The sequence below is a fragment of the Pleurodeles waltl genome, chromosome 5, assembly GCF_031143425.1.
Source record: "Pleurodeles waltl isolate 20211129_DDA chromosome 5, aPleWal1.hap1.20221129, whole genome shotgun sequence".
Lineage (NCBI taxonomy): Eukaryota > Metazoa > Chordata > Amphibia > Caudata > Salamandridae > Pleurodeles > Pleurodeles waltl.
The window spans coordinates 631,584,393-632,161,108 of NC_090444.1; the positions used below are offsets into that span (position 1 = coordinate 631,584,393).

Sequence of the window (576,716 nt, forward strand, 5' to 3'; positions counted from 1 at the left end):
AGGAAGGAGAATATGGAGTACAGAGTCAATCCACTCACAGGTACGTACAACACAGCTTGCACAGTACAGGTAAATGTATGGTTTGATATGTTTGTATGTGTGCCATTGCAAGGCCTAGGCCTGTGTGACGCATTAGAAATTAAGCCATGTGGGCCCTTGAAATGGCCGATGCCTGACCTGTGAAGTGGGACAATGGGATGTGAGGTCACTGCGCTGGCGGGGCACACCGTGGCGGTAGGCGGTCAAAGACCGCTGTGCGAAGACGCATTGGTTAACATTGAAGCCTATGGGTTTCAGGAGGCAATGACGATGTGCGCCGGCGGTCGCGGGACGCACCGCCGCGGTACGCACCGCCGCGGGCGTGACCGCCATTTTCTATCTGCTCAATCATTCGAGACCTGATCATCCACAGGAGAGGACCTATACTGCAAGTGCTGCTGTGAACTCGGTCTGGAAGTGACAATGGCTGCTGCTACTGGTGAAAGGGCCCCCGCCTTCAGTTCAGAAGAGTTGCAGAAGCTCGTGGACGGGGTCCTCCCCCAGTATGCGCAACTCTACGGTCCTCCAGACCAACAGGTGAGTACACTCAGTGCACATTGAATGGGTTATGCCTGTGTGGAGGGGGGAGGATGTAAGTTGGTGGGGTGTGGAGGGAATGGGGAGTGCAACGCACGACAGATGAGAGAATGGGAACCATGACAAGGTTGGGGAGGGGGGGGCATGTACTCCAAACATGCAGATATGTGACGGTTTCTCTTTCCCACCCTGTACATGTCAAACAGGTGAGCGCCCACCAGAAAATCGATATTTGGCGTGCCATCGCCGAGGAAGTCCGGAACTTGGGGGTCCACAACAGACGGGGCACCCACTGCCGCAAGAGGTGGGAGGACATCCGCCGCGGAACGAGGAAGACCGCAGAAACACTGCTGGGGATGGCCTCCCGACCTAGGAGGGGTGCCAGTCGCACCATGACCCCCCTGATGTCCCGGATCCTGGCGGTGGCCTACCCTATTTTGGATGGGCGCTTGAGGACAGCACAGCAGACACAAGGGGGTGAGTATCCGCACATTCTCCTATCTGTATGCGCATTGGAGGCGTCTGGGTGGGGGAGGAGGGCTGTGGGGGACATTAGGCCCGGGCGCTCTCTGTAGTGTAGTCCGCTCCCTTAGGCATGGCCCTGTGCCCCCGCCCCCCACCTCTGTAGGGTGCCAAGTGCAGCTACCCATGCTCCAGCATCACACATGTGCGCGTGTGTTGTCCCTAGACCTGTTTGCCTAGTCAGAAGTACTGAGTAGTGTACCCCAAGTTCGCGACTTAGTGCACGAGGCACCTGTGTCTGTCCTCTCCGCAAAGGGTATTGCTAAGGCATGCACTCAACTTTGTTTAATTTCTCCCCCCACCCTAAATCTTTGTCTTCTTGTGTTTTAGCATCATCAGGCGGACGAGATTTGGCGTCAGAGCAGGAGGGAGCTGCAGGTCACCAGGCCCCGGTGGGCACTGACACAGACACCGAGGGCACCAGTGATCCGGAGGGCGAGGGGAGCACCACAACGGGGGCCGGTGGAGACACCAGCGACACGGACACGTCCTCGTTTGGGAGCTCCCTAGCGGGGGCGGCACCATCTGTGCCCCCCGCAACAACAGGTACAGCCGCCACCCAGCGCACCAGCACCGCCCTCCCAGCAGCCCCTCAGTCTTCGCTCCGTGGCCGCTCGGCCAGGAAGGCGCGCGTCTCCTTCGCCCCAGGCACCTCAGCCCCTGCCTCTGTTACCCCTGCTGCCCTCAGTGCGGAGCTCATTGACCTGGTGAGGACGCTCATTGTTGGGCAGACTACCCTTCTGAATGCCATCCAGGGGGTGGAAAGAGAGGTGCATCGGAGCAATGCCTACCTGGAGGGCATTCATTCGGGTCAGGCTGCCCATCAACGAGCGTTCACTGCTCTGGCCTCAGCACTGACGGCAGCCATTGTCCCTGTCTCCAGTCTCCCTCTTCTATCTGCCTCCACCCTTTCTCTGTCTCCTGTACCTCAACCTATCCCATCCACACCATCAGACCAGCCTCCACACACCTCAACACCCAAGGCCAGCTCATCCAAACATAAGCACCACAGAAGACACAAGCATTCACCCAAGCAACACACAGATGCAGACATATCAACAGTCACTACCACCTCTGTGTCCCCGTCCTCCTCGTCTCCCTCCTCCCTCCCTGTGACGTCTACACTCACACCTGCATGCACCCCAACATCAGCCAGTTCTTCCACCACCAGCAAACCCTCCACTACAGTCCGCACACCTGCAGTCACCACCCCCACTGGCATTTACACGTCCCCTGTGTCCTCTCCCACTGTGTCTGTCACCCCCTCTTCCAAGACACATAAACGCAGGCAGACACCCAAACAACAGCCAACCACCTCACCACAGCCTACGTCCCAGTCACCTGCACCCAAGGACAGCACACCTGGCTCTCATACAACCACATCCTCTTCCTCCACTTCTCTCACCACTACTCCTACCCCTTACCTTGGTCCCAAGAAAAATTACCTCTCCACTTTTGACCTCTTTCCCTCCCCCGACCCACCCCCTCCAACTGGGAAAAGTCCCAAGGGCACCTCAGCCACCACCAGCCCAACTACTACAGTGCAAGTGGTGCATGGCATGTGGAGTCCACCCTTTGGCGGCAGTAACACTTCGGTGAGCAGCAAGGGGACAGCCAGCCCCCCCCCAGGCAAGAGGACCCGGAAATTGAAGGGCCGCCGTGAGCGGACAGAGACGGCTGCCCCCAAGGAGGTGACTCCGGCCACTTCACCGGCCACAGCAGCCAGGGGAGGCAAGGGCCCGAGAGCCCCATCTAAGGAGCGGAAGGACAGCAGGGCGGAGAGGACAACCACCAGGAGCGCGGAGCAGGAGGGCCCCACAAGCCCCATCCCGGCTGCAAGGGACGACACCAAAGGGCCCAGGACTCACTCCCCGAAGGGGCCTGACACAGCACGGTCGGAGGGCGAGTGAGCAGGGTGTCCAGGCCAGGTATGACTCCCTTGACATACTGCAAGAGCACCGCTGAACAGGGCCCCGCCGTGAAGACAGGTACCGCTGAAGAGGGCCCCGCCGTGAAGACAGGTACCGCTGAACAGGGCCCTGCCGTGCAGAAGAGCACCGCTGAACAGGGCCCCGCCGTGAAGACAGGTACCGCTGAACAGGGCCCCGCCGTGCAGAAGAGCACCGCTGAACAGGGCCCCGCCGTGAAGACAGGTACCGCTGAAGAGGGCCCCGCCGTGAAGACAGGTACCGCTGAACAGGGCCCCGCCGTGCAGAAGAGCACCGCTGAACAGGGCCCCGCCGTGAAGACAGGTACCGCTGAACAGGGCCCCGCCGTGCAGAAGAGCACCGCTGAACAGGGCCCCGCCGTGAAGACAGGTACCGCTGAACAGGGCCCCGCCGTGCAGAAGAGCACCGCTGAACAGGGCCCTGCCGTGAAGACAGGTACCGCTGAAGAGGGCCCCGCCGTGAAGACAGGTACCGCTGAAGAGGGCCCCGCCGTGAAGACAGATACCGCTGAACAGGGCCCCGCCGTGCAGAAGAGCACCGCTGAACAGGGCCCCGCTGTGAAGACAGGTACCGCTGAACAGGGCCCCGCCGTCTCAAGCACCACTCCGCTGGGCCCTTCCTGTCAAGCACCGCTCCGCTGGGCCCTGCCGTCTCAAGCACCGCTCCGCTGGGCCCTTCCTGTCAAGCACCGCTCCGCTGGGCCCCGCCGTCTCAAGCACCGCTCCGCTGGGCCCTTCCTGTCAAGCACCGCTCCGCTGGGCCCCGGCGTCTCAAGCAACGCTCCGCTGGGCCCTTCCTGTCAAGCACCGCTCCGCTGGGCCCTTCCTGTCAAGCACCGCTCCGCTGGGCCCCGCCGTCTCAAGCACCGCTCCGCTGGGCCCTTCCTGTCAAGCACCGCTCTGCTGGGCCCCGCCGTCTCAAGCACCGCTCCGCTGGGCCCTTCCTGTCAAGCACCGCTCCGCTGGGCCCCGCGGTCTCAAGCACCGCTCCGCTGGACATCGCCATGTCATGCACCGCTGCGCTGGGTCCCGCCGTCTCAGGCACTGTTTATGGTTCACTGTGCCCACCATGCCTCCTCCTTGACCACTGGACTCTGTAATCCACCTGAGAGACTGTGGCTTTGCACTCCCCAGGATGGTCCAGTGGGCAACCCACCCACTGCAGAGACTTGAGAGACTGTGGCTTTGCACTCCCCAGGATGGCACAGTGGGCAACCCACCCACTGCAGAGACTTGAGAGACTGTGGCTTTGCACTCCCCAGGATGGCACAGTGGGCAACCCACCCACTGCAGAGACTTGAGAGACTGTGGCTTTGCACTCCCCAGGATGGCACAGTGGGCAACCCACCCACTGCAGAGAATTGAGAGACTGTGGCTTTGCACTCCCCAGGATGGTACAGTGGGCATGGTGGCTCCTCGTGGATCTGGCGTCGTGGACTCATGTGGCTGTGGTGGCCCCCCCTTCCCTTCCCCCTGAGGTGCCTGTAGTTTTGACATCGGATGCCCCTGCAGTGTTCTCTCCAAAGGACTCAGGTCTCGTGTGTGGGCTTTGCCCTTGTTTCGCAGAACCTTGGCCTACGGACATGTTAGATTCGTAGGATGTGCAGGACTTGTTACTTCAGTGATACACTGATGTGTATATCTTTTTGGTTTTTGTCAATATTTTTCACGGTTGCTCAATTATTTCCAGGTGCTTTTTTTGTACATAAAAATTTATTCCAAATTGGGTTGTGTCATTGTATTTTTAAAGGGGCTTTGTGTGGTGTCACTGTGACTTCCTGCTCTGCATTGGTGTGTACATATTGGGGGGGTGGGGGGGTCGCATATGTGTATGCCCATAACCTTTCTTCCTCCCCCCTCCCGTGTGTCGTAGGTGCAGTACTCACCATTGACGTCTGCGCCGGAGTTCGTACTCGTGGTAGATGAGCAGGTAGACGAGAGCAGGTATGATGTTCAATTCGGGTTCCATGCTGTCCGGATTCCGCGTGGAGTGTGTCGAGGTGAGCGTTTTCCATTGAAAATGTCTGTTTCCGCCGTGTTTTTATCGGCGGGGCTCCCGCCCCGGAAAAGGTGGCGGATTGGTGGGTCGTGATAGGGTGGGCGGTACATTGTCTGCCGCCTGGCTGTTGGCGGTGACCGCCGCGCTGTTTGTTTGTTCCGCCGTGGCGGTCGGAGTGTTAATGCGGCGGGCTGTGTGGGCAGTTCCCGCCAGGGTCAGAATTGCATTTTTTTGACCGCCGGCCTGTTGGCGGGTTGGCCGCCGCTTTATCACCGACCGCCAGGGTCAGAATGACCCCCTAAGTCCGAACGTAGAAAGTTGACCGGGACCTCCCAGCCAGTGTATCCGAGGAGGGCTCCAAGGATGTCGGATCAAGATCCAGGTTTACCCCGGTCGAAGGATTTGCACCTCGAAAAAACGACTAAGTCCGAAGGTAAAACTCTCCACCGAGGGCTCCCGCGACGCGGATCCGGGGAAGAGATCCAGGAGGTCAGATTGGACTGGCAGGTTCGGCCCGCTGAAGAAAATCTTCAGAAAAATGACTAAGTGAGAAGGTAAACTTTTGACCGAGGCCTCCCGCGGGCTGTAGCCGAGCCCGGCTCCATCGCGGTTGGCCTAAAACTTTGACTTTGCCCCGGTCGAGGTGCTACCAGATGACCAGATTGGCGTTTTTTGTTTCTAGGTGCTAGAAAACAATAATTCTGTAAAAATTCATATCTCCGGTTCCACTTATCCAATTTTATACGTTTTTTGTCATTTTAAAGATAAAATTATAATCTATTTTTATTAATTGGTTTTGGATTTTTAAAATGTTTCCTGTGTTTTATTTAATTACTGTTTTTTGATATTTGAATACTTTACACTCTGTCTCCTAAGTTAAGCCTTGTCACTCGCTGCCAAGCTACCAAGGGTTGAGCTGGGTTTAATTTACTGAGACCTAACTGGACGTAAGTGGAGGTTAGTGGCCTATTGCTAAGTGTAGGTACCTACCTGCCCTTACCAATAAACCATTTTCCAACAAAGAGCCATTAGTTATTTTTCTGCCTCACTGATTTACTGTGGGCAAAATAAATAATAATTTATAAGAAATGCAAACTCTAACATTTGAAAACGTCCTCCCGCTCCAAACTATAAACAAGCTGCCAGGCTGGAAGTTTAACCCCTTGGGTGCCCATGGCGTAATGGTTACATCCTGGTTTGCACCGCTCGGGTGCCAAGGACTTAACCGTTACATCCTACTATGGGCCCTCGCGGGAGCGCTAGGCCAAGCACCCCCCTACTCTGGGCAGGGATGGAAGGGGAATTGCTTCCCCTTCCATCCCCCACCCAACCCCCCTCAGTGGCATCCCCTCCGGTGCTGGAAGCTCAGCTTCCAGCGCAGATTAGAAGAGAAATGCAAAAGCATTTCTCTTCCGATCACGTGGTGGGGTAGGAGAGGCATCAAAGGAAAGGAAAGGCTTTTCCTTTCCTTTGATGTCTCTCTGAGCATTTCTGCAGCCCGATAGCGAAGCGATCGGGCAGCAGAAATGCCCACCAGACACCAGGGATATATTTTTTTTGTATTTACATATAAGGGGAGCAACCCCTCGGGCAAGGGTCACTCCCCAGGTGGGCCAAATATTTTAAGACCATTTCTGCCCCCCCCGGGGGCAGATCGGCCTATTCTAATTTGGCCGATGTGGCCCTGGGGGGCAGAAACCTCTAGGCACCAGGGATCATTTTTGTTGTTGTTTTTTTTAACCGTTTTTACACGTGGGGAGCGACCCCTTAGGCAAGGGGCGCTCCTGTGGATGGAAAATTATCTTTAGGCCATTTCTACCCCTTTTTGGGATGGATCAGCCTACTTTTATTAGGCCAATCAGCCTGCAAGTGGGGGGGGGGGGCAGAAACCACTAGACACTAAGGATTTTTATTTGTTTGCATCAATTTCACGCAAGGGGAGCGACCCCTTAGGCAAGGATCGTTCCCCTGGGGCAAATTTATTTTAGGCCTTTTCTGCCCCCTTGGGGGCAGATTGGCCTATTTCTATTATGCCGATCTGCCCCCATGGGGGCAGAAACCACTTAGGCACCAGGGACTGGGGTGTGTCTGTGCGTTTTGTTTGGGGGAGCAGTCCCTTGGGCAAGGATCGCGCCCCATGGGGGCACATTACTGTTGGCCATATCTGACCTCCTTGGGGGCAGATCAGCCTATTTTTTTTAGGCCCATCTGCCCCCCAAGGGGGGAGGAAAGCCCACCAGAGACTAGGGAAGACTTTTTTCTAAAAAAAAGAGGTTGGGGGTATGGCCATACCCACACCCCAAATAAATGGGGACAAAGTTGTTCTGCCCACAGGGGGAAAATGGGGCAGTTACCCCCAATCCACTCCCCGGGGGGAGAAATCCCACTAGATGCCAGAGAATTCAAAAAATATAAAAAATGGTGGAGTGGTGGCTACCAACCAGTAGGGGCATGGTTATGCCCCCACCCCAACTGGAGGGGGTAACAGTCTTTCACCTCTCCCCCAGCACACTAAAACATCTTATCCCATGGCAAGCAAGAGGACATTTGATTATTTTGGGTTTTGGTTTTACATTTGTGCCATGAGAGCTTGTCTATCTCTCAAAATCGTCCCGCTTGGAATGGTGAGGGTTGCACTGTTTGGACTGTTTGAACTGATTGGACGCTACCATGTAGAAAAATCTACAAGACCTAGACACATCTGAAAACTAAACATCTGGTGAGTCCAGGGTGATGTGCTTCACATGCATCCCGTACCATTTTCTTACCTACAATGTCCTGCAAACCTCCAACTTTGCTAGAAATCACACATTTTTCCCACATTTTTGTGATTGAAACGTATGGAATCTGCAGGACTCCACAAAATTCCTACCACCCAGCATTGTTGCATCTATACCAATAAAAAGTCAGCCCCACTTGTCTGCCTAAAAAAGTTTTTTTTTTAACTGCCCTTTTGGACCCTCTTTGGTTCCCCCTCAATTTCGACATATTTTTGGCTCTTCCCTGTCACAGGCACTTGGCCCACCTGCACAAGTGTGGTATCATTTTTACCGGGAGACTGAGGGGAACACTGGGTGGTAGGAAATTTGTCCCGGTGCAGTGATCCCACACAGAAATATGGGAAAAATTAGATTTTTTAGCTAAATGTAAGGTTTGCTGAGGATTCTGGGTAAGAAAACGCTGAGGGATCCACGCAAGTCACAGCTCCCTGGACTCACTCGGGTGTCTAGTTTTCAGAAATGTTTGGGTTTGGTGGGTTTCTCTATATGACTGCTGAGCCCAGGACCACAAATGCAGGTGCCTCCCCCTCTCCCCGCGAAACCAGGTAATTTTGTATTTGATAATTTTGATATGTCCACATAGTGTTTTTGGGCATTTCCTTTCACGGGTACTAGGCCTACCCACACAAGGGAGGTACCATTTTTATCAGGAGACTTGGGGGAATGCTGGGAGGAAGGGAATGCGTAACTCCTCTTAGATTCCCGAACTTTGTATCACCGAAATGTGAGTAAAAGGTGTTTTTGTTTGCCTAATTTTGAGGTTTGCAAAGCATTCTGGGTAACAGAACGTAGTGAGAGCCACACAAGTCACCCCATCTTGGTTTTCCGTAGGTGTCTAGTTTTGAAAAATGCACAGGTTTGGTGGGTTTCCCTAGGTGCCGGCTGAGCTAGAGACCAAAATCCACAGCTAGGCACTTTCCAAAAAACACGTCAAAATGTGATGTGTCCATGTTGCGTTGTGGGGCGTTTCCTGTTGTGGGCACTAGGCCTACCCACACAAGTGAGATACCATTTCTATTGAGAGACCTGGAGGAATGCTGGGTGGACGGAAATCTGTGGCTCCTCTCAGATTTTAGAACTTTCTGTCAATGAAAAGTGAGGAAAAAGTGTTTTTTGCCAAACTTTGACGTTTGCAAAGGATTCTTGGTAAAAGAACCTGTTGAGAGCCCCACAAGTCACCCCATCCTGAATTGCCCTAGGTGTCTAGTTTTAAAAAATGCACAGGGTTGGTAGGTTTCCCTAGGTGCCGGCTGAGCTAGAGGCCAAAATCCACAGCTAGGCACTTTGCAAAAAACACGTCAGATTTCAATGTAAAAATGTGATGTGTCCATGTTGTGTTTCCTGTCGCAGGCACTAGGCCTACCCACACAAGTGAGGTATCATTTTTATCAGGAGAATTAGGGGAACACAGAATAGAAGTACAAGTGTTATTGCCCCTTGTCTTTCTCTACATTGTTCCTTCCAAATGTAAGACAATGTGTAAAAAAGACATCTATTTGAGAAATGCCCTGTAATTCACATGCTAATATGGGGAATCCAGAATTCAGAGATGTGCAAATAACCACTGCTTCTCAACACCTTATCTTGTGCCCATTTTATAAATACAAAGTTTTCATTGAAACCTCTTTCTCACTCTTTATATTTCACCAAATGAATTGCTGTGTAACCGGTATACAATGAAAACCCATTCCAAGGTGCAGCTCATTTATTGGCTCTGGGTACTTAGGGCTGGGGTATATAGGGCTTGTAGGGTTCTTGATGAACCTACAAGCCCTATATACCCCCGCAACCAGAAGAGTCCAGCAGGCGTGACAGTATTTTGCTTTTGAAAATCTGCCATTGCAGGAAAAAGTTAAAGAGTAAAACGTGGAGAGAAATGGCTGTTTTTTTACCTCAATTTCAATATATTTTTAATTTCAGCTGTTATAGGAAACCCTTGTAGGATCTACACAAATGACCTCTTGCAGAAGTCAGAATTGTGGCTTCTTTTCAGAAATGTTTAGCTTTTCAGGATTCAGCATTGGTTTCATACCCATTCCTGTCACTAACTGGAAGGAGACTAAAAACACAAAAAATAGTAAAAATGGGGCATGTCCCAGTAAAATGGCATCATGGTGTTACAAAATGTGGTTTTCTGATTCAAGTCTGCCTGTTCCTGAAAGCTGGGAAGATGGTGAATTTAGCATTGCAAACCCTTTGTTGATGCCATTTTCAGGGAAAAAATCACAAGCCTTTTTCTGCAGCCCTTTTTTCCCCATTTCTTTGAAAAAAGACGACATTTTAACTGTATTTTGGCAAATTTCTTGGTCTCCTCCAGGGGAACCCACAAACTCTGGGTACCTCTAGAATTCCTAGGATGTTTAAAAAAAGGATGCAAATGTGGCATGGGTAAATATGTGGACAAAAAGTTATGAGGGTCTAAGCGTGAAATGTCCCACATAGCCAAAAAAAGGCCTGGCACCTGAGGGGGAAAAGGCCTGGCAGCGAAGAGGTTAAACAGCAAGATTTTATGTTGTAGAAAACATTTAGAACACAAGGACATGAATCGCTCTTTATTTGTAAATACTGTGAAATACAGGAAATTAACATGTATGTATTTCCTGTTTGGCTTGCTCTGGAGACAGCATCGATGTTATCAGATGCTATAAAACTTTGTGGAGTGAATCACACCTAAACTGTATAAATTGCAGCCAAACACCATATGGGACACACAAGTAAAACAACACGTAAATATAAATATTAAAAAACACAATTGTATTATTATGCAGACATTAGCTTATAAAAAATATTTATTTTAAGTGTGGCCAGTGTGTTCTATGGTTCGACTACAGTTTTTAAGTGGAAATCGTGTATTTTGTAAGCTCATATTTGCCTTCTGTAAACACAAGGTTAGCGTGCTTCAATTATGCTTTGCTCAATTAAACACTGCTAAATAGAACATTTTTCATTTTTGCTGCAGCTAGAGGAAGAAGGTATATGGAGGTGCTTTAGTTTTATGAAGGGCCACTGGAATTTTATGGCAGGAAAAGACGAAATTATGAGGCAGGGTTGACCAATTTATGTGACAAGAAAAGTCCAGTTATGAATTTACAATGCCAGTAGCTCTATCTCAAGAAAATGCGAGACCTATTGCGAATACTCTGTGGAACCTGTCGTTATCAAATGGTAGGACTTTTCACTGTCACATGAGAAAGGTTTTTTCTTTTTTGCAAATATTTGCAATATTTATATCATTGCTGATTGTATAAAATGTGTTTCAGTGAACTCAATCGTGTTTTCTTTAGTAAACCACAAAAAATTCTTGATCGTGTTCCCTAATAGGTTATGTTTTGTGACTCTACCTGGTGTAGTGGCAGTACTCGCTTGATCTCTAAAACAGGCTTCCTTCCCCAGTACAAAAATGCAAAAGTAGAATACCACAGATCCAGAAAATTTTTGAAATGTTTAGTTTAGTAAGAAAACGTATTGCAAAATGTTTAATGTGAAGGCACTCCAGATCCATACGAAATAAAAATGTGCAAATCTCCATTTATGTTTTGAGTAAACTCATTTTTTTGTCATCTGTATTTAGCGAACACAGTTCCTGCGGTTGCGACCCTGCTGTTGGCCACTCCCATCCCTGTCTATTTTCTTGGTTAGTGGAGTTTTTGTGACACCTTTTGGACTATTGGAGATTTCTCACTGGGTACATACAGATCATGAATTCTCTCACATGTAAGTAGTCCTTGTCTTTGATTTGGGGTCATTTGTGTTCTCATTCAACCTTCAAATGAGGCACCACACTTTCTGCTGTCTGTTGCTTTTTGAGGAAAACAATTATTTTTTGTAGAAAGAAAGAAAGATGGCTTCTGCACATGAGAAACAACAAGAGAGAAGAAGGATCCCTAAACAGAAAGAAGCTGGGAAAGATGACGTAGATAATGGAAGCAAAATGTTCCATGTCATCATCAGAGTCGATCATCTGGAGGTTTTTTACCATACCACCACACGAAAAGAAATGAACACCAAAGTATGTCACATGCACTTTGCATTACAAGACTTTGATGCAAAACAACTTACACCTCATCACGAAAAACAGTTTATTGATGAAAATCTGACACAAGAAGAGAAACAGTAAGTCAGCAAGTACATTCATCTGCCGAATTGCATGTTGTTGAAGGAAATCTTCCAGACTATATTTTACAGGAGCAGGAAAAGCTCAATGAACGCTGCTTAAAGAGGAATGGCGTAACTGCATGCTATGCAGAATATTTTGTGTTGTGGGGAACAAAGCTGGACTGCCCTCCAGAATCTAGCACTTGTACATGAAACAGTATGGAAAAAGTAATTTTTTCCTACTTCAGTGAAGCCATTGATATTTCCCATTTTACAGTGTGTCACAACCACTAATGACTTCTAACAAGTATTATTTATATTTTGTTTCCCCAAAACACAAGAAAACACGTTTCAAATATAAAAAAACAAAAAAATTCCAGATCCCAATGGTTTAAAGAAAGATACCAATATTTTTGATTCGCTTTGTATATACCATTACAAACTAATGGGTGGTTAATATATATAAAGCATTGAATTGATTTTCAGGATACGGTATTTAATTGTTTTTCTCTCTCCTTCTTGTATATATATTCTTTTTGGGGATGTGAATATAATATTGAATATTGCTATGTATTATTGCCAGTAGGACCATTTGTTCTTTGTTTTGTATATATGCATGTACGTTTGTGCATGTCTGCGTTGGTTAATAGCTCCACGTATGTGATAGCATATTTGTTGGTTATTGTGAGAGGTGGCTATAGTGTTATAGTCTCATCAGCATGTTATACTACCCATTAAAGTCTCAGTCCAATGTTGTGAGCCTGATCTGAAAATGAGGAAAGTCTGAGCTAATATTATGTAACCATGGTTTTAATGGTTAATGTGATTTGTGATTCCTTCTTTTCCTGCTCTTGATTGTACAATTGTGCCACCCTAAGTGGGACGGTATTCCCAGACGTGGGACACGTGCACACTGTGTCACTGAAACCAAGCTGTACCCAGCCAATGAGACAATAACTAAGGCAAAACCGGCCCTGGGTTGATTGTTTTCCAGTTCAAGGAGGATCTGGCTTGGCAGTTTGGGTTGGACTGTTCATATCAGAGCAAGGTTAAGACTGATTTGCATATAGCTGGGTTCAAACTTAGGTAGCATGGTGTATAGAATAACAATGGATTGGTTTGCGGGCCGATGTATTACCAGTGGCTGAGATTAATTCAAGCATTGCATCCTTGAGTTTTGTATACTTCTTAATTACATGCTATGCAGAATATTTTATGTTGTAGGGAACAAAGTTAGACTGCCCTCCAGAACCTTGTACTTGTGCAAGAAACAGTATGCAAAAAGTATTTTTTCCAACTTCGGTTACCCTGTTGATATTTCCTATTTTACCATGTGTCCCAACTACTAATGACTTCTAACATGTATTATTTCTAAAAATTGTTTTAGAACCCAATGGTTTAAAAAAATATATAAATATTTGTAATTTGTTTTCTATATAAGCATGTGCTTTTGTATGTGTTTGTGTTGGCGAATATCTGCATGTAGCCTATTTGTTAATTATTGTGAGAGGTGGATATAATGTTATTGTCTCCTCAGCACACTATACTACCAATAAAGGCTCACTCCAATGTAATTAGCCAGAGCTGAAAGTGAGGAAAGTCAGAGCTAATATTATGTGAGCAAGGTTTTAATGGTGAATGTTATTTGTGAGTCTTTCTTTTCTTGATCTCAATTGTACAATTGCTTCACCCTAAGTGGGATTGGTATGCCCAGACATGGGTCCTATGCACACTGTGTCACTGGAACCAAGGTGTACCCAGCTGATGGGCCTGTAACTAGGGCAAAAACAGTCCTAGGTTGATTGTGTTCTGGTTCATGGAGGACCTAACTTGGAAATTCGGGATGGACAGTTCCTATTGGAGCAGGGTAAAGCATGATTTGCATATAGCTGGGTCCAAACTAAGGTGATATGGCGTGCAGGATAAAGATGGATTGGGATGTGACCCTGAGTGATTACCGGTGGCTGAGATTAATAAAAAAATTCCATCCATCACTGTTTTGTATACTTATTAACTACATGCTATGCAGAAAACTTTATGTTGCCGGGAACAAGGCCAGACTGCCCCTCAGAATCTAGTGCTTGTGCATGAAACCGTGTGCAAAACAATTTTTTCCTACTTCACTTCCCCCATAGATATTTCCCATTTCACAGTATGCCACAAACCCTAATGACTTATAACAAGTATTATTTATATTGTGTTCCCCCCAAAACAAGAAGACACAACTTTAAATTTCAAAAGACAAACAAAATTGTTTTAGAACCCAGTGGTTTAAAGAAAGATACAAATATTTGTGATTTGCTTTGTATATAAACATGTGCTTTTGGTGTATGTTTGTGTTGGTGAATATCTACATGTATCTGATAGCATATTTGTTGTGAGAGGTGGGTATACTGTCATAGTCTCCTCAGCACACTATAATACCCATTAAAGGCTAACTTCAATGTTTTAAGCCTGAGGTGAAAGTGAGGAAAGTCATAGCTAATTATATGTAAGCATGATTTTAATGGTTAATGTTATTTGTGAGTCTTTCTTTTTGTGCTCTTAATTGTAACAGTTACTGTTGTGATTATTTTTCAACAGTTTATGTATGCAAATAACTGCAACATAGCTTCCTTGTACATTACATGAAGTATAGGCTTCTACTAGGAGAGAAAATCTATTGTTCTGGAACTGCTAGGTGAACACATTAAAAAGATAAAGCACTGAGCACTGCAACGCCCAGTAGTAACTTTGTATCAACTAACGTAACCAGGGCTGGTAGGGAGGGACAGTAATAATCACAACAATAAGGGAGATAAATCAACAAGGCAGCGCAAATCACCTCTATCTGATAAGTGATTGGAACACGTGTCAACCTAAAGAGAAATGCATTGTGGGTGTAGTAGTGTACGGATGAAATTATAATTTGGGGGCAGAGCTAAGTCCTCTTGAATTCAGCAAATGCTGCACAACCATCACATTTAATTGCCATGTCTATGAGGCTGAGTCACAAACTGCTTTTCATAGTAAGTTTAATAGCACAACAATAGTACTACTAACATACTACATAATAATATTCACTAACCTAAGTGCAGGGGTCATCAACTCCACCTCTCCTACCTTTTAAATGAAGAGCTGTCACCCCGACTGCGGACATCTCCTCACAGATAGGTATACATTTTAGTAGTACATGTAGAGAACCTGGGGAGTGGCTGTAAATGGGGAATGTTTGTCACTAAATTGGAGGGTTTATGGAGGAGTAAAGAGGGGTTTGAGGCAGGGCTAGGGAGGGATTTAGGAGGGACATTTATCAACCTACAAAAGAGTAAACCCATTCCTATTAAGTTAATTGCAATTTGACAGTTACTACAGACACCAGAGGCCCAAAACAGTCATAAAGTTACTCCAGCTCAGAGCTAGGGTAAATCCAGTGCCGCACATGACCCAGCACTGGCACTGATACTGCAGCACCCTCCCATAGACAATAATAGAGGCAAAGACTTAAAATCAAAGTACAAAAAGTTGCACTCTGTTTACCAGGAAACCCTTTCACCACCAAATCTTCTTTGATCTCCATTGCTCTTTCTTGCCAAAGTTCAGACACTTAGATCAGAATGAAACAATAGTCCTTTCTCTCCTGCCATTACTCATCCACCGTATTGCTTCTCTAAGAATCTAACTTCTCTTATATTGTATTTGTACTACCATCATCACAGTGGCCCCACTTTACCAGTTGTTTCTTGTAGCAGTCTATGTATCTTGTGGATTGTGAGGCACTGTTTTTGTGGAGTTGTAACAGAACTAGCAGCACTTATTCTAGCCATTCTGTCCTGGACCCAAGGTAATCTCCGTGGGTACCGGAAGCACGTAGATATTAGCATTCCTCTTTAAGTCCTCTAAAATGCCAAATTTTGATTCAGGTTTCAGCATAGCTTCCATACTACACTGCTCTTTTACCTCTGCTCTGGATTCCATTGCTACCAACTCTAGGAAGCACACTCACTTTTCTATCTATTCTCCTGTCTCTCCTGTGCAAGTCTCAAAATAGTCTTCCTTGGATTTCTTTGTGGCATCCATTTTTAAAAACAACAATGCTTTAACCCTTCAGAATCTGAACATGCTAAGTGCAAAGAAGGCAAAGCCAGTGGGGTCCAGGATTGAGGGACAGATGATCTTGAAGGTCCATACTAACACCACTGCGAGGTTCCAGCCACACCCAGGGGACATGTCCCTCCCTGCTCAGACAGACTTGCCATGCAGATGCCTTACATTGTGATTCTGATCACTTCTCACACATTCAGCTATTTGCGGTTTGTTGTGTAGCGTCTTCTACCACCACCAGTTCACGAGTTGTACCAGTGCTCCCCACCAGACCCTGCATCTCTCACCCTGTGGAGAATGGTTCTCTTTTGTATGGCACCACTGGTATTGTTCGCTTCTGCATCTTCTCTGCTGCAGAAGTCCAGGCAGGGTAGGGCAGGAAAAATAGAAATAGAGCACAGTGGGGTTCTGGGGGGGGGGAGGAGGAGGGGACGGCTGATGACCACTGAGAGGTCTCCATCCCGCAATGATTGGGGAAGTGAAGCAGGCTGAGACTACTCTGTGCTGTTTGGGCTATAATGTAGTGCACCTGGTATATAGCCAGCCAATATAGGGGACCAGCCAGCATCTTGTCTATGTGACACAGTGGCTGGTATTAGTTGTAGCATTTTTCACACTCCCATCCACCTCAAAATTAGCGTTATGAAAAGGGGTTAGGCTAATTGATGTAGTTTTTCTGGGTTAGCTTATTGCCAACAGGTGCACAAAGGACTGTTGGAAATGTAGGGTTGTCACTTTGAAACAGGTGCAATAGAGGTGGCATGTCATGTTGCCATGGTTTACTGAAGTTTATGGTTGTTGAAAGTGGCATCCAGGTTGCTAAGGAATGGGTAGACAAGAGCACGCCTGGACGAGCCACAAAGTTAAAGGTTTGTTACAAAATTATGGGGCACATCCATGATTCGCAAATTATCTAGCACCCCATTGCATCCCCCTAATGACCATGTGTGCGCCATATTTACAATTCGGGGCACCATGGCGGTCATGTTCACACCAGTGTCATAATTTATGGTGCTGATGTGGCACTTTTCTGGATTAGTGCCATAAATCATGTGCTATTGCAGCAAAGCACAGGGAGGCCTATTGTTTACAATGGGAGCGTCTTCTTAACTACTGCCTTAGGCAGGCGTTAATAATGACGCTAAACATGGCACAGTGAAATCTAGTAAATTTCACTGCACCATTTTTCTGGGCCTACCCATGTGGCAACACCCCCCTTGGTGCAGGCATAATGTGGCACAAGGGTTTACAAAGTGGCCTTTGTAAAGATGGCTCATGTGAAATGCCACCTTAATGCCACATTTGGGTAAAATAAAATGACTCAAATGTGGCACAAGTTGGCGCTGGGGGTATCATAAATATGCCCAATGTTTGTTAGAGGTTCAGAGTTACACTAAACTCGAGGGAGTTTAAAGCTAGCAATCACTCAAATCAGCCTGGGGGAAGTACAGTATTTTAAGGGTTGGGGAGTGCATGAACTGTTTGTATGGTGAGACTAGTAGTTTTGAAAGGCAAATGCCCAGGATTGTAATTGTTACGTGCACCTGCTTTCAATAAAGAAGCTTTTTTCACACAAACCTGGTGTCAGTGGTGGGTAATGCTTCCCTCTTAACCAAAGGTTTTGAAGCAGGGTCAGTTCTGTAGCGGGTGTCAAGGCAAAACAAAAAACGACATCTTCAGGAGCACTGCAATGTGCCCTGACTCTTCTCCAGTCTCGGTTGCCTTTCAGCAACCCAACTTTTCTTCTTTTTTCAGGTGCTTTGGCCACCTTTGCTTGAAAACTGTGGTATCAGTTGCTCCAGTCTTTTCCACTGCAATTTGAGATGAATGAATACATATGAGCTCCAATGTAGGGTGCAAATGTGTACTGAAAGTTTCAGTGAATATGAATGTGATCCATTAAGGACCCTTACTACGCAATGTATTGGCAGAATATTCGTCAAAAATAAAAGTTTACTTAAATAAAATAATATGTATTATCCTGTGTGCCAATTTACATTGCACAGTTTTATGCATGTTTGGTGAACAACACCACTGCGGGCGAAAATGTTTTAACTCATTATTGAAGAAGTCTCAGGCAAGAAGGGGAAAATAATAAGCAACTGAAATAAATTGATTTAAAATGTTTAGAAGTGATAGCAAAATAATACGGAGCATAGGGTCGCAAACTGCACAAACTGCCCAGCTGATGTTAATTTGCACTCCGGTGCATTTTAAGGACAATAATACAGATTGTATGTACTGTTTTGCTATTTTTTGCCTTGCCAGTGGTCTCTGCTGTTTTATGGCAGCACATTTTAAGTTTATATCTTGTTTGAAAACGACGTTCTGAAAGGTGATGACATTCTACGTCCCCATTAAAATAAAGCAGAACTCACTCAGAGCCAACAGAGGTGTACTTTGTACTTCCTTAAACCAACTATTTTTTCTCAGCACAGTCATGATGCGGGTCCTGATAAATAAAGGTTAGAATTGTTTAAACGTATATGCAATACATACAGTTATGACAGGTATAAACTTCCATAATTTTCCTGCCTGGCGCCTGGAACTTTCCAAGAACAAAGGGCAGTGTTACCTTGTTTGATTAACGTTTAGTTCACAGTTTTGAATAGTTAAACAGACAATACATTAGCTTCTCGTTTCTGTGCCTCAATGGTTAATGCTTTGAAAGATGTTGAATAAATGTGTGTTCCCCTTTTTTTGAGAAACCGTATTTGAGAAAACAAGATGTAATAATTAAGTACTATCGAAAGGTAGAGCTACATAACAGCTAATATGAACGGAACTCTTGCCCTCAATCACTTACCCGAGGTTAAAAAGCAAAAACACTAGCCCGATTCTTTAAAGCTAGCTGTAAGAGGCAGTTAAAGCTTGCTGTAAGAGGCAGTAACCAGCAGCTTTAGGAGGGAGGGGGCGGGCGGGAAGCACACACACAAATGCTTTCACACACAGGCACGCACGCACCTCCATTAACAACGCTCATAACATTCAAACATGCACGCACCACCAAACATTAATTTTAAAAGTTCACACACACGTACATCCATTAACAAAACTCATAACATTCAAACATGCACGCACGCACCCTGTCAACTGTTGCACCTGTGTGACTGATTAGTTCTGTGAGCTGTGAAAATTTAGGCAGCATTTCCAGCAACCTGAGATGGAATCTCTTTGCTTTCTACTGATGAAGGATGAAATCCAGAAACATATGCATGTGTCTAAAGATATACAGCACTATCTGCACCAACTTTGCTAGGATGTGAGGCAATGTGCTCCTAACCCCCTTCTCCTTTAGTTTAAAAAGGCTCCCTTGAGCCAGAAAGCTGATGAGCTTTGCAGATGCACCTGTGTGTGGTATTGTGAAGATTTAGGCAGCATTTCCAGCAACCCCAGATGAAAATTCTTTGTTCTCTGGTGATAAAGGACAAACTCCAGAAACATACGCATGTGTCTAGAGATATACAGCACTATCTACACCCATTTTTGTGAAAAACTACAGTCAAATTTGAAGTAAGCACTAATTTCATATCACATTTGCCATAATGAAAAGGGACAAACTCTGCTGGGATGTGAGGCACTGTGCTCCCAACCCCTTTTGGTTTAAAAAGCTCCCTTGAGCCAGCAAGCTATCACACTTTGAAGATGCACCTGTGTGCCTCTGATTGGTACTGTTACCTGTGAAGATTTAGGTAGCATTTCCAGCAACCTCAGATGGACTTTCTGTGCTCTCAACTGATGAAGGATGAAATCCAGAAACATATGCATGTGTTTAGAGATATACAGCACTATCTGCACCCACTTTGGTGAAATACTACAGTCAAATTTGAAGGAAGCTCTAACTGTGTACCGCATTTACCATAATTCAAAAGGGCGAACTGTGCTGAGATATGTGGCAGTGTTCTCCCAACCCACCTTCTGAGATCAAATGTCACCCTCTGTCTTCTGAGGGACCTTGGTGTTTACTTTTCTTTCTCTGACTACAAAGTGAGAGAATTTATGTGACAATCCTGCTGAGTACCCATGTGAGAGGAGAGCATGTAGGATTGTTTTTTGTAGCACAATAAAATGTGCTGATGTTTCAGAATACATCAGAGTTACTGCAAATGAAGCAATTTGTTTTGTAATTCTGGACTGTGGTGTAAACTAATTTTGAATAAGACCAGTACACTAGGTGATGACATTTGCACACATTATCATATGTGCGCAGTAAAACAATATTTTGATACAAACGTAACAGTAATTTCAACCGAAAATGTGCTGTCTGTAATGGCAGTGCGCTACCACACCATCCATACTCCACATAACGCCACTCCACTCCATACCCTTCCACTCGATGCCAGACCACTCCCTTCTATGACACTCCACTCTACTATAAGACAGGCCACTTCACTCTATGCCAATTACTTCACGACACAATATGCCACGCCACGCTATGCCTCTTCACTCCACACAACTTACCCCACTCCACTTCAATTTACCCCACTCCACTCCAATATATCCCACTCCACTCCAATCCCCTCCATTCTATCCCACTCCACTACAATCTACTCCACCACAATCTAACCCACTCTGCTTAAATCCACCCCAATCTATTCCACTCTACCCCAAATCTACTCCACTCCAATTCACTCCAATCTACCCCACTCCAATCTATCCAACTCCTCTCCACTCCTATCTAACCCCACTTCACCACAATCTATCCCACTCCAATCTCCAACAATCTACTCCACTCCACTCTATCCACCCAATCTACAGCACTCCACTCTACCTCAGTCCACTCTACCCAATCCACCCCACTCCACTACACTCCAATCTAGCCCACCCCCACCCCACATTACCCTACTCCAATCTTCCACTGCCTACTTTATCCCACTCCAATCTACCCCATCCACTCCACTAAACCACACTCTACCCCACTCTATCCCAATCCAACCCACACTCCAATTTACCCTATTCTACTCCAATCAACCCCATTCCATTCCAATCTACTCCACTAAATAAACACTTCAATCTACCCCACTGCAATCTACCGCACTCCATTCTACCCCACTCCATTCCTATCTACCCTACTCTAATACAACCGTCCAATCCACTACACTCTAATCTACCTCACTTCACTCCATTCTAATCTACCCCATTCCCACACTTCACCAATCTATTTCACTTCGCTCCAATTTTGACTTCACTTCAATCTATCCAACTCTACTCCAATCCACCACACTCCAATCTACCCGATCTACTCCACTCTACTTCAGTCTACCACACACCACTCACATCTACCTCTATCAAGTCTGATTTCACCCACTCCACCTCAATGCACCACTTTCCACCCCTCTCCAATCTTCCCCACTCCAATCTACACACAACCCTAAACTACCCTACTCCAATCTATCCCATCCCAATCCACCCCACCTCAATCTACCCCATTCCAGTCCATCCCATCTACTCCACTCCAAACTACCCTACTGTAACCCAACCTACCACACCCCAGTCTTCCTCATTCCCATCTACTCCACTCCTATCTATGCAACTCCACTCTACCCCACTATAATCTAACAATTCTACCCTACTCAAATTAGCCCTGCTCCACTCTAGCCCACTCCATCTTAATGTACCCCACCCCACTACAATCTACTCCTCTCCACTACAATCTACTCCATTCTACTCCACTCTACCACACCCCACTCCAGTCTAGCCCAACCCAGTGCACGCCACTGTTCCCCAATCTACCCCCTCCACTCCAATCTACTCCAATATATCCCACTCCACTTTACCCCACTCTACTCCAATCTACCACAATCTACCCCACTCCACTCCAATCTAGCTCCACTACACCCCAGTCTACCCCCACTCTACTCCAGTCTACCCCAATACAATCTACTCGATTCAAATCTACTGTGCTAATCTACCCAACATTCCCATTCCAATCTACCCCACTCCAATTAACCCCACTCCATTCTAACACACTCATGTGCACCCCAATCTACCTGACTCCACCCCACTCTAATCTCCCCCAATCTCCTAATCCTTACCCACTCAATTCTCCCCAACTCTACTCCCACTCCACTGTACCAAAATCTACTCCACTCCACTCTACCCCAATCTACCAAATTCCACTCTACCTCACTCCAGTCTACCCCACCCCACCCTGATCTAACTTTTAGCCATACTGAACTGCAGTCACACGTGTACAACATGGCTAAAACACATTGCTAAAAGTCACTTGTAGGTAAGATCTATTGGCTTTGCCGATGCTTGTTGGTTTTACGTCTGGCATTTCAGGCAGCTTCTGTTGCTTTGCCAGACTACTGTATTTTCAAAAAAATCATTCATAGTATACCTATATTTAAGGGGTTTGGTCAGAAGGTTTCATTCATTGGTCTTTTAAACTGTCATTCTAATTTTGCTGCCACCCACCATGACATACATATAATGAGACAATGGGTCAGCCCCTTTACCCATTGGCTCTCTTCCTTTTGGGTGACTCAAAAAAGTGTGGGCATATTGTTTCCATCCACAAAAGAATAATTCCTTTCTCTTTAGTGACAAAGCAGGATCAAAGCAGGATCAAAATGACCTTTTTGATTTATTTTTTAACTTAAAAATACACTGTCTATTTTGACTGTACTATGGATTGCTTATTTCACAATGCCTTTATAAAGTTGTGTTTATAAAATGTGTAAATAACATTTTAGCTGTTTGGAATTAAATTCTTGGTCAGGTATTTATTTATGTTTTGTCTCCTGCACAAATAATAACTTTTATGATCGAACCACGCATGCCTTAACGTGGTCAGAACAACGACTGCGTTGTTTCCACACATGCCTTTACCAAGCAGGCCTTTAAAACAAATTGTCATTGTAAAACCATGCCTAGTAAAGGCATGAGTGGAAATGGCATGCAAAACAGCATGCATGGTTCTATCATACCACCCCCCACCTGCCCTGAGGCCCAAATCTACCTCCACCCCTAATACCTAAACTATCCTGACTCCCCCACCCACCCTAAAATAAAATACCCCAATACCCCCATGCCCACCCCATTATAAAATAAAGTGCCCTGACTCCCCCACCTGCCCTAAACCTAAAAAAAACTATCCTGACCTACCCACTGCATAAAAGTAAACTACCTTGACATGCCCACCCGCCCTAAGCCCTAAAAATACCTATCCTGACTCCCCCATGCCTAAATATAAACTACTCTGACCCCCACCCGCCCTGAGCCTTAAACAAAAAAACTACCCTAGCCCTCCACCCCTACAAACTAAACTACCATGGCATCTCCACCCACCTTGAGCCCTAAAACATTGCCCCCTAATATGTAAACTACCCCAAGCCCCCACCCTAAGTCCTAAAAAAAAAACTAATAAACTATCCCAACCATCCCACCCCGCCCCTAAGACTAAGATACCCTGAACCGCCACCCACCCTGAGCCGTAAAAAAAATACCAGACCCCACCCCTAAAAACTAAAGCTAAAGTACCTCTACACCCCCACCCACCCTAAACCCTAAATCTGCCCCACCAAAAAAACTACCCACCAACCCTGCCCCAACTCCGTTTACTCACTGTGTACTCTCCAGATCCTTCTTCCTCTTCTCTCCTCCCTCCTTCCTCCCTTCCTTAAACCTCCTCCCCAGGCCTTTAAATATAAACTACTCCACCCCAACCCTAAATAAAAAATATACCCAAACCCCCCCACTCCCGCCCCTAAAAAGAACAAAATGAACGAACCCACCCACCCTGAGCCCTTAAAAAAAATCCACCCCACACCTCTGCCTCTTAAAAAGAAATAGCCCACCATAGCCCCAATCCAACACCAATCACATAATCCTGCCCCCACCCTTGCCCCATGCCCCACTTACTCCACCGCGTCACTCCCAACCCTAGCCCAATTCCATCCTAATTCCTTAAAAAAATACTCAAACTCCCCAACTCCACCCCTTAAAAAAATAGCCTGCTCCCACCCACCCCAATCCCTTAATTCACCCCTGCCCCACTTACCTCACTCCCTCACTCCCGCCCCTTACCCAACCCCCACCCTAATTCCTTAAAAAAATACCCACCCCCTCCAATTTAAAGAAGGAAAATAGCTCACCCCCCACCCTCCCCAATACCTTAATCACCCCCAACCACTGCCCCAGCCCCACTTACCTCACTGCCTCACTCCCGCCCTAACCCAACTCCCACCCTAATTCCTTAAAAAATACACAAACCCCTACCAATTAAAAACTAAATTAGTTTGCTCCAGCCCCCCACCCACCCCAACCTCTTAATCCACCCCACCCCTGCCCCACTCACCTTATTTTTCCTATATTTCCATCACAGTGGATAACAATTTGATATCTAAAAAGGGCGTGTGGTAGGCATTCCTTCCAAATACTGAATCAATATCTGAGTGGAGTGAAAAAATTCCCCTTTAGGACAAGTGTGGTGGAGCAGCTTTTGAACTTTCCAGGTACTTGTGGCCACCTGGGCTGCCTGTTTCGGTTTGCCCCTGTGATGGCTTCTCCGAACAGACCCTAATGCATTTTATATTCTTTTGCAAATTTTATTTAATGTATTTCATTTTATTTACTAAGCTAATTTTAAAATTATTAGGTACCTCAAATGCAGGGATGTTTTATTTTTTCTGCAAACTCTAAAGGAGTTTGATGTCTGTCATTGCGTGGGTGCCTTTCTTAAAGCTGCAGAGAGATGTAGAAAATCGAAGAATGACTAAGTGCAGTAAGAACTGTTTATCTCTTTATGATACCGTTTTAGGACAGTGCTGTGGGATGGCTGCATTTTAGTGGAGAGGCTCAAGGTTGTAGAAGCCAACTTTAATGCTTCAGGTGGATTTTGATTGTCTTTTATGTACTGAATAAAGAGTATTGAATTGCATTAAATTGATATCTTACTGGATTCAGACATCACCTAGCTAGCCTATGCCACAGCTATTTCTGATGAAACACAGATCACTTGGATTTTCATTAGCACTTGAAAATCTATATCTTGTAGATTCTCAATAAATTGTTTATTGTACACCAATACTTTTTGAAAGTGGTAAGAAGCATTTCCTGACATTTTCTTATTTAATCTGAAACAGAGGTATGATAGTTTTAAGAGTTGTTGGTTTAATGGAACATATTTACGGTGATGTTATTTACTATAGATGTGACAAGTTTTTCAGTACTTGTTGTACCTAAGTGCTTGGCCTTATTGGACCAGCACAAACTTGCAGGAGAATTAAATTAGTCAATCATGCATATTTGTTTGCAAGAAATAAACATACTAGAAAATGTAACAGAGAATAAAGCATGGGTGCTAACAAAGGGTTTAATGTTACTCTTTTATTTTCATAAGCAGGTATGCTTTTCTGACGACTTTCCCAATATAAATCCTATACAATTAACTTTTTCTCAATATTCCTTTATGCCATTGAAAAATGCATATATTCCTTGATAACTTTTGCTTTAGATTCGAAAATTCTCTACACCATACACTGACCTCACTGATTTATAATTTAATCCAAACACTTTTTTAACCGTTCAGTACAGATAGCATCTAAAGTAAATAAGAAACGTTTTACCAGCTTTTCCCTTGTTTCTCCCCAGATGACTAAATGGAACTGTTTCTTAGAGACTTCACTAACACCCAATCAATGAAAATCTGTTTGGATACGAAGTATTACTAACTTTTCCCCAGCCTCACTTTTGCAAACTAATGTGTTTCTATTATAAAACATCTTTTGGTCCCCAGATAAAATGTTTAAAATTAAATGACTTGAAACACTAAACTGTTGGCATTGTAAATCTTCATTATGTTCTATTATACACATGCTTTAAGAATGTTCTATTGTTTCCCATTTTTGAAAATATTTTCAAATTTCACCTCTCATTTTTTTTCACTATCATTATACGTAAGACTTATGCACTTCCCTAAGCACTTCCCCTCATGATTGTAAGTTATTTGACTTTCTGCTCCATACAGCTGTAAAATCAATCAATGAAATTGAAAGTATGCTAGTTTACTCTATGTTCGTACTTTTTGGGACTGGACAATTTTTCTTAGACGTGGTTACTCATCTTTGTTATCTCCTTTGGCACATCTCCCATGCTTACAACTACCACATGAGTACTCTTGACTCCTATGTTAATACTTTGAAGACAATATCATTTATAGAAGGTTCTTATTTACTTTGAATGTTATACTAGTAGCCCTTGTTGTTTGTTATTTTTGTTCTTTGTTATCCTAAAACATTGCTTACTTATGTTTCTACAATTTAATGTAAATTTTTATGTTGCTAATATATTGTAAAGATATCTCATTTATTCCTTACAGTTACGTATGTTCTTTACTGTTGTTGAATTATACTCAATAAAATATTCTGAACCTTTGACAAGAGTGGAAAATCGATCATTCGTGGCTTTCAATAAAATTGCCAAACTCAAAGTGAACCTCACGTTTTTATTGTTAGTTCTGAATGCCTCACTTTCCAAATGGATGTTCCAAAGAAAACAATTACATAGGTTACAAATGTAGGACAATGATCATTCATTTCTGCAGGTATTTGCCTATATTCACAATATTTTGTATTGAACTGAGCTGCGAGGGAGGCCTTTGAGGTTCCTAATATCTCAGTTATTTTTCATTGTCTCTTCAATCCAGTCGATAAACATTGAAACTCGAACATAAACGCCGGGCTTCATAGGCTGGGCACATCCAAGACCCCAGGAGGTGACTCCCTGCAGAACATATTTTTCTCCATCGTGACAAACAAGAGGTCCTCCACTGTCTCCCTGTAGAGAAAACAAGAGAATATTGTTGTCAATATCGTAAACCACTTATTTCCCCTAACTGCCCTGTTTTGAGACAGTTCTATTCTGGTGTACAAGCTGTATGTAAGATCAAGGGCAGGCAACACAGATGTCTTTTGATCACATCTTTAATAACCAAAGTGGCCAATCTTGGACACATTTCATAAATGTCCTCTTGCTGCTGGTTTGATGTTTCATGATTTTAAATAAGTAGAATTACAGTGTTTTGTAAAATCAGACGTCCCATTTCTTCCGTACAACATAATAGGACTTATTCACCAAGGCCTTTTGAAGTAGAGAAAGTAGTAATCCTGTAGTGCTCCTTTACATAGGCCCTCATTCTGACCTTGGCGGGCGGCGGAGGCCGCCCGCCAAAGTCCCGCCGTCAGGTTACCGTTCCGCGGTCGAAAGACCGCGGCGGTAATTCTGACTTTCCCGCTGGGCTGGCGGGCGGTCGCCTTCAGACCGCCAGCCAGCCCAGCGGGAAAGAGGCTTCCACGATGAAGCCGGCTCGGAATCGAGCCGGCGGAGTGGAAGCTGTGCGACGGGTGCAGTTGCACCCGTCGCGTATTTCACTGTCTGCGCAGCAGACAGTGAAATACATGTAGGGGCCCTCTTACGGGGGCCCCTGCAATGCCCATGCCAGTGGCATGGGCACTGCAGGGGCCCCCAGGGGCCCCGCGACCCCCCCTACCGCCATCCGGATCTCGGCGGTCCGACCGCCGGGATCTGGATGGCGGTAGGGGGGGTCGGAATCCCCGCGGCGGTGCAGCAAGCTGCGCCGCCGCGGAGGATTCAATGGGGCTGCGGTACACTGGCGGGACCCCGCCAGTGGTGCCGGTCCGACCGCGGCTTTACCGCCGCGGTCGGAATCCCCATTGGAGCACCGCCGGCCTGTCGGCGGTGCTCCCGCGGTCCTCCGCCCTGGCGGTCAAAGACCGCCAGGGTCAGAATGACCACCATAATCTTGCATGTCTTTGTGAATTGGCCGCAAAACATTCAAAATGGGAATATTCAGGCAATATTCATAAACAATTAGTACAACTAATAGGGAGTTGGTTTTTACGGGCCAATTCACAAAAGGAGGTAAGAGTATTTGAATGTGTAGTCTGGTAGCACTACTTCCCATACCCATAAATGCTTTGTGATTCTGCCTCAATATGTGTTTATAAAGTGCATTTTGACTCATAAGAGGCAAAATTGGTAGATAATAGATTTTTATTGTTACCCAACGCAATGGCGCTCCTTTTCAAAATCACTGATGCGTGGAATGCTCAGTGGAAACTCTGAGACCTGAACTTGTAACAGGGGGGTCAAACACCTATCTGATCGCCTATTAGTCCACTGAACTGTCAGAACCACCTATGAGGAGTGTTTTGCCTAGGACACGAGATAGTTGCCCCTAACTAATTGCAAAGTATGACAAATTACAAATGAAAATCATGCTTATATTTCAGTTCATTTGGATCTCCTGTGTCAGCCAGCTATCCTATGTGGAATGTACAGCATCTGAAGCGATGTAGGCAGAGAATGACATTCCAGCATAAACTAAAGGAGGAACTCTGGTGCCAATTTCTGTTTCTTAGTATCTGTATTTGCTGTGACTGTATTTTTTGTATGCCTAAAGCTACTGAGACTGAAGGCCTAATTTAGAATTCAGCGGATGGGGTTATTCTGTCACAAACTGTGATTCCATCATATCCTATTGACATTATTTTATGGCGGGCAGGATATCTATCACATTTGTGAAGGAGTACCCTTCCACCAAACTCTAAATCAGGCCCACAACTTATTCTGCTGCGTCAGCTTGCCAGTTGTTATTCAGTATCTTTATAATGTGATCTTGATATGCACCTATATTGGATTGATTACTAATTTTTAATAAACCTACTAAACTTTACATACTGATTCCTGGACCTTATTGTGTGGCCAAATGGGCTCCACGAAAGTCAAATTGTAAATTTGTTGCTGACTCTCTTGCCTCCTAGTCAACTAAAAAGATCCATCGGATGAAGACTAACTTCCACTTCCATGCACACTCCAACAGATGGTACCAGAGGATTGTTAATTACTAAAGCACAGAGTTAGAGTGTCCCATTCTAGACTTGCCCAAACCCAGTTCAAGCCCCTAAAGCCCGTGGTTCAATTTGAAAGACTGACAAAGTTTCAGCAGTTCAGGGGAGAGTTGTAACAGGGTAGGAGTGAGTATTATTATGGTTGTGTGTTACAATTGCTTACGGCTAGCTTGCAATGTTTTCTGGAGATCATGTGGTGTAGTGTAGTAGCAATGTTTTAGATTGTTGTGTGAGTGTACTGCTTAATGCAAATTTGTAGTTGTCATCGGGCTCAACGTAGCCTAAGATCCTGGGATAGTAATAACTTATTGGTGTAGAAAACACTGTTTTGCAATGGTCTGCTAAGCTATATGGTGCTCGTTGTGAGATGTTGTCAATGACACAATTGAGATAGAGACATTTATTTATCTTTGCATTAGAGTAGGGTGTGCTTGGTGTAGTAAATCTGGTCCACAGGGAGAAGTTAATCCAGGTTATTCCCTGCTGGTCGAGGTTTCAGTATGAGTCAGAGTAGGACGTAAAGTGTCACAGCGGACCATTTCTTGTGTGATTGAGTACTTTAATTTCTTGAGTAGAGCAGACAAGGTTATTTGTTGAAATCGTTTTGCGTTTTTATTATACGTATTTAGTGCTGGTAAGAGTGTGTTCATAAAAAGTTGCAAGGGAGGGTGAGCGGCTGGGAGGAGAATGGCTTACATCACAGTGTGCTGGGATTTATCGATTGGTGTTGAGCCGTGCTTTTATTGGTTGCCTACATCATAGAGTGCGGCGCTGTCATTGGATGTTGCTGTTGAACAAGAATTGTGGGTAGAGATTTATTTCCTGATTGGAAACAGACTTCTATTTGTGATTGCTGACAATATTGTTAAACAACAAAGGGGCAGATTTAAGAGCCCCTAGCACCTCCTTGCACCACATTAGAATTATTTGTTTACGCTAATGTGGCCCAACGAGGCCAAAATCATTGCACCCAATTCAAAAAGTTGCGCAATGCATACATTGCGCCATTTTGTAAGCATTTACACCACATTATGCCTATGCCAGACATAATGTATGCAAAGGGGGCATTCCCCCCGTTAGGGGGAGCCAGAAAAATGGGGCAATGAAATCTAAGAGAGATCTAAGAGCAGGCATTAAAAGGAGACACACCATTGTTTACAATGGGACTCAATGGGCTTTGCAGGATTAGCGTGAACATTTTTTACGCTAATCCTGCAAAGCTCCTAAATAGTATAAAAAATTATGACGCTAGTTCCCTAACTACCGCCATGGTGCACTGTATCTTGGATACGGCGCACAGATGGTAGTGTTAGGTGGGCACTAAGGTGCAAAGAAAAGTGGCACTGTAGTGGGTGCAGAGCCACTTTTCTTAAATCTGGCCTAAAATGTTTTAAGGCCATAAGAGATCTAATTTCATAGGAGAATACCTATTCGGGAGGGAAAAGAGGCATCACACGAAAAATGCCAGGTCATTATCTGGCTATAAATGTGGGTCTTCACACATGTATTTGGCTGAATCAATGGCATAAGATCACAGAGAAAGATAGTGCATTGATGTTTCCACGCTATGGTGTATTTAATTTGAGAACCATTTAAAATTTGAGCCGATTATTGTATGAGATGCAACCACAACCTAAACCCCTGCAGTATGAAGCACTTAATGCTTGGCAGCGTGCAGCCCATGTTAAGCAGAAGGAAAGATGTGTGGGAAAAGTCCAAAAGGCAGTGTGTACTTGTACCAATGCTAGATGGGATGCGGAACAAAAAAGGTGGAGGACTGACATGATAGAGGGAGCTAGATCATACCCTGCATTGATGAATGAAGAGACTGATAAAGAGAAAGGAAGACAAAGGAAAGGAGGGGGAAGAGACAAAAGAAACAGAGAATATAGATGAAGATAGTGACTCTAACGATGACTTCTCAAATGTATTGCTATTGGAGCGTTCACCCCCATTTAATGAGACCCAACTTAAGGGAATGAGTGGTGTAGTTCCCAGTGGAAATTCATGAGTACCCTCTGCACCAGTGAATACAGGAGTAAATATGAGTCAAAACCTGATGGGAGAGAGTTCAGGGATTCACACCCCTGTTAACCTTACTGTTTACACTGCCTCAGATGCAATCACTGTTCCAGTCACTGTTTGTCCTGCAGTTACTTTATATAAACCTGAGTCATCAGGAGCTGCAACACATGCTTTAACAGTTCCTACTGGAATAATTTTGTCAACTACTGTTCATGTCGTCCCTGGATGGGGAGAAACAGAAAATACTTCCTTGTTCCCGACTAAGGTGACTACACCCTATGCCACTCCTGTATCTTCAGTAGCGAATCAGGCAGGATTTTTCCTTACAGGATAACCAGCCCAAGGATCGCAAATCCTTGTCATGTCTATTTGGAATTCACCTCCGAGTGTTAACATAGTACTCGCAGAGAAGGAATAGTGTATAATGCCCCTGTGATGCATATTGGTCTTAGTGCTCAAGAATTTGACGATTGGCTTAAAGATTTAGTCGTAACCTCAAGGGAAGGTCTAAGCTCAGGATTAAGCAGAGAGACAATTCAGTCCCCGGTGGGAGAAAATATAGCAGATGTGGTCAAATTAAAGTTAGCACTGGATGAAAAGATATCAGTAATTCTTGATCTTTCCCGATTAGATACCTACTAAGAGAATTAACTTGTGTTTATGTGTAAAGAGTTTGCTAAACGTGCAGGACAAATGCATGGTTGTCTGAACTGGATCAAAAATACAATGTAGATTTAAGTAGAACCAAGTCATTGCAGAGAATCTACTGCATGTGTTTCGATGATGAGAATTACATTTGTAGAATAAGAGCCCGATGAGTGAAAATGAAAATTAAGGAGTTGATTCATAGCATTTGAAAATGGAAGGAGTTAGATAAGTGGGAAATAAGATGGGAGAAGAGGAGAAATAAGAAGAAGACCAAGGGAGAGCTGCCTCCGTCCACATTGGAGGGAGAGGGCATGTCAGCTTTTCCATTGAGGGAAGCGCCTGTGGAGGTTATGTCCATGTGCCTTGGAGTAGAAGTGTTCTTGCCGCGTTCACTAAATAGTTCCCCAAATTCAGAGAAAAGCCAGAAAAGTCGTACAAGCAAGTTGAGTGGTTTGTGAAAAATTTGGAGGTCCTGTGGGTGGATTTGTATACTTTCTTTGACAATGTGATACAGAGTGATTTGTTGGCAAAATGTAAAGTGGCTATAGAGTGGCCGGAGAAGAAGCCACAAATAAGTCCAGTGACAAATGCTTTATCACCATTACTAATGAAAAAAAGGTGATGACCTTCTCAAAATAGACGATACCAGCTAAACATATTGATTGGGTTACGATTGACAGGACAACCCAAGAGCCCAAAGAGTCAGTGCATACCTATTATGAGAGATTGTTGTAAATGTTAAAGCAGCACAGTGGAATGGAGGCTCTTGGGGTGAAAGACATGGGAAATTTTGTGTCTAGATTTGTAACAGGATCGAGATTGGCCTGATAATTCATCAGAATTTGATTTGATGGCAAAATAAATCTATTGATGAAATCTTGAGATATGTGAAATATTACAGTAATGAAATGGAGATGAAGCATAAAGGACTAAAGGAGAAATTGATGTGGCACAAATGAAAGCTGTACAGAGAGGAGAAGGACTGAGTCAGCCTTTTGTAGGGAATGTGTGCCCTATGCACGAAGTGTATCAGCAGGGAACGCTGGTGATGAAAGGTGGAAACGGGTTCCCACAAGAAGGTAGAGGATGTGGTGTTCCGACTGACCCGACTACTGGGATTGACGTGGCAACTTTGAAAAAGATGAATCCTTGTCATTATTGCAATATGTTGGAGCACTGCAAATGGAAATGTCATCTTAATCCTCAAAATTCAGGGTCTACAGAAACCCAGGGTAATAACCATGTTCAGTCACAGAAAGTACAGAGACCGAGAATTCGAGAGTGCCCCAAGCCCCAGTAATGTAGGTTCCACAAGCACTGATGCCACAGCAAAATACAAAGGGACCCAGATTTTATTAAAATCAAGTCCCGAACATAAGTCAGAATTCTTTCCAAAAACAGGATATGCTTCAACAGTTTAAATAGTTTGAAGCATTTGAAGATTACAATTCTGACCAGTCATTATGACAGTGCATGATGGGCAAGGAAGATTACGTTCTTGGTGCAGTCTTATAGGTAGCCTAGAGTGGTCCCTTCATAGATGGTGAGGAGAATGTCCACCCCATATCTTACCTGCTTGATACTGGTTCTACCTGCTCCACTGTTGGAATAGTGGAAGTTCCAAGCTACCTATTTTGGGAAAAAGAATCCAAGTTGTAGGAATTGAGAATAAACAAATGACAAGCTCCGTAACAAAAGAAGTAGCTGTGAAAATATGGTCCTTTGAAGAGAATCACCAATTTGTGCTGTGTGATTCTAGCACGTTAAGTCTTTTGGGAAGAGATCTCCTGTGCAAACTGAATTGAACCATATACTGTACTCTTAAAGGTGTTGAGTTTCAAACTCATGATGAGGATGTTGCCTTTAAACTGGAAAGAGATGGTCTTTATGTGGATTGTTCCCTATAATGACAAATAATGATTTATCACCAGATCTTAGAGATAAGGAGAAATCTGAAGACTGGGAAGTTTCAGGAAAAGGCATAGGTCTCATCAAAAGTGTTGAACCTGTCTGCATGAAAGTGGAACCAAATGTTGATTATCCAAGATAACCACAGTGAAATCTGACCCCCAAAACAATTTCTGGGATCACTCCAGGGATTGACTCAATGATGCAACAAGGCATTTTAAAGGAGATAATGGAAGCCCATGTAACTCACCTACTGTGGGCTTACAGAAGCCTAGCGGTCAAAACCATATTGTTCAAGACCTGAGAAAGATAAATACCATTATTGTTTCCTGTTGTCCCATGGTACAGAACCCAGCTGTGATTTTTATTTCAAATTTCATGTGAGGCTGAGTGGCTTACTGTCATCGATTTATGCCAGGCCTTCTTTTCCATACCACTCCTTGAGGACAACCAGTTCCTCTTTGGATTTTGGTTCCAGAACCATGTTTCGTCATGGTGTGGAGTCCCATAAGGTTATACGGATAGCCCCTTGATTTTTAAGCAGATCCATAGAAAGAATATTGAATCCTTAGTTATGCCCTGTAACTCTGTTCTAGTGCAATTGCAGGTAAGTCAGGTTCTCCGACAGGAGAGGGGGTGGGGGTGTTATGAGTGTGGGGGGGGGCCTGTTTTTTTATGCGTGTATGCGAGTGTGAGTCGCGTGGAATGCGTGCATGAATGAATGAATGTGAGTGTACGTGCATGTTGTGTGTTGTGAATGCGTGTGTGCTACAATGTATGTTAGTGTGTGTTGCGGGGTGTGGGTATGTATGTATGTGTGCATGCGTGGGTGGATGTGGGTATGCATGTGTGTATGAGTGTGTATGTGTGCGCGTGTGGGTTTGTGGATGTCAGGAGTGGGAGGTGGAGGGTGGGGGAGGAGTCTGGGGAGGGGGTGCGGGGGAGACCCCTATCAGTGCCAGGGAAGGAATTCCGTAGTGCCTACCGCCATGGTTTTTGTGGCGGTAGGATTGCCACAAAAATCATGGCAGTAGGTGGGGTCATAATCCCAAGGATGGGATTGTGACGGCTGCCAGGCTGGAGACTTGTTACCGCCCTGATGGACGGAGCAGTACATTGGTGGTTTGGCATGAGCCAAACCGCCAATGTCATAATTTGGGAAAAGGTACCGCCAGCCTGTTGGCAGTACTTTTCCCCAAATTAGCGCCATCCCCCAGGGTCGTAATGACCCCCAAAGTGTCCCTGAGTAAGTTGCAGTTCTGTCAAAAAGAGTTCCAGTATCTGATACATCACATTGAGATGGGAGCAAGGAAGGTGTTGCAGAAAGATTTTCACCATTCCAGAAAATGAATTAACCAACTACTCAGAAGGAAGTCAGGATGTTTTTAGGAATGGTGGGCTACTGTCACCAGTTAATCCCAAACTTTTCCTTAGTGGCCAAGCCTTTACAGAGGCTGACACATAAGAATGTGTCTGGTCCGATGGGATAACAATTTCTTAATCACTTTCCTAGAGTTAAGAGAAAGTAACTGTCATGCCCCAGCAATGGGAATGCTTGATTATAACAAGGCATTTGCTCTTTTTTGCAGTGAGAGAGGGGGCTGTGTTTTCTCAGTGCGTATACAACTGCATGGAAATGCCCGAAGGCCAGTGTCCTATTTCTCTGCTACCCTTGATCACGTTGCTTCAGCACTGCGTGGATGCCTTAAAGCAGTGGCAGCCATAGGTGTCACCATGGAGAAATGTGAAAGAAGTGCGATGGGTCATCCCCTTACTGTGTTTGTGCCTCAGTCATTTGAAATATTGTTAACCTGTACCTGCACCCAAGATTTGAAAAAATAGCCGGTTGACCCTCTATGAGCAACTAATTTTGGCTGCCGAAAATGTGAGTTTAAAGAGGTATGTCACCTTAAACCCTGCTACAGGGTTACCCCATACTGAAACTGAGGGTGAAGATGGGGAAGTGGAGCATGATGTTTTTGATGTCATTGAATTATTCACCAAGCCAAGACCAGACATTCATGGTAAGCCACTATATGAGTCTGATTTCATTCTGTTTGTTGACTGGTCTTGTCTGAGAGACCATGAAGGGAATCTAAGAGCTGCCTATGCAGTTTGATGGTCTCAGGTGTAGTAGAAGCCTCCTGGCTTCGAGGAGTGCTCGCATCAGGAGTGGCTGAATCTGTCACTTTTACTAGAGCATGCTGTGTTTCTGAACAGCTAAAAGTGATCATTTTTACTGATAGTCAGTATGGCTTTGGTGTTGTCAATGACTTTGGACAGCTATTTCCCCAAATGGGATTCATGACCTCATTAGGGTTTCCTATGAGACACGGGGAGTATGTGAAAAAACTGCTTGTGCATTACAACTGCCTACCCAGATCGTGATTTTGAAATGCTTTTCACACCACAATAGAGATCACTATGTGACAGTGGGTAACAAGTACGGAGATGAAATCACAAGATACTGTGCTCATGGAACTTGTACATTCGATGGTGAATACTCAAACGAGGCTACAGATGAGACCAATTTTAACCGTTTGTTAACAACATACATGGGAAGAACTTAAGATGTTGCAAGAGGAAGTGTCAGAGGCAGAACAGCAAAGGTGGGTCAGAGCAGGTTGTGTCAAAAGGGATGATGACATTTGGGTTTCAGCAGATGGAAGGCTTGTGTTGCCAGATAGTCTTTTTACCCCAATTGCTAGACATTTTCATGGTCCTGCTCATGTAGGGAGGGATGCCATGGTCCATCTGTTTTGGCAAACGTGGCTTAACCCCCGATTTAGATTGATGGCTGAAGGACTGTGTCACAGATGTGTTGTGTGTCAACAGTGAAACTGCAACATATAGGAAGATCAGGTGGTCCACTCAACAGGATGCAGTTGGACTTTATTGAAATGCCTGTGTGCAATGGACTGAGATATGTCCTAGTGGTCATGTACATCTTCTCTCATTGCGTTCAAGCTTACCCAACCAGGAGGAATGACAGTCTCACAGTAGCTAAGTTGTTGCTGAGTGAACTGATCCCCAGGTTCAGTTTCCTGAATTCTCTGGAGTCAGACAGAGGGACTCATTTCAGTAATGAAGACCTGAAACTGTTGTGAGCACCATTACAAGTGGAGCAAAGACTACATTGCAGTTATCGACCTGCACACTGAAATCCAGACTAGCTAATATGTGTGATTTGATGTCTTTGAAGTGGCCTGATGCTTTGCCTCTTGTATTGATGAGTCTTTGCAGTATCCCTTATCGGAGGATCGGACTGTCCCCCACGAGATAATTATGGGGGCAGAGAATTGAGACTGCCAGCTGTACCTGCGAATGCGCTTGTGAATATTACAGATTATATGATTCTTGATTACTGCAAAGGACTGGCTGTTGTGATGCATGTGCATCCCACCAGGTTGGAACAGCCTCAGCCTTGTCACATCAGGAGCAGTGCCATGACCTAAGTGCTGGAGACTGGGTCATAGTGAAGAAACATGTGAGGAAAGCATGCCTAGAACCTCATTGGTGTGGGCTTTACCAAGTCAGTCTGGTGACAACTACTGCTGTCATATGTGAAGGTCTCCCCACTCTCAGAGTTGAGTGTCTTCTTGATGATGTGACAGGACATCTCCCAGAAGTGCCAGATGTGACAGAGATACAGCGGAAGCAGGATAGACAAGTCATCGGGGATCAAGAAGAGGCTGAAACAGCACATGTTCTGTCCGAGGGGGGTCTGGATGAATCATCAGCTAGAGTTGAGACAAGAGAGTCTTATCCTGTGGTGGTAAATGAGTCAGATTTTGACTCAACCAAGGGTTTATTACTGTGGAAACGTGATTGGGAGCTAGCGACCTCTGGCCAAGAAAGCAGGAGAGGGAGGGACTGGATCTGCCTAGGGACATGCGCCTCACACTATTACTGAGAATTCTGGCCCGATCTGTTATTAGTGTGGTCTCTGAACTGTAGAGACATTTAAACAGACTTTGTCAGGGAATTAAGAAGATTACAGAGGAAGCTGAAGGGGTGTAAAGGTGTCCTTCAGAAGAACACAGAGTAGCATTAAGATTAAGGAAGACTCCCAAAGATTTTGTACATAATTATATTTTGTTTGAACTTTGTTTTGTCACTTGCACCGGTGGAAACCAACATAGGAGACACTGCTGCTGCTATTTTCCACACAAAAGTCTGATGTTAGAGAAGTTATGGAAACTAATAACCATAGTAGATGTTGGTACATAATGGCAGGTGTGTTACTAGCTGCAGTTGTAGTAGTGACTGTTTTACTTGAGGAATTGTATTCCCCCAAATCTTCTCAATTAGAAAGTTGTCTACCAAAGTGGATAAACTGTTCACCAGTACGGCATGAGCTTTGTTAGTTGTAGATACTGAAATGGTAGCTATGAGGTCCTTGATTTTGCAAAATAGACTTGTGTTAGATATTCTCCTAACTAAAGAGGACAGAGCCTGCAGGATGTTAAAGAACCAGAAATGCTGTACCTACAACCCCTACAAGAGCAAAGACTTGAAGGCACATGTCAAAAACATTACTGGTTTGTAGAAAGATTTGGAGGGGTTAGAAGGAACAGGTACTTGGGAAGCAATTGGAAATAGATTTGCTGCAGTTGGCAAATGGATTGGGAACTTGGGAAGTGGAATATTGGGTTCCATTTTGAGACCCCTTGTGCTAATTGCTCTTTGTGCAATAGCTCAACTCTGATCTTTAAGGAAGAAAAGAATATACAAGCAAAAAGGGAAGTTAAAAGGAAGTGAGACAATGTAGAGTTGGAGGAGGGTCAGTTTAGCTACTATGAAACTATGGAACATATGGACTAGACTAGACGAAAATACATAACCTGTGAGGTCTTGATTGTTGTATCTGATGAGACTCTTATCTTGATTGTGATCACTAGATTTGCCATTGGAGGGAGGGTTTGAGCTGTGAGATTTAGTCTTCACCCCTACACATCACAGAAGCAATATATATGTGTACCTGATACTATATACCCTGTGTGCCTAAACTTTATTAATGTAAAGTGAAGAACCAAAAACATATTACTGAGTTATATTCACTGTATAAACCAGAGATTTATATGTGTGTGTTCTAATGTTTAGCTTCACAGGAAGATTCATAGTTCTCATTAGCATTTACATTTGTTTTTCAAGATAGACTGCATTTATTGAAAGTACATTGCATGTGTAATCATGAATTCATTTTTTGCATTTATTCTGACATTATGCATGCACATATAATTGTGTATTCGAAGTGCACTTTGAAAATAAGTAATAAAAGTCAGCTTGACTAGGCCTTCAGTTCTTGAAATGTATTTTTCCTTGCTCTGCATGTTTCTTTTCGTTTACATGCGCAATTTTGTAATTTCATAGCTAGAGCAGGGAATATTGCGTATTAGAGATAGTGAGGCCTGAGAAGAGGAATCTTAGCAAGAATGGGATGATTTAATGAGCAGAGGAAGCTTCATATTCATTGTGTATCAGGAACAAGGATGCTCAGGGTTAACTTGGTTGTTTGAGATCTGTGTGATGGGAAAATCAATGGATGTTGCCAATGCACACTGTGAGAAAGAGAAGTAATTGGGTTTTTGGTGACACGTTAAGAGGTATGGATGCCTCTGGAACTTTTTGGTCATAAATTAGTGTTCACACTATTAGATGGTAAGGCAGAGTCCCTTTTGACTTTGAGAGGTTCAGATGTTCCTGCTTCCTTTTGTCCTTGCAATTGTGTAGCTTCATGCTAAACACTGATTTCCCTTTTCAAAAGGCCTCTACTGGAGTCTTCATTATGCTGACACCGTCCTTCCTTTATTCCAGAAACCTCTATTCTAAACATTTCCATTCTACCTCAGAGGCCGGATTGGATGATCCTTAAATCTGTTTATGTTTAGAAAGGGTTATCTGAATTTCTTTAAGGAATGCTGATTTATGTTTCTTAGTATCTGAATTGCTGTGACTGTATTCTTTGTATGCGTTATGCTACTGAGACTGAACCTCTTCCAGCACTTCGGCTTGGTGACTCTGATTCTGTATCTTTATAATATGATCTTGATAAGCACCTATATTGGATTGATTACTAATTTGTAATAAACATACTAAACTTTACATTCTGATTCCTGGTCCTCAATGTGTGCCAAATGGGCTCCACGAAAGTTAAATTGTATGTTTGTAGCTGACTCCCTTGCCTCCTAGCCAACTAAAAAGATCCATCAGATAAAGCCTGACCTACGCTTCCTTGCGTTCTCCAGCACCTTTGAAGAGTGCAAATGGCGACGTTTTCTGTCCCTCAATGTGTTTCTTCTTTTGGGTCCCAGTGTACTAGAAAATAACTGTTTTTCCTCTGCCTGATGTTTTTTGCACCATCGCTTTTAAGAGATGTGCTAAGGATTGGACTGCAAAGCAGTTAGAGTATTTGCACATCATTGAGATGGGACCCAATCCCTTCTTTGAGCTGGAACACCTATACCCATCCATCACAGCATAAAAATGCCATTGAGAAGGAGCTGCAGAAATTTTACCTCATGTGTTTTGCGTATGCAGGGATGATACCCACTGTGAATCTCCCCAAAAAGCTGCAAGTGCAGTTATGAAGGCCTGCACTGGAGAGCAGACCTCCATCACTGCATCTGTAAAATGCCAAAACTACAGTCTATTTCCCATAAAGAGGCAGAGTCCACGATTCAATTTATTTTTTGCATGATGTGAAGATACATTGGGGGCATGGAGTAGTCCCTTGTACCATTGTCTATCAATACTCCCCCTCTCTGATGCTTGCAAATGATTTTCATTTGGTGGAAGCTGTGCCTCAGTGACAGATTCGACTTTTAAATCGAAATAATTGAACTTGGGGTGTTGGCATGCAATTAATCGTCTGGTACCGCAGTAGCGGTCACAATACAGTACAATACACTTTGAAGTCTCAAGGAAATGGAGGTTGTCTCTTTAATGCCCCTTTTCCTTACGAGTATTGTGAACTTGTAATGTGGTCATTGCAAGTAACAGATCCACTTGCAAATCTTAATGTGGATTTGAACTCTCAAAGCCTAGTATTGCATACATCAGAGGCTTTGCGAATGCAAAAACCTTGAATACTCCAGGCCCCATGTTACTCATGAGGACACTGCTTGATGCCTGCTCGCCCCATAGTCTGGACTTTACTGAAATTGTTAAGCTGCACTGCATAACGATTATATGAAAATAATAATATCTAGTGATATTGAAAGAATCTACATACTTGACTAAGTCAAATAGTTTTAGGTAATTAGGTTCACCACCTGTAATGTAGCTCGAGCAGTGATGGCAAATGTCAAAGCTGCCATGGTCAAATTCCTGCAAAAACGTTCAGCAAATGGCTACTGCTTATGCATCTCACTATTGTTCATGGAAGGCCTGACTCTTCTTTTCTGAGTTTGGACAAAACACAAGAGGAAATTCTAAGATCTCACTCACTGAAAACTTTGCATTCTTTCTGATAGGTATTTCTGTACTAAGGAATCATAAGAAACAACAGTGTACCTTAGAAGGGTGGTGATAACCACAGTCCAACTCAAAAGATACCTTCCACAAACAGCCTCTGTCCTTTCTCCCTCCCCTATGCCCTTCACTCTACCTTTCCTTACCTTTTTTCTAGACTATGGGGCATATTTCTACTTTTTTGGTGCAAAAATGCGTTAACGCAGTTTTGCACCAAAATGTTAAGCACCGGCTTGCGCCATTCCTGAGCACCAGCTGGGCACCATATTAATGGAATGGTGCAAGCCGGTGCAACGGGTGGGCTAGTGTAAAAAAAGTGACATTAGCTAGGTGGGGCTGGCGGTATGGGGTTTAACCATGGAAATGGGTCCACAGATCCCTTAATGCCTGGTCTGACCCAGGAGTTAAATAATGGTGCAAAGCAGGCTTCGCACCATTATTTAGCCCATCCCCCCACCTGTGCATTGTTTTAGCATGGTATACAAGGTAGATACACACATCAAAAAATGGTGCAAACTCCAATATTTTGACGTTGGACTTGTCAATATGGAGTTAGTTTTGTGCCAAATTTGTGTAAAAATAAAATGACACAAATTCGGTGAAAATGGGGAATAAATATGCCCCTTAGTGTTCCCACTTCCAGGACAGATTAGACAGCTGTTTCCCTCTCTGTGTGTAAGTGACGCAAACTCATACGGCCTCACCCTAGTAGCCATCTTCCACACACAATCAACTCCCTCTGATCCCTCATTAATGCAGTGCTAATTTCCCAGTGCTTGTCTTACCTCTTGTACCCTGGTCTGAAATGCATCCGTACTGCTCAGAAATTCATGACTCCCAATCAGCTTCAGGAAGATAATGAATGCAAGGCATTCAACGTGCCAGGCTAGCAGTGTAGTGACTGTCTGTGTCATCTCAGACCTGGGACTAGTGACACTCTGTGATATTTGTGGCAACCAATAGACGGGCCTCAACTGCAGTGCACAAGCAAGCTGCTCTCTGAGTGCTTAGAGACTTCTGCTGGTGCTGCTTTTAACTCCCCAGCTTCGGGACCCGGCCTGCCTGGACACAGTCACACCAGATGTCTCTCTGGCCATCTGCCCCCCTCCGTAGTTGTTGGAGTGCTGGGAGTCTGGGAGGCTCACATCCACTGTGTGGGCTGTGCCCACATAACTGTGCACTACCACAACAAATGCTGTGATCATCCGCTTTATAGTCGGTGCCATGTGCCGCCGCCTGTTTGGGTGGCAGCAGGAAGAGAACACCTATGTGTGGCCAATTAGGCCTCAGAGCCTGTGCGGAACTAATGCCTTGTGAGAGGAGATGAGGGCCCGAAGCATCCCTCCTTCTCTGTTACTATTTAATACATTGGGGGAGGGTGGCAGACAGTGCTAGACATTAAGCAAACAAGCCTGGGTCCAGGATGAAAGGGCTGTATCCATAGCAACCACTCACCGCTCCTCAACCTGTGCCCGACTCAAATTTGGCTTACTGCTTGGGCCAGCACAACAACAAGCTCACTGTGCGAACACTGCTTTTGTGCAGCGCTTCATTGTGGTTATAGAGTACTTAATTTAATAGGCATGACATTGCATCTGAGATTGGTGATACAGACGCCAGCACTAAAGCGCATTATACTAACCTGTGCTGCAGCTACCATACTTATTGCCCAGTGCGCCTGGAACACAACTCACTCATCTTAACAGCATCCTGTCTGGGAATGCTTCTCCCCCAAATGAGGTAAGTGGGTTCAAATCAGAAGAACATATGTGTGTGTATAAGGAGCCGAGTTGTAATATTTTTGTGGCTTGCAGCACTGGCATTCTCCTTTTCAGAAGAAAATTGAAAATGCTTTAATTTAAGCAATTGTTATTTCTGATCTGTCCAATGTCCAGGGTGATTGTTATTTCTCAGTTTGCATTAACTGGATCATTTTCCCTGACACAGTTAAGCTGCAGAAATCTGGACGCCACAAGGTTGTACAAATCTCCCGGCCCATGCAAAGGAATCGAAGTGGGATAAGGGGGAATGATTGTTAGGTTTGATCATAGAAAGCCTGCATGAAGGAAAACATTGTGGAAAAGCCCATGAACATTCATCTACAGTTATATTCAGGAAAATGACCCAATAGTTTTACGCAAGAAATTAGTTTAACTAAAGAGATGAGTGTAAATCAATTCTGTAAAGCAAAATTTACAGTTTGTCTACTTTTAGTTTCAACAAAGAAAAATTTAATACTTCAAAATATGCAACTCTTTTCTTGCATTTGCTTCTGCAGGCCATTATGTGCACACCCCAACAAACAGAAAGCACAGCAACAAACTTAGAATCTATAGAGATCAAATCACATGCGTGCTACGATCTGGCTAAATATATCATAAACTAACAAAAGAATCAGTGAATAGATTTCATAACCTCGCCAAAGAGCAAGAACTAGCCAAAGGTTCTACAACATTGTTGAAGGTTCCATGTACTAGTCAGAATCCAAGACTTGGTCGAGAATTTCATTGGTTAGGCCACAGAATCATTAACGAAATCAGACAATCCAAGATCCTGTTGAAGACTGCATGATCAGGTCATACAGTCAATGACCTAGTCAAAGAATTCAAGACTTTGGTAATTATATCATTATTACATCAAGAAATCAATGACCTATTAAAGATTTTGTGACTGGGCTAAAGATTCCATAGCCATGCTGAAGAGATAAAGACATGGATGACGATTTGAAGATTAGGCAATAAAGTCCATGAAGTGGTCAAAAAATATACAACCTGCCTGAAGATTTCTAACCCTGGCCCTAAGATTTGCCTAATAGGAGAGCCACTGTTGTCTGTTATTCCTCTATGATGCTTAATCAAACCTGAACACATATCTTAGTTAGCCATGATTTATCTGGGGATTGTCAGTTACTCATTGAGGTGCACAATATTCCAGTGCACTTCCTTACCTGGCAGCTGTCAGTACCACCATGTATATGTCCAGCACAGAGTTCTTTTGAACTAACTTTTCCATTCAGATATTCAGGCCGATTACATACTTTATTTTCAATTACAGGGAATCCAGCTTCTTTCAGGAAACCTTCTCCACCAGTGCCTACATGGATACAAACATGACAAATACGCGGCTTAAGGATGTGGATTAATTTATTTAAATACATATATATATATATAGTATACATGGGTATGCATGGAACGTAATATTCTGTTTATTATCACTGAGAGATTGACGAGGGGCCATGATGCATGAAAGGCAAAGGATCAAGTGGGTCACACTGCCCCTTCCCTCCCTCAACAATGGTAATAAGCAGCAGATTACACTCTGCATATATGGCTTAGGTTATGGCATTTTTATGTGTATTTGTTTTAAATTAAATGTATTTAACCAAAATCAAGATGAATGGAGTTCAATGTGTTCTATATGTTAAAATCACACTTAAAAGGACTGGACTTATGATTATTAGGAGAATGGTTTCCTTATGTAAAATAATTATAACATGCATTTTTGAGGTAGTAAATAACATTTTTCTTATGTCACTATTAAGATACTGTGTTCTTAACTTGAATCTGACTTTTGCATTGTAGTAATAAATGTGTGGATGTGTGATGATTAGAACAGTTGATTAAACACCAGATGTTTTTGGTTCACATTTAGTTTCACTGCTTGTGTAAAACAAATGTGTGTGTGTGTGTGTAATGTGTGATGACAAAAATTTTGTTTAACCCCTTCCCCACCAAGAACGTAGTGGTTACGTCTGGTGGCGTGGCGCTGAGGCACCACGGACGTAACCACTACGTCCTGGTATAGGCCCTCGGTGGAAGCGCTGGCGCTCCCCCGAGGGCCTCTCCCTCCCCCTCAGGGCTGGGATGGAAGGGGAATCGATTCCCCTTCCAGCACCGACCCCCCCCAGTGATGTCTGATGAGGACATCACGCAATTGCGTGCTGACCTCATCAGACGTCACCTCCCATTGCGCTGGAGGCATGTGCTCAGCATTTCTCTTCCACTCGGGAGGAGGGGGCAGGCAGAGGCATGAAAGGAAAGGCCTTTCCTTTCATATCTCCGCAAGCATTGCGATCGGGCAGCAGAAATTCCCACCAGACCCCAGGGAATTTTTTGTTTTGATACTTACTTATAAGGGGAACAGCCCCTTGGGCAAAGGCCACTCCCCAAGGGGCCAAATTATTTTTAGGCCACCTTTGCCTCCCTAGGGGCAGAAACCCCCTAGACCCAGGGATAATTTTTTTTATTTTTATTTTTTATATGTGGGGAGCGACTCCTTAGGCAAGGGATGCTTCCTGGGGGGGGGGGGAATTATTTTAAGCCATTTCTGCCCCCACGTGGGCAGATCGGCATAATACAATTAGGCTAATCTGCCCCCAGGGGGGGCAGAAACCAATAGACACCAGGGAATTTTGATTTTTTTGATATACTTATGCATAAGGGGAGTGGCCCCTTGGGCAAGGGCTGCTCCCCAGGGGGCAAAATATTTTTAGGCCTTTTCTGCCCCCCCAGGGGGGGAGACTGGCCTATTATAATTAGGCTGATCTGCCCCCGGGGGCCTAAACCCTCAGACACCAGGGATATATTTTTGTTTAGGTTTACTTTTTTTTATATATATGGGGAGCGACGCCTTAGGCAAGGGTCGCTCCCCTGGGTGGCAAATTGTATTGATCTGCGTATTTTTGTTAGGCCAATGTGCCCCCAAGGGGGGCAGAAAACACTAGACACCAGTGATTTTTTTTTTTTTGTGTCATTTTCACGCAAGGGGAGCGACCCCTTAGGCAAGGGTCGTTCCCCTGGGGGGAGAGTTTATTTTAGGCCATTTCTGCCTCCCTTGGGGGCAGATCGGCCTATTTCTATGAGGCCGATCTGCCCCCAGGGGGGCAGAAAACACTTAGGCACCAGGGATTTGTGTGTGTGTATGTGTGTGTTTTGTTTGGGGGGGCAGCCCCTTGGGAAAAGGTCGCTCCCCATGGAGGCACATTACTGGTGGCCATGTCTGCCCCCACGGGGGGCAGATCAGCTTGTTTTTGGAAGGCCCATCTGACACCAAAGTGGGCAGAAAGCCCACCAGAGACCAGGGGAGATTTTTTTCAGAATAAGAGGGTGAGGGTATGCCCATACCCCCACCACAAATAATTGGGGCCAAAGTTGTTCTGCCCACCTGTGGGCAGATGGGGCAATTACCATTTTTTATCAGGAGACTTGGGGGAACGCTGGGTGGAAGGAAAATTGTAGCTCCTCTCAGATTTCAGAACTTTCCATCAGCGAAATGTGAGGAAAAAGTGTTTTTTTTGGCCAAATTGTGAGGTTTGCAAAGGATTCTGGGTAACAGAACCTGGTAAGAGCCCCACGCCAAAATCCACAGCTAGGCGCTTTGCAAAAAACAGGTCTGTTTTCTTTGGGAAATTGATGTGACCATGTTGCATTTCCTGTCACGAGAATTAGGCCTACCCACGCAAGGGAGGTACCATTTTTATCGGGAGACTTGGGGAAACACAGAATAGCAAAACAAGTGTTATTGCCCCTTGTCTTTGCCTACATTTTTTCTTTCCAAATGTAAGACAGTGTGTAAAAAAGACATCTATTTGAGAAATGCCCTGTAATTCACATGCTAGTATGGGCACCCCGGAATTCAGAGAAGTGCAAATAACCACTGCTTCTCAACACCTTATCTTGTGCCCATTTTAGAAATACAAAAGGTTTTCTTGATACCTATTTTTCACTCTTTATATTTCAGCAAATTTATTGCTGTACACCCGGTATAGAATGAAAACCCATTGCAAGGTGCAGCTCATTTATTGGCTCTGGGTACCTAGAGTTCTTGATAAACCTACAAGCCTTATATATCCCCGCAATCAAAAGAGTGCAGCAGACATAATGGTTTATTGCTTTTAAAAATCTGAGATTGTAGGAAAAAGTTACAGAGTAAAACGTGAAGAAAAATTGCTGTTTTTTCCCCTCAATTTCAACATTTGTTTATTTAAGCTGTTATTTTCTATAGGAAACCCTTGAAGGATCAACACGAATTTCCCCTTTCTGAATTCATAATTTTGTCTACTTTTCAGAAAACTTTAGATTTCTGGGATCCAGCATTAGTTTCACACCCACTTCTGTCATTAACTAGAAGGAGGCTGAAAGCACAAACAATAGTAAAAATGGGGTATGTCCCAGTAAAATGCCAAAATTATGTTGAAAAGTGGGGTTTTCTGATTCAAGTCTGCCTGTTCCTGAAAGCTGGGAAGATGGTGATTTTTAGCACTGCAAACATTTTGTTGATGCCATTTTCAGGGCAAGAAACATAAGCCTTCTTCTGCAGCTCTTTTTTCCCATTTAAAAAAAAAATATATGAAATTTTTGCTGTATTTTTGTTAATTTCTTGGTCTCCTTCAGAGTAACCCACAAAATTTGGCGTGCGTAGCTTATGTGGACAAAAAGTAATGAGGGTCTATGCGCGAACTGCACCAAACAGCCAAAAAAAGGCTTGGCACCTAAGGGAGAAAAAGCCTGGCAGCAAAGGGGTTAAATGTTTTCTCATATTTATGGTCTTGCTGGACAGTTCAGTTGTTGCCAGATAATTATGTGACTGTCACAGGAGAGGGGCTTGGCTACACCCACATTGTGGGAGCCAGGTGTAACTGTTTTTATTCGACAGAAGTTGTGTTCTTTCACAAAAAGTGCTTGCCATCTACACAGTTGTTATCATTTTCTTTATTTATCCAGCCAACATTGTTTCAAATTTTAGGGGCACACACACAACATTGTATTCTATTAATGTTTCTTAGATAACTGTATAGTTCGGGTGTTTTACTCTGGCAGCAGTAAAGATGGAAGGAGAAAAGTTAAAACTGTCACCTGACCTTTTAATCTGCATCAATATTATTCTACAGTTCTTTGCTTTCACACAAGTAGAAATCCATTCCCATGATATCTACTTATCATGCTTCACATTACCAACATCATTATTTTAAAGCTAGAACTATTGGCATTACCAACGCTGGTTATGTTTGCTGTGGAAAAGTCTGCCCTGAAGATGGGAATATTAGTGTAGTGTAGCCATTTTTAATGTAGCTTTCTGCACATTTGCTTAACATTTTAAGCCTCTGTGCACTTTGCCCTAGATGCATTTTATTTAACCTAGCACTGTTATTTTACAATAACCAGTTTCACAGTCTTGTTTTTTATTTCATTCTATCACACTGTTTAGCTTACTTCAGCACTGTGTTCTCAAACAATACATTCTTGCTCGCTCTGTGCTTCAGTCAAGGATACAGTCTGGTACATTGCCGTTAGACGTGGTAGAAGTTTAGTCTGTATGGTTCGTAGAAAGTACACATCATTACGTAGGGACGTTTCTTAGAACACCGGCGTGTTAGTTATAAAAACACTTTCTAGTCCTGGTACACGTAAGAGGGAGATTCCGACCAGGAACCCACAACTAGATGCTGACTGCCCTGTTGCAGATGCTGATCCAGATCACAGGCTTTTGCTCAGGTATGAGGGTTGATGTCTTCCCAGGGGAACCTGAAAGGCAGGCTTAGAGCTTCACATGCTGTGCTCAAAATATAACTTAGAGAGAACATAATTTAGTTGCAATATGATAGCCTTATTCTTATGTTTCACTCTCCTCGTTACTATTTCAATCCTACTGTGTTGTATAGTTCTGGTTATTGCGGCTCACGCTTTGTTATCTAAAATGCAGTCGTTTTATTAAACCAATCTTTAAAACTCAAACTGCCTTTGTCATTTATATATGAGACCGCACTGTGTACGAGAGAACTGGTTGTGACCTGAGTGACCACGACTTCCCTGAGCACCAACATTTTTGGCACTAGTGCAGCAATCACCACAACAGCGCAAAAAAGTTTGACACTGTTGTGGTAATGATCGCCATAGCGCATAACCTTGTAAAGACCGTACAACCATAGTGTCGTTAGAAGGGCACAGGGGAACGCAAGAAAAGTGGTGCATCTGGACCGATGCACAACTTTCTTGTAAATATGCCCCTTTATTTTCTTTATGGAAGGATTTGCAAGAAGCTTGGATTTTGAGAACTGGATCTTACCCTAACCTAAAAATTGTGAAAACTAAACAGTTTGTATGCAAAATGATTTTTTATTGAGAAATGGACTCAGGGATTCACTTATCTAAAATAATAATAAACAATGTCAATGTTTAATGATTATGATATGTGGCCATTCCCAACAAAAGTCAGGGCACAAGCAAAAATTGTGATAATGCAGTTTAACACTAGGCAACAGGTAGCTTTACCTTAAAGACTCTAAAGCAACATTTCAAAATAATGTCTGATCTAATTGCCATTTGAGATATCATTTCACTAAATATACAGTCAATACCTCGTCATCTAGTACCTTGACAGGCCAGACTTAATTCATCTACTTTTCCCTTGTTTGTGTATAATTTACCTTGAAAATACTGTCATATGGTTCAGTGTATATGCTTTACCTCAACACTGGAACAGAAATCTAGCTCTAACCCGAATCATCACCCTAATCAAGTGCTAAATATTTCATTATTTCTATCAATTACATTAAATTAAATTGAATTGAAAATATTTCAGAAAATATACTCTAGTCCAAAAGCGAATCCAACCCATTTATGGTAAATATATTATAATAATTAATTGAATTGAAGCCATTAAGAAACACTTATCCTTCAGCCATTCCACGGTTTGAGCGTGATTGAACAGAACCAGGAGGAATAAGACGTGAACTGGAGTCGGAAATGGAAATCACTTCTCTTATTCATTATTCAATGAGGCAGAGTGGTAAGATAATTCTTACCCCTGTTTGCAGGACCAAAATTAATGAAAATTTAATCACTTCCCCTAAAATCAGTAGATCTAGTCAAGTCAATGTTGACCACCCTCACCACTTCCAAATGAGCATCAGAAGCAGAGGTTGAAGGAAGAGCCGGAAGAACAACCTCCTGGGACTTATGAAAAACTGAATTTACCCTTAGAATAAAGTGAAGACCCAATTTTAACATAATACGATCCTCAAATGCCCTAAGGTAGGGAGGATTACAACACAAGGATGAAAATTCCCCCAATATTCAGGCAGTAGCAATGGCAACTAAAAAGACCACTTTCAGAGACAGAAATGTAAGGGTTACATCAGACAGAGGCTCAAAAGGAAGATCCTGCAAGGTCTTTAAAACCAAAAGAAGTCCCAAGGAAGAAACGTATTTCTGTCTTTAGGTCTTAACAAATCGAAACCCTTAAACAGTCTGGACACTAATGTTTCCACTGAGAAAGAGCACCTGAAGGATGACTGAATGCCTTAATTGCAGCCCTTTGTACTCTGTGAGTGGAAGAGGACTAACTGTACGAGGCTGCCTTGTTTGTACTTACACTATACCAGGTCCAACTATCCCTTATTAGTGAAATGTAGGCTGTGTCTAGTAGCTTAGGCTGTCTAGGGGTAGATTTAGCAGAGCAGCCAAGGCTGAACTAGGAGACATGCAAATCTCTTGCAAAACCACTGTAGTCACGCAGTACTTATACACAATAAAAGACAATACTCATTGTTACCAAAAATAAGGGTACTTTATTTTAGTGACACAAGGCAAAAATATCTTAGAGGCAATACTTATTCTGGAGATAAATATTATACACAATATATGCACTAGTAACCTAAATCAGGTATGTAAACAGTCATAAAATAATGCAAACAGTGAAAAACACAATAGATTACAATGGGCATAGAGGCAACACAAACCACATAATAAAATAGTGGAATGCGAAAGTTGGATTCCCCCGTAGGCAAGTGTAGTGTGTAGAGGGGCACTGGGAGTGTAAGAAAACACCAAAGGTAAGTAAAGTACCCCACCCCAGAGCCCGGGAAAGCAGGAGTAAAGTACAGCAAATTTCCTCAGAACACACTACAAGGCCTGATGAAGAATTATATAAGAACCAAGTAAGACTGCAAGAAACCAACAATGGATTCCTGGACCTGAAGACCTGTGGAGAGAGGAGACCAAGTCCAGATGTCGATGAAGAGTCCTGGAAGAACAGGAGGCCTGGCCCACCTGGAAGAAGGTGCCAAAGTGGATTCTCCAGTTCGAAGAAAAGTACAGAAATGCACCACAAAAGATAGCTGCGGGTTCCTGCTTCGTGCAAGAGATGTCCCACATTAAGTTGTTGAATGCAGGCTGTTTGCATTGCTGGATTCCACCAACAAGCCTTGGTTCACGCAAGAATGTGTTTTGCGTCAAAGAGGAGCTGCCCGGATCCAGGAAGAACATGGGGGTCTTAACTCAGACTGAGGAGACAGAGGGGGCTCTCAGCACTTCAGAGAGCCCTTAGAAGACCAGGCAGCACCACGGGAGTCCCAGGACAGGGGGACAAAGGAGTTGCAAATTGCAGTCATCGTAGCACCCCACAGGAGGATCCCACGCCGCCAGAGAACAACTCAGATAGCTGTGCATCTCAGGATAAGGTGCTGGGGACCTGGGCTACGCTGTGCACAAAGAACTTTAGGAAGAAGTGCACAGAAGCCCAGGGAGCTGCAGAAGACGCGATGCACAAGGGTATTGTCTGGCACGGGGAGGCAAGGTCTTACCTCCACCAAATTTGGGCAGCCGGAGCCTTTGGACAGTCAGGATAACTTAAGTCCACCACCTGTGTTCCAGAGATCATGCTTGTTGACAGGACAGGAGTCCCAGAGTACAGGTCACCGTCACAGAGAGGTGCCTGCTGAAGCAGGGAAGTGACTCTGTCACTCCACAGGAGATTCCTTTGGTTCTTCTGGTGCAGGGTGAAGACAGGCATGCACACCTTGGAAACTGCTGCAGTTGCTGGCTAGAGCTGAAGTTGAAGGTCACAGTAGCCTTCTTGGATACTTTGCTGCAGTTACAGTGGTTCCTGGAGCAGTCTGCACTTGATCCGATGATCAGAAGCTGAAGCAGAGGATGCAGAGGAGTCCTGGTGGAGTCTTGCAAACCGAATCTGAGGAAACACCCAGAGGAGAGACCCTAAATAGCCCTGAGAGGGGGACTGGCTATTTAGCCAGGTATGCACCTATCAGGAGGGGTCTCCGACGTCACCTGCTGGCACTGGCCACTCAGATGCTTCCAGAGGGTCCCCACACCTGGAATCCAAGATGTCTAGCACCAGGGACACTCTGGAAGAGCTCTGGGCACCACCCCTGGGGTGGTGATGGACAGGGGAGTGTTCACCCCCCTTTCCGTTGTCCAGTTTCGCGCCAGAGCAGGGACTGGAGGGTGTAGACTGGATTATGTAAGGAGGGCACTGTTTAGGCCCTTCAAAGCATTTCTAGAGGCTCTGGGAGGATACCCATCCCATGCCTGTAACAGCTACTTCCAATGGGAGAGGGTGTAACACCCCTCTCCTAAAGGAAGTGCATTGTTCTGCCTTCCTGGGATTGAGCTGCTCAATACCCAGGAGGGCATAAACCTGTCTGTGAGGTGGCAGCAGCTGGGGCTGCAGTGGAAACCTCAGAGAGCTGGTTTGGCAGTACTGGGGGTCCATGGTGGAGCCCCCAGGGTGCATGGAATAGGCCCCCAATACCCCATCTGGATTGGAGGTTCAATTGCACAATCTTAGACACCTCACATGGGCATATTCGGAGTTACCATTGTGAAGCTACATATGTGTATTGACATATATGTAGTGCACTCTTATAATGGTGTCCCTGCACTCATGAAGTCTGGGGAATTGGCCCTGGACAACGTGGGGCACCTTTGCTATTGCAAGGGTGCCCTCACACACAGTAACTTCGCACCTAGCCTTCAGTAACTGAAGGTTAGACATATAGGTGACTTATAAGTTACCTGTTGAGGTGAAAAATGACTCTGAAATAGTGTGTGCAGTATTTTACTCAGGCTGCAATGGCACTCCTACAGGAGTGTTTGTATATTCTCCTTATGGGTGGCAAAAGAAATGCTGCGGCCCATAAGGATCTCCTGGAACCCCAATGCCCTGGGTATCTGGGTACCATATATTAGGGACTTATAAGAGGGGAACAGAGTGCCAACTGGAATTGGTATATGAAGTTGCTAAACTATAGTGACAAATTTGGCACACAGAGATAGCATAAGCACTGGAGTTCTGGCTAGTAGGACTCCAGTAACACAGTCAAGCATACTGACAACACACATAGGCCACAAACTATGAGCACTCAGGTCCTGACTAGCAGGATCCCAGTGAGACAGTAAAAACACACTGACAAACAGGCAGAAATTGGGGGTAACATGCCAAGAAAGATGATACTTTCCAACACCAACGCCCCCCCCAAATGAGGGACAATAAGGCTAAGCTTGCTCAGAAGAGTCTTCATTGTCTAAGTGGAAATATCTGGAGAGTCCATCTGCATTGGAGTGGTTACTCCCAGGTCTATGTTCCACTGTAAAGTCTATCCCCTGTAGGGAAATGGACCACATCAGCAATTTAGGGTTTTCTCTTTTCATCTGTTTTAACCATGAGAGGTTTGTGGTCTGTCTGAACTATGCAGTGAGTCCCAAATAAGTATGGTCTCAACTTCTTCAGGGCCCAGACCACAGCAAAGGCCTCCCTCTCTATGGCTGACCAATGCTTTTCTCTAGGGGGTCAACCTCCTACTGATAAAATCAACAGTGCTGCCCCAACCCCCAGTTCAGATGCATGTGTCTGGACAATGATTTTTTTAGAGTAATTTGGGCTTTTTAGGACAGGTCCTGTACTTTCCACAGGTGGACCAGGTGGTCATCCCAGGTGGAGCTAAATACAGCAATATCATCTAGATATGCTGCACTGAATGCTTCCAGACCTTGGAGAACTGTGTTCACGAGCCTCTGGAAAGTATTTTTCAGACCGCAGGGTATAACTGAGAATTGATAATGCCTTCCAATGGTTGAAAATGCAGTTTTTGGTTTAGCATCCTCTGATAATTTGATCTGCCAATACCCTGCAGTCAAATCAAAGGTGCTTAGATACTTGGCAGATGCCAGTGTATCGATGAGATCATCTGCCCTGGGTATAGGGTGAGCATCTGTTTTTGTTACTGTATTGAGCCTTCTGTAATCTACACAAAACCTAATTTCTCTCTTTCCATCTTTACTATGAGGTTTGGGGACAAGCACCAATGGCCTGGCCCAGGGGCCATCCGAGTGCTCAATAACACCTAGCTCCAACATTTTCTGACCCTCAGATTTAATACAGTCTCTGACATGGTCACACTGTCCATAAATATTACTTTTGACAGGGAAACTGTCTCCAGTTTCAGTTGTAAGTACACACCAAGTAGTTGTACCAGGTGTGAGTGAGAAGAGTTAAGAAAATTGGCCTAGTAAATTCTTACAGTCCTCCCTCTGCTCTGCTGTGAGGCAGCCTGCAAGTACAACTCCTTCCACTAAGCCATCAGCTTCAGTATTGGAGAAGAGGTCAGGGAGAGGGTCACTATCTTCTTTCTGCCCCTTATCTGTGGCCATGAGTAGGTTCAAATCTGCCCTATCATAGTAGGGTTTAGGGCGGTTAACATTAAGTAGCCTGAGGAGACTTCTTGCAGTGCCAAGGTCTACCAAATAGGTGACCTCACCCTTTTGTCCACAATAAGATGTGGTCCACTCCATTTGTCTTGGAGTGCCCTTGGTGCCACAGGCTCTAAAACCCACACCTTCTATCCTGGGTGGTACTCAGTCAGGACAACCTTCTGGGCATGTCATTGCTTTTGAAGCTCTTGGCTGGCCTGAAGGTTTTTAATGGCCTTTCTCGTGTACTCAGCCATTCATGATCTTAGGCCAATCACATAATCCACAATGTCTTATTTAGGGGGCTTCAAGGGTTGCTCCCACCCCTCTTTCACAAGAGAAAGGGGACCCCTACCAGGGTGACCAAATAGGAGTTCAAAGGTGATGTAGCCCACTCCTTTTTGGGGTACCTCCGTGTAGGAAAAAAGGAGGCATGGCAGGAAGACATCCCATCTCCTTCTGAGTTTTCCAGAGAGTCCCATGATCATGCCTTTGAGGGTTTTGTTAAATCTCTCACCAAGTTCATTTGTTTGTGAATGATAGGGTATGGTGAATTTATAGGTTACACCACACTCCTTCCACATAGCTTTTAAGTATGCAGAAATGAAGTTACTGCCCCTGTCTCATATTACCACTTTAGGAAAGCCCACCCTGGAAAATATTCACAGGAGGACCTTTGCCACTGCAGGAGCTGTAGTGGTCCTTAAGGGGATGGCTTCTGGGTATCTTGTGGCATGGTCCACTACCACTAAGATTAACCTGTTACCAGAAGCAGTTGGGGGATCAAGGGGACCAACAGTGTCAACCCCTACCATTTCAAAGGGCACCTCAACCACTGGCAGTGGGATTAAGGGGGCCTTTGGGGTGCCCCCAGTTTTGCACTGGCCTGGCAAGTAGCACAAGAGCGACACAACTCTTTTGTGTCCTCTGACATTGAAGGCCAGTGAAAGTGAGGGACAAGTCTGTCCCAGGTCTTACTTTGCCCCTGATATCCAGCCAGTGGAATATCATGTGCAAGAGTTAGGAGGAATTCCCTATACTGCAAGGGAATGACCGGTCTCCTGGTAGCACCAGTTTTTGGGTTCCTTGCCTCAGTATAAAGGAGATTGGTCTCCCAATAACTCTATGTAAGTCACTGGTATCCCATTTTGCTGTTTGACAGCTTGCTGTCTTAGACCCTCTAGTGTGGGACAGGTCTGCTGTGCCACACTCAGTTCTTCCTTGGCAGGCCCCCCTGCACCAAAGAGCTCAGCTGTGTCAGCCTGAAGCTCCTCGGGTGTAGGTTCTGCAAAAGGAGTTGACTCCTCCTCATCAAAAGGGGAATCTTCTGGAGAGGGAGGGATAGTGGGCAAGGGGTTGCCCTTTCTACCCCTGGTTTTTGGAAGCACTTGGTCCATTGTTTCCAGGATCCAAGTTTTCTTGTCCTCTTTGCTTCTTGGCCTGAGCCCTGGTAAGAGAAAAGTTGTTCCCTGGAATGCCCATCATGGCTGCATGGACCTCCAACTCCACTTCAGCCCAAGCTAAATTTTCCAAATCATTGCCCAATAGACACTCTATAGGTAAGTCAGTGGATACTACAACCTTTTTACGACCAGTAACCCTCCCGGTTGAGATTTACAACAGCCATGGGGTGGCTAACAGTGTTGTTATGGCCGTCAGTAACTTGGTACTGATGAACAAGTAGGAATTGCTCAGGGGCAACCAGTTTCTCCATCACCATAGTGACACTGGCACCTGTTTCCCTGTAGGCATCAACCTGAACACCATTTATTAGGGGTAGTTGCTTGTACTTATCCATATTAAGGGCACAAGCAACTAAGGTGGCAAGGCCAATGCCACAGTCAAGGACTAAAAAAGGCTCACAGGTCTCCCTAATTAGACCAACCCCTACTACATTACCAATAGTGAGCCCAGCTACACTCTTTGTTTGGCTATTTGTAGAGTTTTTCCCACCACCACTGCTATTACTGGGGGCACTAGTGGAAGCAGTGGGGGTCGTGGTGGTGGGAGGCTTGACGTTTCTTTTGGGACAAGTGGAATCACTTGCCCAATGGCCTTTGTGCTTACATAAATAACACCATGGCTTTTTCTGATGGTTAGAAGAGGATTTGGGCCCACCACCCCCAGAAGATTTTTGTGGGCCTGATGAAGACTCTGACTTTTTATCTTTGTCCCCACCCTTGTCATGTGACTTACCATCCTTCTTCTTGCTATCCTTGTCATCCCCTGAATCAGCTTTTCTGCTCACCCTTGTTCTGACCTATTTGTCTGCCTTCTTTCCCAATTCTTGGGAAGAGGCCAGATTTGAGTCCACAAGATACTGGTGTAATAAATCAGATACACAATTGTTAAGAATATGCTCTCTCAAGATTAGATTATATAAACTTTCATAATCAGATACCTTGCTGCCATGCAACCAACCTTCTAAGGCCTTCACTGAACGGTCCACAAAGTCTATCCAATCTTGAGAAGACTCTTTTGTGGTTTCTTTGAACTTAATCCTATATTGTTCTGTGGTTAAGCCAAATCCATCAAAGAGTGCAGTCTTCAGAAAATTGTAATTGTCTGAGTTATCTTCTCTGACAGTAAGGCATCTATCTCTCCCCTTGCCAGAAAAGGACAACCACAGAATAGCATCCCACTGTACCTGAGGGACCCTCTGAACTTTACAGGCCCTCTCAAGTGCAGAAGACTACTTGTAAATGTCCTCCCCCTCCTTGTAAGGGGGGACAATCTTATGCAAGTTTCTAGAATCAAATGTGTGCTCTTTAACATTGGAATTTCTAAAACTTCTGTTGTTGCTGCCACCATGGGGAACTAACCCCAACCTCTGTCTTTCCTTTTCCACAGCTAAGGATTCACTATCTAAGGACAACTGTTGCTGCTGTAGCCTTAGTCTGGCCTCCTCCAACCTCAGCTTTCTGAGTTCCTGTTAGAAATGGGATTTCTGGTTGGCTAGGGTATGCACCTAAGCCAGGCAGAACCCACCCACTCTAGTTAGGGCAGGAGAGTTACACGTCCAAGATATCCCCTGCTCACCCCCTTGGTAGCTTGGCATGAGCAGTCAGGCCTATCCCAGGGGCAATGTGTAAAGCGTTTGCACAACACACACAACACACGTGACGCACTATCCCCACCACTAGGCAAACACAACACCAAGTTACATGAAAATATACTGTATTGTACACAACGCACTTATTAGACCAAAAACAACATGTCAGTAATATCCTGCTACTTTAGAAGTTGTCAGAACGTTACACATTAGTTAATCTGCGGAACCATTAGTAGTCACATATAACACACAGGTGAATTAGTATTCTGCAACATAAGCAGTAGTCAGGAATCACATTACTACAAAAATGCACTTGTCATAGAAATATCATAAACACCCATAAAAAGGAACATTATAAAACATATGGCAAGTGAAAAAAATCACATATTAGTAGGTCATGCCCATAAAAGGAATATTCGCACCCATATATGAAACATCATAAACCAGCAGGGTAGCATATACATCCCTAATGTCCATAATAGGAACACTGAGACACATGTGAGTCCAAGAAAATACCTGGTTTTCATGATAAGGCATCTCCAGTGCCAGGAAGATCCAAATGGGGCCCTGGCGCTCAGTGCGCTTCCTCGGGGGCCACTTTGATGATTTGGGGGTGGTGGGGAACTACACGCACCCCCTCTGAATTTATGACAGGCCCCTCCTGGGACTCACGATCTCCAGGCCCCTCCCCGGGCTTCCACTAGCTCTTCCACCAAGGGGGAGGGGGTCAAAGCCAGTAAAAGCAATTGGGGCCCGGTGGCTCTGGCCTTAGCAGCAATAGAAGAATCTCTCTTTTTAGAGGGAGAGAGGGGAGGTGTTGACTCTTCTCACCATGCTTCCCCATTGTGAAACCACCAACACAGGAAACCACCAGTTAAAAACTCCATATAAATGCCCCAAGGACCCCACATGAAGACCAGCAGAGGATTCTGAAAAATAAAAATGAGGGACCAACAACCTAATAGTAAGTGCCCTAAAATAATGGGAAAACCAACTAACAAGATTTTACGAGCCAAAAAAAGGAGACAAAAGAGAGGGATGCCGACAGGCAAGCTAAATACAACCCTTTTCCCTCTTCCATCTCTTTTTTAGCAAGCCCTCTAACACCAAAAAACAGAGTGAAAGGAAATGTCTACTGTTTTGCCATAAAGACATCTCACACAGAGTGTGCGATCAATGTTCACGAAATATACTTATTAATGGCTTGTTAATATGAAATGTTGAGCTTATGTTTGATTAATGTGGTAATATGTCATATTGAGGGTTATGTATTATGTATTAGCTTTATTAATTGGAGGCCTAAACTTAGCGGAGGTCTTGGCCTAGTTGCATGGCCTCATGTCAAGCTGTATTTCTTAAGCGTTTAATTAAGTGTCTGCTTAGAGAATTAAACTGTGATTTTCCACTGTGCTGACCTAATGTGCTCATAGCTAAAAGTCTTTCTCAAGAAAACTCCTTGCTAGAAGATGCTGGACTAGCTAATGCAACATTGTTTAATGTAATGTGCGTAAGACTGACTTTCTCAGGAGAATGCAATGAAGACACTGACTGGAGTATAAGCTGCAACAATACTGTTACCTGACGAGCCGGATGAATGAGAGCAGTACAAAAGGAGCCAATCATCGACATGTGAACCATGTAGTAGAAGAATTTTAGATTTTAAGTTTAAGTTTTATTGGACAAACTGTGAACATGCAATCTCTTGACCAATAGGGACTTGGGAAGTAGTTTCAGGAAATCTAACTTCGTAAGACTGCCCTGAGAAGACATAATTTGCCCATTTTCCGTTTGCCATACCGCCAGTATTTTCCTGAGCTTCTTGAGAAGAGACGTGCTTAACTTTAATGCTTAAAAGACTTTGCCTTTTCTGAAATTTGATGCTGAATCCTGATAACTTGCTGGCCAGACTTATGTCCTGATGACGAAGACTGTCACAACTTGCTGATCCAAACTGAGAATAGGTATATTGACTATGATATTGTTTGCCATGTGTATTTGCTTTTGTTTCTAGGTACAATTGCGCTATTTTGATGGAGCCAAAGTTAGATTTTTTTCCAAATTTGTGTTGACTAAATTATTCTGCATGAAGCCCAAACATAATCTGGTGTTATTTAGGGAGCTCATTGATGAAGTTCGTCATATGTAATAACACTGATGTCTTTTCTTTGCTGAATCTAAATGTATGTGATATTGTATGTACAATTATTCTTTTAGAATGTGCAGTAGCTCAAGCTTTGATTAGATTGCGGTTCTTTTGTCGTTTCGGTCAGCCAGTGTTGTTTCTGTATGTCATCAATTAATATTGAGATTTTTTTTTTTTTTTTTTTTTGTCCTCATATTCATCCCCCCTGCTTTGGTTAAGTAAAAAAGGCATTGGCACAACAAACGGCAACATGCCACCAAACCTCAGTAGATCATCCCCTCTAATCTACTGATTGTACTTTCTCGTACGGGAGTCATTGATCAAAAGTTGTCACTTTCAATCGTAGCCAAAGCAGCACTTCCAGAGAGCGAGGGGGAGATCTTAATCATTGGACTTTAAAAAATGTTTAAAGTATACGGAGTTTATATGACAAAAAAAAAATATAATAATAATATGTTATTGATACACATTTTCCCAATATAACCAAAAATTATCTTTTCTAGACAAGGGGCCCCATTGTTCCAATGTACAGATTCGATTTACAGCTATCTGCCAATCCAACACCCGAGGAGGCAGAGGATCAATCCATTTACGACAAATTTCTCGCCTAGCTAGAAGAATTAATATGAACAGCAAATGCTCCTGCTGAACTGACAATTTCTGATAATTTGTATCCTGATCCCACACCCCAAACACCACCAATGCTGGATTTACAACTAAGTTTACATAAAAAATTACTTTAAAAATACTCTCTATGTCCCCCCAATAATTCAACAACTTAGTGCAATGCCAAAACATATGGATATCATCCGCCTTATCATCCCCGCACCTTGGACAATTTTTCTGAGAAATTTTGGAAGGATACACATCTTCAAAATATTAGATCTCCCAATTATCATAAGAGGAAGAGCAGCCCATGCTTTTAACAGTTTTTTGGTTTCCCTATATACTATATCGAAGTTCAATTTAGCTACCTCGTTAAGAGCAGCTGTTAACCGAATACCCAAATATCTGATCTCTTGTTTAACTAAAGGGGAAGCATACATCAAATTCCAACACATTATTTCTGTCTTTTCTGCGTTTATGCTGTACCCAGAAAGTCTTCCAAATTGTACCATCAAAGCAATGACCTTAGGTAGAGTAGAGCTAACATCACTCGTATATATCATCAAATCATCTGCGTATAAAGCTAGTTTTTTTTCCCATCCCCCAGTTTGAAATGGGATAATCTCTTTAGAAGACCGGAGTAAAGTTGCCAAGGGTTCAATGTATAAATTAAAAAGCAAAGGAGATAGGGGGCATCCCTGTCTCGTACCGCGCCAAATCCTAAATTCTTGTGTTAAATGGCCATTGACCAGAATTCTCGCTAGAGGACATCTATACAGTTCTCCTATTGCCCTGATAAAAGGGATTCCCAAGCCCGCTTTTTCCAGAACCGCCTTTAGAAACAACCAATTAACACGGTCAAAGGCCTTGGCCGCATCAAAAGACAAGATCGCCAGAGGCGCCTTCTCGTGAACCGCCAAATCAATTGCAGCAAATAACTCGTGAGTTATCTCGTGAAGCTGCCTCCCCTTCATAAAGCCCTTTTGGTCCGAATGGATTAGATTGCCAACAACTCTCCCCAGTCTCTTGGCTAAAAGTCCTGAGTAAAGTTTATAGTCTACGTTCAGCAAAGAGATGGGCCTATAGCAGGAACAAGACGTGGAATCCTTACCCGGCTTTAGCAATAAGCAAATTGTCGCCTCTCTCCAGGAATTGGGAATTTGGGTCCCTTCTATCAACATAGAGTTGAATAACTCTAATAAAAAAGGGATAAGTTCCTCCCCCAAAGCCCTATATAATTCGTTAGGGAGACTATCTGGCCCGCTGCCTTACCTTTTTTTAGTGCCTTTAGACCTTCCGCCAACTCAGCCTCATTTAACTTATCATTCAGTAGGAGCATCTTCGACTCCTCTAAAACTGGGAGATCTACATTATCTAAGAATTCTCTTACCGGCTCTTCTAAGTTAACCGAACTTTCTGAATATATCTCCTGAAAGAAAGATACGAATGCCCCCTCGATCTCCTCTTGCTCCGTACAGACCTGATTCGTAGGCTCTGATTTGACTGATAAAATGTGCCTTTTGGAAAGGTCCGACTTAACCTTCCACGCTAACAGTTTACTGCAGCCTTCTCCATAATCAAAATGAGCATATTGACTACTTTCCCATTTTAACCTACAGCGGTTTTCCAAAAAAGCATCTAGATTAGACCGGACCTTTTCCTCTTGACAAGACAGCTCCATTACTAAATCCGTTTTCCCTTCTAACTGCGCATTATACCTTGCAACCTGCAAGGTTTTCAATGACAACTCCATGTTTCCCAACTTTTCCCTCTCTTCACGATACTTATAAGCTGCAAGGTTAACTAGCCTCCCTCTTATAAAAGCCTTGAACGCATCCCAAACACATCCCAAACTTGCTGTTCCTTGATTCAACTGAAAAAATTCTCTAGTATCTTTTTTTAACAATTCTACTGATGTGTCGTCTAAAAATAGAGCACGATTGATTGTGCTCCTTATTGTCCTGTTACTAACCCTAATATCTAAATGTAGTATTACTGCAGAATGGTCTGACATGTGTGCTGTGTTGTGAGCTACCCTTCTTACCTCCGGGCATAAACTTTTATGAATTAAAAAAAAATCTATTCTAGATCTATGCCCATATTTTTTATTGTGGAATGTATATCTATCTCCTTCACCCCTTCTCCAGTGCCAGACATCTACCAAGCCTAAATCCTGCATTGCTTGCTTCACTACTGCCCTTGTTTTAGGTGAATTAACCGTACCCTGAGGGGTTGACTTATCCTGTACAGGGTCTAGCAGTATATTAAAATCCCCACCCAACACCACTGGGTACCTAGCTGAGAGTAGAATATTAAATAAGTCTTGAAATGGCGATGGGTCGTCAATATTCGGCCCGTAGTAACCCGACACTGTAATCCAATGACCACCTACACACAGCTCTACCACTACCCACCTCCCTCTAGGATCAGCATGTACTATTCCTACCCTGAACCTCATGGATTTCTTAATCAAAACTGCCACACCTTTTATTGTACTAGTTTGAGAAGAGCATACGCTAAACGCAACCCAATTCAGCTGTTTAAGCCAGGTCTCCCATTCAGTTTGGTGAAGATGGGTTTCCTGCAATATAATAATCTCCTCCTCAACCAAACGTAAGTACTCAAAGATCTTCCTCCTCCTACCAGACACCCTTAACCCATTCACATTCCATGAGATAAATCTCAACTTTTCAATACCCTGCATGCTCATTCATAGCGAGAAGGAAAACAAAGGGAGAACAGCAACCCCCCCGACCTATATTAGCAACATATGAGGACTTTCTTATTTTATCCCTTTCAACCCACCAAACCCAAAACAAACCCCGACTCCCCGTGTCACCCACCCCTACACCCACCACCACAAACGTGCCCCCCAAACCCCATTCCCCCCCCAGAGGAACCCTCCCTTTTTCTACTGGGATAACCATCCTGTTATCCTATCTTCGAACCCCACGCCGGACGGGGGCTTTCCACTAGATCTTATTGAGACGCCTTAATCTGCTCTATTAATATACTGACCTCCCCAGGGTCTCTCATATTGTACATTTTATTCTTCCACATTATACGGAGAGCTGCCGGGAACCTTAGTTGGACCGTCGCCCCTAGCTCACGGAGCTCCCGCATAAAACTTCCCAGCTCCCACTGCCTATCTAACGTTGCCTTAGACACATCAGATCTTATCCTAAGAGACCATTCCCCTTTGGGAAAAGCCCCAACCTTGAGAGCTTCGGACAAGATTCTTTCCTTAATAGAGTATGTGTTGAAATTTATCAAAATCCTCCTGGGGTTTTTCCTTCCTGGATTTTTCTTGAAAGGATCACGATGGACTCTCTGAATGTCATCCTCCAGATTGATCCCTACCATACTGGGGAGGACTTCCCTAATCAGCGAGATCACATAGCTCTTAATATTTTCCCCTTCCAAGCCCTCTGGAACTCCCAAGAGCCTTATATTGTTTCTCCTCATATTATTTTCCAACATTTCCAATCTGTCCTGCAACATCTTTTCTCCCCGTTTCAATTGTGAAATGTCCTTAGCTTGAGCTAACACTCGTTCCTCGTGGGCCTCCACCACAGCCTCTAGTTTCCCCAGCCGGTCTGATAACAGGTTGATTTTACTTTCCAAGACCTCACAGGCTTCCCGAATCCTAGTTTGATTAGTTTCTGAAATTTCAAATTTCCCTCTAATTTCTTTAGTGAGAGAAATTAGCAGAGCCTGTACATCCAAGTCATGCGTTATTGATCCACTGGAAAAATTACCATCGACTTCCGGCAAGGGTAGTATCTTAAAAGGGCCCTCTCTCACTGTAGCAGGTTCCATATCTAACAATTCTTGTGCTGGGCCGACAACTGAACCACCTTCAACTAGCTTAGAAGCCCCTAACTTGTCTAAGGCCGGTTTAACGTTTGCCATATCCTGTGGTGGAGGAATTGCGGTCTGAAAGTACCTTGTGATCAACGAATCACTCCTCCCCTGGATCTCAATTTGACTCTCTTCCCGGAGGGGTAAAGGATGATCCACTAATAGTGTTGTGTGGGGTGGCCCTTCACCATAGATTTTAAGATCTAAGTCCGCTATACCTGTTGTTATAGTTCCAGAGACCTGAGTCCGAAGATTAGCACTTGTACCACGGGTACCGGGCTTACTTTTCCTGGCCACAATCACATCGTTGACTTCTGCCCGGGCACCCCTGGGACGTCGCTTGATTAATGACATGCACTGCGGGGTTCCAACACTCTCACACTCCTTTCTTGCCCCCGTCCCACTTAAGTTGGATCTGGTGTGGCACCCCGGGGACTCCGGGAGGCTCCCACGGAGAGAGCAGCGGGAGGTATAAGATCTCCCACGTCGCACACCCTTTACCGCTTCTGCCCAAATACTGGAGTTTAGAGCCTGCTTCCAAGGCACCCCGCCACCCCTCCCCGTAGTTAATGACCCCCCCTTCTTGTTCGCCGTTTTTCCTCCCTAGTTTTCCCGACAAAAGTCGGAAAAAGGAAAGCACTGTAGAGAGGAGGATTGAAATTAACAAGGCGCAATAACAAAAAGTATTCTTCTTGCCCCCTCTCTTTCTCTTTATAACGCCTAGAAATCCAGGGGAAAAACAGCACAAGAAGTGGAGGGCCAAGTACCCCCACCCGACAGGGAACCTATCTAAGCGATGTCCCACCTCCTTTCTCAAGACCCTTAAACCTGAGGAGCTCTCAATTGGAACAACAATTTACACTCTCAGTCCTTCCAGGAAACGGCAAAGCACCATGAATACAAAAGCGTTTTGAGTTTTGGCGTCCCTCTGAGTCTCACTACCCTTCTGTATAAAGCAGCAAGTTTGCACAGAATTTGTGATTATAAAATGACAAGCGCTGAAACGTAACAAACCCTAGCGAATATGCAGCTGTAAAACTCAATATTTAGGCTTGGAGTTCCTCTAATACAAACTTCTAGTAGAAGACTCTTGCATCTGGTTATTTTTGCAATAGGCAGCACTTTCACAGGTATACATGTTTTCTTTAAGCTCCCCAATACTCCTGGGAGGGCAGCATCGATAATGATAACAGTCTCTGCCTGCTGGAGACAAGCTATAGTCAGGCAATAATCATAGGACTAGTCACCCAGGCTCCCCCCCACTCCACCAGAAATACCCTGTCACCGTCTTTGCTGCTCCTTGCTCCGCTAGCGCAGCTCCAGGGGCTTCCCTCAAGAAACGCTGAAACGGGAGATCCGAGGCTCACGCTCCCAGGCTCCCAATCCGTTGCACGAAGGCGAGAGGAGAGAATCCTCACCCTCGCCTCCCTGTCGTTCAAGCCGTCGCCCGGGTGGGGGCCGGGGGCACAAACACACGCGGATCCGGCAGGGAAAGCTACCGCAGCTTTCCCGAGTCTCACGCGCCCAGACTCCCAAACCGGAGCGCGAAGGCGAGATGAGGAAAATCCTCACCCTCGCCCCTTTATCCTTCAAGCCGTCGCCCGGGGGGGGGCCGGGGAGGACAAACAGACGTGGATCCGACGGGAAGAAACCTCTGCCGCTTTCCCGAGCAGAGACCGAGGGAAGGTCTGCTCACAATGCAAGACGCGCAGTTTTGGCATCACATCCGTCCGACGGGAGTTCACGGCAGCTCGTTAGCTGACCGTCATGTTCCTCTCTCAATTAATATTGAGATTAACCTACATCACATTAGCATTGTTAATATAGGGAAATAAACATTCTAAGTCTTACATAAAGTGTGGTTATTAATGACTGCAAAATTATGGTGTGTGACAGTTACTGACTCCTATTGATTACTAATGTTATTGATTGTTATTGATTATTGATGTTAATGATTAATTATTGATTATTGATGTGCATGTACAGGATATATGGTGGGAAAATCTTAAGTGTAGTCAAAAGGTCCATCGACCTATTCGCGTCCCCTTGTAAGTTTACTTATTAAGGCCAGACGCGCTAACAGAGATGGTAGCAGAGGTTGATGGTTTGTCTCCTTAAGAGCCCATCATACAGTTCAAAAAGAGAGGTAGTACAGTATTTAGTCTCAGAATTACAGGTGTCCCCAGAGACGGTAGTAGCTTGATGGTCTTGTCTTTTGAGAGCTCATCATCACTGAGATTTGGTTTTATTTTTTCAATGATACTGTAGGAAAATGGCCCTTGTTGCAGTTACCCTCCCCACACACTTTTGCCTGATATTGATTCTAACTTGACTGAGAGTGTGCTGGGACCCTGCTAACCAGGCCCCAGCACCAGTGTTCTTTCAGTAAAAATGTACCATTGTTTCCACATTTGGCACACCCCTGGCACACCGCTAAGTCCCTTGTAAAACGTACCAGTGGTACCAAGGGCCCTGTGACCAGGGAAGGTCCCTATGGGCTGCAGCATGTGTTGTGCTACCCTAAGGGATCTCTCACCTAACACATGCACACTGCCGTTGCAGATTGTGTGTGTTGGTGGGGAGAAAAGGGCAAAGTCGACATGGCATCCCCCTCAGGGTGCCATGCACACAAAACACTGCCTGTGGCATAGGTAAGTCACCACTCTAGCAAGCCTTAAAGCCCTCAGGCAGGGTGCACTTTACCACAGGTGAGGGCATAGCTGCATGGGCAATATGCCCCTACAATGTCTATGTCCATTCTTAGACATTGCAAGTACAGTGTGGCCAAATTAAGTATATGGTCTGGGAGTTTGTCAAAACGAACTCCACAGTTCCATAATGGCTACACGGAATACTGGGAAGTTTGGTATCAAACTTCTCAGAATAATAAATCCACACTGAGGCCAGTGTTGGATTTATTAAAAAATGCACACAGAGGGCATCTTAGAGATGCCCCTTGCATTTTACCCAATCCTTCAGTGCAGGACTGACTGGTCTGTGCCAGCCTGCCACTGAAAGACGAGTTTCTGACCCCATGGGTGAAGAGGTTTTGTGCTCTTTGGGGCCAGAAACAAAGCCTGCACTGGGTGGAGGTGCTTCACAGCTCCCCCCTGCAGGATCTGTAACACCTAGCAGTGAGCCTCAAAAGCTCAGGCTTCACGTTACAATGCCCTAGGACACTCCAGCTAGTGGCGATGCCCAGCCCCCGGATAAAGCCCCACTTTTGGCAGCTAGTACAGAGGGATAATTAGGAAAAACAAGGAAGAGTCACCACCTCAGCCAGGACCACCCCTAAGGTGTCCAGAGCTGACGTGACCCCCTCCTTGCAGAATCCTCTATTTTGGTTTGGAGGACAGGGACCAATAGGGTTAGGAATGTGCTCCCGCCCCAAAGGGAGTGGGCTCAGGAAGGGTGTAGCCACCCTTAGGGAAGTAGCCATTGGCTTCGGCCCTCTGACACCTAAAAATGCCCATAAATCTTATATTTAAGGGCTCCCTGAACCAAGCTAGTCAGATTCCTGATGACGTCAAGAAAGAAGAAGGACTGCTGAGCTGATAACCTCGCAAAGAAGAGAAGGAGACAACTGACTCGTCCCCAGCCTTACTGGCCTGACTCCTACTTCAGAAAGCTGCAAGAGAAGAAGAAACGCGTTCTGCAGGACCAACGACCCTCGAAAAGCCTCCAGGGGACTGCCTGCATCACTGAGGACCAAGAAACTCCCATGGACAGCGGACCTGTCCAACAAGAAGACAAAGAAACCATCTTTAAAGGGACTCTCACCTCACTCCATAACCGTGAGTCCAAACTACTCTGCACCCGATGCCCCTGGCCCGTGTCCAGAGAAGCCAACTAGCCAGAGAGGATCCCCAGGCGATTCTGACTACATGTCCACCCTGGGCCGACCTCTCCAGACCCCCACAATGATGCCTGCAGAGGGAATTCCGAGGACCCCCCCTGACTGCAACTACCCGGAACAAAGATATCTATCACGTGGAGAAGCACTGGACCCGCAGCCCCCAGGCCAGAGAGAAACAGACTACCAGTGCAGCAACAACTAGTAGGTGGCCCTCACCCTTGCCCATTCAGTGGCTTGCCCTAGATGCCCCCGTGCCCTGCCTGCAGCGCTTAAGTGAGCCCGGGTCCCTCCATAGAGTTCTATTGAGAACCCGACGCCCTGTTTGCACACTGCACCTGGCCGCCCCTGTGCCACTGAGGGTGTGGTTTTTGTGCCTACTTGGGGCCCCTCCAGTGCTCCTTCAAACCCCCGTAGTCTGCCCTCTGACAACGTGGGTACTTACCTGCAAGCAGACCGGAACCGGAGTACCCCCTGTCTCCATAGGGGCCCATGTTATTTTGGCTATTATTTGACCTCTGTACCTAACTGGCCCTGTGTTGCTGGGTGTTTGGGGTTATCTTGAAACCTCAACGGTGGGCTAGCTATGCCCAGGATATTGAACCCATAAGTTTGTTACTTACCTCAAAAACTGTACTTTACTTACTTCCCGCAGGAACTGTTGATAATTAGTGTCCACTTTTAAAATAGCTTTTTGCCATTTTAAAGAAAACTGTGTACATTGTTGGTTCCATTCAAAGTTCTAAGTATTACTATGCAAAATACCTTTTATTTCATGTACTTAGTTGCTAAATGAATCGTGTGGTTCTAGAAATAAATTAACAAAAGAATATTTTTCTATATAAAAATCTATTGGTCTGGAGTTAAGTCATTGAGTGTGTGTTTTCACTTATCGCTTGCGTGTGTACAACAAATGCTTAACACTACCCTCTGATAAGCCTAACTGCTCGACCACACTACCACAAATAGAACATTAGTATTATCTATTATTGCCTCTGTCACGTCTCTTGGGGAAGCCCTGGACTCTGTGCTCACTGTATCTCATTTTGATATAGTATATATGGAGCCAGCTTCCTACAGATACAAATTGGAGAGAAAATGTGCCCTTAAGTCATGAGATGACTTTCCCAGAATCTTGGAGCTTGTCAATGGTTGTTTGAGGATGTTCTCGGAGTTCTAGTGATGGTGTGAGTGAAGTAGGTTTTGCGCTTGCACAGCTTATGCAAATTGCAGGTGAATTGTTATGTTTGTGAGGGTTTAGGGAGTTTGCGTACTCCAAATGAAGTTGTAGATGGAGAGTGCGTACTCTGCAGTGTGATAGTAGGGAAGTCATCAAACTTCACATGTGTGTGTTCACAAATTATCCACGTGGTTGTTGCTGTACGAACCCTGCGTGGTCTAAGACTATGGAGTATATTGAAAAGTGTATGAGACACTTGGTTTTTATTGTAATTTGTCTGGTTTAATAGGTCGATCGGGCGTGGTCGACAAGTCAGAGAGTGAGTCAAAGTGAGTGAAGACATTTTTCGACTGAGTTCTGGTGTGTCCTATGTGCACCAGGAAAAACCCACTGATCAGTTGAGAGTGAAATTTGTGGATTGAATTTTGTTTGCGAATCAGGGAAACTGAGAAAGAATGAGTTGCTGCTAGAGAGAAACACCGTCAGTAAAAAATCCCTAAAGGTTCTGAAGTGATTGTGTTACCTTACCTGTAGTACACTGACCAATTGTTTTAGATTTTTTAGTGCTCACAATAATTTTGCATTAGTTTTGTGTGAATCTGTGTTTGGGAAGACAAGCCGCAAAACCTTGTCAGCCACAGTACGTGTGATGTCATTGGAGCCACGCTGGGATAGGTTGGTTAGTGAGAAGGATTGCGCACGGATTGGCAGAAGTCCGTGAAATGCAATTGGTTTAGAAGGTGGGTAACAGAATTCTGGAATTAAAGTTGTTTCCTGATTTGATTTAGAACAAAATAGGAGTCGCAAAAATGAACATTTTCAAAGCTTTAAAGAGTGCTTTAAGGGAAGATACGTATATTGCAACTAGTATAGGGGATATTGCACTGTCACAAGGTGCACCAGCGAACATTGTAATCGAAGAAAAGGGTATCATGCCATGTCTTTGCCTAAAGCAATGGTGCAAAGTGACAGAGAAAGATGGGAGTGTAGCGTTTCCTGCTAACGGAACATTCAATTCGAGGAGTTTAGAGCATTTGAGGAGTGTGCTGTATGACCTGAAACCCCCTCCAAGACTAGCACAGTTCGAGGCATTAGCGATGTGAGAGTTAGTAGCCAGACAGCAGCAGCAACAGAAATTTGAGAGGAGAATGAGAAAGGCAGAAAAGACACTAGTGGAGGCTAGATGGGACCATGCTCAGAAGTTTTGCAGAACTAAGACTTTACAGGGAATTCAAATGTTTCCATCAATTACACAATACAGGAAGATTGAAGGGAGGAAAGCTACCAGAAAGACTAATAGAAGCCCTTCTGAGGGTAGTCAGGCTAGGAAATCTTGGACGTTTGACAAAGAATCGGACAATGATGATTTTATTTTACAGTTATTGAGAAATCGTCCACCACCATATGCAGCACATGAGAGTCGTCCGAGTACCAGTGCTGATCCTTCAGCTCCGACCCAGGTTAACACAACAATGAGTCCAGTACAGGCTGATCCGACTAGGACACAGAGCCCAGTACAGAGCAGTTTTAATGTACCTATTACTCCAGTAGCACAAACAAATCTCCAGAGACTTTACCCTGATGTACCTATTGTGGAAACTGGCACCAATCTAATAGTGCCTACAGAACAGGTTTTCCTGAAACTGACGTTGGTTCAGACAGAGCCGACTCCACTTTTTCTGCCACAAGTGCAGCCACATGTAATGCCGAAATACACTCCGATAACAGGGACCCAGACAGATAAGTCTGTACCGATGAGCCAAAATATGGGAACTACGCAACCACAGAACTTAAGTGTTAGACCAAGCCCAGATGCTGTATCTGTACCTGTTACCATAGGTACGATAGTGCCATTGTTCGCACAAGAAAAACCCGGTGTGAATGGGCAAGGAGTCTTAAGTCAGAATGCAATAAGGGGAGGACGTAATGAGAATAGCCGAGTTGCCTCTCCTGTGGGACAGACCTTTGATGGATTTAGATCATTGCTAGACCTTAGTCCATTAGGAGTTCCTCCAGGTACTGTGGTTGGTCGACCATTAGTCAGAGCATGAAATTACTGACACTGCAGACCCCAAATACATTTGTACAACACGTACCACCTGTCCAGGCCAGCAACATTTTGTTGCAAGGTTTGACTTTCCAGCAATTGACTGAATGGTTAGACCATCTAAATACCCCCACAGAGTGCTCCAAAGGGTGAGGAGTACATGAACTACAGTAGACTAAGCATGAAGGCTGGTGAGCTAATTGAGGGAACTATGGGTGTTAACAGATTAGAATCCTACACAGAAGCAGAGTTGAGATACCTGTGCCCGAAGATTATGAGGGAAGTGAGCAATGTGCATCAAAAGTTAGCAGACCTGGCAGATAAGTATAGCATAGAAATAGACAAAATAAAACATAAGATAAGGAGTTAAAGGTTAGATTTTGAGACTAAAGATTTTGAACACATGAGATTTGCCTGAATGAAGGCACACCTTAGGGAATTACTTCAAAGTGCCTAGACTAGGGGAGCATTAGACAAATGGGAAGGCAGATGGGTAACGAAAAGAGATAAAAGGAAAAGGGATTCTGCTGCGCTTACTGCAAATATGCAGCAGGAAAAGGATCCAGTGAAACTTTTGCTAATGAGAGAGATTCCAGGAGGGAATTTTGTTCATGTCTCTTGGAGCAGAAGTGACATTCTGTCGTATACAAATGATTATCCCAGGTTGAGAGAGAAGCCAGTGGAATGGTACCAGCAGAGAGACAGGTTCGTGAAACTTGCAAAGTGCCTGTGGGAGGACTTGAACTCTCTATTAGAGATAGTAGTTCCAGCTGATCCGTGGATGGAGTGTAAGAGGAGTATATATTGGCCGACAAAAGAACCGGAGAGAGATCAGGTTACAGGTGCGCCATCTCCTAAAGCAATGAAATATTATTACAAGGTGATTAAATTCCTGAAGATGAGAATTTTGCCTAAAAACCTTGATTGGCAGAGAATAGACAGGACAGCTCAGGGAGCCAAGGAGTCAATACATGCGTATTATGAGAGATTGTTGCAGGCGTTTAAGCATTACAGTGGTACAGAGACAATTGAGCCGAAATAAATGATTAATTTTGTGTTCAGATTTGAGGAGGGATTGAGAACTGAAATTATCCAGATGATTAAGAGTCATTTGATTTGCTGGCAAGCAAAGCTGACTTATGAGGTGTTGCAGTATGCAAAGTACTGTAGTGATGAGATTGAACTGAAGCAGGGAAAGGTGAAAGAAAAGGCGATGGTGATGCAGTTTAAAGCTGCACAAACAGGGATGCAGGGAAGTTTTCCACAGCTACCACAGCAGCCGCAGCAGCAGATGAGAGGTAGAGGTCGAGGAGTTAATGTAAACCATGGTCCAGACATGAGTAGTGCAGGGAATGAAGAGATTGTTGCCTTATCACGCTTGCAAAACGGTCGGACATTGGAAGCGGGTATGTCCGATGATGGTGCAGGAAGGTGTTGTTCAGCAAACCAATGACATCAATTTGTTTTCAAAACATAAGAGGACTGAGAATGAGAGGTCATAATCCGAATTTTCAAAATAATATGAATCAGATGCAGAAATTTCAACCCATGCAGCAGGTACAAGTGCTGTGTGTACAAATGACACAGTTGCATCCAATGCAACAGCAGGTTCCCATGGAACCTAGACAGCAAATTCAAATACCTCAAGCCCCAATGGAACAGCAGCAGGTGATGCTTCCTTACCAGCTCACAGGTCCAACCAAAGTAATAACACAGTTCACCAATTCCCATTACACAGTGAGAATGGAATAAACAATGAGTGGGTGACTGAGAGTTCAGATGAGGAGGAGTGTGTGCTTGCAGCTTCTTTAGAAGTAGATCAGAAAGGTCACTATGTGAAGGGAAAAGTCAAGGGTCACAGAGTTTCATTTTTGGTTGACACAGGAGCTACTGTACGAAGTGCAGAAGCTCCAAATTTTACCCTTTCAGGAGAGAAAGTCCAGATTGTAGAAGTAGCAAATCAATATTTGAACAACCCAATTACAGATCCAGTACAGATTAAGATTGGCAACTTCCAGGGATTGCACAAATTCGTAGTCTGTAATTCAAGTCCGGTATCCCTACTGGGAAGAGACTTGCTGTGTAAAACCAGGTGCTCGATTATTTGCTCAAATGATGGAATTGAGATACAGACGAATAGTGATGTTGAAGGATGACCCAGCTCCAGAGACTGAGTGTGAGACAATAAATGAAGACTACACCCTGATTAATTTCTTTCCAGTGTTCACAGTGAAGGAGCTTCACCCTGATTTACAGGGAACTGTAAAAGAGAAAGTGTGGGATCTCACAGGGAAAGAGATAGGTCTGATAAAGGGAGTTGAGCCAGTTAAGGTTTCTGTAAAGCCGAACACAATTTTTCCTCAGATTCCTCAGTACCATATGCCACAAGATGTTCTTATGAAGGTTGCCCAAATAATTGCAGAATTTGTAAACTATGGGATTTTAAAGGAGGTGTTGAGCAGCCCATGTAATTCATCGATAATGGGTTTGAAAAATCCCTGTGGGAAAGTTTGAATTGTCCAGGATTTGAGGAAAATAAATGACATTGTGATCAAATGTTGAACCATGGTACCAAATCCAGCCTTGATAATGTTTCAGCTTCCATGTGATGCTGAGTGGTTCACTGTCACTGACTTGTCACAAGCCTTCTTTTCTGTGTCTCTTCATGAGGACAGACAATTTCTCTTATGTTTCAAAATATTGAACCAAATTTACTGTTGGTGTCAAATTGCTCAAGGGTTTTCAGAGTCACCTTCTATATTCAACCAGATCTTGAAAAAGAATTTGGAGTCATTTGAATTGCCTTTCCAATCGACCTTGGTATCGTACATTGATGATTTATTAATTGCGTCCAAAACACACGATTGCCTTACTGAACCATTTGGGAAGGAATGGTCATAAAGTGTCACTATTTAAATTGCAGTACTGTCAGAAAGAGGTTAAATATTTGGGTCACCAGTTTAAGAAGGGGTCAAGGAAAATATCCAGAGAAAGGGTCACAACCATATTGCAGATGAATCCCCTGACCACACAGAGAGATGTCAGGATATTCTTAGGGATGGTAGGCAACTGCTGCCAATTGATCCCAAATTTTTAAGTCATTTCTAAGCCTTTGAAGAAGCTGACACACAAGGAGGTCACCGATCCCATAGTGTTAGACCAGGCTTGCATGAAAGCATTTTCTGAATTGTGAGAGAGTCTGTGCAAAGCTCCAGCTTTGGGTATGCCTGACTAAACAAAATCTTTCACATTGTTTTGTCATGAGCGTGATGCATGGTCTTTGTCTGTCTTGACGCAAGTCCATGGAGGTGTAAACCACCCAGTAGCATATTTTTCAGCATTCTTTGGAGCCAGTCGCAGCAGCTTCACCAAGCTGTTTGCATACAGTTGCAGCGGTTGGACAGAGCCTCACACGGTGTGAAGGTATTGTGATAGGACACACCATAACTATCATGGTCCCTCACTCCATTGAGATCCTACTCACAAAAACGAAAACCATGTACCTGAGAAGTGCCAGATTGACCCGTTATGGGACAAGTATTCTAGGGTCACCAAGTGTGTAACTGAAAAGACGTACAGTGCTTAACCTGGCAACTTTACTTCTGAATGAAAATGTTGAAATTGAAAAGTTGGAAGACATTGAGCATGATTGTCTTGAATTAGCCAATCTGTGTACAAAACTGAGACCCGATATTAGAGACACCGGATTGGAAAAGAATGATCAAATTATCTTTGTTGATGGTTCTTGTCTAAGAGACAGTAAAGGGACACTGAAAGCAGGATATGCCGTTTGCACAATTTCTGGTATCCTGAAAGCATCTTGGCTTTGAGGAGTGTATTCTGCACAAGTAGCGGAACTGATAGCCTTTATCAGAGCTTGCCATGTTTATGCTTAGCTAAGTTAACATCTATACAGAGAGACAGTATGGATTTGGAATAGTTCATGATTTTGGCCAGTTATGGTCACAGAGAGGTTTCATGACCTCTTCTGGTTCACCAGTGAGAAATGGTGAGAGAATTAAAGAATTGTTACATGCTATCCAAATGCCTGAAAAGATGTCTATGGTGAAATGCAGTGTACATCTGAAATCACAAGATTTTGTGTCAATGGGAAATGGATATGCGGATGAAGTCACAATGTTTTGCACATTAAACTGTATATCGTTCAAAGATAAGTGGGAATTGTCACTTGAAGAAGATGAAACATGTCCAAGTTTTGCACTGAAAGTCATTGATACATTGGAAGAATTGAAAACACTGCAGAATAAGGCTGACAGGGAAACGTTCATGGAGCACAATGAAATGTGCACAGTGACAAGATAATTTGTAGGTTTCTGAAGAGGGTCAATTGGTAATGCCAAATATGGCTAGGTATTATCAGGGTCAAGCACATGTTGGAAGGGATGCCATGATTCATTTGTTCAAGCATAATTGGTTCAACCCATGGTTTAGACAAGTTGCTGAAGCAGTTTGCCATCGCTGCAATAGAGAAGTTTAGGTTAAATGAGAAGTATCTACATGTAGGTAGTAATGCACAAGGGGAACTTTCTTCTAATGTCTTCTATCGCTTATTGAGGGAGTATGTTGAGACGATGGATGCGAAGAATTGTTATGTGTGTATGCAGGTTCCTTCATCAGTCGAAGGAGTTATTTATAATAGTTTGCCTATTACTTGCTGGATAAAGTTGTAGTCTGTCACTAATAGTATTCTATAACCAGGAGTACGTTCAGTGCTTATATTCCAACCAATGGTGGTGTTTTCGTTTGTTCCCATAATTAGGTATCTGAGTAGAATAGCTAAGGATAATGACATAGTATTAACTTTTGGCACAGCTTATGCTCACAGAAATAACTTGGCATGCTTGCTTACACCTTTAGAGAAGACCCCCAGGAGAGTGACAGTGAGCCAATCTCAATTGAGGCAGCAGGAGAGCCTAGTCAGAGGAGGGCTTTTCCAGAAGCACATGATTTTGAGAGACAAATAGAGCAGTTGCCAGACCCTGAGGAGGAAGAAGTCGAAGCCGATAAAAGACATTGTGATCTACCTCCTCCTGAATCAGTTGCAGGTCCATCAAGAGAAAAACCTGCAGAGTAAGAAAAAGGCTCAATTTCAACACTGAAAAGAGCATTGACCAAGGGTCCACTGAAAGGAGATAAGTGGCAGGAGTCACAAGCAAAGAAGAAGAAGCAGTTGTTGACACAAAAATCGAGGAAGCAGTAGATATGACACGGAAAGAAGACCTAAGTGAAGGAGAACTGAATAGAGATCGAAAGTTGAAAAGAAAGAGAATGGCAAGTCGAAGATACGCAGGTCCTGAATGGGCGTATGCAGCTACAAGTGAATGGCAGAAAGAGTTTTTGTCCTTTTCTTTTGATCAAGACATTCCAGGTCAGTAATTTGGCACTTGAAGGAAGCTGATGAACCGTGAACTGTGGAGACAAATTTAAGAAAAGTGCAAGGAGGAAAGAGACTGTTGAATTTAACCAGAAAAGACTTTTGAAACTTGATTTGACAAAGATAACCTGATTTGACAAGCTACTAAACTGATTCTTTACAACGGATCCTGTAAGTGAGACTGAAAGCTGTAAATAACAGCTGAAAGGAGATTTTTGTTTTGCTTTAAATTTTTTCTGCCTTTTTTTCTAAATTTTCTCTTCTACTTTCTGATTCTTTACAGATCATGAGTAACATTAGCCAGCAGGGTAGGAAGAATAGGTGCTGTAAATACATGAGTATTGGTTTGGCAATTGTGTGTGTAGTATTGTTCGTGATATTGATTGTGTGTATGACTGTTCTTGACAAGAGTAAAGCCAACCATACTTCAGCTTTAGAGACAACTATGGCATTAACTGCAATAGAGAAGTTTAGGTTAAATGAGAAGTATCTGCATGTAGGTAGTAATGCACAAGGGGAACTTTCTTCTAATGTCTTCTATCGCTTATTGAGGGAGTATGTTGAGATGATGGATGCAAAGAATTGTTATGTGTGTACGCAGGTTGCTTCATCAGTCGAAGAAGGAGTTATTTATAATAGTTTGCCTATTACTTGCTGGATAAAGTTGTAGTCTGTCTCTAATAATATTCTATAACCAGGAGTACGTTCAATACTTATATTCCAACCACTGGTGGTGTTTTCGTTTTTTCCCATAATTAGGTATCTGAGTAGAATAGCTAAGGATAATTACATAATATTAACTTTTGGCACAGCTTATGCTCACAGAAATAACTTGGCATGCTTGCTTACACCTTTAGAGAGGAGCTTTTGACATCACACAGTTGACAGGAGAAAGGCATTAAAGGAGAAATTAGAAAAAAGCTTAGAGAAAAGGACTTTTAGAAATGATTATGCTTATGGTGCAATAAAACACAAGGGAAATTAGCTTTAGATGCGCAACACATAGGGAAGTATTGTGTATATAGGCCTAAATCTCGCACAGACACTTTATTTGTGGGAACGGGTAAATGTAGATGTGTTTTTGTTTCAGAGTAAATGGACATTTATGCTGAATGGACAGTATCCAGTGATTCCTGGCATATGTTACATTTGTGGTCCTAATGCTTATTACTGTCTTCCAAGGGAACGGTACATACTTGTTACTTGGGAATAGTTTTCCCAAAAGAAATTCAACTTGACGACTTAAAGAAATTTACAAAAGTTACTGAATTAGATCATATTAGAGAGAGGAGAGAGTCTCCTTCTGATATAGTGGGAAATATATTTGGAGCAATGATTCTTTCAATAGGAGTTGTTCTGAATTTGATAAAGATTCAAAAGTTGTCTACTATTGTGGATAACATGCTGAGTAATTTTTCAGGAGCCATGATCCTGATAGATACTGAATTAGCTGCTGAAAGAGCTATAACTCTTCAGAACAGCCTTGCATTGGATATCCTTTTAGCAAAGGATGGCAGAGTTTGCAAAATGCTTAATTCTAGTCATTGCTGTTCGTTAATTTCTGACAATAGTAAAGAAATTAGAAGCTTACTAATTTACCTACTAATCTGACTAATGAGAGTGCTGACTTGAAAGAATTAAAAGAACCAGGTGTTTGGGAAAAAGTTGGCAAAGGATTTGCTTCAGTGGGAAATTGGTTCAGCAACATTGGGAAAGGAATATTATTGAGAATAATACAAGAGTTATTGATTATTGTGATTTAATGGGAATATGGGGAATATATAAATTGTGTAAAAGGATCAAATTGAAGAGATTGAAAAATGATTAGAGGATGGAAGAAACGAAAAGGGAAAAATTGTTTAGGGGGAATTCGAAAAGGGAATGACATTTTGAAGGGGTAGAGATGACAGAATTTTAGCAGAAGCAAACATTTGTGAGTGAAGGTTTGGTGTAATGACACATTTAGTCATCAGAGGAGGGATTGTTACTGCAGGTCTTATTAATGAAATTACTAATTAATATTCATGTATCCTGAGTGTTGAGTTTGCGTAGAAAATATAATAACTTAGAGAAAAATAATGCACGCATTTGACAGTGTGACCACGTGAGTGGCCACCAGTGTTCACGAAGTGTACTTATTAATGGTTTATTAATATGAAATGTTGAGCTTATGTTTGATTAATGTAGTAATATGTCATATTGAGGGTTATGTATTATGTATTAGCTTAATTAATTGTAGGCCTTAACTTAGCAGAGGTTTTGGCCTAGTTGCACAGCCTCATGTCAAGCTGTATTTCTTAAGCGTTTAATAAAATGTCTGCTTAGAGAATTAAACTGTGATTTTCCACTGTGCTGACCTAATGTGCTCATAGCTAAAAGTCTTTCTCATGAGAACTGCTTGTTAGAAGATGCTGTACTAACTAATGCAAAATTATTTAATGTAATGCGTATAAGACTGAATTTCTCAGGAGAATGCAATAAAGACACTGACTGGAGTATAATCTGCAACAATATTGTTACCTGATGAGCCGGATGAATGAGAACAGTACGAAAGGAGCCCATCATCGACATGTGAACCATGTAGTAGAAGAATTTTGGATTTGAAGTTTTAGTTTTGTTGGACAAAGTGTGAACATGTGATCCCTTGACCAATAGGGACTTGGGAAGTCGTTTTAGGAAATCTAACTTTGCCAGACTGCACTGAGAAGGAGACACCATTTGTCCATTTTCCTTTTGCCATACCACTGGTACTTTCTTGAGCTTCTTGAGAAGAGATGTGCTTAACTTTAATGCTTAAAAGGTGAGAGAGCGTAGCTTATATACTTAGAAATTAATATGAAATGATTATGAACTAATGCGTAATAATGGTGTATAGAAAATGTATTAATGTATTTTACTAAATGCGTGCTTGAAATGTACCCACGGGGAGTGGCCACCAATATATAAGGGGACTAATGAAACTGACTAATAATGATGAAATGTTATGCTAAAATATGATTTTGCACTAATATTAAAAGATTATGGCCCTCATTCTGACCTTGGCGGGCGGCGGAGGCCGCCCGCCAAAGTCCCGCCGTCAGGTTACCGTTCCGCGGTCGAAAGACCGCGGCGGTAATTCTGACTTTCCCGCTGGGCTGGCGGGCGGTCGCCTTCAGACCGCCAGCCAGCCCAGCGGGAAAGAGGCTTCCACGATGAAGCCGGCTCGGAATCGAGCCGGCGGAGTGGAAGCTGTGCGACGGGTGCAGTTGCACCCGTCGCGTATTTCACTGTCTGCGCAGCAGACAGTGAAATACATGTAGGGGCCCTCTTACGGGGGCCCCTGCAATGCCCATGCCAGTGGCATGGGCACTGCACGGGCCCCCAGGGGCCCTGCGACCCCCCCTACCGCCATCCGGATCTCGGCGGTCCGACCGCCGGGATCTGGATGACGGTAGGGGGGGTCGGAATCCCCGCGGCGGTGCAGCAAGCTGCGCCGCCGCGGAGGATTCAATGGGGCCGCGGTACACTGGCGGGACCCCGCCAGTGGTGCCGGTCCGACCGCGGCTTTACCGCCGCGGTCGGAATCCCCATTGGAGCACCGCCGGCCTGTCGGCGGTGCTCCCGCGGTCCTCCGCCCTGGCGGTCAAAGACCGCCAGGGTCAGAATGACCACCTATATCTTGAAGTTCTGCTAATAAATCATTAGGCCTTAGTTAGCATGAGTTGAGGCCTAGCAGCTTGGTTTTCATATTAAATGTGTTTTTTTCTAACATACAGTGTGTTGACTTACTGAAGGACATGAACTCTTGTTTTTCCAAAGCTAGAAGATGAATGTAACTGTAGTAGATCCGTTCTTATGAAATTCGACTTGCTTAGTGAAACATTCTTGCTGAATGCAACAGTGTAGACTACTCGCAGGTACAAGGTCACCTGAACCGGTACAGATAATGGAGCCACTGACTGAAGATGTGTAAAGGACCACGAGAGTATGAAATCATACCGGACGTTCTACCCGATGAAGACGTCAGTCATAAGGACCAATAAACTACGTGAGAACAGTTATGGGGTGACAAATTTGATGAGCTAATTGAAAACCTATTGGATGGAGATAATGGGGTGCAACCCCTTAACCAATGAAGAATTAGGGGACTGTACAACAGAAAAGGGATAAAAACCCTTGACATAAGGAAGTAAATTAGACGAGGAGGCTAGAAGATTAGGATTTAGGGAGATGCTATTGCGATTTGCTATGACCCAGACACTTTGTCACTCTGCATAGAGACTTTGCTGTTTGGTTCTTAATAACCAACCTTGCCTTACATTGCCAGTTTACACTTTACCTCCTTATGAGGGAAGTGCCCCTTTACCTGACTTGCTGAATTCCTGACTGATGGTGAATCAATTGATGTCCTGAGGACGAAGACAAAACCTGTATGCTGACTCAATACGGAGGGTAACTATATGACAATGAAATTGTGATTGTCTGTTTGCTTTTCCTTTCTAGGTACCAACTGCTTCTTTTGACAGAGACCATAGTTAGATGTTTTCCAAATTGGTGTTACTAAATTGTTTTGCATGAAGCCCAACATGCCAATGCTAATTCGAGGTTAGATGAGGGGTTCACTAAACTGACGCAAATAGACAAATGACTGAATCTTTGCTTTGTTGAATAATGCGATAATGATACTCTGCTAAGGATAACCTATGTTGACGTAGTGTTATGTTCTAATATTCGAGATTCTTGCTTTGATGAAATCTTGTCAGAGTTGCCATATAGTGACTATGCTAGTGTGTTTCTTGGTTTTGAGATTAATAAACTTACTAGTAGAATTGTAATCAATAGGGAATAAATATCACAAACTCGTACCAAACTGGTGTAGTTATTCATGACTGAAAGGTCATGGTGGTTTCTGAGTCTTATTAAATGTCTTTGACTAATCTGAATTGTCTTATTATGGTAAATATTGATGACGTTCTGGACATATTGATTGACATGCTGATTAGTTATCTCGTCCTAAGGTGTCTTCAATCAGGGTCAAAAGATTCATTGACTTAAACCGAGTGCCAAAGTGAGTAAAATAGCCATAAAGGGATGCGTTAACAAAGGCTTTGCCTTTTTTTGAACTTTGATGCTGAATCCTAATGCCTTGCTGACCAGACTGATGTCCTGGTGACGAAGACTGTCTTAGGTTGCTGATCCAAACTGAGGATAGATATATTGACTATGATATTGTTTGCTATGTCTATTTGCTTTTGTTTCTAGGTACCAACTGTGCTATTTTGATAGAGCCATAGTTAGACGTTTTTCCACATTTGTGTTGACTAAATTGTTTTGCATGAGGCCCAACATGCTGATGCTAATCTGGTGTTAGTTAGGGAGCTCACTGATGAAGTTCGTCATATGTAATAATTCTAATGTCTTTTCTTTACTGAATTTAAGTGTATGTGATATAGGTTTGCGCAATTATTCTTGCTACTAATTTGCACTATTTTAAAATGTGTAGTAGCTCAAGCTTTGATTAGATTGCGATTTTTTTCGTCGTTTAGGTCATCCAGTGTTGTTTCTGTATGTTTATCAATTCATATTGCTATTAACCTATATCACATTTTCATTGTGAATTTAGGGAAATAAAAATTCTAACACTTACATAAAGGTGTGGTTATTCATGACTGCAAGGTCATGGTGTGTGATAATTACTGACTCCTACTGATTACTAATATTATTGATTGTTATTGAATATTGATGTTAATGATTAAATATTGATTATTAATCTGCATCTACGGGATGTATGGTGTGAACATCTTAAGCGTAGTCAAAAAGTTCATCGACCTATTGGCGTCGCCTTGTAAGTTTACTTATTAAGGTCAGACACGCTAACAAAACAAATAAACCTTTAAAATAAAGTTACCATGCAACACTGGCTGGTCTGAAATGTTGTCTTCAAATAGCAAACTTAAACTATGCAAACCTAGCTACTGTGCTTATCTGTACATAATGATGAGTCTGAACAAACATCAAAGGTGTAAGAGAAAAAGAAAACAGGGGGAGAGCACGGACCCGTCCCGCCTCCCCTGAAAGATAGCTTCAGGTCAAACTCAGAAAGAGCAGATAAGTCCTTGCTCTGCCAAAGAAGCTAATCCCAGGGGACACATTCTCCTGAAAAAAAGAAAACAAACAAAAAAAGCATCCCGGCATGCTTTTAAGCAGTGAATGGGAGAGTGTGAACCAGTCGCCCCCTCCCAAGAATGATGTAAAGCCTCAGGGCAGGAGCAAACGCACAAAAACATCTGTAAACTGCCTAATGAGCCAGAAGTAATTGCATCCCAACACGCTTAAATAAGTGAAAGAACAGTGCAAATCCATCACACTGTAAAGATAAACATTAAAAAATTCAAGCCCAGCCTTACAAATGAAGGAGAGCACAAGCCTCGCTCTGTGTTCAAGAGTGTTAGAAAGGTGCACACAAAACAGAACAGGATGTGCTTTGCCCTTTGCCCTTGCCTCCACTTAATAGTTATGGGGGGTGGAGCTGTGACCTTTTTGCGTTAGTGTGCTTGGTAGGTGTGGTAGTGGTGAGGCCTCGCTTACCGAAGTGCATATAGTAAGGAATGGTAATTCTAAATTTCTAAATTAAAAGGAACACTTACCATACCCAACTTAAGAAATCTTTGAATGTATTAGTTAAATTTACTGAAATTAATAAAAAAAACTCATACCTTAAACACAGTGCTAACTCTAACACTAATCTACCCAACATTTCAAACTTGTCATCAACGGAGTGCCTTATGGGGCTGCTTTGTGCTACACTCCATTAAATCTTTATAATGCCACCCTAGCTGCCCTTATAAGCTCATTTCTCTTGAGCTTTCTTTCCTAGGCAGATGACATACAATTTACATTCCTTCTGGGCAGTGATTGAGCTGTAAACTTCAAAGTCAGTTCAGAACTACCTATGTTCTGTGGAACAGTGGCTAGATTCCAACCTTCTTCATTGTAATTCTTCCAACAATACAGTGTTGTGAGTCTGCTTTCTGAAGTTCTAATTGGTGGCTTACTGAACTGTATGCCGCACCCTTCCCTGTTCTATCCATGTGTATTTTAAAAGTAATCTTTGATCCTCAATGGATGTTTACTGAATACATTCCCAAACTGGCCTCTCCCAGTTTTTGTCTCTTGCAAATACTCAGAAATGTTCTACCTCTCTTCCACTTCACAATTTCCATGACAGTAGTTCAGTTTTGTTCCAGCAACTCTTTTTCCAAGGTTTTCCCAAACATATGGTGGGAGCAACATCTGCAATGTATGCAGAACTCTGCTGCTTGCCTCACTTTAGGGATGAGCAAATGATGTCTCTTTCCACCTAAAATCCATTCACTTGCTACCTATCTCTAAACATAACTCAGTATTTGTGTTTGTTTTATTCATCAAGTTAACCCACTCTGTGTTTGGACTCTCTTTGTTTGTTGTTGCCCCTCATGAACTTTATGATCCACTTGTAGGAACATTTATATTAAAGCATAATACCTAATTTAGATGTGGTTCAGTTAGCTTGGCTAAGCCTCAGACAGCTTTCATTCACATACATTCATATTAGCAAAAAGTAATGTGCACTTGTATTTATGCATACAAGCCTTTCCACCACATGCATTTTCATGTGTGCTTTTCCATTTCAGAAAGTCAGCGAAATAGAAGCCTAAACCAAATTGTATCAATGTGTATTTCTCCACGGAAGTCGTGCTCAGGGTGTTCCTCTCTTTAAATATGTCAAGGTCCTTTGCTCGTCTTTTCTAGGGACAATTCGTGAGCTGAACTGTCTATTTTAATTCTGTATTACATAACTGCCATGTAATTTCCTTCCTTCCTCATACATACCTCATTCATTACTATGTAGTAAAGTGAGTGTTTCTGGATGTATCTTATTGAATGTATGTTATGCACTAGACTAATCATTGGTCTGTGTCTTGTAACATTGCTAGTTTAGCCCTGTCAGACCATTAGAAAAAACTAAAATGTGTGAATTTTCTGTCTAAAACCCTAAAAAAAGATGATGTTTTTGAGGAATGCGCCAGTTCATTCTGGGCTTTCTTGGTAAGCAGACTGTGCTATTCTGTTCATTTATATTACATTTATACTTTCTTCAACTTTCTAGCTGTGCAGACTATATATCAGACTGTCATTTAATTAAGACTAATGCTTTAGCCTATTAATTTAGCAGACTCGCTGTCAGTTCTCATCCTTATTTATATTTGGTTCTGCCTGCTTACTTACTTTGGAGGTATACCATATGTTAATCCTCTTCTATGATTTTAATTTACTCTTAAGAGATTTAATGCTAGTCCCCTAATTAAGTATGTCTTGCCTTCTGTAATGATAATTTTGAATGGCCCCTATTGTTTTTCACTTTAAATCTTGTCCGATGAAGTTTTTCTTGATTGGTTTGGACTCAGTCTAACAAAGATACAGACTTTCTCATGAAGACTAAGATAGTCTCGGTCCTATGTATCAATTCTCTTAATTATTTTAATTAGAGCACCAACGCACTTCTGCATATTGATCGTTACTTCAAAAAATTCAATATGCTAGGGTAGAAGAAAGATTTTTCACCTGTATCGCACTTTTGCATGTTGTGGTATTTAGTGACAAATTATCTCTGTTCAAAATTAAGACATTACTCTACCTTTTCAAAGCAGCTAAATTTACCAAATTTCCAGATCCACTGCGGTTCTAAAAAACAGCTGTAAAAAAGGACACTGATGTAAAAATGTGCTAGATTGCCCACCAAATTTGTTGATTGTTGGTAAAATAATAGATCAATACGTAAAACAGGCTGCTGTGTATGGCTTTCAGTTGAAGGTGCTCCTATGAATACCAGAATCGAAATCTGTCTATTCATTATTATGGCAACGCAATGAAAAATGAAAGCTGTTTTTTATTTCTGTGACACTACACTTCTGACATATACCCTGATTTACCCATGGTCTTCAGAGACCTGAGCAAAGTGATGGAACGGCAGATAATGGTCTTCTATCTAACACCGTCTGTGTACTGCTCTGTCGGTAGACCAGAGAGAGGCAGGGCAATGCTAGTTGCCACCCGTACCGCCAAGTAATTTTCTATTGGCAGACCCGCAGATGATAGACATCAATCCATTCTGATGACACGTGAGGACTCATTTAGAAGCCCCTTGCACCGCCGTAGCATCATTTCTTTTACACTACGGCAACGCAGAACTGTCGCTTACTCTGTGCCATATTTACAAACGAGTGCAATGGTACCATTGCACCAGTTTATAAACCCTTATAAAACATTATACCTGCACAAAATATAATGTATTTAAGGGAGGCGTTTCCCTGCTAGGAGGCCTGCAGGAATGGTGCAGCGAAATCTACATGATTTCACTGCATAATTCTTTTAATGCCTACTCAGGCAGACGTAAAAGTGACGCTAGGCTGTTTTCAATGGGCCTCCCTGAGCTTTCCTGGACTAGAATGAAAAAATGTTACGCTAGTCAAGCAAAGCACCACAACTTCATCAGAAATTCTGACGCAGCTGTGCTAACAAGCGCCATGGTGCGCTGTATTGTGAATACAGCACTACCATGATGTCATTAGGAGGCACAGGGCAAGGCAAGCAAACTGATGCATTGTGATCGATGCACCAGTTTGTTGTAAATGAGGCCCTTAGAGACAGCCATTGTCAGCACAGTGCTGGCTGTCTGGTTTCTCAGTTAGAGCAGGGTAAATGGCATTTAAGTGCTGAAGAGGAAGGCATGGCCTAAAAGATGACGTGGGAGAACGGTATTAGGAGAATGTTTCGTTTAAATATTTGAATAGGTGCCAAAGCTAGATAGTGAGGAGTGCAGCAGGACGTGCAGCATTTTTGCTCATTGATATTCATTGACCTCCAAAACAGTTTGTAATTCTGAAGGTAAATACTTCCAGGAGGAACAACCACCAACTTCTGCCCAGTCCTGGTTACTCACATATCAGCCTGAAAAGGTGTCTAGGGCCTGGTCAACCACATTGAAAACTTGTTTTCACTTTTTTAGTAAAATCGTCAATGAAATCTGGTGGGCAACAGTTTTCAGGCTGAAACTGACACCAGTAAATGATAACTTTTTATACAACACTTTATGCAGCAGTGTTTGCTGCTTTCAAACACTTCAGATGAACAGGCTTAACTACTTTTAATTTGGCCCCTTTTGTTAACTTTTTGGCAATGGTGTAGAAAGTAAAACTGTTTGCCAATTGGTTTAGGTGACATTTTGTCCCTTCCTTAACACAACTATTGCTCAAACTAATCTGAGGTGTGCCAAAAATAAGCCACTCTTCCCAGTAATTTTGAAAATAAAGTAGAACATCTCTGGAAACCTTTTTCTGCTGGGTGAGCTTTCTGAAAATTACAACCAGAAACAATGCATCTGCTGGTTATTCCTAATAAATCTGTCAGAAGTTTTAAATGTTACAGAAAGTGGTGGCCAGTAATGTACCCATCTTGTTCTATATTGAAGTCTCAGTCATTCTCAAGTTATTTGAACTCAAAAAGATGGAAGGCTAAGTTGACATTGACTACACCATTATATGAAGATCACAGCTTATGTTGCTCGGGTGCAGTTGACTCAGTAGGACATCCTGCCACCTGCATATAATTATGTCCCCCCAGCTATTCAGAATTTGAAGTATGCCAGCTGTTGGCAGCTTACTTTACTCAAAGATTTGGGAATTGTGTTCTAAGAATAAGCTATTTTGATCACTGACTTTTAGGCAATCTGGTCTTAGCTTGGCATAGTCCAAATGTCATTAACTAAAAAGGGGTCCAACTATATGAGGAAATGGGCATAAATACCCATATTGAGGCCATGTCAATTTTTTTGTTTGAAAAGCAACATCCTGAAATGTGTCCTTCCAATGCACTTGGTACTAAACAAGTTTTGGGTTGGAAAGTAGCACTAAAGTAAGAATAGTAGATATGCCCCTTTGAGTATTGTTCACAAAGTGGCCTTCTAGACCAGTCCCTTCTTTCAGAATGCTGGATTCCAGTGCTGCATAACTTTATGACCTTACAGATGTTTTGACAAAGAGGCTAAAGATTCTCTGATTCTGAAATCTAGGTGTGAGGGCAGACTCTTTCTGTTGAGGTGTTTAGATACTGGAATTCCTTTCTGGAGTCTCTTAGAAACATTGGACAACATAATATAAATACCATAACATGATACATAATTAATGTAGTATAATATCATATTAAATCACATTACGTAACCTGTTATGTAAGTTACTGTAGCATGTCGTGACCCTTTTCATGGAGAAAAGAACAAAGACAAAAATATCTCATCAAGATTTGTTCTACAGAGTATTTGAATATGTTTTAGCATTATGCCTGGCCCATTCTTTTATGATATTTCTGAAAGCAAGGTTCTTACCTTGTGTCTCACCCCATCCAGTAACATAACATTTTGCTTTGTCTGGTACCATATACCTATTGGACGGTAAGCAGATTGGCTGCACTTCATCAGTATATACGACTGGACTGTAACAACAACAAAAAATATGTCATTGTCTTATTCCACTTTATAGCAAGTAATTTCTCTTTTCCTTTCTAGTTTAATATCACTACATTTATATGGATTCTTATTAAAAACTTTTTCTGGTGCACGTTTTCACGTATTTATTACCATCATCGTCACCATAACGTTTCAGTTGGGAATCCATGAATTCAGTATGAACAATACAAAAACATAATCAAAATCAATTAATAAATTAGAATACATCATTCCATTATCAGTTTGTTTCCCCATCAACAAAATCATAGACAGAGTCTGCTTGCGATCACAAGTAATTAAATCGTGCCCACGTCATTATCTAAGGAACCATGGTCAATGGGTTAGTTATGAAATATGGCAAATAATGGTAAGAATGAACCACGTGGTTGAATACAAAGTGTAATGCAAAATTCCAGGTGATTCTCTTGGATAAATCAAGAACATGGAAGCAGCATAAATGCATGCCAGATAGCAGAAATGTTTACAAAACCCAACAGTCTTATTTGTCACATTTTAAATGTCCCAGCCAGCTGTATCCATTCAGATGGAGGATATGCTCTAGTTCATACATGTTTCGCCAGGTTTTTGCCCCTCCTATGTGCTGCAGAACTCGTTGATAGGGGGATTATGCAGTATGAAGAGGTGAGTGGCTACATTCATCTGAAAAAGGAGACTACATTCCATCCCACCCATTACAACCAACACAATAAAAAAGCGTTGTTTTCTTGTGGTGCTGTATAGCCAGATACCGATGGACGTCTGGTCTGAGACCCTGAATGAAAAATCTTTGATCAGGTAATGGTGATCCTCAAGCATTAATGAAGGTACAAGTGACCAGCAAATGAGCCAAATATTAGCTCCAACTCTAATGATAAAATTGTATTCAGTGATTGATGTGTCAGAAGAGGATAGTTCCCTTACTGTTTAAAAAGAGATGTTAAATTCCCAAACTACAATTAAAGACAGTGTTTATACAGAACCAGTAAGAAAGTTGCGGCCAGATGTAGGAAGTTGTTTACCAGTCCCAATCCCTGTGATTTACTTAATCACATGCTTTTTTGACTAATAGATGGCTTTTTAGTATTTATTAAACCCATTTTGTGGACCAGTAATTGCTTATTGAATCCTAAAATGGCATTAGAAATGCAAAAGGAATTGCAATTTGAGAGGGGCATAAAGACAGTGCCCCTTCCTCTCTGTGGTTTGGAATGCTAGATATCAATGGTTTGCTTTGCAATCGTAATTTTCATAGCAAACCAATGACATGTAACCGACTACTCAAAGTAGTTGATAACCGATTGCAAGGGGGAAAAGTCCCTTCCCCTTTATGAGTCTAAAAATAGGTTTGTTTGGAGGGGGCAGTGGACCAGGGTCCACTGATAACTCTCAAACAAACCTTATTAGTTTTTTTTCTTAAATGTAGACCCGTTACCTTTATGGAAAATAGGCTGCATTTAAAAATACATTACTTTGTTTAAATGCAAACACTAGCATGGTGGACTGGTGACCACAGAAGGCCATCACCCTGTAATAGCATCCAATTAGAGTTAGTAGTAATTTGTAACCTATCTCATGAATACAAATTATGTAGATTGAACTGTGACTGACTGTATGGTGATTTTGAGAACTGACCTAATAGTACATAGGTTAATTTGCCAAACTCAGAATTGATCCCAAAAAGTTGTTTCAAAATTTCTGACTGCTTATTGCATCTGTCTAGGTAAAAAAAAAAAAAAGAAATATAACAAAAAATATTGCTCACTGACCAAAAAAGTGAGATTCAGGTCACTACCTTTATCACACATCCAGTCTGAGTTTGACAATGATCAAACAAAGGCAATGGACATCCGTGGTACTCTTTACAGGGATACTATCCAAAGTAAACTAGGTGATGCAGGAAAGTGTTAGGGAAAAGATGGACGACACCTTTAAGAGTGCCATGTAGGAAGCCATTTTCAAGACGTTAGCGGCAAAGTTTACCTCTTTTTTGCAAACTCTAATAACTCACCTCTTTCTTTCACGTTCAGACACAATAAAGAAAGTCATTGACTCAGTATCACACAGATATAGGGGCTCATTACAACCCCTGAGGTCGATGCAATAGTGGAGGTATTACCGCCAACAGGCTGGCGGTACATACCTCCACTATTATGACTATTATGACTATTATGACTATTATGACACGGTCAACACACCGACCGCCACGGCAGTCTCCGGCCCGGCGGCCGTACTAGGCCGCCCATGGCATTTTGACCTCACCCACCACCATGGTTTCCGTGGTTTCTGTACCACCACGGAAACCATGAAGGTAGGCACTATCAGTGGCAGGGAATTCCTTCCCTGGCACTGATAGGGGTCTCCCCTGCCCCCCTCCCCAGAGTCCACCCTTCCGCACCCCCTCCAACCCCCCCACATATACACACATACACCTACATACATACACACCAATTCACACATGCATACACACATTCACCCACGCATGAATACATTCATACACACTCACAGCAATACTTACGAACATACATCCAGGCACACACGCAATCACACGACACAACAAGCACGTACACACACCCCCACTCATGTACACACGCATTACACACGCATGTAGGCATTCAAACCCAGTCACATGCACCCACACACGCACACAACACTCCCCACGCCCCTCTCCTGTCGGAGAACCTGACTTACCTGCTTGCAGGGGGTCCTCCGGCAGGAGACGGGACACGGCGCTGCTGCCAGCAGCAGCGTCCGCCAGCCAAACACCGCCAGGCCATATCATGGAACATGATATGGTAGGCAGTGTTTTGCTGGCGTGGTGCTGCTGGTGGCAGGAGCTCCACCTTACTGCCATCCGCTGTAATGACCTTAGCCGGAATTTCGCCAGCCTTCTGGCGGAATTCCGGCTACAGTCATAATTCCATGGACGGTCGGTAGCCACGGCGACGGTATGTTGGCGGCCGTCGCCGTGGTGGTAGGCAGCATTTGCCGTCTATGTCATAATGAGGCTCATAGTCCCCATCGAGTCCTTTATGGACACATTTTTGTATGAACACACTTTCAGTGTCTTGGGGGACTAACTTGGACTTGGACAAATATGCACCACTGTGGGCCTGATTTAGACTTTGGCAGAGGAGTTACTCTTTCACAACGGTGACACATATCCCATCTGCCGAACTGTAAATCCCATAGGATATAATGGGATTTATTTTACAAGATAGCTCTGTGTCAAGGAATGATCATGAGCATTGATAAAAACCGTAGAAAGTGAGGAGTTTACAAACATTTGAGTACAAGTCATCCATGGTTTTCAGATAATCTGTCAGTGTTATCTGCAAGAGGGAGGCATTATTGGTGCTAAGACATGTTTCGTTGAGTTGGGGCTTAATTCTTTTGCACACTTTGTGAGGATGGGGTCATCAATGCCCACCTTCCAGTAATGAACCTATGCTTCGGAGAACGCACACATCCTTGCACTATAGCGCAAGGGTGTGTGCGTTGGGTCATGGCTGCCAAACGAGCGTCAATGCCTAGGGAGAGAAGAAACACATCATATTTTAGTAGATATTGCACTTTTTTCTCTCTTCCTTTGGCGCCAGGCAGTAAAGCAACTTTGGTGAAATGCTATTTTGCGTCAAAAAATAACAAATCTGGGCCTCAATCTCAGACAGCCTCTCTCACTACCTGTCCCTGATTTCCACTGACTTTCACTCACACACACATACAGGCACATATGCTCACACTTGCACACACTCTCTCACATGTATACACTCTCAGTCGCAAGCATGCATTTAAAATCATTTTTCCTTACCACAGCTACCACCAAAGGTCCTGTTCCAACTAAGAGTGCTCCATTTTTTATTACACTAATAGCAAATAATAGAACATTATTCTCACTAGTAGTAATGAAAAAAGGGCGGACAATAAGGAAAGCAGAACCACCTGTGTTCTTGGCACTGCTTTTGCCACCTCTGAGGGCAGGGGTTGCAAAGGCAGTGCTAGTGGTCATAAGACACAAGCCATGAATTGCAGTTGCGACCTCTGGCAACCCCTACAGGACTTCCATGGTACCCTGCCATTTTACCTCTTATTTAGCGACATCATGAGCAATAATTGAAGATGCATTAAGCTAAACATATTGCCGTACGGCATTTCTGTGGAAATGTATGAGTAACCTTTACTGATTGACCTGGAATCCTTGGTGTGGTCTCCCCTAACTTTTTGCCTCTACTTCCCAGGTTGTTGTTGTGTGCTGGACTCTGTTTTTGCTGTTTGTTTTACTCTGGGAACTTTACACCTGCTAATCAGTGCTAAAGTGCAAGTGTTCCCTATGTAAATTTGATTTACAAGTAATTCGCTAGTAAAGTGAACTAAAGGTGCCCAGGTCCTGTAAATCAAATGCTACTAGGCGGCCTGCAGCACTGATTGTGCCACCCACATTAGTAGTTCTGTAAACATGTTACAGACATGCCACTGCAGTGTCTGAGTATGCAGTTTTCAACTGCCAATTTGACTTTGTACAAGCTGAAACCTCTCCTTTTTTTATAAATGTAAGGCACCCCTAAGGTAGGCCCTAGGTAGCCCCATTGGCAGGGTGCAGTGTATGTTAAAGATGGAGCATGTACTGATGTGTTTTACATGCCCTAACAGTGAAATACTGCCAAATCCGTTTTTCACTGTTGCAAGGCCCATCTCTCTCATAGGTTAACATGGGGCCACCTTTAAAAATTCTTAAAGTGCAGTTTCTCTTTGAGAGCCACAGTTTGGGGTCTCTGAACTCACACTTTAAAAATACATCTTTTAGTGAAGGTGGTTTTTAGATCGTTAGTTTGAAAATGCCACTTTTAGAAAGTGGGCATTTCCTTGCTTAAACCATTCTGTGACTGCTTGTGAATTCCTTGTCTGGGTCAGACTGGCAGTTGGGCTGTTTGTGCATCTCCACTAGACAGTGACACAAAGGGTGATGTGGTGTAACCTGAATATCCTGAAGGTCCATCTGGGCTAGGCTGGAGGGAGGGGTGGTCAATTACACCTGAAAAGGCTATGCGTGCCCTCACACAAAGCAGTCTCCAACCCCCTTGTGTGCGTCTGGGGCCAGGCCTGGGAAAGGCAGGATCCTGTACACAACAGAGACTTTTCTTTGAAGTTGTGCAACTTTTAAGGCAGAAAGGGGTACAGGTAGTGGATCCAAAACCCCAGACTGTAGATTACTTCAAGTATTCAAGAGGAACCTCTGCCAGGAGAAAAGCTGAGGAGAAGTGCTGCCCCTACTTGGACTTATGCTTTGTTGGGCTGTCCTGCAGTTGCTGCTTCTGCTTGAGAAAGAGGACAAAGACTGGACTTTGTGGTATATTCCTGCTTGAGGGATATCTCTAAGGGCTTGGACTGAGCTTACCCCCCTGTTCTGAAGTCTCAGGGCAATTAAAGATTTCCTCTGCCAGCACCTGGACTCTCTGCTGAGGCTCCTTCCCTGCCAAGTGGTACCTAATCCAATCCCTTGGCCCTTGAAAGGAGAAGCTGGTGAAAAACTAAGAAAAACCAAGGCCCATATTTATACTTTTTTTGCTCCCCATTTGTGTAATTTTTGGACGCAAAAGCGGCGCAAACCTTCAAAATATAATTGTATTTTGTAGGTTTGCGCTGCTTTTGCATCAAACAATGACGCAAATGTGCTCCAAAAAAAATAGAAATATGGGCCCAAGTGCACTGACTTCTGATGACTCCGGACTGTCGCCGGTGCCAGATACTGTGACACCGCCTGCAATTGAAGCCGTGGTCCTCGCTGGATTGAGATGACCTTGCAGGCCCAATGCCTCCACAGCCCTGCTGAAGTCCGCGTCTCTGCGAAGTCTCAAAGTGCCATGTCACCGACATCTGTGACACCTGACTTCACTGTACCACACCATGACCGCCAGATATCGACTCAGCCGGAAGTGCGCGGATCAAACGCTTTGCACCAGAACTGACGCCGCACTGGATCCAGGTATGCCGCAATCCCCGACTCAGTGCACCAGCTTGTTTCCTCATTTTCACAAGGTTCTGTCCCTGGGGGACCGTGTGACACCTTGACTGGTGCCATTAGCGTCAGATTGTTGGGAATGACTCCGTCATGACGCCGTGATATCACCAATTGGAAGCATTTGTGTTTCTAAGCATTATAGTGAAGTTTAATCTTTAAAAATTGATAACTTTGCTTGTGAATGTTGCATTTTTGTTGTTTTGGTCTTGTTTTACCCAGATAAATATTGGCTATTTTTCTAACTTGATGTTGAGTCATTTTGTAGTGTTTTAACTGTATTACTGTGTGTTTTGGTACAAATACTTTACACATTGCCTCTGGGTTAAGCCTTTCTGCTTGTGCCAAACTACCAAGGGGGTTAGTGGGGGTTAATCGGGTGTGTTTCTCTTTTACCCTGACTAAAGTGAGGGTCCTTGCTTGGCCAGGGACACTTGACTGCCAACCAAAGACCCCATTTCTAACATTTACATTTCCAATTATAAAGTGAAACCTTTGAAAAAATCAATAGCCAACCAACATCAAAAAACATTTGGAGTATTGCTGTCTACCCTAGAGGACAAGATGAGGAAGCTATTGGTTATTTGGAGGAATGAGCTGACAAGGCCAGCACACAAATAATTTCACAAGTGTCCCCTTATCTTGCACATAGAGTGTAAGAAAAGGCATTTTATAGTGTTTTATAATGTTAACTGGCTGCATGACTCAATGTCCAGATTTTCAAGGTCTAATTTTGAAAAGTGTCTTCAAATTTGAGGAAGTAGAGATATGCGTTCCTAATGTGTGAAGAGTGCCAAGTGATAAACGTCTGTGAGGAGACAAAGTATCAAGGTTTTGGGTAAGGATGTCCTAGAAAGCTACATTACAATATTATTCCTGGTGGAGGAAAGTCACATAGAGAATGGTACACACAAGGGTTTAAAGGTGTAAACGTCCGAATCTCAGATGTACACAAACTGGAGCAAGACTTTATGACAGAAAGACCCCCTATCAGAGTCTTAGGGTATAAAACATACTCCTCAAAATTTCTGCCTTGCATGAAAACCAAGGTTAGACTCTCCTTGCCAAATACATTTCGTTTGTATTGTGTCTTTAAAATACGTATTGACGTATTATAATGTAACTCACTTTTTTGATCAGAAATACATAAACCTTTTAGTATGACACATGAAATATAATATTCAAAATCACCTGGATAATTTCAGTAGGGCAATGTCAGCTCGCAATGGCCCTTTGTGGATTTGTATAACATCCCTCACTTGCTTCGATGGCTCATTACCATTTTCACGGTGTATTCCAAGAGTGACCCTGTATGCCGCAGGATTCGAGGAGCTGTAACGAATGGAGATAAGCGATAAATTAAAACAATCTTTGTATCCAAAACTCTTTAAAATCTTTGCAATCAGTATTTCTAAGAAATCAATCACATTGGGCTGAGGACATCTCTGGGAAATGTGGTAATATAATGATTCATGGAGTGGATTCGAGGAACCTTTACTATGGCTATATATGAACCTACTAATAGACATCATATCATAACTTAATACGTAAAGTATTCGCACAGTCTCAAAAATACTCAACAATGACCAGCTTACACATCCATTAAAACAATTGTTTTGAAAATTTGGATTGCCTTAGATAGACAAAAATGGTGCGTTCTTGAAATGATCACATGTGCTTTTAGTGCTCTCATCCCTTTAAAAGGTATCTGTTTGAACAAGACTCCCCAGTTTATTGACTCACATTTACTAACAAACTGTAAGATCCATGTTGTTCTATCTCTGAGCAATGTAGGGACGTCACAGCATAGTTTACAGCCAGGAGGGGTACTTATTGCCATGCAGGTGATGCACTATTTTCGGAATTTGAACCTTTCAACTTCTTGCCTCTTTGTTACCAACCTCACGTTTCTCTCAATCACATCAAAAGCAAATAAAGTATATATTTTTTCTGATGAGAAGCAGACAGTTAAACTATTTTTACATACAATGCAATAGTGGATGTTAAAGAAGTCTCAAAGGGAACCTTCTTCAAATAATATATTTTAAAAATCTCCAGCGTCACCATTTATTTGAAAACTATTTATCAGGAATGGGAGCCCATTTCATGTATCATTGGTCAAGCAGGTTCAGTGAGATTCGCTTGATACACTTCACAGAACCACAAACAAGTTCCACAAACAACAAGTTCAGTACCTTTCTGAATTTCTCTTTTGATCGTGGCGATTATTCCACTCTGGCCCATGGAGTAAGCCCATAGGTGGCCTAATGAAACTGGAAGGCCCCCAGCCCCCCTGTAAAGTACCTAGAGGGGGCTCCCACCCTCTAGACCCAGTCAGAGGCCTGTCACCAGTCTGCAAAGTTCTGTACTGAGGAGCCCCTTGGAGCGTGTAGTTTCCCCGCACCGCGGGGCCCTTTGTTACACCACTCAAGCCCACAGGCACCCAATTGTGTCACTTGCTATGTATTTTTTAAACACCACTTGATTGTTTACATTTATTTATACCAGCTCGCCTCTGGTAATGAGTGACCTGAATCTATTTCAGAATACTTTCCACACATTCAATGGAAAATGAGTTAACTCCGGCCATAGCACCCTAAATGCGTCAGATCTCGTCCAGTGGAACATTAGCCACTAAAAACAATTGTTTCTCTGTTTTGTGATGCCTTAATGTTCTGTGGGTAATCACGATTGGCAACTTCTCGAAACATATATTGTTTTGCAAATAAGAGTACGTTAGCGACTTGAAATTGCATATATTATGTATGTGCAATTTTCATAGTGCAAAGCACATTCATAGCAGTGGATCATCCAAAATTATGATGCATTATCCTTTGCCCTAGGTTTAGGGCAAGTCAGGAATCATTGTTTTATTGGGTGGCAGGGGGTAAGTGGCCATCAAACTTCAGTAATAATATACAAATTGTTAGAGTGGTGGGTGCTCCCAAAAGTTTCGCACGTCGCCCCGACCCTGGAAAGGTACTAAAAACTGCTTAAGTTAGGGGTAGAAGTGATTGTTTTCTTTTTTACACAAGTTTTTTTATTGGGCACGGAGCATTAGCAGCATCACAGAATACGTAATAAAGAGAATGTATTGGGAAGCAGGAAATCAGAGGATATGATGCAGTACAGTTGAACATGCATTACCAGTCAGAAAGGTACACATCGTACGTGTGATCTCAGAAATATAATATATTTACTTGTCTTCAGCATCATTAATACCGTCAGAGGAGTATGGAAATGCATAGAATTAAGTGTCCTAGTGGGTGTTGCACCTTTATAGCCTTGTTGATTTACCTTCACATATATCTCTCAGTTTTGCACATTCTGTCATTCACAAGAGCAGACAACCTCTCCTTAGTATATACATTCCGCAACTTCTTCCACCACATGAATATTGTTGGAGTGATCTGCATCTTCCATGTGTAGGTTATGGGCAGTTTAGCAGCTAGAAGTAAGTGTGTTAGCAGCTTACCTATTTGGGTCTTAAATTAGTATATGGTGTCCTCCGCCAGAGTCACCAACAACAGAATCACATGGTTAAGTGGAAGGTCGACGCCAGTAACTGGTTTAATATGGGACAGAATCTCCTTGCATTAGGATTGTACTTGTCTACAGGACCACCACAGGTGTGCGAGAGAACCTGTCGGCCCACATTCTTTCCACAAAAAATCTGAAATGCCATATATTGCTTTCAATCTAATAGGGCTGAGATACCATCTAACGATTACTTTGTAAGTGTTTTCTTTATGTTGAAAAGATATGAATGACTTGACCACCTTAGTTTAACCATATTTCAATTATTAGGTGGCTATTCATATATCTATTTCAGTTCATCATTGAGCTATGTTTCTCAATGATTCATATGATACGCAACAGAACATATAATTGAGAAATCTCCTTTTTTACTGTGGCTGAGTGTAGAAGTTTTCTATTGGAGATTCATTACAACTTTCCATCCCCATACGGTCCCTCAGACCCGTACAGTGCAATATTTACGTAATATTTATGTATGGCAGTAGTCATCAGCACATAAAACAGGCAAAACCACAACCCCTCTCTGCACACTGTCCCACCTCCTCTTCTCAGTAGTGAGTTCCAGCAGTCTAATAATATGAACATGGACATCAGATGCATACGATTTAGGATAGAGTAATAGTTTTGAAATATTGAATATGCTGAGTTGTATCACCTCAGACTGCGCCCATCGTGTCAACGATGCCACTGATAAGATTTCTTGACTGAATTTGTCTGAGCTAATAAACTAGGATTTGATTTGCTTTCTCACCGTTTTCATAATACGTTTAGTTCGTGAAAAGTATTTTCCTGGTCGAGTGTTTAATCAGTAAGATCTCCTCTATCTCCCTTAGCTCTCTTTAGGTTTATTTGGGTGCAATGAATCTTGTGTCGAGCTTTGACCCATGTAGTCTCACCATGAACGTTAAAAGGCCAGCAACTGGGGTGTCTCTGAGGCCTCTCACCAAGAATTTAAAATCAATTATTTAAGCAACCTGGGATTACAATAATAAAGATGGTAGTGTCCAAGTTCACGGACATGCTTATTGAGAGACTAAGAAATGTTACAAAGTATGTGCTAAACATGAAGATGCAGACATATTATATCCACAAAATTTGATAAAAAAGAGAAGTCACCAGTCCCACTCAACCCTTATCGGATGGCGCATTCAGTGATTTTTTTTCTTGCTGCTTTCTTAGTCATCTAGCTAATGTCTTCTCTCTATTGGTGTGCTGTCTTTTTCATTCCCTCTGTACATATTCTCATTGAATGTTGACGATCTCCCTCGTTTCACTTCGCAGTTTGAGTGTTGCTTAGTATTACTAGAGAAAGAAAGGCAGAACGGGAAGCACCCCCTACAAGCGATTTTCTCAGTTTTAGAACATTATGGAGCTTCTCTGGTCTCTACTCTTATCAAACGTAGATAGTGTCTATACGTTTACCATTTCTGGCACAGCCGTGATGGCTTCCCATTCTCCAGTCCACTCACCCCCCTCCTGCAAAATATCTTATTGGTTGGAATTTTGGGAGCTTTTACCCATTCGGACACAGTGATTGAACCATGGAGGAAGATGCAATAAGATGGGCATCAAAATTAAATCTGGTGGGGAGAACAGACCACCCTGTTATCAAATTGGAGCAGGCAGGTAATGCAACCTCAGTAGAAGCTAGTCAAGTGGAGAGCTAGCAGATAAAAAAATCAGTACCTGCATGTATCGTAGATGAGGCAATAGGCAGGCAATTGTATCCAATCAGCACAATCAATCAATGGTTGACGGAGCTGAGGGGAGGATTTAAAGCTTTCAATAGTCACACTTGTATTCACTCACTATATGGCTATCGGGGCCTCGCCTCTGCCTGGAGCTGGTGGAGCCACTAGAAAACTCACTAGTATACTGCTGTGTACTGCTGCCTGCACCAATATCGGGCTTTTTCAAGTGTTAGACATGTCACTTGGCCGAAAAGCAGTTGCTATACACATATCAATGCGCCTCTCTGGGACAGGTGCAGAGCCTCTATTGGCAATCCCTTTGCATGGAGGCCTCTTTCTCATATAACATGTCTTCCTATGGCTTTCTGCTTCAATCAAGTAACAGTGCTGCCCTGGGGGGCATCTTAGCACAACTGTTATTTTCGGCCTTGCAGGATGGGGGAGTTGATGTTAGACGGCAGCATCATCCTCTCCCACACCAGGAGCTCACACAATTCGGGCCTCTATTGAACCTCAGCTGCTTACAGATTGATTACCCAGGACAATTTACTGATTTACATAATTTTAAACACTGGGAGAAAGTGATAAAAGTAGCGTGATTACCAGCACTCAGCAAGGACATGTCTAGATGGTCATTTATTCATATCACACACCCCAGGTAAGTGCTTTTCTATCAAAGAATGGAATGTGCCCACCCCCCATATTTCAGTGAGGTATAATGGGAGTGATTTCTGTGCATCGAAAAATGTTTGCCCTGCAGACAAAATGTTTTGATTTGAAAATATGCATTTCTTCATAAGTTACTCCTGTAAAAGTTTCACTAATTATACATTTTGGAGAGTAGGAGTGCCTCTGGAAATATAAAACACAGTTAGGCCCTGATTTAAATCTTGATGGATGAGTTACTTCATCACAACGGTGACGGATATCCCATCCGCTGAAATCTAAATCCCATCATATCCTACGGGATTTAGATTTCTGTGGACGGGATATCCGTCACCGTTGTGACTGAGTAACTCATCTGCCAATTTCTAAATCAGGCCCTTAGATTTCTAGGAGTGCTCTTAGAATCTTTGGTGACTCAAAAACAAACCCGATATTTAAGCCAAAGAAAGGAGGAACTGTATGACCAGAGTTCCATGAATTGGGCCTTCAGAGATCAGACCATTGGTATCAGAAAACGTATTCTCCAGTCGCTCCTGTTTTAATTATTATCTTTCATACTTGCTGAGTGTGTAAACGTCACCCAGCCTCTAAGAAGCACTTTATCAGTCCATCACAAGTTACCCATTTTGTATTATAAACTTTGTTTCTCTAAAAAATTAAATGCAGACTTCCTCTTTAGACTCCATGGTTTATACTATTGGAATTAAGTCATTAAAGATACATACTCTATGCATTCATTCCCACCAGGGCAGTAGACCAATCAATAAAAACCCTAATTTATGTACGGCACTGAGGCGTACATAAACTAGGATTAATCTACCTTCCTATGCAGACACACCTTTCAGTGTTGTGCACTAATTCACACTTTAATTTTGTGCTGGCCGGGACATTCCTCAGTTTTTCTATCATGGGAGTTCCTTTTTGTACCACTGCAAACACCTCTTACTTTTGTGTCACTAGAGTCACACTTTCACATTGTACCATAAAGGATATTGACTAAATTGTGTCACTTAGTACATAGACTAGATTAAATCTTTTGCCATAATCTGTGTGTGTGTGTGTGTGTGTGTGTGTGTATATATATATTTTTAACAAAAAGTTCTGCAATGGATGATATGAGGGGATTAAATCATGACAAATATTCCAGAACAGAGGCACCTATTACAGGGAATACCTCACAAAGAAGGAGCCTTTCAAGAGAATACTATTATAGTGAATAATGTCCACATTTTTGGTGAACTTTAGTTAAAGATGTGGGATAAAGTACCCCTGCTATACATTATAAGGCTATTGAAAGTTATCAAGAGTTCCATGAGTAGATGGAGAAAAGAGGCAAAATGCTCTGCATCTTTATGAGGTGATGGAGCTCCATGGTAATACTCAATATCTTTTTAAAGTACTTATTTCTTTATAAAAACATATGCACACCATCACCCTTCTGACAAACAGTTTACATTTCTGGTGTTATGTTCTTTTACATTCTCATAGTTGCAGACATAAAGAATAAAAATAGGATTTGTATGAAATAAATACATCAAACAGCAGTTAGAAATTCCTTGCCATTAATATCCTCTTTCTGCTAAGCGCAGCTCATTTTGTAAAAACATATGAGTAGAAAGAAACACCAGTTATTGTTCTCATTATTTAAACTGTAACTGTTGTGATGGTGACTTACCTTTCACCTTGGCTGTTAGCTCTGGCAGCAGGCATTAAGATGTAGTAAGTTATTGTAATTGAGCCAATAGATCATTTCATTATTACAGGTGACTAGAGATGTCACATCTCAACAATTATAAGAAAAATGCTTGGGTTAGGTTAAAGATTAGGTATTATTATTGGTCTTAATTTAGTGTAATTCTGAGTGGTTTATGAAGGTTTAAGGTTCCGGAAAGGGCTACAGCATTGATATGTTCAATACTGATGGCAAGTATTCACACTTGGACAGATATTAAAGTACAAATACGGACAAGATACCTGATTTCCCATATCTATTCACAAACTATAGATGTACAATGTGCACACAGACTGGTTTATGAATAGGAATTATATTTACAATGTGAAATGTGTACTGATAGGTCACATCGCAAATTGTGCATTAGCTAGGGGGCACAAAATAGGTTGTGTAATCAAAATGAATATTACAGGTTACAGTTTAAAAGCCTATGTGATTGGCTGCAAATGCAAAGATGGAGGCCTGCAAGAGACTGAACACCTCCGTTCCTGCGCTTGCATTCCCAAATGGGAAACTATTGTTTGTAAAAGCAACCTGTGTCCATTAAAGGGTCCAGTGCGGATTAAAAAAAAATCCTTTTTAGGAAGACATTGGGGAGAGCAGGCAGTGGCCTTCTGGAGCGCTGCATGCATCTCTCAAAGCCACTATCATCATTCCCAAAGAGGACATCATCATGTAGGGACAACTTCCCAATTGGAAATCAGATACTAATCCCTTTGAGGTTTTGCTATTTGGTGAATGGTTTGTCATCACACTTGTGGGCATAAACCACTGATATATTATTTCCAATTGTAACTAGGAGGGAACACACCACCCCCTTTTTTTTCAAATTAGTCAGAGCAGGAAAAACCCTTTTAAAAGATTTTTCAGACTCATAGTAAAAAGGGATTTTTGTGGGTCGCAAACCTTGTGATTTTGCACATCATAAGCTTAGTAACCGCGAATTAGATTTGTACATCGTGCCCGGGATAAGCATTGATTGAGGTAGATTTTGGGTTTGAGTTAGGCTTTGATTTCGGTGAATTTTGGTGATTGTGAGCGAAGAACGGTCTCATTGTAGAGATATTTGTAGGGGCAGACAAAATAGTGTTAGGAAAATAAAGTAATTTTGAGGGGTGGCATGTGTTGATGTCTATGTAATAACATGATAAAAGAATGGTATCTTCCTTTTTGCATGTCTAAATTGATAGTTTGCTTTCCAAACTTTTTAGGACTTTTTAGTTCTTTTGAGGTGCGCTCTGTCAGGGACCAGGGGTTTCTCATCCTGTCAGATACCACCTGAAAAATAGCTATACATACTAATTTCAGGTTCAACTGTAGTTTGTGCTATAATAAACTGTAATATTAGTATAGGGTATTTAAACTTACCGCTCCAAGCAGTGTGTTGCTGTAAGCACCCACTGATCTGACACCAGTGTGCCTCCACAAAAATGCAGGTTGAAACTGTAAAATAGAAACATGTATAAAACATTTAAAGACTATTAAAACAACAGCTATTCTTTAACTTAATTTAGGAAATAATTTATCTATCTGTAAATCAACTGGCCTATTATTGCCAATATACGAAACACATTTGTTGTTCACAGTTTGACAAGTGTGACTTATTTAAGTCTAAAGGTGCTAGAGTTAAAGACATCCGAATACCAAACAAGCACTAGTTTGATATAACGAGAAACCATTTTTCCTTTAAAATTATCATGGTGGTGCAACTTACCTGAGGCACATATCCATTCATTTTGACCGAAGGGATGGAAACTACGATTTAAACTTCATTGAAATTTGGGTCGTGTGTTACCATACATGAAGAGTTTGCGAAAGACACAAAACAGATATTCTTGCGCTACATGTGAGTGATGTGATTGTGGGGAATTCCGAAGTTGATATACTTGCAACTCATATTACAGTAAGGCACAACTTTAGGCATTGTAGCTCTCTGGGACCAAAAAAAAAAAGTTTTTTCCTCAATGTCTGAAAACCAGAAACACTAATAAAAGGTTAGGAGGCTAGGGAAGTTCCAAAGTAGACCTATATATGATATGAACAGCAACCCTCTTTTAATTATCTTATGTGATTTATGGCTCAAGTTGTGTGTGGTGTAAATAACATTTATCGTTCTCTCAGCTCAGTGCAGCAATACCCAAATGACAAATAAAGCCACCTCAGTAAAAATGTAACAGTAAAATAAATCATATATAATCATATAGCATTTAAATAGAAATATGATAATTCCAGCTATTCCAGCCTGCGGGGATAGAGAATCATGTACTTCATTTCTCACTAATGTATGACACATTTAGAAGACTTACGTCAGCCTCTGGATTTAGCATATTGAACTGGACCTATTGAAGAGTCTCTTTACTTAAAAGCTCACATCAGCATTCATGAGGGTCCTCTGTTGGGAGGACATAACATAAGTTAAGTTAAATGTGACTGAATCGTCCGGGCATGATGTTACACTCTTGAGTACTATGATAACATTCCCTGGCTGGTACATGGGGATATGCTAAATAAGGAGATTGACAATATGTTTCTATCAAAAGCCCAGCTACTACCCTGCTGCACCGCAAAAAAGAACTCAATGTAGTTTTTGTCAATAAACTAGCTATAGAAAAAGAAAAAAAGGAAGGGAAAAAACAGTAACCAGGTATCTGGAAGGGCCTGTACACCAAGAGATGCAGGGTTATTTGGTGATGGTAACAGATGTACCAAAAAGATGTTACCTCACAAGATTAGGGCTAGGTATCCTGCACTACCTTGTGGCAATCCCGAAAAGGGAGGCATAGTCTAAAAACCTCCCTAGGTGTCTGTGTGACAGGAAAGCCACACAATCTACTATGCATTTTATTCCTTCTTGCAAATTCTATAGTGAGATCAGAAATCGTTTTCTATGTCATTTGTGTTTACCAGAGAGGTTTTTTCTCATACCAGGAAGCGTTTAATTTTCTGTGTAAGCTCGAGACAGATGTTATTTGCCACGACATCTCTGCTTTTATTAGGTGTGCCATTATTAAAAAGAAGACATTAAAACCATATGATAGTCTGATGTATGAAAGAGACTAAGGGCCTGATTCTAACTTTGGAGGACGGTGTTAAACCGTCCCAAAAGTGGCAGATATACCACCTACCGTATTACGAGTCCATTATATCCTATGGAACTCGTAATACGGTAGGTGGTATATCCGCCACTTTTGGGACGGTTTAACACCGTCCTCCAAAGTTAGAATCAGGCCCTAAGAAGGTAGGAATATGACATACATTTTAATCTGATTGCATATTATTTTTCTACTTATTCCAGGACTATAACATATCTTGAGTAAGCCCCTAAGTGCCCATATTTTATTCTAGTTGACCTCAAGGACATGATGATGGCATTAATTGTTTAAATAGATCTGAAAGGGAATCGCATTGCAATTGAGATTGCTATTTGTACATTTGCAGCTCAGCAGCACTTTAATGGAATGTCCTTTGTGTTTGGATGTAATATTTACTTTTTGCACATCTACGATTATAAAATTATAAATTCAGATACCTTTTATTTTTATACACATATTGGTAAACTGTTTACATCTGGATGAAATAGGAAGTCTTAAATGTCCACCAAATTTATATATTGTTGAAGTAACCTAACTGGTATTGTGCTTTAAATTTCTTGTATGGATTTTTACGTAATAATCCGAATAAAGATTATTAGGAATTTGTCATTTTTTGGTTAATCCTATAAATTTGTCAACAATGTGATTATCTGTTGTTTACCTGGTTCGGAGACTAATCTGCCAGGGCCACGAGTGTGGATTAGAAACACAGCCCCCCACGACCCTTCCAAAACATCCTCTCGGTGCATTCTTCTGTATTCCGCACTTTTCTTCAGTGGATGCTAAATAAGTGAGACAGAAGATGAGATTTAAGCTGCATTCGACATGCTAAATAGAACTCAGCTTGGTTCCCTCAACTGAAGACTTATTTTAAGATTTATTTTACCCAGCTAGTGACTGCAATATGCATAAAAAGTGAAAATATATTATGGGATGTTGTGAATTATAAACCTTTATTACCATGAGGGAGTTCCGGTGACATTGTAGATCAGATGCGTTGTCAAGGCACAGTCTTAGGACACAGGTGCCCTTTGTGTGACATACAGTATGGAAGTATAACCAGGTGAAATTAGAATCTTTTCACTAATACAAAACTCATAAACATTAGCAATGCAATCACCTTATACAGTTAAAACCCTTAATATGATTTTTAAACTTTTATTTGGCGCAGTGGTGTTAACGTGTCAGACCTTAATAAGTAAACCTACAAGGAGACGCGAATAGGGCAATGAAACTTTTGATTTGCTTCGAGGTTTTCCCAGCATATAACCTATAACCCGTATCAATACAGATCAATATCATCAACAACCAATTACATCACTAATCAATAGGAGTCAGTAATTTCCACACACCATGACCTTGCAGTCATGAATAACCACACCTTTATGTAAAAGTTAGAAAGTTTATTTCCCTATGTTAACAATGCTAATGTTATGCAACTTAATCTAAAAATCAAATGATAAACATACAGAAACAATACTGGCTGACCAAAGCAGCTAAAGAAAGAATCACAATCTATTCAAAGCTTGAGCTACTACACATTCTAAGCTTACAGTACAAATTAATAGCAAAAATAACTGCACAAAGGATGTTCATACATTTAGATTCAGCAAAGATAAGACATCAAATAATATTCCATGTAGTGAACTTCATCAGTGAGAACCCTAATTAACATCAGATTAGAATAGCATGTTTGGGGCTTCATGCAAAAAGATTTAGTCAACACAAATTTGAAAAAACATCTAACTATGGCTCTATCAAAATTAGCAGTTGGGACGTAGAAACAAAAGCAAATAGACATAGCATTCAGTAATGTCAGCGTATATCTGTCCTCAATGAGTTTCAGCAAGCTAAATTAGTCTTTATCATCAGGACATCAGTCGGGTCAGCAAAGCATCAGCATTCAGAAAAAGCAAAGTCTCTTTAAACAATAAAGTTAAACACATCTCTTCTCAAGATGGTCAAGAAAATAATACCCTTATGGCAAGATAGAACATGGACAAATGGTGTCATCTTCTCAGTGCAGTGTGGCTAAGTAAGATTTTCTAAAACCACTTCTCACATCCTAATTGGTCAGGGGATCACATGTTCACATTTTATCCAATAAAACAAAACCCTCCAATCTATACTCCTACTAGTTTATGGTACACATGTCGATGATTGGTTCCTGTTCTCCCGCTCCCGTCATTCGGCTCATCAGGTATCAATATTATTGCAGCGTATACTCCAGTCAGTGAATTAATTGTCTTCTCCTGGGAAAGTCAGTCTTACACACATTACATTAAACATTGTTTCACTAGCAAGTACAGCATTTTCTAGCAAGCAGTTTCTCATGAGAAAGGACTTCACCTACGAGCACATGGACAATTCTTTGCATCCATTGTCTCAATATACTCACTCAATAAGAGATAGAAGATATTAGAAGAAAGTTCCCCTTGGCATTATCTACATGCAGATAATTCTCATCTAGGCTAAACTTCACTATTGCGGTTCAGCAGTAGTTGTCTCTAAAGCTGAAGTGTGGTTGGCTTTACTCTTGTCAAGAACAGTCAACCCACAATCACTGTGACAAACAATATCACACACACAATTGCCAAACGAACACTCATGTATTTACAGCACTTGTTCTTCCTACCCTCCTGGCTAATGTTACTCATTATCCATAAAGAATCAGAAAGTAGAAGAGAAAATTTAGAACAATGGAGCAAAATCAAAAACAAAAACCTTCTTTCAGCAGTTATTTACAGCTTTCAGTTGCAATTCCAGGATCCTTTTTCTAAAAAATCAGTAAGTTTGTCAAAATCGATTTAGCAGCTTGCCAAATCAGGTTACCTTGTCAAATCAGGTTTTCAAAAGGTCTTCTTCGGTCACTTTCAACAGTCTCTTTTTTCTTTACACTCTTCTCAATTTGTCTCAACAGTTCAGTTCATTACTTTCCTTCAAGTGCCAAAATACTGACATGGAAATCTTGATCGAAATGAAGGAGAAAAACTCTTTCTGCCATTCACTTGTACTTGCAAACGCCCATTCCATTCAGGACCTGCGTACCTTCGACTTGCTATTCTCTTTTTTTCAATTTTCGATCTCTATTCAATTCTCCTTCAATTAGATCTTCTCTCCTTGTTGTGTCTACTTCTTCCCCGATTGTTGTCACAACAACTTTTTCATTCCTCTTTGCTTGTGACTCCGGCCACTTATCTCCTTTCAGTGAACCCTTGGTCAATGCTCTTTTCAGTGTTGAAATTGAAACTTCTTCTTGCTCTGCAGGATTTTCTCTTGACGGACCTGCAACTGGTTCAGGAGGAATCCGATCACACTGACTTTGATCCGCCTCAACTCCTTCCCCCTCGGGGTCTCAACTTTGCTCTGTTTGTCTCTCAAATTCATCTATTTCTGGCAAAGCCCGCCTCTGACTAGGTTCTCCTGCTGCCTCGATTGAGATTGGCTTACTGTCACCTTCTGGAGGTCTTCTTCTTCTTTCTCACAGGAGTGACTGAACCATCCTCAACTTGCTCAGATCCGGCCTCAGTTCCTCTTTCTTCTCCTTCCAGCTCTGAGGCTTGTCCAGTCACTGTTGGTACTCTCAACAACTCCTCTTCATCATCTAAAGGACATGCCCCTTTTCTTGTGTGGCTTGCACGTATCCAGTTTGGAACTGCAGCACACTTCACAGCTGTGGTAGCGGTCACAACAACCTGGAACAGGCCTTTCTACAGTGGCTCCAAATACGTCTTCCTCACATGTTTCCGGACCACCACCCAGTCACCAGCCCTCAGTGTGTGTCCTTGATCTTGGATCCGTGGCAGTGTGGTGGCTTTCACCTGCTGAGAGAAAGAGTGAACCACATCAGCCAGACCTTTTCAGAAGTCCAACGCCATATCATCTGTAATGTTCACAAGGGCATTTGCAGGCACTTCTGGCAACCTCATTGCTCTGCCCATGAGGATTTCATGCCGTGATAATCCTGTCTTCCTGTCGGGTGTGTTTCTCACTCTCATCAGAACTAACAGCAGTGTGTCAGGCCATTTCAGATTCGTGGACGCACACATTTTCGCCACTCAGGATTTCAAGGTACCTTTCATCTGTTCCACTAGTCGTGATGGTTCAGGGCAGTAATTACAATGCAATTTATGCTCTATGTTTAATGCTGCACATAGCAACTTAATTACTTCATTGTTGACGTGGCTTCCCCTATCTGATTCTAAAGAGATCAGAAACCCGAAAAGTGGTATCAGTTCCCTAAGCAGTAATTTCGCTACTGTGAGGCTGTACAGGGAATGCTTCAATCCAATGACTAAAGATGCAGACAATCACGAACACATATCCCAAACCTCCACACACAGGCATCTCAATAAAATCAATTTGCATTCTGCTGAATGGACCTCCTGCTCTTCCAATGTGGCTCAAATTGACCACTGCCCCTTTTCTCACGTTCATTTGTTGACAAATGATGCAACGATGGCAAACTGCTTCAGCAACTTTTCTAAACCTTGGATTGCAGCAATTATGTCTGAACAGTCGAATCATTGACCATGATAATATTTAGCCATTTGAGACAACAGACTATTTAGCTAAACTAATTGATCCTCTTCTGAAACCCACAATTCATCCTGGTGCTGTACACTTTTCAGGTTGCTCCATAAACATTCTTCCTTCCTGTCAACATTATTCTGCAATGTTTTCCATTCTTCCAATGTGTCTATTACTTGCAATGCAAAACTTGAACATGTTTCATCCTCTTCAGGTAACAATTCCCACTTGTCCTTGAATGATATACAGTTCAAAGCGCAAAACCTTGCGACTTGATCTGTATATCCATTTCCCATTGACACAAAATCTTGCGATTTCAGATGTGCACTGCATTTCACCATGGCAATCCTTTCAGGCATTTGGGTAGCATGCAACAATTTTTTAATTCTCTCACCATTTCTCACTGGTGAGCCAGAAGAGGTCATGAAACCTCCCTGTGACCCCCAAATGGCCAAAGTCATGGACTATTCCAAATCCATATTGACTATCCGTATAGATGCTAACTTTAAGCTGACCAGATACATGGACCGCTCTAGTAAGGGCTACCAGTTCCGCTACTTGTGCAGAATATGCTCGTCGAACCCAAGATGCTTCCAGAATACCAGTAATTGTGCACACTGCATACCCTGCTCTCAGTACTCCTTATTGTCTGTCAGACAAGAACCATCAACAAAAATTATTTGGTCAATTTCTTCCAATCGGGTGTTTCTGATATCCGGACTTGGTTTTGTGCACAGATGAGTTACCTCAAAACAATCATGCTCAGTGTCTTCCAACTTTTCAATTTCAACATTCTCATCTTTTTAATGACACATTTTGTGACCCTAGAATACTTGCCTCATAACGCATCAATCTTGCACCTGTCAGATATTGGGTCTTGGTGCGTGTAAGCAAAACTTCAACTAAGTGAGAGACCATTACTTTTAGGGGATGTCCCATCACAAGGTCTTCACACTCTGTGAGACTCTGTCCAACCTCTGCAACTGCACACAGACAGCCTGGTAAAGCTGCTGCAACTGGGTCCAAAGTAGTTGGAAAATAAGCTACTGGGTGGTTTACACCTCCATCAAGACGGACAAAGAACATGCATCACGCTCATGACAAAACAACATGAAGGACTTTGTGTAGTCAGGCATACCCAAAGCCGGACCTTTGCACAGACTCTTTCTCAATTCAGAAATCCCTTTCATGCAAGCCTGGTCTAACACTAGGGGATCAGTGACCTCCTTGTGAGTCAGCTTCTGCAAGGGCTTAGAAATGACTGAAAAACTGGGGATCCATTGGCAACAGTAACCTACCATCCCCAGAAACATCCTGACATCTCTCTGTGTGGCTGGAGGATTCATCAGCAATATGGCTGTGATCCTTTCTCTGGATATTTTCCTTGATCCATTCTCAGTCTGGTGACCCAAGTATTTCACTTCTTTTTGACAGTATTGTAATTTAAGTGGAGACACTTTATGACCATTCTTTCCCAAATGGTTCAGTAAGGTAAGTACTGTACCAACGTCAATTGGAAAGGCAATTCCAACGACTCCAAATTCCTTTTCAAGATCTGATTGGATGTGGAAGGTGATTCTGAAAACCCTTGAGGAATTCGACACCAACAGTAAACTTGGTTCAAAAATTTGAAACAAAAGAGAAATTGCCTGTCCTCATGAAGAGGCACAGAAAAGAAGGCTTGTGACAAGTCTATGACAGTGAACCATTCAGCATCACTAGGAATCTGAAACATAATCACAGCTGAATTTGGTACCATGGAGCAACATTAGATCACAATGTCATTTATTTTTCTCAAATCCTGGACAATACGACTTTACCACAGTGCTTTTTCAATCCCATTATAGGTGAGTTACATGGGCTGCTCAACACTTCTTTCAAGACCCTTGTTTCACAAATTATGTAATGATCTGAGAAACCTTTATAAAGATATCTTGTGGCATATCGTACTAGGGGATTTGAGGAAAAATTGTGTTCGGCTTAACAGGAACTTTGACTGGTTCAACTCCCTTTATCAAACCTATTTCTTTCCCTGTCAGATCCCACACTTCCTCTTTAACCGTTCCCTGTAAATCAGGACGAAGCTCCTTCCTGTGAACACTGGAAAGAAATTAATCAGGAGGTACTCCTCATTTATTGTCTCAAGTCAGGACCAAGATTTACATGACCAATTCCTCTGTGACCTTTACCTCTCATCTGATTTTGAAATACCATATTTCCCTGCTGCTGCTGTTGTTGCTGCTGTGGAAAATGTTCCTGCATCCCTGTTTGTGCCGCTTTAATCTGCAGCACCATCGCCTTTTCTTTCAACTTTCTCTGCTTCAATTCAGTCTCATCACTACAGTACTTTGCATACTGCAACACCTCATATGTCAGCTTTGCTTGCTAGCAAATCAAATGACTCTTAATCATCTGGCTAATTACAGGTCTCAATCCTTCCACAAATCTGAACTCAAAATTAATCCTGTCTTTCGGTTCAATTGTCTCTGTACCACTGTAATGCTTAAACGCCTGCAACAATCTCTCATAATATGCATGTATGGACTCCTTGGCTCCTGAGCTGTCCTGCCTATTCTCTGCCAGTCAATGTTTTTGGGTGAAATTCTTGTTTTCAGGAATTCAATCACTTTGTAATAATATTTCTTTACCTCAGGAGACAGTGCACCCACAACCTGATCTCTTTCTGGTTCTTTTGTCGTCCAATCTTTAGTCCTCGTACACTCCATCCATAAATCAAGTGGAACTACTATCTCTAATGAAGTGTTCAAGTCTTCCCACAGGCACTTTACAAGTTTCACAAACCTGTTTGTCTGCTGATACCATTCTATTGCCTTCTCTCTCTACCTGGATAATCATTTGTAAAGGGCAGAATGCCACTCCTGCTCCAAGGGACATGAACACAATTCCCTCCTGGAATCCCTCTCACTGGTCAAATTTTCACCGGATCCTTGCCTTGTTGCCCATTTGCAGTCAGTTCCCCCAAATCTCTTTTCCTTTTATCTCTTTTCTTTGCCCATCTGCCTTCCCATTTGTCCAAGGCCCCCCATGTCTGGACACTTTGGAGTAAATCCCTAAGGTGTGCCTTCATTCCTGCAGATCTCATGTCTTCAAAGTCTTTTGTGTAACAATTTCACCTGTATCTTGTTTTCAAATGTTTTGTTTTCTCAATTTCTATGCCGTACTTCTCTGCCAGGTCTGCTAACTTTTGATGCACATTTCTCACTTCCCTCCTAATTTTCAGGACAGATATCTCAACTCTGCTTCTTTGTAGGACTCTAATCTGTTCACATCCATAGCTCCTTCAATGAACTCACCTGCTTCCATTCCTAATCTTATATAGTGCAAGTACTTCTCTTCCTTAGGGGCACTCTGAGGGGTATTCAGCTTGTCTAACCATTCAGTCAAGTGCTGTCCTGGCACACCTTGCAGTGAACTATTGTTGGCCTGGGCAGGTGGCACCTGTTGTACCACTGTATTCGGGGATTGCGGTGCCATTAATTTCAGGCTCTGACTACGATTTAACCCTTTCACAGTATCCAGAGGAACTCCGAATGGACTAAGGTCTAGCAATGCTCTTGATCCATCAAAGGTCTGTCCCACAGGAGAGACTACTCAGATATTCTCATTAATTCTTCCCCCCATTGAGTTCTGACTCAGGACTCCCTGCCCATCTGCACTGTTTTCCCCCTTGCAAACACAGGTACAATCAGACCAATAGTAACAGGTACAGATACAGCATCTGGGTTGGGTCTGATATTCAAGTTCTATGGTTGCGTTGTTCCCATATTCTGGCTCATTGGTACAGACATATCTGTCTGGGTCCCTGTTATCAGGGTGCACTTTGGCATCACTTGTGGCTGCACTTGCAGTGGTAAGAGTGGAGTTGGCTCTGCTGAACCAACATCGGTTTCGGGAAAACCTGTGCTGTCAGCACTATTAAGTTTGTGGCTACTTCCACTATAGGTACATCGGGAATATTCTTGGGACACTTGGCTGTGGCACCTGATTTTGTGCTACTGGAGTAGTAGGTGCATTTAGACTGCTCTGCATTGGGCTCTGTGTCATAGTTGAATCAGCCTGTTGCATTAACCTGGGTCAGAGCTGTAGGATTTACACTAGTGCTCAGACTACTCTCTTGTGCTGCGTACGGTGGGGGACAATTTCTCAATAACTGTAAAATAAAGTCACCATTGTCTGACTCTTCCTCATGTGTCACTGGTCCTTTAGACTCCTTTGGTTTCTGCTCCCTACTCTCGGAAAACCTCCTGTTAATTTTTCCAGTAGCTTTCCTTCCTTCTCTCTCGCTGTCTTGTGAAATTGATGGGAATAACTTAATCCCCTGTAAAGTCTTGGTTCTCCAAAATCTCTGTCATCGTCCCACCTAGCTTCCGCTAGTGTCTTCTCTGCTTTTCTCATACTCCGCTCAAATTTCTGTTGTCTTTACTGTCTGGCTCCTAACTCTCAAATCGCTAATGCCTCGAACTGTGCTGGGCTTGGAGGGGGTTTCAGGTCATACAGCACCCTCCTTAAATGCTCTAAGCGCCTCAAATGAAATGGTCTGTGGGCAAGAAACGCTAAGCTCCCATCTTTCTCTGTACTTTTAACCAAAGACATAGTGCAGCACCCTTTTCTGTTATTATAATAGAAGCTGGTGTACCTTCTGGTGGTGCAATATCCCCCATACTCGTTGTAATGTAAGTATCTCCCCTTAAAGCACTCTTTAAAGCTTTGAATGTTTTTTTTTTTTGCGACCTTTTTGCTATTCAAAATCAAATAAGGAAGTGACTTTTAATCCCAGAATTCTCTTCACCCACCTTCTCAACCAATTGCGCTTCACAGACGGCTGCAATGCGTGCGCGATCCTTCTCAATAACCAACCTATTCCAGCCCGGCTCCAAAGACGTCACACTCACACGTACTGCGGCTGACAAAGTCTTGCAGCTTGTCCTCCCAAATTCACACTAAACGAATGCAAAAGTGTTGCGAGCACCAAACAAAATCAAAACCCAATGTCTTCAGAAACTTTACAGGTTTTTCACTGACAGCATTTCACTCTAGCAGATACTCCTTCTTTCTCAGTTTCCCTGATTCGCAAGCAAAATTCGACCCACAAATTTCACTCTCAATTTATCAGCGGGTCTGTCCTGGTGCACATAAGACTCGCCAGATCTCAGTCAAAAATCCTTTCACTTACTTTGGCTCACACTCTGACTTGTCGACCACGTCCAATTGACCTATTAAACCATACAAATTACAACAAAAACCAAGAGTCTCATACACTTTTCAATTTACTCCAGAGTCTTAGACTTCACAGGGTCCGTATACCAAAAACCACATGGACAATTTTTCAAGCAAAAAGCGCCACACACATGTGAAGTTCAACGACTTCCCTACTCTCACACTTTGGAATACCCACACTCCTTCTACAACTTCATTTGAAGTATGCAAACTCCCTAAACCCTCACAAACATCACAATTCACCTGCGATTTGCATAAGTTGTGCAAGTGCAAAACCTACTTCATTCAAACCATCACTAGAACGCCAAGAACAATCATTGAAAAGCTCCAAGATTTTGGGAAAGTCCTTTTTTAAGGATTTAGGGACACGTTTTCTCCCTAAATTGTATCATTGAATCAAAATAAATCCAAATCTCAGTGATGATGGGCTCTCATGTCGATGATTGGTTTCTGTTCTCCCGCTCCAGTCATTCAGCTCATCAGGTATCAATATTGTTGGAGCTTATACTCCAGTCAGTGAATTCATTGTCTTCTCCTGGGAAAGTCAGTCTTAAACGCATTACATTAAACAGCATCTTCTAGCAAGCGGTTTCTCATGAGAAAGAACCTCAGCTACGAGAACATGAACAGTACAGTGGAAAATCATAATTTAATTCTCTATGCATCCATTTTATTAAATGCCTAAAAAATGCAGCTTGACATGTGGCTGTGCAACCAGGCCAAGCCCTTGCTAAGTTAAGGCCTACGATTTGATAAAGCTAATACATAATGCATAACCATTAATATGACATATTACTACATTAATCAAACATAAACTCATCATTTCATATTAATAAGCCATTAATAAGTACACTTCGTGAACAATGGCAGACAATCTGGTGGGCGCACCTTCAAATGTGTGCATTATTTTTCCCTACGTTAATACATTTTCTATGCAAATCCAACACTCAAATACATGAATATTCATTAATAATTTGATTAGTAATTCGGCATTAACAGTGGCTATTAATCTAGTGATGAGAATTATTTTTAAGAAAATGTAGACATTCATTCGCATTTACTGTACAGTACAGGAGTATATGAAAAATGTATAGCAGTTCCGTTTTACATTTGTCAGTCACAAAATTGACACGAACAAACTGTGTGTAGAGCACAGATCATTTAAACTTGAAATAGGCCAGAATTGGTTTAAAGGAAAAAAAGGTTAATAGTGGTCAAAAATTGTGTTCGTAATTCAAATTCCTGGACAATATTTGTACCAAAATATATGAGCATGTTATGTTTTGTTTTCACCTAATTTCATACATCGTTTTTGCCTACTCAGAGTCGGTGCCTATCATGAAATAGTGAACTATGATTCAGCTGCTGTTGAGTTGTAAATGAATTTATCATTAATAAATGGTGTAGTTTCAGAGATTCAAGGACAAAATATAAAGGTCACAGAATTTTGGGCCTGATGTATGTAAAAAGTGGTTTGTGATTCCTCAATAGCAAATCATTGTGATTCAGTATTAGGAAATCGCAAACTGAGATGTAGTACAGTGTGTCTGACACTGTTTGTAATTCCCAAATGGGTCACAATAGACCTGTCTCATTAATATTCATGACACAGGTTGCAATGTGCGACCCATTTGGGAATTACCACAATTACAGGGTTGGTAGTCTGCTGGGGGCAGCAGACCACTATGTATGTGATTGCTTTTAAACAAAACAGTCTTTTTTTGTAATGCAGCCCATTTTCCTTAAGGGGATGCATTGCAAAAAGAAAACTGAAAAGTTTTAATTTCATTTTTGAAGAGTAGGCAGTGGTCTGTGGCAACACTGCCTGCTCTTCAAAGATGTTTGTCTCCCCATTCGCAAAGAGGAAGGGGTCCTTTGGGGATCCCATTCCCGGTCATAAAACATCTTTACATGGCCCTTGGCACGCCCTATCCTAATAGCTACTCGCATTCTCTAGTTTGTGAGTTGGTACCAAGTTACCAACTCGCAAAATAGGGATGGTACATGGCCAGAAGCCTTTTGCGGGTCGCAAATGTCCAGATGGATCATTTGCGACTGGCAAAACTGCTATGTACATCTGACCCATAGTGACCAGAATATTGAAGAACAAAATATTGACAGGTTTGTATGCGATACATGGCTTCAAGGTACGTAGATGTGCAGTTACGAACAGTACATCTATACCTCCCTCTGTGCAATTATCTTCCACGTATTTTGGTCCCAGATATTCTGGTCATGATTTTGTGGGACCTCGATATTCCCTCCTCAATATTCCATACTACATTCTTTTCAAATGACTTTAAACAGTAAACTCCACCAATTTCCACTGTAGGTACACATTGTGAAGCAAATTGAAAACTTTCACATTTACAATGGAGTACAATAAGCAGGTACAGGGGATAAAGTTTAATCATAAGCCCTAAGTTTGTGCATACAAGGAAATATTTACAGAGATATTCTAATGCTCAGAAGAAAGCATGTATACTTTGAAACAGTGGTTCCCAAACTGTAGTCTGGGGACCCCCGGGGGTCCGCGAAGCCTCTTCAGGGGGTCCGCGACTGCTTAGAAAATTAAGTATTATTAACAGATTTCTAAAGTAAATATAAATAAAGTGACTAAATGTACAATTTAAAATTGTAAAGCATATGGTAAATGTCAAAGAATTTGAAATTGGAGGCTAACAATTAAATTAGTATCCTTAGATTGATTCATGAGAGCAGTGCAGGTGCATCAAACAGAATATAGTATGAACAATGTGTGGGTTCCATTGAACTTAGAAAAGCTCCAACCTTCCTACTGTAATTTCATTTTTAATTTTTTGATTTAGATTTGTTTGCAAACTAAATGAGTTTTCATTTGTGTATGTGTTTGATGAATGCTTGTTTCTGTATTATGTGTGTACTGTTTTGCATTTCAAATCATCAACAATGTTTAGGCAGGGGTCACCAGGTTCCAGTAATTACTCAGGGGGGGTCCCCGGGCTCCAGTAATGATTAAGTGGGGGTCCACAAAAGTCAAAAGGTTGGGAACCACTGCTTTGAAACATGCTCTGGAGGCATATTATTAAAATCAAAACTTTAATGTTTTGTAATCAAATAAAATTCACTTTTGTTTACTGGCTCAGTATATACAAATGACCAACATTAGATGATTACTCAATAAATGCATCAGAGACCAATCTTGTATCTATAACTTCATATTTATTCATTTTTTTTCTTTTCTAAGAGACTTATATGGGAAGCAACTACTTGTATCTTGCTTTTCACAAGCCTATTTTATTTTATATGTGGGACCCAATTGAAAAAAGCACCCTCGAAAAAAAGTAAGAAGCCCACCCCAATAAGATTATTCCCATGTTTGGAGTATGTTCTCCCCTTTAATGTGAGTATTCCTGCAATTCTACAGCAATTATAGATTTTAAGGAATAATCCTAATCACAAAATGCACTGATACATTCTGTACTATGTCAAAATTCCACATGAGTACATCATGTGGAAAAAGCGAGGAAAGTGCCATGCTCGCATTTGGTCCCTATAGCCATTTTCCAGTATGAAGTTGGAATTTGGACGCACTGCCTTTATTCAACAAAATCTTTAAAAAAGTCACAACCTTTCCCTCATAGCAGCTTGCTGCCATGCTACCTATAGCTATAATAATAATAATAATAATAATAATAATAATAATAATAATAATAATAATAATAATAATAATAATAATAATAATAATTAAAATAATAAGGGAAGCCAACCATATGATACCTTGTACGTATAGATCAATTTCACTCCTTGAAGGCCTGAGTAAACTGTTCAGAAACGTTGTAGCTGGGAGTACAGTCTCATCTGTCTGCTAATCACATCAGTAGGAAATGCTAGGCAGGTTTTATAGCCAAATTGGGTTGAGTAGGCATGGATGTTAGTTCTTTTGCTTTATCATGAAGTGTGTCACCCTGAAGAACGAAGCCTTTTTGGCTATTCTTGGCCTCCGGATAACATAGATAGAGCAAAATTACAACACTATTAAGGAATTCATTAATAAAAAGTTGATCTCTGAAAAATGAATGCTCCAATCAACAAAAAGGGCCCTGGTGCCATTGTGAAAAACTGAATCTTTCCCAGATATATATGCCTCCAGACAGATATTGTTGTTCAATATATTTATTCATGACTTGAATGACTACTTATGTTATGACTGCGAGTTGTTAATGAGGTGCCCATATTATGTTTATCATATTAGTGTACCTCTAGTTTTGTCACCTGCATGGAGAATGAATTTCACAATCTTTTTCGCATGCTTCAGAAATAGTGGTTCAAAATACAAAGCAATTGTAGTAGGAAGAAAGCATCAGCAAAATACAAATTTTTGTTAAATGCTGATAAACGGGGGTTGATAGAGAGTTTTAACTACTGGGTGTTTCTTTTTTGTTGTAAAGATTTCTTTTCTAGACAAGTAAATAAAAAGTTAGAGTTAGCTTGAAAAACTGTGATTTAGTTATGATAATCCTGAACACTAAATTGGAGAACTGACCATTGTTCACAATATTTGAATTTTATAGAATGGAATTAACACCTTGAGCACTCTATGGAGCACAACTACAGTGGCCTCTAGTTAATAAAACCTTGTCTTGTGCTCAAGACACATTATAAGGATATTACTTAGGCTCACCAGTCCTCTCCAATGAAATGACAAAAAAAAGGTAAGTGTAAAGGCTTGCATGCACATGGTAGCTATTAAAGCCACAGTTTTGCAGGTTAGATTGTGGGCCAACACCGATGCTGAGGTGTTTCAAGATACTTTACTTGATCATTTGAAATATGACAATGCCCAGTTACTTCCATGGGTGTATCACACAATTAATATGCTTACCACCTTATTCATAGCTGAATATGGAGGGTATATTGAGAAGATTCCAGCTGCTCATGACCTACTATGATATTAACCAAAAATGTTCTGATAAAGTTGAGAGTGATACTGTAAATTCTATTTTGTCAGTTTTATTACAGCATATTTGTTTGTGCCCTTGGATGAGAAGCGTGTCTGGTATAAAAAGATCATTGTACATCCCCTTTGGACTGTGTGCCCTACTCTTCAAAAACTTACATTTAGGTGGGGCAGGGATTGCAATATTGCTGCTTTTATCCACCCAATAGTGGATGATGAAGTACATTTTCTGTTTAATTTCCCACATTATGACATCTTAGGGCAGGATAAAACCACTTTTGTTTTAGTTTGTTTTTTGAACAATCAGACAGCGTGGTTACAGTCAGCTGGACAGAGGGTAGTTTGAAAACTCAATATTGTGTGAAAATTATAATGTTAGATCTAATATATGGCACTTTGAGAATGTACAGTCTGGGCTGTTCTTGTAATTTTAATAGAAATAATGCTTCTTTGCTATATTTTCTGTGTTTTATGCTATACTAAAGAGTTATTTGATACAATTTGTGTGATTCTGAATAGACTAATATATGATAATAAGCATAGGTTGGCTGGGGGTTAATAGGTAAATTATATTCCAAAATTGTGTTGGTACAATTTATAAAGGCACACTTCAAAAAGAGTATCTACTTTAGTATAATTATTTCAAAGTTAGATTTTTCTCTCAAAAGTGACACTTTTCATTTTTACCACCAAAGTTTAAATGTTTTTCTCTCAAAAGTGACACTTTCCATAAGAGAGTGAACGGGAAAAATTCACATGAAGGTAGGTTTCTGTGTTATTTATCCAGGTATCTTTGAGATAGGTTTCAGTAAGCCCAGTCAATTTAGGAAGACTATGTCCCTCACAACAGGGCAACATTTCCCAATAAGTCTTCCCTTCTTCCCTCTTCCTTTCCCAGTTTTGTGATGTGATCACAGCTCTTTGAGATTTGCATTTTTTTAAGAAGCCTTGTATCATATGTACTGTGATTAGTGATGGATGATGTCTCCCTTGGTGGGTCAATCATCCGTGTAAATGGACTCATTTGTTATCCAACCAGTTTCGTTCTTTAAAAAAGTAATTCATCATAGTCTGTATGTGACAAGAAAAGAGTGGCGTGGCTGTGACAGAAAAAAGCATGGTCCACACACACAGACCATGGAGAATGAGTCTCAAGTAACACGGATGCCAAACAGAAGAGTAGTAACAATTTCTTAACCCTCAATAAAAGTTAAGACAAGGCCCAGAAAACCTCCTTGCCCCACCATGTTGTATATGAGCCACTGAAGTTGTGAGCAGCGGATAGACACTGATAGACACTGGAAAATTGATCAGTAGAATTGAATTAGTTTCTCTCTTCATCCCAGAGAAGTGGTTAACCCTTCATGCATCCTTAGTGATATAAAGAATACTGTAATAAACTCATAACTTTTTAACAGATTGAGATAACTGAACTCTGGTTTCTGATCGGAGTGTTCACTTCCAAATTTAAAAAAAACAATTCAAGGCCGGTCCATGCATGAGAACTGTGAAATATATTTTTAGGAGAGAGCAAATTCACAGGTTCTGGTTTGTCTGCTTTCTGTAATTCACACACAGATCACGGGAGAGACTAAAATGTATATCCTACTCTTCAGACAAATTATTCAGTACATATGCAAATGGACTAGGGTAGATCTGTATTCCCACAGTTGCCTTATAGTTTGAAATTTTTTAATTTCCAACATATATTTGTTTTAGCTTTATTCTGACATAACATATTGTCCCGACAAGTTGCCGTTTAGAAGGGCTGTGCTGGAAGGAAAGCACATTTATTGTGTAGAGAATATGACTGGGACCTGGTCAGCTGACCTCAGACCACAGCCTGAGATTCAGAAAAGAAATAGGGGAAATTGGGGTAAAGGAAATTCTTTATGTTGTCTGACAAGGCTATTAAACTAATAGTATCTGTTCTCCACACAGCTTAGACACTGAAGTAAAGTAGCATTAAGAATTACGTAAAGCAGGTTTTATCATCATTATTTATAATTATTAAAGTGATATGCAGAATGCTTCAAAAAGGAGGGCCCCACTGTTCAATAAAGTATACATGTATGAAAAGAAAAATTGAACATTTTAGCCTGCTCCGTAAATGTGAAGGAACTAGAAATTCGAGTCTGAACATTAAGATGGTATTTTGATTTGTGGGAGCAGTTCAAGTACAACAACCAAAGATTTCTGTAGGCCATTGGTGGCCTAAATTGAAGCACTGGTTTGCACAACACAAAAACAGAGCATATTCTAGGAGCAAAACAAACAAAGTAACAATTTGGGAGTCTACCATATCATAGCACATTATCTTTTAGAAGTAAAACTACATTTTGAAAAACTTCAACCTTCCCGTTAAAATTTAAATTTCGATTTTTGCATATGTGGTGTTTGGGATCAAAATAAATATTTCATAATTTGTATACTTGTTTGATGTAAATTTGTTTATGTATTATCGCATAAATTCCTTTAGGCATAGTCCCCAGCTTTCAGTAGTGATTCAGTGGGACTGTGCGGCAGTCAAAAGGTTACTACAGTGCAACCCTAACAAACAGTGTTTCACTGCATGCAAACCGGATCATACTGTAGCCACATCCAAGGTTTACTGAGTCTTCCAGCACATTCACATGATCACTAAGTGGCAGGTCTTAGAAGGAATGCAATGCAGGTGTCAACATGTTTTCATTTCTCAAAATGTTTCACAAATTCAAATTGCATGGATGCTGCATTGTACAGCAAACATCCAACTGTGAAAAGTTTTAAAGTTAGTCTAAGCATGGAAGGGTGTCCTTCCAGTATAAAACCTAAGCCAAACATCACACATGCTTTTGTACTATGACACAAATGTGTATGTGTGGTGCTAGGCAGCTCGTTTGTGCACCAGCACTGGAGAAGAGAGCAGCAGCACCATACCTTCATAGAAATGGTTCTGCGATTCTCTCTCACCCAGTACAATTCAGAGCAGCAACTTTGCTTGCTGAACTCTGTTGCACTAAAAATAATAAAATGAACTCTACCTTGTGCCAACCATACTCTCAGAAAAATACACATCCTTTGGAGTGCAACACAGACCCGAATGATGATTCACATATATCTTTCTGTTTTCTGACCGCCATGATGAATTATCATCATTGTCACTTGGTGAACAACTCCCAGCAATCACAACTGTAAAACAGTGCTGCTGCATCCGGTACATGGAGCTATTGGTCACCTTAGTTTGTTTGTTTTTTTACATCATGTATCTTGTTTCTGTTATTTACATCCAGCGAAATGTGTACCTTGAATGAATTTAAAAAATCACACTGCGGTTGACTACACCACAATACCTGTGATTGCACATAATTTATATTAGCATTAAACTCCACTCAATTTTCTCCTATTCAATTAGAGTAAAAAAATAAGTATTCAGCTCATTTAGCCAATGACCAAATACTTAAATTTACAGTGTGTATTAAGATTAGATAGCTAGAAAAACATTAGTGGTTTAGATCGGCATGAATTTCCATAGACGATTAGACCCAATTGAGTGCAAGTAGGTGTTTGGTGTGTATGGATTTCTATGGTCCCTCACTGCAAAATAATACATTCTTCTAATTGTTAAGAGTTAACAAATGGAAAGTGAAAAAGCATTGCATTCCTTCTAAGACCTCAGAAAATGGAGCGCCAGGGCTGGGGATGGAATCTAAAAATCACACTTACCACATTTTGGAATATCACAGTAGTCCCATTTCTTATCTCCGGGTGTTGTTATGTAGCACCAGGGCCCATTTATATCTCCATCAGGGTTTCTGCAATACTACAATAAATTCCATACATTAATACCTGAGTTAATGATCCCAAATATCAATTATCAATGTAAACTTATTATTCAATTTTAGAAAAAATATAATTGCATTTTAATACTTATATTTTATTTTAGCTGATTCCTTTATTTCTGACTCATAAATCATTGTTTTAGAAAATTGCAGTTTATCAAAACCTGCTTTCCCCTGAAGCACTATCAAGATGCTTCTCATCTGAGTTTTCCCACCAACACCGATCATTCGGACTTATTCCATTATTATATATAGATGTAGATAACCTTTGTGTTTAACATTTTCTATATATTTTTCACCAATTTCTTTCTTTGGCATTTGGCAATTTGAGAGAAGGCACACTTCACTAAGTTTTCTTTTGCAGTAACAATCATGTGACCCTAAAACATAACAAACCGAAGAAAACTCATTCACGTGGGCATCTGTTTCTACACAAACACTGCTTTAACATGGAGCTTACATAAGACCTTAGCAACATAAATAATGCTGGTATTTAACTTGATTGGGCTCAGGCACAAGGGATATTCCCCTAGGTTTGAGTTTTACCATGTCTCGCAATTCCCCTGTCCCAATAATACCCTAAGAAATAACTTGTCAAGGTGATTATAATGATTGGGAAAAGATTGAGACTTACTCTGGCAAAGCTCACGCAAAGACATGGTCAAGGAGACACGCACAAGACAACCAAGAGCCAGTCAATGGTTTATGTTGTATCACATTTAGTAGCCACAGCTGATCTCAGGGTTTAATCAAAGATGTGAGGAAGTGAAGCAATAACAAATGAAATTCAGTACCACCAGGTGAAAATTTACTTAGAAGTTGAGACTATTTTTTTAAATAAAAATACAGTAGCTATAACCAAAAAATGCAGAAAAGTGAAAAATAGAAAAGAAAAGCAAAGCAATCTGAACACTTTTTCCCAAAGAGACAATGGAACCGATCTTAGGGCCTCATTGCAAGTTTGGTGGTCAGGGGAGCCAACCGCCAAACCCGCGGGGAGGATGCCACTGACATACAGGTGGACAGGTGGTGTTCCCCCAAGCGTATTATAATGTTCCCGCCGGGCTGACTGACAGCAACATTGTAACATGCATTCCCGCTGGGCTGACCGGCGGGAACAATGCTACAATATTAGTCTCAGCTCCCTTAAAGGAACAGAGCCCAATACCGTAGCACTCCAGCACCATCAGAATGCGCAATGTCAGGGTGCTCCTGCAAAGCCCATGCATGGGTATGTGCAGTGTAGGGCCCCCCAGTAGCCCACTGGAACTGACTTTCTGCCAGCCTTTCCAAGTATAACTTGCTGTTTGTCATAGGAGCTTGATAAACTGGCATGCCCCTGAAGACTTCTCCTGTAGGCTGGCCACAGCGGATTTGGGATTTAACTCCAGTCTCAACACAGCTATTAATGGCCATTTTTCAACCAGCTGGGTGTTTGTTAATGTAAAAAAAACTTCTTGTTCTAATTGCAAGTAAATTAAAAGCACTGGACAAGTTTGTGATAACTATGGGAAGTAAAGGGTTTGATGGAGTGCATATGAACTAGTTTGGACAACAGCTACAATATCATAGGGCCTCATTACAAACCTAGCAGTCACAAGACCCCCAGGTTCGTGGATGGCAGCTAGACGGCCGCCAATGTGGCGGTCCAAGAGCCATCTTTCAACCTTGGGGGTTAGACAACCAGGGGCCATCAATCTCCGCCGGGATGTGGTGGCGGTCCTATTCTGCCAGGGCAGCGCTGCAAGCAGGGCTGCCCTAGGGATTACGACTCGCTTCTGCGCCAGCAGTTTCATGGCGATACAACTGCTATGAAAATGCTGGGAAAGAACAGGTGCAGGGGGCCCCATGGGTATGAGCAGTGCAGGGTCCTCCCTGGCCAGGACCCTCGCAATGTTCACTGTCTGCTTTGCAGGCAGTGAACTTTGCGAGGGTGCTGGTGCACTCAGCGCTCTACAGCATTTCCGCCGGGTCGATTACGAGGCAGAGACAATGCTGTAGGCTGTTGTCCACTAGGTCAGCGGGCAGAAACTCAGGATTCCACCCACTGACCTATTAGGAATCTCTTAATGGGTCCAGGGGGAAGGTAGCCAGTGTAGCAGCAACCTACACGTCAGAAGTTCGGCAGACGGTGAAAACTGTCCGCCAAACTCCTAATCAGGTCCAAAGTGCTTAACTTGTGCCAGCGGTAGGAAGTGTTGGATAGCAACATTCACTTTTGAGGACTGATGCTTATTTTTCATCGTCAGAGTCTGTACCAGAACAAGAAGGACAAAGGCTGAAAAGGAAGGGAGAATAACTAATAGGAATATAGGAAAACCGAAAAGGGGAGAAAGTAGTGGTGAAAATAACTTGTAAGACTAAGGTAACAAGATTAGAATTTTTGGGTGGAGGAAGAAAAAGGAGAAGTCACAATCAATCCACTTTCTTATTGGGCAACCACCGCTTTCGGCAGCGCCAGTGGCTGGAAAGTATGCAAACATTTGGACCCTGCCCTCATTTTTTTATATTAAGTGCTATGTTCAATAACCAGAATGCAGCGAACTGTTGCAAAATGGCGCTAGGGGGTTCTTACATTTCCTTCAAGGCCTGCTTCTGGATGGGATTGTGGAGTAAAACTGGAATGGACCTGGGGGTACTGAGAACTCCATGCTTGGCAAGTGTGGCGTCCTGTAGTTGTTGATATTCGACCTCGATATGTTTCACCTTTACCGACCTTACAATCTGAAAGGTAAAACATGCAAAATTATAATAGTTTAAAAAGATCTGTAAAAGGAAACGTTCAGTTTCGAAATGTGATCTGTCGGTGGCACTGAGTAGAATTAAAACTCTGCCGTTCTATATACGAATATTACAAAGGGGATCAGCCCGTGTGCGTTTTCTCTGAGATAATATGTACATAAAAGGACCATGCAGTGAATGATGTGGTAATACCCCCACCTGACATTATCAAACAAAGCAATATTCTAAAAAGCTTAACGCTGATAATAACTAAAAATCCACAACTGGGTAAAGGGAACTGTTATTTTCTCTACCCTTGATGCCCCCCCCCGAAGTGATGGCCATGTCAGAAGTTTCCACATCATGTTTCTTGAGACATTTGCAAGATGGATTTAGTAGAATGCTCACGCTGCATATGCGAACAATAAAATGCTATTTGAAAGGCATTTAAAAGATATTCACAGAACAATTAAACCAATTATCTTTCATACCTTGGCCAGAACCGTCATTTGCAGGCGAGGGTGTAGATGCTTCATTACATGCGAAGAAAAGAAGATATAGAAAATCACTAAGAGGGAAAACGTTGGTACACAAGAGTCAACACAAGGGAAGATGTCCAAGGACACATTTCAGTTTACATGACTTCCTTTCTTAATATTTATCTCAACGTAAGTCCTATAGGTCAAACTGTCTTGCAGTTCTATAAAAACATAGGGGACGATTCACAAAGGTAAATATATATGTGTATATTTACACGTGTAGTTTTACTCCAATACTTGGGTGTAACTCTGAACTTTTTTGCCATTACCCATTTCTGAGTGGAGATTTACACTAAGCTGTAGATTTACATGTGTACACCTATTTACATGAGAGGGTGAGGCCTCCTATATCAAAATGTACAAGTAAAATGTTACTAATAGTAATGTTTCACCTGATAATGATTGTCTCCCCCACCAGGGTGGAGAACTCCCTGTGGGAACATTTAATTTAATTTATAAGTATTATTTATTGAAAACGATGTAAAAATGTGACCAGCTTTTACTAACATTTTTAGTTTTATTTAATTTTTAGTAAACTTGGTTAAACATTCTCTATTTAATGAATCTAAATACTTTATACTTTTATACACATTATCACTATGGGGTGCTATTTAAATACCGGCCATCAGTGGTTCTATGGAAGTGTGTGGCATTATATTGCAGTACCATTGATCAGTCATGTGTGGTGCTTGACTTACACCAACATTCTAAGGTTGTTTTTACACTTTTAGGGATGTAGTGACTCTAGAAATGTATTTTGTGAATTGCAATTGTCTTACTTTTGTGTGGGTCTGTGATTTCTATTAACAAGCTCCTCTCAAGTACCTTATTTAATTTTCCTTAAATCCACCCATTTATGACTAATTATTCCTTATTATCTCATCATTTCCCCAGTGCATCTTACACGTACTATTAAGTTGTGGTGGAGCTCTCTTCACAGAGAAAATAAGAGAAGTGGAGGTCTGCGGCCATAAGTTTTTGAACTGCATTTTGTAGAGCATGAGTAGTACTACTACAGTACTACTTCTTTTCCTACAAGATGCAGTTTGCTAATCGGGCTGATAGACTCTGACAAAATAAACTATTTCAAACCCCACTTTCACCAGCCACAAAGGTGAATGTCTAATACTTCAATACTCTTTCTGCAGGAATGCACCCAAGCAAACTGCTGGTGCATAATGTATTGCAGAAGAAGCCGCCCTTCCAATGCCCCTCCCTGGAATAAAGTAATTCAACCTGGAGGTGATCAAATAGGATACCTCAAAATTCCACTCTCAGTACTGGCCTTCAGATATCATCTCTTAATATGCCATGGGCCTCAAGGTTTCTTGGTCCTAAGAATTCGACTTTTCACTCCTTGAGAGATAATGACATTATAATATGTAAGAGATTTTGGTGTTATACCATTGGACCGTGCTTTAGATACTGAAGTGGGAAATGATCCTATCCACGATCTCCTTTACCAACATATAGCCAAGGTAGGCAGATTTGGTGTTAAGAAACAGTAAATCTGTTTTTCCCTGTACATACTTACCTTGATGTTATGGTTGTTTTCAAAATAGAGCTACAATATTTTTGCAGTCGACATTTAAACCACAATATTGCAATATACACTTCTGAAAAAGGAGTGGCAATCAACAACACACAGCAGGTGCCTGTCTGCTTCCTGATCACACGTGAGTAACCCATGTCTCAATAGCTGTCTTGAAAATCATGCATAACTCCATTTCATATAAAGACGTAACCTGCGGACCTAAAGGCTGTGTTTTTTCCTGAGTAAGCCTGTGTCTTTTCTCGTTGAAGCATCTACCCAGCTAAACAAAACATTAGTGAATAGAGGCAGAGTTGTTATGGGTCATTTCAAGAAAATGATGCATGGAAAAGAGAATGTGGTGAGAGAGAGAAAACCAAAAAAAATGTATATTGTGAGACAGAAGTTAGTAGGTATCCTCATGAAAAAGCATGTTGGTAAGAATGAGATGGAGGGGAGCTAATAATACCTGAAAACACATTCAGGGAGAAGGAATAAAACATAAATATTTAGACAAGAAGTTGAAAGAGGGAGAAGCCTCAAAAATGTCCGGGGAATGCAAGGAAGGATGTATCATACATAGTAAGCAAAACAATACCTTCAAGATTCCCCCCAAAAATGCAGCAAATCACTTACGGACTTGGTAACCTTATGAAGGTACTTTGCTTATGGCCTTGCACTTCTAAAAAGTTAGTGAACTCTTCGATGATTTGTAACTGCATAATTAGCATACTGTTGGGGTCATTTATACTGTCTATTTTAGATATGTACTTAATATACAAATTGATAAGCACTATTGCTCTGTTTCGCTTTAATTTTAATTATACATGTCCAAAAGAACACTTAATGTAAACATGTATGAATATTAGGGTTATTTGTAACGTTTTCATGCAGTATGTTGGACTAGGGGTTAGATCGCATAAAAAGAGAGTGGGTTGTGCTACTGTGATGTATGGTCTGAGTTGTAGTCTTGGTGTGCTATTATATTTGGAAGAGGCAATTGTTTTTTGTTGCTGAACTTTACTCCAATGTGCTGCTTTATATTTAAAGTTTAATAACACAAAAGAACACCATTACAATACAATAACAATACACAACAAAAACACTATACACAACACACTCACACAAGAAAAAGAAAAACACAAAGACAACAAACCAACAGTACAACAATAACACAATGCACAATAATACCATAGTGTAACACTAAAATGACACAACAGTGCAAAAAAGCACATCTCCAATACACCACAAGACATCAAAATAACCACAGCACAAACCTAACCAAAAACTACAAAGCACCACAGGAAGAAAGAACAAAAACACAACATATTAGCACAATCTAAAATAAAACAGCACAAAAAAGACAACTGAACAATGCATCATAGTGCAATGTACTTGAAAACAACACAATGCAATGTTAACGAAATAAAACACAACAATAGACATAACATACCATAACACAACACTTTCACAACCACAAAGCAATAACTGCACAAGCAATAAAACACAACAAGCAAGTAGTGACAGCACAGCACAAAAAGTTAACTCAGTTGCATTATTGTACTATTGTGCTGTAGTTTTTTGTATTCGGGTCTTGTTTTTATTACTGTCTTGTTGTGTTGTATTGTCTATGCTAGTATATTATTATCTTGTTTGTGTTGTTTCATATTTGGCTAATGTTCTGTTTTTCTGTTATGGTATGTTGCTGTTATTATAGTTGTTGTGTTGTTGTCCTGGTGTAATGTGTAGTCCTTTTCCGTTGTGTTCTTATGTTGTTATTGTGTTGCTTAATTTGTTATTGCATTTCATTCTGTCCCTCACAGACAAATCACCCAGTACCCGACTCAAATTCAATGTCTGCATGAATAAATCGCTCACTGGATGAAGACCAACTGTTTGAAGCTGAACACCAACAAGATTGAAATTGTCATCTTTGGGAAGAGCACTTCACTATGGGCTCCACTTGGAGGCTAACAGAGAAGTGACCGACACTCACCCTCACCACCCATGCCAAGAACCTCAGGATCATCATCAACAGCAAACTCAACATGAAGGCTTAAGTCAGCGCCATCACTGCCTCATGTTTCCAAACCTTGAAGATGATGAAGAAGATTTTCCAATGGCTCCAAATCAGCACCTGAAAAGCTGTCATTCACGCCCTCGTCACAAGCAAGCTGGACTATGGGAACCCCCTCTATGTTGGGATCAGAAAAGCACTAACTAGAAGGCTGCAGACCCTTCAGAACCCGTGAGCACTCACATCACACCAGACCTGAAGGAGCTCCACTGGCTCCCATGCACAAATGAACACAATTCAAATTCTTCACTCACACTTTCAAGGCAATACATAACACTGGCCCAGCATAACTCAACACATGCATCTGCTTTCACAAACATTCCAGTCACCTCCGTTTGTCTGTACTCCTACTTGCATATGTTCTATGCAAATGGAAGGCCAGATCTGGCAGTTGAGCCTTCTGCTACATTGCTCCTAGCATGTGGAAGGAGCTGCCACTAGACATAAGAACCTCCTCCTTACTTCTTGACTTCTGCAAGAAGTTGAGGACCTGGCATTTTGAATAGTCTCAATAGTCCCTAGGTTTGGCTAGGCACACTTGTACAGCGTCAGAATACCCTTCCAGGTGATAGTACACTCCACTAATCTACATAACATAAAATGTTATTGCACTGTTCTGTTGTTTATTTTTGTTGTGCTGCATTTTGGTTTTGCTGTTTGCTTGTGCATTGCTGTTTCTTTATATTGGTGTGTTGAATTCTGTGTTGCACTGCCACTCTGGCATTGTGGTGATCTGTATTTGTAATGTGGAACTGTGTTGTTGAAGGACTGGTGTTATGTTGCTGCTATACATCATCTGAAGTATATATGCTTACATATGCACAAATTCTTTTGTGACAAGTTGCCAAAGCCACACATTTCTTTTAATGATGGGGTTAACATCATTTACACCTTGTACTGCAGTACTGCCATCAACAATATGTATTATCGCAGACCAAAAATGTTTTGACATCTGCATTAATAACCGGGTAGTAGAGAGTGAGGAATGGCTCACGAGCATTAAAAAATATTTAACAATTCCACATTTTTAAGGTATTCTTAAAAGCCTGATGATTTTTGAAAAGGGCCAAAAAAGTGGACAACAATTCCAAAGCAATAGGACCAGATAACAAAACATTTGTTGGGGGTAATTATATGGTTCTTCAGTAAATAGTTCAGTATTTGATGAGAGATTAGGTACCATACCTACAACACAGGCACATTATCACAAAAATAAAACCCATCACCACCTAAAACAACACCACAATAAAGCAACGGCAATGCCACACAGAACAACGCAACAACATAATGACATAACACCATCACATCAAACAACATGCCAATACAGCAACACAACATGAGAGAACAACTTGTAAAAACAACACAGCAAAACAACAACAAATCACAACATGACATAACACATGTAACACACCAATAGCATAAAACTTCAACGGAACACAACAACAATACAACATGATACACTAGTAAAATACAATGTACCATAGCACAAGAACACAAAACCTCAATACACAGATACATATATCAACATTAAAGCAAAATAATAAGGCAACACAACAAGAAGTCACCACAACAAAATATACGAGATACAATATCATTACGATATTATAATGGTGTTTTATGATTTATTTCTGCTGCATTGATTTTTTGGGTTATATGTTACTATGATGTGGTATCTTGTTTTATGAATTATGATTGTGTTTTGGTTGTGTTGTTGTATATGGCTATGTTGTGGTGTGCTGCTGTGCTTTTAAGTTATGTTATTGTATTGTCATGTTACTCATGGTAATGCATTATTGTTATTCTGTTGCATTGTAATTGATTGTCTATTGCTTGGCTGTGCCACGTTCTGTAGTGGTGGTGGGTGTGGTGTTTTGTTGGTTATATTGTGTTTTTCATATGTTGTTATTGTATAATATTGCTGGTTTGCATTGCTTTGTTTTCTTGGTGTTTTGATGTGGAGCTGTTACTATGTTATTGACTTTCTGTGTGTTCTGTTACGGTTGAGTTTTGCAGCTTCCTGTACATACAGATGCTGCTAGTTTGCAGCCAAAGGCAGCACTTTCTAATAGAATTCCAGTGAAATAAATTTACCACTGTAAAACGTTGGTACTATTTCACTGTTGCAGCTCCTTTACAATTATTCTGGAAACCAATCCTCTAAACTACTTCCAGACCATAACTTAAGATAGGGCTTCCCAGGCTAACTTTAAGTGATCCAGATATTAATTAAAAACCAAAGGGGACAGTTCTCAAGACACAGATACAGGCTTATGTAATAAAAGTGCCTTTTCCCCATATTTTAGGAGTTGTAAACGTATCCAGGTATTTGATTTGCAATGGAAAAAAATGGGAAAAGGATATGACAAAATGTGTTTTTGAAAAATCGGAAAACAGTGCTGAGTAAGAAAGCATGTGTGTGTTTGTTTCTAAACATGGCATCAAAAAGCAGTTTGCAGTGCTACCATCAACCTCCTCCTAGCTTTCAGAAACATGTATAAAGGAAAAACATTTTTTTCATCACTGCTTTTTGCACCTTCCTATGTGGTGGTCAGTGATTTTTATTTTCGCAGTTTCTACTTCCAAAAACATAGATAAACCCCATAAGCTATACATTTCTCAAAACTAGACAAAAGATTGAATTCAGCAAAGGGTACTTTTGTGGATAATTCAAGGTTTTAGAAGGTTTTGGAAAGTGATGCCATCATTGAAAGCAACAATTGGGAATGTGAATGGGAAAAAAGACAAGTTGGTGGCAAAGGGCCATATGTGTGAAGGTGATGCAATGTAAAAACAACCACTGTTGCCAGTCACAGTAATTGCAGCCAGCCGGCCATCAACCAGTGTGAAGGTCCTACGCTCACTACATCTTCTTGCATCATGCATTGAAATTGCAGTAGGTGGGATGTCCTAAAGAAACTTGTCTAGGATATTATGTAACTTTCTGAATGCTATGTTAAGTAGAATTAACACCCACATAAATGTTCTAAATGTCACCCAAGAACAGCAGAACACAAAGCACCAGATAGCACAGTTTCCCAATGTCCCTAACACAGGTTGTCTGCAATGCACGTTGTAACGTAACATACACTGTGTAATGCTATCCAGAAAGTATGTACATCTCATACATGTCCAGGCATTGTAGACTAAATAGTTGATTTCCCAGAGGAGATCTTGGCAATGGTTGCCATACGGGTACGTCATGTTTTCCAAATTCAAATTAAACATGTAGCACACAACCAATGTACAAACATAGCATATTCAATCTTGTTGTTATAAAAAAAAATCTGGTGACAGAGCACAATCTCTCCTTCCTCACAGCATACCTCAGTGGCCATAGTACAAGTGAAAAGAGATAAAACAGTGCACACAGACATACCAGTCTGAGTCATTGATATAACATCTGGCCTACTAAAAGTAAGATTTAGATGTCGGCAGAAGAGTGTAAAGGCTCTGCAGTGTATTCCAGAGGCCTCATGTAAAGTTTATCCAGTTGAGCAAGGTCGCACAACATTGCAAATACAAAAGGTGTACCCCAGTACTCAGTATATGAAGATGATGACTCAGATGGCTCAGCCGAGGAAGACTGTAGGGTAGCCAGCAGAGTAGGCCAGTAGGTTCACAGACCTCCCAAACAGATCCATGCTACTAAACAAAAAACAAAAAGGTGCAATTTGCACCTTTGTGTACTAGAGTCTTTCTTTAATGCCCTACAGAGTGATGCTCCTGCCCCTGGCAAGGCTGATATGTCATTTGATACAAAATTGTATCCATTGTATCCCTCCTTGTTGGGGTTACGACACACAGCCTGGTACACTACCTTGCATTTTGTGAAGTCTACTTACTCTCCTACTAGTGAAATTCAAAATCTTTAACTGTTGGCATTTAAAACCCTTGCATGGAGGTTCCAAAGTGCCTTGTCCTCTTATTATACCACTAGATCTACATCAGAGTATGCCTCTAAGTTGCCTCATCCTTAATAGTGCCCATGGTTATCGTTATTTTGGTGATTCTCAAGCAGATTGTCTGAGTAGACGTGGGTGTCAGAGTCTTGGCCCAGTGGGTTTAACCAGTGGTGCCTGCAATGTACCAGCTGCAGGGTCCACTGGTCTCTCTCATTTTAATTCCCTGTTGTTCTTATTCCATGCCTTCTTCTTCTACTCTTTGGAGAGTTGGAATCGCTTACTAGTTGCTTTCAGTTACAGTGCAAGTGCAACAATATATGATATTGATTAATACCGACTGACTTATAAGTAGGATGAAGTCCTTTTGAAAAATGATTCAGATAATAGTGAACTTTGTGGCTGATATGTGTGCATTATTGGAAGCACTCTCACAACCCTCACAGACTAGGTGTCAGACGCTATGGACAGCACTGTTGTATCCCTCACGGGCTACCACTCACATATACTGAAACCACTCTCAAACCCCTCACAAACTAGCATTAAAACATATAAGTCTGGCTGATAACTGAAAGTGCCTTTTTATTGATTTATGAGTCTGTATTTGTGTTGCAATTCGAATGGAAGAGTGGGTAAATGCAGGCATGTGTCAAAAAGTGGATGAATAGATGCATGAGAGCCAGGATGAGTAATTAAGTATATGGATGGTGTGTGGGGCTAGGACCGATGGATTAGTGACTGTATGAATGCAAGCATCCAGGCACTTCCAGTTGTAAGCCAGGCCTATTGGTGTTGCCAATGTTTGTTTGCTTTCAACTTCTAAAAACAGTTGAGCCTATCGGAGACGAATTGTTGACCCGTTAGTACTGATGTAGCTAAAATTTTGGGATATTTAAAGAGCACTCATGATCAATCAATCAGGTATTTGTAAAGTACACTACTCACCCGTGAGGGTCTCAAGACACTGAGGAGCGGAGGGGAGAGAAGGGGGGCGGCAGGAGGTGCTGCTACTGCTACTCTCGAACAGCCAGGTCTTGAGAAGTTTCCTGAAGGTAAGGAGGTCTTTGGTCTGGCACAGGTGGGTGGGAAGAGTGTTCCACATTTTGGCAACAAGGTGCGAGAATGATCTACTGACAGCTGTAGTTCTGCGGACGTGTGGGACGGTTGTGAGGGCGAGGTCGGCGGAGCGGAGATGCCGGGTCAGGGTGTAGAAGGAGAGTCGTCTGTTGAGGTATTCTGGTCCAGTGCTGTGCAGTGCTTTGTGAGCATGGGTGAGGAGTTTGAAGGTGATTCTCTTGTTGACTGGGAGCCAGTGCAGGTTTTTCAGGTGGTCTGTGATGTGACAGTGGCGGGGGATGTCCAGGATGATGCATGCGGAGGCGTTCTGGATGTGTTGCAGCCTCGTCTGGAGATTGGCCATTGTTCCTGCGTAGAGGGCATTGCCACAGTCCAGTTTGCTGCTTATGAGGGCTTGGGTGACTGTTCTTTTGGTTTTGGTGGGTATCCATTTGTAGATCTTTCGGAGCATGCTGAGGGTGTTGAAGCAGGAGGAGGAGATGGCATTGACTTGCTGGGTCATGGATAGTGAGGGGTCCAAGATGAATCCTAGGTTGCATGCGTGGTCGGTGGGAGTCGGAGCAGTTCCGAGAGTGGCAGGCCATCAGGAGTCATCCCATGCACAGGGGGTGGAGCCGAAGATGAGGACTTCCGTCTTGTTGGAATTGAGTTTGAGGCAGCTGCTCTTCATCCATTCGGCGATGGCCTTCATTCCTTCGTGGAGGTAGGTCTTGGCGGAGTCCTTGGAGAGGGAGAGGATCAGCTGGGTATCATCAGCGTATGAGATGATGTTGAGGTTGTGTGATCGGGCGAGGTTTAGCGAGCGAGGCCATGTAGACGTTGAAGAGGGTCGGGCTGAGGGACGAACTCTGGGGTACGCCGCAGATTATTTCAGTGGCCTCCGAGCGGAATGAGGGGAGGCGGACTCTCTGGGTTATGCCGGTGAGAAAGGAGGTGACCCAGTCCAGGGCTCTGCAGCGGATTCCAGCATTACTGAGGCATGAGCATAGGGTTTGGTGGCAGACGGTTTCCGAACGCGGCTGAGAGGTCCAGGAGGATGAGGGCCGTGGTTTCACCGCTTTCCAGTATGGTTCTGATGTCGTCAGTGGCAGCGATGAGGGTGGTTTTGGTGCAGGGGTTGCTGCGGAATCCGTATTGGGAAGGGTCCAGGGTGAGGTTCTCCTCTAGGAAGCGGGTTAGTTGTCTGTTGACGGCCTTCACAATGACTTTTGCCGGATAGGGGAGCTGATTGATTAGCTGAATGGTTATTATTATTATTATTATATTCTTGTAGAGTGCATGGCTACCCAGACTCGGGCTTCCCAGCGCTGACAGAAATCATAAGAAGTGCAGTACTGCATTAATTATGCAAATAAATGGGTTTTTAGGTGCTTTCTAGAACTGGGCAGTTTACTGGTGGCCCTAAGATGAATGGGGAGGGAGTTTCAAAGCCTAAACACCTGGTAGGCAAATGATCGCCCTTTACTTCTGGCCATTTTAATTCTAGGAATGGTCAGAAAAAAGCGGTTGTTTGATCTCAGATCTTGTGCATTCCTAGTAACGATTATATGACTCAGGATATGAGGTCCCTGAGCATACCTTATTGTGTGTGCAATGCAGAAAGCCTTAAAGTCAATTCTTTTGCTTACTGGAAGCCAGTGAAGACTGGCCAAGGCCCGGCAGGCAGACTGCCATTCTGGAAGGTTCAGCAAAACACACGCTGCTGCATTTTGAACGGTATGTAGTCTCTTAAGGACATAGACTGGGCTGCCAAGGTAAAGCGAATTACCATAATTCAACTGTGAGAGTAAGAGATTTTGTACAACTGCTCTTTGAGTTTCAGCAGGGAGCCATTTAAGCATCTTACTTAGGCCTCTTAACAGGGCAAAACAAGTCCCAGCAAATTTCCTGGCCTTGGAAGCTATGGTGAGATCTTTATCCAAAAGAAATCCCAAGCTCTTGACTTCTGGTGTAGGAGACGGGTACTCCCCCAGGCATTAAGACCATATAAGATGGTGCTTAAGGGATGGGTTGTCCCCGACCACCATAACCTCAGTCTTGTCACCATTTAGTTTGAGGCAACTACAGCCCATCCATTTGTTGACTTGTTCAAGGAAACTAGATAAATTCACCACAGTCTGATTGATATTTGGTGCCAGGGAACGACAATCTCTGTGTCGTCTGTATAGGACACCATAGTGATACCAAATGAGCAGATAACATCTGCTAGGGCCCATACATATATGCTAAAGAGTGGAGCTCAAGGATGATCCCTGAGGTACACCACATTTAAGCTGATGGATCCTCTACAAACAGGAACCTTTCCCGACCTGGGAGCTTCTGTTGTCAAGAAATGAGGTCAGCCATTTTAATACTTTTCCCGTAATCCCTAAACTCTCCAATCTTTGATAAAGCATGGAGTGGGAAACAGTGGCAAAAGCTGGGCTCAGATCAAGGAGAATGAGCACAGCTGACCTTTCTTCATCAAGAGATTTCTTCAAATCTTCCATAGCCAGTAAAAGAGCCATCTCAGTGCTGTATCTGGGTCTAAATCTGATCTGCGCCTGATGCAAGAGATTATGGGTCTCCGAAAAGTTGGTTAAGTATCAATTAACCGGCAGTGGACTAATTATAGCATGTTTCAAAGAATCAGGGATTTGCCCACTGTCCAATGATAGATTAGACATACTGGTAAGGGGTGGTAATAGAGTGTCTCTTTCTTTCATCAAGCTATATATAGGCATTAGGTCCAGAGGGGAGCTGGACTTAAAAGTTTTTGCTGCTTCCCAAATGGTATTACAGCAAAGTTAAGGCAGGACTGAAAGAATTGGAGAAACATTCTTATCCAATAAGCCCTCATTCTCATAAGATAGGGGTTTGTATCCCATGCCAAAGAATCATGAATGGACCTAATCTTACAGAGAAAGAAGTTGGGCAACTCATTGCAGCTCTCCTTAGATGGAGGAGGTCCAGCTCCTGCAACTTTTGGTTTCAGGAAGGAGTTCACAATTGTATACATTTTTCTTGAAAGCTTGGGAGGACTAAGAAATCCTATGAACAAAGTCCACTAGCCTTGCTTTCATGATCGTGTGTCGATATTTTTTCAATGCCTTTTTATAAATGGCCTTTTCTTTCCTCTCTCTTACACGCATTCTTCAACTCCCTGATTTCTGGTGTGAACCTATGATACTGGAGCTAGTTTGGGAGAACTTCTGGATTCTTCTAGGGATGTGTACATCTCACGATAATTCTACCCATTCCTCAAATGCCTGGTAAACAATATCAATGTCCCCCTCCAAACTCCAGGAGGAGGATTGCAACGCCTCAGTCCAGAGTGTAATATCCAGTTTGGACCACTTTATCAACTTCTCAAATAATTGCACATCAACTCAAGATAAAAATTTAGAGCCATCAGGCAACCATTATAATAAAATCTTCTACACCTTTATTGCTCACCTGGCTTGTTCGATGGTGTCCGGGTCGTCTTTATTGGTCTCTGTTCAATAACCACTGTTCCTTGGCATTTCTGTAGATTGCAGTATTCCCATCTCACACTTGGATCCATGGTGTAACACCAGGGACTACTATCGCCATCTGGATTCCTGCAATAATTCTTCTCCAGCCCCCTGTAAATGTAAACTGCCTTTGTGAGTAATATGAAAAAATGTTTGGACTTTAATGAAGAGGATGACATATAATTAGAACACGTCTCAGCAAGCTTCTACCACTTTTGACTAATTGACATTTATACACTTTCATACCAATGTCCGATACGAACTCAACTACCTTTGGTGAACTTAAAACAGAAAAACAAAACTATACATAGGCTATATGATATAATAGAAGACAGTAACAGCGTCTCTGCCAAAACAAGATTAAACTTCCCTCTGCAGCTCTAGCACTGGAACCTCCCTATTTTGATTTGGCTCCATGGCAGACATCATGTTGGTAGAGGTGATTCCATTTCCATTGCTGAGTCCAACATGGTTTGGTGCTAACTTTTGCAAGGATGGTGGTGCTTCTTCTGACTCCCTTACAGTGTTAGGTACAACATCGTCATTAGGGGACAGAGCCCTGTGAAAGACCACCAAGGAAAGTGTGGCAGACTTTCACAGGAAGCTAAGTATAGTACCCTAATATGCTGAGACATTTGTTGCAAACTATCAATCGTTGATCCTTACATTTGCGTTTGCTAGTTTTCAGCATCTGTTATATTTTCACAATTAAAAAGTTAGATTGGTCTGTCTGCTCTTTTTTTCTTCAGTCCTGTCTTTCCTGAGACCTGGTTCTAAATTCTATTCCTCTTGCTCCATTTCTTTTTGTCTTTGTGTCTTTGTTTAAACCATAGGTATTATTACCAAATGGTGCTTGTGAGTTCTGAGGCTTGGTAACTCCTACAAAGAGAATCACATAGTGCTCTTCTTCCATATGTGCCGCTGAGTATCTTCCAAGACTTTGCAAAAGTAACTGCTCCTTGCCTTAGAGGGATCTCCTTTTCATTACAGACAGATCACTTTCCATGGATAAAAGAAACCGTTATTTATGGTAATAGTGTAATTTTGTTTAGCACTTTCCTAATATCTTACCATTTTTTATTATATTGTATATGTGACGCCTCCCTAATTTTGTCTTTTATACACATTACGCAATTCTTGTCAATCATTCAGATCACAGTCTTCACGTCCTTTCCCATCTTGCTCATTCCAGATTTGAGGTGCTCCCTCACATATAACTAAAATCTCCTACAGAATCCCCTTTCTGCAGAGAGCAGGCTCTTTCTTTAGGTTTTTTTTAGTCCAGGTCTCAGAAGGGGTCCTGTTAAGCAAGGACTCAAGTTAATTGCAGGGATAAAGTACATTCAGGAAAAAACTCTTGATTTTGAATTAGTGTTGGTCAAGGTCCTAAAATATGCTGACTTAGGAGTGGCGTGAATATGCAGGCAAAATGACAGGTCCTGAGTTTCTTCTGTTTGTATCATGGAATAAAAATACTGGAAAAATATAGACAGCACAAAACTGAAAGAAATGCATAGCTATTAAGCCAATGTAATATGAATGAAAATTATTTTCCTCAGAAATATTCCAAATATTGAGATTGGGAGCATGGATTATGGTTCTTCCAGAGCCATATACATTCAGAAAATATACTTTCTACTTTTTCTAATGGCATGAGTGCCAATATTAATATCACAAAATAGTGGCCATAGTAAGGCCTTCCAGAGCAAACATAATGATCTCAACTTGTTAAGCAATGAGGGGGAACTTAGTCTAACTAGCTGTGATGTATCTTCAGAGCTCATTATTCCTGATAGCTCATGGGGAAATATCAAAACCTTCCCCTCATGCATATAGGAGAACATTCAGAGAAGCATTAAAAATAAGTATTTTAGTATATTAAGTGCTTAACCTATAACTGTCCAATTCTGTGACACTCCAAATAAATCAAGGGTGAATTAAATATTGGAGAAATATTGGTGATTCACACATAGTTGAGTTTAGACTTTCCCACTATTGGAGGATTAATGAGATTTGCATTTCAGATCAAAATTGCTAAGAGTTTAATAAAAGAAGTGCATTATACTGTGATATGAAGCACCCTTGTTAGGCACCTCTTGTGATGTTAACACACTGAGAGACAGTATACCTTGTGATCACAGTGACTGTGGAGCCCTGACAGGCTATTAATCTAGTGAGCCGGACAGGAAATCTGAAGTGGTAAAGGGTTGCAAAAATTAACAGCTTAAAAGTTCTAAAGCATTTTCAGTGTCAAATAAAATTACACCGGCCAGAATATATTGAGTGGTAAAAGTGTCCAAGGCCTCAATCAAATAATGTGTATGCTCCTAGTTGCTGAGGCTTAATAAATCCATTATGGACCTTATGGATCAGGTGCCCTGCACAGGTGACTACTTTCTTTGGGCAATATTTTTTAGTCTACTTTATGAATACTTAATGATGTGTAGGAAGAATATTCTATTGATAGTTCATTGTGTTTTAAAACACTTAAATGTTTGAAAGTATGACAAGGTCCCACCACCGGTGTATGAAGAGTTAACCAAGTGGGTAAGATGCAATTTTACAAAAATGAAGTCTGTTGTACTCCATCCAAATAGAAATCCATCCTATCCACAAGCCTTGTAATTAGGCAGGCCATTAATCACGTTAAGAACTTTGCATTTGGTAAAACGATGACACAGTTTCTTAACAGTTACTTGAAATCTATAGTATCGCTTTGGTATCAAAATACTTGTTTAGTGTATCAATGGGTGTTTGTGAGGTGACTTGATACAAGCACTCAAAGTGTGCTAGAAAATCTTTAACAATTCTATCCTGCTTGTTATTACATGGTTGTTATTATGATCTCTGAGTGTGGTAATCAGGCTCTCATTAGAGTATGTCTTCAAATACCATGAAAGATTACTTCCTGTATTTTCCACACACTTATAGCTTTGCTGACTAAAAGTTCATGAATCGATAACCTCCTTTGAGAAGTAGTACTCCCTAAGGTGGAGGGTAGCCGCTAGTAAGTCTAGGTTCCTGACACACTAACACTTATTCTTGCTTATTTCTTGCCTGCTGCAGTTGATAGAGCCTTGGATTTCATCAAAACTCCTCAAATAAATTATTTAATTTTATCCATCAACTCTTCTTTATCAAAATAATTCTATCTAAAAAAAATACCACTCTTGAGACTGGGCCTACCATTTTTGAGACCCAAGTAGTTAGCATCAGTGACACTGCTGTGTGGTTGGAAAAACTGACAAGAAGGTAGTTTATAATTATCTTTGACACTGTGGAAAAGGCAAGGGACTACTCCAGACGGACACTGTAGAACTCTTACTGAACAATAAATATTGGCATATATCTTGATTGCTCTGCCTTATGTGGCCCATTAAAGGCCTCAATACAGCATTGGCAGTCAGACCAGCCGACTGCAAATGCTGCAGGGAGGATGGCACCATCATACTGGTGGCACCCCCCTCACCCTACTACAATGTTCCTGCCGGGCTGACTAGTGTGAACATTGTAACAGAGCGTTCTGCTGTCAGTCTGGCGGGAACAGTGTTACGATATAGGACTATAGCACATTGGGGAGCTGACCAGCACCCTCGGAATGTGCACTGTCTGCTGGGTTGGTGGGGGGTGCCCTGCTCATGCCATGGCCATGTCCAGTGCATGGGCCCTCCTGTGACCCCCAGCACTGGCTTTCTGCAGAAAGTGTGGTTATATTCAGCCCGACTTCTTGTTTAGTGTAAATAAAGCTGTAATTTAATGTCCTTGATGATCCTTTACTACAGAAGTTACACCAGCACGTAGTCCCATGCAAAAGAGGATTGCAGGGTCTCTATATGTCTCAGAAGCACACCAAAAAATGTGGGCTCTGCAAATGATAATTAAAGTTTGACAACCCTCTGTTTTTGAGGAGTGTTTATAAAAGGATCATGCTCTTTGAGCATTAACATTATTGATCTAGCCATGCAAAATTATTGAAGAATCCAAAATGAAAGCAATCAGTTTGAAACACTCCCTTATCCCATTGCTAATTTGCTAACAGGGCATCCTAGCATTGCACTAATCTATTCTTGATAATCTAAGGGGCATATTTACTAGGAACTGGTGCATTGGCTCCAATGCGCCAGTTTCCTCGCGTCACCCTGCGCCCACCTAATGACAACATGGTAGCACTGTATTTAAAATACAGCGCACCATGGTGTACGTTAGCAAAATTGCATGAAAATGCTTGACGCTACTGTGGTGCTTTGCTGGACTAGCACCAAAAAGTTTGAAGCTAGTCCAGCAAAGCTCAGGGAGTCCCATAGAAAATAGCCTAGCATCACTTTAACACCTGCCCTCGCAGAATGGCACAGTGAAATCTTGTAAATTTCACTACGCCATTTTCTTTGGGCCTCACTGCGGGGCAACGCCACCCCAGCATACATTATACCTGGCACAGGTGTAATGTGGCGCAATGGTATACAAAATGGGGCAATGCTAGCATTGTGCCACTTTGTAAATATTATGTAGGGTTAGGGCCTGTTTAGGGCCACCGTAACATAAAAACAATGATGCTAGGGTGGCGCTAAGGGGCACAAGAGTCTTGTAAATATGCCCCTTAATCTATGAAGTTATATTTTTGCATTTCTTATTGTCTCTTCTTGCCCCCCATTCTACCCTCCCACCTGCCTCACCCTACCCAATGGCCCCATTGTGTCTGACCACCCTCACCACCCTGACCCTAATCCGCGCCTTGCGCCTGAGTGGCAATGTCATGTCCATCACTTGATCTCTGTTGTACTTATTATTTACCGATATCTATATCTGAGTCTCTGCGTTGAAGAGATTCAGAAGCCTTAGGGTTAGGCAATTAGTGAACTTCGGAAAATGACTTTTTATTTCTTTTTTCCATGAAAAATATTATCTTCCTTCACTGGCCCCTATGATGTTCGAAAATATTGGTGCATTTTGTTGTCAGTGTAGATTCGAAAGTGGAGATAACTCTTTTGAAGGAAAATCATTGTTTTATAAATACGGCTGAATCTTCATGAATTTAATCATTCTTTAATGAACGAATAGGCATTGAAGGTGTGGTGTTCAACTGGTGTTCTTTCTGCTTATCAAACTAAACTCAAGTAGTCAGAAATTGGCTATATATTCAGCAATTCCTGTCTGCAACAAGAGATTCCTTGAAGCTTTAGCCTGTGCTGATTGTTGAAATTTTATCTGGAAAAACTAGGGACCTTCCTTAGAAATGCTGGGATTCTGCATCATTGAGATGCAGATGACTCCCAGATGTATCTGAAGATCTCGTCACAAAATTAAATTTTTCTTCTCTCTATTACCTTAAAAAACACCCAAAGACGAATGATGAATCATCACCTAAATCTCAAAACCTCAAAAACTAATTTTCCCTTAATCTCAATTAAACAGTCTAAATCACCATGCATAATCATGGTTTGAGTCTTTTACTCTCCTGGATTGTAAACTGGCTATTGTGGACAATGCCATGACCTTGGCTAGCATCCTCAACAAATCTTAACCTACAAAAACACACCTGTCTTATGGTGAATAGTGCACGCTACCAACCCAAAATGTTTTGTGGTATTTTCTGGATCAGGATTTAAAGACTTTAGTTCAGGCACTTGTATTTTCCAAACTGAATCATGACAGTCCCACTGCGGGATCACCAAACTCGCAGGGAGGATGCAACTACCATGTTGGTGACGTCTCCCCGAGCATGTTACAATGTTCCCACAAGGCTGATCGGTGGGAACATTGTAATACCCGATCCCGCTGGGCTGCCTGGAAAGAACAGTATTATGATATTGGTCTAGGCTCCCTTAAGGGAGACAAGGCCACTATCGTAGACCTCCATCAGACAGTGTGCATTCTGATGGAGCTGGGAGAGGGGGCCCTGGCATAGGCAATGCAGGGGCACCCCTGTGGCCCCCTGCACTGGCTTTCTGTCAGTCTTTCCATGGCAAAGTTTCAGCCATGGAAAGTCTGGTGGAAAGTGGGGTTGTAATCAGCCAGGCAGTTCTCAGTTCAGTGCCGCCGTAGCTGGTTACAACTCCAGCCACTGTCGACCCTTTGGTAAGCACATTCCCGGCAGACACAGCGGTCATCCTGGTGGGCCCACCCACCAGGGTTGTTATGAGGTGGTCGGACCACCACAGTTGTGGCGGTGCAGCCATCAATGCAAGGCTGACGGTCCTTGGACCGCCAGCCTCATAATAAGGCCCTTAAACTCCACCTGTTTCACAGACATTTTGATTGTATGAAACTGTATGAAACTAACCAGACAGGACCCACTGTAATATTACAATGATCAAGCCATGGGTATCAATGTCTAAGGACCTGATTTAGATTTTGGCGGGCGAGTTACTCCATCACACCTGTGACGCATAGCCCGTATGCCAAAATCTATATCCCATTTTATTCTATGGAATTTAGATTTCGCGGCTGACAGGATATACGTCACCGTTGTGACAGAGTAACTCATCTGCCAATATCTAAATCAGGCCCTTAGCGAGGTTTGGAGATTGGACACTCCCTGTAGCATATACTCCATCCCAAAGTTTTAAAAAAGTTGGTGATGGAATCTGCATATTGTTCTACACTCCATCATTTCATGGGCTTGCCAGATAATACTGAAAATTAAGCATGTACTAACGCTCAAACTAGTAGGAGAAATAATTATCACTGTGAACGTTTGGCTGTGCAATGACTCATTCTATCAAGAGTGGAACAAAATTGCAAAGATCTGTTGCTTAGCACAACATCTAAAGCCAAAGCAGAATCCTCATTGTAGAGGAGAAATGTAAATGAATGGCTCAAAAACTGTTTCAGGAACAGAGCCCAGTGTTTTTGGGAAAATTTATACAGAGTGCCTTCATTATAGGAAATACGTTTGCATTGTTATGGTATGCAATAGACTAGCCACTTTATGCAGGATGATCTATATATCCAGCTTAAGTGCTTTATTTTCTTGTGATGTTTTAAATGTGTGATTTGTATTTTCCTGTATGTGTATCAGGATGCATGAATCACAGAAGAGAGCTAATGTAAAGAGATTGGAGCATGCTACCATCCTTAGATTTGCTGCAAATTGTAGTTAGGGCTGGGAACACTGCTACTATCAGATTAATATTGTCATTTGGAATTCACAAACATCCACAGACATGTTTACACACAGTTTTCACCTAAAATGGCTGAAGTAAGCATACAATTCACAAGGCTAATTCACATAGGCATTTATGAGTATGTGATTTAGTACACTGGCCCTGAAATATTCCCTGAATTTTAGTTGTTTTGGGTCCAATACCCAAGGTGTGGTACTGGAATATCATAACCAAACTATTCTATTGTCTGATGGTAATATTGTGTTCTAAATTATTTAACAAACTATTGCCCTACCGTAGTTAATGTTGGCAAACCTACACTCAATGGGATGATATCTTGTAAATTATATTTAGGACAAAATCTGTGAGACAATATTTTTTCTAACAATATTTTGACATACACCCATTCACAAAGGCATATGATTATACGAAGTAGTTTTATAGGATTACAACTTCACAATCTCTTTCTGATTTGCACCTTATGTGTGAAAAATGCACAAGCGCCCCCACAGTTTATGAGGAAGCTGACAAAAGGTATTACCTACATGGGAACCATATTTTTCAAGCACTGAAAAAAATTACTTGTGCTAATGCACATTTGAATAATACTTCCTCCTGAACATTGTCTGCCCAATGAAGAATCAGCAGAAGTAAAAGGGAGACAGGCTTGCATTTGTGGTATTTGGAAATCTAACACAAGTGCAATTGTTTTGCTTTGATAATTCTTGTGATGCTTGTGACCAGACCATCTATCATTTTGAATCCTTGCCTAACGTTGAGAGAAGGGGGTAGGGCTGGTGAATAAAGAGTGGTGTTTTGATCAAGAGGGTTAAGTATTTCAGCCCAAATTTACTAAGAACTTGCATTGTCTTTGCAACACACTAGGAGATCCAAGGCAATCCAAGTCCTTAAAAGATATTTATTAAGCCACACAATAGGTGATTTGCACCGTCTTGTGTGACTTTGTAAAAACAATATAATGCAATATAGCGGCATGTGCAACATTGCATCATGTTTTGTAATGGTAGATGTTCCATGGAGGGAGCATGGGCATTCCCATGCATCCACCGAGTGAATTTGATGCAGTCCTATAATTATTAAAATTAGCAAGTCTGGGATTTGCATCAAAATGGTGCAGCTTCCAGGGATGACATTACGAGTAGAAATATTCGTATTTCTCCTCCTTACTTCCCCTTTCTATGTGTGATGCAGTTTTCATCACATCTAGAATGAGGAAATTACCTCTTAGGATTGCTGTTCATGCAGGAAGGTATCCCTCCCTGCACAAAAACAATCCTGCCTGTAACGTTGACAGCCTTGCACCATGGTGTAAGGGAGCCTGCATTGGTGCTAGGCAGCACACAGTGTGCCAGTCCAAGGAGGGAGCAGAAGTCACCATATCTTAGAAGATATAGAGCATTTAGCTTCATCAGTATCATGCAACACACTGCAGCAAGTTCCCTTGATGCACTGTTTTGCATGAAACTTCTGTAAATCTACCCTTCCATTCCAGTGCTGCAGGAAGCTTCATCATTTTTTTATCAGCATTGTAAAATTGTTATTACGTCTGTTAAACAAAACTTACGCATTAGGAAAAGAGTTTGGTTTCTTCAAATGGCTATGTGGAGTATCTGACATCCAATCCTGGCATTTTTTTCCTGAGACTGTTGTAGCAACCATCCCACGATAAGATGCGCCAGTACCATCATAACATTCAGGAGAGGCTGGTATAAATTGGGGAATCATTGCAACTGAAATGAAAATAAAATATCTCAGGCATACCAACAAGCAAATTGCAATTCATATTTAAATTTGACAACAAACATTATACTGATTGTGATATTGATCTGAGCCGATGGTTGCTTGTGACATTTCTGCACATGCCAGAAATTAACACATTTTTCATAATAGATTGATGGGTTTTCAGGTACTTTAACAACAAGAGAGCAGAGGGGTCATAAGGCGAAATGTTAGCAGTCTTATTATTCATTTCATTCTTTTACTCTATTCAGGTTACACCTTAGTCTTTCTAAAGATGGCACCGAAGTAAAAAATGATTAATAAAAGGTGTAGGAAACATTCTTGCCTTGTGTTCCATGCTATACATCAACATACAGCGAAAAATAGACACTAGTAAAAACACCTATCTGTGTATTGGTGTATAGAATAATGCTTGTCTTAGAGCTTTTGGTCCAAAACCATACCAAGAAATAGATTTATACATAAAAGGCCAATCGAATATTTCCATTGTCTTTCCAACATCAATAAAAAGAGCTATTATAGGTAAATATACAGCAGCAGCTTTTAAAATATTTCAGAATTGTCTAAAGCCAATGTACCTTTGTTTAATAAGGATGACAATTTGGTTGTCAGTATTTTAGCAAAGCCTATGCAATCACTATTAATTAGTGAAATAGTAATGTATGTTTTACAGAATGCATGATCCTTATCTTGCCGGGAACTAAAGTGATCAGGGATTCTAAAAAGATACACCTTGCTTCAGAAATAGATGCAGAAATATTTGAAAAGTGACAAATGTTTTGGAGCAACTATTTAAGCCAAAAAACCTATGGCTGATCCATCATGACCCAAAACATTAGATTTCTACAGGGATGAAACAGGTTTTTGAACTTTCTAAAGAGATCTACCCTCTGCAATGCGTTGGCATTTGGATCAATGTCAAGTCAGTTTACAACATAATTGAAAGCCTTCTCCTGACTTCTTGAAAGGCGCTAGACTCTTCATATAGTGTTTTTAGGAAACATCAAAGGATTTTGACTCAGCTCTTTCAAAAACCAAAACCAAGCTATTTTCATCAATAATGTTTCAATTAATATATTGTATATTTCCCAATCATTGTCTGTCTACCAATATATTTAGCATTAACTCTAAACAAAGTGTTACAGATCTTATGAGCTAGAATATTATTCAATTAAATCTTAAACTTCATAATCTCACAAAGCACAGAACAGTGGTCTATAGATAGTCCTTCAATTTGGTACCAGAATCCCATTTCATGATGCATGTGAAACAATAAAAACTCTGACAAATCCAAATTGTTGGAAAAAGATATATCTTCAGAAAAGTGAAGTTAAAAATTCTATTTAACATTTTCCATCCAAATTAAAGTCTAATCCAGCCAAGTAATCATAGGAGATTCATCAATTCTATAAATTGAGCCTTTGTTTGATTTTAGTGCATTGACTGTGAAAGTAAAATTATAAGAAATTCAGGTAAGGTTAAACGAACATTCATAGCTTTTAGGATCCAATATACCATGAATAAAAAAACAAAAACATTTAGGGGCATATTTATAGTTGTTTTGCGCCAAATTTGCGTAATTTTCTTGACGCAAATTCGGTGCAAAACTAACTCCATATTTATACTTTGGTGCTAGACCCGTCTAGCGCCAAATGTGTGGAGTTAAAGTCATTTTTTGGACATGGAAACCTACTTTGCGTCAATGAGATGCAAAGTAGGCGTTCCCGTGCAAAAAATGACTCTACGGCCTTATCGCCATAATTATCCCCGTGTGCAAAAATCATGCACTGGAGGTAGGTGGGGTCAAAGTTTGCTTTGCACCATTTTTTAACGCCTGGGTCAGGGCAGGCGTTAGGGGACCTGTGGGCCTATTTCCATGTTGGAACACCTCCCCAGGGACACCTCCACCCACACTAGAGGAACAGCGGAGGATGGGGGACTACATCCCAGGTAAGTAGAGGTAAGTATATGTAAGTATTGTTTTTTTTTAAGTGCCATTGGGGGGCCTGAATTGGGCCCCCCTACATGGCACTGGGTGCAATGGCCATACCTAGGGAAACCTGGTCCCCTGTAATGGCCATTGAGGTGGTGGGCATGACTCCTGTCTTTTATAAGACAAGAATCATGTGGTATGGATGGTTTTGCCTCACAAAATGACTTTAGGCAGATTAGAGTCATTTTTGCTTTACTCTAACCTGTCTAACACCATTGTTTGGTGCAAAACCCCCCTTCTTCCATACTGTCAGCCCCACCTGACTAACGTCATTTTTTTTGCACTAGCCTACCCTTTGCATCCTTTGCCCCGGCTTGCACCATTCTATAAGTATGGTGCCTGGCTGGTGCACAGAAATGGTGCAAGCCGGTGCTAAACTTTTTGGTGCAAAACTGCATTACTGCAGTTTTGCACCAAAAAGTATAAATCAGGGCCTGAGGGTGCCAATTACAAAAGTAAACTTACACATGAGTAAATCTACAATTGTAACTTTACTCTTACACTTTGTAGTAAATTTACTAGTTTTGACTGTTCACCATTAAAACTAAGGGTGAGCCTAATTCGTGACTGCAACTTTACTACTTGTAACTTTTCATATGGAGACCTCCACCATTAGGGCTATGGTAATGTGCTGGGAAAAGTTAAAAGTTTTAAACTTAATAATTTTATGTTCAATATTATTGTAAATTAATGTACTGTATTATTTTAAATGTAGAACAAATAGAAATAACACACTAGTAACACTACTTTTTAATTTTAAATTACAAATTAATTAATTTAAATATATTAATTTAGGTGCTACAGCGATTAGCAAGGGTTGGGGGCAAAGCCCTAGAATGAACTGCATTAACCTGCCTCCTGGGTGATCTTAAGAGGTGCAAAGGCAGTAAAATGGAATGGAAATTCAAGCAATTAACACTTTTACTGGCAAAGCCAAGGGTTGCAATTACGTGGGTGGGATGGGAAGGGCCCAGTGTGGAGGAGTGGATGCGGGATGTAAGTGAATGACCCATGGCGAAAGAGATATGACTCCGTCAGTGTAGAAGGGATGATAAACATGCGGAAGATCTACAAAGGTGGGAGGAGCTCCTTGCTAAATTTGAAGAAATGGGAGAGGGAACACTAAATGTATCCTCAGACTCAATGGATTGAGCCCCTATAAAAGATAATGCATTGCTCCTCATTGGTATAGCAGGGGGAATTGAAGGGATATAACACTAATGCATCTAATAACCAAAGAATGCCGTTACGTGGAAAAGGATCAATAACTTATGACACACAGTTGAGGATGGCTGCATTGTTACTGTTCAACTAATTGCATTGTACTTGTTGGTAATGAAAAACAATAAAATAATATATTTTAAAATATATATACATATTAATTTAAATTGTAAATATTTTTAAATAAAATGTTTATATTTATTTATTATTTATTAAAAAGCATTAAGCGTTATGTATAGAATTAGTTTACATTAATTCATTTGCTAAAAACATTATAGTTACATTTATTTTTAAAAGGTTATTATATGTTTTAAAATAAAATAATATATTTTTAAAAAAAATTATTTTGTTTTTTTTAAACATATTTTTCATTTATACACAAATATATAAAATTTAATTTAAAAAAATACTTTTACAAAGTAAAAATAAATGAATTATTATTATTTTCAATGGACTGGTGCCTCAGTACTAATTGTTGGCCATGTGTGGTGCTGGACTTACTCAGCCTACTCAGCCTGGTAAGTGCAGTTTGTGAATAGCAATGGGCCTATTCTTTTGAGGGTGGGTACATGTCCCACTTAAACTCCTCCTTCACACCCCCATAACCCTGCATTTCCCCTCCCAAAAACCCTCCCTTTTAGTAGTAAGTGTTCCCCGTTTTCGCACCACTAAGACCTTCTTATAGCACTGTGGTGGTTGGGAGTAAGGAAAAAAGAGAAGCAGAAAGACCAGCTATGTGATGATGGTACTTATTTTTATATACAGGCCCTCAGATCTGGCCATAAATACCATTCAAAGGAATGTCACTAAATAATCAAACAGTGCACATGCATCACCAAAAGCTTGAGAACAGGGTTATACCACTTCAAAGCTTGCTCCACTGCAAGGATCAGAACGTTATCTTTATCTACAGTACACTGTCGGTAATCTGTTGTACTCATAAACATGTATTGATCAGATATAAGAAGGGAAACTGACTAAATAAAAAGAGAAGTTTCTTTTATTTTGTGGAAAAATATTGAAAACATGGATATCATTTGCAGAGTGAGGCTGCATCAAATTACAGTGGTGCTAGGAGTGGGGAACTGCAAAAACCACTATAGAAGCCCTCCAGTGCTTAATTTGTAAAATAATGTGTGCTAGTGAACAAAGCCCTTCTCAAAATCCCACAGCCAGCGCTATTAAATGCCAGTGCACCAAATATCAAGGATGGGTAGTCTAGCATTAACATAATGCCTCTTCAATCAACTACCTGACATCTCTTGCCACTTTATCTCACACTTGGTGCCTGCTTTCTTCCTTAATTACTGTTTTCCTCCTTTCTCTTTCTCCCTTTTTCCCCTTTGTGCACTTTCCCCTTTCTTGCTCTTGAAGAATATCCAATGAGGAAAAATTAGTGCCATCCCCAAAAATTAATGCCAGTTGGTCCCACCGGCCACTACAAGCTCAAATTAAGTACTGAAGCCCTAATGCAAAGGCTGGTGGAATGACAACACGTACAGCATGCACAGATGACAGGGTCAGGTCCAGAAACCCCTGACTCAATTGACTGAAAGTATAACACTTTTGAATCCAGATGTATTTTCCTTTTTTTTCAAACATACAACCAATGGGAGTATTTTTAAAATGTTAGGGAAAGTGCCAACAGATGTTACTTGGCCCCTAGAAAGATGGAGCCATTATATGGCCCCATTGCTAAAAGGGGATATGCAGATAGTCTACCATGCAGCTAGCCATAACTGTAGTACATCATACTCTGACATCTAGCGGGCAGTGTACAATTGAATGAACTTCAACACTTTAGGTGAATAACACAGAAACCTCATGAAACCCAACCACACTTATTTTACACTCTGAAGGCCCTGGCTGATAAACAACTGAAAACTAACACTGCAGGAGAGCAAAGCATAAGAGATAAAATAATAATGCAGCTGTTTGAGGAAGACCTGTGCTTGGCCATTGTAGTTACAAATGTTATAATCCAACTATACGTAGCATCGTAAAATTGGTACCTCCATACTATAGAGCTTCTACCTCCAATAAAGCTGGTCAGTGACTACTCCCTATCATCCAGGGATCCCACCTCCAGATGGTGGAACTGCAGGGACTACAGACACACTGCCTGCATACACCCACAAAGAAACAAACAATAGCCTTTGGACACCATCCTGGTTGGCGTCAGTTATATGGCCATAAATTGGGCAGTGAAAAGTGCAAAGGGGCTGTCCATGGAGGCCCCTGCACTGCCCATGCAAAGTGCATGGGCAGTGCTGGGACCCCCATGGGGCCCCCAGCACCCCCTCTCCACCAGCCTTTGCATAGTGGTGGGACCACCATGCAAAGGCTGGCAGAAAGAGGACTCATAATCCAGAGGGAGGACTGCTTACAGCACTGCCCTGGTGGATTGAGACTATTGGCACCCCCAGGCTTTCAGCTGGTGGTAATTTGGCAGTGCCAGCAGTCGGACCGTGGAGGCTCTGCCACGGTCATAATAGGGTGGTCGGACCACTCCTTTCAGCGGCTGTCGTGGTGGAATCGAAATTACCCTTTTCTCTCGTTAGCAATAAGCCTCATACACACAAAGGCAATGAAGAATATGCAGGATAGTTTTCAATATATTTATTGAAAAGACTGCAATCTACAATAAAATGTGAGTGCTACAATGAGTAGGATAATGAACAGTAAAAGAAGCAGAATTGTGAAGATGAGAATTGTGAATATAAAACTCCCATCTTACAATAAACATGAGATATAAGGGGCCATATTTATACTTTTTGACGCAAAACTGCGCTAACGCAGTTTTGCGTCAAAAAAATTAGCGCCGGCTAACGCCATTCTGAAGCGCCATGCGGGCGCCGTATTTAATCAATGACGTTAGCCGGCGTTAGCCGCCGGCGCTGCCTGGTGTGCGTGGAAAAAAACGACGTACACCAGGCAGCGCCGGCGTAGGGGGATATGGGGCTTGGGCGTCAAAAAATGGGGCAAGTCAGGTTGAGGCAAATTTTTCACCTCAAGCCGATTTGCACCATTTTTTCCGACTCCCAACCCCCATAGAAATGACTCCTGTCTTAGCAAAGACAGGAGTCATGCCCCCTTGCCCAATGGCCATGCCCAGGGGACTTCTGTCCCCTGGGCATGGTCATTGGGCATAGTGGCATGTAGGGGGGCACAAATCAGGACCCCTATGCCACCAAAAAAAAAAAAAAAAATGACTTACCTGAACTTACCTTAATGTCCCTGGGATGGGTCCCTCCAGCCTTGGGTGTCCTCCTGGGGTGGGCAAGGGTGACAGGGGGTGTCCCTGGGGGCATGGGAGGGCACCTCTGGGCTCCTTCAGAGCCCACAGGTCCCTTAACGCCTGCCTTTTCCAGGCGCTAAAAAACGGCGCAAAAGCGGCCGTACGTCATTTTTTTTGACCCGCCCACTCCCGGGCGTGAATTTTGCCCGGGAGTGTAAATACGGCGCACATGCCTCGGAGTAAATTTTTTAGACGTGAACGCCTACCTTGCATCTCATTAACGCAAAGTAGGTGTCCACGCTAAAAAGTGACGCAAACTCCATGGACTTTGGCGCTAGACGCGTCTAACGCCAAAGTATAAATATGGAGTTAGTTTTGCGTCGGAATTGCGTCAAAAAAAACGACGCAATTCCGGCGCAAACGGAGTATAAATATGCCCCATAGTCCCTAACCAAAAAAAGACTAATTCACTACCCTATTGAGAGCTAGGTATAATAAACCTAACCTACCAGTACCATGTCCATGAGAAGAGACCCCCAACCCTTGTTAACTTGGAATGAGGTCTCTAGGGTAGACTCCATTGTGAAACAAAGGCTGAGTTCTGCAGCAAGGTGACGTGCAGCATAGATGGCATCTGGAAGGAACCCATCTAATGACCTTGTCCGTGTGAGGTGTATTCAGACAGATCATGTAAGATCCCTGACACAAGTATGTTTCTAAACAACTGATAATGTGTCAGACTTGTGGTCGGCAATTGCATAACCAATCCCTAACAAGTGTGCATGATGTTCCTATCAGACGTGTAAGTGGGAAAGGGACATGAAGACCATATCTATGTGTATCACTGATAGTGATGCCAATAATGATGCCCTCTCAGAATGGCACTGAAAATGAAAATCAAAACATTTCTTATAAAATGTAAGCACAGGGCTAAAGCTAAAAGAAATAATAGAATAAATGAAATAAAACAGAGCAAGCTAGGTAGTATGTCACTAGATGGCGGGGGCACAGGCCTGCAAGCCAAAGGCTAAACTGACTCCTGTGTCCCATGGGGAAACTAAAATGGTTTCATCACACTACCTGATCTGCATGCCAGTGAGGTTGCCTCAAGCTGAGGGGCAGTCCATAACTCCTCCACACCCACCAGAGGGCTGAACAGGCACATTTTAGCCTATGGGCCAACCATCAGTGGGTGCAGTGGTGCATGCCCATTGGACCTTGCTACCATCAGGGCCCAGCTAGGCCTATCCAAGGCCCCTTGTGAAGGTCTGGGGATACCCTGCAGCAGATAGAGGCCCCTTTCAATGGACCTATGCAGCCCCCAGGGTGCGAGCCGCACACAAGGGGCCCTATGAGTGCATGCAGGCCTGTTGTCATCACAACAGCCCTGAAACCTTGTTTAGGTGAACCTCATGCCTGCTACACCACTTACATGACCATGGATGTCCCTCTGTGACATGGTCCTCCTTCAGCCGGAGTCACTGGACGTACAATGACTGGTCATGGACATGCATCGCTGAGTGGACCACCTTGAGGAGCACATGGAGGATGCAGAAGGGCTATCCCGCAGAAACAATATCTGTTTACTGGGACTGGCAGAAGGAGCGGAGGGACAAAAATGCAGTATCCTTCCAAGAAACCTGGATAAAAAGTTTTATGCCAATGGACAAACTCTCTCCCTTTTTCTCCAGAGAATGTGCGTAAAGAGTCCCTGTGCAGAGGATGCTTCTGGGATCCACACACTGACTGCTAATAGCTAGAATATTTAATTACAGGGACCAGGACAAGGTGTTGAAAGAGGTTAGTAAACTGTCCCTGCTGTGACTTGATAACAACCAGGTGATGCTCTTCCCAGAATATGCCATTGCTCCCCAGCGCCAATGGGCATCTTACACACCAATGAAATGTAATAGGTTTCTGCTGGGGCCCACTCTGCAGCCTTGAGACTCAGACCCTTACTTTACCCACTGAATATGTCATGCCACATTCACTATGACTGCATAATGTCTTACCAACACAACAAGATGATAGACCGAGTGCTGAAACATTTCAAACATTCACCCCCTGTCACAAATCTGGGTTAAATCCATCGTTCTTTTGCTCACCATGCCACCCCAGGTAGGAGACAGCCATATGCAAGTCAGTCTTGACCCTGCTCCTTACGGGAACAGTCACGCCTGAACTCCCAAGCCAGGTTACCCTTGAACCAGAAACAAGAATCCTAGGACTGTTTTTGAGGTATCACCCCTTCTCAGCCAGGCTAGCTTGAATCCAGGGGCACATTGAGCAAGGGACCCACGTCTGGGCATACCCTGGCCACTTAGGGCAAGTAGAGCAACACAACAAGATGATGGACGTAGTGCTTTAACGTTTCAAAAACTCACCCCCAGTCACAGTTATGAGTTAAATCCCATGTTGTTTTGCTCATCATGCCACACCAGTTTGGATCCATCCATATGCAAATCAGTCTTGACCCTGCTCCTTATGGGAACAGTCCAGCCCGAACTGACAGGCCAGATCCTCCCTGGACCGAAAACAAGCATCCTGGGACTGGTTTCGGGATATCACCCCTCATCAGCCAGACTAGCTTGAATGCAGTGGCACAATGAGCAAGGGACCCAAGTCTGGGCATACCCTGGCAGCTTAGGGCAAACATAGCAATAGAAGACGATGGACGGAGTGCTGAAACTTTTCACACACTCACCCCCAGTCACAGATCTGGGTAAATCCATTGTTCTTTTGCTCACCATGCCAACCCAGTTTTGACACAGCCATCTGCAAATCAATCTTGACCCTGCTCGTTATAGAAACAATCCAGCTCCAACTGCTAGCCATGTCCTCCCTGGACTGGAAACAAGCCTTCTGGGACCAGTTTCGGAGTATCACCCCTCATCAAGCAGGCTAGCTTGAATCCAGTGGCACAGTGAGCAAGGGACCCACGTCTGGGCATACCCCGGCCACTTAGGTCAAGCATAGCAACACAACAAGGTAATGAACGGAGTGCTGAAACTTTTCAAACACTCACCCCCATTCACAGATCTGGGATAAATCCATTGCTCTTTTGCTCACCATGCCACCCCAGTTTGGACCCAGCAATATGCAAATCAGTCTTGACCTTGCTCCCTATTCGAACAGTCCAGACAGAACTGCCAGGCCAGGTCCTCCCTGTACCGGAAACAAACATCCTGGGACTAGTTACAGGGTATCACCCCTCATCAGCCAGACTAGCTTGAATCCAGTGGCACAGTGAGCAAGGGACCCAAGCCTGAGCGTACCCTGGCTGCTTAGGGAAAACATAGCGACACAACAAGATGATGAACGGAGTGCTGCAACTTTTCAAACACTCACCCCCAGCCACAGATCTTGGTTAAATCCATTGTTCTTTAGCTCACCATGCCAACCCGGTTTGGACCCAACCATATGCAAATCAGTCTTGACCCTGCTCCCTGTGGAAACAGTCCAGCCCGAACTGCCAGACCAGGTCCTTCCTGGACCCAAAAGAAGCATTGTGGGACTGGTTTCAGGGTCTCACCCCTAATCAACCAGGCTAGCTTGAGTGCAGTGGCACTTTGAGCAAGGGACCCACATCTGGGCATAGCCTGGCCACTTAGGGCAAATATAGCAACACAAGAAGATGATGAACGAAGTGCTGAAACCTTTCAAACACTCACCCCAGTCACAGATCTGGGTTAAATCCATTGTTCTTTTGCTCACCATGCCACTCCAGTTTGGACACAGCTGTATGCAAATCAGTCTTGACCCTGCTCCATATGGAAACAGTCCAGCCCTGACCCATGGGGAGCAGGGTCAAGACTGATTTGCATATGACTGGGTCCAAACTGGGGTGAGTGAAAGAAAGATTGATTTAACCCAGATCTGTGACTGGGGTCAAGTGTCTGAAAATTTTCAGCATTCCTTCCATCATCTGTTTGTGTTACATAACATCTTGCCTTCCTGCTGAGGCCCTGCATAGGGGACTTCCCCTCTTTTTCATTTTCTCTCTTCTCTGACATAGTCCCCTAGCCCTGCCAGCTTGCCTCCTCCTCTTTCCCTCTGATTCTACCCTTGCAGGCTATTCTGCTACCACCTGTCCTGCCCAACCATTCTTTCCCTCACTGGAAGAGATCATGATTCTGTTATAGCTGTCAGGACCTAACAACTCTGCCTAGTTTGTCAACATCCTCATGGGTGTTATTTTAATCATGTATGTGTAGCACCACTGGGTTGCTTTTAGCATGTTTGATATGTACTTGATGTTACCAATGCTTGTTGCACTATATAGTTGTTTTCACCAATGCTTGTTGAGCACATGTGACTGTATCAAGTCCTGGTGCTTCTAAATGTGTCAGGTTCACTTGTTTATTGGCTGCCAGGCAACCACAACGCCCCCAAGGTCTCCAGGGAGCAGCTTCATGTTTTCAAAAGCATGAGCCATGCTGGCTATAAATACTCTTGCTGTACACATGGCTCTGCTTGGTTTTCTTCCTGTCAGGCAAGGAAAGCCCTCTGCACTCTAGAATTCCCTCAAGGCTCCACCCGCTGCCCTCTTGACTCCGCTGGCAGCAAATATCCTGAAAACTGAGACTGATTGCACTCTGGCCTTTTTGAAACTTTGAAAGGCCTCTTCTAAGGACACAGACATGATTTATGAGTGGGGGCCTTGATGAGGGTTGAATAACAGATTTAGCACATGGGCCTTGACAACTTTAATTTTGTAACTGAGAACTGTGACAGAACTTCACTGTCCTCCACTTCTTTATTTTTTGTACTAATAGTGATTACACAATTCAGTGCTAGGATTACTTTATGTGTGAATTTATTTGCTTTTGGTATTTCAATTCATTTTATGTTAATAGTGATTATGCAATTCAGTGCTATGAATACTGTACATGTGAGTTTTCTCGTTTTTGGTATTGTAACTCATTTTATGTTGTAGTTTTACCATAGAAAACCTAATGTGAAAGTGCAGATCTATGAGAGAGACTTGCATAACTTCCTAATTTGATTAGAAACATTCATATTTCGTCACCTTTTGTATATATCAATCCGTGAGAAGAAAGAGAGGGCCAAGTTGCTGATATTACCAGGTGAATGTGCTGTGATAACCAAATTAGACAAAATTAATAAGATCAGTGCATGCCTTTTTGAATGCTATTTTATGAGATCAGTGCATGCTTTATTGAATGTTGTGAAACAGTCTCTTAATTGCACATAGCTTCACCAATACCGTAATTCATCACAGAAAGGCAGCTTCCAGTGGCTCCACTGACAGTCCTCCATAACCTGAATAACCAAATCCGGCTGCACCTGGTGAAGGAGTGCAGTGTTTCTTTCTCTCTTTTTCCAAATCCCATTCCCCTTTTGAGGCACCTGCCGGGGCTCCTGGTGCCATCAGCAGCACCAAGAGGTGCCTCTGGAGGTTGGGAGAACCGTCATCGCCCCTGCAGACAGCCTGGTTTTCAGGTGAGTGGCTGCGCCACAAATATAACTACCATCATTTCATTACCTTCCAGAACTCAAATTATTTGTATCCTTTTTATTGTTGTCATTGCCATTTACATTTCAATAAGGTTCATTTAAAACAAAATCAATGAGAAAACCACAAGAAGGTGGGTGGATAGTGACTGCCTACAGATATTTATTACTCCTCACCTTGTCACCATAGCCTCCTGGTAAGACATGCCCCATTCACTTGCATCCACCGGGGCATCAAAACTTACTGAATGAAGCTTTACTTTGACAGTGAGTTTGTGACCTCATTCTCAAGAACCAGTGGTACTAGGATTGGATATCCCTGTTCTGATGGATTTGTTCTATGGTGTTTAACCACCTCAGATGTGGTGGAAAAAAGCTCCATAATCATACAATGAAGTGGCTGTCAAGGAAAGCAAAAGTCAATGGAGACACAATACAAGAACCACAGTATTCCAAGTAGTTATACCACACCAGAATGCTCACCCCATTGACTAGAATGTAATTAATCACATTACATTAAAGTATGAATAAGGACCCTGTTGCTAAATGGTACCAGTGAGTATGACAAAGAATATATCTCTGCATCCATCTACTCTTTGGTAGCTCCCGTGGATGGTATGATGACAGTGAAAGATTGTGAAGGTAGCCTCCTCTGCCTTCAAGAAAGGACAAAAGGTATTCACATTGTGTCCTCAAGACTTGAAGCTGCTGACCCCCATCATAGTTAAAAAGGTAGGCAGAGAGGCAGAGCTTTCCTGTAAAGGAGGCTGGGTGAAGAACACCTTCTTTTCCATTTAAACCAATCAAAAGCTGATCAAAGAGTGGAGTCATGGTTCCATCTTTGTTCAAATCAATCACAGAAAGTATTCCAGGGAAATGGGAGAAGCATTCATCCACAACGTTGTGCAGAAGGCAAAAGACCACAAGGCAGTCATACCACCTAACTGGCACTTCACTGGTACCTCTCTTGTTTAGAGGCAAGTGGAGTTAGGACTGTGGATCCTGGGAGCCTATCACCGTTGCATAGCATTTTAAGGGATAGGATGAGGAAAGAAAAGAAAGACACACAGGCCAGCCCCCTTCGGAAGGAATCTCCTTCTTTTTATTGGTTCCTGGAAGTCTACGTTATCAACCCTATAAAAATGAAGAACGTCACTAGATGAACAAACCTTTCACAAGCACAGCTTGATAACTGGGATACTAACAGCCTAAAGACTGTGCTAGTACAGCATCCACAGTATGATGGTAATACTGTGTTGAACCCCATATTTCATTTGGATGTAAAAAGGGACATGGATTAAATATGTGGAACTTCTTTCATTTCGTGTAAAGATGGATATCACTTTCTGGATGTGGACATCCCATTGTTTATTTTAAGTAGTAAGGATTCAGAATCTTGATGAAACACAGCATAATCTTTTAAATTGTTAAAATGAATTAAATTGACCTCCTGCGTCATTCCCTCAAATTGCAAGAGACTATATTGAGCATTATAAAAAGCTAAATATAAACATAGCCATTTTGAGAAAAATAATGCTTTACCAGTGAAGTATGAGTACGGTATAACAATAAAAGTGTAAGAAATATTAAGGCATTATATGTTGCATCTCTTGGTAGAGATGCCCCAATACTAGGTAAGTGAGGGATACAGAAAGGTAAATGAAGAAAGAAGAAAAGGTAGCAATTAGGGGGATAGAACCTAGGTTTTAATGCTAACACTGAGGACAAAAAAGACCAAGTTGACAACATAAAGGTGTAACTCAGCTGGATTAAGCATCAGAACAATAAAGGGAATACTCTGAAGTGGCCTCAGGCTTTGTAGTATTCCTTTCCTCCACTCTACATTTTCGTTAATATCGTTCACAATTATTAGTATCTTCAATATACAAGGATTAACATGTGTAATTTTATAAACACAAGGATGATTGGGACCGTATCTTATAGTAAGTGTTTTCATAGTTGGCCTCACAGCAAGGAACTACATCTTTCTGGCACTTGCAGCTTTCGTGAGATCATGGGAGATATAAAGATAATGACTAGATCAAGTCATTTGTTTGTTTGCTTTTGCAGTCTTAACAATCTTCAGTAGAAAGTACTTTTTAAAGGCAACATTAGTGTTCCTCTACATTTATCTTGTTTACTGGAAGAAACAGGTTTTCTACCTAGACAATGTGTTCTCTGTGAATTTCAGATCCACTGGAGTTAACAGTTCATTTAGGTTAGGTTTTACTTTAAAAAAATTGAATACCTCTTCTCCTTTAACTACTTCATTTAAACCACTGAGCTTCAGATTATTACATCTGTTCCTCTTAATAAGGTCTCTTGCATTGCTTTTAAACAAAAAAAACTCAATTTCCTACTGGTCAAGTTTAGGTGACAAGTCCTGCACTTCAATTATTTGGTAAAGCCTCCTTTCCTTATCCGTTCATCTATGATCAATTTGTTGCATTTTCATTTTGGTTGAATTGATGAAAGATTATAAAATTCTAACTGAGTTATTTTATCCAGTATGAGGTTGGGAGATGGTTCTGTTGGTGAATGAGGATCATTTTTCATCCTTTTGGGTTTGGCTCTATTTGGTTCCATTTGAACAGGGAATCCCCATCATAATATGATGTTTTTTAGATGCCCTATTATTGAACATTGAGGACATTTTTGTTCAGAAACACTATTTAGATCTAACAGAATAAGAGTAGAAAGGTTTAGGCTGGTTTACTAACTTAGCACGAAAAATGGTGTCATACCAGGATATAAGTATAGATAACATCATCTGACATACATAATAGATCCTAAATATCGCCTGCAAAAATACAACTCAAACTGAGTTAATAATAGAAAATCTACACCCAAGGAGGATATTTTTGTGAACCCTAGTTATGACACTTTAATTATGTCAGATGACGGGTTTTCATGCTATTCTGACATAAACTGTTAAAGGGACTTCATCAGGAAATCAATTACATCTTTTTTTACTGCCAGGATGTAAAAACCTACCATGCAGTAAATTCATGTCAATAATTAGGAATAAAGTTATGGCGCTCCAAGGTAATGAAAGGACTATTACAAAAATGAATGCATTGGCAAAATGAAGTGAGTTTATTAAACAAAACATTCAATGTGGGCTCATTGGAAGAATTTTTGTTGATAGCTTCACTTATTCAAAAGAGATAAATATGTTATGAATAATGAATGAACTATCATAATTGCAAGAATATATTTAGTTAACACTTTTGGAGTCACCTTGACAATCACTTGATATCAGAAGGAATTTGGCGCAAAAAAATACGGAATGCAGCTTTACTTGATATGATTAGTGTAAGGACCCAGGTTGGAAACAAAGCAGGAGAGGAGAAGAAAAAGACTGCTCAGAACTTCCATTGCCGTCTGTGGAGGATTGAGTAATGGAAAAACAGTAGACCTCTAACCAGCAGGGTGTGACTTATGTCCAGGTTAGGCATCAACGTCTGGATTGAAAATTTCTGTGGAAGTAGTTGAACCTTTCCTCCTGCTAGCAAGGTGCCTGGGAATGGTTCATGTAGTTTTATGGCTTCGCTGTTTGCCAACTAGTGTGTCACCCAGCTCACTGTTCCCTCGACTTTGGTATTTTCCTCCCTTTGGTTTCCTAGGCCCCTTTAGTTGGAGACTTTGCCTGTCTCTCTATTTTTGTGTATCTCTGTGTATAATTCTGTTCCAACAAGTTTCTACCTTGCAGCTCCTTCTTGGGGTTCTCCACCTATTCCCGGATGGTGCAAGGGTTTATTAAAGATTATCTGCCATGAAGTAGGATAAGTGATATAAATTCTTATTTAGTTAAACTGTCCTAGTATTTACCAATGTCTCTAGTAAACTTTATGCTCCCTGTCTCCTCGCGTGCAGCCTCTGAGTAAAGACCCTGTGTCCGTAAAAACCATGTGAATGAACCAGCTCATGCTGACCAGTGAGTTCTGTGTCTACTCCCCTTTCTCCTTTTTTCCCTTTTCTTCTTTCTCACAGCAGTTTTTAATAATAACCAGTTCAGATCAGGTGGGAGGATTGGAACTCTTAGTCAATCTTAGTTAATGGAACTCCTTTGACCAAGCTAAACAAGTAATATGAGAAAAACAGCTAAAGGTATAAGCAGAGATGAATGATATGCTTAGTTATGGCTCAAAATACAGCAGGAGGTATAAGCCTGATATGTTGATATAATCATAAAGTATGATTGTTGGTAAGGTCCACGTTATGACAAAAACAGACACTTGCGAAGGATTTTACTTGTATGAAGTTAAAAATGTTATTACACTTGAAAAAAGTTAGAAAAACATTTTTGTTAAATTTTGTACATGATTTTTATATATGTATTTTAAATGTAGAACAATAGACAAAAACGATACAAAATCAAAAGTTTAAGAATAAAGTTACGTGTAACTTACAAGCGTACCTTACCTTTGCAAATATCCCGGTTATACTGAAATAAATTGAAACTTTGAAAGTTCCTTTACTTTAGCTAATTATGTTCTTCAGTATAGTGTGCTCATTTCGAAGATTTGTGAGCTTTGTAAGTGGAAATGGTGCCTACATTTGTAATGATTGAATGTGACACTGGGTTTTCGTACAAGACAAAGGTGGAGATTGCAATTAGTGTTATTGGGGAATGAAAAGCCACAGGCACGTTCTCTATTATTGGAAACATGGAGGGTTCACATGGACAACATGCTTTAGCCTTGTTGCGCATTCTAAAGTGTTCTATTATCAAAACCTGTCTCATCCCCCTCCAATAAACAATGGCCATCGTCTAGGGCTCAAACAACCCTCAGTTCTTAACTTGAAACTTCTACTGTGAATATACACTCTTTCTGAGCATCCCTCCAGTGTTCATTGTTTTCTTATTTATGTTTTACTCCATGACTTCTTGGCTAGCCTTCACTCACTAGGACAAAAGCTGCTTCCTACTTCACACTTTGATATGCTTTCTGAACTCCAGGTTTTGCTATTAAATTTCACGGCTAGCCCAGTGGGCTTAGTCTGGGTTCTCTCTTTCCTTAATAGAAAAACCTTTCCTTGAAGTGTTTTTCTGTCACCTTTTTAACCTCATTACCTGCCCCACCAATCTTCCAGCACCACTATTATCTTTACCCAGTTACATCCTGTTCCCAAATAATGATTGGTTTACCACATCACATTAGCACTTGACATCTGTACACTATGTCCATATTTTGTACAACCCTAATATTCCTTGCCCTATGGAAACCCAACACCTCCCTCTTCATCTCCTTCCTTGCTGCCAGATCTCAGAGCTCTCTCACACTTTACTGGGGAACAATCATGTCCAAGATTTATCAGTTTGATCCCACTTGTCCTACACTGACTTCAAACCCTTTTCAATCATTTTTAAGAACTCTAAAACGGAAAATGCATCAGATCATTCTCTCCCACCTGAATCAGAATTGCATCAGGACTTATCTGTCAAATCCATAACTCCTAAATCACAAGAACAATTGTTCTCAGTGCATGCCCCGTAGACCATACCATCTCGTCATCCAGTCTCAATTGCTGACCATGACATTGCCTTCAGCATGTTTCCCTGCCCTATTCATAATAGATTGGACACATATCCACAGACTTATTCTCTTGTCTTCCACTTGCCTAACCCTGTTGTCAAAAAGGTAATTAGTCCTACTAGCACTCACGTCTATTGTGTATTAGGTTTGAAAAGTGATGGACTGAAATGCGGCCTGGTTGATCACCAGAGGCTGAGCATAATTCAAGCATTCCATCCATCACCTTGTTGTTTTTCGAATGTTTCATATATGGCAAATGCGGGTGCCAAAGGGTGACTTTCTGTTGGTATTCTACATTTCAACTCCCTCTCCGCACTCGCATACCACTGCAAAGGCAGCAGTTATATTAAAATAAGACAAAATTGATCGCTTTGGTCAATATAATTGTTAACTGAACTACCTTCTGACCACAAAAGATGAAGGAATAATCTGAATAATTTCATGTCTTTTCGATACAACTCCCAATGGAGAGATTATGAGATATGGGAAAGGGGGAGGCAGGAAAGGCCCTGGAATTCGTCACCCTTGTCCTTTTTTTTCATAACTGGTCTGGTACTATGTCTGCTTTGGTTCTTGCTGACTGTAAATTACCTACCTTTTTCCCTAATTGCAGCACTTCAAAAGGAATTATAAAGACTTCTGTGAATACTTTTTAAAAATAACTTAGGACCTTATTACAAATTTGCGGTCTGACCGTCGGACCACCATGGTGGCGGTCCTTCGAATGGCACCTGGCCAACAGTCCCACAGTCTGCCGTATAAGAGTCTCACACGGGCTGGAGTGACTAGTGGGCAGAGGCATGGGGCAGTACAATAAACCCCTACTGTCAGTCATGATCTCCTACCTGTCAGCACGATGAGCAGCCTGTTTCCCATGCCTTGCATGGGACACAGTGTGCCTCTGAATCCCAAATATTTGGGGAGCCCACATGGGCCGCCGCCTCCTCCTCCATGCAGCAGTGAACCCTGGGCCCTCCCCTGTTTTGAGCCCCTTATTTGCCGGACCACCAAGCTTTCCATGGCAGTGGAATATTCAATGAAAACTTGGCGGTCCGGCAGGTCGTAATAGCCGTGGCAGTCCTGATGCCGGGTACTCTAAATTGACTGCCGCAGTCAAGAACCGCCACGGTCCCCGCCATACTAACTGCCAGTCAGTATGGCGGGACCAGCAGACTGTTGGTGGTCTTTTGGTGGTCCTATAACAAAACCCCATAATACAGCGGTCAGACACCCAGAGTTTTGCCAGTCGGACCGCCACTGCCAACATGGCGGTCCACGGACCACCAAACTCGTAATGAGGCCCTTAGCCTTGTTCCTGTCTGCGTAGCTTTACAACAAGGCATCTATTGATTCAATCTTAATTGATGTGGTGGCCCTTGCCCAGAAAACTTCACCTGTTCCCTTTTCCCTTGAGACTTGCTCCAGATCTTTCGACATAAAAGCATTCAACCAATTAAATCTCATCTCATATCCATACCTTGGATGCCATTGTTTTGCACACTGTGTAGACCTCAATACCACTGCTGAACATTGGAGGTCTCCATCAGTGATGTAACAAATGCCCCTGCAGCCCCAATGGTGTGGAGGGCCCCTGAACTTCAAGGACGCCCCTCAGCAAAACTATAGATGGTGGGCTGGAGCCCCCTCTATGTACTTTGCAGAGGGGGGCCCTCAAGTTTCATTGTGCCTCTGCTCTCCATCTTTCAAACCTTTCTCATTAGTAAAATTGTCCATAATGCCTTGATCTGATCATTGCCAGCAATCACGCAGCACAACAATTGTCCCACAGCCTTCTACAGAGTGCTGGGCCCGAAGACCCCCATCGTAGGTTCATGACATTTCCTGTGCCCTCAATCAAATATCATACTTCATCTATAACTTCAGTCACACTACTCTCTGATAAGCAATAGCTGATAACATAGCTCAGCAGGTGAAGGGTTGGACTAACATATGGTCACTGCAAACCATTTTTTAAAGTAGACCAGACTTATGGCTTTAACAATGCTTGTTTCCAAATGTGCTGAGGGTATTTTACATTTTCTGGGCAATAGACATTGTCTAAAATCTTACCTGTAAACACTGCATGCCACCTGTGGAGACCTGTCTCCTGTGAAGGCTTGTGAGAAATAAATTGCTGATTGTGTACTCTTTTACAGTGAAGATTGCTGCTACAGTGATTTCTCCATCCTCTAGAGGGCATCCATGTGAAGGCCTTCAGGGAAGATTCCTCTCTTTTTGGTCTCTCTATGATTTGAATGGTTTACCACTCTTTCTTTGTCAAATTCTAATGCTCGGTTTCATAAACCTCTTAAAACCGACTGTTCTGTTAATTTAGGGGTAGGAATTATTCTTACCTCTTGGCCTCCCTTTTCGCCACTCTTTCTGGCCTCCCTTTTTCAGTTCTACGTCATGATGCTGTTGATTGACTGAGTGCTACATAAGAAATCACATTTGTTCATTCTTATCATGACTGCATATGGTAAAAAATATATATCACTAGCAAAATTGATTTCACTTTTTTCACAGTATTTGATCAGAAAATGTAGGTATGAAGCAATCATAAGAAAATGGTACTAAAAATTAGGTTGTGAGGCAAAAATGTCTCACTTAAAGAGCTCCATATTCTAATAAACTGTGTTTCTATCACACTGTTATCTCTTCATCACCAGGTCCCTTCGATGTCCATCAGCACCATGTTGCTAGAGATCCATGTCTGTATCTTTTAGCACCCTTTTTTCCTTCCATGTTTTACACTAATAATATAGGAGGGGTGACACCACAACTCTTTGCACCTCTCCCTCCCCTATATTTAAAGTCTTATTTTTGAACAATATTAATAAAATAAAACCAGTATGAAAACAAAAGGAAAATATCCCAAACATTAAGTGCCATCATGTACCACTGTTGCCATATTTACATATGTGGGGCACACAAGGGCGTAGCACACACCTCGCCTGTCAACCCTTCACCAGTATGTGATTACATATTGAGTGCTGCAGTGAATCACTGTAGAACTTTCATTTACCTTCTGTCGGTGGCGACTCCTCACAACTAGGGATCTTGCAGTACTCCCATCTTGTAGCCGGGTCAGTTGTGTAACACCAGGGCCTTGTCTCCCCATCTGGGTTCCTACAATAATTCTTGTCCAGGCTCCTGAAATAGAGAAACATTTGGTTAGAAGCTTTCGGTAACTAGTTTGAATTATGCATTCTAGTGGATATCGCATACAGGTCTGCTCTCTGCCTCAGAGTTTATAAGTTAAATGGATCACACTTATTACGACATATACATGTATGGAGGTACACCTTTAATTCAAGAATAAAGAGTTTGCCATGCGAAGGATGGCCCTTGCTCCTGTGCAACCTCTATCTTCATAAGTGATGTCACCACAGGCTACAGTGAATGCAGGAATTCTTATCCCCTTCTAGACAAGGGAGGGGTCAGAGTGGTGTTGCAACCAATTCTAGAGGCATGGCTGCATACAATCAATAATAGCTTTCCTGCCAGCTAGACCCATCAAAACATCAACCAGATGGTTGCGTGAGCGCACAAATCAAGATGTCCACATCCTGCTGAATCACCGCCGGTCCTACAGCAACAATTATTTTGTGTATGAAGGCTAGTTTTACCGCTTATTTTATGAGGAGATAACTTGGCATGACTAGCGCTATCCATCCATGTAGCTGCTCAGGCACCTGTTTGCAGTTACAAAGAGCTGCTCCTATCGACCCCTCACCGGTGTCTCACAACAGGTACTGCTGAGGTTCCTGTCAGGAGGGTGGAGTCATTCTGAGGAAAGGGCAAGGCTCAGGCCTAGACCACACCTACAGCTGGTTTTAGCTGCTGCACAGATTTATATTGCTTATTCATTTATTCACACTTGCCTAATTCTTCAATTGTGGTTGAACCGGTCATATATAATTTTTTCATGGCTACAGAAAGAAATGACCATTCATGTAATGAATATTATACGTAAACAAACTACATCTCCCCACCACTAAAGTCAAAAATAGTGGATTCTAATGAACCTTCTTTGTCCACATTCCTTAACGAAATACAAGCAGTTCACGCTAATATAGATGATATTGCATCTGAAATTAAAAATCTACGCAAGGACATGGCTACTCTTTCTATGAAGGTATCTGATAATGCAATAAAAAGTAAAGGTAATAAAGCCAAAATGTATACTTTCATGCCTATTGCACTACAATAGTAGCCTATTACCTGATTTATAAAATTGCAATTGACAATACAACTTTTGCCTTCAATATACCTGAAGATGTGGAAGGGATTACTGCAGGCTGTATTTAGAAAACGTATTTCCTGGTCTTTTACGCTTAAAATTTCCAGAAACATTTGAAATTGACAAGGCACATAGAATACCTTCAAGTCGTACTCCAAGCCAAAACAAACCTTGTCAAATAATATTTAAAGTTTTGCGTTGTCTTCACTTTGTCATGATAAGGAAGGCAGCAAGAGAGATTCCGTCTTTATTGGTTGAAGGGAATAACATTTTCATCAATCAAGACTTTTCCATGGAGACTGTTAAGATACACAAAGTGTTCACTTATCCTTGGCCCAGGCTAAGAAGTTATGGTTTAAAATATGGGCTTTACTATGCAAATTTGGAAAGATGGTGTCTCGAAGTCCTTTCAGCGTCCTGATGATCTTCACCTCTTTCTAGACCAACATTCACAACTCTCCATGGAAGCGAATGAGGTTACTACTTGAAAAAGACACATTAAAATGTCTTTATAACTAGCCTAATTAGCAGAATTTCTTTAAACGAGCTCTCATGGTTAGGTCATTCATGTCATGCGTGTTTGCAATGCAAGAGTAACATTTATATTTATATGTTGTCTTTTTGATGTTTGTCTGTCTTTCCTTTTCTCCCTTTTACCTAGAGTTGGAGCTACATTTTATTCTTTCACTTTATAAAATTCTGTCCTGTTCATTGTTTCATTCTTTTATAATAATGAATAATGTCAAAGATATTCAAATTATTTATTTTAATATTAAAAGTTCATGACCCTGTCAAACGAACAAAGGTTTTAGATTATTTGGCTAGACATAAGGCGGACATATGTTTACTTCCAGAGACTCATTTAGATGAAACAGTTTTATCCTGCATGAGGAAAAAATGGGTTGGTAATATTATTTCCTCTCCAGCACTTAATAAGAAAAATGGAATTGCTATTATTTTTGCAAAAAAATTACATCTTCAAATACTAGACAAATACTCTGACTCAGATGGCTGTTTCCTGATAGTTAAAGTCAAAATTGATAATACCAATTCACATCTAATTAATCTGTATAATTCCACTAATGATGACCCTAATTTTTTGGTCTCTTTTTACAACTGAAGTATTAAAATTGGGTAATGTTCCAGTTATTATTGGAGGTGACTTTAACCTTATATGTGATTCATTATTGGATAGAACTTCCCAAACCAAATATCGTCTTCCAAAAGCTTACTTTACACTTAAATCCCTTTTTAGAACTACCAAGTGAATAGATATTTGGTGTTTGCACCATCCAACAGAAAAGCAATTAACTTTTTTTCTTTTCCTCATAATTCCCACTCCAGAATAGATTTAATTCCAGAATAGTCAATTAATTAATTCAAAGTTTGATCCCATTTTCCAAAACATTGATATTTCTCATCATCCGCTCATTTCATGTGTTTTATGACCAAGCTCCTTTTAGCAATCTCAAAGTCGATGGCACATGAATACCAGTAATGTCCTTAATGAAAAAACAATATACATTTCTAATAGCAAAGCAAAATTTTGTTTCAATACTAATCAATCTGGAAGAATTTTAGCAAATTATCTTCATATTAAGAAAGATAAAAATCTGATTAATGCTATTTATAATTCTAATGGTCAAATTGCTGTATCTCACAAAGAAAAAGTAAATATATTTATGAATTCAACTTTTTATAACAAATCTCCTTCTATTGATACGTTACACATCAATAATTATTTAGACAGGTGTGGTCTATCAAACATCTTTTAATCAGTGAGAAATAAATTGGATTTACCGATAACTTTAGAAGAAGTACAATCAGCAGTTAGATTCCATAAATTACTTAAATCCCCAGGCCAAGACAATATCCCTTCTAAATTTTATAAAGAATTTTCTCTGCATCTTGAACCTCTTTTTCTCAAGCTATTTACTCACTTTAGTAGTACAGGAACAGCTACTGGGTCTTTTACTGAAGTCTTGAGTATACTTCTCCTCAATCCTAACAAAGATCCCAATGTAGTTTCAAATTACTGTCCCATTTCCTTAATTGAGCAAGATTCCAAACGTTATGCAAGGATTCTTGCAATTAGGTTAGCCTCTATGCTTGATTCTATCATGCATTTTGACCAATATGGTTTTATGAAAAATAGACACTCAGTAAATAATGTAAGAATATTATTCCACCCCATTGAAACTGGGCCATCATTAGCAATACCAGAAGGTGTCTTGGCATTAGATGTTGAAAAGTCTTTTGATAAAGTCTATTGGCAATATCTTTTCTGTACCTCAACTGCATTTAATTTTGGCAGTTCATTTATCAGTATGATATCAGCTCTCTCTTCTAGTTCATCAGATAAATTGTCCATTAATGGTCACATTTCTGATACTTTTCTCCTTTTTCGAGGTACCAGGCAAGGTTGCCCATTATGACATTTACTTTTTCTTCTTGCTATTGAGCCTTTATTAATTGCCATCAGAAATTGTATAGACATTGAAGGTCTTGCTATAAATAATGTCCCTATCAAAACCTCAGCTTTTGCTGATGATGTACTCCTATATAATGCTAAACCTGAATGTTCCATTCCTCCGCTACCAAATCTAATTCACACTTATTCTCAGATTTCAGGATATTCTTTATATACTAATAAAACAGATTTTTTCCCTTTAAACGTTCATTGTACTCCTGATATGCTCCCAAACAAAGAAATAATCTCGCAAAAAGTTTGAGTTAAATATCTAGGCATCAAATTTTCTCACTCCATAAAACAATCAATAACATTAAATGGCAACTACATTCTTGCTCATATTAAAGACAAACTTAAAAAATGGTGCACCCTACATCTATCATGGTGGGTTAAAGTACATGCTATCAAAATGGTTATTGCTTGAAACTAAAATATTCTACCTCTTTTCTATGAGACCTATTGAACCTCCTCCTAAGTTTTACAATAATATAGACAAATGTCTTTCTAAATGTATTTGGAATAACAAAGTTACTCGTTTAAGTTATAAGCAATTATAAATGGCTAATGCCAATGATGATTTTGGTTTACCAGATTTTTTTAATTACCACAAAGCGATTATATTAAAACAAAGTTCTCTATAGTTTCATCATACACAGCTTGATAATCTACCTTCATGGCTCCGTATTGAACAAAGTTTGGTATCACCATTTTCCCTAACTGCATTGCTCACTATGGCTAACTCTACTGCATTGCTAAAAAGATCAGAAATATTGAATTCTACAAAATTAATATTACAAGATTTAGGGCCAGATGTACAAAGGTCTTTTGCATTTCTAAACTGGATGAATCACAATTTCAGCCTGTTAAGAAATGCAAAACAGTATTTTCCTATGTATAAAGGCCTTCAGGGAATAACAAAATGTGATTTCTACCATGTGGAAGTCACATTTTGCTATTCCCGGGGATTTCCTGTTTGTGATTTCTTGGCAACTGTACAAACCATTTCCTAAATGCAAAAGGAGCATTTAGTAAATGCAATTACCATCAACTTCAAGTCGATGGTAATAATGTGCAATTAAAAAAAAACTTCTGAAAAGGCTTTTTTAAAGTACAATAAAGCACACACATGTCCCTAGGGCATGTGTGTGCTTTATATGTGCACCACTTTTTTCAGTGTGCAACAAGGGGGGACTTAGGCTGTATGTCACCCTTGCTTTAGCATTTCCTCATTTGCGATTCCTATTAGGAAATTGCAAATTAGGAAATGTTAAACCATTCGTATCTGTGGGCCTTTAGGCGATTTCCTAATAATGATTCCTACACTGTAGGAATTGCTATTAGGAAATCTCTATTTTTGTACATACCATTTTGGATTCCCTAAATAGCAATTTCTAAGGATTCGCTATTTAGGAAATGCTAAATAAGTGTTTCGTACATTTGGCCCTTACTCTATTTTCCAGTTCCCTATTTCACTTACCTCAAAGTTGTCGTTATGGTATAATCCTGGGTTAAAATGAGCTTGTCACACAAAATGCTGGCAATCCTGAATTAAAACTGGTATTTTTTATTTAAAAGATATTTACTATAAGATGTACTTTTATCTTTCAATAAATTAATACAAAGATTAAGGGCCTCATTATGACTTTGGCGGTCCTTAAACTTAAAGCAGATCACCAAAGCCGCAGGGAGGACGCCACCGGTGGCATCCTCCCAAACGTATTACAATGTTCCCTCCGGGCTGACTGGCAGAAGCATGGCGATACATATTCCCACCCGGCTGACCCGTGGGAATAGTGCTAGGATATTGGCCTCTGCGCCTTTAAGTCTGGCGGAAACTGGGGTTATGTATCAGCCAGGCCGTGCTGAGTTCAGTGCCGCCCTGGCTGGTTACAACTCCGACCACTGTCACCCCATCAGGAACAATGTTCTTGGTGGGAACAGCGGTCTCCTGGCAGGTCCGCTTGCCAGGATTGTAATGTGGTAGTCAGACCGCCACAGTTGCGGCGGCCCGACTGCCACCCCAAGGCTGGCAGTCCTATAACCACCAGCCTCGTAATAAGGTCTTCAGTTTACAACCATCAGATACTTAGAAATACAAACTTTTGTGTAATTCAATCCTTGATTCCTTTCCAAATTTCTTTCCTCTAAATTCCACCCCAAATTTAGAACTATATATTCAAACAATTGCTTTGTCATCTCATGCTATATCATTATTTTATAAAAACAAATTGAATAACAATAAAGGGTATAGTATCAATATGTATCTTCTTTTTGGAACATGGAACTTGGTTTATCATTAAATCAAGAAGAAGGAGAATAGTTTGGTTGAATAGTATATCTGGATGGCTACCTGTTTCTCTTTACCAAACTAATGTTTCCATATTATTCACTGTCTTATGGACTCCTTTAAGACTATTTAATGCAAAACTTTTAAACTCTCCTAATTGCTGGAATTGAACTTTGACTACAAGCTCATTAAGACATATGCTTTATTAATGTAAAATTGTTGATGAGTTTTGGAAAGAGGTATGGAAGGTCATAACAAAAATGTTGAACATTACAGATAACCTCTTATTTAATTTAGTACTTTGTAAATACATTTTAGGTACTACCAAATTATTTGTTATCAATAGCAAACTTCTAGACTTTTAATTTACTGCAGTTTTAAAATTAATTACCACCAATTAGAAAAATGCCTCATCATTATCAATTCATGCCTGGTGGTCCTGGATAATTTTTACCAGAAAATATGCCAATTTGCCTCTATCAGGTATCATTCACAATAATCCTAAATATCATTTTTTTGGAAGCCAATTGATGATTATATATTACTTTACATCTCTAAACAAGTATTAATGATAAGATGTTGATTAGTTACAGGGATAACGGTTAATTTTAGTTGCTCTAACAAAATGTATATTTAATGATGATTTGATTTACTTTCTTTTTTATTTCTCTCCATTTTCACACAGTATTATTATAAATAATAAAGTTAGGCACTTTGCAGACTTTTATTATGAAACAAACCAACAGTTTATAGTTTTATAAATTTTAGTTATAATATTTTTGTAAAAATTGTATGTACCTCTTTCAGAGCTCTTTTATCTCATGTCTTTTCATATTCAACTAAAACATAATAAAATATTTTAAACAGGAAACATCACCAGGATGCAGGGTCGGCTTCTTTCTCCCAACTATGAGGCTGGCATATGGAGAATGTGCAGCACGTTCTAGTCTCAAGACAAGACACATAGGGCCTCATTACGGCCCTGCCGGCTGGCGGTACACTGGTGGTAACACCGCCAACAGGCTGGCGGTGTACCGGCAGTGTATTATGCCCGTGGCGCATTAGCCAGGGCCATACCGCCGGCCCCTCCACTTGACCGCCAGGCGGTCATAATCCCCAGGTCAGTGGTGCAAGCACCGCTGTCCTGGAGATTATGAGTCCCAAACCGCCACCCTGGGGATTATGAGTCCCGAACTGCCAGCCTGTCCATGGCGGTAAACACCGCCATGGAAAGGCTGGTGGTAAGGGGGACTCGGGGTGCCCCTGGGGGCCCCTGCACTGCCCCTGCACTTGGCATGGGCAGTGTAGGGCCCCCCAGGCAAAGCCCCATCATGCATTTCACTGCCCGAATTTCAGGCAATGAAATGCGTGATGGGTGCAGCTGCAGCCACTGCACATCAACATTGCCGCCTGCTCTATTTTGAGCCGGCTGCAATGTTGATGTGACTTTTCCACTGGGTCAGCGGACGGAAACACTGTTTCCGTCTGCTAGCCCAGTGGAAAAGTCATAATAGGGAGCCACATGTACTGCCGGTATAGTGGCGCCCGCAGCTTCGGCGGTCTTTTAGTAAGACCGCCAAAGTCGTAATGAGGGCCAAAGTCCCAGGCTTTAGCCCCAAGAATTCTAGCAGAGCACATGGAAGCGTCAATAATACAGTTATGGCAGCACAGGTGCCATCCCAGGGGTAATTATCAACACACTGTTGCATCCATAGAATCTGCAGGCTTGAGCCAAACTTTTTGACTGCATCATCCATCCATCATCCATCATCATTACATTATGCAGCACCCATGAAAGATTCTTGAAAAATCAACTTCAGTATGTTGATGACACAAGTCCAAGGAAACAAGAACACATACATCTAGAATTTCCATAATCTTATTGAATTTCACTGGGGACATAGATATGTTAAGCAAATTGCTGACACTTTTGTAGCCTTTTTAAACAAGTGTGAAATTATAATGTTACAAGAGACTTGGAATAATGGCACTCTCATTCATAAATAGTGTGGCATTTGTTAGAAATGGGTACTCTGGTTGCCAGTCAGGTTACCCCCTGTCCAAGCAAGGACCCTCACTCTAGTCAGGGTAAAGGAGAATCACCCTCAGCTAACCCCCACTCACCCCCTTGGTAGTTTAGCATGAGCGGGCAGGCTTAACTTCAGAAGCAAGGTATAAAGTATTTGTACCAACACACACAGTAACTCAGTGAAAACACTACAAAAGGACACAACACAGGATTGGAAAAATAGATAATATTTATCTAAACAAATAAGACCAAAATGACAAAAATCCAACATACACAACTCAAGTTATGAATTTAAAAAGCAAAAGAGTCTTAAATCCTTTAGAAAACAGTGAGAACGTTGTAAGCATACAAAAGTACCTGGGTAGCATCAAAATAAAGCTGCACAGGGGAGTGTGCGTAGAAAAAGGCCAGTGAAGTGTTGATTTCTCACCTGCAAGCGAAAACGTGTGTCGTTCCTTCTTCAGTCGGGTTGACGTGCATCGTTTTTTCTCTCCCTCAAGAGAGCGATGCATCGATCCAGATGAGCACCTCGGGTTCAGGCAGGCCTTGCGTTGATTTTTAATGCCTCGCGATGTTGTGTTGAAATCCGGTTACAAGGTGTCCAGAACTGAGCTGCGTGGGGGCTTGCGTCGTTAACACCAGCTGCTGCGGGTGTTGCACGTTGTTTCCCCAGCCGCATTGCATTGATCTTCCAGCCGCAATGCAGGTGGAGCGTCAATGTAGCCACGAGGCCGGCGGCATGTTGTTATTCAGCCGCGAGGCGGGTGGTGCATCAAACGTTTCCCCGTACGGCGGTCTTTGCGTGGATTTCTGTCCTTTTCCACCAGCTGTACCTCTCAAGGGCCCAGAGACAGGTTAGGGCACCACTTGGCAGGCAGGACTCTCAGCAGAAAGCCCACATTCTGGCAGAGAGAAGTCTTTGATGTTTCTGAGACTTCAACAAAAGGAGGCAAGCTCAGTTCAAGCCCTTGGAGATTCTTCACAAGTGGGAAGTTACACCAAAGTCAGTCTTTGTCCTCTCTCATGCAGAAGCAGCTACTGCAGGCCAACCCAGCAAATCACAGTCACAGGCAAAGGGCAGTACTCCTCCTCCAACTTCTCCAGCTCTTCTCCTTGGCAGAGGTTCCTCTTGGTGCCAGAAGTAATCTGATTTTCAGGGGTTTTGGGTGCTCTTCTTCTACCTCTTTCTGCCTTTGAAGTAGGCCTACATCAAAGAGAAGTCTCTGTTGTTTTCAAGATCCTGCCTTGGCCAGGCCAGGCCCGAGACACACACCAGGCGGTTGGAGACTGCATTGTGTGAGGGCAGGCACAGCCCTTTCAGGTGTAAGTCACAACTCCTCCCCTCAGCCCAGATGGCCGATCAGGATATACAGGCTACACCTCAGCTCCCATTGTGTCACTGTCTAGAGGAGAGGTGCAAACAGCCCAGCTATCAAACTTACCCAGATAGGGAATCCACAAACAAGCAGAGTCACAGAATGGTTTAAGCAAGAAAATGCCTACTTTCTACAAGTGGCACTTTCAAACACACAATCTAAAAAACAACTTCACTAAAAGATGTATTTTTAAATAGTGAGTTCAGGGACCCCAAACTCTATATGTCTATCTGCTCCCAAAGGGTATCTGCGCTTTATGAATATTTAATAGCAGCCCTGTGTTAACCTATGAAGGGAAATAGGCCTTGCGACAGTGGAAAACGAATTTGGCGGGATTTCACTGTGAGGTCATGTAAAACACATAAGTAAATGTCACACCTTTAAGATTAACTGCACCCAGCCCATGGGGCTACCTAGGGCCTACCTTAGGGGCGCCTTACATGTATAAAAAGGGAAGGTTTAGGCCTGGCAAGTGAGTACACTTGCCAAGTCAAATTGGCAGTTTAAAACTGCATTTGCAGACACTGCTGTGGCAAGTCTGAGCCATGTTTACAGGATTACTAATGTGGGTGGCACAACCAGTGCTGCAAGCCCACTAGTAGCATTTGATTTACAGGCCCTGGGCACCTCAAGTGCACTTTACTAGGGACTTACTAGTAAATCAAATATGTCAATCATATATAAGCCAATGTATACATACAATTTATACAGGGAACACTTACACATTAGCACTGGTCAGCAGTGCTAAAGTGCACAGAGCAAACAAAACAGCAAAAACAGAATCCAGCACACAGAAACAACCTGGGAAGTAGAGGCAAAAAGTTAGGGGAGACCATGCCAATGATGCCAAGTCTAACAGTATTGTATTCACAATCTTAAAGAAATCCCAGAGAGAGCCGAGTGGGGGGCCTATGATTTTGTTCTTCTGCTCCCTAGAGGCGAAGACAGTGACTACTTCAAATGATGCAGCTCTAGTAGTTGAGCTTCATCATTCAGTTGGAAAGTCAATAAGTAAAAGTCTATGGCAGGTACATTCCTTCAACATTAATGTGCAACTCCTGAGAATTAAAAGCAACTCCAGAGGAATTAAAATTGAATGATGACAAATTTCTAGGTCTTGCCACTATATTTGCAGGATACCTTAATGGTAATATGGTTAAAAGAGCTTCCAAATACATCAAGAGCCTTTATCTTTCACATTGCCCCACTTCACTCAATAGGATATAAAACAGATTCTCCATCACTGCATATATACAATTCATAGCACAAACTCTCTGTTTGAGTCCACCCTGATTCATGCAATAGATTTACCGTTGGTTTCAGAGTTCCAGACTGTCTTTACTGGTGTGGGTGACCATCACCCTCAGTCTATCTCAATTAACTGATTCTTGATATCTTTATTGACTGAGGTAGTCCACCAAATGTGCAACTTGAAGTTAAAAATCACCTGAAACTATAGATATATTACACAGACAAAATAATTATGGCCTAGTAAAGAAGTGTGAAGACTTTCTACAAAGCTTTAAGAACATAATTTGATTAACACTTTGAAAGATTTCCTTATAAAGTAAATTTGTTCATGTTTCACTGGGAAAAACTGCCTCGAGACCTCACAAAACTGACCAAAAAATGAAGGGCCTGATTTAGAGTTTGGCGGAGGTGTTACACCTGTCCGCTGAAATATAAGTCCCATAGGAAACAATGGGATTTATATTTCAGCAGACAGGATATCTGTCACCGTTTTGACAGAGTAACCCCGCCACCATACTCTAAATCAGGCACTAAGTAATAATTGAAGCTTTGTCATCTTATAGGGTTTGTTGCAGGATCCTACTTGACCAGAAATGCCTTTGATATTGAGTATTCAGTTTGGCATCATCATATTGGAGCTCTGTGGGCAAAACAAGGTAGATGGAAATATTCAGCCTTCCGGTATACAGTTGGAAGAGCTGTTTTTCTAGGAAGAGTTTCTGAAATTTAGTAACATTTCTCATTCATCAAATCAAGAGCACTAGCTCCTAATAAACGTGCAATTGATGTGTTAAAACTAGGTCTTGTGTCCTGGAGCAAGGGGTTCCTCTTAATGTTTGTTCACATCAGTAAACTCTGGGTTATCCCTCCATTCTTCCAAGGATATGTAGTCTAACCCACGCATAAGGTAGGCCCCATCGACCACCATAAAATGTACTACCTCATAGAATTATTTGGTCCCAATGGCAAAGTATTTACAAACTTCTGTTAAAAAAGGCCATTATCCAGCAACATAGGTTGTTGTGACTCTTAAATTTTTGCTACAGTCCGCACTTTTCTTGTTCGGCCCTTCACCTTTGTTGTTTTTTTCCTTATCAGTTCTCCTTGATCCTCTTGTTCTCTTTTTTGTCAGTTAGTCTCCTTGTTTAGAGCTCCTGTCTCCCGTGCGGGGTAGGTTTCCATCTTCAGCTCTTGTGCAAGTTCTTCTGTGGTACAACAAGACTAGTTACAGTGTCCCCTCCGTGAAACCAGGTAAATTCCACACCTTGTTACTCTTTTGTCTAATGTATGTTACATGTTGTTGTCCCCTTAGCAATTTTGTTCTTTGCCACCAAAATCCTTTGAGTTGTCCGAATACCAGCCTGTAGGAGTATGTCTCTCCGTCTCCCACCTAATCCTCTTTTCTTCTTAGCCTGGTTGATCTTTAACCCATAATCAATTGCAAGTTGCTAAGTCATCCTCCAGGACGAGAAGAAGGGTTTGGTCTTGACATGCACATTCTCAGAAATCCTGTGTTGATGGCAGAATTCCAGACCTAAAAAATGAATTTCAGGCTATTATAATGCAGCCAATGCCACATGCAATTTGTTAGACCTGTAAACCTTTGTCTTCCTCCAAACTTTTAGACTTCCTCCTCCATTTGTGCTGATCCTGTTTTTGCTGGCTTTAGAACTCTGTGCACTTTACCACTGCCAATCAGTGCTAAAGTGCATGTGCTCACTCCTTAAAAAATGGAATTACTGGGTTATCCCCAATTTTCATATTTAATTTATTCATAAGTCTCTAGTAAAGTGTTACTACATGTACCCAGAGCATGTGAGTTGAACCTTACAAGTGAGTCTGTAGCACTTATTGTGCTAACCACTTAAGTAGCCCTTTAAACATGCCTCAGGCAGGCAATTGCAGCCTGTGTGTGCAGTTTAAAACTGCCAATTTGAGCTGGCAAAGTGAACCTTTTTCCAGGCCAGACCTTCCTTTTTAATACATATGTCACCCCTAAGCTACACCCTGGACAGCCCTTGGGCAGGATGCAGTGTATTTAAAAAGTAGGACATGCACTTTTAAGTTTTACATGTCCTGGTAGCGAAATACTCAAATTTGATTTCACTACTGCAAGGGCTGACTCCCTCAGAGAATTACATTGGAGTTACCTTATTACATTAACATGCTGTAACTTCCAAATAGGAACAGGTAAACAGTGCATGTTTGGTATCTTTGAAATTGTCATCTAAAATCCTCTCACGGTTAAGTTGAATTTTAAATCACAATTTTCAAAATCCCACATTTAGAAAGTGGTAATTTTTCTGCCTTAGCCATCTAGTGCCTCTAACCTGTCTCTGGGTCACATGACTAGGTATAGCTGACAGTTGGGCTTTGTGTATTCCTCCTAGATAGCCACATACAATACAGAGATTAAGTGTGTCTGGATGGACCATCACTAGCCATACTTACACTTGCATAGGCTGTGTCCTATGTCCTTATAATGGGCTGCATACCCTATGTAGTTAGCCTGGAGCTAGAGCAGGGGAGACAGGAGGCCTGTGCACTTTAAGGGGAGACCTCTAGAAGCTTCTCGCACTTCAAAGGAAGGCTCAGGTATAAATATTGGATCCATACACTAACTCTTCAGTACACCTCTGGGCCTATCAACACTCGACCAGAAAGGAGCACTGTTGTGCTAGTGAAAGTACTGCCACCTTGCTGAATGGCTGCTCTGAAGGACTGCTACCCTGCTCTGCTGGCCTGCTGCCCGCACACCTAGGTGAGAAGGACTGGACCTGCATCAAGGACAGAAGGCTCCAACAAACTTTAACCCAGCACATGGATATCTGTGAGTCCTACCCTGACAAGTGGTGCAGTCCTGGACCTTTAGAAGTGGGCCTATAGGTGCCCTGCCAGCCCATCTGTGGGCCCAGCAAAACGGATGCATCTTCTCAGCACAATCCCGATGAGAACTGATGTATCGCCTCTGGGTTCCCTCAGTGCATCAACCTCGCAGCCCACATCAGGACGGCGGCTTGTGCGGAGATTTCTCGACACAAGCCATCGCATCGGAAATCTCTAGATGACGGCATTGCAACCTCACCGCACCTTGGAACCGGTACATCACCTTGGCTGTCCGACACATGCTCAGTGTGGGACCTCACAATGCTCCACAAACAGGGTTAAAGGTACTGTCGTTCACAGGGCCCAACTGGGTCCCTGTAGCCGGATGCTCCATCGTACCCAGCCTGAACTTGTGACTTGTCCCTGGTCCGGCACAGCCAGATATCCACAGTTGAAGCTTCGTTCTTTTTGGTGATATTTTTACTAAAGTCTGTAAAATATGCATGTCTCTGGGTCTACTGGTGGATTTTTGTCATTTTGGCCCGATTTTATTTATGAAAAAAACCCTCTATTTTTCTAATCTAGTATGGAATACGTTTGTTTTGAGTTTGTCCACTGTTTTACTGCTTGCATACATACTTTACACATTGCCTTTGAGTGAAGCCTTACTGCTCTGTATCAAGCAGCCCTAGGGTTGAGCACAGGTTAATTTAGTGTTTGCTGTTACTTCATCCTGACAAGGATTGTGGTTCCTGCTTGAACAGGGTTTCACCTCTCTGCACCATGAACCCAATTTATTACACTGGTGTTTAGCCATGAGGATTTGGACTTGTGTTTGTGCCGTGACATACAGTAATTATGTATTACACTACCATCTGATATAAATCATCTGAGACCATTTAGATGTTTTTTAATTCTCCTTAATTGGCTTTTTTTGTTTTTCAAAATCTACTCTTCTTTCCATTCGATTGTCTGAAATCATAACTGCAGTAATGGAGTTTGAGCTGAACAACTTGGTGATTGAGCTCAAACAGTTCTGTAGGGAAAGGGGACTACAAATGAAGAAGGGCACCAACACGCTGGTGCCTCAGAAAGCTCTAATGGCCTGGACAGAGGTCCACCAGCTGACAACAGCAGCAGAGGAGCGAGATGATGAGGATGATATGAATGAGCAGGACATGGAAATCAGTCATGAAATGTAGCCTTTAAGGAGGGGGAGGACTCATCCCCTGAGTTGGAACTCAGTGTATCATCGCATGGCATGGCATGGTGTGGCTGATTTTACCATCCATTAATGGTTAGGCTTCCTTGTGGACTACAAATCCAACATTTTTAAGAAGGCCAAGAATGAGGATTTTTTAACCTCGCCACTGGGTAAGTAGAATAGTGTGACATATATGGAGGGGTTGTAGTTGACCATTAATGAGTATGATTGTGAGGGAGCAAGTTTGGCTGATGGTTTAGGCCAGTCAATATGTAATGCATAGTAAGTGTGCAGTGTGAAATTGGAACATTATGGAATCTAAGTACAGTTTGGGGTAATATGGCAAAACACATCAATTTACTTTATGCAGAATCCACTTAACATTGGGAGCCCATAGATCTTTGGTATTTAAACTTTTTAATGCTGAGCCCTCTCACTGTAAACGAAAATCAATGGGGCCCCCTCTGAATTTTTCACAATTGTTCTATTAAAGTGGCTATGTTTAAATATGTGTAGACGTATTTAAACATTGAAGTTAAGTTCTGTTACTGTTTTAAGAATGCAATCAAGTAGATGATGTCAAACATACTATTCTGGTCAGGCAGGCCTTACTAATGTACAAAATGTATCCACAGAGTGATGATTAGAAGTGAGGGTGGGGGTTTGAAGAGTATTTGGAGTCCCTTCCGTTTTGACACATACTACCAGCTTAGATATATATGACAAAACATGTTAGTGATGGCCCATTACAGAGCGGTTTTCTGCTGCTCATTTTTTTTTTTGCAGCTTAAAACAAAGCCCTATTATCAGCAAGCGCCGCTCGCCAAGTTGAAACCGCCGCACGGCCGCCAATGCAGCCGCACTCTCGCGGTGGCTATTTGGAGATCCCCGCTGGGCTGGTGGGCGGAAACCTAGGGATCTCGGCCGTAACACGGGAGCCGGCTCCAAATGGAGCCTGCAGTGTTGCGGCGGTGTGATGGGTGCATTGCACCCGTCATGCTTTTCACTGTCTACTATGCAGACAGTGAAAAGCTCCATGGGGCCGTGGCAGGGGGCCCCGCAACTCCCCTTTCCGCCAGCCTTTTAATGGCGGTTCATACTGCCATGAAAAGGCTGGTGGGAGGGGGACTCGTAATCCCCTGGGCAGCGCAGCAAGCAGTGCTGCCCTGGGGGATTACAATTGCCGGGACCAATGTGGCGGGAAACTGTCGGTCCCGGCGGTGCGACTGCGGCGTCCCATGTGAAGCACCGCCAGCCTGTTGGCGGTGCTTCCATCAAAACAGCCTGTTCCAAGAAGGCACAACCCCTCACCAGTGGGCAGAGACCTGGGTTGGCAAGTGTAGAGCTTATGAAGGAGTTGGTCTCAATTAGCTTTCAGGGGCAGGCAGGGGTTATCTAGTATCTTTGGGGATAAGAAGATGGGGCCGAAAGCCCATACGCTTGCAGAAGTATAGGCTGTGGGTCACCATCAATGGACAACAGGAGGAGGCTCTGAGGGCACGGAAGCCAGCATGATTACTGTAAGATGCCAGCTGGTGTCCTCAGAGCAAGATGTCCCTTACAAATTCCACCAAGTCAGAGTCACAGACAAATGTGACAATCTACTGGTGGCTCTCGTTTCCTTTGGGGGGGTCATCAGGTTCTCTAAAAGTATCTGTGAGCCTTGCCATGCCTATGGATTGTCTGTTGGGAAATGACCTAGAGCACACTATCAGGCAGGAGGGAGCTCTCATGTCATGCTTGGAGATGTTGCCATTGCCTGAAAAGGTCTGCATGTGTCAACATCAGGGCAGTGTGCGCTCTACGGGCGACTAGAATGCAAAAACCTAGCACTTTCAAGATAACGTAATTTATGCATTGTGCTGACATGCTGTTGTTTAGCCTTTTGCATTGCAGAGTTTAATCCTGAAGACTTATGTTCAAGGTGCTTATAAATATTGTTCATTTGCAATGTACTGCTGCAGGCTTTCAGAGAGTGTCAGGGTGTGGTCCCTTTCCAGGGCCTTCTAGAAGCTTTCCCTGCAGCATGCCTGGGTGTGGTTTGTGGGCTGGGCCAAGGCTCTATATAAGGGAGCCAACCCAGCTCCACGTGCTCACTATTCAGAGGTCCCGGTGCAGAGCAGCAGCAACTTCCTGAGCTCCTGTTCCGGAGGCCTACTGTGATCTTCCAGGCCTTGCCCTTTCACTTTGTCGGTGATTCTTGATCAGGGCGGTAAGACGGAGGTCGGGCTGGGCCCCTGATCCCGTTCTCGAGTTCTTGGGCCTAATTAGCATGATAAAACAATTTTGCTCTTGTGCGTGTGAATGTGCGCTTGATGTTTTATGGCATTTACATGCTGACACTCAAATCGGCAAGACGTGCGATTCCTTACTCGCGCACAAATCTTGATATTCATTGTGCGCTACCATTTTATGGCATTTACAAGGTAGCATTTGAATCGGCATGACGCGCGATTCATTTCCTGTGCTTATTTCATGTTATTCATTGTATGCTACCATTTCATGGCATTCACTTGGTGGTATTCGAATCAGCAAGACGTGCGATTAATTTCTTGTGTTTAAATCACGATGTTCATTGTGCTCTACCACTTCATGACATTTATTTGGTGGCCTTCGAATCGGCAAGACGCGCGATTCATTTCTCATGTCTAACTCATGTTATTCATTGTGCACAATCATTTCATGGCTTTTACAAACCTTTGTGGAAATCTGCAATGTGTGAAATTCATGTTCCTGCATTTTAAGAAAAACTAAAGGGTTAGAATTCTAGATGTTATATTGCATGTGCATAGAAAAACTAAAGGGTTAGAATTCTAGATTTTATATTGTATGTGCATAATCAGTCCCTCAAGTACAATTCATATGGTGTTATAGAAATCATTCAGATTATTTCCTGGTCCTCATGCAAAAGTCTATGCTTGAATTTGAAAGCGTAATTCTAGAAAGATCTGATGTTTCTAGTCGATGTGTAACATTTCATTGAGTGGTTCATTGGAAAGTTGTATTAATCTTTCTAAATTACCTCACAGGTATCCAGACATCCTGAGGCCTAGTTATTTAAGTCCATGCTTAAGTTATCCATGTTTCCAGTATGACAATGCTTAGAGTCATAGCCTAATAATGATTAATATGATATAATCTTGATGTTGTGTGTTTTAATTTTTTTGCTTCCTACAGGTCTCCTTCCCAGCTGTTTCCTACCTAATCCACTTTTCCCCACTTGGACTCTCTTAGACTCTGTGACATTCTAATCAGAGTATTGGAGCTGTCTTGTGATGGACATGTTGGGAACGTGCACAGACGCCGAGAATCTGGTGACTCTGACAGCATGACGAGCTCTCTGGTTGTCTGGGAAGGTAAGGTGCCTGGAGCCTGGAACAAAGGCCAAGACAGCTGTCAAGAAGAGAAAGGGCAGGGGGCATGGGAAACCAGCCTCTAACATTCCCGCGGTCCAGGTTGATGCATGAGGAGGATGCTCTGGAGCCCCCGATGAGGGCATTCTCATCCTGGGTGACCTGCCTGAGCTTGATGGATGGCAAATTAAGGGTGGGCCCACCAGGCAGGAAGTCTGCAAGGTGCAGAAAGAGTCCTGCAATTTAAAGGGATTGAGGCAGGAAACTGAGACCAAGACAGCAGTTGATTCTTTTCTAGATCACCATATCTATAAGGGAGAATGACCTCTTATACGGTGAGCTTAAGGTTTCTGGACTTGGGCCAGTCTGTGTGCTGGTAGTTCTCCTATTCTACAGGCTATTCCTACTGGGTTTGGCTTATGCTACACCGCTGCAGGGCATCTGGGGTAAGGTAAGACCTTCTCTAGGCTTGTTGCCTACTTCTATTGGCCCCAGATGGAGACAGCCTCAGATGCATTCTGTAGGTCCTGTTCCACCAGCAAGGCTAGTGGTAAGTCATGGAAAAAGCTCAGGACTTTCCTGACCCCATTACCTGTCATTGGGACTCCTTTTGAGACGGTGGGCATCTACATTGTTGGTCCTTTTACCCCAAGACAGCTTTACGCAACAGGTTCATCCTGGTCTTGATGGACCACGCCACTCGCTACCCAGAGGCTATTCCTCTGAGATCGGTGACTGAATCAGCGGTGGCCAGTGCCTTTATAGTGACTTTTACCCAAGTGGGATTCCCCAAGAGAAAGTGTCTGGCAGAATAACTTACTTCAATTCAGCATACATGAAGTCCATGTGGGATAAGTGTGGAGTTATTTACAAGCTCTCCACACCAGTTCACCCCCAAACAAACAGGTTTGTGTAAAGATTCACTAGGACCCCCAAAGATATTATAATGGGCCTACATAAGCCCATGAGGCGTAAGCGGGACGTCCACTTTGACATGCCTTTTGTGTGCCTACAGGAAGATTCCACAGAAGGGTGTTAGATTTAGCCTCTCTGAACTCCTCTCTGTCCAGCCACCTTGTTAGGGGACGTCTCAGCCTTGTAAGACAGGAGTGGGAGCTAGCTCCCAGGAAACCTCCTCAGGATGTGGTCAGCTACATGCTGGCACTACACAACCAGATGGATCACTTCTGGAAAAAGGCTAAAAACAATATTGAAGCCAGTGAAACTCTGGTATTACCAGAAGGCCTCTCTAATGGAGTTTCAACTTGGCCAGAAGGTATGGGTATGGAGTTTGTGGACCACAGAACTCCCCCGGATTGCTGTACAGGCCCATATGAGTTGAAGGAGCACAAGGGGAATTCACCTACCTGGTGGATCTCAAGACCCCTAGAAACACCATAGGGGTGCTACACATAAGCCATCTCAAATCTCACTTTGAGAGGTCTGAAGTCAACATGCTCCTGGTGAAGATGATGAGATGGAAGAGGACAGCAAGCCTCTCCCCGACCTCCACTCTGACCAAGAGCAAAATTAGTCAGTAGAGGGTGTCAACCTCTCCCCTACTTTACCCCTAGACCAGCAGAGTACCTGTGTTTAGCGGGGCTGCCCCTCACTCTGTAGATGGTCTCTTCCTGCTGTGCACACCAGTTCATCTGCTCCCACCATGTGTTCAAAGAGTGGGACTCTGATCTTCTCCTGTCCTGGGCTCTCTTGCCTATAAAGAGAGCCATCCCCACCAGAGCTTGATCACCCTTAATTTCCCCCACCTACCTCACGATGCCCTGAAGGGACACATTAGCCAACAGGTCAACATTATATCCCAATACTGGATTTAGGGTATCTCCAATGCGTTCCTAATATCTAGTGATTCCAAGGCATTTCCAAGTAATGTGGAAACATCTGCATTTGGGCAGTCACAGCAATAGCAAGTCTGGTTCGAAAGTTTCCCAGCATTCCACAAGCAGCAAGGTGATGGTAGGTGGCGTAGAGATAGTATAATTGTTTCAATCAGAATCAGGAGGATAAGGCCAGTTCCCTGGGTGCCATATGGGCCTCACACCAGTCGACATCATCAAGTGGTCCAACCCATTTCTTCTAACTCTGTTTAAGTGCCAGGAACTTGTCTGGCACATTGATGTTAAGAGAATGATATAGTTGGGAAATACCTCCCCTGCCCAGGTGTCCCATCATGAATTTAGCCTCCAACAAATTAAACTCAAGTATATTAGCCATTCTTCCTTATGTGTAAAGAGAGCATGTCTGAGCTGGTGGTATTTATGGAATAAGGTCTGTGTTAAGCTATACTGGGCCTGCAGAGCCTGGAAGGTATGCAATATGCCTTCAATACATACATCTCCTATTGTAGTAATCCAGATTCGATCCTATTTACAAAAGCCTTCAGGTTGGGCTGTCTGGTGCTGGTAGAGACCCTGCCATAAGAGAGTCTGAACAGTCAGTCTTCAGTCCTAAGAGCAAGTTCTGCTTGGTAGGCTGGGTTACTCCACCCCCCACTCAGCCAGTCGTTGATCACCAGGAGTTGAGTCGCTCTGTAATACAGTTGGAGATCTGCCATCTCCATAAATCCATCATAAACCAATTGTGAGCATTTGTCTATCATTATGCAGGAAGGACACCCCATAGGTAGGAGTGAATTAAGGCCTTAAAATCCTTGTACCAGCTCTTGTAGATTAATAATGGAAAGTTCTGGAAGGAATAGAGCAAACATGGAATCACAATCATTTTGAAAAGGGTCACTCTGCCTAGCACATTGAGTGGGAGTTGTGTCCACCTGTTGAGGTCATGTTCATCTTAGTCACAAGGGTAGAGTGATTTAGATTCTATGTAAAAGCAGGTTTCAGCACTGATCCTCCTTATTGAAATATTTGTCTGCCAGGATTTAGTGCTATTGTTGCCTCTACAGGGGACCACTAGAGATTAGTCCGGATTGAGTTTGAGGCCTGAAGCTTCTTTGTATATTGTTAATATCCGCATGCATATGGGCCCCAACAGGTGAATGAGCTCCCGGAATAGGAGAACGTAAACTGCATAGGGAGCTATCCTCTCTTCTGGCTCTTTCTCCTATTTCTAGCCAGTTATTGTGCATAGAAGGGGTTTAATGGCCAGAGCAAAAAGGAGTGGGGTAAGGGGCATCACTATCAGGTTTCCCTACAAATAGGAAAGGTGTCTGATAATACTCTATTAACACTCGCACTGACGATTCTGAGTAAAGGAGCTGATTGTATTTAGGAATTAGGGACCAAAACCCATAACCTACAGGACCATATGTAGAAAGGACCATCCAATTGAATCAAATGCTTTTTCAAAATCCAACAGTATAGGGCTCACAGGTCTCTGGGCTCCTGTAGCCTGGCAAGCACAACTTGAAGGTGTTGAATACAGTTTCAGATGCTACGGCCAGGCATAAAATCTCATTGGTCCAGATGGATTAGAACCAGGAGAACACAGTGAAGCCTGTTCGCCAGGATTTTAGCAAATATTTTGATCACTGTGTTGATGAGGGATATAGGTCTATACAACTCACATCAGATGGCAGGTAGATCATACTGAGGAATAACCACAAGAGTTGCAGTATCCAATTCTGGGGAAAAGGCCCCCCCTACTCAATTGCTTCAGAATAGAGATTCAGGAGATGGGTGGGTGAGAGTGTTATGGAATGTGCAGTAGTATTTGAGGGGGGAGCCATCTGAGCTTAGTGTCTTACCAGCATTCATATCTTGTATTGCTGTGTCCATTTCTTCTAAGCTTTTAGAGGAGTCAAGAGTCACTTTAAAGGATGGTGACAGTGACCGCATGGTAATGTCTATTAGTATGTGTGTAGGGTTGTCAGTTTTGGGGTGTAGATACAAGGTGTACAGGCGATGGTAAAATCCTGCAAAAGTTTCTACTATTTCCCAAGAAGTATCCTTTATTTGGCCAGAATAGTCATAAACTCAATGAGCCTCCCTGAATGTATGTCTCTGGTGCCCAACCAATAAAGCAATTTCCCTCTTTTATCGCCATATTCATAAACATTATGAACCAATGTCCTCCAGGATTGTTGGGCTTTACCCAGGGCCAATTGAAGAAGTTCGGTTCTGGCCATTGTTAGATGTTGGTAATGGGTATCCTGATCAGGATCCAGGTGCCTTTGTTCTAGGTTTCTAATCTGGGATTCCTGCTCTTTGATCTTATATAGTTTATCTTGCTCCATATGGCATACATATTGTTTAGCCATGCCTCTAAATAGTAGCTTTACTAGTAGCCCACCATAAGCCTGTGGAATCCACTGTGTCCTGATTGAGCTAAAGAAAAGAGGTGAGTTCTGTGTATAAAAAGGCAGTGCATTGGTCATCCTTAAGATACCATGCATTTAGGTGCCACATGGGACATCAGGCCATATCCGTCATCCTGACCATAATGGTCAGTGGGGCATGACCTGAAATATGTCTGGGAAGGATGTTCACGTATGAGATCTAGAGTGCAGAGTTCGGTGGGACAAGTAACATGTTTATTCAAGAGAAGGCTTTATGCACTGCACAGGTTTGGATATACTCCTTGTGTTAGGAATGCCAGAGTGTCCATGCGTCACACAGCCCCAGGGAGACCATTCAGTTGCTCATATGTTTAGGTTTCTATATCCGAGGAGGTGTCCTCAAATCTGTGACCGGGTCTGGAGAGGTGTTAAAGTCCCCACCAATGATGGTAGTTCCTATTGGAATGTTCAGGAGGGCCATTCTGACCGCTTCGAGGAAGGGGACCAAAAGCTGCAGAGGTATGTATATACACAGAAAATTATGTATTCCGGCCAAGATACCCTAGACCCCAATAATTCTACCCTGTGGATCTGATGTTACCTATGTAACTGGGAATGGGAATGTGTTGTGGCGGACTATGACGGAACCTCTAGAGCATCTTGTGTACTCCTAGTGAAATGCCCTATCATAGCTAAAGCATTGCAGAAAAGGGCATTTTGTCCCAAAAAGGTGTGTTTCTTGTGCGGTAGAATAGAGGGGTGAGTGTGTTTGACATAATGGAGGACTTCAGTCTGTTTCATGCGGTCTAGGAGAACTTAAACATTACAAGATAAGACCATATATGACATTTAGAGGAGGAGACACAAGTGAAGCCGACAGGCATAGGAAGTCTTCTCCACAGCCGCCTAGGAGTTCAGTTATAGGAATCAAGTCATTGGCTACCAGGGGATTTGCAGCCCTCCTAAGGTCAGTTGTACCATATGTATAGCTAAAACAATAACAGACAACAACAAACACAGAACAAACACTGCATAACTTACTTCACAACTCCCCCACCCCATACTTTCTTCCATTGAAGCACCTGTGATCCTTGAACATTCCTGTGTGTGCAGTTTTATACTGCTGTTTCGACCTGGCAAAGTAACTCTTTAGCCAGGCCGAACTTCCGTTTAAAAAATATATAAGTCACCCCTAAGGTAGGCCTTGGACAGCCCAGAGAGCAGGGTACAGTGCATTTAAAAAGTAAAGCATGTAATTTGAAGTATTACATGTCCTGGTAGTGACAGACTCTTACATTTGTTTTACTTCTACAAGGCTTACTTCTCCAATAGGACGCCATTGGAGTTGCCTTATTACATTTACTAATCTGTAACGTCCAAATGAGAACAGGTATCCATTTTAATGCTTGGTTTCTTTGGAATAATAATGAATAATCCTCGCTTGTGGTAAAGTCAGTTATAACATTTTGAAAATGTCACTTTTTAGAAAGTTGGCATTTTCCTGCCTTAGCGATCTAATTCAGTGCCTGTAGCCTGTTTCTGGGTCACATGACTTGGTGTAGCTGACAGTTCGGCTTTATGTATTCCTCCTAGACAACCACACACAATAGAGAGCTTAGTGGTGCTTGGATAGGACCTCACTGGCAGGATGGGAGAAGGGAGCTGGGCACAGCCCTACTTATGCTTGAATAGGCTGTGTCCTGCCTCAACACAAAGAGCTCCATACCCCTTGTAGTTAGCCAGGGCAGTGGTGGCAGGGAGCCTGTGCACTTCAAGAGAAATCCTATAGAAGCTTCACCCACTACAAAGGAAGGCCCAGGTATAAATACTGGGCCCCAAACACCAAGTCTTCAGAACACCTCTGAACCTGTGGATAATCTGCCAGGAAGAAGGATCCCAGAGTGACTCCATAGGCTAGTTGGCTGGCTTCCTGACTACAGCCTCAGGGATGGAAAGCTACAACAGTGTCGACCCCAGCACCTGCACTTTGCCATCTGTGAGTTTTACCCTGCCAACTGGTGTTGCCCAGTCCTGGATACTTGGAAGTGGGCCTAAAAGAGCTCTGTCAGCCCATCTGTGGACCCATCAGAACTGACACATCTCTGCTGCATGTGCAATCCCGAACAGAACCAACGCATCCCCTCCACTGCAAGGATTCCCTCAACGCATTGACCTCCACATCGACCTTGCAGCCTGTATTGGAACCGCCGCCTGTGCAATGTTTTCCCGACACAGGCCCTTGAATTGTAAGTCTCTCATTGACAGTAGCCTCAATATCGATTCAGGTTCCTGCACCGAAGCCTCACAGCTCCTCTGAACTGATGCATCACCTCGACTGCACAATGCATCCTCAACGTCAGATGTTGAATTGCTAAACCTTGGCCACAGGGGCCTCAATAATGACACAGGACCTCACATTGCAGCCTCACCACACCTTGCACCTAACTCATCACATTGGCTGTGATACGCATCTTCGCTGTGGGACCTTACAATGCCCTACAGCTAGGATCTAAGGTACTCCCATTTGGTGGGACTAACTGGGTCCCAGTGCCCCTAGTAGTCCATCATGGTCAGATTAAACTTTTGATTTTGTCCTGGCACGACCAGATATCCACAGTTGGTGTTTTGTGCACATTGAGATGTATAATGATGTATGTATCTGGTGTTTATTTTATGTCCATAGCAGAGTGACAGTACATAGCTAGGATGTACAACAGGGCAGCTCCTGCTTTTTGGTTTCCAAATTGTTGACAAAACCATCTCGAAGGCCGGAAGTGGATCCTGACTACACACAAGTTATCACTGGTAGTTTAGGTGATAAATGATCAAATGTTTTTCAGCTCTTTCTAAAATGGAGGAGTAAAGGCTGAATGAAACCACAGTGTTGTACGGTAGCCCTAGTGCATAATTTCAGAAGGTTTGTTCCTGATCTTCTCTCCTTTTCCAATTTGGCAATGTTTTTGCTCCATGTGTTGCACTGTCCTTCCATGATGGTGTGATTTTATTTTTGCAGGAATCAAATCTGATACCAAGCAGTTTGTGTCATCCTCATGATCGGGTCTGGAAACCGAGGTCTTCACCTAAATTTGAAAAGATTTTTAAATAAGGGTGGATGCCATCAGCTTATTTTTGAGTCAAAGTTGACTAGGGAGACAGCAAGATGCGAAAGGTAAGAGGATGGTGTACTCTCCAGGCCACAGATAACTGCTCATATCTTGTGGAATCCCTCTGAATGTGCTCTACTTTGGTGGGGTGCAATGAGGAGAAACATAGTAACATAAAGTTAAAAAATCAACTTTCTGGATTTCAGTAGGTCTGTTGATTGAAAGGTATAAAAACTGCTGACGTAACAAAAACAGAATGGAACTCCAACTTTATTGCTGCTTTATTGCTGCTAGTCAGGCGTCCAATGGGACGCCTGACTAGCAGTCATTAAAAAGGAATTCGTCATTGATTTAATTTTATAGTTTCACATCAGATACTTCCTCAGTTTTCTTTCAGATTAAGGTTGAATGTATTATTAGCTGGTAGTTGGCCTTGATTATATGATCTGAGATCAGTATCTGGAGAATTTCTCTGACTTTGGGTGCATTGAGAAAGCTACCTTTTGAAAGGTGGCCTTGATTATGGAGAGGGGTGCTCTAATCATGTCTAAGTAGAGGCGTATCCTAAAGATGGAGGGCAAGAAATCATCTTCTTGTGTGGCAGCTTCTGGCCAAAAACAAATGGTACAACAGCACACTTAAATATCAGAGTTGTGCATTTAAAGCAGTGAAGTCAAAGCATCATGCACAAGCATCTGTATCTGGCTTGCATTTATAGAGCTAAGGAAAGAATACAGAAAGCTATTTGGGAGACAAAGGGGGTCATTCTGACCTCGGCGGTAAAAGGCGCTTACCGCCGGTCAGAAGACCGCCATAACACCGCCGCGGTAAACCGCCACGGTCATTCTGACCTGCTACTTGAAAACCTCCAAAAACCCGACATCCACAATCGTCCGCCACACCAAAGGTGAGCGAAAAAATGGCGATGACCAAACCTCCACCGTCACGCCAACAGAAATACGCCCATGCCATTCCGACCCACGAATCCACGCGGCGGTCTTTCAACCGCGGTATTCCATTGGCGGTACACACCGCCGCGGTCAAAATACACACACCCTTACAAAACATAACCACATTGGACAATTCAAAATACACACACCTGATACACATACAAACAACACTCCCACACACCCAATACAATATAAAATACACACCCACATCACCCACAAACCCCCACAAATCGAAATTCAGAGACAAGGCGCAATACACAGAGAGAGAGCACAGGGAACGCAAACCACAACACACACAGGAACCCAACATCATCACCCACACCACATCTACGCACAAAACACCAAACACCACCACGCTCAGCACCACAAACACCACCCCACACCTCATCCACACCACCCCATGGCACCCCAAAGACACCCCAGGTTCTCGGACCAAGAACTCAGGGTCATGGTGGAGGAAATAATTAGGGTAGAGCCCCAGCTCTTCGGCACACAGGTGCAGCACACCACAATAGCCAGGACGGCGGAGATATGGCAAAGGATCGTCGACAGGGTCAACGCTGTGGGACAGCATCCCAGAAATCGGGAAGACATCCGAAAGCGCTGGAACGACCTACGGGGAAGGTGCGGTCGATGGTGTCAAGACACAACATCGCTGTGCAGAAGACTGGCGGCGGACCCCCCCCACTCCACCCGAATTCACAGCATGGGAGCAAGAGGTCTTTAACATCCTCTATCCTGAGGGCCTCGCTGGAGTAGGCGGAGGAATGGACTCTGGTAAGTCTAATCTCAACTACTTCATCCCCCCCAACCACCAGCATGCCAATCCACACCCCCACCCTCACCCCCAACCACCCAGCACACATCCTCCCTGCCAATGTCTCACCAGCACAACCCACCCAACCCAACACCAACCCCTGAATGCCAACACAAACCATGGACACCCATCACCTAAGCATGACCACTGCACATACCCACCCCCCCCCCCCACAAACCACCCTCACAACTCCTCCCACAAGGGAATGCCAGCACTGGGGGACCAGGGCACCCACAAATCGCACGCCATGGCACACACAGAGGCAATAACCATACTCTTTTACCCCTGCAGGGCCTGAACGCCAACACACCGGCCAGGAGGGTCCAGAATTGTCCATCCCACCCCCAGAACAGGCCCCCAGTGATGACAGCAGCTCTGTCGACCCGGAACCTGATGACCAGCCCGGCCCATCGGGGACCTCTGGACAGTCTATTACCTTCAGGCAGCCACAGGCCACAGCAGACCTACCCCCCCTCTGGAAACACCAGCACAGCACCCACCCAGCGGGCCCATACCTCTGTCTCCAGGACAGGTCAAGCAGCGGTGTGTCTACCAGTACAGGGCACCCAGGGTAACCCACCACCCCAACAACAACAGGGACCTGGGGGTAGTGGTAGTGGCCACACCGTCCAGGGGACAGAGGCCCAGGAACAAAGGGGCACTGGGAGGGCTGCTGTGCGACAGAGGGAGGACAGGGTTAGGGAACCCACTGTCCAAGAGGCCCTCACCACCATCATGGGAGCGTACCACCACTCCCAAGAGACGATGGCGACGCTCCTGGCCAGGTTCCAGGAGATCCAGCTTCTGCAAGAGCAACAGTTTATGGGGTTCCGGGAAGAACTGCGCAGCATCAGTTCCGCAATGGGTACAATGGTGGTGGCACTCAACCAGATTGTCACCACTTTGCGTGACCTTGTGGCCCCCCAAAGGGCCCCTGCCACTAGCATGGAGGAAGAACAGCCCACCACCTCCGCCGGCGCTAGTGGTCAGGATGCCCCGACACAACAGCAACGGCCCACCCGGACCCCACCCCCTGCAGAACAAGAACCACCCCGCAAGAAAGGCCTGAGATCTAGGAAGAAGACAGAGTAGGATGTCAAGACCCCCGCCATGCACGGATCCCCCCGGATGTCATCCCACTGTCCCACTTGTTCACCCTGTCCAACCTTGAACTGCCCCTGCTCCACCTACCACAGGCATATGGACAATGCACCTGTACGAACGAGAGTCTGGACTCTGCCATGGATATGCCTCCACCATCACCCTTTTTGAACTATACACCTATTTTTCAACTTCAATAAACACAATTATTGCACAAAAACCATCAGGAGTCTGCTATCTATTTATTCTAATCCAAATTTTTTCGATATGACCAACCAAAAATTTCCAATTACATTGTGATGACAACATACCAGTGTCACACAGTGGTAGTCTATGGGGAAATAAACCAGAAGGGCACACCGTGGGGACCAGATCACTGAAATAGGAGGAGAAATACACAACTAAGTTACCATACATTGGGGTGAAAGGTCAGACAGTAGAGAGCCAGTACTGTCACAGATATAATACAATGCAGGAGTAGATTCTTACCTGTGTGTCACTGGAAATACTACATTATCACTCTGTCCCTGTTGTCTGTGTCGTCCTCTTCGTCTTCCTCCTCTTCACTCTCCGCAGGCTCCACAGCGGCCTCAACACCACCATCTGGACCATCCTCCTGCAGGAAAGGCACCTGGCGTCGCAAAGCCAGGTTGTGAAGCATGCAGCAGGCCATGATGATATGACACACCTTCTTTGGTGAGTACATTAGGGATCCACCAGTCATATGCAGGCACCTAAACCTGGCCTTCAGGAGGCCGAAGGTCCGCTCGATCACCCTCCTAGTACGCCCATGGGCCTCATTGTACCGTTCCTCTGCCCTGGTCCTGGGATTCCTCACTGGGGTCAATAGCCAAGGCAGGTTGGGGTAACCAGAGTCACCAATTAGCCACACACGCTGTCTCTGTAGCTGTTCCATCACATAAGGTATGCTGCTATTTCGCATGACGTACGCGTCATGCACTGACCCTGGGAACTTGGCATTTGAATGGGAGATGTACTGGTCAGCCAAACAGACCACCTGGACATTCATCGAATGATAATTTTTTCGGTTCCTGTACACCTGTTCATTGTCTTTTGGGGGGACCAAAGCCACATGGGTACCATCAATGGCACGAATGATATTGGGAATGTGTCCAAGGGCATAGAAATCACCCTTCACTGTAGGCAAGTCACCCACCTCAGGGAATATGATGTAGCTCCGCATGTATTTCATCAGGGCAGACAACACTCTGGACAACACCTTTGAAAACATAGGCTGAGACATCCCAGATGAAATGGCCACTGTAGTCTGAAATGATCCACTGGCAAAAAAATGCAGTACTGACAGCACCTGCACTAGGAGCGGAATCCCTGTGGGTTGGCGGATGGGTGACATCAGGTCTGGCTCCAGCTGGGCACACAGTTCCTGTATAGTGGCACGGTTGAGTCTGTAGGTGAGTATGACGTGTCGTTCTTCCATTGTCGACAGGTCCACCAGCGGTCTGTACACGGGAACATTCCTCCGTCTCCTCGCAAGTCCCAGCGAACGATGCCTAGGAAGGACAACATGGAGCACAGAGTCAAGCAACCCACAGGTAAGTGCCCACAGCATGCACAGTACACGAATCTCTCTGGATTGAATGGCTAGTATGATTGTCGGTGCAAGGCCTAGCCATGTGTGACGCAGTAGGAATTAAGCCATGTGGGCCCTTGAAATGGCGGCTGCCTGGCCTGTGAAGTGTGACAATGTGAAGTGAGGTCATTGCGCAGGCGTGGCACACCGTGGCGGTAGGCGGTCGCAGTCCGCGGCGCAAAGCCGCATTGGACAACATTGAACCCTATGGGTTTCAGGAGCCAATGGCGGTGAGCGCCGGTGGTCGCGGTACGCACCGCCGCGGTACGCACCGCCGCAGTACGCACCGCCGTGGCCGTAACCGCCATGTTCTCTATGCTAAATCACCCGAGACCTGAGCATCCACAGGAGAGGACCTATACTGCAAGTGCTGCTGTGACCTCGGTCTGGAAGTGACAATGGCTGCTGCGACTGGGGAAAGGGCCCCCGCCTTCACTTCAGAAGAGTTGGAGAAGCTCGTGGACGGGGTCCTCCCCCAGTATGCGCTACTCTACGGGCCTCCAGACCAACAGGTGAGTACACGGGGGGCAATGCATAGTGGGCTATGCCTGTGATGAGTGGGGAGGATGTACGATGGAGGGGAGGGCAGCGAATGACGAATGCATGGCACGACAGATGAGACCATGTGCCACATAGCAAGGTTGGGGAGGGAGGGCCACTCACATCGAGCATGCAGAAAAGTGATGATGTTTCTCTTCCCCCCCTGTACATGTCACATAGGTCAGCGCCCATCAGAAGATCGACATTTGGCGTGCCATCGCCAAGGACGTCCGGGCCCTGGGGGTCCACAACAGACGGGGCACCCACTGCCGCAAGAGGTGGGAGGACATCTGCCGCGGGAGCAGGAAGACCGCCGAGGCTCTGCTGGGGATGGCCTCCCAACCTAGGAGGGGTGCCAGTCGTACCTTGACCCCCCTGATGTCCCGGATCCTGGCGGTGGCCTACCCCGTTTTAGATGGGCGCTTGAGGACATCACAGCAGACACAAGGGGGTGAGTACCAGCACATTCAGCTATTTTGCGCGCAGTGGAGGTGCCTGGGTGGGGGAGGAGGGCTGTGGGTATCCCTAGGCCAGGGCGATTTCTGTAGGATAGGCCTGTCCGTGAGGTATGGTCCTGTGCCCCCACCCCCCACCTCTGTAGGGTGCCTAGTAACGCGATTCATGGACCTGTGTATTCTGTGTGGGCAGTTGTCGCCCATAGGCTTGTAGGGCATGTCCCAGTGAACGAGTAGTGTACCCCAAGTGCGCAGCGTAGTGCAGGGGGCTTCTGTGTCTGTCCTCTCCGCCAACGGTGTCCCCAATGCATGCACTCAACTTGTCTTTATGTTTTCCACCCCCCCCCATTTTCTTTTTTATTCTGTGAATGTGTGCATTAGCATCATCAGGCGGAGGAGAAGTGGCATCGTCGCAAGAGGGAGCTGCATCTCACATGGCCCCGGAGGGCCATGCAATGGACTCCGACATGACCAGTGAGACGGAGGGCGAGGGGGGCTCCACCACGGGGACCCGTGCAGACGTCAGTGACACCGACACGTCCTCGGATGGGAGCTCCCTTGCGGTGGTGGCAATGTAGTGTGGTCAGTTTTACGTATATTTTGCGCATTAGCTTCAGGCCTTAGGCCTCTGTGCACTTTGCCCTAAATATATTTTATTCATTTGCTAACAGCTTAGAGCCTCTGTGCACTTTGCTCTAAATGCTTTCTATTAGGCTTCGTACTGTTATTTTACAGAATAGCCAGTTCTACGGTGTTGTTTTTTATTCATATCACACTGTTTTGCCTACTTCAGCACTGGAGTTCTTCATAACATATTCACTCTGTGCTTTAGTCAAGGATACAGTCTGGTACATTGCCGATAGACGTGGTAGGAGTCTAGACTTGCCATTCGTGCGTAGGAACATTTTGTGATCACGATGACATGTTAGTTATAAAATCACTTCCTTGTCCCAATACATCAAGAGGGAGATTCCGACCAGGGAACCACAACTAGACGCTGACTGCCTCGTTGCAGATGCTGAACCAGATCACAGGCCTTTGCTCAGGTATGAGTGTGTCCGTCTCCCTAGTGATACAGAAAGGCAAGCTGAAAGCTTAACATGCTGTGCTCTAAATAGAACAAGCAGAGGGAGAGTAGAAACGGTTAGGAATTATGATAGCTTTATTTCTATGTTTTACTCTCCTGGTTACTATATCAATCCTACTATGTTGTATTGTTCTGGTTATTGCGGCTCACGCCTTAATATCTAAAATACAGTTGTTTTATTAAAACATTATATAAAACTTATACTGTCTTTGTCATTTGTATATGAGACCATATTGTGAATGAGAGAGTTGGTTTGGATCTGAGTGACCACGACTTCCCTGAGAAGTTCCTAAGATGTCATGCGCTCGGCTGCCCAATCATTTCTTCCCCGTGGGAGAAATGAGGCACTGCTAGTTAGCCGGAGCAACAACCGGATTTAGGGTGACAGAGTTCCTTACACGTGGGTCAGACTCAGTCCCCCACACCGTTATCGATCCTGCTGCCTAGAAATCCAGTAGTCTCATTTAGAATAATGAGAGCCCACGCGACAGCAACATCCGTGCCCACCGATCCTACAGGTACAGCCGCCACCCAGCGCACCAGCTCCGCCCTCCCAGCAGCCCCTCGGCCTTCGGCCCGTGCCCGCACGGCCAGGAAGGCGGCCATCTCCTTCGCCCCAGGCACCTCAGGCCCTGCCCCAGTCACCCCTGCTGCCCTCAGTGAGGAGGTCATTGACCTCCTGAGGACCATCATTGTTGGGCAGTCTACCCTTTTGAATGCCATCCAGGGTGTGGAGAGGGAGGTGCATCAAAGCAATGCATACCTGGAGGGCCTTCATTCGGGTCAGGCTGCCCAGCAGAGATCGTTCAACGCTCTGGCCTCAGCACTGACGGCAGCAATTGTCCCTGTCTCCAGCCTCCCTCTTCTAACTCCCTCCACCCAGTCCCACTCCCCTGTTCCTCTGCCTATCCCAGCCACACCATAAGACCAGCCTGCACACACATCAACACCCAAGGGAAGCTCATCCAGACATAAGCACCACAGAACACACAAGCATTCACCCAAGCAACATCCAGATGCAGACATGCCAACAGTCACTACCTCCTCTGTGTCCCCCACCTCCTCGTCTCCCTCCTCCCTCCCTGTGACGTCTCCACTCACACCTGCAAGCACACCACCATCAGCCATTACACCCATCACCAGCACACCCTCCAGACCACTCCGCACACGTGCAGTCACCACCCCCACTGCCATGTACACGTCCCCTGTGTCCTCTCCCAGTGTGTCTGTCACCCCCGCTTCCCAACCACACAAATGCAGGCAGGCACCCAAACAACAGCCATCCACCTCACGACAGCCTCCAGCCCAAGCACCTGCACCCAAAGACAGCACACTTGACTCTCCTACAACCACATCCTCTTCCTCCACTCCCATACCCACTCCAGCTACCCTTCCCATGGCTCCCCCAAAAAATTTCCTCTCGAAACTGGACCTCTTTTCCTCACCTGACCCACCCCCTCCATCCCGTAAGAGTTCCACAAACACCTCAGCCACCACCAGCCCAGCAACTCCCAAGCACGTCGTGACTGGTTTTTGGAGTCCGCCCTTTCCTTGGTCTGGGACATCGTCCAGCAGCAAAGGCACAGCCAGCCCCCCCCCCTGGGAAGAGGAGCAAAAAACTCAAGGGCAGGCGCGACAGGCTTGATACGCCTGCCCCCAAGGAGGGTAGCCTTGCACCGTCACCTGCCACATCGGGTAAGGGAGCCAAGGGCCACGGACAGTCTGCCAAGGAGGGCAAGGGCAGCAAAGAGCAAAAGGCAGGGAGCAGCCGAACTGGCCATGAGGGCCCCACCAGCCCCATTCCGGGGGTATCGGAGGAGACCCAGGGCCCCAGGACTCCATCACAGGAGGGCCCCGCAACGGAAAGGTACGATGCAGACTGAGAGGCAAGTATTGGCCAGGTGTGGTTCACTGGAAACACAAGACAAGCACTGCTGAACAGGGCCCCGCCGTGAAGAGCACCGCTGAACAGGGCCCCGACGTGAGGAGCACCGCTGAACAGGGCCCCGCCAAGACAAGCACCGCTGAACAGGGCCCCGCCAAGACAAGCACCGCTGAACAGGGCCCTGCCAGTCAAGCACCGCTGAACAGGGCCCCACCGTGACAAGCACCGCTGAACAGGGCCCCGCCGTGAGGAGCACCGCTGAACAGGGCCCCGCCAAGACAAGCACCGCTGAACAGGGCCCCGCCAGTCAAGCACCGCTGAACAGGGCCCCGCCAGTCAAGCACCGCTGAACAGGGCCCCGCCAAGACAAGCACCGCTGAACAGGGCCCCGCCAGTCAAGCACCGCTGAACAGGGCCCCGCCAAGACAAGCACCGCTGAACAGGGCCCCGCCAGTCAAGCACCGCTGAACAGGGCCCGCCAATCAAGCACCACTGAACAGGGCCCCGCCAAGACAAGCACCGCTGAACAGGGCCCCGCCAGTCAAACACCGCTGAACAGGGCCCCGCCAAGACAAGCACCACTGAACAGGGCCCCGCCGTGAGGAGCACCGCTGAACAGGGCCCCGCCAATACAAGTACCGCTGAACAGGGGCCGGCCTGTCAAGCACCGCTCTGCTGGGCCCTTCATCTCAAGCACCGCTCCGCTGGGCCCTTCCTGTCAAGCAGCGCTCCGCTGGGCACCGCCGTCTCAAGCACCGCTCCGCTGGGCCCTTCCTGTCAAGCACCGCTCCGCTGGGCCCTTCCTGTCAAGCAGCGCTCCGCTGGGCCCTTCCTTTCAAGCACCGCTCCGCTGGGCCCTTCCTTTCAAGCACCGCTCCGCTGGGCCCTTCCTGTCAAGCACCGCTCCACTGGGCCCTTCCTGTCAAGCACCGCTCCGCTGGGCACCGCCGTCTCAAGCACCGCTCCGCTGGGCCCTTCCTGTCAAGCACCGCTCCGCTGGGCCCTTCATCTCAAGCACCGCTCCGCTGGGCACCGCCGTCTCAAGCACCGCTGGCCCATTGGCAGAAGGGGCGGCCCGTATCAGTGTTGGGCAGGGCTGCACGATACACTCTGGCCACCAAGACGCCTCCAGTACCAGTGGAGTCTGTCATCCACTTGAGAGACTGTGGCTTTGCACTCCCCAGGATGGCACAGTGGGCAGGCCACCCACTGTAGAGACTTGTGAGACTGTGGCTTTGCACTCCCCAGGATGGCACAGTGGGCAGGCCACCCACTGTAGAGACTTGTGAGACTGTGGCTTTGCACTCCCCAGGATGGCACAGTGGACATGGAGGCCCTTCGTGGATCTGGCGTCGTGGACTCATGTGGCTGAGGTGCCCCCCCTTCCCTTCCCCCTGAGGTGCCTGTTTTTTCTTTTTGTGATGCCCCAGCAGTGTTCTCTCCAATGGACTCGATCTCGTGTGTGGGCTTTGCCCATGTGTTGCTGCACATTGGCCCACGGACATTTGGACTTTGAAAAACTGTGCCGGACTTTTGCTACTTGTATGGATATAGTTCTAGATGTGTAATGATTCTTTATATATTGCTCAGATCGCTATACTTTATTGTTGCAATAATATTTTTCTACTTTTACAATCATTGGCTTTTGTCTTTGCTCTTTTTGGGGGGGGGGTCTGGGGGTGTCACTCTGACTTTTTAATCTGCATTGGTGTGTAGGTATTTCGGTGAGGGTGGGGGTGGGTGTGTCGCGTATGTGTGTGCCCGTAACCTTTCCTCCTCCCCCCTCCCCTGTGTCGTAGGTGCAGTACTCACCGTTGTCATCTGCGGCGAGGTTCGTGATCCTGGAAGAAGAGCAGGAAGGCAATGGCTGGGAGGATGTGGAGTTCCGGTTCCATGCTGTCCCGATTCCGCGTGGAGTGTGTCGAGGTAAGCGTTTTCCATTGGAAATGTCTGTTTCCGCCGTGTTTTTATCGGCGGGGCTCCCGCCCCGGAAAAGGTGGCGGATTGGTGAGTCGTGATAGGGTGGGCGGTACATTGTCTGCTGCCTGCCTGTTGGCGGTGACCGCCGCGCTGTTTGTTTGTCCCGCCGTGGCGGTCGAAGTGTTAATGTGGCGGCCTGTGTTGGCGGTTCCCGCCAGGGTCAGAATTCAATTTTTTTGACCGCCAGCCTGTTGGCGGGTTGGCCGCCGCTTTAACACTGACCGCCAGGGTCAGAATGACCCCCAAAGTGTGCAAAGAGAAAGAACAACTAGATTGAAGTCTGACAAGCTTGCAAATCAAAGAACAAACTTGTGTGGGCCCTGATTAACCAGCTAGAGCATGGCCCCACTTCTTCAGCTGACAACCAGGTCCCGCAAAAAGCCTGGCTTACCAATATTGGATCCTTGTATCACTCAGGAGAACTAACAGTATGCAAACAGATGATAAGAGCAACTAGCCAACTCTTTTCCTTTCCAAAACACAATTGAAGCACAAATAAAGAACATCAAAGCTAATGGGCAGTGAGCCCAAATGGAGTGTCAGCATTGATTTACAAGCACAGCCTGGGGTACCAGAGTTTTGGTGTGAATCTATTCTCCACCCTATCTACAAAAAAGCCACTTCTCTGACCTAGACAGCTATTGAATGAGTGCGTTAACAGACACCGACTCACAGATTTTTGACGACATTTTGCTACAAAAGCTGGAATGCTGGGCGAAAGACGCATGTCTGATTTCACGAAATCAAATAGGCTTTTGGCCCAAGTCAAGTATGACTGACAAATCTCATGGCTCTTTCCATGTTGACAGAGAAAAATACTCAGCAAAAGGAACCATTCTACACAAGCTTTATAGATTTCTCAAAAACCTTCGACCACCAGGATAGAAACTTGCTTTGGCAGAAAATGTCATCATATAACATACTGGCCAAACTTCTACGAGTAGTACAGCTCTTGTATTCTGAAACCTGGGCAAACGCAAAGGCCTATCCTCAGCAACAGGAACTGGGCGAGGTCTTAAACAGGGATTGTTCAACCTCTTTATTTCTGATCTGAGCAAAACGTTGGATGTGTCACATTCACATCCCCCAAAATTGGGGCAATAGCTGATGTCACTACAATATGCCGATGATACAGTTCTTAAGAACTTAACCCCAATTGGTTTACAAAATTTGCTCAATGCACTGGCTCTATTCTGTGCAAAAAATGGGTGACAGAGAATCTTGAAAAAAGCAGGAATATTAACCTTTGGAGGAGCTCCCAAGAAGAAAAGAAATGGTATTTAGGAGGCAACTTAGTGGAAAAGAGTTCCAGCTAAAAATATTTAGGGACCCGGCTTCAAAATCCTATTGCTCTAATCTCTCCCTAAATACACTAAAACCCTGCCTGGCTTCCCCGCTTTAAAAAAATACATAATAAAATTCCCATGCCAACTTAGAAACCAATCTTGGCGGCAATCAAAGCAAAGCTGATCTCAATGTTAGCTTATGGGTCAGTAGCCTTCTCTGGGAAGCTAAGGGCCTGATTTATGAAAAGTTAGTGCCGCCTTTGCATAATTTTTTGATGTAAAAGCAGTGAAAACGTACAAAATCTAATTATCTTTTGTATGTTTGCGCCGCTTTTGGGTCATTAAATGACGCAAAAGCAGGGCTAAGTTTTCATAAGTCAGGCCCTAAATTTATTTTTGAGCAACTCTCAGTGCAAGGTTTGCGTACCATGTTCCATCTTGTGCAGAATACTTCTCCAGCAAAGATTCAGTAAGAGTTTGGTCTGCAGGATCAAGGGCTAATTTAGGATGGCGTCCTTCTTACGTACATGCCATCATCAAGAAAGTGCACGCCGGACAGACCAAGATCACTTATTTGGAAAAAGATTCAAGACAGTAGCAAAGCAAATCGTTGGGCCCACTCCAGAAGTGAGGCTTTAGAGATGCTGGATGCATATTATCTCTGGAAAGCAAATATACACCACAATGCTTTTAAACTTGCAGTGAACAAACAAATAAAATGACTGCCCTGGGCGAAAGACAAGGAATGCGCCAAAATGCGTAAGCACTCGTGGTCATGTATAAATTCACACAAATTCTCCGGTCCACAGAGATACCTGTTTCAAACAATCAAAGGCTTACATAAATTTAGGTTTTTAGCACTAAGGCCGGCCTATCACCAACAAGCGACACACCGCCTGTGTTGGAGTGTAGCTTTTATAATCAAAATTAACATGAGCTGCTTGCAAATTAAGGAACAATGAAGCTGCATAGAAAACGCATTCAATGTTTCTAATGTACGTATTTGAAATGTGCCCACGGGGAGTGGCCACCAATGCATACGTTGACTAAATGAATTTGACTAATGACGAATTATTAATGTACTAATGTATGATTCTGTTTTAGCATTAAGAGTTATATGTTGAGGTTTTGTTGAATAAATCATTAGGCTTTAGTTAGCGAGAGTCTGGGCCTAGCTGCCTGGTCTCATATTAAATGTGTTTTTCTAACATGCAATGTGCTGTCTTCCTGAAGGACATATAGCTGTACTTTTCCAGAAGCTAGAGATGTGTGTAACCGTAGTAAATTCTTTCTCATGGGACCCGACTTGCTCAAGGAGACATTCTTGCTGAATGCAACAGTGTAATTCACAACAGTTGGAAGGTCGCCTGAACTGGTAGAGACAATGGAGCTACTAACTGAAGCCGTGCGTGTAACTTTTCTTACCTGCTATCTCACCCGATGAAGACGTAAATCACAGGAGCCAATGAACTGCATGGGAACTGTCTTAGGTGAAAATTCTTGTAAGGTGACCACTCAACGATTGGACAGAGATAGTGGTGTGCCAGACTTTGCCCAATTGGAAACTAAGGGTTTGTTCGATGGATTTAATATAACGACATGTCACAAAGAGAAATCGTCCACTCTTTTGCCATCCTTTGCCGTTCCTTGCAGCCATTACCTTATCATTACCTGGAGAACCTTTTTCTTACTTTGAACCATCCTCTTTACCTGAGATTTACTTCACCTCCTTAAGAGGAAAGAACTTTCTGCAATGTTTGCTGAGACTTTTCTGTTCTGTCCTGGCTGATGGCGGATCGACTACTGTTCGAGGACGAAGACTGACTCTGTATGTTGACCCATTACGGAGGGTAACTGTATGATAATGAAATTGTAATTGTCTGTTTGCCTTTCCTTTCTAGGTACCAACTGCTTCTGACAGAGACCAAAGTTAGATGTTTTCCAAATTTGTGTTATTAAATTGTTTTGCATGAAGCCCAACATGCTGATGCTAATTCGAGGTTAGTTAAGGAGGCCATGGAACAATTGCAAATAAACAAATGACAGAATCTTTGCTTTATTGAATATTGTACTAAGGATACTCTGCTAAATAGATACATGTTAACGCCGTGTTTTGTCCTGATGTTTATAATCTTTGCTTTGCTTAAGTCTTACTCAAGTTGCCATATTGTGACATTATTGATGTGTTTTCTGGTTTTGAGACTAATAAACTTGCTAGTAGAGTGTAACTAATAGGGAATAAATATCATAACTATTACTAAATTTTGTGTGGTTATTCGTGACTGAAAGGTCATGGTGAGTTTGGATTCTTATTAATGTCATTAACTAATTTAATTAATTCGTTATTGTGAATACTAATGAGGTTATTGACCTATCGATGGATATGCTGATTAGTTATCTTGTCTTAAGGGTCAAAATCAGGGTCAAAAGATTCATTGGCCTAAAACGAGTTCCAGAGTGAGTAAATTACCTAGGGTGGGACGTGTTATCAGTTCTGGTAGCAGAGGACAATTTTTGGCCCTTTGGGGCCCTAAGACGAGGGTCCATTGTTTAGGATTGTTTTTGAAATGATGCAAATTGGAGAGATGATGTTCCCCTAAGCCCCAAATGACTCTCCCGGGACCCCGGAGCTTGCCGAAGTAAGTTGGGTATGTTCTCGGCGTTCTAGTGATGGTGCGAGTGAAGTAGGACTTGCACTTGCACAGCTTATGCATACCGCAGTTGAATTGTGAGGTTTGTGAGAATTTTTCGGCCAGGTGATGTTTTAGTAGGAGTGTGTGTACTCCACATTATGAGAGTAGGGAGGTCGGCGAACTTCATGTCAGTGTGGCGCTTTGTGCTAAAAAATTGTCCACGTGGTTGTTGGTGATGTACGGACCCTGTGTGGTCCAAGACTCCGGAGTATATTGATAAGTGTATGAGACACTTGGTTTATGTTGTAATTTGCGCGGTTTAATAGGTCAATCTGGCGTGATTGACGAGTCGAGTTTGAGTCATAGTGTGTGAGTGAAAACCTTCAACGGAGATTTGGGAAGTTCTAAAGTGCACTAGGACGAGCCATTGACAAGTCGAGAGTGAAATTTGCGGGTCAAATTTTGCTTGCGAGTGCGGGCTCTGAGAAGGAGAGAGTAGCGGCCGAGGCATCAAGTGAAATCTCTGTAAAGTTCTGAAGCGATTGTGTTACCCTTCCTGTAGTAAACCAGCAAATTTGAGTTTTGTTGTTAAAGTGCTCGCTATATGTTGCATTAGGTTGTGTGAATAGAGAGTGAGGAAGGCAAGCCGCAGGACTTTGTCAGCCGCAGTGTGTGTGAGTGTGACCTCATGGAAGCCGCGCTGGGATAGGTCAGTTAGTGAGAAGGGTCGCGCACAGATTGGCAGCCGTCTGTGAGAGGCAGTGGTTGGGAAGGCAGGTTAAGGGTGTTCTGGGAATTAAAGTCACTTCCTGATTCAGTTATGAATGAAATAAAAGATGCAAAAATGAAGTTCTTCAAGGCTTTAAAGAGCGCTTTGAGGGGAGATGTGTACATTACCACGAGTGTTGGGGAGCCTACACTGCCAGAGGATACTCCGGCTTATGCCGTAATGGAGGAGAAGGGAGTCGCGCCATGTCTTTGGCTAAAGCAGTGGTGCAAATTAACAGGGAAAGATGGGTGTTTGGCGTTTCCAGAGAATGGGACATTCAACATAGGGGTCCTAGAGAATTTGTGGAAGGCGGTAAATGAGCAGAAGCCGCCTCCAAGGCCAGCACAGTTTGAGGAGTTAGCAATCTGGGAATTAATGGCCATACGACAAAGGCAGCAAAAGTTTTAGAGGAGAATGAAAAAAGCAGAAAAGACGCTAGCGGAGGCCAGGTGGGATAGCAAGACCAGGATGTAGAGAACAGAAATAATAGATGGAGTCAGGATGTTTCCGGCAATTACTCAAGAAGCCGACGCACAAGGAAGAAAGGCCACTTGTAAAACCGACAAGGGTTCTAGTAGAGGAAAAGAGAATAACAGGTCTTGGGCAGATGTAGATGACTCAGATGATGATGAGTTCCTCAATCAGTTGTTACAGGATCATCCACCGCCATATGCCATGAATGACAACAGACCAAGTACTAGTGCAGGTTCTGTAAATTTTACACAGAATCAGGGAACAGCGCACACAGCTCAGGTAAATGCAGTCACGACACCAGCTCCAGTGCAGAATAGTGTCAGTATATGTACCACGCCAGACCAAGCATATACAAGATCAAAGTTGGTACAGATGGAGCCAACTCCACTTCTGCTGCCTCAGCCGCAGCAACAGATGGTTCCGAATTACACTTCGGTCACTGGACCGCAGTCAGTCACAGCACCCGTAATGAATCAGACGGTGGGAGCTAATGCTCCCTAGGGTCTGGGAGACAGGCAGGCACCAGCTGCTATATCTTTGTCGATTTCAGTTGGTCCGCCCGTACCTTTGTAAGCACAGGCAAAGCCTAGTGTATGTGACCAAGGGGTAATGACTCAAGAGGTGCTAAGAGGAGGGTTCACAGGAAGTTCCCAAGGGATGACACCGGGAGAACAGATAGCAGAGAGATCCAGGCCCTTGTTGGATTTCCGTCCGATTGGGGTTCCTCTAGAGACAATGAGACAGGCTGGGTTGGGACTACTAACTCCACAGATACCCAGTACGAACATGTCGCAAACACCTATGATGCAGGCTGGAACTATTTTGTTGCAAGGTCTGACTGCACAGCAACTGAATTAATGGAGAGACAAGCTGAGTTCACCACAGACTACTCCTGCAACAGCAGAGCGGTCAGAGAGAGAGGAATACCTTAATTTTGTGAGGTTGGGCGTGGAAGCAGCTGAATTAGTTGAAGGGAGCATGGGAGTGAATAGGCTAGAGCCATACACTGAAGCAGAATTGAGGTATCTGTGTCCAAAAATAACTAAAGAAGTGAGCAAGGTGCATCAAAGGTTAGCAACCCTAGCAGACAAATATGGCATAGACTTAGACAATACTAAGCATCTAAATAGGAGTTACAGATTGGACTTCGAACCCAAAGATTTCGATCACATGAGGTCTACTGGGATGAAAGCACACCTTAAAGAAATTTTGCAGAGCGTGCAGGTTTGGGGAGCCTTAGAGAAGTGGGAAGGCAGATGGGCAAAGAAGAGAGATAAAAGGAAAAGTGACTGCTTGGAGCAGCAGCAGGCAAAACCAGCACCAGATACCGGTACAATAAAAATGCTACCCATGAGAGAGACGGCTGGAGGGGTTCCCCAGGCTGAGGGAAAAGCCGATAGAGTGGTACCAGCAGACAGACAGATTTGTGAAGCTTGCAAAGTGCCTTTGGGAAGCCTTGAATACATTGTTTGAGATCATAGTTCTTGCCGATTTGTGGCTTGAGTGCAAGAGAAGTGTTGACTGGCCGACTGCAGAACCGGCAAGGGATAGGGTTACCGGAGCACCCTCTCCGGAGGTAATGAAGCATTACTATAAGGTAATAGAGTTTTTGAAGCAGAAAGTGTCGGCGCAGAATATTGATTGGCAAAAGATTGATTGAACGGCACAAGAAGGCAAAGAGTCGATACATGCTTACTATGAGAGGTTGTTAAAAGCAGTCAAGCATTACAGTGGTACTGTGGTTATAGAGCCGAAAGACATGAATCAGCTTGTGCTCAGGTTCGTTGAAGGGTTGAGACCAGAAATTAGCCAGATGATTAAACATCATTTAATTTGCTGGCAAGCGAAGCCGATTGATGAGGTATTGCAGTATGCAAAATACTGTAGTGATGAAATCGTATTGAAGCAGAGAAAGTTGAAGGAGAAAATGATGGTGATGCAAATTAAGGCAGCGCAAGCAGGGATGCAGGGAAACGGAGTACAACAGAAGGTGCAACAGCCGCAGGGAAACAGAATGTTTCAGATGCAAACGAGAGGCAGAGGTCGAGGAGGTTTGGTCCACCTTGGTCCAGATTTGAATACCGTTGTGGTACAAAATGAAGTGCAAGGAATGAAGAAGGTGTTACCAGGTCATCGGTGCGGGGCGTGGGACATTGGAAGCGGGAGTTCCCGATGATGGTGCAGTGGGGTCCGGTTCAACATAGCAATGATGTCAGTGCATTTCAAGATGTTGAAGGACCAAGAATGAGGGGTCCTAATCCAAATTGTCAGAATAACATGGTTCAAATGCAAGGTCTCCAACCCGTGCAACAAGTGCAGATGCCACGTTTGCAATCAGTGCAGATGCAGCAAGTGCAACAGAAGATTCCAGTGGTACCTAGACAGCAAATGCAGTTGCCCTTAGTGCCGATGGGACAGCAACAGGTGATGCTTCCTCAACAGGTCACAAGTCAAGGAATGGGTCAAAATAACACAGTACAACAGTTCCCATTGCGTGGTGAGAATGGAATAAACGATGAATGGTTGGATGATAGTTCAGATAGTGAGGAGTGCAGGCTTGCAGCGTCCCTAGAAGTAGATCAGAGGGAACCCTATGTGCAAGGGAAGGTGATGGGTCACAAGGTCTCATTTTTGGTTGACACAGGAGCCACACGCTCTACAGTCAGGAGTGCAGAGGTTCGAAATTGCCCCTTTCAGGATGCACAATAAGAGTAGTGGGAGTGGCAAACCAGCTCCTGACCAACCCAATCACATATCCGGTTCAAGTCGAAATTGGCACCTTTCAGGGATTGCACAGGTTTGGAGTCTGTGATTCAAGTCCCGTGTCCCTACTGGGAAGAGACTTAGGGCCAGATGTAGCAAGTTCCGATTTTGCGAATCAGAATTTGCGAGTTGGTGCGACTCACAATTTCCGATTCGCAAAATTGACACCGTCTGCAATTCGCTATGGGGTCGCAAAAACCCACCTCATTAATAGTAATGAGGTGGGTCGCATTTTGCAACCCCATAGCGAGTCCCTGCACTCAAAGGGATGGTGGCCTGCTGAAGACAGCAGACCTCCATGTCTGTGACTGCTTTTTAAATGAAGCAGTTTTTTTATTTATTTTGCAGACAGTTTTCCTTAAAGGAAAATGAGTTGCAAAATAAAAAAAATAACAAAACCATTTGGTTTCGTTTTTTCAGAGTAGGCAGTGGAAAAAACATTTTGGGCAACATTCACAAAGGGGAAGGGGTCTTCACTTTTGCGGATGGGTTAGCACTAGTATGACACTGGTGGTAACTGCGAATTGCTTTGCGACCGCATTCGCGGTCACAAAGCAATTTAGCATTGCGATGCGAGTCGCAAATAGGAAGGGGGCACCCCTTCCTATTTGCGAGTCGCATTCACAATTTGCGAGTCGGTACCGACTCGCAAATTGTGAATGAGCATCGCGATTAGCATTTTGCATGGCGCAAACGGCAATTTTCGCAGTTTGCACCAGGCAAAATGCTTCCTACATCTGGTTCTTGCTGTGTAAGACGAGGTGTTCTATCACCTGTTCGAATAAGGGAATCGAGGTGCAGACAAACAGTGATGACGAGGGGGATGATGGTCAGATCTCAGAGCCAGAAACAGAGACTACAGATGGAGTACCCCTTGATAAGCTTCTTCCCGATGTTCACAATGACTGATTTGCCCGCAGACCTGCAGGGGACAGTCACAGAGAAGGTGTGGGACTTGACAGGAAAGGAAGTGGGACTGATAAGAGGAGTAGAACCAGTCAAAGTCGATGTGAAACCAAATGCTGTGTTTCCCCAGGTACTACAGTACCACATGGCACAGGATGTCCTCATACAGGTGACGCAGATAATTGCAGACTTCGTGAAACAGGGGGTCTTGAAGGAAGTAACGAGCAGCCCATGTAATTCACCTATAATGGGTCTATGAAAGCCCTGTGGGAAAGTCCGAATTGTTCAAGACTTGAGAAAGATCAATGAGATAGTGGTAAAGTGCTGCCCGATAGTGCCAAATCCAGCTGTGATCATGTTTCAAGTTCCATGCTACGCAGAATGGTTCTCAGTCATTGACTTGTCCCAAGTGTTCTTTTCTGTGCCTCTTCATGAGGACAGCCAATTTCTCTTCAGTTTAAAATTCCTGGACAAGGTTTACAGTTGGTGTCGAATACCTCAGGGGTTTTCTGAGTCACCATCTATCTTCAACCAAATTCTGAAAAAAGATTTGGAGTCATTGGAACTGCCTTTCCATTTGACTCTAGTACAGTCCATTGATGATTTGTTGATTGCCTCTAAAACCAGAGATGAGTGTAAGTACAATACTATTGCCCTATTGAATCACTTGGGAACGAATGGGCACAAGGTGTCCCTAAAGAAGATGCAATACTGTCAGAAAGAGGTGAAATATTTAGGCCATTTGCTTGAGAAAGGGTAGAGGAAAATATCTAAGGAAAGAGTGACTGCCATATTACAGATGAATCCCCCAACATCCAGGAGAGATGTCAGGATGTTTCTGGGAATGGTGGGCTAAGGTCATCAGTGGATCCTGAATTTCTCCATTATCTCCAAGCCCTTGGTGAGACTGACAGCAAAGGAGGTTAAGGATGGCCCAGATACCCTAAGTATGTCCGAGAAAGAGATAAGGGCGTTCCTTGAGCTGAAGGAGTGTATGTGCAGGGCTCCCTGGGTATGCCTGATTACACAAAGCCTTTTGTCCTGTTTTGTCATGAACGTGAAGCTTGTTCTTTGTCTGTCCTGACCCAGGTCCATGGAGGTGCAAACAGACCAGTAGCATATTTTTCAGCTACTTTGGACCCAGTCGCAGCAGCCTTACCGGGTTGTCTTCGTGCAGTTGCAGCAGTTGGTCAAAGCCTCACTCAGTGCGAAGGCATAGTGATGGGACATCCCTTAACAGTAATGGTCCCACATTCAGTTGAAATACTATTGACCCGAACTAAGACCCAGCACATGACAAATGCTAGACTGACCAAGTACGAGACAATTATATTGGGGTCACCAAATGTGTCACTAAAACGTTGTACTGTATTAAACCTGGCAACTCTGCTTCCCAATGAAAATACAGATGTTGATGATGCTGAAGAGGTAGAGCATGATTGTCTTGAGGTAACAGAACTGTGCACCAAACCGAGACCTGACATTAAGGAGACTCAATTGGAAGAAAATTACTACATTATCTTCGTTGATGGCTCATGTCTGAGAGACTCAGTAGGAGTACTGAGAGCCAGATATGCTGTGTGTACAATCACTGGTATTCTAGAAGCATCTTGGCTTTAAAGGGTATATTCTGCCCAAGTGGATGAATTAATTGCTATTACTGGGGCATGCCATGCCGCTGACAAATTGAAAGTGACCATCTATACTGATAGCAGATATGGATTTGGGATTGTTCATGATTTTGGCAAGCTATGGTCCCAGAGGGGTTTCATGACCTCTTCTGGCTCTCCTGTGAAAAATGGCGAAAGAATTAAGGAATTGTTGTACGCGATTCAGTTACCACTTGAAATTGCCGTGGTGAAATGCAATGCTCATGTGAAATTGCAAGATTTTGTGTCAATGAGAAACGGATATGCAGTCGCAAGGTTTTGCGCATTGAATTGTATATCATTCAAGGATCAGTGGGAATTGTTACCTGAAACAGAAAATGAAACATACACAGGTAATGCTTTGAGGGTGGTTGACACAATAGAAGAATTAAAATTGTTACAGGGTCATGCCAGCAGGGAGGAGAAACTCTCTTGGCTCAAAATGCAGTGTGTACAAAGACCAGATGATTTGTGGGTTTCACATGAGGGAAAAATGGTTTTGCCAAACAGTCTTTTGTCTCAGTTTGCAAGGTTTTACCATGGGCAAGCACATATTGGGAGAGACGCCATGATCAGATTGTTCAAAATTGATTGGTTCAATCCAAAATTCAGACAAGCCGCAGAAGTGATCTGTCACCAGTGCATCATCTGTCAGCAGATGAATGCGGGGAAAGGGACAGTGATGAATTTGAGCCACATTGGGAGAGCTGGAGGTCCATTTAGCAGGATGCAATTGGATTTTATCGAAATGCCTTTGTGTGGAGGTGTGAGATACGTGTTGGTGATTGTGTGCATTTTTAGTCACTGGATTGAAGCTTACCCTACACGTAGTAATGACAGTCTCACAGTAGCGAAGTTGCTGCTTAGGGAATTGATACCACGTTTCGGGTTTCTGATCTCTTTAGAATCAGATAGAGGAAGTCACTTCAACAATGAGGTGGTTAAGCTCTTGTGTGCTGCGCTGAACATTGAACAGAAGTTGCATTGCAGTTACCACCCTGAAGCATCAGGACTAGTGGAACAAATGAATGGTACTCTGAAATCTAGAATGGCAAAAATGTGTGCAGCTACAAATTTGAAATGGCCGGATGCATTGCCCTTAGTGTCGATGTCAATGAGAAACACACCCAACAAGAAAACAGGACTGTCTCCTCATGAACTTCTCATGGGCCGAGCTATGCGATTCCCCCAGTACCTGCGAATGCTCTTGTGAATATCACAGATGATATGGTGTTGGACTACTGCAAGGGTCTGGCTGACGTGGTCTGCTCTTTCTCTCACCAGGCGGAAGCAACCACACTGCCACCGATAAATGATCCAGGTCACAACCTGAAAGCGGGTGACTGGGTTGTTGTCAAGAAACATGTGAGGAAGTCGTGTTTGGAGCCACGTTCGAAGGGGCCGTATCAAGTGATACTAACAATTGCCACTGCTGTGTGAAGTGTGCCGGAATTCCAAATTGGATCCATGCCAGACACACAAAGAAGGTGACGTTTCCAACTGATGAGGAAATTGAATTATCGAAAATAACAGCTACAGAAAAGGAAGTCTCAGGGCCGGAGAGTAATCGAAGGGGAACTGAGACTGGAGGAGAGTCTGTTGAGGATGGCCTGGTCACTCAAACAGTAAACGAGATCCAGAGGGGTGACGGTGGGCCCACCTCAACTGAGGCACCAGGAGAACCGACCCTAAGAGAGGTTCTCCCAGAAGCAGACAGATACAGGTTTGAAGTCAAACCCTTGACAGATCCAGAAGGCGAAGTAGTTGAGACAGAAGGAAGTCTGAGTATCCAGACTCCTCGTAAGCCTCTTGCAGGTCCAGCAAGAGAAAACACCATAGCACAAGAGGAGGGCATTGAACAGCAACCAGAAAGGCCGAACGATACAGGGACACTTAAAGGAGATAAGTGGACAGAGTCGCAAGTAGTAAAAGGAAAAGTGGTCATTGATGAAACAATTGAGGAGGAAGTAGACACGACAAGGAAAGAAGACCTGAGCAAAGGAGAATTACAAGGGGACCACAAGTTGAAAAGAAAGAGAATAGCAAACAGAAGATACGCAGGTCCTGAATGGGCATATGCAACTTCAGCAGAGTGGCAACAAGAGTTCCTAGCATTTTGCTTTGATCAAGAAGTTCCAGGTCAGTACTATGGTACCTCAGTTCAGCCACGGGATAAAGAGAGTGTGTTAAGCTGAAATTGAATTAAAGAAACTTGAAAACAGAGACTAATAAATTACCGGATGTTTCGCTATTAACCTGAAGTTACTTTTGAAAACTGACTGTGACAAGCTGCTAACCGGATGAACAAAGGACCCTGGGAGCGAATGAAGAAGCTGTAGATACTTGCTAAAAGGGACCTTGCTTAGCCTTGCTGTAAAAAATAATAATAATAATAATAATGAGAAAAAAAGCTTTTAGCCATCCTCTGTTGATTGTTGTTTATATTTGTAGTACTTCACTTTCTGATTCTTTACAGATCATGCCTAGTACGGGAGATGATAGTGAGGGGAGTAGGCGTTGTAAATATTTGGGTGTAGCTTCGGGTGTTGTGTGGGTAATCTTCATTATAGCTTTGTTTGTGGAGATGCGACTGGTGGATGAGAATGAAGCTAACAATGCTACAGTTTCTGAGACCGCTACACTAACACCTTGGGAGAAGTTTGAGCAAGATACAAAGTATCTGCATGACGTAACTAATGCAAAAGGGGAACTGTCTACTAATGTTTTCTATCACTTCCTGAGTGAGTATGTTGACACTATGGATGCAAAGGCTTGTTATCTGTGTACACAAATTCCTCTCTCAGTCCAAGAGGGAGTTCCATATCACAGCTTGCCACTAATTTATGGGATTAGTTGTAGTCTGCTACTAACGCGTTTCTATAACCAAGAAGAAGTGCAATATTTTTACTCTAACTATGACCTTGTATTCTCTTATGTGCCTATCGTAGGAGATCTGAATAGTGCAGCTAAATATTATGCCATAAAATTGATTAAAGGGTTCTTTGAACCTAGAGTAGCAATCAGTACGTCATATGCACACCGCAATAATTTGACATGCTTGCTTACACCCGTAGAGAAAAGCTTTCTACATCACACTGAAGATAGAAGGAGGGTTTTAAAGGGAAATTAGAAAAAGGCTTGCAGCAACGATCATTTCTTAATAATGGTAATTACAATGGGATTAGGGAACAAGGGAAGCTAGCTTTAGATGCGAAACATGTAGGTAGGCTTTGCATTACGCGGCCGAAGTCATATTATGACAATGTGTTTGTGGGAACGAGTGAGTGTAAGCATGTGTTTTTGTTTCAGAATAAATGTACCTTTATGCTAAATGGAATGGATCAAGCAATCCTAGGGGTTTACTATATTTGTGGACTTAATGCTTATTACCGTCTTCCAAAGGGATGGTATGGGACATGTTACTTGGGGATAGTTTTCCCAAAGATTTACCAGCTGGAAGATTTAAAGAAATTCCCGAAAGTGACTGAATTACTTTGTGCTACACAAAAGAGAGAAACTGCTGCTGGTGTAGTAGGAGACATATTTGGAGCGATAATTCCTTCAGTAGGGGTTGTCTTAAACTCCGTAAAGATTCAAAAGTTGTCTACTATTGTGGATAACATGTTGCCAAACTTCACAGGGGCCATACTCCTGATGGATACTGAACTGGCTGCGGAGAAGGGTATGACTCTTCAGAACAGGCTTGCTTTAGACATTCTTTTAGCGAAGAGTGGCGGGGTCTGTAAAATGCTTAATGAGCCTCATTGTTGTGCCTACATACCTGACAATAGTAATGAGATTGGAAGTATGCTTACTAACCTAACAAGAGATAGTGCAGATTTGAAGGAATTGAAGGAACCAGGAGTTTGGGAAAAGGTTGGAAAGGGACTTGCTAATGTGGGAAGTTGGTTTAGTAGTATTTGGCATGGGATATTGGGAAAATTAATACAGGGAATAGTGATTATTCTGGCTTGCTTATTTGGACTATGGTTATCATGCAAAATTAGCAAAAGGATTAAAGCGAAATTGGCAAAACATAAAGCGAGGAGGGAAGAAAAGAAAAGGGAGAAAATGTTCAGAGCAAAATATGAAAAGGCTAAACAAAAGGAAGAAACTGAGATGAAAGAGATAAAGAAGTGAAAAAGTAGTTAAAGGAAGGATTTGTGTGATGACAAAAGTCATCAGAGGAGGGATTGTTGGAGTGTAGCTTTTATAATCAAAATTAACACGGACTGCTTGCAAATTAAGGAACAATGAAGCCGCATAGAAAACACATTAAATGTTTCTAATGTACGTATTTCAAATGTGCCTACAGGGAGTGGCAACCAATGTATACGTTGATTAAATGAATTTGACTAATGACGAATTATTAATGTACTAATGTATGATTCTATTTTAGCATTAGGAGTTATATGTTGAGGTTTTGTTGAATAAATCATTAGGCTTTAGTTAGCGAGAGTCTGGGCCTAGCTGCCTGGTCTCATATTAAATGTGTTTTTCTAACGTGCAATGTGCTGTCTTCCTGAAGGACATAAAGCTGTACTGTTCCAGAAGCTAGAGATGTGTGTAACCGTAGTAAATTCTTTCTCATGGGACCCGACTTGCTCATGGGGACATTCTGAATGCAACAGTGTAATTCGCAACAGGTGCAAGGTCGCCTGAACTGGTAGAGACAATGGAGCTACTAACTGAAGCCGTGCGTGTTACTTTTCTTACCTGCCACCCGATGAAGACGTAAATCACAGGAGCCAATGAACTGCATGGGAACTGTATTAGGTGAAAATTCTAATAAGGTGACCACTCAACTATTGGACAGAGATAGTGGTGCACCAGACTTTGCCCAATTGGAAATTAAGGGTTTGTTCGATGGATTTAATATAATGACATGTCACAAGGAGAAATCGTCCACTCTTTTGCCATCTTTTGCTGTTCCTTGCAGCCATTACCTTATCATTACCTGGAGAGACCTTTTTCTTACTTTGAACCATCCTCTTTACCTGACATTTACTTTACCTCCTTAAGAGGGAAGAACTTTCTGCCCTGTTTGCTGAGACTTTGCTGTTCTGTCCTGGCTGATGGGGGATCGACTACTGTCCTGAGAACGAAGATTGACTCTGTATGTTGACCCATTACGGAGGGTAACTATATGATAATGAAATTGTAATTGTCTGTTTGCCTTTCCTTTCTAGGTACCAACTGCTTTTGACAGAGACCATAGTTAGATGTTTTGCAAATTTGTGTTATTAAATTGTTTTGCATTAAGCCCAACATGCTGATGCTAATTCGAGGTTAGTTAAAGAGTCCATTAAACAATTGCAAATAAACAAATGACAGCATCTTTGCTTCGTTGAATATTGTACTAAGGATACTCTGCTAAATAGATACATGTTAACACTGTGTTTTGTCCTGATGTTTATAATCTTTGCTTTGCTTAAGTCTTACTCAAGTTGCCATATTGTGGCATTATTGATGTGTTTCCTGGTTTTGAGACTAATAAACTTGCTAGTAGAGTGTAACTAATAGGGAATAAATATCATAACTATTACTAAATTTTGTGTGGTTATTTGTGACTGAAAGGTCATGGTGAGTTTGGATTCTTATTAATGTCATTAACTAATTTAATTAATTTGTTCTTGTGAATACTAATGAGGTTATTGACCTATCGATTGATATGCTGATTAGTTTTCTCGTCTTAAGGTGTCTCCAATCAGGGTCAAAAGATTCATTGGCCTAAAACGAGTCCCAGAGTAAGTAAATTACCTAGGGCGGGACGCGTTATCACCTGCATGGGCTCCAAAACCTAGCTCGATGCTATGCAGCCTGTGCCTGGGGCCAGAAGAAACTCTCTTGCACATATTGTTCAGATGCCCTGTCTTGCAATCTGAATGCAAAAGCTCCTACGTAACATCTTTAACACGTATGGAATAAGGACATGACGTCATATCCTTCTTTTCTGCCTCCAAGGCTTGAACGCCCAGGTAATAATCTGCCTGGTAAAGCTCATCACTACTGCGGAGAAACTGCTTAAAGATGGGTGTAAAACGAGTGTGAGGAGGGCTTCTGCGCCTACAACTGCCTTCAATAAAAATCAAGATGAACCCCAAAAGCCCGATGGAATATCGTAGTCGATAAAAATATTGAGAACGAGGGGACAAAAATGTAATCTTAAGTGTTCAGCATGTTTACTCCACAGAGTGATCTAGACAACGTGTTGTAAAATAATATCATCCTGAGGGCAAACGAACAAACACCGTAATGTCATTTGATCGCACGCCATCGGTCCAAGAGCTTTAGCAGTGGCAATTACGTACGTCTTGCTGCACAGTCCACGCACCGCCTCTTTAACTTCCTGTATCATTTTAAGGTCTCTGCAGGAAAATGAATAACTGCTGTAATGTAACATGGGTGAACTTTACGACTGAACTAAGAGGTACAACAGTGGCCATTGTGCAAGCTTTGCTGCACTTTCTAAGCACTGTCACTTTAACGACACGCGGTGTTGCACTGCCATGGACAATGCCGAACTAGACCAATGGCACTGGTGCCCACTATCTGTGAGAGCGATCAGCTGCACAGTGGCCCACTGTATGCTGTGCTGCACTTTCCAATCACTGCTACTTTAACCACACCCATTATTGCATTATGACGGACAATGCTGAAACAGACCAATTGGCACTGGCGTCCCCTATTTGTATGCACAATTAGCTGGCATAGTAGTTACTATCAACTGACTTCTGTTGGTTTTACCCGCCCTCTCAACTTTTCGCCAGGCATTTGGATGGTACTAATAGTATAATAGCTTTTTAAAAGAGTCCCGTGACTGCACACATGCTTCCTTTTATATATTTTTTCTTTCTGCTGTTATTTTCACTTTTTGTCATGTAAAGCCTTTAAATCACCATGTCACGATTAATAAAATAAAGTAAAATATTTGATGTACCCATTACCAATTAATGAGCTGTACAATTCACGTGTTGATTTGCCAATATGATCAGATTTCTATATGATTTGAAAATCTCATTGGTTAAGCACATTTAAGCATTGAGACAAATAGTGTATGAAGTGTTCCCACAATTAATTTTCTGCATGGTGGTTATGGCCGAGAAAGTTCAGTGTTCCATATCAGACTTGAAATGCGTTTTATTCAAGACTAAACACAATCTTAGTTAACATGAAAAAGGGAGATTGCGTTTCTTACTTGCAGGGATAGTTTTCAGGTGTCCGACTATGCACGTGCGGGCTTTGAGCGCTCCACGCTTGGCATGCTTTTCCAGAGACGGTCACAGCTATACTGCCTACATATGATTGTCCATTCCCTGTGAGGCATTGAAGGCCTGGAGTCTCAGGTTGAGGTTTAGTGGCTAACGGAGAGAAAAGCAGTGCAAAGAAACAGGTTAAATACATTCGTGAAGCGTTGCTGTTCAGGTTAAGTTGTATTTCATTCAGAATTAGGCAAAATTGCATATCTAATAGATCCACATATATTTTTATGTTTCCTATGTATATGATAACCACGTAATGTGCAAAGAAAACAACTGAGTTATTTGACTGCTGAGAGAAAATTAACTACAGCACAGTAAAAGGCATAAAACCTGATGTCAGAAGTAGGATAATGACGTTGGGACAGAGCAGGCAGGTACATTTTTCCATAATTTTTTTTATTTAATTTTGTTTTGTAAATGTGAGGCCTTTCTTGGAGTCCCAGTGCAAAGCTCAATTTTGTCAATTTCAGTTTGTTTGCCGCTGATGTTTTGGAACCATATACTAATTTGCTTCCTTTTGTTTTTCTTCCAAGGTGGGGGGGTCAATAGTTTTTTTCCTGTTCATGACCACCAGGTTTCACTGGGTGGCGACAGACATAAGTAAAGGATATCAGACTATCCACTCTAAAGAGGGTGGATGGTCTGATGCCTTTAGTCCATTTGGCCGTTGGAGTAAGTTTTCCAATGGTATTGCCAGCAGGGCACCACTGTCGGGAAACTGGAGGTCTGCCTGAATCAAAATACAACAGGCATACTGAAGGTTTGGTGGACAGGGTTCTCCTTCATGTTAATGGCAAAGTATCATGTCTGTCAAACTCTTAATCAGGCCCTATATCTTTACCACCCTGTGTTTTAGCCAAGATATTCTTGTAACATACGCACTGCAAAGGATAAAGTAACAGCTTTAAGGTTTCATCTGAATTGTTGTAACAAGTGTGTAATGCCTCACCTGGAGTATTGCTCTTACCTTTAGAAGCAACCTCTGGTATGTTGAGATTAAATTTTAAGGCCTCCTTTTAGGTCTAGACTAGGGACAGCATTTGCTACTCACTGACACCATTTAGGTAAAACAATTTATAAGTAAAAATACATACATAGATACAAACGGGGGCTTGGGGTCAGCCCTCGTCTTCCACTGGTATGTTTACATTTTGCTTGCATTCATCCCAGCATACATCATGGGACAATGGGTCAGACAACTGCAAGAGTTGGTGCTCTTGCGCAGTGGGTAACAGCATTTATCACACAAAAGGTGATGGGAGGCAGCTTGGAAGAATTCTAGCATCTGGCAATTGCTCAAAATAGCACTCCGATCCATCATTCTTTGGCCAGCAATATCACCTTAGTAAGGTCCCAGCCATATGCAAATCAGTCTTGACCCTGTTCCAATAGGAACAGTCCAGCCTGATCTGCCAATCCAGGCCCTCCCTAAACCGGAACACAATCAACCCAAGTTAAGTTGGGTGCAGCTTGGTTCCAGTGGCACAGTAAGCAAGGAACTCACATCTAGGCATACACTTAATTATCTAGGGCATTACATCAAACACCCAAAAGGTGATGGGAGGCTGCTTGCAATAATTCTACCAACTGGCAATCACATGGAGTAGCACTCCAATCCTTCTTTCTTTTGTCCACCATTGCACCTCAGTTTGGACCCAGCCATGTGCAAATTAGTCTTGACCCTGCCCCAGTAGGACCATTCCAGCCCATACTGCCAAGCCAGGTCCTCCTTGAACCAGAACCCAAGCAGACCAAGACCAGTTTCACCCGGATTGGGATCTTCATTCGGATGCAGCTTGGTTCCAGTGGTACAGTGAGCAAGGGACCCACATCTGGGCATATCCTTTGCCACTTAAGGTTTTACATCAAGCACACAAAAGGTGATGGGAGGCTACTTGCAATAAGTCTAACCACTGGCAATCGCTTGGGGTAGTACTTCAACCCGTCACTCTTATGTCCACAATGTCACTTCAGTGTGGACCCAGACATGTGCAAACCAGTCTTGACCCTGCTCAAATAGAAAGAGTCCAGCTCAAACTGCCGAGCCACGTCCTCTTTAAACTGGAACACAAGCAACCCAAGACTGGTTTCTCCCTGATTGGGACTCTTCAGACAGGTGCAGGTTGGTTTCAGTGGCAGAGGGAGCAAGAGACCCACATCATCACCCAGTTGAAAAGCCCAGGTTGTTGCCTGTGATCCTTGACAAAGGAAGTGTTTTCGCCGTAGTGTTTTTCTTCCTACTTGTGCCACTTTTAAGAAGACTCTTGACATCATTCATGGATAAACTGAAGTGCAGGGTGGCCTTGTGACTATGGGGTAAGCCCCTATTTTCTCTTACAATGAAAAAAGACAAGAAGAAACCATCACTTGGGTGAATAGTTCATGAAGTATGTCATGAAACCCCACAGGCAGATTCTTCCTCCCCTAGGGCCCTGACTCTCTGTTCAGCCTACTCCTGCACAAAACTGGCCTGGATTCTGCAGTAATTGTCAGGCTGACCTACCACCTGATGTCTCCTGACGTGCTCCCTCATCCTTGCTGCTGACTGTAGGACAGATAAAGTGTCAGAGAAGTTTCTCAGCTCACAAATTGTGAATCCCATGTGCTGTAGAAGCTCAGTAAATTAGAAGATTATTTTATTCGTGCATCCTGCTTTTGATGACAGGGTTTTCTGAAGGGGCAATCAGAGGAGGCGCCATGGTGTTTTAAGGCTCAGCATGAAGCAAAATGTACTTATTTTTATGATATTTACAGAGACCTATTGACTGACAATGGAATGCTGTTGGGATGCTGTGTATGATATATTGTATCAATACTCCTCCTTCGTCACAATCAGTGTGCCACACCCACAGAGGCAGCCTTGCAGAGATATCCATGCTGCAATGAGCTATGCCCCTCAGTTAGGGAGCCCAGGTGGTTGTGAGGCAAACAGTGCCATCATCCTTTTCAGACTTGCACATGATTCCCATTTATGGGCCTAATGTAGGTATTGGAGGCAGCTCTGGGGTGCTCGTCATGCCTTGCATTGAGGATATCACAAAGGATAGCACACCCTGAACAAAAACTATTGTTATGCATCAGGGGCTTGCATCTGCACCCACTGTTTGATAAAAGTTAAGCAGAAGGGGTCAGTGGCAGCTTTCCATGACCCCCCACTTGGCAGGGGACGGGGCACCCCCGTTTAAATTGAAGTAAGAAGTAAGAGGGCTCTCCCTCAGGACTGGTGGCCCTGGGGTAAGCATGTGGCAGCGTTGGTGCTGCAGATTGGTGATAAATGGAGAGGGTGGTGAGTTGGGCAAACAGTTCTTCACTTTTTAGCGTTATTAACTTCATTTCCATATGCTGGAGTCTTGAAAAGGCCAGATGACAAACTAATTTTAGTCCTCTTCTGTGCAACTAATATCCCTCAGTTGATTTCTATTGTCCTATTTGACTTACAGGTGCCCCCAAAAAGACAGAAATGTTCACTCTATACATACTGTATTGACTAAGAATCAATAATGACAATTGGACAACTGTTCTGGAAGAACTTTATGCAGAGGCTTAGGGCCATCCACTAAAAAGAAGGCTCACTGGAGGAAGTCATTGCACATAGGGCTCCATGATTATCTCCTCCCAATTTCATTTTTTTTCCAAAGGTTGCCAAGAAAGCCCAATTTTTATCAGCTTATCCCCATTCCGTCTTTAATACTGTTTACACTGGAGCAGAAACCAAAGAAGCACAGTCACAGGCAAATATCATCTTGAGTGTGCAATGTGATCCTGCCAGATCCCCATGCCCCAAATTTCCTACAGAAGAGTTTATGCTCCCAGGCACTGGGGAAAGTTTGATCAATTTCCCTCCTCACCCACCAATCCAGTTACCAAAGGAACTTTTGATTTTTTTTAACAGTACTCTTTGCAACAAACTGACTTTAATCTTTGAACTCTCAGTCATCCCTGATTTACCTCTAGAAGGTTCCCCCACCCTCCACAATGACTAAAGTCATCTCTCAGAAATGCTACAGGCTCTCTTGAGATTTCTAAGTTCCACTCTGAAGCTCTTAGAGTCAATGCTCAACTGGATCACATCCCTGGAGTACTATTCTCTTTCCTGGAGACCCTGACAAAACATCCAGATCACAGTGCAACATCTGCAACAGTCCTCCCACAATATAGTGCAGATACCGAAGTGTTGCTTACATGAGTCAGGGTGATCACTCCTGGCCTCTCTTCTCACTCTTTCTTCTGTGCCACCCCGAACAAACATACGGCCTAATTTACTAGAAAGTGGCTCAGCGCTGTGCAAAATTTGGCAGCCCCATGCTGTCTCACTGCAGAAACACAGGGATGAGCCATATTTAAGACAATACGGCACAACCCCGTGTTCTCCCTAGTGCTGGCGCTAAATTTAGCTGCCTAGCACCAACGCAGACACCCATGCAAGGTAGTGCAAGGGTGCCTGCTTTGAGGGAATGATTGTTTATGTGCAGGAAGGCGTCCCTTCCCTCACAGAAACAATCAATAATGGCGATTTGTTATTTAGTAGCAAATCTTAATTATTTTATGATTGTTTATGTGCAGGAGGGAACATCTTCCTGCACATAAACAATCGTTCATGTTGTTTTGCTCTTTCTATGTGTGCTGCAGAATGCAGTACACAGAGAAAAAGCAAGCATGAGGTGAAATAAAAGTATTTCTTCTTGTTGCTCCATGCTAACCCCACCCCTGCAGTGGCGTTAGTTTTTGGCACTGCCTCAGGTTTCCGATTTATGGTAAATCTAGGGCAGCGTCAAAATGCTATGGGTGTTGTGGTGGACGCCCACTGGAACACCCATTGCAAGCTCCTTTCACGCTAAGTGATGCATGTAAAGGAGCTGTATTCACAAAGCAGCGTTAAGCCACAACAAGTGGCTTAACGCCACCTTGTAATATGGCGCAGAGCATTTCGCCACCGGAGCATGGCTAAAAGTGACTTGCAAAGGCCTCGTAAAGGAGGCCTATAGTATTATAATAGTGTTAGAATACACCTGGCTTCTCAGGCAGGTTAACCATTTCCAAAAGTCACAGTAAACAACCTTTTGGGAAAAAAGAGTCAGAATGTAGTTACGGATGGTTCTAAGCAATATTGATCCATCCCTCCTCCCCCGGATCATGCTGGTGAGTGTCCTTTTATCTAATCTTCAAACGAAAAAGCGCAAAAGAAGCCACCTGAAATCTTGGAGCAAAGTAAGGGCCTTCAAAAAGAAGGAAGATTAAGAAGCACAAAAAATCGAATTGTGAGCATCAATAGAAAATGACTTATTTGAAGATACAATATTCCAGCAATCTTCAGCTTAAATACATTTTCCAGACTACATCATACTTGAAAAACCAATCTCAAATGTAACATTCCTTCTAAGATTAAATCCTTCTGCTTCAGAATTGTATCACCAAGCAAACACCAGAGTTTATGAAATGCTTGTAGCTCATACCTAAAAGGCCATTTGAAAATCTGAAATTTTCTGCACCTTTTTGTCTCCTAAAATGGTCCCCTGCTATTTATCGACAATAGAGTTTGTGCATCTCTTCAGCAAGAACTGGTTTCCACTCAAAAGATCACAAGCCCTGAACCTCTTTGAAAATCAGAGACACTTGAAATACTAGACCTCCAGCAACCTGAAACTGGTATCCACCCTAAAAAAATACCCTTACACCAATGCCAGGGCTGAGATTTGGGCCCTGATTGAGAGTGGGCTGGTAAATTCCGACCTGTGCATAAATCTCTGGTTACGCACGGGCCAGAATTGCGAGGTTGGATGCATTTAACACAACTGATAATTGTACGATATTTATTGTACTGTGCGGATTTTGGTGCATTAACCAACAAAATCCGCACTTTATTCCTCAAAAACTCGCGATAGGTGTTATTTATTGCACCCAATAAATATTGCACTCTGTGGTATTGTTATTTATAACGTGTGTTAAATAAACTCTAAACTTAGGACATAAACCAATGGTTTCAGGGCTGACCAGTGCCCCTGAGCCCTCACTTGTTTTAGGGGACTCCATTTCCCACCACAAAACGTGCCAGGAGGTGTGTCTCCAGAGTGCAGCTGTAAAGGGGTGGGGCCATCAACGCGCTGGAAAGCGCTCCCTGCTTTCCCTCAGTGCGGGACATTAACCAACAATTTTAGAGGTGACCAGTGCCCTAGGGTCCTCACTTGCTTTAGGGGACTCCATTTCCCAGCACCAAGCACGCCAGGAGGTGTGTCTGCAAAGTGCAGCTGTAAGGGGGCAGAGCCAGCCACATGTTGAAATGCGCTCCCTGCTTCCCCGCAGCGTGAGCCACACCTGGGCAAAGACTGGGCCAAGGGCAGGCATGTCCTGCACCCATCAGCCCCAGGAAGAACTGGGCCGGGGCCACCCCTATTTAGCCGTTAGCATGATATTGTAGGAATCATTGGTTCAATGTGATCTGGTGCTCTTACCCGGGTACTTGGATGCCATTACCTGCTGCAATGGTGGTTGCAACCCTTTCAAGACTCATTTAATTGTTTCAGACATTTTCTCTTGGAGTAGAGGGGAGGCTTTTGACTCTTCCTGAAGCCATTCTATCTTGACTGTTTGGTTGTCTCGTCTCAAAGAGGAGTGGTGTTTCCCAACTCAGGAGCATAAGCAGCTTATTGGATATCTATCTCTAGCTTGTTGGACAAATGCAACAACCTCTTTATGGAGGAATAGTCGCAATCTTGCTAATGTAAAATGACTCTGGCAATGTCCTGATCTTTCTGTCCCAAATTTTTTCTAGATGGGCAAGAGAAAGGCGGGCGCCTCTATTCACAGTCCCCTTAGTCTGCCCCTTGGGAGTGACTATCGAGGGCTTTCTTTCACGGGCAGTGAGTGTTGTATCAAAAGAGACAGAACTTGCTGAGTGATATGTCTATGACTAGGGATGCAATTAACCTTGTGGAGATGCCAATTACATCTCTTGATCTGTGTACAATGACGACTGGAAATATACAGGTTTATGGTGTGGTTGTGCTTCATGAGGACACTGTTACAAGCCCCACCACCATCCCGAGGTGTAACCACAGACGACAGTCTGCTGTTTCTGAATCAAAATCTGTTCTAGTTACTCTAGGGGTTTTTTGTGCCCCCAACCTGCTGGTCAGGTTGCTCGGTGGAAGGAGGTTGATCTGGGGTAATCAGTTGCACAGGGAATTTGAAGTTGGGTATCTGCCCAGGGTATGGAGCCATACCTTTCCCAGTTATCCAATGAAAGGGACAGATTTGTGGTGGCTCAATTTAGATTTAATTTGTTACATTACCTCTTAGCTTCCCCTAGAGGCTGGTCATGTCCAGGCACCTTAGGACCCTGTGGCTGCGACAATGTGTCTTCACAGGATACCCTACATTTTCATATTGCTGTGTGAATATTTTAGTGTCCCCAGGAAGTGATTCCTTCTTCCACTTTTGAAAGCTCTACACATTATTTCTGCTGTCTTAGGTTTCTTGCATGCTGCTGTAACATCAAGGCGCTCCAAGCTGGACTCATTTTGTTGGCTTCAGAGCTTTATTTGCTGTCTTAATGCTGTTGTTTTTATTCTTTCAAATTTTCTTAAATGTGATATATGAATGTATCTATGTTTTTGTATGCTCTTTTATGATTGTATTCACAATCAAATAAAGATTTTCATGAAGAACCCTTACATCCATAATCAGGACCTTGGTCAGGTTTTGTTGCTGTTACAATAATGAAGTACTTAAGTATGACAATTTCTATCACAGGAATTGATATTATTGCAATTGCTGTGTCTTCACATGCGGACACCTCCACAATCACTGTAGTAACTTCAGGGTCATGGGGCTCACAGTGCCCAGGGAATTTTGTAATATCAGAGGACCTAATCATGGAGACACGTTCCATTGTGATCCAATCAGACTCTGGTGACAGAGTGATACATCTATCACTGCCTTCAGGATTTCCATCCGGGGATTCAAATATAGACAAGCTACCAACATGGTTAGGGCTTCATAGCATGCAACATAGGATTGCATCCCTGTAAGAGGCACCCCTCTAGTTTACCAAATTTTAGTGATTCTCTTTTAGAATGCAGCTGGGCTAAGGTCAATGTATCAAAATGCAGTTTTTCTATCCAACTCAGAGGCAGCTAGAATTTGTTTGCAAGAGACATTCGAAAAGAGAAAACTTCAGATAAAAAATGGCAAGTCACTAGAGGCTCTGCACATCAAGCACACGGAGATATTGTATTTTTATTTTCTGCAAATCCCCTAATCGCCCCCTTGACAGCTTGGCATGAGCAGTCAGGCTTATCTCTGAAGCAATGTGTAAAGTATTTGTACACCCATACAGTAGCACAGCAAAAACACCAAAAAGTACTCCACACCTGTTTAGAAAAATAGCCAATATTTATCTGAGTAAAACAAGACCAAAATGACCAAAATCCAACATACACCATTAAAGATACAAATTTTCAAACATTAAATCTTAGTAAACTTCTTAGAAACACAATAGCTCCAACTAGAGCTATCAAGAAGTCTTGACGGAGTCGTTCCCAACAGTCCAACGCCACTCACAAGAGAGTGCTGGCCGGTCATGGAGTCGCACAGACCTGGATACCGTACCTTGGAATACGAGGAAACAAAGATGTTACTTGGAGTCAGGGAGGTGAGGCATCGCTGGAGCCAGACTGGCGTCAGTTCCTTACTGCTACAGAGGAGGTGAGGCATTGGTTCCTTACTGCTAGGTAGGGGAGGTGAGGCGTCGGTTCCTTATTGTTGCAGAGGAGGTGATGCAGCGTTGGCTGTGAGGCATTGGTTTTTTATGACAAGGTAGGGTGGATGAAGCCAGCAGGTCAATATATGAGGCATCAACTTTGCTGTGTCACAATCATACCATGGTACCATGGGGCCACAGGTGAGGCGGCGGGGTCAGAATCGGGTGCCTCAGGCGTCGGTGACACAGCACTTGGGGCTCACACTGTGGTGGGACTTCTAAGGCACTCTGCAGCACTGGGCCTGCGGCATGGGTCACAGTCGTTGCACTTAGTGGGGACCACATCTTCAGTGCAGGCAGCAGTGTGGAGGCAGGCAGTGGTGCTGGTTCCGAAGTCTCTCTGTAGTCGATGTGCTTGGTTTCTTCTTGGTTGCACCAAATCTCACTCCCAAGGGCCCATGCACTGGATTTGGCACTACTTGGCAAGTCAGGACTCTCGTCAAATGAACCCAGGTGCTGGCAGATGAAGTCTTTGATGTCCTTGAGACTTTTTAACAGGAGGCAAGCTCAGTCCAAGCCCTTGGAGAACCATTGGAAGCAATAGTGGAAAGCAAAGGTCAGCCCTTTCACTCCCAGGACAGAAGCAGGAAGCAGCAGATCAGCACAGCAAACCAACAGGCAGAGTGGCAGTCCCTCCTACCGCATCCAGCTCTTCTTCCTGGCAGAATGTCCTCAGTCCAGAAGGATTCTAACTTTGTGGGGTAAGAGGTTCAGTACGTATAAGATCCTGCCTTTTGCTGGCCCCAGACACACTCCAAGGGGTTGGAGACTGCTTTGTGTAAGGACAGGCACAGCCCTAGTCAGGTGCAAGTGTCAGCTTCTACCACCATTCTAGCTCAGTAAGACCAATCAGGATATGCAGGGCACACATTGGCTCTCTTTGTGTGACTGTTTAGAGTAAATTCAGCCCAACTGTCATCCTGACCCAGACGTATATTCCACAGACAGGCAGAGGCACAGAATGGTTAAGCAAGAAAATGCCCACTTTCTAAATGTGGCATTTTCAAACTTACAAGTTAAAAGCTAACTTCACCAAAAGATGTATTTTTAAATTGTGAGTTCAGAGACCTCAAACTCCACATGTGTATCTGCTCCCAATGGGAAATTACACTCAAAAGGTATTTCAAGGCAATCTCAATGTTACCTTATGGGAGAAATAGTCATTTCTAGTAGTGAAAAATGAATTTAGCAGTATTTCACTTGTAAAACACACCAGTACATGTATTACCTTTTAAATATAATGCACCCAGTCCATGGAGCTGCCTTGTGCCTATTTTAGGCCTACTTTAGGGGTGACTTGCACGTAGTAAAAGGTATGTTTTGGGCCTGGCACGTTTGTGCATTTAACAGGTCGAAACGGCAGTTTAAAACTGCACACAGAGACACTGCAGTGGTAGGTCTGAGATGGGGGGCTACCCATGTGGGTGGCACAATCAATGGTGTATGCCCACTAGTAGCATTTGATTTATAGGCCCTGGGCTCACATAGTAGTAAATCAAATATGCCAATCGTGGATAAACCAATCACCAGTATTTTTAGACAGAGAGCATATGCACTTTAGCACTGGTTAACAATGTTAAAGTGCCCAGATTCCTAAAGCCAACAAAAACAGGTAAAAAAATAGGAGGAAGAAGGCAAAAGGTTGGAGACAACCCTGCAAAGAGGGCCAGGTCCAACAGTGTCTCAGATTGGATTTTGCGAGGTCCCCAACCAACGTGACTCTTGTGAGCATTTAGGTGCATTATGTGGTATGACTGGAAAGCCTTACCCTGGAATGCACTCACAGAAACTGTCTTGGGTCCACTCAGGCTCGTTTGAACAACCTTAAGCTCATTCCTGGTGGGTAGCTATGGCTTTCGAGCAGCAAGGTTTGCACAAAGGAACTTAGTGTAAAGCATTTAACAGTACCAAACAACAAAATGAGGAAGCCACACAACACAAATGAAACATGACACCAGTTTATAAGAACAGACTCTATTTTTATGCAGCTTTAGAGTCCAGGATGAGAAAAATCCACCAGAGGGTTACAGAGATATGAATTGTCAAAGATTTTCCAACTTTTCATTTCAACTGCATACAAACATTGGCCAACAAAAAGTTTGGAAACTTTTTAAAGTTTGTAAAAGTTGGTTTGACTACTCAGGCCCGGCTGGGGCGACCAAATCCAACAGGATGAAATTCTATGGGGCCAATGAGGTAAATGTGGACAGTTACCTGGCCATTACAGCTTTTTCCAGCTTAGTTCCAAACTTTACAGCACGACTGCTGTAGACTTTAATGGAGTGGTCCTAATGTTGGGCATGCAGGATGAAAAGATACTCAAAGATGCTCTGGCTGCAGTACAGTTAACAGGGGTGCCTTCGTGGTGATTCCTCAGTCCACAGGTGATGTGAGGGGGACTTTGTCTATAGAGATCACGGTCCCACAAAGTCCTCTTCGAGACAGTAGAATGCCAGCTGCTGTTGGGCTACCTATCTCCATGCACAGCAGTTTGAGCGAAATCCTTTAGTGGAAGCTAGTGTCCCTCTTGGGTGACCATTCTGGGCTATGACAACACTCCTGGGTCCAGCTGGCTCCGGTGCAAGTTTTGGCACTGTTAAGGACCTGTCTCTTGGGGTCCCCAGCAGCAATAAGCAGTGAGTTTACAGATGTGGCCACCTTGCTAGTTTGGGCTTCTTCATCTCGTTTGTCCCTGTAACTAGTTCCAGAGGATTAGCCAAATTATCTTTGGAGCCACTGCTTTATTCTGGGGCTGAGGGATGACTTTTCCTCACTTTGGAGCCACAAGCACAGTCCTATCTTCATTAGCCCAGTGTGCAGCGGGTGCAGTCAACAAGAAGGTTGCAGCCTCTCTTTGTGCAGTCATGGGGGCAGCAGGCAGTCCTTCTTCTGTCCTTGTTCAAGTTCCGATCTAAAGTTCAGGGTGCCAGGGGCACCATATTTATCCCAGGAAAGTCCCCTGAGGGGGACCATGTGGTCACTAGTCAATTGGCTACTAGGTCCCTTCCCTCTGGTGACAGATTTCCTGCAATGTGTGGCATTTGGCAATCCAGGGTACCAATAAAGTTGACCTGGGCATCAGGGTGGGTTTAATGCCATGAATAATTTGATACCTTACAGTACTCAGTTAGGTAGTCCCATTAAGAAGTTAGCCAGGCTGGGGTGCTAGCCAGTAACTCTGTACTGGCCACTAGGGCTGCTAACCTTTCCATCTTAGAGGTATTGCTATCAATAAATATATAAAAGTTTGGGGTTGATTATGACTTCAGCAGACAGAAAAGCTTGTCTGCCGAAGTCCCGATGGGCATGTTGCCACCAGTACAGCCACTTCCCTGAGGATACCATTGTGAGTTTCCTGCTATGCTTCAAAAATGTCCAAATGATTTGTACGGCCGTTAGCCAAGAAAACACTAGCCACTCCTTTTTAAGACTCAGACTGACCTTGAACTAAGTTGGAATCTGGGTGCAGGCATTGTTGATGTTCAAGAATTGAACCCTGTCAACCGATTCAATGGAACCTCAAAAAAATCTTTCCACAAAATGCTGAACTGAAGTATTTTTCCTACTGGACAATAATGCGGATGACACAATTCTAACATTTGAAATGTGAATGGATAACTTCATGATAACTTTATGAAAACGATACAACAACAAAGCTTTTACCCCACTAGGCACAAAGTGCAAGACAACCAGTTTAAAGTTGGGGTAATCACAACCTGACAGCAGAGATTAATACGCAACCAGTTCATGATATATGGTAAAAGCAGAGCTAAGTTAATCAGTCGCTTGAGAAAGAGGTGATCTAGGCACAATGAAGCAATGAAAAGGAAGCAGTTATTACTTGCATAAGGTCTCACTGACAATGATGTAGGTAGTTTTGGTGGTTAGTACCCTGAAATGTGAGTCGAAGTTAAAAACCATATAATAGCAATCCCTCCAGAAAAATGGATCATTTATCTTTCCAAGCATTGTGCTACAAGCAAGGTAAGCAGAGTATCTCCCAAACACATATTTAATATTGTCCCATTATGTCCATGATAACGAAGGTGTATCCAATTACTCTGCCTTCACAACACAGACAGGAAAGTAAATTGCTATTTTCATATGCAAAGTCACAGTGGCACCTGTCCAGATTCCCATACCAGTGATGAAAAAGGACCCCCATCAGTGAGACCATTTTCTTGCCCCGCTGCCCCCACACTTTGGCATTGCTAATCAATAGGTATTAGTACTAACTCATGCATTGGCAATGTTCTCTCCATATATAAAAGCAGGGCTATAAATGCTCTTACGAGTTACCACCAAATGGATTTCTCGATGTGGTGGGAAAGATATTCAATAAAAGCATTTTTCAACAATTCTAGACGTGGGCTACTGAACATTCAATTTTTCCATGTGAGCAGTCAGAGTTTAGAGCCAACTGGTAGACAGTACGTTATATAATAGTGGTCCTGTCCAGCCTGGAAAGGTATGCGGGAATAAGGAAATAACAGAAATATGCTGCCTTTATAGAGCTATTCACAGCTTATAAATAAGTTGTAAGACACACCCCCACAGGCGAAAGCTAGCAAACTTAGCGATCCCCCAAGGCCCCCTGAAATTAACATTAGCACTCCATTACTTCACTTGTTGCAAAGGGCTGATGGGAGTACACAAGGACTGTTCTTAGAAACAGAATATCAAAGTACCGCAAAACAGGGGTGCCTCCTCACTCCACTTTTGTATTCTCTATGTCTACATGACCCCCAAAAGTGTCAGCCACACCTCCGATCTTTCACCGAAGATAGGGTTATCTCCACTCTGTTTTTTACTATCTGCAGTTAATTCTGTTCAGTCTCACCCAATGGGGTCTACAAAGATGTTTGGATGAGTTGCATACCACCAGGCTTGCTGGCAGGCCACAGGACTTCAAAGCTCACAGCTGTTCCAGGAGGGCAAGGAGCTCTGCAGCTCCAGTGTAAATAGTGTGTTGTTCTCTCACGAGATACAGGAAGTCAAGTTTGATGGCAGGGCACAGGACTTCAAAGCCCCCAAACCAGATCTTCTAGGAGGGCCAGGAGTGAGAGAAGTACTGCAGCCGATGTGCTTATAGCAAGTAATTCTTTCCCACCACGTAGGACATTCAATGGATGCAGCTGGGCACGGCCAGGGCAATGACAGTATGCGGGTCGGGAAGGCAAAGCCACACCACAGCGGGCCCTGTGGCAAATGCCTCCTGAGGGTGGGGCCAGTGTAGCGGGAGGTGCAAAATCCCAAGAAAAGGAGCACCGGTTATTGGTTGGCATTATTCAAAGCCACCAATAAGGAGAAGAAGACTGGGTTGGCTCCAGGTTCATAAGGAGGGCAGGATGCCCCCTTCATCACATTATTGACCCAGACCATCGCCCCACACACCTACACCACAGCAGCGGACATCGCAGCCTCATCCGGATGTGAGTGGGTTTCTTGAGCAGACAGAAGGGATGCACAGACAGACCATAAAACCACAATAGCCTAAGAAGAAATGTCACTCTGAAAGTGTCCTTGGAATGCCTAAAGACAGGGGCATGGGTTGCAGGCAATTACCAGAGAAAGGGGGCAGCAGCGGGCAGACACAGCACTTGCAGCCCAGACGAGGCCAGGGGGCACCCACAGAGACTTGCTAGCAAGGGAAGCCGAGCCACCAGCATGCGCTGAAAACCCAGTGGGTCAGTACACAAAAAGGCTGTGCAAAAAGGCTTCTGACAACATAACGAAACAGGAACCCAAGGTCTTCAGGATAGTCAGGCAAATGTGTTGACATGGAGCATATGTAAACAACATGTTGCAATGCTTTTTATGAACATATAATGCAAAGCTGTTGTAATATATTATGGGGTATTACTATGGGAATGAAGAGAGTCACCGGGGGTTCTGAGAATTCTTGGTGCAAGAAACCTGGAATCCTCGGAGCCAACGGAGGTCTTTCTGTTTGTGGGCTCAGTGTTTTACCTTATCACTTGGATGCGGAATAAAGTCCTCGTTCCTTTATACATTTCATCGGATGGTGTGATTAATACTTATATATCGAGGACATATTACATTTTGGTACCAGGAGTGGGGTACTGTTTGTTAGGTTCGGCGAGCTCACCAACGAGATTTCGTTTGACCGTTGGGCTTTCTTACCAAAGACTTTAATGCTGAGTGGGAAATTATCAACTTCCGACTACAGACTCCCGCCAGCAGTGGTGAGTTTTTCCCCTATTTGTTTGTGCTAACTGCTGCTGTGTACCCTGGCTTTCTCATTTACTGCTTGACGGCAATTCTTCACGCGTACCAGAATTGTTTTGAAGCTACATTCTTTAGCTTCTGTTTTTGTCATTCCAGTGGATTATAGCTGGAGTGCAACCCGACTATCACAAAGCAATATTTCACTGTATGGCTGACTGTGAACTTACTTTTTCAATGGCTGTTCTTCACGCGCGCTAGGATTTCCTTTTCACTAGTCGGGCGCTGGTGCCTCTTTCATGATTTCTTGAGTGATTAACGTACTTACGTTGTTGTCGTCATACGGCAGCCATCATATGGCAACCAATTGTAATGGAATCATCTGTTTTACACCTAGAATAAGGAAAGCAACCTACCGACGCACCCTGTCGTCACCTAGTGGTCATTTTAGAAGTAATTTTGTCACTCTTCTTAGTACAAAAGTGTCTTGCTCGATGTAAGTGTTTTTTTTTGGGGGCATTTATTTTTTAAGATGGCATACTTACAAGGAGTGGTGCAACCGCCTCCATTTTTACAAAAACCTGGAAAACCAGATATTAAGTGGAGAGACTGGCTTCGTATTTTTGAAAACGATATCAATGCTATTGACGCAAAAAGTTTTCCACCTTCCAGGAAAAAGGCAATGTTATTTAATCACTTGGGAGTAGCTGGTCAAAAAGTGTTTGATAATTTACCGGTGGTCCCTGAGCCTAGTGTAGAAAATGCATCCTGGAATATTTTTATTGAGGCAAAAGAACGTATGTTTAAGCAATATACTGTAGACACTAGCGTACTACTTGAAAGGTAAAATTTTTAAAAATGCAAACAGGCAAGTGATGAATCAGTAGAGGATTTTATTGCGACCTTGAGAGTTTTAGCTTGAAAATGTGAATTTGAGAATAATGTAGACATATACATCAGGGATCAGTTCGTGTTCAACTGTTACTCGAAAAAGGTGCAAGAAAAGCCTGTAGAAATGCCACACAGTTAGAAACTATTGATATTGCCAAGAGTATTGAAAGGTCCATTTTAGCCACGCAGGTTATGGCAAATCACAACAATGATCAGGGCACTTTCTCAACAAGTTCAACTCCAGTCAACTACATTAATGAGGAACCTCAAATTTGTGCATTTAGTAGACCGAAACCAGTATCAAGAGGAGGAGCACAGACATTTTTTAACAGATGCTGTTCAAAATATCACATAGGTAATTACTTGATGTGTCCAGCAATTGGGAAAACGTGTATTCAATGCAAGAAAGTTGGTCATTTTCATGCAGTTTGTAGAGGAGGCAAGAGTTCATCCAATAAAGTCAAGATTCACACTGTCAATCTAATGGAATAGTCTTATGGTCTTCAAGAGTGCACTCAGAAGTTCTCCAATGTACTTTTAACTTTAGGTGATGATACAGAAAGTAATCACAGTGATGGGAGAATTAAAGGACCATTTTGCAAAGCAGCAATTGATCGTAAAGACATTCTGGTCATGGCAGATTCAGGTGCCCCAGTCACTTTAATAGCAGATTCCAAATTTTTTGCTTTATGGCCATAAAGTACTCAACTGATTCCAGCGGACATAAATCCCAAAGCATTTGGGGAACAGGATATGGATTTATTTGGCTATTTTCCATCACATCTCCAATGTCTTGGTAGACAGATTTATACTAAGGTCTATGTAACTGTGAAGGGACGCAATATTGTTGGATGGAAAGATTTAGCTAAATTAGGAATTTATATACGTCCAGGTCACACGGAACCTATAGCTTTGGGGGAAGTACCTATTTTACATTTACAGAGTGCTGGTGACATTACACAATTGATGAAACAAACTTTTCCAAAAGTATTCTCTAACACCATTGGCACTGTAAGAGGTTTTGAACACGAAATAAAAATAAAAGAGAATTTCAAACCTGTAATTCATAAAGTGAAACAGGTTCTCATGAGAGTTAGGGATGATTTAAAAAATGTGTTAAAGAGACTTGTTTCTGAGGGTGTGATTACTAGTACGGACTCTTCAGAATGGGTTTCTCCGATTGTGATTACCAAGAAACGATCTGGTGATTTGAGATTATGTGTTGACCTAAGATCACTCAATCAGAATATTTTAGTAGACTGTCATCCTTCACTCCGTATACAGGAAATGGTGGCTAATATTGGGGATTCTAAGTATTTTTTTACCATTGATCTACATGCAGCCTATAACCAAATTGCTCTTCAGCAGAAATCACAATCCTTAACAACTTTTGTAACACCCTATGGTGCATATAAATACTTGAAGCTTCCATTTGGTCTTGCATCAGCTGCAAGTGTATTTCAAAAGTTGATGGATAACTTATTTAAACATGAATCTCATGTCCAAGCATTTCAGGATGATATTTTGGTGCACACCAAAACCAAGGAGGAACATATGATTGTGTTGTGAAGAGTTTTCAATACTTTAGAAAAAAGGGGAATGACGGTGAAAATTGACAAATGCAATTTTTTGGTACAACAGGTTGAATATCTTGGACAGAACATTTCTAGTTCTGGTATAAGACCCAAAGAATGTAATGTAGAGGCGATTAGAAGAGCTTCTCCTCCCACTGACAAAGATACCTTAAGATCTTTCTTACGTTTATGCGAATACTATGCCTGTTTTGTACCTGGTTATGCTCTTCAGGTGCAACCTTTAAGCTCACTTTTAAAGAAAGGTACTAAATTTATATGGTCAGATGAAATTAATCAAATATTTGAAGATATAAAAAGCTTAGTTATCAAAGCTCCTGCACCACAATCATATGATCCTTCGGGGAAATCATTCATTTCTGTGGATGCTAGCTTAAAAGGCTTGGGAGCAGTTTTTGGTCTGTGGGTAGATGGCGTGGAAAGAACTGTAGCCTTTGCCTCTAGAGCACTCTCACAAACTAAAATGAACTATAATACTATTGAAAGGGAAGCTTTGGCTTGTGCATGGGCGGTGGAAAAATGTAAAACTTATGTGTGGGGTACTGTAGTCCAATTGTTTACTTATCAAAACCACTTGTTTTTCTGTTAAGTGGTAACGGTCTAGGTAAAGCTTCTTCATGATTAGTTAGCTAATTATCAAAACTGCAAGAGTATAATCTTACAAACAAATATGTGCAGGGAGGTAAGACCTATCGTGCAGATTGCTTGTCCCACTTGGCATTATCTAAAACAAGTGATCTGGAAAATTGTGTAGAAGATTGTGTAGTTGCGGCCATTGATGCTGTTTCTGTTTGTGAAGGTGTGATCACGGAAGATGAATGGCTTTTAGCTACACAGCAAGATGAAACACAACAGAAAGGTTTCCATTTTCTAAAAGCAGGTTGTCCCTCTGAGAAACTGTTGTCACAAGAATTGAGATGTTTTGCACAAGTGTCAGCAGAATTGTCATGTGAGAATCAAATATGCCTTAGAGAATGACTGTTTGTTCCACCAACTAGTTTACGAGAATAATCATGATAATGGCACATACTGGTCATTTAGGTATATCTGCTACCTGCAAAAAACTAAAACAATATTTTTGGTGGCCAGGAATCGATAAATGTATTTCGTCACAGGTCCAGAATTGTCCACAGTGTATTGTGTCTGATAAACACTGGAAAACATGTGATAAGCCCCTTTTTCCGGTACCCCTTCCGGAAGGTTCCTGGGTTAAGGTGGCTATGGATTTCATGGGAGAGTTTGACTTGCTACCTAGACATCAAAGATTTATAATTGTGTTAGTGGATTACTTTCCTAAATGATTTTGTAGACGCATCTAACTCCAAGTCTGCAATTGAGTTTTTAAGGAAGGATTTCCGCCTTGAGGGGACTCAATGTATTGTCACCGATAACAGAATGCATTTTGTGTCAAGAGAAATGAATGAATTTTTAGTGAAATTGGATATCAAACATTTTAAAGTAGCCTTATATAGTCCATCTTCCAATGGACTTGTTGAAAGAGCAAACCGTTTCATTGAAGAAGGTGTTCAAACTGCTCTTTCAGCCAGTTTGGATGTGCAGAAATGTCTGGAAGAGAAGTTGTGGGCCTACTTGACGACTCCTCATTCCACTACTGGGATCTCTCCGTTTAATAGTTTACGTGGTAGGGATGTCAGGACCAAGCTTGTGCCTAGGTGGTTAGAGTCTTCCTCTTCAATCACAAAGAATCGGACACCTATTTACTCAGATGTTAGAGATGTTGTATCGCATAGACAGGACAGAAGCAGTACTTTGATAAAAAAGGTGTTCAAGATATCAAAATCAATGATTGGGTTTTGATCAAGAAGCCTAATAGAGTGATGAAGGGGGAATCTAGATTTACTTGTCCTGTCCAAGTGATCAGAACTAGTAAGTCTGCTGTTTTAATTCAAGTGAAAGGATGGTGGAATAGAAATAGAGTTATTCCTATTACAGATGGTCAAGTGGATATATACTTTAAAACATGTACTCACAAGGACACAGATTATTCTATGTTGACCACTGATGTTACTCAGGTAAAAAAAGTTCTGAACAATGTGAGATGTTTTCAAGGAATGCTTCTGTTTCTAGAGATAAAATGTGTTTGGATATTCAACAACATTCAGATAGTGATGTCAACTACAATGATTCTGTAGTCCTGGATGATCAACAACAGGAAGAACATAATTTGACTGAACGAAACAAGATCAAATCTGGAAGTGCAAGAACTGTAAGACTACCAGCCAAGTTTAAAGATTATGAATTGTATTAGTATTGAGAAATAGTTTATAAGTCTTAGCAATTTTATTGTATTTTTTGCATATTATTTGTTTTAATTTTGTTGGTTTTGTTGGTTATGGCGGGAAGGTGATGTAATATACGATGTGGTATTGCATTCCATGGTTATTATGGGAAGGAAGAGAGTCACCAGGGGTTCTGAGAATTCTTGGTGCGAGATACCTGGAATCCTTGGAGCCAACAAAGGTCTTTCTGTTTCTGGGCTCGGTGTTTTACCTTATCGCTTGGATATGGAATAAATTCCTCGTTTCTTTATACATTTAATCGAATCGTGTGATTAATATTTATATAGAGGACATACTACAGCTGTAATAAACTACGGCCATTTTTAACTTGCAATAAAGTCTTCATCTTCATAATTTATGGGAGAAGGGGAAGGTAACAGACGGCAAGGAGGGGATGCTGGTCATTTGAACGCTTGGGAGGGTTTGGGCAATGAGTGGGCTCACATATGCCCATCGGAGCCAGGAGGAGACTGGGCTGGGCCTCCCAACTTTCATTTGTGACTCTACTGGAACAAACTGTTGATCAATATGAGCAAAAGGACAGCTGTAGGTAATCCTATCCCCACATATAAAGGAACTACTATTGATTCCATTCTGGAATGAGTGGTGGGGTAATTACAAAATAAATCATACTGACTGAGAGAACGCGGTTGACTGAAGGAGCAGGCCTCACTATTGTAAATTGTCATTTTGAGCCTACGATTCCATGTGTTGTCATGGAAGGTGTTAACTCCTGTGCTCCTACGTTGAGACAAACCTGGGGTCTCTGATACCTATTCCCAAAGCAATTTTGTCACCAAACAAACTGCTGGTCAAAATTAAGTAAGGAGCGTAAGCACAGCAGAGGTAGTGTGACAAAGGGAGCACCTATTTTTTATCATTTGGACTGTATAGACTCCCAAATTGTGGCACTTCCGATTAACACTGTAGCAGAATGTTCTTCTTTATGCAGGAAGTCCCCCCACCACCCATTAGCTCAATCTTGGGCCAGCAACCAGCTGTTATTAGTAATCCCATTTCCTCAAGTATACCTCCAGTGACACTACCAGTTACAAAGGCCCCTGCTCTGTCTTAAGATAGTACAGGGAACAACTCTATTTTCTCAAGTATTACGCAAATTGGTTCTTCATCATTGCCTGGTTTTACGTAGGGAACTTTTGCTTGATAGCTAGAAACCCTGATCCTACCACTGTCTGTGTCTGCCTGTCTGTATGGCTGGTATTAGCTAACATCCCCAAGCTCAGACTGGTCCAGGAAGAGCCAAATGAACAACTGACCCATATGTTGTTGCACTGGCTATGCAGACATAAGGGTTACAGTACAACAAACAGCAGTTGTATTAATATGGCTAGAAGGATTGGATGAGTTGGCCCCTCTCTGAATTACTTAAGTAGAGACTGTGTTGTTGTTAAAGGAAATTTCAGAACTCCTTGTCTGATATGATATAGGGGTGGGCAGAACTCATGAAGTTTCAGTCTGTGGAATTCCACTGAGTTACACAAACTCTCTGCAAGAATCCACGGAGTTCCGTGATTGGGCAGAAATCCCCAGGTTGTGCTGATTTTTAGCGCTGGGAGCAAAAAAATCAGTGTGAACGGCACCACGTGGCATGCCAGAGGGTGCTGCTGCTCGAGTTGGTTTTGCTGCCACTCAAGTAGACCTTCTACTCAAGCGGCAGCTTTTCCAATGTGAACTGTCACGACCACCTGTGTCTGCCTGCATTGGGAAAATCTCCTGGGGTGCCCTTCTATTGTCTGAAAGTCACGCCAGTAGACGCCAAGTTTTGCTTGTGCTCGCCATCTTACACTTGGTGAGCCATGTGCAAGAAAAATCTCCACCACGCGGCAGTCGGCAGAATTTTCCCCTAACTCTGTGTTACATGCGTAACGCGGAGTGGCCAAAACTCTGCGAATTCTGCTGGTGGAGCAGAATTTATAGCCCACCCCTAGTATGACAACTTTTTGCTCTCCCACATTTCTCAGTTTCTAGTCATTCACAAATTGTTCCCTTACCCATAGAATATTTTTATAAATCGTTTTATGTTGCACATTCCCAAAATTTTAACTTAGGCAACAATTATGTTCATGTGCCTATTTCTACTGTATCACAACTAGTTTCTTCTATTTTGCCACTCTTTAACAGATTTGTGGCTCTGGACAATTTATCAGGAGAAGAAAGAATTTCAGATATACTGTGTAGTATGACAAACTAGAGAACAGGAAGGTATTCAATCCTGTGGTGGAATCCAAGTCTAGGGTAGTGCTTCACCATTCACCCATTAGTATTTTATCCTGTAATATATCTGAGCTGAGCAATAAATTGACAAAGCCAGAACGGATATACCTGATTGAGAATTTGGCATCTTTAATTTTGCAGGAAACATGGGCAAATCTTCCCCTTGCATGCAAAGGCTTCATATATCACTCTGTACCAACCAGCTCATTATGTTCAGAGCAACTGAAGGGCGGGTTATCTATTTAGCTAACTCCTGGCCTAGAAGTAAGGAGTACCTTACTGAATTTTGACAGCTCTGAACTTCAAGTACTTCTGGTGGCCATACAACAAAAATTTCTATTTTATATAATCAATTTTTACAGTAATGATTTTACCAGTTCTAATAATAATAATTGTATATCTCTGTTTAATATAAGTGCTAATTTACTGACGTCTCATAGCTCGAATACGACAGAGTGCAAATGTATTCTTTGTGGTGATTCAAATGTTACATTAATTTTTTGTACTATTGATTTGGCCTATCAATGTAAATCATCTACTATTTTTTTCAATACGGTTTCTTCTGATTCCAGAGGCATAAAATTGGAAAAATATAGTCTAGCTTGCAATCTAGTTAACAGTATGATTCTAGCAGTGAGCTAAGAATTTCTACTCTTTATGGGTGAGGTTGCGCTTCCATAATTGACTTGATAGTTTTTTTCCAGGGGTTTGTATTAGTACTTGGTGAATAAAGAGTGAGCCTCTGCATGTCAATTATGGTGATCATAACCCTCTGTCAGTCATATTTGTTTTTCTGCTGAATTTTGTGAGCTACCCAGAAACTATTTGTTCATTCGCAACCTCAATATAATAGGTTTATGCCAACATGGCACTTACCCACTCTAAGTCATTATTTACATTCTTCAGTTAAAGTTAATTCGAGTAATTGGTATACATGATATACAAAGGGAATTTAGGTTTAAGTTTCTCTGAACTGTGTGCTGTTATTAAAAACTCATTGCTTTAACCAGCTTTCAGGTCGGCTTCCTTAGCTCTAAGTTGCTTTGACAGCACCTGCTCTCATGCCAACAGAGATCTGTGTAAGGCTTTATCCTCCTTACCCAGAAACTCTGAGGGGGTTTCTGCAGCCCGGGCAGCTTATAAAAAGACATTAGCATTATGGAAGATGGAAATTTGCACAAATAACAGGGAGTGTTCGACTGCTTCAGCAACATTGAAAAATACCAAACTGTTCAGGAGGACAGTTAATCTTTTATGAGTGAATAAGACATCGGTTACTAACATGAGCAGTAATATTCCAGGAGATTAGTGGGTTGATTGTTTTTGTAGCATCTATTGCCCGAGCACAGATGGTGACTTTATTATAGATTTATCTAAATATCAAGGCTCGGCTAAGATGATACAATTTGACATAGACAAAATCATTTCCATCCTACATGAAAGTTCTGCTTACAAATCCATGGGACCCGATGGGGTCCGCATGGATATTTTTAAACGAAAGGATGACTTGCGGACATTATTGGTGGTGACTAATGTACTCAGTGCTATCTACTGAACTGAACTTTCTCTTGGTCAAGCTTAAATATTGTGGCAATATTTAAGAAAGGTAGTCACACTGATGCCAAATGCTACAGGCCAATCTTATTAATTGATTCTTCAGTTAAGATCATAGGTCATCTTTAACTGGATTAGCGTCTGGGAACAGGAAAATAACTGTTTGAACTCTTGTCAATACGTCTCTAAGGAAAGGCTAGGTACTATAGAGCAGTGCCTACATTTGCACTTGCTTATAGGCAGGTATACTGCAGCAAAGTGATGGCCATTGTACCTAGCATTTATTATTTAAACCCTCAGATCCTGTTAAACAGCATCAAGGAATACTGCAAGGGTGTGTCCTTGCTCTCTTCTGTTCATTTTTATTTATTATTAAACTTAATGAACATCTGAAATTAGTCACACAGGATGTCTCATTAGTTAATTCTGTCCCTACGCCTTTGCTTCTGCATGCAGATGATGCTGTATTTGCTCGCACTCCAAATTCTCTATGTTGTATGTTTAGAGCTTTTGCACAGTTATTTCAGACTTGGATCTATCAACACATTTTTCCATGTCACAAACCATGGTGTGCGGTCCAAAATGCACTAAACTCCGCACCCTTTTTTATCAATGACAATACATTAGTCAGTGGGTCTAGTTTCCTACATTTGGTGGTTGTATTTGAGCCCAGTTTGTATTGGGATAGCAATATTTCGTATTGCAGCTCAAAGTTTACCCAAATAGTGAGTTCGATTTTTAATGTGAGCCAAGATGTGGGCAATAAGCCCCTCCTTGCTCTTTTGAAAGCAATCTGTGCTGACTGCTAGCTTTGGGAATGGTATTTAGAGCTACACTGAATGTTAGGTACTTCAGGTGGAGGAAAAGTGCTTTTGCATGCATCTTCTTTCATTTTCTCATTTAACTTTGCACTATTTTTGCCATGAAGAACTTGCCTGGCGTATCTGGAGAATCTTCTCAAACTGGGTCCCCTTATGTTATGGGTATCAGTCTGGAATAATCCCCAGGCTACTTATAAGCAGGCAATGATAAGAAACTGTTTACAGTGTGATCACTGTCTAAAAATACCATGTCTTGCCCACGTTAAACAAAGTTTTGGGGGATTGGGTAGATTTGTTCTCTTCACACAACCAATGTCTGTTAGACCTGACTGCCTTAGGATGATCTTCCCCCAGCTTTTGGCCTGCCTGCCTCCCTCCATCTGACCTTGTTGTTGCTTGCGTTGGTATTCTGTGCACTTTACCCCTGAATACCAGTGCTAAAGTGCTTGTGCTTTCTCCCTTAAAACATGATAACACTGGCTAATACCCAATTGCCATATTTAATTTACTTATAAGTTCTCAGTAAAGTTTACTACATGAGCCTGGGGCCTGTAAATAATATGCTACTAGTGGGCCTACAGCACTGATTGGGCAACCCACTGAAGTAGCCCCTTAGCCATGTCTCAGGCCTTCCTTTGCAGAGCCTCTGTTTTCAATTTTACACTGCCATTTTGACCTGGCAAGATAAACCTCTTGCCAGGCCTAAACCTTCCACCTTTATACATATAAGTCACCCCTAAGGTAGGCCCCATGTAATCGACAGGGCAGGGTGCAAAGTATTTAAAAGGCAGGACATGTACTTTTTAGTTTCACATGTCCAGAAAGTGAAAAACTCCTACATTTGTTTTTCACTACTGCAATGCCTATCCCTCCCTTAGGATAACATTGGGATTACCTCCCATCCCTCTCTCGCATTCCTTCGAAAACCTATGAGGCTCCCTTGCCTCAAATAGACCCCCCCCTTCTCTAAATAACAATGCCCCCCTCCTGATCCTCTTTTACTTTGCCTCCCCGGAGATGTACCTTATTTCTCCCTTCACGGTGGGCCTGGAGAACTTCGTTGTTTGGATCCCTGCCATTAGTGGAGCTGAGGGCTGCGGTTTCCAGGTTTGGCAGCATTTCCTGCTTTTCAGTGTGAATAAGGAAGGAGCGCCTTAGTGATGCACGCCCCATATTGGAGCTGATTTTAAAAAGGCAGTAGGAAAGGGTTTGCACCGGTTTTTCTTTCTATTTTGCAGGGAATCATGGGGGACTGTGACTGGCCCATATGTTTGTTCTGGAGGCATTCCCTCATTGTTTTATGCTGGGGGTTTTCTCCCTTCATTTAAGGAGCCCTGGTTGGTTTTGTGGCATTCATGTGGTGATCATAGAGGAAAGTGAACTAATAAATGGGAGCACATACTGTTGACTACTTCCTGGGAGGAGGATGTTCCTCTCCACCACAAAAGGGCTTGTGATGCTCAGAGTCCAGGAGGGGTGATGTGCCTCTCATGTCTATGGAGGCAGTGCAAGACATGACGGTGGCGTGATACCTTCAGGGTCAGCTTGCAAAGCTTGTTAGAACGGCCAAGACTAAGACTGTGGTGACTGTCAATGACTCTTCGGCTGCGGATTTGGAGGCGCCATCTACTTCTGGCGGGAAGTATGTTTCCTGAGAGAAAATGCGAGATATTCTGGCCCATGTGAGAGAAAACCTGGGGTTTCCATCCTTTCAGGCAGCAGAAGGGGTTGTTCTGTTTCCCCCAATAGGTTAGACCTCTAGGTTTGCCATGCTCTTTCAAGGTCCTGTTAGGGATATGGGAATGAGGGAATGAGAGGATGCAGATAAGGTTCAGATCCCTCACCATCTACAGAAATTGTACCCTTTAGAGTAGGAGGATGCTCTTCCTCATTCAGTTCATATGAACTCTATTATGGCTACCCTGATTGGCAAGATGGCTATTAATCCAGAGGACTGTACTCCCACTAATGCCATAGATAGAAAGGTGGACTCTGGTATTAAGAGGGCGAAAAGCGTTGAGAATTTGGCTTTGAAAGCTAGTCTTTTCTCAGCATAGTCAGCAAAATCCTTGGTAAAGGACTTTGATAAGCTGGCTGTGGCTGTTCAGGAGAGTACGAAGTGCTCTGATCTGCTATGGAGCAGCAAGCAAGGTTGCTTGCAGTCATTCCATCATACATTATACGCTCTTCGGCAATGTCCACTGGTGCTTTGATTGCGGCCAGGAGAGCTCTTTGGCTGAGGCAATAGAAGCATGAAACAGGGGAGAAAGCTACCTTGATGAAAATTCTATTTGAGGGTCATTCACTCTTAGGGGAACAATTACCTGCCATGATCTCCGAGGCATTTAAGGAAATGAAGCAAGCCTTGCCCTATAAGGGGGGGGGGTGGTTCTTCAGCTGGGGAGGGGTGGAAGAAAGCCTGTACATCATCCCCGAAGCATGAGACCCGTCACTCTTCTTTTCGGAGGAGGAGACTTCGCACCCGGTTATTCTCCTAAACGCAATGTTCCAGCTCAGAAAGGGGCCTCAAAGAAGGGAACTTGACATTTACTCTCAGGAGGGGGGCTTTGCTGGCAGGAAGCAGGATTCTGCATTTTCTGTCAGTCTGGTGGCAGGATGTGTCAGATCAATGGGAAAGGATGGCCCTTCTGGATGGAAACAGGGAAATACCAGTTGCAGTACAAGGGGAAGGGGCCTATTCCATCTTGTTTCTTGTTCGGAAGGTGTCAGTGGTGTTTCGGATAGTCCTGGATCTCAAGTTGGCCAATTTATGGAAAATATCTATTAATTTTTTAATGTTGTGAATTCGAGCAATTATTCCTCTGAAAGGTCCAGGAGATTTTGCCTTCATTGGATCTCCAGGATGCCTATCTGCACGTCTCTGTTGCAGTTCCTTCTCAACGGTTTCCACCGTTTGCGATACGGGATGATCATTTCCAGTTTTGTGTTCTTCCTTTTGGACTCAAGTCATCAACCAGAGTATTTATTCCGGGTTCTGGCTCCTCTGATGGCTATTCTTCATGAAGAGGGGCTATTCTTCATCCTTATTTAGATGTGCTGTTGGTACAATCCCCCAAAGAGTCCCAGTTGGTGGTTCATGTGGAAAGGGTGATGCAGACCCTTCAGGGGCATGGAGTTTTGATAAATTGGGAAAAGTCTTCTTTGGTTCTGTCACAGGACATGGTGTTCATCAGAGCACATTTTCAGACTCGCAGGGGCCTAGTAATTCTTTCGGAAAGGGAGTTGGTCAGCTTGCAGCATCAGGTGTGGGTTTTGGTGGATCAGGAAGCACCTCAGACCGTAGAGTGGTTGCAGGTTCATGGTCGCTTAGCATCAACTGTATTTCTGGTTCCTTGGGCCAGGTTTCACCTGCACAAACTGGTCAGCTGGTTTCTCTCCCTGTGGCCGCCAGAGGCTCACGACCTTCAGGTCCGCATCCAGAATGTTGCACAGGTCTACAGGGATCTGTTGTAGTGGCTGGGGTGAGATCATCTTGACAAAGGACACCAGCCTCTCCGGGAAGGGGGCTTGTTAGAGTCGGAGCAGGTCCTGGGTTTCTGGGCCCTTCATAGCTCTTGAAAGTCTTCGAACTGGAGGGAGTTAAAGACTGTTCTGTTGGCTCTGGTTCATTTTCAGGTGAGCCTCAAGGGGAAGATGGTGCTGGATTAGACAGACAATCTGGTGTGAAGTCTTACGTCAACAGGCAGGGTGGTACCAGGTCCAAGTCCCTGAACGTGGTTGCACAGAAGATATTCATCTGGGCTAGGAGTATGTTCTGTCTCTGAGTGCACTGTACATTCGGTGGGAAGGAGAATGTCTGGGCGGATCTTTTATGCAGGGAAATTGTGTCCTCCAAGGATTTCTCCCTGCACCCTTGCCTGATCGATATGATTGTTCAGAGGTGGGGTGTGCCACTGTTAGACCTGTTTGCTTCTCCAGAGAATGCCAAGGTACAGATGTTTGATGCCAAGATGAAGGTGTCCTCAGGCTTGAGCAATGGATGGGTTGACTTGTCGTTGGCCTCAGTATCTGATACATACTTTTCCACCATTCCTGTTGATCAGGGCATTTCTGGTGTGGGTCAGAAAAGAGACTGCTTAGGTGACTTTGATTGCTCCGCAGTGGCCCTTAGTGAATTGGTTCCCTCTCCTGAAGTTGTTGAGGTACTGCCAGGAATGGTCTCTTCCAGTTGTTCGGTCTCCTCTGTTCTTTCCACCTCTTCCTCTGGGATCATTGAGGAAGTTGCTCTTGACGACATGGAGGTTGAACTGAGAGGTTTAGCTGGTTTAGGGGTCCCTGAGAAGTTGGCAGTGACTTTAGAAGCTTCAAGGTGGTCATCTATGCTGCATTCTTATGTCAAGCATTAGAAGGCATTTTTGGTCTGGTATTCGGGGAAGCAGTGGATTCTACTTTAGCCAGTATTTTTCTGATTTTTCACTACTTGCAAGATGGGGCTAACATGGGTCTTCCAGTCGCTACTTTGAGGGTTCAATAGACAATGATTCAGCCATTTCATGGCTCTACACAAAATCTGAAATATGAGGAAGGGCTGTTGACTAGGTTTCTCAAAGGGCTGGTGAACTTGTTTCCTAGAACGGTGTGTTCTTTTCCTAGTTGGAATTTTCAGTTGCTGTTAGAGACCTTGACTCGTCCTCCATTTGAGCCTCTTGATCAGGTTAGTTTCAAGCTATTGACTTTTTAAACTTGCTTTCTGGTGGATATCACTTCGGCTAGGTGCTTGGAGGAGTTGGGGGCTTTATCTTGTAAATATCCTCATTGTAAGGTGTTTCAGGATAGGGTTGTTCTGGGTCTGGTCCCATCATTTGTGCCTAAGTTTAATTTGGCCTTTCATGTCAGTCAGGAGTTGATTTTGCCTGAATTTTGTCCAAGCCTTCTTCAGATGAGGAGTGTAAACTTAATTGTTTGGACATGAGACCACAATTTATGTGGTACTTGAATATGGTGAAGTTGTTTCCGAAAGGGGACATATTTTTTGTGAATTGTGGTCCTGCAAAGAAGGGGGAGAAGCCCTTGACAGCCACTTTGAGTAGATAGATACGTTCTCTGGTCTTGCTGGTGTATGAGATAAAGAGTTGTTTACAACTCAGCTGTCCGTTTCTATTTTATTTGTTATATCTCATTGGTTAAGAAGGAAGACGAGGGAGGGACGGAAGGTAATGCGTCCATTACTTACCGATAATGGCATTACTTCTAGACCTACTCCCTCGCTCTCCCTCCCACCTACCAAGTACTGGACAACTGTTGTCTGGTTTGACTAGTTTATATACAGGACAAGGATGGGTGGAGGCATTTTATTTAGTGATGCCATTATCTAATGGCCGCATGACTTTATCCCATCTGATTAGTGTAATGACCAATCTGAAAGAAACAGGTTTGTCAAGTTTGGTGTCACTGAACTCACAATTTAAAATCACAACGTATGGTGAAATTGGATTTTGAATTGTAGTTCTGAAAATGCCACATTTAGAAAGGCGACAGCTGGGACTGTGCATTTCCTCTAGATAGACACACACTAAGGGAGCTTAGGTGTGGCTGATAGGCCATCAACATCCTGATGGGCCAACCTGGGCAGGAAAGGTGGGAATGACTGACACCTGAAAGGGCAGTGTCGTGCCACTCACAAAGAGCTGTAATGAGTCTGGAGCCATGGCAGTAAGGGCCTCTGTGAACTTCAAAGACCCTTAATTTGAAGTCTCCCCCACTTTAAAGGCACAACTGGGTGTAAGTACTTGACCTCTGACACCACAAAGTCAGTACACTTCTGGGCCTGCGGCTACTCTGCCAGGAAGAAGGACTGCGTGCTGCTACAAGGACTGCCACTTTGCTGGACTCCTGCTTTGCTGAGCTGACTCTCCACCTGCTGCCCTCCTGCCTAGGAGTGAGAAGGACTGGACCTGCATCTCTCCATCCCAGAACCAAAGTGACTCAAAGAGCTTGCTGGCTCCTCCTATTTTCTAAAGGCTCAGGGACACAAAAGACTTCCAATGTTCCTGCGACAGTTCCTGGACCCGTCTTTATCCAGACCCTCACCCTCAACGGGCGCCTCTCTAGTTCTTAGCTCTTAAAAGTGGTTTTGCAGGTCCTGAAATCCAGCTTGTTGGTTATTCACAACCTCAACTGTGCCCGCTGACACTGGAACCGTGTGGCAGGCACAAAGAATCAGCACGAGCTGCCAAACATTTGTCTCATTGCACAGCAAGCATCACTGCATGCAACAGCGGGGCTCCACTCTGCTCATCCATACTTTCTGGCCAACTCTTCGCATCTGTGGACAACCACTAGCGACGCGCTCCTTGCTCCCAGTAAACTTTTTCACCATGAACATGACCCTTGACGCAACTCTGAGAAGGGAAAACTTCAGCTGGACTTACCTGGGACTGTATCCGACCTGTGCTCTTTTGCAGTTGGCCTGAACTTATGGATTCACCCCCGTCTAGCATGATCAGCTATTTCCTGATGACGTTTTATGCTTTTAAGCACTATATTGCATTTTATCTTTAAAAAACTCATATCTCGACTTCTACTTATTGGACTTTTGCAGTTTTGGTCTTGTTGTACTCATAACATTAAGACCTATTTTTCTAACGAGGTGTGGGTCTCTTTGTGTGGTATTTTCACTGGTATCTATTTGAAGTGTTGCACAAACAGTTTACACATTACCTTTTAAGTTAAGCCTACCTGCTCTGTGCTATGCTACCAGAGGATGAGCACAGGTTAATTTATGGAGTGTATCTGACTTACCCTGACTAAGATTGTGGTGTCCATTCGGACAGGGTGCACACCTCTGCCAACCAGAGAGCCAATTTCTAACAATGCCCATATGTAAAAAGAAGGACAAGATGGCTGTTAAGCAGATAGTTTTGGAGCGCAGATGTCAGTTAAGGGAAAGCATGGAGTTAAGAAAGTCATTGGTGCAACAATATGTAATTCTCAAATCTAATGTTGATGTGAAAAACTATTTGACTTTAGTCGGCAGAAGCTGGAAGAGGGCCTAGCTATTGGGACTTAGAGCTAGCACAATTAGCAATCTTTTGTGTTTTCCATTGGGGGAATTTGGGAGTGAGGCTAAAAATGTGTGTCCATAAGGTGGTGTTTCTGTCCAAAAGATTCTGTACTTTATATTGCCCTGCAAATGTTATGGTGTTTTTAGAGCTCAATTTTTGATACCACTTTTAAGGGAGTATACATTTAGTCAGTGTAGAGTGCCTCTCCGATTTCTGCAACTGTTATTTAATGAGAAGGAATGCCACAGAATAATGTGTTTTTTTTATTTTTAAATCAGCTATATGTCATTGTAAATGTATCCATTTTATTTTTTTTGGTTACTGTGTTATTGATGAGTGAATTTATTTATGTGCTTGTATGACTGTCTTGGATTATCAAATAAAACTGATAATGATAATGAGTTGAGTTACTCTCAATCAATGAGCTAAAAAATAAGACAACATTATAGCATTCCAAAAGGACAGCACAATCCAAAACATAACAACACAAGACTACATGCCAATTTAAGCAGCAGAATAACACAGCAGGATTACACAAATCATTCAACAACCCAAGCAAATCAATGTAGCACAACAATATAATACACATACAAAACAACACAGTAGGACACCTCAACATAACACAAAAATGCAAGGCAAAAATACAGCACAAGAGAGTAAAAACAAAACAAAACAGAGGAATAACACAATGACAAAAGACAACATCAGAACAATACAACAGGGCTGCTCTACAAGTAATAATGTGTGTATCATTGGTGTCCCCGAAAATGCAGAACATCCAAGCGCTGAACCGTTTGTGGAACAATGGCTCCTCTTCAAGTTACTTGTCAGACAGACATCAGTGCTCTTCACATTGCAGTATACTCATAGAACCCTGGGACACCTACCAATTCAGGGAGAGCCTCAATGTCCAATCATAGCCAGATTGCTGAACTTTTGAGACCAATACCAGATCCTACAGGAGGTCTGATCCCATGAACCCTGGATTATTGAGGGTAACCCGGTGACTATCTACCCAGACTATACTAACAATTTAGCGGCAGCATGAAACATTAAAACCTGTGAAACACCACCTTTGTATTCTCGTCCTTAAGTATAGCTTGCTGTGTCCAGTAAAACTACAGATATCTACACCAGAGAAATTGTGGCTCATTTTGACAGTGGGAGTAGTCTGGGAATGGGCAGAAACACCGGGATATCCAATGCCGGTGTCCAGGGACGGGGTGCCTGGGGCCAACTGGTGGCTCAGGAAACCATCATGCTGGACCAAGTGGAGAAAGGAATCAACACCCACTAAAAACCAGGCAAACGCACAGAATGCCCCAGTGGTGCAAGAAGCCCACTATCGCAGCCACTGGGTAATTGATAATAGAGTTCCCTCAAAGAAGGTTCAATGGAATCAAATGGCAGCAACACAGCCTCTGGGGAAGAGCCAGAAGATGCTGCCCCCACTCCGATGACAGCAGATGAACTAGTCTAGTCATCACTGGCTAATCACAAAGAACTCGTTATGGAGCCAATAGGGATCAAAATGAAGGTGATAGGGGCTCTGCCCCCATTAGATGAAAGAGCCCACCTGGAGGACGCCTCCCCTACACGTCAACAAAACATTCCAAGTTTCCTTTGGGTTATGTTTAATATGTTTAAGGGGGGGAGACAGGCACTTTGAGCTTTGCGGAGGTGGGTAGTTAGAGACCTGCCACATGGGGTGACAGAGAGGGTGGAAAAGAAGTGGGGGGATTGAGGGTGGTTCACTAATGTGGAATTCAAAACATTTCCTGGTCGGCACCCAGGTTTGGGACAAACAATGGACCCACTTATGCACCCACCAAACTGCATAGGAATTTAGAGACCTTACTGACCATCGTGTCCTGGAACATCAATGGGTGGGGGAATAAAGTGAAGAGGGGAGTGGTGTAGAAATGCATTGCCCATCAGGTACTGACCTAATTCTACTACAAGAAACCCACTTGCAGGGTATCAGTTGAGAATTTCTTGCCATGCAGTGCTTGTACACGCAGGCATTTCCATGGCTACGTGGTTAAATGTGCATCATGGGCTGCAAATCCCTCCGATTCCAAGTGCTAGGAATGTGGGTTGACCCCCAGGGCTGCTGGGCAGCAGTCAGAGGAACCTGGCAAGGGGAAGAGTTATGGGTGGCATCTTGGTATTCCCTCCCACCTCCCGGGACTGCAGTCTGCAGGGCTGACGGTTAAGGGTGAATGGATTTGGAGTTGCTCCTGGCGGTCGGGGGAGACCTCAACCTAACTCTACAAAGGGATCTAGATAGAATAACCAGGGGAGACACTCCACCCAAAGTAGATGCAAGACTAAGTAAATTTTTTGAGGCCATGGTTCTCGTTGATCCACAGCAAGCTACCCACCCGAACAACAGACAGTACTCCTACATGACACAGAAGCTAGCATCCCTCTTCAGACTGAATTATTTTCTGATCCTGATGAGCCAGCTGGGGAGGTGCCACAATGGCCATTTTTTGCCAAGAAGATTTTCAGACTATTCTCTGCTCTCCTCGGAAATGACACAGCAGTCTCCTCAACCCTCACTACGTTAGAAAATTGATCCCTGAGTCAGGACTATTGGGAAACTAGACACTTCATCCAGAAGACCAGGAAGTCATACCTCCAGTAGAATAGGATTCTGTGGAGTTGGAGATCATAGTGTGGGAGGCATTCAAAACTGTTTAAGGAGCCCATTGACCATGCATGCTGAAGCCAGGAAGTGGAAAGAAAGCGAGACAGGAAATACCGGGTGATGGAATAGCAGGTAGCAGGGGAAGAGCAGTATGTGGCAAACCCAGATTCAGCTTTGGCAGCTCAAATAGAGATCCTGCAGCAGGGCTACTAATGCCTAATGCACCAGAAAAGCAGAGCATTATTTAAGTCCAATCAACATAAATTATGTGAGTTTGGGATAAGGCTGTGTAGCTGTTCGTATACCTTGCACGGAGGGAGGAGGAAAGGGATGAGTGTAGAAGATCTGCACGCCTGAGTGGTGGGAGGTTGAAACAGCATCAGAAATAATGGCAGGGCAACTGGACCCAACGACTTTCCTCTGGAACTGTTTTAATGTATTAAAAGTCAGGTAGTGTAACTGATCCGAGTTATGCCTTATGAGTTCAAACAGTCCGAGGAACTGCCTTGGGACCTGCACTAGTTGATAATCGTTGTCATCCATAAGCAGGGGAAACCACTTAATCAGTGTTCCGCATATCGCCCAATCTCCCTCCTAAATTTGTGAGGAAACCTCCTGGCCACTGCAGTTACTTCATCAAGTGATAGCTCTGGACCATTGGGACTTTATGCACTACAGGTCCAGTAGCTTTATGTCTGGCAGAGCTGGAGAACTCCATTGATAGAATACTGGAGATGTTCACGGTGTTCAGGTAACACCCCCAACTTCCCATCTGTTGGTCCAAGCCTTGCCTATACCCACTGGTGGGTTGGCAGGCCAGGGTGCACTGGCAGTGCTACATTTCACAGGAAGACACAGTGTTTCGATAGCTCAGTGTCTACATCACAGAGGAGTGGGGCCACTTTCATGAACACAGTCTGGACAGGCCCCTGGTAGAAATTCAGGAGGGATGTGAACCAGTGCCTATGTCTGCCCCTGTCTTTGCTTGGCAGGGCATCATTTTATAAAATGATGTATGCCCTACAGAACTCCTGGTTCAAGATTTCTGAGGTGTTTTCAAGTCAGTGTCCTCCAAAATCAGCTGCCTGCCTTGAAACAGGGTATGCTATGCATAGCTCTGGAAAAGCTCACCAGACCTGCCTCAGAGGGGGTATTGCTTTACCAAATCTCTGTTTGTACTACTGGCCAACACAGTTGTTGGTACTTAATGAATGGTCATTTGCAGACCAGACAGAACCTTTTTGTAAGGGAGGCCAGGAGAGCCCCAGACCTGCAGGAATATATCAGAAGGATACATGGGAAAAAGAGGCCAAAAGAATTACCTACCACCACAGTGATAGTTATAGCTTCTTGGAGGAAGGCCACCAAATGGACAATGTTGACACTGGAGACACCACAGTGGAAGGCACACATGTAAAGGGTAGAAGGTAACAAGAAGTGGAATGTGATTGGCATCTTCCAACTGGGAGATGTCTGGATGACCTAAGGAATGATGACTTTTGAAGAACTCCAGACTCATTAGGACCTGGCTGGGTGTCAATATCTATGGTGTCTCCGGGTCAGACACCTACTATGGGGCTGTATTGGCACGAAGGAAAAGATATTGGACGAGAGTCCTTTAGAGTATGTGGTCCTGGGTGCCCCACTCCATTGCCACACCATCTCGTTATCTACAGCACTCTTCTGGTCAAAAGTTCTCTACCTCTGACTGTGCTACTGGAAAAACTGGAGGAATATCTTGGTAAATTGGAGGACTGGACTGGAGAGTGGCATGTCGTTACCCAGGGGAGGTGGCCATCAGGGCAGGCTTTAGGCTGATCCAGCTCAAAATCGTGCACTGAGCATACCTCACCAGATCTAGATTGTTTGCCATGGGTAGGATAAGATTAGATAGATGCATTAGAGGGTGCTCGCAGAGAAGTACACTCATTCAGATGATATGGGAATGTTCACAGATCTACCAATGTTGGGAGGCAGTTAAAAGCGGGATATCCTTAGTCGTGGAGGAACCCATGGCATTAAACACAAGGGTGTTGAAGCAGGGTATCTGGAGGATCAAACATTGAATACATATACACTCCTCTTTTGCAATGTGTCTCTGGTGATCACACAGCATGATATTATGCAGAAATGGGGTTCCACATCAGCCCCAATGCTGCAAGCAGTGGGAGACTAGAGTGAATGGTGCTTGAGAGCAGAAAAACAGATTTAAATAATGTGTGGATGTCCCAAAAAATTCACTCAAATATGGGGAGAGTGAAGGAGACGGGAGAAAGTACAGTAGGATGATGGAAGTGATCCATGCATGATTTTGAGTCCTACATTCGGTATTGTATTGAAATGTAATTATTTATCATACAGTTGTCCTGTACCAGGAAAGCAGTCTTTGGACCCACGCTGAACAGCCAGATGAAGTACCACCATAAGAGGATGGAGAAAGGGGATGAGGATATTCCTAAATGGTTATATATTGGTTTCTTGCACGAAAACTTGAATAAAACAGAATTTTAAAAAAAGCCTCATGAAACAAGTAAGGCAGTTTTGCGTTCCATGAGTCAAAAGAAATACCTCCTGAGTCAATCAAGTGGACAAACTCTGGATATTTCTGCGGACAAATCCATTATGCGGATGTGACGTCCCTGAAGTGACTTACCACATCGAGGAATACTGCAGTGTTCCCAGCGTTTGTTTGGGTTAGTAGTAAAACACCAGGGACGAGGTTCGCCATCAGGATTTCGGCAGTAGTTCTTCTTCAGATCCTTTTCCGGTAAACTACAATTTGATCAAAATGTATAAAAGAAGAATAAGATCCTGGCTAAAAGTTAAGGGTAAGATTTACTTTTAATTTACTATTTTACCATGCTATCCATAATAATGGCATGATTTAAAAGCGAAGGCTGACAGCACATGTATTTGACAAAAGTGCAATGCATCTTTTAATACAGCGCCTTTAAGAAAGGCACTTTTTAAATTAAATTTTCAGTTCTGTCCGAGTTAGAATGGCTCCACCCCTAAGGCCATTTTCCCATTAAAATTGTACCAAAATCCTAAAGGGAGCGTAGGTTATAAAAGAATGTCCCAGATGTGAAAAGCTATTTTTAGGTTTCAAGACCTGCACTTCGCAAAATTAACGCTATCTGCAACGAAAAATGTTTTTTTGGTATGTGTTAAACCCATTTTGCTAGTCGGAAGGATTTCAATTCGCAAAATGGGTTTGCAAACCCATACCATATTGCAATTAGGAAGGGCTTGAAAAGAAAAAGAGACAATATAACCCAGGAAATGTATTTAAAAAATGGCTGCACGGGCAGTTGCAGTTTAAGCGATTTTCCCATACTGAACAGTGATCCAAGGTGCAGCAAATGTGCAGGCCTTCTTTACAAGCATTTACCAGAGAGAAGATGAACACTTCATAAATAGAACAGCCACCGCAAGGGCAACAACAGTAGACATTTTCAAATGTAGATCAAATACAAGCACATGAAACATGAGTGCATGTTTATCTCACAGCCGCGGGGGAGTAGGAAGTGGGACAGGTGCCTGCTCTCTCTCTTGCAGTGCGACCCTCCAATGGCTTCCCAAATGGGAACCTTTGTACAGCAGCATCAGTTTCTTTAAGGAACACAGTTGCTTTAAAGAAAAAAGTTCCCCTTGGGAATGCAAATACGGGGATATTGGTGTGTTGTTTCATCTCGGCAACAATTCCTCTGTTCATAGTCAATCACAGGGCGTCTTAAATAGCAGTCTGCTGTGCAGGGCATTCTACGACACCCTGCGACTGAAGATTTTGCGATGCATCCTATTGATACATGGGTCACGTCACAAAATTAAACACTGGTCACAAAAAGTAGATGCCCAATTTACAACCTTTTTTGCCACCAGTCTTTTCGTACATCTGGCACCGTGTTCCCTGAAAGATATGTTAACCAATAATTTCAATGGTTTATAAGCATGGTAAACATGCTACTGTATAATTGTGTGTTAGTCAGTTGCCAATTTGTGTTATAGTAAACGAAAGCTGAATAATAGCAAATCAAATATCACAGGATACTATCACATGAATGGAAAAAGTGGTGTTAAATTTTATTTTTTTGTAAAAAGCAATGCAGGTACCTACTGCTAGAACAAATCATAGCTGTTGCTTTTTTCTAGCATGCATTTATTCAGTGGCACAGGCAATTATTTCCAAATCTAAATGTGGTGACTTCAAAAAGCTTCCACAAGACGAAGCAGAATGCTGTCCTGCATGGATGTTCGGCCAGCAGTCAGCAACTATTAAACTTATTAAAGAATTTCAAAGAAAAAAATGAAATGTTTGGTACATATTTAAAATGTCTAGCTTTTTCTAATGAGCGTAGAGCACCATTGGTGGTAGTGAATTGCATCAGCGCTTAATTTGAGTTTGTGGTTTCTAGTGCTCAGCACCGGCACTTAATTGCTGGCACCGACATTTCACAGCTGCCTCATGGCGGCGCTGTTTTTTGAAATGTAAAGATTAGCAGAACAACAGTTGTTACTAGTTCAATATACATTGTAAACAACTAATACCTGCCACCCCACCCATTCGTATAGCTTTTGCGGCCTCAAACAGTATGAATTGTGACACTTGTAGCAGTGTGATGGGTAGGAGTTGTGTAGGTAGTGCCATTGGCAGCGCTGACAATGACAATATGAGGTGCAAGCTGTGGTGCCCCCTGACAAGGGCCTTGGCACTTATTTTATTTTTTTACAAATTAAGCACTGACGTCCATTAATGAGTTTTAAATAGGCACTCCAAAACTCTCTGAGTCACCATTTTAGCTCCCAACTACTCATCCTTCCCTGCCTCTGATCATGCAATGTAAAGAATAACCTTTAAAAACTATGTTTGGGGTATTGCAACTACATCATCAGTGGTGCATCAACTAATGCTATTGGTGGGCAGAAGAACAAAAATTAATGTCTGGAATGCTAAAATCAGCCTTGGCCCCTAATAATTCCGCTGGGTCTATTTCCAGTTTTGCGGCGGTGCTCACTTGTGTCATTACACACAGGTACCAGACATACACTCTCTAAGGAAAGTGTCTTGGAGTTCAGGCTGGACTGTCCTTTTCTACGTAGGGCTGTTCCCTGACTCTATTGTCTTAGGAAGAAAATAAACAATGGACTGAAATATCCTGGGGACCAGAAAGGATCCCTGAGGCATGTACATGACAGTGTATGGGCGATCTGGATTTGATCATCTGAACATACTGTCTGTTGCCCAGCCAACAAAGGTGAAGGCGTTCAGAACTGTCTTATAGATGCCCATAAGAGTGCAGAAGGTGTCAAGAAAAGAGGTCTGTGAAGGTATCACGGACGATCCCAATGCACAAGTCACCTATGTTCATTATGTAGAAGCTAACAATGACAACCAGCAGTGTCACTCTTTCAGTGCTTTCGTGGGGATTAAAACCTTATTCGAAGGTCTTTATTAGGCTGTGACAGTCTATGCTGTACTGGACGTGCAATGATGTCGATTTTTCAAGACCCTTACCTAGAAAGCTACTTGGGGCAGTTCGCGCTTAGGCCCTCATAACTTTTTGTCCACATAAGCTACCCACACCAAATTTGCGTTCTTTTTTTCCAACATCCTAGGAATTCTAGAGGTACCCAGAGTTTATGGGTTCCCCTGAAGAAGACCAAGAAATTAGCCAAAATACAGTGGCAATTTTGCTTTTTTTAAAAAAAATGGGAAAAAGGGCTGCAGAAGAAGGCTTGTGATTTTTTTCCCCAAAAATGGCATCAACAAAAGGTTTGCAGTGCTAAAATCACCATCTTCCCAGTTTTCAGGAACTGGCAGACCTGAATCAGAAAACCAAATTTTTCAACAGAATTTTGGCATTTGACTGGGACATACCCCATTTTTATTATTTTTTGTGCTTTTAGCCTCCTTCCAGTTAGTGACAGAAATGGGTATGAAGCCAATCCTAGATCCTGGAGAGCTAAACATTTCTTAAAAGTAAACAAAATTCAGAATTCAGCAAGAGGTCATTTGTGTAGTTCCTACAAGCTTTTTCTACAGAAAATAACAGCTAAATTAAAAAATATTGAAATTGAGCTGAAAAAAACAGCCGTTATTCTCCACATTTAACTCTGTAACTTTTTCCTTTGATGTCAGATTTGTGAAAGCAATATACTGTTATGTCTGCTCGGCTCTTCTGGTTGTGGAGATTTATATGGCTTGTAGGTTTATCAAGAACCCTAGGTTCCCAGAGCTAATAAAGGAGCTGCACCTTGTAATGGGTTTTCCTTGTATACCCGGTATATAGCAGTTCATTTGGTGAAATATAAAGAGTGGAAAATAGGTATCAAGGAAACCTTTGCATTTCCAAAATGGGCACAAGATAAGGTGTTGAGAAGCAGTGGCTATTTGCACATCTCTGAATTCCGGGGTCCCCATACTAGCATGTGAATTACAGGGTATTTCTCAAATAGTTGTCTTTTTCACACACCGTCTTCCATTTGGAAGGAAAAAATGTAGAAAAAGACAAGGGGCAATAACACTTGTTCTGCTATTCTGTGTTCCCCACGTCTCCCTATAAAAATGATAATTCACTTGCATGGGTAGGCCTAATGCCTGCGACAGGAAACGCAACTTGGCACATCACATTTTTACATTGAAAACTGATGTGTTTTTTGGAAAGTGCCTAGCTGTGGATTTTGATCTCTAGCTCAGCTGGCACCTAGGAAAAAAATACCAAACCTGTGCATTTGTGAAAACTAGACACTTAGGGGAATCCAAGATGGGGTGTACTGTGGGGCTCTCACCAGGTTATGTTACCCAGAATCCTTTGCAAACCTCAACATTTGGCTAAAAACACCTTTTCCTTGTAATGGGTTTTCCTTGTATACCCGGTATATAGCAGTTCATTTGGTGAAATATAAAGAGTGGAAAATAGGTATCAAGGAAACCTTTGCATTTCCAAAATGGGCACAAGATAAGGTGTTGAGAAGCAGTGGTTATTTGCCCATCTCTGAATTCCGGGGTCCCCATACTAGCATGTGAATTACAGGGTATTTCTCAAATAGTTGTCTTTTTCACACACCGTCTTCCATTTGGAAGGATAAAATGTAGAAAAAGACAAGGGGCAATAACACTTGTTCTGCTATTCTGTGTTCCCCACGTCTCCCTATAAAAATGGTACTTCACTTGCATGGGTAGGCCTAATGCCTGCGACAGGAAACGCAACTTGGCACATCACATTTTTACATTGAAAACTGATGTGTTTTTTGGAAAGTGCCTAGCTGTGGATTTTGATCTCTAGCTCAGCTGGCACCTAGGAAAAAAATACCAAACCTGTGCATTTGTGAAAACTAGACACCTAGGGGAATCCAAGATGGGGTGTACTGTGGGGCTCTCACCAGGTTCTGTTACCCAGAATCCTTTGCAAACCTCAACATTTGGCTAAAAACACCTTTTCCTCATATTTTGGTGACAGAAAGTTCTGGAATCTGAGAGGAGCCACAAATTTCCTTCCACCCAATGTTCCCCCAAGTCTCCCGATAAAAATGGTACCTCACTTGTGTGGGTAGACATAGTGCCCGTGACAGGAAATGCCCCAAAACACAACGTGGACACATCACATTTTCCCAAAGAATACAGAGCTGTTTTTTGCAAAGTGCCTAGCTGTGGATTTTGGCCTCTAGCTCAGCCGGCACGTAGGGAAGCCTTTCAACCTGTGAATTCTTTAAAACTAGACACATAGGGGAATCCAAGATGGGGTGACTTGCGGGGCTCTGGCCAGGTTCTGTTACCCAGAATCCTTTGCAAACCTCAAAATGTGGCCAAACAAACACTTTTTCCTCACATTTTGGTGACAGAAAGTTCTGGAATCTGAGAGGAGCCACAAATTTCCTTCCACCCAGCGTTCCCCCAAGTCTCCCGATAAAAATGGTCCCTCACTTGTGTGGGTAGGCCTAGCACCCTTGAAAAGAAATGCCCCAAAACACTGTGTGGACACATCAAAATGATCAAATTCTAAACTACCTGTTTCTGCGGGGGCACCTGCGTGTTTGGTCCTGGGCTCAGCAGCCATATAGAGAAACCTACCAAAGCCAAACATTTCTGAAAACTAGACATCAGAGGGAATCCAGGGAGATGTGACTTGCGTGCATCCCCCAATGTTTTCCTACCCAGAATCCTCAGCAAACCTTAAAAAAATCACATTTTCCCCACATTTCTGTGTGGTATTACCACACCGGGACAGATTTCCTACCACCCAACAATTCTCTCAGTCTCCCGGTAAAAATGATACCTCACTTGTGTAGGTGGGTCAAGTGCCTGTGACAGGGAAGAGCCAAAACACGTCGAAATTGAGGGGGAACCAAAGCGGGTCCAAACAGACAGTTTGAAAAAAAAAAAATCGACTAACAAGTGGGGAAGAAGTTTTATCGGTATAGATGCAACAATGCTGGGTGGTAAGAATTTTGTGGATTCCTGCAGATTCCGAGAGGTTCCATCACAAACATTTGGGGAAAATGTGTGATTTCCAGCAAAGTTGGAGGTTTGCAGGGCATTGTGGGTAAGAAAATGGTGCAGGATGCATGTGAAGCACACCACCCTGGGCTCACTGAGATGTTTAGTTTTCAGATGTGTCTAGGTCTTGTGGATTTTTCTACATGGCAGCATCCCAAAGTCCAAAAAGTGCAGCTCTCACCATTCTAAAGTAGGACGATTTTGAGAGTTAGACAAGCTCTCAAGGCTCAAATGTAAAACCAAAAAACCAAAATAATCAAATGTCCTCTTGCTTGCCATGGGATAAGATGTTTTAGTATGCGGGGGAGAGATGAAAGACTGTTACCCCCTTCAGTTATGGTGGGGGCATACCCATGCCCATTCTGGTTGGTAGCCACCACCTAACTGTTTTCTTTTTTTTTTTTTTTAATACCCTGGCATCTAGTAGGCTTTCTTCCCCCGGGGAGTGGATCGGGGGTAATTGCCCCATCTGCCCACCGGTGGGCAGAGCAACTTTAGCCTATTTATTTGGGGTTTCAGACCCCCTTTGGGACAGATTGGTCTAATAAAAATAGGCTGATCTGCCCCTAAAGGGGGCAGAAATGGCCTACAGTTCATTTTGCCCCCAGGGAAGTGACCTTGCCTAAGAGGTCGCTCCCCACATATTAAAAAAAAAAATCAAACAAAAAAAAAAGATCCCTGGTGTCTAGGGAATTCTGCCCCCGGGGGCAAATCGCTCTAATTATGTTAGGCAGATCTGCTCCTAGGGGGGCAGAAATGGGCGTAAAAATAATTGCACCCCGGGGAGCGGCCCTAATGCATAAAAAAAAATACAAAAAAACAATTTCCCTGGTGTCTAGTGGGCATTTCTGCTGATGCGGCAGTAGAAATGCTGAGAGAGACATGAGAGGAAAGGCATTTTCTCTCATTTCATGCCTCTCTCACTCCCTGAGAAGTGTGATTCCACTCACCGTTACTGCTGTACTCTGCATCTCTCTTCTTCAGGGCAATTACAAGAACTGGGAAGCAAACTTTATCAGCTGAGTAAATGCCTCACTCCTGCCTCCTGGGTCGCCTGGAAGTTCCCCAAAAACCTTTCCCAGTCAGTTGCAATGGGCGTCTTGCACAGACCTCCTTCATGCTCCCACCTCAGCTCTGCCCCATTTGAGTATCGCCATGCACCAATGTCCCAGCCTTTCAGTGCATAGAGATCAGCCTACTAGCCATCAACATTGCCAGATCTATGAAGCAATTCTCGATGCTCTCTGAATTCCTGAGCTTGAACGGTCCCAAGACGCCACGCCCCATGGTGGTAAGGTCGGGTCCTGACTATTATGTCAACTAATGTGTTCATTATCTCAGAACATACATGTCATGTCAGTGTCATGTTCTTGACACCGTGGACAGTGTGAGGGAGCTCCAAATATCTTGTGGAGTATCAGCAGGGTAAGCTAAGTCCTGTGTAGAACGCTGTGTTGGATATATTGAAATGTATCATTACGGGAGAAGGAGCATCCTATTCCATTGCTTCTGAGTCAAGTTACAGCCTATGTCCCTCTCCCAGAACCTACACAGCGACAATAAGGGTTGTGTAGTGTGTGTGACAGGTTTGTGTGAGCCACGTTATCAAGCAGCAACCTTCTTCTATAAAATGCAAGTTGTGCACCAGTGAGTGCTCAGTGTCAGTGATTTGCTACAGACGACCCAGCTCAACCACCAACCAAATGTAAGCTAGGAAGTGGCCCACTGGAAGATCATTGACAGTCTGCAGTTGCTCGGAACTAATCACTCAGATTTCCCACACTGGCTGCCTTCCACACTGTTAACACCTCTCTCCTGATCAAATCCCTAAACCGTTGAAGCTGTCATGTGCCACCCACAGCAGGCCAGTGGGACCCTGGGGCATCACCCCATGTGGTAGAAAGGCTTCATGCACCATTGGCTGCACTCGGTCTGTGGAGGGCATACCTAGTTCCTCAACAAGCCACCCACCAGCCAACGATCAGGCCTTTTTATTTGTGGCACCAGATAATTATGTTCAAAGATAGGGGCCCCTAAGCCTCCTCTCTCTACAGGCAGCTGCATCTTATACAGTGCTACTTAGTGCCTACTTTTATTCCAAAGAAAGCCCCCCGTCATAGCATGTAGCGTGCAGAAGGTACTACAAGGTATGCTCACCAGGAGGTTATGAAAATTGTACAACAGGTGAGGAAGTATCAACATTTTTGACAGAGACACTCTGCCTTGCACTAAGAACGGGAGTGTGCTCCAGAATGCCAAATAGGGACAGGGATCCCAGGAGCCATGATATATGTTAATATCCAAGTACCTGAAGGTGTGTAAGTCCCAACGGAGCAGGTGCGTGTCCACCATAAGTTGTTGCAGTGGGCACTCTGGATATATCAGGAATAGGAAAGTTTTGGACCAATTCATTCCAGCCTCGAGCCATCTCGGAACTCTGACTAGATGTCTGTTATCTCTGTGATGTCCTCATGTATGTCGAGGATATATATCAGAATGTCATCCACGTATAGGCAGATAACTTGCATCACCCCCTCCAAGCTATGCCCCACTTTTTACCTGGGCCATGGGTTCTGAATTGAAGAGCTTAATGAGTCCCTGCAGTCTCCCATCCATGCCTGTGGATGTTAATGTCCAAAACATATATCCCCAATCAACGGAGTCTAACGCTTTTTCTAGGTCCAAAACCACACAAGTTGCATTAGGCCAGTGGGCGGGAGTCAACTTGAGCACTCTATGGAGCTTTCGTAAATTAAGGATAGTGGACCTGCCTGGTATAATGCCGTTTTGGTCTGGGTGACCCAGGCGGGGGAGATGCTCCAGCAATTACAAAGCAATGATCTTGGTTAGTATTTTATAATCTGTCCTGAGCATGGACAGGGGATGATACAACATCATCTCCATGGGGACTCTTCCTGGTTTCGAGCGTGGAAGCAGGAGTGTCTCACGAAGCATAAGCTGTCCCTTGCCAGAGCAGCCTTGTATAACTCTAGCAATTTGGGGATAAAAAGGCCTTCGTACATTTTATAGAATTTGGCACAAAATCTGGATATTCCCTATTATGAAGCGTAATCTAGTCCATCCAATCTTGCTTGTGGTTGATGCCCTAATAGCTCCCTGAATTTCCTGTTCTGTGATGTTTTTTTTTAGCTCCTCTCCAAATGGTGTTTCAATAACAGAAAATGTAACCTTTCCGAGGAACTCATGAATCTGGGTTTGACGTTCCGCTTGGGGGCTGATAAGGGGCACGATAATGAGCCATAAATGCTTCACGTATGTCAATCTGTTTGATGGCTAGGTATGTCAGGGTCACTCTCAACATAGTAATCGGCGGTTGGTACGGCCTTTTTCAGTTGCCATGGCAACAGCCAGCCAGATTTGGCCTCATACACTCTGTAGTCCATGCATATCAGCTGTTTAAGCAGGGGACCATGGTGCTTCTTTGCTGCCATTAGTGCTGGTCTCCAAATGGGAGCGGCCCACACCACCACTTCAAGTCCCACCAGAGAAACCTCCACCCCAACCAGTTCCTGGTGCACATCAGCCCTCGCACCCATCACTGTGTGTATGCAATGGTTCCCCATTCCACCAGCTGAGAGCTAGCAATGATCCAGTTCTCTGCAAGCTATTTGGATACAGCAGTACTTGTTGTATCCCTAAGCACCTTATTTTTTAACATGGCATGCTGCAAGCACCACAAAGGGACTGGTGGCATGGTGCCTCCCACGTCAGGTGTAATTGGAGTGACTTCTGTCTGACAATGCCTTTCCCAGATATTCAGCACTAACAACACGCAGTTGAGTGGCATGATGACATAGGATGCAATCTAGGCGCACATGCAGATTGTATGGTGGTGAGTAATAGGAGTATTCCCTAGCATTTGGGTTCATGAAGCACCAGCTATCCAACAGGGACCAATGTGTGAGCCATTGGGATAGGCAAGTGGCATCGGCCACTACAGGAGAGGTCGGTAGGGAAGGATGTGAGTGATCCAGTTGTGGGTATAAGATGAAATTAACGTCTCTGCCAATAATCCAAGGTATATGGGCCCATCTCATCAAAGTGATGGAGAGGCATGCCAGGAATGATTGCTGCACCAAATTGGGTGTGTACATGCTTCCCAACAGGAGGGGTCGACCATCCAGTTGCCCCACCACTAATACATAATGCACTTTGGGGTCTATCTCAGTAGCCACGCATCAGAAGGGAACTGAGGGCCTAACCCAAATAAGGTCCACTCTAGCAAAGCCTGAGTATGTGGTATTGTCGCTTTGCGTACACCAGCACTTTAGTAGGTGTTCGTCTTCCCCTTTAGATCTGTCGGTTTACTGAAGAAACGCAATGTGGCATCTCGCCTCTTAATGTACTTCTGTACTGCATATCTTATATGCGCTGTCCTCATGACCCTGACGTTCCCTATTATGTAGCGTAACCTAGTCATAGTGACCTCTCTAAAAGGGGGGGTGATCGGGGGTTACAGAGATATGCTCTCCCAGGTTGCTAGCACAGGGGTGAGGCAGGTTGCGGGCCCCTGAAGTCATGCTGCATGGCTGTGTGAATAAGAAAAAAGCAGAACTCCCAAACCAGGGCGGCTGAGCAACCTCCAACTGCCCAAGCAAGTAACAAAGTGTCCCATCGGTAGAGATCTCCAAGGTTTGTATGAGTATAAAGACCATCCCTCAAGGGGAAATAGCAACCTATCATGGCCTACTAACACATAGTCAAAAACATCAGGCTACAAACTAGAGAACAAGAAGAGAGGAATTACCTAAGACCCATTTCGTAGTAATCATAGAGTCAGAACCAAGCGTTATCTGGGAGAGTATTACCAAACCCAGGGGCATATTTACAAAATAATGATGCCACCCAACGCCGCAAGCCATCTTGCAGAGCCAAACTGCACCATTAGGAGAGTTCAGGGATGCATCGTATTTACAGCATTATGGCACATCCTTGTACTTTCATTAGTGCTGACTCACAGTTGGCAGCCTCACACCAATGCAGGCACCCTCCTGCATTGCAGGGATGATTATTTATGTGCAGGAAGGAAGACCTCCTTCCTTCTATGAGTGCTGCAGAACACAGCACACATAGAAAGAGATCAAAAACATGGAGAAATAAAGATATTTCTCTTTGTTGCACCACTTTTAAGCCACCCTGGGGTGGCATAGGAATATGATGCATTCCCATCCGTGTAAATATGGAAATGCATCAGATTCCATAGGTGTTGCGTGGGAACACCCACAGCAAAACCCAGGAATTGCCCCTTCCATGCAGAGTAATGCGTGAAAAGGGGAACATATTTACAAGGCCATGAAAAGTCACGCAAGGTGGCTTTGCGTCACTTAGGAAAAAATGGCCAGCACACTGCACCACCGGGCCATCAAAAACATTGATGCTCTAATGGCCATAGGGGCTTGTTAATATGACCCCCAGTGTTCAGCCAAATCTTGCCTAGGCAGTGAGCAGTCATAAGGAGGGACGGGCAGCGGGACATGTCCTCCATCAACAGCAAGGTGCACAGGCGCATGTACTTGCACACCCCTCTCCGGGACCAGTGGGTGACCCCACAGATTATCCTCCGCTTTACCTTTGGTGAGTTCAAACTATATTGTCCGCAGTCTGTGGTATGACCTCTGGCAGAATCACCAATCTAGTGGTCCCTGCTGTGGTGCCTGAGCCTGCCTCAGAGAGCGTATCATCTAGTGTTTGGGAAGAGCAGGGATTACCTCTCCACCCATAAATTGGTAGCTATCAACAGTGCCTGCATCTGCTCCTCTCGGGCCTGGGCTGGGGTGGGGGTGCCGCTGACACTCATATCCCCACTCCCACGATGCCGGCACCTACAACCCAGCCGAGCTGCATCTATCTGTGTTCATGTCATCTGTCTGTTCGGTGCTGAGGAGTCGTACCGCTGCTGCTCCACTCAATCCCAGGCATCCACTGGCTCAGTGATGAAGTGGCTAGATCTGTTTAGTATGACTTTTAGCTGGCCCTGGAATAGCAACAAATAAGTCATGCCTACCAATCTTAGTTGCTTCTTCACCCCCAGGAATGAGGCTTAGCAGCACTGCACAGCTAGAGTGCAGTACGGAATAAGAAAAACTTGCATTTTCGGGCATGATTGGCTCTGCAGTGTGTGCTGCATGTACGATGGCTTCTTAATCCCTGTAGTTCAACACTCTGAACATAACCAGCCTGGGAGGTGCCACTGGCAGCAGATGTCTCACCGGTACTCAATTGCCTAATTCCACCAGGTAATAAAGTGACAGTTCTGCAGACACCAAGGTACTTGCCAGCCACATTTCAAAGAACGCCATCGGGTTCAAGCCCTCCACACCCTTACGAAAGCCAACGATACGGAGATTGCTGCAGCACGATCGTTCCTTAGAGTCTTCTGCTCTCCTCTCAAGTTTGTGGACTTTAGATGTGAGGCTCTAACCCATGTTTCTAGATCAGATAACATGGGAGGGGATTGTCCAGCAAGTTTTCAGCTTGTGTGACTCGGGTATCAAGTTTCATATGGTCATCACATAGCAGGCCTAATTCCACCACATCCACTCTGCCTTGAAAATCTTGTCTAGTTTCAGCGATGATGGCAAGGATTTTGTCCAATTTACCGTCCACCAGCGCTGCTAAGGGTCCCTCCTAAGAGACCACCAGGTCAACCGGGTTGATGGTCCTAGCCTCCCAGTGCCCCACTACCTGGGAGCTCCCTGTCCCACCCTGCCCCATACTTGGCCAGTGAGCATCGCCTTCCCCACAGTGGCCCAACTAAGTTCACAGAGGAGCAGGGCAGACAATTCACAAGAGCAAAATTGCAGCAATGCCAATGGCGTCCGCTTTCTATTAACCCGCCGAGGCCTTGGTTCCCAATGCAGGGCTGCGTACAAGGGCAGCACATGCAGCCCAGGCTGCTGAGGATCTTACAGCTGGCAAAGCTTGGTTGGGGTCTTTCCCTGGTGAGAGAAACGCAGCCCACCAGATAGGATTGTGGTTCTGCTGGATTGATACCTTTCACTTGCCTGTGCTCATGAAGACGACAACTTTGGTGTCATAGGATGGCATCAGCAGATCCAGCATGTCCTTAGTCACAGGTCAAGTGCGATGTTAGCAGATGTTTCGGTCAAGGACAATTTAGCCTCCGAGAGTGCTGTATGAGGGCCTTTGTCAGAGTCAAATCCATCAGGGTACTCCAATGTGCTCCCTACTCCCGTACCCACCTCTCCCCTCAGGCTTCGTCACTGTCTAATGAGGGAGTGTGAGCAGTCTTGATTTGGCCACGCCTGCTGGACCAACTGGTGTGTTCTCAAAGGCCTCTTTTCATGAAGTGGGAGCGCTGACTCCCTCCTGGCAAGGCCTCTCATAGAGGAAAAAAGGCACATAGTCTCTGGGGGGGAAAGCATGCACCACGCCCGCCCCCTCAGCTGCAGACCCCAGCAGCACAATGCCCCCTCTTCTGTCGCTGCTTCGCATGCTCCACATGCTCCGCAGACCGTTCCCAGTCATGTCCAGTATGCAGCAGGCCCCGCAGTCTCCTCAGCGTGGCCGAACAGGTCGTCCATCCCATCCTCAATCAGAGGGTGTCAGGAGGGAGAAGAAAAAGGCCCCCAGGAAGCAGTGTTCTATATAAATGGGGTGCGCCGATGAACAATGCGGACTGCCTCCACAGGCACCACAGGGCCTATCCGGCAGCCGTGGATCTCGCAGCAGCGGGCAAGCGAGGGGCACTGTGCCACTTCCTGATGTCAGCAGCATGGTTTATGAGCTATGTGGCAGCAATCGCGAATGCCACATTCCTGCAGGGCCCACTCTTTTGTGCTCAATAGCTGGCTCATGGGCCTCGTGGCTGCTGACGCTCACTGAGCGCCTCACCACCTCTCAGTGTCTAGGCAGTTTAAGTAAATGCTCAGTAAATGCCACTCAACCTCCCTCACATTCCTCCTCAGTCGATTTAGAAAGATGAAGATGGTGGTTAATGTTGTCGGATGATGGGTCGCCCGGTTTGAGTGAATTTAGACCACATCCACCATCTTGCGATGGATAGCCATGCCATGGTAACATATAACTCTCACACAAGAGATACACAGATAGGCATGGATATGCACAAATAACTGATGCAAAATGACTTTACTGCAAAATGTACACAGACTATTCAAATGCAAAATGAGATATGCAGTTGAAACTATTAGGATGGGTAAAATGCTAGAATGCAACACAGCTCCTAACTTCATTTCTAGCCAGAGTCAATTACAAGGGATCAGGTACACACTCCTCCAAGGCTCAGACAGTGCCAAACAGCACATTCATAGTAGGAAGACACCATTTGCTGTAAGCTACCTGAGCTTGAAGTCCTGAGGTTCCTATTGAAGAGTAGAAAGGGAATCCTTACATTGTGCATATTCCTCAAAATAGGATTCACATTCTTCACATGGCTAATATGGCATACATGGTGGAAGTAGGCAAAACTGTCAAGTAAGTTAATGGAAGGGAGCAAGTGCTTTTTGGGTGCGCTCCTCCATTGGAAATGAAAGGCTCTACTTCTGCTCCAGCAAATATAATTTCACTGTCTTGCAAATTTGGTTTCTTTACTGGTTTCTTAGTGAGGCCCCATGAACCTCTGCTTCCTTCTCTAATGAAGATCAAGGGCTTGCAAGCAACCACTAAACAGTCATGTTTGGGATCGGATAGAAAGCTTCAAATATTTGCTTGCAGTGGAAGTGGTCTTGGAGAGGCACAAGAGAGCTCACCTCAGGTTCCAACAGCAGCAGCTCCTCCACTATGGCGGAGGAGCGTTACCCCCTGCCAGCAGCAGCAGTTGCAAAACTTGATAAATAAAACGATAACAAACCATGTTTATTATCACTTTATTTTTCAAGGGGGCGGGCCATGGGGGATGACAGGCAGGAAGGGGGAGTGGTGTGCACTCCCTTTAGTGCGCATGTAGGTTCAGCCGGCAGTCTCAGGATGGCCATACCCACATGCACACTGAGCTCTCTCCAATCTGAGCTGGGTTGCGGGGTTGGAGACAGCAGGCAGAGGCTCCCAGTCTGCCTGGGAGTGAAAAGCCAGGGTGCTCAGGCCAATTCTGTCATTGCTCTCTATTGCCAACATGCCTTCGAGCCAGAAGAGCTGCGATTCGATGGGCGTCAGGTAAGTTTTTTTTATAATTTCTATTTTTCTTGTCTTTTTATTTTGTGCCCTTGCCCTGCCACTTTGCCCCGACAGCAGCCGCTCCTGTGTTCTAGGTATACTGTGTACACGTGGCTACCCACATTTGGCACCTCCTTGACTGCAGAGTTACTCAGAGAACTCCTAAACACCTATTCCCAGCTGCTTTTTTTCCAAGTCACCTTCTTTGCAACTTGTCATCTATATTCTAAAGTCAAAAAGCAAAATGTTGGATTAAGTAGAATCTCGCTGAAACTCAGTAATTTCCTTCAGACCAGATTTCTCGGCTGAACCACTCATGCTCTGCACTTTGAGGTCCCATGAATGGCATGCCCTCTTTGTCCTTTGAATTGCGTAACGTCTCTGTGAAACTCCTACCGAGCATACCAAAGGATAAAAAAACATCTTTTTGAATCAAAGATTTTTGATCATGTGACTAATTTTTGGCCGGCTCGACAAAACAGAATTGTGGAAAAGTGAGTGTTGGTTTTTGTAGTACTGAGGAGTGGGGTTTATCTTGTGTACTTTCACATTATCCTATACATATTTTCCCTTTAAGATAGGTTGTAGGGTTAAGCAAACAAAAACTGTACTGAAGAGAAAACAAAATATCTACTTCTACAAAGTTAATCATTCAATTCCTTATCGGGTAAAAGATTTTCAGTACCAAAACCAGGACTTGCTCTGTCAGAAAGCATCTGGCGTTTTCTCAGATAAATGAACAAAAGTACTTAAGCAATATCAAAAACATTAAATCATTGAAAGTCAGAAAACCAATGAATACAATTCTCAAACTAATTTAGCAAAAAGAAGAAAAAAAACAATGATTAAAATCAAGAGCAGGTGACAAAAATCAGGTAAGGGCATTAGGAGATAAGAGCTTTGGTAGAAAATGTTAACAAATGCACAAATTAAACTACAGTATGGTGGTGTAAAAAGTCAGTCAGTCTATGTGCACTACGTAAAGTAACCAGTAGAGGTCAATCTTGAACACAAAACAAAAAACACCAAAATATTATGCTGCCTCACATATGCTCATAGGATAGGATTAGAGGGCTACATGTATCAATCTTTTTATTTGCAACTCCCAAATTGCGAGTTAGAGCGACTCGCAATTTGCCAGTCGCAAAACCGTATGTAGGATAGTGTCCTTGACACTCTTTGCGACTTGCAACGGGGTCGCAAACGCCCACCTCATGATTATTCATGAGGTAGGTCGCAATTTGCGACCCCCTTAGGAATGGCGGCCCTCACAGGGATGGTGGCCTGCTGGAGACAGCAGACCACCATATCTGTGACTGCTTTTAAATAAAGCAGTTTTTTTTTTTTGTAATGCTGCCCATTTTCCTTAAAGGAAAACGAAGTGCATTACAAAAACAAAAAATGAAACGTTTTTGTTTCATTTTTTCAGAGCAGGCAGTGGTCCGTAGGAAAAATGTTTTCAGTGACATTCACAAAGGGGAAGGGGTCACATTTGCGAATGTGTATACCACCAGTGTGACACTGGTGCTAACTGCGATTGTTTTGCGACCGCATTCGCGGTCACAAAACAATCAAACATGGGACTGCAAGTCGCAATTAGGAAGGGAACACTCCTTCCTAATTGCGAGTCGCAATCCCGTTTTGCGATTTGATAAAAAGTTTACTGAATCGCAAAACTGGGTTTGTGCATCGGGAACTGCATTTTGCACGTCGCAAACAGCCAAATTCGCTGTTTGCGATGTGCAAAATAGTTCGTACATGTGGCACCAGAGTTACTTACCCAACAGAGTAGGGCGGACTGTTCGAATAGCCTGTAAGAGCCATTAAAGGCCTGCTCTCTTATTGCTAAGGGCAGAAAACATTCATCAAGACCTTTGAGCAGCCCCCCTATGCACACAGTCATATAATGAAAGTAACAAAAGTCCATTAAAAAAATAAAGTGTTGGGAGGCATACACGTAAAGGCAGCTAACACATACAAGTGGGTTCTTGCAATATGAAAAAACTGCTTCAAGGACACTGGCTTGTTTTTGATAACGAGATATGAAAAGGTTTTGTGGAGTCTGGTAAAAGGAGAAATTCTATATTTGTTCGTTTTGTTAATTACTTGCTCTGATTAACGTGGATTGTTCTTGTCGTCACTTACATTTCAGGTTTGTATCCATGACTATGAGGTGTTTGTGAGTCCCAGTTCTGGCATTCATAGCCAGACTCTGTTTTTGATACAGATCCTTTATAGTTTTCTCCACTGCAGTGCATACAATCCTCTGCAAGATAGGAAGACAAAAAGAATACACATAAGGGCAGAATGAACACAGTCACAAAGGCTTATTGTACAACAACATAGTTAATGACATGAATTTACTGTAAGTGTAACAAATAACATTACACCGCGGAAATACCAGTGCTACAGCCCATCAAATGCTTTCCAACCCGTGATTACGTTTTATATGAAGAATAATGCAATTTATATTTGTGTGCATGGGATTTTGAATGATCTCAATGAGTAACGGTGGTATTTTCATGGTCTCTTCTTTTCATTTCCGGATGCTTATATAAGCCGTTCTCTTTGAAACTTGTTTTCTCCCCTGCCCCAATCATTTGGGGCTGCCATTAGCACTCAGGCCTCATTACAAGTTTCCCTTTAACTCTATGGGGAAATACCAGAAACATAGTTAATGACTCCAGACAGTATCATCCCGCTTTTTCTGCTCCCCCATGCAGTAGCAAAGAAGCCAGTAAGGGGCAGGCCCTGCAGATGCCCACAGCCCTCGGAGCTCCACTAGGAAGTGCGGGCCCGATCTCTCTCTGTTTGGAAATATTGAGTCTGGAGTGTACGGTCACAATACTTCCAGGCTCAGAGACACCAGTAAATTCAGCTGAGAGGCTCTCCTGGAGATACGCATTCGGGCAACTTAAGATGAGTGCTTAAGATGACTGCTGAAAATATTATTTGCAACTAACCTTTTGTCCTGTGGTGTGTATCTTAAATATGTATTTAAATAGGGTAATGTTTTTTAAAGTCTTTTGAAAATGAAGAAAAAGACAAACACTTAACATGCCTCATTTAGCATAGAGTGATAAGTTTACTACCAATGCTAAATAACGGATTCCACTGACTGACATATACTCCCATCACATAATCTCAACTTTCAGCCCAATATTTTCACAAATTTCAGGAAATGTGGACAAAGTCCACAGATCGTTCTCTCTTTGCTTCAAAGCCTCTTAATTTAATTGCAGCATTTTATACTGCTTCTTTCAAGAGAACTATTGAGAGACCTTCACCAATGTTTAACGATCGTGACTGAACATATGACTATTTTATATATATGAAAATGTGCCTGGGTTTATTATCTTATTCCATCAAAAGCTATTGCTATAAGCAATCCCATTAATTGCTTTCAAACGTTGCAATATCTATTAACCAATATCACCAATGATCTATTATCTTCTGAACAATGTCTTTCTTGTGATGAAAACTGTTTTTTCTGCAGTCCATCAATTTCTGACCTCAGAGATTAAGACTATACTAACATCTATTTGTCTCACACTCTACTTTCTTTGCATAAAACAAAAGGACACACATTGCCTTTTGTTTTAAACAAATATACTCTCCACTCTTTCAAATCTTTATGAGATTTCTCGTTCGCCCTGTTTGGTGGCATTTCTAAAAAGATGTGATTGATGTAATTAGTCATAATGAGAGACCAAAGGGTTAGGTGCACGGTACGATGTTGAGGCATAGGGCCAGATGTACGAAATACATGAATTGCGACTCGCAAATTGAGAGTCAGAGAGACTCGCAATTTGCGAGTCGCAATTCAGGATGCAGAACGGTGTCTCAGACACCGTCTGCGACTCGCTATGGGGTCGCAAAGACCCACCTCATTAATATTAATGAGGTGGGTCGCATTTTGCGACCCTATAGCGAGTCTAGGCACTCGCGGGGATGGTGGCCTGCTGAAGTCAGCAGACCTCCATGTCTGTGACTGCTTTTTCAATAAAGCAGTTTTTTTTTTCATTTTGCAGCCCGTTTTCCTTAAAGGAAAACGAGTTGCAAAATGAAAAAAATACCGAAACCATTTGGTTTCGTTTTTTCAGTGTAGGCAGTGGTCCATTGGACCACTGCCTGCTCTGAAAAAATAATCTGGGCAACATTCACAAAGGGGAAGGGGTCCCAAGGGGACCCCTTCCCTTTTGCGAATGAGTTACCACCAGTGTGACAATGGTGGTAACTGCGGGTTGCTTTGCGACCGCATTCGCGGTCACAAAGCAATTCTGCATTGCGATGCGAGTCGCAAATAGGAAGGGGACACCCCTTCCTATTTGCGAGTCGCATTCACAAATTGCGAGTCGGTACCGACTCGCAATTTGTGAATGTGCATCGCGTTTGGCCGTTTGCATGCCGCAAACTGCAATTTTCGCAGTTTGCACCATGCAAACGGCTACCTACATCTGGCCCATAGTGTTTTTACTCAGCGGAGATAGGGCGTGGTCGAAAGTCAATTATGGATACACATGCAGTTAGGGAGGGATCGTTAGGTGAAATGTCCCAGGGGAAAGGGAGAAGATTACCAGGTTCCACTTTCATTTGGGGGTGGCATAACCACCTTGAGGGCCAGGGGCTGCTCTAGAGAGCCGCTAGTGTCAATCACAGCTTGGCTCCACCCTCCCTGAATAATATTTTGAGCAGGTCCCACTGAATGTGCACTGTTTTTTAACAAACATTTTTTCTATATAACAGCATTCGGATTTCTTTTATTTTTGTTAAAATGTCAGTGTAACTAGATGTACCTAGATGACAGTTCCACGAAAAGTGCCTTTCCTTATCACATACTTCAGTCAACTCCCTGCAAAGTGTAGTTCTGTTTACTAGCGGCCATGAAATGATTTTCCAATTAAAAACAGAAAAGACAGTTTTGTGACACAGAATTGCGATTCTACATGGAAGGAACTCTCTATTTTACTATTCTTCGAATTTAGTACAATGAAAAAAGCGAATTCGTTCCAAAGAAGAGACATTTCCCTTCAGTATCAATGGCGATCTTTCAAATATGGCGCCCATGACGAATAATGTTGTCTTTTAGAGTATACAATATTAGCAGGTGAAGTATTATCAGATTATTCAATGTTCTGCTCCACAGAGCTGAGGGGCGGGGGGGGGGGGAAGAATGCCTTTTGGCTAGGTTCACACTCTAGAAATATCATATACATACATACCTTTCTGAAAGCTTTTGACTAAGTTAAAAAAAGTAACCATTGTACAGGGTGTGACTGATGATCTTTTTAATTACGCCCTTATACTCATAAGAATTTAGAAAAAATTGGCGTTCTTGAAGTCACCTGAAGTGCCTCAATTTCAACTGATTTCTGAGCTGAAAAGAATAAACATAGCATGCCACCTCTTTGTGGACCTGATTCACGAAGGTAAACGTACACTTTTTTTGTAAGTTTACTACTTTTAGGTATTCACAAACTACATGCAGAGTTGTAAGACTCTGCACTCCCTATACTTATGTAGTCTGAGTTTCCACCACTTGTAGGATCTACAATTTGGATGGAGAACTCCGCACACATAAGTATACAGAGTGTGGAGCCGTAAAACTCTGCAATTAGTTTGAGAATACCTGATAGTAGTAAACTTAGACAAAAGTGGAAGTTCACTTTTGTGAATCAGGTCCTCAGAAGATTTTCTGCTTCAGAATGTTCAGTGAATTCAACATCCAGGAGCTGGTAATCATCAAAGATCAACAATGCCTGTCGTACTCCCCGGATCACCTGGTAAGAAATGATAAGGAGGGCCTCAGTGAAGATGCTGAGTCCAAGGTGTTTACATCAGGAGCGAGGAGTGGATCTTGGTGGAGGGTGGTACACACCAGCAGGCCAAGCTGGGAATCTCACTGCAAGGCAGGAGCAATGCATGTGGGGGGGTGAATAGGTTAAGAGGTGTAGCACTAAACTTTGCTGGGGGGTTAAGATGCTCAATGATGGTCACAGTCAATTGCTTTCAATTGGTGCCAGTCCATTGGCTGCTCTGAATGGCATTTTGCAGCAGCGGGAAAGGCTTCCTGCTGCTGAAAATGGCTGCTCAAACTGTCAATTAATTTGCCGTTCTTGAGACTGATAAGAGGTTAATTCCAAAGATTAGCAGAGGAGCACAATCTACTGTGCGATTTGCTTGGTGTGTACATCGAATGTACCTGCAAAGATGACCCTGAAATCTTGACTTTCACAAAATGCTGTCAAGACAAGAAATCTATCTCTATTACAACTGTGGTACACCACCTTAATAGTCTGTTACACTTTCAAAGCTACTGCATTATTGCTCTCTCTTGCAGCTATTTAGTCCAATATAATGTTCTCAAGTGTCTTCCTGCCCTGCATGATGTACTGTGCTTGCCAGAGTCAGTATTACCTGGTGGAGAAGGATTACGAAAGGTTTTCCTGTCTGTCTGTGCAGGTGGCAACACAAGCCAAGGGACTCGTTCCCATTTTTCTCCATATCTACTTAAGTCACACCCAGTGCTTCAGTGAAGTGCCAGGCGGGTTGTCACAACTCAAGAAAGGGTGGTCAGGTGTTGACTGATCTGTCCCGTGGGCAAGGGGAACATTAGGCCTCTTTTCCAGGGATGCGCTGAGTCTCTAGTACCTCCCCACTCCTCACACCAAGGAAGAGGCCTGTCAAACACCAATCAGAATGGTGATTTTATTCTTCCTGAGTTTTCCCCTTCCATGCAGTATGGCAATCCTGAACTGGATCACAGCATGAAAGGAGGATGGGGCTGGAAATCATATGTCTTAGTTATGCCCCCCTCTGGAAAAGCCCCACCTATTTCATAAGTCTGCCAATGGTGAGCAGAAGTCTGTGTGTTGCTGGCTTTTAATTCCCAGTGGGAACACAAACCATCCATTTTCCTTGGAAACAAGGTTCTCTTTCAGAGGATCCTCATCAATAGTTATAACCACTGAATAGGGACCGGGTCCCTGCGCATGGACAGGACTATTCAGTGCTTATGACTTTGATTCCCCTGGAAGAGAACTAGGATTACAGGTAAGCAAGTTATGCTTCACTTCCAGGGGATCATCATCAATAGTCATAAGAACTGAATAGTCCCGCTCATGCACGGGACGGGCCCCGCGCATGGGGGGGACTAAAAGTGCTTAAGACTTTGATGAGGATTCCCTGGAAGAGAACTAGGATTACAGGTAAACAATGTATCCTTTTAATCCACCTAGGGCAGACCACCCATTATTTAATAAGTGGTAATATTTTTCTACCGGGATACCAAAGCAACAAACTTTTCTAGAGCTCTTTTTGGATATAGTTCTACATTAAAGAAGTTACAATGAATATCGTAATGTAATTGGTGAGGCTATTTACATTAGGAATGCACCTAATAATGTAAGTCGAATAACATATTCACTGCATTGGCAACACACAATGTGTACCTTATGTGTGGTTTACAATTAGGGGAGTAAATGTCAGTTCTGTAATTTCTTTCTCATGTTACCTTCACAATCTTGAATATTGCAGTAGTCGAATCTGAGAGTGGGATCAGTGGTGTAGCACCAAGGCCCTTTCGCATCGGAGTCAGGGTTTCGGCAGAAGTTTGACTCTAGACCAGCATTAGGAAATTTCTCTGGAGTAATGCTATGAAAAACAAAAATATAGTTATACGTAAGCCAAGGAGGTGAAGGTGAAATAGTAAAAAACACGGAGGCACATCAAAATGTTGAATTTGTATATCAACCTACAAAAATATTTAATCTAAAATATTTACTACCACTATATCTGCAAGGTAAGAATATGTAGGTAGACACAGAGTTGGTATTCTCAAATAGCTAAAATATTGAATCCAGAATATTGACTACTGCTATGTCATCAAGTTAAGTATTTATATATAAGAATAGATTTACTACTATTAACTGCATAATTACTTGTAATTTCCTTGACAATATAAAGGTAGTTTAGATTCTCCATTCTATAGTTCATTGTATATTTCTTGTGGGTTGATACAAGCAACTCTGTACTGCAGTAGAACACCAAGCAGCATGAACATCTGTAAGTCATAGGTATAAATACCAGGTATGTGTGTCTTGACAAATGCAGATAGTCTAATATAAACAGTTACATCCATCTAGTCACATTGTTTTCTGCAGTATAAGTGGTTTACAAGCAGGGATAGAAGGCAGTGACTTGAGAATGTTGGGATGCTTGAAGAGAGCTTCACCGGCAATCAAGGCAGGCACATCATGATTGGAGAAGACGCTTCACAATTACAGTTCCCAGCCCAGTAGGTCTCAACTCCGAAAAACACAAATACTTATTAGAGAATACAGAGGAGAGATGCAAACGTAGTGTAAGGTCCACATCAGAAATTATATTAAGACAAATCTGAAGATTTAAATCTATGCAGCCTGTAAGAGCAAGGGAGACGAAAGATGTGGCAGTGAAATGCAGCAAAGGAGACCAGCAAATTCAACTTGAGGTGTGGCTCTAGGCAAGTGTTCCTAAAAAGGCTCCAATTAACATAGGAAAAGTCTTCTTCACTCAAAGGTGGGTGAAAGCCAATATTAGAAGTGCTTTGCAGTGACAGGTGATGAACTAGGAACAAAATCCAAAAAAAGCCTGGGACACATACAACACAGAGTAAAAGCTGACTTACAGACAAAGTGCCTGATTTAGTGATGGGTGGTAATGTAAAATCCAGTGGATGTCGCAAACTTGCCCTTAGAGGGATTACTGCTTGTAGAATTAGGGCTGCCATCTCGTAGTGTGGCAGGGGTGATTCTGACTGCTGCTTATTCACCCCAGTGGTGGATTTGCTGCATCCAATGGAACATGCCATATTTTACAGTACTATGAATATCAAGCACAGGCACTGAGTCTACTGATGTGTTGCAGCAGCCAGCATGAAACAGACTGATTTGATTGGCGTGGTCGTCTTGGTCAGTCTGTTTATTTATTAGAGATTTTTTAGCCCCTTCGCTGCCAGGCTTTTTCCCCCTCAGGTGCCAGGCCTTTTTTGGGCTGTTTGGGGCAGTTCACGCTTAGACCCACATAACTCTTTGTCCACATAAGCTACCCATGCCAAATTTGTGTCTTTTTTCCCAACATCCTAGGGACTCTAGAGGTATCCAGAGCTTCTGGGTTCCCCTAGAGGAGACCAAGAAATTAGCCAAAATACAGCAAAAATGTCGTTTTTCTTTTTTTTTTTTAAAGGGGGAAAAGGGCTGCAGAAGAAGGATTGTGCTTTTCCCCCTGACATGGCATCAAGAAAGGGTTTGTGGTGCTAAAATCACCATCTTCCCAGCTTTTAGGAACAGGTAGCCTTAAGTCAGAAAACCAAATTTTCAACACAATTTTGTCATTTTACTGGGACATATCCCATTTTTACTATTTTTTGTGCTTTTACCCTCCTTCCAGTTAGTGACAGAAATGGGGATGAAGCCAATGCTGGATCCCAGAAAGCTAAACATTTCTGAAAAGTAGACACAATTCTGATTTCAGAAGGGGTAATTTGTGCAGATCCTACAAGGTTTCCCTACAGAAAATAACAGCTAAAATAAAAAATATTGAAATTGAGGTGAAAAAACAGCCATTTCTCTCCACGTTTTACTCTGTAACTTTTTAATGCCATGTCATATTTTCAAAATCAATATACTGTTATGTCTGCTGGACTCTTCTGTTTGTGGGGATATATAGGGCTTGTGGGTTCATCAAGACTCCTAGGTACCCAGAGCCAATAAATGAGCTGCACCTTCCAATGGGTTTTCATTGTACACCGGGTATACAGCAATTAATTTAGTGAAATATTAAGAGTGAACAATAGGTATCAAGGAAACCTTTATATTTCTGAAATGGGCACAAGATAAGGTGTTGAGAAGCAGTGGTTATTTGCACATCTCTGAATTCTGGGGTCCCCATATTAGCATGTGAATTACAGGGCATTTCTCAAATGGTACCTCACTTGCTTGGGTAGGCCTAATGCCCATGACAGGAAACGCAACATGGACACATCACATTTTTACAATTAAACCTGACGTGTTTTTTGGAAAGTGCCTTCTGTGGATTTTGGCCTCTAGCTCAGCCGGCACCTAGGGAAACCTACCAAACTGTGCATTTTGAAACTAAATACCTAGGGGAATCCAGGACGGGGTGACTTGTGGGGCTCTCACCAGGTTCTGTTACCCAGAATCCTTTGCAAACCTCAAAATGTGCCCAAAAAGCCCCACTTTTTCCTCAAATTCTGGTGGTAGAAAGTTCTGGAATGTGAGAGGAGCCACAAATTCCCTTCTACCCAGCATTCCCCTAAGTCTCCTAAGAAAAATTGTACCTCACTTGTGTGGGTAGGCCTAGTGCCTGCAACAGAAAATGCCCCAAAACACAACGTGGACACATCACATTTTCCCAAAGGAAACTGACCTGTTTTATGCAAAGTGCCTAGCTGTGGATTTTGGCCGCTAGCTTTGCCGACACCTAGGGAAACCTAGAGAACCTGTACATTTTTGCAAACTAGACACCTAGGGGAACATAGGATGGGGTGACTTGTGGTGCTTTGTCCAGGGTCTGATACCCAGATTCCTTTGCAAACCTCATAATTTGGCAAACAAATTATTTTACCTCACATTTCGGTGCTTGCAAGTTCTGGAATCTGAAGGGAGCCACAAACTTCATTCTACCCAGCGTTCCCCCAGGTCTCCTGATAAAAATGGCACCTCACTTGTGTGGGTAGGCCTAAGGCCCATGACAGGAAATGCCCCAAAACACTATGTGGACACATCAAAATTATCAAATTCAAAACTACCTGTTTTTGAGGGGGGCACCTGCGTTTTTGGTTCTGGGCTCAGCAGCCATCTAGGGAAACCTACAAAACCCATCACTTCTGAAAACTAGATACTGGAGGGAGTCCAGGGAGATGTGACTTGCATGGATCTCCTAGTGTTGTCATACCCAGAATCCTCAGCAAACCTCAAATGTAGCTAAAAAAATCAAATTTTCTCCACATTTCAGTGTGGAATCACTGCACCCGCACAAATTTCCTACTCCCCTCTGTCTCCCGGTAAAAATGAAAGCTCACTTGTGTAGGTGGGCCAAGTGCTTGTGACAGGGAAAAGCCAAAAACATGTTGAAAATGAGGGGGAACCAAAGTGGGTCTAAAAGTGCAGTTTGAAAAAAAATATTTTTAGGCTTACAAGTTGGGCAGAACTTTTATCAGTATAGATGCGAAAATGCTGGGTGGTAGGAACTTTGGGGATTCCTGCAGATTCCGGAGGGTTCCATCACAAAAATATGGAAAACAAATGTGTGATTTGAAGAAAAAGTTGAAGGTTTGCAGGGCATTCTGGGTAAGAAAATGGTGCTGGGTGCATGTGAAACACACCACCCTGCACTCACCCAGATGTTTCATTTTCAGATGTTTCTAGGTCCTGTAGATTTTTCTACATGGCAGCGTCCCAAATTCCAAAAAGTGCAACCCTCACCATTCTAAGTGGGACGATTTTGAGAGTTAGACAAGGTCTCATGGCCCAAACGTAAAACCAAAACCCAAAAAAATCAAATGTCCTCTGCTTGCCTGGGGATAAGATGTTTTAGTGTGCGGGGGGAGCGCTGAAGGGCTGTTAATCCCTTCAGTTGGGGTGGGGGGAGAGCCATGCTCATTCTGGTTGGTAGCAACCACCCCCTCTATGTTTTATTTTTTTCAATTCTCTGGCATGTAGTAGTCTTTTTGCCCACCCGGGGAGTGGATCGGGGCAATTGCCCCATCTGCCCACTGGTGGGCAGAACAACTTTTGCCCCCATTTATTTGGGGTGGGGGTATGGGCATACCCCCACCCTCCTTTTTTGAAAAAAAATCTTCCCTGGTCTCTGTTGCGCTTTCTGCCCCACTTGGGAGCAGATCGGCCTTACAAAAACGTTGGACGATCTGCCCCCCGGGTGGTGGGGCAGAAATGGCCAACAGTAATGTGCCCCCATGGGGAGTGACCCTTGCCCAAGGGGCTGCCCTCCCAAACAAAAAACACACACATACACACACCAATCCCTGGTGCTTAAGTGGGTTCTGCCCCCGTGGGGACAGATGGGCCTAATAGATGGTCGGAAATAAATTTGCCCTCCAAGGGAGTGACCCTTGCTTATGGGGTCGCTCCCAATCTGTAAAAGTAAAAATCCCTGGTGCCTAGTGGTTTCTGCCACACTTCCCCAGGGAAGTGACCCCTGCCTAATGGTTCGCTCCCCTTCGGTGAAGTTGGTGCAAAAACAAAAAATCCCTGGTGTCTAGTAGTTTCTGCCCCCCTTTGGGGCTGATTGGCCTATGAAAAAAAGGCCCATCTGCCCCCAAGGGGGGCAGAAGTGGCCTAAAATGTAATTGGCCCCCAGGGGAGCGACCCTTGCCTAAGGGGTCGCTCCTCATCTGTAAAAAATCAAAAACAAAATCCCTGGTACCTAGTGGTTTCTGCCCCCCTTTGGAGCAGATAGGCCTAATTAAAATAGGCCGATCTGCCCCCAAGGGGGGCAGAAATGGCCTAAAGTAAATTTGCCCCAGGGAACGACCCTTGCCTAAAGGGTCACTCCCCTTTAGTGAAATTGTCATTAAAAAAAGAAAATCCCTGGTGTCTAGTGGTTTCTGCCTTCCTTGGCGGCAGATTGGCCTAAAAATAATTGCCCGATTTGCCCCCAAGGGGGGCAGAAATGGCCTAAAAAGATTTTACCCCCCGGGGGAGCGACCCTTACCTAAAGTTTGCTCCCCACATCTAAAAAATAAAAAAAATGATCCCTGGTATCTATGGGTATCTGCCCCCACAGATCGTCCCAATTACAATGGGCCGATCTTCCCCCAGGGGAGGCAGAAAAGGCCTTAAAAAAATTGGGGAACGAACCTTATGCCAATTTCTAAAATAAACAAAGATCCCTGGTGTCTAGTGGGCATTTCTGCAGCTGCAGAAATGCTCACAGAGACATGAAAGGAAAGGCAAGGCCTTTCCTTTGATGCCTCTGTGTACCCCCACCTCCCGGTCGGAAGAGAAATGGTTTGCATTTCTTTTCCGATCACGCTGGAAGCTGGGCGATTGCGTGCTGACGTCATCAGGCGTCACTGGGGGGCTGGGTGTGGAAGGGGAAACAATTTACTTTCTATCCCTGCCCTGGGTGGTGGGGGCGAGGCTCATGGGGGGAGTGCTAGCGCTTCCCCAATGAGCCAGGTCAAGGACGTAACGGTTATGTCCTTGGCAGCAGCAGGGAGGAGTGGTAGGCTGGGCACTTAAGTTTAAAGTGCACATCTCTTTGGCTCTCTGTCCTGTGACGGCCATTCAGACATGCACACTTTAAATCTCTCAACACAGCTATCTTAGACAGTTGTGTTGAGAGCAAGCACAGGCTTCCAGTGCACTTGCGAGCACAGAGGGAGCCTGCTCTATCCAATCGTGGCGCTTCTCTAATGCGGATTAACAGCATGAGAGCAGTGCTAGGATTGGTTAGGGGAGTTGGCTGGGCCAGTGTCTGGAGGAGAGAACAACACTGGGATCAGAGCGAGGACATGCAGCAAGATAAATGACAATTTTATTTCCTTTTTTTATGTATTTTATGTCTGCATGTATGATGTCCACTAAATTGATAACATGCATTACCATTGTTAAGTTAAACATTTTAACTTTAAAACAATTATGTAATGCATGTCGGCACTCAGCAATTTAGTTAATGAAATGTTGAGCCTTACCTGTGCATGCACCCACCACCCATTGGCCCACCCCCACCACTCTCCGTAGTTGGCAGCCGCCACTGCCTATTTTAATATAGAACTTTTCAGTTAGACAATTTTCCCACCTATTAAAATACTGCTGCATCTATGCAGTTCCTAGCCATTCACTCACTTGCACACCAGTAATGATAGCCTCTGTCTGCCTCATTGTCATTACAGCATGTCCCTTCCTTTATATGTTTACAAGAAACGCTTTTGCATTCGTTTTAATGCTCAAACTAAGGCTTTTTCCTCTGGACAGTATGAGTACGACTAAGGCATTTCAGTAATGAAATTACTTCCATCCTATGACCTCAATGCTTTCCAACAATGCAAGTTTACTTCCACAACCATCAAGTTAATTTTTTTCTTCAGACTTTGCACTATTTGGGAAACTCTCTTCTGCTTTCTTTTTGCTCTTTGAATGTATTTTTTTTGGAGAACTGGGCTCAATAAATCAATGTATTGTTCCAGAAGTTTTTCCCCAGTGATTTGAACAGCAGCACCACTTTTAAGGTCTCACCGGAGACAGTACATGCACATTTTGTTAGCTTACAAGGAGCTTAGAGCCCATCCATAGCTTACTATTAGTTGCCTTCTTCATCACTCTCAGTTCCTGCTTATCCTTTGATAGAGCATACCAACTTCACTTCCTCTTTGTTTGTTTGTCCCTCCCCTTGGGGCATGGTCCAAGTACTGCTTCCTGTGCCCGATGCTTGTCCTTCTAATGCTCACGCTTGGATTGAGGCACTTTTTTTCTTGTTGCTTCCCCTGCCCGTCATAATTTCTTATTCGCCTGTTGGTACTGCTTGCCCCATTGTTGTTCCTTGCTCTGTTGTTGTTGTTTGTTCCTCCATCGTTGTTGCTGCCCCTATTTGTACTCCCACTCCTGCGCAGTTGTCTGCTCCACTGTTGCCAGCCCATTGTTGTTTGCATAGCCCCCCCCCAGGCATCATTACTTGGCCATCGTTGTCTGCCCCAAATGGAGAAACAACAGCGCTAGAATTCCGTCAGCTCTGATCACATTACAGTACCTTTTTTCTTTACTTTCACATTGATGTGTGCCAATTCAGAAGCTGTGTGGTTTAACGCCTTTGGCTCTGAAATCACACAGATGAAAGAAAATGTTGTTGCTGCTCATATTGTTCACACGCAGTAAAATCAGCACTTTCTGTGAGGGCAATGCTCTGCTAATGAACGTAGGAGAGTTCAAAACGTTCAAATGAAGCCTACATTTTCAAGTGACACTGAAGTGGTAACTCACGGACTACATTAACCATAAAACATTGGGAGTCTCAAGGACAGGCCTCAGTGAAGGACTTCACTTATGGCCATATTTATACTTTTTGACGCACATCTGCGCCAATGCAGTTGTGCGTCAAATATTTTACCGCCGGCTAACGCCATTCCAACGCACCATGCGGGCGCCTTATTTATGGAATGACGTTAGCCGGCGCTGCGGACTGGTACACGTCTAAAAAAATGACTCACACCTGGCAGCGCCGGCGTATGGGAAAATGGGGGTTGTGCGTCAAAAAATGGTGCAAGTCAGGTCTGAGCAAAAATCAGGCCTCACACCAGACTTGCGCCATTTTTTTTTACGCCCAACCTCCATTGACATGACTCCTATCATAGCAAAGACAGGAGTCATGCCCCCTTGCCCAATGGCCATGCCCAGGGGACTTATGTCCCCTGGGCATGGTCATTGGGCATAGTGGCATGCAGGGGGGCCCAAATCAGGCCCCCCATGCCACTTAAATAAAATAAAAAAAATACTTACCAGAACTTACATTTCCTTCCCTGGGATGGGTCCCTCCATCCTTGGGTGTCCTCCTGGGGTGGCCAAGGCTGGCAGGGGGTGTCCCTGGGGGAAGGGGAGGGCACCTCTGGGCTCCTTCTGAGCCCACAGGTCCCTTAACGCCTGCCCTGACCCAGGCATCAAAAAACGGCACCCTTCAGGCTGGGCACCGTTTTTTAAGGCCCACCCCCTCCTGTGCGTCAAAATGACGCCAGAGTATAAATAAGACGCACAGGCCTTAAAGTCATTTTTTTGGAAGGGAACGCCTACCTTGCATATAATTAACCCAAGGCAGGTTCCCCCTTCCAAAAAATGATGCACATGGTGGGATTTTGACGTCCGCAGGGTCGGGCTTCAAAGTATAAATATGGGTCAAGGTTTGCGCCGAATGTTCGTCAAAAATTTTGACGCACATTTGTATGCCCCTTAGTGTGCAGTAGTGTGCCCCCTGCTGGTGTGTGAGAAGAGTATTACTTTCAAATAAAACACAAAAGATCCTGTGGCAGAAAACCCACAGGAAGTAAAAAATAGAAAGGAAACAGGTATTGGCAAAGCCAAGAGATCTCGCCTTGAAAAGGAGAATGCTGACTATTTGGCTTTACCAATGCATTTTGCACTGGCATTTTTATGTGCACAGTACAAATGTTCACATACATTGCAATGCATGTACATGCATGTGACCACTTGGAATGATATAAAAAAAAACATTCCAAGAGGCTTGCCATGGGCATACATTGTGACACATGCAAAAGTGTGCGTCGCAAAGCATGCACACACGTACATCATAAAGTTCTGATGTTTATTTTGGCTTCTTTTATTTTACCATTCAAACATGAAACTAAAATAAAATAAAATAAAAGGAGGGCAGATGTATGAAAGCAGAAGTAAGTACTCAGTAGCATTTTGCAGCTGCTGGTCCCTATAAAAAGTAGAGTGGACCGTTAAGGGGGCCGAAGAGGTGGATGGGTGGGGGAGCATCAAAGAGTAACTGATGAGCGGGGAGGTTAAGGGGGCAGCAAAGTAGCTTTTGTGTACCTGAATGAGGAGATGCATTTTTTTTTACATTTACATATGCGAAATGTCATTGGCTAATACAAACTCATTGATAGATTATCAGTGCCTAGAGCCTGCTGAACCATGATAGCCAATGGCTGAAAGTGCCTGTTTTTTGTGTGCTGTGTTGTACGGTGCGTAATAGAAACAGCTCCCGCCAGATCACTAAAGCTGTCTGTAGGTAGGACTTAAGAAGAGGTGCATACAACTTCTAGAATACAGTAAAGGGCAAATCCAAAACAGTCACACAGCCGTTGTCAACCAGTATGTTTCACAGCAGTCTTTGCTCAAAACAGAATCTATTTTATGCATTTGTATGGATCAGGGCAAATAAAAATATATCAAAGAGAAACATTACTTGTATTTGTTTACACCTGACAGATAAAAGAGTCCTACCACTGCACCATATTAGTAATGCTAGCAAAAGCGTATATGGTTGACAGAGGTACTAACCAAGTATGAATCTTATCAGATTGAAGATGTATCATTCTAAGCATACCAAGACCTCTTAAACATTTATAATATTCCATTCCATCACCCTGCTGTTGGTTGGCCTTGAAGATGCTTCACAGCTCAGAGGTGCAGCCCTTGAACATCTTACAGTGCTGAGCAGCCATGGCATAGTTAGCTCCACCACCATCTTTGACCATTCAATTTGTTGCCATTGAGCACTGTACTAGAAGGTGGATCTGGGTCACCTTTACATACAAGAAAGAAGTGAACTGTTTCATGACAGAACAGCTAATTCTGTGGTGCTTGAAGAGCATACTCAGCTCTTCCCGTGTCTATGTTGCCCACAGATATCTTAGTCTTCAGACTTAATACTGCAGACGCTCTGTGAAGGAAAAGGTTACAAAAAAAAGATGTAAAATGCCCCTCTCTGTACAGGGCACCTAAGGATTTTGCAGTGCCCACAAATTGTCTTGGAACACCCAAACAAATACAAAATGGATTTAACTGCTTACCACGTTGCCACCCTTTATTCACATTTGCTTTTCAGAACAAACTACATCTGCGCTTCCACAGCATCAGATGGATATGGTGTGGCTGCAGTAAAAACTATGGTGTGGGCAGCTAACACTGACAGCTGATTTCCCCTGCCTCCTCAATCTGTTTGTCCAACTACAGCTCTTGCCTCCCCAATAATATCTTCTTGAATTCTCTGCTTCCTCAAAGCCATTCCACAAAATTGCATTAGCCAGTGATTTTGATTTTCCACAGGGAAAGGGAAGAAAGAATGGCCAGCTGGTGGTTGACCAAGTGGCATCCATGCTCCTGGTCATTCAGTCAATCGATGGGCGAGGTAAACTTTCATGGGGCAAAATATGCACGGTGACAGACACCATCTTAGAGTGACAATTAGAGGAGAAAGATTACCCAAGGTATCTTAAAAACATTGACTATATTATCAACAGCGACTTTTTTGTGCACGGCACCTTCTTTATAACATTTGCTAATGGTAGCGCTTTGTAGTGAAAATAAATTAAAAGTTAATTGTAAATCCTGTCCCTCTACTGAGGTCACCAATTTTGGACTGCATTTTCCATTGAAATCTATTATCCCTTTTCATGACCTATTTTTGCACACATAACTACACAAGATAAGATTGCTGTATCTGTTTTTGCAAGAGGAAATGAAACTGCTGGAGCAGTAACTTAAAACACAAACGTTGTACAAAAGCGCATTTGAAGAAAGGGGCAGCCTGTTATTAAATTGCAGCTGCTAGACCTTCCTAAAAAGTAAACAAGAAACAATTAAATTAAAAAAGAAAGGTTGGAGAAGCAATGGAAGAGCAAGGGCGTGTTGGGAGCAAATAACCTCCTCCAACAAGTAATGGTGGTGAGGTGAGTGGAGGTGTAAATAGGTTATTTAAAAAACAGAGTAGGACGTAGAGGGGCCTGGAAGGGGTGTGGGAAGCTGCAATGAGAAAGGGGAAGCAGCACAAGGGGTGGAGGGGGGGAGCACATACCCTCTAATGGAGGGCTGAAATCAAATTAAATAAGCATTGGCAAAGTTAAATAGGTCTCACCATTTCAAACTATTGCTTTGCCAATGCTTTTGCTGTGCTGTGCAGCAATGACCAAAAAGACCAGAAAAGAAAGAAGACTCAACACACGCATGGCCACATTTGCATCATGATGCTCCTGGTGCGTCATTCTGTAGGTGCACACATGTGCGATGATGTATGGAGGCACATTTGTCATCTCACATTTGTGTGCCTATGTAATGATGCAGGCGCCATTGTATTTCGTTTTATTTACCAATCCAAGATTGTAGACGCTACTTAGAACAGTGAACTTTATTGTCCGAAAGCTGTTTACTAAAAGAGGAGCATCCAGGCATCAAATAGAAATGATGGGCGCTCCAAAAACTGTAAACATGAAATATGTTAGTTTTGTTGGACTGCGAGGGGTGGTCACGCAATGGAGGAGCGGCTGAGGAAGGAAGCAACAGGAAGTGGGCTGGTGTAAATACATTTTAAAAAAGGTTTAAAAAAGTCAGCATGAGGAGTAAAGAGAACAACATGGAGCACATGTTTTTACAAGTAATAAGCAGCACATGAGGGAGCAAGCAAGTCAGGGGAGGAGAGAGCAACATGGAGTGCATGTGGGGAGGGGGTATTTGAGGGATTTCCAGCGTACAAGGGAGTGAGCAAGATAGCTCATGCACTCTTATTAAATGGCGAAAGAAAAATAATAAAGTAGTTCACTAAATCTGAGCTGTGGAAAGTTACAAGTAATCCAGTAAAAAAGACAGCAAAGAGGCCATACTCAAGGCGAGGGACAAAAACAAAGAAGGGGAAGAAGGCTATTGAATAAAAAGCAAGCAAATAAAAATGACAAGAAAGCCAACCAATGGTAAATAATGGAAGGGCTCTAAACTCGCTGTACGTTTTTGGCACGGTACACCAGAGGAATTTCCCTGAAGCAAATTCTAAAAAGTAGTTCCTGGCTTGGAGCCATAGAAGGATAGAAGTCTATGCTAAGGAAGGAAACGAATGCAAGAAGAGGAAGCAAAGCCACCAAATAAGAAACAGGCAAATGAGATTAACAAGAAAGCCAACTACCGATAAGCAACTGGCTGACCAAAAGTCCACTGTAAGGCAATATAATATACACTGTAATGTAGACAATAGGAGCCAGATTTAAAGAAAAGTGGTGCAGCGCGGTGCTACGCCAACATTGGCAGCGCCACGCTGCGTCCCTTTAGAAATGCAGGGATGCGCTGTATTTAAGGGAATACGGCGCACCCCTGCGTTTCTTCCTGCGCTGGTGCAAAATTTAGCTGCCATCGCCAAACGCAGTCTGTGCTGAGGGGTGTGATTCTTTATGTGCAGTTCGGTGTCCCTTCCTGCACATAAACAATCACTAATGGAGCTTTGGCACTTTTGTGTGTGCTGCACAGTGCAGCACACACAGAAATACCAAAGTGTCATTTTCAAATGATTGTTTAAGTACAGGAAGGGACACCTTTCAGCACATAAACAATCATTTCTGTCATTTTGCTTTTTCTATGCGTGCGGCAGAATGCAGCACACATAGAAAAAAGAATAAACGAGGAGGAATAAAAGTATTCCTCCTCGTTGCACTCTGCTAACGCCACCCCTGGGGGTGGCATTAGATTTTGGCGCTGCCTCAGGTTTACGAGATTTCATAAATCTGAGGCAGCGTCAAAATACAATGGGTGTTGCTGTGGCACGCCCACAGTAACGCCCATTGCACGCCCCTTCCATGCACAGTGCTGTGTGGGAAGGGGCCGTATTTACAAGGTGGCTTAATGCCACCTTGTAAATACGGTGCAGTGCTTAGCGCCACAGGAGCGTCACTAAAGGTGACGCCCCTGTGGTCCTAGGGGCCTATTAATACGGCCCACGATGTTCAACAACAAGCAGCTAAAGCTGCCTGTAGGCGAAATCTCAAAATCATGTTTCCATAGTAACAGTTCCTTACTGTGATTTAGCCTGTGTTTACTTCTAAATGAAATGCTTCACAGTAGTATCATTTTGAAAGCAATAGCCCTGGAGAATGAAATATTGAATCTAATAGTTATAAAATCTGATACTTTGTGAATTGCTTAGCTTTGACATAATGATTTAAGGTACAGTCATAAAAAAGTATTGTGTTACTTTAACACGAGAATAATTAATAACCTTCAATTGTAATTGTATTTATGTAGTACTTGCTGCCCTTGACGAGGCGTTGAAGCGCTATTCGGGAGTAGCAAGCTTTGCCGGAGCCCAACTTGGAACCATCTGTTTTTTATGAAAGGCTTTGATTCTTTTATACTCAGTACCAACAATTTAACAAATGCTTTGTGCATACATGAGTTTCTTTTGGCTAGATTCTACCAGGCAGAGGCATTGCGCACATTTTCAGATGATTAACACTTTAGTATTAAAAATCGTGTTTGAGACACAGAGCAGTATACTTTTCAACTTGAACCTGCGAGCCTTCCCTGTGCGAAGGGCCCCGCTGTGATTACATTTAATTGTTGTGTACCCACTAAAACACAGGCTCGTGGACAGCAGTTAGAAAATATGATTATTTTTTTGTTGATTTGGGAGTTTTTGTGTACTCACATGCACAGAAATATTGCATATTTACAATCATGAGATGTGCTCAAAGGTTGGGCCTGCCCGGGCTATAAGGGTCCCTGCACTTATGCTGTTATCACACATCACGTTAGGCCTTGTGAATTGCAATTCGTGCACAAAATCCTCTCAGTGCGGCGATTGTAATTGTGAGTGGATTTCAAATTACTGATAAGAAAGTCTTCAACCTCTTAAGGAGTTTCTTCTGACTCTTTGGAAACAACGCCTTGCTTAGTAAGTTCTAGTTAGTAAGGTTAGTAAGCATAGCTGGGCTCGGGAAACGCTATGATTTTCTACTGTGGGGAATAACCTGGACATTGGTTTCAATTATTTCTCAAGATGACACCTCGTCTACCTTATGAGTATATTTTCTAGATATACAGATTATTCCTTGGGTTTGACTACAATGAGTGTGAGCAACACCGTCCTCTTCAGTTCACCCTAAACCATGGTCACTTTGAAGTCAGGTACATATGTTGCAGGTCTGCCACTCTCCCCTACAGTTTTCACTCGTCTCTATCTTTGTTAGAAGAACTAGTAGTGCTGGTAACATTCTTCGGATTGGTGGTCTGCGCTGTGAGAGTCAAAGCCATTACAAAATTCAGGTAAGATCTGATGCGGCTGAAGGTCTCAAACCAGCTTTGTTTTTTTTCAATAAACTTTTTGACCCAATCGAGCTTAGTTGTTCAAAAATAAATATGTTTTTCTCTTACTAATATAACCAAAAAGAGACTTAGAGTTAATGATAGTTTACTTTGAAAAAGTGAAAAGCATCTAGCTGGGGGGTGTCATATCGTTTTTTAGATGAATACTAGTCAATCGATTTTATTTTCAAAAAGAATTATTCAATTATGAGACTATAACAAATCATAATAATCAATTTCATAGAGGAATATGTAGTCGTAACTTCTTTGTATAGTATGACTGTAAGGACATCCCTCCGCTAGTTAACTAGTGCTTTATTTAGAGACCTTAACCACTCATGTAACAAAGGTCCCCTCAGCCCCCGTGGTGCGGTGGGGGCAGAGCTCCATGGGGCCCCCTCAGCACATCACCTGGCCTGAGTGAGTCCATGGGGGGCTCTAAATGTCCTTGCGGGGGGGGGGGGGGCTCCAGTTTCGTTACTCCACTGACTTTAACACGAGTTTGTGTTTTATAACGCAATGCAAATACATACATTCATAAACCTATTAGATTTGACCACGCTTGCTAAATTTGTCTTGCTCAAAGAACCTCTTCTAATGCACATAATGTTATGTTATATTAGAAGAGTATTGTATAGTGCTGTATTTACACTAGGATGACATCGTAGCACTGTAGGGTTTGTCTAGCTGTATTTTCCAGCCTTGAGGATAGACTGTCATTTCACCCAGCATTCTCATACTTCTCGGCCACCGTGAGCCCAAAAGCGGTGATCATTCCAGGATGACTGTCCATTTTAGTCCCTAGTTCATATTGTTGTTTTGTGATTCTATGCCAGAAAAGCTCACACTTGCATATGTTATTGCTACTGCTTGAAAAGCTTGGCATTTCTGACTTTTTCTCTCTCATTATGTTTATAAAGACTATGGTCCAGGTTCCAAGTTTGTCAGAATCAAGACGCTAATTATTGCACTTGTTAAATAATGAAACCCCAGACTACGTTATTTATTGGGTGCAATAAATGTCTATTCTACGTTTTTGAGGAATAACATGCAGGTTTTGGTGCTTAATGCACCAAAATCCAGATGGTACTGTGAATACTGTGCACTTTTCCCCTGTTAAAGTTTGTAAGGATTCACCAACTCACTCATAATCAGGACCATTGAATATGACAACTCTCAAAAAGATTTCTATTATGTCTCAATCATCGAGGGCTTATTTTTACAGCCACCCTTATGCATCTGGTAACTTGGAACATTTCTCAATTAGTTCACTATTTTGCTTATTCTGTTGTCATATCAAAGACATTATGGAATTGTATTTAGACTACTTCCATGTTTGGATGTACACACATTCCATTGTCTTCCATTATTTTGATTTGGATGATAACAACCTGTTACTTTACCAATGCTGCCATGAGTACCAAATTTAAATATATTAAATTGTAAATACCCCAGACTCCTTTTACTTAAAAAGTGGTTCTACCTGATTCAGCCATACATGGGCCAGGATGCATACCAATAGTTGTCATTCATATTGGGCCAGATGTAGGAAACTGTTTGCGACTCGCAAACGGCAAAATTTGCCGTTTGCGACTCGCAAAACGCAGTTTCCTATGCAGAAATGCATTTTGCGAGTCGGAACCGACTCGCAAAATGCATTTCCGACTTGCAAATAGGAAGGGGTGTTCCCTTCCTATTTGCGACTCGCAGTGGGATGCAATACAGGCATCGCAGTTACCATCCACTTCAAGTGGATGGTAACCCACTCGCAAATTGGAAGGGGTCCCCATGGGACCCCTTCCAGTTTGTGACTGGACCCACAAATATTTTTTCAGGGCAGGGAGTGGTCCAAGGGACCACTCCCTGCCCTGAAAAAATACCGAAACTAAAGGTTTCGGTTTTTTTTTAAGTGCAGCTCGTTTTCCTGTCAGGAAAACGGGCTACACTTAAAAAAAAAAAAACTGCTTTATTGATCAAGCAGTCACGAACATGGAGGTCTGCTGACGACAGCAGGCCTCCATGTTAGCGAGTGCCTATACTCGCTATGGGGCAGCAATTTGCGACCCACCTCATGAATATTCATGAGGTGGGTCATTGCGACCCCATAGCGAGTCGCAGTCGGTGTCTGAGACACCGTACTGCATAGCAATTTGCGACTTGCAAATTGCGAGTCGCAGGGACTCGCAATTTGCAAGTCGCAAATTGCCGTTTTGCTACATCTGGCCCATTGTTATTTCTGCTTTAGTAAAGGGCATTGTTGGTCTTTGCCATTGACATGCGTCCCAGTAGTGACTGAAATATTTTGGCAGTACGTTCAGCACCTCTCTCTTAAGGACATGGAATTGTCCATGCTGTATGAAGAAGAGTCCCCCCAAAGCTCCTATTCCATGTATGAAATGTCTACTTGTGTGTTATCTATTTCTTTGTCCTATTGTCAAAACAAATTGGTTTGTTGAAAAATGTTTAAAACAAAACAATCTTTGTATATGACAGGCTCGGTGTTAGCTCTTTATATTCTTTAGAGGATAGAACATTCACAAGGGTGTGAGTTTTAGGTATATATTTGTAGACATTTGTTTGTAATTAGGTATTTCATAAATAATTTGATTAAATAAGTTAAATTAACAAAATTGGATTAAAAATGTAATGTGATGGAAAAGCATGTGTTATAAGAACACACAGACATGTTGGATTAATTGTAACAATTTGTATCAAAGTAATGGATCCAAATGATGCTAGCGCCAACTCCCCATCACTGATTCAAATTATATTTTGAAACAGTGCTCAATGACCAAAAATACTACTTTTCTTTGCGAACAAAGACTATTTTTAGTAGTACGTTGCAAAAGTGCACTTAGGATATTACTTGTGTTCTGTTTCCTTTCTAATGGCATCATAAATTTATAATGTACTTGTTAGAAACCTACATTGCAGGGTGAATGGGATGTCACCTGATAGGATTATGGTAAGGGCATTGCTCTCATCGCCACCAAGCCAGGAAGAGTAAAAAAGGCAAACCAAACATTTTGCAAATGTCATTTCAAGCTGGCTTTTGGCAGTGTGGGCTAAAATGAATTCTTTCTCAGACAAGTGTCAAGGGTGTGAAAGGATCAGCAGTGGCTGCTTGTATTTGAAAGTGGTGGGGCGATCAGGCAAATATATCAACTAATTTTCAGTAATTCTTAGAAGCCAGCAAAGCCCTCAATCGTGGTCTGTTATAAACAGTGTCTACGCCAGCAAAGCCCTCAATCGTGGTCTGTTATAAACAGTGTCTACACTGGGCCATGATTACGAACTCTGGAGTTGAAGCTGAAGGCAGTGTGGGTTTCTCCTACTGCTTGACAGTGTGTACAAATAAAATAAAATTAAATAAAAAACATGCTTATCTATTCTTATCTCATCCTACAGTCTGTGGCAAAAAGGCAACAAGGGGTCTCAGAGCCAACTCCCTTAACCAATCCAGGCACTGCTCTCATGCTGTTAACTAACATGAGAGAAGCACTTGCATTGATTAGAGCCGGCTGGCTTAGCACTCCTACAGCCACTGGAGGCCTGTGCCTGCTTTCCACCCAGCTGCTTAAGACAGCTCGACTGGAAAGGCTTTAAGTGCACATTTCAGGCTGGCTCCCGTATTACAGCAGACCAAAGAGACATGCACACTTTAAACTGGTGTGTGCACCACTCAACCTCCACTGCTGCCAGTCAACAACAATGGCCCCGCCCTAACATTTGGCTGAGGCTGATCTGCTGCACAGAAAAATAAAATGGTAATAAAAGCATTTATTACCATTTTATTTTTCATGTTTGCTGGGCTGGCAGCAGTGGTGGGCAGCACTCCTCCACCCTAATGGGGGAACCGCTGCTCTGCAAGGATGTAGCAAAACAAATAACACTTTATAGTTATGGTTTATAAAGAAACAATGAAATATCAAAACCAATTACATACAGCCACAAAAATGAGAAGGAGTGGATAATACTCCGTCAAGCTATTTTCTGACAAATAGGTGAAAAATAAAAGCATAATCTTCAATAACAACCAGATAATGAGATTTTTTGGTCTATAAATTCATATTGCTAAGTAGTTTTACATAGGAAGGATCAGAAATATCATTATGCTGGTTGTTAAAACTGGCTGAAATTTGCATCCAGTTTTTTGTGAACAGTAATAAATATTGCAAACAGACCTATATACTAATAGGTCAGTTTGTAAAATTCCATTCAGATTGGGTAATAATCTGACCTACCTAATTCATTTTCATTATGATTCACTATGATTGGATACAATCACAGGGATGGTGGCTTGCAGGGGTCAGCAAATCACCCTGTATGTGATTGCATTTAAATAAAGAAATATTTCTTCATAAAAACAACCCAATATACTTGAAAGAACCAAGACTGTTAAAAAAGGTTTTCTTATTTTAGGGTTTCTTTGAGGATTGGCAGTTGCAGTAGTTCTGCAACATTTTACAGAGTGCGGGTGCTGCTATCAATGTTATATCACCAAACCTGCAGGTTTTGTGAAAAATAAAAGTACTATATAAAGGTCAGGTGCTGCAAGTGAGCCACTCCCATTCAGCAGGAGGTGGGGGCGGGGGGCTTGCAGTATAGGTTCAGTCAGTGCTTAATTTGTAAATGAAAAGGTGCCTGTGCCCCAAGCCCTCCTCTTAAACATGTGGCTGCTGCAATTAACTGTACGAGCACAGAATACTGAGGCAGCCTAATCCTGAAGCCATCTCAGGTCTTTTCAATCCTTTTAAAGCCACTCCCTGCCAATTCAGCAGACTCTTGCAGCTTTCTGCTTTCTCCCAATGTGACGCTTTTTCTTTTATCTCTTTCTCTGTGTTTCCCATATGTGTCTTTTGCTCCCGGTAAATACTTGAAGCAGAAAAATAAGTGCTGGTCCTCAAGATTAAGTGCCGGTGGTCCGCACTGGAAACAACAAGCACAAATTAAGCACTGGGTTCAGTGGCACATTTTGCAGTACAATGTTTCAATTATGTGAGTAACACATTGGTTGGAAGTGTACTGGCATGTACAGAGAGCACCATTTCCACTGAAATGTCCTCTTTAAATTGCCATTATTTGCATCAGGTGTGAAGCGCTACTGCTAAACCTAAAAGGCACGCATAGAATAACCTGTGGAATGTTGGTTTCAGTGCTAATGTATCATACAAGTAAAGTGTCTTGGTTGCTTTGAGCCTATTAATATATTTGTACCTGTCACAGTGCAGAATTACAAACAGAATGTGTTAATTGCTCTTTACCTGCTGCTACGTTTTGAAATATTTGTAAAGTTCATTTACCCATATTTCAGTGTTGTATGTTAGGAAACATTTCACAGAAAGCAGCATTGTCCTTTCACGCTTTCTGTACCCAGGGGAATTGTCCCTTGGTTGCAAAGTTCACTCTCTTTGCAGTAACTGGAGGGAAGAGTGAACACCAGGGTTCCAGGTTAAAAAAGTACAAGATGCCATTTGCCAGGAGACATTTTCTGGCTTTTGACCTATGTCTTTGAATGCACAGCAAAAGCTTTATGAGCAAAACAAAATTGAAAGACCACTTTTTTGATCATTTTCCTTTTGAAGTCATGCAAGGTTATTTTGGAGCTGCTGAAGCATCTCCCTCACCGTAGTTCCAGCACAGCATGGCAGTGGTCTCCTGGACTACTCCTACTCCCCCCGAAACTTTGATCACAATTCACAAAGAGGAATAGGTCCAAAGGGGACCCTTTCCCTTTTGTGAAAAGGTTTCCTCCCCAACGTTTAATTGTTTTGGGACCAGAAGTCCATCTGCAAACCATTGATATATAGAATCAAGATTTGTAATTTGGACATAGCCGACAATTAGCACCTTCTAAATTGAGGATTGGTAACTATTCTAATACCCATTTTAGGAGTTGATAAAAGTTTACAGTCTCCTAAAATGTGTTTCATACACATTAAATACCTGTTTTGATGCTGAAAACACTCAGATTGTCAGAATCGTAGTGTTTGCAACTGCAAAAAAGATTATTACATCTCGACCTAAAAACAGTGCTTAATTTGTGATTGTTGTTTCCGGTGCTGAGCACTGGCACTTATTTTTGAGGGCCGGGACTTATTCTTCTGCCTCAAGCATTTGCTGTGAGCAAAAGACACATATGGGAAAGACGGAGGAAGAGAAAAACGAAAAAGCGTCACAAAGGGAGAAAGTAGAAAGCTGCAAGAGTGAGCTGAATGGGCAGGGTGTGGCTTTATATGGATTGAAGAGGCCCGAGATGGCTTCAGGATTACGCTGCCTCAGAATTCCATGTTAACACATTTACTTGCAGCAGCCGGGTGTTTAAGAGGAGGGCTTTGGGCACGGCACCTTTTTAGTTACAAATTAAGCACTGCCTAAAAACATATAATAACAAAAAAATGGATTTCAAATTTATGAGATGTTATGCAAATTGAGTATTCTTTAAATAAGTATAAGGATTAGAAGTTATGAATTCAAGCATTTAACCCAAAACGGTTAAGTTTCACAGTGGCACAATGAGGAATGCAAGGTAAAACAGTGCTGTCCAGGAGATCGTGGACGGTAGCTGCCATTGTGTATGTCTGCAGAATGCACAAACATAACATACTTATGTACATGGGAGTAAGCTTAACCTGCGGTCTGCCATTCTCATGTTAACAATGTCTTATGAGCATGAAAATATGTTTTCATCCCTTGAAACTGAAGAAATATGAGGGTTGTAGCAATTATGTAGATCTCAAAGCACAATGGATTTCACATACGATCCACATAAAAGGCAAAATGTGTGGGCGTTGACGAGACCTACATGGTTTCCTTACACGTGCCTCCATTATTTGCTTATGTCTTCATTGGCAGAAAAATGCTAAAAGTCTATTTCCATTGCCATGCTCCCTCTCAGGTGTGTTGGACTCTAAAACATAATCCTTGAATAAAGCACCATCAGCTTGAGACTTTCTATTCCCATCTGCATGAGCCACCTAAATGTCTGTGGTCAATCTGGAAAATTAAGTCATGTCCAAGCAAATAGGGCTTAATTTTCTTTAATGCCCAGATAGTAAAGCATGATTTTCTTTGACTTCTCTTTCAGAATAAAACTACTGGTTGGCCTTCGCTATTGTCATTTAGTTGAGCCATGGCTCCTCTGGATTGTTTAAAATGTGTGCCTTAATAATGGTTCTTTATTACCATAGTTCACTCAGCGGCCCAAATTACCCAGAATTGCTCGTTACAGTTTACCAATCTTTGGTATGTGTTTGATTGTCAACCTCAGTGAGTTCATTCATTGCTGTACTAGTAAATCACCCTCAAGGATACAAGCTAGATTTTCTGAATAATTTCTTCAAAGTGACACTCCAACTCCAGAACGAGGCCAATAAAAGTGTTATAATGGGTGACTTTAAATTAACGGTTGTTATGCGGAGCCTGCCAGAAGTGAACTTCATTGAATACAAAGAGGTGAAGTCTTAACCCAAATGGTGAGCAACTCATCTCTCACAGTTGGACACCCCATTTGTCTTAGTTCTCACGCACAAACTAGAGACATGCAACACACAGGTATAACCACAGACCTGGTTGACCATTCCTTCATCTCTTTCTACCTCCCTAACCTGAGTTACAGCACTACCCCCACCAGCAAAACCATGGCACTGTGCATCCCAGTCAAGTACTAGAGGGATATCAACTATGAACAGTTTCACACAACGATCAGTGCTGTAAGACACAACCCATCAGTCTTCGCAGACCCAGAGGCCCCTCTAGACAACCTCTATCTTACCACATCCTCCACTCTCGACATGCTGAGCCCAGTTAAAATTGATAAATCCAAAGAGGGTTTCAAATTCTATAATATGGAACTAGCTGAACTTGAAACAGATTAGCCACAAACCGGAGCACTGGTGGCATACATTTTTAAGATCAGAAGATCACTCCTATGTGAAAACATAGAAAAGGCAATTGTGAAGCAATGTAGAACCAAAGATATGTGCCTGGCTAAAAAATTGATGAGGCCCCCCACCACCAGAGGAAGATCTTCTGTATTAAATTAGAATTGTTTAATACAGATGTTTGAAGAACAATCCCTGCACAAGAAAACAATATCTTTAAAAACTTGATAGGCTTTTCTATCTTCTCTCTACAACAGCAGTGTCACAATTTGCTCAGAAGTGGCAGATTCATTTCCAGTATAGGCACTCTATTTTGGCACAACGGGTGTGCTTTCACTGTATACAGTACATGTATGCTGTTCTGAGTTTTGGCCCAGGAATAACACAATACAAACGGAGTCTGTGTTTTTCACACTGGTGATATCTATCAGGGTAAAAAAGCGAGTGTGATAATGAACACACATCTTGGGTTTGCAAACTTATTTTTGTGCAGGAATCAGAATGTAATGCCCTAATTATAATCCACGTCTCTGATTCACTTTTTGTCTGGTGTAGACATCCTAAAAATGTGCATGAACCTGACCCTCAGGACCAGCGTTGATACCTTTGATCTACAAGAACTGATTCAGTGTTGAGGATAACACAACTGAACACTTTACAAAGCGGTAGAGTATTTTTCCATTGGTGTGCTCAAAACTTGGACTCAAGGACAATAAATAATAATGTAATTTACTGTATTTGACCCTAACCTACATACACTTTGTAGAAGGAATGAAGATTTCCTCTTGGGTACTTGCATTTCACTGAAACCTATTTTTCAGCCCAAGTCCTTTTATTGGAAATCCTTTTAAGCAACTTAAAAAATAAAATTGTAGCATGTTATGTTCAATGCATCATTTCAATTTACAGAGGATAACTACACTTTCGTTGACGTTATGTGCTTTAAAGTTTTCTTTTGGAGAGTAAACCGTTTGAAAAGATTGAGCTCAATACTTATATTGTACATTGATGTGGGACAAAAGTTTGCTTCAGTGTTACACATCTGACATCAGTTATTTATGAATCTGGGAGATGCAAATAGGCCATACTTGGGCATATGAGGCTTTGTGCTGGACCACTGCTGGCATGTTACTCCTTTCGCAGTTTTGGATTGTGTTCCTCTGTATTCAACTCCATTGCCCCGCTTACATTCTGCAAGATAAACTGGAAGAGTAAAATTCTGTTAGTCATGCATTTTGATGAATTCATAAGCAATAACATCATCATTCAGGTCGAGAAACAAAAAGCTCTCATATCTAATTAATAGTGTTCGCTGCTTCCTGGACTTTCTAAGGAACTACCCTGTGCTGACCTTACCATATTGATTGCCCTAGCAATTTTGGGCCTACAAGGAAAAGCGACTATTTTGATTAGTCTCTACAAACTCCCATACCCACCTCACTGAAGCAGGACTGGCACAAGTCGTACAATGTGGGCAGCTGCTCAGGGTCCCAGACCAGCCTACCACCATGTTGACTCCAGAGAAGTGTTTTCAAGGAAAGGGTGCAAAGCCCTCCCATGGGCCTCGCAATCACAGGTCCAGGGCTGTGAAACCCAGCAGAAGAGAGTCCCATGCCAGGCTGTCTCAACCATGGTCCAATGCTACGAGGCCCAAGGAACAGGGCCTCCTCCCATTGGTGCCATAGCCATGTTTCAGCACTCTTCGATCCATAGAAGAGGGGCTAAAGCAGAAAACAGAGCCATTTTCTGTGGGTTTGTTCTGCATATGGGGTGTTTTTCCTGTGTTCTGCCGGTAGCTGGTGCAGGAAGCCTAATAGTCTGTTTTTTATGGCTGAAGGAGAGGGCTGATGCCAGAGGTGGGTAGCTGAGACTATGATGCTCTGAGGCCCATATTTATACTTTTTGCCGCAAAACTGTGTTAACGCAGTTTTGTGGCAAAATGTTTAGTGTCGGGTGGTGTCATTTAACAACACCATCCGGGCGCCGTATTTATTGAATGGCGCAAACCGGTGCTAAACTTGGGCTAGCGTCTTAGAAGAAGATGCCAACCGGTGGGGGGGGGGTGCGTGGCCGTAAGGGAAGGAGGGATTTGTGCATCAGAAAATTATGCTAGCCTGTTACAGGCAAATAAAATGCTTCTAACCAGACTAGCGCCATATCCTGGTGCACAACCACCAAAATATGACTCCTGTCTTAGGAAAGACAGGAGTCATGCCCACGACCCCAATGACCAGCACAGGGGACAAGTGTCCCTTGGGCATGGCCATTGCACCCTGTGCCATGCAGAGGGCCCCAAGTTAGGGCCCCTGTTGGACTTTTTTGCTTATGCAGGGTCACCCCCAATCTTTTTGCCTCCTGCCTCCTATTTTTTCTGACCTGTTGCTGTTGGCTTTTGAACTCTGAGCACTTTACCACTGCTAACCAGTGCTAAAGTGCATATGCTTTCTGTGTAAAATTGTATGTAATTGGTTCTCCATGATTGGCATATTTGTTTTACTGTTAAGTCCCTAGTAAAGTGCACTAGAGGTGCCAGGGCCTGTAAATCAAATGTTAGTAGTGGGCCTGCAGCACTGGTTGTGCCACCCACACAAGTAACCCTGTAATCATGTCTCGGACCTGCCACTGCAGTGTCTGTGTGTGTATTTTTACACTGTAAATTCGACTTGGCAAGCGTACCCACTTGCCAGGCCTAAACCTTCCCTTTTCTTACATGTAAGGCACCCCTAAGGTAGGCCCTAGGTAGCCCCAAGGGCAGGGTGCAGTGTATGGATAAGGTAGGACATATAGGGCCTGATTCTAACTTTGGAGGACGGTGTTAAACCGTCCCAAAAGTGGCGGATATACCACCTACCGTATTACGAGTTCCATAGGATATAATGGACTCGTAATACGGTAGGTGGTATATCCGCCACTTTTGGGACGGTTTAACACCGTCCTCCAAAGTTAGAATCAGGCCCATAGTAATGTGGTTTATATGTCCTGACAGTGAAATACTGCCGACTTAGTTTTTCACTGTTGCAAGGCCTGTCTCCCTCATAGGATAATATGGGGACTACCTTTAAATATGATTAAAGTGTAGATTCCCCTAGAGAGTAGATGGACATGTGGAGTTTGGGGTCCCTGAACTCACAATTTAAAAATACATCTTTTAGTAAAGTTGATTTTAAGATTGTGCGTTTGAAAATGCCACTTTTAGAAAGTGAGCATTTTCTTGCTTAAACCATTCTGTGACTCTGCCTTGTTTGTGGATTCCCTGTCTGGGTCAGTTTGACAGTTGGGTTGTTTTTCACCTCGCACTAGACAGTGACACAAAGGGAGCTGGGGTGTAACCTGCATTTCCTGATTAGCCATCTCTGCTAGGAGGGAGGGGTGGAGTGGTCACTCTCATCTGAAAGGACTGTGCCTGTCTTTGACAATGCCGACTCCAACCCCCTGGTGTGTGTCTGAGGCCTTGCCTGGGCAAGGCAGGATTTCACAAGTAGGTGTGAGTCCCCTTTGAAGAAAGGTGACTTCAAAGACTAAAATGGGTATAAGAAGGGCACCCAAATCTACAGACTTTAGAAACACTTCTGGAACCAAGAGAAGAGAAGAGCTGATAGCTGAGGAAGAAGTGTTGCCCTGCCTGTGACTGTGCTTTGTGGAGCTTTCCTGCAGTGCTGCTTCTGCCAGAGTAAGAGGGCAAAGACTGGACTTTGTGTGCCTTCCATCTTGTGAAGAAATCTCTAAGGGCTTGATTTAGAACTTGCCTCCTGTTGTTTGAAGTCTCAGGGACAGCAAAGACTTCTCTCTGCCAGCACCTGGAGTCTCTGGAGAGACTCCTGCTCTGACAAGTGGTGCCCTATCCAGTCCCTGGGCCCTTGAAAGGAAAGCTGGTGGAAATCCAAGGAAATCGACTTCGGACGACTCCGGACCGACGCCGCTGCTGAATCCGGTGACGCCGCCTGCACCCGACGCCGTGACCTTCGCTGGAACGCAATGCTCTTTGCAGGCCCGACGCCGCTGCAGCCCCGCTGAAGTCCGCGACTCCGTGGAAGTCGCTGCACCACGTCGTGACCGACGCCGCTCGAAGTGCACGGATTCAACGTTTCGCACAGACGCCGCGATCCCCGACTTCGTACATCGGCTTGTTTTCACTCTTCACCAAAGGTACTGTACTTGGGGGTCTACACGACTCCGTGTCCGGCGCCGCTGGTGTCGGCTTGTTGGGAACGACTCCGTCACGACGCCGTGTTAACATCTCATTGAAGCATTTTTGTTTCTAAGCGCTATTTTTTTAGTTTAATCTCTACAAATTCATAACTTGACTTGTGTATGTTGGATTTTTGTCGTTTTGGTCTTGTTTTGTTTGGATAAATATTTCCTATTTTTCTAAACTGGTGTTGTGTCATTTTGTAGTGTTTTTCATTAAGTTACTGTGTGTGTTGGTACAAATACTTTACACCTAGCACTCTGAGGTTAAGCCTACTGCTCTGCCAAGCTACCAAGGGGGTAAGCAGGGGTTAGCTGAGGGTGATTTTCTTTTACCCTGACTAGAGTGAGGGTCCTTGCTTGAACAGGGGGTAACCTGACTGTCAACCAAAGACCCTATTTCTAACAGCCCCTGATGGGAAAAAAATAATAATTATAAAATACTTACCTGAACTTACCTGGGATGGGGTCCCCCATCCTCCGGTGTCCCTCTGGTGGTTTTTTTTCCTGGGGTTTGGGGAGAGAACCTGTAGATCCATTCCATGGTGTTTAACCATGCAAATGGGTCCACAGGTCCCTAACTCCTGGTCTGATCCAGGCGTTAAATAATGATGCAAAGCAAGCTTAGCACCATTATTTAGCCCCTCATCCCACCCAGGGGGATACAAATGGGGCTATGGGGATAGCTAAATTTTTCAGATGGGAACACCTACCTTGCATCTCATTGACACAGAGTAGGTGCACACATCCAAAAAATGGTGCAAACTCCTATATTTTGACATTAGATGTGTTTAACGTCAAAATATAAAATGGAGTTAAGTTTGCACCAAATTTGCATTGAGAAAAATGACGCAAATTTGGTGCAACAGAGGTATAAATTTGGGCCTGAGTGTTCCAACAGTGTGAACGTAGGGGCACATTTATAGTTTTTGTTGCAAAACTGAACTAACACAGTTTTGCATCAAATAGTTTAGCAACGGCTTGCGCCATTCCTGAGCACCAGCCGGGCGTCATATTTATGGAATGGCACAAGCTGGTGCAAAGGGTGGGCTAGTGTAAAAAAATGACGTTAGCCGGGTGGGGGCGGCGGTATGGGAGAAGGGAATTTTGCACCAAAAAATGACGTTAGGCTGGTTAGAGGCAAAAATAAATGCCTCTATCCAGCCTGGTCTCATTTTCTGATGCAACACTATCCATACCACATGACTCCTGTCTTGGAAAAGACAGGAGTCATGCCCACCATACCCAATGACCAGCACAGGGGACCAGTGTCCCATGGGCATGGCCATTGCACCCTGTGTCATGCAGGGGGCCCCAAGTTGGGCCCCCGATGGCACTTTAATTTAAAATAAAAACAATACTTATATCTACTTACCCTACTTACCTGGAATGGGGTCCCCCATCCTCCGGTGTCCCCCTGGTGTGGGTGTGGGTGTTCCTGGTGCTTGAGAAGGGCACCTGTGGACCCATTCCATAGTGTTTACCCATGGAAATAGGTCCACAGGTCACCTAACGCCTGGTCCGACCAAGGCATTAAATAAATGTGCAAAGCAAGCTTTAAAAACATTGAGCAGGAACGTCTTTCATTGGGATTAACAATTTTTACATTATTGTATTCTTTTAGGCTGGTTTGCAGATTTATTGTTGCAAATAGGGAAACAGTTTTATATTGCAATCTCGGCTTTCCTAACCAAAATAATTGATCTTGGGCCAGTCATGTTCTAGCTGAGCCTCTGTATCGGGCCCAATATACTCCACCATTTATAACTGTATTATTTTTTCATGGCAACATGCTTACACTTGAGAAACTCAATATATATTGAGACTTTTTTTCTGATTATAAAAAGAATAGGAGTGTAAGTTAGATGAGCACAGTGTGGAATAAACTCCCCAAAAGTGGAATGCCACCCATAATCCCCTAAATAAATGTTTTCTGTTAGCTCTGCACGTGCATATTGTCTTGTGAACTAATAATTTGAACTAAAAATGGAAATGTGTACAATTGACTGCCCTACTCTTCACAGCCCTTGTCCAAAGTCCAGTGTCCACCAATGGGAAAGAGAGTGAAGTGGGTCACTTCTCTTGGGCCTTGCAGCAAAGTCTCCATTCCTTCTCCAAGTAGGCTGTGGCACATCGCTGACAATTATTTTTTTCTTAATCTGAAGCTTGAACATTAAAAAAGAAGGTGCATTGTCTATTTTAAGTAGGCAAACCTCCCTGGCCATTATTCACTTACCTTTATCGACCACTGTCAGACGGAAACCAGTGGATAACCAAATATTTGCAGTATTGTTCTCAACGGGTTAGAGGGACAATGATTGGGTAGCGCAAGCAGTTAAACAAAGCCTTCCAACAAAACTGTAAGGTCAGAGCTGGCCCCGTGAGGCCTAGGTGTCCCCACTCTTTCACGAACTGCCGTGTTTGAGAGCAAGCCATGCAGGGCACAGTGAAGCCTGCTCTCCAGGCCTGCACAGCACCATCAGTAAGGCCTGTCTTAAAGGAGTACTGAGGCCTGCAACCTGCACACTACTGCAGCCAGCGAAGCAAGCACAGTACTGTCTGCTGAGCGAGTTCCAGAGAGGCCAGCCAGTTCTGCGCAGTACTGTCTCCTAAAAAAGACCAGTCGGGCCTGAACAGTACAGCAGCATACAGAGGGTCAGTCTGCCACAGGAGGGCCAGCGAGGGCTACATAGTCCTGTCCTGTCTGTTAGGAGGTCAATGAAGCATGCACAATACTGTCTGCTGTGCGAGGTTCAAGAAGGCCGGCATAGTGCTATTTGATGTGTGAACTAAACCAGCAAGGTCACCAGAGTAGTGTCCAGTATGTACATGTCCTAGACAGCAGTAAAGCTTGGACTGTACTGGCAGCCATGCAAACATGCAAAAGGTCCCATGAAGCCCGCCCTGTACCCATGCTCATGTTCTCTACCTTGGGAGACTCGCTTCGTTAGGCCTGTGCCCTTTGTTTCATTGCCTGCTATTTTAAAATAGGTTCATATGAACACGCTTATGGTTGATAAGCTTAATAATGGGTGTACTTTAGAGGAGCAGTAGCTGACGTCTGTACTGTGCTGTCAGAATCTGCAATGCATTGCTTAATTGGTAAAATAATAAGTGTCAGGCTCCAAGATATTTCTCAGGAAGCCACAACAGTTCTACTAATGCTACACTTTGGACTTTACTATGTGGCACAATACTGTAAAAATATCCTGAGCATCCTGGCATTATTATATTTTTAATAGTATCTTGCATTATTAAACAGTTTGGGCCTGATTCGCAAAGGTATTTACGTGTAGTAAAATTACAACTGTGGAGTCCCTTGGGGCAGAACCTCCACACTGAGAACTGCATTTTGGAGATTCCGTCCCTAGTTGTGAATCAGGCTCTTTTCTCAAGTGATTTAGGAAAAATAGACTGACAGCACCACTATGTGGTCGACTGCCATAAATAAGTGTTGGAGTGGAGGAGCGGCAAACACTGTTACAAATTAAGGGCCATATTTATAGGCCCCTAGCACCATGGGGCATCACTTTTTGTGACGTTCCTGTGGCGCTTTCCACTGCTATGTACTTACAGGGTGGCGTTAAGCCACTTTTGGTGGCTTAACACCACCTTGTAAATATGGCCCCTTCCCACGCAGCACTGCGCGTGGAAGGGCCATGAAATGGGTATTGCTGTGGGCATGCCACAGCAACACGCATTGCATTTTGACGCTGCCTCAGATTTATGAATCCTGAGGCAGCGCCAAAATATAAGCAGGGCTCACCAAGGAAGAATACTTTTATTCCTCCTCATTTTTTGCTTTTTCTATGCTTGCTGCATTGTGCAGCACGCATAGAAAGAGCAAAATGCCAGAAATGATTGTTTATGTGCGGGAAGGTGTCCCTTCCTGCACATAAACAATCATTTGAACATGACACTTTGGCACTTCTGTGTGTGCTGCATTGTACAGCACACACAGAAGTGCCAAAGCACCATTAGTGATTGTTTATGTGCAGGATGGAACACCTTCCTGCACATAAACAATCTATCCCACAACGCAGACATCCTTGCACGATGGTGCAAGGATGCCTGCGTTGGCAGCTAAATTTAGCGCAGGTGGAATCGCAGGGGTGCGCCATATTCAGTTAAATACAGCGCATCCCTGCATTTCTAAAGTAACGCAACACGGAGCTGCCAATTTTGGCACAGCACCGCACTGCAACACTTTTCAATAAATCTGGCCCTAAGTGCTGATGCTATATGCATACTTGCAGATCTAGTGAAACCGGCTGTACAGGGCATGCACCATGGCATCATGTCACTCTTATGAAGCCTGTGACCTCTGCAGTACTACTTGACATTCACCTGCACAGGGAACATCAGAATCTGCATAGTACTGTTTTTCATGAATCTGTACAAGGTGCAGTGAGGCATGCACAAAGTAGTTGAGCTGATAGGATCCAGTGAGGGAGGACTTCACAAGCAACTGTGCGGGATTGGAGGAAGCCGGCTCTGTATGGCCTGTGCTCTTTGCTCTATTGCCTGTCATCCACACAAGGAGGGCTCAACAGGTTCTGGCTGCTAAGCTTCAGGTTATTATAGGGGGCATTTATTAGTGTAAACAATGGCAGCGGGTGCGTGGTATCCTCCTCTGGTCACAGGTGCCAAATGAACGGATAAAGAAATAAAGCAGCAGTTTATCTGGATTGCCACAGCAAACAGCAGATAATGCACTGTTACCTGGAAGGTTTGTAAGACAGAAAACATCAGGCACTATTTTACAGTATTATTGTACTAGTGCATGAATTCAGCGCACTAAAAGTTGCAAGCAAAAATTTTCTTAGAAGGCAGATACAGAAGACTCAGGTCACTAGAGGCAGCTGAGTAGCTCAGTTGGCCGAGTGCCTGATGCAGGCAGCTTTGTTAACCAGCATGTCGCCTATGTTTTGTCCTTTCGAGATCTAGAAAGTATTGCCATTGAGTTTGCTGATTGTAACACCAATTGTTTAAGTACCAAAAGCAAAGTTCGTTTCTGATTTCCACTTTTTAAATTGTGCATGGGGAACATGTGTATCAATATGAGATTGTCATTCAAAACACTGAAGGGCTAACTCACAAAGGTAACTTGACTTTTGAGTAACTTTACACTTTGGAGTAATTTTAATACTTCTGGTACTCACTACCTCTGAATGTAAATCTACTACAAAAGTGTAACTTACATGTCTCTACCCTCAGACTAAAACAATTGGCTTACTCCTTTATGAGTAAATGACGTCCCTCCCTGAATTCCTCCTTGGCTCTTCCTAAACCCATTGATAATCCTTCCTAATACAATCCCCTTTAGGTGTAGGTCTGCCCCTTTTCTGGCTCACTCCCCTGTGTCTTTCCCACACAGGGGCAGCTCATGACATTTAAACGTGGTGGGGCATAAAAGTTGGGTAGGATTTTTATATAGCAAGCAAGCTTGATCGGCAAACATGGGGTTCTAAGGGGGTCCTCCCACTGAGAATTTTTTAAAAAAAATTGTGGTAAATTATGCGTTTTAAAGCAAAATTCAATAAATATTTCTCTTACGAGGCTTGGGGAAGCACCCACAACTGCTGACTGCATTCACATAGAAATATGTGCAGACAGGGCTTTAAGTGGGATGAAAAAAGAGTAGGCCTGTCGAAGGGTTGTGGTTTAAACATGTACATTTCTTTGATTCCCATAGTGTGTCACTGGACTGATATTTGGTTTCTCTCTGAGCTTTATTTTATTGTATCCAGATATATAACCACAACTGACATACACCTAAAACCTGCCAGGACTATTGGCTTTGTCAACGGTTGTTAGCTGTTCAAGATAAAGAGTAACAGCAATGGTTTTGTTGTACATAATTAATATTGAAAATACTTCCATTCTGAAACTATGGGATTGTGAATTAAATATTATTAAGGTCTGTGGCAGAAGTATTGGTCCTCAGTTAAGTACAGTTTATGTTAGACGTGTATTATTTTGCTCTATATCTCATTCATTTGCATATTGTAAACGTCACCTCTTTCCTCTTCAGCACACTATTTTCACTCTCTCCTGAATGCACTACCCCACATTTCTATCACTTCACCACTCCCAAACAGACACTGCAGTCACTCAAATGAAAGCACTTTATTTTCTTTTACATTAGCATTGTCAATATTTTGCCGGCTGTGTACCACCTTCACACACATTTACACAGAATTTCAATTGCGACTGGAATACATTACCATTGCTCTCTGTGCTGCTCAGAGAAACCCACCCACTGACAGGCTCTGTTAGAAGCTAACACTGCCCTCCACCTTAGCCCCAGAGCTCTCAATCGCTGCCTGCCATAAACACCAGGTGCAACTCAGCTGAAAGTGTGCACTATACCAGAGTAATAAGATGCATGAAAAAAAACACAGAAACATAGTTAACCCTCTTAGAAAATGCAAGATTAAGTCAAACATGTGAAGTAGCAACAGAAACTAAATTGCTGACATGCATTCCCTTAACGTTTTTAACATTTGTTGCTCAGAAATCTATCAGTTTTTTAGGCATTAAAGTTAAGGGCATGAATATGGGACCCGTTTCCATGTTGGTTTTAATGCTATATGACAAAGCCAGATCCTCAGAATTACGCAACAACAAACATCAAGCATGCAACAGTTTTTTAACTGTCTAAAATCAAAATGTGCAGAGTGGGGATGAAAAATGCTAGAACCATTTGCACCATGCAAAGAGCTCAGCGGTTCCCTTATCAAGGGACAGGGGCTTGCTCTAGCAATCTCAAGGTGTTCTCTTAGGGGGCAGTGTGGTCCAGCAGCTTTAGGCTTATCAGAGGAATGTTAGACATCTGCAAATACACACACAGTCAATAAAAGAGACACACGACTCAATAAAGGGATCCACACCAATTTCCAAAATAACAAGTATATTTATACATATTTAGGCACCAGAATCAATATGTTCAGGTAAGTATGTTTTGCAAGAAAACTACTTTCAGGTTTTAAAATTCGACACACTACATTTTTCAGAAGGGGCAATGTTATCCTATGGAGAAAAAACATGTACTGCATTCAAGTATAGTACAGCGACTTACGGGACCAATCTCCTGAATTTTAGGTGAGTATGAGGCAAGATCCAAGGCCACACCAACAGGTTACAGCAGGTGGCACTGGAGCAGCTGAGTGCAGAGGTGCAGTACAGTTTCAGGTGCCCAGTGTTAATTAATGAGGATTGGTCTGGTTGAAAAGAGGCTGCAGGTCAGGACTGGGAGTCCAGTCAAGGAGAATCAACAGGTGGGCTGAAGTCTTGAGATGCTCAGGGATGTGGGGACACCTTAAGGTCTGCTTCTCCTTGGGCCAGGGGTGACGGGTGCAGAGGTTTTCTTGATGCATTGGGTTTTCTTCACCAGAAGTACTCACAGTTGAGGTGGCCTGGGGGCAGAGACTGCAGTTGGCATCAGGGATGCCACAATGGTCAAGTACAAGGTTGGCTCTGCCTTTGGAGGGCCTGGAGACCATGTTGACACCCTTGACCCATTTCAGCTTGGGACAGGCGGCACGGGTGCAGTGGTGCTTTTCAGTGTGGGATTGTTGCAGTCCAGAGTCCTCTCAGGTCTTTAGGGGTGCCTAGAAGAAGCAGGGAAGCAACTCCGCTGCTCCACATGAGTTTCCGGTTCTTTGTTAAAGACAGACAGTCCTTCCAGGCTTTTGGAGGCACAGCAGCTTGCAGGATAAGTCGGGTTTGGTGCAAATCGGTGGGAACAGCAGACAAACGGGCAGGGATGGGGCAAAATCAGGTGCTTCTTCCACAGTCTTTTCTTTTGCAGCTCTTGAGTGTCCTTCTTATTCGTAGGTCAACAGGAATCTCATTTCCTGGTGCAAGTGCCTACCCTAAATATAGACTTTAAAGGCATTATGGGAGTGTAGAGTAGGAGCCAATGGGCTACTTACCCATGGGGTCACTATGCCCCTTGGGAAGTGGGCATAACCCTTTCCTAGAGTTCCTAGTTCTGCCATCACTAAGATGGCAGACTTTCATAAGCTGTGTCCACATCAGGCAGCTCACCTTAGAGGTGGGTCTGACCTGAGAAGTGGGTACGTCTCTCTGATTACTAATTTTCCCACCTGTCCAGGTTCCAACTGTTACCTGTGCAGGGGGGTCGGCATCCTCTCCTTTGAGGGAAGCCAGATATACATACCAAGGGTAGTAGGCTTTTTTGAAGCCCCCTGCCTTGGAATGCAGATTCTCAGGTCCCCTGGGAACCCCCCTGCCAGAGCAGGCTTTTTTTCTGTCTGTCAGAGAGAAAAGGCTCTCACCCCTGGGGGGCAGAAATATGTCTGGTGGTGGCAGGCCAATTAAAACTAGATAGCCAACTCACAGGTAAATGTTAGGTTTTTCAGGGTCACCTCTAGGATGCCCTTAGAGTGCCTGAATTATTAAATCCATCACTGGCATCAGTGAGGGTTTATTAATATGAGATGCTTGATATCAGACATCCCTATTTTCAGTGAAGGCATCATGTACCGGGGAACTCGCATTGCACATGTACTTAAAATCGCTTCCCTATCCACTCACTATGTCTGAGAATCGACAAAGACATAGTGAGGCCTATCTGCTCTTGCAGATAATTCCTTACATGTAATATAATGCACCCTGCCTCAGGGCTGTAAGGCCTGCTGTAGTGGTTACTCAAATATTTCATGCAGGGGACATGGTACACAGGCTATTTTCACATTGTGTTTTCGCTTTCAGCTATACCAAAACACGCAGTGTGATGGGTACCTGAGGGTGGCAGAATACATGCTGCAGTCCTTGGGAACCCTCTTTGGTACCCATGCCCTAGGCACCAGGGGTATCTTTTGCTAGGGACTTACAGGGATGCCAAAGGTATTGCCAACTGGGTAATGTTTGCACAGTTTTAGGGAAAGAGAAATGGCACTGGGGACCTGGTTAGCAGGAATCCAGTGCACTTTCAGTCACAATTGCATCAAATACCAGGAAAGTGTGGGTGATTATGTCAAAAAGGGACACTTTCCTACACCACTCCACTGTTCATTCTTAATAAATCAGGACATTAATAAGCATCATGTATGCACACCAAATTCTGCACATGCTTACTCAGAGCAGGTAATAACATCTGGCCACATGCAGGGATGCAGCCTGCAACACCCAAAACTGTGACATTGACAGCATCACTGGCCTACAGTGGATATCACCCCAAACTCCCATGGCACTAAACGCTTTAGAAAGGTAAGCCCCATGTCATGTGTCATATTGCAGAAGGTTGATTCACTGGCTGGCTTCTGACTGCTTGTTCACAGTGAGATGGGGCAGGCAGTTTGGGACAGGCAGCCCAGATTTAAATAGATCAATTTATTTAGAGATACGTTCTGGGATCATATGTGTAAATGAATCAATGTGTTTACTATTTTGTGCAGTGAAGATGCAGAAATTTCAGAGGAACACAGCCCCAGTGCCCTAAAGCAGAAATCACCCCTTCTCCCATGTGTATCCACTAAAACCTTTACTTATGTGTGTGGAGACTCCACAGTCAGGGCAGAAAACTCTACACCCATAAGTATATGCAAAACTTATTTTGTAGCCTGTTTTTGAACTATTAAACATAAATCTTAGCACATGTTAATTCAATAAATGACTCTGAAATCACATGAGTCTGGTCTTGGTGGGATATTCTATTGCCTTGTAAGTCAAATTGCAAATAAGTGCAATGTTAAGTTGTTGTCATAGTAGATCAGTGTGCAATTTCTATAATTCTGTCACCTTAGCCACATCTAAGCATACAGTCCCTTGTGTCGGACGCTCCTGCTATAATAAAAATGGTCATAGTAGACCCATCCACTGCTCTTTGACACTAGGTCAATACAGAATTGCTGTAGTTTGTACACACGCAGTCCTAAGGGAAGCACTGCATTTCGCTGTGCACAGCCCTATAGTGCAACATTTCTGTTGTGCACATAGAACAGTACTCTGCTATGCCAAGGAGTGCAGTTCGTATCTGCTTTGCAGACACAGCTCTGCAGTAACCTCTTCTGGCACTTTATTTTTGTGTCAAACCCACTGTATCGTTTGTACATTAACTTGCCTGATTCTATCACATCAGACAAGGAGAGATCGGGCTCTAGCGTTTTTACCCACTCTGACTAATGTGAACAGCTTGAGAGAGCTTAAAATATATGCACATATTTTATTGGGACACTTTTTATGTTTGTAACCACTGTACTGATTTCAACACCAGGAAAGTTGCCTCTTGGAAAGACGTTTCAACAGTGCCAGGGCATTAACAGGCCGTTGATGACCTTTCCTGCGATGTGCCTACCTCTGGTATCATGTCATAAGCAAATTAAATGGGATGCATACATTCCTTTTCTGCCCCAGTCTAAAAAATTCTAGAATCGGCCGTGCAATCCCACTTCTCCGGAGCTTCCTCCTGCAGTTCCAGGTGTATGAATGCAGTGGTATACTGTATTGCGCAAGAGCTACTTTTTCAGTGGTGCAGGTGGGACTGTCTGTGTAGCATGTGCACTGCTCCAATTAGTAATGGGCTCCTAATTGAAAAACAAACAGCCAGATTTAAGAAAAGTGGCGCTGCATTGGATGCAGCGCCACTTGTCGTACGCCCCCCTAATGCCACCATCTGTGCGTCATATTTATAATATGGTGCACCATGAGGGTATTAAGACCAATAGTGGCAAAATTTGACGCTATTGTGGCGTTTTCCTCCACTAGCGTCAAAAATTGTGACGCTAATGGAGCAATGTGCAAGGAGGCCCATTGATTTCTATGGGAACGTCCTTTTTAACGCCTGCTTTGTAGATATTTTTGTGGGCCCCTTTGCGCCGGAACACCCCCTTTGCATACATTACAAAGGGTTACAAAATGGCGCAATGCATGCATTGTGCCACTTTATAAGTCTGGTGCGGTGACTTTGGTCTCGTCGGACCACATTAGCATTATAGTTTTTTTGCTAATGTGGCCCAACGAGACCAAAGTCGCCGCACCAGACTTATAAAGTGAGGTGGCGTTAGGCCCTCTTAAATCTGGGCCAAAGTGTTCTGATGTTTCTGGCTTCCCTTCATCACTGTGATTAGGTTGCCTGTGATGGCAGAGAAAAGCTGATTTACTGAACATGTGAAAAGGCAACATTACACAGATGCAGCAGAAAATTCGTTCAGTGAACAGGAGAGCTGCACCACTAGTATTGTGCCTTTGAATGTTAGAGGCTGAACCACATGCATTGTGCTGATCTGAGAGGGTTCTGTGTTGGACAAATTTCCGAAATGCACAAGACACTCTGTAATTTATAACCAGGACAGTGTGAAAGTTCACTGCCAAGCACCTTTGTACACTGCCCTCTGACAGACCCCATTTGGGGGGCTTCAAAGCAAGCAGGGAGGGCCTATTTGGACTCATCCATGGGGGATGAGGTTGGTTGACTCATATTCTAGGATCTGTCCTACATTTGCTCTGACAACTGGCTGAGGTACAACCCCTTCAGCACTTCACTCTCATTTGTGGTGATGGTGAGCAGTCACAGGCTTCTGAGGGAGGTAATGTGGAGGTGCATGAGCATAGCACTCAGCATTTACACATTCATATAAGAAAGTATTGTCCAGCAAAGTACTTGACTTTTAAAATGAAGAGTATGTTTATTATACACTAGGTCTAAATACCACATACAAATATAGTCAGTATGCAACGTAGAGGGATATTTACAAGCCCCTTGCACCACCTTAGCGCCGTCATAGCATCCTTTTTTGATGCTAAGGTGGCTTTTCTGCTACGCCATATTTACAAAGTGGAGCAATGCTTGCATTGTCTCTTTGCAACCCCTTGCGCCACATTATGCCTGCGTCAGGCATAATGTATGCAAGGGAGGCATTCCGGCTCAGGGAGGCTGGAAATAATTTTGATGCTATTGTTCTAAAGACCACCATGGTATTGTAAATACGGCTCAACCATGGTGTGGTTAGGTACCGGTAGGGGGCACAAGAAAAGTGGCACATCATCTATGATGCGCCACTTTCTTGTAAATATAGCCCTTAGTGTCCTGAAGGTGGAGCGTGTTCACTGCTTTTCCCACTCAGGCCCCAGATTCTCCAGAAGTTCCCCCTGGGCATATCATAGCAAGAGTTAGCTCTGGTGCAGTTTTAACCCCAATACTTTTAGTAGTGTGCATGTTTCCGTTTTTGTACAGTTCCTCACCCAAGAACAGATACAAAGTTGCCCATTTGTCAGAGTTCTGGTGTCTGCCCTGATTCCTGTTGTCTTTGCCAGTTCCCACACTTATGGGGCACGGTTGCAACTCCAGCTGTTCAGTTGATCTAAAACTTCTCAGAAGATGCTGCGTCTCTGCGGTCCTAGTGGTGCACCTTGCAGGCCCACCGGGCAGTGCAGGTTCAGAAGTTGCAATTAAAGGTTGGCTGGGTCCTTGGCAACACGTGAATCTCACAGGGTGGATGGAACATCCACAGCTCAGGTCATGCAGTGGTTAAGTACTTCTTGGCACAGCAGCTCTATTTATGCCATTCTTTCTTTTGTTCGTAGTGGCGCTAGTTGCATTGCACTTGATCACTTGACACACTTATCTCAGTTCACACTGTACTCATTCACTTGGCACCGCAGTTCAAGCCATGTCACACTTGATCACATAACACTGCTGATCAGGCCATGTGTCACTCAATCATACACAGTGACTCAGGCCATGCCGTCACTGCCAACTTCAGGCACAGCAGTTAGGCCACACAACATCTTCACAATTCAGACTGGAAATCACAGATGAGTCTCCATTTCGCCAACACTGAGGGACACAGATTCCTCTCCCTAGTTCTTTGCTCTTGCAGACCCACCACACCAGGGCCACATAGCAGATCGGTCCTTCTTCACAGTCACTCCCCTTGCAGAGTTGAAAGGCTACTCCCCTTAGCTTCTAGACACTAAGGACAGGTGATCAGCTCTTTCATCAAGGGAAAGATATCAGTTGATGTTCCCTAACCTCTGATAAACTGGCTGTCAGGCACACATCAGCTCTGGTTGTATAGCAGATCTCTGAGTACTCTGCAGAGCACTCCCTTTCTTGGTCAAAAAGAACTTGAACTGGAACAAGTGGTTCAGTAGGTCCCACTTATATACAGCCAAAGCAGGCACAAGACATGGATTAATTGCCTGCATTTCAGAACTGGTTTGAGTTAGTTCTTCTTTCAAGCATGCTCTTAAGGCAGATCTCCAGTCAAAACCTTTGTGGAGAGTTTCTCCTCATAGGAGGGTAGGCTCCAGTCTCAACGAAGGCACAAAAAGGCATACACTTCTGCCCCATGCTGTCATGACCCACATTGAAGTGTGACCAGGTGAAAGAGAAAAGGCTGGACTCAACATAGGGTCTCCTTTCACCTTCAACAACACAGACTGCAGTTTTACCCTCCACACCCACCATCTACTAATTGTCAATGATCCAGGCAAACCAATTGGCAACCCCTCCTCTCAACAAAAGGCCTAATTGAATACCTAAACAAGCCTTGTCTCCCGTCTCCCACTTGACTATCTAGGTCAGTGGTTACCAAACTTTTGACTTCTGTGGACCCACACTTTATCAAGTCTGGAACCCAGGGACCCCACTGAATCATTACTGGAACAGGGTACCCCCACTGAGTCATTTCTTAAAGCTGGGGACCTAATCTGTTAATATTGTTTCATTTTCTCAGCAGTCACGGACCACCTGAGGAGGCTTTGTGGACCCCGTGTGGTCCCCGGACCACAGGTTGGGAACCACTGATCTAGGTTACCTCCACCCAACTTCGGTAATATCATCCATTCACTTCTACCATATAGAAAAACAACCTCACCTCCATCATGTGTGCAAAGCCAGACTAGGGGAATCTAAAATTCATCTCACGGGCCTTCATTACTCTAGTTCACCCATACATACAATGCATGCATCTTGAAGGTCACATAAATAAACATGCATTATAAACACAGTGTTCTGCCGTCACTTCTCCATAAGTTAAACCCATGTCCAGTGGCAGAACTCCACTGTCTGTATAATGAGGGCACACTTGGTACACCCCTTCAGCTCATTTCCAAGGACAGGCCTAGACTGCTGCACACCCGCTTGATTAGTGTGAAGCTAAAGCCAGGATATCAGATGCATGCGGTCAGGCATTCACGGGAGGGAACCATGCTTGGGACACTCAGGGCAGGGCACATTCACACCAGCCTCTATGTAAAGTTCTATTGTCATATATAACTACACTTTGTCTGTATTTTGCACAAAATGCTCCAGATGATTTGCACATAGAATAGTGCATGGTGGTTAACATATACTATAACAATGAAAATGGAATAATAAAATATGTTTTACTAATGGAGGGTATGTGAAAACGTGGCATGTGATGTGTTCTTTACATGGCGGCGCTGGGAAATGTGTGCATCAAATCCCTGCCATATGTGGTAACTACCATCAGGGAATATTCAAACAGATGAATAACTCTACAGTATGACACCTGAAAATATGAGATCAATAAGCTCTGCAAAATAAGTAACCTCCATGTACTCTGGCACCTGCAAAAGCAGCACGGCACCCAGATGAGGCCCCTGATGTAATACATAACAGTGGTCTATAGTAGCACGAACAGTGACCAGTGCTGGCATATTTGAGCATCAATGTTGGGGGGCTGGTTAGGCTGATTAGGATGCCACTAGCAATGTGATATTAGATATGCACCATATTGAGCATCATATTGTTAACAACACTTTGGTGTACAAGAGCAATAGTCATATACATTTTGGACATATGTAAAAATATAATAATGCCAGCACCCGAAGAAAAATACAAATGGCAGTAGATCCTCAGGATGGCGGAGATAATGGTCTCGGCTATCTTGGTGAATGACAGGCTGCCCGCCAAGCTATATCTGAGGCCTGTAGAGTCCTCATGTGTTGTACCTAAAAACTGCTGTTAATTTCAATTTGTTAAAGGGTGAGTTAATGAAAGATTATCATCTTGCTATCTTCACATTCAACTAGACAATACCCATGCATCATTCAGATTACTTTTGTCCCTAAAGAGGGGACCATGATCCTTATTTAGAATTTAGAGGGTATCCCGTCTGTCCTGTTTAGAACGCATAGAGGCCCTATAGAAACTAAATACGATGGCCAGAATATCTGCCAATTTTTGGGAGATGCGCTGTGTTTGCCAAACTCTATATAAGGACCCAAGCCTCTAAGTGGCGTGAGCATTGTTGAGCACAAATGAACTGAATGACATGGAAATTTTACCTTTGGATTACAATTATGCTGGAGGTTTATGAAGAAACGAAAAGTGATGCATTCACCTATGTGAGTGAAGTATGGTTGGAATTCAAAGAGCTAAAAGCAAGTTTACAGCTGCACCTTATTGTAAAGTTAGAGAGCAGTCTTAATATCTGGTCATGTCTCAGGCCTAGAATAGACACTTCTTACGCATTTAAAACAAGCACATAGAACAAGCACCCAAGAGATCTCTCAATCTCTGTCGGTATGAATATCTATACTAATACTGAAGGTACACCCATTTGTTCTATGCATCTAGGAAGCAGGTTTTGAGAATTAGGAGTTTTTGAGGAATTTAAGTATAGACAGAAACTGAGGGCAAAGGAGACTTGAGAGGTCATATTACTCATAGTGCCCCATGAGAGCAATAGGTGTGTGTGCCCACTTTTGAACCCCAGTGGCACTATGGTATTACAGTGGGGACCACAGATGCATCTGCAGCCACTTCTTTAACACTGATAGCAGTGGTGCACATGTCCCACCAGCCGTTTTTTCAGAGGGACTTCCCTCATTTGTTTGTGAGTGTGACCCCATGCAAATGAGGAAATCCCTTTGCCACTGCGTTCGCGCCATAAAATGGATGCGGGCACTGAGGCAAACGGCTTCTTAGGAGGTGAACTCACAATGCGCCACAAAAAGGTGGGGCACTCTCAGTGCGCCTCCTTAAATGAGCCCTCTGGAGGGAAGTAGGGAGTCCCATGAAACCCTCAGACACCTCCGTGCAGACAGGTGCAGTCACTCACTCCACCTGCCTGTTAGCGGATCTTTTTCCCCTCTAAGGGCAGTGCATTAATTATAAATAGGGCGCACTTTTTCTGTTTGCACCGGCGCACCGGTTTAAAGGTAGGCCGTGGTGCAACCAAGGACAGTGGCCCTTATCTGTAATACGGGTCCAGGTACGCTTTTCCCTTGGCCTGCTTTGCCACTTTGAGTAATTTTCAGTCAAAGAATATTTTTGAATTAAAGATTAAAAAACGCAACTAGAAAACGAGGAGGCTATTGACGAGGACACGTTGTAGACAGAAATGTAAAATAGGGGAAAATATTGAGCACTAGACATGCCTCTTACTGCGCCACAAAAAAGACACCCGGCTAATAATGGAATCAATTGATTGAATAACGTTTCAAAGCGGATCAGGTCGCATGAAGATCGATTGTGCAAACAAGATATTTTTGCAGTCCTTAATGCCAAGACACACAATTCCAAAAGGATAAACCAGGCCAAGCAGTCTGAATTTATCTAGCTAATGGCCAGGGAGATTGGGCCTTCAGAGTCAATAGTCTGACAGGAAGTCTGGCGAGATCAAATGAACTGTGAGCTCTTTGCCCGACGCTTTTGCAATTCCAAGGTTATTTGTGTGTTTATTTCCTTTCCATGTTGGCTAATGGGTGGGCCCACTACAAGGAAAACGGTTCACTAAGGAACATTGCAATTTAGCATGATAAAACGTGTGGCAAAAGCAAAATGTGGGTACACCCCCCAGATTTATTGACACTGCCTATTCTGCATATATGTAAAAAGGGGTAGGATTCGAGTGTGGCCTGATGTGAAGGCAGTGTATTCCTTATTTACAAAACGAACGCGCTGTAACTGCACACCACTGTGGCTAAGATCCATAAGTGCTCCCTTTAAACAAACACAAGGGTATTCACAGCCACATAAGGGTTAGTAGTGAACCCTGTATTGCTTCTAGAAGCTTTAACATTTTCCGTGGGGGGAGCTCAGTTGTATGTATTTCATCTTCCTTAAAAGTGAAAAAAACATAAATGCTGTGGTATGTCAGGAAATCCTGAGGCTCGGTCGGTCCCCTAATAGAGTCAGCTCTGTTCTGCAGAGAGTCTTGCTCTGATGACTGAATAATTCTCAAACGTATGTTTTTCAATATCGTTTTCCTTTCGTTTATTTTTAACGTGGGCATGGGTGAGAGGCTATCACAGACATTTCCAGAGAAATGTTGTGTTTGATGCACCATCCACAAAAAAAGTTTATTTTAGATCAAAACAGAATCCCATAAATGAGCAACTGGAGAGTGGCACAGAGATTATTGGCAGTAATATAAGCGAGCTGCTGCTGTGTTACAATATTGAAAACACACCCTTATTTATACTTTGTTAGCGTCACGTTTGCGTCATTTTTTTACGCAAACGCGGCGCAAACTTACAAAATACAGTTGTATTTTGTAAGTTTGCACCGCTTCTGCGTGAAAAAGCAGCGCAAATGCGGCGCTAAAAAAGTATAAATAAGGGCCACAGTCACCATTCCTGAATAGGAGATGTGAACACATTTAGAATGAGGACCAGTCTGACTGTGCACTGTCACTGACCTGGCCAAAGAGGCCACGAAAGAGTTGAACTGGATCATAACTTCAAGGCTCTGCCAAATAGGCGCCCCCGAAATACATATGGCCCACGGCCCCCGAAATCCTTAAGATGTCACGGCATATAAGAAGTGTTTGGGGAGTCAGGTCAGGAATGTCATGCATTGTGTTGTGGCCGTGTGGGCTACCTTATCACCAATACCTGGGTAGGCTTGAAAAAGTGTGGGGCTAATAAAAAAATGCCCCACAACCTCTCCCCTCTCCCCCCCCCCCCCCACGGCCAGCTGTTGTTACAAACAGGCCACCATAAATGAGTCACAAGATCAATATGTGGCTGTTGGTGCATTCACAATGAGCCGTTCCTGCCTCCCCGCACAATGCATACGTCCTGTGTCGATTTATGCCACAAATTTTGTTCTGAGCAAATTTGTGCAAAACATTAGCAATCAGACATCGTGTTTTTACCAAGGAATTTTCCACGAAGGTACACTCCATAGTCTCAGTTTCACAACTAGTACAAAATGTTGCACAAGTCAGTACATGTCGTTTTAGGCTGGATTACATGTAAATTCTACTGACTTTGTATATGGATAAATATTCTTCTATTTCCGCATTGAATATTGCGTCATCATTTCAAATAAATTGCCAAAAGCATCTTAATAAATTTAAAGTGAGGGGTTTCAAGAATGATGTAATTATAGGGATTTGCTTCAGTATTGATGGCATCATCAGAGGGTTGGGGACAGGTGGGGGGATTTTCCCCAGGCCATGCCTATTGAAGAGGCCATGCACCATGCACTATGGGCAAATCTGTTGGCGGGCACTGCATGTTTCACATCACTCTAATCTTAGCCCATGCTTTGCCCAAGCTGACAAGCCACACTCACAGCTGATTGGGTGTGGGTGAAGGGTCCGCACAAGCTTTGAGATCATATACCGCATGCCCAACACCCAAGGGTATCCTGCTTCTCTAACAAAGTAGTGGTAGTAAGGCTGTGATGACCAAGTCCTATAATTTCCTCCACCCCAACTCCAAGTGCACCCTCTCTGGTACAGCAGTACAGCAAAGATTGAGGCAAATAGTTCTTAGCTAACCTTGGACCTCCCATCCTGTCACTGCCGGCCAGTTTATTTATAGCTGAGGTACAAACTGATAAAGTATATTTTAGTTTGTTTCACTTAAAATTATATCACTGCACTGAGTGGCATTTATTAGAATTAGTGAACCACGCCATTTTGTCCTGCCAATTGCATTAATATCTCAAGAAGCAAGCCACTTGCCCTGTGCCTCCGAGATATAATCATTTGTTGTAATAGATAGAGGAAAATTGTTGTCTATTAAACCTTGCACAAGGGAGGTTTTTTGTGCAGCACTTACCGAACAGAATTATGTCAAGATGCTCTCAAATGAGATGATCAGAGATAAGGAGGCACAGAGGAGAAAAGTAATTGCCTGTAGTCACACAGTTTGGTCAAACTTGGAAAGTGGGTTGAAAGCAAGATCTTTGGGTCAGGGTACCACACCTATTTGTTTGCCCCAAACCCCTCAAAGGCCTCTGATTAGCATAAGTGCTGGCATGAAATAAACCGTGATATCGCCTTTGGGAACTAATTTGGAAAACGTAGTAGGTTTCACCATTTCAACCTTTAATGGAAATTTGTGTCTGAGTAAAGCCATGAATGCCTCCTGTTTTCCTTGTGCAAATACTGTCAGAAAAATGAATGCTATATGGAGGCATTGTGTGGTAAAAGTATATTTCAAACAAGGAATGTATACAGTTAGATGAGAAATAACACTTTCAATCGAAGCATACATTCTGGATTCTGCCCTGATGCTCCTAGTTTTCAGACGTTTCATGCAACTTGCATGACTGTTGCCCCCTTTTAGGACTGAGTGAATGGCTCGCCAGCTTGCCTGGCAGCAGTAGATCCTGGACTCTACACTATAATTGGACCACCAACTACAATTAAAGATTCCTGTCTTACTGCTGGAGCTCTCTTTGTGGAAAGTGCCTCCACCAAAAGGGCTGATGTATTTCCATAAAAGTTAAATGTCTAGCTGGCTGCCCTGCTCTTTTGTCCAACTCAGCTTTTTTTTTTTTGTTTTTTTTTTACAAACAAAGTCGATAGAAGTGAAAAAATGGCCAAGATGTGTGAGCAACTTCCTCCCTGCACGTTGGGGCCAAAGTTTCATTTCCTTGCCCGTGTCTACCGTCTCTCACTGGGTAGAGCCAGAGAAAATTAGTCCTGAGAGTCTTGCCCTAAATTGTCTATGGCTACCAGCACTGTGTCACAATGACCCTGTGGCAGATGGGTCACCATGTCAAGGGGTTCTAATGGCAGAGCAGATGAGGCTTGCCCATTGAAAACCTGGAACTTCAACCACTAGCATAAATGAGATAAGGTACCACAGGTTTGGCAGGATGCAAGTGTAAAAAGAAATATGACATCAATCCTAGTCCATTAAATTCTAAATGATGCCTTTATTTCTTAATTCCTTCAGCTACACTGCTTGCAGGCATTTCAAACAGGCCACAGTGTCTTTCAATCGAAAATAATTGCTTACATTCAGGGAAACTGCAATTATTCATTTCTACAACGGGCATATTTTTTCGGGGAACTACGGATGGGTTGAATTTTCAAAATAAACCATAACCTGCTTTATAGCTTGCAGGATTCAAAGACAAAATGATTTTTGTAGAAACGGATGAAAGCTAATTGCATGCAATGAAGTTTTGGATGTTACAAAAGTTAATTCGTTCTCTGGCACCTGATTTTTGTATCACGGGTCAAAATAAATATAAATATCACCGTTAATGTGCTAAGTGGTAAATTGGGGGAAGGGTATTTATCTACAGCATAAAAATATGCAAATCTAAATATAATTTCAACAAGGTATAAATAAGGATTTTGGTCCTGATTTAGATTTTGGTGGATAGGTAACGCAACGGAGACCGATATCCCATCCACCAATGTCTATAAATTCCATTAAATCCTATGGGATTTAGATATTGGTGGGCGGGATATCCGTTACTGTTTTGATGGAGTATCCTGCGTGCCAATATGTAAATCAGTCCTTTTGTCTTTTTCACACATTTATTAATGGTTTATACCAAATCAGTTGTACGCTTAATTATATTAAATCAACAGTAATTCAAGAAGCTATTGAGAGTTTAGAAGAATCCCAAGCTTTTTGCAACTCATTCTGTAGTGTGGTAGTGTGAAGGAATGTTACTGGTAATTTGAATATGTTACTCACCTTTTTTCTCATGAAGAACTGCATCTGTTCTTCTGTAAACTGTTGCAGTCCTTTGATTATCTGCTGATGTAACACATTGTTGGTCTTTACTGCTGTACAAAAATGACCTGGATAAAAAAAAGATAGACCATTTCATTCTTGTTTTGTTTAGGCTTTCTGCGTTATCTTGTCTCATCTGCACGATAAAATGACGGAATTCATTCTACAGTATAATAATTTCACAATATTATTGAAAGCGTATCTGGTGGATAAGTACATAAGAAAGTATATAACAGAGTAAATACAATGTAAGCAATAAAGTTCAATCTAAGATACATAGAAAAAAAGTTCCTAAAATCAGCTAATCACCGTGCAGTGCCTTTATCCAATCTAATCCAGCTAATTTTCTGGCAATATTGGTCACTTAGATGGCTAACAGAGTACCATCATCAAATATTATGTTATTTCAGGCGTCAAGTAATATTCTCCAAATGGTTTTTGTTTTCGCTGATAAATGTAACAAATTTCTCAGTTTTTGTGTCCTCCATGAACATCTTCAGTTTAATATATAAAACCTTTTCCATGAAGGCTTTTTACTGCTCCTTTCTCCGTGTGAGATTACCGCATCCTTCGTGAAGAACTCAGAGTCTTTTTAAAATGTATTTCTGCACTGCCTTGTGTATCAGCCATTCTTTCTTGAATGAATTATTTGTCTTCAATAGCACATAGTGCAGAGATCATAGCTTAAGTGAAACACAAAGGCCCCTATTTACTAAAAAAAATAACGCAACACAGCATAGTAAGCAAAGTTGCTGCACTGCGTTGAGTGAAAGGTAGAAAGCAAAACAGCTACATCTCTGCTAAGATGATGCATTCTATTCCCTATGCCTGCCCTGGGACACTTTTAGCTGCCACACTGCAATGCACCTACCCTTGAGTCATAATGCAAGGGTTTCTGTGCTGTGGTAAGCATAGTTTTTTTTGTGCAGGTAGGGATCCTTTCCAGTCAAATCTGTGCTTTAAGGTGTTTCGCACTTTGTATGTGTGCTGTAGAATGCTGCACACATGCAAATAGGGAAATTAAAACATTTTTCCTTGTTACGCCTGTCTCAAGGAGGAGCAAGTTTTTGAAATCCCTATTTACACCTCATTGTAGATAGGTGGTTGTGTCTGTGTAAAAAAACCCAAATGGGAATGCCCCTTCATGGTTCGTGTTAAAAAATCAACGCAAACCTGACACAAAGGGGGTCATTCCGACCCTGGCGGTCCATGACCGCCAGGGCCGGGAACCACGGAAGCACCGCCAACAGGCTGGCGGTGCTTCCAGGGCCATTCTGACCGCGGCGGTAAAGCCGCGGTCAGAAAAGGGGAACCGGCGGTTTCCCACCGGTTTTCCCCTGGCCCAGGGAATCCTCCATGGCGGCGCTGCTTGCAGCGCCGCCATGGGGATTCCGACCCCCTTCCCGCCAGCCTGTTTCTGGCGGTTTTCACCGCCAGAAACAGGATGGCGGGAACGGGTGTCGTGGGGCCCCTGGGGGCCCCTGCACTGCCCATGCCACTGGCATGGGCAGTGCAGGGGCCCCCTAACAGGGCCCCATAAAGATTTTCACTGTCTGCTTTGCAGACAGTGAAAATCGCGACGGGTGCCACTGCACCCGTCGCACCCCTGCAACTCCGCCGGCTCCTTTCGGAGCCGGCTTCCTCGTTGCAGGGCCTTTCCCGCTGGGCCGGCGGGCGCTCCTTTGGCGGGCGCCCGCCGGCCCAGCGGGAAAGCCAGAATGGCCTCCGCGGTCTTTTGACCGCAGGGCGGCCATCTGGCGGTTCCAGGTTGGAATGAGGCCCAAAGTGTTTGTAAATTTGGACCACAATGTTTTTGATTTACCCCATTACTGCATATTACAACATCTTCAAGGTAGGTAGGTTTATCATTTTTTGAGGCTTTGAAAATGAAATGCCACTGTACCACTGGAAAGAAATTAAGTACCAAGGCTAGGGCTGCAACGTGGTGAGGGCAGAATTCTCCATTTTACAGACTCTGTAGATACTCAGGACAAGTAGTGCATCACATTAGCTGAAATCATTTAGACAGGGAGGTCCAAGAATGTTAGGAACATTCTCTAGTCCTCATCACTAATGGTTTACCATTAAAAGCACCCTTCTTAAACACCTTTCTTGAGTCACTCCAAAGAGAAAATCTGCCTGGATTTGAAGATGAGAGGATCCTTATCAGCCTGTGTCACTGAGAAATTTCGGAATCCATACTATGTATAATCGAGAGTGGTCTTCAGCCTTTCATGCACTTCTGCTTCTATCATGTTGCCCGAAGACTGATGGTACGTCACCTACATTATCAAATGGCTAAAATGGGTAGCAGCAATGCTTTTTGCCTATGTGGAACATTTCTTCTGAGGCTGGAAGGCACATTTGCATGCCTTGTAAAATTTGAATCGACCAGTTAGTACCAGGCATTTTCTCTGGACATGGAAGATGCATTGTGGGGACATTCCTCCAACAGAATCTAGTAAACTGTAATCTGGGAAGCCTGTCTTAAAGATTTGAGTAATTTTCTGTAATTTACCAGAATTTGTATAAAAACGTGTTACTTTGTTAAAAACTTTTACCTGAGGACTGCAGCTATATGTAAACCCCCTCCAGGGAAAAGCAGCAAACTCAGCATGTTCAAATTTGCCTTTCTGGGATTTTTTAACTTAAACTTAGAAGATGCAGTATGACCACCTGATCACCATATCCAGTTTTATGGCTTGTTTTTCAGGCATGACAATTAAGGTTTCCCTCACTGGAAATATTTTCTTGTGGCAACATTTCTAAGAAGTCTAGTTTAAAACCTTTCTGCACAATCCACTCCGAACCTGTATCGAACCACTTTCACTCACAGGCTTGACACAGAGGGCCCATAGACTCCCTACAATTCATCACACTGTTTTATTTTTCACATTTCATACATTTCCCTAAGCATAACATTGAAGACCCTTCCCAATGCGTGGTGATGGTGGGGTTTTTGTTTTATTACTAACTTTTCATACCGAGATTTGCACTTTCACTTACATGGCATGGATTTTTAGGTTCTTTATTTTTAGTTGAATGTTTTTTTAATTGGGATTGGAAAAGGCAGAAATGCAACAGTATGCGTTCTCCCCAGATATACTGGGAAAAGGGAGAAAAAGCACTGAACCAGACTAGGAGCATGAACAGAGGAAGCACCTGCCCAAGACCTTTCCCTAAGAAGGTACCCTTTCCAATGAGTCAAGAATTGCAGTTTCTTCCCAAAAAAAATTAGAGTCATAGATCTCCTGGACCTTAAACTCAGGAACATTATTTACCAAAACAGGAGAAGGCATAGAAAAAAAGGCAATGTTAAGGATTCCCTTGTAGGGTTTCAAGTAGGAAGGATGAAAGGCAGGGTGTATTTTTCAGTGCAATGGCAGCTGGACCCTAAAAGCTACAGGATTGATAACATGGACATTCTTAAAGGGGACATAGAACCGAGGCTTGAATTTATTAAGTGAGAGATGGGCAGGTAAAAACTTTGAGGAGAGCCACAGCTTATCCCCAAACTTATATCCAAGAGATGGAATCCAGCGACTGCCAGCGGAAGATTTCATTCCAATCTTGGAATTATGGAGGTTAAGGTCACTTCCACAACTGAAATCCTGTAACTGCCAGAGGAAACCAATAGCAGAAGGAACAAGGACAGGACCTAAAAGGCCTGAAGGAAAGGCTGTAGGATGCAACCCCCCAAAGGCAAAAATTGGAAACGATTTAGTGGCATCTAGGAAAAAATTATTAGAGGAAAATTCAGCGAGAGGTAAAAAATAAAAACAATCACTCTTTGTTGAATTACAAAAGTAGGACCTGTCAGCACTGCACCCTAGGTACTACTAGAGCCAGCATTCTACAGGGCTTCAGAGGAGCCCTGAAACACCCGCACCTCGCCTGATTTGTGGTGCCTTAAAAGAGTGCTTCAATGGCCGGCAGCGAGGGACCTGTCAGCACTGCAGCCTAGGGCCTACTAGATCCAGCATTCTACATTGTGAAGGAGGAGCACTGCAACGCTCGCACCTGGCCTGGTTTGTGGCGCTATAAATGAGCACTTCGACGCCTGCAGCGTGGAACTCACCTGGACCGTGCCTTGGCAAAACTAAAGCCAATGGCAGGCCTGTCCTGCACCCATCAGCCCCAGGAAGGGGCAGAGTAGGGCCACTCTCCCTTGCTCTTTCATTTGAAGGTTACAATGGAAAGCACATTCCTCTGTCCTTGTGATTAAAGATCCCTGGGACTAAGTTAGAGCAAGAGATTGAGCGCTCTAGTTGCAGGGTCATGCAGTGTGGTATTAGTCTGCTTACTGATCCCTGAACTTTGTCCCTATTCTTGATCACTTCGGAGTATCCATGGTGGAGAGGAAAGCTCGGCGCTAACCACATGGTATTGGGAAAAGCAAAAGGACCCCCAAACATGCAGCAGGGAACTGTGTGATCGAGGAGATTGACAATCTCATAGTAGAAGTTGAGACTATTTTCGGTAAACGGAAGAAGCCGAACTGTGAAACCAATTTTTCTTAAAATTGTGGACATATTCATAAAGGGGCATGAAGTTAATAAACTAAAGATACAATGTGTGACAAGAACCAAGCAGGCTATAGTGAGTGGTGAGAGTGACTCTCCTGCCGAGCTTAACCTACCCCGGGCATTGGTATTGTGGAGGGTCAGGAGTTAACAAATCAGGAAGGATTAAATATTATTGCTTGTAAGGTGCCATGTACTAACCGTTACAGCCCGCTCGATAGCGAGGCTAGTGAGGTGGTTAAATTATATAACAAGGATAGGGGGAGTCAGGGGACTAATGATTTATGTGCAGCGAGAGAAGTTGATTCTATTGTAGAACTGAGAGCCCCTTATTCATCAACTTCGGGGAGAAATTAATAGCTTGTCTTCACAAGTATTCCTACAGGATACTGTGGAGAAACTGGGAATGGCTACCACAGCAGGTCTTGGTAAAGGTAATTATCAGATGGGGCTTAAACCAAATGAGAGTACACACAGGCACACACCAGCAGGCATCACGGATAGACAGAATTGGCAAGGCAGATGACAGCAGGAAAAGAAACACAACGCCATGTGTGATAGAGTGCATGAATCTTATGCAAAATGGGATAAACCCAGGGGAGCCAGTGGTAGCCGATGGCCTCACAACGCCCAGCAAAGAAATAGTAAGCACATATCGGATGATAACCTAGAGTTAAAAATTACTGAAGTTAGTTTGGGTAGTCGAATCCTGCAGCCCCCTAACTCCCAAGGTGATAGTGATTCAAGGCCAGCTGGTTCACCCCAGAACTACAGGAATCCAAATGGCTATGTCGCAGAATGGAAAAAACCTGGCACCTTGACCCTACCAACTCCAACCACATTGCTTTCAAGGATGCCCTACGCAAATATCACCAACTGATCCGCACCACCAAAAGGACCCACTTCAAAAACCGCATCAACGCCAAAGGTCACAACAGTAAAGAGCTCTTCGGCATCGTCAATGAGCTCTCCACCCCAGGACCTGCTCCAACGAACCCCTGCCATCACAGGAGTTCTGTAACTCACTGGCAACCCACTTCCATCGAAAGATAGAAGAAATCCACAATAGCTTCAAACCCCAGACCCACCAGCTGACTACAAACACCCAAGAACCCAACGCTCCAAGCAACACCCACCTCATCCACACCTGGCCCCCATCAACATAGAGGACACCGCCACCACCGTGGCCTCCATCCACTCCAGATCACCATCGGACCTCTGCCCACACCATATCTTCAATAAGGCAAACATCATCATCGCCCCCACCTCTGCAAAACCATCAGCAGCTCCTTCGAGTCAGCCACCTTCCCAGAATGATGGAAGCACGCAGAAATCAATGCCCTGCTGAAGAAACCAAAGGCAGACCCAGACCACCCCAAGAACTACCGGCCGATCTCCCTCCTCCCCTTCCCAGCCAAGGTCATCCAAAAAATTGTAAACAGCCAACTATCCCGGTTCCTGGAAGACAGCAAGGTACTCGACACCTCCCAATCCGGATTCGGCAGAAACCACAGCACTGAGACTGCACTCATTGCTGCCACAGACGACATTAGGACCATGCTCGACGAAGGAGAAACAGCAGCACTCATCCTCTTGGACCTCTCCGCAGCTTTTGACATGGTATGTCATCACACTCTCCGCACACGCCTACACAATGCTGGAATCCGCGACAAGGCACTCAACTGGATCTCGTCATTTCTCTCAGGCAGAACTCAGAGAGTCCGCCTCCCACCGTTCCTGTCAGAAGCTTCCAGAATAATCTGTGGAGTTCCCCAAGGATCTTTGCTCAGCCCCACGCTCTTCAACGTTTACATGGCCCCCCTCGCCAACATCGCACAAACCCACCACATCAACATAGTTTCCTATGCAGACGACACTCAGCTCATCCTCTCCCTCACGAAAGACCCTACAACTGCAAAGAACAACCTCCACAATGGACTTCACGCCATCGCCAGCTGGATGGAATCAAGCCACCTCAAATTAAACACAGACAAGACAGAAATCCTCATCTTTGGCACCAACCCCTCAACTTGGAATGACTCCTGGTGGCCCACCTCCCTAGGAACAGCGCCCTCACCCACCACCCACGCGCGCAACCTAGGCTTCATCTTGGACTCCACACTCAGCATGACTCAGCAGGTCAATGACATCTCCTCTTCCTGCTACAACACTCTCCGCATGCTCTGCAAAATCTTCAAGTGGATTCCCGTCGAAACCAGGAAAACTGTCACCCACTCCCTGGTCAGCAGCTGATTGGACTACGGAAATGTCCTATATGCAGGAATAACAACCAAACTCCTAACAAAACTGCAAAGAATCCAGAACGCATCCGCCCGCCTCATTCTGGACATCCCATGCCGTGACCACATTTCCCCCACCTCAGAGACCTTCACTGGCTACCAGTGTCAAAGAGGATCACCTTCAAACTCCTCATCCACGCACACAAGACCCTCCAAAACACAGGCCCAGCCTACCTCAACGACAGACTCACCTTCCACACCCACCCCCGCAATCTTCGCTCCGCCAGCCTCGTCCTCGCCTCCATCCCCCGCATCCGCCGCACCACCGCCGGAGGAAGATCCTTCTCTCACCTAGCCACCAAGACCTGGAAATCCCTACTGCTCAACCTCCGCCAGACCCAAGACCTCTTGACATTCAGGAAACACCTCAAGACATGGCTCTACGACCAGTAGCTCCCCCCCCCAGCGCCTTGAGACCCTAACGGGTGATTAGTGCGCTCTATAAATCCTTGATTGATTGATTGATTGAATGCAGGGCTACAGAGCCAACTAACAGTTGTGGAGGCTTTTCACCTAAAGGTTTCTCTAATACGATCCCAACAAAAACGGTGTACATGGTTAATGTTCCTAAATTACCCACAGGTATAAAAGAAAACATTGAGGCCCATATTTAACAGAAAATTATGGAGCGTGATGCTGTTTTTAATGGAATACGGCGCACCCCAGTGTTGTCCCCTGCGCTGGCACTAAATTTGCAGCCGAGTGCCAACGCAGCCACCCTGGCACCAAGGTGCAAGGATGGCTGCGTTGAGGTGGAGATTGTTTTGTGCAGGATGGGACACCTTTCTACACAAAAACAGTTTTAAATGGTGATTTGCTCTTTCTATGTGTGCTGCATAGAAAGAGCAAAAAATGAGGAGAAATAAAAGTATTTCTCCTTGTTGCACCATGCTAACGCCACCCGTGGGGTGGCTTTAGATTTTGGTGCTGCCTCAGGTTTACAAAATACTCATACATCTGGGACAGCATCAAAATTCAATGGGTGTTGCTGTGGCATGGCCACAGCAACACCCATTGCACTCCCCTTCCACGCAAAGTGCTGCATGTGAAGGGGCCGTATTTACAAGGTGGCGTTAAGCCACAAAAAGTGGCTTAACGCCACCTTGTAAATATGGTGCAGGGCATAGCGCCACCGGAGTGTCACGAAAAGTGAAGCTCCAGTGGTGCTAGTGGCTCTTAAATATGCCCCTGAGTCCCTCAAGAACAAGGTCATTCACTGGGTGAGGAGCTATAGACACTGCTACTCAGTGGTTAGGGCTGATCTAATAAAGGTAAAGCACTGTATAGCGCAGAACTTACAGTTCGACTATATAGCTATACATTTGACTACAGAAAAGTATCCATTTGGTCTTGTAAACCTGGACTTGCGTACCTACCCACCTAGGGGTTCCTATATCTAGTTCAAATACAATCCTCCCTCTGTTGAAACTAGCAACACCATTAGTATCTTGTCACCTAGTGAGGATCAATCTATTACCCTCACTTTTCTTCACACAGCAATTGAGACGGGGTGACCTTAATGAGGTTGATGGACTCAGGACGGAACGTACAATGACCAAGAGGGGTCTGTTAGCCATTTCATCATACATCCGTAGTGGCATGGGCTCTAGGGTGTCCGCTCCTCTGTTGAAAAATATACTGTTTATCTCCCCTAAGAAACAGGTCGAAGAGACCCAAACCTCTCCTAGGCAAAAGGAAGGTATGGAAAAGAGTGGGGAGGGAAAGCAACCTTTCTCCCGGGTACAAGCTATGGATGGATCTTCACAATTCAGAATGATCTCATGTAACTTAGTGGGAATAAACTCTAACATTTTAGACCTAGATTGGGGAACACTTATGGAGAGATTCCATATAGGTGTTTTACAGGAGACTTGGGCCACTACACCCATTCACAAGTCAGGTTCCATGAGTTTTAGTGTCAAAGCTACACCGTCGGCTGTGGGTCGTCAATCGAGTGGCTTAATAATATGGGTTAAGGCTACGCTCGCTTGTAGGCTTAAAAGATTAATCTTTACTTCCAGGTATATTATGGGGGCAGATATCACTGCTACAAATGGGGCACTCTGAAATACATGTGATCAATATTTACAAACGCCCTGCTAACCCAATTATCAATCAGAAATTATGACTTTGTTGTCAGATTTCTAGCGGGTGATATGAACATGACCTTTGGACCCATAGAGTTTATGCTGAAAGAAGATAAGGAGAGGGGCATTCACAATCTATTGATTCCAACATTAAAGAGAAGTACTAAGGCTGCGCTGCAGTTAGCCTCAATCAGCCTAGGGAATGGGCTAAGAGCATGCAATGGGCGTATACAATCAGATAGAGGGGCAAATTATACATACAAAAGGACTAAGGGGGTTATTACAACTTTGGAGGAGGTGTTAATCCGTCCCAAAAGTGACGGTAAAGTTACGGATATACCACCAGCCGTATTACGAGTCCATTATATCCTATGGAACTCGTAATACGGCTGGTGGTATATCCGTCACTTTACCGTCACTTTTGGGACGGATTAACACTCCTCCAAAGTTGTAATAACCCACAGACTCCACAATTAGGATTGATAATATTTTAATTGATTTCGATTTATGTCTAACTTGCTTGACATGGAGGTAAAGGACAGGAATGATAGCGATCACAATGCTTTAATTCTGGAAGTAAAAAATCCAACCTTTTTATGTAGCGATCTGGATTTATGCAAAATAGATATGCCAATCATTACATTGAATGACGGCAGTGGGTAACATGGCCCCAGATCGAAATGAAAAAGGATCTCTTAGCACAATCATATTCTGCAGTCACAAAAACTATCTCTCACCTCGAGAATCCGGTGTTACATGAAGCAGCAGTCATGAAAATGTTTACTGATCTGGTTAACATAATCAGAAACTATCTTTTACCAATCTTCCAATAACAAGTTTGCTAGCAGTAAGGTGGCAGAGTGGTTTAATGAGGATTATAAATGGATGAAAGCCAACCTGGTAGAGGCTGTAAAAGGAGGGTGTCAACCAATAATAATAGAAACCAGGAAAATGTATAGAAAAACACAGTTAACTGCCAAGAGTCTCTTGGAGGAGAGATACTGGCGGAAATTAGCCAGGGTAGCCTCATTAAAAGGCAGTCGGACATTTGTCATCTGCTTGCAAAGAGTGTTTCTCATGCAGTAACAGAAGATGATTTTTATGTTACGCCAGACATCTGGGTGAGTCACTTCACCATATTGTACTGTAGCCAAACAGAGAGCGCAACACATGAAAAGAGGGGCGGTGAGGTGGCACTAGTCCAGGACAAGGATAGTGTGTACCCAGTCACATTCACAAAGGAGGAAACTCTCCAAGCAATTTCCAGCATGAAAAAGGGGAAAGCTCCAGGTCTGGAGGACAGGATTCCAGGTGATTTATATAGCTCAGAACCTTTATCTGGGGCTTAATCTTAAATAGGCTAGCAAACTCTATAGCCAGAGGGGCTAATAAACCCAGAGACATGGAGAGGGGCTGAAGCTATCCCCATATATAAGGAAGGGATTAAAGGGGACCCGGACAACTACAGGCCCATTAGTTTAATTGATTCAGCCCAGGTGGTTTTCAGTAGACAGGTGCTGTGGAAAATAGAGGAGTGGAAGGAGGGGAAACAGATCTTATCTACTAGCAGGCTCAGAGCTCATACAAGTACAATTGATCAGGTGTTTCGTTTTTTACTAATCATCTGGAAATGGGTTCAAACCAGCAAGGGGCACTTATATATTGTGTTTGTAGACCTCAAATCTGCCTTGATTTGATCCTCTGAGGTAAGTTGTGGTCGGCACTAAATAGCATGAGTATGCCAGGGGGCTGTTAGATTTAGTAATTTGCCTGCATAGTGGGAATTATGCCAAAGTAAGATGGGGAAAAGATGGGAATCTGACAGTTAGTATTGATGTTTCTCGCAGGGTTCACCAGTGTTGTGTGCTAGCCCACACACTGTTTACATCATATATGAATGGGATGGTAAACATGATGCAAGAATGTAATGGTGATTCCCGCAAATTTTGAAGAAATTGAATCACTTTTTTTATCGACCCATAGCTCTAGCACTAGAAGTACATCACGCTAGAAGTCTTGGAGTAGCCCTTCCTGGAGTAGAATTTTGGGGGACTAACCCAATAAAAGGGCTGGAAAAAATTGAAAATAAATTCCCGAGAGCGATACTATCCATTCTTCAGAGTGCCCCACTCATTCCCAGGCCCCTAGATTTAGGATTAAAAAATGTAATGCATACTGTTGCATTAAAGCCCCTAATCTACTTGGTTAGAATTAGGATGGGGAAAGTCCAGATTCCCATCAAACAGGCTGCAGCCGAGGTCATAGTCTTGGATAAAGTGAGTCTGAGCCCATGGTTGAAGTATGTTGAGAGCTGGTTGTTTAAATTTGGTTTAGACAAAGTTTGGAGGCACCCAGAAAATACAGATGGAGGGCCATTAGCTACTCTGAAGGCAAGATACAGGGAATATATCACTGCTAATTGGCTATTTTCAACAACATATGGTTCATGAAATAACTACTTTCTTGATATTAAAAGTATCTTATTCTATAAATCTTTTATAGATCATATTAAACCTGCTCACGCTAGGACTTTGTTCCTAAACTTCAGATATGGGATTATCCTGGCAAATGGGTTAAAAGCAAAATGGAAGCTGAGTGCCACAACATCAGCATGTCCTGTGTGTGATAGCTCCTACAAAACCCTGGAGCATTTCTTGTTTTTTTGTCCAGCCTATATGAAAAGCATGAGGAGGTGGATTATTCCAACTTGCAGGGTATTTATTATCTGTTTCCCGGCCTGTTGAGGCCACTTGTATTTTTAGATCAGATAACATGGAATGGCTTTTGTAGTCAGTTTCATGATACTTAATGCACGCTTGGTGAATTTGCTGCATAATGTCCAGTCCTACCTGACAAATGATTAATTAACTTAGACCAAGTTAATGTAACTAGCTTTGTTGTTAAAAATTATAATTTTCGTCCTGTACGACTTGGATTTTAACTGTGAATACTGTAAACTGAGAAGTTGTGTTTTTAACTAATTGTATGTATATTTATTGTTTTATCATTTGCTTTTATCTGTGTTCTATGCTCATATATTTGACTGAATAAATATTTCTACTACTACAAAAGCAGTGAAGATACTGCTCCAAATTTTGGTTGAGCTGTTCTGTCTAACCATTGATCAGAGGATGGAAACCAGAGGACAAGGCGACCTCGATTTAAAGGGATTTACAAAATGCTTTCCACAACGGGTACACAAACTGAGGATCTTGATCAGACACAATAACTTGGGGAAGCCAATGCAGACAAAACATCTCTCTGAAAAAGATCTGTTCCATGTCTTTTGCAGAGGGTAACTTCTTCAAGTCAGTAAAATGTTCCATTTTGGAAAAGGAGTCAGTTGTGACCATATTGATGCGATTACCCTTAGAGGGAGGTGATGCCATAACAAATCAGTAAAGATGGAATGCCAGGGTCAAGGTAGTAAAGGAAGTAGAAAATGAAGCCCAAAGGGTTGTAAGTGAGAAGTTTTGTTTTGGGCACAAATAGGGCAGAAAGTGAAATAAAGATCCGGGTCCTCTTGAATAGAAGGTCATCAAAAGGAATAGAGTATGAATTCTTGGGTAGCCTTAAAATGCCTGTGGCCAGCAACTGGAGAGTCACAATACATCTTGAAAACTTCCAGCCTCAGTGCTTTGGATGGGATAAATAATTACTTCTCTTTTTACACCAAGTCTCTATGTTTATGTATTTGTTTTGCAGAGCTTGCCATTCATTTTTTTTGTGACGTTGGCATAGTCAGCTTGTACCTTCTTGAGAAAGGATCGGGTAACTCCAATTATTCATTGGGCGGAGAGAGAACATTTGACCAAAGATCCTTGGGCACTCTGGATATCTGTGTGAAAGGGCATCAGCAAGAGTGTTCTTAGTGCCTGGAATATGGGTAATAAAGAAGTCATACTGATTAATGAAGCTCAAAGAGCCTGACAATTATTTCTACATCGCAGATTTCAGGGACATTGAAGATTATGATGGTCAGTATGAGTTTTGAAAGGTTCACAGGCTCAAATCAAAAATATCTCTTTTCAGAACAGGTCATCTTTGTTGCCGCAAGCTCCCTTCCTAGACCTGTGTAGTTTCTCTCATTGTCAGACAGTATGTGAAACAGAGATAAAATTGGATGTTTTATTCCTACATCTTCTTGAGACTGTAAGAGTGTGGCTCCTACCGCCTGACAACAATAAATTGTTTTGTTTCTTCGACTCAAGCATCCCATTGAAATCCTTGTTGAAGCAGGCCTTTCTTTAGGATTTGGATGATATCACTAGAGAGTTGACAAATCCTCCAATAAATTGCCAATAAAAATTAGCAAACCCAAGGAATCTCTGAGTCTCCTTAGCATTAGGCCAATGGGGAATAGCAGAGAGTTCTGATCCATAGAAACACTTGTGCCATTTGAACGGAAACCTAAGAACTCCACTTCACGTTGATCGAATTCTCACTTTTACAGTTTACAATGTAATGGATATTGATGTAGTCTATGTAACACTTGCCTCACATGTCTGTGGTGTAAAAGGGGATCTTTGGAAAATATCAAGATGTCATCAAAATAGACTACAACAAATAGATTTAGCATGTCAGAGAAAAAATGATCCATAAAACACTTACATAATGTTCAAAGTGGCCTAAGCGAACCAAAAAGCTGTCTTCCACTCACCTCCCTCTTGATACACAAGACATGATATGCCCCACGAATATCTAACTTAGTAAAAATCGTAGCAGCCCTGTCAGAGTCAAACATTAGAGGAAAAGGATACCTATCTTTGATGGTTATGTTATTAAGTCCTCTAAAGTCTATGCAGGGTCTTAATTTGTTTGATTTCTTTGGAACAAAGAACAGAGAAGTGTCTGTGGGAGAAGAAGATCGGGTAAATAATTCATTCCATAGACGGCTTCCAGATGTAGCTTGAGAACTTCTTTTTCTGACTCTTTGACAGAGTATATTCTACTGAAAAGAACCACTGCCCAAGTTCTATGGGAACAGCACAAAGTCTCTATGTGGAGGTAAAGAGATTTCTGTAGATTTCGCAAATACGTCAGAAAAATCTTGATATTGCACTGGTAAGGTCTGTAAATGATTGATTGTTTCAGGATCTATTGTAGTTGCCAGAAGTATCTCATTGGGTGTCCAATAGTCCTATGAAGAATAACAGAATTGGTGGAAAATGAGAGAGGATAGGGCTATCATTCTGATGAGTCGTTGATCGTATACAAAGGACAGCAGCTGCTTAGCCAGTACATGGTAACCAACAGGGGTCCTTACAGCATCATGGTGTAAATGTTGGAAGAGAGCTTGACCAGTTAAGTGTACAGCCTGCATGGATGCACTTATGAGGACTCCACTATAAAGCTTGGAGGTTAGCAAATCCACAATAGGAATTTGTGAAAAGATTTATGGGATCTTGAAATTACTCCTTCTTGAAGGTCAGTATGCCCAGCTACCCAAGTGTTTTACTGGGAGAAGTGTGGGAATGCTGGTTAATATTATTTCTGTTCAGACACACAGATTCTGGAGCTATCCCTCACAGAAATGTAAGCAAGATGCATCCTTTTAGCCAAAGTTTGAGGTTTGCAGTGCATCCTGACTAAGAAAGTATACTGGGATCACAATATGTCACATCATCATGGACTCTCCTGGGTGTCTAGTTTTCACAAATGTCTAGGTATGGTAGGTTTCTCTGAGTGGCGAACGAGCTTCGGCCCAAATAGCAGAGCTACCCATATTGCCAAAAAAAGTTAATAGTGAAAAGGTTTCCACATTATATTTTGGAGTCTATTGTGTCATGAGCTCCAGCCAAGCCACACACTCGGAGTACCATTTTTATTGAGAGAGGTCTGGGAATGCAGAATAGTAGAACATTTGTTATTATCAATTGAATATCTCTCCATGTTTTGGCTTCCAAATGTAATTGATTGTACAAGGTAGAACATAAATGCCCTTTGAATCCCATGACAGTGTTGGTGAACTCAAATTCAGACTTTTACAAATAACCACTATTCCTAAAATCAGTATCTAAGGCAAATTTACAAAATACTTACGTTTCCTTCATACCCATTTTCATTCATTATATTTTACCACACAAGTTGCTGCATGGTCAGTACACAAATAAATATCTTTATAAAATACAGCTCAGGTGTTGGTTGTGGGTAACACCTGTTTTTGAACAACCAAACACTGTATATACCTGCAGATAGAACAGTCTGCTGGGTGTAACAGTATATTAATTTTGTAAGTTGACAAATACATAGTTACCAATTACTAGTTTTCTTGCTTATTTTCTGGATTTTTGATCTGAAGTCTTAGCTTTTGGAGAAAGCCATGACCTCTGATCTATATATACCATGATCTATATCAATTATCTTTTTTTTGAATTCACAGTTTTGTCTATTTATCACCGGTGGGTTTCACACTGGTTGCCACTACAAACTACAAATGGTAGAAACTACAAAAAATACTTGTACCTAATGCTGGGAAGATGGTGATAATAGCAAGCAAACCTTTTGTTGGTACTAAAAGAGAAAAAAACAGCACGTTTGCCCATTTTTGTACAAAAACAAATGTTGCTATATTTTAGCTAATTTCTCGGTTTCCTACAGAGAAATCCACAGATGTGGCTTTGGAATCCCCAGCATACGGGGAAAACTGAAACAATTTGGCCCGGTTAACTTGTTAAGTGCCCCTAAAAACGAAAAAAACGAGATCTCGGCCCTGGGTAGAAGCCTCAGCAGCTAGCGGGTTAAAAGTTAATGAGCGTATTGAATGAAGGATGGTAGTGAACTGTAACAATGTACATAATGATAAAAATAATCAGTGTGAACAACATTTTCAGTAAAAATGAAGTATCTGAACGACTGTTGCTATGTCCTGTTCCTTGTTTTCAGTAACAAAGCATACAGTATTGTGTGTGTGACTTCAACGAGTTCAGTTTGTTAAAAGCTAGCAACAAATTCCTTAAACAGGTGTTTGGCGCCCTCTGGTGTCATTTAGATGTTGCACGTCAGAAAAAAAAACGGGAGTTTCCCGAACCAGGGTTAAGGATGTAAAAAACACTTGTGTTTATATACTGTGTATCCTGAAAAGGTAACTTAAGTGAACTGGCGTCACAAGAGTTTCATGGTCCCTGGTGCAAAGAAAGAAAATAGGCCACCTGGCCGTTGGTTAGATAATAAAATAAAGCCATAATTGGACTGCACTGTGCCCCTAACACTACTAAGCCCCGGTCCCACTGTACTCGGTGGACTCCTAATAGCTACGGCCCTGTTTAAAAAAATTACTCCAAATAACTCTCATATGATCGAGAAGATTGACACTGAACAAGATATTCTGGGCGGGTCATGCGAAAGATTAGTGATTACTTTATAGGGAGAGCACAATAACAGAACAAACATCAAGAAGCCTGGGACATGATGTATTCTTTTTTGCTGTCTTGGGCAGTGCAGAGGCTCCCTGGCCTCATCACTACGCACACATTTTTTGTTGTTATCCTACACAGCTGGTAAATCCCGATGCCACAGTGGCGGTCACTATGACTTTTGTTAGCCTATGTGGCAATACCGCATGTGAGTCAGGCGCAGCCCGTCCTTTAGGGTGGAGGGGCCACGCCCCCCCCACCTTTTGCCCCTCATGAAGAGTGTCTGTCAGGCTGAACAAAGGTCAGCCTGAAAGACACTCTTCATTTTCAGCTCAGACAGCCAGGGGTGAGACATGCATGATTTGAGCAGACTCTTGGCTGCCTGAGCTGAACTTTGCTGGGTTGAGGAGGTCACAGCTCCTATAGGCGTGACCTCCTCGGCTCAGCAAAGGTGCCTCGAGGCCCTCCCCTGGATGACGAGGAAAGCGTTACCCATTGACTTCCACCTGGGCGCTTCAGGTTTAAGCCCGGAAGCACCCAGGGCGAGTGTCAATCAGTGACACTTCGTCACAGAGTGGGTGGGGTCAGCAGTCTCACTGACCCCATCCCACTCTGTGATGAGGCTGGGACCTCGAGGCTTACGGTAAGTGCATGCATGTGTGGGTGAAAGAATGAGTGTGTGTGATCTTTTAAAATTAAATTTTGGTGCGCGCATGCATGTTTGAATGTTATGAGTGTTAATGGATGTGTGTGCATGTGTGAAAGAATGAGTGTGTGTATGTGTGATATTTTAAAATGAACGTTTGGTGCGTGCGTGCATGTTTGAATGTTATGAGTGTTGTTAATGGATGTGTGTACGTGTGTGCGTGAAAGAATGAGTGTGTGAACCTTTAAAATGAATGGTGCGTGCGTGTATGTTTGAATGTTATGAGTGTTGTTAATGAATGTGCATGTGTGTCTGTGTGTGAAAGAATGAGTGTGTGTGTGTGTGTGTGCTTCCTGCCCGCCCCCCTTCCTCCTAAAGCTGCCAGCCGCCACTGATGTGAGTTTCATAATTCCCGCAATTGGTATTAACCCACTATTGCGAGATTGCCCCTGTGGAATGGGGAATTGCAGCCAGGAAAGAGTGTTTCTTCCCACGTCAATTTCTGCATGCATTTTCCACATTCTGTGCCACTTCTGAGTGAATTATACTGCATGTGTTTATTCTCCGAAATATGTCTTCAGAAATCTGCTTCAAAGCAGGATTACCGCATTTGTTTTAGTCAAGCTTCTTCTTCTCTGCTTCAACTGTGTTACTGCTGTTGCACGAGTCTGGCTTAATCTGGAAACAGGAATATACCTGCTTTCTTGTATTGGAAAAAACCCACCGTTCTCACTGCATGAGCCTCTGATCTCGGATGATGAGTGACAGGACTAGGATTATGTGTGCCATTCTGGAAGAAAACCGGGAGGTGAAGCTGCTTGGCCTCCGACTGTCTAGTACCCAGAACTTCACAAATAGTTTCATGCTATTAACTTTCAGCTTTTCCAGCAGACTCATCAACCTTGTATTCTTTTGACTTGACCTGCTTTCAGTATCCTCAATTTGGCACTCCGTTGACCTGCATTTACCATGTTGGGCCACCACCCAGCCTGTGTTACCAGCATCCTTCAAACTGGTGGTCTGCACCTCAGCAACTCTGTTTGATATTTCACCTAGGATCACCCAAACCAGAGTCATGTTCATTGATGCGTGTCTCCACTGGTAAGCGAGGGTCTTCGATTGCCACAAGGACATCAAATATAGCTGAAATAGGCATCTTTTAAGCAGTGCCGCCTCCAATGAATTCCCAGGCAGCACTCTGGCATCTGCCTCACCCTCTTGTCAACCAGATGTGCCTATCTATTTTGTTGGTTTGGGTCTGCCAACCTTATTTTTCCTCTATAATTGAATGCTTTGATGCTTGCTACACTGCATTTCTCCACTGTAATATATTCTAGTCATCAGCAGGATCCTCATGTGGGTGGCCAGGCCACCGCACCAATTTTAAAGTAGATTCTACTGTACGGCATCCCCCAACTGCATCAGCAGAACATCACACAGCACAGGTTCAATCATGTAGCTTATCCCATGTGGTGGCTCGGTGATTCAACCAGAGCTTGCAAGCCCCATCTGTGAGAGATGTTTGTGACAGGATAGTCACTTATTGGCCATCTCGCACCAGTCAGCCCTGTCTTTTTAGGTGACGAGTTCTTGGCCCGACTGCAGAGTCTCCCCAGGGGTAAATTACTATTATCTCATAGCTTGTGAATACCAAAGACGCGTAATCTTACACAAAAGTGTAAGTTTAGCTTTGTGAATCAGGCCCTTAGTGAATCGCCCCCTACGAGCTCAACTTCATGCCAAAAACAACCAATACCTAAATCATACTGGAAATTCAATATGATGCAATTCTTAGTTCAGATTCTGCTCTATACAAATTCCAATGAACAATAACTCATAGATCTCTAACAGCAAAGAACAATTTCTAATTTTGGCACGGCATTCTATAGTTCGATCTATATGAATGTCAATAATTTGGTGGCAAAATGTTATCAATAGCCTAGTGCCAATGCTAAAAATAACTCTTGCATACATTGTCAAGAAACCTGTGAGCAGAAATAATTAACATTTTTCTGTGATAGACTGCAAAATGCTCAGCTCTTCTGCCTCTCACTACCCGCAAATCATTTTATCCAAAACCAAAACACACCCAGAAACTGAGGTAAAAGGAATGTGCATTGAAGCGCACCCTTATTTTGTCAATTTCACCAAAAATATACTGGTAGTGGAGTGCCTTCACATTCTTTTTGAACTCAATAACATCCCAGTTTTCTTATTTTCCTTTCAGAAGCAATCTTCATTAAAGGAATGAGACTGCAGTATGTAACTAAACAATGGTTGGTAACAGGTGCAGGCAACTGGTGCTCTAACCACATTACACTGAATGGCATATATAGAAGTGTCACATTTCCTGCATGGTCTACCTAGGTATTGATTTTTTATGTAATGTCTTGCTTTTATTTTGACCAATCAGTGTGACACTGGCACAGTACTTGTGCTGTGTCCCTAAAACTTCAGGTAAAAATGGCTACAACAAATTGCCTGATTCAAACCTCCATTAAGGCCACAGTATACTGCTGTAGGAAGGGCACCAGTGAAGTTCATTTTAAAAGCCACATGTTCGCTTTAGTGTGTATTTACATCACCTATTTGTATGACCAAACATGTATGGTCTGAGGTATAACAATTATGGCCTGGCTGGCTGCAGCTAAAATCCCTGCACTTCATGTGCCAGAGTTAAGAACTTTGCTGTGCAGAAAAGCTTACTTTTTCCCCTGTAGCTCCTAGGTTATGTTATGTTCACGTTTGTTGTAATGGGATGAAGCTGTATTGATTTCTAGGACCTTACATATTAGTGATGAAAAACGTTTGTTACATAGAACAACTTGGGCAATAATCCCACTGTAGCCACGTCCAGGAATATGTGTATGAGATTAAAATACATGAAAACAAAAAAGTGCTAATATAAATGGCACTTTCTTGAAAATGATTAAAAGCTAACCTTATATGGGTACAGTTTTTGATTCTAAGCTTGACTGGGGTCCTTTGCTAGCTTACAAATGTAGGAAATGTGGCTAAGGCTAATGGTGGTAGCTTGAGTTTTGCTAAAGCTTGAGGTATGCATAGTCCCTTTTTATTTAAGATCAATCGACCACAGATGTGAAGAGAGTCATGAATACAGCAAGTATTTGGGGGTATCGGAAAAAATATGTTTCAGAGGCAGATATTTGGTCTGCCTCATCTATAATGCAGCTCAATTCTCCCCTGCCCTGCCCCCTTACACCTGATACCATACTCCACCCTGGCCAAACCCTTAAAACTGCCCCTTCCACCCCCTGCCCTGAGCCCTAAACCCCCCGCCCTGAGTTGTAAAAGTAATCATGCCCTGTCCTAAAAACTACACCTACTGCCCCGCCCCCACCCTGAACACTAAAACCTACCCCACCTTGTCCTAAAAACTGCTCGACCCACCGCACCAAACCCTAAAACCTACCCTGTCCTGACTCCAAGCACCCAGCCCGGCCATGAACACTGAAACCTACCCCTCCCTGTCCTAAAAACTGTTCCAAACCCCTGTCCCACCCTGAACCCTAAAGCTTACCCCCCGTCCTAAAAAACAAACTACCCTATCCCCAACCTGTACCCTAAAACCTCCCACACACTATCCTAAAAACTACTCCAACCCCTGCCCTGAACCCTAAAACCTACCCCGCCCTGTCCTAAAAACAACCCCGACCCCATGCCCCACCTGAACCCTAAATCCAACCCCACCTTGTCCTAAAAACTACCCTGACCCCCCCACCCCATTCCTGCCCTGAAACCTAAAGCATACTCTGCCCTGTCCTAAAAACTAGAGAACCCTAAAACCTACCCCTTCCTATCCTAAAAACTACAGCGACCCCCCGCCCTGAACACTAAAACCTACCATGCCCAGTCCTAAAAACTACCCTCACTCACCCTGTACCCTAAAACCTACCCCGCTCTGTCCTAAAAACTACCCCGACCCCCACATCTCTGCACTGAACCCTGAAACCTACCCGTCCTGTCCTAAAAACTACACACATGCGTGGTAAAGGCACGCATGCTAAACGCATGCATAGAAAAGGCATATGCGTGGTGTTGTAAGTGATGTTTCCCAAAAATAACCAATGCTATTCCATAGCTGGAATGTATTAGGGAAAACGTTTGAAAAAATTAGGGCCCAGATTTACTAAGGACTTAGTTATCCTTAGCTGACACAAGTCAATGCAAGGCAACACAAGTCCTTAACTGGGATTTACTAAGCCATGTAAGTAATTTGTGCTGCCTTGTGCAGCATTGTAAAGAAAGGATAACACAACGCAGCTCCTTGCACTGGGTATGTTACACTGCTTCTGGGAAGCGTTCCATGCATGGAGGATGGGCATTCCTATACATTCATCCAAGAATTCTGGCACATTCCCAGGTTTGCTGAAACTTGTAAAACCTGGAATTGCCACAAAATGCTGCAACACCCCCACTGAGATGTAAGTAGAAAAAATATCTTTATTTCTACCCGTTACAGACTCTTTCTATGCATGAAGCATCACACATAGAAAGAAGAAAATGCCTTTAAGGATTGCTTTTGTGCAGAATGGAGTCCCTTTCTTAACAAAAATAATCCTGTACACAGTGTGCTAGTACAAGGAGACAATAGAAATGCTCCATATCTTTGTAAATATGGAGCATTTCTGCTCTCGCCCTTTCATGCAACGCAGCATAGCAACTTTGCTTGCTGCCCTGTGTTGAGTATGTTTGTATACATACATATTTATGCATCAGGAACAAATATTACCATTCTGTAAACTGCCATTCTGTGAGGGGATGTAGAAAGTGAGTTATATAAATTAGATGTAAGGGCTCCTATTCTTAATAAAACTCGTACAGGACTGAATCAGAATTCATAGTGGGTCTCTAACCACCTCCTTGCCCCCCAAATAAACTTGCTTTTATGGCTGATATGTGGTCTAAAGCCTAAATGTTAAGCAAGGTTGAACGAGTGGAGTAACTGGGTATACTTTGCCATTACGATTTAATTTTATTTCAGGTGTGTTTGCACTTTTTCTTTTTCATTTTTTATAGATTTCATTATGTCCCAAAGAGGAAATATCAAAAGACAGTGTTACTGACATTGGCTTATTATAAGTGTAGATCAACATTTATGCAGCTACTCTTGAAGAATCCACCACAAACACCTTAGCAGTTCTAGATTTTTAAAAACAGATTTTAAGACTAAAACCATTACAGGAGATTAATTTATAAATATACACTGTGTTTGTTTCACTGATTATGTTTTATATGATATAATTATACTATTTGAACACGTGTGAAGGTGGTATTTTATGCAATGTTTATGATTTATGTTGGTAAGGTTATTTTGAACTGAAATACACTTTTTTAAATTAAACCCGTAGTGAATAAAAGTAAATGTTTGTACCGACAATGAACAGCTCCCAAATTCCATTTGTCACTATGGAAGCGAAGTAGCATTTCTATCTGAAGAAAGTAACCTGTTCCCGAATCAGGAACTGGGGTCTCTTGTGGTAGATTTTGTAATGTGCATATACGAACATTGATTTTTAAAACCAATTGGTCATAATGGACTTTTTAATATTATTGTATTTCAAAATTCCTAACTCCTCTCCTGTTTAAACCAACTGTAAACATTTTGCTTATTATTCTTCACAAAGATCTGTGTTTAATCCATATTTGTTTTGCCCACAGCGCCACCCCTGTTTGGATCCAACCATATGCAAATCAGTCTTCACCCGGTCCCAGGATTCCTTTTTCTGGTCCAGGGAGGGTCTGGGTTGGCAGTTCAGGCTGGCTGTTCCCATGGGGAACAGGGTCAAGACTGATTTGCATATGGCTAGGTCCAAACTGAGGTTGTGTGGTGGCCAAAAAATGATGGATTCATCCCAGATCTTCGTGACTTGGGATGAATGTTTGCATTGTTCAGCATTCCGTCCATCATATGTTCTTTTTGCCCCTGGATACTTGAGACACAGCCACCTCACTAACAGTGCTCTACAGTAACTGCAGTGTCTGAGCCAGCTTTGTGGTGTATTAGTTTGGCACAGAACTTTCTAACGTGGGGTGGAGCCTAACTGCCTACTTTGTTTGGGGTTTGGAAACCCTCTAGAGCCTTACCTTAATATTTTGATAAAAATCTCAGAAGCCTTTGTTGACATTCAGCCTCCTGCTGCATAGAAGCCCCACTCCAGCTCATAAGCCATTCATGTATGTTAAGAGATTTAAAGGTTATTGGCTGCAGGAGCTCCCATCTAACTAAGTCACATCATGAGACACCACAACCAACAAAGCCTTGATTGAAGCAAGGAAGATACAATCTGCTACACAAATTACAAGTGCTCCATGTTAAAAGGGAAGCACCAGCTCTGTAAACTGGGGAGCACCTTTTCAGCGAAGTGACCCTAAACGCTGCAGTGGATTAATACTGCCGTAGAAACAAACTAAGGCCACCAGTTTTTTCACGACCTCTGGCCGTCTCCCTAATGATCCCCCGACAAGCTTCTGTGAAACACTGTCAAATGCACCAATAGAAAAATGGAGGACATTCTCAGTAGCCTCCAGCTTCACAAGACAGAACTGAGAGAGGAGATTAAAACTTCCTTAGCACATTAGCTGATTTTGCAACAGGAATTCTAATAATACTGAGAGGATTTGACTTTGGGATGCAGCCAGACAGAATGGGTGTAAATGTGACTTACTCAGATGCCTTCTCAAGGGCGCTTTGAAGATGTTACAAACATTAGGCCTGTGGGACCCCAGAAACAACACTAAAATACTATATATTTATTTCACATGTCCGTAGGATATACTCAAATATTGACTACACGCTGGTAAGCAAAACTTTAATGCCCTAATAAATGACACCAATATATACCCAATAGTTCTCTTAGATCACACACACTAATTGAGCTATTCCTTACTTGGAACCACCAGCCCACGCCTCCGGGCCAGCAGTTGTTGTATCCTTTATTATGGAGGCATCAGGTATTACTTTCTAGCCCACATCACTGAGTATTTTCAATTGAACATGTTTGATGAAGTGGACCATGTGTGCACCTGAGGCACCTTTAAATCGTCTTATGGAGCAAATGCATCAGGGCAATGGCCACCTAAAAGAAGCTAAGTACCTCTTAAAAGAGGAACTCATAAAAGCCAAATGAGAACACAAAGCAGCCCCCAGTCATTCTATTCTAAGGCAAGTCATGCACTAATGGGCAAATTGAATGCTAGTGCTGCCATCAGGGAAGGATAAACTTTGAATTAACTCTTCACTGTTTCAAGAAAATATCTTATAATCAGAAAGAGTTGAGACAGAAATTTGAAAGTCGGCATATAGGGATTGTGCTACACCCCACAGGGTGGTACTTCATCTCTGAGGATAAAAAGTAGAGAGCTTTTTCAAAATTATTATGTGGTTCTGTACACACCAGATTGGACCATGATCAATCTAAATACTTACTATCCATATCACTCCCATGCATGTTTCAAAGGTAAAGAGATACTTTGAAGCACCCATCACACATTTTGAGGTGCGACTACTCTCAAATCTATTAAAAAGCATGAAAGCCTTGGGCCAGAGGGCTCAATGGGGTAAAATATTTGCAAACACCCTGGCACCACATCTGAGAAATATCTTTAATATGTTTATACCGAAGAAGAAGGTTACCCAAATGATGGTCGAGGCCAACATTGTCTTAATGCCAGAACCAAGTAGGGATACTAAGTTGGGCACCTCATTGAGGCTCATAGCATTGTTTAATGTGAATGTCAAATTCCACACTGACTCATGGGTATATATACTACATGGGGAGAATGAAGCACTATCACAAAAGAAAAAGATCCTAAATGGTCTACGGCAGGGATTCATTTTGGAGCAGCACTTCTTTACAGTTTATATATCCATTGATCCAAAAGCCCCAGAATGAGCAGGTTGATTTCCACTTGAACAGTACCTGGAGGTGATTCAAAGTTTAATGCTGATGACTCTGTTCTGTTTGACCTTACCCCTATTGGCCTTCAACATGCTTTAGATAAATGTAGCCAATATCGCAAATTAAGTTATCTAAAAAATAATATAGGAAACACCTGAGTATTTGTGTTTAGGAAAAAACAATTAAAATCCACAGCTGTTTGCCTGGGGTTTGGATAGACCTCTGTTAGAGTCCGTTTTCAGATATTGGTACTTAGAAGTAATCTTGTCTTTTATTCATCATGCTATTTGTGGCTATAGGTCACACCAGAGGGCAGCAGGGGCGCTAAAGAAAGTAGGCACGTGTATGTGGCATAAATCAATTGAAAAGTTGAAGGAAACATCTGAGGTCCAGACAGTTAGCCTGCTACTTCATGGGACTAGTGTTAGTTTAGCAAGAGCTATATAAAATACAATAAGTAGAACTGTCGATCTGGAAGAACTGGTTGAGATTAGCTCAAGCCCCACCCGGATTTGCTTTCCCATTAGACACTTAGGTGGTCATTCTGACCCTGGCGGTCTTTGACCGCCAGGGCGGAGGACCGCGGGAGCACCGCCGACAGGCCGGCGGTGCTCCAATGGGGATTCCGACCGCGGCGGTAAAGCCGCGGTCGGACCGGCACCACTGGCGGGGTCCCGCCAGTGTACCGCCGCCCCATTGAATCCTCCGCGGCGGCGCAGCTTGCTGCACCGCCGCGGGGATTCCGACCCCCCCTACCGCCATCCAGATCCCGGCGGTCGGACCGCCGAGATCCGGATGGCGGTAGGGGGGGTCGCGGGGCCCCTGGGGGCCCCTGCAGTGCCCATGCCACTGGCATGGGCATTGCAGGGGCCCCCGTAAGAGGGCCCCTACATGTATTTCACTGTCTGCTGTGCAGACAGTGAAATACGCGACGGGTGCAACTGCACCCGTCGCACAGCTTCCACTCCGCCGGCTCGATTCCGAGCCGGCTTCATCGTGGAAGCCTCTTTCCCGCTGGGCTGGCTGGCGGTCTGAAGGCGACCGCCCGCCAGCCCAGCGGGAAAGTCAGAATTACCGCCGCGGTCTTTCGACCGCGGAACGGTAACCTGACGGCAGGACTTTGGCGGGCGGCCTCCGCCGCCCGCCAAGGTCAGAATGAGGGCCTAAATGTATTTAAATACTATGCAATAGTATTAACACGAAGGCAGGGAATTTACTTAGCAATAAAACGCACTATGACGTATATCATCATCAAATATTTGGTCACTTGACAGAATGTCGTGGAATTCCAACTTCAAAAGTATATTTTTAAGAATAAAGCTGAGTCTGGAAGAAGGATCAGCTGCTCCAAGTCATCTAACCTGGAAGGGAAAATTCTAGCATAAAGCACGGCAGAAAAGCTTTGAAGGAGACTGACTAGCCAGCTGATGATGTAAAAAATATGGCCATCTAACCAATGACAACATGTCAAGACAATCTCAGCAATACATGAGGCCTGATTTAGACCATTGGCATCTTTACTCTCTCTGTCAGGGTGGTACAAGACATAACATGTACCATCCTGATGCTCTGAAGACTGCCATATTTAGAGATCACATCCTGCCCAGCGGTGATCTCTATACAACCTGTGGGCACACCCTTGTGTTGGTGTCTGTGAAAGTAACAAAGGTCTGGTGGACGGTCGTTGTTGGTTTTGAAGGCCATCCATCAAATGTTTTGGTATTCAAAAACAAACTCCCAAAGAAGGGGTTTGTCTTTTTGAAAAACAGATAAGTTATGACCCCAACACCCAGGGAGTTTCTCCCTGGATTTGGGAGTATCACTAGTTTAATTTTTCTGACCTTCACTTCATAGATTTTGCAAGGTGGTGATGACCAGGAAAAAAGGACATCAGACCATCAGCCCTTAGTAGGGCAGGTTGTATGATGACCTTACTCTGACACTTGAGTAAACTTTCCATTAACAGAGGTAATAGGGGCACTGCCAATGGAAAGCTGATGGTCTGGTCGACTCTCGATAGTGTGAGCAGACTGAGAGCTTGGCAGGCAAGGTACTCTATAACGTTTGTGATGGAGTACCCAGTCTTCCAAACTAGAAATAGGACATTGATCATTATTTAATCCCAAGAAATCAGGAGATAGATGCCGAAACTAAGGCTAGGCCAGCTTAAAATAAAAAGTACATGGAAGAAAGAGTCGTAGCCCCCACAAATATATATGTTATGTCAAGCCATGGACCAGTGTCTGACTCGTGATTTTATTATGTGATGTTCATATGAAGGATGTAGAACGTTATAACCTCCTTATAATAACTACAGGTTCAAAGAACAAAAGAAGTCGTATTTTATCTAATGCACAGATACCTCCCTATGTGTTAATACTGGGAAGTTTTTAAGAAGAGTTGATGAAAGGATAAAAAAGAATGTACATAGACAAAGTGAGTTTTATTTCTTTGTTTTTTCTTTATTTTTCTCTGATTAACCATGTTTTATGTGTATTTATATAGTTGATTGTTTAAAGTTATGTTTATCAAGCTTAATTTGGTAAAGTCAAACCAAAATAAACTTTAAACCTGAATCTTTGGTCTTTTGATAAGAAGTAGAAAATCACAACTTATAAGCTAATGGACCGTTTTCAAGAGTGTGAAAAGTTAAGCATGGCTAACCTAAGAGTAGAGCTTGGCACTGTAGACAGTGCTGTACAGCTCGGAGACTGTGACAGTATAATTATTGCACTTCATCAGTAAACAAGATGAGTGCTTCATTACCGGTTGGTACCATTCCAAAGCAAAAGCTCATTCTGTGTTGTAATTCTTTATTTAAAACTCAAGATCAAAATTCAAAATCAAAAGCATTGACATGGTACATTAATCCTGATCAACATGAAATAGGTACCTATCTCTCATTAAGGCCCAACATATACATACATGGAGGAGTCTTCAATCGTGCAAGGGTAGCAGGAGAGCTGATGCGTACAAATGTCGAACATGACTTCGAAAACAATTGTCATAATTGCAATGTAACTGACAAAGTAACACAGGCATTCTGATAAGATTGTGGGGTTGCGTTTATGGCTCCGTCTGTATCCCAGAGGTAGTGTACAGAAAGGACTAGTATTCCGGGCATATCCCCGTCTATCAGTTCTCCTTCACGTCCCCACACTGCAGCAGCCGCCACCGCGAGTAGGAGCGAGGGAAGTAGTACGAGGAGGTTGATAGCAGGGAGGCCCTTAGAAAGGGATGAACAGTTCCTGTAGGCCGTGGGAACCAAAAGACAGAGATAGTGGTCGGATCAGAATAGCAAGAGCGGGTATATGGCGTACAGACCGGGGAGAAAAGAATATATAGAAATGCTGGAAGAATGGGGGAAGAAGAAGGTAGGAGGGGAGATAACATAGCTGGTCGCCCATATAATAACACAAGGGAGGGTGCGAAGATGCCAAAGACGACTTAATGCACTAAGCGGGCCCTCCCCATCAATATTAACAATACCGACTAACAGGGGGCGGGTTAGGTGCTGAACTTGGAGTACGAGACATATCTAACAACTGATATGTCGTGTTTCAGAGCAGATATTAGCTCTGGAATATAAGGTGTGAGGACTGCAAATAGGGAGAGAGGTGTAAAAATAAGACAGTATTCATGAGAAAAGAGGAAGTAAGTGAGAAGAGAGAAGAGGAGTAAAGGAAGGGATAGAGGGAAGAGGGTAAGAAGTAGGCTGAAAGTTAGCGATAGCAACAGTGACAGAGGGGGGAAGAGGATGGTAAGTACAGTAGGGGGGTAAGGGGAGGTGGGACCTGGGGGGAGTGGGTATGGAGAGGTAGCTGAGTCAATGGAAAGGGGAGGCATCGGAGGCGATCGGGGCAAGAGGGGGGATGAGCAGGTAAGGACATCCTACCCATAGCAAACCACAGCCCAGCCCAGGTGGAAACACTGGGCAGAGCGCAGCTAGAACCGTGTGGGAAGAGAGGGCAGCACACTAGCATGTGAATATGTAGGTCCCCAGCGAATCTACCAATGTCCATTAGTGCTGATCGAGATGCTTACAGATGTATGTCAACCCTCCGTCACGGATAGATAGGGGGTCCACGTTTGAAGGAAGACATCCAACTTATCCTGGAGGCCATAAATGAGCCTCTCATGAGTGGCCGCCTGATACAGAGCAGTGACCCATTCCCCATGAGGAGGGACAGTGCTGCGTGCCAGTGCCTGAGGATACACACCTTGGCCGCAGCGAGCGCTGTGTGTAGTAAGCGCTGCTGTGGTCGGGATAGGCAGCCTACTTCACTGGTATCATCCAATAACAATAGAGAAGGGGTGACAGAGGGCAGCAGTAGTATTATCTCCCTGAGGGGGCACCCCACCTTTCGCCAAAACGATTGTATACCTTGGCAATTATGTAAGATGTGGGACAGATCACAGCGGTCGTGAGGGCATCTCCAACATGAGGCGTGGGGTAATAACACCAACGAACACAACTTTTAGGGGGTCCAGTACCATTCGTGCAACATCTTGAAGAGACTGAATTTTAGGCTGGCCTCTCGAGCTCCTCGGTCCCTGGCCGCAATCATGTCTGCCCAGTCCTCCAATTCATATTCAGTCTGGAGACGTGCCTGCCACTTGGCTCTGATGGAGAGCAAAAGTGGGAGGGAGACGAGGTGGCGATTCAGCTTAGTATGTAGTCCGGAAATTTCAACGCAAAGGGATCCCCAGGTTTCCAGGTAGTGGAGTATCGGGGATTGGTGAGGCTCCAGTTGGGTTTCCCCAATCGCTCCTCTAGACAATGTTTAAGCTGGATGAAGCGCCATAGATTGTGCACCGGGAGATCGAAATCCTCCCTTAGTTCTGTGAAGGATTTCAAGGTGCCCCTATTCAGAAGTTGGTCAAGTCGCTGAAGGCCCTTTGAGCGCCACTGCTACCAGAAGATGGCATTTTTCCCTATGAACAATCCCCTATTGCCCCATAACGGTGCTCTGTCGTGGATCTGGGGGTCAATTTTGAGCAATCAATGGGCTTGTCGCCATGAGTGTCTCATGGCTCTGATCATGGGGTTGGTGGTGCGCAAGGAAGTAGCACTATAGAGTATCTGTAGCCCCGACGGAGAGTGAGAAAGAGTCCTTTTTGCCGTCACAAAAAGGGGTGGGTCCCTCACTCCCTGTAGTAGGTAGGCTAATTGCGAGAGGTGTAGCGCCAGTGTGTATTGTTCCATGGAGGGAAGACCCAGCCCTCCATACTCACGTCTGGCGAGTAATGCTGCCCTGGGTAATAGCAGACGTATTGATGCCCAGACAAAGGCTCAAATGCGATGGCCTGTCTCTCGGAGAATGGGCAGAGGGATCTGCAAAGGTCACCATGCGTACCGCCTGAACTCTGCCCCACATGGAGAGGCGCAGGTGTGCCCATTTGTCAAAGTCGTGTTTCATACTGGTTAACATCAGGTCCAAGTTATCTGCCTCCATTTTCTCCAGTCCTCTACTGATGTATATACCAAGATATTGAAGACAAGACTGTTTCCATTTTACCTAGAGGCCCCGAACTGATGCGCTCACCGTTACTGGGGATAGCGGTAATGCCTCGCTCTTATCCCAATTGATTCGATATCCTGAAAGGAGCTCAAATTAGGAGAGTACGGCATGAAGAGCTGGTAGGGAGTTGGATAGATCGGTGAGGGTGAGCAGAATATCATCAGAATATAAATATACAGTAGAACAACCACCGGGGAGGGGTATCCCAGAGATGGTACTGGAGCCGCATATTGTGACCGCCAGGGGTTCGACAGCCAAGAGAAACAGCAAGGGCGACAGGGGGCAGCCCTGGCGAGTCCCCCTATGCACTGAAAATGTGCCAGAGAGGAGCCCACCGCAGTTGACCTGTGCGGTCGGGGAGTCATATAGTAAACGCACCATATTGATGAAGCTAGTCCCGAGGCCACACCGTTCTAGCATTTCGAAGAGGTACCACCACCCTATGCGATCAAATGCCTTCTCGGCACCCAGGGAAAGGGCAAGAGCCTCATCCCGCGAGTCACACACTGCCCATAGAGCATGCAGTAGTGTGCGTAGGTGGTTCCTGTAAGAGCGGCCGGGTACAAAGCCAACCTGTGTGTGATGGACCAGAGAGGGTATGACCTTTTTAAGGCGAGCCGTGAGTATCTCCACCAGGATTTTAACATCGCCATTGAGGAGGGATATAGGACGGTAGCTACTACACAGAAGGGGGTCCTTACCCGGTTTGGTCAAGACTACTATAGAGGCTTTGTTGGAAAGTGGATGTAGAGAGCCAGTTTGGGCAGCCCCGTGAAAAGCCTCATACAAGGCTTCCACTGTATCCTCCCCCATTCATTTATAGAATTCCGTTGGGTACCCATCCTCACCGGGTGCTTTATGATATGGTAGGTTAGCAATAGCATGTCGGATCTCCTCTCTGCTGCTGTCTTCTTCTAAAAGAGCCCTGCCCTCCTCCGAGAGGCGAGGCAGATTCGCCTTCTCTAGAATGGTGGACAACCTGACCTGGTCTTCCTCCATTTCCGGAGCATAGAGGGTCTAGTAGAAGTGGGCAAACTCATCAGCAATTTCCTGGGGTTGGGTAATAAGTGATCCGTGGGTGCTGTGGAGGGCCGGTATGACCAATGTCGCCTCACGTTGACGGAGTTGGGTGGCTAGCAGTCGGCCTGCTTTCTCTCCATGCTCATAGTGGCGACCTTTCAGTCTCTGTAGGGCATAATATGCGTGTGATGTAAAAAGGGTGTTGAGTTCCATCTTGGCTTGCGGAGGGGGCCCAAGTGTATTCATGTGTAGTTTGAAGAATACAGTCTTCCAGAGCTCTCTGCTGTTCACACCTCTGGGCATTGGCAAGGGCAGCATCTCTCATAAGTTGTCCCCTAATCGTCACCTTTGCCCCAGCCCACAGTAACTGGGGTGAGGAAACGTAGCCCTTGTTATCATGGAGATAATCGGGGACAGGGGATATAAGCTGCTCTTTCCCCTTTGGGGTGCAGTAGAGGGATGTGTTGAGGTACCACGGCTTACGACTGGGAGAAACCTGCCCTAGGCCTAGCCCTAAGGACAATATCACCGGAGAGTGATCCGACAAGGCAGCCAGTAGTATCGCAGATTCTGTAATAGCTTGAAAGAACCGATGAGAGACCAGAAAGTAGTCCAGTCTGAATTGGGTCCCATGTACTGGGGAAACAAAGGTGTAGTCACGGTCGATGGGGTGGAAAAGACGCCAGTGGTCCAGCAAACCGTGGTCTGATAGGACGTCCCCCAAGAGGGTCCTGTCTGCATTGTTGCCCGTGTCATAACCGTTCGATCTATCTAGGATAGCATCTGGCGCTAGGTTCCAGTTCCCTCCCAGAAGATACTGAGAAGCTCCTATCTCCGTCAACAGTCTGTTAAGAGAGAGGAAAAAAGAACGTTTCGAACCTGTGGGAGCGTATACAGGTCCTACTCACACTGTGGAGGGGCCCAATACCAGCTTGGCAAGGACATAGCGTCCCTCTGTGTCACACCATGTCTTAAGAAGCCTAAACTGTGAGGATCGGTGGATGAGAATCGCAACTCCACATTTCTGTCCCGAGCCCTGCACCCCATCTTGTACTGACAGTGCCCCGCTGTAAAGCACCTTGCCCACCCAATCCCTGCGCAGCTTCTCCGATTCTGATGGGGATAGGTGGGTATCCTGCAAGAGGGCAATGTCTGTTTTTTTGGACCGTAGGTAAGATAAAACGTTTTGCTGTTTAATGAGATGCGTCATGCTAGGAGCGTTCCAGGAAAGGACCATCAGTGGAGCCATGGAACACATTAGGAGATAGCAGTGATCTGGGAGTAAGACGACTCAAGATCTCCAATGAGGAGTATACTGAGTGAAAGGTTATTGCGGGGGGTTGAGACTCCAAATATGGGTACGCTAATAAAGGGCAGTCAAGGAAGGGAGGGGGAGGCTATAGGGGGCTCCTGTCCGGAGCATAGGAGAAGATCAGGCAAGTAGGAAGTGAGGGGAAAGAGGAGGGAGAGCAAGTCCTAAGGTGGAAACACTGAAGGTGGGACAGTATATATAAGGAGGAGAGAACAGATCGAGGGGTATAGCTGGTAGAAAAGAGAGCCCGAAACTTGTGTCCCTGGAAGAAGGGAAAAAGGAGGAAAAGGAACACAGACCGAGGTCTGTGATAGGTAAGGAAATTCCTCACCACTGATAGCTCTGTTGAACTGCGGGTCAGGACCGGCATGGTCCACACGCCGAGTGAGCACAAAAATGAGGAGAGGAAGAAGAGAAATGTGAGACATAATGACCTTCTATAGACATCTAGTAATGTGTAGCGTCAAGCGACAGGATTATGGGTGGGGGGGAGAAGGATAGGACGAAGAACCCAATGTGAAAAAGAACTAGATCAAGAAGGTAGAAAGGGATGACCCATAACAGGGCTTCAAACCGGGATGAAAAGGGTCCCCTGCTCCGAGAGAAGTCAGAAGACGGGAACAGGACCAAACACAGCACCGGCAATGCGCAGGGGGGGACAAGTAATCCAGATGAACCAAAACCAAGAGCACAGGAGGGTGTCAAGAATCAGACCGACTGAGCAGACTGAGCAGATGAGCATATCTCCGTTCAGGGGTCCCCGTCGCAGCGAGATTTCCGCAGGTGACATATGTCCTACGGGGTCGACAGTGGGATATACCTGTGCATAAACGTAGAGAACCCCAGTAACAACACTAGGACAAAGCTGTAACACTGTAACACTAAAATGCTGACACATTAATCCCCCCACCCTCCCCATAACAGATAGGCGAGAGATAGAGGAGGCAGGTAGATATAGCACTTAGCTGTCCGATGTGGAGGGTCCCGCTGCTATTTAAGGCATACAAATGTTCTGGGGGGGGGGGACACAAAGCAGCATTATGTGTGGTCTGTAGGTGATGACTTCAGAGGAGAACGAGACTTGTCTCTGCCCTGGTCCTGGGTATGTGCGATCACTGCTTGTAAAGCATGGTCACGTCCAAACTGCAATTTAGGCGGGCGGTCATAATTCCTGCCCCTCTTCTGTGAAGCGGCATGATGTTGGGAAAAGACAGGAGAAGCTGAGGGAGTGTCCCCGTGCCAGGTGAGTCCGGATTCAAGGATGTCAGGTCATAGTCCATGGAGGGTTGAGTGAGGTCGTCCAAAAACGAGCCAAGGTCCGTAGGTTCAGTGAAGTCCCTCAATTTACTGTTGTATGTGATTCACATACAAGTTGGTTCGAAGAGGCCAAATTTGATGTCCAGCTTCCGGAGTTGCGGTTTGAGGGCCAGGAACGCCTTCCGCCTCTCATTTGTTATCCTGGAGAAGTCCGCTGCCACTCTGACCTCATGTCCCTCCAATGAGAATGGACCCTGAGACCGAGTCGCCAAGAGAACCAAGCGAGCTTGCTCATGGCGGAGGAAGCACGCGATGACAGGAAGAGGCCGCCCAGAGGTCGCTTTATGAAGAGGGCCGATCCTGTGCACTCTCTGGAACTCGAGCGGTGGTGAAAAGGTCAGGCCAGTAATCTCGGGGAGCAAGCTTTTACGGCAGGCTTTGATATCGGTGCATTCTTTATACTCTGGTATGCGAAAGAAATGAACGTTGTCTCTCTGGCTCCTGTCTTCAAGGTCCGTGATCATTGCTCGTAGGGTCCACAACTCTGCGTCATGTTCCAGTACCATCATAACCTGTTCTTCTACAGTGGTAAGGCGTTGATCAAGATCCGTTACCTTCTCATGGAAACAGGCTATGTCCGTCCGAAATGGAGACAGAGGCCTGGAAAGGTCTGAAATCTTTATGTCCATAGCCTCTAGGCACCGCCCTACCGCTGTAATCTCCTGCGGTATGCGGTCTGTGGCATCTGCCGCTCGAGGGTCAGCTGGCAAGGCCACAGGGCTGGGGAGGGCCGGCTGCGTAGCCATGTTTTTCGGTTCCGCTATGGCCTCTGAGAAGAGCAGTTGACGGGAATGTTTGCCTGAGTGTTTCCCACTGGGCATCGCCTCTGAGGATAAGAGGCCCTGGAAGAGTCAAACCGGGCACTCCCAGCGATGACACTATACCGCAGACCGGTGAGCTGGATTACCTTCCCAGTGACGACTAGGGCCCCCTACGCAAAGACCGCTGGTGGGTGTCCAGTGGAGTGGAGCCAGCTCTTGTTAGAGAAGGCAGCCAGAATGAAGAAGTGGCAAGATTCCCAGAACTATAAGAGACGAAAAACTTGGCGTCCCGTTTTGGATGTGGGATGATTAGGCGTTAGGGGTATTTCTGCCCTATCTTGCTGTGGCCTGTCGAAGGGGGGCCCTGGCGTAATAAGAGTCTGCAGTCCTGGCCATGGGCAAGAGAGGTGAGGCGCACCGGGACAGCCCGTATGCTAAGATGAGCTGACTACAGCAGTCCCCAAGGTGTGCCTGGGTGGCGACCAGAGTGATGCAGGGATGCGGTTTAACCTGCTGTATCGCAGCCTCAGCCTCACCTCACTGAGGGCAGTCGCTGTTGTCCCAGGTTGAAGGTATTCCGTTGCTGTGCTGAGCTAAGTTCTCCTGGGCCACAAGGAGGTTTGTCTCCAACATGGGGTCTGGTTCCGGGCCCTTCTGAGTCTTCAGTGTAGGGGTCAACCCCTCTGTTAGGGGAGAGCCTCTCCTCTCCCTGGATCCCTCTGCGGGCGGTGGGGCGTATGGGAGTGGTTGTCTCTGTGACACATCAGCGTTGTGTACTATAGGACAGTGTTCGCCCCAGTACAGGGCGCGAGCATTAAATGTATGCAGCTCACCAGCCACCGGCTCTCCGACCCCCCAAGGGATCTAGGGGCGGGTAGGGCGTCATATTGCAGGGTATACGAGGTCCAACCAAGCAGCGGGCCCCAGAGCAACCCACACGGTCAGGTGCTGTGCTGCTTGGCCCCGTGGTGCTCCACAGTGGTCCCTCAGACGCTCCGGGCCAGGTCCCGACGTGCTGTGATCCTGCGTGGCTCTCCCGCCACCAGGAAGTAGGCCAGGGAGGCCCGCTTGCCATACTCGTTGCACCGACCTGCCAAAAAACCTGCGACTCGGACGGATCCCAAAGTTTACTCTGTGCCTGGGGACAATCCCACCGGCTGCCGGCCTCACCGCGTGGTCCCTGGGCTCTCAGCCACAAGTCGAGCCGTGGCCGTTGGCGCCGGTGCAAGGCGCGACTTCCCTGCGGTCCTGCCGGCACTGGGCAGGGAGCACCGACCCTGTCGGATTCCGCCATCTGCAAAGGGCAAAGAAGAAGCCCCGGAGGTAGCCCCTCTGGTAGCTGGGGTCCCCTCCGCGACCTCTGTCTCGCTTCAGCGCACGGAGCTCCGAAATCAGGCGGTCATGCTGTACAGTGGCCAGAACACGCCCCCGCGAAAGCTCATTCTGAAAAGAGTCAAGCACTTTGTCTTCTACTTATGCTGATATTTCATATGTGAAAATGTGGCTAGATCACAAGTACTGAGTTAAGTGGCGGATTTGAGCTCACTGATGCACAGCAAAGTAGAATGTAGTCGATTTTTCAGAACGATAGACAAATATGTAAATAAACTCTAACAAATTAATTTTAGGTAAATACTTAGTCCGTGTGGCTATCCCAGGAACTGGGCCACCAGCTAATCACTAAAGGAAATTGATGCAGCTATTCTACGCATGATAACATGATGAAGCAATGCAAAAGGGAATCACAGTACCTGCAAATAAATCGTGTTTCTCCATCACATTTCCCTGCGCATTCTTCATCACTGGTTGTCGTGTAAAAGTATTTATTCAGGCTGAATAGCCACGCCCCTTCTGTTTTTACGTAGTCGTCGATTAAGGCGCATGTGACTGTGGCAAAATACAAATAAAAAGTTACACCTCAACAGTTACTTCCTCAATCGGCCTTTTACAATGCATAGAAGCCTTGATGTAACGCCACACGAGAAATTAACAAAAAACATTACGCAGGGATAAACACTGTTAACGAAATGGCATCCCACTCCCCCAAAGATCAGAGAACAGTCTGACATTCCTTGTCAGTTCACACATTTTCTTTGGGAGATATTTTACAGATGGATGAGTTGATTTATTGCAATATATTTAATACCAGCTTTTTTTCAGTATCTGCCCACTGTGACTTTGCCTAGGTTCCCCAACTAGGCGTCGCGTTACTATTTAATTGAAAAGATTGGATGCACTGCCCAATGTACAAATGTGTATGCAATGCCTTGTGAATTGCTCTATTTCTATATGTTCTTTGAAAATCACGTTCATGTTGCAGTTATGAGATAAGAGATAAAATCAGAAAACCCTAATACTCACCTGTTAGGGCTAGTTCCGAAAATCGAAGCTGGAACATCTGCCATCATGAAATAACTGGCACACAAAATGCCTCACCCTTAGGGAAACAGATGACTTCACAAACGACTAAAATGATTCACTATTGATATGACATATTACTCTGCCACTAATATTGTTAATGACACAACTGTGGGTAGAGTACAGATTTTTACGTCCTCGTCACGGATTATGGCTGTACCTTATATTTCCGTGTTTTTTCTGTTTTATTTCGCTGTACTTTTTAAGTGAATTTTAAAGGTTTTCATTGATACATACATTAGATGTTGTAACAAAAGCCTTACAGAGACGTCCTAAAGATTTTGGGGGTCCTGAGCCAAACATAATATGGGGGGCCCTGTATGAAATATGATCCAATTTCAGAGTTCGCATGCCCTCTAAGGCCAGGCCACTGGCACTGCACAGTCAGACTGGTCCAAATTCTAAATGTGCTTCACTCTAATATTCAGGGATAATGATGTGTGTTTTCAATATTGTGCTATAGTTGCAGCTCACTAATATTATTGTAAATAAACTCTGTGACCTACTGCCATTTGTATGGATGTTGCACTGTGTTGCAAAAACATAAACACATCTCTAGGCAATAAATCTGAATTAGACTCCCACACATTGTCATACAGGAAAGTAGCATTGAAAACAGCCTGCGTTTTAAAATCATTGAGGTAATCGGAGCAGGACTGTGTGAGGAACAGAGTGGGATCTATCAGGGGGCCCCTCAAAGACTGGGGCCCTGGGCAGAACCCGTTTTGCCCATGCCTTAAATCATCTCTGAAACCTTCTGTGGTGCACTGTGGGAGTTGAATGCATGGCTTGTTCTATGGTTGGGCTGTACAACCAATATTCTGCAGCTGATGCAACACTTCTGCACACAGGATTCACTGTGTGGAAAAAGGGACTAACTTGGAAAAAGGGACTAACTTGGAAAAAGGGACTAACTGCAGGGCTTTAAGCACAAACCTCAGCAGCCTGTCCCACCTCTGTTGCACATTTTTTGCATGGACCTGGCTTTTGGCTTGGTGCTTTGCCCAAACCTTTGTGAGCAGCCAGCATGAGCTGCACATGGCCTTCGGTTGCAGTGTAATTTTTAGGAAATTACTTTGGCAAAAAGATGTTGAGGTTGATTAAGTTAAAGAGATAGCTTGACTGCTAATTTGTGAGCACTCTGTCGAGAATTCTCCAACCGCTTTTGAAAAAAAAAGGTACACTATTAGATGATGAAGCTTTGCTTTACGTCATCCGTTATATATTCCAAAAATCCCAATCCACGTGCTGTGATTGTCTGTCTGTCATTCTCCATCACAGTGCAACGAGTATCATGGTGAGAAAAATAAAATGGTATAAGGGGACTGGATGAGTATAACTTGACTACCAGCCTCATGTGGGCAGGCCCAAAAAGAACCCTCCTGACATTCAAAAATTAATTTCGTCCTAGGATTTGTGGATTATGGATCTTTACTGGATCACCGCAACCCTTGTTCCTCCGAAGTGTCAAAGGGTTCACAAATTCGTCAGGATCCTCAGATCCAGATTAAAAAAATAAAAAAACTCTGGGCCTCATTTACCACAAAGTGGTGCAGTGCTGTGCCAAATTTGGCAACGCCGTGCTAGGTCACTTCAGAAATGCAGGGAAGTGCCATATTTACAGCAATACAGTGCACCCCTGTGTTTTCCCTAGCACTGGCGCTAAATTTAGCTTCCAAGTACCAATGCAGGCACCCTTGCACCATGGTGCAAAGGTGCTTGTGTTGCAGGGAATGATTGTTTATGTGCAGGACGGGACACAATACTGCACATAAACAATCAATAATGTTGATTTGTTACTTCTATGTGTGCTGCAGAATTCAGCACACACAGAAGTAGCAAATCATGATTATTTAATGATTGCAGCACACATAGAAAAAGCAAAAACTAAGAGAAATTAAAGCATTCCTCCTTGTAGTGCCATGCTAACGCCACCCCTGGGGTAGTATTCGTTTTTGGCATTGCCTTAGGCTTACGATTTCTTGTAAATCTGGAGCAGCATCAAAATGCAATGGGTGTTGTGTGCTAAGTGATGCATGTAAAGGGGCCATATTTACAAGGTGCCGTTAAGCCACAAAAAGTGGCTTAACGCCACTTTGTAAACATGCCGCAGGGCATTGCACCATGGACCGTCGTTAAAAGGGACACTCTGGGGGTGCAAGGGCTTCATAAATGAGGCCCTTAATTTGTCGCTCCTCAGTTGCACACTGCAGAAGGCCATGGACAATGGAGGTTGGATGTTGGTGGAAGGGTTAAAAGCTAACCGCACTACACACAGCCTTGTGCAGTGGAAGTTGCCCACCCCAAAAAGACTGACATACACACAGGACTAGCTGCGCATGGCTGATATGAGAACTGGGGTTAACACTGCTATATAAACCCAATCGTGGCATCTCAGTTTTCATGGAAATACATCAGATGGTGCTCAACGTATTGGCAAAGCAAAGGTTTATTGACCATAACCCTTTAGCTTCCCTCACCACCCCTCTACCAGATGTACATGAAACATGGGATGAAACCAAACATGTAAATTCCTGATGAATTTTTATCGCATTTGTCAAATGAAGCGAAACGTATGTGGAAACATCACTTTTTGCTCCCTCTGAACCACACCACCTTGAAGGATCTACCTGAAACTCAAAATATCAGATGTAGGTTAATCATACCAAGCATCTGCCAAATATTATTCATATCTATTAAAAGAGACCAAAGTTATTAGCAAACCAAAGGTTTTTTAACTACTACTCACTTCAATTTTTCCCTCTCGTTAGATCTCCTTGAAACTGGAAACCAGCTGCACTAGAGTTACCTTGCTACTGGCCTTTTAAATTTCATACATATTCATTACGCAGCATTATGTTTATCAACAAATCCACACTTTTTGACTCCTTCCGAATTTTCTGTGCCTCCCCGTGATTGATGTACACAATTTTCAAAATATAAAGAGCATCAAGGCAAAATTTAAGAAATGTGGTTATTGGTTGAAGAAGGTGGAAAACATTCTTAAGCAACAACCACGAATCTTGTCAGGGTGAACCACAAACGTCGCTAAATTAACCTGTGTTAAATCAACTCTGGTAGCTTGCCAGAAAAGCAGTCAGGCTTAACTTCAATCTGTAAAGTATTTATGCAGCACAAAACAGTAATAAAGTAAAAACACAACACAAGAAAAATTTGAACACAATAGAGTAAATTATAATAAATAGAATGATACCAGAATGACAAAAATCCAATCAGTAGAAACAGAGAAATGCGATTTCAAAGTTTAGGTAAGTATAGCACCTAAAAACACAAAGGGCCTCTCACGGTCATCTGGTTGTGTTAGACTTAGGGAAAGTCCAAGTTCAGGCATACTGCAATGAATGGTAGGCCAGATACAGGGACCATATTAGTTTGTTAGGGGAAGAGGTTACAAGGAGCAGGGAGAGCCTTACGGATGGTTGTCAGCAAAAGAGCAGTCCTGCTACCGTGGATATCATCGTTGTAGCATGAAGACCCAATGAGGCATCACATACGGGCGTTGTGGAGCTTCGCATTGGCAGTCACTGGGGTCTGTCATTGCTTGAAAGCAATGCCGGTCATCATTGGCGGTCATTGTAGAGCTAAGAGTCAGTGTCACCTGAGCTTCATGTTAACGGTCGTCACAAGCGTCAGAGTCTTGATGCGAACAGGACCATTCGGGCGTGACCCAACACCTCAGGATTTCACATTTCTTTGCGAAGGAGTGTACTACGATGCCAGTCAAGGGACCAAAATCTGGGGGGGTACCTCTTGGAGATCAGAGCCTCACTCTAACAGAGGCCAGCAGGGCTCAGGCAGGTTTAGCTGCAGGTCTAGCAGATCTAGTGCAGCAGGGCAGCTGGGTAATTGCAGGGAGTGCTCTGGAGCTTGCTTTGTTCCTGAAGCTTAGAAAAGGAGGTCAGCCAGCTGACCCTTGGATTCACTCAGATTAGTCTGGGGTGAAGGGGTAGGTCTAGGCTTCCTTCTCACAGAGTATGATAGGCCTCAAGCAGCAGACTAGTCCCCTGGAGATCAAGGCGAGCATTAAGCAGCAGGGCAGGCCTATGATAGCAGCAGGGGGCAGTCCTCTGAAAAGCAAGGAGGCAGGCCTCAAGCAACAGGGCATTCCTCTGGGGAATAAGGCAGTGCTTTTTCTGTGGTCAAAAAGTTCAAGAGTCTAATGAAGAGTGTCTCTCGAGGCCCAATATTTATATCTGGTGCCAGCCTTTGAAGTTGGGATTTGTGTAGGTTACTCTCCATTTGGTTCTGGAAAGTTCTTGCCTTCCTTTACCAAGGGTCCAAGTAGTCTGGGGTGACAAGACACTGGTGTCAGGTCCCATTTTGTGTGTGCTGGTGGCAGCCCTTTGAAATGTAAGTGGGTCAGAAAAGAGCTCTGCTCCATTCATCCTGGCACTGCTCATTTGTCTCACTGTCTGAAAGGATTATAAAAAGACCAGCTGCCAAGCTATTCACAGTCATGTGATCCAGGACCCAGGCAATAGGCACAAAATGAGTAGGACATGAAAATATCAAACTTCTAAAAAAGGCATTTTCATAATTGTGACTTAAACCCTGATTTTACCATTCCATTAAAGAGCATTTAAAATGCCAATTCATTTGAGTCAAAACTTGGCCTTCCTATCTGTTTCCAATCAAAAGCTAACACTTATTAAATGTAACTATAAAAAGGTAACCCAATGTTATCCAATGGGAGAGATAGCCTTATAGTAAAGAAAACAACATTTAGGAATTTTTCACAACCAGAACATGTAAAACTTAAAAACATATGTCCCGCTTGTTAAATAAACTGTACCCTGCCATATTTGATGTTTAGAGCCTGCCCTAATACCACTTATATGTATTACAAATTAAGGCTTAGGCCCGGCATAAGGTTTACTCAACCCATTTTTGTGACATTGATTTCTCAAAAACCACTAAATGGATTTACGCCGAACCAAGCAAAGGCATGCCTCTGAGTACTATTCTTATTTCATGCTGTAATTCTGTTTAGCATTTTTGTAGCAGAGAGCAGTTTCTCAATGCTCTTTTTTACACACTCCCTTTTCCTCCTTCCTAGACAGGTCTGCAAAGGCACTTAAAATCAGAACCTAAACCTGATTAGTTTTGCAGATAGTTTTGTTCAGATACATCAAAGAGTGCCTACGTTATAAACAAATACAAAATTGCCTTTTCACTGGAAACTAAGATTTAACTATAACTAGTGTCACTATTGCTGGCTCTACAATATATGTATATTAGACATTGGTGGTCACCTGTGTGCAGTTATGGGTCTGACCGACTTGCCATTGAAAAGTCATTTTTGGATAACTGTGGTTCACATGGACTGATCTGCACAAAATCCGGCACTAAGCAATAGTTTGTAGCTAATATCGAGCATGCCATTTTTTGTGCAGTTTGGTACAGAGAAAAAAGGTAAGGAGGAGGTCAAAAAGTTATGTTTAATAATTTTACTCCTATAAGACATTTTGCTCACATATACAGCAGAAAATGTGGAATGGATTTATGGCAAATTTGTCAATTTTTTAAGAATGCCAAAATGTTTTCAGAAACCATACTTTTAATGATTTGTCTTAAATACATTCAGTAGTTTTTGAGATATTTTCATTAGAAAACAATGCTGAGTGGCCATGAAAGGGTAAAAGCTTTGCGATTATCTGGAAAAATGAAAGGGCGTTTTGTTTTTCGCCTTATCTTTAGCATCCTTGACAAATATGCATGAAATTCAACAGACCCATAGAATGCTTGGCTTACTCTTGATGTCTTCACCTTTTCTCAAATCTAATGAGGAAGAGGCCAGTTTAAAAAATGCAGGGAGCAAAAGTGTTAATTTACTAATAAGTTTTTTACTGTGTGATGAACCTGCACAAAGTTTACCAGAAATTTAAAAGGATTATTTTTCTACTGGTATGTCAGGTTTTGTGCAAATCCACCAGGAGGGGCCAAAGAAAAAGGCAGAGCAATACATAATTTCATTCAGTAATACCTTGTGTGATGTTTGATGAAACTGGATGAAATATAGCAGTCAGTTGGGAGTGCATGTACATCAGGTTTTTTGTAGATCCAATTCACATTTGGCACCATTTGATAGAATGGTACAAAATTTGGTAGACATTTAGTAGATTTAGTTTTCCGTATATATATAAATTGTTGAGCATGTTTGTCAAAAGGATCAAAAATGAAAGGGGCAATAAAGTTTTATTCAGTAATAACTTTGATGCTCTTTCAATAATCTGCACGTCATTTGAGAGACAGCAACTTAAGACCAATGCAAGAATATCATGTTAAATGTAGATCAGCTGTAGGTCAACGGTAAAAGGAATAGTCAAAGGTTTTTCATTCTCTATAATGCTGACAGCATTTCTGGAATCAGCAGGAATGTTGGCAGCCATCATCTGGCAGTAGGCAAGGTCCTCTGCCCAGCTTGTTGTAGGTGGACAAACCTCACTTTGCCTGGTCATAGGTTCTGCCAAGCATGGTTTACAGACCATGTTGTGGGGTTCATGGAGGCTGGCCTGGTTTGTAGTGGGTACCTAAGGTACTTACATTTTATGCCAGGTCCAGTTTTCCCTTATTAGTGAAATGTAGGCAGTGTTCTAGCAGCTTAGGCTGTCTAGAGGTAGCTGTAGCAGAGCAGTTTAGGCTGAACTAGGAGACATGCACAGCTCCTGCAATGCCACTATAGTTACACAGTACTTATACACAATAAAAGACAATACTCAGTGTTACCAAAAATAAAGGTACTTTATTTTAGTGACACAAGGCCAAAAATATCTTAGAGGCAAAACTCCTTCTGGAGGTAAGTATTATACACAATATATACAGTACTAACCAAAATCAGGTAAGTAAACAGTTGTAGAAAAGTGCAAACAGTAGAAAATACAATAGATTGCAATGGGGCCTAGGGGGCAACACAAACCATATACTAAAATAGTGGGATGCGAATCACAAATTCCCCCCAGGCAAGTGTAGTGTGTAGAGGGGTGCTGGGAGTGTAGGAAAACACCAAAAGTAAGTAAAGTACCCCACCCCAGAGCCCAGGAAAGCAGGAGTAATGTACTGAAAGTTACCTCAGGACACACTACAAGTCGTGATAAGAGATTTTGCAAGAACCAAGCAAGACTGCAATCAACAAACAATGGATTCCTGGACCTGAAGACCTTTGGAGAGAGGAGACCAAGTCCACAAGTCAAAGAAGTGTCCAGGAAGGACAGGAGCCCCTGCCATCCTAGAAGATGGTACAAAAGTGGATTCTCCGGTAAGAAGAAAAGTACAGAAGAGCACCAAAGAAGATGGCTGCGGGTTCCTGCTTGGTGCAGGTGAAGTCCCTTGTCGAGTTGTTGAATGCAGGCAGTTTGCATTGCTGGATTTGTCTAACAAGCCTTGGTTCAAGCAAGTACGCAGTTTGCATCAAAAAGGAGCTGCCTGGACCCAGGAGGGACCTGAGGGTCTCAACTCGGACTGAGGAGACACTTCAGAGAGCCCTCAGAAGACCAGGCAGTACCCGCGGGGGTCCCAGAGCACAGGGACAAAGAAGATGCAAAGTGCGGTCATTGCAGCACTACAAAGGAAGGTCACACGCCGCTGGAGAACAACTCAGTGAGTTGTGCGTCACGGGATGGAGTTCTGGGGACCTGGGCTACACTGTGCATGAAGGATTCTTGGAAGAAGTGCACAAAAGCCCAGGAGCTGGAGAACACACTGTGCACAGGGGTACTGTCGCAGCACGGGGAGGCAAGCTCTTATCTTCACCAAATTGGGACAGCTGGACCTTAGGACAGACTGGGTCATGTCGGTCCACCACCTGTTTTCCAGAGAGCATGCTTGTCGTCAGGAGAGAAGTCCCAGAGTACCGGTTGTTGTCGCAGAAGGGTGCCTGCAGAAGCAGGGAAGTGACTCCGTCACTTCACAGGAGATTCCTTTGGTTCTTCTGGTTCAGGATGAAGACAGGCAGTCCTCAGAGCATACACACCTTGGAAACTGCTGCAAAATTCTGGCTGGAGCTGAAGTTGCAGTTCACAGGAGTCGTTCTGAATACTTTGTTGCAGTTACAGCGGTTCCTGGAGCAGTCTGCTGTTGATCCGATGGTCAGAAGCTGAAGCAGAGGATGCAGAGAATTCCTGGTGGAGTCTTGCAAGCTGAATCTAAGGAACCACCCAGAGGAGAGACCCTAAATACTCCTGAGAGGGGGATTGGCTACCTACCCAGGTATAAACCTATCAGGAGGGGTCTCTGATGTCATCTGCTGGCACTGTCCCCACACCTTGGAATCCAAGATGGCTAATGCCAGGGACACACTGGAGGAGCTCTGGACACCACCACTGGGGTGGTGATGGGCAGGGGAAGTGGCCACTCCCCTTTCCTTTTTCCAGTTTCATGCCAGAGCACCAGTGTAGACTGGCTTATGCAAGGAGGGCCCCATCTGTGCCCTTCAAAGCATTTCCAGAGGCTCTGGGAGGCTACCCCTCCCAAGCCTGTAACACCTATTTCCAAAGGGAGAGGGTGTAACACCGTCCGCCCAAAGGAAATGCATTGTTCTCCCTTCCTCGAATTGAGCTGCTCGGTCCCCAGGAGGGCAGAAACCTGTCTGTGAGGTGGCAGCTGGGGCTGCAGTGGAAACCTCAGAGAGCTGGTTTGGCAGTACTGGGGGTTCATGGTGGAGCCCCCAGGGTGCATGGGATTGTCCCCCCAATACCAGATTTGGAAAGGGGGGGCAATTCCATGATCTTAGACACCTCACATATCCATTTTCAGAGTTACCATTGTGAAGCTACATATATGTATTGACATATATGTAGTGCACACGTGTAATGGTATTCTTGCACTCACAAAGTCCGGGAAATTGGCACTGGACAATGTGGGGGCACCTTTACTAGAGCAAGGGTGCACTCACACATAGTAATTTTGCATCTAGCCTTCAGTGGATGAAGGTTAGACATATAGGTGACTTATAAGTTACTTAAGTGCAGTGAACATGGCTGTGAAATAGTGTGGGCACTATTTCACTCAGACTGCACTGGCAGTCCTGAAGAAAGGTTTGTCTGAGCTCCTTATGGGTGGTAAAAGAAATGCTGCAGCCCATAAGGATCTCCTGGAACCCCAATGCCCTGTGTACACAGGTACCATATACGAGAGACTTATAAGGGGGGGCTAGTGTGCTAATCATAATTGGAATATGGAGTCACTAAGCTATAGTGACAAATTTGGTAAGCAGGGGGAGCATAAGCACTGGAGTTCTGGTTAGCAGAACTTCAGTGACACAGTTAAGCATACTGACAACACACACATAGGCCACAAACTATTAGCACTGGGGTCCTGGCTAGCAGGATCCCAGTGAGACAGGCAAAACATACTGACAAACAAGCAGAAATTGGGGGTAGCATGCCAAGAAAGATGGTACTTTCCTACAAAGGCTCATAGCAAATGACCACTAAACTTCACAGGTCAGTTTCAGATTCACAGATCAGGAGAAATGACCACCATATTCCCACGAAGCCTGTGGGCGTCTGCAGTCCCTGCTCATGCCCATAATGTTTGCACTTCTTCATCCTCCCACCCCCCACTCAGCATATGTGGGTCTTGGGGCTGCACAACATTCTCAAAACTCATGGTAAAATCTGCATTTTTTTCAATTATTTCATCACATATGCTGACCTTCTGAGAACCGCAAATATGCTCTGGTGGTTAAGATGTACTTACTCTTCCCCCACATGTTCTCTTTCATTTTTTTGCCAGGACAGAGGGACAGAGTCCCAGCAATAAACATGTTTTCCTAGTTGCAGCCAGCTAATCAGATCACTATTCATTTATGGTCCCTAGTATGTGTTCTCAGACCCGAAATGGACAAATAGAGAAAAAGCTTCCTGAGCCAATCAGATTTGAAAATGTTCTTACTTTGGATACGTGAAGTTCCATATAAACATTATTCCTGGAACTCTGTGAATTAAAGGTCCAATCAGCTCTCTAGTTTAATCCTTTCAATCCCATCCAAAAATGTTTATACCCTAAATCAATCAAAGGAACTTCCATGAGTGAAGGTCTACCTTCCTGCTAAGCTTCTAATAATTCCATTCAGACATTTTTTCTATATCAGAAAGTGAAATTTGATATAGCAATTAAAATTGGAAATGCCACTATTTTAAACCACCTTTTTTTGCCCCCACTTGACAGATCTGCATGGAACTTTTTCACTCCAAACACAAAGTGGAAGGCTTTTTATTCTATGCTGATTTGTTTAATGTTGTGAAAGTTATGCAGAAAACAAAAAATCAGTTATCAATGAAATATTTGACCTACTCTCTCTCTCTCTCTCTCTCTCTCTCCTTCTCTCTCTCTCTCTCTCTCTCTCTCTCTATATATATATATATATATATATATATATATATATATATATATATATATATATATATATATATATACATACATATTGTTAGAAATGGGGTCTTTGGTTGGCAGTCAGGTTACCAACTGTCCAAGCAAGGACCCTCACTCTAGTAAGGGTAAAGGAGAATCACACTCACTTAACCCCTGCTCACCCTCTTGGTAGCTTGGCTCAAGCAGGTACGCTTAACTTCAAAGACAGTGTGTTAAGAATGTGTACCAACGCACACAGTAATACAGTGAACCACTACAAAATGACACAACACGGGTTTAGAAAAATACTAAATATTTTATCTAAATCAACAAGACCAAATACGATAAAAATCCACAATATACAGTTAAAAATACGAATTTAGCACTTACAAGCAAGAAAACAGTGATCTGAAGTGAAAACACTGCAAGTTGGTAAAACATGGCGTCGTAATGGCGTCTTTCACGGAGTCGGTTGACCCCCAGGTACAGTACCTTTAGAACAAGTAGAAAACAGGCCGGTGCACTGAGTCGGGGAGAGCAGCTTCGCTAGATCCGATCTGGAGTCTGTCCCTTGGTTCCAGCAGATGCGAAGTCCTGCAGAGTTACGATGCTTCGGGGCGACCTCACCGAGCCTTGATGACATCACAGGGCCTCAGATTGTCGCTGACCTCAGACTTACGACTCTAAGGTGTCAGCGAAGTCAGGCAGGATCAGCGGTTGCAGCGACGTGAGACCTACAGGGTCATCGGACTTCTATGAGTGCCTCGGGGCAGGCGGCGTCGTGGTTCCGGGGTAGCGACGTCAGCTCACAGGGTCATCGATTCACACTCAGCGAGGTGCACAGCCTCAGGGCAAGGGGTGTCGTGGTTCCGGGAAGCGGCGTCCTTGGCAAAGTCGCACACCGTCGTCTGACATCGGTAGACTGGTTTTTCTCCAGGAGTTCACTTCCAGGTGTTCAGGAACTGAAATAGCACCCTCTGGCACGCTAGAGTCCACAGCAAAGAGACTCAGGTCTGGTTGATGAAGCCTTTGCTGTCCCTGAGGCTTCAAAACAGGAGGCAAGCTCTACTCCAAGCCCTTGGAGTCACTTCTCAAGCAGGAATACAACAAAGTCCAGTCTCTGTCCACTTGCACCAGCAGAAGCAGCAACTGCAGGATAGCTCCACAAAGCACGGTCACAGACAGGGCAGCACTTCACCTAAACTCTTCAGCTCTTCTACAGGCAGAGGTTCCTCTTGAATCCTTGAAGTAATCTAAAGTCTGGGGTTTGGTGTGCTCTTCTTATACCTCTCCTTACTGCCTTTGAAGTAGGCCCACTTCAAAGTAAAGTCTCAAGTGTCTGTGAAATCCTTTCTTGTCTAGGCCAGGCCCCAGCCGCACACCAGGAGGTTGGAGACTGCATTGTGAGAGGTCAGGCACAGCCCAGCGAGGTGTGAATGCCCACTCCTCTCTTTACCTCTAGCACAGATGGCTCATCAGAATATGCGGGCTACACCCCAGCCCCCTTTGCGTCACTGTCTAGAGAGAGGTGCAAGCAGCCCAACTGTCAAACTGACCTAGACAGGGAATCCACAAAACACACACAGTCACAGTATGGTTTAGGCAATAAAATGCCTACTTTCTAAAAGTGGCATTTTCAAAAACACAATCTAAAAACCAACTTTACTAAAAGATGTATTCTTAAATTGTGAGTTCAAAGATCCTAAACTCCATATGTCTATCTGCTCCCAAAGGGAATCTATGCTTTAATCATATTTAAAGGCAATTCTCATGTTAACCTATGAGAGAGATAGGCCTTGCAACAGTGAAAAACGAATTTGGCAGTATTTCACTGTCAGGACATGTATAACACATAAGCACATGTCCCACCTTTTACATACACTGTACCCTGCCCCTGGGGTTATCTATGGCCTGCCTTAGGGGTGCCTCACATGTATAAAAAGGGAAGGTTTAGGACTGGCAAGAGGGTACACTCACCAAGTCGAATTGGCAGTTTGAATCTGCACACACAGACACTGCAGTGGCAGGTCTGAGCCATGCTTACAGGGCTACTGATGTGGGTGGCACAACCAGCGCTGTAGGCCCACTAGTAGCATTTGATTTACAGGCCCTGGGCACCTCTAGTGCACTGTACTAGGGACTTACTAGTAAATTAAATATGCCAATCATGGAAAGTCAATTACACATATATTTTACATAGGAGCACTTGCAATTTAGCACTGGATAGTAGTGGTAAAGTGCCCAGGGTAATAAAACAGCAAAAACAGAGTCCAGCACAGATAAACAACCTGGGAAAAAGAGACAAAAAGTTAGGGGAGACCACACCAAGGATGCCAAGTCTAACATATATGTATATACATACACATATATATATGTGTATATATGTACAGTATATCTCTATTTAACACCACAGAACCTTAATCTCCTTCCAAAAACAGGCTCCCACCCCAGACACGCAGGGGCTCCTATCTTTCAAATATTTATTCTACACGAGGGTACATCAGATTATACATCGAATTATTAAATCTGGATAAGGATGACTGTTACGGCACGGGCGGAGTTAGCTGGAAGTAAGAAAATAATAAATATGAGGGTTTGCTGCAGTAATGGACAAGATATTTATATAGTGATTGATCTTGTGCAGTGTTAAAGGACATGTATCTATTAGAGTTTTTATCAAAGAAAATTGAGAAATATAAAGCGCAAGTGACATCAATGATATGGAAAGCAAAAGTAAAAAGATGCAGTGAACTGGTGCAAATTCTAAAGTTTGTTGTTTATTTCCACTGACCGAAGTATAATGAGAGAGTAAAATGGCAACTGGTTAGATTGAAAAAGGCAGTCAGATCAGCTGAGGCGAGTCTCGATATCAGAGCTGCTGAAATAAGTGAATGAACAAGCAGTGCCATTTGGAATTTTTCTTGCAGTTTGATGCTATTAAAGAAATGGAACAGTATCGGTCCAGAGTGCAGGCTCTCTTTTGAAGTGAAGAGGGGTGTTTGGGGTGTTTGCTGTCTAATAGGCAATGGCGGTTAGTGCCTTTTCTTACACCACCTGCGTTCAGATGCAAGCTGGGGAAGCGCACTTTGGACGTGTATTTATACATATATATAGCCAAACAGTTCCGCAATTTCACCGGCCTTGTCTACCAATCGGGGCTGGTGCTGGAAAAACAGGTGCAGATCCTGTTTAAATAATCGCAATCCAAATTCTTCAGCATTATAATCCAAAAGGGAAAAAAAACGCACACAACTTGTCAGCATCTTGCAATAATTTATTCGGCTATGCTTTTCAACCCACCAGGGGTCCTCGTGAAACGAGGCTGTGACGAAGACCCCTGGTGCATTGAAACAGAGAAAGAAGGATTGCTGTGCTGTTGAAAGGACTGTACTCTGCTGGATTGCTACTCTGAAGGAACTGTTGCCCTGCTGTGTTGACCTGCGACCTGCTGCCTGCTGCCCTCTTGCCGGGGTGAGAGGAGAGCCCAAATTGAAACTTCTCCTTTGAACCCCAGACACCAGAGTAACTCCAAGGGCTACCCTGCTGGCCTCCTGATCTGAGCCTCAGGGACATCAAAGGCTCCGCAAAATCCTGAACCATCACCTGGACCCAACTGAATTAAGTTCCTGACCCCCAAGTGGTGCCCCTCAGATCCTGGTCCATTGGTGCGGCTCAGGGAGCTGTATTCAAGTTTTTGGGCTCTTTGTGACTGCAAACGGGCCTGTTCACAGTGAGACCTCATCACTCATACCGCAATTCAACACTGTAGCTCCAGCAGACAGCTCTTCACAATACAGCATTGACTGCTAGCGGTGGTATTCCCAATGCAAAGCTCCACACAACGCCTGGCCTGTTCTTCATGCTACTCTAGCAGCCACCCACAATGCTCTCCCTGCTCCACATGGCTCCCTCCATCATGACCAAGACTCTTGGCATAGATTTGAGAATGTAAACTTCAGCAGGCCCAACCTGATGACTGTAGCCAACCTGCACTCAATTGAAGTCAGCCTGAAAGTGTGACTTTGACCCAGTCCAGTGCGACCAGGTTGCCACGGTTGGCGCTTTGTGCTTTTTGGCTCTATTTTACACTTCAATCTTTAAAGTTTCATACCTGTGGTTGTACTGATTGGATTTTTGTTGCTTTGGTCTTGTTTCAGTTATTGAATTCTACTCTATCTTTCTAAGCTGATGTGGGATCCTTTTTGTGCTGTGTTTGTGCTGTGCTACTGTGTGAAGTGTTTCACAAATACTTTCACACTGCTCTGACTGCTCTGTGTAAGCTAGCAGAGGGTTTAGCAAAGGTTAATTTGGGGTTGGCTTGTGCCTCACCCTGACAAGGATTGTGGTTGCTGCTTGAGCAGGGCTCACGACCCAGTCAACCACCAACCCCCAATTTGCATGTGTTTGTGTGTGTGGTGCTAGAATAATGGTGAGCCTACCAGGCAGGTGGGAGCAGAAGCTCATTCAGCATCAGGGAGTAGCAACAGTGTTGCGGTGAGCCTTACGAACTCCAGAGACGGGACAGGCTCTGTGGAAAGGGGCTTTTTTGGTTGGCGAATAACTTTGGTGCAGTTTAGTGTATCTTCATGGAATTTTCTAAAAAGGTGCTCTTTTTTGCATGGCCTCTTTGTGGTAAGCTTTAGGGTGATTTATCAATTCGGAGCCAAGAAAAAGGGTTGTCCCAAAATGCAAAATTCCTATGCTATTTCAATGGGGAGTTTTGAAAATGGCTGAAAAGATTTCCATCAAATTTGACTGGAAGCAATGGCCCAGAAATCATGCTGTTTGTGATACATTCAGTAGTTTCTAAGAAATTAAAGTACAACATTATTATTAGATCTGGACAGTTGAGTTCAAGGGACTCTTTCCAACTCTTGCAAGCTCAACTTAAAATAATAGAGCCTTGTGATTTTGCCAAGGAGTTTTTTTTTCCTTGGGCCATCTTGCTCCCTAGATAGTGAGACACCCTTGGAGCAAGTGCTCTGATTGGCTGTCCACAACATGAACGAAAATGTACCACTGATTGGCTGTGCCCAACATGACTGAAAATGTTGCAGTAGACATCACACAGAGAAGAGAGAGGCAGCCAGGAGCCCAAAGCCACCAGAACAACAAGTGGGTCACCGGGGCCATGGGGGAGCTGCAGGGGAGGCGGTGAGGCTCCATCTTGTTTCACTTACCCTCCTCTAGCACTGTGAGCGCACCCTGTTGATGGCAGTAGTGCCTGTGCCAGGGTGATTGCACCTACAGCTGCCTCTGTTTTTCTCCAGTGTTACTACCTGATTTCAGTTTGGTCCCTCAGGCAGTGCCAGTGCAGCTTGGTACTTGCAGAAGTGCTTGGATGTGGGTGTAATAGGTAGTTGCCATTAAAACTTACAAGTCCATTTTAATGGTCTTTTATCAAAAATAAAGTTTCCAGGACTCAGTCTGAGCCTGGGAATAACAAGGAGTTTCCACATAGTTCTTAAAATCACCCTTTTTCTGGACCATACTTTATCATCAGTGTAGTATGCAACAAGTGCTACAATGCAAGTTAGAAAACAGACAGTTGGAGCTCGCTGCCATTTTTTATGTGGAGTGGGGCACCCTGCGCAGTGTTTGGAGGCATCGCGCCGAGAGGACAGGCTGCTTGTAGTCTGGATGTGGCTAGAGTTCCTTTGCATGGTTGGCATTGAACTGGCAGCAGAAGGTGTTCTCTATGGCCACTCGAAACACTGAGGTCTGCTGCTTTCACATGCCACCTTCCACATCCCACTCATGCCCCCTCTGGCCTAGACACGAAGCGTAACAGGCCATCGCTGGTCTGTCAGGGGACTCTGACTCAGAGGCTTAGTGAAGAATGGTAGGGTGGCACATGCAGTGGTCAATTTGGTCTGGAATGCTGAGATGCTACTATGTATCATATGAATAGTGCAGTTTTTGTGTTGTTATTATAAAAGCAATAAATAAAGTTAAAATATATATATATATATATATATATATATATATATATATATATATATATATATATATATATATATATATATATATATATATTGTACACTCCTCGGAAAGTCTAAGTGGTGGATTTTTAATGCATATTTCTAAATTGCAAAAGGTGGTGTGGGGAATGCTTCTTGGCGCTGAGTCAGTTGTCTTGAGCTGTCCATGAGGGCGGGGGGACTTCGTATGGGTGAAGTTATTTAATAAGTATTTGTGTTTATTTTATATTACAGAGTTAAGCTGTAAACTGCTTTGTAGCACCAGAGGACACCTTGTGTGTAATTTGCTTTCATATTGCACTACACTATTAACAACAAGATGACATAAGGTTCTCGGGTGAACTTGCTTTTTAGGGTTTTCAAATGTTTCATCGGTGTGAACCCATTTCATATAGCAAGAGCAACATTTTCACGACCCTGTTAATTCCAGTAACAATGGTTACAAATAGACCTGAAACAATCTGACCAAACTATCACATCCTTCAATGAATCTTTCCAACAACTGCTGTGACGTGGGGTTCCAACATTATTGCAGCAGGTGCAGTGGCACAGGGATCTAGAGACGGGAAAGTTCACTGCTCCCGTTGACTGCTCTCGAGGGCCATTTCCTTGCTTACAGTAGGGTTCATAGTAGAAACATTGGATGAGCGACAACCAGTCGAGTGCTTTTATTTTTCTTCCAATGTCTTCTGCTTTTCCAGGTCTCAGCCAGGGTTGTGTTCAGAAAAATACACAACAGGGTACCCATGGGAGTCACAGGGCACGTGCTGGTGAAACAGTATCAGACAACTCCTTCCGCGCTGGTCTGGAGGGTAGCTTCCATCGATTCGGAAGAGGAAAAATCAAATAAATGTGTGTTTTTTATAATAATAAAGTTGTGTGTGTGCTCTGTGGTCTAATGTAAGATTGTTGGAAATTAAACCATCTCGTTGAGCAACTTCCATATTGGACATTAAGCATTCCAAAAGCTCCATAGGATGAAGAGGAAGGTAAATATTATCCTAACTATTGATCTACAAGCATTTCTCTATTGAAATGAAATGTTGAGGAAAGTTAAAATAATGTTATAAAAGTACACAAATTAACTTCAAATACTGCAACACTTGAAACTCTGTGTTTATAGGATACAAAGTTAAATCTCAGTACCTTATATTCCTTACACATATATTCCCTTACTATGTAATCATATATCTATATATCTATTACAGTAGCCCTCACTGTACAAGAGAACAAAACAAAACCCTCTCTCGAAAGCTTCACTCAGTCTCATCATCACCCTATACCTCTATCAATCTATCCTCTATCTCTACTCTCTGATTCATCCCAAACCAATTCTACTACTATGTTTTCCAAAATAAATCTTCCTACACTGTTCCCTCTACCCTCCTGGCTCACCCCAAACCTCAGTTTACTACTATGAACTCCCAAACAACCCTGCTAAATTCTCCCTCATGTATCTCTCCTTTGACTTATCCCAAACCTCATTTTACTACAATGATCTCGCTATTCCCTTTCTACAAACTCTTCCCTCCTCCATCTCTTCTTTATTCATGCCAAACCTCATCTTACTACTATGATCCCCTAATTAACACTTCCAGTTGTCAATATTTATTGTAATGAGGGTAGGGGGCTTGTGTGGGTCCCCTCCCTGAGCCAATTTCAGCTCTAGAGACCCCATCGCCGTGGCCCACAATTTCATACAAAGGTGTGTGGGTGTATGGCACCCCTTCACAAGCCTTCTACAGGGACTGGAAATAATATATTTTTTTTAAAAGTGAATGTCCTGTAAGGGCTTATTTACATTTCTTTTTAACTTGGCAATGTCCCTAGAATAGGCAGAGGCTCCACCAAGCATTTATTTTAGTGTTGTGGGGGGGGCTGCAGGGCCCACGCCCATATATTTGAAAATGGCCACGGGAGATGTGGTTCCTAGGGCCTCTTCAAGGCTAAGGGAAAGAGGCAGTGCACCACTACCCTTATAAAAAAAATCTGCCTTGAAGGATGGACTCGCCAGCCTGTTCATGACTGTCCTCTTTCTAAAAGACAAGCCCCGGGAGGATGGCGTCCCTGGACCTGAAGAGACTCAGGAGAGTGGCTGCATGCCAATCTCTGCATGACAGTCTCTGGGACAGACCTAATAATTAAAAAGCCAGTACTTCTAAAAGAAACCTTGCAGTTCTACAGATTTCTTGGAAATTTATTTTCTCCTTATGTTCACCAAATGTGGTGCTAAATGTGCATGCCGAAAATACATCCTCGTATATGAATATAGCCAATTAAGAATAATTGGTTTACAGTGTGGTGATTCAAAGAGGAAGAACACAGACTTTTATCAAATGTATTGTAATCTAAGTGCAGGTGGAATGCCCAGTGTCGGAAGGCCAGGGTACCAACGATACAAGCCTCACAAGACATTTTGTATGCAACGTTGTTTATGTTTTGGCTTCTATTGCTGTAAAGGATGTGTATAATTAGAATTGTCCCAATATTGTGCGAGTTGAAGGACCTAGGCACTTTAGAAAGACACGAAATTGTCAGCTTTGCCTACGGGCCACACTCACTGGAAAATGTTTTAAACATAATTTCCCCACATTTCTGTTGCAGAAACATTAATATCAGTCAACGTTTGTCCCTTTGAGTCCATACAAGTCTAAGCACAAACATCTATTTTCTTTACTCAAGGAGTAAGGCTGCCGCTATATGGTATTGCACCCCACTGGGACAGGCCTCGCCATGCTCAGCCTGCACTGCTTAATGGTATACCTGCCAGTCCCCACACACTGTGACATTCCTCCCATTCAATTCGACTGCACTTGAACAGGCGGAGCAGCGTAGGGCAGGAAAGAGAGATACATGACAGCAAATAGCTACACAATGTTAAAGAATTTAACAAATAACAAATGGAAACATAGATCATAGGCACTTGCCCTAGCAGGCATGATTGTACGATATTCCCACCAAATATTATACCACAGATTACACCACACCCCATCCACATGGAACTATAACCCAGAGAGAAATAGACTGTTTGACTTCATCCCATAAAGCATTTACTCAGCCACCAGAGTGCACGTTTTTTTCCCATGACCAATTGAGCAAGTTTGGCAAAAGCCAATAGGTCTGGCTTGAAGGTACTTGCATAAACAGATATCCATTCTGAAATGCTGAGTACATGTGTTACATGTGCAACTGCTGTTTAGCATATTAAAGCCAGACCTTTTTGCTTTGCCAGTGCTAGGGACAGAGTAGCAAAAAACATTGCTTACTATATAGAACACATGTACGAAAAATGGATGTGGCAAACACTTTGATGACTGAGTGCCCCTTTTAGATTGAAAAATTGTAATTTACGTGTCAAGTAGAAGCATTTGTTAGAAGGCAGAATGATACACCAAACAGCCAACAGCATGGGAGGAGAGGCAAATACTCCTCTTAGTGGAGCTAAAGCCCACTCTATGCATATTTTAAAGAACTAGTATAAAAAGGTCTTCTAGACAGTTGTGAAACCAGACCTAAAATCTAACAGTGGTCTACGGTCATGCATTACTGACCTTCAGATAAAACAGTCAACTTTTTAATTGCTCATCTGTGAAATGTGAAAAGTGGGGAAACAGCAAGTCGGGCTGTCTCACATAAGGATCTTTCACTTACCTTTGGAGCCTAGGCCGCAGAAAAAATGTATAAGATGTTATATGTAACAAACAAAACTGCACTTAAGAAATAAAGATCTTATAGACCAACGAGAAGTATTTAATTAAACCAATGAAACAAAAATACAAAACAGTGATACAAGCTGATACATGTTACATTAAAATAAAAATAAACTTGTCGCACTTTGTGGAAGAAAATATTTATCTTAATTTGTATGGGAAATGTAAAAATAGGGATAATGTTTCCAAATATCCTCCAGAGTATTGACTGGCATGTTTCTACTTTAACCTCTATTAGAAGACTACAAGGTGGGGTTTGAGACAGTGCACAGTTCCCCTATGTGTTCTGTAAATGGTATGAAACAAACATGTCTATTTGGACTAACCAGGATGCTCTATTGGAGCGCAAGTTCAAGATGGTCAGAAGAGTCCTCAATAAATTAGAAGCTTGGGTCTAAAAAGCTTCTAGCACTACTACATCATGCTGACCTACAAGTCAAGCTGCCTTACAAGCAGGACTGGCATTTGGCATGGGCAAGCTGGGCCCATGCACAGGGCGCCAATTTTCAGAGGAACACATAGAGCTGTCTGAATTAAGGTCCTGCAGACAGCAGGGTCCCCCTTACTTGGCTCCAATGATTCAGACTGAACTGTGTTTAGTCCTTTTTTTTTTTTTAGGTCGAGCATAGCTGCGTGTAAGTCATGCTTTTCCGACGTGTTGTATGACGCCCACCGCACGCCCACCATCTCTCGTACGTGGGCTTGTTTAAAAAATCCTTTGTTTTGTTGGTAACTGCCTTACGTTTGTCCCTCCTTAGGGCGGTTTTGTTACCGCCTAGGCCATCGACCATGTTACATGGATAATTACTCTTATGTTGATAACTTTGACCGTGAGCAACGTTCTTTTTCCTTTTGTCTCTCTCTTCGCGCTCACGGCGTAGCTTCGAATCGGTTCGCTTATGTCAACTGTTTTACTTTTTATTTTAGTTTGTGTGGCAAGAAAAGTCCGGTTAAGAATTTACAAGGCTAAATAGCTCTACCTCAAGCAAATGCGAAACTCTCTGCATTGCACATGCTTGTTTTTACTTGCTGCAGGTTACATTTTACACCCTATTTGGGGGAGGTGTGAGAAGTTGGTGATCAGAGGCCAGTTACTGCTTTAATGTGTGAATGACTTGTAAACACAAAATGGAGCCGCTGCTACCTTATTTATTCACCAGCTACAGGGAAGGCGCCAAATTTCTCTCCGTCCACAGCGCTATATGATCAAGGACTGGCTCTGCGTACAAGTGTGCATTGGTGGCTATCATAATAAAGTTTGCCCCAATCAAAGGCTTCTCTTTGAGAGTTAGACTTTTGAACGTTTCCCCCTTAATCTGAACCTTAACTTGGGTCATGTCAGGCGGACACCTTTTGCTTAAGATTTCCCCTTTACCACTTTCAGATGCTTATTTTAGACTATGGAAGTTTCTTTATGGAAATGATCTATATTCTGTTTTGCATTTTGTATGGTATTATGATTTTCATTGTTCTTTATCTGACATATAAAAAAGGATTAATTAATCATAGTGCTCTTTATGTCTACTTGATTGACTGATTTACTAGATGAATAAAGTCAGTAAATGTTGCTACATTTTTATGAAGTTAAATTGATTTTCTGATGTTAGCTTCCAGAATACACTTTCAGGTAACAACCGACAATTCATATAACCAGTGGTACAACCTGTTTAACGTCTATACCATAGTTAGAAGTTATTGAAAATTGCGCTCCATCAATGCATTTCAGCAATATCGTCAATGGATCGTCTGCAGAAAGGTGTCGCAAAATGTGAAGAGATCTCAGCTACAAATATGCATCTAATAAGACCACAACACTTAGATAAGGCACGCAATAATCTCTGTCTTAAAAGGCACACAAATCAATATGTAGTAGGGCTCGGATTTGATTTGGCCAGGTCAAATTAAATGTAGGATATAAAGTCAGTATTGTTCCCGGTCACCAAATCCAAGATCCAATGTAATTGTAAGCTGACATTTCATTTTACATGCAATATTGGGACTGTCCCAAAAGTTGTCAGTTTTTCAGTGCAGCATGCAAAGTAACTGATAAGGAAGAAACTGTGAAGAGGAGCTGTGGCATACAGGACTTTTCACATTCTCGGGTAGACACTTGGGGCCAGATATATCAATCTTTACAATAGCGAATGCCTAATTGCGATTTTTAGTGAATCGCAATTAAGTAATCGCTAATGGAATGTATGAAACTCCAGGAGCTTCATACTGCGATTCGCAAGGGCTCGCAAATGAACCTACCTCATCAATATTCATGAGGTAGGTCGCAATTTGCGAGCCATTGCAAATGGGTACAATCACAGGGATGGTGGCCTGCTGGGCTCAGCAGACCACCATGTCTGTGATTGCTTTTCAACAAAGCAATCTTTTTTTTTTTAATGCAGACCGTTTTCCTTAAAGGAAAATGGGATATGTTTAAAAATGAAAAGTTTCCTTTTAATTTTTTAAGAGCAGGCAGTGGTCCGTTGTTGATGTGTGCTGGACTCTGATTTTGCTGTTTTTATTACTCTGGGCACTTTACCACTGCTAACCAGTGCTAAAGTGCAAGTGCTCCTTTACAAAATGTATATGTGATTGGTTTATCCATGATTGGCATATTTGATTTACCAGTAAGTCCCTAGTAAAGTGCACTAGAGGTGCCAGGGCCTGTAAATCAAATGCTACTAGTGGGCCTGCAGCACTGGTTGTGCCACCCACATAAGTAGCTCTATAATCGTGACTCAGACCTGCCATTGCAGTGTCTGTGTGTGCAGTTTTACCTGTAAATTCGACTTGGCAAGTGTACCCACTTGCCAGGCCTAAACCTTCCCTTTTCTTACATGTCAAACACCCCTAAGGTAGGCCCTAGGTAGCCCAAAGGGCAGGGTGCAGTGTTTGGTTAAGGTAGGACATATAGTAATGTGTTTTATATGTCCTGACAGTGAAATATTGCTAAATTCGTTTTTCACTGTTGCAAGGCCTGTCCCTCTCATAGGTTAACATGGGGGCTACCTTTAAATCTGATTAAAGTGGAGATTCCCTTTGGGAGCGGATGGACATGTGGAGTTTGGGGTCTCTGACCTCACAATTTAAAAATACATCTTTTAGTAAAGTTGATTTTAAGATTGTGCGTTTGAAAATGCCACTTTTAGAAAGTGAGCATTTTCTTGCTTATACCATTTCTGTGACTCTGCCTGTTTGTGGATTCCCTGTCTGGGTCAGTTTGACAGTTGGGCTGGTTGCACCTCACACTAGACAGTGACACAAAGGGAGCTGGGGTGTAGCCCGCATATCCTGATGAGCCATCTGTGCTAGGAGGGAGGGGAGGAGTGGTCACTCGCACCTGAAAGGTCTGTGCCTGCCCTCACACAATGCAGTCTCCAACCCCCTGGTTAGTGTCTGGGGCCTGGCCTGGGCAAGGCAGGATTTCACATTCCAAAGAGACTTTACTTTGAAGGAGGCCTACTTCAAAGGAGAAACTGGGTATAAGAAGGGCACCCAAAACCACAGACTTTAGAACACTTCTGGAAACAAGAAGGAACCTCTGCCTGGAGAAAAGCTGAAGAGCTGAGGAGAAGTGCTGCCCCGCCTGTGACTGTGCTTTGTGGATCTATCCTGCAGTTGCTGCTTCTGCCAGAGTAAGAGGGCAAAGACTGGACTTTGTGTGCCTTCCATCTTGTGAAGAAATCTCCAAGGGCTTGATTTAGAGCTTGCCTCTAGTTGTTTGAAGTCTCAGGGACAGCAAAGACTTCTCTCTGCCAGCTCCTGGAGTCTCAGGAGAGACACCTGCTCTGACAAGTGGTGCCCTATCCAGTCCCTGGGCCCTTAAAAGGAAAGCTGGTGGAAATCCAAGGAAATCGACTTCGGACGACTCCGGACCGATGCCGCTGCTGAATCCGGTGACGCCGCCTGCACCTGACGCCGTGACCTTCGCTGGAACACGATGATCTTCGCAGGCCCGACGCCGCTGCAGCGAAGCTGAATTCCACGACTCCGTGGAAGTCGCTGCACCACGTCGTGACCGACGCCACTCGAAGTGCGCAGATTCAACATTTCGCACTGACGTCGCGATCCCCGACTTCGCTCATCGGCTTGTTTTTCACTCTTCACCAAAGGTACTGTACTTGGGGGTCTACGCGACTCCGTGTCCGGTGCTGCTGGTGTCGGCTTGTTGGGAACGACTCCATCACGAAGCCTTGTTAACACCTCATCGAAGCATTTTTGTTTCTAAGTGCTATTTTTGAGTTTAATCTTTAAAAATGTATAACTTGACTTGTGTATGTTGGATTTTTGTCGTTTTGGTCTTGTTTTGTTTAGATAAATATTTCCTATGTTTCTAAACTGGTGTTGTGTCATTTTGTAGTGTTTCCATTACGTTACTGTGTGTGTTGGTACAAATACTTTACAACTAGCACTCTGAAGTTAAGCCTACTGCTCTGCCAAACTACCAAGGGGGTAAGCAGGGGTTAGCTGAGGGTGATTCTCTTTTACCCTGTCTAGATTGAGGGTCCTTGCTTGAACAGGGGGTAACCTGACTGCCAACCCCATTTCTAACATCAGGCATTAAAAGTAGCTGCAAAATATGACGCACTGGAATTTCTTAGATTTCACTGCACCATTGTTGAGTTCCCCCTAATGAGGAAATGCCCCCTTTGCATACCTTATGCTTGGCGCATGCATAATGTGGCGCAATGCATGCATTGCGCCACTCTGTAAATATGGCACAGCAATTTTTGAAGCCTAACGCCACATTACTGTGAAAAAATGACACTAATGTGGCACTAGAGCTTCATAAATCTGGGCCTACATTCTACAGATCAAAACTTATGGACATTGTTGCATAGTTAGCGCTTCTTTATAGGTCACATTAGAAGCTTTCATTCTCATAATCTGTGATGAGATAGGATCGTTCTATGGAAGACAGTGGGAGAAATTAGCGCTGTGCTTGCCAGGGGTTGTATTATTGTACTGAGAAGAATTAAACTGTATAGTTCTGCACTCGAGGATGCTACAACCCCTGCGAGTTACTTTATGTGTAAGTAACGGTCGTTGAGTGGGTTGAACGACAGACAACACACCCGGTTCCTATGCTGGTTATCTTCATAAATGGTTGCAGTCTACTAATTTCCTGTGAAAGAAGTGAGACCTTTCTAGTTGAGTTATATAGTATTCAACTGTGTTTTACATGTGCCTTACAAAATCCATATGTGTGTGCTTCACATGTGATAAACTGTGATTGCGTGACGTAAGGGGGTGTCAAGAACGCAAGGCAGGGGGGAGTGAGGCTTATTTGTGTTTACATTATGTTCCTGACAGTGTTTATGGTGGGGAGTTATGCAGTGTGCTGGGATCGTGGAGCACCGGTGAACCGCTGGGTCCCACCTCCTGAGCTGTACTGGGTTACAGGAGCGTGATCTGGTGGTGGAGCTGAAGGATGTTTAAACCCTCCTAGACGAGTGAGTACCTGTGCACTCCCCAAGCCACTTGCATGCACCCATCCTTCCCTTATAACAACACATAAGTCATCTAGGGTGCGAAAATGGCTGCAGTTTTATTCACACATAACGGTCAAACATAACTGTTCAAATCATAACCCCCAACATAGTCCAATGTTCTGGAACTCACTGTTTGTGGATCCAGTTCTGTCTGTTCATTTTCACCCAGCACTTCCTGACAGCGTAGAGTGAATAGCCTTGTTTAAGGCAAGGATCTTGCAGTTCCTGCAGATTCTAGGCTACACCTTGCTCCCTACTGTTGTGGGCTGCCCCTGTGCCTAACCCGGGCTACAATTGCCGTTTCCGCCCACTGCTGACTACTTTCTGACCATTGGCCTGCTTCCCTGTGACCCTGCCATGATGCATCCCAAGGGCTCTCACTTGAGTGGCTCATCCTTTGGCTATTGTGCTCCTCCTGATATCCCTCTGTGCTGTCTCCGCCTGAGCCTACTCTTTACTCGCTGCTGTGATGCCCATGTTTCCGGTGTGAGTGGGTGGGCCAACGGCGAAGACATGAGACCCCCTTTGGGACCCTTTGGCCATTTAAACCTGGCATCACCTATCGGGGTGTCCGCTGATCGGTCCCTTTGATAAATGCTGGCCAATCCAGCCCACGTATTTTTGCGGGCTGCTGCCTTTTTCCACTTCCTGAATTCCGTCCCCCGTTAGGGGTTTGTTGAGGGCCCCTCACTGGTCCGGCTGGGCCTTCCTGGCCCACAAGATAACGTCTCCCAGATGGGCGAGTCCCTGTGCATTCCCCAGGCCGCTTTCATGCACTCATCCTTCCCTTATGACAACACATGAGTTATTACTGGTGGCAAAAAAGGCCACAGTTTTATTCACACAAAACGGTCAAACATAACTGTTCAAATCATAACCCTCAATACAATCCAGTGTTCCGTCCCTCACTGTTTATGGATCCAGTTCCATCAGTTCATTTTTACCCAGCACTTCCTGACAGCACCTAGAGCGAATAGCCCTATTTGTTGCTAGGATCTAGCATTTCCTGCGGCTTCTAGCCTACACCTTGCTGCGACTGCAATGGGCGGTCCCTGTGCCTAACATGGGCTGCAAGTGCAATGGTGGCCCACTTCTGACCACTTGCTGTTAATTAGCCTGCTCCCTTTGGCCCTGCCATGAGGCATCTCAAGGTCACTCACTTGAACCTCCTTTGGCTATTGCACTCCCCCTGCTGTCCCTCTGTGCTCTCTCAGTCATGCTGCCTTTGGTTTCACTACCTCAGGCAGCTCCACCACTTGTGACAAAAGAATGGCACAGGATCCACACCCTGCATGCTTGTCCCTTGGGGCCTGTCATGAGGAAAACAAACAATCCATCGTAGATCAGGCCGAATGTAAACCCGGTAAGCCCCTGAGACTCAGCGACCAATCTTCTTAATTTGATCTGCATTGCGGCTGCTGGCTTCCGCCATTGTTGGGGTGCTTATGCAAAAGGAGTGTGGCCCAAACTCTTTTGGTGGGAGGCCTGCGGTCCAAATGGCCATGCTAAGGACTGTGGTAGATTGGAAGCAGCTGAGGTATAAACCATTCTCAAGCCAAAAGAGGGATTGGTCCACTGGAGCACTACCCTGCAGGTATTTGCACAAGCAGCAAACCAGGCAGCATTCACTGTCTTGCAAGCAGTACAGGCATTTGAGCTTGCCTTTGACTTTTTAATCTGTCTTTGATCGACGTAGGTGAATCATCATGGATTTATCCTCGATGTGCAGATCCCTCCCACTCAGGAACGATGTCCCTGGCTTGAATCTGGCGGGAGCTACTAATTCACTGACTGTGCAGGCCCTGAAAAATGCCAGCAAAAAGGCTGCCTTGAAGAGTAATGCTTTGGGGGCCTTCCTGGAAATGTTGTGAAGTTATCTAAGGTAATGTCTGTAAAGGTGTTGAAACCTATGGGGCACCCCCTATCTCGCTGCCTAGGTTGAAGGTGTCCCCATCTCTTCATGGCTGCTCAGTAGTAGACGGTGTTGCCTGGATCCCAGCTACCCGTCAGTTTTGCATAATAGGACATTGCACTAATGTCCATGCCCAAGACTTTGGGCCAGATGTAGCAAACGTTTGCGACTCGCAAACGGGCCGATTCGCAATTTGCGACAGTGCAAAATCGGAAATGGGATGCAAAAAGCCCATTTCCGACTCGCAAAAAGCGATGGGACCTGTTTGCGAGTCGCATCCGTTGCGACCCCATTTTGCGACCCGCAAATTGCAAGTCGCAATTTGCGAGTCGCAAACCTTATGCAATTGCAACTCGCAAATTGCGACTAGTCGCAAAAAGCCCAGTTTGCAAGTCGCATTTACCACTAACTCAGAGCAGGTGGTAACCATTACCAAAGTATAAAAGGAGACCCAGAAGGCATCTGGGTCACTCAAGATGGCGGACATATACCTGATAGCAGTGAGGAGGAGAGTCTACGCAGCCCAGCAGAGGAGGAGGAGGAGCCACAGACAGGAGAAGATATATAGAACAAGGCAGACCCTTTTCCAGCAAACTGAAGAGGAGATCTATGATAAATACCGCCTTAGCAGCACTGCCATTCTAGAATTAATAGATTTACTAAAACCACAGCTAGAACACAAGACTCTGCGTGGCTGCGCCATCCCTACGCATGTGCAAGTACTATGCGCACTGCACCTCTTGGCCTCAGGGAGCTATCAGGGGGTCATTGCCGTGGCAGGTGGGGTATCCCAAAGTGCAGTGTCAAGGTTCCTCAGGGCATTCCTAGATGCCTTAGTAGCGCACAGGTCTCAGTTCATATACTTACCAAGGAATGAGGCAGAAATTAACAGCACGAAGCTGGACTTTTACCGCATTGCCCACTTCCCCCATGTCATTGGATGTGTAGATGGGACACACATTCAAATATGCCCCCCGCTAATCTGGAACATATTTTCCGCAACAGAAAGTGTACCCACTCACTCAACATACAGGTTGTGTGTGATGCCCATTACGTCATCACGGACATCGTAGCTAAGTTTCCAGGCAGTACCCATGACTCATACATTTTTAGACATAGTGGGATACATCAACGCCTGGAACGTGGGGAGTTTGGAGACGGATACCTCCTAGGTAGAGCTGCATACACCTTGCAGACATACACACAGGTCACTGTGCACGACTATCTGGACTTACTAACAGTGTACTTTTGTGCCCAACAGGTGACAGTGCATATGCTCTAAGGCCATGGATCATGACTCCAGTTTTAACACCCAGCAATGATTCAGAGAGGCAATACAACAGTGCGCATAAGAGGACCAGGAACCTCATAGAGCGCACCTTCGGACTCCTGAAGGCAAGATTCCGATGCCTCCACCGCAGCGGAGGCGCCCTCCAATACACCCCCATTACCGCTTTCAAAATTGTGGTCGCAAGCGCCATCCTCCACAACATAGCCACCCGACGTGGGCTACCTCTCACCCCTGCAGACCCAGATCCTGATGATGAAGAGCAAGAACAACCACATCGCCATCATGGGGATAGGAGTCTAGCTAATCAAGGCAGACTGAGACGGGACCACATTGCAACGCAATATTCTGGACGGTACGTGTCAACTCCCACCATACTCACCTATTAACCATTTGTTAAGTGGAACAAAAATAACTGTTTTATTAATGTCATGAAGAAACTATATACAAGTTGAAATTGTCCATGGGCAGGAAAATGCCAACCAGTCATGTGGCACATTAACGCCATGTGCCACATGAATCTGTCCTGGCTGTTATCTGTGTTCTCCTGCCCCTCCTGCCAGCCTGGCTGGTCCCTGCTGCGTCCATGGTGCTGTGCCTACCACTCCTCAGCACCCTACTGTGAGTGGCAGAGACACTGCTCACTGTTGAGCCCTCCTCCCAGGTGTATTTGTTAACTTCCTGGCTGTGATGTCATCATCATGTGCCAGGAAGTGTTTCCAGGATGTTCTGGTATGCTTTCTGGAGTGTTCTGCTGCATCTGCAAGCAATTTTGAAGGTATTCGCAATTTGCGACACCCACTCGCTAATTGCGAGTTCGTTTTTGCACACTCGCAAACAGCGACCTCGCAAACTGCGGACTCGCACACAGCGTTGCGAGTCCGGCTGCGAGTCGCAAAATCGGATCGCTTTTTTTTCTGGCATTCCAATTTGCGACTCGCATTTTGCGAGTCGCATCAACTCGCAAAATGCGAGTCGCAATTTTTATTTTTGCTACATCTGGCCCTACGTTCTTCACCTTGAGAAGGCCCTCTGTATAAAAGTCTCCACCTCTCTCTTATTTCCTGAAACATCTCCCAGCACTCACAATATTTTGTAGTTATGCTAGGGCATTCTCCAAAAGCATGGACAGGTCGAGTCTACCAGCATCCAGAGGTCTCATGTCACAGCTGTCATGACTGGGTCTGCGTGAGGGGCCAGCTCCCTGAATTTCTGCCTTAGAAAATGAGACAAGGTGACAGCTACCACATTTTCGCTGCCAAGGATGTGCCTGGCCCTGATCGCAATGTTCGTCCTGAGCTGACAGCCTACCAGATGTCACAACATGCGCACCACTATTGAACAGTGTGCTGTCCCTGAATTTAAGGCTTGTACCACCCTGTGGTTGTCCACACACAGAACTATATGCTTGTTGGCGAGCTGCTCCTCCCATATAATGAAAGGGACTATGATGGGGAAGAGCTCCAGTACTGTCAACTTTTTGGTGATCCCTTTCTCATGCTATCATGCTGGCCACCTGGCCACATCCCATGCTGATCCCAAAATGGCCTTAAATCCCTTGCCCCGGCTTCATCGGTGAAGAGCTCCAGTCCCCTAGCTGACACCCAGGGTTCCCCCCAAATCAATGTCTCATTAACATCGGCCAGGAAAGCTGCCCATTGACAGAAAACCTCATTCACCCCCTGTGTTTGCCTGACCCTGTGCTGTCTCCTTGACAAACCTTTGGTTAACCATGCCAGCTGCGAATGGTCTCTGTTTTGGGATCTCTTGGTTGGCAAAGTTGAGTTAGCTTAATAACTGTTGCATCTCTCCCAGTGTGACTTTCTTCCTCCCGAGTAGTGTCATAATAATCTGTTTCATGTCCTCTATCTTATTTTCTGGAAGCCTGCACACACACTCCATGGTGCCTAATCCAAAGCCCAAGAAAGACCAAGGGGCCAGGGGGACCCTCAGCTCCTCTGACAGCACCACGAACTGCCCCCGCAAGTTTGCACATTCAGAGAAGCCTGGTATGGTAATGAATAAGAAGTTGTCTAGGTAATGAATACACCCCCCAACCAGGTGGTGGGTCCCTAGCACCCATTCTAAGAAGCTGCTAAAACCCTCAAAATAGGCACAGGAAATTTCACAGCCCAAGGGCAGGCCTCCCTCATAGTAAACTCTAGCCTGAACCCTAGAAAGTGATAGCAAAACACCATGAATTATAGTTTATGTGCAGGAAGGTGTGCCTTCCTGCACATAAACCATCTTCAATGGTGATTTGTTCTTTCTATGTGTGCTGCAGAATGCAGCACACATAGAAAGAGCAAAAAACAAGGAGAAATGACAGCATTTCTCCTCGTTGCGTCATGCTAATGCCACCCCTGGGGCGGCATTAGATTTTGGTGCTGCCACAGATTTATGATTTAAATCTGGGGCAGCATCAAAATACAATTAGTGTTGCTGTGGAACACCCACAGCAACACCCATTGCACCCCAGGGGTGGCGTAAACATGGCACGAGAAGAAATACTTTTATTTCTCCTTTTTCTTGCTTTTTCTGTGTGTGCATTCAGTAGCACACATAAAAGTGCCAAATCACCATTGTAGATTGATTATGTGCAGGAAGGGACACCTTCCTATACATAAACAATCATTCCCTTCAGTGCAGACAACCTTGCACCATAGTGCAAGGATGCCTGCGTTGGCACTGGCAGCTAAGTTTAGCCCCCACGCTAAGGGGATTTTGTGTAAATACGGCACATTCCTACGTTTCAGAAGTGACGCGGCCTGGGGCTGCCAATTTTGGCGCAGCACCGCGCTGCGCCACTTCTGTGTAAATATGCCCCACATTTTCTCTGAAGATGACATAGGCCCAATCCTGTCAAGGTTGAAGCCTTCACACTGAGGCCAATTCCTGATAATATGCCAACTCCAAGGACATTTCTGGGCATGGGTAGCTACTAAGCTGGGCACATTCAGGACTTTGCTTGATAAGAGCAACACTACATTATCTCCCAAAGGAAGATCATCATTATAGTAGGCCCCAGTAGTGTTAGTCTGCTTTTCAACAATCGGGTTTCACATTGTCAAAGCAGATGTCTTGACTTACCTTGATCATGCCCTACACACTAAAATAATTTTGATGCTTGTCCAATAGGTCTTCCTATCCTGGCCCTGATTAGGAAGCACCTCTGAGTTACGGCATTTGCTAGCCACAACCTGATAAGCCCAAAAGAGAAATACTCCCAAGCAGAGAACGAACTTGGCATGTGAACATTTTCATTTGTTTGTCTGTTAAGTATGCTACAGCAGTGACTTATCATCAATCACTGTTGTCCATTTTTCATAATTGAAAGGCCTAAGTTCCTTCATGATTCCAGAGGTTAAGTTGAGACTGCTCATCTACAGAGTCAGCAAACCTGGAAAGGATCAGGTTCCTGCTGCCTTTTTCTCACATTTCCACTCGACCAACTGTGATACCAGTCAATTGTGGAAGGGAGCACATCAAGTGTGTTTTATACCAGACTCCCCCTGTGGCCCTAGATAAATTTGACATCGTCAAGGCCTCTCGGGAAAACTGCACACTTTGAGCACAGGCCAAAGTGATCAACTCCCAATGGTGGTGAGATATTAAAAAGATCCAGTCAGTTCCTTGATGCAGTAGCCTACATAAATCTAATGCATGTCAGCTTGTGAAAGGTGTACTAAAGCCACACAGATAGTGCCCGATTCTCAGGTTTCATACTTTCTCATCCCTTGAGAATGCAAGCTGTAGAGCTGGCTCATAGAGTCTTTGTCAGTCATTAGCCACAAAGTTCTAAGTCAATTGTAAGAAAACAATGTAGGGATGCAATTTGCTAAGATCAGTAATTCCTACATCTTGGATGCGCTATTTTAGACTCTAAAAGGCTTTTGGAATACCTCACAAACAACAACTGGAAAGTCTTGCACTAAATTGTTTTCGGTTTGCATGTTAAGAAGTCAAATTGCTCAAGCCACATTTGACAGAAACTGACTGGGAGGGAGTGAGGCAGAATAATTGTTGTAAGAAAAGTATGATGAAGGACAACATCAACCATAAAAGGCATGCAAGCCTCTAGAGACTTTCAAGGAGGTTAGATTTTGGCCTGTTCAAAATGTTCTTGCCATCATGATCCTTTTTTCATCCTTCGTAATATGTGGTACTGGACATCAAAGAGTTTATGTTAACATTCTTGAGAATGAACACACCATCACTAATGATGTGTCACACTTTCATAGGGTATGATGAGATTCATGTAAGCAGTCATCTTCCAAGGAGCTGTTAGACATTGAAGAAATTACTGAAGAAGCAGCTGCTTTTAATGATTTTGTACCTGAACAATTCATCTCATCACTTGGTGGTTCCTTTCTCTTTTTCCCTCATATTCGACTTGTCCTAATCCTAAATCAGGACCACTTTCTTAAAATCTGTACCCTCATCAACATATTTGTCTTCTTGAGAGACCTATCACCATGATAAACCAAACCCTTTTGGTTTTATAGTGTGAAGGTAACTTCAGCTGGTCAACTCAACACCTTAGATGTGCTCAACTGAGTCAGCTGACACTTTTCATGGACTCCTTCCTGGATGCACAAACAGGAAGCAAGGGTATGGTGAGAGCCAAAGAAGAACTGAGCATGAAGCAAGCTAGCTACCTCCACTGCACTCTGAGAGACTTTCCTTGCACCCATTTGTCCAGTTCAAGCTTCCTGATATTTTATGGTCATGTGACAATGGATGGTTCAGTTATGCAATGTAGTAAATAAAGATTATGTTCTCCGACCAGTGTCTGTCGTATTTTGGACAGTGCAATTTCCTATCCTAGTCCTTCCTCATTGTTTGAGATTTTAACAGATGCAGAACAGGTTACCACACTGAAACAAAGCACACTTGCAGATACAAAATGTTTATTGAGAGCAGGATAGAGCATCCAAAAATACAGGGAATCTTCCAGCAACTGACATGAAGACTGGATTCTGGAATCTTCATCTCACATATTTATATATGACATAATGTAGAATAACCAACACATGTACAATGTAATCCTCATGTCAGGATCTCACTATTAAAAGTCTAACTATACCCATACTACACATTAATCCTTTTTCATATAACAGAGGACAACAGTAAAACATATGCACCCTAAACACAATGCACCATAAAGCCATACATCCACATATTCACTGTGTCACAGCATTGTGCCACAATACCTACTCCAAGACAAAAACATAAGACAACTACTCACAGTTACCCTGTAACATAATATTGTATCAGCACAATATTTTTTAGGCCTCACAAACAGGTCTTCTCCACACTGATATAATTTATATTTAAGTCTTTATCCCATGCTGAACCCAGTTCATTTAATTCCAGGACACATCATGGAAAACCCACTGCCTGCACCCACTTCCAAACATTCAGATAATTGTACTTTATTTTTGTCCACTTTTAATATGTGTAGTGATCTGCAAAACTTACACACCCCTTTTTTGAGGTTATGCATTATCTTCACCCCAACCAAATGTCCCCTTCAGAGCTCGGGACCTCGTACCAATCATTTTTTCCTCCGTTTTTTTCTATATGTTGGTCTATCCTCACATCTGTTAGCATCAACCTCTATTTTAACTTCACCCAAAACTCCCTACTCTGCTCCTGATGTCAGACTGGATGTAGTGTGATAAGCCCAAACCTGACTAACTTATTGCTATGCTCCAATCTTTTCCATCATACAAAAACAATTTTACTGCTCTGTTGTATCTTTCTAGTAATCCATTGCAGTGCTTTTTTTAAAGATAGTTTATTAGTTTGTGTAGAACAAACAAACAACATGACAAATCAGGTAACATATCTGTTTCCTCCCTCAGTACATTATCTTAAGTTGCACATTATATACATAGGGTTCAATTGAGTTTGTCACCATTTTATATCTTCAAACGTGCTTCAAGCAGCCATCAGGTCCAGCCTGAAGTGTGCATTCCCTACTATATATGTTCAACCCAACGGAATATGCACTCCACTGTGAGTGTCCATACTACCCGACCTCTGCATCCCAGCCGCCCCATATCTTCTCATATTTTTGTTCACAGCCTCTAACCCAATATATTTCTCTCTCCAGGATTCGACATTGGTCCTTACCATCTAACCATTCTTGGTTTCGAGGAATCGTTGCAGATCCCCATTTTCTAGCAATATCTTGTTTGGCTGCCATACAGCCTCAGTTAACCAATAGTTTATGATATCTCCTGTGGTCCATTTGCCCCGAGATACCCAGCAGTGCTATACCTGATTGAGGCTACAGGGAAATCCCAGTGGCACCTTCTAGCGTCTGCCTCACTGCCCACCAGAAAGGCAACTGCAGAGTGTGTGATAGAACGTACCCTCATGTCCACAGCCCCGTAGCCACTCAGCACTGGACACCCTACCCAACCTATGGAGTAAGGCGTGGGTGTAGAAGATCCGATGTGAATTTTAAACTGAATGAGTCTGAAAGACACAAGCATGGCCACCTCCACTGGAAACATAAGTGCCTATCTCCAATCATCCTACGTTTACCACAGACTCTTGTCCATCTTTCATACAGGTCATTTGGGGAGATTGTGTGTTTCTTATCAGTGTACCATATGTCAGGGATGTCAATTTTTCCGGCATCAATCTCATCTCTGGTGGAGTCTTCCTGCATTTCCACATTGGATACCGAGCCGTAGGGCAGTCCTCAACTGAGCATATCACAATCACTGTGTGTTGGGCATCCAGAAAGATATTCTTCAGGTATCGAATTGATAAGGGTATGTGGGTCAAGTATAGCGGAATATCGTTCGCGTGTAAGGAAATTAGTTCCTGACTACCTGAGCCACCTGGCCATCCACAGATCTGCGCATTCTTGTATGCCCCTTTATCACCAGTGCAAACAACATTGACGACAGATGGCAGCCTTGCTCGTGCCCCACATTCAGCGTGAACTCCCAGGAAGTGCAACCATTAAACCTCACTTTCACACTGGGCCTATCATAAAGTAAGCTGACACATCTCCTAAATTTGGGGCTAAAGCCCATCTTCCCAGGACCCCGAATAGGAATGGCCACTCTACTGAATCAAAGGCCTTAATCGCATCCAATGATACTATTGCTCAGCCACTGTAGGAATATTCCACCAGTGCCAAATTGTTATGGAGCCGTTGACGTTTTTAATGCTGTTGAGCAACCAGGGAAAAACCCATTCTGGTCTAAATGCACCAGAGTAGTTATGACCTTTTAAAGTCTATTGGGTAGTAGTTTGACCAGGATTTTAATGTCCACGTTTAACAGTGAGATGGGGCAATAAGATTTGCACCGATCTCTGGGCGTGTCGGGCTTAGGGACCAAGATAATTGTTGTGGAGTGCATGTCTGCACGGAGTTCCTCTGTCTTAAATGCCTCTTTGAAGGCTCTTTGGAGAACCAGTGGATGAGGTCTTGGTGAAGCCGACGAAGATGGTGGCAAAAAGCTCACAGTGTTCCTCGTCATCGATGATGAGTCAGTTGCCCTTAAGCCCAGTGAAGATTTTATCCTTTGGAATGAAACATCTATTTGGAAGTTGGAAACCTTCAGCGAGGACGAAGTAGCAACCTGTAGCTAAAGGGTGTTCCACAAGACCAGATATTGTCTCAAAGAGGTCTCACTGAATAGCATTTGCTGCTATAGAGAAGAATGTATCAAGAGCTACCGCAAAGTGAGGCCAACTAGCACTATACCTTAGACGGATTGACTGGCAAGCATGTCCCTGTCTTCTGAGTTTCTCAAGGCAGTTTTTATTAACAAATCCCAACTTTTAGGGTTAGACAGGAACAGCACCTCAAATGCCTCCTCCAAGTGTTAAGGATCTGGGGGCAACACTCAGGTTAAGACTCACTTCAACAGAGGCTAGCTGGAAGGTTCAAGTTCTCTGGAGGTTGTGATGTTCCTGTACCTCACATAGGAGGCCAGCCAACTAACCTTTGAAGTCCCTTCTAGTGCCTTCTAGTGGTTCCCGGTTCAAGTTCTTCTTCAAGCAGTGAAGCAGTACTCTGAAAGTAGCAGGACAGTCCTCTGTGGGTCCAGGTAGTCCTTTTGAAGTCTCCGATAGATCCAGGACTGTACAGGATCCTATATTTACGACATGTGCCAGCCTTTGAAGTGGGGGGATTCCCTATGCTACCCCCACATATGGTTCTGGAAAGTTCTGTCCTTCCCCTGCCGAGGCTCAAAGAAGTCTGTCTGAGGTGACAAAAGAACAGTATCAGGTTCCTATGTGTGTGCTTAAGGCTACCCCTTTGAAGTGCAAGTGGGGCAGGGAATATCTCTGCCCACGGCCATTCTAACTGGATGTCGAATCCTGCCACCACCTAGACTCCTTTTGTCTCACTGCCTTAGAGGAATACACAAGCCCAACTGCAGAGCCATTCACAGTCACGTTACCCAGTACACTGGCAGAAAGCCCAAATGGTTAGGGCAGGAAAATGGCAAATTTCTAAAAATGGCATTTTCAGAATTGTGTCTTAAAATCTGATTTTACCATTGAAGAGGAATTTCAATTAAAATTCATTTGAGTCTAATACATGACATTTCTACCTGCTCCCAATTACAAATCAGCACTTCCTAAATGTAATGAGATACATATTATTATCCAATGGGAAAGATAGGCCTCACATAGTGGAAAACAAATTTAGGAGCTTTTCACTACCAGGTCAAGTTAAAATTAAACCAACATGTCCTACTTTTTAAAGACTCATAAACAGATTAAGGGGAGTGTAACTGTGTGGGTGTGGAGGAACCACTCCAGACTGCGTTATAGGTTTAAAAACGAAGGATTTTTATTGAGGATATGGTATATGGTGGAATACAGGTAGGTCTGATTCAGTCTTTGCAAAGCTGGGCTTTAATTGGTGGAATGTTCTTGAGGTCCGTTCCTTACTCTCTCTCTCTCTCTCTCTTGTGTTCACAGGTCTTTCCCCCGGGAAGCGCATGTGGAGAGAAAAGAATAATAGCTGTCAGTGATCTTTTAATGATATCTCTTTTCTTATACAATGTCGTTATGATTCCTGTATTTCTGTTCTTGACAATATTACGTTACTCTCTTTATCTCATGTTAGCCCGTACTTCTTCTGTTTTCGTACTATTCTGATTCCTAATCTTTCTTGTCTTTCTGTTTTTCCTTTAGAATTCAGCCGTTTCTGTGTTTGGGTTTCGGCTGGCCCTTTAAAGGTAATGGTGGTCCATGGTGCCTGTCGGTAAGTTTTCGTGTGTCTCCCTGCTCCTCATTTGTTTTCCCTCTTTTCCCTTCCTGTTTCCCTAGTGCTCGTGCCTTTCCATTTCCTCGGTGATTGTCTATTTTCTCCCCCTCTCCTTATCCCTGTGTTACCCTTTTCACTCCACTCCTTTCTCTCTCTTATGTACAGTCACTCAGGGACGTAGTCCCACGCACCTGAATGGCCACGCTTCTCCTGGAGCGTGGCGGGATGCTGCATTTCGTCCTTCCGGTCGCCTGGAATAGGGTCTTCTCAGAATCGCCTCCCAGTTTCTCTTCCGATACCCGAACAGTACCTTCGGTGCTGGTTCACAGTCGAGCTCTGCTCCTCGTCTCTCTCCTTCCCTCCTCTGAACGCTGAATGTGCTGACAATGGTACATTTGACCGGCTGGCGTCCCGCCGCTTCGGAACGATCGACCAATCACTGGCAGCATGACCAGGAAGCGTCGGAGCAACAGGGACAGAGTCAGCACAAGTGATATCCATGTGCGGGCGCGCAGGCTCTAGCCCGTCACAGGGAGTGAAGAGGTGCTGTAGAGCACGGGCTAAGCCTCCTCTGACACAAAACTTTACACAAACTATAGAGCCGAACTTGAGATGCAGGCAAGGATGGAGGTATTTTAGGTCACAAGGCCAGGTGGGACCTTGGAGTCTGTGTGACAACAGGCACACCTCTCCTCTGTATCTCTATGGAGCACTATTAGGTGCCTTAATATATTCCCATTTATGGGCAGCAAGTAAGAGATTTAGATGTACTTGATGTATGTATGAGAAATTCACTAGTTAAGTCAGCATTATGAAATAGATGTGGATTGTGGAAGTACAATTGGTCCTGATGAAAGCCACAAGCATTTGGCACCATAAGTAGCAGAAAAATGTTGACCCTAAGAGGAAGTAGGCCATGGGACTTCCTAACGTTTCTCTTTTTTAATCATACAGGCTGGTACCCAGATTAAAATGTTAGGGCTACCAGACTGGTATTTTTAAAGAGTAACCCTACCCCCTAATCTCTACCCCATTCCTTTTCCAGCAAAGTGTTCCAGTGCATCTCACAGGCTGTTGCATGCCCCATTCCACAACAGAAAGGGAAGGAACTCTATGATGAAGCATGCCAGAAAGGGGTATACAGGTGGATGAGAGTTCTTTAAAGCAAAAAGATTATTTTCTCCTTAGAATGACTGGAGCGTTCTTAGATTGAGGCAATTGAGTTGGGTTGTTTAATTTGTGTCAACTACTTTTTAAATTCACTTTTCAGGGCTTATCTTAGGGGTGGCATATGTTTAAAAAAGAAGGTTTAGGCCTGGGAAATGATTTAGCTTTTCAGGTCGAAATGGCAGTTTACAACTGCACTACAGCCTGCAGGTTGTAGAGTGCCTATTTAGTGAGTAGCACAATGAGTGCTTCAGGCTCATTAGCAGCATTTAATTTAGAGGCCCTGGGTACCATGTAGTACCATATACCAGGACCTTATAAGTAACTTAAAGATGCCAATCAGGTGTAGGCCAATTATGCCATGTTTTAGGGAGAAAGCACATGTAATTTAGCACTGATTAGCAATGGTAAAGTGCACAGAGTCCTAATGGCAACAAAAATGAATTCAGGAAACATGAGGGATGAAGGCAAAAGTTTGGGGGGGGAAGTCCATACCAATGATGTCCAGTCTAACATATGTCTTGCCCCCCAGCTGAAAGTAGGGAGAACTACCCACTCACAGGGGAATTTTCACCAATTAGACAAAATAAGCTGGAAAGACCATCAGCAATGGAGTGGTCATTCCTTGGATGGTGTTCCACCATATAGTCCATTCCCTGTAGAGAGATGGCCACCGAAACAGTTTGGGATTCTCATCCCTCTTCTGCAATTAACATTTGAGGGGTCTGTGGTCTGTCAGAACCTAAAAGCGAGCCTCAAACAAGTATGCTCTCAACTTCTTCGGTGCCCAGATCACTGCAAAAGTTTCCATTTTGATTGCATTTATCCTTTGTTCCCTAGGAAGTAGTCTCCTTTTAACGAAGGCTACAGGTTGGTCTAGGCCCTCTTTTTTTAGCTATGAAAGCATAGCCCAAATTCCATGCTCTGAGGCATCTTTCTGGACAATAACTTCCTTGTAGAAGTCAGGGGCCTTGAGTGCTGGTGCTGTACACGTCTTCTGCGAGGTGTCAAAGGCTTTCTGACAGGCCTCTGTCTAGGTCACCTTCTTGGGCTGCTTTTTAGAAGTCCGCTCAGTGAAGGAGGCAACAATGGTGCCATATCCCTTGTAAAACCTCCTGTAATAGCCATTGAGACTTAGGAAGGCCCTCACTTCAGTCTGAGTATTGGGAGTTCCCAAGCCAGGATAGCCTGGATCTTAGCTTGGAGGGACTGCACCTTGCCCCTACCCATTTGGTGTCCCAAGTATACCACAGATCCCTGCCCTATCTTTCACTTGCTGGCCTTGATAGTCAGGTCTGCTTGTTGCAGGGCCTGTATCACCTCTTGGGAGTGGAACAGGTGGTCCCCTGACCTGGAGCTGAAGAATCCAATGTCATCCAGGTAACCTCCATCCCAGCAAGGACACTGTTAACCAATCTCTGGACGGCGGCAGGGGCATTCTTTAACCCAAAGGGCACTCCACTAAAGTGGAAGTGGCCCTCTGGGGTGGATAATACAAACCCTCCCTTTCCCCCATCAGTTAGGGCAGTCTGCCAGTACCCAGATATCCAATTAAAGGTACCCAGGAATGTGGCAGCTCCTAACCTATCACTGACCTCATCAGCTTGAGGGATGGGGTGTGCATCAATCTTTGTGACTATGTAGAGTCTCCCTTAATCTACACAGAGCCAGAGTTCTGGGGTGGTGCCCAGAGGGGCGTCTTTATGTACCAGCACCACTGGGCTGGACTCAATTACCCTAGTTTATGCATCTTTGATACCTCCTCCTTGATGCTGGATCTCAACTTGTCAGACAGCCTTTACATTTTATTTTTCACAGGCATACTGACCCCTTTATCAATGTCATGAGTACACAGATGAGTGAGCCCCGGGATGAATTAGAACAGGGAGGCAAGCTTCCCAAGCAAGTGGCAACTGTCCCTCTGTTGTTCGGGAGTCAGTGTAGGTGAAAGATTGACATCTTCCACTGACCTATCCTGGTCCTTGGAAGAGAGGAGGTTGGGGAGATATTCACTCACCTCCTCCACTCCATCATTTGTCACCAGGAGCATCGTAACCTCAGATTTCTCATGTAGGGCCTGAGGCAATTTATATGTAGGACCCTTACGGGGTGCCTGGAGGTCATGAGGGCTACCAAATAGATGACCCCCCTTGCACTACTTCACCTCATAAAGCCCAGGGCAGCAGTCTTAGAGGGCCCAGAGCTCTACTGTCTCCATTACCCACACTTTCTGGCCAGCCTGAAGATCAACCAGAGTGCCCATCGCGTCATCCTACAGTGTCAAAAACTCCTGGCTGGCTTCCAGGTTCTCAGAAACCTTCTTCCTGGTGTGCTTCATCTGAGTCCTTAGAGCCAACATGTAGCTGAGCACAACCAGGGGGTGTATTTGGGAGCATGCTTCCACCCTTCCTTCACAAGGCTTACCTGGCCTCTCACAAGGTGGCCATTCAGGAGCTCAAAGGGACTGAACCCAACTCCATTCTGTGGCACTTCTCTGTGAGCAAAGCAAAGGTGTGGCAAGGGGACCTTCCACTTCCACCCCATGGGCTCTGACAGACCCATAATCCTGCCCTTGAGGGCCTTGAGGAACCATTCAACCAGTCCATTGTTTTGGGGGTGACAGGGTGTGAAGAATTTGTAAAGTTCTCCACACTTACCCAACATAGACGTCATGTAGGCCGACATGAAGTCGATGTTCCTGTTGGAAAGCACTTCTTTGGGGATTCCTACACAGATAAACAAATCTCCATCAGGGCCCTGGCCACTGCAGTGCATCCTCAGAATTATGGCCTCTGGGTACTTAGTGGCATTGTCCACCAAGACCAGGATGAAATTGTTGCCTAGGCCAGACTTGGGGTCTAGAGACCCAAAAGTAATGATTTCCAGCCTTTCAATGGGGGCAACAAAGAGAGGTTGAGGAATCAGGGGAGCCTTCCACTTCCCTCCTGACTTCCCACTGGCCTGGCATGTAGAACGGGATCTGTAGAATGCACCTAAGGTCACTCTCATCCACAGCCAGTAAAAGAGGGTGATAAGCCTGGCAAAGGTCTGGTTTTGCCCCAGAGTTCCTGCCATGGGTACGCCATTAGCCAGATCTAGTAGGAAGGCTCTGTAGTACTGGGACCCCCCAACACATGAGTTGCCACAGGCTCAGGAACCTTAGGCTCACTATACAAGAGGGCATTCTAACAGCAGATCAGGTGATCTCCAGAGGTGTCAGCAGCTGCCTCGGCCTCTGTCTGTCACCTTGTGACCTCAAGAGTAAGGCACTCCTTCTGAGCTTTGCAGAATGCCTCCCTGGTTGGTCTTCCCTCAACTTGCCAATCAGCCAGCTCAAGCAGTTCCTCAGGGTAGCAATGTCCTCCGTTGTAAAATCTGGGGCAGTGCCCTCCGTCTCAGCCTCCTCCCGGACGTGGGAGTTTTAGGGGTAGATTTCCCTTGTCCCTGCCCTTCCTCTCTTCAGCATATACCATGGCCATTTTTCCAGGTTTCAAGCCCTTTTAATTCCCATCTCCGGTTGCCAAGGTCCTTGGGTCAGGCATATCCACTCAGGCAAATCTAACATCTCTGGGGGGGGACAGAGCTCCACCTTCTTCCAGATGGTGTGCTCCAGGTCATTTCCAAGCAGACAGTCCACAGGCAAAGCTGGACTTACAGCTACCCTCAAGGAACCTGACCCCCCCCATTCAAAGGAAACCAGGGCCACTGGATAATGGCTCTCATGGTGGTCTGCTACTGCAACCTGGTAGAAAACATTAGGGGTTACCTGCTCTGAGGATACCAAATGAAACTTTTCAGTAGTCTTACTGGCTCCTGTGTCTCTTAGAGCCTCCAGCTGCTGCCCATTGATGGTGACCCATTACCCATACTTGGAAGTATTGGTAGGCATTTTGGCTTTTAGCACTGTCTTCTTGTCATCCACAATCACTCGTGACTTCTGCACAACCCCCATGCTAACTAGGACAACCTCCTTCCAAAGTACTACACTGTCAATCCAGTGTCTGTTCACCAGTGGGAGGCTGCGCTGTCCTGGGGTATTTGACATCCCTTTTGTAGTGCCCATACTTGTAGCACTCATAACATTTGGGGGGGAAACTTCCCAGAGGACTTTTTTCAGGAACTCATTCTTCTTTTGCTCAGATTGGGACTGGGAATACTTCCCCTTAGAACTGTTTTCAGACCTTGGGAGAACTCTTTGTTTATATTTTTGCCCCCTCCCTTCATCTGGTGGGGTTCCTATCCATTGCACTGGTGTCCTCTCCAAAAACCTTTTTGGACACCCTGGGGCTCACCAAGAGGGCCGCAGGTCTCTCTAGGTGAAGTGAGCTTGCTGTCAACTAGGTTTTGGTGCAACTCTGTAAAGCAAGTACTGAGCATGTGCTCTCTCAAAATCAAATCATACCGTCCAGTAAAATGACTCACTATACTGCCCCTCACCAAACCACTCAATGCCTCACCGGTGCAATCAAGACAATCCACCAAAGTCTGGTTCTGCAGCTTCTGGCTGTCCCTAAATCTCATGCTGTACTTCTCTAAGGTGGGCCCAAATTTGGTGTTAAGATTGGCTTTCATGGGAACATACTTTATCTGGTCCCCTATCTCTACTATAAGCAGGATATGTATCCCCACTGTAGACATGTGTTTCCAAAGCCCCCCCAATCCTATTTTGTTGCCCTGTGCATACGTACGGCTACTGAAAATCATTTATCAATGTAATTCAACACCACCTAGCTAGGCACCAGGACTTGGAGATTGTGGACCCTTTGGCCTCCACTTGATACTGAACTCTTGCTGTCACTATTATTGCTGGGCTCTGTATGCTGCTTGGTCTTTAGGTCCAGCCCCCTGAGATTCAGTTCATGAGCCAGCAAGATATGTTTCTCCTTTCAGCCTTCTTCTCCCCGGTCAGCCTCTCCCCAAGGCCCTCTTGTTACCTGCCTACTCCTTGACAGCCTCTAGTATCAATTTGGCCATTTCCATCTTGAGTTCCCTCACAGCCTTCCTGCCCTTTAAGTTCTCAGGGGACGGGCTATGAGAAGAGACACTGCTTGCTGCCTGGGAGGGGAAATGCACTACTGTGTGCAAGTTGTTCTCCTCCTCCTCCAGATGCTGCAGTCGAGGGCCTGTGTTCAGGGCATCTCCTTCTTTCCCATCCCCCTCTAAGCTCACCTCATTATCCTCAGTGGCATCCTCCTCAAGCACCTTTGGGTGGCCTTCATCCTCCATACTTCCTTAAAGGTTCTAAAGACTATCTGAAAGCCCATCTTAGTGGCCTTTTTTCCCACATTCAGCCCTCTCTCCCTGCAAAACCTCAGCAGCTCTACCCTGGTAAGATAGTTGGTGTTGCAATGGAGTACAGGTCAATTACACGAGACAGGAGCAGCCCGCTAACACCACATCCAAGGGTCCAGGGCCTGGAGGGCACCACTTGGGTGGTTAAGACTCACTCCAGCAGAGGCCAGGAGTAGGGTTCAAAGTCAGTTGAGCTTGTAATGTTCCCGTAGCTCACACAGGAGGCCAGCCAACTAGCCCTTGGATTCTCTTCTGGTGGTCACTGTCTTTTGGGCTTTTAGGGCCTACCTTAGCGGTGACATATGTATTAACAAGCATTTACAATGCAAAGGGTCTCGCGTTTGCTCATGTTAGAGCTAATCGCGTTGTAAACTCTTAAACCGACTTTTCACCTATCGGGCAAAAGTGCACTTATGTACATAACCCGAAAAAGTTAAATCAAGTATGTAAAGCGCTTGACTTCTGCCAAGAGAGATCGCGCTCGTAAATTAGAGAAAAAAAAAAGTCCACGAGCCCGATGGAAAACAGCGAGCCTCGCATGTTTTCTGTACTCGGTCGCTGCGCTTGAGGAGGGCTAGCCACCGGAAAAGGCATGCCATATGCGTGCCTTCGACTAATGAAAGCAAGCAGATTTTATTAGGGAAGCCCACAAACCAATAAAAAACACTGATGTGAAGTTGACAGGGCTCCGAGCCCTTTTCTAAATACAAAAGAGTCTCGCTGCGATACGCATGCGCGAGCGCATGCAACGCAGGCTCGACCCTAAAAAGGAAGGATTACATCTGGAAAAAGGTTGATTTTGCTAGGTCAAAATGGCAGTTTAAAACTGCACTACTGGCTACCGTGGCAGGCCTGAGACAAGTTTTAGAGTGCTGTTTCAGTGGGTGGCACAATGAGTGCTATAGGCCCACTAGTCACATTTAATTTACAGACCCTGGATACCATGTAGTACCATATACTAAGTACTTATAAGTAAATTAAATGTGCCACTCACATGCAGGCCAATTTTATCATGTTTTAGGAAAAGCGTGCAAACACTTTACCACTGGTTACCAGTGGTAAAGTGCACAGAGTCTTAATGTCAAGAAATAATTAATTCAGAAGACAAGAGGGGTGAAGGCAAAGTGTTTGGGGGAAGACCACACCAAAGATGTCAGGTCTAATAAGTATGACTCTGCATCCTGTCTCAAGAAAGGCCCACTGCTAAATTTTTACAAAGGGTGTAATACATTCATTCACAGTAGGTTAATATTGGTAGACTGGTGTGTTGCCTTTACCCTTTTAGGGCATCATGCATTAGACCGCACATCAAATGCAGCTTGGTTTGCCACAATTAACATACTTCCTCTCACACTCATTATTGTATTGCAGTGAACATGCGACAGATTATTTTTGCACAAATTAGTTGCACAATAACAACATCAGATATATATCTCTAATCTACTGAAAATGTGTTTTATTTTCACTTCATTTATTAATGTGTTTGCATATTGGCTTTAAAAACACTTTAAAACCGATTATACAATTTGAAGCACGTACAGGCACATACTGATTTTATTAACAATCATATGAAGTCCTAGCAAAACTCCATATAATGTATGTCAGTGACATGTAAAAGCACTCAATCACTTTCAGTCTCAATCACACTCACGTACTCATTCCCTATTTTGAGTGTATTCGGTGTGGTCGTGCGATTAGCCTTATTGCCCTCACGTGTAGAAAAGGGTGTTAATTACCCCCCCATTATGGATCCTTGTTTGTGGCTTGGATCCAAAACTACAGAAAGGGTAATTTACAGCTGTTATTGACCCCAGGCCACTGACATTACTTAGCCAATGCGATAAAAAACGTTTGTTTTATGTTTTTAACTCGGAAACAGAGTTAGCTGTCTAAACTCCGTCATGTAAAATTAGCATGTCGTAATCGAATTAATGAATGTTCTCAAATGCATTATCACATGGCGATTCCTCTGTTATGTAGCTTGTGTGTGTAAAGTATTTCATGATAATTGTGACCAAAACGTTCATTATTCCCAAAATACATTTCTATACAATACACATTGTGAGACTTGATCATATTAACATCACTTAATACAACTAAATAATTTCCTTACGGATTCCCACTATTTACTTTTCCAGAATCTGAACATCAATTAGGTCTGCAGAACATAGTTGTCAGGTATCAGCACTGCTTTTACAATGTCTAGTGAGGGAAGCTAAGTATGGGCCCAGCCTGGTCACTATGGTTTTCAATGAGTGTGCCCCTCATACTGCTATCTAGAGTCAATGCACTGGCAAAAATTGCAGGATAAGACTGTGTGCCACGTTACTAATAGTATATAAATCTTCCAATATTGTGGTAAAATATCAGAATACTGTAAAGGCAAGCATACGTAGGTAAGTATACATTTACTAGACTTAATTCCATATATACGAGTTAAGAATGGTAAATGTTTACTTCCCTATAAATACTATGGTTGTGATTGTGGACACTTTACTGCTGCTGTGCAACAGTGTCGGTGCAGTAAGAATATTTTAGCTCGAAGGAGAACATGAGGCGAAGTTCCACAACAGGCCTCATATACAAGCAATAAACATGTTTGTGCAGTCTGAAATTTGTTTGGAAGACTCCCAAAGACATTCCCTAACGGACTTTTCATTTATTTTCTTTTTCACATATGTTTTGTTCAAAAGGTCTCTTAGGCCCAGATTTAAGAAGCTCTAGTGCCACATTTATTGCGTCACTTTGTAACTCCTTGTGCCACATTAGCCTGCACCAGGCATAATGTTTGCAAGGGGGGTGTTCCCCCATTAGGGAGGGGGGGCTGAAAAAAATGGCACAATGAAATCTAAAAGACTTCTTTGAGACATTTTAAGCAGCATTTTTAACGCCTTCTCTGCCTGAATGGGGTATGCCAGGCTGGCGAATGAAGAGTGACTGCTACTGGAATAATCTATGCCTTTTCTTCTAGATATATGAAGCCTTGTATCATTGGTAACCCCTCTCCAGAATACACAGAGGAAGAGGGTGTGTGTGTTAGTGAGCATGTGCGCACATGTATGTGTGCGCATGCGTGGGTGGGTGTGTGTGTGTGTGTGTGTATAGTTGGTGCAGAGACAGCCCACATAAACTGATATCAAGAAAAGAGAGACTAACAAAAAAAGACTGGTAGAAGCCAAGTAGCAAAAAAGAGGTGACAGAAAAAATGTATGTAATAAATTAATTTATGATGTGATTTGTGGTTATTTTCTAATTGTGATATTAATTCACATGAATTAATGTCAGATTTGATCTTATTGAAATTGATCAGTGTAAAAACTGTTACATTCCTAAATCATCATCCCCTTTTCTAATTTTTAGCCGACTTGAACTTTACATTCCATTTGCGAGTAACATTGTTGAATTGATTATGTCTTCATTCTCTAGGCACACTTTTCAAGCACTTGCCTGATGGGTATATATAAGTTTGAAACAAAGATGGTGTTCTTTCGTTATCAGGGCGTTTTAGTCGAAACGCGTCAATGTAGGTAGCCACATGACTTTGGGGTTAAATTAAAGACACTTTTACGTTGCTTTTGAGTGTCCGTGCAAGTAAAGTTATTTTAAGTTATTATCCTGGGGTGGCTGTGCCAAGGATGCTGTGCACCGGTTACAATCTGGAATTTCACCAGCAGCGTAAAGTGTCAATTTGAATGTGAACCTCGGCACGGAAACAAGGTTACATCTCAACACATTTATCCACCAGAAATGCAGTCGATAAAATGATCTAGCAGTAAAAAAACATCGTGTTCAAATTAAATTGGTTATTGAAAACCCCGCCCTCAATGTATTAGTAATAAATTACCTTGACCTAGCTGTAATTTCTCAACTATTGTGTTGATCGTCTGATATGAATCAGTGAGCCTTTGGTGTAAAGGTATGGTACAGACTCCCTCGATTAATAATAGGTTTGGAGTATAAGCAGCAGTGAGTACAATACATCATATGCAAACATTTGGCAAATTCCATTTAATAAATATTTTTGACCAGACTTCATATATTGCATTTAATCCTGCTACCTTTGCTTTGGATTCAAACTATCTCTCATTTTACTTATTTTGAGCCAACAAAAGCAAATTGTGAAATCTAAAGGCATTTTCGATTTTTTTAAAGTTGTAAACAAATAACTCACCTGAATGAAGGAAAAGAAGAAGAAGAAATGTTGCTCTCTTTCGAGGACCCATGCTGGACAGCCTTATTCCTCTGCTGAGGAGTGGTGATGAAAAGTACAAATCTTTCTGGGCAGGTATCTGAGCTGGGATCCATCAAGCAAACAAGATGGGGGAAAAGTCAATCATTCTCCAGGTAAACTTTTGGCCGACAGGGGTCAAGTCATTCAAACATTGCTTTGAGTCAATACATTACAACATCTCATTTGAGTTCGCTGACGGGAAATTTGTGCTGAAAGAGCTCTCCCACGCAAAATGAACTGGAACAGCAAAAATTGCTTTGCTTTGGGAATCTTTTGGGGCTTGGCTTTACATGAGGCCAGAAAATGGTGTACCACTCTTGTATTCGAACATCTTAAGTAGCAACCTTTGTTTGTGCCGAAGTTATTAAAATATAATTTAACCTATGGTTGGTGCTACCCTTGATATGTGAGTTGAAAAAAAAATCTGTGATCAGTATTTTTCCTATAAATGTGTTTCAGTGCATTGCCTACGTGAAATCAGAATGTTGGCTTGCCCATTTTTCTCTGGGACCAGATCATTCAGAAATACCATGGAAGCTTCTTTGACCTATCCCTCTTTGCAGGGTCAGTCCCAAACGTTCTACCTTTACCTTCCATTTTTTGCTCAATTAAATTTTGTTGGCCTTAGGCGCACTTTACCACTGTCAACCAGATATGGGACAAACATAGGGGCATATTTATACTCTGTTTGCAGCAGATTTGTGTAATTTATTTTGATGCAAATCTGACGAAACGTAACTTCATATTTATATCTTGACGCCAGACCTGTCTAGCGTCAAAATATTGGAGTTAACGTCATTTTTTTACCCTGGAAACCTATCTTGCGTCAATGAGAGTCAATGAGATGCAAAGTAGGTGTTCCCGGGCAAAAAATGTCTTTAAGGCCTTAGAGCTTTATTTATCCTCCTGTGCAAAAATCGCACATAAGAGAAGGAGGGCTTTAAATAATGGCTCTAAGCTTGCTTAGCGCCATTTTCTAACACCTGGGCAAGGGCAGGTGTTAGGGGACCTGTAGGCTCATTTCGGAGACCATGGAAGCAGCCCTTCGGTGCCCTTCCCTGCCCCCAGGGACACCCCCACCCACCCCTACCCACACCTGGAGGACACCTAAGGATGGGGGGACCCATCCCAGGTAAGTCCAGGTAAGTTTTTTTTTTTTTAATTGCCATGGGGGGTCTAACTTGGCCCCCCCTACAAGGCACTGTGCCCAATGGCCATGCCCATGGGACATACGTCCCCTGGGCATGGCCACTGGGCAGAGGAGCATGACTCCTGTCTTTACTAAGACAGGAGTCATGTCCATGGGGGTTGTGTGTCAAATAATGACGCTAGTCAGGTAAGAGTCATTTTTCTGACTCTAACCTGACTAGCTCCATTCTTCGACGCACAACCTCCTGTTTCCCCTACTTCTCCCACGCCCGGTTAGCGTAATTTATTTGGACACTAACCAGGCCTTACCGCCGGCTAGTGCCATTCCGTAAATATGACACCCGGCTGGCGTCCAGGAATGGTGCTAGCCAGCAGTAAATGTTTTGATGCAAACCTGCGCTAACGCAGGTTTACGTCAAAAAGTATAAATCAGGGCCATAGTGAGACTGGCTTACACCTGATTGGCATAGTTAATTTACTTATAAGTAGGTCTGGGCGGAGTAAGCGGAGTCCGGCCCCATGGACTTCTGCTCAGTTGAAAAACAACTCTGTGGAATTCCACAGAGGTGGAGTTCTGTGAGCTACGGAGTCCTCCTAAATGCACCCATCTCAGAAGTGCTATGCAGGGTCAGGCATGGTCAGCCAGGCCAGACCCTGCTTAGCACTTCCAAGATCGGGTGCATTCAGGAGGGCCGTAGGCACTGAAAGCTGCTGTTTCAGGTCTCTTGTGCACTGGCCTGCCCTGTGTGCAGTGCACATGGGGTAGGCTGGTACACAAGAGGCCTGAAATGGCAGTTTTTCTTTCAGTGCCTATGACCCTGGCCTGAATTCAGGCCAAGGCCATAGGCAGTGAAAGCTGCACTGCACATGGGGCAGGCCGGTGCACAAGAGGCCTGAAACTGCAGCTTTCGCCAGGGCCATAGGCAGATAAAGCTGCCATTTCAGTCCTAGTTTGTGCACCAGCGTGCACAAACAACAAGAACAAAAGAAAGAGACAAGGATTTACCTGGGACTTCCCTGGGGTCCTCCTCTCCTTGTCCTCCGACAGCAATGAGTCTTCTCTTCTTCAGCGGCTGCCTCCTGTGCTCGCCAATTATGGGCTGCACAGCGCAAGCACAGACTATCTGCACTTGCGCTGTGCCTCCCGTACTGGGCTGCAGCACGCACCGGGTGAGCTCCGCTCTACTGGGGGTGCTAGCAGAGGTTTTTGGATAACTCCAACTCCGGTAGCTCCGCCAGTGGAGCAGAGCTCCCCGCACAGGCCTACTTATAAGTCCCTTGTAGAGTGGTATAACATATACCCTTGGCCTGTAAATGTTACTAGTGAGGCCGTGGCACATATTGTACCACCCACTTGAGTGGCCCCTTAAAACATGTCCCAGGTCTGCCATTGCTGCCTGAATGCAATTTTATACTGCCAATTTGACTTGGCAATATAACCCCCCTGCCAAGCCTTAAACTCCCCTTTTATTGCATATGCCACCTCAAAGGAAGGCCGTAGGTAACCCATAGGGAAGGGTGCATCGTAGTTAAGAGGTTTTGGGTTTTACATGTCCTAGTAGTGAAACACCTCTAAATTTGTTTTCACTAATGTGTGGCCTACCTGTCCCACAGGATAACATTGGGTTACCTTATTACATTTAATAAGTGATAGCTTTTGATTGGGAACAGATCAGCATTTCATGTTTGGTATCTATGAAATTGCCATCTTGGAGCCAGGGCAGGTGAGTCAGGAAATTTGAAGCACTTTATGAATCAACCTCAATAAACCTCTCCTGCTTCAAAGAAGGTACAAGGTATAAAAATATGACCCTCAGACCCACTCTTCAGTTCACTTTCTGGACCTGCTTAGGAGCTGCCAGAGGGCAGCCTGCTGCTGTGGCCTGCTGTGTACGCACGAAGACAGCTTTGCTGCACCTGGAAGGACTGCTTTGCTGCCTGTAACCTGCCTTGAACCTTCAGAGGCCTGCCCTGCTGTTTAAGCGCTGCTTCTTCACCTGAACCCAGCTCTACCATAATGACTCCCAGGACTAGTTTGCTGGCCTCCTGTCAAGAGCCACAGGGACATAACAGGCTCCTACCATCTTCAACTGGCACCCGGACCCAGCCTGATTGAGTCATAACCCCTTCAAGTGATGCCCCTCTAGTCCTGAACCCATGGTGGTTGGGCAAAAGATGGCCAAAATCTAAAATTTGGGACTTGGAACATTTTAGGCTAAAAACTGCTCTGAGAACCTAGAGAAGACCGGGGCCAACCTGCTCATCTATCTACCCAAGGTGTATCACCAGTGGGCCTGACTTTGTGGCAGGTTGTGCTACATTTTTATTCACATCCCAGTTCAGAGGTCCTTCGTCAAAGGGGTATCCAGCCTCCTGGAACTCTCATTGGCTAGAGCTTCCTGCCTCATTCTGTTGGAGATTTTTATCTTTAAAAAAAGTGATGAAGTCCGAGCATAGTAATCTTCAGCGCTACTTCATCCAGCTGCTCTCCGAAGACAATGCGCCTTCCTCGGACTCTGCCTGCTGCCTTGCCCTGCTGAATTTTACCTTCTGAAAATATTTTTGGGGAAAATTCTTCTAAGTCCGAAGGTAAACGCCTACTGGACTCAATCCACTTCTTGTATCCGACCTGAACTCAATCGCAGTCAGCCACATTTTTTGACCCAGTCTCAAGCATGCAGATGTCCACAGTTGGCACTTTGATCTTTTAGGTGCTAGTTTTTACTTAAAAAATAAAAATTCATAATTCTGCTGATTTTGGTGTCAAATAACGTATTACATTTTACTCAATCTTTCAAAATTAGTGTGGGATTTGTCTTATGCTGTGTTTTCCCTTTATTACTGATTGTGTGCTTCATATATACTTTACACATTGTCTCTAAGTTAAGCCTGACTGCTTTTGGGTCATGGTAACAGAGGGTTAACCACAGGTTAATTTAGTGAGTTTTGTGGTTCACCCAGCTGGGGATTGTGTCTGTTGCTTGAACAGTTGTTACCCCCTCTTACCCACCAACCCAATTTCTCCCCAAGCCCAAACACATGCCTGACCTTAAATTCCAGCCCCTGACCCACAGTTGACTCTCCTTAGATACTGTCAAAATATGGCACACCAAGGCGGTAGTCAAGGGTACTAGTGTCATCATTTTATTCGCTATTCAGGCGCTTTACAGGATTAGCTTCAAAATTGCTCACTCTAATCCTGCAAATCACCCAGAGGCCCATTGAAAACAATGGGAGCCTCCCCTTAATGCCTGCTTTTAGCAGGCATTAAAAATGCAGATAAAAATGATGCAAATAAATCTCTTAGATTTCTTTGCAACAATTTTTCTCACCCCTCTAGTGCTGGAACCCCCCTCTTGCATTATGCCTGGCGCAGGCATAATGTGGCGCAAGGGGTTACACAGTGGCGCAATGCAAGCATTGTAAACGTGAGGCAGTGTTTTTGGCCTTCCAACATCACAGTAGCATAAAAAAAAACGGATGCTAATGTGGCGTTCTATTGACGCTAGGCCCTCTCAAATCTGGAAAATAGTCAGTAATAATATTTTATTTTATTGAAATTCCTTGTGGGGATTTGAGGAGAGCAAACTTAGCTCCAACACCCTACTGGATGCTATACAAAAGAGGGTGCACATGTGCTTGGGTGTTGACTCATGCGTGTCCAATTTTTTTGTGGACATTTTGAAACAGCAGTGTGTACTAGGGGTTGATACAGAATCAAGAGGTGAAACTTGGCAGCTAACTTGGGTTCATGAAAAGTATTCATGAACATTTGCACACATGTTGGTGATGATGGTATTTGCATCAGATGAACACATCAAAGCACCACACAACCAACATGTACATTTTAGACAGTATATGTGGCTGCAGTTCTCAGCAGAAGAATTCAGAAAAGTTTGAGATTTTGATTTGTACTCATATTCCAAGATATAGGAAATTTCGGAGTTGTGAAGGATAGCTGGTTCAGGCCTCCTTTAAAGCTCTTTCTTTTTTGTAGCGGAGATTTAAGTCCAGCCAAAAAGTTCTTGGATAAGCAGGTGCATCCTGACATATTTCGTTTGTCAGGTTGGTGAGGATTTTTAGTTTGTCATGGTTTTCTTAGCTCACACAAAAATCTTGTTAGGTAGGGATTGGGGGGATGTGGTCCAATTCCTGTTACCTTTTATGTGTCGCGTTAGAGTACTGATTTCTATGTGGTGTCAAGACGGGTGTTCTGAGGACTGCCAGAAGCCATAAATCATAGGCGACTATGAATTATGGCTTTATCTCACATACGAGGTCTTTTGCCCCGTGAGGCGCTGTTAGACTTTTCATCCTTGGCATGGTTTCCCTTAACTTTTTGCCTCTGTTTCCCAGGGTGTTGATGCGTGCTGGACTCTGTTTTTGCTGTTTGTGTTACTCTGGGCACTTTGCCACTGCTAACCAGTGCTAAAGTGCAATTGCTCCTATACAAAATGTATATGTAATTGTTTCATCCATGATTGGCATATTTGATTTACTAGTAAGTCCCTAGTACAGTGCTCTAAAGGTGCCCAGGGCCTGTAAATCAAATGCTACTAGAGGGCCTGCAGCACTGGTTGTGCCACCCACCGAAGTAGCTCTGTAATCATGTCTCAGACCTGCCACTGCACTGTCTGTGTGTGCAGCTTAACTGTAAATTCGACTTGGCAAGTGTACCCACTTGCCAGGCCTAAGCCTTCCCTTCTCTTACATGTAAGCCCCAAGGACAGGGTGCAGTGTATGGTTAAGGTAGGAAATATAGTAATGTGTTTTATATGTCCTGACAGTGAAATATTGCTAAATTCGTTTTTTTCACTGTTGCATGGCCTGTCCCTCACATAGGCTAACATGGGAGCTACCTTTAAATATGATTAAAGTGGAGATTCCCTTTGGGAGCGGATGTACATGTGGAATTTGGAGTCTCTGAGCTCACAATTTAAAAATACATATTTTAGTAAAGTTGATTTTAAGCTTGTGCGTTTGAAAATGCCACTTTTAGAAAGTGAGCATTTTCTTGCTTAAACCATTTCTGTGACTCTGCCTGCTTGTGGATTCCCTGTCTAGGTCAGTTTGACAGTTGGGCTTGTTGCACCTCTCACTAGACAGTGATACAAAGGGACCCTGAAAGGAGAAGCTGGCAGCCCAAGAGTAAGAAATCCACTCACAGAATGCCATGTGGGGAAAAGATCGACGCAACTCCAATCAGGGGGTAAACTGACAGCCAACCAAAGACTCAATTTCCAACAGGCACTAATTTATTAAAGGTTTGCGTGGCGCTCATATGACACAAAGTGACACTTGCAGCAGTGAGGGATCAACTTTCATTTGAAAAACCCAAACCCTTTAAGCCATCGCACTTTTAATGTATGCAATGGGAGGTGCTTTGGGAAAGTCAATGCAAAAATAAATCTACTATATTACAGTGATCAGCTTGGACCCATATCCTAACACCAAGTTAAAGAGGTCAAGTCTGAGAAACATACATGTAAGATGGGCATCTACATACGTGTAAGATATATACATTACTTTAAAACACAAATCTTAGGGCCAGATTTACAAGAAAGTGGCACATCAGTACTGATGCGCAACTTTTCTTGCATTGCTCTTGCCACACCTAATGACATCATGTGTGCGCCGTATTATAAATACGGTGCACCATAGCGGTCATTAGAACAATAGCGTCACAATTTTTGAGGTTATTGTGGCACTTTGCTACACTAACATCAAAAATGTTGATGCTAGTGTGGCAAAATGCAAGGAGGCCCATTGATTTCAGTAGGTGCTTCATTTTATCACCTGCTCTGAGCAGGAGTTAAAAATGGTGGCAAAAATGGCGCGGTGAAATCTTGTCGATTTCACTGTGCCTTTTTTGCAGGCCTCCTAACTCCGAAATGCCCCCCTTGCATACATTATGCCTGACGCAGGCATAATTTGGCACAAGGGGTCACAAAGTGGCGCAATGCATACATTGCGCCACTTTGCCAATATGGCACGGTGAAAACTGCCTCCTTGAGCCACATTAGCGTAAAAAAAAAATATGCTAAGGTGGCACAAGGAGGAGCTAGAGCCTTTATAAATCTGGCCCTTAGTTGTCGAAACTCTGTGCTGTTGTTTACACATAACAATTTGTATTGCTGGGTCTATCGTGAGTACAAATTCAGGTAGACATTTTTTGCACTACAATACAGGGTAGAACACCATGCCGAACGGCTAGATTTAGCATGCGTGCCTCCGATGATGTCTTTGGCATCAAAGTCTAGTTTAACCTGGTGCTCACTACATTCTACCCTTTAATGCAGCAGCACTGTAGTTTTTCCACGGTACTCCGTCATGAGAAGGGCGTTGTGGTTTGAAGTTGAATTAAGGATTGATGTGTAATACCAAGGCTTTTGTGGATAATGATTGGAGGAAACCCTTCAAGCTGCATGTTCTCAAACTCTGATCTTATGTGAGGGTGTGGTAGTCCTTAATGAAAAGAAAGTATTCGTTTTGTGATAATCAGTGTGTGGCAGGTGGCGGACACTCAAGATTAAATTATACCTACAAGATTTATAGTTTTGTGGGGCATTTTTAGAGACAGCATTTGTTATTAAAACTGTGTGTCAAATTCATATTGATGTGCTATGTAGAGCTATGTAGAGCCTTTTGGTTTGTAACAGGACACCTAATCACTTTATATGTCAGATGACTATCATTGTTGACAGGTCAGAGACATGAGAGGCCAAGCATGTGACTTGGGAGAGGGGGCATGTGAGTTGTGTCATTTATCCAGATTGGTGCCTGTATGTAAGAATGAGCTAAAAACTGTTTTTTCAATTTTTATACTTTTACTGAGGGTTGTCAGCAGGATTGCGTGACTGATTTTGATGAAAGCTGGTAAAAGCAATAAGGCAGGGGGTGCTAATGTAAATGACGTCTAACTGATTTGTAAGGCAACATCTACTACTTCTTTGCATCACATCGATCCATAGATTTCCACTGCTCAAACAAGCCTCTAGCATGCAGAAAGAGGAGCTCCAATGGGTTGATAACCCTTGTATGAGGTTATGTACAAGGACCCTCAACTGCTTCTTGTCTGTAAGCAAACATCTAGAGTATGAGGCCATGAGCTGTTTCGAGGCTTTAAAATAAATCACTAAAGTACGGGAACATTTAACTTTAGGCTTTTAACAAATGGCTAGTGTGTATGCAAGACCTATTATAGATGACCACTATGTCATGGTCAACATTTTCCTTTTTCAGGAATTCCAGTGCAATTAGGTTAATTAAATGTCCAAACAGAACATTGGAAAGTAGCTCCCACACCTAAGATGGTAGGTACAATGTGACTGCCATTGTCAGTGGTACAATCCTGAGATCTTTGGGTTTAAGCCATTTGTGAACTCTGGCATTTAATGTCTCCATGATGTTGGCAGGTGTGTAAACTTTCTTTGTGGAAAATACTGCAACTGTTGAATGCAGATGAATGCACGGGTGGACGACACTTTCTTGCTATTCTTCTTGAAAGTTATGTGCTAGTATTGCGGTGGCATAGAAACTTGTTAAAGTAAGTCTGACTTTGTACTTTCTTTTTTGAGAAACTGTCACCACAAATTCCAGGAATTCCTCTTCTCCTACTGGGCAAAGTCATCTGGCAACAATTCCCTTATCTTGATATTGTATGAATGGCTGGTCTGTGGTTTTGGTGGTATGTTGTTTTCTTGTTGAAGAGAGCAGCTTTAGGTTTTTTTGTGACAGTCCCACCAGAAATTACTTCAAGTGAAGGTGCGGGGCCTGGGCACTTTGGGCTTAGTGTGTTACTCTTTTCCTTGAATTAGCTATGCTGAATGCAAGTTATGAGTGGGACGAAGTGATGCCTTGAAAATTGGACTTGGTGGCCTTGTCATCCTCCACTATCCTCATTACCATCATCGTCATCCCCTTTTGGCTAATTTGGGCTCTGGAACAAACACCTTTCTTTGGTATTCTGCTTCTTTGATTGTGTTTTTGGTTCTCAAATGGTCTAATGGACGTCAGGTGCCAAGATGGCCACTCATCATCCCACAAACTACTTCAGTGTTGCACATTTTGACATTTACAGTGGGTTTCTCATTCTTTCTATCAGTGAAGAAATCTAAAATTAGAAATGGGTTCTTTCTCACAGTACAAAATCCAAAACTTGTGGATGATTTAGAACTTTTGAATCTAGGGCAGGTTAAGACTAAAGTGGAGGATGTAACTATTTTGATTTCAATAAGATGGAGGCAGGTGTCTGTATTGCAGAAGCTCGTACTGTGATGACTTTAACTGTGCTTTTTGTTTCTGAAAGCTTCTGTTTTCTTTCTGAACTTCCATGGAAACTTCTCAGGAGTCAACTCCTGGTCAGTGTCATACTGGGGAAGCTGAGGGACTTGCCCTTATTTTATTTGGGTGAGGGAAAGCAGAAAAATAAGATGATGAAGAAACAAACCTCAAGATGTGATTCTACCTCCAGTGTGACAGATTCTTCTTCCTGTTTTGTTTGCTGAGACAAATCTGGCTTGCTCTCAGCCATGACACTGAACACCACATCACGAAGAGGAAGGTGGTTTTCTCTCTGATGGGCCAAAGTTTTTGGTGGACTTATATTGGGTCCAGAACCACTTCTAACACCTTGCTTCCCAGAAGAGAGTGCTCTAGATACACTGTATTTTACACCTTGTTGAATAAAGGTAGAAGCTTTGATAGCAGACTCTGAATCTCCGGTGCATTTTGTAGAAGTATAAGACTTCTAATATGCTGTTTCTAGGCAGGAAATGGCTTCTTGTTGACCATCTTGAATTCTTCTTGGTGAGCAGGGAGGTCTGTATTAAAAAAATTCAAGAAAAAAAGGAGACAGCCTGTCAAACATTCCCATTGTTGTGAATGAAATACACAACATAATACGATTCAGACAATGATACAATGTGTAATAATTTTTTACATTCCTTCAGGGAAAGTTGGCATCGTAAACACTGCCTTTATTGTTTGTAAACATTGTGTCTAACCTACCACCACTATAGACACTGATGCCTACAACAAGGAGAGAAAAATTAGGTAGCCATGTAATAAATGAACGATGAAGTGTTTAAGCAAGCACAATCAGATTTAAATTTGTTTACTCTGACCAAGTATAGACCCTTCCTGGAGCACAGCCACAAGTAGAAGCAGCCAAGAAGCCTGTAGATTTTATAAAACAAAATGATCCCAAACAGCTTTGGAAATAATAGTAACCCCACATGGCCGTTAACCAGCATTCATGGAAATAAGAAACATATCTGGGAAATTAAAATTAATTAACATTATACAATGAAAGGCTGACAAACTAACAACAGGGCACTAATACAGTAGCAGAAAATGTAGTCAAATGAAATAAGTAAAACCAGCACTACAATATGTGGGCTTGTAACGGCCCTATGGATCCCTAGAAGAAAATCAAGGAAACCAGTAAAACTTGATTAAATTAAAAGTAAAATCACTGTCCTAAAAACTACCACCAGGCCTGACCACAATAGCAGAAAAAAGTCTGAAATACAAAGCAATAAAATCTGCAATATAATTTGAGGAGCAGTCAGGAACACTAGGGGGGGGCTAAATAGATAGCAATTAACAGGGCAGCCAGGGCTACATTGACCTGAAATAGAGAATCTTGTTTACTGAGCAACTGGCAACATTTCATTACAATAGTTATTAACCCCTTAGCTGCTGGGCCGTTTCCCCCCCAGTGCTGAGCCCTTTTTTGGCTATTTGGGGTAGTACACGCTTAGGCCTTCATAACTTTTTGTCCACATAAGCTATCCACGCCAAATTTGCGTCCTTTTTTTCCATCATCCTAGGGATTCTAATGGTACCCAGAGTTTGTGGTTTCCCCTGGAGGAGACCAAGAAATTAGCCAAAATACAGTGAACATTTTGTTTTTTCCCAAAAAATGGGGAAAAAGGGCTGCCGAAGAAGGCTTGTGGTTTTTTCCCTAAAAATGCCATCAACAAAGGGTTTCTGGTGCTGAAATCACCATCTTCCTCCCTTTCAGGAACGGGCAGACTTGAATCAGGAAACCACATTTTTCAACACAAATTTGGCATTGTACTGGGACATACCCCATTTTTATTATTTTTGGTGCTTTCAGCCTCCTTCCAGTTAGTGACAGGAATGGGTGTGAAACCAATGCTGGATCCCGGAAAGCTAAACATTTCTGAAAACTAGACAAAATTCTGAATTCAGCAAGGGCTCATTTGTGTAGATCCTACAAGGTTTTTCTACAGAAAATAACAGCTGAAATAAAAAAATATTGATATTGAGCTGAAAACAACAGCCATTTTCTTTATGTTTTACTCTGTAATTTTTTCCTGCGATGTCAGATTTTTTAAAGCAATATACCGTTATGTCTGCTGGACTCTTCTGGTTGCGGAGATATAAAGGGCTTGTAGGTTCATCAAGAACCCTAGCTACCCAGAGCTAATAAATGAGCTGCACCCTGCAGTTGGTTTTCATTCTATACTGGGTATACAGCAATTCATTTGCTGAAATATGAAGAGTGAAAAATAGGTATCAAGAAAACCTTTGCATTTCCAAAATGGGCTCAAGATAAGGTTTTGAGGAGCAGTGGTTATTTGCACATCTCTGAATTCCGGGGTGCCCATACTAGAATGTGAATTGCAGGGCATTTCTCAAATAGACGTCTTTTTTACACACCCTCTTATATTTAGAAGGAAAAAATGTAGAGAAAGATAAGGGGCAATAACACTTGTTTTGCTATTCTATGTTACCCCAAATCTCCCGATAAAAGTGATACCTCACTTGCGTGGGTAGGCCTAGCGCCCGCGACAGGAAATGCCCCAAAACACAACGTGGACACATCCCATTTTTTGACAGAAAACAGAGCTGTTTTTTGCAAAGTGCCTACCTGTAGATTTTGGCCTCTAGCTCAGCTGGCACATAGGGAAACCTACCAAACCTGTGCATTTTTGAAAACTAGAGACCTAGCGGAATCCAATATGAGGTGACTTGTGGGGCTCTGACCAGGTTCTGTTACCCAGAATCCTTTGCAAACCTCAAAATGTGGCTAAAATAACAAGTTTTCCTCACATTTCGGTGACAGAAAGTTCTGGAATCTAAGAGGAGCCACAAATTTCCTTCCACCCAGCAGTCCCCCAAGTCTCCCGATAAAAATTATACCTCACGTGTGTGGGTAGGCCTAGCGCCCGTGACAGGAAATGCCCCAAAACACAATGTGGACACATCACATTATTTCATAGAAAACAGTGCCTACCTGTGGATTTTGGCCTCCAGCTCAGCCAGCACCTGGGGAAACCTAGCAAACCAGCACATTTGTGAAAACTAGAAACCCAGGGGAATCCAAGATGGGGTGACTTGTGGGGCTCTGACCAGGTTCTGTTACCCAGAATCCTTTGCAAACATCATAATTTGGCCAAAAAAACACTTTTTCCTTTCATTTCGGTGACAGAAAGTTCTGGAATCTGAGAGGAGCCACAAATTTCTATCCACCTAGCATTCCCCCAAGTCTCCCGATAAAAATGGTACCTTACTTGTGTGGGTAGGCCTGGTGCCCGCGACAGGAATAGATCACACAACGGTCAATGTTGGTCCTTACATGAGGCAGCTGTTGACCCCGTGGTGATCCATTCCTGACGCAGGCACTATGGTGTAGGCACTCAAGTGGGGTAGTGTTTTTATCAGGACAGGTGAGGAATCACTGAGTGGTAGGAATTTTGTGGATCCCAGCATATTCCTGTAGTTTGTGTGACAGAAATGTGAGAAAAATAGAGTTTTTATTCAACATTTCAGCTTTGCAGGGTATTCTGGGTAAGAAAACTTTGGGGACTACACACAAGTCACACCTCTGTGGACTCCCCCGAATTTCTAGTTTCCAGAAATGTTTGGGTTTAGTGTGTTTCTCTATATGGCCGCCGAACCCAGGACCAAAAACACAGGTGCCTGCCTTACAAAACCCGTTTGTTTGGCGATAGATAATTTTGATGTCTCCACCATACGATTTGGGCGGTGGAATTTGGGGCTGAACTAAATTGGGGAGCTCCCAAGAGAGCACTCTCTCTGTCTCTCTGCTTGCCGCCGCATTCACCTGCTCTCTGGGTTGGGCTAACCCACTATTACCCAGTTGCACAGACTGCTTGCGAAGGGACAGCAGGACTGTCCTCATCACCTCCCTCATAATGTACTGGAAGAGGAGTTATCGAATGGGACTCCTCCAACTGAAAAATCACTCCCAGAGTCAGCGCCATTGTCCTATCCCTCAGATGCTGTCTCAGTATCTGATGTCTCAGTCTCTGATCCTATGTCAGAGCTGCCCTCTATAACCAGAGTGCAGGCAGCAGTCATCCATCAAGATGCCATCTCTGCTATTGGCTAAACTGTTGCTCTAAAACACTAGCCTACATAGACAGTCACAAAATCGATGGTGTGTGTGAGATACGTGCAACAGTAGAGGCCACCTTACCTGCGCTTCTTCCATCAATCAGCACGTTCTTTCAAGACACTCAAAAAACACCTTGTCACATACCATTCATCACAGTCTTTAGCACCTCCTGCGCCCAGTCCAACAATCATTATTGGTGCTCCCACTCCCTCCTCCTCGGATTCCCTCATTACCACCCAGCAAAAGTGCCCTTCATCTCTCCATAGCCGCCCCGCACATACATTTCATTTGTATTATAGCGCAGGTAATGGCTGACTTTAATAATGTACTCAGCTATTGACATAAAATACAGATTTGCTCTTTGCAGTAGGCATATAAACCTTCTGCGCTTCTTTATGGCACTAAAACTGCCACTAGACAAAAGTCTGATCCTTTCGTAGCAGAAACATATTCACAATACTTACTTGACTTTTTTATTGCTGCCTAAAAGCTACAGGTGAAATGCGTCAGTTGAAGCATGTGCATTGCTTTGAAGACGCAAGCTGCAACTGCAAGACAACTGGTGGCAAATCTATTTATATATATATATATATATATATATATATATATATATATATATATATATATATATATATATATATATATATAAATAAATATATATATATATATATATATATATATATATATATATATATATATATAGATATATATATAGATATATATATCACTTTTATATGTGGGTCTGGTTTTCCTGGGGGCTGATCGCAGCCCCCAGGGAAACCACACACATATTGACAAAAGTGATATAAATATATCTATATATATATATATCTATAGATAGATCTATATATATATCTATAGATCTATCTATAGATATATCCATGTACATAGATATATCTACATATATAGATCTATATATCTATATATAGATCTATTTTCTTTTGTTGTTGTATGGTTTCCTTGGGGGCCAAAATGGCCCCCAGGGAAACCCTACAACAACAAAAAACCAATTTGCCCCCACAGGGAGTCGCCCTGCCCACGGACGACCACCTGTCCATTTATTTTATTTTACTTAATTTTTTTTGAATAAAAAAAAAAATTGCCCGGGGGGGGGGGGTTTGCCCGTTTTCCGAGGGTGCTGACCCCCCCCAAGTGAAATCCCTGGCGGGCCAGGAAAAAGTTTCAGAAGGCCTCGTAAGAAAGGGGAGACTCTCACCTTTCTTACGAGGCCTTCCTGAAAGTGTTTCCTGGCCCTCGATGGCAGCTGTGCTGACGTCACAAAGGGGCGGGTGGGGGGTGGTGAGGAGACACAGAAGCTTCTGTGTCTCCCTGGGATTAAAAAAAAAAAAAAGAAATCCTCGGGTGCGACGCACCCGAGGATTTATTAATCCCCCTCCCTGGTGTCGGCCACTGGTCGTGACCCACACCGGGGAGGTAGTCGGGCGTCAGTCAGTGGCCGACGCCCGCATTGAAAAGGTTAATATATGTGGTCTACAGCCCACCATGGGACACCAAACATAATAGCAGAAAATGTAAACAACAAATATGAGTAAAACTGGCTATATATATCTGTGCCCCCCGGGACTCCTAGCAGAGCACTATTTAGAGTTCTAAAACCCATAATGCCCTCAGCAAAAGTCTTCAAAGCATGGAAGAAAAATAAGTGTTTACCAACCATCACACACACAAACATAAATACACACAAATGCTTATATAGAGGTTGAAAAAATGGCAAATGAACACATAGCAAGGAGGTGCACAATATTAATATTGCCTCACAAATATCGTCATTCACAAATATTGTGAAAAAATATTGTGGTCACAAGAAAATCGTGATGCAGAATATTGCAGACAAGAATGTCATTTTTATGTGTTTAATGTTTTTTAAAATATAGCTGTATATAAAATTGATTTTGGAATATTTTTTAATGTTTCATGATTGTGTGTATTGTAAGCTATTATAATGTCAATTTTAGTTGTTTGTAATTTTTGTTACTAGTGGAGTTATTGTTTTAATATTTTTTTAGTGATTTGAGTTTATTTTATTTTTTTCATTATTGATGTGTTGCTGGGTCTGTAGGAATGTAGGGGGGAATATACTTAGATAAATGTTTGAATTTTTGCAATTTGTAATTGATTAATTGGATTAATAATTGTGTAAATTATGTAATAACTAACTTATTTAATTTCTGTCATTAGCATTAGTGTAATTGGTTTCAGTTGGTTATTAGTTATGTGAATACGTTAACTAATTACATTAATTGTTTCTTTTTTCTTTTTTGAATTGTGGTTTATTGGATAGTTACATTGTCAATTGTGCAAATTATTAAATAGATTAATGTATTTCCTTTTTTTAGTGTGTCTTTCTAAAAAAAGATTTATTATTTTGTTTGTTGTGATTTATTTTATTTTTTGTATTGTTTCACATTTGTTGTCAGGTATGGGATTGGAGGGAAGTAGTGATTGTAAGTGTCTTTATTGTGTTATATTGTTTTTTAGGCTGTAAATAATGTTTACATTGTTGTTTTTTTTAAAGTAAATTTTTTAAATATTGTCTACGTAATTTAGTATAGGTTTTGGTTGTTTATAGACATTTCACAATAAAGAAATTACATTTCAAATACTTTTTTTTCTGTTTTGATATTCGTTTTCAATGTTGTGACTTTACATATATTTCATAATTATTATTATATATATTGTAAATACTCTCTCTACTGTTTCTCAAGCTGGAGTAGGATTAGTAAATCTGACCTCTCAAAAGTCCATTGTTTTCTCTGTTGTTGCCTGGGTTAGGGTGAGACTAGTAAATCTGACTCCTCCAAAGTTCAGTACTTTCGCGTTTCTTGTGTTGATGTGGGAAAAGTAATAGTAAGTTTTACAATCCTAAAGTCCAACACTTTCCTTACCATTGCTTTGTTCGGAGTAGGAATAGAAAATCTGACCTCTGTGAAGTCCAACACTTTCCTTACTGATGCTTTGGTCAGAGTGATAAATATTAACTTTCATATCTTCATGTCCAAACTCTTCCCCTACTCTTGCTTAGGATGGAGTGGAAATAATAAGTATTACCCCCTCCAAGTCCAACATTTACGGTACTGTTCCTTAGTTTAGAGTTGAAATAGTAAATGTGACCCTCCAAACTCAAACACACTTCTTTCTGTAATGCAGGGTGGTGTAGAAATAATAAATGTTATCATTTGAAAGAGAGTTAATCTCCCTACTCTTATTTGGGTTTAGGTTAATTATATTGTTCAAAATGTAACATGTTTTGTTTATTTTGGATGTTAATTTTGTTGTATTAATGTTTTTGCTTTAATTGTTATTTTAATAGAGTTTATTTGTTTGAAGTCTATTTTTATTTGTATTACTTTGCATATAGCATTTCAAATATTCTTCCCTTTTCATTGCATTTATATCGGTTTTTATTAATAGTTTTTGTTTTTTACATTAGTGTTTTGAATTTTACATTTTGATGTTATTTCTTATTAATATTTGGTATTTTTGTAAATAAAAAATGTAAAGTTGTATACTATTTATTATATATGTATTTCTTGCTTGAAAGTATTTTAGGTATTATAATATGTTATTATTTAAGATAGGTATATATATATATATATATGTGTGTGTGTGTGTATATGTATATATATATAAATATATATATACATATTTCTATATTTGGTATCATGATATTGTGGAGAGAAAAACAAGGTTTTTACATTGTAACATATTGGTGGTCATTCTGACCCTGGCGGTCTTTGACCGCCAGGGCGGAGGACCGCGGGAGCACCGCCGACAGGCCGGCGGTGCTCCAATGGGGATTCCGACCGCGGCGGTAAAGCCGCGGTCGGACCGGCACCACTGGCGGGGTCCCGCCAGTGTACCGCCGCCCCATTGAATCCTCCGCGGCGGCGCAGCTTGCTGCACCGCCGCGGGGATTCCGACCCCCCCTACCGCCGTCCAGATCCCGGCGGTCGGACCGCCGAGATCCGGATGGCGGTAGGGGGGGTCGCGGGGCCCCTGGGGGCCCCTGCAGTGCCCATGCCACTGGCATGGGCATTGCAGGGGCCCCCGTAAGAGGGCCCCTACATGTATTTCACTGTCTGCTGCGCAGACAGTGAAATACGCGACGGGTGCAACTGCACCCGTCGCACAGCTTCCACTCCGCCGGCTCGATTCCGAGCCGGCTTCATCGTGGAAGCCTCTTTCCCGCTGGGCTGGCTGGCGGTCTGAAGGCGACCGCCCGCCAGCCCAGCGGGAAAGTCAGAATTACCGCCGCGGTCTTTCGACCGCGGAACGGTAACCTGACGGCGGGACTTTGGCGGGCGGCCTCCGCCGCCCGCCAAGGTCAGAATGAGGGCCATTGTGTCATAGAAGTAGCGAGGAAGTAGAAAGGTAGAAAGCATTGAGCACAAAGGGCAAATTGCTATAGGCCCTGCAGTGTCATTGCCCAATCTCCTACAAACACATGAAGGGCAATAATAGCACAAATATACTCCAAAGTTGCATGAGATATAGGCTTGCTAACAGGCCACTGTTATGTCAAGCACAGCAGCAGTGAGAATGTAAAAATGTTATTAAAATTGAGAAAAACACCGGCCCATATTTATACTTTTTTAGCGCAGCATTTACGTCATTTTTTGACGCACAATCAGTGCAAACTTACAAAATACAATTGTATTTTGTAAGTTTGCACCGATTGTGCGTCATAAAACTGCGCAAATGGGGCGCTAAAAAAGTATAAATATGGGCCATAGTGCCTTAGTGCAGATTGATACACCAGGACTCAAACAGTAAAACACTGTCAGGAACATATTGGTTAATCTGTACAAAAACAGCGAAAATAAAGAAATATAACCCCAGACCTTCACCACCTCGATAGAGGACAACAAAATGCTAATTTCCATTTCAGTACACCAGATCCCTTTGTCACTTGCTCCCACATGGATCTGTTATGCACCTACATCCCATCCCCAGCCTCTACAACTACAAATAAAAAATGAAACCAAAAAGAGATAAAAAAAGAACTGGTAAGTCCCCGAAGCCTCCCTCGAACATAACCCCATCAAACAGAAATATTTCACAAAGAACTATTAACTTACTTTATTTTCCTCCTACTGAACTAAATTAATGATGGAGAAATAAGATGAATGATGCGTTCCCTCCGGTATTCAAATCTAAAATATACAGTCAGTCAATAAACACTAAAAGGAGTCTGGAGAACCGGAACAGAAAATTACTACTTTATCAGGATTAGCCACAGTATCACATCCACTGGAATAAAAATATGAACTGGAATTATTGTGCTAAAAGGCTCTGTACGCTGCCAACAGGAATAAGCTTCACACAAAAAAGCTTTTCACTAAAATAATACAGGTACTGCGAGACCAAACAAGACAAACAATGATGTGGCAAATGTTTGATTTCATAGTTCTTGCAAGACTGTGGCGGTCATTCTGACCGCGGCCGGCTGCGGTCGCCGCACGCCATGCGGTCACCGCCGAATGACCGCACGCGGCGGCCATTCCAACTTTCCCGCTGGCCCGGCGGGCGCCCGCCAAAAGAGCGCCCGCCGGCCCAGCGGGAAAGCCCCTGCAACCATGAAGCCAGCTCCGAATGGAGCCGGTGGAGTTGCAGGGGTGCGACGGGTGCAGTGGCACCCGTCGCGATTTTCACTGTCTGCTAAGCAGACAGTGAAAATCTTTGTGGGGCCCTGTTAGGGGGCCCCTGCACTGCCCATGCCAGTGGCATGGGCAGTGCAGGGGCCCCCAGGGGCCCCACGACACCCGTTCCCGCCATCCTGGTTCTGGCGGTGAAAACCACCAGAAACAGGCTGGCGGGAAGGGGGTCGGAATCCCCATGGCGGCACTGCAAGCAGCGCCGCCATGGAGGATTCCCTGGGCCAGGGGAAAACCGGCGGGAAACCGCTGTTTCCCCTTTTCTGACCGCGGCTTTACCGCCGCGGTCAGAATAGCCCTGGAAGCACCGCCAGCCTGTTGGCGGTGCTTCTGTTGCACTCCGCCCTGGCGGTTTCAAACCGCCAGGGTCAGAATGAGGGCCTGTGTTTTTGCTTGAACCAAGTACTGCATTATATGGTTAACATAATGGCATAAACAAAACTAGAAATCATGCGTGGTAGCATTACTCTAAAAATCGTGGTTTGCACAAGATTAAGTTTGCATAATCAAAATTTTGCAAGGGCTTACCTTTTATTGGGGCAACTTCTCATATATCTAAAATAGATTTTCGTACCTATTATTTGAGGTTGTGTCTTTGTGATTATATTAAACATAGATTACACTTCAAAATAAATTGTATAGGATTTTCTAATGAAGATATTGTCCCTCTGAGGGGGAGGGTCCTTTGACAGATGTGTCTGCTCATTGAGCCCTGGTCGTGGTTGAGCCCTTGGAGTTCTGGGTTTGGCGGTTCTTGAGGTATGGATATGTGTTTTGGTGATCATGGGAGGGTGTACTTCCAGTCTTACTGCGGGAGGGGAGTCGCCATGAGTAAGCCCCCTCACTCCCGCCCCCCGGTTCCTGTGTTGTTCTGGGATGCTGCTGTGATGCCTCCCCGGACGCCAAGCCCCCTTTGGCCTGATGAATGGTGGTCATCAGTAGCGATGTCTTCTGGTCTGTCGATGCTTACTATGCTTACAGTGTACTGTTGTTGGTTAATGTGTTGCAATGTACTGCACTGACTCTGTAGGGGTGGGCACTGCTGTATCGGTCTGCTGGTGGAAGTCGTTTTGGTTGGGTCACCCTAATCTAAAATCACTGATGTCTTATCTCTTCATGCACGCTCAGCTACAGCAAAATGTTTGGACTCGGACCTGGAGGCTTTAAATTATTATTGGCTTACACTGTGCGATTAGACTGATATTCCCCCCCCCCCCCCAAGGTAATATGCTATAATGTAGTACATAGTTTTATGAGTTTATTTTTATGCATAAATAAACAATTTAAAAAAAAGGTATTCTCCCTCAAAATTGTGCTACCCCTTCAAATAAATGAAGACATTCATATGCTGATTGCAGTAGACTTCAGCTCTCTCTAAATAACTTAGCTTTTTAGTGAAACTATGCTGCGCATCTTTTCTAAGAGAAGGTCTTGCAATTGATAGTGTACTTGAGTTTTGACAAACACCGTGCCTGTGGCATATGATTCTGATTACAGATGTTTATGCATGGATGTTTCATTGGAACACCGACGTCCATACTTCAAAACTTTGGAATGAAAAGTCTTTAACTGTTTTTGGTCGTTAATTGTTCCTGGCTACTAAAATCTTGTTTAATGGATATATTGCAATAAAAGGTTTGTTCTCTGCACCACATCATCTAAAGGTTTTATCCAAGAGGAACTTCTTTAAACAGTGGATCTCTGCTCAGCCTACTTGCTATTTTCAATTAATATATATTTTCCTAAGAACCGTATTACATTAGTGGCATTCATGCAATATTTTTCTTTTAAATAAAGTGTGTGAGATTCTTAGAAAGCGGCATCTGTAATGAAATAAATGTAAAACAATGTACGACAAATAGCTATATTTTATCTTTATTCATATTTTATTTATTCCTACAAAAAAGGGATGCTCTTTTTATTTGGACCACCCCTCTGGCACAACAAGTTGCACGTTATCAATAAGCTCGAAATGTGTTTATTTTTTCAATGCTGGTAATCTACATAATAAAAAAGTAACAAGCATGGGCAATAGAGGAGAGGGAACAGACCTAAGAGGCATGTAAAGATGCAGGTTGTACAGAGACATGCCCCACAGAGCTGGTGCACACTTCTCTGCATTTCTGTAGTTGGATATGTAAGCACAATAAAGACAGACCTATTTGTTTTATCAGTACATTTTGTCAAAGTGGCTGAAGCCTCTAGATTTGATCATTTTCATACCTGGTTCAGCATGCAGCGGGGCCACTGAGACTAGGATTTTGAAATTAATTAAAAAGTAGTGTGATCAAGCGAGTTATAGAATGTTAGAGAATTGCAGAGATTTGTATTTGGTGTTTGTCCATGAACATCAGCTCCAGGGTGAAGAACTGGATATAAATTGGGCAGATGTAATTTTATAGTAGATTGTCCAATATAAATAACTTGAGTAGTAACATGTGGGTATCGTTAAGCTGTTTTTACCGCCAGGCAGAGGATAATTGTTAGACCTGGCATCCTTGGCGTAGCCTCCCCTTCTGCTTCCTCTGTTTTGACTGTGTGCTGGACCATGTTTTTGCTGGTTTATGGCACTCTGGGCACTTTACCACTGCTGACCAGTGCCAAAGGTCATGTGCTCTCTGTGTAAACTATATTTATAATTGGCTTTTCCATGATTGGCATATTTGATTTACTATTAAGTCTGAGATGTAGCCTGCATTTCCTGTTGATTCTCCTGGGCTAGAGTGGGGAGGGAGGAGCTGACACTTACACCTGAAAGGGCTGTGCCTGTCCTCACACAATGCAGTCTCCAAGTCCCTGGTGTGTGTCTGCGGCCAGGCCTAGGCACAGCAGGATCTTGTGAACAACATAGACTTTCCTTTGAAGTTTGCCTACTTCAAAGGCAGAACAGGGTATAAGTAGTGGACGCATAACCCCAGTCTTTTAGAGCACTTCTGGATCAAGATGAACCTCTGCCAAGGAGGAGAGCTGAAGAGCTGGAGGAAAAGTACTGCCTCTTTGCTGTGTGTGCTTTTCTGGATTGGCCTGCAGTTGCTGCTTCTGCCTTGGAGGGGGCAAATACTGTACTTTGATGTGTATCCTGCTTGTGAAGTTTCTCCAAGGGCTTGGACTGAGCCTGCCCCCCTGTTCTGAAGTCTCAGGGCCATCAAAGACTTCCTCTGCCAGCACCCGGACTGTCTTGCTGAGACTCCTACCCTTCCAAGTGGTGCCTAATTCAGTGCCTGGGCCCTTGAAAGGAGAAGCTGAAGAAAAACCAGTGCACGTGCTTCGGATGACGCCCGGACAGACGCCGCTGCCGGATCCTGCGCCGCCACCTGTAACTGAAGCCATGTTCCCCTCTAGAGTGCGATGACCCTGACCGACCCCATAGGCCTGATGCCACCGCAGCCTCGCTGAACTCCATGACTCTGTGAATCCCAAAGACCTGTGTCACTGACGTCCATGGCACCTGACTACACCGGAAGTGTGAGGAACCGATGCTTGGCACTGACCCCGCCTCATCTCCACAGCTCCCCAGTAAAGACCCGACACCTGGCACCGATGCCTCCACTCCTCTGCTCCACATCCCTGAAAACGATGCCACAGCGATCCAGCGATGCCCCAATCCCTGGCTCCATGCACCGGCTTGTTTCCTCATTTTCACAAGGTACTGTATCTGGGGGCACTGTGACTCTGTGACCGGTGCCATTGGCATCAGATTGTTAGGAAGAACTTCGCCACAATGCCTTAATATCACCAAATTTAAGCATTTGTGTTTCTGGGTGCTATATTGAAATTTAATCTTAAAAAATTCACAACTTTGTATGTTGGATTTTTGTCATTTTACTCAGATAAATATTGGTTATTTTCCTGATCTGGTGTTGAGTCCTTTTGTGGGGTTTTCACTCTGTTACTGTGTGTGATTGTACAAATACTTTACACATTGCCTCTGAGAAAAGCCTGACTGCTTGCGCCAAGCTACCAAGGGGGTGGGCTGGGATTATCTAAGGTGTCTATCTCCCTTGCCCTGACTAAAGTGAGGGTCTCTGCTTGAACAGAGTGCAAACTGACTGCCAACCAGAGACCCCACTTCTAAAAATATTGTATTCTAGTATAAGATAGCGATGTTGTGGATTAACATAACTCATTTTCCACAAGTGCATAAGCATGAAGATGACAGTCTGAGAAGAGGGCAGATATGGAAGATCCACTAGGGCCCATAGATTTACACTTTAGAAGAGTTGTTTTGATGTGATGTGTAGAAGGATCACCGAGTTACGAGAAGGTTATTTTTTGAGGTTGCTGGTATAGACTGATGTTGGTTTTTGCTTAGGACTTCTAACAATTAAACAGTATGTTATGGGTTTCAAGTGTGTAGGGTGTTCAAGTGTGTAGTGTGTATTAGCGTGTGTGGAACAGGGGTGGCCTCTCCGATATGGTGGAGGAGCATCGCCTCAATGACGAAAAGCAGAAAAATAAAGGGATAATAAAAGCATTTTATTATCCCTTCTTTTTTCCACCTTCGTAGGGCGAGGTGGGGCCAGCCTCCTCCACGTCAAGTGAAGGAGGAGTGATATTTGCGCTTCCAAGTGCGCATGTCAGTTTGGCCGGCCGCCTAATGCTGGCCAAGCTGACATGCGCACTTAGAAACTCTCCACCAAGCTGTATTTTACAGCTGGGTGGAGACCAAGTGCAGTGCCCCTCAGGCCAATTGCAGCATTACTTTCATGCTGTGTACCAGCATGAGGGAAGCATCGTGATTGGTTGGGGAGGGAAACACATGAGACGAGGCGGCTGATCTCGGAGATGCAGGTAAGTCTATTTCTTTATTTTTTTAACTGCCCGAGCACCTCCTGCTCCCGTTAGTGCCCCTGTTGCCACCCCCCCATCCCTTCCTGGCAGCTGCTGCGACTGGTGAGGAACGCATGTTGGCCTTTTCAGGAACAGGTGTGTTGAGTGAGTGTACCACGAGGGTTAGAATATTGCCTAGGAGCAGGGTTCTTGTGAGAGAGATAGAGACTGTGGGTTGCACATTTTGTATCATCCATACCACGTGTTGCAACTTCATTTTAATGTCAAGCAATTCATTTTGGGGAATAGATAAAGAATCTGTGCTCTGGTCATCAGTAGTAAGTGGCTGTAATGAAATGTGCGATGAGTAATTGGATTTCTCATGTGAATCACATGCCTGTGTGGAATAGATAGAGAACCTGGACTCTGCTCAGTAGTAAGTGGCTTTAATGAAATATGGGCTGAGTAATAGGATTTATAATGTGAATCACATGTATGGGTGGTTGAATCCTTTTGTGGCGAGCAGGTTTGTGTGCTGTTATTTTTATATTGCGGGGTGATGATGGCTACTAGAAAAGTTATGGGTTTGGTGTTTGACAGTATTTCGGTCTATATCAGTATATGAGTAGCTCTGTTCAAAACTGTGCTTTCAACTACCTTAATTTATGCTGGAATTATGCTGCCTGGTTTATTTTCCTGTAGGCCACTGGAAAATAGTGGGAAGACGGTTAGTGGAGGAGGGCCAACAAGTTGTGTGGAGGCATGGTATCCATATTAATGTATTTTGCTATAGTAGAGCCTGTTAGGGGTTCATGGGTATCAAACAATGCTGAGAATACATTGAGGTTAATACCAATTGATATGATCATGCGGTTCCTTTTTTGATCCATGACGAAGTATGTGTAGGTAACATTTCCGATTATCGGAACATGAACTAGTAAGTTTTGTTCTACTAAAGGATTTTTGTGTTCTTTTGGATCAAGAAGAAAAATCGTAGTATATCCATCCTGGGTAGTATGATCTCCTATGTATTGACAAGAGACTGACAGCTTGTTGTTTCCAGGTGCATCTTTGGACAAATGGTGGTAGAAAAAAATACCCCCACCAGAAGGTAAAACATAATGCATTTCAAAGCAACACATGAAAGGTAGATATGGAAGACTATGAGTGCCGAAACATGAGCCTACAGATAAGGTAAGTGGTTCTCTGAAATGCAAAACACCCCATGTCAGCCAAGTTGAATGTTAATTACCAGTTCTGGGTTGGTATTGAGAATAGAAAGGTGATGCACCCCATTATGTCGAACTCCAACACATCAATTACTTTACTTCGTCCTGAAGTTTACCTCAGTTTGACCATTGTTTTAATTTGACCATCAATACGGCATCACTGTTTTGTCCGAATTGGCTAGAACTGGAGTTAGAATAAGAAGTCTCCCCAGTCGAAATAATGAATAGCCAAAGTAGTGTGAGTCAACATACTGACACACATCCGGACCAATTTACTTAATGTGAGGTGTTGCAAACCTTGCATCTATGTCTTAGTTTAAGATTGAGGGACGATGGCAATGAAAATTCAACTATGCATCTAAAGTTGGTCATTGTGTGCAACAACAGCCCAGAGTTGGTGTTGCCTTGTAGTTGATTGGATGCTTTATTTTCTACTGGGTTGACTAGATAAATTGTTTTATTTATCACAGCACCGTTGAAGGTTTCTCTTATGTTGCTAGACATGTTTTTTTTTTAAACATATTTCTTCTAGTATACACTGTTGTCATATTTTTGTAAACAATGCACTGCATATTTTTAATTTGCATATGGCATAAGGTCTTTGACAAATCTCCCCATATTGTCCGGTACAAAACCTCCCAATTTGCTCCACCAAGGCGGTTAACATCAACCAACATCACACAGTCCTTGTTCTGAGTGTCACTAGTGGTGGGCTCAATTTCTCCCACTTTGCACACTGTATTGAGTCGGTGTTCTTCCTGATCACATCTTTTTTTATTTTGAAAGGGGACTAACAAACAAAAATAGGCCTTGCAACAGTTTTTACACAGGTTTTTGCATAATACATTATCCCTATTGCCACATTTTGCCAGGCAAGATATGGAGAATATAGCAAACGTAAAATTCTAGAGTGAGGACTAGTCGTGCTAATATTGTTATTGGCACTAGTGCTCATATTTACAGGAAAATGGTGGAGCGTGACACTGCGCCAAAATTGGCAGTGCCGTGCTCTGTCATCTTCACAAAGCAGGGATGCGCTGTATTTAATTGAATACTGCGCACCCTTGTGTTGTCTCCTGTACTGACTCTAAATTGTGCTGCCTAGTGCCAATGCAAGCATACTTGCACCATCGTGCAAGGATGTCTGTGTTGAGGTGTGTGATTGTTTATGTGTGGGAAAGTGTCCCTTCCTGCACATAAACAATCACTTATGGCAATTTGGCACTTCTGTGTGTGCTGCAGAAGTGCCAAACCGTCATTTTGAAATGATTGTTCATTCTGCAGCACACATAGAAAAAGCTAAAAAGAAGAAGGAATAAAAGTATTCCTTCTCATTGCGCCTTGCTAATGCCACCCCTGGGTTGGCATTAGATTTTGGCGCTGCGTTAGGTTTACGAAAACTCGGAAATCTGAGGCAGAGTAAAAATGCAATGGGTGTTGCTCTGGAACACCCACAGGAACACCCATTGTACGCCCCTTCCACACAAAGGGCTGTGTGTGAAGGGGTCGTATTTACAAGGTAGCGTTAAGCCACAAAAAGTGGCTTAACGCCACCTTGTAAATACGGCATAAGGCATTGCACCACCAAAGGGTCACAAAAAGTGACACTACGGCGGTGCTAGGAGCTCATAAATATGCCCCTAAGTGTAAAATCATGTGCAAAAACTTTTTGCACCCAATTTATCGTTTTTTTCACCGTTTGGTATGACACCTTTAACAGTTATGCACTCCATATACACAAACCAAGGAGTCACTGCAGGCTCACAGTCATTGCACCAGAACCCTGGAACCAACCTCATCTGTAAATTTGAACTTGCTGATCCAATCGATGTACACCTTCAGAAACGCCAGCAAACTAATAGCTGCCCACTGGCCCCTTGTCACCAGGCTGACTGTTCAATCCTGATTTGTTCTCCCAGCATCACTTAACATGTTGGGTGTTTTATTTCCACTCTCCCCATCATTAACTCCCACATCTTGTCTTGTCAGAGCAATAAAAGTCTTCATTTCAAAGGATGGAGGACGGCATGTTCTACACATGTTTACAGTCATTTGTTTGACATATCGCAAGGCCTGGCTTATCAAAGTGTAGATCAGGACTTGTGGACATTTGGTCACTTAGTTAGCACAATGGTTAATGGATAATCAGCTGTCGAGCACGTTTTAAAAGAAAAAGATTGCTTTTGAAACTTGCAATAGTCCAGACAAAATGGTAACATTATCTTTTCCTGAGCCTTTAGCATTAATAATCATACAAAAGTGTAAAGGTAACTTATTAAATTGATATCTCATGCACCATTGTGCTTATCTTAACATATTACAAAATGAAGAGAAAATATACTGAAAAAGGCGTCCAAGAAGAAGTTCTGCTCTTTCGGGACACTTCCTTTTTCTGTTATATAGCTCATGTCAACTTCCTAATATGTTTTAAGTGCAGCATGAATGTTGATTTTATTCTTTGATTGATTACATACTACTGTTTTGCGTATTCAGAAGAACTGTATTTGTCGTGCTTTGCATTCAATTATAAATTGTTATTTCACATGAAACCACCAGCTTTTCAAATTGTCCAACCACAGCGAGATCCGTGTATCATGATTACTTTTACTCCTGCCCACAGACCCCGACAAGGGCCATAAGCCTGTTTTTAAAGAAAGTCGCAATGTTTACAGCACTTTAACTAACTAAGTACATCTATGAGGCTGCGTGTGAGCTGCAGACAGCACAGTTCAGAAAAATTAGGGAAGGATTCCCTGGTGCTGCTGATAGCCTGACTGTTGTGAGAGAATAGAAGCAGAATTCTGATTTATGAAATCATTCACAGACATAGACACAAAGGTAAGTTGTCAACAAAAAGGCAAGAAGGGTCCAATCAGATCCATTTGTGTTTAAAATTGTAACAGAGAGTTAGCAATAAACTTACAGTTACCCACCTATTCCACAAATTCATGATCTGGGTCCCACAGTAGACCATTTCATTGGGAGAACTTGTAGGACTCAAGCACTCTAAGACTGCAGTAGGACATAGTTTTTGCTCACAGCGAGCATGGTAAGTGCTCATTGTGACATAGTGCGTTATACTGACGCTGTATTTTGCAGCATCCTTGTCAAGACAGGCAAAGCATTTCACTCCCATATTTTAGTGCTTAAATTAGTTCACTCTATTCCACTTCTCCCCATTATTACTCAGACACCCCTAAAGAATGAAATCAGAGGTCATGATGCCAGCACAATTCAAAGTAGCTTGAACTGTACATAGTAATAAAGATTCTCCTACACAGGCAGACTGAAATACTGCCAAGGACCAAATCCATAGCTTTAAGGGTGACTACCACCACCAAGCGTCGATACAGGCCCCTTCTGTTAACCAATTTCGAGGTTCAGTCCAGCTACACAACCAAAAACAACAGAACATAAACTGACTATTGGTTGAAGGAGTTAACCACCCAGAAGTATGAATCACACAAAAGGTGCGATTACACACCTAACACTTCATTTCAGCTACTTACTATTCACCAGAGTACACATCCATAATCCACATTTCGAACATGAACTTCTTGACATTAAACCAAAGCTGGACAGCCTGCAGGAGATGATACGACATCTGAAAATCTGCCCTACTTCTCTCTCTCTCTCTCACACACACACACAAGACCTTTCTTCTCAGAGACCCCTCTGCCTAACATACATTTACACAAACCCTAATGCTTAAGAACATTCCTCCCCATGCATTTAATTGAACATAGCCCTCACACTCAAATACCTGGATCAAAGTTTCCCACAGCACAATTTATTACTACAGTCTCCAGACCTAGATGGCCTACAGTCAAAGCTCAGTACGTGAAAGCAACCATGTTAGAAATGGGGTCTTTGGTTGACAGTCCGGTTACCCCCTGTTCAGGCAAGGACCCTCACTCTAGTCAGGGTAAAAGAGAATCACCCTCAGCCAACCCCTGATTACCCCCTTGGTAGCTTGTCAGAGCAGTAGGCTTAACTTCAGAGTGCTACGTGTAAATTATTTGTACCAACACACACAGTAACTTAATGAAAACACTGCAAAATGACACAACACCAGTTTAGAAAACTAGGACATATTTATCTAAACAAAACAAGACCAAAACAATAAAAATCCGACATACTCAAGTCAAGTTATGAATTTTTAAAGATTAAACTAAAAAATAGCGCTTAGAAACACAAAATGCTTCGATGAGGTGTTAACACGGCATCGTGACGGAGTCGTTCCCAACAAGCCGACACCAGCGGTGCCGGACACAGAGTCATGTAGACCCCCAAGTACAGTACCTTTGGTGAAGAGTGAAAACAAGTCGATGCGCAAAGTCGGTGATCCCGGCGCCTGTGCAAAATGTTGAATCTGCGCAATTCGAGCTGTGTCGGTCACGACGTGGTGCGCCGACTTCCACGGAGTCGCAGAGTTCAGCGGGGCTGCAATGGCGTCGGGCCTGCGAAGGTCGTCGTGTTCCAGCGAAGATCATGGAGTCGGTTGCAGGTGGCGTCACTGGATTCAGTAGTGGCGTCGGTCCGAAGACATCCAAAGTCGTTTTCCTTGGATTTCCACCAGATTTCCTTTCAAGGGCCCAGGGACTGGATAGGGCACCACTTGTCAGAGCAGGAGTCTCTCCAGAGACTCCAGATGCTGGCAGAAATAAGTCTTTGCTGTCCCTGAGACTTAAGGAAGCTCTAAATCAAGCCCTTGGAGATTTCTACGCAAGATGGAAAGCACACAAAGTTTAGTCTTTGCCCTCTTACTCTGGCAGAAGCAGCAACTGCAGGATAGCTCCACAAAGCACAGTCACAGGCAGGGCAGCTCTTCGTCCTCAGCTCTTCAGCTCTTCTCCAGGCAGAGGTTCCTCTTGTTTCCAGAAGTGTTATAAAGTCTGTGGTTTTAGGTGCCCTTCTTATACCCAATTTATCCTTTGAAGTAGGCCTACTTCAAAGTAAAGTCTCTTTTGAATGTGAAATCCTTCCTTTCCCAGGCCAGGCCCCAGACACTCACCAGGGTGTTGGAGACGGCATTGTGTGAGGATAGGCACAGCCCTTTCAGGTGTAAGTGACCAATTCTCCCCTCCCTCATCAGGAAATTCAGACTACACCCCAGCTCCCTTTGTGTCACTGTCTAATGTGAGGTGCAACCAGCCCAACTGTCAAACTGACCCAGACAGGGAATCCACAAACAGGCAGAGTCACAGAAATGGTATAAGCAAGAAAATGCTTACTTTCCAAAAGGGGCATTTTCAAACACACAATCTTAAAATCAACTTTACTAAATGATGTATATTTAAATTGTGAGCTCAGAGACCCCAAACTCCACATGTCCATCCGCTCCCAAAGGGAATCTACACTTTAATCAGATTTAAAGGTAGCCCCCATGTTAACCTATGAGAGGGACAGGCCTTGCAACAGTGAAAAACAAATTTAGCAATATTTCACTGTCAGGACATATAAAACACATTCCTATATGTCCTACCTTAACCATACACTGCACCCTGCCCTTGGGGCTACCTAGGGCCTACCTTAGAGGTGCCTTACATGTAAGAAAAGGGAGAATTAGGCCTGGCAAGTGGGTACACTTGCCAAGTCGAATTTACGGTTAATACTGCACACACAGACACTGCAGTGGCAGGTCTGAGACATAATTACAGAGCTACTTATGTGAGTGGCACAACCAGTACTGCAGGCCCACTAGTAGCATTTGATTTACAGGCCCTGGCACGTCTAGTGCACTTTACTAGGGACTTACTAGTAAACCAAATATGTCAATCATGGATAAACCAATAAACAATACAATTTACACAGAGAGTATATGCTCTTTAAAACTGGTTAGCAGTGGTAAAGTGCTCAGAGTTCAAAAGCCAACAGCAACAGGTCAGAAAAAATAGGAGGCAGGAGGCAAAAAGATTGGGGATGACCCTGCATAAACTAAAAAGTCCAACAAACCATATAAGACTCACCTCCTTTCAACCCAGCGACCCATGTCCTACACATAACATCAAACTGTCTAACCGAACAGTAGGCCTGTGTTTTTTTGCCCATATCTTTCATCATTCAGTACTTTGAACTTGATGCTATTGCACTCACGGAAACCTTGTTCTGCTTATCCTCAACGCAACTATCTTCCCACTAGAATAAAAAAATACCCCATCTCTGTAGAGCAAAGAATACTGGTGAAGATTGCCTTCATGCTCAATGAGTCCCTTATTTAAAAACTTTATTTTCATTTTGCCTAACAATCAGGCAATGTTGCACATCACTTGCAGTACAGACAGGGTACTTAGTGCAGACTTAGGCCAATATGAGTCCACAGCGGCCTAGTTGTAATCTTCAAAGATACAGAGCAGTAATATGCAGGCAACAACAATTATGGACATTGCTGTCACCGCTATACCTGTGTCCAATGCAGTCGCTCATGGAGACTGAAGGGAGGAGGGACTGTCATACAGACTATTGCACAACACCTTCCATGTCCTTATCGCATTCTCATCATGTCTCACACATACCAAGTATGCCCAATATGGGCCCCATATCTCTCAGACGATTACATGTTGGCACAAGTTCGTGGTAGACATCTGATTGGGTGTTAAAATATGTAATTTCAGTGCACCACTCCTTCACAGTGGGCATTGGGCCTTTCATCCATCGCCTCGCTATCCTTTGCAGTGCCATTAAAAGGGCTAGGTCCTAGTCACCTGCAAGCAATTGGCCCATCTCTGTCATACCCAGTAGGGAAACCAGCAGTGTGAGAGCCACAGCCTCCCCTGGGATCTCCTCCAAGACTTGAAATATCACGAGCCAGAAGTCCTGCACGCTAGGGCAGTGCCACGCTATATACGCAAAGCTTGCATCTTCCCTTCCGCAGAACAGACAGCTGGAATCTTCGTGTAGGTTATAGCAGAATAGTCCAGCAGGGTGGTAGTACACACAATTGAGGTCCTTGAACTGTAAGAGACAGTGTCAGCCATTCAGTATCACGGTATAGACCGCAGAACAGCAGTAGGTCCAATGTTTGTCACTGATGTCTATGTCGAAGTCTACCTGCCGGTCTTGATGTGCTTTTGCGATAACAGGCCGTCGGGCCTCCTGTGAGGAAGCATATAATGTCGCAATGGCCCGCAGCGGGGTCTTTGCTTGCAATAGGTATGTGATAGCTGATAGCTCCAGCTGTTCTGACTTGGTACCATCTAGTAGGGCTCGCAGCATACAAGGCGGACAATAATAATGAAATTGTGTGAACATAGTTGGTGTGTTGCATTGCATGCTGACCTGTGAACAGTCACAAAGGACCCCATTTTCAAAGAAGTTACCCATGTATGGTATACTACTGCAGCCACCCTTTCTCTCCCCAATTTGAATGCCATTCTCCACTCCAGGGGAGAGTCATGGGAGAGTAGGATCTTAGCTTGTAAGTCCATCAACCTCTTCCAGAGATATTGCATAGTGCCTAAAAGGGCTACTATATGGAAATGGCATTTTTGCCTATCACATAGAATTTGGGGCAACAACATAGGTAGCGCCACATCTTGCTCCAGCCAGTGATGTGGCAAATCGGCTGGCCCATGAAGCAAGTAATGGGCAAACATGTACTGTTTCGCTCTGTAATAGGCTTCAAGGTCTGGACCCTTAAGTCCCCCCATCTCATATGGTAGGATGAGTGTGTCCCAAGATACATGCGGTTCCTTGCCGGCCCACGCCAAGTGCACCTTCAGTGCTTGCAAGGTACAGAAGATTGCTCAGGGCAAATGAAGTTAGGGAATAGTTGTGCCAAACAGTTAGCTAATACCTTCTCAAAGATCTTTGTATCTGTGTTTAACAGTGACAACGGTCTGTACCCGGATTAACATATTACACAAAGTGACTAGCAGTGCCTCTATTATGGTGGGAGGCATTCGCCCATTTTGGACCATATCTTCGAAAAGGCTAACAAGCTGGGGTACTAGTTAGTCTTGGTACGCCTTGCAGAAGGCCACTGTTGGACCATCCATGCCTGGAGCCTTTCTGTTCGGCATGTCATTTAGTGTGGCAATGATTTCAGGGAAGGCGAGTGGGGCTATGAGCCATTCTCTATACACATCTGCCAGCAACTTCATGGTTATGTGTGTTAGATAGTCCGATGTAGCATGTTCATCACATGGAATTTAGGAAGTACAGAGATCAGAGTAGTAGCGGTGGCTCCTTGAAGGGGTGCACCCTGCTCATCTATGATAGTTAGTATTTCACTGTCTTCGCAGTTAGGTCATATGAGGGCTGCCAAGGTGGGACTCAGACCCTTACCCTCGCCATGGATTCTGGCCATCGTCTACCTGCTCAGATGCATGTCTTTGTTGTGTGCAAGCTCTTTGTATTAATCGTGTCTGGCTCTGATCTCCCCCAGCAAGTTATGCTCCACTTTTTCCCTGTGAATACGTTCCAGCTCAGCTAGTTCGACCCCCAGCTAGGCCAGGTGGTCCCTAACCGAGCGCAGTACTCCAGCGTGTTTCGAGATGCCAGCTCAGTAAATATAAGCCTTAAAGGTTTCCCAGATAGTCGAAAATGTATTTCTCCATTGAGCCCAGATTGGAGCAGAAGTATTCATCAATTGCCTTGGGTAGCTCCCCATGGAAAACAGCATTCATCTGCAGTACTGGGGGAAACACCAGGACAACGCGGGCCATCAAGCTCTAGGACTAATCATACCAGGAAATGATCCAAATACGTATGAGGCAGATGGTCATACCCCCGGACCCTGGACAACAACCTACACTATATAAGCCATAGTCAATATAGATATGGATGCCATAGACCAGGGAGTAATGGGTGTATTCCCGTCCTGCTGAGAAAGATAGCACTAGACGTCAACCAGTCCACCAACATCTGCCACTGCTGCTATAGCAAGGGGCGAAGCAAGGGCCACCAAGGCGGAAACCTGGAGCGATCTACCTCTGATGAGAGGACGCAATTAAAGTCCCCGCCCATATCTGAGACAGATCTCTATAATGGGCCAGCTTAGCATGTAGTGTACCCCCAGTGTTCATGTGAACATTCTGTAACTTGATTCCACACCCAAAATAGACCCAAACCAACACCCCTCTCACATGTGTGATGAATCCGCAGCATGGCAAGTTCCCTAAAATGCTCTGTGTGAGTAGCCCACTACCTGGGGCCAGATGAGTTTCCTGCAGTATGGCAACTTATGTCTGATGTTGCTGCAAGTACAATACTACTTTGTAGATTTTCCAGTGACCATTTAGTCCCCTAACATTACAAGTAAGCAGGTTTTGCAGTGTCGGGCACCCTACAGCAACCATAGTGTCCCCCATATGTTCAGGCATATCCACTGTTCGCCATGAGTTCACCTAAGCCTTGCTGAATAACATTGACCTGTATCTGTCCCTGCCTCTAGCACGTGGACTATTGAATATACCTGTAACCTCCCCCATCCATGCCATGTCCGCCAACAGCTGGTACAGCCAAGGAGCTCCCACCCCGAATCCACTCTATTCCCCAAACAAGTAACCCAGAATGAAAAAGTGTGGTACACATGGAGACAGATTTTGCCCATCTAGCACCCCTGGAACAGTTATTGCAGGAGGGCTACATCAAGGGCAGACAACATGCCGAACGTATGGCAAAAAGATCCTAATGTGTGACTTCACATCCCATCCATTCACAAGCATCCCCACACAAAGCTTGTGTCACCAATGTCTTGGCCTCTTCCGTGGCACCCCCACTCGGCCTAAAGGGGGTCTAACACACCCAACCATGAGGTGCCTCTGCAGTCTACTATTGCACTTGGCATACGTTGAGCTTGCTCACCAGGACAGTTACATAACACCCTGCATTCATTTAACATATCAACATAGTAAACAGCAGCAATTTCAATGATAACATTGTGAAAAATAAGACTTAGCAGACAGTAATGTAGTTGAGGCAGTGGGTGCATCAGCATTAGTCCAATCCCTCTGAATCCTGGGAAGCTGCAATCTTGCCTTCCTCCACTCCTGGCCATCACCGCTTCCTGCTCACTGACTCCCATTGTTCGAGGAACTGCTGCAGCATTTTAGGATCGCTGAAGATCTTGGTTTTCCCATCAACTGTCACACATAATTGGCCCAAATACAGAATGGCATATTTGAGTTTCAGTCTTTGTAACCTTTGTTTGGCAGGGAAAAACTGTTTTTGTGCCTCCTGCACATGTGGTGTAAAGTCTGGGAAAAGTGAGATTTCTGTGCCCTCATAGTGAAGGGTTTGCAGTTCCCAGGATTGTTGTAGCGCCACTTACCGGTCCTAATAATTGAGTGCTTTGGTAAGGCGGGACAAAACCTCTGTTACCTGGCACAGGGCCAGTGACCAGTGTGCATGCTTGACTACGAACATGTCAGAAAGGGTTTCTCAGTCAAATAGTTAAAAAGCAGTTGATCAATAAAGGTCTCCATGTTTCCAACATTCGTTGATTCTGCTAGGCCAATGATGCAAAGATAATTTCACCAAGAGCGGGCTTCTAGGTCCTCTCCTTTGGTCTGCAGTGCCGACACATCCTCTTTGAATTGTTTTTGTTCCCCCGCTGTCATGACCTGCTTCCCCTCAGCCTCCAACACCTGCCTCTCTACCTCGGCCAGGTGCTCTGCTTGTGTGTCAATGCGATCCAACATCCTATCCATTCGGATCGTGAGTGCATGAACTATTCCACTTATTTTGGTGAGACTAAGCCACATTGCTGTCAAGATCACGAGTGATTCACCACCCATCTCTGGTCTGGCATTGTCAGATCCCACATTGGGCGCTGCTGCACCCTTGTGCAGCCGGGGGACTTTCCATTGCTCAAATTGCAGCTTTGGCTCGGTTTTATCTGCTTTGCAGATTGAGACAAGCACCACCCAGACTGCTGCAGTCACTCAATCCAGGCCTATTACACCTGTATGTCTAGAGTTGCATGTAGCAGCAGCCTATGTCACCAAGGGGTGCCCTGGCCATGTATTCCTGGTGAGGTGCGCAACCAATGGGTGTGGCAGTAGTTCGCAACAGTCACCAAGGCCCCAGGACACCACTGCACCAGTGCCCCCTGAATTGCAAGTTGTGTTGTGATTCAAAGGGGGTCCCAGTATCAGGAGGGCATGCTGGAGGCCCAATGTATATCAATGCTGCATCTAGGGGGCACAGTGCGCCTGAGATCATAATCCTCGAGGGCCAGGTACATGAGCAGTAGCACCCCCACTGTCAGTACAAGGCCCACTTCGCCAGATGTGACTCTCCTCTGGGATCCCCAAGCACCCACGTGCCATCTTACCACTGTATTGCAGATGGGTGCCAGGGATAAATCAATCTCTATGGCCGATGCAGGTCAAGCTTTCCGCTGTGCTCACAAGGGGCCCAGCTTTACTACAGGTCTTTCATGTGAAGGGGTGAAGGTGATTGCCAAACGCCACAGGGAACAGAAGCACAGCAACACCCCTCCCCTCAGGCATCAGGACTGTTCAGGACAGAAATGGTAACATGTAGGGACCTCAAACAAAGTGCCAAGTATTAACAAAACTAACATGTTTGTTTTAAATGTGGCAATGCATGCAAGCACAGGCATGCACAAATCTCCCCACAATATTAGTGTTACGTGTTTCTGTAGCCTGTCTCTTTGTATTCTATGCCCTGCTAGAGCATTTTTATCCTTCACATGAATCAATGCTCAATTTAGGTCGATGGATCTTTGCACCATGGATAGCATGTAGAAGAACCATACAACACAATTTCAATGCATACTGTTTAAGTTACACAGTATGACCAATGTGGTCATCCAAGAAAAACTCCAGTCAGGAATAAAGTTATGGGATTTCTTACAAACTCAAGCTTAGTGTCATGTAGACAATTTACAAATCAAAAAGATAGAGGTACATAATCACAAAGGGTTGCCCAAGGCGAGGATACAAATGCAGACAAACTAGCATTAATAAAACTAAGCGTTCTACAAGAATAATGAAACACATTATCAAAAGAATCTGAGATACAGTAAATGTTACTCAGCTTGGACAAGCATCCGTGCAATTCAAATCATCTACATTCAATTTAGCTGGGAAAAAGGGTAACCCTACTATTAGCGGTATCATGGAATAATATGTGTGGGAAGAACACATGCAGGAAAAAGGACAAAAGGGGTCAAAAGAATTTGGAAAAAGGTAATATCGGGCAACAGGGTACTAACCAAGGTGGGCAAAATATAGGTGTAAAGGGAAAGCGGCGGCATGTCAGAAGCTCACTCTTCTGCAAAGATAAGGAAAAATCTCTGCATCTCAGCAAGGCATTTCAAAAAAGCAAAACAGAGAGAAAAATACCTCTCCAAGGGGCTCAGCATTCAGGGATCTTCATCAGCAAGGGTTCTGCTCAATATGAAACCTGGATAAGCTTCTGACCAAAGTCCACAACAATTCAAAGTTCTATACTACAATCTGATTTATGCAGGACAACATTTTATTTGACGTTGAAAGGGCATCATCGAATAGTAATAGATCACACAGCTCCAAGTTGAAACAGTCACCTTATATTCCAGGTCTGTCATGGGAATGTCATCCATCCATGTGACGCCTCACGAGATTGAAACAAATGTTTCATTTACTAGTCCACAGTAGAGGATATTCCACATCCAGGGTCAAATTGTATAACTCTCTATGTATAAAACAATATGGATCTATTACCAAAGCTAGTATTCTCATGGCAACGAAGTCTGAAAGAAAGTTCAAGTTATGAAAATGAATCAGCATTCTCTGCACAGTCACAAAATACAGGCCTAGCAGGCCTCAGTTAGGCTAATGCAAGTTAAAACAGCACATTAATTAATACTTTCTAATAACACATTTTAAAATGCAAACTTATAAATTCAGCATTAATTCTTTGTTAATGCTCACGTTAAAATAACTTTAAAAGAATTGACTTTGTTAATACATTTCAGTCACTAAAACACATAACTGCATTTCTCTATATTTGCACATGTATTTAAATCATTAATCATTAGAAATTCAATATCACTTCAATACACACCATTAGTCTAAAGTCTAAATTGCAGCATAATATCAAATACATCTTTGAAACATTCAATTAGCCCTTGATACCACCAGGGTTTATAACATTAGTCTAAACAAATGCATATTGAAAGTGAATTCTCTGTGCATCAGCCTACAATAAACCATTAGTACTTTGATGAACATAACACATAAACTGTCACATATAGAAGATTTCTGTGACATGAGGCACAGCACTACATTTTTGATTACATCAGTCCCCCCCTTTGATGGCGAATCAAGCCATCACAAAATACTCTAAATCACATTTCAATGAGACAGCTCAACATTTCAGAGGCTTGTTCAGGGAAGGTCTTCTGAAGCCTTCTGCTTTATTTCACGATAATATATGCTGCTCCTAGTCTCCATTTCAATCTCCTCTTTTCTCTGTCTATTCTTTGCTCTTTTCTTCTTCAGCCTTTTGACTAATTTGTAAAGGCCAATTGCAACTAGGGGACACAATAGAGGTCTAAAAATGGTCCCCACAATTCCTCTCCCTAGATTTTCAAACCATTTTGCAATAGCTGAAAAAACACTATCTATTGCTTCCCATGCACTTGTTGTGGTTAACTCTTTCAGGTCCTGTTTCAAGACAGTCATGTTTACAATGCATTTGTCTTCCTTTGCAAGCTGAATGTCTAATGCAAGGTGATTTTGCATAACTATGTATCTCACAACAACTATTTCTGTTTCCATTAACAATATGGCACGTGCAATATCTGTAGATAACCTATTTACAATTGTTGACAACTTTCTAATCTTGAGATCCATCAAGATCACACCTACAGATGGAATTATGGCACAAACCATATCTCCTTCAATCGCTGAAGCACTAACTCCTCTCTTGACTCTGGTGTTTAATTTCTCATCCCAGATTGGATTATTAAAATGGTCCACATGATATCTATGTGGAAACACTACTCCCAGGTAACATGTACCATACCAGCCGGCAGATTGTATTAGGAATTTTTCCCACATATGAAAGAAACACCTTGTATGGCAGGGTCTTGTCCATCCAACATGAAAACTCAATCACTCTTCAAGAAAAACACATGTCTACATTTACTAATCCCTAAAAAAGTGTGTCAATCTTTGCTCTACGTATATATTCACATAATTTCCCTATATGTTGCCAATCTAAGGCCAGGAATCCTTGATTCCCAGCTGCTGTGTGAGCCTCATCTTTTCCCCTATTTTGTAAAACTATTACCTTTTCTCTTTTAGTCTTCATAGCTCTTCTGTTCTCCTCAGGTTGTCCAATAAACATCTTCTCTACTGGGCTAAGAATGCAGGTCAATTTATTCTTTTGGGTGTAGACTGTACCAAAAATCAATTTAGGCTCAAAGAAATCTCCCACTGCATCAAGGTTTTTCATCTTTGCAATGTTACTCAAATGTTTCATGATAGGGACAACTGAAAACACTAGGTCATAATTTGAATAGAAGTATTGATAATGCTCCTGCTGATACAACAGTGTTAACAACAGGTTACAGGAAATTCCATAGATTAGGGGTAAACTGTTATATGTGATTCCCTCACTCACTGTTGAAGGTAACTGTGTGCGCACATAACAACCTCTAACTTCCATGGTATCTATTTAATCAGAGAGTAATTTCTAACACACATTTGAGGATAAATCCCCTCTAGAACTACCCGTGTGTAAATATTTCTCAGCATTGTACAGGGAATTTTTATCTGCAATGGCATTAACTAGATTTGGGGCACTTTGGGCCTGGTGTATCATCATCCCGGTTTGCATTTCCTAAATAGCGATTTTTAAGAAATCGCTATTTAAGAAATGCAAAATGGGATGTATGAAAATGGCGGTTCAGTAATAGCGATTCTTAAAAGTCGCAATTGCTATTACTGAATCGCAATTAGGGAATGGGACTCCATTCATCCCAATGGGCCTGTAAGCCCATAGGTCCGAATGGTTTTGCAATACCTAATTTCCTGTTAGGAAGTCGCAAATTAGGTAATGCAAATATCTAGTTTGTGAATACCTGTTAGGAATTCGCAAATTAGGTAATGCAAACCCCACAGTGCTGGGGGCCTAAGGCCCCCTTTGATGCACCCCAAAAAAATATTTGGGGACATGAAAGCGTGTACGCAACATGTCATTTTTAAAAATGCATTTGTAATGCATTTTTTAAAATTGCACATGCTTACCACCAAACTTGTGTTTGTGGTAATTGCATTTCCTAAATGCCAAATTTGCATTTAGGAAATGCATTATACATGTGATTTCCTATTTGTGATAACCTATTTAGGGTATCACAAACTGTGATTCCCTAACCGGAGTCGCAATTTTAAGGAATCGCTATTTTTGCGATTCCTTAAAATTGCACTGCGAACTCCTTTCATAAATCATGAAATGCGATTTTGCATTCACAAATGGTGGAATTTTGCGATTTGCACCGTTTGTGAATGCAAACTCCTTTGATACATCTGGGGCCAGATGTAGCAAGTTTGCAAATTGCGACTTGCAATTTGCGAGTCCATCCGACTCGCAAATTGCAAGTCGCAATTTGCAATGCAGTACGGTGTCTCAGACACCGACTGCGACTCGCTATGGGGTCGCAATGACCCACCTCATGAATATTCATGAGGTGGGTCGCAAATTGCGGCCCCATAGCGAGTAGAGGCACTCGCAAACATGGAGGCCTGCTGTCGTCAGCAGACCTCCATGTTCGTGACTGCTTGCTAATAAAGCATTTTTTTTTTTTTGAAGTGTAGCCCGTTTTCCTTACAGGAAAACGAGCTGCACTTAAAAAAAAAACGAAACCTTTAGTTTCGGTATTTTTTCAGGGCAGGGAGTGGTCCTTTGGACCACTCCCTGCCCTGAAAAAATATTTTTGGGTCCAGTCACAAACTGGAAGGGGTCCCATGGGGACCCCTTCCAATTTGCGAGTGGGTTACCATCCACTTGAAGTGGATGGTAACTGCGATGCCATTTGCGACCGCGTACGGTATTGCATCCCACTGCGAGTCGCAAATAGGAAGGGAACACCCCTTCCTATTTGCGAGTCGGAAATGCATTTTGCGAGTCGGTTCCGACTCGCAAAATGCATTTCTGCATAGGAAACTGCGTTTTGCGACTCGCAAAAGGCAAATTTTGCCGTTTGCGAGTCGCAAACAGTTTCCTACATCTGGCCCCTGGCTCTTTGTGTCTATCCTGCATGCTTCTTGGGTGTTGGATGCAACATGGAAGTCATCTATGTACTGCATTAACACTAAAGGTGGGCAGAACTCACTGAGTTGTACGCAACGGAATTCCGCGGAGTTGCAGAATAACTCTGCGAGATTCCACAGAGTTCTTCTCACCAGAACGTAACACTGTAAGTCCTAGTTTACAGTGCATTGGACAAAAGAAACAAAGGTGACGCTTGAAAGTCAGCTTACTATTTAAAAAAGCTGAGTTGAAAATAAAATTCCCCAAACTCCACTCCACTAGTCTCCCTGTGTTGTGCCTGTGCTACTACGAGTTTCTCCTGACCCCATGACAAGGTTTACTCAGAGGGTGTTATGGTTTCTAGGCATCTTCTAGGCAAGCAATCTGCTCAAAGCTCAGGTAATTAACAATGGAGGTAGTACTGAACATTTTAAAACATTGAAGTTTACTCTTTACTCCCACGGATAGGAAACACATGTGGCTAACATGGGACAATGATGGCTAAGGTATACAGGACACTGCCACCAAACATCAGGAGGGTTCAGACCAGCGGCGGTGGAACAATAAATTACAGCAACAAAGGGGAGAGGGAAGCACACCCCAGCAAGGTGAGCAGCAGACTGCAGATTAAAATTAAGGCCAGTGCTGGCTGCCTCCTGCACAGACACACAGCCCTCTGATGCTGTTTTGGAGTCAGTGGAGACACACTGTAAAAATGGAAGTGCTTTGTAGATGCACTGCATGTGTAAAGTATCGATTGTGGGCACTTCCTCACTGCTGCTGAATGGAAACAGACCACAGCTCCACAATATAACTACACAGTTCTACAGGTGCGGGTCACATGTAAAGATGGAAAAAAGACAGAAATCATCAGGAGATTACATCAAATGCAATTTTACATCCTGAAACATGCCAAAAATAGCAAACAGATGCAAATCAATGCAAGTCATAACTGTCCTCTCTGTGCCTCAGTCTCCAAAATAACATTCTGTTCCATGAGGTTTTCCACAAGCGAATGAGTTGTAGTCTTAACACTCAGAAACACAATGCTAAAGCTGCAGGTCTGAGCACACAAACTCTTCTGTCGCTTATACTCTGGAATCACTCAGAAAGCAAAAGTGCTTGCGGCCATTATAAACCTCTTTTTAGGGATGGGCATGCGCTCACCTGACTCTCCACAGCCTCAAGGACACACTGGGCCTGATTCTAACTTTGGAGGACGGTGTTAAACCGTCCCAAAAGTGGCGGATATACCACCTACCGTATTACGAGTTCCATAGGATATAATGGACTCGTAATACGGTAGGTGGTATATCCGCCACTTTTGGGACGGTTTAACACCGTCCTCCAAAGTTAGAATCAGGCCCACTGTCTTAATTTCTAACTTTCGGACTTAAAAAAACACTACTACTTCCCCATATCAATCCCTTAAACCACATCAAGTTTAATTACTTACTGGCGGTTATGAAGGACTTTTGCTCTCAAGTATGAAACAAACTTTGCCCCAAAGGAGAAAAATGCACCCCCTGTCTCCTCTTGTCATGTTCTCCTATGTATGCCTCGTGGGTGCCGACGTTCATTGCCAGCAGTCACTCTCTCCATGGCATTTTCCCTTTCAGGACACGCCCCCTTCTCTTGTCCTTCCTCCCTGTCGGCACTTGCATCTCCTGGAGACAAGAATCCCTCTTTGGTGTTTCCTGTTGTACTTTAGTCAAGTCCCTTCTCACTGTTTCTTGTTCTCCCTTCAGGTCGCATTGGAACACAGGAGTTGGGAGTGCACTGCTGATTAATTCCTCAGGCAGAGCGGAGCGGCAGAATTAATTAGTAATTCTGCTTTACAAGAGTAACGCTGTATTACTAAATTACTCCAATTTTTACCACACCTAACTAAGACTGAAAGATAGGGCATCTTGAGGGACTCCAGATTCTTTTTCAAGATCTGGTTGAAAATAGATTGTGACTCTGTATACCTTTGAGGAGTTCGGTACCATGCCAAAACACAACTTCTGAATTTGAATGCAAAGAGAAATTGACTTTCCTCCTGCAATGGTATGGAAAAGAATGCCTGGCATAAATCGATCACTGTACTGTAGACCATTCTGCTTCAAATGGATTGTGAAAGAAAATCACTGCAGGATTCAGTACCACGCAACGACATGGAAAGACAATCTCGTCCACTTTTCTCAGGTCCTGGACTATAAGGTACGTTCCATTGGGCATCCGCAGTCCTAGAATGGGAGGGTTAAATGGAATTCCCCAAATCCCTTGCAAAATACCTTGTTCAATTAAACTATTAATCAGGGGAGTTATTCCCGCAATTGTCTTGGGTGTCATGTTATATGGGGTTGTTTTTGGATACATTGCATTTGGCTTCACTGCTATTTACGTAGGATCAACTCCTTTGATGAGTCCTATTTCCTTTCGTGAAAAATCCCAAACCTCAGGTGTCCCTGTGCCTTTTAAGTCTTCGAGGATATCATTTCAAATCAACATTGGGTACAATGTGACACTTGAGTACTGCTTCACAAACTTACAATGCACATTTTCCTCATTTTTTGGATTTCCATCCTTTGGGTCTACAGCTAATAGAATATTGTAGCTTACACAGTAGGTTGTATCCAAGTAAACTTACAAGACTTGAATCACAGACCACAAATTGATGCTCATCTTCAAATGAACCTATTTTTACAGGGATATGTTCTGTTACAGGGTTGGTTAACTGCTTTTTTTCGACTCCCAGAACCTGGATTCTCTTTCCTGGAAGGGGAAATTTGCTGCTCTGACAGTGGAACGTGTAGCTCCAATTTCAACCAAGAATGACACTTCATGACCCATAACATTGGCATTTAAATAAGGACCACATTTATCTACATCTAAGGGGGCAGCTAACATGCAATCCTCATCATCTGAGCTATCAACTTGGAGAATTTGTGAAAATTCTTCATCACTCAGGTCCATCAGGGAAACTGTGATGCTTAATCTCAGTTGGGGAACAACCACTTGCTGTTGTTTCCTTGGGTCTTGTGGTACCTGCATTTGCTGTCCTGGGGGAACATTCACATTTTGCATTCTCGGTCTTGGAACTTTTTGGACTTGAACCTGATTATTGGCTTGTACTTGAGCAACTCCAGTATTCTGTACTTGGTTATTCATATGATTAAAAGGACACTCCCTTCACCAATGTCCACAATTTCTGCACACATGACATGGATTAGTTATCTTCAAAATCTCAACATCAACTACACTTCTACGTTGATCTAAATGAACACCACGTCCTCTACTTCTAGAGTGAACAACATTTGTCATCTGTTGTGGCACTCCTTACATTCTACCTGTGTTCATCATCATCTTTGGGCTCTGAATAACTTTCTGTGCAGCCTTCAATTGCATTACCATAACCTTCTCTTTCAACTTTTTCTGCTCCAATTCCAATTCATTACTACAATACTTGGTGTACCGCAGGATTTCATCAATCAGTTTATTCTTCCAACAAATCAGTTCCTGCTGAATCATTTCACTTTTGTGTGGCTTCAAACCCTGCACAAATCTAAACTCAAAATGACCTATATATTTAGCTTATTTTGTTTCTGTACCACTATGCTGTTTGAAAGCTTGCAATAGGCTTTCATAGTAAGCATGAATTAACTCCTTTGATGCCTGAGCATTCCTGTCAATTCTCTGACAATCAATATGTTTTGGTGACACTTTGTTTTTCAGAAATTCAATCACCTTGAAATAGTTTTTCATCACCTTTTCAGATGGTACACCCGTAACTGGATCTCTGTGAGGTTCAGAATCACATATCTCTCTGTCTGTTTGTACCACTCTACTGGTTTCTAGCTGAGTCTCAGGTAATCATTTGTAAATGACAAAATATCACTCCTACTCCAGGGTGCATGAACATAACCTTCACCAGGTATTTCTCTCATGGGCAACTCTTTTACATTGTCCTCAGCTTCATATGTTCTTGCTGGAGACACATTTGTTTTCTCTTTCTTCTGAGTTGCTTTCTTCACCCATCTGCCTTCCCGCGTATTTAAAGCTCCCTATTTCTGAATGTATGTGGTTGATTCTTTAATGTGTGTTTTCATTCCAGTAGAACTCATGTTGATTATATCCTTTGTGCTAAACACTATCTGTAATTTCTCTTTAGGGGTTTTGATTTCCTCAAATCCACATCATATGTTTCTGCTTCTTCAGCTAATCTTTCATAAACCTGTCCTGCATGTTGAGTAATGTATTTGCACACAAACTGCAGTTCGTCTTCTGCGCAAGCTTTCAATTGGGCTGTATCTAGCATTTCTAAAAACATTTAATTAAATTCTAATTGTAATCTGGGCAAATTCACTAATCTATCTCTCAATGATGTCTCTTCTGGTATTGCATTTCAATTTGTTACACTATCGCACCTTCAGGGCAAAAGTTATTTACCCAATCAGTCAGTTTTGTGCAGTGAACATTTGCAAATTGTTATTATTTATCTGTGGTACTTCTGCTCTTACTGGGCCTACATTTTGCTCACTCTGGGTACTAAAGTTTAACATGTTCTCTGGTGTTTTAAAGGGTACACCTCCTTGTGGAGTGCTGCAATTTACATTCGGTATGGGCACAAAATAAGGTGGGGTTCCCTGAGGAAACTTCACATCAGCAGCAAATCCTGTCTGACTTGTCATTGGGATTGGATTTGCAATTTGTGTAGGGGTTAATGATCTAACAAGGGAAGCTGTTCTCTCCATCTCTGAATTGCTAGAATATACTGATCTCTACATAACAATTGGTGATGTCCCGGCAGATGTAACTGGTGTATAAGGAACTGTCTGAAGATTTAAGGAGTGGGCATTGCTTCAAGATGTTCCTGGAGCATACAAAGGGGCAAAGGGACCTATAGTCACAGGAACTGTTATTGCATCTGGACCTATATGATTTGTCTGATTCTGGGGAATTGTAATTCCAACACTCTGCTTTGCTAAGACAGTACCAAAACTGTGTCCTTTTTGACTTGGGGTAACATTTGGCATTGACTGAACTAGAGTAAACATTGGCACAGGGTGAGTCGGAATACAATTTTGCACAGGTGGGTTTACATAGGGTGTCTACATTGTCTGGTTCACATTAGAATTTCAAACTGTGCTGGTTTTGGGGGGGGGTTTCATCTCATGAAGCACTCACCTCAGATTGTCTAAAATTCTCCAATTAAAGGTTCCATAACGGGGAAAAACTAAAGCTCCTTCTTTCTCAGTAATTTTGCATCATTGTTCAAGCCACAGACATGCATGAAGTCCTTTCACAGATTATACATATTGACTTAGAGTTCCTTCGGGTGGGCCTCTCTAACTGAAATAAAAAAATCTACGCTTAGTACACTCTTTAAAACCTTGAGGAATTTAATTTTTAATCAAATTCAATTCATCACAATTGCTTTTGACTGAATCAAGAAGTCATTTCAATCCCAAAAATTCTTTCCTCACAATGTTCTCAGCCAATAGCAGTGCAGCTCTGTCCACCAATACCAGCATGGCTTTACACCAACCTAGCTATACCAACACTGCACACAATGACGTCACATTGAATTCTTTCAATCAATCAATCAATCAATCCGGGATTGGCAAAGCGCACTACTCACGCGTGAGGGTCTCAAGACGTTGAGGAGGGGAGGGAGGAGAAGGTGGTGGGGTGCTGCTACTGCTCGAACAGCTAGGTCTTGAGAAGTTTCCTGAAGGTAAGAAGGTCTTTGGTCTGGTGCAGGTAGGTAGGAAGAGTGTTTCACATTTTGGCAGCGAGGTGCAAGAATGATCTACCACCGGTTATAGTTCTGTGGACGCGTGGGACGGTTGTGAGGGTGAGGTCGGCAGAGCGGAGATGCCTTGTCAGGTTGCAGAAGGAGAGTCGTCTGTTGAGGTATTCTGGTCTGGTGTTGTGCAGTGCTTTGTGAGCGTGGGTGAGGAGTTTGAAGGCTATTCTCTTGTTGACTTGGAGCCAGTGCAGGTATTTCAGGTGGTCTGTGATGTGGCAGTGGCAGGGGATGTCCAGAACGAGGCGTGCGGAGGCGTTCTGAATGCGTTGCAGCCTCTCCTGGAGTTTGCCTGTGGTACCTGCGTAGAGGGCATTGCCGTAGTCCAGCTTGCTGCTTAGGAGGGCTTGAGTGACTGTTCTTCTGGTTTTGGTGAGTATCCATTTGTAGATCTTTCAGAGCATGCGGAGGGTGTTGAAGCAGGAGAAGGAGATTGGGTTGACTTGCTCCACTGCAGTCACTTCGCACTTGTTTTTTACACAATTTCTCACACACACCTCTATTGCTAAGCATTTCAAGCAAAAACCAACAACCTGTCAGCCCACTATAGGGTAGTCTTGCTGTGAATTCTCACTCCAGTTGATACAGATCTTCCATGGGCCCTCAGCATTCACTTAATACCAACCAAAACTCAAACTCACTCAAGGAAAACTATTGGCACTGTCAGTGACAAGTACCTCACTGCAGACAATAATTTATCCAAATGTCTTCTACACTTGAGAATTATTCTGGGATCTTACGCCACAATGGACATATCAACTACAGCAACAACAACCACAAACATTTTCTAGAAATAAGCACCACAATGAAATGAGTACGATGACTCTGCAAAACAATTCACAACATTACACTTTACCGCAATCTTCAAACCAAAAGCAATGCAAGAACAAAACCCTATTAATACTCACACATCCATCTGTTGTAGGCATGCCGCTGAAGCCTCATCAGTCTTCGTAATGGACCATGGGACAGAATTTGGGGTAGGCAATTTTTGGACTGGGCAGTCGCATGGGACCAATCCCATGTCCATAACACTACACTTGAATGGTTCTCTCCCCTTCTGGGACAAACCATTCCTCTGCTACCAGATCTGCTAGAGCATCTTCATCCTTTGCAGGAATCAATGCTCATCTAAGGTTGACAGATCTTTGGACCCGGCATAGAATGTGGTAGAATCATACAACACAATTTCAACATAGACCAATTAAGTTACACAGTATGGTCAATGTGGCCTAACAAGGAAAACTCAAGTCAGGAATGAAGTTAAGGGATTTCTTACAAACTCAAGATTAGTGTCATGTAGACAATCTGCAAAACAAAATTGTGAAGATACAGAATCACCACGGGTTGCCCAAGGCGATGAAACAAATGCAGACAAACTAGTATTATTAAGACTAAGGCGGTCATTATGACCCCGGAGGTCGGTGGAAATGTGGCAGACTGGCAGTACATTATGACATTGGCAGGTTGGCTGAAACCAACCCGCCAATGTACCACACCAACCTCCATGGCGGTAGCAGCTGCCGGGCTGGAGATAACAAACTCCAACCCAGCGGCCGCTACTGTCCCGCCAGCGGCATTATGGCCCTGCCTACCGCCATGGTTTTGTGGTGTTCAAAATGCCATGAAAACCATGGTGGTAGGCCCTACCAGTGACAGAGAATTTATTTACCTGTCACTGGTAGGAAGCCCATCCCCCCACACCTCCCCATAAAACCCCCAACCCCCCTCCATCCACGTTTCTCCCTTCCAATCAACCCCCCATACACTCACCCTCGCAGGCACACACCACGCTTTCACACACTCACTCACACAGGCATACACGCATTTATACACGCATGCATCCATTCATTCACGCACACATCCGTACACACATCCTAAGTTACATGCATTCACATTTGCATTCATACACGGTCACACGCATGCACACACACACACACACAAGCAACACTACACACTCATGTGCATGTACGCACACACTCACACATTCATGCACACACCCCCACACAACACCCCCAACCCCATCCCCTGTCAGAAACCCGACTTACCTGAATCCAGGGGGCCTTCTGGCACGGGACAGGATGGGGCGCTGTTAATTCTGCCAGCAGCTCCCGCAAGCACAACACCGCCAGGCCGGATTTTTCGGCTGGTGGCGGTATACTCGCATGGTGCTGCTGGTGGTAGCAGCGCCACCTTAACACTGTCCACCAGCATGGCCACAGCCGGATTTCTGCCCTTCTTGTGGCGGAAATCCAGCTGTGGGCATATTATGGGGGACGGATGTTAGCCGCTGCGACAGTCTTTTGCCGTCCGTCGCCGCAGCGGTAGGCGGCATTTACCGCAAAAGTTAAAATGTGGGCCTAAGTATTCTACAAAAATAATGCAAAACATGAACTAGAGAACCTGAGACACTGAAAATAAATGTTGCTCAGCTTTGATAAGCATCTATGCAATTCAAATCAGCTAAGATCAATTTAGCTGGACACAGGGTAACCCTACGTTTAGCTGCATCGGAAAATAACATGTGAGGGGAAGAACACATGCAGGCAAAAAGGACAAAAGGGCAAAAAGAATTTGGAAAAAGGTAATCTCGGGCAACAGGGTACTAACTAAGGGGGGGCAAAAGATGGGGATATATGGAAAGTGTCAGCATATCAGAAGCTTGGTCAAGAGTCTTCTGCAATGATTATGAAAAAACTTTAAGGCATTTTAAAGGGGCAAAGCAGAGAAGAAAATACCTTTCCAAAGGTCTCAGCATTCAGGGTTCTTCATCAGCAAGGGTTCTGTTCAATAGGAAATCTGCATTAATTTCTGACCAAAGTCCAACTGGTCTACGACTTATCAAAGTTCATATGACAATCTTATTCATTCAGGACAACATTCAATTTGAAGTTGAAGAGCCATCATCCAATAGAAATCGATCCATGTGGCTCCACATGAGATTGAAACATATGTTTAATTTACTAGTGCACAGTCCAGAATGTTCCACATTTAGGGCCTGATTCTAACTCTGGAGGACGGTGTTAAACCGTCCCAAAAGTGGCGGATATACCACCTACCGTATTACGAGTTCCATAGGATATAATGGACTCGTAATACGGTAGGTGGTATATCCGCCACTTTTGGGACGGTTTAACACCATCCTCCAAAGTTAGAATCAGGCCCTTAATGTCGAATTGTATAACTCTCTATGTGTAAAACAATAAGGATCTATTACCAAAGCTAGTTTCTCATGGGAACGAAATCTGAAAGAAAGTTCATGTTATGAAAACGAATCAGCCTTCTCTGCACAGTCACAAAAACCAGGCCTAGCAGGGCTCACTTAGGCTAATGCAAGTGATTTAAAACAGCACATTAATGTGTGTGTTCTGATAAACACATTTTAATCTACAAACTTATAAATTCAACATTAATATTTCTTCATTAATACTCATGTTAAAATAACTTTAAAAGAATTGACTCTGTTAATACATTTCAGTCACTATAACACAGAACTGCATTTCTCTATTTTTGCACATGTATTTAAATCAGTAATCATTACAAATTCAATATCATTTCAATACACACCATTAGTCTAAAGTTTAAATGACAGCATAATATGAATTAAATCTTTCAAACATTTAATTAACCCTTGATACTATGAGGGTTTCTAACATCAGTCTCAACAAATGCACATTTAAAATGACTTCTCTGTGCATCACTGTTCGATCAACCATTTGTACTCTGATTAGTATAATACATGAACTGTCACATATAGATGATTTCTATGATATAACAGACAGCACAAGCTCAGTGTGTATTCCCTAAACTTGTGGTACTGCTGTTTTAATTTCAAACTTTATTTCGGCAACTAAGTCATAAACGTTTCACCAGGCAATAGATTTAAAACAACGAAAATACACTAAATACATTCAAATTCTTTAAGCTTATGGCGCTAGTGCCATGCAGCTTATCCAAGAGACCTACTTCCATCCCCCTCATTATTTCGGTCCCATAGGTGAGAGTTGGAAGTAGTTTCGCTCTCATTTCAGTTGTTAGTGGGTTCAGAGCATGACCACAAATTGAGTTTGACAGCTTACAAAAGGCGTAAGTAAGGGCCTGCGTCTTGATTTTTATTGCTTCTTTTTGTAGCACGTAATTACCTCTGGCATCAACCACAACTCCTAAGTATCTATATGAACTTACTTCCTCTAGGGTCTTCCCATTCAAGTGCCATTTACGTTGGCTAGTCGGCCCGTGGTTTAGGGTAATCATTTTAGATTTTTTATGACTATTTTCTAATTCGTTAGATCCTGATTATTCTTCTAATGCATTTAGCAGTTTTGCATGCCTATTCTGGTGTTACTAAATAGTAATAGGTCATCTGCAAATAGCATATTGGATATGGAAGCGTTTTCCCTCCCCCAACACAGTTTTGAAAGACAAAACCTGCTAAAGGCATGCTAGTTGATATCTAAACATAAGGTTTTTTTTTTGCTCTGCACATGTCTGTCAGCAGCTGAGCTGCTGTTTTTATGTTTCTCTCTGAAGACCTGTAACTGCAAAGCAACCTCAGTCAACCTCCACTATCTTTGTTGTGCTAATCAATGTAATTGCAGTCATTGAGGTGCTGGCATTCTCCCTCTTTTCTGTTGGTTAATTTGGGGGGAGACAGCAATAGTAACATAAAAACAGTAATCTGCCTTCCCTTGTGCTTAACTCTGTACTTTTTTCCAGAAAGACGTTGACATACATTTATTTTGAATTAAGATGTGATACTTGTTTTTTTATCGAGCATAATGTACTACTTTAAGATTGTCCTGTGTGCTGGACTCTTCAATGTTAATAATGCTTGTTAACTGCAACACAGATCAGAATGCATGAAATCATGACTGGATTTAACATTAGAGAATGTGTTGATATGCATTGGGCCTAGAAAAAACGGCTGTTTGAATGGTAATGCTAATCAATGTGTGCCCGTCGTCGTGTTTTCAGTTTAGAAACTCCATGTGTGTGGTACAGTTCAAACACCGCAGAAAAGAAAATCTTTACACTTCATGGCTGTAGGGGAAGATGACCTTGCAGAGGTCAGCCTTGGAAGGAAGAAATAAAAGTAGTATTAGCTTCAGTAACTTGCGTGTGCATCTGCAAAGAAGCATTGTTTGCGCATTTTCAGCACAGCAGGGGCCGAGCAGTAACTGCCCTCAACGTTCCATAATATACCAATAGCAGTAAATGTTTATAAGGCACTGTTGTCGGGGTGGTTTTTGACACCTGGACTAGTTGCTGAGGGGGAGATTCTAAAGTGTTGAGTTCTGACTAATGACCCATGTCAGAATGAGATATGCAGGGATAATAATCATGCATTGGCATCATTTAGGTTTAGGGAACAATCACAGTCATTTAAGCCAGTGGAAGTAATTATTGACACATTAGGTAGGGAATAGAAGACGTGTGATGAAATATGATTGCGGCCTTCTTAACCTTCACCTTAATTCACATGTTATCATAAGCATATTATTGTAACACACCAATCCTTGAGTGTGCACAGTGATGTGGGATACCGGGGCAGAAGTGTGCACCATTAGCACCTGCAGATAACAGATTATTTGACAGATTTGACAGACTCCTAACACTTGCTGTCTATCAGAGCATATCGTACTGGAGGGGAGATGAAAGCCAGGTCTCCTTTTCTGAGAAAATGACACTTTACTTTTTGAAACAAAGGAGGGGCTACTTGGTTTCATCCCAGTAATATTGGGGTGAACATAGCTTCATGAAATAATTGAATAAGTTTACTTTAGTTTTTATGCATTTATAAAGCGCGTAGCTACCCTAGGGCATCCCAGCGCTGAAGGTACAGGAAAATTCTTGAAAGGAGCAGGAGGGAAACAGGCTCACGATTAAAGAGAATGGTTTTCAAACTCTTCCTAAAAAGAGATTCAGAAGGTTCATGGCAGAGCTCAGAAGGTAGGACATTCAGGAAACGGGCAGCCTTGATAATAAAAGAGTTTCCTCCCCATGATCTATAGACACGGGGTATATGAATCTGTCGGGTAGAGGATGATCTCAGATGTCTCGAAGGAGCGTCGATGGAGATTTGTTTCCTGAAGAAATGTGGACCTCTGTTATGTAGGGCTCTATGAGTGATACACATAGATTTAAAATGTATGCGCTGTTTGATCGGCAGCCAATGGAGAGCTGCAAGAGCCGGCTTGGCAGATAGATGTCTGGGACAGTTCGTAAGGAGTCTAGCTGCCGTATTCTGCACAATCTGCAGTTTCCTTACTACATATTCTGGGGAACTAAGATAGCGAGAGTTCCCATAGTCCAGGCGGGAAAGAACTAATGCCTGGACCAGAATTCTTCTGGATGAGACAGGAAGAAGATTAAGAATCTTCCTAAGGGATCTAACAGTCATTAAACGTTGATAGTAAAGGGAGAGACCATGTGGGATTCATTGAGTGGATGAAATGCAAAATATGTTAGCAGGAAACCTCCGTTCATACCCCAGCTATTCCTCTTGACCAAACTGATGTGATACCAGGTAAATCACTATACTTAACATAACTCATTTCTATTGAGTATCAAATCTGAGAGCACATTGAAGTTTTTCATTTTCGGATCTGCACTATATAAAGGCCTCACTTGCATCTGCTTTAGTAGGAATAATGCTACTCCCGATATTAAAACAGTATAGGTTATAGAGCCCTAGACGTATTCTTCTTATAACGTTTTGTAATAGGAAAAGGTCAGCATGTAATCTTAATAGGTGTCAAAAGTGTGTGCCTAATTGCCTGTGTGTGCCTAATTGATCCAGTAGTTCTTACAACATTATTCCAAAATTCTGCAGCACTCACCTTTTTATAGCTACATTGATGGTATATGACAGGCAGTCCTCCCTATTCGTATATGAGTTTCTTTATATAGTTCTATATTCATTCCATACATTTTAAATTAATTTGCACCTGTGACTGCATTTGCTCACATATTTTAAGCAAACTATCATATCCAGGATTCCCTTTAACAATAATTCCGTTTTCTCACAGCAATTAATCCCAGGCTGAAGGATTGCTGGTTGTGAAATTGTGACTCATCTGAGGGCAAGGTCACTCATAAATGCTGAAAACACTTATACCCTCATGGCTTTTACTTTGGAGTTGGCCAATAACAGAAATTAGCAGCCCATCGGAATTGCAACATTTGTGGTAACTGTGGATTTCTTGTCTTTTACTTGAGAATATATCTGCTAAAAGCAGGTGGAGCCTCTGAGTGAACAGCGGGAAAAAATGAAGGCTAACCAGGGTAGTCACGACAGAATTACCCAAATTCATGTTAATTTCTGAGTTTAGCAAGATCCCCAATGTGCCACTTCTAACCAGCTAGTAAACCCACCACCCCCTTAATTTCCGGTTTTCCTAGTATCAGTGGCACCAGTGGAGGGTATTTCGAACTACTATATCATTTGCACTGCATTATCAGCATGCAATTGTTTTAGGCATGCGGTCCGTTTATGTCGAATCACTTGTGCTGATGAGTGCATACAATAACTGCGGGTGTCCATTTGATCACTACATTTTTACATACCTTCAGAGTCCCATTCATCCTATATTACCCACCCTTACTTATTTCTAGCTTGAATTTTACATCAAGGGAATGTATGTTCACTAAACATAATGGTTTTCAGGTAAACACAAAAAGGAAACAATCCATGATTTACACTTTTATATCCTAACTTAAGATATGTAGCTAGTAAACTTTCTATTCTAGAAGCAAAATAGTCATGCTCTTTGTCATTAATATCAGTGGAAATTATGATTGACATTCTGACATTCAACTAACCAACTATGATGACATCAGTATGACCGTTAAAAAAATCCTGAGGGCTTAATTAAATTCATTCACCCAATTAATGACTGGTCCTGGTGTACCACAAACATATAGGGCCTCATTCCGACTTTGGCGGTCTTTTTGCAAAATTGTTATGGTGGCTGGCGCCAAAAGACCACCATGTTGGAGGTAATCCAATCGCCGTATTAAGAGTCACACTATGAAGACCTAAAAACAACAGCCACAAATCTGACACAGCCAGGACATAGGAGGGCGGGAATGAGGCAGTTCCACCAACAGCCCTGCCACTCCAACAACATTCCACCCACCAGATTACGACCCGCAAATCACTATAGCGGTTGTTCCAAGACAGAAAAAAATTGGTGGTCTGAACCGCTGTGCACAGAACTCACTCCTGTCAGAACAGGACACCACAGTGCCCAGTTCAAATGCCCCACACCTGACACACATCCACACACCAGGCAAACCTACTCAATGCACTATATAACACAACCCCACACAACCCACGATCCTTTATGAACAAAAATGACCACCACATACACGGAGAAGCCACAATCTCTTTACTCAACACTCATACACCATAGGCACATTTACACTTCACACTCACCTATCCACACATCACAACTACAGACAAACACCACCATCTACCACCAAGCACCTTACACTGCAACCTACACACACAACACCTGCCTACAACACAACCACCATCTCACATCAGAAGCACCCATGCTTTAGTGACGATGAGTTGAGGGTCATGGTCAACGAAAACATCAGGATAGAGCCACAAGTCTTAGGAGCACAGGTACAGCAAACCTATATAGCCAGGAAAATTTTGTTATGGCAGAGAAAAGTCGACAGAGTCATCTCAGTGGGCAACCATCCACGCACAAGGGAGGACATCAGGAAGAGGTGGAATGACCTCAGGGGTAAGGTGTGGTCCATTTCCACAGAACACCAGATAGCTGTACACAAGACTGGCGGTAGGTCCCCATCTCCTCCCCCAGAGCTCACATTGTGGGAGGAGAAGGTCATGGACATACTGCATCCTGAGGGCCTGACTGGAATACCCGGAGGACTTGACTCTGGTGAGTAACTACCACTCCCCTGGCACTACTTCAAGCTGTCCAGCATGCATCCTCACCACCTAAACACTCCCCAATATACCCCATCCCCTAATACCTCCCACCAAATCACCTAATGCCCTTCTCCTGCATGCTCCCCTTCCACTGGCCACATCACATATGAGCCTTCTACATCTGCGGCTGTTAGTAGACTGAAGGCTCTGCAGGGGAACCATAGGCCTCAGGAACACCTCCCTCTGTAACTGAGGAACCACCCTACAAATGTGGATGTCCATTCAGATATCTGGCTGGAGCAGATGCCAAGGCCAAAGCCACTGCCAGAAAGTATCCCTCTCCTGATTACTCTCTCTTGTGTGCCACTGAGACACCCTTTTGACTGTTTACTGACGTTACTCCACTTCCTAATGGCCTATGGACACTGGACCTGTGCCATCTACAACTGTGCCACCTACTCTTAGGATGCTATCTACCATGACCCCACTCAGCACCTGTTTGCCACTGTGTGCACAGTAAACACTAAAGATCACAGCTGCTGCTTTTGTCTTTATTTGTACACATACATATGTTTGGTCTGTAAATATTATGTGGGTATGGCCCTCTAATACAACAGATAGTGTAAAGGACTGCAGAGAGAGGCACCCTCTGCAGGGGACACAGTACAACATATATATCCCAGGGTAGGTGTAAGGAAATCACTAGTACATCCACACACCAGAGGATTTCCAATTATCCAACCTGCAAAAATAACATGACAGAGACTACCATCAGGATTGGTACCACACAAAGCACATATGCAGTTCACAGTTGTTGTATCCAGTGTAGATAGCCATCTAAACAGGGCACAACAGATAAGACATGAGAACAGGAGAATGCAGGACACATAGCACAATAGAGGCCCATCCATAGAAGATGTGAATCTTGCAATCTGCAGAGAGTACACATGGTAGAGATTATACATTTTCTGACAGCACCTTACATGCATTCAGTCACCTCCCCCAACACACACATAGGGATAGGTATACTTCACAACACCACTGATAATCCTAATCAGGAAGACCATTGACCTCAAACTATGTTGAGTGAGATAGTACACATGCAAATACACACACAGCATACCTGTAGGTTAATGGAAGAACTGATTGATGAGCTTTGCCCTGGACTGAGCTACACCTTCCTCATCAGCCTCCTCATCACTTTCCACTTCTGCATCACCAGCCACTCGTCCAGCTGCCTCCTCATCTTCAGCAAGTAAGGGTATCTGACATCTTAGGGACATATTGTGGAGCATGCAGCAGGCAACTATGATCTGGCATACCTTTTGGGGACTGTAGAGGAGGGCACCTCCAGAGACATGCAGGCATCTGAATCTGGCCTCCAGGATGCCAAATGTCCTTTCAATTACACGCCTCGTCCTGCCGTGGGCTTCATTCAAACGGAGTTCCCCTTCAGTGGCAGGGTACCTCACAAGAGTTAAAAGCAAGGGAAGGTTAGGATAGCCAGAGTCACACAGAGGTAGGACCCGTGATAATAGATGCTTCAGCAGTGCACCACTTTTGTATATATAAAATAAAGTCCAATTACTAAATGTCGTCACATTATTGTCTTCACTTTATTCTGTGATTCTTAGGCACGATCAAAAGAAACATCAGCCAACGCATTTCGTCCTCAAGAATAGGACTATTTCAGGGCTTATTTTGTTTATTCAATTCATTTAAATTCAGAACATGCTTGTTCAAATCCACCATATACGCATCCTGTTGCCTGCAAGAGGCATACACCCTTTACATATTTAGAATTCTGTACCTCTCATAAACAAAGTGGAAGCTGTCACCCACACAAACTATTTGAGTTAGGACCTGTTACAATACAGGTACAGCCGCAGGGAATAATGTGATGACAGGTGCCATTACGGAGGCACAGACACACATCCAAATGTTTACAGACAGCCAAGCCCTCGCTCTCTGTAGTCGTACCATCATGTGAGGGACATTGCTGTTACTCAGAACGTATGAGTCATGCTCAGATCCAGGAAACATGGCTTTCACTTGTGTGATGTATTGGTCTACAACACACACCTCCTGAACATTGATGGAGTAGTAGTTTCTTTTCTGTTCCTATACACCTATTCATTGGCACTGGGAGGGACCAAAGCATATGTCCCCAATCACATGAGGGACATGTCCCACATCATAGATGTCTGCCTTCACATAGTCCAAATCCCCTTGGTGGGGGAACCTGATGTAGATGTCCATGGGTTTCAATAAAGCACACAGTACATCCTTCAGCACAAGACTGAACATGGGCTGTGATATCCCTGCTGCCAAGCCCACTGTAATCAGAAAGGAGCCTGTGGCAAGAAAGTGCAGCACTGACAGAACGTGAACTGTGGGAGGGATGGCATAGGGATTACATATGGCAGGCAATGGATCTGGCTCGATCTGCGTACATAGATCTATGATGGTCTCCGATTCAGACAATAGGTCTGAATGATGTGCCTCTCCTTCAGGGTTGCAAGGTCCACTAGCAGACAGTACACTGGTGCATGTCTCAACATCCCCATGAAAAGATATCTAGGATAGAGAGGAGAGAATGTACAATGTGAAATGCACTCCACTAATGTCAGCAGGACATAACATTATCACACACATCTAACACTGTAGACATGCTGCACACTACTAACACATGCAATATTGGCTATGCTGAATCGACATGGACTCCATCCTTGCTGCACATTGCTGCCCCTGATCAATAGTATCTGACTAACATCACATGTGTAGGATTCCATATGTGGTTCATTGAGCTGTCCTGCACTGAGCACGTATGTAGTCCTGCTAAATACCTATATGGCCACACCGCCCTGAGGTGGGTGGGTGTTTGAGGGCAGCACACCAGGCACACAGGGGTTAGTTAAGACTGCATCCTGGGACTTGGCTGGCCTTAAATGGGATTTAGTGCCTGTTTGCAATACAAAGTGACATTGAAGTTAATGCTACATGTGTATCATTAATTGGTAATGGGTACTAGGCACCCTGACTGAGAATATGTTGTAGATGTGTCTCCATGCTGTACTGTCAGTGGATGTACATCTCCGATTTCCATAGCTCCCCATGTCAGTAATGTGAAGATAGACTTATGTCAGAGGCTTATGTGTGGCTCCATCCAGCTTTACAATGGATGTGAGTGTTAGTGTTAGTATCACCCTAAGCATTGTGTATGAGCAGTTCCATACAACTGCATTAATGGCTCTGATGTGTCAGTCCACTCCCATCTGTGTATCCTATCCTGTATATGCGACTGAGTCTCTCTCCTGATGTCACTGAGACAATATAAATCATGTACTGGTAACGATGTTGACACATTGTTGGGCTGCCATTACAGCTCCACCATAAGACTGGCTTTAATGGGACTTGAGTAGTGGCCTGGTAGCAGGCTAGGCAAATAAATAGGCGATCTTCTGTAGGGTATGTGTAGGTAGACAACCTGGGATACTTTAACATGTCAAATTGATGACGTTTGATTGCAAAGGTGATGAATTCCTAGGAGCCATACTTGTAGGGATGTGGGCCTACAACCTATGGATTGATACTGGAGGTGGTAAGTGCCCTGGGAGATTGATTATTTGTCAACAAATGGAATGTAGCACATCATCATCATCATGATAAACTTGTTTGGCATCCAGTGCCTTAAAAGTCCCATTTCACCACAATAAATAATAACTTAAAATTCATAAAATTAAACTTGGCTAATAATAAATAAAACATGATAATGCACAAAATGCAGTACAATAAAAGAGGAGTGTGGCAAAACACAGTTCTGGGATACAGTAATGGTGCAGAAATGAACATTTAAGACTGTCGAGACACAGGGTTAGGCAGTCTTAGTCAATTTCCTTCTGATGCGCCACATTCCTCCGAGAAATTTGGCAACTGCAATGGCAATGGGCAGACTGGAGTCTGATTTTAAAATTCTCATAGCTGCAGCGTGATCTCGGGTCCCAAGCAGTTTGCAGGTTGGCGGGACTTTGTAGAGGAGCGCAGAATAGGCATGCAAAGAGGACATGAGCAGTTGACTCCTGGTGCAGGTTGCAGCAGGGGCATAACTTGTTACTAGGGACCTTATTCTGTCATCTTCTGGTAAAGGTTTTGAGAGGGAGGGAACCGAATCTGAATTGCATATAGAGCTTCCTATCGGTTGGATCAAGAATGCTGTCCAGGTAAGGTTCTAGCAACCAGGTAGACTTGAAGTCCAGAAACTCGATAATTAGTTGCCCTAATGAGAGCGAGCAAGTGAGATATAAACTGGGTTACCCACTGCCAGTAGCAGGACTTCACTCGTTCTTTGGTCGGAGGTGGCCCTGTGTATGAAGAGTTCCATGAGTCTCCCATCCCAATGGCAATTAATGCTGTCTTAACTGAATGGATCCACCGGATCTTATTGGAGGTGTCCAAGGAACAAACTTCCCTAAACGCGGTGGCATGGGAGTAAAGTTCAGGAGTTGCCATGATTCTCCTAAAAAACAACAGCAGTCTGAGACCGACTATGGCAGCTAGTAGTTTGCAGGCCAGATCCAAGTGCAAAGGAAGTAATGGGGTGCTCGGGGCAGGAAGGTGAGCTTTCTCATAAACATATTCTCAGTACGGGTAAGCTCCTTTGCATCCACAAAACCCCACAGTTCGGCCCCGTAAAGTGATGTGCTAACAGACTTCATATTATAAATCTGGAGAGCAGCAGCTATTGGTCGTGTAGTTGATGCATGATGCTCCCTTAGAAGGACGTCCACTAGCTGGCTACATTTTAATGATGCAGAGTTGATATGGGCTTTTCAGGACATTGAGTCAGATAGTTTAATTCCCAGGTATTCGAAGGTGTTAACTTGTTCTAATTTAGACCCACCTAGGGAAAGGTTCCACCTATATGTAATGTGAGGGTTAATGATCATGAACTTGTTTTTAGAGGTGTTTATTTCTAAGCCTCACTTGTAGCATAAATTGTCAAATCGATTCAGTGAGGATTGACGGTCCATCAGTGTTTCGGATACCAACAGGGTGTCATCTGCGAATAAAAGTGTTGCAATCTTTTTGTTGCCTAAGGCTGATGCTTCAGAGGGCTCAAGGTGAGGTGTTGGATGACATGATTCAAATAGAGGGAGAAGAAAGTTGGAGCTAGTATACAGCCCTGCTGGATGCTCCTGACTACTTTGATCGGATTGGTGAGTTCGCCCTGGTTCCCCCAGGGTGTTTTTGCAAGGTTGGCCTCATGTACTCGAATTGTTGTGGTCAGGAGCCCTGGGGGCATACCCATCTTGTTGAGGACCTCCCAAAGTTTAGCTCGAGGGACCAGATTGAATGTGGATTTAAGGTCTATGAAGGCTATGTAGAGACTCCCCTTCCCTATCACTACAACCTTCCAACACAAAAGCAGAAACCTAAATACCTGATCTATGGTGCTTGTTTTAGACCTGAAGCCAGCCGGAATGGTGATAGGATGTCATTCTCAGAAATCCAATCTTGGATTTTCGATAGTAGGGCACGGCAAAATACCTTTTGCGCTTTATCGATGAGGCTTATGGGCTTATAGTTGGCGGGTAGGGACCTATGGCCTTTCTTGTAAATGGGTATTACCTCAGCACTTCTCCAGGACTCAGAAATGTGGGCTCCCCTAACAAATGTGTTGGATAAGAGAAGGATGTACTCAGCCGATTTATCGGTGTTGTGAAGAAAAAGGTCACCAGGAATGCCATTGGTGCCAACAGCTTTCAGTCGAACTATGGCCCATATTTATACTTGTTGACGCAATGCGTCAAAAAGATTAACGCTGGCTACCGCCATTCCTATGTGCCAGCCGGGGGTCATAGTTAAGGAATGATGCTAGCCGACGCTGCGGCCTAGTTAGCACCAAAATAAATTATGCTAACTGGGCAGCTGAGGCGTAGGGAATAATGGGGGTTGTGTGCAAAGGATGGTGTAAGTCATGGTAGCGTCAAAAAAATGACTCTAACCTGACGAGCGTCATTTTTTGACGCACAACCCCCACGGAAATAGCTCCTGTCTTAGCAAAGACAGGAGTCATGCCCCCTGCCCAATGGCTATGCCCAGGGGACTAATGTCCCCTGGGCATGGTCATTGGGCACAGTGCCATGTAGGGGGGCCCAAGTTAGGCCCCCCAATGACATTTACAAAAAAAAGAAAATACTTATCTGGACTTACCGTAGTTGGGTCCCCCCCATCCATGGGTGTTTCCTTCAGGGGTGGGTGAGGGTGTCCCTGGGGGCGGGGAAGGGCACCTGTGGAATGCTTCCATGGTCAGAGACCATGGAAATGACCCCACAGGTCCCCTAACTCCTGCCCTGACCCAGGCGTTAAATAATGATGCTAACCAGGCTTAGTGCCATTATTTAAGGCCCTCCTCCTCCTGTGCGTCATTTTTGCACGGGAGGATAAATAAGGCACAAATGCCTTAAAGTCATTTTTTGCACGGGAATGCCTACCTTGCATCTCATTAACCTTGCATCTCATTAACGCAAGGTAAGTTTCCACGTCCAAAAAAGGACACAAACTCCATAACTTTGAAGCTAGACGGGTCTAGCGCCAAAGTATAAATATGGAGTTAAGTTTGCACTGGATTTGCATAAAAAAACAGAGTATAAAATGCCCGTGTATTGTTAATTGCATCTCAGATATTTCACAAGTTGAACAAACCATCCAGTGGGTGGTATTCGCTGTGATGGAAGTGGAAGGACAGAGATGGTTGAGACTTGGCATTCGACATTATAGAGAGAGTTGAAGTGGTGGAACCAGTCTGAGGGCAGGATATTGTTGCCAATTGCAGGGGACCCATTTTGATTTATTTTGCTTACTGTAAGCCAAAAGGATCTTGAATCCCTGCGTTCACATGCAACCATCAAGAGTCTCCATCTTTCCTCATCCCAGTCCTTCATGGCCTTGTTCTGCGTCTGCTTGTACTGATTCCGCAGAGTCCTAACTCGGGCAATATCCTTTTGTTTGATTGCACTGATTAAATTTGTTCATGCCATCCGGCAGTCTCGATTGTAACAGTTATCACCCTCAAAGTGAGGAGCACTGCCAGTGTTGTGGGCAACTGGCAAACATAGTAGCCGTTCCAGTATTTGGAAAAACTCGGTGTGTACTTCGATTAGAGAGGAACTGTTTCCCACATCTTCTTCCATCGTGGATATCAATGCTACACAATGTGTCAGGTCTAAATTGATGGAAGAGAGAATGTTGTCTTGCAGGATTACCTTACTCCATCTAAGTCGTCGTCTGCTGTTCTCAGCCTGGACCACCTTGGCTACTTTGGCAGTGGTTGTTGCAATGGGAGCCTACCCCACGGTGGCTCTAAAGTAAGACAGAGTGGATTGTGGTCACTGTCTAATTGGGTCCCAACTACCATGTCATCTACCAAGTGCCAGCATCTAAGGTCCATCAGTATATAATCGATGCTGCTCTTCCCCTGTGTGCCAGTGAAATGTGGGCGGCATGATTGTCAGATTTGGTTCTTCCATTTACAACCCTCAGGCCTTGGCTGAGGGTCAGGGCATGTAGTTGCAGGGCAGCCGAGCGCCACTTCTTGATGAGGGGAAGCTCCAGCCTAGGTATGTGCCATATATTATCTTCTTCCCTGAAATCACCCATGTGGTCCAGACCGAGGGGTTCAAAGGTGGTATTGAAGTCTCCCGCTACAATGCGGGCATGTTTGGAGGGTCTTTCACTCAATTGGGTCTCTAGAGACTGCAAGGTGACAGAGTGGTTGGGCCCCCTTGTCTCCCTGGCATAGATGTTGAAAATGTCGGTGACAGTGGACCCTGTTCCCTTGAGAATGATACCAAGAATATCAGGGCTATCAGTGGGTATCAGTTTCACTACGCACTGTAGTATGATTTTCACCCATATTAGGAGGCCCCCCAATGGACGGCCTGCCTTGCTGGGAACAGCGGGTATGTGGTAGGTTGCATAGCCAGGTTTGTGGGAAGATTCGATTAGCCAGGTCTCCTGAAAGATATATATGTCATGGTGGTCGATAAAGATGTTCCAATGAGGCAACAGGACTTTGGATTTGATACGTGCCACATTCCAGGAGACAATCTTTACTTTCCAACTGGGGATCATGGGGTTGAGCGATGGGAGCGGTTTTCCCTGGAGATCTAGGGTGGCTGGTGCAACAATATTGGGAGAATGGGGGGGCCCATCCTAATTCTCTGATCGGAGATGTCCGCTGGGTGGCTGATGATGCGGAGGCAATTATCAGAGCTTGTGCTGTTATCAGGTCTATCATAGGAAGACTGCGCCTCGGGCTGTATTGGTCAATCTATCTTGGAACAGACTGTGGCATCATCTAAAACCACTTGGGAGGGTAGCACACAAAATACGATGGGTGACTCGAGTTTTAGCTGTATAGTGGACCTGACCGGGGGGTCAGTTCTTTGGTCCAGGGCTACTAAGTCATAGGTTTGCTGCCTGTTGTCTAGGAGAAGCTCAATGTAGTCAGAGTGCTCAGAGACCTGTGCCGTCTGGCCCTAAGAATATCATTCCTAATTACTGAGAGACATCCTCTACTGTGTCAAATCCAGTAAGTGACTTTGTTAATCAAGCAGTCTTCCCCTTCCCTCCCCCCGGGAGTTAGATCTGGGCACGTTGGTCAGAAAGATTTTCAGAGGAGGAAGAGTGGTGGTCTTGGGAACATGTGTACTGCCAAGGTGACATCCATGGTGTTTTGTATGATGGAGCATGGTGGAAACAGATGTTGCCAGAGCTACGATGTTGGTCGGAACTGGTGTGACGACACTTTCCCTAGCTATTCTCCCTCTCTCTTCCATAAGACGCCCCACTGCAACCGCCAGGATGCCTATCATACACCTAAGGGCTGCTATTTCTGCTCTGAGTGTTTGTATGCAACCTACCAAGTCGTCATTTGGAGGGGATGGCTGGTAATTAGGGAAACAGCCTGCCCTACCCTGGGTAGGTGGAGCTGTGAGATCCTGAGTTGTAGGTGGGTCTGAGGGACGTGATAACAGAAGAAAGCGATTGGTACAGGAGATGTGTGAGGAAGGAGGCACTATTGCTGAGTCATGAGGGGAGCCAGAGCTAGGAACTGGGTCTGCGGGGTTATGGGGCGGTGTGCTGATCTTGGACTTCATACTTACCCTGGCTTTGCTAAACATATTAGATATGCTTTCCTGCTTGCTGGTCGCTGGTTGGGTTGTGGGGCACGATTTGGGACTCAATGGTTGGTCTGCACCAGATGGTAGAACTAATATTTCCCCGCAACCAACTAGGAGATCATCAATGTGGTCAAACAATTTGTTGCAGCCCGACTTTTTGTAATTTTTCTTATGTTGTTTCCCCCCAACCACAGCCCCGTCCTTGGTTGCTTTTCTTTTGCCCATATCTATGGCAATGTATTGGGACGGGGTCAAGGGGCTTGGGATGGTGTTAGGGGGATGGCCAGAGGGGGACAAAACTATTTGGGGTTGCAGAAAAAGAAAGCCAGACTCAGGGGGGTGGCCATGCCTGGCCTCAGTCGGACGCGGATGAGCGCAGACAGGCCAGCACTTGGCCGGGCTTTGCCCGGGCATGTCCCGCACTGCGGTATGCCCCCTCACACTTTATAGCACTCTTTGGATCTGGCAAGTGGGAGCAGGTGATGCACAAGATGGCCGCCTCCTGGGCCACAAGGCAGTCTGGGATTTGGAGTCCCTCTGGTCCTGGTTAGTACGTCCCGCACTGCGGTATGCCCCTCGCGCTTTATAGCGCTTGTTGGATCTGGTAAGTGGGAGCAGGTGATACCCAAGATGGCCACCTCCTGGGGCCACTAACCAGTCTTGGATATGAGGTCCCTCTGGTCCTGGTTAGCGCGTCACACGCTGCGGTATGCCTCCTTGCGCTTTATAGCGCTCGTTGGATCTGGCAAGTGGGAGCAGGTGATGCACAAGATGGCGGCCTCCTAGGGCCACAAAGCAGTCTGGGATTAGGAGTCCCTCTGGTCCTGGTTATTGTGTCCCGCGCTGCGGTATGCCCCCTCATGCTTTATAGCGCTTGTTGGATTTGGTAAGTGGGAGCAGGTGATACCCAAGATGGCCACCTCCTGGGGCCACAAACCAGTCTGGGATATGGAGTCCCTCTGGTCCTGGTTAGCACGTCACGCGATGCGGTATGCCTCCTCGTGCTTTATAGCGCTCGTTGGATCTGGGAAGTGGGAGCAGGTGATGCACAAGATTGGCGCCTCCTGGGGCCATAAAGCAGTCTGGGATATGGAGTTCTCTGGTCCTGGTTAGCGCGTCCCACGCTGCAGTATGCCCCCTCATGCTTTTTAGCACTCGTTGGACCTGGCAAGTGGGAGCAGGTGATGCACAAGATGGCCACTTCCTGGGGCCACAAAGCAGGCTGAGATGTGGAGTCCCTCTGGTCCTGTTTAGCGCGTCCTAGCAAGTCCCATGCTGCACTGCTGACTGACAACCTACATCATGTGGTCATGGATAGTTGGGGGCACAGCTGATGGCCTGTGACTATTACAGCTTGCCATGGCTATTAGGGAGTGGCAGATTAGGAGTGGTTTGGGTACTGCACAACACATGGCGTGTTAATGTGAAGGAATATTTTTATTCAGTTACTTCAGGCTGCTAATGTGGTAGTGGGATGTACATTTGGTGTACTGGCAGTGGTGTTTGTCCAAGAGAGCCTAATGCATGCGTATACATATACCCTCTGAGATGTGTCTTGTTTGGCCTCAGTGACAGCACTTGCCATTTGTGGAATATTGTGTGTGAGGCTGGAGTAGTCCTGGTGCATAGTTCAGCTGGTGTACCTGCATGTGCGGTGGCATTGGAAGTGGTCCATGTAGTGGTGTGATTGTTCCTGATGTTTATCTTTTGTGACAGTGCACTCAGTGGATGTGTTTGGATGCTTTACATGTGGTACATGGGCCAGTGTAGATGCACTAAGCAGTATGCTGGGTAGTGATGTCTGTGCTTTGTGTCACCTGCTCTGGGTCTGTGATGGGGTTTGACTACTAACATGCCTATACCACAGATTCACATTGTACACATCAGGTGTGAACTGTTTGTCTGTCTGACTAGTATAGGCTAAATTTGTGTGCTCCTCCATAGTGGCAACAGTATACTGAGTCGGCAGCCAGGTAAAATGACAGGTGGGTGCTGTGTGGTCTTTGAGTAGAGTTGTCGTCACTGTAATGGACATGTTACAGAGGACACAGACTTATCAGGTGTTGTGCCTACAGAAGCCAAATGTGTTTTCTTGTCAGATGCATATCCAATGGGTGAAAGGGGTACGGAGAGGTAAGATGTGTATTCAGGCATACTGTTGCTTCTGCATCCAGGGCAACCAATGCCAGCTAAAGGGCTTAGGTTGGCATCACGGGGATGAGTCTAGTAGTGCACTTCTACTTAGGTATAGCTCTAGGTGTGAGGGTTGGCAGACAGGTGTGGGTAGTAGTGACATGTAATGACATGATGTAGGTAATGTGTAGGGGCAAATGAGCTGTCCTACGCATGATATGTATTGTGACAGATGTACATGTCTGCCTATGTCAATGGTAGGTATGTGCTAACCATTATGCCTCCTGTCTCTCTCGCTCTCTCTGCATCAGCATCATCTGGGGAAGGAGAAGGGTCACAGGTGAGTGGGGAAGCAGCAGCCCACCAGACCCAAGAATCTGTCACTAGCGACACAGAGGAACCCAGTGGGACAGAGGACAAGGGGAATGCCACGGGGAGACCGGATTGAAAAACTCATCCTCTCAATCCTCCTCCAGTGGCCACTCTCTGACGGTGGCAGACCCATTGGGGACCACGCCATCTCCATCAATGTCTGCCACCCCCCCTTACTACCTCCGCTGTCCCTGTTGCTCCCCACCCAGTTGCCCACTCACCCAGAAGGGTGGGCGTCTCCTTCACCACAGGCACCACTGCCCCTGCCACAGTAAGTCCTTCTGCCCTCAGTGAGGAGGCTATTGATCTCCTGAGGTCCATCTCTGTGGGTCAGTCGAACATTGTGAATGCCATCCAGGGATTGGCAGCTCAGGTCCAACAGAGCAATGCGTTCCTGGAGAGCATTCACAGTGCCATGGCTGGCCTCCAGAGATCCTTTAATCTCTGGCCTTCTCTCTGACGGCAGCCAGTGACCCTTTGTCTCCTGTCCCCTCTCCAACTACCTCTTCCCAATCCCAGACCCTTCTCCCCATACCCATCCAACACACACATACACACAGACATGCATCCACCTCAACAGACCAGGGTAGCTCAGACAAACACAAGCACCACTAGACCCACCACCGTCATGCACACAAGCAACACCCACCCACAGACACACCAACATCCACTCCCTGCACTGAGTCTCCTGCCACTCCCTCCCCCACAGACACTACACCAGACACACCTGCAACCACCACACCATCTTGCACGGATCCAACCACCAGTCCCATCTTACCCACAGCCAGCATAATATCAGACACACAGACATCCACCCCAGTCACCACTTCCGCACCCACCACAACCAACGACACACCCACATGCAGCAAAAGTACCATACCTGCAGACAGCACCCCAACAGACACTCACCCGTCCACCACGGCATCTCCCAACACCTCCTCCCCACCTCCTCCTAAAACACCTAAACACCCACACTCACCAACCCAACTGACACCCCGCACCCACAAGCATTTTTACGCATGCATCTGTACTCAAGACATCCACTCCTACACATCTGACAACCACTCCCTCTCCCTCCACTCCCAAACCCTTTTGCCATGACCACCCCTGTGTCTAAAAAGCATTTCCTCTCAGAGATTTTACCTGTTCCCTACCCCTCTACATTCTATGTCCCTGCCCAAGTCCAGCCCTTCCACCTCCAAGTCCTCCCCAGCTCCCCCGCTTTTGCCCCTGCCCCTCACCCTGCCAAGAGATCTGCCCCTCCCAAGCCCAGGCCCAAGGACTCCCCCTACCAAGCCCAAACCCAAGGAACCCCCCTCCCAAGCCCAAGGTCCCCACTCCCAAGCCCAAACCCCACACCCCCCTTAATCCCTGCGATATCTGTCTGCCCCCTTGATGCCCCTAACCTGTGCAGGTCATTTTGCAGTCAGGAGTCAAGTTGGGGCACAGTAAGGTGCCATTTGTGCCTTGGGCACCAATGATTATGGACTGGCCAACAGCCTTCTATTTGTATATAGTTGATTTTTAATATTTTGATATTTTAATACATTTGGTCCAACCTGCTCTTGGTATCGATGGTAACATACTTCTTCTGCCTTTCTTTCTACATGGCTGTTTTATGTTTGTGGGCTTTGGTTTGTGTGTGTGAGATGTGTGTGTTGGTTGTGCTACCTGGTGTAACTGGATTGCATGTGTGTGTGTGGCCCTGCCATTGGTCCTGCTGTAATTGCCGTGTTTTTATCTGTAGGATATGTTTGTGTTTGGTACATGCATGTGTGTAGCCAACTTGTGTATTGTTTGTGTTGGCATGTGTGATGGTGGTGTTCTGAACCCTTGTCTAGCTGTTGTGTGAGCGTCCATGTGTGTGATGTTGGCTATGTTCTATGACTTATGTGTGGAGTGTGAGTGGTGGGTCATATGGTTTGTTGTATGGCAGTGTGAGACTGTTGCATGGTATAGTGGTGTTGTTATGTATTGTGCAGTGAGAGTGCATGGCGAACTGTTTGTGTAGTTGCAGTTGTGATGTCGCTGCGTGAGTCGTGAAGTTGTGTATGATTCTGTTAGACAGTGATGGTTCTGTGTGTGAGTTGGTGTGTGTATGGCGCTTGTGTGTGTTGGCCATGGTGTGTGTAGTTTGGGTGTGCATGTGTGTAGTTGTGTGTGTGTGTGTTTGTGTGTGTGTATGTGTGTATGTAGGTGTCTGTGTGTGTTTGAATGGGTGTGTGGGTACATTTGTGTCTGTGTCCGTCGCAGGCTGTTCCGGATGTGTGTGTTGTGGGTTTACTAATACCTTTCCCTCCAATGTGTGCTAGGTGTGTGTACTTACAGTTGGTGTCTTCATCGCCGTCGCTGGATCCGGAGTCATTGCGCGAGCAGGAGCAATGGGATGACTTCGAGTTCAGGCTCCGTGGCAGCTCCGGGCAGGACTGTGTTCCTGAAGGTGACTGTTTCCTTTTATAGAGTTGGTTTCTGCCAGGGTTTTCGTGGCAGTACGACCCCAGCGGAATCCCTGGCGGTGTGCAGCCTCGTAATATGTCTGGTGAGAAATGGTCACTGCCTGTCTGAAGGTGCCTGCTGCCCTCTGCAGCGGCCTGACCGCACTGATGGTACAGGGGGTAGTTTGGCTGTGTTCTATTGGGAACACCCCCATGGCCATAATTTGGAAGTCTTCACTGCCGGGCTGTCAGTGGTATGACCGCCGCCGCCAACCTGGCAGGCCTGAGCCCGCCAAACTCGTAATGAGGGCCATAGACATTAAATAGTATATTTGCTTGTTTCTACTATTTGAGATGCGTGGTACTACTAATACTATTACACTAGGTGGTACAACTTTAAGTTATCTCTTTGTCATTCAATCTTTGAATTAAGTAAAATAACACAGCCTTCCTTACTGATACCATCTTCTTTATTGAAATTCGAAGGCAACATAATGTAGCAACATGTAGGTAAAGGAAGAATAATTTCAAAACTTTGTGAGATCTGAGAGAATATGACAAGGAAAAAACAAAACAGATTTCTTGTCGCTAGGGCTAGGGTGGAGTAAAGAGGGGGAATGAAAACACCTAGGAGGAAGGAGGATAGCATACACATGTTCAGTATTTTCAAGACATCAAGATAATAATGACACAGCACTGCAGTATGTCAAAATAGGGATATGTGAATGCAGTGATCTAACGGGGGTACATATGGACAAACACTTCTTATTGTAATCACTATAGTTATTAGTCAAAAAGTCAAACCTTGTCTGAATCATATAATTTGTTCATCCAATGGGCTGGTAGGTGGACATGTTTAGAGCATACATTTATGTATATTTGAGGATCTATGAAAGTAAAAAAGGAAGAAGAAACAGTAATACAATCCAACTCATCTGATACCAAATCTAAGATGGGAGTTAGATCATTTGCCCTATATAATTCCTCAGGTAGCTTCTCAGTCTACTCAGAGGTCATTCACTTTTTAACTTCAATCACTCCTCCCTCATTACACACCCAATTCCCTAGGCCTAGCCTGAATATGATATAATAAGTACAGCATGGAGGTGGGTGATGATTAGAGGCAGTTATATCTTTTAGCGCTCTGGAGCACCGATGCAGTAGTTAGTGCTACCTTGTACTAGTAAATTGAGAAAATTGGGACGGGACTCGGCCAAAGAGAGTTTGTATTCACTGGAAGCTGTAGGTATCCCTACTTTTAGGAGCTACAGAATGGAAACTGAAATCGAAATTGAAATGTAGAGTAGGTTAGGGTGGGGAAACATCAAAGTGCATGAGTCGTGTTCTTTGTGCCTGAGTGAGAGACCCCAGTGTCTGGGGGCAAAAAGTATCACAAAGAGGCACTCCCTTCTGAGGCAATAAAGGTACCCCAAACACTTTTGAACACCTCATGTTTGTCATTAATCTTGTGGGTGGTGCATTTATGGAGGCATACTCTACGTAATTCAATGAGATGCTCATGCATGTATGGGAAGTAGGATGACTCCAATGGCGAAGTATAAATAACTTAGCCACTGCCAACAAGGTGGCTAACCATCTGCTTGTGTGAATGTCTAGGTATGGAATATTTGTCCTGTCATATGCACCAAAGCTAGCTGTGCGGAGGGAGTTATAGTCGCAAAGCTGTTGAGATGCATGTGCGACCAAATTGCTAACCAGTATGAACGAAAGACTAGGCAGGACCAGAGCATATGATACAAATTGAGAAATGACCATGAGGTAGTAATCATGCACGTCTCAGCGTCTGGGGTGTCGGGTACCTGTAATTAAGGACCATGAAGTAAAGGAATTTCAGTCTTGACTCCCTATGGACTCAGTCATGGTCATGGAGCAAGGGTGACCAGTCCTTTAGTCAGGATGCCTTACCCAGAAGGGTCTGCCAGTGTGATTTCTCCATGCCAAGGAGGGAACCAGAATACATGGCGATGATATTCTCTGTAGAGTCCTGCGCCAACACACTCAAATGAACTCCAAATCACCAGCATTAAGGTCTTTGTTGTTTAGTTATTTAAAACCGGAACAATATTACAAAATCAGTGTATTCTATAAAATCCTAAATACTGATTCATCATAAAAAACTGAAATCGACCAATAAAATCAAACTATTCTCCAGTCAAATGATCCTTCATAATTTTCTTGCTTATTATTATCACCACTATAAGGGGACATTTAATAGACCATGGTGCTAAGGACTATCATGATAACTATTCCAGCAGTTTGTTTTCAGTTTTTATTATACCTTCTCATTATTCTCGGCCTTTTCAGCTGTGGCTAAGCTTATTCCAATGTCCAAACCCACCATGTAAACTGTTCAAGAGCCTCATTATGGTTTCAGTTATTCGTGCTTGGTTTTCACTGTCTGCTTGTGTATCAAAAAGAATTTGATCGGTTTGCAGTAGAGTTGAGTGTCATCCACATTAAGGCTGCTGATTATTGCCAACTTGTGGCCCTGTGGCCTGTGGCCAAAAAGCCTTTGTTAAGTAAGGTGACCGGTCTTGTATTAGCAGAGGGCAAATGCAGATTAGGTGTATAAAAATAATCTTTTTCCCAGCCACATAAACTACATGTTGTAAGACCTTTGTATTTCCAGGGCGGTTGCTCTGCGAGAGTGTGAAGGTAACCAAAGCGTAATACCATCAGCCTTTGCTTGATATGGATCGAAAATGTCTGGGTTAAATATAGAGCTAGCTTCATCCTGTCATAATTGTTAATAACCATCCAGGCCCGTGATTGATTGCTGAAGGTATTTTGCTCATCGATGACGGAATTAAGTTTTGCCGCTCTTTTGACCACTTGCTTAAGGTTTGAGAAGGGCAGGTTCTTTTCCCAAAGGTCTACTATGATAATTTGTTTTATTGTAGAGAAAAGATATTTATGATAGCTAGAGGAAGGTTCGTTAACCAAGGCGGACCATGACGCGCTATTTAACTAATTGCCCTGCACTGTTATGGTTTCATAACAAGTTTTTATTGTGGTGTACTTTCTTCCTAGCACCTGAATTGTAAGGCCAAATTCCAAGCGGCTTTGTGTCAATGAGGCATTTTTGGGAAACCGAATACAGTCTTATAAGCGTTGATATGCAGTTTATCCAAAAGCAGTGCACTCTTCCCATTTAGGGAGACACTTGCATATGCTATTGTTGGAAGAAGTGCAGCTGATATTATTAACAATAAAGGCTTAAAAGAGGAGCCATACAGCCTTTTGCAGGGAATAGAAAATGCGTGGATTAGCGTCTTTTCTTTCTTACTAATTTAATTTTTATACTCAGTGAAAATTTCTTTGATATTCAGGTAAACACCCAAATATTTGTATACGCTCACTTACTCTAAAAGCCCGTCCAATCAAATTTTGGTAGGCTGTGTGGCTCCATTTCTGATCGTTATAACTTGTGTTTTGTTGTTATTTATTTCCAGTTTGTTTAGTTTGGCGTACTTGTTTAGTTCGTGGATTGATCTTTGTCTGCAGATTTTGGTAAGGCTCAAAAATACATGGTTGTCTCCATAAGCAAGATAAGATCATTTTAAGGGGCCAAAGCTCAAGGCATGCAAGTTTGCACTGTCTAACCTGCTAAATAGGTCAGCCATGAACAGATTAAAAAGATGTGGAGCCAGCACACACCCCTGTTTCAATCCAGTTCTGTAGGAATGTTTCTTGATAACATTGAACCATTGTCCAGCCTTACCTAAATACAAGTGTTTGCATACAGGGCTTCAATGGCACGCAGAAAGGTGGCTGGGATGCTCATTGCCTGTAGCTTGTGCCACAGAATCCCTCGATAAACAGAATCAAATGCAGATTTGAAGTCCATAAAACAGAGGTACAGATTTTTAATAGTCGTTTACACTTGTCTGCTAATACAGTTAGTGCTACGATATTCATAACCATGCCAAATCCCCTTCTGAAACCTGTTTGGTTGACTGGCACTAAGTTGTTTGCATTCAACCACTCAATCAATTCTTGTAAGAGTAGAGAGGCATAGTGCTTGGCTTCAGCATCTATTAATGCTATGAGCCTGTAGTTTGCTGGGACTAGTCGGTCTCTGCCTTTGAAAATTGGGTGTATTATTGATCCTCTCCAACTCTTAGGTATGGTGTCAGTGAGTTTGCCTTCTCTATGTAAATGGGATAGCACATTTGCCCAATATTGAGAATCTGTCTTGAAAAGGTCCTGGGGAAGATCCATCACTCCGCCCTGCTGTTATTATCCTTCTCAACTCTTTGGGAGGATAGGGGGCTTTGCTGCAATCAAGAACCATGGAACAGATGACCTGTGGACTACTGATCCAGTATTTTTTCACTATGGGATTCCGTTTTCCTGGACAGGCAGTTAATTCCGTTATCTGTCTTCAGCAATTACTGATTTGTAGGCTATCTTTAGTTACAGAGCTTTGTTGTTCTGGTGTCCTCAGGAGCCCTTGGGGTGGATTATTATTAAATATGGTAGTTAAGTACATGACCTAGGATTCGTCTGATGCATTTGAATTGTTTATTAGCTTAGGAGGTCTTACTAGGGCATTCTCAGTCTCCAAAAGGGAGCTAGAATTTGCTTGCTTTGAGATATAAATGAGTTTCACCCAGAAAGACTGGTTCGGGATCATACGGTCATCCAAGTCCTGTTTTTTGTATTGTTTCCTAAGCTTTTTATTGTCTTATGATGTTGGTTGGGTGTTTGCTTTCTTTGATTCTCTGATTGCTTCTTTGAGCTCCTTCTTTAGGGTTATAGATTTTTGGGAGAGATTCATAGTGCACCTGCAAGGTTGCCAATCGTCGATACGAAGATGTTCAAGCATTCATTGTGGCTGGCTGCTGATGGACAAGTTTCTTTTCACAGGTTCTTGGTCTAACTTGACAGACCAACTATTGAGTTGCTGGTTCACCTCAGTCTTCTTAAATTAGTGGTTTTAAGGAGTTCGGCGTCGATTGGTGCTTGGACACGTTTAGGGACAGTCATACTGAAAGTGATTTGCTGGTATGCATGATCGCTTAATGCTGTGTATCAATTTTATTAGTCATGCTCTTACTCCTGGTGTTCTCAGGTTCAATATTATTCTACCCTCTTTATTCTTGACACAGGACCTTTGTTCGCTTTTACTTCAATTTGGAGGGCTTTCCACTTTCTCTTTTGCAGTGCATTGTGGGTGACCTGATTGGTGCCAATGGTTGTAAATTTTCAGGTAAGAGACGCTAAATGTGGTTGCCTGATTGCTTGATTCACCAGAGGTGCTTCTCGTTGTGCAAGACCACTGTGTCTTGTTTCTATTCTTGCGTGCTGGTTACCACCAAGGTGTCCTTGGCTACCTGGTCTTTTTCCAATTTTTTGTCCAGAATATCTCGTAATGATTTCTGGGAATTTCTAGAACTTTCATCCTGTTTGTCCAAGTGGTTTGCTTGAGGCTCTGTAGCTCACTTGAGAGGTGTAGACTTTGATTATCAAGTGCACTCCGGATTTCGTTATGGGGGACCATAGCTGCTTGAGAAGATGCATCCTCTTTTGGAGATGGTATATGTGGTTTAGCCTCTTTGTGCAGTTGAGTTATTGCATAGTCTTCAGCTGATTCAATGCTCGTGTGTGGTTCTGCTTAACTAAGGACAATAGGAAATATTTTCCTTTTGTCCTTTACTGCAAAAATTGGGTAAATTCCTTTAAGCGCTTCAATAGTCAGTTGCAGGGGTTTATTCCTCTTGTGCTTAGTTTGCTGCTGAGAGCACTATAGTCAACAGTGCTCCTCAGTAACTCAGTTTCAGTCTGAGTTATGTCATTGGAGTTTTGTTGGATTGCTGTGTGAGGTAAGTTGATTTCTGATGAAAGTTGTTGGCTAGCCATTGGCATTTGAATTTGTGTGGCCCACAATTGAGTTTTATTACCGCTGATAACTTTGTTTAATGTGGATGGTTTTCTTTGGTCAATGATACTTGCCAAGATTGCCGGTAGAGTACTTACTTTAGTTTATCGATGATCGGGCCACATGTGCAGGAAAATTGAACAGGGGAGCTGCTGTTTTTGACCTGTGTTTTTAAATCTGTAAATTTTTCGAGGCTTGAGCTTATGTCCACAATATGAAAAGATCAATTTGGACATCCAACTTGCCTGACTGCTTGTTTAGCACTTGGATTGATGTTTGTATGTTGCCTAATAAAGGGCTATGCATTTTTGATAAACTCTTTTTAAGTTTTCTCTGATAGACCCAAATTGGTGTTGGTCTTTTGGATTTTGCATTCCCCTACTTACGTTTAATTGAACATGGGGGGGGGGTATTTGAGCTAAGTCTGGCTCTTTATAGACCTTATGAGGCAGTGTAGTCAGTGATGTAGGGAGACCTACTTGAGCTCCTTGTACGACAGTGATTGGCAAGGCAGTTACTGGTTGATGTCAAATGTTGGTGGTATGATCCTGGTTTATTGTTTTAACTTCCATTACCTTAAGCAAGTTGGCATTGTTTGAAAATTAAATTAAGTGTAGCTAGGAATTGTCTGCCTCTCCCTGATGTTCCTGTTGTTGATTATGACTGCTGCCCACCATCGAGCCTAAACTTAGTACTGGTGGGATTTGTTAAATGCCACTAATTGGAGTTGAGTGTGGGCTGTATTGGGCGTGTACCTGAGCTTGTACTTCATTAGTTTTTGGTAGAGGCACAATGAGATTTTTATTAATTGAGTCCATACCTGCCACCATGTGGGAACCCTGCAATAATACTGGGCTTGGTCCTGTAAGTCGGGGTGTGAGAGGTGATGGCAGGCCAGGAACCTCTTTGGTTGTTGAGTAAATGGCTGCTAAAATGGCTTTCATTCTCCAACTACGTGGTGGAAGTGCTAGAATTCCCAGGTCAAGGTCTAGTTGAACGATTTTGTTGTCAGACAGGCCAGCCGCCAATGAGTTGCATCTTGTTACGTCAGGTAAAAGTTATCCTTGAAGTAGAAAATAGTCAATGTCTGACATAGTGCTGCGAAGCCAAGAATTTAATGTGTAGTCTCTATCCCATCCACCATATTCAGAAAGTGTGTTTGTCTGGAGAATTATAATGAAGCATAAAGAATGTCACTTCAATTTTTTTGTAAAACAATTGATCATCATACATGCAGTGTTGGATTTGTATTTACCCTGTTAACAATTACAGTGAAGAGCTTTTATTTGAGGTGGAAGATGAAAAATGTGTCTCTTATCAGACACCAAACTGTCAAGTAGAAACTAATACAAACTAATAGTATGTAGGTGTGACAAAAGATGATTACAACAAGCAACATTTACAAACTTCAGGAAAACAAATCTCCCCATTGTTCTGGACAATTTCCATTTTGGTTCACTTGTGTCAGCGATGTTTGCATATCGAAAACATAATTATTGATGTTCCAGATATAGAAATAATCCTTAATTAGAACAATTGATCAATTGCAGCAATTGTATTACTTAAATAGTTAGGCAAACAGATTTTGCCCCGAACCATATTTCACAAACATTTTTTGCCCAAAGAAAAAAATGGAGAAAAAAATTTGTGAAACAACTGCAAAAAAAGTATCACACATATTTTGGTACAAATCCTTTCCTATGTTTAAAGAAAAGCATTGATCCATACTTGGATTGAAGCATACACAACACATGACTCCCAGCCACCGTCTGCTGTCGCAATTTGCGGGGGATCCTAGCCTGTGCATTTTTTTTTCCTTGACATTATTATCCTACACACAGTAGAAACCACATACCTTACACCTTACATGGTCCCTGCTATGAGGTAATATACTGATATAAACATAATCATAATTTAACGACGATGGGTGAAATGCAGCGAAGTGAGGTTCATCATTGTAGTTAATGTTTTCCTTCCTTTCCCGATTTTAGATAGCCCGTTTGAAACCTATCAGTTATACACATAGTATACTGTGCACTGTTGCTAAGAATGGATGATATACATGCATACCTACACCGGCTTCTATTTTAAGTATTGCTGTACTGCTAAATGTATATCATAAATATACTCTCTTACTCCTAAAAGTTGTTATCAAAGTAGTGAAAGCTCTACGAATGCAGCAGGATGCCGTTATATGTCGCTACAGATTCCATAGCTCACCTTATCTTGTATTCGACCAGCACTGTATGGTAAATTTCTGTATGGGTAAACAATTCCTTTGATTGACATGAATGTTGCATCTAACTTTGTATGTAATATTCATAACAAAAAAAGCAGCAATAAACAGATTTAAACAACAAGAAATGCATTGATCCATGAAGAGCCTCTGTTGAAAAATAATCAAATTCGTTTGGCCCAAAAGTAGTTTCGTCTATCACATATTTATAGAAAAGGAAAGTATATCTGTGGATATCTCACAAAATATTGGAACAACAAATATTGAGACACAAAAATATTGAGTCAAAATATTGATTACGAAAATATTGTCCATGTATACTTATGGTGGTAAGTACAAATATATTGGAATAAAATATTGTTTACACTAATAGCTTTAAAAATATTTAAAAATATTGATTTTCAATAGAAATGTAGTTTAAAATAGTTGATCCTAAATATAACATATAACATAAATATAATTTAAATTAAATACTTTTAGTTAATATTTAAATATATATATATTTATATATATATATATATATATATATATATATATATACTGATATACAATCATACACATATATATATACTTGTTTATATATACATATATAATGTAACACTATTACTAAAAATATGTATTTTAATTTATAGTACAATTATATACATTTTTTTGAATTATATTTTTAATTTACCACAAGTACAAAATATTAAAATAAATTATCAAATGAATTAAATATAAAAACCATAAAATTAAAAAACGTTTATTAAAAATATTACACACTTTTTAAAAATCCATATGTACACTAAAATATAAAATTAAACAAACAAATAATAAAAATATGTATTTCAACAATATTAATCATAACCTTTTAAATCAGAAAGTAAAAAGATACGCTATTCCCATTCCAGTCTGTGCAACAGTGGGAAATTGTTGGACTTCAGAGGAGTAAAATTTACTATACCCACTCCAGTCTGTGCAACAGTAGAAAAAGTGTTCGACTTTGGCGGGGTAATAATTACCATTCCCACTTCAATCTGTGCAACAGTATAGAAAACGTTGGACTTTGGAAGGGTTAAATATACTATTTCTACTCCAGTCTGTGCAACAGTTTAGAAAACGTTGGACTTTGGAAGGGTTGAATATACTATTTCTACTCCAGTCTGTTCAACAGTAGAGAAAACGTTGGACTTTGGAAGGGTTGAATATACTTTTTCCACTCCAGTCTGTGCAACAGTAGAGAAAGCATAGGAATTTGCAGGGGTAGAACTACTATTCCTCCCTGAGTCTGTCTAATGGTAGGAAAAGTGTTGGAGTTTGGAGGGCTTAAAACCATTATTCCCACTCTAGTCTGCTGTACAGTAGGGAAAAAGCTGGACTAAGAAGGGTTAAAATGTACAATTCCCACTCTAGCCTGTGCAACAGTAGGGAAAATGTTGGACTTCAAGAGGTAAAATTAACTATTCCATCTTCAGTCTGTGCAACAGCAGGGAAAACGTTGGATTTTGGAGGGGTTAACTTTACTGTTCCGACTCGAGTCTGTACAACAGTAGAGAAAGTGTTGGACTTTTGAGGGGTTAAATTCTATATTCCCACTCCAGGCTATGCAACAGCAGGGAAAGGGTTGGACATCACAGGGGTTAAATGTATTATTCCCACTCTAGTTTATGCAACAGTAGTGAAAGCATTTGAGTTCAAAGGGGTTACATTTACTATTCCCATTCCAGTCCATGCAACAGTGGGGGAAGGGTTGGAATTTGAAGGCGTTAAGGCCCTTATTTATATTTTTGGTGCAAAACTGCACTAACTCAGTTTTGCACCAAAAAGTTTAGCACCGGCTTGCATCATTTCTGTGCACCAGCCAGGCACCATATTTATAGAATGATGCAAGCTGGTACAAAGGGTAGGCTAGCATAAAAGAAATGACGTTAGTCAGGTGGGGCTGACGGTATGGAAGAAGGGGTTTTGCACCAAAAAAAAACGTTAGGCAGGTTAAAATTAAAAAAAAGACTCTAACCTGCCTAGAGTCATTTTCTGACGCAAAACCATCCATACCACATGACTTCTGTCTTAGAAAAGACAGGAGTCATACCCACCACCCCAATGGCCAGCACAGGGGACCAGGGTCCCCCGGACATGGCCATTGCATGCAGTGCCATATAGGGGGTCCCATTTCAGGGCACTCAATAGCACTTTAAAAACAAATACTTACCTGTACTTACCTATACTTACCTGGGATGGGGTCCCCCATCCTCTGCTCTCCCTCTGGTGTGGGTGGGGGTGTCCCTGGGGCTTTGGGAGGGCACCTGTGGGCTTATTACATGGTGTTCCACCATGGAAAGAGGCCCACAGTTCCACTAACGCCAGCCCTGACCCAGGCGTTAAATAATAGGGGGAAGCTAGCTTTGCACCATTATTTGACCCCTCTTCCCCCCTGTGCCTGATTTTAGCGCGGGGATAAATATGGTGCTAAGGCCATAGAGTAATTTTTTGCACAGGAACGCCTACCTTGCATCTCATTAACGCATGGTAGGTTTCCATGTTCAAAAAATGACTTTAACTCCATAAATTTGGTGCTAGACAGGTCTAGCACCAAAGTATAAATATGGAATTAGTTTTGCACTGAATTTGCATTAAAAAAATGACGCAAATTCAGTGCAAAACAAGTATAAATATGCCCCTAAATTTACTATTACCACTTCGGTCAATGCAACAATAGGGAAAGTGTGGACTTCGGACGGGAAATATTTACTACTCCCACTCCAGTCTGTGCAGGAATAGAAAATGTACTTCACTTCAAACACATATCATATTTTAATATCCGTTAGTTTACCAGAAATATAAAATCCTTAATAGGAAAATCATATATATATATATATATATAAATAAACAATTTACATGATTATTACAAAGTTTAATAATTAATTATATTATGAAATAAAAATATATACTATACCTCCACAAACCTAGCAGACCACACTTAAAATACAGCTAAAATAAATAAATATAACTTAATTAACATATTTATTAATCAATAAGTAGAAGTCCCAGGTTCCTATTGACCTTGGTTTGGTATGTTCCTATTGTGGGCACTAGGTCTTGCCACACAAGTAGGGCAACATTTAAATCGACACACGTGGGATAATGCTGGGTGGTAGGAATTGCATGGATTCCTGCAGATCCAAAATAATCCATCATAGAAATGTAAAGGAAATTTGTAATTTCAGGCAAAGTTGAGGTTTGTAGGGCTTTGTGGGTAAAAATTCCTGCTTGGATCCACATGATAAATAATATCCTAAGCTCCCCTAGCCACCTAGTTTTCACAAATATGCAGGTGTGCTGGGTTTCTCTAGGTGCCTCCTGATTTAGGGCTCAAAACCCACAGCTACCCACTTTGCAAAAAAGGCCAGTTCTAAGTGTAAAAATGTAATGTATCCTAGTTGCATTTTGAACCATTTCATGTTGCAGGAACTAGGCCTACCCTAACCACACAATTGAGGTAACATTTTTATCAGAATAATTAGGGGAAAGCTGGCTGTAAGGATGTTTGTGGCTTCCCAAATATTCCAGAACTTTTCAACACAGAAATGTGAGGATAATGTGTTACTTTAGTCAAAGTTTAAGGTTTGCAAGGGATTTTGGGTAAATCAGCCTGCTGATACCCAGGCACGTCACCATATCCTGGATTCCCCGAGGTGTCTAGTTTTCAGCAATTTACAGGTTGTCTAGGTTTCCATAGGTTCCAGCTGAGCAAGGGCCCACATCCACAGCTAACCACTTGACAGAAAATGGGTCAGTTTTGAGCGGAAAAATGTGATGTATCCATGTTGCGCTTTGGACATTTCCTATTGTGGGTGCACAACCTACCCATACAAGTAAAGTACCATTTTTTTTTTACTTAGGGGAATACTGGCTGGAAGGACGGAAGTTTGTGGCTCCCAGCAGATTCCAGAAGTTTCCATCACAGATATGTGAGAAAAATGTGTTTTGTTTTAGTCAAATAGTCACAGTTTGAACTTTGCAAGGGATTCTGGGTAAAACAACCTGGTGAGAGATACCCAAGTCACCTCATCCTAGATTCCCCTAGCTCTTTAGTTTTAAAAAATAAACCGGTTTGCTAGGTTTCCCTAGGTGTCATTTGATCTAGGGCCCAGAATCCACAGCTACCTACTCCGCAAGAAAAGATAAGTTTTGAGTGGAAATAAATGATGTAGCCGTGTTTAATTTGAGGCCATTTCCTCTCACAGGCATGATGCCTACCCACAAAAGTGAGGTTCCATTTTTATCAGAAGACATGTGGAAGCAAAGAATAGTAGGATATTTGTTCTTACCAATTGAATTTCGCTGCATTTGTGCCTTCCAAATGTAAGACAATGTGTAAGAAAGAAGACATTTTGGAAAATAATATCATAATCACATGCTAGTATGGGTACCCACCACTTGAGGATGTAAAAATATCCACTGCTTCTATACTCCATATCTTGTGCCCATTTAAAAAATAGATAGGTTTCCTTGAAACCCATTTTTCACTACACTTATTTCCCCATAAGAGTTGGTCTATACTCAGTACACAATCAAAAAACATTCTATGGTGCGCTCAGTATCTTGGGTTCTTGGAGAATCTACAAATACTATGAAGCATATTTACAAGAAAGTGGCACATCAGTCCAGATGCGCCACTTTTCTTGCGCACACCTAACAACACCATGGTTGCGCCTATTTACAATACAGCACACCATGGAAGTCGTTACCACAACAGCGTCAAACTTTTTGGCACTCTTGTGGTGCGTTGCTGCACAGGGAGGCCGTAGGCCAATACAGGAATGTCACTTTAATGCCTGCCTTGGCATTAAAAATTACAGAAAAAATGGTGCAGGGAAATCTTGTAAATTTCACTGTGCCATTTTTTCGGGCCTCCCTGCTGGGGAACACCCCCTTGCATACATTATGCCTGGCACAGTCATAATGTGGCGCAAAGGGTTACAAAGTGGCACAATGCATGCATTGCACCACTTTGTAAATATGGCACAGTGAAATGGCCTCTTCAAAGCCCCCTTAGCATAAAAAGAATTATGCTAGGTTGGCGCAAGGCAGTAGTTGGGGCTTCTAAATATGCCCCTATATCCCAACAATCAGAATGGCCTAGAGGGCGAAATGACATATCGCTTTTATAAATCGGCCATTGTGACAAAAAGTTACTGATGAAAACATTGTAAGAAATGTACTTTTTTCCTGCTCATTTTCAGTGTTTTTTAATTCAGCAGTTAGTTTCTTTGAGAAACTCTTAAGTGATCCACACAAATGACCCCTTGCTGAATTAGAAAAGTTGTCTACTTTTCAGAAAGGTATAGCTTATGTGGACACCCATGGGTTTCACATGGTTTTCCATCTCAATCTAAAAGTAGGTTTAGAGCACCAAAAATAGGAAGAATGGACGCCGTTTTGAAAAATTCCAAAGTTTTGGTAAAAAACTTTTTTTTAAAATTCAGCTCTGTATGTTCCTGAAAGCTGCTAAGATCAATCAGTCAATCAATCTATCTATTTCTAAAGCACACTACTTACCCATGAGGGTTTCAAGGCGCCGGGGGGGGGGGGCTGCTACTGCTCGAAGAGCCAGGTCTTGAGGTGTCTTCTGAAGGTGAGCAAGTCCTGGGTCTGTCTTAGGTCAGACGGGAGGGTGTTCCAGGTATTGGCGGCGAGGTAAGAGAAAGATCTGCCGCTGGAGGAGCTGCGCAGGATGCAGGGGATGGAGGCGAGGGCGAGGTTGGCAGAGTTGATGGGTGGGAGTGTAGAAGCTGACTCTGCTGTTCAGGTAGGTTGGTCCGGTGTTGTGAAGTGCTTTGTGTGCGTGGGTGAGGAGCTTGAAGGTGATCCTCTTGTCGACGGGGAGCCAGTGAAGGTCTCTTAGGTGGGGGGTGATGTGGCTGTGGCAAGGGATGTTGAGGATGAGTCGGGCGGAGGCGTTTTGGATGCGTTGGAGGCATTGCAGGTGCTTGGACAGGATGCCTGTGTAGAGTACGTTGCCGTAGTCGAGCCTGCTGCTGACGAGGGCCTGAGTAACTGTTTTTCTTGTTTTGGTTGGGATCCATTTGTAGATTCTGCGAAGTATGCAGAGGGTGTTGTAGCAGAAAGAGGAGACGGTGTTGACTTGTTTTGACATGGAGAGGGATGAGTCGAGGACGAAGCCGAGGTTTCGTGCGTGGTCGGTTGGTGTACTTGGGGTACCCAGCTAGGCTGGCCAGCATGAGTTATCCCAAGAGGAGGGGGTGGGCCCAAGGATGAGAACCTCTGTTTTGTCTGAGTTTAGTTTCAGCCGGCTGCTTCTCATCCAGTCGGCAACGGCTTTCAAGCCCTCGTGGAGGTTGGTTTTGGCGGTGTGTGTGTCCTTGGTGAGGGAGAGGATGAGTTGGGTGTCGTCGGCGTAGGAGATGATGTTGAGGTTGTGTTGACGGGCCACTTGTGCAAGGGGGGCCATGTAGATGTTGAACAGCGTCGGGCTGAGGGATGAGCCCTGGGGTACACCGCAGATGATGTTGGAGCCTTTGGATTGGAACGGGGGAGGCGGACTCTCTGGGTTCTACCGGAGAGGAAGGATGTGGTCCAGTCGAGGGCCTGGTCTTGGATCCCTGCTTTGAGGAGGCGGATTTTCAGGGTGTGGTGGCAGACAGTGTTGAAGGCAGCCGACAGGTCTAGGAGGATGAGGGCTGATGTTTCTCCATTGTCGAGATGGTTTCTGATGTTGCCTGTGGTGGCGAGGAGGGCGGTCTCGGTGCTGTGGTTTCCCCTGAAGCCGGACTGGGAGGGGTCGAGGATGTTGTTGTCTTCGAGGTACCGGGTGAGCTGTGCGTTGACGATTTTCTCAATGACCTCCTCCGGGAATGGCAGCATGGAGACGGGCCGGAAGTTCTTCAGGTCTTTGGGGTCCGCCTTTGGTTTTTTGAGTAGAGCGTTGATTTTGGCGTGTTTCCAACTTTCTGGGAATCTTGCTGTTTCGAAGGAGATGTTGATGACCTTCCGTAGGTGTGGTGCAATGGCTGCGTCTGCTTTTTTTGAATATGTGGTGTGGGCAGGGGTCTGATGGTGATCCGGAGTGGATGGAATTCATGGTCTTGTGAGTTCTGTCATTGTTGATGCTGGTCCAGGAGGTCAGGCGGCTGGAGCGGGTGGAGTTCGTGGAGGGCGGGGTAGGTGTGTCCGAGGTGTGATGGGTGTTGAAGCTGTCGTGGATGTCTGTGATTTTTCGGTGGAAGGTGGTGGCTAGGGCGTCGCATAGTTCTTGGGAGGGGGTGATATGGTTGACGGTGGCGCTTGGGCTGGAGAGCTCCTTTACAATGTCGTGAGCGTTGTTTTCTAGTCGAGTTTTGAAGGAGGATCTTTTTGCTAGCCTTATGAGTTGGTGGTGGCTCCGTGTGGCGTCCTTGAGTGCTGTGTGGTTGTTTGGTGTGCGATCGAGGAGCCATTTTTGCTTGAGTTTACAGCAATTGCGTTTGGAGGCTTTGAGGTCGTTGGTGAACCAGGGGGCTTTTTTGTTGATTTGGTTGTTGGAGGGGTTCTTGAGTGGTTCAAGGCAGTTGGCGCAGTCATTGATCCACAGCTTGAGGTTGTGGTCGGTGGGGTTGGTGGGTGGTTTCTGGGCTAGGGCATTGGTTAGTTGATCTTCGGTGACTTTGCCCCAGCGTCGGCGGGGTGGTTGCTCGGTGAAGTGGTGTTCGGTTTGTTTCTTGAAGCAGTGGATGCAGTGGTGGTTGGTCCAGTAGAGTTTGGTGGTGTGATTGAAGGTGACGTGGTCGCTTGTGGAGAAGATGGGGTCTAGAGTGTGACCGGCTGAGTGGGTGGGTGCGTTGACAAGCTGTCTGAAGCTGAGGTTGGTGAGGTTGGCGGTCAGGGTGGTGGAGTTGATATAGTTGTTGTTTTCGAGGTGAAAGTTCAGGTCCCCGAGGAGGCTGTAGTCCATGGAGGCGAGTGCGTGGGTGCTGGCAAGGTCGGCGATGGCGTTGCTGAACGGTGCCCGGGTCCCGGAGTTCAGTAGATCAGCGGTCCTCTGAGGGTGGTGTTGGGGTCGTGTGGACTTGAAAGTGCAGGAGTTCGGCAGAGCTGAGGGAGTCGTCCATGCGGGTCTTCACTTCGAGGGTGGCTTTGTGGATGATGGCTATGCCTCCTCTGGTTCTGTTGGTGCGGTTTCTGTGAGAGACCTTGTACCCCTCAGGAATGGCTATGGTGATGTCAGGTGCTGAGGAGTCATTCCACCAGGTTTCAGTTAGGAAGGCCACGTCCGGGGTGGTGGAGTCGAGCAGGTCCCAGAGCTCGATGGCGTGCTTGAGTGCGGAGCAGGTGTTGAGGAGTATGCAGCAGAGGTGGTTGGTCTTGGTCCTTGGAGGTTTGTGGGCTCTGGTGCAGGTGAAGCTGCAGTTGTGGCAGGAGAAAGGCCTGTGTGTGCTCTTCGGAGTGGCCTGGAAACAGGTGGTGTCTCAGCCGGTATTGAGTGCGTGGAGGGTGTTGGCGTCGTAGCGGAGGCTGGAGATGTGGCTGTTGCGAGGTCCAGGGGTTTTGGCGCGTCATTAAGAAGAGAGGGGGGAGCAGCTGGGAGGCGGGAGGAGCGGGTGAATGGGGATGCGGGGGAGGGGGGCAGATGGAGCGGGAAAAGGAGCGGGGAAAAAAGGCACAAAAATTAAAGAGGGCAAAAAGGCCGGAGATTAGAAAAAGTTAGAGAAAGAGGCAAAAGAGTAAAGGCTGAAAAAAGGCAAAGAGTAAAGGCTGAAAAAAAGGCAAAGAGTAAAGGCTGAAAAATGGCAGAGAGACACTCTAGCGGATCGGGTCCCGGAGGGCATCGATCCCTAGAAGCAGCGAGGGCGGGGAGGGGGAGACACGGGCACAGCTTGGTGGTGCTGTGCGCGCGGGGAGTGTATTACCTGGCCAAAATAGGTCAGGAGACACTCACCCTAGTGTGCAGCACCTGCCGTTAAGAAGGGAGGGGGAGGGAGGAGCAGCTGGGAGGCGGGAGGATCGGGCGAATGGGGGTGTGGGGGGCGGGGGGCGGGGGAGCGGGAAAAGGAGCGGGAAAAAAGGCACAAAAATTAAAGAGGGCAAAAAGGCCAGAGATTAGAAAAAGTTAGAGAAAGAGGCAAAAGAGTAAAGGCTGAAAAAAGGCAAAGAGTAAAGGCTGAAAAAAAGGCAAAGAGTAAAGGCTGAAAAATGGCAGAGAGACACTCTAGCAGATCAGGTCCCAGAGGGCCTCGATTCCTAGAATCCCTAGAAGCAGCGAGGGCGGGGAGGGGGAGATGGTGACTTTAGCACAGCAAACCATTCATTGATGCCATTTAAAAAAAACTGACATTTTTATCCAGAGCATTGTTTCCTATTTTTTCCCAAAAAACTAAAATGTAGCTATTTTTGCCTATTTTCTCTCTCTCCTCCATGGCAATCCACAGACCCTTGGTACTTTTAGAATTCCCAGGATGCTGGAAAAAGGGACACAAATTTGGTGTGGATACTTTATGTAGAAAAAAGGTTATGGAGCCCTGAGCGTGAACTACCCCAAATAGCAAAAAAAAAGAGCTCACCTTGGGGGCGGGGGATAGAGGCCCAGCAGCTAAGAGGTTAACTAATATAGGAGTTCTTTGTATCACTCCTTTCAATTGTAATATAAAGTTTCTATACCTTCCTGGTTGAGCCAGTGCCTAAAGCCAAATGAAACACAGTAGTCATTGACTGAAAGGGACTGTTCAAAAGCCTCTTTCTCTATATGTGTGTATGTGTCTGTTGTGTGGCGTGTATTGTGTGGATATGTCTTGTGTGATAACATGAGCTCTACACTTACATGGTGCAACACAACTCCACCACACAGGCTTTAAGATGAACCCTGAAGGCGATGGAAAACATTGCCATTAAATTTTCCAATATTGCATCTATCAATTGGCAATGTGTTGTCCAAGTGCCAAGAACACAATTAAGCATGCAAAGTGGGCAGGACCTGGTAGCAACCATGCAAAAGCGACTTTGTTTCAGGCAAGAGGGAACCTACTAATGTGGCACAATGATTTAGCACAAAGTAGCACAGCCACAAATAGCATAAAACTGATGCATCAAAGTGAAACTACTCGTTGAAAACAGGTGCACACAATACACCCCTAACAAGAAACCACAGATGCACAAAAAACTCCCTTCAAAGGTAGATCAATAAGCAACTATGGAGACAAGACAAGGAAGCGTAGAGAGAAAATGCATGGTCTCAGAGTTAGGATACTCAGCAAATGTCATCTAACAAAGTTGTGGGTCAGGTGGTTTTATCATATTTACCAGCTGCCCTGATTTCCTTTTGACAACTGCAGATGAGATGCTTGGGAAGCTGTTGGCTTGCCACAGTACCTTTTGACTCATACCATTTTGCATACCAAAGGTCTACCACAAATACACCATGTTTATGGGCTATGGGGCACTAACCGATAATGTGCAACCTTGAGCAATGGAGGAGAGCTAACAAAGATACTGTTTCACCATGGGCCAAGGATGTGGAGTGAATAACATACACCACTTTTGGGCCCAACCCCAATCCTGGCATAGAAATCCCTTCTCCTAAGGCAAGGTGGATGTGCCAAATGCCCCTTATCTCCCATCCCTTAGTACCCTCTAATGCTTATCAAGCCTTTATTACCTTGTCATTTACATTTTCAACAAATCAACAAACAGTATGGGGACAATCATGAACCAGCGTCAATACAAACTTTCCGGAGTATGGCATTTGTCCCTAACATCTTGGGTAAGGTTTTAGCTCATGAAGAGTGATATTAGGTCAAGTTCCTGAGAGGAGGATGAGAAGGCACCTGAATGCAGTTCACAGATGTTTATTCATGATTAAATGGGGCTTTTCATGTTCATCCCTACCAAGGAGAAGGAGGCTGGCCCTCTATGCAGTGTGCAAAACTAGCAACACTGTGTAGGGGGTACAGGCAACCACATGGTGGTTTACAGAGGTAAAAAGTAGACCACCTAATGCTCCCTTTTTTATGGTAGCTTGGTTGAGCAGCTAGGCTAATCTTGGAGAAGTGCAAAGCATGTGTTGTATTCATAGTATCAATAAAGCAAGACACACACTCAAAAGAATCACCCAAGACCAATTTAAAAAAATACTTCAGATTTTTAAGAACTAGTTTGTCAAAGTCGGGTTAGTACTTTTTAGGTTATGAATTTTTAAAGTTGAATAAAAATAGTCTCTTTGTGTGTAATTACGCAAGCACCATAGGACCCAATGGAGAAATACTTTAAAATGCACATAAAATCAGGCAATGGGTCTCCGGTGCAGGGCACAGGGTGGCCCGGTGCAGAGCAAATCGGTGAGCGAGAAGTTGTGCACAAAGGTGGCCTTGGAAGCAGGAGGTAGGTCTTTTTAAGGGTTATTTGCAGGTCAGCAGGGACACTCTGGTGGGAAGTCCGTGTGGTTTCTGAAGTCTCTTGACTAAGGCTTCCTCCCGGTTCTTTTACAATCCAGAATGGACAGTTCTTCTGGGCATATGATGTTGGGTGACCTGTATCTGGGGCTATTACACGGTTTGGTCACTAGAGGGCGCAGTGACACCAAACTTGGCACACTTGCAGGGTTTGTTCTCACGTTCACTGAGTGGAGTTTGGTCTGGCTGCGGCATCCTGTTCCTGAATCAGCAGCCAGCCAGTGAAGTGGCCTTCACTGCGTTTTGGTCTTTGGTTGCAGGAGAGTGATGCCTTCACTCTGGAGGGAGGTCTTTGGTGATTTCTGAACTGTGGAGGTCCTCTGGGTGTTTGTAGAGTCCATCCAACATCAAAGCAATCCCTCAGTGGCAATTGTCAAGTCCTGGGTGCAGAAGACAGGGTTTGGCACCTTTTCTTGGTGCAGCAGGACTTCAGTTCTTGAGCCTTGGGTCTTCTTTGTTGCTGGTCTTCTTTTGTCCTTGGAATCTGATTATCTGGTTTAGAGGCATTTAGGGGAGTACCTAGCAGTGACCAATGGGTCATCTACACTTTCTGAAGGCAGAGGACTCTTCCGTACACCTCATTGGCTATTTTCCTTCCATGCAAGAAGGAGGAAAATGAAATGGAGGGAACACCTCGCATGCAACGCTTGAAGGGTGGGGCAAGCTGGGGCTGTCCCATCCTCCTGTCCTTTGTGTGGCTTTCCCACCATTGCTCCTGCCAAAAGTGGGGGATTGCAACAGGGGTGGCCATCTGCTGCTAACAGCCGGCTAGCGGGTTGAGTGTCAAGGGCGGTAAGCCCTTTGAAACTCGCTAGTAGGGCAGTGAACATTCCTGAGGGACGAGTGTTTACTCTTCCACGCAGGAAGGGCTTTGTTCTGGGATACAGAGAGCAGGATCTCTCACCCCAGGGTTCCAGAATCTTGTCTGGTGGTGGCAGGCTGGTTGTGACAGTCCAACAGCCATGCCAGGGTAGTTTGCTTTTGCAGGGGGCACCTTTAAGATGACCCCTGGGTACATGTTGGGATACATCCAGTGCTGGTACCAGATTGGATTTATCATTCTGATTCCAAACAACCTAGGGTTCAGGGCAGTCATCATGTGGCTGTGAAACTCATATTGACCAGTGTCCAGCACATGTTTAAAATGGCTGCTCTGTTCACTTACCATGACCCAGGGTTGGCAAGGACACAGTAGGGACAAATTGTTCATGCATCTATGCCCACACATTCAGTATAATGCACCCTGCCTTAGGCCGGAAGACCTGCCAGAGGGGTGACTTATCTATATTGCATGCAGTGTATACTGGACAGGGCACACAGGCTGTGTGTCACGTCGAGTTTGCTTTTTAGGATTGCACCAGGACACTCTGCTTGCAATGGCAGTGCTGGATGTATCTGGGAGCATGGCCCTTGAGGGTCTGCTGCCCTTAGGGGCCTATCCTTAGTACCCCATGTCCTAGGTTCCTAAGCACAATTTACTAAGGACCTATAGTGGCAGCTAAAAGTGTTGCCAACTGTGCCAATGCATCACAACAATTTTGGGAAAGAGATCTGGCCCAGGTAACTTGGTTAGCAGGGGCCCAGGGCACAAACAATTTTGAGACTACATCAAATATCAGGCAAAAAGTGGGGGCTAACCAGGACAAAAAAGGTCTTTTTCTCACAGAATGAACATTAGATGTTATTTTTATTTTTATAACCAAATTTGTATTGCTTTGTATACATAGTGACTGGTCGCAAAGAAGGACACACATCGTCAGTGCAATTAGATATTCATATACAGACTTTTGATCAAGCAGGAACATTCGACAATCAGGTCCGTTTACATGTTCAGGGGTGAGCGGTTCCCAACCAAACATCCCAAATCTTATGATATTTATTCTCACATCCCCTTGCCTGGTAGACTGAGCGTTCCACTTGAGCGCACCAATCCATCCCATTTCTCCACTGCTGTAGCGAGGGGGGGCGCCCAGCATCTAGCAATGTCCCTTTTGGCAATAAGTAGAGCCGTGCCCACTAGTGTGTGAGCCACAAGGGTATTACCCACACCCTCCATCACCCCCAGCATAGCCACCTTAGGAGAGGTTGCCAGGTTAAGATTCAGTAGAGTGGACAATTCATCAAGGACATCTGTCCAGAATCGTTGGATCCTGGGGCATGACCACACTATATGGAAGAAGTCTGCCGGTGAGTGAGAGCATCTACCACACCGGGGGTTTCGCCTGAGTCTGGCACGGACATCAGATAAGCACAATGCAAAAATTACATCTGGACCATCCAGAGCCTTGCGGATATTGCAAGAGTACGTGGCGCCATCAGAGCATCCCGCCATTCCTCCTCCTCCCGGGGGCCAATCCATTCCTCCCAGCTTGCCCGCAAGGTCTGGATTGGCGGAGAAGCATTCAACACCAGAGAGCGGAAGATCTGCAATGCACCTCCCCCACCCAAGGCTCCCATCAGTGTCTTTGCCTCCATAGGGGTAAAGTCAGGGATCTGGGTACCATTTCTAATGTGGGTGTGGACTGCATGTCGGAGCTGCAGGAATTTATGAAATTGTGTCTGATTCAGGGTATATGTCTCCTGGAGTCACTGGAAGGACATCATGGGGGTCATTCCTACCCTGGCGGTCATGGACCGCCAGGGCAGGGGACGGAGGAAGCACCGCCAACAGGCTGGCGGTGCTTCAGGGGCAATTCTGACCGCGGCGGTAAAGCCGCGGTCAGAAAAGGGAAACCGGCGGTTTACCGCAGGTTTTCCCCTGCCCCAGGGAATCCTCCACGGCAGCGCTGCAAGCAGCGCCGCCATGGGGATTCCGACATCCTTCCCGCCATCCTGTTTCTGCCGGTTTTCACCGCCAGAAACAGGATGGCGGGAACGGGTGTCGTGGGGCCCCTGGGGGCCCCTGCAGTGCCCATGCCTCTGGCATGGGCACTGCAGGGGCCCCCTAACAGGGCCCCATTAAGATTTTCAGTGTCTGCAAAGCAGACACTGAAAATCGCAACGGGTGCAACTGCACCCGTCGCACACCAGCAACAATCTGCCGGCTCTATTCGGAGCTGGCTTCATCGTTGCTGGGGCTTTCCCGCTGGGCGGGCGGGTGGCCTTTTGGCGCCCGCCGGGGTAGGAATGACCCCCCATGTGTGTACCCTCCCAGATATTTCCTACCACTGAGATGCCTATGTTGTCCCAAAGTCTAAAGCCCTCAAGAGAAGAAACCTCATGCAGCCATGCTCCCTGCCGGAGCAGGGTGTGTCGGGTAATCCGGCTTCACCACCCCGTCACCTTTTGGACTGCACGCCACCCATATAGAACCTGGCTGGTGATTTCGGGCGTATACCTGGGGATAGGAGAACCATACAACAGATCCATGAGTCGTGGGAGTCCCAGCATTGACAGTTCCAATCGATAGGCTGGGTCGCCCCACCCCCCATTAAGCAATTCATTAATAGTGAGTAACTGTACTGCCAGGTAATAAAGGTATAGGTTTGACATGGCCAGACCACAGTCAAACACTCCACGCTGACATGAGTCCCAAGAGTGGGGGCTCCGGTCCCCCTGCCACACAAAGGAGCTGGCTACTGCATCCATCTCCAGAAACCAGTGCCGGGGTATCCGGATGGTGAGGTTCTGGAGAATATATAGGAAACAGGGTAGGATCAGCATTTTGTACAACGCTATACGTCCCAGCACATTAAGCGGAAGATTCTGCCATCTCCTGAGGTCCGCTTTCATTTTTCCACAAAAGCGGGTTGAGATTAAGGGCCCAGGTCATGTCGGGATCAAGTGCGATTTTAATACTGAGATACGTGAAGTTTAATCTCGGATAGGAATGGTCGTCTGCCAGTCAACCAGTGCCCGAGATTAAGATAGTGGTACCAGCAGAGACTTCCTAGCATTTATTTTGAGGCAAGATGCCTCACCAAAGATATGTAGCAGTTGGAGGCACTGAAGGCTGCCTACTTCCGGGTGTGACAGGTAGAGTAATACGTCGTCTGCATATAAGGTGATGCGGTCTTCCTCTCCCATCTCCCACTGCCGCCCCTCCAAGAAGGCGTCCCGGTGGATCATCTGAGCAAGGGGTTCGATGGCAAGGGCGAAGAAGTGGTGGGACAGGGGGCACCCCTGTCTGGTACCCCTCTCGATCTGTGTGACCTCCGATAGCCTTCTTTTTACGAGGACATGGGCCAATGGTGCTTGGTATAATAGATGGACCATACACCGAAAAGGGGATCCCAAACCCGCCCGTTGGAGGACTAGATCCAGATAATTCCAGTCCATCATAACAAGTGCCTTTTCAAGATCAATAGGAGGAGCGCCACGTGGGCGCGCAGCGTGTGTCTATGAGCTAAGGCAACATGAAGCCTCTGTAGACAGTGTCTTGTGCTGCGGGCAGGCATAAAGCCACATTGATCCGAGTGGATCAGGTGTTGCAGCACCGGCCATAGATGACCGGCTAGTACATCGGCGTAAATCTTGAGCTCAGTGTTGATTAATGATATCGGCCGATAGTCCATACTGTGTCTGGATGGTGGTTTAGATTTAGGCAACACCACAATGGTGGCCTGGTCCAGTTCAACAGGAAAGGCGCCCCCCTCCAGGGCCTCCGCATATAGGCCATGAAGGTAGGGCACCAGGAGGACACAGAACCTGGAGTAGTATTCTGCCGGATAGACATCGGGCCGGGGTCTTCCCGGAGCGAAGGTTCGCAATGGCCTCCCCTATTTCTTCCAAAGTTATGGGGTCATCAAAGCCTCTGCTAAGTGAAGCCGAGAGGGTTGGCATGCTTATCTCATTCAGGAGCGGCATCTGTTGTTCAACAAGAGGTCTAGGCACCACCTTGTATAGTGCAGCGTAATAGTGGGCGAAGGTCTCTGCTATGTCCTGCGGAGTCGTGCGTATCTGCCCAGACTCATCCAGAATCTCGGAGATCACTCGCCCCTTTAGGGAGCCAGTGGCCTGTGTTGCCCGCCAGATCTGTTTTGCCTCTTCCAGAGAGTGGGCTCAAATATCTTGTCTCACCAGCTCCAAGGCCCGCCCGCGATCCTCCCCCCCGGGACTCAGACGGAGTGCCTGAGCCTCGAGGGACGTGAGACAGGTGAGACAGGCTTGTGTCTCTTTCTCCTTACGTCGTAGGAGACTTTTCGCATAACTGCGGACTGTGGCCTCACTCGCTACCCAAAGACTGAGACGGGATTGGTCCGAGCCAGCATTTACACAAAAGTAAAGGTTAATCTCTTTATGGAGGTCCGTGGAGTAAGTCTCGTCCTGGAGAAACCAGGCATTTAGACACCACACAGGTCTCCGGTGTTGCTCCGAATGGCCAATAACCATCGAGATTGATGCGTGGTTGGAGACGCTCCACAGATGTATCTGGACCTGGGGGACTGGGGAAAGGTCAGTGGCCCTTGTGATGATCATATCTATATGGGCCTGGGTATGGTGTGCTGCTGAACTGTGTGTGCATTGTCGGTGTCGGGGATGCCACACCCACCAGATATCAGCTAGTCCCGTGTTCAGCATCCATTGGGTCAGAGCTCGCAAGCGTCAGACAAAGGGCCCATAACGTCCATCATCAGGTCCAATACCACGTTCGTGTTCCCACCTACGGCCGTGAGTCCCATAGGCATTTGTGCGAGGAGAGTGGTAAAAGTGTCAAAGAACCCCTCAAGCCCAGCGGGGGGCATATATGCTAAGTAGGTTGATATTGCGTTTATCCAGTCTTCCCGTCAGGGCCACGTACCTTTCCTGCATGTCCTCCTAGGTCTGTTGAACCGCCAAGGTGTAGCCCCGGTGGAGTAGCATTGCAACTCCCTGCCCCCCTGCATGTACCCAGAGTGGTAAGCCCAGTCAAAGCCATAGTGTGTCAAGAAAGGGCATGTGGACCCCAATAAGTGTGTCTCCGTAGGAGGAGAATGGAGGGTCCGAGGCGCTGCGCGTAGTGCAGCACTCCCGTCTGCTTAACCTGGTCAAGGAGACCATTAACGTTCCAGGAGACTATTGTCGTGTGTGCCATGTGATGTTTTGAGATGGGGCATCCTCCATTGTCTTTTGGATCATTGAAGGGTCAAAAACCCAGGAACGGGCACTGAGCAGTGGGCAGTGAGTCCTGCAGCCGCCTGGTGTCTGTGTGTTTTGTGTGTGTCCCTGACATGAGGCCTCCAAGAGCTGAAAACTAGAAACAAACAACACACTAATACGCTTGTACAATGATAAGTACCTCCCAACTCCCCCCTCCCTTTACTTCCCCTCCCCAACTGAAGAAGCATCTGTCGCAGCAAATGACTCCAACACATTAATGAAAAGATAAGGTAACTCCTATAGTGGTGTGGAGTGGTGGACCCCTCCATTGCATCGGATTTCAGCTACGTTCCATTAGTCAGCCATGTCAAGCTGATCGTCGCCCCAAATGAGCGGGGTCTGGCTCAGACTCTCCCCTTCTTCCGGGGCAGAGTGCCCCGGCGATGTTGAGTCCCGGGAGTTCTCTCTCCTTCGAGGCGGCGACAGCGAGGAGGTCCCCGTGCCACCCATCCGGGAGGCCCTCCGGGACCTACGCCTCCATTGATGGGAACCAGCCCATGGGCATCTGGGGCGGGCAGGGCCCCCAGCGGCTCCCCCAGGCATCGCACCTGGTGCTCCCTCAGGTTGAGAGGGGTCCTCCGGCGTCATCCCAAAGCGCCCACTGCTCTGTTGCCCACTCCCAGGCCGCCTCTGGGGTGTCAAAGAAATGTGCCCTGCCGGCATGTAGAACTTTGAGGCGGGCCACAAAGAGGAGAATGTACTTCACATTGAGTGCTCGCAGTTTCTGTTTAACCTGTTCATAGGTGCGCCGCTTCGCCTGGACCTCTCGGGAGTAGTCTGGGAAGATCAGGATCCTCAAGTTTTGATCTCTAAAGTTAAGGCTTCAGGCAATCAACGCCCTAGGCGCCATCCCAGGAGGGGGCTTTACAGTAAGAGCTCTGTGAGCACGCTCAACGGCAAACCAGGCAGACAACTTGTCCACGGGCACCCATGTTTTGATCCACTTCTGTTCAAGCTCTCAGGGGTCGGAACCTTCAATGGTCTCCGGGGATCCCACAAAGCGCAGGTTATTCCGGCGTGAGTGATTTTCTGCCTCCTTTGGTCGTTGTTGCAATTCATGTGTGCGGGTGAGAAGGCAAGAAAACCTTCTTTTTAAGATCCCGAACCTCATATTCCACAGTCAACACACAGGTTTCTGCCTCAGTGATTCACCCAAGGCGTTCTGAAGATCTTGACGCAGCAGCGCCATGTCGACTCTGACCTCTCCAATTTTATTCTCCACCACAGCCTGGGAGGACTGTATGGCACGTAGAATCTTATCTGTGTCCCCCTCGGTCTGGTCAGCCAGAGAGGGAGCCCCCACACCTCCGCTCTCACCTGTTCCAGCTGAGGTGGTGAACTTGTCAATGCGGGTTTCGGATGAGAAGGGTTTGGCCTGTCTGTCTTTCCCCATAGCCCCATAGGCCAGTCTCACAGGTGTAGTGATGTGTACTGTACACGTAGCCCATCCACTCTGGCCCTGTGAAGTCCAGCCACAAGGGAGGCGGTCCCCCCGAGTCTATACCGGCGGCCCGTGATCTAGCTTCACCGTATTCCCCAGTCAGATCGGCCCTTCTTTAGCATGGCAGATCTCTCCTCTGCAGGTCTGGGCATACCCCAGGGGCCCAAGGTGGCCGTCCCCAAGCCCCACTGGGTGGCGGACCCTCAGATTCAGGGCACACCCAGCAGGGTCAGGCACAGGGGAGGCGGGGCCTGGTATAGTCTCACTTGTAGCCAGGCAGCTGCGGGGTCTCCAGCGCAGAACACGCTTCCTGCACGGGCCTTTTTCCAACCCAGTCCCACGCCAGCATCCAGGGCAGCCGCCGTCAGGGCCCTGGGAGCCCTGCCCCCTCAGACGCCGATCCGTGGCCCACCACCATCTCTCCCAGCAGTCGCGCCCCACCAGGCCACTGCCGGTCTTCTCCCTGGCGTGTTTCGTCATCCTGTGTCAGCCACTCCTCAAGTGCCCCCGCCCTTCCACAGGGATAATCCATGTGGGATCCGTCAAGGCCCAACGCAATATCTGCAGCCGGTTGGTGACCCGGCCCCAGGCTGCACCGCGGGCCCAGCCTCAGCGGCAAGCCGATCGTCACGTCAATTGCGTCGGGCACCCATCTCCTGGGTGCCCCTCTCTACCGCCCGGGGCCGCCGCGGGGAGGCAAGGGGGAGCTTCCAAGGTGCGCATTGGCTACGCGTTCGGCTAGCAGCCCACCAACGCACCAAGGCGACTCCGTGCAGCTTATCGAGCGCCCGTCAATAGGATGATGGAGGTCCGGAACCCCGGGCGCCGGCGATCCAGCCTAGGGAAACAGTTCTGGTACGGAGTGGATGGCGACAGATGATGGAGGGGTCCGGAGCACTCTTAAGGTGCTGCTGCTATCTTGATGCCCCAAGCAACACCCCTAGATGCTATTAAAGTCAGAGATTGATATCACCACAGGACTAGGTTCAGAACCTCAAAAAATAAAAAAATTCACTAGAAAAAAAATGGTTACGTTTTAGTTAAGGTTGATAGCAGTTAATCGTGCCTACCACACAAAGTCTCAACATAATATGTGTGTAGTGAACATAGATAGAAGACACCCCTGTCACTTTCTTGATACCTGCCGCACAACCACCGGTTAATGTAACAGGATGTATTCTATTTCTGAACACTAGGGGCTCAGAAATCTACACATCACTAAAAATGCAGCAAGGTATGGAGCCCGTTTTCCTTTGATATGATATCATCCGTGGCCTGCCTCTTATGGACTTAACATATGTTATTGAATGTGTCTGGGAGATACAAGAAATAGCAAAAACAGTAAACGTTCCTAAAATCCCATTTGGAAACATATTTTGCCATACTTTGTAAAGCTTTTCTAAGGAAGCAAGGAGTATCTTTCTAACCCTGATGGAATTGTTTGGAATCTTTTTGAAATGTGTCCTAAATTCAATTATTTGCCCTGTCCGGTTCATTCTGCAGTATTAGTGTCTTTGCTGACTCCAAAGGTTCGTCAGATGGTATGTCCTGTGTCTCGGATATTGTTTGCTCTGTCATGAAAAAAACTGTTTGTGGTTTACAAATGGAGGGCCGCGGGGGCGAACATGCCGAGCTCCCAGAGCCTTCTGTGGAAGTGTGCATTCCATTGGTCAGTGATTACGCAGATTAAGGGGCTAATGATTGACAACCATGGATAGTTCACCTTGTAGCGACGGAAAAGGAGGCAGCCCAGCCAAGGTCTGGTGGGATACAAATGCCATATTTAATCCCCCTGAGAAACAAACTTCAAGCTGTAAATAGCAAGTGGAATCAGAAAAACAGGTACTTTTGGTGCCAAATTGGCCCAGTTTCAGGGAAGAGCATGATTTATCGAGAGGGAGACCAGACAGAATAAGCCATCATTAATGAAGGTGTAACATGTCAGACTAAGAATGCCCCTACACAAGAGGTAGTAAAAGATGAGCAAATTTAGCATAGTACATGCTAAGAGGAAACACGTGCAAGACAACTGCTGAGAAACCGGGCCAGATTTTACTATCTCTCTATGCCGTGTTTTTGTAACACAAACACGTCACAAAGTGCTATGCAGCGATTTACTATACAATGCAAATCAGGATTTGCATTAGATAGTGTTTAAAAGTGCTGCAAAGTTGAACTATGAGCCATTTTACGTTACTAGGCGTTCATGGTTTCCATGAGTGCTACATTGGCATTCCCATGCAATCACTTGTGGGTTCTGACGCAACACTCTAGCTACAGTTGATATACCTGTTTTCTGGAAATGTATATTTGGCACTAATCAAAACTCGAAATCTGGCTAATTTAGAGAATTCATGCCTCAGACTTAATTTCGCCTTGGACGTTTCACTATACCACGTGAATAGACTCATATTTTCATGTATCCCTAGAATAAAAATGAAGTGTGTTCAACAAAGAAAGTCAGAGACCCTCACAAGCAGTTCTGAATAAAAGTAACTAATTCAGAGAAAATCACATACAATGTAACCATTTTGTTCCACGTACAGGTAGTGGTTGTGAGAATCTGTATGTTGTAGAATTATGAGAGTTTTGTTGAAAGTATTCAGTTTCACATGTTTCTCTTTGTTTAGTTTTGGTTGGTTAGGCAATGTGAACCATGCACAATTGTAGTAAATGTATTAAATCAATTGCTCAGAACCCTATAAAAGACTGTGCTTTTGTGATGCAGCAGGAGGCCCTTTCCAACTTTCCTTACAAGGCAAATCTACGTGGATTGTTTCCCTATCTTGTACTCTGTATTTTGATAATCAGAACTTTGCTAAGGGCCTGATTTACATTTTGGCAGACAGGTTACTCTGTCACAACAGTGACGGATATCCCATCTTCTGAAATAAAAATCCCATAGAAAATAATGGGATTTATATTTCTGCAGACGGGATATCCATCAGTGTTGTGATTTGGCAACCCGTCTGCGAAATCTAAATCTGGCTCTACATTTTTAATTGATTGTGTACTTTAACTGAGCTTTGCACTCTAATCTATTGACAAATTGATTTGACCATGCTAAATTGATTCCTGTATTACTAAAATTTATAAAAATAGAATCTTTAAGTTTAAGACTTTCCTGTCTGTCACCTTTATAGGACCATGTGGGTTCTACCTCTCTGTAAACTGAGACTGTCACTTGCTTTAATGGAGACAGGTCCAATGGGAATCACCAAAACCTGTACTGGGATTTCACTGCTCCTGATCTATGAGGCATGCAGAGTGTAAGAACAGAGATTTGTGTGCCGTCACAGTCGTACATAGGGATATGTGCCAAAATCGTACATCTCCGTGAGGCCGGCGTAACGTGGACAAATGCTTTAATTTCTCCTCATTTTTCTTAGTTTGAATGTGTGCTACAGCACACACACAGATCAAGAAAAGTGCTGAATCATAGTTTTTGTATTGGGAAGCTTCCCGTGCAAAACTATTCCTTATACAACAAACACACCATTGCAATGGCCCGAGAGTGTGTGCATTGGCACGTGGCAGCAAAAAAGGAAAATAGCACCATATCTGTGCAATTTTAAAAATGTATGTCTCGACATGGTGTTATCAACCACGCTGAGCCATACACTTTCATAATAAAACATTCCTGAAATTAGGGGTCCTTTAAACTTCGATTGCCTACCACTGACTCCTTCAATTGGCTTTACTATTGCCTCAGATTTGTGAACCCCTCACCCGCAGCTTTCTCCTCTTTCGACTTTGACTTGTTTTGGTCACAACATACAGTTGCTTCCTGGCTTATTTGCCACCTGAGGATATTTGATTCAATTTCCTGTATGAAAATTGGTATCCGTTGGACTTTTGAAAATTTGGCCTACAATCTGCTAATTCCATCAGATTTAGTAAAGGCTGTAAGGACGAAACACATGTTGGCTGCCGAGGAGTTCTTTATACTTGGTGTTTCATAGTCTGCCCTGGAATTTTCAAGTACTTGGTCATTCAAGTCACCAAATGTCTATCTGCAACATGTTCTTGAATACTATTACATTTGTTCTGGGGACTTTTACTTCAAGTTTAGGTAACACACGTAATTTACAAGGAATAGTGATCATTTGGTGCTAACTCACATTATTGTATGTAGTGCCTAGAACATGACAGGCACCGGTTTGAGAAAGACAACTGTGTCAAAAATGATTAGCCACTTGATGTGGAATAACAAGGAATCATGAAATACTGACCTGCACTCCATCAGCACAAAAACAGAGACAGTACAAAAAGATGGACAATGCATCCACTTTGCTTCGTTTCAGGCTCCACTTTGACTTCCCCGCCTTTCCACATCCAGGTGTGAAGCACTGTCGAAGTGACACTAAATTGTCTAAAACAGGATTCCTTTCCTTATATGGCCTGCTGCAACTTGGTTGTACACTGTGACAATATTTTCCTTGCCTATTAATTTGAAATAGCTGCTACCTGCGGCTAGAGCAATGCCGGCTCCTGCAGCATGCAGGGAGTCGGCTAAGGCTCCCCCGCAGCCTACAACGTGGTGCATGGTACGCATCTAAATTATACTCAGGCCACAGGAGATGGGGTCCCTTGGGCCAAAATAGGCACAGAGAGGAGGGCCTACTGGCCCCCATCCCTTTTAAAAATAAACATATCCACAGGGGAAGGGGTCTGCAGGGCCTTTTTAAAGACTTGGGGAGGGGGGCCACAAAGCATCCCTCACCTTTAAGAAAAACACAGTGTCAAATCACCTACAAACTCCACCAGTTTGGTTCCGACCCTTCTACATTAGTAGTATGCAACTGCATTCCCGCCATTATCTAGGCTGATGGACAGTGTGTTTTCTCAGCAATTGCACATTGAAAACAATCTGAAATCCTTAATGGAGGTGAATGCATTGTTGCTTTATTGGAGCACAATCTCTTCTGTAGTGACTGTCCAAGACAAGTGGGTTCTTTCTTGTTGTCTCCTGGCCTGAGAGCAGAGAACACAGTTCTCACTTTTACTTGAGGCACCAAATTACCTACAAGCTCTGCCTGTTTTACCCCACCCTTTCCATGTTAGTAGTGAGCAATGGTGCTGGCTCCAGGTAGGTTGGGCACATAGCCTGGCTGTGCACAGCGGTGAGTTGGCTTAATGTATGGTAATAAAATATTACTTTTCCTAACATTATATTTCAGTGTGATAAAAAGATCTGTTTTAGTTTTTTTTAAACTTAGAAATTCACTGAAAATAACAAAGGTTAAAGTAACAATATGGTTAGGTGAATATGTCAGTGAGAGCATTAATGTTCTGAACTAAAATAAACACAGAAAATCACCAATTTTAGTTAGCAGAGCTAACTATGACTTGCGCTCCTGGCATGCACTGTTTATGACCTCACATACTACATGACTCATGACATGCTCTATGACATCATTTATAATCATAGTGATGACATCTTAAAATTACACCATTGATGACCACTGATGAGGAGACAGTTCAACAGAGAGGCCAGTCTCTCCTTACACCCTCTTGCCTACACTTGTGACCCTGGGTGTTCTTCCTTACTACAACCTACCATGGACATCTCTCGCCTTTGAGAGAGGTGTTAGTGGAGAGGAGAGTGTCTTATCATGCCCTTCTTTGCACAGCTGTTACCCTGGGGGGAGGTGTCAGTAGAGAGATCTCTCCTACTGTATGCCCTCATATACAGAGTTGTTGAGGACAGATCTCAGTAGTGGTGCACATTTGTTACCTTAGACAGAGTTTGCACATAAGAAATAGTGTTTCCCTACACTCTACCTAACATGACTGTCTTACTGGTGAAAGGTCTTAGTGAAGGAGTCAGTCTCTTTCCACACTCTACTGTGCAAGCGTGTCACTCTGGGGAAATGTGTCAGTGTAATGGCTTGTCACTGCTCAGTGCTTAATTTGTAAACAAAAACATGCCAGTGCCCAAAGCTGTCCTTTGAAACATATGGCTGCTGCATGTAAAAGTGTGAGCACAGAATACCAAGGCAACATAATCCTAAAGACATCTTGGGCCTCTGTAATCCATTTAAAGACACTCCCTGCCCCTTCAGTTCATTCTTGCAACTTTCTGTTTTTCAATTTTTCTTTTCTCTGTCTTTCCCATATGTGTCTTTTGCTTGCAGTAAATGCCTGATGAAGAAAATGAATTGCTGGCCCACAAAACGGAGTGCTGGTGCCCCGCACCAGAAACCACAGGCTCAAATTAGGCACTGCCATCACCACACCCTACAATACACATCTGTCACTGTAGAGAGAAGTCTCAGTGGATAGGACAGTGCCTTTTCACACCCTACAATGCACAGCTGGGGGGAGGTGTCAGTAGAAAGATCTCTCCTACTGCATGTTCTTATATGCACAGTTGCTGGGATGAGGTCTCAACGGAGAGGGAAACATCTCCTCACACCCCATTATGCACATTTGGCACCTTAGGTAGAGTTTTCAAAGAGGAGGTAGTGTTTCATCACAATCTACTATACATGACCATCACCCTGGTGGAAGGTCTCAGTGGAGGAGCCAGTCTCTTCACAACCTACTGCACGCACTTGTCACACTGAGGAAATGTGTCAGCGAAGAGGCTTGTCCCGCCCCATACCCTACAAAGCTCATCTGTCCTTATGGAGAGAGGTCTTAGTGGATAGGACAGTGTTTCCTTACACGTACTATGCGCACCCATTATCTTGGAGAGAGATTACAGTAGAAAGGCCACTCCCGTCCCACACTATTGCACTTGTTGCCCTGGGGAGACGTCAGCAGAGAGGTCAATCTCTCTCCACATGTTAGTATGTATGGACATCACTCTGGTGAGAGGTCTCACCTGCGAGGTCAGTCCCTATATACACTCTACTACATACACCTGTTATTCTGGGGAGAGGGCTAAGTAGAAAACATTGAGCCTGGTTTAGAATTCGGCAGAGTTCGAAATCAGGCCCATACTCTTTCACCACACCCTACTGTGTATGGATGTCATCCTGGGTGCAGGGCTCAGAGCAGATACCATTCCCTCTGAACACCCTACTATGTGCACCTATCACCCTGGGGAGAGGAGTTAGAGAGTAGGTCTGTCTCTTCCCACACTCTACTACTCATGAATATGAGCTTGGGGAAAGACGTCAGCAAAGATGCAGTTCTTTGACACAATGTACTACACATGCATGTCACCTTATGAAGAAGTCTGAGTGAAGAAGGAAACCTCTTCTTACACTCTATTACACCCACACCAGTTACTCTGGAGGGAGAGAGTAGTTCCTGTCTATACATTACTATGTCTACCTGTCACATTGGGGAGAGCTATCAGTCCAAACCCATCTTCCATGATGGAGTTCTCAGTAAGGAGACCAGTCTCTCTCCATATCCTACTTTCACATCTGTCATCCTGGGGAGAGGTCTGAGCAAAGAGGTAAGTCCTGGAACACACCCCAATATGCACACCCACCATCCAAGACAGAGGTCTCCACAGAGGGCCCAGTTACTCCCTACACCATACTGTGTACACCCATCATCCAAGAGAGAATTCTCAACAGAAGGGCCAGTCCCTCCACAAGCCCTACTATGCACTTTTGTCATCCAAGAGAGAGGTCTCAGTGTGGAGTTCAGTCACTGCCCACACCCTTATATGCATACCTGTTATTCCAGAAAGATGTTTCAGTAGAGAGTCAAGTCTCTCTATACCTTACTACACACACAGCTCTCCATGGTTAGAGGTCTTAACAGAGAGGAAAGGCAGTCCCAACAATCTAGTACGTACACCTGTTACCCTGAGGAGAAGTCTCACAAGAGAGACTAGTCTCACCCACACCCTATTCCTTACACCTGTCATCCAAGAGAGTGGGCTCAGCATAAAGGCAGGTGCCTCCCGAAAGCCTACTATGCACAGCTGTCATCCATGAGAAAGGTTAGATGAAAAAGCTTGCAAGACTCTCATGGGAGTTGGACAACCAAACAGGTGGAGGCAGCTGTTTGGGTGCACTCACTCTTGCGAGAGCCTTGTGGGTGTCAATGTCCCAACTAAGGGTTTTGTAACAGAAGACAATCAACTAATGTAGTAGCTGGCTCTGACAAGAGCCTTTGTGGTTATAGTGTGTAGTGTGCAATTACATGTAGAATTGGATGCATTCCCTGATGTTAATAAGGAAGATCCTGTTTCCTTCTGTAGTGATGTGCATTCCATCTCACCTATAAACACCTGGCATATCAAAATATAAATTGTTATGATAAATTTTTGTATGCATGCATGCGGGTGTGAGTCACTTTAAATGAGTGCGTGAATGACTGAATGTGAGTGTACATGTATGTTGTGTGTTGTGAATGCATGTGTGCGACAATGTATGTTGGTGTGTGTTGCAGTGTGTTGGTATGTATGATGTGTGCATGCGTGGTTGGATGTGGGTATGCATGTGTGTATGAGTGTGTATGTGCGCGTGTGGGTGTGTAAATGTACGGGAGGCGCAGGAGAGGGGGGAGGGGGGAAGGATTCTGGGGAGGGGAAGGGGTCAGGGGAGACACTTTTCAGTGCCAGGGAAGGAGTTCCCTGGCACTGATAGTGCCTACCGCCATGGTTTTCGTGGCGGTATGCTTGCCACGAAAAACATGGCAGTAGGTGGGGTCATAATCCCGAGGGTGGGATTGTGACGGCCGTCTGGCTGGAGATCGAAGTCTCCAGCCCAGCGGGCATTACCACCCTGGTAGACGGAGTGGTACATTGGCGGTTTGGCTTAAGCCAAACCACCAATGTCATAATTTGGGAAAAGGTACCGCTAGCCTGTTGGCAGTACCTTTCCCCAAATTACCGCTGACCGCCAGGGTCGTAATGAGGACCTTAATCTGAACTCAGTTAAAGTGTGGTAGCACAGGGCCTAGTATTTCTCTAAAATTTTGTACACTGATCCCTAACTGTGTTCGGAGATGTCATTACAAAGCTTGCTCTTTGTAAGCCCATGTGACAAAGGAGCTACTATTTCTCTACATTCTTTTTCACACTAATGCTTAGCTCTCTGATGAGGTGTCACTCTAGAGACTGCTGTAACTGGGCAGTAGGAGATAGGATCACTGTTTTATCAAACTGCATTGTACAGAATGTATAGCATGTTAAAATATACTGGTACAGGGCCTATTGTTTCTCCTAATATTTTACATAGACTTTTTGCCCTGCTCAGGGTACCCACTAGAGAGGGTAGTCTTACTGTAGTGAATGAAGCACCCTATTCGCTCAGAGAAAAAACATCTTTACAGAGTGATGTAAAACCTTTCACACTCAGCCATCACCCTGAAGAGAGGTCTCACCAGACAAGCTATGTTGTCATACAAAGGAAGCATTTACCCTGTATACACTTCTAACAAAAGGAGCCTCTCTTTCATCAAATTCTAACATTCAGAATCTGCATCCTCTTAAAATGTGACAATACAAGGTACAGTGCAACTAAGAAGCTTTCTCCACAGATCCTTTATCCTTTTCAAAGTTATCATTTGGGAGATTGCTGTTTGTAAACTGAGTCAAACACCCTGTTCACTCTGAGAAAAGATCTGTGGAGACAGATGGCTTCATTACTAAGCCTTTCACACCCACCGTTTAAGATATAGAGTGGTGTCAGCAGAGGTGTTGTGTTATTCTAAAACTGAAATATTTACTCTGAATGGACTTATATGAGGAGTTACTTGTTCATGGAACTCTACACACAATATGCACCCTGTTTAAATGTGCTAGCAGTTAGCCTAATGTTTCTCTAAACTTGTATACTAACTCTTTACTCTGTTCATAGGTATTAGTAGAAAGCTTTCTGTCTGTAAACACATTTGTACACTGTGTTCACTCAGAGAAAATGTCTTTGTAGGGCGTAACATGTTCACTAAACCCTTTTACACCCATCCTATACCATGTGCAGAAGTATTAGTAGAGAGGGAATGTTGTAATAGAAGTGACCATTCACTCTATAAAGAACAGCATTAGAAATGTTTACTTTTACACAAGTTTATCATACTCAATTAGCACGCTGTTAAATGTGATAGCACAGGGCCTATTGTTTTTCTGAGACCTTTTACACATACCCTTTAGTCTGTTTAGAGACATCAGCAAAGAGCTTGCTCTTTGTAAAGCACATAATACAGCTGCAAGAATTTCTCTAAATTTTCTACACACAGCTGTAGCTCTCTGCTAAAGTGTTAATAGACAGGCTGCTGTTTTACAGTAGTATGAAATTGAGAGAGATCACATTTTATTAATAGATTAGTGACATATAAATTAGAAGCTAGTGATGAATTAACCTGCATTTAAAAGCCTAACAGAGAAAGTAACATGAATTGTAAAATGTGCATGTTTAAAATATGGTGAACCATGTGGCCACTATTCATATTGTCAACCACGTTTTAACACTAGAGTATTGCATTCATATTAAATGAGAGTACTAAAATGAGTTAACCTTAAAAATTAGTTTTTTTAAATGTAGATTAATTATTGAAGTACTAAAATTAATATGAATTAGTCGTACGTATATTGAATTAAATTAATTTTATTATTATGAGTTACACGTGTGCATAAAAATAAATGCACGTTTAAATTTGTTCTAACATGGCATGAATAACGTTTGCAAATAAATAATTTGCTTTGCATTTATGAATTGTAAGATGCCCAATAGGTTTGTTAATGTATTCAATGTATTAATGTGTATTAAGGCTTCTTAACTTCACTAAGCCTGAAGAGATCCATTTTGCAGCAATAATGGAAAATCACTTGTTTCTTATGTCCCCTTAGACCTGAATTCTTTTTCCTAGGCTGTTAATGTGAAGTTCAGTGTCCTAATGTATTATAGGCGAGAAACATGTTTTAAGAATAACATTGTTGCTTTATTTGTTCTAGCTATCCAACAGGACAGGAAATGTGTAGCTCTCAGGTGAAATTAATTAACTTAGTTAATTGTGTGCTGTGAGAAAGGATCTCAAGTAACAAATACTTAGAAAATGTAATATTTAGTTAGAAAAGTGTGACATTATCCAATGACAATGCACTTTTGCTGAGAAGATTCTAAAAAGTTGCAAACTTGCTGGCAACACTGTTAGCCATTGGATGCTGAAACTGACGCCCAGAGTGTGACCATTTGAAGAACCAATCAAAAGGATTATGGTTATATTAATTAGTGAGAAACGTTGAGTTTTCAGTCAGGCTATGCTGGTCTCGAAACTGTCCAGAACTCTGTCCTCTTTTGTTTTAAGTCTGCTGTCACATTCTCTACTCTTAGTCTCCTGATTAGTTTTCTCACCCTAGTCGTAACTGTCATATTCTGTTATGTGGTTCAGTACTAATAAGGCCACCTAATTCTGAACTGCTGATTCTGTCCTGCGTGCAGCCTGTGTTCTGCACTGTCCTGATGCTGCTGTCAACTGGCACTGGCAGAAAGTGACCGTTCGGCCTGACGAACTGCTCCTGTCTGCCGTCCCATGAGATGTATAACATTCATGGTTTCTTGTTTCCTTCTTAGTTAGTTACTTACACCAGTGTCTTTTTTAGTGAGTTATCTTAGTTAGATGCAAATTATTTTTGTCTTTCGTTATTTTGCTTTTGTCCACATGTGTTAGCCCGTTCCCATACATGCAAGTCCAAATTCGTGTCAGTGATAGGAATGGCCCAGCTCTGAAATTTGAAAACTGAAATTGAATGTTAAATTGTATCTTAATGATTTACTGATGTCACCATCATCTGTTTTGAATTCTAACAGCAATGTGCATATCATATTGTTCCTAATCTACATTATTCTTTTGGAGTGTCTCACAGTATTGATGTTTATTAGGCTAAGTCTTTTGAGACACTTTGGTCAGCCTATGGTGTCCATGTATGTTTATAATTTAGTTTTGCGCACCACATATCTAACATTGATTTTGAGATTGTAATAAAGCTTTGAAATTTCAATTGGTTTTGAGTTTGATTTAATGCTAAATTGATTATGGTGTCTAGAATCGTCTATGATATAACGTCATTGATTTGTGATTGAATGATTCTGACTACTCTTCACCAAGTCCAAAGATTCAATCATCCTCAGAATGTGAGATTGGTGATGGTGTCTTACCTGAGCACTTGTGGTTGTTTAACCAGAATTGCGGAGTAAATTGCTCCCAGACCATTGAGCGTTAACAGTTTGGCAGCAGAGGACGGTATTGTCTTGTGAGGAGGATAGTCACAATTTGCCCACATTGAGAGTTGTTCTTGGTGTAGTGTAAAGGTTGATGAAATCCCAGTGTTGTGTTACAAGTGTATGGTATGTATTTTGAGTAGGGTTTGCACTTGTGAAGTTTTGGCAAATTGAGATGAAGTGTGATGTATGAAGTGAAGAAGGAAGTTTGCATACTCTGAGGTCATTGAGTGGGGAGTTTGCGTATTTCAAGTAAGAGAGTAGGAAGTTGGCATACTCCAAGTGAATGTTGCATTTTGTGCAAAAAAACTACCCACATGGTTGTTGTTGTTGTTAATGGGTCCTGTGAGGCCTAAGACTCTGGAGCATTGTACAAGTGTATGGAGACACTTGGCTAATTTAATGTCTGCAGGTAAGATGTTGGTTGTTTGAGTGCTGTCGACAATACCAGTGGTATTTCCCATGAGTGTGTGTGTTGTTCGTTGGTCTCAGGTGCATCTTGAGTGAATCCTGAGTGCACAGGAAGAATCTGTACCAATCGGAGTGAGGTTTGCGGGTCAAATCTTACTTGTGTTTGTGAGAGAGCCACAGCCAAAAGAGTAGCTGTTTGTGCGAAATGCCACAGTCAAAGCTCTGTACACCTTTCAAACCATTTGAGTCTAACCTGTAGTGAGCAGACAGGTTTGTTTTTTGTGCTCGCAATATCTGCATTTAGGTTTTGTATGAGAGGTGTATGGGAATGCTCTGAAGAGAGTCGCAGCTGCTGAATGTAGTGAGTGTGACATCATTTGGTCCGCGGTGGGATAGGTCGGTTGGTGAGAAAAGCTGCGCTCGTATTGATGGACAAGACTAAGCTGCTTTAGGTTGGGAACAGCTCATGAAAAGAATTGTGAGATTGAAAATTATTTCCTGGTTTCATAGATTTTATGTTTGGGAATTTAATTTCTATAAATATTAAGTTTTTCAAAGTTTTAAGGAGCGCATTGAGAGGAGATGTTTTTACTCCAGTTAGGGAGGGAGAGCCTACTCCAACTGAAGGTACACCAGCATTTGAGGTAATGGAGGAGAGAGGAGAAACAGCGTGTTGTCGGGTAAATCAAGGGTGCGAAATAACTGAGAAGGGAAGCACCTTAGCTTTTCCATGTTACAGATCTTTTAATTTGGGAATTTTGGAGAATCTGAGAAGGGTGATGTATGAATCAAATTCCCTTCTTAGACCTGCACAATTTGAAGCACTTTCTATTTGGGATTTAGTTGTGAGACAGAAAGAGGCTCAGAAATTCAAAAGGAGAATGAGCAAAGCAGAGAAGACCCTAGCAGAAGCTAAATGGGATGCAGAGCAGAGAATGTGGAGAGCAGATACATCACATGCAGTTATTTCCAGCAATTACACAGAAAGGCGAGGGAAGTGTTAAGCCTAAAGCTAAAAAGAAATTTGAGGAAGATACAGAACAGAAATTGGGTGAAAATAAAAAGGTAGCAGATGTTAAGAGTGTTTCAGAGGATGAGTTTGTAACTCAATTGTTGCACAATCGTCCCCCACAATATAAGGCAGTGGAATCAGTAAATCAGAATGTAGTCCAGAATGTTGCCACAGCTCCAGTTGCACAAACCCGGTTTCAGATAATTCCAAATGTGCCTACTGCAAATGTTGTACAGGTGCCAGCAATTTATCCAACACTTCCAAATGTTAATACAGTTCAGAATATTCCAGCTATGTCATGGCTAATTCAGAATGTAGGAATGACTCAGTTTTAGTCCACACCTAATGTAGAGACACCTGCACAAGTCATGAACCAGAGACAGATCATACCAATGTATTTCCAGTGATGAGACCTAATATTGCCCCAAATCAGTTAAACCAAGCTTTTGGTTCAATATTAACTGGCCAAAGTAAAGGATTAATGTTCCCCCAAAGTCAGTCGAATTTGTCAGGACCAGAAGCATTAACAGTTCCCATAACCATAGGCCCAGTAGTCCTGTTGTATGCCCAGGGTAATAACAAGAGTGGTCCCCAGATTTCAAATTCAGTATCAGCAATACATTCACCTTTTGGAACTAATGCAGAAATGGAGAGACTGAGCACTACTGTGCCAGCCATGACCCCTATGAAATCTTTAGTCCAAACCAGACACATAATGGAGTTGATCCACTAATTCATGTCACATGTCACCCATGCTCTGTGGGATCAACTGTGATGACTCAAGAGCAGGTTATGAGAGCCCCATGCAATGTACCACAGTTTGTGCCCCAAAACAATGGTGATCACATTAGTCTACAAGGATTGACAGCCCAAGAATTGACTACATGGTTAGATAATTTGAGTGGAGCATCCATTCCAGGAAATATGCCAGAGGGCGAAAAGACATTGAACATGGCCAATTGGAATTAAATGAGATGATTGAGGAAACACTTGTATTAAATAGATTAGATTCTTACAATGAAAATTAATTGCTTCAGGTGCAAGGATGTTACTTTTCGAGCAGGTCAGGTTTATGAGAAGTTAACTAATTTGGCTGAGAAATATGAAATCAAAATGAATAAATCCAAACAGTTGAAGAAGAGTTACAGATTAAAATTTGATCTGTGGAACATTGCAAGCATGAGGTAACCTGGAAGGAAAATTCTTATTAAGGAGTTGATTCAAAGCATTCAAACATGGGGAGCATTAGTGTTGGAAAATGGGTTATTGGTAAGGGTAGGTAAGTACCTAAACTTAGCAATAGGCCACTAACCTCCACTTCGGTCCAGTTAGGTCTCAGTAAATTAAACCTAGCTCAACCCTTGGTAGCTTGGCAAGACTTTACTTAGGAGACAAAGTGTAAAGCATTCAAATATCACAAAACAATAAATAAATAAAACACAAGAAACTGTTTAAAAAAACCAAAATCAATTTCTAAAAATAGGAAATATATGTTGCTTTAAAATGACACCTAAATGAATAAAAACGGATAAGGAGAACCGGAGATATGAATTTAAAGAATTAATACCTTCTAGAGCATAGAAACAAAAAACACCAATCTGGTCATCTGGTCGCACCTCGACCGGGGCAAAGTCAAAGTTTAAGGCCGGCCGTGATGGAGCCCGGCTCGGCTACAGCCTGCAGGAGGCCTCCGTCAAAAGTTTACCTTAGGACTTAGTCGTTTTTCTGAAGATTTTCTTCAGCGGGACCAAGCCGCCAGTCCAATCCAACCTCCTGGAACTCTCCCTCAGATACGTGTCGCGGGAGCCCTCGGTGGAGATGTGTGGTGAATGAAAGCTATAAAGTCCACAGCATAAACAAGACAGCTTTATTACCAGCGCGACCTAGCGTCCAGCCACTCCGGAGAGCACAGGTTCAACTGCCAACTCCTGAATGTTCAGACGCTTGCGTTCGCAGGAACGCGCTAAGAATACACACACATAACATTATCCTCTTCCCTTCACATTAAATAACTAATAAAGGATGCTAAGAAAACTTATATTGTAATTATAAAAAGAGAACACATAAGAAAAACAGAGAACATCTATGGCAAACCAGTTGTTACATCATTATATAATCCTTCAAATAATTAGGACATTTCCGAGTCCTCATCGGTTGTTCACGAACAGCAACATTTGTTTGATTCTTCCCCTCTTGATTTGCACTGGTACCTTGTGACTCACACCCCTCAGTTTCATGACCAGAACCATGCCTTACACCAGAAGTAGACACTTCCTCTCCTCCCCAGAAGAAAGAGCTAGAACATTCTTCCTCCCCCCGACTTAAATCACACTCACCACCCCTCTGGTACAAGGCTACATTCCTCACATTCCACTTCTCTCCTCCTTCGAACTCAACATGAAATTTTCCCACCTTCCTCACACAAAACGGCCCCCTAAATTTAGAAACACCCCCCTTCAGTCTACCAGACTTGATTTTGACCCAATCTCCAACCCTCAATCCATGCTTGTGCTGAGAGGGTACAGAAGTCTTGCATCCACCAGATGCAACCCACTCTTGAAGCCAAGAAGGAATCAATTTAGTCCCCACCGATCGTCCCCTCATCACTCGAAAAGGAGAGCTACCAGTAGCATTATGAATCGTGGAACGATAAGCTCGTACAACATCAATTATCATTTTCCGCACACAACAATGATTAGCCAGAGCTAGTTGTATAGTACCCTTGATTAACCTGTTGATTCTTTCAACTATTCCATTACCCTGTGGATAATATAGGGACGTCCTGGTATGACGCACTCCACAATTCTTCAAAAATAAACACATCTCATTTGAAGTCAATTGAGTGCCATTGTCTGTAATAAGAACCGTGGGAATACCTTCCTCCATAAAAATATCCTCCAAAACCTTTATGGTTGTGGTCGTGGTGATATCACGTACAAATCTCACCACTAACCATCTTGAGTGCACATCTATCACCACCACTGCGAAACGCATTTGAAGCGGAAGTTCCAATAGTGGACCGATAAAATCCAAACAAATTGTGTGCCAAGGTTTCCCTGGATCCTCAATATGCTCTTCCACCCTGCCCACACCGACTTTCAACCTTTTTTCACTCTCCTTACACAGCCTACACTGCTCCACCCAACACTTAACCTGACCATCTAAGCCTGGCCACCAAAAAAACTCCTTCAACCTCCTACTTGTCATTCCCTGACCCAAGTGACCCTCATGAGCCAGAGAAAATAATTTAAACCTCAACCCAATTGGTGGAATAAAACGCTCACCCCGCATCAATACACTCTCCCCACAAAACGACAATTCATCCAACACATCCAAAAATGGCCTCACAGACAGTGGAAGAGAACTCCCTCTTCTAACCCCTAAAGAAACTAACTTAAAAACACATTTCAGACAATCATCCATAGCCATCTCATGTTTCCATTCTTCCAATGTGAATGTACCTAAACCCCACTCTACCACATCACCAATGGAGGCCACAGCATCATCAGTATCACAACACCTTATCGATTGAGAATCAACTCCCTCCCAATCAATAGACAACCTAGACAGGCAATCCGCCTGAACATTTTTCCAACCTTGAACATACTCCACACGATACAAATATTCTTGTAATCTAGCAGAAAGTCTGGCCAACCTCGCTGACCCCTTTCCCACACCACCAGCAGACAGTATCCTTAACAGTGGTTTGTGATCACTCCTTAGAGTAAACTCCAATCCCCACAAATATGTTCTAAAGTACTCTGTTCCCGAGACAGCCGCCAAGGCCTCACGTTCAATAACAGAATAGTTACGTTCTGTCATGGTCAAAGTTCGAGACGCAAACGCCACCGTTTTTTCACCCTTACCATGCATTTGTGACAACACCGCTCCCAACCCTGTGCTACTGGCATCCACAGTCAAAATAGAGCGCATATTAATATCAAAAGCTGTTAAGATACCAGCTCCACAAATTTCTTCTTTGATCCCATTAAAACACAACGCCTGCTCATCCGACCAACAAAACTTACTTCCCTTCCTCAACAATTTCCGAAGATCCTCAGTTTTGCTTGCAAACTTATCTACAAATTTAGAGTAATATTCCACAAGACCCAAAAAGGACCTCAACTGTTCCTTATCAGTCAGAGCTGGTGCCAACTTAATAGCTTCTAATAAGCTTTTCTTTGGCTTGATACTCCCATTCGAAATCGAGTACCCTAGGTAGTCAATTTCTTCTACCAGAAAGGTGCACTTCTCTTTATTCAAGCTCAGACCAGCCTCATCAATAATCTTAAGAACTTTTCGGAGTGTAATGTTGTGTTCACCAACTGTTTCCCCCATCACTAGCACATCGTCCTGGAAAAATAATACTCCTTTAACATCCCCAAACAATTTAGCCATCATTCGCTGAAACACACTTGCCGCAGATGCCAAACCAAAAGGCATGCGGGTAAATTGAAAAGTACCTTCTGGAGTGATAAACGCCGTAATATGTTTGGATTCAGAATGAAGCCTAATCTGATGATAGGCACTTCTCAAATCTAATTTTGAGAAAAACTTACCATCCTTAACTGAGGTTAACAGCTCATTAATATTTGGCAAAGGATAGACATCCACCACAACATTCTGGTTGACAGACCTCAAATCCACACACAACCTCACATTGCCATCTGACTTCCGTGTAATAACAACTGGAGAAACCCATGGAGAAACCTCCACAGGTTCGATGATACCTTCTTTCAACATGTTGCTTATTACTTTCTTGACTTCATCCCTGACAACAAATGGTATTTTACGAACCTTGTGTTGTGTAGGGTAAGCATCATCCTTCAAGATAATCTTATGTACATAACCTTTTAAACATCCCAACTCTTTCTTAAAAACATTACCAGCCCCCTTTAATATATCATCCAACTGCATGTTATCTATCAACAAAACCTGATTGGATGTCCTGGGACTGATAACTATGTTGAGATCAAATTGATGCATCCAACCTAGGATGGGTGGACCTTCAACTGCCACATAGATTTTCCCAATAACCTTTCTATCCTTGAATTGAATTTCTTTTAACATATATCCCAGCAGTTGAATTTCCACACCTTGATACCCACCAGGGGATATATCTTTTGGCAACAATTCTTCCTTCGCCCACCAACATTTAAAGAGACTCTCAGGGATTATGGTGTACAAAGAACCAGAATCCACCATGAGATTCACTTGAATATCCCCAATATAGAATTGAGCCATTGGTCTAGAGCATCTACGGTCACTCACACACACACTCGGAATCCTTCCATCCTCAATTGCTAATATCCTGTCCTCACAAGTTGATTCACAACAGTCTTCCACAATATTTATGCTCGGTTTCAACTCCTTAACAAATCGGTTACCTTCCCTGCACACACGAGCATAATGCCCCCTGCGACCACATTTGCGACATTCCTTATTGATAGCAAAACATTTCTTGGAATCCCCCAAGTGTAAAGTACTGCCACACCGAAAACACTCCTTTCCTTTGCTTTTAGTACCCCCCACTTTCTTTGGTACAGTTCCAAGTTCCTGTTGAGATCCAGTAGACTCGCTTGATAAAACCATAACTTCTCCAGTTTTCTCTTTCCTTTCTATTTCTTTTATACAACGCCTCGATTCTTCAATAACTTTCGCAAGGTCAATCGCTTCTTGCAAGGTGGGATCCTTTGCCGCCCACAACCTCTCCTGAATCCTTTTATCACGGCACTGAACGATAAGTTGATCACGTATCAGTTCATCTGTCATAGTACCAAACCTACATTTGACTGATAATTCCCTCAGCCTGGACACAAAATCGTCAATAGACTCATGAAAATCCTGGGGTTGCGTATAGAATTTATACCTAACTAGTACCAAATTGGTTTCCTTAGCAAACCTATTCTCCAACCGTTTAATGGCCTCTTTAAAAACATCATCCATAGGCTGTCCATTTGGCCCCATGGAAGGAGGAAGATATTTGAAAATCCTTTGACCCTCACACCCCAAAGTACTTAAAAGAATAGCTTTCTTCCTTAGAGAAGAAAAACCTTGTCCATCCAACGCTACAATATAATTCTCCAACATTTCTATCCAATCTTCCCAAGGAAGAGTTGGAACCCCTGGAAGTGGAAGGAATAATGGTGGCGGAGAAATATTTGCCTGGGTAGCCATGGGTCCCTGTAGTGCAAGCTCCTTTCCTTCAACCTGTGTTCCTGAATAAATCAAAGGATTTCCCTGTTTGTTGCCAAGTAGACGCTAAGGCTCAACAAAGTAAAGAGCGTCTAAGATTTCACGTCGCTAGAATGCTGTCACATTACCGGCCAAAATGCAGAGTGTCTAAATTTGCCACGGAGACACCAACACTCTGACAGGCTGCCGGCCGATGTGCGAAGCGCTCCTGGTTGCCTAGGAGACGCTGACACACTTGCCGGCCCATAAATAAGAAATGCCGTAGGAGCGCAGTAATCAGCCCCTTCCACAGTAGCCAGCAAGAAGAAACAGACGAAAGTATGGCCAAAATGACCCCAAATCCGTGTTCTCGCACCTTCAAGCTGCTTCTTTGAGACACCGCTGCTGAAAGCCGCCGCCAGGCAAAACAGGATCCTCACGACCAGCCGCTACCAACAACCGGAACAAAAGAACAGCAGAAATAGAATCCAGGGCTGACCTAGGTCGCGCAAAACTCTTGTCGCCAAACTGTGGTGAATGAAAGCTATAAAGTCCACAGCATAAACAAGCTTGAAAGACAGCTTTATTACCAGCGCGACCTAGCATCCAGCCACTCCGGAGAGCACAGGTTCAACTGCCAACTCCCGAATGTTCAGACGCTTGCGTTCGCAGGAACGCGCTAAGAATACACACACATAACAAGATGTTTACCTTCGGACTTAGTCATTTTTTCGAGGTGAAAATCCTTCGACCAGGGCAAACCTGGATCTTGCTCTGACGTCCTTGGAGCCCTCTTCGGGAGGTCCCGGTCAACTTCCTACATCTGGACTTAGTCACTTTTTCGTAGATTTTCTTCACCAGCACGAACCTACAAGTCAGGCTGGGTCGCGGTTGGGGCAAGCCGGCTAGAGTTGCTGCGGCAAGTCGGTCCCTTTATGGAGCTTTTTTCCAAAATTTCTCCAAACTTCTTCAAACTTCTGGATCTTCTTCTAGATGTTCCTTTAAGGGTCTTCTTGTGTTGAAGCCCAAGTGTGCAGCTGGTGCAGTCCTCCAGAGTGCAGTGTTCAGGTGCAGGTCAGGGGTCCAGCAGGTCAGTCCTTCTTCTTCTGTAGTTCTTCCTTGTTGGAATCCGATAGGGATCTGAGGTGTGGGTGCAGGTCAGCCAGTTTTATCTTTGCTCCTGGGTAAAAAACAGGAGGGTCCTGGTTCTCCAATCAGGGGCATGGTCCTTCCCCTGTGATGACCACTTCCTGGGAAGTGTGGCAAAAATCAATCCCAGGGAGAAACATTCCTCAAAAATCCTTCATGGCTGAAAGTGATTTTTTGAGTTTATATCTGGCTGAGCCCGCACAGTGGTGTGGCTAAAAATCCTAAACACACCCCTCTCCTGCCCTTTCCTAATCTAATCAAGGGGTCACCTAATTGTCTGGGTTTGCAGGATGTGAGGATGTTGCTGGGTTGCTCTAAATCTCCTTCCCAGCCTTTGAAGATCGGTTTGGCAGCCCTACCCCCTTCCTGCTTCCCCATCTGCTGAGGGGAGATCTCCTCCCCCAGACACATCTCTTTGTGTTGAGCCAGGCTACTTCACACCTCATCCAGGCAGCCTGGCCAGGTTGCCAGAGGCTGGCCAATCAGAGCTAAGCAGCAAAAACACCGCAGGACTGAAGTTGGCAACTTTTCAGGTAAACTTTAAAACTCCTTACCTGAACAAGTTATATTAAATCCAACTGGAAGTTGTGAGATTTATTATAACAATTCATTTGATACCAAACTTGTGGTATCTGTTACTTAAGGGGACTTTTAAAATAAAAAAAAAGTCTCCCCATTCTAGCCTATGAAGGCCATTCACTACAATGAGGGAAAAACGAATTTGGCTGTTTTACCTCACTGGGCTTATAAAACAATTTTTATAAGGTCCCTGCTCATAGTTACATGGCACATAGCCCTAGGGGCACATAGGGCACTCCTTAGGGGTGACTTATATGTAAAAATAAGGTAGTTTAAGACTTTGGAACTACTTTTAATTTCAAAGTCGAATTTGCATGTAACTTTAATTTAAAAGCAGCCAGCAAGGCAGGCCTGCCTTTAAAATGACACTGGGTACCTCAGAAGTGCACCTATGGGGGCACTACCTATGCTGGGGTCCCAAAACCTACATGCCCTACCATATACTAGGGACTTATAGGTAGGTTAATTTTGCCAATGATAATTAGCCTAATTTGCATATCCACTTTCCACAGAGCACTGGCCCTCGGACTGGTAAGCAGTAACTAGGGCACAGCCAAGAGTCAGTAATCACCAGTACCTGTGACCAGGGCAAAAAGGAGGACTTTCCTACAATTACATACATGGGAAGACAGATGGGCAAAGAAAAGAGATCAGAATAAAAAAGCTGAATCCATCTTCAAATGATGTACAGCAGGCTGAGGGAGCTGTTAAAATGATGCCATTGAGAGAAATTCCTAGAGAGAATTTTGTTCATGTTCCTTGGAGCAGAAGTTACATACTGTCATTTACGAATGATTACCCAAAGTTAAGGGAGAAATGAGTGGAATTGTACCAGCAAACAGAGAGGTTTGTTAAGCTTGCGAAGTGTTTGTGGGAAGATCTGAACATTTTCTTTGAAACTGTGGCTCCAGCAGATTTGTGGGTTGAGCGTAAGCAGAGTATAGATTGGCCAACGTGTAAACCGCTAAGAGATGCAGGAACAGGTGCACCGTCTGAAGAGGTGATGAAAAACTTCTACAAGGTGATTGAGTTTTTGAAAACTAGAGTTTCCCCTAAAGATATTGATTGGCAAAGAATTGGCAGGACATCTCAGAAAACGAAGGAGTATGTTCAAGCTTATTATCAAAGACTGCTCTAAGCATTCAGACAATACAGTGACACAGAGATTATTGAGCCGAGAGATATGATTCATTTTGTGTTATAGTTCATTAAAGGATTGAAGCCTGAAATTAGTAATATGATTAAGAATCATTTGATTTGTTGGTAAGGAAAGCCAATTGTTGAAGTTTTGCAATACGCAAAATACTGTAGTGATGAGATTGATTTGAAGCAGAAAAGGCTGAAGGAAAAGGCAATGGTGATGCATATCAAGTCTGTCCAAGCAGCAGGCATGCAAGGTAACCAGGGAGTGATGACGCAGGAGGAATGCAGGAAACACAGCAGCAAGGAAATATGGTGCCTCAGTATAGAGGCAGAGGTTGTGGAATCTGAGTAGATCTGAACGTAAATGTGGCTGATGTTCAAAACATGAAGAAAATGCTTCCTTGCCATGTGTGCAGCAACGTTGGACATTGGAAACATGAGTGCCCCTTTAATAATGTAAATAATTTGGTGCAAGGTGGTGGTGTTGCACAGATGGTGGACAGCAGTCAGTTTCAAAATCAGAGAGTTCAAAGGCCCGAAATCAAAACATGATTGTCCCTGCTATTAGTAGAGAGGGAATGTTGTGATAAAAGTGAACCATCCACTCTGCAAAGAATTGTATTAGAAAGGTTTACTGTTACATCCAACTTTGCCATAGTCAATTAGTGTTTCTCTGACAACTTCTACACATTCTGTTCACATCATCAGCAGGGTGCTTGTTGTTTGTAAACCCATATAATAAAGCAGGTAATAGTTTGCTAAGGTCTTCTACACAAAGCATGTTGAAATCTAGTAGGACAGGTCCTAGTTTTTCTCTTAATCCTTCTACAGAGACTGTTTATTCTGCTTGAAGAAATCATTAGAGATGGTTCTCTTACTGTAGTATACCAACTATCCTATTCACACAGAGATAACATATTTAGAGAGGGATGGCTTTCTTGGTAAAGCCTTGTCCAGCCAGTCTCCACCTTGGAAAGAGGTCTCTCCCGAGAGAATATGTTGCTCTAAAAAGAGCATTCATCCATATACAGTTATAGTAAATGGAGCCACTCTTTTATCAAACTGTGCCATACAAAATCTGTATCCTCCTAAAATGTGATATAACAGGGCCTAGCATTTCTCTTACTTACCCTTCAGTCTGTGTAAAGGTGTAACTAAAAAGGGTGTTCTTAGTAAACTAAGTCCCATATTTATGGATGGTTAGCATCGCCTTAGGTGCCTTAGGAGCTAACCTAACTCCATATTAAAATTTTGACTCTAGACCCATCTAGCTTGAAAATATTGGAGTTAGCACCATGTTTGGGATGCACGAAACCAACTTGTGTCAATGAGATGCAAGGTAGGCGTCCCGTCCTAAACACAACGCTAACCCCCTAGCGCCATATTTCCCTCCCGGCACAGAAACGACATGCAAGGAGGAGGAGGGCCTAAATATTAGTGCTAAGCCCGCTTAGTGCCATAATTTCAAGGATGGGTAAGACCAGGTGTTTTGGTACAGGTAGGCCCATTTCCATGGCTAAACACCATGAAATGGACACAAAGAAGCCCACCCCAAGCCCCAGCAACACCACCACCCATACCACAGGGACACTATAGGTAGAGGGAGCCCATCCCGGGTGAGTTACAGGTACGTGTATGTGTGTGTTGTGCCATTGGGGACTCCTTATATCGGGTCCTTTTTCTGGCACTGGGCATTTTGGGCTTGCCTCTTGGTGGTGGGAATGACTCCTGTCTAAACATAGACAGGAGTCATTTTTTGGCTGCTTGTGCATCAAAAAATGGTGCTAAGCTGCTTATCGGCAGAATGTTTGCCACTAACTAGCCTAACGTCATTTTCGACCCACTAGCGCCATTCCCCCTAAAGCTATCCCCCACTAACGTCTTTTTTTTTTATGCCAGCCATTCCTTAGTGCCATAGTGCATCATTAATTAAATATGGTGCACGGCTGGTGCTATGGAATGGCATTAACTCATGCTTAATAATATGACGCACAACTGCATTTGCGCAGTTGTGCACCATTTTAAATAAATATGGGCCTAAATCATGTAAGAATATTATTTGTTTAGTGATAACTCTGCGAGAAACAGAAATTAATATGTGTCTTTTATTTTTGTTTAGGGCTTGGAGTTGAATAACGATGCCAACAAAAGGGCAAAAAAAGAGCTACTACAAGCAATTCTCCACACATGGAACACAGCCACAGGAAGGAAAAGATGGTAAAAATAAGATTGAAATCAATGCATCTCCCAAAGATCTACAAGCAATCAAGATTGCCAGGAAAAACTATAAAGAAGTTCTTGCCAAAAGGAAAGGAAAGTTGATCTAAGTGAATCTGCGTGGGAGGAACTGATGGCTGCAAGCAAACTCAAAGATACAACTGCATTCTGGCGTGTGGTTAACTCTTCATTATTTAGCGATAACTATGAGACGCCCATGGACACTGTCATTCCAGCCAAGACCTGGGTGGACTATTTTAAAAAAACTTTCGCTATAGAGACATACATATTGTTTAAAACCTGCAGGAAATGATCAGCTAAGTTTGGCTTTTAGTAACACTATAAGTGTAGATGATGTTAAACAGGCAATCCAAGATAGTCCATCTGAGAAAGCCCCGGGTCCAGACAGAATTCCTGCTGACTTATATAAAGCACTTCCAGACTTCTGGGGCCCATTGCTAACCAATGTCATGAAATCGGCTGTGGTAGGCCCTTTAGTAGACTCTTGGAAAGAAGCGATCATCGTCCCGATTTTCAAGAAGGAAGATAGGGCAGACCCTCTGTGCTATCGCCCAATCTCCTTGCTGGACAGTTCAGTCAAAATTTTGGGCCGGGTAATTTTAAATAAGCTAGAAGAATGGGTGACTGATACTCACTCCCTCTCAGAGGTACAATTTGGCTTTCGCCCAGGAGTGGGCACAGTCGAACAAACCCTCAATTTGACACTTATAGTCCAGAAATATACTAAAGCCAAAAGGGGCTGTATACACTTAGCATTTATGGATCTCTCCTGTGCCTTTGATACAGTCAGCAGGGAGAAATTGTGGAAGGTAATGCTGGGTATGGGCGTGGATAAACACATATTTATATTACTCAGTAAACTTCATGCCTGCACAGAGGCTTGGGTCCGTTAATCTCGGGAGGGAGGCCTGACAGAGAAATTCCCCTCAAAAAAAGGGGTCAGACAGGGTTGTGTTCTTGCCCCTTTCCTCTTTCTCTTATATATAAATAGATTGGAGAAATTTCTTTGCGATTTAGGAAAAGACTCCGCAGTTATTAATAACTCCCCAATCCCTGTACTTTTATATGCAGATGATGCAGTATTAATTTCAAGGACAGCAAATGGCCTCCAGATTTTATTGAATACTTTTAATACCTTTATGAGGAACCTTGGTCTTAAAGCTAATAGAACCAAGTCATTTGTTATGAAGTGCGGTCCTAAATTAGCAAAAACGAAAAAATTTACTTTAAATGGGCATGAGATACTTAAGGTCCCACATTTTACGTATCTGGGGGTCCCTATTAATGTAGATTTCAACTGGAAGTTTTTAGTTAATACACGCTCAATACAGTTCCAAAAAACCATTGAAGCTGTTTTTAGATTTGCAAGAAGACTACGACATAAACCTGTTAAGGAAATGATGACTGTCTTCACTTCTAAATGCCTTTCCGTCGTGACATTTGGAGCTGGGGTCTGGGGGCTTGCAGAATGTACAGGGCTCCAGATTATAGAAAACAAATTTCTAAGAAGGCTACTATCAGTCACCAATCTACACCAATAAAGTTCTGTCACAAAGAAGTAGGTCTAAGATACATATCTAGCTATATAAAACTTCAACCTCTTATATTGTGGATAAAAATCTGGACTAAGCCTGAAACGCTTCTATGTAGAAAGGTGATACAGGACTGTCTTCTTCTGTCATGATTTCTAGATATACCCTGGCTTAGATATGTTTATCTTTCTCTCCTATCATTAGGATTAGGAGATTTTTTCCTTAAACCAAATACCTTAACAAGACAGGACATTAAGAAGGTCAAAGACATATTCTGGCAGAAAAATCAGGATATGGACCCAGCCTCTAGTTTAAAGAACCAACGGACAAGCTTAGAGACACAACAACCTCAACCAAAGTTGTACTTGACCATCATTAATCATGAGCGACAAAGGTTTTTACTCACAAGACTACGTCTAAACACCTTACATTATCTGGTAGCATTCCCAGTTGCTGGAACCTGGTTTAAGATCCTTCCACCCTGTTGCTGCGATGGAAAGACATCTCAAAGTACATTACACTTTATGCTTTTCTGCACTTTATATACTATTCCAAGAAAAAGGTTTTTACGTCCGCTATTTCAGTCTAACAGTATTAGAACTAGCCAACTTGCTTACTCCCACTTACATGATTTGGGAAATATGGACATAATCCAGGCTGTGCTAAATTTTATACATGCTGCTTTTGGTGTTCGGAAAATGTATTAACAATGTTTTTAGAAATTTTTTTTATGACTGTGAAATTCTGTATGTTATTTATTTATTTTATGTCTTTTATGGTCTTTTTGCACCGAATAAAGTAAACTAAAGAAAAAGAAATCAAGTAAGAGCACCCAGACTTTTATTATAAAAATAATGATATCATGTAATCTTTCTTCTGCAAGTATAAGTAGCAATTATGATCTGTCAACATCTAAGAAAAAATCCTAAAGTTAAAATAAAAAAATAATAATGCCAGAAAAAGAACAGACCCGCCAGACAGATCTAAGAGGCAGAAATTCAACTTCAACAGAAGTTCTTCAGTAGAAGAGTAGTGCCAAATAATATGAGGAGCATGGAGACAGTGAAAAGCAGAAAAGCACTGCAAAAGCAGAGTTTGTTCAGTATCTAGTAGATAAGGCATTTGGGTTGAAGAAAAAGGTGTTTATTCTTATTCTGAAGAGAAATTGATGTTTAGATAAACTGTCCAATTCACTTAAAAAATGTTGTAACAAGGTGCAAATTAGTAAAACAAACGTTTGCATTATTTTCAAAGAGAGTGGAAACACACTTCCAGTAGTGAGACATTTTATAATGAGGAAAACTATTTGCAAGAAAATTAGTTAGTGTTTGCAATTGATAGAGATGCTTCTGTATATGAATGAATGAAGATAAACCAATTGCGAAAATAAATGAGTGCCTAGAAATGTAGAAGAAGAAATACCCAACGAAGTAATAGGTCAACATCCTTGGCAACCAGTTTTTGAGTGGAAGTGTAGAAGAGTATTCAACATAAGAAAACAGTCTATTGACAACCTTAAACTCTTCATAAATGAATAAAACATAGGAACTTCGAAACAAATCATCAAACTACCGCATTGCCTTGATCCTTGTTGAGTTAGGGGACTGACAAACCTTCAAGGACATTCATTGTCTTGCTTATCATTTCACATTTGTGACAGTACTTTCCATCACATCCAAATGCTGTTTGCGCACCACACTAAAGTACTAATCAAGTAAAAAAAATTACATTTTGTCAAAAGGCCAGCTCTACAGCTCCAAAAACAAAATTTTATTAAGAGGGATTTATTCTGAAGCGAGTTCTGTCATAGATGGTATTCAGATGACATTCTTTGGCCCTGAAAGGCCAACTGGAGAGAATGAGATGGTTGTGGAGACCAACATTGAAATTTCTAATACAAACAAAATTTTAGAAAATGTTAAAAACAAAACTGATGCATTTGCAACAACAACTGCAGAAAGTCTTGACAAAGTCTGTGTTTGTTGTAGGCCAACCCACTACCAATCACAAACCAAAAAAATGATATTTGTGAACAAACAGAAGCTAGTGATCTACTACAGTGGTTTAAACTTGTACTTCACTTAATAGCTGAAGATCGGTATGACTTATGCATATGCCAGATTGTCTGTAAATATTGTACAGACAAAGTGAATGATAATAAATTACCTGCTAGAGGTTCATGATAAATTTGAAGTTTTCCCAGTTCATCCTGAGCTCCAAAACCTGAATGTCTATGAGACTATTCTCATAGAGACACTGCCCCCTTCCAAGAAATTGTTGGAATGAAGACCAAAAATACCTCCTTCTAAAATATTAAAAGGTCTAGAAGGTAAAGTTGTGTATTTTACTTTGAATATGAAGAAGAATATTGAAACTATAGGTGTACATTTAGAAGAAGATCCACTAGTGGTTCTAGTAAATGGAGTGCCTACTAAAGGTAAACATTTTGGAAGGAATTCCTAAGCAATGATAGGCTTAAGAAAGCTTTTTAATATCTTAAACTAGAAAATGTGTTATACAAAGATGTTGATGTAGAGGAACAATCCATCAAAAAGACATTTAGGGGGATAAACAGAACTGATGGGCCCTGCGCACTCCACCCACACTACCATTTACTCCTCTGGTATACAACTTTTGTACCGTTTGGATGTTGGGAGTGGGTTAGAATACAAAGATGCCAAGAAAAATTCAATTTACCATGACTGTGGTTACATCAATGTACTAATACTGTAATCATTACATTATGAAAGTCTGAAATCTTTACATTATACCACATTTGAATTTGAAATCCATAAAAATCATCAAATGCGAATAAGTAACAAAACAAAGCTCATATTCATGTTGTAAAAATCACCTTCCTATCTCAAGTCCAAGCTAGCCTTTTGAGACAAGTGTCTTCTGAGAGAATGTATAATCCAGCAATCACCAATTCGTAAGGCTAAAGTATTGCTGGCGAATCAATCCTGCCAAAGCCAGAAAAACAGTCCTGCAAACGCCAACACAAGTTTTGCGGTTGTTCTTCTGCTTTTCTATGGCTGCATGAACAATAATCATGTTTTTATTTATTGTATTTATTTGCCTTTATAATGTTATTTAATTGTGCTTTTATGGCTGATATCTCTTGCCAAAATAAATATTTTTTGTCTAAATGACTGAATCATGATTAATGAAATTTATAATCCACACAAGTAAATCCATTATTCATACAACACATAAAAATAGTATTCCACACTTCATCAAATTGTACAGTAGCACTCCAAAAGCAGCACATTAACTCAACTTCACTCATAACTACAAAATTAACAATCAGTTAAAGAAATCCAATATCTTATTATGCTTATATATTCATGATAGGAGAAAAACAACATGGAAATAAACAGGCAAAATATACTAAAGTTGTCATTAATGGTGTCTCAATACTCACAGGAAAATATATACCCACGGGCAAGTAGCACAGCAGGAGTTTTCGTTTCACAGTACAAGATGTTCCTACATTAGATGGTTCATCCATTATTCATTTAATAGGATCCTAGATCACCTCCAAATTCTAGACAAAATTTGTGGCAAAAGTATACACAATTTGTCTTACAAAACAATAAAAACTTAACATCCAATAGAAAAAAATAGATAATTTGCACTTAAGTGGTCTCAGTCCTTATAAATATATATGGACTAACTGAAGACAGGTAGTTGTCAAGCTGGGTACCATGACCTGTAGATAAAAGATGGAGAATAAGATGTCTAACCCAATATTCAGATAATAGATTGTAAATGAGTCAAAAAACACATATAAGCCAAGCACCTTGAAGTAAAATCAGAATATTTCAGTTTCCATTCAGTGTTAGTGACATAATTTAGTTCCATCACAAATTCCAACTGAAAAGCAATTTCTCAAACAGAATGTGAGTGATTAATTGCATAGAAAAATCCTTCACACAAACTTCAACATATTTAAATACTGGGTTCAAAACAGTTGTGGAAAAATTCTAATTGGAGTGAAAACACACCTACCACATATATTTATTATTAGAAATATTAAGTAAACAGAGAAAAGCTTCAAGCGTCCTGTACACAAACCACTAGCATCATAAATTAAAAACTAGAGGAAAAACAAGAAAAGCACCTAACACTACCTCATCCAATCGAAGTTACACACAACAGTACATATTTCTGCTGAAAGAAGTGACATTATCCAATCATTTCATATGGAGACATAAAAGATCAAACCACCGCAATGGGATCCTGTGCTTAATATACTCAGACCTCTAACTGGCATCTACTGTTATTTTCTGCCAGCTGTCAACCATTTCTCAAAAACTATTGAATCTTCGTGTGATAACCATCTTCAATCTCTTGGTTGGCTGACACAGTCATATTCATAGAACCTATCTGCATCAAATGTTAGAAGTACAGACCACAGAAGTAATTATAGAATAAAATTATTAAAACATATGTATGAGCATAAGAACCAAGATGACAGCATAAAATAAAAATAAAAATGCAATAAAAGTAATTTTCTGTTTACGTGAACAGGACAGTTTCCAACCCTATGTTTTCTTACAGTTGGATACAACAACATGTATCCATTGGACTACCCCACAAGTAGCACCCAAGGTTTGCCAGTAACATGGATCATAGGGCCAGATGTACAAAGCCATGTAGCATTTCTTAACTTTCTGAATGCTATTTTGAGCAGTTAAGAAATGCAAAATGGGCTTTTCAGGTGTACAAAGCCCTTTAGGGAAATCCTTTTCCTTATTCGCCCAGTGATGACATATGCGCTGGCACTCCTGCTGCTTGGTACTTTGAGAGGCATGACTTCACTTCCCTTGTAGGGCTGGGCCCTTGGCATAAAGTAGAACTCCATAGTCTTGGTGATCTTCATCAGGACATAATTTTTCTTCGTGCCGCTGAGCTTCATCTGTGTAAATTTCTACTAAACACTTCCCTTACCCGAGCAATGAGTGAGTAGTGGGCCACAATTCAACAGGAACCCAAAATGCACCTAGTGATTCAATATTTGCCTGTCATGGGGACAGGCTGCTACCTAACAAAATGGTTTGCTATTTCGTTATGTGCACATGCTGCACTGTGTCACCCCTGTTCAGATAAAGAATGGCAGGGCATCCTGGCCTACCCAGCCTTAGTGTTTTGTAACGCTCAATTTAAATGATTTCAATACCATGTATTACAGAGGGCCTATCTCACTACAGACAAAATCAACTAGTACTTTCACTTTACAAACGTTGTTTGCCCTTGCTTCTTCTTGCCAGATGCTGATTTCTTGCATATGTTTTGGATGTGCCTCACACTCTCCCAATAATGGCTGGGCATCACAACTCACCTGGGATCCACTCACTGCACACAGGAGGTATGCCCACTGAGTATGTTCTGAAGTACAAAAAAGAATGAAGTAACAGCACAGTCCTTGGATCTGGCTGTTTGTAAGCTAAAGGATTGTTTACTCACAGATGGATATCACCCACTCCTCTTCAACTCTCCACCTGGGCCCACCCCACTGATGCCTGGGCTCAGGCTGAAAGTACTGCCCTACCCTGGTAGGATATTAGCGGTCTACATAAGTACCCTATCTGGCCCTGCTGTGATACTTTGCTGACTTATTTACAGTCTTCCCTGAAGGATGCTAACCTCCCTTCTTGATTTCACTATGCCTCATGCTCAACTGTGGTTCTGAGGTCCAGATTTATAGAAAAGTGGTGCAGGGCAGTGCTACTCCGAAATTAGCAACGCTGCGCTGTGTCCCTTTAGAAAAACAGAGATGCACTGTATTTGAGTGAATACGGCGCACCCCTGTGTTGTCCCCTGCACTGGCGCTAAATTCAGCTGCCAGTGCCAACGCAGGCATCCTTGCACCATCGTGCAAGGATGCCTGCCTTGAGGGGTGTGATTGCTTATGTGCAGGAAGGAGTCCCTTCCTGCACATAAACAATCACTAATGGTGCTTTGGCACTTATGTGTGTGCTGCACAATGCAGCACACGCAGAAGTGCCAAAGCGTCATTTTCAAATGATTGTTTATGTGCAGGAAGGAACACCTTCCTCCACATAAACAATCATTTCTGTCATTTTGCTCTTTCTATGCATGCTGCAGAATGCAGGATGCATATAAAAAGCAAAAAACGTGCAGGAATAAACTTATTTCTCCTCGTTGCACCCTGCGAACGCCTTTTTGCTGCCTCAGGTTTACAAAATTTCATAAATCTGAGGCAGCTTCAAAATGCAAAGGGTGTTGCTGTGGCACACCCACAGCAACACCCATTGCACACCCCTTCCATGCACAGTGCTGGGTAGGAAGGGTCTGTATTTACAAGGTGAAGTTAAGCCACAAAACGTGGCTTAATTCACCTCGTAAATACAGCGAGGTGCTTAGCGCCACAGGAGCGTCACAAAAAGTGACGCTGCTGTGGCGCTGGGGGCCTATAAATACGCCCCTTAGTTTTCCTGATTGGCACATTCATTTTGAGTGACGATGCAAAACCCTCCACTTCCGGTAACATGTACTTTTGAGTTCTAATATTGTACTAGCTATCTTTGTTTATTGCATAGATATGGGTTAGCTATTTAGTTTGAAGTTGAGATTTGGTCTATCTTTTTATTACTCTAGCAGTCCTATGCACTCCAATCTGATGCTGTAGTCTGTGTATTTCTATTATGTACTGTTCTGTACACCTTTGCATTTTATTCTATGCTATTTACAGGAGTGTATCGTTTAAAAACACCATTAACTGTATGTTATATTTGTGGACTGCATATTGAGCTGCATAAATAAAAACCATAAAATGCTTTAACAAAAAGGTTTTATAAAAAACAAACCCTTGAAACTATTTTGTTAGGTTTAGGGAATGTGTCTATCCAACTAAGGCACTCAATACAGCCCTGGATAGTGCTAGTAAGATAACTATGTCAACTGTGTTACAGGATAAAAGCAGTAAGAGTTATAAGATGACTCAGTGGAAGATGGGGCAGGTATGATTTATCACTAAATGTTGTGCAAAGAACCAAAAGGTATATTGAAAATTGACAAATATTTGAGTGGTATCATCACATATATCAATCTCTAATGTTTAAAAGAGTAAATGCATTGAAAAGTATCTTAAGTCTGAGTGCAACTGTCCGATTTGTTCATGTATTCACAGTACAACCCATACATGATTAGGTAGCAAACCAGTTGGATGCTATAAATGTCACAATTGTGTATGTTGTAAATGTATAAATGACAATACTGTTACGTTTACTAACTATAACTGTAATAATAGAACCTTCAGGATCATGGATTTTACCAATTGTGTAATACTAGTTTCTATGTTTACATTGTATTTGTATTTATTGTTCATATAGCACATTATGCCCTAAGGCCTCAAATCGAAAGAACACCTCAATGCCATACAAAATGGCGATAGAAAGTATGACTGGCTTTGCATTTTATGGTCAAACATCAACAGGAGTATATTAGTCGAATATCACTATTAGGCATAGAACATGTACCCAAACACCAGAGATAGGGTGATTTTGAACAGAGGATGCAATGTAAAGAAACGTGGTGGATTTATAAGCTGCAAACTGTTCAGTTTGGTGTGAATTTTGATCAAGAACTGTACACCACTCTTTAGCATAAAGGAATGTACAACTGGGGTACTCAGTGTCATAGATATTGATTGATCATTTTTATAGGTGCTTTTATACTGGTTAGATTTATTCGTGTCACTGTACATTTGATCAGAAGTTTGACCCTGATTTAGGAAGTACTCTAGAATTGGTCTTCACTACAACTCATGATTTTGATGGATCTTGAAGGAGATCTGTATGGTAGCCAAGTAGATACACTTCAATGATTTTACTTGTAAGGAATGTAGGGTGTGAATCTGTCTTGATTAAGGGAATATGTAGACCCACGTTGATGCGTTCTTGTAATCATACATATCTTTATGCAGTTTGGGTTAGTGTTGCACCTTAGATTTCATTAGACAGTCCACCATGATTCATTAATATTTCCAGGGATGGGTTATCACTACAACTCAAGTTGTGGATAGACATTAGAGGCGACCTGTGTGGTAATTAGGTGGATAAATTATTTTATATCCAATTGTGTGAAGTGCAGGCTTCAAAACTGTTATGCTTATGTGTGTTTTGTTGCTCATCTACTTCCTTTTGATCCAGAGAACCAATTTTGGACGTTATGATATATTATTGGTAGGCAGTGGAGGTTACTTGTGGAGTAATTCAATAGATACATCTTGTTAAATTCAATTGTGAGAATTGCAGGGTTCAAAATTGCTATGGTCACGCAAACATAAAATCAATTTGGACTGTTCTTATAGTTTTCTTTTGGTTCAGCTTATTAGATTTAGATGTTATTAACTCACGTTGTTACACTCCTCTACTGTTCAGTTTTTCCGAATCACATATGTGTATTTGAACTATTGGGTTACGGTTGCACCTTTAGTACTTGATGAGATAGTTCACCATGCATTAGCAATATCTTTAGTGATGGGTTATCATTTTAATGCATGATGTATACTTGGAGGCTAAGTATGTGGTAGCTGTATGGATTTATTCAGTTGCATCTCATGTAAAAAACGTAGGGTTAGTAAGTGCTATGGTCATGCGAATACAAAAATTCTTGTTGCTTTTTATTCTCATTAGTTTCAGTGAAGCAATTTTGGACACTTTGATCAATATTGTTTTCTGACCTTGGATGCTACTTGTAGGGTAGTCCAATGGATACACATAGTTGTATCCAATTGTGAAAAAACATAGGCCATCATTACAACCCTGGCGGTAAATCCCGCTTACCCCCGTGCTGATGGCCGTCGAGATACCGTGGCCGCCGTAGAAATCCGCGACAGGTATTACGACCCACATCTTGTAATCCGCCACAATACAGACACCCACACAAGTCCCCCACACCAAAGGTCAGTGATAAACTGGTGATAGCAAAACCTACACCGTCACGCCAACAGAACTACGCCCACAGTATCATGACCCACAAATCAACGCGGCGGTCATTCAACCGTGGTAATCCATTGGCGGTACATAACCTGAACAACTCATTTTAAGGTAAGGTTTTCTTTTTGTTTTTTTATTTAGAATATATATATATTAGTTGCTCAGGCAATTGTTATTCAGGCACAATTGTTGTTTAGACAGTAGTTGTTCAGTACTTAGTTGTAGAGACTTTTTAGTTGTTTAGCAGTAGTGGTTTAAGCTATAGTTGTTTAGGACCTAGTTGTTCTGTCACATATTCGTTTTGTGCTGTATGTCCGTATTCCTGCCCAAAAGTGCTGTGACGCAGTTAGTTGCCCTGCCATGTGGCCCCCTGAAATGGCGGGTGCCTGACCTGTAAGGAGGGACAAGGGGAAATGTGGTAGCTGCGCTGGCGTTGAGCAGCGTCGCAGTAGGAGGACATAGACCACGGTGCAATTCAGCATTGGATATCATTGGGCCCTATGGGTTCCAGGAGCCAATGACGATGTACGCCGGGGGTGATGGTAAGCACCGCCGTGGACGTGACCGCCATTTTATAACTGTTCAATCACTTGATACCTGACCTTCAACAGGAGAGGACCTACACTGCAAGTGCTGCTGTGACCTGAGTCTGGAAGCAACAATGCTACAGTGTCTGGGGAAAGAGCCCCTGCCTTTACCGCAGAGGAGTTGGACAACCTGGGGGCTGGGGTCCTCCCCCAGTACACGCTACTCTACGATCCACCAGACAAACAGGTGAGTACACTGTGAGCATAATGGATGGGACATGAATGGATGGAGTGGCATCGATGGAAGATACAGGTGGGGGGGCAGAGACCCGCATGTGAGGATGGTCAGTGTATGAGTATTTGGGCCAGGGTGGGAGGTTGTGGCCAATGAGTAAGATGAACCGGACGGGGGAGTAAAATTCATTCTTACTTTACTTTTCCTCTAGGTCAGCGCCCACCAGAAGAAGAGTATTTGGTGTGCCATCGCCAAGGAAGTGCGGAACCTGGCGGTCTACCACACACGGAGCACCCACTGCCACAAAAGATGGGAGGACCTGCGCCGCTGGACCAGGAAGATGGCAGAGGCCCAGCTGGGGATGGCCTCCCAACGTGGAAGGGGTGCCCATCGCACCATGACCCCCCTGATGTACCGGATCTTGGCGGTGGCATCTCAGGAGTTGGATGGGCGCTTGAGGGCATCACAGCAGCCACAAGGGGGTGAGTACAGTCTCATGCAGCTGACTCTGCATGTTTAAGAAGTTTCTGGGTGTGGGAAGTGGGCTGTGGGTTCCCCTAGGCCAGGGCAAAAGTGCCAGGATAGATCCATTGTTTGGCAGGCTCAGTGACAGTCCAACCCCAAATGTGGTAGTGGCCCTCTACACCTAGTCAGGCTCCTGTGGGTTCCAGGTGTGCATCAAATGGGTCTAAGCACAGTCTCCCATGGGCATCTGATTTTACCCTAAACTGTTAGTGCATGGCCTCGTGCATAGGGCTGCTCCCTGTGTGTTGTGTCCGCCAACAGTGGTGTTGTTGCAGGCATTGACCATGTGTCTCTTCTGTCTTTCCCCCCCTTTTTGTTTTGTCACCCTGTCCTTGTGTGCATTAGCATCATCTGGCGGAGGAGCATTGTCACCGGAGCAGGAGGGAGCTGCAACACACATGGCCCAGGGGGGTGAATGTACGGAGTCTGAAGGCACCAGTGGGACGAAGGGCGAGGGGAGCTGTGGTTCTAAAAATTCTGGACCCATGTAATTTACTTTGCCACAGCAGTACGATTTTAGTATCAAAAGACCGATAATGACTAGTACACTAAGCATGAGCATTTTCGCTCAATTCCAGCAGCGTTTTCACCTCGAAATCGCCATTTTCGTCCTGCACTCATGGCACCCATTTTATACACGGCAGCCATTTTTAAAAGTTGCCCTCACATAGGCTTATAATACAGTCAGATTTGATTCCAAGGACACGTACACCTTGATTGACTTTTCTCTGACCTGGGCAAGCTGGAACCATTGCCTCAGGCCAAACCTGTTTGGTCAGTCCCTCTCCCAGTGGCCGAATCAGATAGCATCAAGGCACACCAGGCCATAAAACCCTTATTATCGCTCACACACCCTGCCTAACTTGCTCACACCTGCACCTGCTCTTTTCTTCTTCTTACTTTACGAGGGGGAGGTGCCCGTTTTTATTAGGGGTCCACACTTATCTGATGTAAAATACTAGGCCTTGCCGGGTAATTTATTATGGGTTGGATGACATGAAATATAAGGTTTCACCATGACACTGTTTTTTCCTTTGTAGTGAAAACATGTGAATGACCAACCAAAATGTCAAGAATGTTTGCCTGAAGCTTAAAAAACTGTATATAAGGAAACCTGACTTTGCATTGAAACACAGTCTCCTGAGAACATACAAATCGTGCTGTTGTACTTCTAGGACACTTGTCAATTGGTTGCAGCCAATAAATTCGATCTTTGACTTCACCTAGAAGACTTTGAGTTTCTGTAGTCTGAATCAGGAAAGTACCCGAGGTCTTTGGGTGTACCCTGGCACCGCTGGGTTACCGGATCAGTACCGGTTCTGAAAAACCCAGTACCTCAGTTGGCGCCCAACGTGGGGCGATACCAGCGGTACCGGTCCAAGCCTGAGGTCCGTGGGGAGCTTCGTGTGAAAATTCTGGAGGAAGGCCGCCACTTCATCGACCTCTGCATGTCGACGTGGTCCGAAAGTCTTTGTTGCAAGGTTCCCCGCTTCCCGACGGCTATGAAGGACTGCTGCCCTGGCTATCGCCCTGATTTGGACCCTTGATTTTTGGTAGAGCGAAACGATAAGACGAGTCTTCTGGTGACGTCATTGATATTTTCAGTTAAGTATAAGTGGAGCGTCTCCCAGTCCTTAGTTGGACACTTGGTTTGGTCCTTAGTTGGACACTTGGTTTGGTCCTTAATTGGACATTTGGTTTGGTATCCCTTTGGGATCACTTTGATTTGGAACTTGCAAGTACCAAAGCCGAAGGACTCGTGTATTCACGAGACTATCGTAAACGATAATCCTTTGAAGTTTGAAGCTAGACTAGTGAGCGAAGATGCCTGGTCTTAGCAGACTTGGAAATTTGTTTTGTCTTGGTTGTAAAAGGGACTCCCGGTTGGAGGACTCATGTCCGGATCCTCCGATTGGAACTCCAACCTATGAACTATATGTGAAGCACGGAGTGGGCCCCACCACGTTTAATAAAGTATGGGTCCGCTATTCTCGGAAATAATTGAGAAAAGTTTTTTTTTTTTTCTTGTAAATATGACTTACAACTAGGATCTGCAAACGGTTCTGTAAGTAAATTGCGACGGCGCTATTTATGAAAAATGGCTAAAGCGCGCTGTATTGTGTGTCCTGAGTGTTTTCTGTTTATATCTGAAATGAGCTCAATGTGTGTTTGTGGGTCTTCTTGATGTTTTCAGTTTGTTAAGTAAAATGTTGGTTAATTAATATTAAGTAGAAACTTAGAAAAAAATCCAGAAATGAACCATGTGATGTGCTAACATAGCTATATGTTGCTCTTTAATTTATAGAATGAGCAATTGTGCACATATACAAAACTGCCGTTAAATGCTTAATAAATTAGAAAACACATTCAATAGATATAAATAGTGCCCCCCCCCAAAAAAAACGAAATTATCTATTTTCAATTCAGCCAGCACTTTCCCAGTTAAACATGGGTGGAATTTAGCATAACCTTCCTTTTAAATGAAAGTGGCGCAAAAATGTGACGCATTTCAAGTTAGGCTTGTGAGTTAATGTATCCCAAATAATAGGCAAGGGATGCAGCTTGCTTTTATATGTGGAATTATCACAGAAAAAAGAATAATTGGGTTCTTATTTTTTTTTTTAAAGAAAATTATTAATTATGGAAAAATTATTTAAAAAATAACTGCCTTTCAAAATCGTTTTTTAATATTTATAAAGCTTAATACCTATACTATGACCTCCTAACATTAAAATTTAATTTAAGTTATGTTGCACCGCTAAAATGACATTTGTATGTGCAATTTTCCCTTGGCGCAGGAGCAAACAAGCTCATTTCTAAAGTATAAGTTAATATTTTCAATGGCTGACTCATGGATTGTGTAATAGACATTCTGGTAATGCATATTATGCAAGAAAATTGTAGGATATTGATTTTTTAATGCCTAAAATATCAAAGTCGATTTTGGGCAAAAGCACTGTTTAAACTGCATTTTCTTTCATTCAGAGTACTTTTTAAAATGTCTCAGGCTTCAGTAAATGCATACATTTAGGTTTGATATATATTTGCAGGTTGTGCCTTCTTATGATTCAATGAGTCAATGTGCCAGTACAAAGGCTTGTTTTAATATCAAGGTTGAAGGTTCTAACTTCAGCTGGGCCTACTGAGACGTTCATTCATTCGAGGTTGATGAAATATGTACCATTGCATGGGATTGCAACAAGCATTTATTCTAACAACTGGTATGTGTGTTATTAAGGTTTGTGAATTATTCACAGTAAATGTAGTTTAATAATCTGGAAATAGAGATAATTTTTTTAGCGCCTAAAAAGGAATTTGTTTTTTTTTTTAAATAGAGTGAATTATTGCAGGTTAGAAGGAAAATAGAAAGGCCTACTGTCTTTGACAGATTCAGAGTGACAGAAGCTAGGAGAGCTACAGAGGCTGGCTCAAGTCATGCTGCTGAGATGCTATCTTTAGTTTTCCCATAAACAATGGAGGAGGCTGTCATGTTGACACTTGTGACCTTTTAAATTAGGGCCTTGTCTCTGTGAAATGCAGAATGACCCTACCAGGCCTCTAAAAGTGGGATTTCTGGTTTCTCCAGAAGAACATCAATACAATTAAAAAACTTAATTCCAAAGGGAAAATATAAAAAAAGGGGTTTCTTCGAAAGTCCCAACATCATGTTAAATGCTCTGCAGAACTGATACATTTGCGTCTCCGCTCTAAAAAAATAAAATGATGCCTGCTAGTTGCTTTTATTTGACAGAAAACGAAGTGTTGCATTAAGTCTTAGACAGAAAATAAGATGCAGCCTTTTTTTAAAAAATTTTGAAGGCTACATGCCTTAATGAGAACGATTTGCCAATTAAGACTTATTTTTCACAGTGGAAATTGTAGGTGCCAAATTAATATGGAGTGTCAGTGTAACAATTTTTACTTTTAGAAAGGTAAAACTAAGGTGGCTTGATGTTGCGAAGTAACTGACAAGAGGGTAACAGTTAAGTAATGGAAATTTATTTTCATGTATTTGGTCCTATCATGAATTGTTCTTGCTGGTCCTGTATGTTAGAAGAGAAACAGTAAAGTTATATTTGACAGCAGATTTCCATTGCCTGGTGATCTACTGTCAAAAGGAGGGTAAGGATTTTAAACCTGACAAATTAAACAGGCCCAAATATTGGGTTTTGGGCTGCAGGTTTACAGTGCATAAAGTACATGACATGGTGTTGTGTGTCACCGCTTATTCACACATGCTATTGTTTTGTCTATGCTTTTTGTGCTTGAGACACAGCAAGTATATCTGATGGCTTGACGTTTTGTGCGTTTTTATTATTTTTTATTTGTTTTTTGCATGTTTGTTGCTGCTTTTGATACTATTACAAGCTCCCCTGTGTTGTGAGGGGATGGTCATGACGATGCCCATCGCTACGCAACAGTTGGTTGAACTTGTTCTGGTTACTAAATTCCACAGATAATGATATTTCATGCTGTGAACATAAAAGACAACACTTCACCAGTGAATGTCTATTTGGCTATAATGGTATTGAAGGAAAATAAAAAGAGATATACAGGATCAAAGTGTGTCACCTGCAGTTAGTCACGTTACTGCCCCTTCCCTTAAAGGAACAGACAGCCCTACATTTATGTATCCTTGATTGGACCTAAGGATGAAATTATAGATCTGTGACTCAAGGTGGCCTAATTTCTATATTACATTAGTCAATGATGTTCTGTTTCCTAAGTAGCATATGGCTTTCGTTCCTTAAAAGAAAACCAGGTTTTCATTTTTTCCTGAAGAAGGAACTGAAACATTAGCTAGGAGTACCGTATATGGTGTAGTCGCCAACGGTAGAGTTAAAATTTGTGTAACTTTGGCCTTTGTGTATCACCCGTACTCTTGGTGTTGTGTCACATGCCTGACTATTACCCAAATATTTTTTTTTGTTCTTTCTATAGATTTTTTCTTTGGTTACTTCCCCTGACCAATGTCGCACCATGCTTAGTTATTGAGATTTTAACTGTGTCCTAGTCCCATTTCTCTTTTTCGAATTCCTTTCACCAGTCAGCCCTTTTATTATTATTGATGTATTGTTCAGGTTCACATTTCCAGACTGCAGTGATGTACCAGGGACCCCCATGTTATGTATAATTCCCTTTGGTATGACCAGACTGGTTTTCAAGAATTTGCCTGCTTCAATGTTTTCCAGCCTGACTGTCAGGGTAGCGATAGACTGGTTAACTGACTCAATATTATAGTAAGACAAGTTTTCCATCTCAATAGGAGATATCTTATGTTTACCTTTTTGAACATGACGAATTTTCAATGTCTATTTTAATTTGGTTTTCGGTTCCCTTCTGTTCCTGCTACTTTAATTTTTTGTGGGATCAGATGTGTCCTAATCATGCAAATATCAGGACCCTCTAGTTCTTGTCTTTTTGTTTGCACATTTGACTATTAGCCTGTGTATTGCATAGTGCACCTGATGCACAGTTTTTAAAGGAAGGTTTCTACATGTCCCTGATAATCGGTATCATGTGATTTCTCTATTGAGATGTTCTAAGGTAAGGAGGAACACCTAGACTTAATCATTGAGGCAAATATGTGTTTACCCCATTAGACAATGCCACTGTGTGAGGAAATCCATTCAGATAGAATTCTCATGTAGCTATAGATGGCAGAGAATAATGGAGAGAACCCAATTAAAGATGCTAGAGACCCTGTTTTGCCCTTCTGCCTTTGTCTTTGTATTTTATGCCCATGGTGTATGGCTACTCCTTTGAAGATTGCAGACCACCTGCTTGCAGTCCCCTTGTTAAAAACCATGAACTGTTTTTGTACTAAATTGAAGGAAACTAACAGCTGTGGCACACTTCCTACGTCACTAGATTCTGCGGGTATCAAGTCATAATAACCTGCAGGACATTGATTTAAGCCTAATTCCCATCAGTGACAGCTACAGATGAAAGACGGACGTCTTGGCCCTACAGTCTCAGCACCCAGGAAGTAGCAAAGCTGGACAGCGATCGCCAGCGCATGATATCGTACTTGCTCCATCAGACGGCGTTGGACATCACAAAACCAAAGTTTCAGTGTAAAAGAGCTAAAGAGAAGGATTCCTGTTGTTGATGGCAGAGCTGTTTTGAGGTTTCATTTCTCTACCTGTCATGTGCTGGTAACCTCTGACAGTGTGCAATCCCTTGAGCCCCTTGGCCTGAGTTTTGGCCACACACACCCTTTTCTTTGCTCCAACGGAAGAAGAGCAGTGCACCGGAGATTTCAAGTTTGGAAAAAGGCACTATATTTTGGTGCCCATGAAAGAGCAGCTTGAGCGTCCTCTGACACTAAATAATGAGTGTTGGAGTCTGAAAGTGCTGCTGAGCTTGAGCTATTTCCCAATTAATGGTGCTTGGGTCTGCACGAGATGATTTGTGCCCTTGATCAATGAAGAGCACATTGTTTGTAGTATCTGCCACAGAGGAGAGACACTGGTGCATTGCTTTAAGACATTGAGACTTTCGAGTGAGCTGTGGGTGTTTGCCAGGAGGGCACTCCAACTAAAGCAGTACTTTTCTCACGAAGAGGCCTTAATTGAGAGGTCCATGCGAAAGAAAACAACAAAAGAAAATTTGATGGACAATAGAAGCCTGCCAGAGAGGCTTTTTGAACGGACTCTGGGCATAGTTGGTTTCACAAGAGGTTTCCGTGTGATTGTATAGACTAGGTGTTAGGAGACTGATTGTTTTGCTGGCATTGTTTTAAAGTACTATTCTGTTTAGTAAAAGCAGAATAAAGTCCATTTTCTGTGGAAAGAGTACCCCCTTTTCACCTTAGAGCATTGATGAGAGTCACCACTGTTCCACCTGAACATACAAAAATTACTGAAATGCAGAGGAGCCCTAAAAATGTTAATTTTAGGATTTGCTTTTTGGTTAGGGTTGTGAAAAATTATTATTTCATTTGTAAATAGTGGTCACTACTTTCTCCCGTTGTCTATATGTTCTTAATAACGTGTTTTCTAGTGTCTTTTAAACATGACGTTGTCATTTATGGGTGGGATTGTTTTTCTCTACTCAATTGACTTCTGCACCCACTTCCCAACCTATGTCTTTTCCTACTATTGTTTCTTTGCACTCTTTTCACCCTTTTCCTGAACATGAGCAGGTTAGAAGATCAGAATTTGTAAGCAATTCTTTTGTACAGCTTCTGCATCAACACTACTTAGTAGTGAACATCACTAATTGTTGGGTGTGTGATCTTATGCCACCTACTACAGATAGAGGTATTCCTTATTTTGTCCTGCCATATGTGGCCTTTTGTGCTACTTCATGTTCGAGGAGACCTGTCCAGAGAGAGTTACCAAGTACTAGAATTTTGCTCCAGCAACATCTCCATGGCCTTATAAACATAGACCTGGACTCAGATTAGCATGAGAATAGGTTTATTGCCTATGTAAGGGCAAAAGGAGGGTTTGTGGTTCTAAAAATTCTGGACCCATGTAATTTACTTTGCCACAGCAGTACGATTTTAGTATCAAAAGACCGATAATGACTAGTACACTAAGCATGAGCATTTTCGCTCAATTCCAGCAGCGTTTTCACCTCGAAATCGCCATTTTCGTCCTGCACTCGTAAGTTCCCATTTAATACACGGCAGCCATTTTTAAAAGTTGCCCTCACATAGGCTTATAATACAGTCACATTTGATTCCAAGGACACGTACACCTTGATTGACTTTTCTCTGACCTGGGCAAGCTGGAACCATTGCCTCAGGTCAAACCTGTTTGGTCAGTCCCTCTCCCAGTGGCCGAATCAGATAGCATCAAGGCACACCAGGCCATAAAACCCTTATTATCGCTCACACACCCTGCCTAACTTGCTCACACCTGCACCTGCTCTTTTCTTCTTCTTACTTTACGAGGGGGAGGTGCCCGTTTTTATTAGGGGTCCACACTTATCTGATGTAAAATACTAGGCCTTGCCGGGTAATTTATTATGGGTTGGATGACATGAAATATAAGGTTTCATCATGACACTGTTTTTTCCTTTGTAGTGAAAACATGTGAATGACCAACCAAAATGTCAAGAATGTTTGCCTGAAGCTTAAAAAACTGTATATAAGGAAACCTGACTTTGCATTGAAACACAGTCTCCTGAGAACATACAAATCGTGCTGTTGTACTTCTAGGACACTTGTCAATTGGTTGCAGCCAATAAATTCGATCTTTGACTTCACCTAGAAGACTCTGAGTTTCTGTAGTCTGAATCAGGAAAGTACCCGAGGTCTTTGGGTGTACCCTGGCACCGCTGGGTTACCGGATCAGTACCGGTTCTGAAAAACCCAGTACCTCAGAGCTCCACGACGGGGACAGGAGGAGACACCAGTGACTCCTCCTCTGATGGGAGCTCTCTTGCAGTGGCAGGCACCTCTGTGCCCACCGCATCAACAGATACAGCTGCCACCCCCCCAGCAGCACCGCCCTCCCAGCAGCACCTCAGTGTGTTTCCCATGCCAGCTTACCCAGGAGGGTGGGCATCTCCTTCACCCAGGCACCTCAGGCCCTGCCCCATTCAGCCCTGCTGCCCTCAGTGAGGAGGCTATTGACCTCCTGAGATCCCTCACTGTTGGGCAATCAACCATTTTGAATGCCATCCAGGGTGTCGAGAGGCATTTGCAGCAAACAAATGCATACCTGGGGGGCATTCATTCTGACGTAGCAGCCCAACAGAGAGCATTTCAGGCTCTGGCCTTAGCACTGATGGCAGCCATTGTCCATGTGTCCAGCCTCCACCTCCAACTTCCACTACCCAGACCCAATCCCCTCTACCTAAGCCTATCCCAAGCACATCATTAGACCAGCATGCACACACATCAACACACAAAAGTGGCTCAGGCAAACATAAGCACCACACATCCCGCGGGCACTCACACAAGCACCATCCTCATGCAGACACAGCAACGTCCACTGCCTCCACTGTGACCCCCTCCTCCAAGTCCTCCTCCTCCCTCCCAGTCTCATCTCCACTCACACCTGCATGCACTACATCCTCAGCCACTACCTCCATCCCCAGCATGCCCATCACCACACACCGCTCATGTGCAATCACCACCCCCACTACCATGCACACGTCCCCTGTGTCCTCTCCAAGTGTATCTGTGAGCCCTCCTCCCAAAGTACACAAACGCCGGCACACACCCACTCAACAGCCATCCATCTCACAACAGTCTCCAGCCCATGCACCCTCACCCAAACTCAGCAAATGTACACCACCTACAACCACTACCTCTTCCTCCACTCCCAAACCCCCTCCATCTTCCTGTCCCAGTGTGTCCAAAAAACGTTTCCTTGCTAACTTTGACCTCTTCCCTACACCTCCTCCCCCCCCGTCCTTCCCCTGTGGCCAGGATGTCCAGATCCCAGCCCAGCACCTCAGCCACAAAATCCTCGAGCACTGTGGTCCCTGCAAGTCCAGTAACATTGCGGGCCGCACCCATCAGGGCTGCCAGTGTGCCACCTAGTGAAGCCAAGTATCACCCTATTCTGCCACCTGCCAAGGTGAAGAAGGGGACAACATGTCGTAGGGAAAAGCCGCACCAACCACCCAGCAAGGCCTCCTCCAAGACAAAAGAAGACAATGCCAAGGTCCCAGCAGCGACTTCCAAGGTGGGTAAGGGACACAAGGCTAAAGGAAAGTCAGCTCATGGCACGGAGCCTCAGGGTGAGGGACTGGTGACACCCCTTCTGCAAGACAGAACAGCAACCTGTATGGCGGTGGCTACCGCTGCAACCACCACCACCTGCACCGCCACCTGCATGCCCACCTGCACGTCTGCTGCCTCTGCTACAGTCCCCAGCATCCTCCCCAGTGGGCAGCCGTCCGACGCTGCAGGAGACGTCCTGGTGTCTCCCTCCACAGGTGCTGGCACATGCACCACTGCCAGCATCTCCGCCTCTGACACTGCCGCAACCACCGCCACCTGCCCCGCTATGTACTCCGACAGTGCCACCACAGCCGACATGAACATCATCCACAGTGGGCAGTCATCCAAGGCTGCAGGAGACGTCCAGGACACTGCACAGAGTACATGAGGCACCACAACCAGCACTGGCAGCACCAGCAGTTGGCAGGCTGAGTCGCCGCAGGGTGGAGTGTGTCTCTGCCTCCATGGAGTATCGTGCTACCTGTTCCCAGGACATCTCGTGGCTCTGACACCCAGGTGCGGGAATGGGAGCTGCCACACACCATGTGCAGTACTCTGGGCACCACGCCCCCTCCCGAACCAGTGGAGAACAGCATCCACTACCCCAGTCCTTGGCAGGATGAAGCACTCTGGGCACCAACCCCCTCCAGAACCAGTGGAGAACAGCATCCCCTACCCCAGTCCTTGGCAGGATGAAGCACTTTGGGCACCAAGCCCCCTCCAGAGCCAGTGGAGAGATACATCCACTACCCCAGTCCTTAGCAGGATGAAGCACTCTGGGCACCAAGCCCCCTCCAGAACCAGTGGAAAACAGCATCCACTACCCCAGTCCTTAGCAGGATGAAGCACTCTGGGCACCAAGCCCCCTCCAGAACCAGGTCAGAACAGCATCCACTACCCCAGTCCTTGGCAGGATGAAGCACTCTGGGCACCAAGCCCCCTTCAGAACCAGTGGAGAACAGCATCCACTGGAGAGAATGTGGCCTTGCACTCCCCAGGACCAATCAGTGGGCAAACCACCCACTTGAGAGACTTGGGAGACTGTGACTTTGCACTCCGCAGGACCAATCAGTGGGCAAACCACCCACTTGAGAGACTTGGGAGACTGGCTTTGCACTCCCCAGGACCCATCGGTGGGCAAACCACCCACTTGAGAGACTTGTGAGACTGTGGCTTTGCACTCCCAAGAGCAAACAGTGGCATGGAGGCTCCTCGTGGAGCAGTGGCGTCGTCCCATCATCCGGCTGAGATGCCCCCCTCTCCTTCCCTCTGAGGTGCCTGTTCTTTTTCCACCTGATGCCCCAGCAGTGTTCTCTCTGTTTTGAGGCAGGTATCATGTGTGGGCTTCGCCCATGCATTTTGGGACCACTGGTCCACGGACAATGAATGGAACACTAACCGGACTTGTGTAGTTGCTGTACATATTTGTATATAATGATCTGTTACAGACCTGTTTCCCTATCTGGATTTTCGATGATTACACTTGTTACAATCATTTCATTTTGTTCTTGCTTTCTTCCAGAGGGTTACGGGGTGTAAATGTAATGTTGATGCATGTATTTGTGTGCATGGTGTTGTGGGTGAGGGTGGGGGTGGTGGTGTTGCATGTTGCGTCTGTGTGTCACTCTCTTTTTCCTCCCTTCCTCCCCTGTGTGTTAGGTGCAGTACTCACTGTGGTCGTCACCGGCGTCTTTGATGTTCCTGGTAAAAGAGGAGGTAAACCAGCATTGGTAGCCCCTGTAACTCGGGCTCCATGGAGTCCTGGTTCCTCATTGGGTGTCGAGAGGTGAGAGGTTTCCGTTCCAAAGACTGTTTCCACCGTGCTTTTGATGGCGTTGGTACCGCCCCGAAAAAGCTGGCAGATTGGTGCCTTGTAATATAGTTGGCAGTACATTGTCTTCCGCCTGTCTGTTGGCGGTTACCGCTATGCTGTTTGTGTCTACCACCGTGGTGGTCAGAGTGTTAAAGTGGCTGCCGTGTGTTGCCGGTTTCCACCATGGTCATGATTCCCTTTTTTTTTTCACCTCCGGCCTGTTGGCGGTATTACCGCTGCTTTAACACCGACCGCCAGGGTTGTGATGAGGGCCATAATGTTCAAAGTTGTCATGGTCATGTAAACAGAAAATCCCTTTTATTGTATTTTCATTTTTATTTTATGCTGTCATATTGGTACTTATGGTCATACATATGTTTTGATAATGTTATTTTATAACTACCTTTCTGTGGTCAGAACTTCTAATATTGATGCTGATAGTTTTTACGAATATGACTGTGTCAGCCAATCAAGGGTTTGAAGATGGTTATTGCACGAAGACTGGATGGTTTTTGAAAAAATGGTTGACCGCTGGCAGGAAATTTCATCAGATGCCAATTAGAGGTCTGAGTATATTAAGCGCAAGATCCCATTGCAAGGATTCATATTTTACATCTCCATATGCAATGATGAGATAACCAGACTTCTTTCATCAGAGGTATGTGCTGTTTTGTGTGATTTCTGTTGGATTATGAGATGTTAAGTGCTTTTCTTGTTTTTCCTTTTAATTTTTAATTTGTGATGCTAGAGTTTTGCAAATCTATCAGTTTAATGTTGTAATCCATGGATTTAACAGGATAATTGAAACTTTTCTCTGTATACTTTATATTTATTAAGATAAATATGTGTGGTGATTGTATTTCACTACAATTAGAATCTACTGACAAAATTTATGTGGTCAGTTTGGTATTGAACCTAATATTTAAATATGTTGAAGTTAATGTGAAGGATTTGGCCCTGCAATGAATCATTCATATTTTGTTTGATAAATTGCTTTTGAGTAGGAATATGTGGTGGTCTTAATATTAGGAACTAAATGATGTTACTAACATTAAATGCAGAATGAAATATTCTGATCTTACTTTGAGAGTGGTGGGGAACACATATTAAGATTGGGTAAAATTGGGCAGCATGCCAAATTTCTATGTGGTTTCTTTTCTCATTGGCAATTCATTAGTTGCATATTGGGTTAGACTTCTTTTTTTCCATCTTTTATCCACAGGTCATAGGAACTAGCTAGATCACTACCTGTCTTCAGTTGGTTTGTGTGTATTTTGTAGAGGATTGGGACCTGTTAAGTTCAAATTATCTCTTTTTTGCCTGGTCGATGAAAAGTGTTCATTGTATGGTAAGAGTAATTGTGTATACTTTTGCAACAAAGTTTGTATAGAATTTAGTGGTGATTTTGGATTTTATTCAATGAATAATGGTTGGACTGTCTGATCTTAAGGACATCTTGATATGTGATACCAAAACTCCTGAACTTATATTTGCTGCAGGGTAATTATTTTCCTATGACTATTGAGACACCATGGATTGCAATTTTAATATATTTCATCTGTTTTTTCTGTATTGTTTTTCTCCTATTCTGAACATATAGGCTTGATGTGATATTGGATTTCTTAAAGTGTGTGTTAATACTGTAGTTATGATTGAAGTTGAGATCTTCATGTGCTGAATTGGAGGTGCTATTGTAACTTTTGATGATCTTAAGTGTTGAATACTGTATTCATATGTTGTATGAATATTAGATGTACTTGTGTGCATTGTAAATTTTGTAAATCATGATTATTTTTTCTACAGCCCTGAAGAAGTGAAAGAACAACCACAAAACGTGTTGGCATTTGCAGGACTGTTTTTCTGGCATTGACAGGATAGATTCTTAAGGAATTCATTATGTGTAAGGGTCAGTGATTGCTAGATGATACATTTTCTCAGAAAACACTTGCCTCAAAACACTAGATTGGGCTCAAGATATGATCATAATTTTTAAAACAGGAATATAAACTTTGTTTTGGAACTCATTTGTATTTGATAATTTGTACAGATTTCAGATTTGAGTATGATATAATGGAAAGATTTCTGAATTCATAATGTAATTATTACAGTATTAGTAGATTGATACTACAATTAAGGTAAATTACATTTTCTTGGCATCTTTGTGTTCTAAACTATTCCCTACATCCAAATAGTATACTACTTTATGATGTAGATGGACATGTTACCTGTCCCACAACTTAAAGTTCCACCTCAGCTGCTTCTGCTCAGTTTGAAAAAGTTCACTTAGGTAAAGCAGGAGAAATCTTTGAGCATTACAGCATTTATTTTCTACATTCATGCAACATGGAAAGTGATCCTTTAGAACTGTAACAAATGAAGCAAACAAAAGGAGAACAGTAAGTGTGTGTAAAAGAGCTTAGAAGCACAATGTTTTACAATTTTGCTAAAAAAAGGAGAAGGTGGACATTAGGATAAACATTCAGTACAGATCCCTGCATCAGAATATAGATCAAGAAGATTATATTATGAAGATCCCCAGTTTAGACCAAATATTACCATACATTTTCCACCTTTTGTTTGAAAATGATCTGTCAGTGCTGTCTTTTTCAGCAGGTTATGTTATGAGAACAGGAACGTAGTTTAATAATATACCTCTGACAGGGATTCTGTGAAAAAAGTGCATGATAAGATGATGTACTAGAGAGAAATGGGATGAATATCATAACTTGCCAGATACTGATGACTCAGTGTTATCATTCATTCAGCAGTATATAACTTGTGACATTCCAGAAGAGCCTCAGAGCAGAATTTTTGGCAACAAGTCTTGCAGTTCCAGCCCCATAAAAGCAGCAAATATTGTTGACAGATATCCAGAGCAGAAGGGAAATACTACACTAAGGATCAGATTTACACAAAACTGGCACAGCGCGCTACTGTGCCAAAATTTGCAGCGTTGTGCTGCGCCAGTTTTGAAATGCAGGGATATGCTGCATTTACAATAATACAGCATTGAGGGGTGTGATTGTTTATGTGCAGGAAGGTGTCCCTCCCTGCACATAAACAGTCATCCATGGCATTTTGCTCCTTCTATGTGTGTTGCAGAATGTAGCACACAAAGGTAGAGCAAAAAACGAGGAGGAATAAAAGTATTCCTCCTTGTTGTGCCATGCTAACGCCACCCTTAGGGTGACAGTAGATTTTGGCGCTGCATCAGATTTACATTTTCTTGTAAATCTGGGGCAGTGTCAAAGGCAATGGGTGTTGCAGTGGAATGCCCACTGCAACACCTATTGCATGTCCCTCTGATTCAGAAAACTGCGTCAAAGTGGCCCATATTTACAAGGGGGCATAAAAGTGTAAATATGGAGAAATGGTTAGCGCCAAGGTGCTAGGGCCTTGTAAAACTGGTCCTAAGTGTCATTGTGGATTCCATGGACCTGTAACCTCCAAAGGAAGAGTGAACAGTTTTATTTCTGCAATCAGCACAGTGTTACCGGAAAATCACCTAAAACACATACAACCTAAAAAGAAGTGAGGATTCAAAACATATCAATGTTCACAATCATGTAGTCGTGTCCATGTGGAATGCCAATATTGACATACACTTTGTAGCAGACAATTCTATTGATGTTGCTCGATATGTCACTTCATATGTAACAAAGTCAAAAAAGACAGAAATGAAAGATGTGTGGGAAGAGATGGTGGCAGAGAATACTTTAATTAAAAAGCTTTACAATATCAGTTTTAGGATGCTTCCACAGGGAGACTGGACCTTGTAAAGCCTGTGACAAGCTCAGTTCCTGTCGCTTTACAGGAAGTCCAAATCAATAATTTGGGCAAGTTTAGGTTTAGCATCAACACAAAAATGTGTGCTGAAACCATTTCCTGAAATTGAGTATCTTGCTCAGTTTGATTCAGAGAACACAGACCTACCTAAAACCATTATGATGGACACTTATTACCCTAATCTGAGTGTCCATCTGGAAAACCTTCGTCTGTATGAAATACTGCAGTACTATATTTACAGAAATAACAGGAATGAAAACATTGAACAATGAAAGTTTGGGGTGACTGGCTATAATGGATGGAGACATTCAAAGCCACGTCTCAATAATCATTGTAAACTGAGCTGCCAAACAGGTGAGAAAAGAGAATTTATTTACTTGGCTCTTTAAAAACTTTTTAATTCCTGGGGTTTCAGAGACTGAATTGCTAGGTGACTCTGACTGTTAAAAGGACACTTTCAATGCAGTCAAAGATAGTATTCAATGTGAAGTGTTTCCCATGTATCATGTATCAGGTGAAATTCAACAAGAGGAAGCAATTGCTATAGGCCTGTAAAGGGCAGTTCACAAGACAGCCAGAGCTCAGGCCCTAATACTCAAGATCATCGTGGCCAGCCTATCATTGAAAATGAGGCATCTATAGCCATGAATGAAGTAGAAAATTGAATGATGAACAGATAGTAATTTGTGAACAAATAAGTAAATCTGAGGAGCATGGACTCTTGCATGATAAATCTGAACGTTAATATACCACATTCAAGCCTAACCATCTCTATGTTTAGTCGTCAGACAGGTACAAGAAACAATTTCTAATTAAAGTGGTGATGGCATTGGTTCACAGGAAGACTATTTATGATGTGTCATCTGGTATGACTGTTCCTCCTGAATTAGCTGCTTACAACATTAAAGGAATCACAATACATAAACTACTTATGTTGCCTGTGGAACATAACAACAAGGTAGAGTACTTGAAGTTATCTGGTGATGCTTGTCATGAAGTCTTGAGGGTTCTGAAAAAATGGAAAGTTCTTATTGTTGGTAAGCTTAGCTTGGTATCAAACCTAATACTAGCTTGCATTCATCTGAGGATGCAAGGGGTCCTCAGAACTGACTATGATATTATCTTTGGTGGTAAGCATGCCATAGTTTTTGTGGACCATCTATAGTTGAAAACTATCAAAGATAAATCAGTTTTTAAGAAACTGCTTCATGAAGATGTTAAGTAGTCCTTATGAATTATTAGAAATGTAAAAATATGGTTACATTCAAAATATGAGGCAGGCTACAGACGTTGAGTGCAGCAATCTGGTAAAAGGTATGAAATGGGGTGGGTGAAAAATTCTGCTCCGCCAGCAGAGTTCGCAGAGTTTTGCTCACTCACCATTCCGCTTGGAGCACGGAGTTCTGGCAAAACTCCTCCAACCTCCATGTAGCAGATTATTTCTCTTGTGTGGCTCACCATCATTAGGTTAGCGAGTGAGAATTTGAGTCCCACAGAGTGATTTTCACATGCTAGAATGTCTTCTGTGAGATTTCTCAATGCATGCTGTCATGGTAGGTCACTATCATTCACGTTGAGAAAGCTGCCGCTTGAGCAGAAAATTTACTCGGGCGTCAAGAAGAAGCAGTGGATTCTCGCACGCCACATGGTGCCATTTGTACTGATTTTACAGTGAGGAACAATCTCCTGGAGCTACAGACCAGCGCTAGCAGAGCCATGTGCCCAAATTCCAACCTGTTGTGGAACTCCACAAAATCTCACTGAGTTTTTATGCACCGCTGTGTAATTCCACCATGTGAAATTCTACAAATTATCCCCAGGCCTAATTGTTAGGAAAAAAACAAAGAAAGCTCTTACTTCTCGCATGGTTAGCTGTCTGTTCTCACACAATGACTCACCACCTTCTGTAATGTAAGATCTTTTGAAAAGTCACAAACAGATTGAGTACCTCATGCCAACATGAGACAAAATTGCAAAATTTAATTTAGAAACGCTTCATTTGGAAAAATAAGAGATTGTGAGTCTTAATAGTAAAGATAAAATGGAATATAAAGGTTTCAACTTACCCCATGTTAATCAGTGGTAAAGAAACTGAAATCACTTGAGGAAACAGTTTCCTATACTGCTGATTTAGAAAAGTCTCTAAACCTGCATACAAATTGAAGAATAATTTTGCAACCAAATCTCAGCGTCCAGGAGGGATCATTGAATGGTGCAATGGAGAATGTGGTAGGCTTCATTACATAACCCATTAGAGCAGAGTACAAATATATTTTGATTACAGTTGATCATGTTGAAGAGAGGGAAACATTGGAAGGTGCACTGCTAGATTTCTGTTGGTAAAAGACCTCTGTGTGAGAAGACAACAGTTTCCGTTGCTGTTACCGTTCACAAATCTCAAGTATTAAGTTTGGATACAACAATGGTAAATATAGGTCTGACCATCGTCAAAGAAGGCATGACATATGTTGATTTATCATGGATTATGGGCCTGATTACAACTTTGGAGGAGGTGTTAATCCGTCCCAAAAGTGACAGTAAAGTGACGGATATACCACCAGCCGTATTACAAGTCCATTATATCCTATGGAACTCGTAATACGGCTGGTATTATATCTGTCACATTTGGGACGGATTAACACCTCCTCCAAAGTTGTAATCAGGCCCTATGTCTTTGTCAGGATTACACCTAATTCAGTTAAAGGAGAACAAAGTCAATGCTGACTCATCATGTGTGATAAAGTACAATCATTTGAGATAGTTGCATGCTCCTCATCTAAGCATATATACCATTGTTGAGAAATATCCAAGTAATAGGAAGGAAAAAACTGCTGAGGTTGCAGAGTTTTCAAAGGTTTTAAAACTAAGTGAAGAATCTATAAAGACTTCCAAAAAGGTAAAAACGAATGAAGTCAATAATGTAATAGGTTTTCCATTTTCAAACACTTCAGGTCCTTCATGCTACTCTAATGTAGTAGCTAATGTTCTTCTCCACCTACAACCAGTGGTTAAAACCATTTAACAAAACAAATCAAACTTTAAGTCAAGATTCCACAACTATGCTCAGTTTACTATACACTGAAAAACATGTATGTTCTTCAATTGCATTTATACGTGATATTGTTGACCACTGTAATGTGGCTCACGGTTCACTTTACATTTGCAAAAGGATTCCCAGGAATTTGTAAAGGTAGTGCTAAATGTGTTAGAAAATGAGGGAATTTCAATTAATGACTTCTTTAGAAAAAGCTATTAGTGGCATCCACAAGTGTGTTAATTGTTTCTATTCAGGCAGAACAGACATTGATTCAGAGCGATTTCTGTACCTTATGGTACCAGATTACAGATCAGTAGCATTTGAAATGTTTTTGTCAAAGCTGTACAGCTGTCCAGACTGCAGATCAGAACTGCCTTCTACATTAGTTAAGAGACAGAGTTCAAAACATCTTATTTTCATGCTACAAAGAAGTAGAACAGATAGCAATAACATCAATACTAATATCACCAACTTTAAAGCTGGTCAGATATCAATTTACAGGAAATCATACACTGCTGTTGCCTTTATTTTTCTTCATGGACAGTCAATCAGCTCCTGTCACTACACTGTCTACCTTAAAACTTCATGAGGCTGGACTGAATGTAATGACACATGTCTTACAGTAAAGGAAAGGTTACCTTGGAAACCGCCAAGTTCCTATCTCATATTTTCAGAACCAAAGTTGTAGAAAAAAATAATATTTGCAAAATTCTATGTACATATGAATGGACATACATACCAGTAAGACATGCAGGGTAAAAAAATAAGTTAATATGTTCCCTTTTTTATATCAGGATACCAAATGTCAAAGAAAAGGTCAGTCTCTTTCCAGACAATCTACTACAAACCATCAACACCCTGAGAAGAAGTCTCAGCAGAGAAGCCAGTCTTAATGCACACTTCACTACTTCATGTATGAACAAACAATGGTGTAAGTATAAAATGCACTATTTTATAATACTCTACTACATACACTTCTTATCCAAACACTTCACATCCCAAATGACATTATTAACTCATATTCTACTGTCACTCTCAAAGCTATTGCAATATAAATCTTTTGAGTCTGGGGAGAAGCTTAGTGGAGTCTACTCCCTCTTCATACACTAGTACATGCACCCATCACATTTGAAGGAGGTCTCTCTGAAACCAGTTTTTCTCTACAATCTACTACATATGTCTGTTATTCCTGGGACAGATTGGAAGAGTGAGGATTATATTTATCTACATCCTTCTATGTACATCCAAAAATGAACAGACAGTTTTCAGCAGAGAAGGAAGTTGCTAACTAAACTCTATTATCTACAAGTATTACACTGGGGAGAGGCAGTAGTGGAGATGTCACTACCTCCTCATACTTTACTACATACATTCATGATAGTACTGCAGAATTGTATGTATGCAGTGACACTTTCTACTAAAACTTTAACTTTTTTCTATAGTGTGTACTGCAAATAATCATCATGTTGAGAAGAGGTGAGTGAGCATAGCTGTGTGTTTTTGTATGCCATACTAATACATATAGTAGGTATTCTTGAAGAGCATAGGTTTTGCCCAGGACATACTACATACACATGTTAGTCTTTTGAAATTGTTCAGCAAAGAACAGTCCATCTCTATATGCTAGTAGCAACATGTGTTATCCAACAGGGATGTCTGTGTGAAGGTCTCAGTTGTCCAATACACTCTATTATACATATTAATCATTCTATGTAGGACTCTCCCATAAGAGATTACTGTGTATGTATAATGTACGCCTTACTACAGTGTTCACCCTGAGGAGAGGTTTCAGTAGAGGCCAGTGCAGTTCTATACTCTACTTCACACATCCTCAATGCAAAAAAAGAGGTGTCAGTAGATAGAGTAGTTTGTCATCACACCCTACTACACACACTTCTCATCCACAGTTCTTATCCAAGCGGCAAATATTATCACTTATTCTACCATCAGTTTTAATACTGCATATTATTGGATAGAGGGCTTCTTGGACAGACCACCCTCTCTTCACACACTGCAACACACAATCATATTAGAAGGAGTTTTCACCAAGATGCCAATTTCTCTCCACAGACTACTACCTATACCCATCATATAAAGGAGCGGTATTAGCAGACAAACCAGACTTTCATCAAGAAGATATTAAGGAAAGTTAAAATAGGGGAAGATCTCTACAGTTTTCATGTGCATCTGTCCATTTGGAGACAGTGGTGTTGAGCATTTCTGCTCATTTCAGAGTCAAAATTCGTTGTCACATAAAGTCAACTGTAGAAGACCTATTCAAACAGGCAGACTTCCTCCCAAGATTATGCATCTGGAGGCACAATATTTTCAGGTTATGCAGAGAGCATTGTACTTGCAGTAATGTAAACCATTAATATCAGCCAATCAAATCTCTTATATGCCATGTGTTTGCGATGTCACAGACCTCTTGTGAGAGGCTCGCCAGAGGCTCACAGGATTGTAAAAACTAAGGGTTATCATAGGTTTGAAAAGTTATCATGTACAGTTACTTTATATCTGTTTCCGCTAACCACTTGTATCAGACTTGTATCAGTGTTACTATTAGATACTATAATGAAGTTAATTTTCAAAATACAGTCTTGCGAGCTGTCAGCAAGAGTAAAACAGAAAGTTCTACTCCCACGGACTGTACACATTGGATTGTGTGTCTGACTTTTGTGAGCCTCTCCCGAGAGTTAATGATTATAAAAGTATGAAAATAAATATAATATACATAAATCAATCACACCCTTATTCACTATTTACATTAAATATACATACAACTAATGAAGAAGCTCTGTATACAACACTATAAAACTAAATGGATGAGTTTGCGATCTCACACGCATCTCCTGAGAAGCTGCAGACCCCATTCCCTGGATCTAAGTTTAATATAGATGGGTGCCATGGTGCCCACACAGAGCACCCACCATGCACCACTTTGTGAGCTGTGGAAGGAACCCTAGAGATGCTGTGCATCCAGCCGGCTCCTCACATGCTGCAGGAGCCAGCATTGCTCCCACCCAGAGGGAGCAGCTATTTATGCCTGCTCCCTCTGGGTGGGAACAATATCTTGATCTGTTTCTCTGCCCGCATCAGTGCAGGCAGGGAAACAGATATCAAGTCTACTCTTAACTGATGGGAGCCTTTTTAAAGCTTTGGGAGTGCCCCCTACCTTTTTTTTAAAGTAGTGGTCCTGGAGATGGGGTCTCCAGGGTGTTTTAAAGGCTCAGGGAGGAGGGTTGTGTGGCCCCCTCCTCTTGTTTTAAAGTGTGGGCCCTGGGGTGGGCTCCCTGGGGCCTGTAATAGCTCAGAGAGGGTGAGCCAGTGGCTCCTCTCCCCTTTAATTAAATACATTTTGCCATGGGGATGAGGCCCCTGTGGCCTTTCAAGGCACATTACAGCACCAGGGGGGTGGGCTCCAGAAGGACTACAATAGCTCGAGGAGGGAAGGCGTGTGTCCACTCCCCTCACTTTACCAATGCAGGCCTAGGCTTTCAATTTTCTTTTTATGATCCTACAGGAATGCTGTTTTTTTCAACGTTAGGCCAGAGAGGTCCCTTCAGGGTTCCCCATAGGCCTTGGGGGGGCAGGGTATCCCTACCATTCCTCCGTCTATGTTTATTTTGATCAAACTTCAGGACAGAGGAAAAAGTCCCCAAGTCCTGTATTAGCTGCCAGAATTTTTTTTTTAATGTTGCTGCCAGCACTCACACCCTGGGGAGTCTTGGAGCAAATTGCACCAAGGGAAATATAGGTCCATGGGCCAAATCAAAATGGCCAATTTTTTTACTGGTTCTCCCACAAGAGTCTCTTGATCCTCTTGTGGAACCAACCGTTTGACACTTAATTTCTCATAAACTACTTAACAGATTGATACCAAATGACAAAAAGCACAATCTGCGGATCTAGCATCCTGTCGCATTTGGTGTAATTATGTTCAGCAGTTTCTGCTGTAGTCCTTTTTAAAGAAGTCTATAGAAAATGCATAGGGATTTTGCATTTTGGGACCTCCCTTCTATCTTGGCCCCCACGTGATGGATCACCCCAAAACTTTCCAGGCATAAATTGGTCAAACAGTACCATATTTTTCGAAAGTCTTGTGGAGATTCATCAAACAGGGCCAAAATGATTAGCAACATAAAAAACGCTTTTCTTCCTATGAAACTATGACTACCCAGTGGGGACCACCACTGGGTGATATATATATATATATATATATATATATATATATATATATATATAGATATATACATACACACTACCCAGTGGGCATATATACATATATTACCTACTGGCCCACTGGCGGTCACCAGTAGGTAATTATAGTTAGGACAATGTTTCCATAAAAAAGCCATATTTTGAGTTGCCTATATCTTCGGCACCGTTTGATGGACCTTCACAAAATTTCCTAAAAAGTGTGCAGTCGCGATTTTATGTTACGAGACACTTTCCCTGGGGCTCAAAACAAATCTGATAAATAGTATAAGGGGTCGGGTGGAGCTACCCTAACCCCAGTGCTGTAATCCGGGGGTGGTGGATGGTCTAAACATGCCCTTAAAAAAAAAAAAATCATGCTGCGCAATATTCATGAGTACGTCACGATGCTCAGCGTGGCCCACCTGTAACGTTGCAACAAATTCATGTATATCGGTGACAACAAAAAACATTTAGAGAGTTACTCATAAACGATTTCATTCGCTCATAGTAGCAGCCAGACACTCATGCTCATGCTCTCATTCTCAGACTCACTCAGAGAGTTGTGCACTCACTTTATGACCCATTCAGACACTCACACACCCATTCACAGACCCACTCAGACACTCACACACCAACTCACAGACCTACTAAGACCCTCACACACCCACTCACAGACCCCCACAGACACTCATGCACCCGTTTACAGACCCACTCAGACACTGACACACCCACTCACAGACCAACTCAGACTCACGCGCTCACTCACAGACCCACTCAGAGGCTCAGGCACCCACTCATAGACCCACTTAGACACTCATGTACCCACTCACAGACCTACTCAGTCCCTCATGTACCTGCTCAGAAACCCACTCAGACCCTATGCACCTGTTCACAGACACACTCAGAGTCTCACACACTAACTCACCAACCCACTCAGAGACTCAGGCACTCACTGTTAGCCCCAGTCAGAGACTTGCGAACTCAGTCACAAACCCACTCAGAGACTCATGCACTAACTCACAGACCCACTGAGACACTCATGCACCCACGCAGACATTTATGCTCTCACTCACAGACCCACTCAGACCCTATGCACCTGTTCACAGACCCACTGAGAGACTCATTCACTTACTCTCTGTAGGAGGCTGCCTCTCTGTATAGTGTACAAAAACGACGTGCACTGTGCAGAGAGTCCGAACAACCCCACTTTGGTATCTAGAGGTAAAAAGCAGACCACATAACAGTTTGTTTTTGTGATAGTGTGGTCAAGCAGTTAGAATTATCTTGGAGATGTGCTAAGCATTTGTTGTACTCACAGTTTAAATTAATATGGACACACACTCAGAAGAAAAACTTAAAATCAATTTACAAAAATACTTCAGATTTTTATTAACTTTTTGAGGCTAAGATTATCAATTTATAGTAAGTACTTTTGTAGTTATGATTTTTCAAAGTTTACAAAATGTTCAGTTTTTGTGCGTAATTATGCACTTACAAATATAGCTCAGCATCCTGGTGGAGGACTTGCCTGCAATGAGCCTGCTGTTCTCCTGTGAGGGTGTCTGACAAGACCATTCCATCCACAGAACCATCTTTTGGGTTGCTGGAGAGATCAGGAAGAAATCCACTCTCTTTCTCCTGACCCTCATCTGAAACCATGAGCATGGTCACATCAGCTCTATCAAAATAGGGCTTTAGGCTGTTGACGTATTATATTTTAGAATTTTTGCAATTAACATGGTCAACCAAATAGGTTACTTACCCATTTCTTTCAAGTATGGGGTAGTGCCCAGACCACTTGTCTTGGAGAGCTATGTAAATGTAAATGTAAATTAGCACTTGTATAGCGCACTACTCACCCGTTAGGGTCTCAAGGCGCTGTACTCATACCGCTATGGAACCCCTCTGGCTTTTCCCTGTGAGGCGCCCACTCCTGAGCACCCCCAGGGTGAAGCCAGGCATCCAAGCGCTGTTGGGGCCGTTGTGGAGATTAAGCAAGCTATTGCCCAGAGTTGCAGAGTGGGACCCATGAATTAGATTAGGCACCGAGGCAAGAATTATCTGGTCAAGGGGAATTGAGCCCAAGACCTGCCGAAGCGGGACTTGAACCCTGGTCTTGAGCCAGATCTCTGCTTCAGGGTCTGCTGCTCTAACCATTGAGCCACACTTCTCCACTATAGGAGACACAGGTTCCAACATCCAAACTTTCTGCCCTGCTTGGAACTCCAACATAGCAGCTTGTTAGTCATACCAGTGCTTCTGGAGCTTCTGGTTGGCCTGGAGGTGTTTGCTTGCTTTTTCCATATACTCAGCCATCTTGGAACGAAGACCAAGTACATAGTCCACAATGTCTTGTTTAGGTTCTTTGAGAGGCATCTCCCAGCCTTCCCTTACAATACTCAATGGGCCCCTGTAGGCAAAAAGCAGACATGGAAGTAGGACATTCCATCTCCTTTTTCAGGGAGTCCTCCAATCATGCCTTTTAGGGTCTGGTTAAATCTTTCAACCAGCCCATTGGTTTGTGAATGGTATGGGGTAGTGAACTTATAAGTCACTCCACATTCCTGTCACATGTGTTTTAAGTATGCAGACAAGATTTGAACCTCTGTCTGATACTACTTCTTTAGGAAAGCCAACCCTAGGTAAAAAATACCCTGCAGGGCCTTGGCAGGGGTAGTGATGGTCCTAAGAGGAATGGCTTCAGGATATCTGGTGGCATGATCCACTATCACCAGGATATATCCTGAAGCTGTGAGAGGGTCAAGGGGGGGCAACAATATCAAACCCTTCCATTTCAAAGGGCACCCCAACCACAGGTAGTGGGATTAAGCGGGACTTCAGATGGCCTCCTGCTTTGCCACTGGTTTGGCAGGTGACACATGACTGACAAAAGTCCTTCACCTTCTAGGACATCCAAGGCCAGTAAAAGTGATTAACTAGCCTGCTCCAAGTTTTATTTTGGCCAAGATGCCCAACTAGGGGAATGCCATGGGCTAGAGAGAGAAGAAACTCTTTGTACTGTTGGGGCACTCCCACCCTCCTGGTTGCACCAGGCATGAGGACTCTGGCCTCAGTGTACAGGAGTCCATCCTCCCCATAGACCCTGTGGGTACCACTGACACTAGCATTTTCTTCCTGTGCAGCTTGCTTTGAAGAGTGGGACAGGTTTTGTGTCCCACCTGGGATCCTCCGTAGTGAGTCTCAAAGATCCCAAGAACTCTGGGTGGTAAAGCCCAAGCACTGCAAGCTCAGTCTTCTCTGGGGCTAACAAGTCCTCTTCCTGGGAAGAGGGGTTCTGACCTGACTTCTACCTTAGTCCCATTAATTGAAATGTGCTGCCTGAATTTTTTGATGTTAGTTGGCCAGCCAGCACAGAATAAGTCTACAACTCCCTCTGTGACTAATGCTGCCCCTTGGGTTCACTGATATGGTCAGGCCGGGCCACAACTGTGATCCCGTTTGGGAGATTTGCAACTACAGGGGGACCAGAGGCAATCTTTTTGTTTTTACAGCTAGGGTCTCCAGTATGGTGCCCTTTGTTTTTGCAATCATGGCACCAAGCTTTGTTAGGATCAAAATTTCTACCTTTGTACCCTCCCTTAAACTGTGAGGAGTCTCGGGGCCCACCCATCTGTGCAGGTTTCTGGGGGCCTGATGAAGACTCTTTGTCTTGGTTCCAATACTTACCATCAGGGAGGCTTTTTGGCCTCTTTCTTTTGGTCTCCTTCACCAATGATTGTTTTGGCCACCCTTATTTTGACCCAGTGGTCTGCCTTCTTCCCTAACTCTAGAGGAGAAAGTGGACCTAGTCTACCAGGAACTGATGTAGTTTCTCATTGTAACAGTTACTTAAAAGATGCTCTTTCACGATTAAATTATAAAACCCATCAAAATGTTGTACCTTGTTACCTTCTAACCAGCCACCAAGCATTGTTACTGAAAAATCCACAAATTCTACAGAGGACTGACTCTGGGTTTTTCGAGTCTCCCTGAATTATATTCTGTATTCTTCAGTTGTAAGTCCAAAGCCTTCAATCAGGGTACCCTTTATGAGGTAAAAGAACTTAGAATCTGACTCATTCAATGTCAGGAGTCTATCCCTGCAGTTACCTGAGAACAGTTCCCACAATAGGGAGTCCAATGTTTCCTATGTACTTCCCTGGCTAGGTAGACTCTTTCATAGGAGGAAACCATTTGATGATATCATCACCTTCTGTGAAAGGGGGACAACTCCTTTGGGGAGTTTTAGGTTAAAAGATTTTCCTTTCTTCCTAGTTACTTGTATGCTGCCACCAGAGATGGACTCAAGATGTCAGAAAAGGTCTCATTTGTCATGGTTAGCCCCCACTTTTTGCTGGGTATTTGATGTAGTCTCAAAGTTGTTAGTGCCCAGGGCCCCTGCTAACGCGGTTCCCTGGGCCAGATCTCGTTCCTTAACACTGCGGTGAAGCATTGACACAATTGGGAAGCACCTTTAGCTGCCACTATAAGTCCCTGGTAAATGGTAATTAAGTACCCAGGGCATGGGGTACTAGGGGTAGGCCCCTGAGGGAGGCAGCACAGATTGTGCCACCCTCTAGAGTCATGCATCCAGAAGCACCCAGCCATGCCATTGCAGGCAGAGTGTTCTGATGCAATCCTAAAAGACAAACTCGACATGGTACACAGCCTGTGTGCCCTGTCCACTCCACCCTGTACAAACTATAGGTAAGTCACCCCTCTGGCAGGCCTTCCAGCACTAAGGCAGTAGCACTTGCTACTTTCTTTGCCGATTGCGGCCCACACACACAGTGCTTGGGGACATATCATGGCCCCGTTTGTGCCTCAGTGACACCTTGCTTTGTACTGTAACTTGATCATGATGCAACGCTCAAACTACGGCCTCCTGGCTTCTGAGCGTGTTCTTTCTACCATTACAGTACAGGACCTCATGGCTTATTGTGGCCTTTTTTGTGGGGTTTTTCTCTTTTTAGGACACGATCGCTTTATCTATTGCTACAGCCTTTTGGGAGGTTGTTTTCTTCTCCCCATTCAGCCTTGAGAAAGACGACCTAGACCAAACACGTGTTGGCTGCTTCTTTCTCATCTGAAATAAAAGAATATAGAAACGCTCAATACCTCACCTGAGTTGAATTTAATTATTGATATTTGATTGAAACTTGTATTCTTTATTCCTGTTAGTGCTTACTATATTTGCACTATATGGTATGTATAAGCATAGGTGCATGAGCAGTATGCCCTTACTGCGTCCTTGCCAAACCTGGGACATAGTAAGTAAACAGGGCAGTCATTTTAGTACATATGCTGGACACTGGTCAATACAAGTTTCACAGCTACATCATGGATACCTTGAACCCTAGGTTGTTTGGAATCAAACATCTCAGAATGATGAATCCAAACTGGCTTCCAGTACTAGATGTATTAAAATATGTACCCAAGGGCCACCTTAGAGGTGTCCCCTGCAAAAGCTAACTACCCTAGCATGGTTGCTGGCTGGTCACAACCAGCCTGCCACCACCAGACAAATTTCTGAGCCCCTGGGGTGAGAGATCCTGCTCTCTGGGACTCAAAACAAAGCCCTTCCTGGGAAGGGGTGCTAACAACCCCTCCCTCAAGAATGTGCACTGCCCTGCTAGTGAGCTTCAAAGGGCTTGCCACCCTTGGAACGCAACACCCAGGCCTGCTGCTAGCAGCAGATAGCTGCCCATGTTGCAAACCCCCACTTTTGGTGGGAGCAACGGCGGGAACCCAGACAAAGGATCGGAGGAGTGGTCAGTTCTGACTTGCACCTCCTCCAAGGTGTTGCATGCAAGGTGATCCCGCCATTTCATTTTCCTTCATCTTGCACGGAAGGAAAATAGCTAATCAGGTGCAGGAAAGTGGCCTCTGCTGACAGGAAGTGGTCACTTAGTGGATGTAGCCTCCCCAAGGTAAACTATCTATTGGTCACTACTAGGTACTCCATAAAACACCCACTAAATACAGTATTGAGTGGGCATCCCTAGACCAAAAAAATCAGATTCCAAGGAGAAAAGAAGACCAGCAACAAAGACCCAAGACTCGAGAACTAAAATCCTACTGTACCAAGAAAAGGAGCCAAACCCTGCCTGCTGCACCCAGGACTCGACAATCGTCGCTGAGGGGGTCTTTGGGCATTAGAAGGACTCTACATACTGTCAGAGGAACTTCACTCTTCACAAATTGACAAAGATCTCCCTCCAGAGTGAAGGCATCACTCTATGACATCAATGAACCAAACACCAACTGGAGGTCACTTCATTGACCGGCTACTGACCAAGGAACAGGATTCCCGTCAGACTG

The 576,716-nt window shown here is 43.5% G+C and overlaps 1 protein-coding gene across 1 annotated transcript; it reads right to left on the minus strand.

The window, feature by feature from the left end:
• Positions 1-26,433: 26,433 nt before the first annotated feature.
• Positions 26,434-414,000, minus strand: PLG (plasminogen). The gene is made up of 20 exons (XM_069234491.1): positions 413,869-414,000; positions 364,574-364,709; positions 328,019-328,125; positions 304,027-304,141; positions 280,745-280,884; positions 275,377-275,497; positions 258,235-258,353; positions 221,503-221,665; positions 168,028-168,155; positions 147,360-147,525; positions 138,613-138,782; positions 126,546-126,584; positions 125,909-126,057; positions 123,218-123,314; positions 105,467-105,587; positions 103,082-103,156; positions 95,279-95,419; positions 87,955-88,061; positions 43,880-44,025; positions 26,434-26,785 (listed from the first exon to the last, which is right to left on the minus strand). The coding sequence occupies exons 1-20, from the start codon at positions 413,918-413,920 to the stop codon at positions 26,624-26,626; spliced, it is 2,454 nt and encodes an 817-aa protein (XP_069090592.1). The 5' UTR covers positions 413,921-414,000; the 3' UTR covers positions 26,434-26,623.
• Between the last annotated feature and the right edge of the window lie 162,716 nt (positions 414,001-576,716).

What these genes read in the sequence shown, in the direction of transcription:
- PLG (XM_069234491.1), bottom strand. Translation starts at nt 413,920, where the DNA reads ATGGGTCCTCGAAAGAGAGCAACATTTCTTCTTCTTCTTTTCCTTCAT. An exon ending in GCCCTACTGAAATTATCCAG is followed by an intron (nt 88,062 to 95,278) that starts GTGATTTTGAAT and finishes TTGTTGTTACAG; the next exon opens with TCCAGTCGTATATACTGATG. An exon ending in GTGGTACTGACAGCTGCCAG is followed by an intron (nt 26,786 to 43,879) that starts GTAAGGAAGTGC and finishes TTTTCTCTACAG; the next exon opens with GGAGACAGTGGAGGACCTCT.